The sequence below is a fragment of the Camelus dromedarius genome, chromosome 3, assembly GCF_036321535.1.
Source record: "Camelus dromedarius isolate mCamDro1 chromosome 3, mCamDro1.pat, whole genome shotgun sequence".
Lineage (NCBI taxonomy): Eukaryota > Metazoa > Chordata > Mammalia > Artiodactyla > Camelidae > Camelus > Camelus dromedarius.
The window spans coordinates 48,364,010-48,940,725 of record NC_087438.1 but is presented as its reverse complement, the minus strand read 5'-3'; the positions used below and the strand labels follow the sequence as shown (position 1 = coordinate 48,940,725).

At 42.4% G+C, this 576,716-nt stretch overlaps 4 protein-coding genes, 2 long non-coding RNA genes and 1 other non-coding gene across 11 annotated transcripts; 2 read left to right on the top strand and 5 right to left on the bottom strand.

Annotated features, from left to right (window-relative positions):
- Positions 1–63,838: 63,838 nt before the first annotated feature.
- On the bottom strand, positions 63,839–63,911 carry TRNAR-UCG (transfer RNA arginine (anticodon UCG)). Its single transcript has one exon. It is a non-coding gene; the product is annotated as a tRNA-Arg (tRNA).
- Positions 63,912–211,947: 148,036 nt separating this feature from the next.
- On the bottom strand, positions 211,948–488,921 carry ARHGEF28 (Rho guanine nucleotide exchange factor 28). 2 transcript variants are annotated; one of them, XM_031446715.2, is made up of 36 exons: positions 488,825–488,921; positions 434,583–434,626; positions 375,134–375,281; positions 372,394–372,687; positions 354,884–355,067; positions 352,355–352,535; positions 348,561–348,633; positions 337,804–337,856; positions 337,150–337,210; positions 303,058–303,179; positions 299,121–299,401; positions 297,890–298,097; positions 295,269–295,380; positions 291,306–291,348; positions 286,780–286,903; positions 286,303–286,435; positions 280,184–280,239; positions 279,042–279,090; positions 276,628–276,772; positions 276,425–276,552; positions 275,079–275,222; positions 273,727–273,974; positions 268,768–268,890; positions 267,443–267,560; positions 264,257–264,511; positions 262,578–262,654; positions 258,095–258,273; positions 256,990–257,081; positions 255,697–255,879; positions 251,988–252,119; positions 248,915–249,009; positions 245,726–245,764; positions 245,584–245,631; positions 241,200–241,685; positions 239,776–240,076; positions 211,948–213,233 (listed from the first exon to the last, which is right to left on the bottom strand). In XM_031446715.2, the coding sequence occupies exons 2-36, from the start codon at positions 434,613–434,615 to the stop codon at positions 213,070–213,072; spliced, it is 5,112 nt and encodes a 1,703-aa protein (XP_031302575.2). In that variant the 5' UTR covers positions 434,616–434,626; positions 488,825–488,921; the 3' UTR covers positions 211,948–213,069. The 2 variants fall into 2 exon arrangements, with proteins under 2 accessions (XP_031302575.2, XP_064337594.1); XM_064481524.1 differs by lacking the exons at positions 337,150–337,210; positions 337,804–337,856; positions 348,561–348,633; ... (4 more) ...; positions 434,583–434,626; positions 488,825–488,921 and adding an exon at positions 322,151–322,617.
- Positions 488,922–508,788: 19,867 nt separating this feature from the next.
- Positions 508,789–523,531, bottom strand: UTP15 (UTP15 small subunit processome component). 2 transcript variants are annotated; one of them, XM_010974995.3, is made up of 13 exons: positions 523,347–523,531; positions 520,108–520,280; positions 518,727–518,819; positions 518,448–518,632; positions 517,122–517,300; positions 516,343–516,468; positions 514,618–514,753; positions 513,370–513,454; positions 512,372–512,521; positions 511,781–511,882; positions 511,314–511,447; positions 511,081–511,139; positions 508,789–510,586 (listed from the first exon to the last, which is right to left on the bottom strand). In XM_010974995.3, the coding sequence occupies exons 2-13, from the start codon at positions 520,195–520,197 to the stop codon at positions 510,369–510,371; spliced, it is 1,557 nt and encodes a 518-aa protein (XP_010973297.1). In that variant the 5' UTR covers positions 520,198–520,280; positions 523,347–523,531; the 3' UTR covers positions 508,789–510,368. The 2 variants fall into 2 exon arrangements, with proteins under 2 accessions (XP_010973297.1, XP_064337580.1); XM_064481510.1 differs by lacking the exon at positions 523,347–523,531 and adding an exon at positions 521,610–521,628.
- Positions 523,532–523,584: 53 nt separating this feature from the next.
- On the top strand, positions 523,585–533,875 carry ANKRA2 (ankyrin repeat family A member 2). Of its 2 annotated transcripts, XM_064481513.1 has the most exons (10): positions 523,585–524,087; positions 525,564–525,617; positions 526,469–526,861; positions 527,506–527,664; positions 529,029–529,094; positions 531,085–531,182; positions 531,689–531,814; positions 532,123–532,189; positions 532,698–532,778; positions 533,361–533,875. In XM_064481513.1, the coding sequence occupies exons 3-10, from the start codon at positions 526,573–526,575 to the stop codon at positions 533,414–533,416; spliced, it is 942 nt and encodes a 313-aa protein (XP_064337583.1). In that variant the 5' UTR covers positions 523,585–524,087; positions 525,564–525,617; positions 526,469–526,572; the 3' UTR covers positions 533,417–533,875. The 2 variants fall into 2 exon arrangements, with proteins under 2 accessions (XP_064337583.1, XP_010973296.2); XM_010974994.3 differs by lacking the exon at positions 525,564–525,617.
- A 3,252-nt stretch (positions 533,876–537,127) lies between these two features.
- On the top strand, positions 537,128–541,039 carry LOC135321057 (uncharacterized). Its single transcript, XR_010380475.1, has 3 exons — positions 537,128–537,355; positions 538,221–538,304; positions 540,903–541,039. It is a non-coding gene; the product is annotated as an uncharacterized LOC135321057 (long non-coding RNA).
- Positions 541,040–545,624: 4,585 nt separating this feature from the next.
- Positions 545,625–547,613, bottom strand: LOC135321056 (uncharacterized). Its single transcript, XR_010380474.1, has 3 exons — positions 547,403–547,613; positions 546,461–546,577; positions 545,625–545,985 (listed from the first exon to the last, which is right to left on the bottom strand). It is a non-coding gene; the product is annotated as an uncharacterized LOC135321056 (long non-coding RNA).
- Positions 547,614–557,836: 10,223 nt separating this feature from the next.
- Positions 557,837–564,893, bottom strand: BTF3 (basic transcription factor 3). 2 transcript variants are annotated; one of them, XM_010974992.3, is made up of 6 exons: positions 564,754–564,893; positions 564,111–564,179; positions 560,703–560,816; positions 560,190–560,391; positions 559,066–559,122; positions 557,837–558,139 (listed from the first exon to the last, which is right to left on the bottom strand). In XM_010974992.3, the coding sequence occupies exons 2-6, from the start codon at positions 564,177–564,179 to the stop codon at positions 558,093–558,095; spliced, it is 489 nt and encodes a 162-aa protein (XP_010973294.1). In that variant the 5' UTR covers positions 564,754–564,893; the 3' UTR covers positions 557,837–558,092. The 2 variants fall into 2 exon arrangements, with proteins under 2 accessions (XP_010973294.1, XP_010973293.1); XM_010974991.3 differs by having other exon boundaries at positions 564,516–564,877.
- Positions 564,894–576,716: the final 11,823 nt, after the last annotated feature.

Genomic DNA, 576,716 nt, shown 5'->3' with positions numbered 1-576,716 from the left:
AATTTATAAAGATGCTATTTGAGATATTTATAAATCTAAGGGTGACTTGGCCCTTTCATCTTTCTTCATGGCTATGTTTCTCAGATTTTATCACATAAAAAGCTTTCAGGAATGTGACTCATTTTCCAGAAAAGTAGAAATATCCCTTTTCCCAACTTCTAGTTGGTCTCAAACCTAGACACTCTCCCCAATTTAATGGCCAAATTATTTTGGAATTAATACTAGATCAGCAAACAATGTTGAACATTCAGGCGCCTAGGCTGTGATTATGTGTCTATAACATTATAACACAGGGATGGGCAGAACAACAAGTCTTCTGGCCCATCATTCAACTGTAAATGAAACTGTTTACACTATGGTTATTAAATGCTCAATGAAAATGCAGAAATACTTCCAAATTCACTTTCTGCAAAGCCTCCAAAATGCTTAGCTCTTTTCATCTCTAGGAATTAGGGGAGCCTAAAGCTTAGACTGAAACCATGATGTGAGAGCCCTTCCACCTCAGCCTCTCCTTTCTCCTTGCCTTTTCCCTCCAAGCCCAATGTTAATAGGTTGCACATGCTGTTAACTGAACCTCCGTTCCTCCCCAGAGTCAACACTGCCAAGAGGCCCTGACTTTCAGCATGTCTCACCAGTTCCTGGCTTCGGTTTCATTCAATCTGAAGCACTCACATGAAACCGGGCAGATCTGCAGTGCGGCACTGTGGAAAATGTGAAACACCAGGCATATGATGTGTTTTTCAAATCTGGACTCTGGAACTGAAACTTGTCTTGTTTGCCGTCTGGCTGATAAGGATGGATGAGAGATGAAGACTTTGCTGTCTCTCCAGCAGAATCTGAGCATTGATCTTAAAAGGGGACATTTCAGATGAAAGAGGTGATGAAGCTGGACGGCCTTTTTGTTTTCTACCCTGCTGGTCATCACTGCTAACGTTGGAGCCGTCCGGACGTTTTGATGGGCCAGGAGCTGGAGATGGGGAGGCAGCAGGCGCAGAGCGACCAGATCTCAGGCTCCAAACAGGTCAAGGCCTCGGGAGAGTCCTGCCTGCATCCCATCTGTGGCAAGGAAATGTGCCTGTCTGTGGTGGCCGCCTCCAGCCAGAGGGGAGGGAGAGCTCCAGCTGAAAACTGGCCTCAACCCTCTGGAGCAAGCCTGCTGTTCTTAGGCACTCGCAGTGGGTTTTTTGGTCCAAAAAAAAAAAAAATCTCACTTTTGACCTTTCACGATGCATAGGATCATGCAGGGTTATTGTCATGGTCTGTGGTGTGTCTGCTTTGTCTCTGCAGAGGCAGGATGGCATGGCTGTCATGTCTGCTCAGGGTTTCACAGTCTTTTGTTGGTTACTCTTTACAGACTCCTTGAGGGAACTGGGGTCTGTAACTGTGAACTGGCAACTTGTGTTTGCGTAGCTCACCTGAGCGCACTGGGGCCTTTCTGATTCTGACTTTCCTCCCTTTATATAGTGTCGGGGAGGCTGTTTTTACCTAATATGTCTTGGTGGCCCGCTCATACTTAATACTCTTATGGAATTCACTCATTTTGACCGTGACCCTTAAAAAGAAATACGATTTATATCACCACCTGGTACCTCTTCTAAATCTGTTCACATGCAGTGTACTCTGAGAATTTCCGCTTTATTCTGTTTTATTTTTGTTTAAATGCTGGTCATGACCACTAAATTTATTTTGTGACTCATGAAGGAGTTGCAACTTGCAGTCTAAAAGGCATTGAGATAGCATAACTAATTTCAAAGGACAAGTGGTACTTCTGAATTAGAAAATGCTTCTACCCTCCTGAAAGTAGCGGTGTAAAGCTAAACTTGGGGTTAAAAATTACCCATGCTGTCTGCAGTAGACAGACCTCTCAGATGGCCCTCAGTGATGCCTGCCTCCTGGTTTTCCCATCCTCCCCTTGTTCCTTCTTCTTGAATCTAGACTGGGGCCACCAACTTGCGACTAATTAAGAGAATACAGTTAAAGTGATGGAATGCCATTTTGTGATTGGTTTACACAGGACTGTGATGATCTTCTCTCTCACACTTCCTCTCTGGCCCGAGCTTTCTTTCTGGCTCTTTTCACATGCTTTCTCTGCTAAATTAAGCTGGAGAGGCCCCTGTGGCAAGGAACTGAGTTGGCTTCTGACCAATTGCAGATCATTCCCCAGCTGAGCCTTTAGGTAAGACCACAGTCCCAACCAACACGTTGATCACAACCTTGCTTGAGACCCAGCTAAACCATGCCTGGGTTCCTGGCTTACGGGAACTGTGAGATAATGAATAGCTGTTTTAAACAACTAAGGTTTGGGGGAAATTACTTAGGCAGCTATAGATAACTAATCCTAAAAGAGGACATTTCAGATGAAAGAGGTGAAGCTGGACAGTCTTTTGTCCATCTTTTGACTACCTCTTCGTGCAATACAAGATTGGAGTTTGCCCTCTTGGTTTTGAGACAGGGTCCCCTTGTCTTCAGGCAAACAGTGAAAAAGACACTGGGGTCTCTGTCTTTGCTTTAAAAGGTAGCACTAGCCTAGTCATTGACAAGGAGACTTTTGAAACTTGCTTCTGAAAGCCAGTGACTCAAGACTCCTTCAGCACAAAGAAGATGGAACACGTTAGTTATTGTAATTTTAGTGTTAAGCACTATGTCCTTACAGGAGCATACTCCAATTGGGACTATTTAGAGAAAGACGATGCTAAATTGCTTGATTTGACAAAAGAGGGTTTTCTGAACCATGCAGAATTAGACATTTATGAATAACAGAGTTGTCCAGTGTTGCATCATGTAGGTACTTACAAATGGTAAAAAAAAAAAAAAAAAAAAAAATTGCCAGAGTTCAGTCCTTGGACATCTCTTTTCCACCTCCATTCACTACCTGAGTGATCTCAGCCAGTCTCATAGGTCTAACTATCATCCAAACGCTGATTAAAAGTCTAAAAAATGTGTCTCAAGCTTGAACTTTTCCCTTGAATTCCAGATCTGTCTCTCCAACTGCCTACTCAAAATCTCCACTTGCACTCGACACATCCATCTTCAAATCCTCACCCACTTCCCACTTTCTTTCCTCACTTTAAAAAAATTACAGTTCCACCCTTTGGTTCTCATGCCAAAATGTTCTTAGCGTTATTCTTGTCTCCCATCTTTCTCTCACAACCTCTAACTAATCCTTTTGCAAATCCCACTAGTTCTTCCTTTACAGTCACCCAGGATCTGGCTAATTCTCAGACCTCTGGTCCGAGTCTTTAGTAGCCCTCCTAACTGGTGTCCCTGCTTCTGCCTTGGCCCTCATCTGGCCCATTCTTAACACAGCATCCAAGGGGATCCTATTAAAGCAAAAGCCGGGTCATATCTTCTCTGCTTACAACACAGCAATGGCTCTATCTTACTTCAAGTAAAAGCCCAATTTCTTAGTCTAAGTGGTCCTTCCAAGTGGCACCCAATTTAAGCTGCCCCTTCCTCTCTCTCGGGCCTGAATGGCTCTCACTCTGCCCTCTCCCAAGCTCTGGTCCAGCTGGTCTTCTTTGCAGGTTTCCACGTCTGCTGTCAATGCTTTTTCTTCAGATTTCCATAGGGATCATTCATTCAGTTCTTTTAGGTCTTTGCTCAAATACTAGTATGGCTTCCTTGACCACCTTTTTTTTTATTTATATAAACTGCAGTCATCTGTCCCGTGCTCCCAGAAAACGCTACCCCTCTTCCTCATTGTATTTTTCTCCACATCACTTCCACCTGCTGTGACACACACTCTACACTGAAACACCACACACTTTCATTACTGTCTGTTTCCCAACATGGCAACATGAGCTCCATGCCAGCCCGCATCGTCTGTATCCTCAGCGCCCAGCTCAGTGCTTGATTCACCCTAGACGTCACTGTTCACTGAATGGATGGATGAAGCCCTTTTCTCCCCAGCCATCCTTGGCTTTTCCATTCGCATTACAGGTATTCACCTGGGACTCCCTGAGCACCAAAAGCAACAGAACCCAGCATACAGACTGGTCGTGCAGAGAATAATTACACGTTGTCTTTCATTGCAAATCAAAAATTGTGTGAAGTCTGATTTCCTGTAAGCATGGCCTTATTTCTTTCAGCTTCTGACTTGTACACTGGTGACAATTTAAGCAACTACAAGGGAAAAAAAAAAATACCTGGGTCACAATGGTCTGAAAGAATTAGAAGAATATTGAAGTCAGTGGAGATCTGGTCCATGATTAATGAGAGCAATATTTCTGCATGCAGGAGGCATGAATACATATGTTAGAAGTAAGCTAGTCAAAATAAGGAATAAGCAACCATTGAGACTTAAGTTTTAGAATCTTTTTCAGATCTGAGTCATCCTTAAGCTTGGAAAAATATCTCATGACACCTCATCGTTAGCACATATTGACCATCTTAAAGTATGTGTGTGCCTTTTTCCCCGAGACAGGACTGTTTATAAATAATACTAGAATGGATTTATATCAAAAGACCTGCCCAGATAATGGAAAGGAATGCCACAGAGGGAAGCCAGAAGCCACAGACACTGCAGCTTGCATTCTTTTCTGAAGGCATCAGCTTTAGGGCAGGAACAAAGGCCTGCTTGGCTGAATTAGAGATGGGGTGGCAATCAGAACTTCGAATTTCTTGGTATTTGCTAGTTTGAGGCTTAACCTCCTGAATACTTAAATGTAATTACATGTGGTCTCTTAAAAGGGCCTCAAACAAAGCAAATCATTTGAGGAATGTCCTAAAAGACATATCATTTAGAGAAACTATGCTTTAGTCCCTCCAGACCTGAATATACCTTTAAAAGAGACTTTTTCGTGAGTTGCTGGAATTTTCCACAACACAAAAGACAGTAATCCTAGGAACTCAAATTTCTACTGACTCATGGTATCCAAACTTCCCAAAATGTTTCTTACCAAAAATTCTCTTAAATGCATGATTTCAAAGCAAAAATCAGCTTTGAAAACATGCAACCAGACCTCACTTAGCACAGGGGGACCAGTGTGCGGGGGGTAGTGAGCATGTTTTAGGAGACGTTTTAATAAAAAGAAAAGTGAAATACCATACAATTACATACGTAATCACTTGGAAAGGGGTTAATTTGGGTGTTTAGAAATGTATAGGTTTTCTTTTCCAACCTGTGCCTCATTCTGAATATTAATATCGAATATTTATCGAGCACTTTCTGTGTCTGGGCAAAGTGCTTTACCTGGATTATTTCAGTAATTTGTAGGGCAGCTCCACGAGAGAGGCATTAGCATTCCTATTTTACATGAAGTGGGGAGTAGGAGGCTGAGTTAGCTTGCTCTGCCGTCTGTGGGGCCCAACCCTGCTGGGTCTACATGGTTGGAGTCCCTGATGCTCAGATCCCAGTAACATTCGGCCCCAACAGGCCCGCCCCTGTCACCCGAGATAACTGCATTCAGCTACTAATGGCACTTCCGCAGCCCTCTCCCTCCCAGGAGGGTCTGGATGGAGCCAATTCCAAAAGGTTCCACTGTCTGGAAATTTGTGGCCCATCTCCAAGTGCATCCGTTTGGCTGTGCCTTTAACCTAATGATCCCAAACGCACAGAACCAAGTATCTCCTCCTTAAATGGCTAGCTTTAACAAGTGGGGGTGAAGCCAACACTTGTCAGAGGCCTATATGGTTTGGAAATAGTGTTTCTGAATATGAGATTAGAGCCTTAAGGATTTATTCTAATACTTTTCATCCCCAAAGCACAGTCTTGTGGTTTCATATCCCTTTCCACTTCCCCAGAGGTCATTCCTTTTCCACTCTGTTTGTGGTCCCAGTGGGTTATTGGCAGACTCTGGGGCTTAGAATAATAATGGATGGCCAGGTGGGGGACGACTGGCTGGTTTCCTGGCACAATGTCCCACGGCATCGGCTCTGGCGCGATTTATGAGCCATACTTGACCCCGTGGGAGGGATCAGTGACTGCAAGCCTGTTGTGCGTGTGAATGTTTCGGCGGGAGGGGGTGATACTGTGTACCATAGTTGTCAAACCTACAGTTCTTTTTAAGGGCCAAAGAATTCATCAAGTGTAGGCGTGCACACAAATCTTATTGGGAGCAGTAAATCAGTTAAATACTGAGTGCCTGCCATGTGCCAGACACTGTGTCAGGTGACAGAGATGGAAGCAGAAGCAGAAGCAGAAGCAGACACAGGTCCTGGTTCGTGGGGTTTCCAGCCTACTGAGGGAGATAAACAGTCAAGGAAAATGGTCATGGCGATCCGTGCTCTGAAGGAGAGGAGCCCAGGGTGTTGGGAGCATAAATAGGGAAATCCAGCCTCGTCAGGGAGGTCTGGGCAGGTTTCTTGAGAACGTAAGGCTTGAGCTGAGATCTGAAGGAAGAGAAGATGGGAACTAGACCAGGGGAGAGGGAGTCCTTCCAGGCCAGATTCCAAAGCCTATCAGGGCCACGTGGCTGGGCGGAGTGTGGCGTGAACCTCTCTGAACCACAGGATGTAGGAGTCAAGAAGAGAGTGGCTTTCTACCTCTGGTCCCACCCTCGTGGCCCACACCCTCTCCAGAGCTGTCATTTACATGGCTTCTCTCCCCTCTGAAGCTGTGGTCACTCTGACCGGTAGTTAAGAGCCGCCAATAAGAGGCCCAAGGGTCTCTTCTGACCAGCTCTAAGAAATGCCTCTTCTCTAAAGTCACAATCTGGATGGAGAACCTGCCGAGGCAGAAGCAGCCGCCGGGCCCCAGGTGTCCCTTACTGGCTCATTCTGGCCTTCAGCCCCATTACTGTTGGGACAGAGGCCACTGGTGCCCTCCGGGAGAACTGGCAGACTCTGGGGAGGCAGAGGCCTGCCAGGAGGCACTTACACAATTCCCTAGGGGTGGCTCCCTCTCAGATGGACTGCCTTGACAGGCAGGTGGCAAAAGCATTTCTTGCTTCAAGAAATTTTCAATCCAGATAAAGTAGAAGGATTGACCCCCAGAAGCAAGATGTAAGCAGGTGAGGAAATGCAGTTCCTCCTCCCGACCTGCCCCAAGTGCGTTACTTAAGCTTCTCTCCTGGTGCCGGGGATACAGAGACCCTCCTCCCCTCATTCACAAGGCTGCAGAGTCACAAGAATTAAAGGCCTGGCTGACAAATGCAGTGGGATTAGGCGCTTCCTCAGAAATCCTTCTTTGAGCGCTTGACAGCCAATCTGGTTTTATTTTCCAATCATGGGGCTTAAATGCAATTCAGCAGTAAAGGCTGCAATCCACCGAATTCCACCAATGACTCCTGTCACATGAGACATTAATTGCCTATGCTCACATCAGCAGGAGAAAGGGCATCTCTGAGGCAAGACTCAGAGCCTACATTGCATGAGAGCCCACCCCACGCCCGTCTTCACCTTTATCCTCTCTCAGCCTGGGTGAGCATGCTTTGAAAGGAGCCAGCCCTTTAGACACCCAAGCGTGGGAGCGTAAGCCCAGCTGGGTGGGCAGCCCCTAGAAAGGGCATCACAAATGACAAACACATGCCACACTCCTCCACTTCCTGAAGAGAAAAAACAGACAGCTTGCAACTGATGTCATGATAGGACCATATGCGAAAACATCATCGTCAAAGGAGAAATAATGTTCTTCTCTTTCTTCTCTAGACAAGACAAGCACCATCACTGTACCCTCCTGACTTGTGACCTGCCCTTCGTTTAGGAGCGGTGCTGGGACAGGAGGGCACGACCCTAGCACTGCACCCTCCTGCCTCTGAACAGATTTTTGGCTTCAGGTTTCTTTTTCACAGAAACCCTTGGGCCTCTCTTTTCTTGCATCCCAAGCTCCACACTCCCCTTTCCACCCCAATCCTGCCCTTGAAGGCGGTCCTTGCAGATGTCCCGATTCCAGAGGGACCACGACTGGACTGAGGCATCCTCCCTTGGCAGCCTCAGGGTCTTCGTCAGCTGGGCTGGGTCCCTTCATTTCTTGAAGCTCCTCCATCAGTGAGGGCAACTGGGCTGGGGCTGCCCTCCGGGGGGGAGAGGCAATATTTCTGGGATGTTACTTTCTTGCTTGAGTTGAGATGCTACTTTCTTGGTTTGCATCCCAGGCTGCACGCTGGAGTTAGCTGAGGCGCTTTCAAAGGCTACCATTGCCGGAGCCCCAGCCGGCCCTTTTAAATCTGAATGTCTGGAGCTACAGCTGGGAAAGGTGGTTTTAAATGCTCTCCAGGTGATTCTAATGCACAGCCAGTGTTGAGAACCAATGATTTACTCCCTCCTAGTCCACACCCTCTGCTCTAAGTCTGTTAGATCACAGGGATTGATCTTACTCATCCACTCTCTGGCTTCAGATGATAAAATAAGTAATAAATTTACCAATGTGAAGCCCAGCCAGGAGACACACAGAGAGGTGGGGAGGGAGGAAGAGTTACGCTCCCACAGCTCCACCCTCCCGGGGCCAGACCTCCTTCACCAGGTGGCTCCTGTAGGCATTTTCTTTTATTCTGAAAACAGCCAATGTCTGCAGGATGCTCTCCATTCTCATGCATTTTCTTCTTCCCACAAGCCCTCTGAAAACCAATCTTCTTAAAAAGAAAAAAAAGTCACCCCACTTGGACTAGCCTCTTACCCCATGACCCACCCAGAGTGACAGGTGCTCGTCAATTCAAGAGACCGAACATGAGCAGCCATTGCTAACATGACGTCAGGCACACCTATTCCTTTGCTCAGACTGAGTGGATTGAACAGGTTCTCTCTGGAGGCATCCATTCCGGCCAGAGGGATGGACCATGGTCCCTGGAGGTGGTTCTTGCCCTAACCTCTACTGTGACGTCTCCGGGAGTCTCCAATCCAGCTAACGTAAGGTGGTAATGCATCCTTGTCTTAAACAGCCTAAGAGGCACAGTGAGAAACCAATTCCATTTAGATAATAGAAAGAATCAAACTGAAACTCAGATCAAAGCTCATGAAACATGCTGACTCAGACAATCACAGAGAACAAAGGAATTTTTTTTCCTTTTTCTCCTTTTTGTTCCTCTCTAGCCCCAAATCTTTTTGCTGAGACAATCATTCTCAAGAAATAAGATCATACTGAATTTCAGAGGGAGAAATTAGATTCTGGTTGGGCGTAAAGAGTGCCCCCAACTCCCACATCTCTTGAAGAAATCCTCTGTGTTTGGCTACACATTTTCAGGATGAGTTTTGTGAAGTCACAGCACTCTCGTCTTGAATTCTGTCATCCACTCATTCTGTGGAGCATCTGATTCTGACAAAGTGCAGCATTTTCACTCCTTAGCAGGGCTGGTGCCAGGGCAAATGTCAGTTTCCAAGTCCGCCACAGGGGGTTAAATTGGACATGGTCTAAAATAACAGCGAGGCGTCTGCTCAGTCCCTCGGGGTGGGGACCCACCCGCACACAGGGGCACGTGCAGCCGCAGAGAGGGAGGTGCTGCCTGACGGTGCTGAAAATGCTGGGAGAGCTGCTGTCCCTTTGAGCCAGGGGCGTGGCACCCACTTCTGCCGAGTGTTCTCACTCAAAACTTTGTCAAAAGGGCCCAGCTTCTGAATTTATGAATGGACCGTGTGTTAGTTGGCTGGGACTGCCATAACCAAGAATCACAGATCCGGTGGCTTCAGCAACAGAAACGTTGTCTCCCAGTCCTGGAGGCGGGAAGTCCAAGATCTAGGAGTCAGCAGGGTCCTTTCCTTCTGAAGGCTATGAGGGAGTGTCTGCTCCAGGTCTCTCTCCTTGGCTTGTAGATGGCCGTCTTCTCCCCGTGTCTCTCCACATCACCTTTCCTCCATGGGTCTCTGTCCCCGTGTCCAAATTTCCCCTCTCTAAGGACACCAGTCATATTGGACTAGGGTCCCCTCTCATAACATTAACTTGATGACTCCTGTAAGGATTCTGTCTCCAAATAGGTTCACTTCTAAGGTGCTGGGATTAAGGCTACAAACATATCCTTTAGGTGTGGAGGGGACAATTCAACCCATCACAGACAATGAAAGGGGATCTAATAAGAAAAGCTAATGTTCACTGGGCATTTATGCTCATTCATTAAGTTCTCACAGCCCTATAAAGTCAGGATGAACTCTTTGTATCCACACTTTAGAAGTGAAGACATCGAGTCGTGATGAAGTTAATTAACTTGCCCAAGGTCGCACCGCTGGTCTTACTGCAGAGCCAGAACTCAGACAGGGAGCCTGGTGTCAGGGTGGACTCTGGCCACCACTCTTACTCAGCCTCCATATGTAGTGTTTGTGGTGGATGGGAGAACGTGCCTCACTGACCTTCAGCGCGAGGGAACTTCATTAACCAAGGGCCCAGCTGCTGTCCTCCGAAATCCCGTCCCACGTTTGCACTGAGGCCATGCTTCCCCCAGTGCCGGTTCCCTGGCGTCCTGAGACTCCTGTGGCAGCTGATGTTTGGCTTGTGGACCCCCTGCCAGCCTTGCCAAGCCCTCAGGCTGCAGGGTGCCTGGGACTTTCTGCCACCTCCCTTCCTGCCCATCCTCTGCCCTCAGGGTCAGGCCTGCCTCCCAGCTGTCTCCAGCTCCCTCCTCATTTTCTTGCAGTTCTCCTCATAAATCCTGGCATGTTTGGTCATGTCTTAGAGATCCCAGACTAATACAAATACTCGATCTAATTCAAAAGTTTCAGAAATATGTAGGCTCAATTCTGATTCAAATTCATTTGTTTTAAAACCGTAAAACTGAAAAAAAGAAAAAGAAAAAGAAGAAAAGGAAACCCACTGTGGTTTTCACCAGGTACGGTTAGTGATGCTGTTAGATGCATTTTTGTTTAGAGTTCAGGAAGTTAACGTCATTTACAGTACTTTTAATGTGGTTTCATTTTGTCCTTGCTCAAACACGGAGTTCCCAGAGCCCTGCACAAAGCAGACCCTCAAGCAAGCGGCCGACAGACTTCAGGGGTAGCCAGTAGCCTCTTTTGTCCCCTGACGTTTTCTGCCACGAGCTTGGCTGCAGGAAGGAGGCAGGTTCTCCAAGCAGGAGGCAGGAGGAGAAAGCAGCCCAGGTTGATGGTGAAGTCCTGGTTGTGTTACCTGGACAGGTGCCCCTTGGTGAAAGTTGGGCATTATCCCAGTGTGTCTGGTTGCACTTGGAGAGATGGGAGAGGCTCCCATGGCTTCAAAAGGAGATCAGTTATATCTCAGAGGCAGGAGCACTGGTCCCTGGTAACATTTTCACCGGGCTGGTTCTATTAATAAACAATGAATCACACCCCTTTCCTCTTTTCCTTTACCGGTTGAACCATTCACCTTGGCAGTAAGCCCCTTAGGGCTTACTGTCAGGACCTTTGGTCAGCTAGTTAGTTGTCTAGTGGACACTGCATTTCCCTAGGTCTCAGACTCCCCTTTTGCAGGTACCGGAGCTGAATTCCAAATTGGAAATGCAGGTTGGGATGAACGATCTCTAAGGTCCTCTGGGCTAATAGTCTCTGGGGTGCCCATCTTGGCCTAAATACTGATCAGCCCAGATACCTTCGCAAGGTGTCCATGGGCTAGAGAATGCCTCCCAGCAGTGCATCACTTCTGCTATTTTCTGCCCCAGAAAACCCACTCTTATAGTGTCCTGCTGAATCTTCCCTGTGTGTTTAAAAATTATGCTAGCAGCAACTTTCAGTTCACGAGACCATCTCAGGAATTTTTAAAGCAGGGCACGAAGCTAGCTGATAGAAACTGGCTCCCTGACCAGCATGAACATATGTGGGGCAGCTTTGATGTGACTGATGGGGTAGTGTTTGCTGATAGAGCCGGCTAATAATCCAGCAGGAATGATGTCATTCTTGGCAGGGCCCAGAAAGAGCAACAAGGGGCCAACAGCTCCCCTTGGCGGAGAGAGCCCCTTTAGGGTTCCTTGGCTTTACTGTTGCTGAGCAGATGAGATTGCAAAGTTCCGTGAGCCCAGCTGAGCCATCTTCCCTCCTGGGGATGGGAGGTTTTGTCCAGAAAACTTGGGTCACTGGCTGGTTTGCATAAATCCGTTAGAGAGGTTCACATTGCCTTTGAAACTACTCCCTGGAATGGAGATTCAGGACAGAGCTAGGAGAGAATTAATTCCTGGGAAGACAGGCTTCACCCCACGGGGAGAGATTGAAGCTCTTCGAACTCTGAGAGTCTCTCCCGATTTTGGATGGCCAAGGAAGGGGCAGGACAGCCCTCGGGGAAGGGAGGAGGCAACTTCGTGACACTTTCCAGAATTATAAAACAAACTCTATGCTCTTAAATAGAATGCAGCTTTTTGTCTTTTAATTTCTTGGATTTGCTTAAGCTGAGGACCAAGGGAATCCTATTTCTAAGTGGAGACTGACTGAAGGTTCCCCCTCAACAGAGCCTGGTCCTGATGACACAGGCCACCCCAGTCAGCAGGCCCCCGCCCCCGGCTGGTCGGCCACCTCCTCTGTCCCTGCTCCTTTAAGGCAGGTGCTTGTCCTGGTATAAGGACTCCATGCAGCCCTATCCGTGCTTTCTGGGGAAGCCCTGAGGAAAATTTACTTCCTTGCTCTCAGCACAGAAATGTAGGGTCCCCGTCTGCGAGGAAAGCTGGGGGCTTGACCACGATATTGCAAGTTGCTGGGCTTTCCTCAAGGGGATAGTAGTTTCGACGTTGGCTCAGAAAAGTGCATTATTTACCAAGTTGCCTAGGAATGCAGGCCATTAGTACATTACGAAACATTCTTTACAGACTCATCAGAGAATACGGGGCTTTTATGTAGCTGGTAATATCCTTGGTGATTAATCTGCAGAAGTTTTACAAATAAGTCTATTTCTTGATTTATGGAATAGAGGCTGTCTAGCAGGCTTGGAAATAGAGCAAAGCTGGTAAAGCAAATGATATTTTCCAGTTGACTTTTACGATCATATGAGCTCTGTTGCCATGGAAAGAACTCTACCAGGATGCTGAGCTGAAAAGATTTAGGAAGGCGGCTGATGGCTATTTCCAGTTCCATGGAGAGCAACGTTCATCCATTCCGCAGATGCTCATGGAAACACTGCCTACCGTGTGCCCCACAGTGTTTTAGGAGCAGTGAACAAAGAGGACACAATGCTCTACTTTCAGAGAGCACACGTGTAGGAGGGAGTGACAGGCAATAATTTAAAAAAACCAGACTATGTCAAGTGGTGATAAATGGGATGGGAAAACAAAAGCGGAGAAGGGAGAGAGGGAGAGCTGCGGGGAGGTGGGAGTAGACAGGAAGGCTTCTCTGGGACGGTGACATTCAAAACAGGGACCTAAAGGAAGGGAGGGAGGATCCGTGTGGATATTGGTGATAAACAATCTGGGAAGACAGAGCAGCAAGTGCAAAGCCCCTGAGTCAAAAGTCTGGGGTGGGGGAGAAATAGTATATAGGCCAGTGGGGCTGGACAGTGGCGAGCAATGGGGAGAGGAGCGGGGAAGAGGTCAGAGGCAGCCGGACACCGGGTTGTACAGGCCTCATAGAGCCAGGTACCACCTGCTTCCCCTTCCCTTCCCATGGCACAAGCACCCGTAATCCACCATCCTATAGGCCCAGCCCCTCTTTTAAGCCATTGCTGACTTTGGCCACAGCCCTTGCTGAAGCCCCTTCCTGAGATGGGGTGGGGGAATCCTCATTACTTCCTAGTCTCTTGGTGCTGCCACATTGAACAGCATCACTTCTCATGTCTGTCTTCACTTCGCACTGAGATTCTTGCTCAGAGTAAAGCCATGGGTAGTCTTTTCCTTTACTTCCTGCTACAGTTGGCATGATCGTAGGCACCTCAGCGAGTGCAAGGAAGGCACGTTTGACATAGAAATTCTGACTCTGCATTAAGAGCTTCAAGAACCTTACTAGCGTTTTTTCCTTTTGTCTGACTCAGAGAATGCTGTTTCGGGATCGTTTAATCTTGTCTACTAACCGATATTCTTACTGGAAATATAATGGTCTATCCCAAGAAATATTTCACCCAAATTCCAGTATCACAGAATATCAAAGTTTGCTACATTTGCTTTACATTTACTAAGTTATAACTGGAAAATAGTGCATTTTTTCAAATAATTCTCAATTTTCTCTGTGCTTAAAAAAAAATATGTATTTTTTTTACTCTACAAGTAGCTCTCAAACAAAGACAACATTTTAAAGTTCTTGGGTACTGACTCAGTTTAGTGCAAGAGTGGGCAACTTTTCTGGCATGGGGTATCATACTCTGTACTTGGACCTCTTGGTCAGCTTCCTGAAGGCAGGCATCTCACCTTGTTCATCCAGGTTCCCCATTGTCCAGAGAGCCAGCAAGGGCCCAATAAATGCCACTTTATAAGTTATTATCATCCCCATTTTCTAGGTGAGGAAGTTATAATCTGAGGTTGTAATTTGCTGAAGGTCATGTAGATCATTAGATCTGAGACTAAAACCCGTTTTTTTTTTCTTTTTCTGTCTGACAAAATTGGTTTGAATCGGTGCTCACAGATTTATTGTTGGTGATCTGCATTTTGGAATGCACAGCAGGAGCTAAATCAGCAAATCTTTGTTTTTTGCACTATGTAGATTTGTCACGTAACTCTGAGGGGACAAATGGGGAAGCTTTTTGGGTCCCTGTCTCATGGAGGCAGAAAGATGTGGGGATGGTGAGCAGAGAGCAGGAGGGAGGATCCTGGGCCAGAGCCAGTACTTGGACAGCAGAGTAATGTCCATTAAAGAAAGGCCCTGGAGGAGGGGGGTGATGGGGGCACTTGTTATTTTTTTTTTTTACTGTGGTCAAAGCTGCCAATCACTTCTTTCCTGAGTCCTGTAATATATAAGTATTGGGTGAATCCTGCTAGACGGTGGGATAACATCTGGGTCCCAATCAGGCATTTTGGTGGAGGCGTAAGTGACTTCTGGTTACTGGGTGCTTGGAGAGCAGGCTACTATCCCGTCGGGAGCCAGGAGGAGAGATGAGGGGGGGAGGAATGTTTGGAAATGCCTGTTCCTGGAGCAGCCTTGGCCTGGGACAGAAGCTCTGCGATCTGGTCTTTAACTGAGGGTGGGCAGGTGAGTGACATTGGGGCACTTCCTCCTATCCCAGGAATGGCGACTAGGAAGAGAGGAGGTTTAACGTCCTGGTGGTAAGTTCTGCCTGCCTCACAAACCAAGGCCTCATCTATTGGTTGGATGTAAGGGAGGCGGAGTCTGGAGAGCTGAGCTCTGGCCCCCAACTCAGATGCTCTTTTTATGGCCTTGGGCAAGGTTTCTATTTCTCCTGCCTTCCATTTTGTAAAACGTGGTTTCTTAAACAGTTGCTGCGATTTTCAAGCAGGACACAATGGCTCTATGGCGTTCTTCACTAGAGTCGCCAATATTTGTTTGCTGAAGATGAAGTTACACAGAGAGGGGTAAGAAGGGGGAGGTAATTTTGGAAAAGTGGGGGTGGGAGACCAAGGAGTGGGTCTCTAGGTAACTTCAGTATCTCTGTCCCTGCAGGAGTTTGATCAGGTAACTGGGTGGGGTGAGGGGGATCTCTTCCTTCAGATCGAGTTCCATTTGGGGAAAGAAATACAGGAAAGGAACCCAAGCTATGATGGAGAAGAAATGAAGTTGTCTTCCCTTTTGTGTCACTAACTAAATCCAACATCCAGGTGACATTTGGTTATACCTGCATAGCTGACTCCAGCCCACATTTCCTTGCCCCACCTAAAGCTTCCCAATTCGTCATCCCCATTTTAGGGATGAATGATCCAAGCACTCAGATAGCTGGAATTATCCTGCCCGATAGCGCCCACTGTTTGACTCAGAAATCACAATAAAAAAAAAAAAAAAAAAAAAGCAGGCCCGGAAAGGCAAGCACCCTAGTGGTAAAAGCAATGGCACCCTCCTTAAATAGCCTTTCTGAAACCTCTTCAGCTTATAGTGACTAATTTAACTCCATAGAAAATAAATTGGCTCTGAGTCACGTAATATGTGTCTGACTGCAGATGATAAATTGCATAACAGATCCAGCCAAATATTGTAGCCTAAATATTGGCCCTATTAGCACTGTTGAGTTGAATTTTTCAGAACACAATTCATAGCATTCCCCTACAAGCCCCTTCTTTCACTGTACAGAGCATGTTTTTTTTCCTGTTTCTTCAGCTCCAGCCGGGAGCCCCCACAGCGACCTAACCCTCTTTGACATATGCAGTTTTCTGATTTATGGGAATCGTGAAAGATTACTGTGCTCTATCTGAATGAAGGTCCTCACTGTGAAAACCTCACCAAGACCACAGACACAGACACACACACTCGTCTGCCGCAGCCGGCTCTCCTGCCCTTTGAAAGGAGCCACTCAGCATGCAGCAGCCGGGGCGTGCCTTGAGCTCAGTGGGCTTGTGTTTTGCTGGGACATTGTTATGGACTAGGGTGCTTTTCTGGGTTCTGTGTAAAGGTTCGCCATCAACGCTTGCCCAGTCTGTGTCTGGTGAACATTTACCACTTAGAACTGGAGCACAGAAACTGAGCAACAGGACACTGTTGGCAGCCCGAGTCACTAGGGAGGGGCTGGGACCCACGAGGGGACTTGAACGGCTCAGCGGGAGCCTTCTGGGCTCTAAGCAGTTCACACAAGACTTGGTCTGAATCCCCAGTTTGACCATGGCAGGAGTCGTGGCAAGTAAAGGTCCAGGCAGAGACCTAATGAGTGTGTACAGGCACGGGGTGTGTTTCCTTGGACAAATGTCCGGATCTCATGGGTGACCTCTGCCTTATGGAGAGAGAAGGGGAAGAGAATTTCCTCCTCGCCTCGCCTTTGTTGTCTCTGTCTCCCTGCTGAGCCTGGAGAGCAGAGGGGAAGTAAGAACGCAGTGCAGGGTGGTGGCTCAGAGCTCACACTGCGTTTGGCAAGACACACACATTATTCCCCGTCCACCAAGGCTTTAATGAGCTTTTGTGGTCACGGGCAATGAGCACTCCTGGCCTTCCTGGGCTAGAGCCCAGTCCAAGTTGAACCAGAGAACTTAACTGTTTTTCTTACTACAGAACTTTGGCTTTTCCAGGCAGTCCAGGACAAGTGACAAAGTGTGGAATGGAGAAGGTCCTCAGAGGAGAGCAGCTTTAGGACAGGGAGGTTAGCTTAAAAATAGGGTGGTTTACTTGAGGGGTCTTGTGTTTGACTCTCTTTCTCTTGGGTTTTGTTCTGCACTGTAATTCCCTTCTTCACCGCCAGAATTTTGGCAGTGTCTGCTTTTCAGGACAGCTTACTGAGTGGTGTCAAGAGGGACGAGGGTAAGAGTCGCTACACCCAGAGCTGCCAGAAGTGGTATCAAGCGAGGCCAGCAGCTGCAGGAGCCGAGAATGACGTCTGAGAGTCGGGAGTCAGCAGAGAACCAGCTCATGGTGGGAACTATCTCAGGACAAAATGGTACATCGACCCCTTATAGAAAGGATACTGCAGAAAAGAAGGGAGTGTGGGGCAGATCTGGGCTGCCATAGGAGTTGCTGGAGAAAGATCAAGCCTCAGAGACTAGACCTGGAATTTAAAGAAGGCAGATATGGGTTCCATCGTTAGCATATGACCTGGTGATTAGGTATCATTAGAGCTTCCCCTTGGATGTTGGGCAAAGGTCATGGAACTTCCCTGACTCTTTGCAGTGCCCGTTAGGGTAAGGACAAAGGCCCCTGAGATGCACATAGCCTTGTCAAGGTCCGCAGGACAGTCTCACTGTCAGAGTCCATTGTGAGCTCTTCCCAGCCACCTCCTCCAACTACTCGACCACCATCATCTCTTCCTCAAGCTACTGTGGCTACACCTGGCTCTAGAACACGTTAAGTGGAACCAGCCCTGAGTCAATGTCACCAGCACCTGCTGGATCCCAGAGAACCACCGTCCCCACATCCTGGTCCAGCTCCCAAGGTTGTCCCATGGCATTTTGAAACTCCCAGGACTTTTTACTCTATGTTCGCACTTTCTGAGACAAAGCATGAAACTGATCAAGGAAAAGGTATGCGAGGCCAAAACAATGAGCTTTCTTCTGGGAAAGCTTGCCTCTGCACCCTGCCTGTGTTATTCCCAGCTCTTCACTTGGCGGAGGGGAGAAGAAAACCCCAGTGTTCGGGGCCTCTGGATGCTGGTTTTATCTACAGTCCTCCTAGGGAGGTAAGGATGGTTAAAAACTACCAGGTTACAGGCTTTCTGGAGCCTGGCGCTCTGGTCCTCGGCAGCAGAGATCAGTGGCCAGGAAAGGCCCTAGGTGGTCCCTCAGGACCTGCCCACTTCACATCGCCGTGGATCTGCTCCAGGAACATATGCTAATTGCCCAGAGAGGAGTGTGTGCAACCACCCAGAGGGAAAACTCAGTCCAGCTGCAACAACTGACCTTGGTCTCATCTAAATGATCATCATATAGGACCCACCTCGGAGGAGCTCCGGGCTACTTGAGTTAAAATGGACAAGCCTCTATGCTGCAGACTTGTGTAAGGTGTAGATAAGAGCTGGCCAAGGTCCTCACCTCATCTTCCCTCTGCCTTTTTCACTGTTTAAGCACGAGGAGACCGAGCGCCATTCCCCGGGGAAACCAGAGCAGCTTATCCATAGGGCTTCGTTCATGCCTGGTTGACACCCGAATGGATAATTTTGCAAATTCACTTGAAAACTGGCTTTCTCTTTTCTGAATTTTCTATGGGGATAGTGTTACAATAGGACCAGTTGATGTAGAGTCACCCCCTTAACAAGGGCTCCAGAGAAAAGCCACCCATTTTCATTTTTAGTAATTACCTTATGAAAACTTAAAGGGACGTGTCTCCTTGGAAAGCTCCAGAATAACCTGTGATGAGAGACCAGCACCAGCAGAGCCCTGTTGCCTCATACTCGGCTCCAGTCACCCTACTGATGTGCTGAGATGTGAACAAAATATAACACAAAATGGGTTTTCAGCTAGGGTCTAGTCATCTTTTTGTTGTAGGCAATCCATTTTATTTGCAGTTTGTTGTTGTAACCAAAGTTCCAAGAAAATGTGAAGTTCTCTCAGCTTCTCTCACACTCACCATCTTATCTATCAGCAGACTCTAGTTTTTGCCTGCAAAACAGTCCCAGTCACTGTCATCATTAGGCTGACTTTTGCAAAAGCTTCCCTGTCTCCCCTCTGGCACCCCACTTCAATCAGTAGATTCTCCAACAGGAGCCAGAATAAACTTTAAAAATACGAGTCAGACCATGTCCCTCTTCTGTTCAAGACCCACCAAAAGCTTCCATCTCACTCAGAATAAAACCCAAAGTCTTTAGTTGGGGCCACAAGGCCTCACTAACTCTGACCTTCTCTCTTACACATCTGGCCTTATTGGCTTCCTTGCAAGTCCTTGAACATCAACAAGTCTGTACCCCAGAGCCTTTGCACTTGCCATGCTCTCTCATTAGCATGCTTTCCCCTCACAACTGGCTCCCTTCCTTCCTTATAGTCTCTGGTAAAACGCCATTTTTATCCTGGGGGCCTGTGACACCAAGGACACCCCTATCCATCCTGCCCTGCTTCAGTTTTCCTTATACTCTTGGTCATCACGTGACATATTGCATATGAATTTGCTTATTTGTTTATTGTCAGCCTTTCTACAGGAGCAGGGACTTTCTTTTGCTCACGACACTATCTCCAGTGCCTAAAACAACTCCTGGCACAGAGCTGGAGCTCACTAAATATCGATGGAATGGATGAATGAATTCCTGATTCTTCCCACACTGACCATCAGCTGCCAGCACGATGAAGGGGATGTTAATAAGAAGAAATGATCAAGCTGGTCAAAGGATTTTAGAGAATAAGCAAGCCTAAGAGAAATATTGTTTAAAAACTAAGGAAAAAGAAAATCAGCAGAAAGTGATCTTGAATCTTGAGCGCCCACTCGCTGAGCCAGAGCCAGGCCAGATTTGTTCACTTCAGTTGCTGAAACCTGGTTCTTGTCACAAACCAACCTAGACATCTAGTTTGAAACCCGTCTTATATGTCTCTTGGCATGCAGAGCACGCCTATCACTTACCAGATTTATTGATATTATGGAAAGCACTGTGAAATGCCTCCTGCCATATGGGAAAAGAGGTGAAAAATGCTCACATTGGGCTCGGAGCCAGTTTCACAAAAGTTTAGAGTTTCAGACTTTTCCCTCCTCCTGGGTGTGGTGGCTCTTTCTTATCAAACATCTATTCCCTGAGTAGCCATAAAGACATGTCTGTGTATCTGGCAGTATTTTAATACTCAAAGCACCATATTCTGATGTGCAGAAAACGTGACATTGTTGGCCCAGCTGTTGTGAGAAGTAAAAAGGCTCCCTTTGCCCTGTTAATTGCCTGTCTTTTCTATTTCACTTTATTTAGCTCTGGTGAGCTAGGGATTGTGGAGGCTTGTGGGAAACTGATGGGTTCAATACACAAACCACAGAGCCCGCGGAGTGCCAAGCCTGGGGCGGGGAGGACATCGGAGCAGTTGCTGCCCCTACCAGCCGCTGTCCTGCGACCTTAGGACAGCCTCAATCCCTCTAAACCTCACCGCCGCCTCTGCGACCATCCTTCTCTCCCCTAAACTGGTGCAGGAGCCTCCTGCCCGGCCTCCAGGCCCCCCAGCTGTCAGGGGGGAGCTAACAGCACCTTCCGCGTGGGGTTGTGGGGGCGAGACGGTCCATTAAGGTGCTTTCACGTTGCGCTAGCACAGGAGTCCTCTATAAAGTTTTACTGGGGATTATCATTACCTTTTATGATGATTATAGCTCATGCGCCAGTGGGCCTCTTTTATTGGGAGTTGACAGATCTTTTCCCCTCTAGATGTAGCTCTTCTCTAGATTCTAGATTTAAGTGAGTCACCTTGGCTAAGGAAGCAGTCATTCCGAACTGCACATTATGCACGTTTCCAGTCGGTGCGTGTACCTAACGCCAGCCTGGCAGAGATGTTGTGGAAACATCCCAGTGTCATGCAATGGTCCCGAGTCTAAAATAATTTTTTTTTTCCAAACTGTCTCACAAATACTGTCATGAGGTCAGGTCAATTGAAACAACTGCTTCTCAAACTTACATCTTGCCTTTAGCCCCCCAATGCAGCCTAGATCTCCTGCAGTAAACATGGTCTCAGCCCTCAGGAGTTAAGTGTGTGCGTTTTGACTAATGCCACTGAAGAAAAGAACTTAGTAAGCATTTCATCTTTCAAGAGGACCTTCGCTTTGTGGGTGCTAACCTAGCATTAGACCATTCTCCAAAACACCACCAGCATTTCCATGACTTCACAGCTTCGGGTAGTTTCTTTAGAGATAGCTACGTTAACATACCCACTCTGATCCCTTAAAGATGAAAAAGCTCGCAGGTGCCCGAGACCCCAACTCTAATCCTCACCCTTCCAAATGGAGTGGGAAAGAAGTGCACCTTTTATCTGTTCTCTCCTGTTTACTGGCCCCCGGGGTGGACAAGGCATCTGCGGGCTCGCTCCCACATCGGGGGCACCCACGTGAATACAGCTCGTGCTCCCGAGGGCGATGAGCCTCGTCAATAACCGAAGGGCTTTCCAAGTGGTGACTGCACACGTGGTTCCTATTGCTTTGCTCATCTAGCCTCAGGTGGTATTTTGCTTTTGTTTACTCTCTGGCAAGATACTTCTAGCTCCTTCTGTTTGCAGTGGTAACTATGCTCAGAAGGAAAACACCCTTGTTAGCACAGAACCAGAGTCTGATTTTTCCACAGAAGAATTTTGTTCACCTTCAGATGAGGTTGTAGGTAATTAGGACCATATGCTCGTCATGAAACTGACTATGGTTTGCAGAAGATAATTGTTTATGAAGAACAGGGCAGTTTGGCCTCCTGTATCAAGGGGTGGGTGATACAATTTTCCTTACGTGTTGTGGAGTTACCTTAAGACTTCAGGTCTAAAATAGTCATCTTAACCACTTTTTTTTGATAAAATGACTCTCAACATTTCTTGCCACTTTAAACCTAGTGGCTGAACATATTTCAACCACTTCTAGATGACTCAGTCATCACTGTGAGTGTGGATAATTTTACTGCACGATGGATGTGAAATGACGTCAGGGCCTGGATGAGTTATGAGCTGTGCTGGGAAAATTCCTAGGTAAATGCCTCAGGGTCTTAGATTTATTGAGCTCTTAGTTTTTCTAGTTATTCCTTAGATGTGAGGTCTTGACTTGTCACTATCTTGCTGTATTTGTCTCTAGTAAACCTTCCCCAACCTATTCAAGGACTATTTTTGAGCATTCACTTTGTGCCCGCGGTGGGCAAGAGCCGGTCCGCACGGAGCAGCCCTGCTAGCAGGAGACGCAAACGATAAACAAGGTCATAATTCTAACTTGCCTTGGTCTGGGAGAGTGAGTAATCAGAAGGGTCATGTGTAAATTAAGGGTAAATAGGATTTCAGAACAGCGCATGCTCAGAGTCCATTTCTGTTTACTCCTGAGTAACTCCCAAACACTGAGATCATTGGCTTCATGGCTCTTTGAAAAGGTGGAGTTTCTCTTTCCACAGACTACTACTAAAAAAGACCTAACATCACTACAACTTGGTTTGCGGTATTCTGCCCCAAGGGCCCTTTGCCTGCAGCTTAAAATTGAGGACAACATGGCATCTGAGAGTCTAGAGATTCCAAATTCACTTCTCTGGACCTGACTTGCTTCAGCTTCACGTTTGTTTATCTAACTGCCAAGCCCCCCTCTCTACATGGATATCTCTTGAACGTTTAAAACTAAACTTTTGTTTCCACCCTTTCCCTCCAGTATTCCCCATCTTAGCACGTAGCAGGTGCATTTTTTGCCTGGCACGCGGCAACCCAAAACTTTGAGATGCTGAAATTCAGCAGCAACGAGAGGATTTATTCACAGAGCAGCCAAACGAGAGGACAGCAGAGAAAGCGCAAACCTGCCCCCGCAAAAGCAAGGGGCTGGGGGTATTTATGCGATGACCAATAAGGAAGCAGGGCGGTCAGAGGCGTGGGGAGCGTGCGGAAAGGACCGGGGACGGGCACAGGTGACCATCATCCTGCTCAGGTGTAACTGAGCCCCAGCCCCCCCTGCACGTGCAAAATGGAGCCGCTTCGCACGCTCGGAGGGCGGAGTTTCTGCCCGCTGACGTCAGAAGGTCGCGGAGCGGACACTCACGCATGCCCAGCTGGGGGGTCGGCGGGCCTCTCCAGTCTTAACCGGCTGGGCTCAGACTAGACACAGCTGACTCCAACCAAGCCCCTGGAAAACAACTCGGGCAAACATCTTGTTTAGGCTCCACGGTGCTTGGAGGACAGGCACGTCTTTCGTAGACGATCTTGATTAGTGAAAGCAAGTGAAATGCATTTGACTAATTCTTACCCACTATTTCACAGTCCTCCAAAAATCAAGAAATTATTCTGAAGTTCGCCCCTTTCCCTGTACCCCATTCCCTGAACTCCTACCCCACCACCAATTCATCAACTAAGTCTGGGGATTTTTAGCTCAAAAACATATCCCAAATCTGAGTCAGATCATGATTCTTCCCTGCCTAGAATCTATCAGTGCCTTGTTTTGCTCTCAGAGGAAAATTCCAGCTCCCGACAACAGGTTCAAGGCATGACAGGGTCAGTGTCCTGTTCCTGGTTTTTACGCCTTCTCTTACCAGGCCGCCCCCTGCCTGCCATGCTCCAACCACACTGGCTTTCTTCCTGTTCTCCCCAACTCATGTCTTGGGCCAATAGACTGCTTTTCCTGTGCTGGATTGTTCTGCTCCTGACCAGCCAAATAGCTGGCTCCTTTTTATCACTGAGGTCTGAACTTTAATGTCACATCCTGTCCTTAGAGAGGCGTCTTTTGCCAGTTCTTTCTCCCACTTCGAGGTGCATACAAATCATTGGGATGCAGATTCAGATTCAGTAGGTCTGGGCTGGGGCCTGAAATTCCACATCTCTAAGAAGCTCCCAGGTGATGCCGATGCTGCTGGTCTGTGGACCACACTGAATCCTAGTAGGCAACCAACAAATATTTGTTGTTGAATATGTTTTCTTTTCCTCCCAGCCCTGAAGGGTATGAGAGAGCCAAGTCTCTAGCTTTGGGTGAGAGCAAGCCAGCTAGTGTTGAAAGGCATTTCTGATTCAAGCAATAAAAAAAATGATGATGCCTTTATCCTTTATTGAAATGCCCAAAGAATGATCATATAGTTGATTTGGAATGGCTGGTGACAAAATCAGTCACTGTTTTTGAGTGGAGTTTTGTTTGTTTTTAAAGCTCTCTGGATTTAGAGTTTACATCATTCCTTGAAGTAAAAATTTTCCAACACAGCACTGGATGGAATTGAGAGGAACAAGGGCTTCCCAGCCAACTTTTTATTTACTGAAGCTACCTTCCACATAAACACAATCTCAGAATGTGGATTAAGTTATGCCAGTGAGAGTTCAGATGCTGCAAATTCGAAACCACTCTTCAGCATTCTGTTTGGTAAATCTACATAAAAACTAAACACAGGTCATAGCTGGTGATACAGTTTTCTTGATGAGTGAAACAGAGGCCATATCTTCCTTTTATGAGATGTCTTCATAGTATTGTCACAAGCGGTTGGCTGACAAATGCTTGATACGTGCCTATTATATGCCAGATGTTTTGTGCAAGGATTTAAAGATGTGGTCACTGCGTTTTGAGGGTATTACAATTTAGGAGAAAGACACAGGTAGCCATAGAAAGCTGATAATGCAAAGCAATCCAGAATTAATAACCTACCATTTTGAAGGCAAGGACCTAGAGCATCTGAACTAAGGATCTTTCCAAGTCCATGCTATGCCACTCTGTGTTCAGCACTAAATGAGTGGTATAAACCAGTATAAGTCCAACGTTAAGGTGCAAAGAATGCCCTTGTTAAAATATAAATTCAGACTCAGTGGACCTGGGTGGAGCCCTCATACTTGTGTTTCTAACAGGCTCCCAGGTGATGGCCATGCTGGTGGTATGGGGACCACACTGTTTATTGCAGGGGAACAGAACAGTGCTACTCAAATTGTGGTCATCAGATTCTCAGGGGCCTCCCCAGATCTACTGAATCAGAACTCATGGGGGGTGGGGCTCAAGAATGGTATTTTAACCCTCCAGATCATTCTTAAGCATTCTAAAGACCGAGAAGCCCTGGTACAAACATGAAGTGCTAGGAGCCAGATGTGTTGAATTCAGGATCTAGGTCCTTTCCCCAGCGATTAGCCCCCAGGGTGATATCATGCCTTAGACTTTTCAGGGACTGTCAGTTCAGTACCAAGTGGCCTGGTTTGACTTTTCCAACACAAGCAGGCAGAAAGCTGGCCAGGAGCCCCAACTAGAGACTGATGCGCCCTAACATGTTGTTAGGCACAGACCAGACCAGAGAAGAGTGGCCAGAAAGGAGCTGTGCTTTAGCCAGATGGAAGGCTATTCTCCTTGTGGTAGTCATGAGGAACAGAGACCATAATGGGTTTAGCAGATGTGGACATCCTCATGCCAGAGAGTCTCTCTGCCTGAAAGTGAGTTGTAATCATCCAATATATTTCCCCATCTTCTGGCCCGAGACTGAGTTGTCACAGGCTCCCAGACACTGCTCCAGGCGCCCCAGATGGTACCGGCTGACACACTGCGAGCATGTCATTATGAACACGTGCAAACCACATGAGGGCAACTAGTTTCTGGAGGCGAGAGGCAGGGCACTACCCCCTCCCCCAAAGTTCCAAAGACACGGCTGGGAGGAAGAGAGGGGAGTGGGCCCTCAGGTACTGGGAGGTCTTGGGAAAATGAGGACCCATGGGAAACCCTTAGGGAGCAGGAGCCAGGCAGACACTGGGAGATCCCTCTACCAATGGGATAATGTGAGCAAAATACATTCAAGTTCTGGCACTTTCTCTTTTTCTCTTTCAACTTCCACACTGCTTGACTGTTTGGTTTAGGAGGCATCGTTTTTGGAATTAGAATAGAACCATTAACTTCCTATTTTAGCAGAGAATTAAAACAATTTTATTATTTGTGCATTTGCCTGTTTGTTTATTTAGCAGTGGTGTAACAATTTTGTCCAGCTAGTAAAAAGAAAACAAAGGCTAACCTGGAATCAACAGATTCCTGGGACAATTAGTCTCTTTGATCGAACTGAGCTCACAAATCGAAGCAGCTCATTCATCAGGACTTGTCACTGAGCCTGACTTTGGAACTGAATCCACTTCTGGAAGATTAGCAGCAAGCACATCTGCATCAGGCCAGAATGAGCAGACTCCTTGAATGAAGAGAGGCCTTTTGCAGTGTCCCCGGGCTCTGCCTGCAAACAAATAAACAAACAAAAACGGAAGAGTCAGGAGGGGCTGTTGTCCCAGTCACGCCTGCCACTCACTGGCTTGCTGTGAATTCTACTGCTGGAGCTCCCGTTTAAAGCTCTGAATTCCACTAAGACACAAATAGCCCTAGAATGGGTGACACCTTTCGGTGTTCCCCAAAGTGAGGTATTTCGCTAGGAAGAAGGGAGAAACCACCAGGGCCCAAGGAGCCCACAGCCCACCGTGACAGAAGAATCGGGCTCAGAAGTCTTGAGACAAACCTAGCTTTTCTGTTTCCAGGCTGACTGTAGCTGGGAAGGTCTATGACTTTAGGAAAGTTACTTAATGCATGTTAGGAATGAAGCTTCTCCTCTGACAGATGATAATACTTACCCGACATCTTCTCCCCGAGTCAAGGCCACTGAGACAACAGGGTGAAATAACAGGTTTGAAAGTGTTTTGAAGACCTAAGACTTACAAACCTGAGCTATTATTTTCTAAGGTAATTTTCTCGTCTCGTGCAAGGTAGAGCTGACCTTTTGCGGATGAACAAGTACTAACCAGTAAACTGGAAGTGAACTGATGCTCTTCAACGGCAGAGTGTTGTCTATAAACAGTACATGCATCCTGGGAGCTCTTATCTTCTGGAAGATACAGCCGAACAGTGGTTCAACTGGCAGACAGTCATCCAGGGAACTGGGTGACGCAGTGTCCGCACGAACAGCTGCTTCAGATAGAAGGCACTTCATGGCGCAATCCCAGGAGCCCAGAGCAACCTGTGGAGAGCCCTGAATTATTTTGGTTTGTTTGGACTTTGGCTTTTCTGTGGTCTTGACCGGCTTCCTTTTCATAACGTCACTGTGTACAAACAACTTTGCTTTCAGTTACTTACTGGATTATTTCAGGTGTCAGACTCTTAGGGAGACAGCCCTGGAAATGATAAAGATTAGGGGGGAAAAAAGAGTCTTTGATCATGTTCGCCGTTGATCCCCAGAGCCTGCAAAGATGGATTTATTAGACTCCAAATTCCCCCAGTCAGGCCGTGGGTTATTTGTACAATCGGAGGACTAGGGGTGAAGAGTACAAGAAGCATGTCTAACAGAAAGGTATTTCCACCTGGAAGAATGGCTCCGTCCCAGCCTGTTCCTTGTGGATTGGTTTATTGGCTTCGCCTTCGCCTTTAAGGCAAATCAGCATATATGCTAGTGAGCAGTTTCAGGCACGGCAAAATTGGAATTCTGCTCAAGGAAAGGTTGGCCGAGAAATAGACACACTTTCTCAAGAGACTTAGTCCCACTGGAAATGTACATGTTAAGTAGCACCAGAAAAGAAAGTGCAAGTCCTGCATGTCACCACTTAGGACGGGAGGTTCGGATGTGACTCAGGTAAGCATCTCCACCTGTGAAAAGACACGGGGTGAGGTAGCTCTTTGGAAAAAGTACACACACACAAAGTTGTGTGGCCACAAATCCAGCATCTCGTGTCCCCCCCGAACTCTCTAGTCACATAACAATCTTCACAGATAAATCATGATGTTGACCTGCTTGTTAGAGGTTGGTGCTGCAGGCACTGCCATTAGTGAGTTGCAGGTGTGCCTAAAAGAGCCCGTCAGGGAGCGCTCTCCCCACAGGGAGCGCTCTCCCCACGCGGGTGTCAAGACTGTTTTTCGATTTGCAGCTGCAGCTGTTATGCGGCCAGTGCAGCCGGTGGCATTTAAGTGTGTCTGGGGTTGCCTGCTATTTGCGACAAGTCACTAGCCCTGGAGGGCCTGACAGGACCTGGGTAAGAGCCAGAAGAGAGGAGGTGTGCAGTGGACAGCTAGAGGCCACTGTGCTAGACCGGGGATGGTCAAGTCAAAAGGCCACGGGGCTAAATGCAAGTCTGTTCACAGTCTTACAGCAGTGGTAACGTCTTAGGTTTGACTGGTGCACCAAGGTTACGAAGATGTTGACAGGAGGGAGCTGAGTGAAGAGTATATGGGAAATCTCTGAACTATCATTGCAACTTTTCTATAATATAAAATTTTCCAAATGTAAAATTACTTTTAAGTCTTTGGGGCTAGCATGTAACATGGAGGAATGAAATGGGCCAGATGGGGACAGTCACACACTTGTCAGCCCTTGTCTCTAGAAATGCCCGCTCCTGTCTCCAGTTGGTCATTGCCAGGTGGAAATGAAAGCCCCGGTTTACAGATTTTCTAAGTTTTCAAGAGAATCCAAAAATCTGTGTGTGTGTGTTCCTGGTTTTAAGACAATGGCAACAATTTAAAAAACACTTTAGGGACAAAGGAAACACAGCTGCTGTGTGTATGACTTGTCTTCTGGGCGCCAGAGCAGTAAGTGCACAGGAGGATGATCGCAGGAGCTTTACAAATGCAGATTCCAAGGTCCCAACTTAGAGGTTCTGATCAGGTAGATTTAGGGTCAAACCCAGGACTCTGCATTTTGGTTAAAAATAAAATGTATCCCAGGTGATCTTGACACAGGACATTCAGAGGTTCCACTCTGAGAAACATTCCTCGAAGGAACAGGATTCCTTGCCCTTCGCTTCTTCACTCCTTTAATTCAACTTGTTATTCTTTCTGTCACCATCAGTGATACGATTTCAAGGCCAGTACCTAAATGTAGGTCTGGAACTGTGCTGTCTAGCATGGTGGCCACCAGCTGAAGGTGGCCAGCGAGCAGCTGCAATGTGGGCTCCAAGTGGGAGACACACACAGGACTTCAAAGGCTCACTACAAATTTTAAGATACAAAGCATTTATTAATAAATATTTAACATTGATTAAATGTTGAGATGTTAATAGTTTAGATATACTGGATTAAGCAAACTATTTTAAAATGAATCTCAGCTGCTAAGAGGAAACACAGTTGCCTATGGGGCTCACATTTATGATCCATGTTATATTTCTATTGGACTGCGCAGGTCTAGGAAACTGGGGCGAAGAGGGATGTTTTCCCCTCAAGCCCAAGTGCATAGACGCAGAAGGAGTGTTTAGTGTTCATATGTCCGTAGTTGTGCCCAAGTCACAAGGACCAGGGGTTTCACATTTGGAGACAGAGGTCTAGGCAAACACTGTTCATGTCACAGCTTCCCTCCCTAGAAAGACAGCGGCAGGCAGCCGGCTGGGATTCGGGGCCCTTGGATCCTGGCCAGCTCTGCCTCTTCCACCAGAGGCATGACCAAAAGCCAGTCACATAATTAATCTATCACGGAAGGACGGGACAAGTACAGTTCATTGTAGGTACCGTTTCTAAGAGATACAGGGAAAGCTACACATTCGGCTAGGTATTCAAGTGGGCACAGATTAAGGCAGTGCCCCCGATCTACGCTCAGATTAAGAAAGAGTATTTTCAGAAGACCCTTAAAAGTTTTTAAAACTTTTCAGGCTGATGTTAGGGTGAGTCACTCGGTGAAGAAAAGTGAACAAAACATGGACATTGAGAGAAAACAGAAACGCTACCCCTCAAAATGACAAAGTAGGATTACGAGATCCCGTTAGTGGCTTGGGTTGAGCAGACCATCTCAAACTCTATTTTCCATTTCATTTATTCATCAGAGCTTCAAATGAATTGTCAGCACTCTCCATTCTTAATTCTTTAAAAGCATCTATGTGCTTCAAGAGAAATTGTATCATGTGTTTCTGATTCATTTATACATAATAAATCAAAATGCTGTTTTTAAAGAGCTATTTGATGTCCAAAAATACTCTTGATCTCCATTAATAATTCTGTTTTCTTTCAACCTGAAGGTCCTATCATGCTTATACAGAAACCTGGATTTGGGTCTAAAGTCAGAACCCACACAGTTCAAATGGTTTCACAGCTTGGCAAGATGATCTTTACTGATTCCGTTTTAAAGGGATGTCCTAGAACCTACACCTACCTGCTTATTTATTGGGGATCCTCTTCTCGGTCTCACCTGCCTGAGTCATGTGTGTTGATCTTTATTTTTTATTGGTTTCTCTATTTAGCATCTTTTTTCCTTTGGCAATTACTTCTCTCTTCCGTTTCAAACTTTTGTCTGCAAGTCCTCAACCCCCAACTTCTGCTTTTAGTTTCCAAAGCTCCAGCCATTCTCTGCTCCTCTGCTCTACCCATTTCTCATCAAATTCAGCCTTCACTTCAAGTTAAATTCCCACTCGTAACTTTCTGCTTCCACTCTCCTCCCTCCCACCGTGGTAGCTTTCCCTCTGCCTTGTTTTGTTGCCCAAGGTTTTGCCCATGTCCGTCAAGTTGTTCCTCCTTTTCTCCTCCAACCTGTCCATGGGACTTCAAGGGTTGGAAATCTGGAGGACCTGTGTTTCCGACTGGTAGATCACACAGTAACAATAGGTCCCCTTGCAGAAAGGGCTACATATTCCTAGAAACAGACACGAGCCTGGACCCTGGACCCACTGACCTGGCAGCACATTCTGACAGCTCAGTCTCTTACTCCTGATTTGTTAATGAGAAAGAAATAAAAAACATGGCACCAATAATAAATACTGCTTTGATGACCTTGAGATATATGGACATTTCAGCAAATATCATTTTTATAAGACAGAGGTATGTGTCGTGTGTAGAGCCTAAGTCAGAGTTGATGGTTTTAACAGACACTACAGATTCGTTTTCAGGGTTCCCATCTCTTACCACATTGGTCCATTTAGTCTCTCAGTCTCCTTACTCATGAGGAGGACTTTCCCGAGACGGTTAGAATTCCCCACTGCAGCCTCCTGCAGGTGGTCCCCAACCCCGTCAATAGACGCACAATTCCCATCTTGCTGGCTCCGCACCTGCCTCTGGGGAGACGTGAGCTCCCTGAGCCTATGTGTCAGGAAGGTCAAGTAGTGAGGCTTGGGTGCCTCAGCCCACTTCCACAATTAACCATTTACAAAAGAAGACACACACATTGGAACCATGAAAATAAGGCTCAAAACAGGTCAAAGGCTAGAAATTAAATGGGAGAGCAGAGAAGCACATGAGAGACCCCGGGAAAGAGCACTGCTGCATGTGAGCACTGAGGCACGCTCTAAGCCTCAGCAATCAGAAGGGAAAAAAGAGAGCTGTTGAGTTTTATAGTTTTCAGTGTCTGGGAAGCTGCTGAATTCTTTGGTAGAGACTTGTTTTCTCCTGGCAATAAATTCTTAGAGATTTTTGTTGAAATGATTTTTCTATAAGTGACAAGATAGACCGAATGTGGCTTACAGAAGACAGAGAAATGACTTTCTTACAGCCATCTCTCCCACCGACCTGCAATAAACACTGAGGGCAAGCTGCTTATTAAATCATAACTCAGTGAAGATATTTCTTTGGGGAGTTTAGCTAATGTGGTCCAGACTCATAACTTTCAGGTGATTTATCGTGACATACAGATAGAGCTCAGAGGGCCTAGAGGAATGGACGGTTACCATGACTCAGAGACACTCACTCTCGAGACCTCATTGATTCTGCTAAGCCTCAGGCAGAACCTGGAGACTGGTCCATGTGTTAGAAAGCAAAGTGAGCCATAGGCAGGTGTTAAGGCTGAAGTCTTATCATGAGATAAACATATCTCCATCATGAAGGTAGGACTACCCTACTGTTCCCTGGTTTTAGGCTAAATAGCCCACCTTCTTATACAGTTAGGGCCAGAATTTATCTTGGACAAATAATTATCTCAATGAAGCTTGAAATTTGCCACATAAAATAAGGTTGGAACAGCTGTGGTCTGGAAATTTTTAAAGGCAGGTATCTATTGCAATTATAAAATAACCTATGTGTGGTACACTCAAAGGTAACAATTTGAGCTGGTCTTCCTCTGAGAGCCTACAAAATGTACCCTTATGTATTTATGTCTTTTGGTTAGAGACCTCTTCAGCAACAGAAAGGGTAAAGAAAAGCCACTCTGCATGGCCCAAAGGAAAGGCTCAATGACAATAAATTACACCAAATAATGTCTTTCCTTTGAAATCATGGCCCTGAAGAAAGGGTTTGCATCCATGAAGACTTTTCCAGCTATTATTTTAGCTCAGGCAGATTCCAATCCCTGGGTAGCCCTGGTTGGTATTAGCGGCTGCCTGTGCATCATGTTGGTGGACAGCAGCCTCCACTTCCTGAGCATGGATGTGTTGGGTGAGCTTGTCACGGCCCATCAGCAGGTTGTCCCCTGGGAGCCTGTCCCGGATGATGGCAACAATCACCAAGGTTCAGGAGAGAGGTGGTACCAACATCCCTGGGCTCCGGTGTGGAACCTCCAATCTGGTTACTTCTCTACCCAGCATCGGCCAGGTGCCAAATAAGTTGCCAGGGCCTGGCCTAGGGAAGTGATTATTTGTGGAGTCAAGAGATAAATAAATGAACGCCAACGAGCATACAGTCAGCAGAAACTCTGTGGCTGGAGCCAGTGATCCCGGCTAGGAAATGATGCTGAGAGGAGGCAGGGAGTGACCCACGGCTAGAGCAGATGGGGAAAGACTTCATGAAACTGGACTCTGAATTTAGAGAGACTTGAGGCCCTCATGACAAGAAGAGTGAGGATAGGAGGACCAGACCAGTGGACAGGACCTGTGCACAGGCCTGTTGGATGGAGGTGCTCCTGGCTGTAGGACCTGAGGAAGCCAACGGCCCTTCTCCCATCCTACCTTCTCTTCCCAGCAAGGCTCGCCAGGGTGCCCTCCTTGTCCTTTTTTGGGGGCATTTTCCCCTTTCCACTCCCATCCACAGTTCGGTGAACAAGGGGAGGATATGAGAGATCCTTTCAGGCCAGTGGTTCTCAGAGCTTCAAGAAAATGCCACTGCCCAGATCCCACCCCAGAGATTCAGATCTAATTAGTGGGAGACTCCAGGCATTAGTATTTTTTTCCACAAGCTTCCAAGATTATTTTAAAGTGCAGCCGAGGTTGAGAACCATCCTGGTCAAACATTAAGCCCTCACTCTCCCCCAGCGTGTGCTGACCCCTTCACGGGAGGAGTTTAGGCTCACGGGAGCCGTCTCCTTTCCCTCCTTTGAGAAACTGGAAGGGTTCTGTTCTCACTAACCCTATTCACTGGCAAGGACTGCAGAGGACCACAATACTGTGTACAGAAGGACTGAGGTCTGGCTTAGCTGCTCTGAAGAGTATTTCCAGTGTTTATACAGTACAACTTCAAAAGAACATTATGATTTTACAAAGATGTTTTCAGGTAATGTTTTTACACAACTGTAAATTAATGCCTTAAACCATTGCATAGTCTCACCCCCAAACATAAAAAGAAACAAAGAATAAACATCCAAAACTAAGCCTAAAAAACAGTGAAAACTCACGAGTTGTCAGTGAGACTCCTGTGGTCCCACCGGGGATTCAGCCGTGACCCCACGGCTCCGGCCCACATGTCACACCTCATCCTGTACCATGCTTGGCATCAAAGCATCTCTCTATTATTCCAATGGGGTGATTTTTTCAAATGGTTGAACACTTGAAAAAACCTTAGAGAATAATTCTGGGGTAAGGCAAATGAAAGAAGCAGGGAGAGGGCTGTTTCATCTGAGCAGTGATGAGAAGGTGAATTGGACACTTCCCAGTTTTTTTCCCACATCAGACACTTTTGGTTTTGGGTTTTTTTTTTTTTTTGGTTTTTTGGGGTTTTTTGGGGTTTTTTTGGTCTGTGATTATATTCCCATCCTGTCTTCATTTTCCTAAGGTGAATGGTCCTCAGTCTTTTAGTCCATTAAAAACCTCTCGTGTGTGACTGTGTCACCCTTGAAGTTCTTCCCTACAAGTGTTAAACAGGGAAAGGTCGGTGGTAGGCTGGCTCAATTAACATTTCCAAACAGTACAACCCACTTCTAAAAATATATCCAAAGCAAGAGATGTGTATTCATTAGTGACAGGAACAGTTCTATCCAGGAAATTTTGGATGAGTTCATTCAAAAGATGTAAGATGAAGAAAATGTTCACCTGTTTTTGTAGCTGCAGAGCATGACTGTGTTCCGTGATGTGATGTTTTTAAGTGAGAAGCATGAGTTCAGAGACCACAACCTCCCTCACTTATATTCAGTAAAGGCTGGTAATCCACGGCTGGTCTCTAGGCACTGCCTGGCTCGCAGCCTCCGTGCCCCTCTCTGTCCCCCACCTGCAGAATCAGTTCAGAGACAAGACAGACTGAATGAGCTAAGGCCCCCAACTCGAACATTTGGTGCCATCACACTGGTTGGTGGGAGAACCTTCTTCTCATGACTGAATTATAATAACCATAATTCTGCCTTGCTCCCCTGTCTCTGAGTGCCAGAGGCTGGCTAGCTGGCCACCAGACCTGTTTCTTCATCCTCTTGGACTTGTGGCTAGCTGGAAACATAGCTAGATTTGCTGAGCTAATGTGGTCATGTGATCAATTCTGACCAATGGGTTTTAGGCCAAAGTGGTAAGCACCCCTTCCAGGTCTCACCCATTTCAAGCCTCCCATATGTGATTCTCTATGCTTTTCCTTCTCATCAGTGACCTTAAAAGTCACATTTGATGATGGCAGGGCCACAGGCTAGACAGTGCCTGAATCACTGAGTCACTACCTGGAAGAGAGCTGCCTACCAATCAAGAATACTTGCGTTGAAATGTATACTCATAGGTAAACTTGCACATGCAATAGACGAACTCTTACAAGTTGAGTCACTGTGACTTGGAGGTTTATTACAACAGCAAAACATTACATTGAATTTTTTTCTGGTAACCTGCTGGGTTTCAACAAGTTCCCGAGAATTAGGGTCCTGCACTGCTGTCACCAATGTCTTAGACCTTGGAGCCCTTTCCTGACCCCAAGTTGGGTGACATGGGCCTTGAGATCTCCTGTCTCTCTGCTGAACCCTCATCTGGCCTGCTGAGAACCTCTTCCTTGGGATTTCCTCATCACTGGACTGGGCTGCCTTGGCAGATGAGTTATCTCAGTGCTTCTTCATCTTTTCAGATTCCCTGATCCATCAGTTTGTGTCTTCTCACTCCCTTAGTGCCATCTAACTCCGGCTCTGACATTGCCCAGTCAGCTTCCTTTGACTACTGATGGGCATTACTTGTCCAAACTCCAGGCCAATGGTTCTCAAAGTGTGGTTAGCATCACCTTGGATCTTGGGATAAATTCTCAGATTCTCAGGCCTCACTCCAGACCTACTTCAAGGAACTCCAAGGGTAGGGGCCCACAGCCTGTGTTTTAACAAGGCCTCCAAGTGATTCGGGTGCATATTCAAGTGTGAGACCCACAGATCTAGAATCTGACACAATGAAACTCGGACCTTAGTCTTGTCCCCCAGGACCAGCGTTATCAAGAGGTTGCACTGTAATGCTTTTTCCAGCATGAGAACATGTCTGGAAGTTATCCATATAATCCTGGCCTTTTCATTCAGTGAGGCTCTTTAGATATCTCTTTGAAATTAAACCTATAATCCCTTGTACCAAGGTAGAGCATTTTGATTATGTACATGGCCCTAAATTGAAATGCTTTCCCTACGTGAAACAAGGCTCTTCAAATCCTTTCATTGTGTGTGTGTGTGTGTTTTAATACAGCCCACAGAATTAGATTGCTGCTAGAAAGCCACGAGCAAGACCCCTATTTTCTGGAAGATGATGCTGAGCTTAAATCTCAGTGGGCTGCTGATGAAGTCATCTCCCATCTCTAAAGAGGATTTGATACTAACTAAAAAATGATGCTTAAGTTTCTAGAACTGACCCCCCAAACACCAATTTTCCTTTTTAAAATGTTTTGTCAAACAGTGGTCCCAGAGGATAATAATTCAATGATAAATATCTTGGTTCCTTCAAAAAGGTCAACATAGTAAAATATATAGTGGGTTGCCTTTGAGATTGGTTTTCTTACTAGGGAAAGTGGCAACTTGGTGAAAATAAGATGCTACAACTGCCTCTCACAGCCTTTATCACTGCAGAATGAGTTTATCCAGAGAGTTTGCAAAATTAGACACCACCTGGAGAAAATGATACTTGAAAGCTAGCTCATCTTTGAAAGCAGGCTGGGAAGAAACTAAAAATAAATGTACTTTTAAATACATGAAAAAGTTGACAGAGTCAAAATGGAGACAACTAGTGCACATTCTCACACATGTGGCAACAGTTGAGTTTTCAGGTGTGTGTTCACGTTTGATGATAAAATCTAAATTCCAATCTCCCAAACTCCACAAGACACAGAGCAAATGATGCTGGGTCATTGTGGGGGTTACGGCCAAGGTTCAAAGTGTCGCCAGTGCCTCTCCATGGAAGTTCCAGCCCCGCATGGGCCTCTCCATCCTGAGTCCCAGACTTTGCCAAGCCTCTGTTATGATACAGCACTTAGCATGGAGGGATTTGTAACATGTTCGCCACTCCCTTCCCAGCTCTCCCTGCAGACAAGAGCTGAGAAGCAAATGTTTAGGCCCGAGGGCTGGTTTTGTTACATGTGTTAAAGTGATGATACAGATTCCTTTGAAAAGAAATCAAATGAACAGTAAAGGTAAGCAAAAGGAGAGACAGACGATATTCAACTTCTTTAAGACCTGCTCGCCAAATCTCAACCAGCCCCTTTAGATTTCCTTTTGGACGGGAGTGTGGAATCAGTTCTTACTTACACGACTAGCCTCCAGCCTGTCCAGATGTGTTTATCTCCAAGAAATGTTCCGGTTCCTCCAAGGAAAAGACTGAGATCCCTGCCTTCAGCTGCAGCATCACCGATCAGTGTGAGATGTTTACGCTCTTCTCTAGTTCGGTTGATCCTTGGGAAAGTGTGACCATATGCTTTGTCACACTGCTTTTGTCTGTTTCCAAAGTGCCCACATCTCCTGAAGGAAGAAACCCCAGCAGTGAAGCCATATGGGAACCTCTACTCTTGCTCAAAAGCCATCTCTACCTGCCCCTAAAGTGGCTGATAATTTATCGTCATCATTGAAATTCATTTTTAAAAACCCTGTTTATAGGAAGCTCTGTGCTATATATAATAGACCATCAAATTAACAGACACAGCTATACTTCTAAAGCTTAAAACTCGAGATAGCACTTATAAGGATAGACATTAGAGACATAAATACTATCAGCTAAACCATGCTTGGACACAAGCATAAACAAGCATCTATAGGAAATATTAATATCATGAACACGCAAAACTCATATATGATGTGGTATAAGGAGCAGTGGTAGGTATTACAAGCTTCCAAAAGAACCACCTCTTTGGAATTACACACACACACACACACACACACACACACACACACACACACACACACACACACACAGATTCCTGGTCTTAGCACTACATGCAGACCTTCCTTATAGGGAGGAAGGTGGCCTTAGTGTTCCACAGCCTTCCCCACCAGGCTGGCCCTCAGGGATGCATTGCTCCCTTTTGAGTTCAGAGTTCAAGCAGGAAGATCCTCTTTCCAACCAATGGGTACTTAAAGGCCCCTCCCACGGGCAGGACTTCAAAACGGTACCAGGGCAGAGGATTCTGATTTTTGCAAAATGACCATGAGCCCTCAAGTTAGAGAAACAGAGAGCCACTATATCTGTGAGCTACAGCCAATATTTTCAGAACATGTTAGAAAGAAGCAGAATCTTCTGCAGAAATCAATTCATAAAGACCTAATCTTCAAAACCTGCACTTGGACAAATTCTTAACCAAAAGTAAAATTTAATTATGAGGACACTGAAGCAAGAAGGAGACATTCCACACAGGTGAGACTTCTCGAGGCAAGATCACCATGGAACATCCAAGAGGCTCCAGACAAGACCGACACAGACGTGGCTCCCTTAGCCACGTGGGTTACAGGTTGTTTCTGGCCTCATTAAAGAAGGGATTAGGGACTGATGTAGAACTCAGGCTGCACCTTTTTGTTAATTGCATGCAGTTAATATCTAAATTACATTGGCTTGTACTTTGCAGTATTGATCCAGTCACACTCAAGTCCTTTTGTAATTTTCATGAAGTCCTAAATTAAAAAATAAAATAAAATAAAACAAAACAGGGGTGAGGGGATATCAGATTTACTATTTGAATTGTTACAGTGAGTATCTATCTTCATAATGCAAAAAGCTGAAATAAAATGTCTTAAACATAAACAAAAGAAGGGAGAAACCCTATAGTAATAAATATCAAGAGACACTGATGTTGAAGAGCCACTGGACTAATACAGTGAAGTTATCACCAGGTGAACAGCCCCATTACAGATGCCTGCCTGTCTGGCAATAGATTTCATTGCTACCTATATGAGTTTTCTTGCTTCTCGACTCATATGTTCATGTGGAGGCTGCCATTTGATTTCCTGCTTTATAGGAACAAACTACCCATCCCCTGTCTCCTCCAGGGTGAGTCTGAGATTCCTCTTCCCCAATTGCTTGAGTAGCCATATCTTCGTCACCTCCATCCCACCCTCCCCCTGCTCTGACTCAGATTGTGTGCCCACCTCTGCCCGCCTTGGGAGAATGGCTGGGTTGCAGCAAATGACCCCTCCCCTTCTGGTGAGACTCTGCCCCTTCCTCTTACAGAATCCAGGTGAAACAAGGCCTTGGACCTGAAACAAACACTTTACTCCTTCAGCAAATATTGCTCCTATGTTCTAAGAGGAATTTGGCCACCAAGCTCATCTGGCTTATCCCTGGGGTCGGTGAACACAAACTGTACAGCAGAGAGATGTAACAGTAAACAGGAAAGGGAAAGGGCATTTCAGACTCTGCACACAGCCTCAGGGAGGGTTTGGAGTTTCATTCATTCATTCAACAAATATTACATTTATACTCTCCATCAGGTGCTGTGCTAATCAATGGGAATAGATACGGGAAAAGACAGATAAAACAGTGTCTCTTCAACAAATGGTGCTGGAACAACTGAACGTCCACATGCAAAAAAGTGTATCTAGACACAGACCTCACACCCTTCTCCAAAGTTAGCTCAAAGCAGATCAGAGACCTGAATATAAAGTGCAAAACTATAAAACTCTTGGAAGATGACATAGGAGAAAACCTAGATGACCTCGGATATGACGATGACCTTTTAGACATGCCACCAAATCACAATCCATAAAAGAAGTAATTGGTAAGCTGATGTCATTGAATTTAAAACTTCTGCTCTGTCGAATAGAAGTGGTGAGAGTGGGCATCCTTCGCTTGTTCCAGATTTGAGTGGGAAGGCTTTCAGTTTTTCAGTGTTGAGTATTAAGGGATAAATCTGCGAGTTTGAGATTTACAAGTGTTAACCGCTATATATAAAAATAGATAAAAAACCAGATTCCTTCTGTATAGCACAGGGAATTATATTCAATATCTTGTAGTAACCTATAATGAAAAATAACATGAAAATGAATATATGTATGTATGTGCTTGACTGGGACATGGTGCTGTACACCAGAGATTGACACATTGTAACTGGCTATACTTCAATAAAATAATTAATTAATTAATTAAAAAAATAAAAACTCTGCTCTGTGAAAGACAGTATCAAGAGAATGAAAAGAATCTATAGACTGGAAAATATTTGCAAAAGATATGTCTGATAAAGGATTGTTACCCAAAATATATAAAGAACTGTTAAAACTCAACAATAAGAAAATGAACAACCCAAGTGGAAAAAAAAATGAGTCAAAGACTTTAATGGACATCTCGCCAAAAAAGACACGTAGATGACAAATAAGCATAGGAAAAGTTACTCCACGTCATATGTCATCAGGCAAATGCGACAATGAGATACAACTATGTACCTATTAGAATGTCCAAAATCTGAAACACTGACAACATTAAATGCTGGAGAGAATGTGGAGCAAAAGAAACATTCGCTGCTGGTGGGAATGCAAAATGGTACAGCCACTTTGGAAGACAATTTGGCAGATTCTTATAAAACTAAATATACTTTTACCATACAATCCAGTAATTAAGTTATTTAGTATTTACCCAAGGGAGTTGAAAACTTTTGTCCACGCACAAAACCTGCATATAGATGTTTATAGTAGCTTTAGTCTTGATTGTTCAAATTTAAAGAAACCAAGATGTCATTCAATGGATAAATGGATAGATAAGTTGTGGTACACATGGACACCCTTACTGGATGGACAATGGAGTATTATTTAGTGCTAAAAAATATAAGCTCCATGAAAAGATATGCATACTTCGTGCATGTTACTAAGTAAAGAAGCTAATCTGAAAAGGTTACATACTGTTTAATTCCAACTTTATGACATTGTAGAGAAGGCAAACTATGGAGACAGGAAAAAGATCAGTGGTTGCCAAGGATTATCATAGCCCAAAGAGGCAATACTTCATCAGTCCACTAAGGATTAATTAGACAAGAGAGTTAGTGAACACAGAGAGAGGTTGGGAGATGGTCCAGGTGAGAATTCCCTGTAGCATTGACAAGTGTTTCTTAATTACTTTTCTGATGCAATGCATATAATAGATGGCATTCATAACGGGCTATGGCCAGGTACATAAGATAGGATTAATTTTAACAGGAAACCCCAAATAACAATGGCCTAAACAAGAACCTCTCTATCTCCATCTTGATCTAGATCTCTGTGTCTGTCTCCAGAGTTCAGGGCTGGAATAAAGCTCCACGGTCATCACTAACCCACAGTCCATGTATCTCTACACTCTACATCCTGAAGTGTGGCTTCTACTCTAAGATCACCTCATGATCCCAAATGGGTGCTGGAGATCCAACCATTGCATCCACAGTGCAGGCAACAGGAAGAAGGAAACCAAAATAAGACCCAAAGTTTCCACCTCAGCTAAGTCAGCTCCCTTTAGTAAATTTTCAATCTTTCTGGAAGTCCCAGGCACTATTTCCCCTTCTGTTTCGTTAGCCAGAACTTAGTCATATGGCCATACTTAGCTGGAAGAGATGCTGGGCATAGTGCCACCCGAAATAAAACAGAAGTTGAGCCTGAAGGAGAGGGATTGCAGGGAAGCAGCTAGGTCTGTTTCTGCCAGGTTATACATAATTCCCAAAGCACTAACACCAACCCCACCTCTCTGCCTCTCCCTTAGGTAAGCACATAAATCTGAGAGGAACATTATTACAGGGCTAACCTTGAATCTGCTGTAGTCAAACTATTTGAAAATAATAAACCATTTGCAAACTGTGGGGCTTTATGGTCTATTTTCTGGATATCTGTCAAAACCTACTGTAATTTACCAAGGTGTGGTGATGTTAAGACTGAGAGCCCCGCCTCTATAAAGCAGGTCTCTGGGTCTATGAGAAGAGAGAAGGGGCTGAGAAGTTGTGAAGGAGAAAGTGAAAGGATGAATTTTTGTAACCAGGTATCCATCTTTTAGACACAATGAGTAAAAAATCGTTTAGAGTCTACTAGGAACGCCAGCAATATGGTGGTGGTGGTCATAATGGAGACTCTCTAGCTCAGTGCTCTTGGTTTTGGAGGTTCTCTCACACGGCATGGCACCAAACACGGCAGTCTGTTGCTTTAATAGCCCACAGCGGACCCTGCCCCCTGGAATTCATGCCTTTGTGTAGTCCCCTCCCTTGAATCTAGGCTGCCCAGTGACCACTTCAACCAGAAGTGAAGCAGCCAGTGGGCAGGCTTTGCCAGTGGCCAGACTAGTTTTAAGAAGGCCTGGAAGTTTCTATTTTTGCTTCTTGAATATCCTGAACTGCCACAGAAGAAGTCTGGCTCCTCTGCTGGAGAAACATGTGCAGAGATTCAGTGGAGAGGCCACATAGAGAAAGAAAAGCCCAGAGACATGAAGATTGAGGAGGAGTCCAGGAGTCCTACCATCCAGCAAAGCAGTTCCCAGCATCCCTGCCAGCCGAATGCAGCCACACAAGGACCACTGGCAAGCCCAGACTGAATCGTGAGCACATGGAATGGTGGTTGTTTTAAACCACTACATTTCGAGGTGAATAATAGCAAGGAATAATCAAAACACCTCTACCACCCCAAACATATCTACAGGCTGGAGCTGGGACCCTGGCCAACGTGGCCACCACATCTTGTACTTCTACTGCAGTGGCTGCGGTGACAGCCCCAGCTGGCCTCTGCGACCATGGCCGAGGGAGTCAGTGCCCTCTGGACCCCTCCAACTTCCCATCAGGACCACTCCCTAACCCCATGACCAAGGACTCCACCTTCTTCCAGATCCCTCCTCCTACTGGAAGCATTTCTGCCAGGAGCAGCCCTCACCCTGTCTCCTCATCCAGTTTCCCAACAGGAATTTGTGCCACCCCCTCCCCATCTTTGGAGCCCCATCAAGAAAGCCAGTCCAGTGTGTGTGCGCCCACACACGCACACACACTGCAGAGGGTCCTAACTACAAATGGGTCAAGTCTTGTCCTGGAACTGTAGCCAGATAAATGAGTTCTGGCATCTCCCACTGGAATCTGGAACACATTTTCCCATAAAAGCCGCATTATAGATGATTTTAGGTCCTGTCGTACTACTGGCACTGAAGTCCAGCTACACTGCTAGTTAAACAAACATCCAGGGGCTTCTCTGGGAACACAATTGCCTCTTATAACAGAGTCCTCATGGGAAACAAGATCCAAAGATCTGAGTTAAAAATGAACTTTTAGAAGCAACCTGGTTATAAGTTAGAAACTCTCATCGTATGTTGAACACCAATTTATATAGCAGACGCTGGGGGGTAGGTTGGAGGGAAAAAAAAGACGATGGTGGCCACTTCCAAAGAAGTTACACTTTGTTTGGGAGAGAAACAAAACACACCAAGAACAACAAACAGGCAAGGTGATCTACAAGCAAATCCGAACTTGTGTGAGAGTGACCAGTACGTGGCTCAGAGCTGTAGGAGCAAGCCCAGAAGCTCCTTCTTTCTCGTTTATTTACAACAGCTTCCAGACACCTGTTTCCAGAGGTCTCGCAGACACGCGCTGTTCACAATCACCCGGGAGCGGTTTCCTGTTGACAGGAAGGGGGTGGGCAGGCACAGGAGGCATCCGTACTCACCTGGCTGTTCAGTGACACGAATGGGTGGGCTCTGGGGCTTAGGAATAAACTACAGGGGGACAACAGCCAGGTGCCCAGATAGCAACTAGACAGACGGCCAGTGATCTCTACAGCAAAGATGGGTTTATTCAGGATTGGCAAAGAATGGCAATTGAGGGTCTGTAACCACCAAGTCCCCTCCCCACAAGGAGAGGACGCGTGCAGAGGGGAAGGAGGCTGGGCGGGCTACCACCGGCAGAGCAAGTTGGAGGAAATGGGAGGTCAAAGAACAGTGGCTTTTCATTTGCTGGGCTGTGACAGTCTCTCATTGGCCGAGCTCTTGCCAGGCAAGAAGGCGAAGTCTCCTCTTCCTGTTGGGCTCCGTTATAGTCATAGGGCATGACAGCACCCCCTTCTGACTCCCAACTCTATTTTAGTTAAGGTTTCTGTTTATTGATTTTTATAAGACCCAGAGGTCCTTACCACTGGCCTCATGAAGAGCCACCAAGGAGGCCGGACCACTGTGTTTCTCAACGTGTGTGATTTGGGAACACCTGTTATCAGAATCAGCTGGGGGGCTTAGTAAAAATGTGATTCCTGGGCTGTACCCGCGGTGAGGCTCGGGAATCCGCGTTAGTGATCAACTCCCCAGCTGATTCTTATGCTGCTGAAAGTTCAAAATTGCTGCTCCCAATAAAGCCACCGCAGAGATGGAAGAGTCCTGCTAAGATACTCAGGAGTGTTTCTCCTGGAAAACTATCAGGGATCCAGAAGCAGGTCTCACATGCCCCACACTGGAACCTTGCTGCTGGCAGCCAAGTTTCTAGGAGAAAACAAACATATGCAAAGAGCTGGGCGTGGAGCGGGGGCTCGTGCACACTCTCCCGGCGCTTTTTGGCTCTGTTTCCATCCCGGCTAGAGCATCACGCATCCACTGTAAACAGGTCTGAGGCATCTGGACTGAAACTCAGGATCTGTTGTAAGAAAAATGAGGTTTCCAAGCAGGGCCTCTTTGAAGCAGGACGGTGCCAAGTGGGATGGGGGCCTCCCAGGTAGATCCAATCACGTGGACACGTGGGAGCAAATTTCCCCAGGACTAAAAAGTGTGCTGTGAATTATTATAAACATTTCTTAACTGGCCTTTTGCCTTCCACATTCTCTAGAGTCTATGCTTAATAAAGCAATTAGAATGACCCCGGGTGACCCCAAACCCTTTCACCTCATCAAGGGTGTAGCATCATCCAATGGTGCTCCTGAGATACGGGGAGGTGCTTCCCGGGGCCACCGCTGCTGGAAATGTTTGTGTGTCCTGGCTTAAGCTTTCGCGGCAACTTCATTTGTATTGTGTGTGTGTGTGTTTATATTGTTTCCTTAAATTATAACAAGTGACCATTACATGCATAATGTATTAGGTATATAAAAATAAGAACCTGTTTAAAAAAAAAAAAACAGCAAAGCATAATTCCTATGTCATAGTGGTTGAGCTTAGAAATGCTTCCTTTAGTCTAGTTTTTAAGTGAAACCTCTTGGCTATCATAATTTGAACTTGGGCCTCGTAGCTAATGAGTGTGGGCTCCAAAGACTATCTGGAGGGTTTGCATCTTTGCTGCCCCTCCACCCCTGCACATTAACCACTGAAGCCCTCCACCTCCAGTCACAGGGAGGCATGGGGTCAAGTGCATGTTCCCCAGGTGTCTTGGGGAGGGTCATAGAGCAAACATCCCCCATCACCCCGGGAGCCCCATGAGCATTCATCATGTGACTCTGCTGGGGAGAGTTTCTTGCCCACCACTGATGCAGACACTAAGTCCCTTTGAAGAGGTTGCAGTCCCTGAGGATCACCTGTCTGCCGTGGACTGAACAGAAGGCCTCTGAGAAGGGAAGATGCCTGGTCTGATTTCCTCCCCTCCAGCTGACAGTTGGCCACCAGTGGACTGTGTGCAGGTGCCAAGTCACAGGGAGGGGCTGTAGGACATCTGTGAGAGCCTGGGGTCGCCCAGCACGTATCTCTAACTACATGGCGATCCCTGAGCGAGGCCAGTCATGTGCCAGGTACTGCTCTAAGTCATTCATATGAATTAACTCCCCACCTTACAGCCAGACGAGGAAACTAGCATAGAGTCACTTGCCTGAGGTAATGCTCAAAACCATGGGAGAAAGGAGAAGCGTTTATATTTCAGTGCCTTTAGTGACGCTTCCTTCCTGCCTTTTGAACACGGGGTCTTACGTTTTCATTTTGCATTGAGCCCTGCAAATTGTGCAGCCAGCCCTGTTCCTTTTACTTTAGTGTGACTTGCAGTCACAAAGCCACCAGCGATGCAGCAGGTATTCAGGCTCTCATAGGCCCGCTGTGACACTGCTGTTAACAACTCGGCAACATGGCTCTCAAGTCACGGCCCACTGGGTCGTACGATGGTCCCCTTGGTTGTCTTAACCCTGACTCTTGGCACAGCTTGAAGTGTCTTCTCATTTACATGCACCATAAAATCTCACGTATCACTGGAAAACAGAGACTGATAGAAGGGAGCATTTGGCAAGGTGGGAAAAGAAATGAGGCTGCATTGAAACCATAGGAATAGATGCGAGGATAATCAAAATGGCACCGGGATGCACAGCAGCAAGAGCGAAAGCTGCTTGGAAGTTGTAGGTCTTTCCAATTGCACCCGAGTGCATTGCCAACTGTCAGCATCCCTGCCTGAGCAGATGGGCAGGGGCAAAATCATGATGGTGAGGGATGTACTGACAGTACTGGGCCAACTGTATTTTTCTCACAAGGTGTCCTATTCATCTGTTAAATAGCCAAACACTTTTATTAAGCATTTTGGAGATTTTCTAATCTATTTAAAGCATTGAGGTTTGACATTTCTGAACAGATGGCAAAAAACGGGGTGAATGTGTATGTTGTTGGAAGTGTGTGGAGAGGCAGGGTGAGGGTGATGAAGCCAAGGGGACTGTACGATGCTGAGAGCAAGAACGAGCCGTGCAGCAATGGATGGCCTGCTTTTCTTGCCCGCCTCTTGCTTCCCTGCTGCATTAACTGTGTTCCATTTTTCAACTTCATGGAAACTTCATGTTCCACACACAACATAGAAAACCTTGAGCCCTAACTGTTGATTCACGAAGATGTTCAAGCCGCACTCTGGAGAACTGCTGATGGAGGCAGGGATCCTTTTAATTCTGGGTGCTTGGCTTTCTGCATCCTTCACTGGAAAAGCATGGGATAGAAGGAAGGACATGAGGCAGGAAGAAGGACTTTGCGGTCCGTGCTGTCTCACGGCAAGAGGGAGAGGTTGCTTTGGGGGAGGTTGTGTGAGATGGGACAAAACTAAATTGATGGGTAGCATTGGGTCCTCTCAGAAGGAATCAGTTGAGCATGCTTCAGCTTCCATAATCCAACATCTATTTATAATCAAACCCTTTGGCAAACTGAAAATAGAAGAAAATTTTTCAGTCTGATAAAGGGATCTACAAAATAATCTAGAATTAACATCATACTGGAGAACAATATACTGAATTCTGCCCTCTAGGATGCAGACCAAGGGAGGAATGCCCACCATCATGACCTCCACTCAGAATTGTACCAGAGAGCCTCGCCAATTCATACGAAATAAAAAGCGCAGGGATCAGAAAGGAAGAAGTCAAACTCTTTCTTTTCAGGTGACATCAATGTTTACAGAGAAAATCCTAAGGTCTCTATGAATCACCTACTAGAACTGATAAGTGAATTTGGCAGATTGTAGGATATAAGACCAAAATGCAAGAATCAATTGTATGTCTACCTAATGGCAACAAACAAATGGAAAATGAAATTTAAAGGAATACCATTTGCAATAGCATCCAAAAAATCAAATACTCAGGTTAAAATTTAACCAAAGACATATAATACACTTATATCAAAAACTATAAAGCACTGCTACAGAAATTAAAGACTAAATTAATAAAGAAATGTTGGTTCACAAACTGCCCCCCCACACACACACACACAAGGCAAGGAGACACTAAGGGAAGGTGGCCGGTTTAATAAGCAAGGTGACTTACATATGAGACTTGTCTTGACTGGCCACCAGGTGAGTAGATCTCTGCACCCACCAGAATCTTAAAAGCTTATATGAAGGCTTTAACTGGGTTTAGTCATGTGTACCATCTAAGTGGTCTTAACAAAACCTTACTTTCTCAAGTCTGCACCCTTGAAAATGGCTCCCACCGCAGGAATGGTGGGCAGAGTGTATATTTCATGGACAGAGGAGGTGGTGAGGAGCCTCTGATTGCCAAGGTCCAGCTCAAGGGTCAACCTGTAGTCATGTTTTCTTGATTACCTCTTACAATGAGAGATTTAAGGCTTCCATGGATTAAAAGGCTCAATAATTTAAGATCGGTTTTTCTCATATTCTTCTATAGATTCAATGCATTCCATATAAAAATTCTGCAAGACTTTTTGTAAAAATGGAAATGTTTCTAAAATCTGTATGAAAGAGCAAAAGACTTACAATAGCCAAAACAACCCTGAAAAAAAAATATGAAAAACTCTCCTTGCCTGATTTCCAGACTTACTATAAAGTCTGGAAGATTCTGGTCCTGGCATCAGGACAGTCCAATAGATTAATACACAAAATAAGGAATTTAGAATTAGGCCCACATGTACATGGTCAACTGGTCTTTATAAAGCTGCCCAGGCAAGTCTATGAGGAAAGTTAATATTTTTTCAACAAATGATGCTGGGAAAACTGGATAAATATATGGGGCAACAAATGAACTTTTACCCCTACCTCTTACCATCCCTCAAAATTAATTCAAGCTGAGTCATAGACTTAACTATGTAGAGAGTTGAAGCTATAAAGCTTCTATAAGAAAATACCTTCTATAAGAGAATGTGTTCCTTCATGGTTTTAAGGGCCGAGAAAAGATTTATTAGGGGGACTGAAAAATTAATATATAGAAAAGAAAAAACTTGATAAAGTAGACTTTGTCTAAATTAGCACTCCTGTTCATTGAAAACACAGCATTTATAAAATGAAAAGATAAGCCAGAGGCTGGGAGAAGATTTTGCAATACGTATCTCTAACAAGGAGCTTGTTCCCAGAATATATAAACAACTATGAATCAATAACACAAAGGCAACCCCAATATAAAATGGAAATTGACTTTAACAGACACTTCACTAAGGAAGATATTCAGATAACCAATAAGCACATGAAAAGTTGTCAACATCATTAATCAGGGAAATACAAATTAAAACCACAGTGTGATACCACTGAATACTCATAAGAATGGCAAACACTGTAACTACTAACATTAAATGTTATCTAGGATTTGGAACAATCAGGACTCTCACACATTGCTGGTGAAGGTGTAAAATGGTGCCACCACTTTGATAGACTATGAAAACTAATTAAAAAACTTTGAAAAACAATTCCAATTCTAAATCTTTATCCAGAATAAATGAAAACATATATCCATAAAGCTCAAAGCTACTTTATTCATGACAGCCGCAAATTGGAAGAAAAATCCAAGTGTTTATCAAGAGAAGAGTAAATAAACAAACTGTGTAGTCACACAATGGAATACTACTCAGCAATAAAAAAAGGAAAAAACTACCAATACATATCACAACTCAGGTGAATTCTAAAGACATTCTGCTGAAAGAAAGGAGCCAGACACAAAAGAGTAAATGCTGTATGGTCTCATTTAGATGAAGTTCTGTAACAGGTAAGATGAATGTACATGATAGAAATCAGAGCAGTGGTTGCCTCTGCGGGTGAAGGAGGAGGATTGCCTGGGGAGAGGCATGAGGAAACTTTTTAAATTCTTTTTTAAATCAAAATATACATAACATAAATTTTACCATTTAGCCATTTTTAAGTGTACAATTCTTTGGCATCGAGTATCTTCACACTGTACGGCAACCATTACCACCGTCCATCTCTAGAACTTTTTCATCAAACAGAAACTCTGTACCCATTAATCACTAACTCCTCATTCTCTCTTTCTCTCAGTCCCTGGCAACCACCATTCTATTTTCTGTTTATGAATTTGACTACTCTAGACATAAGGCAACATTTTGGAGTCAAGAAAATATTCTCTATTTTTGTAGGGGAGAGGGTGTGTGTTATGTGGGAGTATGTGATTGTCAAAACAGTTCAAACTGTACAATTAAGACATGCACATCTCACTGTATGTAAATTATAAGCCATAAAAAACCCACAGTAAGGCCAATGACTTGTCTTCAAATTCCTCACAGCCTGGTGAGCAGAGTACCAGAGGAACCACCCAGTGACACCACCTCTTAGGAGAGCCGCCCTTCCTGCAGCCCTCAGTGCAGGCAGATTGCCTTTTTGGTGGGATGCAACTTACCTTTCTGCCTGGTGGCTGTGTTTGCTGGGAACGTGGTCTCCCACGCTGTAGCACTGAGTAGAGTATATGAAATCATGAACTTCAACCCTGGCCTTTCCCCTAAGACCTCTTTGCTAGTCATCCCCAGGGGCCTGGATCTGCATGTCAAATGCTCACCAGATGCCCTTAAAGCTGCTGCATCCTCATTTCCCTGTCCCTGTGGCTGCTCCCCTCACCCTCCCGGTGACCCAGAGCCAGGGCTCCTCCCTTCTCCAGCCCCAGTCACTGTTAATCCCCGAGGTCACCTTTATTCACCTTCACAACTGTCTGCTCCATTTGTCTAGATGAACAAAGGGAAGAGGCTTTGAGAGCTGAGCTGTCTTTTCACTCAAGTGTGTGGCCATTCTCTTGCAGCACTGCCTCTCTTCAAAGAAAATTCTTTATCCCTCCTACCTGTACTCAAACGATGCAAAGGTGGGAGGAGCTAGGGGATGGAGGATGGGAAAATGCTCCGACTGAAACTTTCCACTTGAGCCTTGAAGTTTACTGACGATTCAGGGTTCAGATACGGGAGCAAAGCTTTTCCTATCTCACCCTGGTTGATGTGCTGCTGTAGGCCAGGTGGGACCCCCATTCATCTCGCCCATCATGCTTCGAGCCTAGAAGAGCTTCATGTGTGTGAGCATCAATCAGCCTCCTCATGCTCAAAGGCTACAGGGCCAAACTCAACCCTAGCTAGACGGGAGGCTCCTTTCCTGCCATTCGCTGCAGTGTGGGCCCAGATGAAAGATTTATTGTCCTAATTCAGAGCTGGTATCTGTCTTTGACAACTTAATTGTATTTGCAGAGAAGTCATGGATCCTTTCTCCTCCTACGCCTTCATGGAAAAAAGGTCTCATATCTTGTACTACCAAGAAGTCTTACGGATTCAAAAGCCAGCTGGGGGCAGGGGATTGTGGTCTTTGCATCCTTCCTGCCTGAAGCAGCGAGTCCCTCTCAGAAACTTAGGTGCTGGGGGAAGAAAATAGGATCCCCAAGACCCCCTCCCCTCCAACTTGCCTTTCCATAATTAACACCTGAAATTCCCAGATTGTACCATTAAACCATATACTCTCTGGGGGAAGGGAATTGATCATTCTTAATTACTTACAGGTACAGGGTTTAGGGGAACAGAGTGTCATGACTGGTTTCGAAAATATTTTCAAGAGGTTTTTATTTTTTGCCTTTGTAACGGAGAGTGAGTGAGCTCCTTAACCTCTGACTCACTTTTTAGAAGCTCTGCCCCGTTCTGAGGCCTAGGATTGCATTTTAGCTTCTGTCTGAAGTCCACGGTGTCTCCTAAAACATAGCAGCAGCAAGTCAAGTGTCTTCCACGGGTGTGGAGCTGGCAAGGGGGCCTGAAAGCCAGCACAGTTCTCTAGAACACAAAGCACATCCAGAGTTTCCTGGTTGGAGTCCTTCTGTGGAAATTCTGGCTCCATTCTCACTACACGTGTTGGAGGACAATTTATAGCAGTCAGCAAGGCCGCCAGGAAAAGATTCAGGTTTTCTCTCTCCCACGCACAAAGCATGATTACTTGGATTAACTGAAGACGTTTTTGTTTTTTTTTTTTTTTTCCATTTGGCCAAACCTGAACACATGAAAAAATCAGACAAATGGGGTAAAAAAAGAAAAATCAGTGATCAAGTCAGCAAAGAAAAATAGACTTCAGGTGACAGGTTGGCAGGCTGCCCTCCTCTAGGAGCCAAATCAGGAGGGACCAACCAGGTGGCATTCATCGGGCTGTTCCTAAAAGTGGGATGATCTAAAGAGCAAGATTTTGGGTCTTGGGGTCTGACTGTCTTCTCTGAGCTCCAGTGGAGACATCGTTGCAGTCAGGCTGGAAGGTGGCTTTTGGTTCATTCACGTGTGTCCACTATGATTCCACTTTGGAATCAATGCTCAAAACCAGACCAACTCAGCCTGGACCAGCAGGGTCAGCCCCAAGATGCCCCTCTTGTCATACATCCTACAAGTTCTTTTGGATTATAAGCAAAATTTCATATGGCTTATTACATAATGTATCACCATCCTTCTCCACTGAGCTACAGAGGGAAATGGTTCTCTCTGAAAGCATATCATCTGAATCAAGCAAAATGGCATTTGTCCAGAGGCCATTGTCTCACAAGTCGAACCATCTGGCACACTGCAGAGAACCCAGAAGTAGAGTTTTCACTACCTGAACATTCATATCGTTTAGTGCACTCACTGAGTTTCATGAGTTGAGTCATGGACTAGGCTTTTGCCCCTTTGTGTAACATGAGCTTATTTATGCTCACGTTGTAAACATAATTCTATTTCATCTTAAGTTTTATTGGTTTTGAAGGTGAGAAGAGGACAAGGAAAAAAGAGAAGACTAAAGAAGACAGGCAGGCATTATCTGCTGGAATATAAGCTTCATGAGGGCGAAGACATGGTCTGTTCTGTTCACTGCTGAGGTCCCCGTACCTAGAACAGTCCCAGGCACAGAGGAGATGCTAAGTAAGTATTTGCCGACTTAAACAGTGACAGCAGTGGAAAGCACTGGTTTTTCGGGAACATCTGCTAGAGAAGAGTAGAAAAAAGGAGAAGAGAGAGGGAGCAAGAGGAGGGGACCTCATAGAGCACACTGGTCCAAGGACAGTTTAAGTAGCATCAAAAAATTCTACATCTTGTGAAAGTTCTTGAGAACAAACATCGTCATCTTACAGCTAAAGTGGTGATGATGATGTGATGGCTGTTCATCATGATAACCTTACATCATCAAGACATCAAAGTACACAGAAACTAAAATTCATTCATTATCATCTTTTCAAGGAACAGGAAAATGCAAAAAATCAAAAAAAGATTTTCTAAAGATATGATTGTAATTGTTTTAAATTTTAAAATTTTAAAACTTAAGATTTGCTAAATTTTAAGTTTCTGCACTCACAAATGTAGACTCCAACTCAGCCCAATGACAGCAGATTAACAAAGTTGATGGAAAAGTTGTTACATGGGCAAAGGCACACAGCGTACCTGTCACTCTGCTGACATCCACTTGCGAATAGCTGGAAAGCTCTTGTCCTCTGACACCTACAACCCCCTGGCCGTTTGTAAATGCAGCTTGACATAGCGTGAATGGCTTCTGAGAGAGACGGGCATGCTGTGCCCTCTCAGGGAATTCCTGAATTTTTTTTAAAACCAATGTGGGAAATCATGTGGTTTCAAAGGCCAGAGCCCCAGCGATGGGGAAATCTATGCACATTTAAGCCACAGGTTTGGCTGGTTTTAGGATTGCTCTGGGCTTTGCTTTCTCTGAAAAATGCTGAGATATTTGAAAGAAATTTTGAGAGAAAAATTTAATGTTTAAAAAGAAAACAACCACCAATGAATGATCTTGAACCTCTGCAGAAGAGTAAGCAGAATTCAGAACCTAAGAAAAACCCAGGATCCTTCACAGAACACGGAGGGGCAAACACCATATGTGTGTACCCTTCTCTGTTTACAAGCCTCTTGTTGACTCTTTTGGAAAGTCAACCAACAGTTAGGTATTTCATAGAGAGTCATGGGCCAATATGAAGGAAAAGGCAGTATTAAAAATAAATTTCCTGAATAGCAAGTTTGTATGAATTTTCCCTATATATATTTACTTATAATCTAAAAATAGCCTTTGGTAAAATCTTAGAAATCAAGTGTTTATTTAATTGTCTGAAATTGAAATACAAGAGTGGGCAAGCTAGAGGACTCCTGTGGGTGTATATTCCAGCCTATCTTGGTTTCAGTATTTCCATGATGGGCGGGGGAGTGGAGACTAACTACCCAGAAGCTGTCTGTGTAGGAATGTGGGATGCTTGCACAGAAGGACAGAAGGGATTGCAGAGATCCTGGAAGTGAGATCCTATCACCTAACTCTGAAAGCTGGGAGGGAGGGAGCAGACCCTTGGTGCCAGGAGCAGCATCAGAATGGTTGGCGGCATTGTAGATCTCTGTTGGGGTTGGCCAGCACCTTTTTTCCTGGAGGGGAGGGTCCCTCACACTCCACGTGGTCCTGGAGGTGCTAATCATGGTTTCTTTGTATCTTAGGTAGAGATATCCTGAGACAAAGATTTGAGTGCAAGTGGTTTGTTTGTGGGGCACAGTGCCAGACACTTAGATGTGTGGCAGGTGAGCCCTGAAAGGGACAAGGCCGAGGGGATCAGGGTGGGGAACAGACAGCACCCACTATGCCCTCCCTCGTCCCCTGCTAGAAGCCAGGTCCATCAGAGCACACACGACTGGTCTGACTTGAAGGCATGACCAGCGCAGGGCCAACTCGAGTCCCTCTCTGATTTCTGTGCACGGAAAGATAGAGGGTCCCTCTCTGCTGTAGTTCCTGAGTGAGGCTGGGTCAGCCTAGAGTTGGCATTGAGGCCCCTTTCCTGACCCCTATGAAAGGTTATTTGCAAGAGGAAAGAATTAGCCGATGGACAGGAGGAAGAGATGGAAACGAGAGAGAGGGAAGTCACATTATTTTCATCTGAATCCTTAGATCCAGCTTGACCTGAAGCCAGATTCATTTCTGGGCGTCTTAACTATGAACCAATACATTCCTTTTGTTTTCTTGCTTTAGCTGGTTTTTATTTGACACCAAAAGAGTTTGACCCAATATAGGAATGGCTTTCCGCTGCCATTTCCTTCCCCTACAACACAGATACCCACGGGGACTTTGGATAGATCCCTGAATCATATACCTGCCAGAAAACCAAGCTCATTGTCTCTAGTGCCATCTGGGAGTGGTGAAGCAGTGTGTCTGAGTTGGAAACCTGGGGTGGGGGTGGTGGCTCTGTGACAAAGGGTGTTGCAAGCAAAGTAAAGCATGTTCCAGAAAGGAACCCAGAGAAGGCAAGCTTTCATCCTGTCCCTTTTTACAGAGTACACGCTTGAGAGCCAAAGCAGAAAAAAATAATTATGTCCCATTTCCTAGATGTGGAGAGAACAGAGCCGACACGGCCAGTTGGCGGGAACTGGAAGAGTAGGTCAGGACCTTGAGTCAGGCAGGAAGCGGGTAGGGCAGGGCAGGGCTCACTGCGCTGATGCACATTTGCAGGCTGTAGAGGTTCAGGGCAGAGCCGAGCACCCACTAGAGAGAACAGCTGAGAGGCTACCCAGGGCACAGCCCCGGGGCCCGGCTGGGCATCCGAGGGGCACGGCACAGAGCAGGTGCTCGGTCACAGGGAGGTGGCGCTGTGCTTATTGGTGGGGGACACCAGAGGGCAAGTTCCAAGGGGGCACCCAGCCTTGGCAGGACCCTAGACGCAGGCTGCAGGGAGAGGTGCGCGCAGGGGGGCTCGGGGAGCACAATGTGCAGAAGCAGTCCTTCCCCGCTCCCAAAGCCAAGTGCAAATTTTTCAGGAATTTTGTAAGACCATTGTTAAACATGGCAATTATTGAAATTAAACTGTTTGTTAATTAATGACTTTATTAAAAGCAATAAATACTCAGAATTCATCCTTTCCTAGTCATTTTACTGCAGTTTAGTATTAGCTCTGTTCTCGAGGTACAGATTCTTTCGTACCTGCATGGGGAGATACTGTGTAACAGAGTGCCTCTGCTCATTGCTTCTGTGTTTGGTCGTGTCACATGGTTAGCTTAAAATCTCCCAGGATCTGAGTGCTGGGCTTAGCTTATTGTTTTGCAGATTGTTGAGACTTAAGAATGTGATGGAAAAGGTTAATAAGGCAAATTAAACTTAAAGGTGTGTCATGGAGGTAGCCACTGCGTCGTGAATAGCACCGAACATCGCAGGAATATCCTTGCAGTTTCGGAAAACTACAATCCGATTCTGCCAAAGAGGTCACTCACACGTTGATCAGATGGAAGTTGTTTTACTTTCATCAGGCTCAGCATAAACAAAGATACCAGTCAGCTTTCGTGCAAAAACTACTGTTTGTTCATGGCAAGCATTTGTTCGTTGAACAATTTGGTTCTACCTGTAAGTTGACTACAGATATAAAACGTCAGCAAAAAAACAAACAAACAAAAAAACAAAACCCAAAACCAAAAAGCACTCGGTGAGAATAAATTGACCATGAGTTTAGAAACCTAGAGTATTGTATATTTCATTATTCTTCTTAAATTTTGCCATGTATCCTTTATATAGGGAAAATTTAGAATAAATTTACATGCGTGTGCACATACCTAGAACTTTCTCCGGAGAGCCAGTTGTTAAACTTTTACCAGCACATCACGGGGGTTGGGACACCATACCCTTCTCTATCTTGCCTGCCCAGAAAGCGAGCAAAAGGAAAGGAGTTTCCTCCAGAAGGGAGCTGTACCTCAGCCTGGCATGCAGCGTGCGTCTTTGTCAACGAAGAACGTTGAGAGGATTTACAACACGTGCGTATATGGAGACCACGACAGGTGAGAGACCCCAGCGGATGCAGGACTGACAGCAGTGAAGGTTTGCCACCCCCTACCCCCTACCCCTCACCTGATGTTTGCATGTTCGGTCCCCACCCCCTGCGTTTTCCCTTGGTTCTTTTAATTCAAGTCACATGTGTAACTTGAGAACTTACAAATTACAAAGGGTCTTTCAAACAAAGTTAGTATGTAAATATAATCTATAACACTAAATTCCCATCATTAATATTGAAGAGTAGGTCAATATTTGATAAAAATCACCTCAGGGGAATGTGCCTTTCTGCCTGGTTTTATGCCTCGCAGGCTTATTCAATTATTATTTAATTACCCAGCTAAATGTCAGGGCTTACAAAGCAGGGATTATATTAATAATAACATGAGGTTTGTTTTAAACCACACATTAGATAGAGCTGATTTTGTTTCACCATCTCACAGAGCACAGAATTTACGTTATTCTTCTGCACCTGGTTTTGAATGAATTGATTCTATTTAAGCTCCCCACCCCCCACCCCCCGGCTCCCTTTTAAAAAATCATCATCCTGTATTTGTCATATTTTTCCAGTCTTTCAGCTATTCTCCACCCCACACCCCCTCCTGGGAGTCTTAATTCCACAGTAAATCAAATACCTTAACAAAGGATTGTGCCTGGAACACAGTAACAAAACAGAGATGCTGGGTCTCAGAGAACAACCTTGTCTCAAAAGAAGGTGGGGCCCCACGCAGAGCAGTTTCCGAGCCAACACCTTCTAACTGAGTGGCTGGCTGTTTAATTCCTCGCTATAAAGTTGCTATAGCAACCGTTCTATCAGAAGGATTTGTTGGCACCTAGATGGACTTTGTTTCTCCGACATTCGAAGAGGAGAGAGAAGACAAAATCTAATGAGAGGACTGAGTGACATTAAATCACTCCCCTTTCAGCCTGATTGTATTGCACCCACTTTGGGGGTATTCTGAGCACGGCCTTTTGTCAATCTGATGAGAGTGGTAGAGATGGGGGAGAGGGATCAGACCCAGGAGGGCTGGGGGGAAGGCTGCAGGAACAGCTGAATTGAGGTGGGCCACGCAGGCCTTTTGTTCTCCACCATCTGTGTGCTGTGGTTTTGGGATGCAGCCAAAGGAACGTTACCTGTATTGTGCCTCTCGGAGCCGGGGCGCGGCTGCTAGTCCTGCCTCAGACACAGGGGCCTCACATCCAATGACAGGGCCATAATAGCCTGGCAAATAAACTATTTGAACATTTGGCTTTATGAATATTGAGCAAACTTCTTCAAATAAATTATGAAAATGACTCTAAGCGACCAGACATCTGAATCCCATTGCAAGCCTAGGGCCACTGATTTGTAATGCTAAGCATGATAATATTGTATAAAGGAGGAGTACATTTCAAAGTAACTGGTGAGCTTGGAGAACTGGTGCCTACAAAGGAATCCTCATCATGACTGCTCACAAAGATACCCTGGTGCACAGAGCTGAATGGAACATACACAAAATGCATGTACAGGTAGTGCCTTTTCAGGTGCTGAATGTAAAACTCAAAGTACACAGCCTTGAAAAATGAAAATTTCCGAAGTATCACATAGCCTTTCAGGAAGTCAGCTGGCAACGGACAGCAAAATCCTTAAAATTTTTAATAACTTCCGACTCAGCAGTCCCACCTCTCGCACTTTGTCCCAGGGTAATAACAGCAGATATGTAACACACGAAGGCTTAGCAATAGGAAAGTCAGTTGTACTGTGTACAATCACTGATCCTTATAAATGTGCAACCACAGGGAACTGGTTACAATAAGTTATGGGATAGCCATGTAACAGAATACCTTGTAGCCATTAAAAATGATGCTGAAGCATGTTTGATAAAAAGGAAACAATATGAATAATATGTTGCTGAAGGAAAAAAAGAACAGGTTACAATGGAGTGCATATGGCTGATTCCATTTTTAAGAGCGTATATACATTTTAAAAAAAACTGCAATACAATATTGATGGCTGTTAACTCCATGGAGTAGAATTACAGGGTGACTTTATTATTTTCTTTATTATACTTACTTATATTTTCTGGCTTTTTCAACAATGAATCTGTTTTCCTGCTATCCTAAAACAAAGAAAGTGTACTCTTTTTATACTCTGCCTGTTAATCACTTATGTAATTCTTATCCAAGTGATTTTAGAAGGAGAAGGGAAATTCTGGCCAGCCACTCCAGCCTCATGTGTTCTGATAAGCTCACATCCACTCTGGGAATTAACGGGACGCAGATGTCCAGGCTCCCTTGAACGCCGGGAGGGGTGTAGTGGTCCTTTACACCGGTAAGTCTTGGTTCTGAGAGCTTCAGGGAATCTCCTATTTTCCTGGAGAAACAACTGGCTAGAAACCAACCCAGGAAGGCAGCGGCAGGGAGAAATGGAAGTGTTTCTACAAACAAGGCAGAAAGTGTTAAACCGTGCAGTATGATTATAAAGATTGGTGCGGGGAGGGTATAGCTCAGTGGTAGAGCGCGTGCATAGCCTGCCTGAGGTCCTGGATTCAATCCCCAGTACTGCCATTAAAAATAATAAATAAATAAACCTCATTACTTATCCTTAAAAAAAAAAAAAGATAAAAATACGAAGATGGGTTATATAGCTGGCTTGTAGAAAACGGCCTCTTGAGTCTATAGTCAAACCTAATACAACAGAGAAAGAGCCGGCTGATACACTGCAGGGTCTCACCTTGCGGCGGGAAGACCACCTGAGGACCATCTCCCTTCACCTCTTTCTGGGCATCTTCAGGAGTCAGAAATATTATTACAAAGGATGCCCATCTTCTTCCTGCATCTCCCTCCCACCCCAGCATCGGCGGTCATCAGCAATCAGTCACCCAGCTGAAGTTTGCATTAGAGCTGGGACCGTTTCGCCATCCCTGGCCACGTCGAATCTTCCTGGGTACCATTACAAAGGGCCATACTCAACTTGGCAGGCTTGCCCTCCACGTGACAAATATAATACACAGAATCTAGAAGGCTCCTACAAATCAGATATTTCAGCACTCACAAAAGGCAGTGCATTCATTATATTTATTGTTCTTGGAATAAAAAGTCATATAATAGGTTTATCCTAACTTTCTACAATCTGTGAATAAGGAATATAATGCGTTTCCAGTATTTTCAGTGTTACATGTGCTTATATTAACCTTGGCAGCACTTGCGTAAACTTATTACATTCATAGAGTTAAACATGAATTTCATTTCAGAAAAAGTAATCTATCCTTGGAAGGAGAGTATCATCACCTCCATGTAAACAATGTTCCTCTGCAAACAATGCCCTTTCTTTTGGCAACGTTGTCTTTCCTGCCATCTGCCTTACAAAAGCACTTGCCAGAGTTACAATAAAAATTGAGTTACGGAGGGAATTAGGTGTAATGGAGGGGAAGGAAATTGATTGCTTAATTTTTATTAACAGAAAGGGAGAAAATTGTGGCATCCTGCTGTGAACCCAAATGAAACAAGGAGGAAAGACACAGAAAGACAACTCCAGGTGGCAGGAACGTTCCTGAACAAACATTAGCAATCCTATGGGGAGGCTGAGAAGAGGCCCACAGAGCTGGCGGAGCAGAGAAACTGGTAGGAAAGAGAGAGGGCACAGCCCGGGGCTGAAGTCATGAGGCTTTACACACCAAGAAAAGGACATGGACTCTGACTGAGAGACCACAGCTTCTGCTGGAAAGAGTTCTTTAACTCTTCCTGCATTCTGCTTGTCTGCATGTCAAGGATACACATCTTGGCCAGCTTGTAAATGGAGTGTAACCTTAAAAAATTGTATAAAAATAAATAAATGAGTTATCACCTCACACCAGTCACGATGGCCACCATTTAAAAGTCTACAAACAATAAACGCTGGAGAGGGTGTGGAGAAAAAGGAACCCACCTATCCTGTTGGTGGGAGTGTAGTTTGGTGCAGCCATTATGGAAAGCAATATGGAGATTCCCTAAAAAACTGAAAATAAACTTACCCTGTGATCCAGCAATCCCACACCTGGGCATATATCCAGAAAAGATAAAAACTCTAATCCAAAAAGATACACACACCACAATGTTCATAGCAGCACTGTTTACAATAGCCAAGACATGAAAACAACCTAAATGTCTATCGGCAGATGACCGGATAAAGAAGTTGTGGTATATTTAGACAATGGAATACTACTCAGCCATAAAAAAGAATAAAATAATGCCATTTGCAGCAACGTGAATGGACCTGGAGACTGTTATTCTAAGTGAAGTTAAGCCAGAAAGAGAAAGAAAAATACCATATGATATCACTTATATGTAGAATCTTAAAAAATGACACAAATGATCTTATTTACAAAACAGAAACAGACTCACAGACATAAAAAACAAACTTATGGTTACCAGGGGAAAGGGGAGGGTAGAGAGAGAAATTGAGAGTTTCGGATTTGCAGATACTAACTACTATATATAAATTAGATAAACAACAAGATCCTACTGTATAGCATAGGGAACCATTTTCAGTATCTTTAAATGCCCTATAGTGGAAAAGAATGTATATATATATTTCAGATAGTTGTGTACACGATTCAGAAAGTTATCAGTCATCCCAGAGCCTCAGTTTATAGTGTACTTCCCCACACTCTTCTATTATCAGATTCTCTGGCTCCATTGGTTTCATTCTGCTTTTTGGAACGTGGTTGGGGTATGTAATTGGTTATTTTCCAAAGACTAATGACCTTTAGAACATTCTTTGTTTATATAGTTCTTATTCACAAGCTATTCCACAACTTAAAATATGTAGTTTAAAATGCTGGCCATTCCTGGTTGCCTACAGCCAAGCTTCCCCTGAAATGTTTATTGCAGAGAACAACACTGACTTTGTGGTCACATAGTTTTACCTCAAAATGTAATCTACAGACCCCAAGATCCCCATTCTCCAACTGTCATGAAATTTGAGTGATCTGGGCCATTAATTATAATGTTCCTAATTGTCTCAAAGACTGGGTTGTAACATGGTCTTCCCTGTGGGACAGAGACCAGCAGGATTCTTGGCCACCAGAAGAAGTTTGGCTCCAAATGATATTTTTGGTAGTATCTCAGGGCATGAGCCAACCCCACATTCCTTTCCACCTGGGCTTGTTAACGCAGTAATTGTCTGAAATAAACTTGGCAGTGCAGACTTCCCAGTACTCACTGACTTCACCTGCTAATCCCAAGTATCCAGGGAGCTGAACTGATGACAGGGGTGATCACTCCAGAATCCTAATTACTTCTAAGCACTTAGGGTGAGACTTTACCAAATTTTTTTTTAATTAAGGCATATAACTACTCTCAATAGCTCTCAAATGGAAACCCCAATGTGCATCAACTGAAGAATGGATACGATGCTATATTCACACCATGGAATACTTGATGGCAATGAAGATGAATAATGTACAGCTTCATGCAGTGCTGGGGATGAATCTTACAAACATGATGCCAAGCAGGAGAAATCAGACATAAAGAAGCACAAAGTGCAAAAACAACCAAAACTGATCTATGGTGACAGAAGTCAGGATAGCAGTCACCTTTGTTCACGAGGAACAAGCCGGGTTTCTGAGGCAGGGTGTTCCGTTTGGCAGGGTGAGTGCTAATTAGGATAGGCATGTTCGGTTTGTTAACAAACAAACAAAAGTCATCAAGCTGCATATTTAGGATGTATGCACACTTTTGCATATATATATTACACTTTAATAAAAAGGTACTTGGAAAAAATATGAATACCTCTGGAAAAATCTAAAACTGAGAAAGCAGAGGCTGGATCAGGGTAAGTACAATTCACACCCGTTAATTCTTTCATACAAGTTGATGCACTTGGCCCCAACTCTACAGGGTTTTTCTGTAGCCTGTGGGAGGCAGAGTCGATAAGAGGGAGCCCTTTCTACAGAAGGGCAGCAGCTTCATCTGCAGGCTCCTTTTCTTCTCCAGCACCGGGCAGGGTTTACCACCCCTCCTGGTACATCAAACAGGAGCTTGAAGGTAGTTCCAGAGGTGAGCACCCCCTGCAAATGAACCAACATCCACGTGCCCTGCATAAGGACAGCAGCCGTCTATAAAACGAGGCTGGGTGTGGTCTCTCCAGGGCCTCAGGGGGTTGTCTGCTGGGTAAGCATCAGTCCCTGCCATCAGGATCTTCCCTCCTGGCTTTTCCGCCGGTTTTGCCACTTACAAGCTCCACTGTCTTGAGAAAGGCATTCCTCCAGGTTTCTAGTTTTCTCATCTCTAAGATGGTGATACAGGCATGTTCAGCACACACGGTTCTCCACCCACAAGATGCTCAAATGTCTACTATTACCATCTCATTCTCTCTTCCCATAATGGATTTTTCCAGTCCAAATAGCCAAGTATTTGGCCTCCCAGGGGAGTGGCTGTTGGGAGGCCTGGGAAATTGGAGTTCACTTTCCCTTGCAGGGAGCCATGAGGGATAAAGATCCAGTCTCTAAAATCTCTGCAGAATTACCCCGACTTCTCCCTCAGGAGCTCAGAACGCAGGTAAAGCAGCATTTGAGACAATAAACCCAGACTTGCAAATCACTTTCCGAAGCTTCTGCCTTACAGAGATAGTCATGAGAAATAGCAGCATGTTTCCACCAACGGCTCCGAGAGACAACCAGAGGCATTGTCCGGGTGCACACAGCTGTGCCGAGGAGGGTAGGACCCAGCCCCCGACGTGTTAGAACAGTTCTCTGATTATACTCCAGTTAGATGCTACCTAAGCCAGCTGTATATTTGCCGGATGGGAGAATGGAGAGATGCCTTTGCTGAAAAGAGACCCTGGAGCCGAATGCTGCTGGGTCAGGCAGCCATGCCATGAGCTCACAGTCTTTGGCAACCATCAGACCCGCGGATCCAAGAGGAGCAGCTGCCAGGAAGCTCTGCAGAAAGCAGCACCACCCATAGTATCTGGGTCTGGATAAAGCCAAGAGGGTCAGGGTGGACTGGGACAGGATGCTCAGCCTCAGGGCAGTCAAGATGCCCTCTGACGGCCTACCTTGCCCTTCCTTTGGGTCTAAAGATGCCGGGAGCTGTACCTGGCTGTCACTTGCTGATGGGTCAAGATTTGCATAATATTACTTACACAGAAGGAAATTCTAAAATTAAAATTTCTTCTGGTTCAGTAAGATTTTAAGGTCATCACAAGGGGCCATCTCCTCTCTCCAAAAGCTGTAACCCTGGAATGTTCACATTGGAAGGGAACATGGAGATTGCTCCGATCTGATCCAGCATCGAATAGACAGGGGGATGAGGGCTGGAAATTTCCCTTTCCTTGTACCCAGTCACACAGCAGGGAGGGCAGGGGAGGGACTGAAAGCCAAAACTGATCACTGGTCCAGTTTTTACTCTCTGAGCCCCACTGCTTCTCTCTCACTTAGCAAATAAAATACCTACAATTAAGATGTGTGTTTCAGGGAGAAAAAGCCTTCCGTGTGGCTGAAACCTCCAAGGGTGGCAGGCGCCGGCGAAGCGGAGCCGACTCGGCCGCTCCCTGTCGGCCTGGGTGGGGGCTCGTCATTTCACCTCGTGGTGCCTCCGCCGGAAAGTCAACACGCCCTTGAACCGGGGAGGAATAACTCGAGGATTAATAAGCTAATGCGGAGGGCGATGAGCGCGGCTGCGTGGTGTGTGGCTTTGCGAGTGAGCTAAATCAACCTGAGCAGGCACCGCAACCGCGGAACGCGAGCCCTGATGAGATAATTTCCCTCTTCCCGGAGAAGGCCTTCCAACCTAATGAAAAGCTATATATCCCGCTTGGAGACAGCACGGTCCACAAAAATGCTACAGCACTTATAAAATTTGTAGTGGCTCTGCACACATTTACCGAGAACATTCCTTCCCCGCTCCCACCCCACCCCTATTCAGAATAGCTTGTCATATTTATTAAGCCCTATTGTGTGTCGGGCGCTGCCCTAAGGGATTTACATGCATTATCTCATCTAATCCTCCCAACGGCCCAGTTAGGGAGGTAGTATTTTTATTGCCATTGTACAAATCATACAGTGCAGGGTCAGGAAGCCAAAGAAACTTCCCAAGGTCACTGAGCTGCTAAGTGGTGGCACTAACCTGAGCTCCCAACCAAAACCTCCTTCCCCACCTCTCCGCCCCGCCCTCCTCCCCCCAATCAAAATAAAGCTGACCACGAAGGGACTCGAACCCTCAATCTTCTGATCCGAAGTCAGACGCCTTATCCATTAGGCCACGTGGTCACCGTGCTCACTTGGCTGCAATGTGATAGTTAGGTGCAGCCTCCTTGGAGGTCGTGGCAGGATAGGGGAGGATTTTGCCTGTTTGGCTACAGAGTGCGTCTCAGATCCCACCAGGAATTTCCACTGCCTGCTATCCTGTTCCCTTCCAGGAACAACAGTGTGACGGAACAGAGGCACCAGTGCATTACACTCAGCAGGGGACGGCCACCAGGCAGAGAGGCTGAGGCCCCAGTTCCAACAGCAGGGGTTCGCAACTGGCTTTCGCGCTTTCATATTTTAAAAAAGCTGAATGGGAGATGAAGAGGGAAGATCAACTAAATAAAATAATGACAGAACACAAGGAAGTGGGAAGCTCAGGAGTTTTGAAATTCATATCCTGTTTAAAATCAATGTGCTTCAAGCGTATTTCACGGTATTAAAGTTATAGAACATAAAATCCAATCACTCCTGTGGACAACTGAATGAAATGAATACAAACACAGCATATTCCCTGAACAAACATTCCCCACATGGTGCGGTTCCTGTGGAAACAATAAAAATAATCCAATTTAGTTATGTGGGGTTCACCTTCCCCTGCCTGTAATTAGTGCTGCTACAATGGAGGAAGCAAAGAAAGAAAACCGGATAAACTGCCGACAGAGAATTACATCTAGTCCCCGACAAGGACCAGTTCTCTCTCTTGTCTTCCCTTTCCAAACCCCATCTCTTATTATAGATATTTATCCTCTTTCCTAAGGTCTCTCACCACAAACCATGCGGTTCTTTTTCCATTTTCATTCCACAGTCTAGTGCATGAAAGAGATGTTCAAAATATACTTGTTGATTGATCCGACCTGCATTTTGTGTGTTTGTTTGTTTGTTAATTTGTAAGAGGACTCTGTCCAGGAAGAATGGCTGAGGCCCAAAGGTGAGAACAAGAGGTTCTCCGATAGGTGGGCATCTCCCTGCAGGTTTTAGTAACAGCTAGCAGAGCCAGCCCTGCTCACATCAGTCAAGATAACGGTCACTTTGCTGTACACATGAAACTAACATTGTACATTGACTACACTTCAATAAAAAACAAGAATTAAAAAAAAAAAAAGAATCTTTCCACAGCCCATATAAAGAGATGGGAAGAGACGGTTGCTAGAAACCTAAATTGGGGGGTGAGAGAGGGGTGGTGTTTGCCACGGACACATTTCCCTTCCTTAATCCAAGGGGGGAAGTGGGGAAGCCCCAAGGGAATTATCTGTAAAGATTTTGGAGTACCTACCGGAAGGGGTGACTGGCATTTCATGTCCCAGAGTGGACATGGGTTTAAGCAATGAGCCTAGTGCCCTGCCCCGGAGCCACCACGAGAGGGATGGCAAAGCAGGAGGGCGCTCAGCTCATTGGTGGAGCTGTCTGCCCTCCCACATGTGAAGTTCCTGGAGGTCCCATGGACACAGAGCAAGGGACCCTAACTTCTCACCTAAGAGGACTGTGTGCTGTCGGGGTATTCCAGCAGCAACAGGCTGATGCACAGGCCGCTGTGTTGAGGGCTGGAGGAGGCGGAAGTGATCAGGTGGGGACTAGATCGTTCATGTCATAGAGAGGCCTCACAGGCATCTGTTGAACTCAACGTGCAACTGCACGACAGAACAAGCCTGCGGGCACTGGCTGTGGAGGGGACTGGTGATGAACCAGGTGTTTTGTTTCCACCTCACCTGGGGTGAATTGCAATCCAGTTCTGATGCTAACCACCAGATGTAACATTAGACACCACAAGTTTAGGGACCTGGTCCCCAACAATACTGTCCTTACTTCAGATACTAGCTGCATATGGGGTCCCTGGGCCACCTCTAATTTTGACTAACTGGCTGCAAATTTGGGGGTTCCCACAACCTCCTCAGGTTCAAAAATTCACCGGAATGATTCACAGAACTCAAGAAAGCACTGTACTTACGACTCCAGTTTTATTATAAAGGATACCCGTAGTGTGAGGTCTGGAAGGGAATGCAGACCTTGTATGCCCTCACCTCATGGAATCAGGGCACATCGCCCTACAAGCCCATCAATGTGTTCACCAACCAGGACGCTTCACTGAGCATTGGAGTCTGCCTAGAGTTGTAACTGGGGCTTCACTGCATAGCCACAATCGGTTAAATCATTGGCCACGAGATTTCATTCCATCACCAACTCCAGTTCCTCCCCCCTCCCCAGAAGTCAGGTCAGCGGAGACTTCCAGCTCTCTAATCCATGTGCTTAGTCTTTCTGGTGACCAGCCTTCGCCCTGAAGTGACCTAGGAGCCCACCAGAGTCAGTCCACTAGCATAACAAAGACATTCCTATTCCTCGGGAAATTCCAAGGCTCTTCGAAGCTCTGTGCCAGGAACTAGGAACATTGTATATATTCCCCATTAACCAGGGCTAGCCAGAAAAGCAGCCACAACTAACAGGAGACGATGCGAGCTCACATAGCTAATTAGCAAGACATTTAAAACACTCTAAATGCTTTTTAGACATTTCCTGCCCCCAAATCAGAACCAGAACATAATCAAGAGAGGAGAGGGTGGCCTGTAAATAGAAGACCACACGCCTCTCTACTCCAAGCCTCTGAAGCCACAAAACTCCTCTGGACCAGAGGAGGGAAAGAACTCTGAATCAGATAGAGTGAAATTTTAAACTGAAGCAAACTGAATTTTACTAACTGAAAAGGACCTAAAAGTTATGAGAGTTTCTCGAGACACCATTAAGTGATGGGAAAGTAGGGTTTGGCGGCATGGATGGGAGCAAAAGTAAAGTTGCTCCATGCTTAAAGCAGACTGAGCTCAACACTCATTTACAGCCATCTGTAGCCCCTAGGATGGCGAATACAAAAAAGATGGAAGACAGCATGTGCTGGCAAGGGTGAGGGGCCCCTAGAGCTCTCGCATACTCCTGGGGGTGTAAATTGCTGCAGCTACTTCAGAAAAATGCTTGGCAACATTTATTAAAGTTAAACGTAAGCGTCCCATCTGACCCACCCAGTTCTACCCAGAGGAATGTACCCAACAGAAATTCATTGCTATGTTTATCCGAAGACATGTACTGTAAGGTTCAGAGAAACACTATTCATGATAACCCAAAACTGAAGATTACCCAAATGGCCATCAATGGTAGAATGGATAAGAAATAAGCTGTGGAATGTTTACAAATGGAATACTATACAGCAATGAGAATAATCAGTCCCAAACCACATGCAACAATGTGGCTGAATCTCACAAACACCACATCGGTATAGAGATCAGACTTGGAGGATAGAGATAACGTCTCCCTTTGGAGCAAGGGGAAGATCTGTTTGCAGCCCACTGCCATGATCCAGGTTTCTTAAGCTCAAGATTCAATTCATACAGTATAACCCACTGCATCTAGAAGGTGTAGCCTGGCCCTCCTCCCGTGACCCCCATGGGACCTGGGGCTCAGGTCATTGACACAAGAAAATGACGATACTCTATTGCTATAATTACGTAAGAGAATGTCCTATGTCTCTGACCCAGGAGTCTTTGTGTCCTCTGCCAACATCCATGAAACCAGCAGGCTAACTCGATAGCTTGTAAATGGGGTAAAATCTCAGACTGCTCACAGTTCTTGATATCATCATGCTTCCATGTGTGTACATTTGAAAAAGAACGTTCCTTAGGGTGCATCTGTTGATTTAATCTATAGACAATACTGGGGTAGTACCCACGGAATTGCAAAAAACCTACTCATCAGCCTTCTCCTCTCTGGCCTAGGTATCCCCTTGCATTTTTAATTTTCTCTGTGCATCAATTCCTTAAAAGTTTTATTGCATCATTTGCTTTCATCACATCATCCCCAGGTGAGACCTGCACAGCCAAGCTATCCCACAGCCATCCACCCCGCTGTCCCTTCACACAGCATGTGCCAGGCAGGCAGCACCTTTCGTGGTTTATCCTTCAGCCTACCGATGGCTGCTCTGCTGGGAATCCAATTATTTTCTTCTTCATCCACTTTTTCCAATTCATCTCCGTCACCTCAGTTTACTGGTTTCAGTCTCCTTCTTTAATTGATGAAACTTAAGCTGTATTTAACCTTTCCTTTCACAGTGCAAGTTCTCCCTTTTCCACTCTCTGCAGAAAGGCTCAGTGGGTCCTTTCCCCAGTTAGACTTCCTGTTATCTGCAGTGACATTTACTGGGCTTTTGTAGGCTGCCACTTAATTCTCTCCTCCAGCTGACACCGCATCATCAGCGTCTCTCTGATCAATTTTAATGCTCAGCCATATGTTCGTATTTCCTTTGGAGGCTGTCACAAGAACAAAAAGCCATCAGCACGTTTCACATGATCGCTAGTGTGAAATTGTACCAATGGAAAGTAGCTGACGTCTTCCCCACATCCCTGGCCCTAATTTTGTTGATGGTCCTTTTTTTTTCTACACTATTTCCTAACAGCAATGTTTCAGATGCTTTTCAAGGTGTCTTGCTGGTTACAGAGTTTCTTTTCCATATAATTGTTTTTTTTCTGTTCCAACTGTAATTCTACTCTTGAATTTCCCGCTATGCAAGAAGGTCACACCATCAGGATGATGTCTTAGTTTCCCCCCAATAAAATGAGTAATTAATCTAGCTATATTTCACATGAACTCGCCTAATGCTTCTGAAACAATTTGGGGTGGAACTTGTCTTTGACTGAGTCAGATAAACACAATTGTTTCCTTTAATAGCCTTTTCCAATAAAAGATAAAGATTTCATGTAATTTCTGTGTTTTAGATATGAGTTATGTCCTGTAGGTGTTAAAGAAATGTGTACTTATTAGACTATAAATCATATCAGACTTCTGGAGGAGGTATGACCCTTCCTCTCACCTACCATCTCAGTAGCATCTCACTTATATTACTCGACCTCTGTACATTTGGAATTCTCCCTTCAGGAAGTGAGCTTAATTAGCTGGTGGGCTTAAGAGACCTGGCTGCAGTACGTGGTGGGGCTCAGGCCAGCTGAGTCTGAGCTGCGCTCTGGAGCCCTGCAGTCAGTGTGCTGGACTAATTTATACTCAAGGGTAAAAATTAAGCCTAGTTCTTGGGAGCTGGCCAGATTATTGCACAGGGTTAAAGCTGGGGATGTGGACAGCAGAGCTGAAATGTGCTGAATGTGTTCGTTCTCTTCATGCTGTGTGGTATGGAAATTGCTTCCGGGGCCTCTCATCTGCACGTTTGTCTCAACTGCACTTATGTGCCTTCTTTTTTTTAGCAAAAGGTATGTTCATGAAAACAAGGATAAGTGATTGAGTTTGGGGTCCAAATTAATACTTATTTCTCCACTCAATTACACATGTCAATTGTCTATCAATATTCTATGCATCTTGTTTCTCTATAAGGTTCAGCTTTAACCAAAATCACTAGTAATTAGCTTTCACTATAACCTCATAGTACATCAGATCTCATGTCAACATACTGCATCTCAAAGTAACCGAGCATCCATCCTGAGAGAAGAGTGGAAGAATTTTCTTCTCTCATGCTTCTCTTAGTCTTTCTTGTGTCCAAATTTCTGATGCCCAATGTCTCCTACAATTTTCTTTTTCTCTCCATGTGCACTTGAGTTATAGGAGGGCGCTGCAATGTGTCTTTGTTGGAAAGTCCTACAGATGCCCAAGGAGCATCATTAAGGTCAGGCCCTGTAGATCTGAGCCATGAGGAGGCAGAGTCACATGCACCAGCGCAGTGCTATGATGTCCCTGTCAAGTGGGGGCACCATGACAGAAGCACTGAGCTTCCTTATCTGACTCCTCAGCTGGTAGCTTAATGGGCTGGAACCTCTTATCTTATGTAGATCCTTCTGCAACTCTGGACAACTATGGTGACCACTAAGATGGACCAGGAGAGCTGACAATGAAAACATCATCCCTGAGGTATGCCCAGCTCCTACATTATGAACTGGTAACCCCACAGAGGAACAAATCTACACATCTGGGTGAGACAAAGTGTTTAAAATAACAAAGAGATTATCCTGGTTCTCCATGAGGGGACAAGATACCTACCAAAATATTCCTACTAATTTAACTCATTTGAAAGAAAAATAAAAGGGCATCCAAATGACGATTGGATTGCTATCCATGATATGTTCTTGAAAAGCATTTTCTGTAACAGCAAAGAAAAAATCGATGAGCACTGTTAAGTCAATAGATATGCTGTGGATAAGTAGGAATCTCATCGAGCAGCCATGCGTAAGTACACCACTGACGGGAAGATCACGTACTAACAAGGGTGGCGGAGTGAGGGTTTCATTTTCCACCCCCGGAGATACGGAGAAATAGATGATTAGTTAATTTAAATCCCATGGCTCAGGAATTCTATCTGGCCTGGAGTATAGAGTCAATAAATGTCTGTTGAATAAATCTAGAACGGGGAAGCAAACAGATGTCATCAATTATGACAGCACATCACAACCACCCGCCTCCTCAGGGACTCACCTCCACACCCAACTTTCTGCCCCGCCCCAGGATTCTCATTGAGCAGAGACAGCAAGGCCTGCCCCTGAACTGAGTTTTGTACAGTGGAGAGAAGTGGGAATTCCAAAGAACTTTTCGAGGAGCACTAGTGGTCAGATTTGAGCACAAGAAAGACCAAGAAGCACAGCGGAGCAGGTAACTGTATCCTCTCACGTCAGCGCTGACAGTGAGTCTCGTCTGCCTCCGTTTTAGCTGGGGAGAAAGGAGCCTGTGACCGAATGGTGACTCTTGGCATGCCAGGAAGGTGAGGTTTAACAAACTCTGTGCATCAACTTTTGTTTTTTGCTCTGGGAGCTACTGAAATCACATGTCAGCTTGACATAAGTGTCACAAGTCATAACCCAGTGGCGGTGTCATTCTTCCATCATGCAGACTGATTCTAGGATGTAATTAGTGGTTGTCTTACGAGTTTTGACTGGACATACGGCATAGTCTTAGCCATTTTACTCAAGTCAAGGTTAGGAAGCAAGGATAAATGACACCTCTCTGCTCACAACTGTGTTTTTACTTATTTATTCATGGTAATGATGGGTTTGCATAGCAATTCAGGTGCACTGTCTAACCTCTTCTTTCCTTATAATAAACAGTTTACTTACGCAAGGTGGTTGACTTGTTCTAAGGGTATTTTCTGTGGCCATAACAGGTGACTGGTCCTGGCCATCCATGATCCTATTATCTGGTCTTCCTTAGGACAGTGTCTACACCAATCAGAAATGTGGGCCAACAGAATTTATTGCTACCTTGTGTTTATCAGAGATGCCAGAGTAATATTTAAATATCCCAGTGGGATGTGTAGCTCCCAGTTCTCAGTGGCTAAGGACAGAACTTGGAAAAATAATTGTTACAGTCAACTCCATAATTCAGTTTTGGTTTCAAGAGCCACCTCTTTCAATGGCTGAATCAAGAGCTAAAGTGTGGACCAGAGGTGTGGTCCCCTGTGGGTCTCCTGATCTTATGATGACTGGTCTGTAACAAGAAACTGGGACATCTGGGATACAGTGTCGGTAAAGAACTTGCATTTGAGAGTTACTCAAATCTCGAATAATCCAAAGTTGCTTTTCCATTAGAAGAACATAGAGCAGAAATGCTCCCTATCTTTTTAAGAAGGATGCAGTTTTCAGAGAGTGTTGTATTCTACTTCTGTTCTTCAGTTTGGGTCACTTTCAAAGCCTAGAGGGACCAGGTGATGTGGCTGCTTGAAGCAGCTCAGGAGGGGGCCGTGGCAAACTGGAGAACTTGCTTTCTGAAGAGGTAGCCTGGCTTGAGTTCCTGCTGTGAGGTGGGGGTTGGGGGTGGCAATTGAGGTCACTGGAGCCAGATTTTCTGCTTGTCCAGAGAAACCAGAAATCTTGGCTTTTGATCACATCAATTGAGTATTTAAATGCTGGCTGGCAAATAATTCAAAAACATTTTGAATGCTCTTTGGGCCAAATAAAACATGAGTGCAGACTAGAATCGGCCGTGGGCCACAGGCTTGCAGACTCCACCTTTAACACGTCCTTGTGATTTCTGCTGATACCCACACCTCAGTCTTTTTCAGAGTTGCTATAGTGTCACTATGTAGCGTGAAAAAAAAATGAATTCTATTGTTACCATGGCAGCCTCAATATTTTCAATAATGAGTAGAGACAATCTGTATTGAAACACTGTTGGCTAATATGGAATTCTATGAGTTAAAAATATAACAGATTACTACTTTTTAGGAAAAGGGAGCGATTCTGTTTTAATCCTATCCAGCATAGAATTGGGCTTAGAGACATCTGTGATTTAATAAAGTCAGAAACCTTATCCGTCAGAATTTCCCCTTTAATTTTAAGCCCTGTGTACTTCTAAAGGAAATGCAATATATCCATTTCTGGTTCATTTACATTAAATCACTAAAATGTTGCTTCATATAACCCCTTTTGATGTCTAAGATGCTTTTGGAAGTTGTTCAAAAAATGCTCTCATCCCTTTTCCCCTGTAGTCATATTTTTGACCAAAATAAACAAGTTCAAACACCAAAAGATTCTACCTCTAGGCTAGAACCCAAGACTTGCAGATTCTGTAAATGCTACAGAGAGAAAAATGAATGATCCTTTGCCTAATTATCACTATCGCCATTTATTCCATCCCATAGAAATAGACTCATGGAGCGAAGAATTCCCAGTTTAACAACTGCAAGACATAAAACCTATCCATTTTAAGTATGCCTCTGAGCTGAGGTCAAACCCTTAGATTCTTAAAATAACATGAATGTGGTCATGCAGCTCAGAGCTCCTACTTGCTGTCCCTCTGAAGGCACACATAACAAGGGCTGAAAAGACATGCCATATGGGAAAGAAATATGTATTTATGCGATGATTCTTTATGCAGAGAGGACATACGTTGCTTCTCATTCACATTCAAACAGACAGAATCCATCTTCTGAGAGAGAGGAGCTATCCCCACATTACCAAGAGCTGTCACTTAAAATAAAATTTTGATTAATATCGTGTGCACATTGAATACTGACTCAGTTTCGTTCCTTCCAACAGGAAATGCAGAGCTGTAGGGATCCAGGCAGAGAACATATGTAAACTCTAGGGAATGGACAATGATGAAATGACCCAAAACATGATTATTCCTTGCTACTTCCTGAAATCTGTTCCTCAAATCCCCAAACTAACAGTTCTCTGAATTTATCGTTCACCAAAGTGTTCAAGCCTTTTCAGACCACTCGCCCAGCTCCCCAGAAGTGCGGAAGGGAGGGATTTCAAAGATGTGCAGAAGTGGGTCAGCCAAGGTTCATGCCTTGAGATCTTCCAGATATTTATTAGGAGTTCATGGGAGGGGGCGTTCATTTCTATAGACACAAGCTGTATCGCCCAAAATGTAAAGTGCAGGTACTTGTAAGTCTGTGGCTAGACTGAGATGAGCTTGTCTGCTGATGGCTGGATTGTTCAAATGTAGCCTGTCTAATTTACTCAGAGGCCACCAAGGAAAGCAGGAGGGTAAGTGGGAGGCCTGCTGGGAAGTTTGAAATAGGAGAGACTTTGCCAGGCTAGCGAGGCAATAGGCAGGTCATCCCAGAGTCTCCATCAGGAGCGAGCTCTCCTGACCAAAGGGAAGCTGGGCGCTCACCCAAGAGAGAGGGGCTGCTCTGAGCACAGCTCCCAGCTCTGCCTCCAAGGGGGAGGCCCACTCTAGGGGAGCTTGCGAAAGATGCATGTGCACCTTCACACAATCACACTTGTTTCTCTGGGCTTTACCAGGGCCCAATCTGCTTAGAAAGACTCCGTCAGAGAATTAGCCAGTGTTGATTTACTACTACACGTGTACAGCTTGATGCTGGGCGCCAGAGCATTACAGGGCAGCCGACCGGTAATGTTTTCTTCTTTCTCCCTGCCACCCCCTGTCCTGGGGCAGAGATGTCTCACCATAGGTAGCAGAAAACAGAAGAAAAACAGCAACAGCCTCAAAAAACAAATGTGAGCTCCTTTCTCTTCCAGACTGTCCTGTTTGTGGCCTCCCCCAAGTCAGAGGTACACACATTTCTTGGAGGAGAATTTAAATTGTTACAAGAAGGGAAAAAGAGACAGAAATATTTGATGTTTATCTTTTAAAGTTTCCAAATAGGCTCTTTTCCCCTTCTTCTTAAGCTGAGGTATCACATCCCTACAGTAAGTGCACTCATCTCAAGAACATAATTCAGTGGATTTTTACAAGTGTATATATGCACGGAACCACCACCCAGATCAAGACATAAACATTCCCACAGACTCCAGAAGGCTCCCTGGCCCCTTCCCAGTCAACACCCACCCACTCTCCAGAGGTAACTTCTATATTACTTTCCATCACCATTGATCTGTTTGCCTGTTCCTGGACTTCATATAAATGCAGTCTTAGAGTATCTACTCTTTTTGTTGGCTTCTTTCACTCAACATAGTGTCTCTGACATTTATCTCCGTTTTTTGATAGAGCAGTTCATTCTTTTTTTTTTAATTGAAGTACAGTTGGTTTACAATGTTGTGATAATTTCTAGTGTACAGCATAGTGATTTAGTTATAAATATATCTATTTCTTTTCATATTCTTTTTCATTCTAGGTTATTATAAGGTATTGAATATAGTTCCCTATGCTATACAGTAGGACCTTTCTGTTTATTTTACATGGTAATTAATACCTGCAAATCCTGAACTCCCAATTTATCCCTCCCTCATTCTTTTCTTAAATAAAATCCATTTCTAGTTCACTTACATTAAATCATTTAAATGTTTTATATACCCATTTGAAATCTTGTGATTATATATATATAGACACACACATATATCTCTATCCATTTTGTTGTTGATGGCATTTGAGTTATTTCCAGTTTTTGACTATTATGAATAAAGCTTCTATGGGCTTTCCTTGTGAATGTTTTTGCTGGATGTAAACATTTACTACCCTTGGATATGAATCTAGGACAACAGCGTGTGCTTAACTAGATAACACCGACCAGTAGTTTCCAAAGTGCTCACACCGCTTTATACTCCCAGCAGCAACGCGTGAGAGTTCCACCTGCTCACATCCTTGCCAACACTTGGTTTTGTCCATCTTTTTAGGATTTTAGTATTCTAGCAAGTGTGTGATGGCATTTCATTGTGCTTTTAATTTGTATTATCCTGATGACTAGTATATTGAAGACTTTTTCATATAGTCACTGGCCCTTTATATATTCTCTTTCCTGTAGTGCCTGCTCAAGACTCTCTCTCTCTCTCTCTCTCTCTCTCTGTATATTTAAATTTAGTTAAATTTGTTGCTTCATAGGAATTCTTTACATATTATGAATGTCAGTCTTTTATCAATCACGTATATTGTACATGTCTTCTTCCAGGCTGTGGTTTACCTTTGCATTCTCTTACTGGTGCCTTTTAGTTACATAAGTTCTAATCTTAATGAAGCCCAATTTTTTAGCTTTTTCTCTTGTGGTTAGTCCATTTTGTGTCCTTATTTTTAAAACCTGTTGCTTATGTCAAGGTCTTGAAGCTACTCTCCTTTGTTTTCTTTTAGAATATTTATTCAGTTGTTTCATACTTAGAGCTACTGTCAACCCTAAGTGAAAATTTTGGAGTGAGGTAGGGGTCAAGGTTAATTTTTTCATATAGGTATCTAATTGTTTCAACACAACTTATGAAATATAAGATCATCTTTTCCTCATTGTGCCTGTGTCATAAATCAAGTGACTATATATGTATGTGTCTGTTTTTGGAAATATTTTGAGAGGGAAATATTTTGAGAGATAAATATTTGATGCATAGGTTTTGACTTCCAAAGTGAGCTCTTGCAGTCCGTACCGGAAACAATTGTTTTGAAAGCCAACATTTTTTATCTGTTAGAGCAGGTTTGGTCAAGAGAGGAAACACCCTTGAGAACTGAAAGGAAATTGGCATTGTGTTAGCTTGGAATCAGAAAGAAGATAGAGACCTTGGCTAATGACTCCTGTCTGGGGAGGAGAGTGGGATGGAGCACATGCACCAGAAGACTGGGTTCAGGTAGAAGCACCTTGTAGGGAGGAGAGAATTAGCATGAAGAGAGAATCTGTACAAATGGCACAAAGATCAGGGGCTTGTTTCTAGATCTCCATTCCAGGGACTACGACCCATCACCGGGGCTGAGAAGCCACATGTGTGGTGCACAGTGCAAGGCCTTTCTCCTGATGGCTGCTTGCAAATCAGCCACATATTCACCATCTAACACAAGACACATCCTGAACTCCAAGGTTCAAGAGACTCAGGTAGACATCCTCCTTTACATGGGGCCAACTGCCTGAAAGCAATACACTCAAACAGCCTCTGTGGAGGTTTTAATGCCATTAAGATGGTGACAGGAAAAACTTTCCACTCTTTTACATGGGTGGGACTAGACGGTGGCGACACTGCTCTCCCTTAAACAATATTTAGCCTCCTGAACCTGAAGAAGAGAATCATCCCCATCATTAGGCATTTGACAAGTCAATGCGAAGAGTGCTATATAGTCCTTATTGTACCCAGCAACATCCTTGCCCTTCTAAGCTTGTTCCCATATCACAGAGTTAGAAGCATAGAAACTACATTTCCCAGACTCCTTTGCCATCAGGGTTCTTGTTCAGATGCAGCCAATGAAAGGCACTGATATGAGATTTCCATGGTGGAAGAGAATCAGCCATCTCTTCCCTCCAGAAGCTGTAGGCAAACTATGGAAAGAGGTGAGGGACGTTTGCAGTGGCTTCCGGGTGAATTCCTGTGACATGCCCATTTTCTGAAGAGCCTGCTAGAGGCAATTTGTGATCTCCTGAAAGCAGCCGAGGATCCCTGTGACTTTCACACCCTCAGCCCTTCCGATAGTTTTAGAGGCACGTATTTCCTACTATTAAATCCCTTCCTGCTAAAATGTTTAGAATGATTTTCTGATTTTCTGACCAAACTCTGATTGATTTAGGTGGCCACCTTTTTAAAGAAGGTTCTGTAAATAGTAAGTGGATCCAATCCATTATTCAACTTACGACAATTAAATTTTACACACTTGAGGAGTACAGCTCCAGAGTGAAGGGCTGTACATCCCTTTGCCTACTTGAGTCTTTCTGTTGGTGGCCATTTCTTAATTACACCCAATTCCATTTCTCCTGCTCTAGCATCAAGTCAGTACTCAACAGATACTGACTGAACAGATCAATAAAAACTGAGGGAACTCGATATAGTAGAAAAGGTATGAAATCCAGAGTCAAAAGGATTTGAAGTATTGACTCTGTACTTACACACTCTGTGGTCTTAGATAAGCCATTGAAACTCTCTGAGCTTCCTCTGTTGGATGTAACCACCACCTCTGCTTTTGTCTGTTTCACAGGGTTTAGTGAAATAGTGAATGCCCTGCCTTAAAACCAAAGTGTTTAACACGTGCTTGCTATTGTTAATAAAGACCTCTTAGAAATGATAGAATTTCCATCATGATATGGATCACTGCTGTGGAGTGAACATCTTTCAGTAATAAAAATTATAATAAGGTAGCACTTATTATACAGGTCAAGCAGTATTCTAAGTTCCTTACATCTATTAATTTATTTGATTTTCTTAATTATTCTCTGAGATAAGCACTATTATTATAATATATATGATGAAAAAATTGAGACACAGAGAGGTTAAGTAATTCTCAATTTTCACACAGCCTGTAAAATGGTGGAGACAGGATTGGAACGCAGAAAGCCTGGCAACAGAGTCTGTGCTTTCAGCCACTAAGAGAAACTTGGAAGTTGGAAGAATACTATAAAAAGAAAACTTAAGATAGTTCAGCTGCCCCCTAATATGTTCCATTCAACAAGAAGACAAAGAGCCAGCCAGTGTCAGCTGTCAGTCCACATTCTCGCTCTTGACATTGGCTTGGAAAGAGACCGTGGAAACAGGCTGTAAGCAGCAGCAGCTGCAGCCTCCCACTTGAGGGTAAACGGGTGGGAGAAGCAAAGCATGGTCTGGAGAAGATCAGGAAGCACGGAATGTGCTCAGGCCCAGCCAGCTACAGTGCCCAGCGTAAGCCAGGCTGTGAGCAAAACCCCCAGGTGGACGTGGCAGCAGCTGTGCTTGGTGATGTCATCTGCATTCTCGGTGCCCATCTGCACGTGGCCATGCTGGCTGGAAACACTGCATCACATCCATCAGAGGTACCACACCCGCATCCTGCTCCCCTGGGATGCTGGGAATGAGGGAGCAATAACTTTAGACTGTTGACCTTATTCCGAAATGGCATGTGGTGCTTGGACTCCTTGCCCATTCATCCCAGACAACAGAGATGGTAGCTTCCTTCCATCATGCTTTGTCCTGAAGCCACCATGGCATCTGCTTGTCCTTTGGCTTTGCTGCTTCCCACAGAAAATAAGAGAAATGGAAACGCTTCCAGCTCAGTGCTGGGGAAAAGAAAAAAAAAAATCTCTTTAAAAAAGGCTCCAGTTCTGGAAAAAAAATTTAAAGGCTCCCAATCCTTTGAAAAGTTTTCATACAGTAACTGAAATTACAAAATAGAATGATTGATGGAAATGGACAAGTCCAGAAACAGACCGGGATTTTCTTTGGGAAAAAAGAAATGAGTGAATTTGGTTTCAGATCTTGTGTTTCAGATAAAGGGGGAAAGGACTAGGTGTGGCTCTGGAGAGCTGCATATCCAAGGTTCAACAGAAGTCAGAGCTGGAGCTAGAAATCACAGCATCGTTTTCATACAGGTGACAGTTGAAACCAAAGGCAAAGATAAAATCTGGATGGCAACACTGTAGCTAGCAAAACCAAAGAATCCAAAACACAGTCTAGGTAACTCTTTTCCTGGCTTCTTAAGTATTCTAGAAAAGCTTTCTTTAGGGGGAGAGATGGGGCAGAGGTGGCGCTCAAAGACTTCAACCTAATTATTTTTCTACAGTTCTCTTGGAACTGCTCTCTAAATAAAGAGTTGGGAAATTGGAGAAAACTTGGAATTAAGAGTCTTTAGAAAAATACATAAAGACATATTATTATGTTACATACGTTATTCACTCTGGCTTTGGGGTTATTTGTACTAAATAAATAATCTCACATGCAAGTGCTTGTCATTCCTGATCATTTTCAGTTTTAAAAATTCTTATCTCAATTGAAAATACGCACCTGAATTTTTCAAACTATTATTCCAACCCTCTTGGGTTTTTCTATTAGTGCTCCTAGGTTAGATGTTTATAAATAGATGAACTTAGGAAGTGCATGACCTCACTGATGTAGACTAATTGAAGAAAATGCTCAAATAAATTCATAAATAACAAGAGTCTGGCCTAGTGAAAAATTGAGATTACTAAATATGTATTTGATTGTGGGATTTGCTAGATATTTCTCCCTCCAGAAATGATAGATGTTTCTGGAACATGCAACATGGTGTCTAGGTATGACATCTTCCCATCCCTGCTGCCCTGGGGGCGTTTGTTCATTCCTCGAAGAGCAGGAGCTGGGTGTGTGAACTGACAGGTGTTGCAATAAACCTCGTATGAATCCAAGGCACCAGGAACCGTGCTGTGGGGCACCCCTCCACCCCATCCGAAGGGGACATGCTGGGAGAGAATGTTTTCCTTCCTAACTTACAGGAGACTGTGAATTTACAGGAGACTGTGGTGAGTGATAGCACTGGCGGTGGCCAGGGTGAATTAGCCGAACCTGGGCCAGGCAGGGGTCTTCTGGAAAGGGTCCAGGTCAAAGGCAGGAATGTGGCTCTGGGGGGCAGGGTCTGCAGGCCACCGCAGCTGCAAACAGCACAGGCCAAGGCCGGGTGGCAGAGGTCAGGGCGGCGGGTGGCAGGCGCCCTGGGAGGCTGAGTGTGGAGAGCAGAGGCAGTGAGAGCAATGCCCTGTGCCCCTAAGCTGACTCACAGATGGATGTAAGTCACTCTGTGCGAAGTTCCGTACATCCGTGGGGGGGACCACGGAAGGTCCCATGTGAACAGTGTGAGTTTGGGGTTTCCAAGACACGGGCAGCTGCAGTCACAGCATTTCATTTGAATCCATGGGCTGGTACGCTGACGATGTTTGAGATGCAGATGGAGATTGCCCAACAGTGGGAAAGCAGCTGCTTCCTTATTTGAGCTACACATATAAATACATGCAGGTCCGTAAAGCATGGCCTGGTGGAATAGGTATGATGCATGCACAACTAATTTTAAATTACTGAAGTATTCATGGATACTTTTAAGACGCTCAAGCACAGTTTGTCCTCGGGCATTTTAACATTTAAACCCACTTTCCTTGCCTCCCTCTAATCTTATTTACACTGTTAATTTGCTTAGCAAATATTCTCTAGCTAATGTCACATTTGTAAGTGCCCCTGGCTTACGTAACAGTGGGGACTCCAGCTCTGCTCCAGGGTAAACACCAGACATCTGGAGCCCAGCAGGAACAAGGCCATCTGGCCCCGTGGAGGTCGCAGTTTCTCAGAAGGGACAGAATGTCTGTGTGACAGAGACTAGCGAGGCACTTGGCTAAAGGAGGACACAGCCCAGAATGGGACCGTCCTGAGCATCCAAGAGCCTTTAATCTCTCATTCTCAACCCTGAGCATACATCAGAGTCACTGTGGAGCAGTCATGTGGCTGGTCCTGTGACAGGAACCCTGTGACAATCCAGCTCGATCAGCTGCAGAGTTACAGTGCTTCCTCCCTCTGTGAACACGCAGCCTTGGAAACCCGCCGTCAGGAGCTCATGCGACTGTGAGCTTGGACCATTCTATGCCCACTAGATCACTTACATCTGGTGGAAGAAGGGGAGAGAGTGAAGTCATCACTCTAGACGTCTTACTCGACCTCATGATAATTCTGGCAAGCTGGCTACTTTGTAACATTTCTCTTTCTGAAAAGAGGCAGTGCCTCTCTGTGCCAAATGGAAGGGAAGGGCTACAATTGGCTGTCACTTCTGTCAGTCATCCTCCTAAGCGGTAATGGAAGCTGGTCACATTGCAGAGAGAGCAACTGTTCTGAGCCTGTGTCCACAGAGCATGACTTTCAATGACCTACTTCTGTGAAAACCTCTTCAGAGGGGAGGATTCTGCAGATCTGCTCGGACCTTTGAAATTATTTGGGACAAGCTGTCTCACCAGCAGAAGACTGAGCAATTCTACTGAATAATGTCTTGAGTAGAAATGTGATTTAAAAGAGTTTGTTGAAAATCCCTTCAGCCTGATCCCTTTTCTTGGAGTTCTGAATCTTTTCACCTGCTACCTAATAAGATTGTATGAGTACATTTGGGGTCTGGCAGGGAGCAGGGTGTATCTCTGATTTTTGGCCAAATGTTCCTTTACAACAGGTCCCACTCTTGTTCCAGTAAGTCTGGAATATTTTTGCCCTAAGATGCGCAAGTGCTGTTAGAGAATCAACATGCTGTGTTTTAGATTTGAAAGTGTCCGAAGCACTTTGTGTTAACTACCGTGTTAGTCTGTCACCCGAGTATCTAGTTTAAACTCTCAACAATCTCATTTTACCAGCTCAGAAATTGAGACTCAGAGTAGTTTGCAACCTGCTCAAGGTCACGCAACCGGAAGGCGTCTAGCTGTGCACCTCCTGAGGACAGGCCACAACCCCCTTAACCACCTCCCTCAGCGGTATCCGCTTACCAGCCAGCTCTCCTCTGGCTGCACCTGCTGTGTACTGAGTGACTGATGGCTTGTTTCAAACACAGTGCTGCTGGGCATCCCCAAAACACTTGCCCTTTTCATTCTTAGAGAGATCCTCCATGGGGACTACTAGCCCCATTCTAAGGGTGAGAAAAGTGAAGCAAAGCTACATCCCACTTCCCTGGTGGGAAGGGGGCAGCTACAAAAAGTCCTCCCCATCTAGGAATAGTAAACGACTTGCCCAAGTCTGTTCAGAATCATTGCTCTCCGCGGACCAACCAGAAGAAGGCATCCTGTTTGGCAGACCAATCAGAAAACAGCCCCTCCTCCTCAGGTGAACACTGAGCTTGGTGAGAGGAACAGGGGCTTGGGTTCCCTTTGACCCAGCACCTCTGTGCACAGCTGTAGGCAGAGGCCCCAAGAAAGGTCATTTTCCTCTGATCCTCTCATCATTGTCTGTATAGTCCCAACTTCTAAAAATAATTGTACTTTTTTCCCCTTCTCTGAGGGTCACTGTAGGATCAGATAATATATAGCCAAAAATTATGACGCAAATCTACTTTTATTTACATGTGCCGATGTTCATAATGTATCCTGTTAAGTAAAAAATCAAATTGCAAAATACTACATACCTTACAGTATGATCTCAGTTTTGCAGACACAAATTAATTTAAATTACGTGCATGTAAGAATTCTACCAGATTGTATAAGACATTAGCATCTCTTGGGGAAAGAGATTATGGGTGGTTTTTAATCTCCTTCCTTAAAATATTTTCAGCATTTTTCTGAATTTTTACAACGAGCACATATTATTTTTATAATTAGAAAAGACAAGAATCCTTTTTCAGTTGTGCAAAAGATGACCTTGACAGCTACATCTGCTGAACCTCACAGTCTGTCCTCGCAGCCAGAGGTCCAAGGTTCATAAGATATGTCTACACTCTGCCTCATCTGGCTGAAACTCATCCATTCATTCCCCCAGAGACCAGGGTTGGTATGCAGGGTAGACATGATTCCAGTCCAGTCCCGGTGCGGGAGGCCCTGAGAGTCCCTAGGGGGTGGGGATGGGAGGTGCTAGAAAGCTAGAAAGAGCAGAGGTGGGGCAGAGACCAGCTCCCAATTCACCAAGCCGTTCCCTCCTCCTTCTTCGTCGTGGTCCCTGGTGATTCCGTTTGTTCTTGTGACTGAAGAAATGTGAGCAGAAGTGATAGGACCCCGCCCAGGCCTGGCCCTCAAATACCCGAGACATGCTCTGCCACATTCTTTCTCCTTGTGCTGGGTTCCTCCAGAAGGGCCATGTGAGACAGGTGGCCGAGCCACCCTGGGCCCCTGTGTCCCATGTTGAAGCAGAGCCGACTGCCGATTGGGAATATATACTGAATCTGCTATAAGCAAAAAATAATAAACCTTGATCACATCTGGGCTGTGAGCATTTTGGGGGTTTATCTGTGACAGAATCTTTACAGTAGGTTTTGAATGAGGTACTATGGATGCGCAGGGGAAAGAGACACGGGAAGTAATTAATAGCAGGGCAGCAGCCCCCTGAAGGAGGACTAGTTGGAATAAACTGGACTGTGTTGCCTTGAGGCTCACGTCTAGGCGAATGGGAGCAATTATTGGCGCAGATGACAAAGTGGACGGACGAGGCTGGATGTTTGGGCCCCACCTGACAACCGACTGATGGAAAGTGAATGAGAAAATCATCTGTCTTCTCTGGGAAGATGGTCTGGAACAGGGCTCTGACTGAAACAGAGCAGGACCCTGTGGGATCCTCCCTGATACGAATCCCTTCTGTGTCCCCCGTTTCTTGTTTGTAGGAAATAGGCTTCATTCAGCCTCCTTGACCTTCTCTGAGTTCCAAAGGGCAGATTCAAACAGTTGCTAATCAGGGAAGGGAGGGAATGCAGAAATGAAGGAGAAACAGTTGAGAAACAACAGTGCAGCCTTGGGGCAGGGTCCTGGTTCCTCCTCAAGGAATACACAGAACAGTATATCTTTGAGTTCTTCTGCAGGAACTAAGGCCCCCCACCTGGGAGGAGGATGGTAACTTCAGGCTGAGCAGAAGATTCCTGGAGCACCGCCCTCTGACCTCACCACCAGCCAATCAGAAGAAAGTCACACACCCCGCAGCCCCCCACCCCAGATTTTATCTATAAAACATTTTCCTCAAAAACTATTAAGGAATTCAGGTTTTTCGAGCATCAGTGACCCTTCCTCCTTGCTTGGCCCCACAATAAACCGCTTTTGCTCCAAACTTCAATGTTTCGGTTTGTTTGGCCTCACTGTGCATTGGGCACACAAATTTTTGCTTGATAACATGATTTTGAGACAGGAAGGACGGGAACAGAGCACAACCATTAAAAGAATGACACTGCAATTTAGTACCAAGATGGTGGAAAATTCAAGCTAGACCTTGAGCTTCAACATACGCTCATTGAAATACAATAGCACGCTGAATGGCACTCCCACAGGTGCCAGGACTGTTTCAAGGCTGACCATAAAAGGTCAACAAGTGTGTGGTGGCCCAGTTCCTGGGACTCCCAACCCCTTCCCAAAGTAGTTGGAATAATCCTCCCACTTGTTAGCATATGAAGTTACCAAGCCCCATAAAAACCAACCAACCCCACACATCAGACCCAATCTCATTTTTCCTAGCCAACCCCACACTCTGAGTCTGCCGCTCTCCCGTCTGAGTAAGATGGCCCCCATTCTGCCTATGGAATGTGTGTCTCCTAGTCCTTTCTCCTGCCTTCTGAGACAGCCAGTACTTTGTTGATGGAGTGTACATCTCTCTGAATAAATCTACTTTTACTCAACTATGTCTTGCTCTTGAATTCTTTACTGCATGAAGCCAAGGACCCTCACTTGATGGGGAACATCCCAGGGACTCAACCGAGACCTGGGACACAGCCATTCTCTGGTGCCAAATTTTTTCCTGTATCAACTTCATCGGTCACCAGAGCTATCCTGCCATTACAGCAGCAAGTTGCGGGAGAAGGGCTAGCAAGGAGTTCCATTGGCAGCCTGGGTCTTCTTGCTTGAATGAAAAAGCTCATCCATTTGAAATTGTCTTAGGTTAAAACTCGGCACCAGGCTTCTCAGCCCAGATGTGAAATTTTATTGTCAAACAAATAGACCAAAGAAATTTAAAAGGTCCTGGGGCTCTCAGGTGGTTGTGTTTTAAGTGTTCTTTCACTGAAAAATTAGGCCAATAGATAGATGCTTCCATTTGAATGCAAAATTTTGCAAACATTTACTACTTAAAAAGAGAATATGACTCTGTATACTTTCAAGAGCTGTGAAATAACAGCCAATAACAAAGGAGAACAAATGTGCTTATTAATAAATTGTCTGTTCTTTTCCTGTCTCTCCACACACATGAAATCTTGATGTTGAATAACAAACCTTGACCCACAAACACTTTCTGTGTTTTTCATGGTTTCCTTTCTTGGCCTTTTACTAGGCACAGTCTGGACGATGTCTTGACAACACCTGTCTGTTATTCAAAGAGGAGATAATTTCTGAGCAATGCTGTGCCCAGTTAGGGAGCTGAAATTCAGCATCACAGCACAGCATGTTAACTAAAAGCCAAGGTGAAGCAGAGAAGCTGACACTTTGGACTAAAAGGCTCCTTTATCAGAACCAGAAAACACTCAGGCCACCCAATACTTTCAATAACATAGCACCATAAAAATGAGGCACAGGATGGACATGGGTGATGTCACAAGGAGAAGCAAGAAGAATGGCATTAAAGTCTAGAAAAATCTCAGAAGAGGAAGCGTAAGTAAATTATAAATCCCTTCTGGGGCAGAAGCGGAGTCAAAGCTCCTGACAAAGCATGGCTGCTCCAGGAGACCATCCCACAGACTCCTGAAAGTCCACTGCAGACCACCAGGGAGGCCTGGACCACCCGTAGAGGACCACGGGGCCGGTGGGTAACGCTGGGAGCACAAAGGCAACACTCTCTGTGGCCACAGCTCCTTTTATTGCCTGAAAGATGCAGTGATACTTACAACCCATTCTAGGAGTCTGCAGGGCTCCATAAGTTCTTGTGAAGCTTGGAGGAAAGACCAAAATTATATTATTCCTGGCAGGGAATGTTCCCTCTAAAATACCTTGTAATTACAGTGCCACCCTTGTAGACAGACTGCTGCGAGGTCCTGAGCTGTATCATAAACTTACTCCCGCCTAATAAACCCCTGCTCTTGGCATTTCCCTCCCCGAAGCGTTTGCTTTTACCCCAAAGTCTTCTGGGCCCTGGCCTACCAACTCAGAAGGCTAATCTCAGAAGGCTAAAACTGGAGCAGGACCAATCGAGTTTCAAGTCTAATCACTTTGTGTCACCAAGGGGGAGCTGAGGTTCCGAGGAAGGATACTGCATGGATTTCTGAGCTGCAGGAAACACTCACCAGGTCCCATGAATGACCCCCAGATGCTCGGCCATTTTGTAGAGCTTTCAAAACACTGGTGTTCTGTGGTTCCGTGGGCTGCGCCCACCACACGTGGAGATGTGCTTAACATGGACATTTTCCCGACCTCAGTCTCTCTCTCTCTCTCTCAAGTGTGTGTGTACGTGCACACATACGCACACATGGTGTTGAGTTGATCTCTTCTGTTACAAGGCATTTGTGTGTGTGTACTTGTGAGTCTGTGCTTACATTCCAGTGACTGCTAAGACTTGTTGGGATGAGAATCCAAGAGGGTACGTCATTTAGCAAAATTATGTACTTAGTTATTCTAAGTTAATAGGTCAACAATCCAGGGGTTTCCACAAAGAGCACATGTCTCCCTGTTACTCTGCCACTTGAACGTGTCATGTGAGAGGGTCTCTGCATCCCAGGTGTCCTCCGCCTGGATGTGGGCTCACAGGATTTGGGTGGATGTGATGGAGGGACATTGTGAGATTCAGGACAGGTAAGAGCGCCTTCAGGGTCAGGTCACATGACAAACTGGCTGTAGGGTCATTCCCCCGATCTCTTCAACAGAGGCCACCCTGGTCCAAGGCCATCAGGGCTGGAAGATTTGGGAGAACTGAGAGCCCTGCTCCTTACTTTCCCAAAAGGCACCATTCACGGCAGGATGGGTGAGCAACCCCCAACAGCTTCTTGCTCAGTAGACGTTGATGCCCAAAGCTGTAGCAGAAGGTAAAAGCTGTGGTGGTGGGGGGGGGGGGGGCCCACTGGCTGCTGACCGACTCACAGATGGGTTTGAGAACTACCTAAAGTGACCTTCGGAAATTTCAGGAAGTGTTTGTGCATGCACGGCGGAGGTGGAGTAAATGGAGTGGTGGTTGGCTATATTTAAGGGAAGAGATGCTGAAGAGACAGCAGACTGGGGCAAAAATAGGGCTTTGGGTCACTAATGTTAATCAGAGCTCGTTGGTAGTCCCTGCCTGGCCTGGTGAAAGCTGGGACATACTAGGAAGACAAAGTGAACACTTTTATCAGGCAATCAGGTTCTCCTGTTAGCACAGAACAGTATCTCAGGGGCTGAAAGTTCATCCCGCAGGACCAGCTTGCAGTAAAGAGTGACCTTAGCTCCAAGGAAACTCGGTCCCCCTGATGCATGCAACAGGAATATTCCAGTTAATGGAAAACCTTCTAGGTGTGAATCCTGGCTCTCCTTACTATGTGATTTGGGCCAAATTACTTAACCTATTTGATCCTCAATTGACCATCTATTATATGGGTGTAATAATACTAAACTCACAGGGTGTACAGAGGAGGGGATCATTCATTTATCTAATCAACAAGTATTTACTGAGACCAACTATGGATCAGGCACCAGAGATGTAATGATGAATAAAAAACACAGTCCCTTCACTTAAGGAGTTTATCACTTATCACCTGGTAGAACATGAAATAATGCATAAAATCCACATCAACACCATATCTGGGAATAAAAGGCATCGAACAGACACTTTCACCACTACCTTCCATTGCTAGTATTTCCATTAAGGCTTTCATGCCTACAGATAGAAGCCCCATCATGGCAAGGAATTGTATTTATTTTGTGCATTGCTAAATAAGCACACAGTAGGCAACCAAGAAATATTTGGTGAGTGAGTAAGTCCAGTCATTCCTCATAGCTTTTAACACGCTTCCTTAGCTCTTGCACAAAAGACGTGTCTTAGACTGCAAACCCATATATCCCCACCACCTGCTGCCCAGGGCTGATTTTTTTAAAATGACAGTTTTCGCTGAAATATTTTCCTCGCAACACTTATAGACACATACACTTATTTACGTATTCACGTTTCCCCTTCCAGCTTAGTCGTTGTTCACATATATTTTCCCTGTGTTCTGAGGACCAGGATGGGCTGGGCAACCAGGAAGCACCCACAAGGCAGCCATCTGCAGGCTCTGGGCAGCGAGCACGTGCTCTCCCTTGCACTCCTCCGTTGCGCGGGCCCCGTGATGCACGTTGTCTGCTCCACTGTGATCTCTCTTCCAGCCGTTCATCCTGTGTTCCGGGGGAACAGTGCTTGACCCCAGATGGCTGAAGGAAGATGCACAAGTGCTGGAGCCATAGGTCCCCAATGGAAGCAAAGAGTTTTCTACCGGGTGGTGAGATGCGAGTTTTACGGAAGCCCAAGGGGTCTTCAAGGCAATGATGGTAAAGTGGAAAGAAAGATCAGAAGCTTGTGGGGGTTTGATAGGCATCCTTAGACATCTGCAAAGGAAACAGCACAGTAGCTGGGAGGTCTGACAGGCCATGGTAGACCTGCTAGCTTCAGAGACCACGGCCAGAGGCATGCCATGCATTAAAGAGCTTTGAAGCAGAGAAGAGCCATAACTAATGGTGAGAAAATATCTCCCCACAGGGGTGATGTTCCAATGAGTTCCCTAGTGCTCCCACCTCCTACACTGTCACCACTATGGGTGTACAGGGAGCTGAGAAATGACTCAAGTTGGCTTAAACTAGGAAAGAATTTATTCAACAATATTTCCAAAAACCCACAGGTAAGCATGCAGCAGACCTCAAAATAAACTAGAACCCAGGGTACAAAAGCCATAAGGAATCTGACTCTTCTGTCTGCTCCTCCTGGTGAGTCCACTTTCTTCCCTTTTTATGCCCTGGCTGTCTCCGCTTCTGTGGACAGCACCATCGACAACATAACCCATAATGGTGTCCACCCACCTGGAAAAGTCTAACTCCTTCCCCGCTTTATTCCACATTTCTAAGAAGAGATATTCCTATTGGTCCAACCTAGACCTGGTGCCTTCTCCTAGGGCTGGGGGCTGAATCATATCCTACAAACATGGTGACCAACAGCCATGGTGGGGGGTGCGTGGGGATGAGGGGAGCAGGGAAGAAGTTCCAGAAAAGGCTGCGGGTGGAATAGGGGTAACTTCCTGGACACACGACCCAGTAGGTTTCCACCACAGTTCCCGACTTAGGATACAGCCTATAAATGTACCAACTAGTAGTTTGAAATTGGGCTGTAGGTTCTTAGTTGGATGCAGGATGAAGGAGGCTGAAATTGGCCTCATAGTTGGGGGCCCAGGGGTTCTTGTTTCTGCTTTGTGGCCTGAGGCAAGTTCCCGTCTCTAGATATTACTTTCTTTTTCTGAAAAAGAGAGAAATTGCATTGTGCTGGTTCTAATAATTATAAAACATTTTCAAGTATTTCATATTTTAATGTTTAAAATGTAACATTCTCAAGTTTATCACCCCCTTGACAATAAGATTGCTTAAGTGGCATGGTCTTTACTTTTTACCGGAGTTACAGCAACTGATTTCTCAGATGAAAAGTTCTAATGGGGTGATATTCATGTGTCTGAAAACTGAAAGACAGGGAGAGTGAATTCATTACTAATCCATCAATATAGTTTTGTTGGTCATTTCCAAAATAGAATCCATTCAGGTGGGAATAATATTAATAATAATGGCTACCATTTTTCTAGCTAATAATAGCATTTTCTGTTTGCCAGACTCTGTACTAAGACTTCAGCTGATATTTCATTTCGTTGTCACAATAATACAAGGTAGATACCATTTTCAGTCCTCATTTTACAGGTAAAGAAGCAGCTCTGGCTTAAAGAGGTCACCCTGAAAGAATAGGACAGAGCCAGTGCTCAAACCCATTTCTTCTGCAAAAGACTGAAAACTATATTGCATTAGCTGACCTCTGTCCCATAAATTAACATTAAATAAAATGTGGTGGAATTAATAAATTATAAAATGATACATATGATGTGTGTGTGTTACACATGTCACGTATGTTACCTTTCATCTCTGATATTCCCTTCTTCAATGCACGTGCCAGAAAGATAGAGGTGCATGTAAGTGTTTAAACATTTGAATAGAACCTATTCCCTTGTCTGAAAGGCATGACAGCGTCTCGCTCACAGAGCCAGACGTGTGGGGGATACTTTGCAAGCACAAGCTCCGCTATGTAAGGGCCCAGAGTTAAGGTTTTAAGTTTTTATTGGCCTGAGTAGGGCGGTTCAAGCCTTGAGGTTTTACGGCTCGGGCCATGTGGTTCGGGAGGTGCTGTTGCAGGGTGTGTGGGTTTGTGATGGCTCATGCGTGCACACGTGTGTGTGCATAGCTGGGTGTTCTCCAGAGTGGAACAAGAAGGATTAACTTACAGCGTTTGGCTTGCCCTAACCTATAGCATCTGTGCACTGGCTTTAAGTTCTCATAAAGCGAGCCCCCGGAGACTTGTTAAATAATTTATCCTCAACTTTGGAAGAGCAAAGGAATAAGGTGATTAAGAAAAATGGAAAGCCACATGATAATGTGTCATTGATGGGGCGGGGTTATCTTTCACTGGGGGACATGGCGGGTGTGGGAGTGGCTGGCTTGGGCAGGGGAGGGGAGGGTTAGGCCTGGGTTCAGGGAGCCCTTGGAGCAGACCGCTCTAGACTTTATCCCCAGCAGCCACAGCAAAGAAAGTGAGAAAAGCCTCCATTCTCTACTGCAAATGGTCCCCAGTTTAAAACACACTGAGCCATGCTAATCTTAAGGTCTCTCAATATAACAATTTTATTTTATCCAGCTGTGAGGGCTGACTTTTGGCTTAAAAGGAGAGCCAGAGAGAGAAGGAGGGCAGAGCTGGAAAAATAAATCCACAGGATGCCTGTCAGTACCTGGTTTCCAGTGGGGGCATGGGAGCTGGAGCAAAGGCACGTGGGTGCTAGAAGACAGAGCACCTCCTGCTGACTTTAAACGACCTCCTTTCCTGTCCCCGCTGCCAGCAGCTAGCGCAGGAAAAGCCCTTCAGGCCTCAGTCGTGGTACTCGCACCCTCTCATTCCCTCGCCTTTTTTATTTTTGAGTGAAGGTAGATTTATTCAGAGAAATACATTGAAAGGCAAGAGAAAGGCCATGAGGTGTGGGGGCTGGGTGCTCAGATGAAAAGTAGGTACACATTCCATAGACTGAATGCGGGCCGTCTCTGAAGAGGGAGAGAGGGGAGGCTCTCATTCCCTTTTAATAAAGACGCTTGAGCATAGCTCACTCACTCCTCAAATACTCATCCATTCATGGAAACAGCTTCAAGGAGGCGGGGCTAGTCAGGATCTGTGGTTGCAAACAGTAGAAACTACTTCTAGCTAACTTAGGCAGAGAAGGAATTCACTGGAAGGAGATTGGGTAGCTTGCAAAATTGATGAGAAGGCCACATGGAGAACTAGGCGTGGGCGATACACAGGTGCCGAGGGAGGCCAGATGCTAGATACACAGTCGGGGTCATGCCACAGGAAGGTCTGGACGCCACTGCAGCTTAATGTCGCTGGTCCTGCCAGAATTCATCTTTAAGTGTCCCGTATTTCTCTGTATCACTCCCTTCAGATTCCAAGACCAGGGCAGCTGCATCCATCTCCACACGCCAGGGGCCAGTTTGCTGAGAGAGGAACTGTCTGACGTGCTCCTGCTTTGAGATGAGAGGTAAGCCCTGCCTCCAGCATATCTTTGGGGATTCAGGTGCTGGGAAGGCAAAATTGACAGGTATTGACAACAGAGCTTTCTCTAAAATTGAGAATTCCCTCTTCCCAGAGATGGATAAAGAACGAGAAGTTCCCAATATTGTAATGAGCCCAAAGACTGGTAGCGATATGGTCAGCATTTTGTACTTTCCAGGAGGCTTAGATTTCTTTGACCTGGGTTCATAGGAGAGTCTCTTTGAGGCTGTTTGTCTAGGAAATTTAACATGAAGGTCTTTGGGAACATGCAGGCTTAGACCCTGTTGCTATGACATCCTTTCAAGGGGAGAAGGAAACAGAGTTGGAGAAGTTATGTGCCTAGAAAATGGTGGTCCCTCTATGCAAGCAGCCTGGGCGACGTCACCCCATGATGAAAGTCAAAAGCAAGTGTTTGTCTCTTTAAGCTTCTCACCCGACATGGCATGAGTTAGGCTGAAGATTTAAAGACAGAGCCCAGGGTTTGATCTGGTGTCTCTACTCAACAAAATTCCATGGCAGGCCCCACAGCCACGCCTACCACTTGAGGTGGGATTGAGGAGGGGGGCAGTATTTCCCAGCCGTTTGCCTGCTTCCTCTGTTACTATTTAATGGGAAGCCCTGAGGATATGAGGGGAAGGAAAAGTGCTCTAGGACTTGGAGACTCCGCCTTAGGTGAACAACAGGATCCTGGGTCTATGAGCAGATCTTTCTGGGCCTTAGTTTAAGAGGTGGGAGGAGAGAAAAAAACCCTTCCTGTTTTAAAATTATCTAAAGGACTGGGGATTTCAAATACAAAGTAGATTCCACAGTGGCTCAGAGGCTTTGGTAGCCCTAAAGGGAATGAGCAGAAGACGTGAACTCTAAGTGCACTGCCTTTTGAGGCCCAGCGTTTCCCATCGCTAGGATAAATACCGATTTGTTCTCAATTACTGAAGTTTATCTGACATGGCAAGGGTCCGCAGTGCCCCTCTCCCGCGGCTAATTCATTTTGTAGGAGCAATTCTTCTCCAGCTGAAGCATTTGCATGAGATAAGACGGTTCTTATATAAAAAGCATGCCAAGTGTGGCCCTGGTTTAATAACAAAGTTGAAAATCCAATGGGGGAAGTTTGAGAAGAGCTCACTGAGACAAGTGAGCTTCCTGGGTGACAGTGTGCAAGGTGAAGGTTAAGGCAGCCCGGCTCCGATGTCAGTCGGGTGGGCAATGAGCAGTGAACAAGGGCCCCCCTTCCTCACCACCCACTCCTCAGCCACCCACCATGCCCGTCGCCTCCACCAAGCTTCCCAAAGTTAGTCCATCTGCTTGTTTAGGAAGACACCTGCGACTGATGGAACGGATGTGATTCAATCAAGAACACTCGTTGCCACCTTATGTTAAGCAATGTGACCAAATAGCTGGATGTTTGACTCAAGCATTCTATTTCTGTGTCCTACTGCAAGAGCCAATTTCTCAAAGTTCTTTCCCAGCCTGTTATAAGGGAGAGTGGCAGAAAACTTAACATTTGAACACATATTGTGTTTTGCAAAGCCTGTCCTTGGAGGCACTCCAGGCCATGGCAGAGACCTTTCCCAGGGCAGGAGGTGGGAATTCTTGTCTGCCCCTGCCCTGCCTTCTTTGGGGGCAACTCAGAGAGGCAGGGCTGAGGAGGAAGGGGTAGTTTAACTCTCATGCTGGTCTCTGGAGACGTCTTCCTCAGCCAGGGGTCCTGATGAGCCCAGCTGGCAATGATGCCTGTCTCCTCCCATATTCCTGGATCTCTTGGACCAGTCCTCATTTTTAACACTCCATCCCTTGAACTCCTAAAAAACTTGTAGTTGTCCGTCCTTACTTCTGATTTGAAGAGTAGGACCACTGACCACTCAAGCGGTTCTCTTTTCCTTGTCTCATGTCAGTTGTTAACCAGATTTTACTGGTGTAGAAGTATTGGTAGGGGTTCTGTTGCTGCCAATGTGGCAGACTATGTGTTCTGAAAACCCCTCCTACTTCAAAATACCTAGAAATGCTGGGAAAACATAACAAGAAAGTCAAGCAAACCCCAAGGGGCCAAAAATGAAGAGGGGGGCTAGAACCCAGAGTGGGAAGCAAGTGCCAAGTCAGGCTGTGCTGAGGGTGTTGTGTGACTGGGGTGCCCTTGGGTGTGAACTCTGCAGGGGACAGGGGCTATGCAGGAAGAAAGGTGAAACTGAGACTCCTGTCACAGTTTGGGACTTCTAAAGTCAAAGTCAGATTGAGGGGGAACAAGGTGTCCTGGCAAAGAGGGGCACAACTCTGCCCACCTTCCCTTCCTTCTCTCCTTCTCATATCAGACTCTCCAGACAACGTGAGGAGCTTGGGGAGTGGGGGTCAGCATGTGATCAGCTCTGCTACAGGAGAAGAGGATGTTGAGAAACTTTTTAAATAAATGGAATTTGTGTTGAACGCCTTCTTTCCTCCCTCTCTGAATCCTGTCCCACCTCCCAACACCCCATCCCACCCATCACAAACAAGTGGAGATATTTTGCAGGCAGATGGAGGTCAGTGAAACCATCCTAAGGCACTAGTGAGGCTAAGGGGGTGGAGGGGGGAGTTAAGACAGAGGAGTGGGGAGCCCATTCCTTTCCCCACCCAACCCAGCTGCCTCCAGCAAACCCCAGAACCACTCTCCACTCCGGCTTCTGCCAACTTCCAGTTCCTCCCAGAGCTTACCTCTGGGAGAACTAGGTAAGTATCCACAAATTTTACTTTGTTTATTTTGCAATTTGGAACTGTAAAATGATATATACTCTAGGTTCATGAAGGTGTAATTTTGAAATAAATATTTTTAATAAAACCCTTTAAATCTATTTCAGTGTTTGGATTTAAATCATCTCTTAAAACTGAATACACAGGATAAATTATAGTCACAAGTCCCTCAATTTTCCATAAGCCTCGTGCCTCTAGTTACACGGTTTTAAGTTACAGGACGTTTTCAGCACAGCTTGGAGTTGGAACGCAATTTCATTTTACAGCTTGAGAACCATCTCACAGGGTAAATACTCTTCGACTAAATCTATGGAATGAACGAATGTTAGAAAAGCAAGGAGAGTTTTACAAGGCAGGTGTGGTGAGGCAGGCAGCGGAAGAGGGAGGTTAAGTCTAAATAAGACGCAGACATTTCTGCGGGTATCTGTAAAACTAAGCAAACAGAGCGGCTGGTGGGACAGGCAGCCCTACCCCGCTCCGTTCTCCAGACGACGCCATCGATGGGGAGGTGTGCCCAACGGCATTTCTTCCTCAAAGTCTTGGAGGCTGGGAAGCCCAGGATCAAGCGTGGCGACCAGCGGCTGGTGAGGGCCCTGCGCCTTGCATATGGCCCATTTCCTCACTGTATCCCCACTTGCTGAGAAACAGAACTATCTATAGTTCTAGAGTCTCTTTTTCTAAGGGCACTAATCCCACTCACGGCGGCTCCACCCTCATGATCTAATCACCGCATAGGCCCCATCGCCTAAGATCATCACTTTGGGGGTCGGGATTTCAACATAGGGGTTCAGAGGGGACACAAGCATTCGGTCCACAGCACAGACCATGGGAGGCTGAGTCTCCTGAGAGGTGGTGAAGTCCTGTGGCAGGAACAGGGTACAGCCACTGGGCCCTAAAGTCGCAGCCTCAGCTGTGGGGAGGGAAGAGTGATTCTGTGCATGTTGAGAGCATCGCTTAGCTGTGTTCCTGGGGCAGCACTTTGGACTGAGTGTGGGGCGCAGTGGAGAACAGTATGGGCAGCAAATAATGCAGAAGTCTTTCTTGAAAACTCTGGGAAGTAGAGGGGCTCGGGCCGTCCTGCTGGGATAACACTGAACTGAGCGTGATTCAGAACAGAAAGTGAGAGGAAACGTGGCGTGCCGGGGGCCACGCGTGCGGTGGCCAGGGCGTGGCCTGGCAGAGGGAGAAGGTGGTGCCCAGTGGGAGACGGCAGTGTAGGAGCAACACCCATCGACAGACCGAAATACCGGAGGGGCATTTAACAGGGACGAGCCCGTCGTGGACAAGAAGCGATGGGCTTGGAGTAGGTTTGCTTATGTGCCCTCAGGTGTGGGAGACTTGAGTTATAAGGGCACCTTCTAAACCAAAGTCCAGATTCCTGTGTCTAGTGCCCTCTCCTCATGTCTTCCCGTGTCCAAGAGCTGTGGCTTGAGCCACCTTGACTTATCAGAATCACACCCACATAAATCCTGTGGATAGACAGATCTTAAACTTACTCAAACTGGGAGCTCTTTGAGGTTAAGGATCATGAGCGCACAATGCCCTGAAGAATGGGGCAGATCGCATGTGCACAGAGCTTTGCGGTGGTTTGAAACCCACTGTTAGATGCGTCTCATTTGGTCAATGTAACAGGCTGGTGAGGTCAGCACTGAGTGAGGGAGCCTGAGGGGAAACCAGACAGAAGTACAGCCGCAGAGCTGAGAATCTCTTTGTTCGGGGCTCTCGGCCTCTCACTAACAACTACCAGCTTCCGAGCCAAGCGAGGTCTAGCTCCTCCCTTGAGCCAGGCCGACGTGGTTATTTGAGATCTTATCAATTCTGGAAGGGGAAGAAGTAAAATCTGCGTGGCCTGCTGGAAAAGATCAACTGTTTTGTCTTCTACCTGGAGATTCCGTTCGCCTTCACCAGGGGGTGGACTTGGTGAGCTCATGGAAGGAATCCGTTCTTACAGACTCGGTTTGTTTTGAATTGTATTTGTGAGGTTTGTTTTAAGACGTGTCTACCTGTCACAGTGACATATGCCAGTGCGTGTGCGCTGAAGCAGCCTTTTTAGGAAACCTACCCCACCCCCTACCCCTGCCAAAGAAGTGCCTGGAAACTTTGCAGTTAAGCTCTGGCCTTAGAGATGAAGATACTCTTCACTGTGCACTGCTAGTCCCACCACCAACCAGAGTAGCCCTGACTTTTAAATAGGAATGTGAGGGAGGGTACAGCTCAGTGGTAGAGTGCATGCCTAGCATACACGAGGTCTTAGGTTCAAGCCCCAGTACCTCCATTAAATAAATAGATGAATAAACCTAATTATCTCCCCCCGCCAAATTAATTTAAAAAATTAAATAAGGATGGCAGAAAACCCCAGAATATTTTTCAGCCCTCAGAAGCCTCACCAGCCTTCTAGGTCTAAACCTCCCACTTCTGAAGCAAACTGGGGTGGGTTTCATGATTTCTAATATCTCTTCCTAACATACTAATTCTGTCATCCAATGGGGTGGGGTCTTTACCAGGCGAGTTCTGAGGAAAGGTCCCTTCGGGCAAAGGAGATGCTGAAAATCTCAGGGAGCCCAGAGAGTCAGTCACCGTCTATGGCAGTCACAGAATTCCTCCTTCGGTTGCAGTCACACTTAGTAAATGTCTTTGTGTGTCAACAGGCTATGGTGGGGGACCCATTTTGTGGTTTTGGAGTTCTATTTGGAGCTTCAGTTTACACACATGTCTGAATTCATTCATCTGCTCAGCACGCATTTCTTTGAGCTGCTGTTCCACGTGCTAACTACTACTAACTGGACACTAAAATTTAGTGTGCATTGTTCAGTGGCAGCTACTCGGCTAAGCATTTTACTTCTGTCGTCCCATACTCTTCCCAACAACCTAGGAGGCAATGACTGTTCATACCCCTTTTTTGCAGGTGAAGAAACGGAGGCTGAGCGAAGGGAGAAGAGGTGCTGAGCAGGTATCCCTCAGCAGGCAGTCTGACTCCAGAGACCAAGATCTGGATCTTGACCCTCTACTGCCTCCGGAAAACCCAAAGGTGAGTCAAGCACAGTTCGTACCCTCATGAGCTCATAGTTGAGAAGAGGAAGCAGAATGGTAAATAGGCCCCCCCAAAAAATAAATGTTTAGGGGCCAGGCCAGGATGGCGGAGCAGTAGGACACCTAGCTCACCCTCACCCACGAGTACAGCAAAATCTGCACCATTGTACGGAGCAAGTTACACCTGCTCTGCACAGAACTGAGCACCTACTGAATTTCGGCAGAATATCTCTTACATCGGAAATACAGGGAAATACAAAACCAATAAACAACCAGTTTATACTATACAGCACAGGAAACTAAATTCAGTATCTTCTAGTAACCTATAATGAAAAAGAATATGAAAAGGAATACATATGTATTTTTATGACTGAAATATGATACTGTACACTAGGAATTGACACAACATTGTAAACTGACTATACTTCAATTAAAAAAAGAATTTTTTAAAATGTTATCCAAAAGGAATATGCTCTTAAAATAGCATGAGAGGAAGGAACATCTCAGCCCACCTGGTCAAGAGGACGTGAATCAGAGAGCTCACCGTGAGTCAAAGGAAAGAGCCTCCATGCTGAGATACAAACTTCCGTTACCCTGTATTTTATTTTCTGTAACTGAAAATTAAAAAAAGCTGAAATCAGTGTTAGCAGGCTCCTATCTGTCATGGAACAGATCCTTGGCAAGACAGATATGAGCTGCTCCTCAGGAACTTATAAGTGAGGGAAACCTTGCCTGCAGAGAGCTCAAGTATCAGATGTAAGGACTTGAACAGAGTTTCAGTTTGGTCCGGCAGCTGTAACAAAATGCCATGGATGGAGGGCCTTACAAACAACAGAAATTTTCTTCTCATGGTTCTGGAGGCTGGGAAGCCAAGATCACGATGCTGACCGATTTGGCGTCCAGTGAAGGCCCACCTCCTGGTTCACAGCTGGTCATCTTTTTGCTATAACCTCATATGGCCAAAGGCGCAAAGGAGCTCTCTGGGGTCTCTTAAGGGCACAAACCGCATTCAAGGGGGCTCTGCTCTCGTGACTGAATGTCTCACCAAAGGCCTCACCTCCTAATACCAACACATTGGGGGTTAGGATTTCAACATGAATTTAGCGGGACACTGTCTGTAACAATCAAAATATGCAAGGTCCAGGTGGCTCTATCTCCCTTGCAGAGCAAATCTATCTGAAATTGTTACCACAGATAAGTAAGTGACACTCTAACCAGGAAGACTGATCAGCCAGTCCCGTGATGATCTTAGACAAGGAGAGATGGCGCTGCCTCTCTTGGCACTAGGTAGGAAAGAGTACCCTCTTTTATACCACAGCCAGCATCCCAGTGTGTCAATTCCTTGTGTATCTTTTTGAATTAATTTTTATTATGTTGTTGGCTTTATTCCTTTGATAACTATGCCAGTTTAAAAAGCTAAAGCTCTAAATGTTCTTAGAAACAATGAACAGTACATATATGTAAATTTAAAAATATATGTGCAGTGAAAAAAAAGAGCTATCAAGCCATGAAAGACATGGAAGAAACTTAAAAGACATATTACTAAATGCAAGAAGCCAGTCTGAAAAGGCTACAAACTGTACGATTCCAACCAAATGACATTCTGGAAAAGGCTCAGCTACAGAAACAATAAAAAGATCGTGGCTTCCAGGGGTTTGGGGAGAGGGAGGGAGGGAGGGATGAACAGATGGAGCACAAGCGATTTTTAAGGCATTGAAATTATTCTGTATGATACTATAGTGGTGGCTACATGTCATTATGCATTTGTTGAAGCCCATAGAATGTACAACATCAAGAGTGAACCCTAATGTAAAGTATGGAATTTGGTTGATGTTAATGTGTCCATGTTGGTTCATCGATTGTATCAAATATGCCCCACTGATGAGGGATGCTGAGGGTAGGGGAGTATACATGTGTGGGTGGGGAGGGCTATGAGGGAACTCTATTTTCTGCTCAATTCTGCTGTAAACCTGAAACTGCTCTAAAAAAATAAAATCTATTAAAAAAAAATTCCTCATGACCACATTAAACATTCCCATGGGGGGAAAAAACTCCCCTATTTTCTGATCCCATAAATTTGCTTCCCAAGGATCTTGTCTGTAAAGAGAGAGTGCTTTGGCTGGCCAGTCTGTGTACCTACTTGAGCCTGACAATAGTATTTCTCAGTGTAAAATAATAGATATGCTTCTAGCCTCAGTGTAAAAGAATAAATTAGCCTCCCTCGCGAAGGGGATGAGTGCCTTTATAAGAGACACAGGAGTTGGCTCTCACTCTGCTCTCCATCAAGTGAAGATACGGGCAGGGTGTCCTCACCGGACACCAGATCTGCCAATGCCTTAATCTCGGGACTTCCTGCCTTCCAGAGCGATGAGCAGTAAGCTTCTGCTGTTCAAGCTACACCGTCTATGGTAGTTTGTTTGAGCAGCCCCGCTGACAAAGGCAGCTGTGTTACATACACGCAAACACTGAGGATCTCAAAGATTTGGGCTCTTAAATGTACTAAAGTAGCCTCTGGCCTGGAGTCAAGAGCCCTGATTTTTTGTGTTACTCTTTATTTTTATACCATTTTAAATTTAAAGAAAATTTATAAAAATCGTACAAAGACCTCTGTATACCTTTTACACAGATTCACCAGTTGTTTGCATTTTTGCCTCATTCGTTTTATCATTCTGTCATCTATCTGTCTATAATATATAATAATATATAATATACACACATGCACTTTTTATATCTATACATACATGCATTTCCCCCCTAAACTCTTTGAAAGTAAATGGAGACATTATGCTTCTAAATACTTCAGTGCATATTTCCTGAGGAGAAAGGCGTTCTCTTACACACAGTGCAATTATCAAACTCTTTTTAAAAATTAACGTCAGAATACAATTCTCCAAGCTATTTGACGTCTTGTCAGCTGCCTCAGCAATGTCCTTCTTCATCCTGACATTGTTAATAGCACAGGCTAGTTACTTTCTAGAGTGTCCGTCACTTTGTTTTGTTTTGGGGTTTGGGGGGGGGTAATTCGGTTTATTTATTTATTTATTGCAGTGGAGGTACTGGGGATTGAACCCAGAACCTCATGCATGCCGGGCAGGTATTCCACGTCTGAGTTATACCCGCCCCCCAGGTGTCCTTCACTTTGGATTTGTCTGATTTTCCTTAGGACTGGATTCCGGTTACGCAGTCTTGGCAGGAATGTCACAGAAGCGATGTGTTCTCCGCGCATCATATTAGGAGGGACATGATGCCAGTTTAGACTGTGTAGATAACTCGTTTCTCATCATGACTTCCCTTCTCCAATTTTAGCATCCATTGATAATTTTATGAATCAGTCATTTCTTCTGTATTTATAAGTTGTCATTCTAGTTAAAGAGAACTTTTCCTTCTTTCCCATTTGTCTATTTATTCATATCAATACAGAATCAGAACTTGCATTTTATTCAGTGGGTTATAATGTACTAAGATCACTTATTTTGATGCTCAAATTGTCCCAGATTTAAGACACATGGATTTTCATCACACTTTGGACTCTAAGAAGTTTTGAGAACTGGGTCAACTCACTTTGCTTTTTGAGTCCAATTGTCCGTTTTGAATAACAGGGGAGCTACACTAGAATATCTTTCATTTCTTTTTCTTTGTGTAGGTTTGAAAAACCAAGATACATAATTTTCCTTCTCTTCCTTTTTCAAAGACCTTTTTTAAATGATTGTTTTCGTTTTGAGAGTATTTTTTATTCAATTTACATGTAAAAAAATCATTTAAATAGCCAGCATCGTGGCTGACCAGTCAAAAGCAACACATGAATAGTTAGTTCATTTATTTCTTAGCATGGGGAGAAGGAGGAGCAGAGTATGGCCTTTTGTATCAAAAAGGATGGAATAAATTGAAGACCTCTGACCCTCAGCAGGAAATATTGGCCGCTTCCTCCCACAATGACAGCGCTTCTCAGACAGGGCATTGTTCTTGGAACTAATGGTCAGAGAAGAAGCAATTCTCATCTACCCCTTTATCTTCCCTCACTTCCCCCGTCATTTCCCCACCCACTGAGATGCCTCCCACCTAAAGCCCTAGCTTCCCTCTTTCCCTTACATCGTTTTATGGCCTGGGTGGATTTGGCTGTATTAACGAGAACTGCAGGGTGACTTGGGAGGAAGGATTGCACGTGAGGCCCACTTTGTGTTCTCCAGTGATTCTGTTACAGGCGAGCTGGCCTAAGGCTTCTGCTCACAACCACATGCACTACTGCACGGTTAGTGTCCTGTTGTGTGTTTGTGTGTGTGTGTGTGTGTGTGTGTGTTTGCTCATACCCATTCTCTGCCAGAAACACCAATCAATAATGAGAATTCTTCATTTCTGCCTTTAAAAAATTTAGATACAGTGGGATGTACATTGCTATTTAATTGAGGTATAGTTTTATTCTTTCGTTGCAATGCTGAGGAAAGCATTAGGAACATTTTTGCATTAGAACTAAGACCAAGGGGAAAAAAGGTAACAAAAATGAGAAGCACTTATATGATCCTTTAAAAAATGTTTCCTTTGGTCATTGATGATCCAGAATTTCTGGCAGTTTTGCAGCCTCACCCTTCTAGTCTGCATTCAGGTCAACAATGGAGCAGATCAGATGGAAAGGGTTTGTTCTTTGTTTGTTGGTTTTAAATATTCCTTTCAACTTCCCAGTATAATATCAATCTCATTATCAAAAGAGCTCTTACCTCATCTTTCCAAAGACAATGATTTGGGGAGGGGAAGAGGGAGAGATTATTTTAAATTTTTACCAACATTAGCAATGTTTCCAGGCAAAAATAAGGCCAGTACAAATTCTCCCTCAACCAGATGCCCCATTGTTTGAAAATACAGACTTTTTCTGTTTGCTAACATCCCTGGACAGTCTCTTCTTTGAGGAATTCCGTGCAAAAACCAGTGTGCATCTAAATATCAATCGTACACAAGAGCTTGGACTAACCCCACCGCAAATCAGGAACCAAACAATATCTTAAAAGGTTAAGAGAAGGGCAGCCCCCCAGCTTTTATTCCGTTCACTCAGCGATCTGCAGAGCCCTTTCTGAATGGAGAAGCTTCTAGAGTCTAATGACTCTGAGGAAATGAGTTATTCTTGCTATCAATTGGGGACAGTTGCCATTCATGCTAGAGAAGAAAGCAGATCTATTGCCGGGCATGAAATTAAATTTTCCAGGTAGCAGCAAGTAATTGATACTGTGGGGTGACCTCTGCCCGCGGCGGCCAGTTTCAATCTGCGGAGCCGGCAACAGAGCCCGCTACCCCGTCTGACCCCCACGAGCCGAGCTGGAGAAACAAGACGCCTGAGTAACCTCGACTTCTTCCTCATCAACGCTCCCCGTGTTCCTTACCTTTGTTCCCTCAGCCTTTGTTCTCATTCACATGTCCCTGATGGTCTCACCCGTTTTTCATGAAATCGTTCATTCATCCACCTGAGACTCTAAGTGGGAATCAGATTTATCAACTTACTCTGTGATTCAGGCTTTTCGTGTTGACTTTTGAATACATTAACTTTCTGGGTTTTCAGATCTTGCCTTAAAAAATCAGAAAGGTTTCTGAACAGCAGAAAAAGTTAAGCCCAGATAAGCCACATCATCTCTCTTTTTTTTTTTAAACTAAATATTTATTTATACATTCAAAATTGGTTGGTTTCTTCTGGATTGTGGCAGGCAGAGCGTCTATCACTGAGAATGAGTTTTAGGGTGAGTATTGGATTTACTTCAGTAACGAGTTAGCAGAGGAAAGGTGACCGACAGGAAAGAAATTGTGTGCCTATCTTTTGGAATTGCTCAAAAATTAAATTGTTTTGGAAATTCACTCCACAACCTATTGCTAGTCTTGAAATTCTTGACATTGGGGATGCAACAGCGCCCAAATGAGGATTATTTGATTCAAAGCTCCAGACCTTTTTAAACCCGTTAGGTAAGGAACGAGGACTGAAAGTCCTAATGTAGCCATTTGGGGTATAAATTATGTAAGTGCAAAGTGCAGACCAGAAGATCACAGCTCCTTGAGCCAATTTAGATTTTAATCAGATTTTTCATTCCAACTTTAATTAAGGTCTTTGACTTAGAAAAATGGCTATTAGAAACTGACTGCCAGTAAAGCAAAAAAAAAAAAAAATTAATTGGGAGAAAATGGACCCTGACTGCTATGGAGACTCATAGCACATGTTAGGAAAGGGAGCAGAAGAGTGCTTTAATGAATTATTGTAACATACAGTAGTATTTTTCTCACTAGACGTCTAGAAAAATACATGTTGTGTTTTTCTTATTCTATGCTGACATAAATAAAAATAACAGAAAGTTCCTTTTTTAGAATTTAAAATCTAATAATATGCTCTATCAGACTGTAACTTATCATTAACTTCTTCTGCCTGGCTTAGGCTAATTTCTATAGCAATGAATCAATCCGCTAATGTGTCAACTCTCAGTAGAATTACTGAAGAAGGTCTGAACATGGGTCCTGCTCTTGGAAAGTTTCTAGTCTAATCGAGGAAAGAGATGAGAAAAGCCTAAGACAATGAGCTCGCAAGCTGAGAAACTGGATGGCCTATTTCTGATGCTTTTAAAAGTTGCAATAAGAGGGGATCTGTCTGGTTATAGCAACTCCACTAGCATTCAGGTAGGTGGGAGACTGAAAAACAGACAGGCTTCGGAAAAATGCAGGGGTGTCCTGAGTTACTCCAGTGCAGAGGACAGTTCAGCAGGCTGAGCAGGGAGAGGAGCAACCTGACCAGGATGGAGAGTGTGTTTGGGGTGCGAGGTTACAGGAGTTAAGCTGACCTGGACCATGAACACCAGACAAAGGCACTGACACCAAATATGATGTAGCCAACGTCTATTAAGGGCTATTACTGGCTGTCTGGGCTTTGCGCATTTATATTATTTCTCCATAGCACTGAAGATTCTTCTGTAGACTCTGGAGGTCTAGGGGTGAGAGGACACAATTTTTAGGAAGAGCAGCCTGGTAGTTTCTGCAGATGGCATTGTCAGAAGGCGACTGGCAGCCTGGAGTCTAAGGCCACTGTCCCGTCTGGGGTGGAGTGGGCCTGTCAGGGCTGAGATAGATGGAACACTGATGGATGCAAAAAGGAGATCTTGAACCAGCTCCACACAGCAAATGTTACTGAACACCTTCTATGGGCCCGTCCTGGAGATAAAATCAGTAAGACTTGGTGGGGGTGGGGAAACTTGGGGTTAGGCTGTATCAAACTAATGACACAATGTTAGTGCTTTAGGAAGCACAGGTGTGCAGGCTGTCTGACGTCTGGCTTGAGACAGCAGAGACTGACATGGCAGGCATGGGCACAAGAGCCAAGAAAGGTGTCACCCAGAAGGTGACATTCAGCTGGGCTGGGAAGGACAAGTCACAGTTTGCCAGGCAGAGAAAAAAGAACACACAAAAGCAGAGGATCAAGATTTGGAAAGTTAGGCTACCAAATCGAAGACAGAAATTTTAAAATTGAATTAAAGAGCTGCTGTTACCTTCTTTAGTCTTACACATCTCATCTCGGGGACTTTCTAAAGGGGAAAAAAAAAAAAAGAAGGGATCCTATACTGTGGCCGACACCAAAACATTCACAGAGATAAAGAGATGGAATACTTGGGATCGTGGGGCAAGGTCTAAGTGCTCAGGCTTCATCAGGAAGTACAAACACAAGAGGCAAGAGCGATGGAGAGGAAATCTGAGGAGGCTGGGGAGCGAATGGCAGAACGTGCATCACTGCATTAGCTGCTGGGTCACGATGAGTCAAGAGGAGACCCCACCAGTGGCTGGACAGGTGCAGGATGTCTCCAGACAAACCATATGGAACTCAGAACAACCTATGTGAGGGAGGAAGGGAGAAAAAGTCCTGCTGCGGACTCCTCTCTGCCTTCACTTTTCCATTTATGAAAATGAAAGCCATGGGAGTTAACCCCCCTTATTTCTGCTGGGGTCACCTGGCCTCTCTGGGGGAAGCAGAGCTTATAATTTACGACCTGGCATTTATGGGATCAGAAGTGGGGGAAGAGCTGAAGACAACCCAGGGGAAGCCAGGAGGTCCTGTGTGGAGGCTTTCCCCCAGCTGCCCATCCAGGAGCAGAGGGCCCAGGGGGCTGGTGAGGCCCACTGGACGTGATCTATACTAGACATTGTGTGTTATTACCACACAAATGTATCATAATAATTGTGGTCAGTCCTTCCCTTATACCAAGGAATTTCCAGACCTGTTGCTTCTTTGATTTCTCCATACTGTCCAATTTCTCCAATTATTTGGATCTTCTACAAGGGCAACATGAGACAGGAGGACAACCCCATGTGATTTAATGCTGTCACTTAGAAGCTCACTGACAAAACCGGTTAAGCAAGGTACAGATGAATAAGGACAGGTGGCATTAAGTTGAGGGATGGAGGCGAGGTAGTTTCCTGACTATGTTCGCTTAAGCTTGGTTTTCAGCAAAATTGTTTCTTTCTTTTAAATGGGGGCTTTGGAACCCAGAGTGTCCATTTGCTTGAAATTTGCTCCTCTTCTTAGGGGAGGAGGAGCAGGAAGAGGAGGTGACGTTGACCAGGAAGAAGAGCACACGTAGGCACCATGAGACGCAAAGTTCACAGTCACTGTCATGGAAAGCCACGCAGAAGGCTGCCATGAGATGGGCAGAACTGGAACATTAACTATTTCCCTCACAGCCCGTCCTGCTCTATTCATAGACATGAAAATGACTTCAGGACCAACATTTGAAAACAAAAGAGATGACAACCAGAAAACAATGCTCTGAGTTCATACACGTAAATGGTCTCGGAGGTGACCAGCCCATGAAAACGATCACGGGCCTTCTCCGGAAGGTTGCTCTTCAACTTGGAAATGATGTTATCGGCCACTGATCAGAAGCCTCGGATCCATCTGAACTGTGGCTCTGTCGGTCCCCTCCTCATTGACCTGTGTGCCGCTGACTGGATCGCTCACCGGAGGACCACGGATGCATCTCTGATAAGTTAACTCAGGCTGTCTGCTCATTCAAGCTAATCCTCACCATACTTGGCAAAGAATGAAAAGGAAAGATTAGTGGTACCTGAAGCTAGAAATGAGAAGGCTGCATGGGTGGAAAAAGAAGAATCATGATTTCTCCCTTTTGTCTGTTTGAGGCCACTACTTTTTAAGCTGTCCAGTGTAAGTAATTAGCAGAGAGAATTCTGAATGCCTCTTCTTCAATGCTTATAATGAAACAACCAATTTAATTATTTTTTTCTTTAAACAAATTGGCTATCGTGTAAGCTTTTCACCTGATGTTTACACCTTTTTTCAAAATTCACATTACCTTTATAATTTTGGCTGTGTCCTGGGTTGCTTTTAAATTGGCTTATTTTGATAAAAGTAAATAGCTATTTTAGACTTGTCTGAGTAACAGTATTGTGAAATTACAATTTTGATATGCTTTGTGTGTGTACAAAGTGTTCACGCATATATCATTTTTACAGTGTGCAATCTCACATAATGCAAATTTTTTAGGGCCTTGGAGAATAATAAAATATGGGCATGGCACTCCTTAATTAGAGCAGTGAAACAATAAAATGGAAAGAAAAACAGTATCAGAGACCTTCCACATGCTTGGAAATGCGTGGGCATCTAAACTGAATTGTTTATTTGTTTTTGAAAGGGAAACATTGCAATATTGGCCACCTGCCCTGAATCTTTAATCTATCTATGTGCTCAGAAGCACTCTCTATAAATCTATATTCACATTTATTCATCTTTTTTGTATGTATTTTTTCTAGTAAACCTGTGAAAACCAACCAAAAACAGTGTTAGTCATGTACTGTATAAAATCATCCCGTGTTCTACAGTTTGTAAACAAATGGTTCACGGATTTAGTTGGTTGATTGGAAGGGAGTTGGGAAGAGCATTTGGATGTGTGGCTTCACTTAAACTAGCTGCTGTTACTGAATTCCCAGCCTTCCTGCTCCTCACATCCTAGAGATCCAGTCACTAAACACGGTGCTTTAGGAATACTGTGCAGATTAGTCAGATCGATCTGGGTGGACACGGCAGGACCTGGTCTCAGACCTCCCTCCCTTTTATTCTGTAAGGAAGTTGGTCCCATTTGACTCTCCTGAGCGACTATCACCCAGAAAACCTGGATTCATATCACATGGGTAAACAGACTCTTCAACACCAGAGAGTTCATGAAAATAAAGGACCGTCGGTCCTCCACATCCACAGGGTCCACATTTGTGGATTCAACCATGAATCAAAAAAAATTTTTTTTTTAATTCCAGAAAGTTCCCAAAAGCTAAACTTGAATTAACCATGAACCAACAACTATTTACATAGTCTTTACATTGTATTAGGTATTATAAGTAATCTAGACGTGGTTAAAGTGTGCAGGAGGATGTGCGTGGACTATATGCAAATACTACACCAATTTTATACAAGGGACTTGAGCATCCAGGGATTCGGTATCCCTGGGGGTCCCGGAACCAACCCCCCAAGAATGCTGAGGGGCAACTATACGGTTTAGATTCAGGGCAAGAAAATAAAAGGAATTCCACCTTCAAAATGGCGGTGGGAAGAGCTCCATAGACTCATTCCCCAGCAAAATGACCCTAACTAGTGAAAACTACTTTACAAAGCAACCATATAAAGTTTCTGGAAATTGTCCTCAGGGCACACAGAAACATTTATTTAAGAAGCTACTAAATCTTGGTAAGGGCAGTAAGATCTGTGGCCCTTGAGCCACAAGCCATCCCTCCCTCCTCCCACCTCTCCCGCACTCGGAGAGATGGGAACTCCACTCTGGGCAGGCGTGGCCAAGAAGAAGGGGAGGGACCCTCTCCCCTCATCTCCTAGTCAAGGGACACAGTGTCTCGCTGAGAGGGAACAGCCACCAGGGTTGCTCATCCTCTTCAGCTCTGACTTGCAGGATAGGTTTCTGGCAGTGCGGCTGAGAGGCTGCTCCCTTCCTTCCTTCAATCCCCGACTCACAAGGGAGAGGTCCTACCTCAGACATGGCAGGGCAAGAATACTGGAGCTCCAGGTGCCCTCATCTCAGCCTGCTCCAAGGGTGGAGATTCCATGCTGGGAGAAACACACAGAGAAGACCGAAGCCCACTGCCCCTGCCCAGCACCCTGCTCCTAAGGCAAGGGTGTCACTCTCTACCCAGGGACTCAGAGCTTTTGCCTGGGAGTAAGGCAGACCACAGGAACAGAGAGCGCCAAAGCTCTTCCCAAGGGAACTGACTTTATTTGAAACAGACGGTGGGGAAGTTCAAGCCTAAGGATGCTCTCAAAAGCGCTGGAAGTTTCGGTGGCAAGCAATTAAGAGGCAGCTGGTCGCTCTAGGCGCAAGACAAATTAAACTGCAGGCCAGCTGGTTCACCAGAGAGAGCAAGGGAAAGAAGTGGCTAAGAAAAGCCCTCCTGGGGCCAGAACAAACGTCAGCCTGCCCCTGCAAAGGTGCTGGATTTAATAGGACCAGACTGAGGAGCAATTCATGCCCCTGGCATTGTCAAAAACAGTAGTGCAATCAGCCAGCAGGCAGAGGAGACCATCAGCTGGGTGGGATACCTAACCAGACAGACACCTTAATAGTCAAACCAAGGAGAAAAACAGTCAAGGAGAGCCCCATTTAGACCACTGCTATCCTCGGGTGGCTGTGTGCATGACCAAGTCTCACCCTCTGGGAGGTGACGTCATGACGTTCATGCTATGGGGGAAGCAGATTTCACTGAAAGGCACCAGCCAAATAAACAAGTAAACAGCACCAAAAACAAGCCCCAAAGGAGATCAGGATCCAAAGTAGCTATTTTATATTCCCTAAAAATGTCCAGTTTTCAACAAAAAATTATGAGACAGGAAAGGAAACAACAAAGTATGACCTACAGCCAGGGACCGAAGAAACAGAAACTGCCTGTGACAGGGCACAGATACTGGATTTAACAGACAAAGACTGCAAAATAAGAAAGGCAACTAGGCGATAAAGGAAGACGTGGTCACAATGTCTCATAGGTAATATTCATAAATGACCTGGAATTCTTTTGCACTGCAGCTCTGTCTTTTCTCCCCAGTTATTTATTTAATCATTTCTCTGTATCAGTATGAACACGTGGATATCTATTTTCTTTCATACTTTAGGTTATAATCCAACGCTCATACGTTTTGCTGCTCACGTTGGTCCAGCTTTGGCCATTGGAAGCTCTTTGAGTTGACATGATCCGTGAATGTAGAGTTTGGTGGGTTTTGGCTGTTTCTTTTGTTTTCGTTTGTTTTAGCGCTTTTTCACTTTCTGGCACCACAAGATGCTCCAGGTTCATCTCATATATTTCCTGTCCAGTCCTAGAATCGGTCATTTTCCCACAGAACTCCGGTTTCTTTTATTGGAGAATGGCATTGGAAACCACACTCTGGGTGCTAGGTTTCTTTTCAGAACAATGAAGAGGTTCTAAAATTGACTGTGGTGATGGTTGCACACCTTTGCGAATACACTAAACAGCACTGAATTGTCCATTTAAATGGGTGAATTGTATGATATGTGAATCTCAATAAAGTGCTCATTAAAAAGAGGGCGGACAAAAGAAAATTAATCTGGGGGCGTACTCTTTCACAAGCAAAAGAGAACTATATGGACAAGAACTGTGCAGAGTAAATCCTTTGCCAGCTAGGATCAGGCATGTGGCCCCAGGCTGTCACATCAGGAATTACTGCCTGCAAGTGAAAAAGTCTTAAAAACTAGTGAGCCCTTTTTAAAGAAAGCGGGACCATCCCAAATCATTCAAATCACCTCTTTCTCGGGGCCTAGGGCAGTATTACGTGTGGCATCGTTTGATTCGAGCTCTGAGACAACAGGATGGAAAGAACCCCAGAGCCCCAAACTCCTACATGCCTGGAAATGCTGGGGAGTTTAAACTAGCTTGTCTTTAATGGGAAACACCGCAGTAGTTTCTAGGCAGCTGCCATGAACTTTTAATGCATCCTGGCTTGTGAGACGCCCTCTCCACCCACCAGACTCAGACCAGAGACCTGGGGCCATTCTGTGCCTCTAAAGCTGTCAGAGCGCATAAGCCTAAACAGGTGTGAGTGCTGCTCGTTTCCTGAACACACTCAGGAAGCCCAAGGCATCCTTCACCCGTGGGCCGGGGGTGATTTACTGGCATGGAAAAGAGTAGGAGAAAGAGAAGGAGTGAGAATTCAGACCCCAAGCCACCTCTAGTGTTTGTTATCGCAGTTCCCAGAGAGACGCCCTGCTGCCCTTCTTTCCCGCCCTCACTTTATCAGTTGTGCAAGAGCCAACGCGTGCTCCTGACTGCATGAACACACGTGTAGACATAAGCACAAATATGTACAGGGATTTAGATAGGGACACATGCACACACACGTACACGTATATATACATGTAAGAGACTGCAATGGAGTGGCTAAGGCATTAACCACTCTAGAGTGAAGCGTGGTGGGTCTGAAGTCTGGCTCCGCCATGAACCAGCCTCGGGCCATGAGTGTGCTGAATCTGTGCCTTAGTTTCTTCATCTATAAATGGGGGAGAAAGTAATCTGCCTCTGTGATGACTATAACGAACAAATGAGATAATCAATAGAGTCTGGCAAACACATGGCATTGTTTGTCTACTTCTCGTTCATGGGGGTGGAATCTGCAGCGTCCAAGGTCAAAGGTGCACACTGTGCCTGGAGAAAAACACTTCCAACTGAGATGAACTTTAATTTCTTCCAAACATTTTCTCTACTTGGTGATCTTACTTATATTTGCAGTTCTATTAAAAAAAAAAAAAAAAGCTTTCTTCTGATTACAAAAGTCTTTCTCGCTCACTGAGGACACTTGGAAATAAAAGGATTAAGGAGAAGCTAAAAATCAACGGTATTTTATGTAGGCAGTATAAATTCACACTTTGATACTTTTCTTCCTTTATTTTTTCCGGGCATTATAACCTGCTTGAGATCACACTGTTTATAATACCGTGTGTCCTTTTTATATTAAGCATTATAAACTTATCTGTTATCAGAATTATTTATAGACTTCTCATTAAATGTGCCATATTGACCACACGTGTTTCTATCCTCGCTCTTCTAAAACCCATTTAAAATGAAAGTAAAATAATTTTTTAAATGTACAATTACAGAGATAAAGAGAATGAGAGACAGGTGGGAGCAAATAAAAGACGTCCCCAGTTCACACTGTCAGCATTGTTCCGTGCTAGGCCCTTCTCTGGATTTCTTTCTTTGTTCCATAGCATCTCCATCCTCCCACTCCTCCCCCCTCCTCCCTTTGAGCAACAATTTTGGTGTGTTTCAGATCTATACTTTTATTTAATGTGCTCTTGTAAAAATGTATTCTATTCATGCATTGTTTTGCATTTTTTTTTTACTATTATGGAAAATTTCAGAACATTCAAAGAAAACAATCTAGCATAATGAATATCCATGTACCAATTACTCAGCTGCAAATATGATCGGCATCCTGACATTTCATTATCATCTCTTCTCCCACCCACCCTCACCCCCCCTCCATTGGATTATTTTTATTTTAATTTTTAAATTATTTTCAATTTTTTTCTATTGAGATGTAGTTGACATATAACCTCAAGTTTAAGGTTCTCAACATGTTGATTTGATCATTTTTATGTTGATTTTATGTTGATTAAATGATTACCACCATAGCTTTAGCTAACATCTCTATCACATCCCGTAATGGCCATTTCTTTTTTTGTGGTGAGAACAATTGAAATCTAGTCTCTTAGCAACTTTGAAGTTTGTAATGCAGTATGGCTGACTATCATGGGTACACTGGGTTTTAGATCTCTAGAACTTATTTATCTACTAGTTGCAAACTTTTTCCCTTAAACAACGTCTCACCAACCCCACCTCCATCCCCAGCCCTCGGTAACCAACATTCTACTGTCTATTTTTACCAAGTTCAGCTTCTTTAGATTCCACACACAAGTGACATCATACAGTATTTGTTTTTCTCTGACATCTCACTTAGCATAATGCCCTCAGGGTCCATCCATGGGTAGCAAATGGCAAGACTGACTTCTTTTTCACAGTTGAATAATATTCCTTTGTGTGGGATCCATTGATAGACACTCAGATTGTTTCTCTATCTTTGCTATTGTGAATAATGCTGCAATAAACATGGGAGTGCAGGTAACTTTTCAATGTCCTGTTTGCATTTCCTTTGGGTATATACCTAGAAGTGAAATTGCTGGATCATATAGTAGTTCTATTTTTAACTTTTTGAGGAACCTCCATACTGTTTTCTGTAGCGGCTGCACCAACTTACATTCCCACCAACAGGGCACAAGTGTTTCCTTTTTCCTACATTCTCACTGACACTTGTTATCCCTTGTCTTCTGGCCATTCTGTCAGATGGCCATTCTTACAGGAGTGAGGTGATAGCTCATTGTGGTTTTGATTTGTATTTCCCTGATGATTACTGATGTTGGTAGAGCACATTTCCATGTACCTGTTGGCCATTTGGATGTCTTCTTTGGGAAAATGTCTATTCAGTCCCTCTGTCCATGTTTTAATTGGACTATTTTTTTAAGGAGAAAATCAAACAAAAGTTTAATAATATGTGTACACTGGAGAGACCCAGAAAAACTGAGTAACTCTGGACTGTTTGTGTTTTGGTTATCGAGTTGTATGAATTCTTTATATATTTTGGATATTAACCTCTTATCTGATAAATCATTTGCCAATATTTGCTCCCATTTCATAGGTTGCCTTGTCATTTGTTGATTGTTTCTTCTGCTGTGCAGAAACTTTTTTTTAAAGCAATCTTAGTTTTTTAATGGATAACTTATATACATTGTAACGCACAAACTTAGCCACACAATCTTGACTCACACCCTATTATCATATAAAACATTCTCACTTCCACAGAATGTTTCCTCCTGTCCCTTCCTAATCAGTACTCCCTCCCTCAGACCCTCATCAGAGAAGACCACCCACTGGTTTGTTTTTTTTTTTTTCACTTTAGATTGGTTTTTTGGGGCCTGTTTTAGAACTTCATATAAATGAAATCACACTGTAGGTACCTGTGCTCGTGTCTTCCCTGACTCTGCATAGCAATGCCTGCAAGATGCATCCCTACTGCACATATGTCAGTGTTTGTTCTTTCATTGATGAAAAGTATTTTGTTTATGAAATATACTACAATTTGTTTATCTATTCTCCTGTAACTGAACATTTGGGTTGCTTCCAGTTTTCAGCTATTGTGAATAAAGCTGCCCTTTGCACTCTTGTACAATTCTTTTGGACACATGTTGTTATTTCTCTTGGATACATACCTAGAAGTAGAATTGCTGGGCCAAGTCTAAGTGTATGTTTAACTTTACAATAAACTCCCAAACCTTTCTGACTTTGATTATCTCGTTTTAAACTCTCACCAAACAGCAGCGTACCTGGAGTGTTTGACAGAGGGAGTAGATATTTTAGCTCTCTTTGCTATAGAACAAAAGTATTTTCAGTAATTTTCATGTAATAATCAGTGATAATCATTATTTTCCTGATTCATTCTTTAGGTTTAAATACCCAGTTGACTAAAAAAGAAACTGAAAATGCTATTTCAAAAGGATATATATACACCCTTATGTTCACCGCAGCATTATTTACAAAAGCCAAGACCTGAAAGTAACCTAAGTGTCCATCAACAGATGAATGAATAAAGATGTGGTGTATATATATATACAATGGAATACTACTCAGCCACAAAAAAGAATGAAATCTTGCCATTTGCTACAATGTGGATGTACCAGAGGGTATTGTGCTAAGTGAAATAAGTCAGAAAGCAAAAGACAAATATTGTATGATTTCACTTATGTATAGAATCTAAAAAACAAAACAAACAAAACGAAACAGAAACAGATCCACAGATACCAAGAAGAAACTGTGTTTGCCAGAGAGGAAGGGGGTGGAGACAGGTGAAACAGATGAAGGAGGTTAAGAAGCACAAACTTCCAGTTATAAATAAATGGTGGCAATAAATTATACAGAATAGGGAATATAGTTAATAATATTATAAAAACTTTAAATGAGGACAGACAGGATCTAGACTCATTGTGGTGATCACCTTGCAATATATATAAATGCTGAATCACTGTTGTATACTGAAAACTACTATAACATTGTATGTCATTTACACTTCAATTTAAAATAAATCAATAATAAATTGAAAGTAAACCAATGTTCAATTTTCAAAATGTTACTCAAATTCAGCAAAATATTTCACCCATGAATTAAAACGTTCACTTCTCTAAATAAAAATACTAGACCTAACAGTTCGGCCTCTATTCCGGTCGTACATTTTAAACGCAAATAAAACCTTCAAGTGGTCACACGGAGTAACAAAATTCAAGTAACTAAAGTTCTGTTTCTTTGACTTTACAATCACTGTGTTTTCATTATTTAAATCTATTGTTTAAATACAGGCATGTGGACTGCACAGGAGTTGGAGACCGAAAAAAAAAAGAAGTGTGTTCTGAAGGCAGCTGAAAAGATTTTGGATCTTAAGGGGCTTGTTCTCAAAACACATGTAGCTGAGTGTGAGTGTGCAGGAGGCTGACATGACTGGGAGGACTGGACTCCGTGTAAAACGTGGTGATTATTAAAGGATCAATAATAAAAAGGTGCTAATCTGAAGCTTACATGTACTTTATTAAAACTCAAGACTAACCCGCAACAATTGTTTAGCAGTGAGACCAACAAAAAGATATTTTTCAGGGAGAAGTGCTTTATCACTAATGTTGTTTAGAATTGCTGGCATATGTTGATAATAAAAAGCAGACCGACTTATACGCAGTTTTATTATTGTTTTTAAATTCTCTGCAGACAACGCACCCACCCCCTTACTGCCTGCGCCCAGGATGGCCACTCGCTCCCCTGCCTTTGGCTCACCCACTGCCACCAGCAACTTAGGAAAGTTCCAGTAGTTTCACATCCTTGTCAACATTTGGCATCAACAGTCTTTTAAAATTTTACACCTTCTAGTGGGTGTATAGTATCTCATTGTGGTTTTAATTCGCCTTTCCCTGTGATTAATGACATTAAAAGCTTTTTCATGTCCTCGTTGGTCACGTTTACATTCTTCTTTGTGAAGATTCGGTTGAGTTTTTGTTGGAGTGGCTCAGCTTTTTGTTCTTGAGTTATAGGAGCACTTTATATATTCTGGACTCAGGTTCTTTGTCAGATATAAGCTTTGCAAATATTTTCTTCCAGATCGTGCCTTTTCTAGTCATTTTCTTAATGTGATCTCTAAGTAAGAAGTCTTATCTGTAGTAATTTCTCCCTTTTCACACTGTATTTGGTACACTTGCGTGTTTTTTCCTTGATCATTTCTTCTAGAATCAGTCACTACCAGGAACACATTAAAGAAACAGCACTGAGCTTGGTTATTCTCTGTTCCTCCTTTGTGACTGTGTAGGTGAATACATGTGCACTCTTTTATTCATTTCCGTATTTCTGTTCCTTTTTTCCCTTCCTTTTTGTTTCTTTGAATGTTCTGTTATTCTTTTTCCAATTTGTGAGTTAAACCCTTGGCTTATTTTTGCTCTTAACCATTCTTATTTCCTAATCAATATATTTTAAAGCTACGTATACCTGAGACCTCCTTTACCTGTGGCCCTTTAAACTCTTAGAAAGAAACAGCAATATTAGAAGGCAGTTTTTTAAATATAGAAAAATCACCAAATTTGGGGATTGGGAAAAAGAGGCAGAGAAGAAGAAATGTCCTTTCTTAACTGCTCTTCCCCATAGGGTTTTTGCTGCTCTGATATTACAGGGATATCAGTGGCCTGAGCTACAGAGCTTATTTCGATGGTCCTGGGGCAGGTAAGGATGCTCCTGAGATCACACAGGAAAGCAGAGCTTGGTGTCTCTCCAACCCATCCTCCCCCACCTACCTCCGGTGGCCCTGGGTCCTGCCTGCAACCCCCTCCACTTCCTCCAGCCCTCCTCTCCCATCACACACGCACATACATAGGTTTCAGTCTGCCCAAGTGGTGCTTACTTATTTTTTAGTTCCAGAAATCCCTGCTTTCATCTTACTTCACTAGTTTCTGTAGGGTTGATACTAGAAGATGCAGCCAGCAGGCCATGGTGATCCACCGTGTCTACGCAGCATCCAGGAATAGTCTCCATTTTCAACATTGTCTTAGCTATTCGCTACTCATTATGTTAGGTAGTTAGATAAGTGGGGGCACCAGGCAGACAGGTGGAGGAGAGGGAGGATGGTTCAGAAGATGGCATTATGCCCACCTCCACCCTAAAAGGACTTTACTTCTTCCAAATGAGTGCCAGCAAGAAACCATTTAGAACCTGACAGCCATGACTGCGTGGTAGCAGAAAGGATTTAACTGGAAATGATCCAGTGTTCATTGTATAAATTGCTGTTTAGCCACACACGGCCCCCATGGGTTTTTCTGTGTACACTATGGACATGCCCAAAAGGGGCCAAACATGACTAAGCATTCCAGGGACAAGCGCCGTCATCAATCAGGAGACCACCTGTAAGTGAGGGTATTAAGAGAAAGAGACAAAAACGGATGCTTTTCCTCCATGGATCAGCCCACCTCCTGTTCTTGGAGGTGAACTTTTCTTTTCCTAAATAAATCCTTTAAAATCTTTCACTACACAATGCACTCCATCTCCCATCTGCAATCTTGTCTTTTGGCTAAGATAAGGACTGGGGTCTTTCCTCTTTATCTTTTGGGGTAACAGTTATACTTATAGGTTACTTTGAAAATATTTTTGCCCATTTTTTTCCTCCAAAACCTCTCTGGGATTTTAATCATGGTTGTCTCACAACAATAAGTTAATTTGTGAAGAACTTCCAGGTTTTAACAGATAATATTGCCATCTGGTCTTCTAGGGAGTGACTTGGGCTATTCGAGCCTTATTTTGTCTCTCAATAAAGTTTTCTCCCTGTATTCATAGGGGTCTCACAACATTCCCTGTTTAGGTTTTCTGACAATTTTATGTCTTTTACTGTGGTGGTGAGTGGGATATTCTTCCATTTTATTTTGCAGCATTCTCGCTGATCCACAGAGAAAAGTCTGCTGGCATTTGTCGACATGTTAGCTCCTCATGGCTCTGCTGTCCTCACCTCATCCATTCCAGTAACTAGGGAGAAATGGGTTTCAAAATGTTCTCTCAAAAGCAGATTAAAACCTGTAACAACTTCTTTTCATAGCAAGGAGAGGGAAAACTCCTGTTTGTGTTTATCTGGGGCTTTGTGCTTTTCTCCAAGAGTATACGAGTCATTAGCCTTAGTATCGTGGTCCCATCACACGTGTAATATACGGTGGAACCTATAGAGGAGAAATTTATGAGGTTATTTAGATTGAGAGAGGTCATAGCACTCAGTGATAGCCAGTGTTTATATTTTTGTGCGAACACACACATCCAAGGGAGATTGGCTTATGTCTAGAAAGTACTCAGACATGACTAGACATGTCCACTGGCCTGGCTGACAGCAGCCAGCCAAAACGAATGAGCGCTCTCCCAGTCATTGGTGGACGTGTACAAAGCAGAGAGAGATCTGAGTCACCCAGTGAGTACAACGCCCACCCCACCATGGGGTCCATCGAGATGAGGCTGTGCCTTGTTTCAGCTCTCACCAGAGATGCCCGGAGGATGGGGAGGTCGGGGAGAGTGCAGTGTGGTGCAGAGGGTCTGGGGTCAGTTGGATGGGTTTGAATCCCAGCTGTTTAGTCATTAATGGGTGGGTCAGGCAAGTCACTTCACACTCTGAACCTCGTTTTCTCTTTTGTAAAATAAAGAAAATAGAACCTGCCAGATGAGCTGGTTTTGGAATTTAAAACTATCATTTATTTGGGGGAGGAGAGCGGGTGTATTTTCCTTAGAAGCAACGATTCAGTATTTGCTACGTCACCGTTCACTCCAAGTTTACAGAGAAAGTAATAAGAATCCACTATCTTTAAATGATATATCATTTCATTTGCTTGCTTTGGGCTTTAGAAAAATGGCACCATACTATATGCAGTCTTGTAAATCTTGGATTTCTTCCCGCTTCACTCAGTGTCTGTGAGATTCTGCATCAGGTGTATAGTTCTAATTTCTGCCTTTCCACTGCTGTATGGTACTCTGCTATCACTATCTGCCCTTAAAGTTGCCTATTGATGAACTTTTGCATCATTCGGATAATTTTTGCTCCTACAAACAGTGTGCAGTGACCACTTGTAGGTGTGCCAGAAGTTACCTCGAGGTTACGTCCAGGACTAGAATTCCTGGGTGATTCAATGAAGCCAAATCATTTTCCAATGTCTTGGTACCCAAGCATATACTCCAAGCCAGTATGGAATCCTACTCGTGTCATTGCCTGATATTTTCAAACTTCCTGATTGTTTGCCTATCTGGTGGGTATAGAACAGGTTCTCACCTGGGTTTAATTCGCATTTCCTTCTTACTGGTGAAATGGAGCATTTCTCCCTGTGCATATCCATCATTTGTGTTTCCGTTGCCATCAGATGTCTATTTCTGTCATTTACCTAGTTTTTTGATTTGGCTATTTATTTTCATCTTGCTGTTGATTTCATACCTTTATTGATTCCTTATCTATTCTTGATACTAGACATTTGTTGGTTTGTGTGTTGGAATTCTCTTCTGCAAGGTTGGACCCTATCTCTTTAGGATCTCGTCCAATAAACAGAAGTTGTTAACTTTAGTTTCATCATCCTTAATTTTTGTGGTCCCAGTTTATCCCCATCCTACCTTTTCTGTGTAATTACAGCAGTGAAGTAACCACACAGACCAATATTTCCACCTCTGCGGTACTCCCTGGGAACAAACTTGAAGATAGCCCTCCATGGGGAGACCATCACCATCTCACTGCTCAGAGAGAAGAAAAACTTACTCGGCCCCAACTTACCAGAATAGCAGAAAAATATATTGTACTTCAAAAAAGTTTCAAGTCAGATTAGCAAACCCGGCTGTCTAGCTACCTTTAATAACCCCCAAGCCATCCTGCATCAATCACCGAATTCAGTCCCACCGGCTGGCTCTCTCATTCAGAGTGGTGCCCACCACTCCTGTGTTCCTGTGTGCCCACTTCCTCAAATCTTTTCCTAGGGGCTTTACTGATGAGGAATAAATCTCTCTTCACTTTTTTAAGTTCTTTATCTTTGTGATCCCCACAAGCTTGGCGCCATTAATTTTCCCACTCCTGAGAAAAAGCAGCATTCTTTTCCACACTTACATAACCCTTCTATCCAGTCCTTTTGTTTGTTATGTGTGTGTTAAAAGAGGAAAACAGATTGTTCTCTCATCTCCTTGGCTTAAGTCTTTCCTAAAATTTATAAGCAAGCTGTCCTAAAAGAATAAAAAGGGGCTGGGACAGGACAGAGGGAAGGATCCTTCAAAAAGAAAACAAAAAGCCCCTCACTTGTGACGACCACATCTTCCCCTTCTCTGTGTGGCTTGCTGAGGCAACAACGGAGCCTCATTCAAGACCATCCCTTGCACAGGATGCCTCTGTGGTTACTGTCTGTACAAAGGTGTGCAGACGAGTGTGTAAGTTAACCTGAGAAGGTCCCTCAGTATTCCCAGACTTCAGTGGGTTTGGAAACTGTTTTGCCCAGAGCACTAAGGATGCTGAGAAAGAAAAGAAAAAAAAGATTCAAAACACTAGTTCCCCTTCTCAAAAAAAACTCACCACCTGAGAGGGCGCCCCTCTTCTGGCTGGTCGGTGAGCTTGTGTTTTTAAAGGCACAGCGCTCGTCTTCCAGAAGAACAGAGCGTCCCTGGTCCTCTAATGGCCTCTCCCTTTGGAAACTCTTATTTATGGTCTGATGTGTTGAAACAATAAACATGGGTGCTTGCGTCTGGGGCCAGGGGAGGCGGAGAGAGGGGTTTCCCAGCTTTGTGTGAGATGTGAAAATGAGGTGGCAGCTTTCACAGACCGACTCCGGGCCCTTTTCCTCTTGCCAGGGTGCCAATGCCAGCTGAGGCCCGACACCTTGTTTTATTGTGTGCAGACAGGAAAGAGATCTCTCAATTATCTTCAAATTAACTGCCTCTTGCCATTATCTGTTCCCAGAGGACCAATCAGAGCGTGTGTTTGCAAAAGCCGGGAGGCAGCCTCCCACTTCAGCCCTTCTCTGGGACCCCCTCCCACCCAGCCCTCCCCGCCATGCGCCCAGCCAAAGTCATCTGTGGCTGCCATTTTTCTCGTGGCCAACTTTAATGCTTTAATTAGGAGGCATCTGCGTGCCCACCCTTCACAAACACCATATGGTGCTCGGGACGAAGTATGTTTCATTTTCATGAAGGCAAAGCCTGAGGAGAGGGCAGTGTTTTGAATATCAATTGTTGTTCCCACGTCGGGGGAAGAATCAATCTGCCTGCCCTAAAAGGGGCGACAGGGGTTCAAAGGAGGAAGGGCTTGTTCTCCACCTGGCAAAACCTGGAAGAAAAGATGTCCCGTGTTAGAATAAAGCAGAAGCCTCCTTTCAAGGCTCAGAAATTCAAAGCCCTTTAGAAGTTACAGTCCCAGAATCCTCCAAACGGTCTAAAGGTTTAAGCTGAAAGAGGTCCTGTTCTGACGTTTCAGCATCTCTCGCACGTTGAATCTGGAAAAGCTGGGACCACGTCTGAGAGTGTTGAAAGGCGCCCACTTACCCCAGCGGTCTGCCTGCCCTGCCCTGCCCTGCTCAGGAGAATGGCTCTTTGAGGGTGTCCTGCGTGGGGAAAAGCAACTACTTTTCTTCTCTGACAGCCACAGACTGACTAGGGAAACATGGCCCGATGGGACATGGCCTTGGGTTTGTTTTCCTTCCAAATAGTGTGTCCTTGAAATAACAAATCTAAGCTTTCCAAAGGTCTCATTTCTCTAAGATTCAAGAGCTTAAATGAGGCCACACTTCGAGATCTCTCCTCCAGTGAGAAACTGAGGGAGATACAGGCCAAATTCCAACATGAGCCTTTTCCTGCCTGTATGCAAATCTCTCAACATGCAAATAATTAAATAATTAAACCATTCTGGTGTTTCAATAAGCCATTGATATTTTTCTTCCTTGCCCGGGTCAGCTACCATTCTTTTGTCGAAGGCAACAGGAAGGGGTTAGCCGAGTCCCTCCGGAGGGTGAGGGATTGGACCGGGAAGGGCTGTAATTACTCATTTTTGTTTTAAAATAAATAAAGCACTGGATGCTAGAGAGGGAACACCGGCCCCCTCTTCCCCAATGAGGGGACTGGTTTCTTTCTTCCTCATCACCAGGGTCCCTGTTCCTCACTCCGGCCCGGGTGTCACTCACCTCAGGTTCCTCTTAGACCCCACGACATAATTATGAGCTACCACATGCGGCTTCTGAGACACAACTTTAATTATCCAAACTCAGGGCACACAACGGACTCTGAATTGACTGCACAAAAGCCTATTAGAAAGCGATCCCCTGTGATCACACTGGAATTACTGTCAGGGACGATGGTGGCTGCGGAATTATCCCGGCAGTGTCTCCCCGGCCTTCTGTGCTGGAGTCATATGAATGATGATTTGTGCCATCATCTCATTTCCTTTAATGGTGTGACAGCTAAAATCAAGGAGAGGCTGCCTGGCGCTGGCCCAAAACACAGTTCAGAAGGCAACAGCAGATGTGCCAACAGTGCACATCCAGCCACTCCTGCTGCGATAGCCTCCATCTTTACACCCAGCGAGCCTGGAGCTGGGGACCAAGGGCTGCGCCACTCACAGAGGAGCCCCTGAGGCACCCAGCCAGAGCAGCACAAGACCCCTGGAAGTGGAAATGAATAGGAACCACCCAGCACAGTGGCTCAGTGCATCTTTTCCTAAGAAGGTTTTCAGAGAAGCATCAGAGGGCCTCTGCCACAGTAGAGAGTCTTGAAATGCACGACATGAATGTGATGATCGTGGCCTTTTTGCTCTATCACTAAGAACACTTTGCCCCCACGAGATGCTCCTGTTTTATCCTTCGGACTCTGTGAGTAGTCCATTATGCAGTTCAGCACGGATTTTTCACTTCTCAAAAATGTGACGTCGGCTGTTCAGCTTCTGTCCAGAAACCTCAGGTCGACTTCATCACATAACTTTTTAATGTGATGTATAAAGTTAAAGCATTAAGTTGGAAACCAACTACTGTTTTAATTGCTTGTTTAACAAAACGGCTTTAATGGCCTTCCTCACCTTTTATTGGCAGGGCAGAGATTGTGATTTAACCAGAGCCCAGATTCCTGCGTTACAAATATAGGAAAATTCTGACTTGCCGTCACAGAACTTAGTGATAAATTATATCACACCATGTTATAGCAAATTCCTTTCTCTTTCCCGCACTTCCAACCTTCTCCTTAGACCTATCGTGTTGTAGAAGATGTGCTTGAAGAAGCCTATCTTACAGCCCCCACGCCAAGCCAGCTTCTCATGTGTTGTCTGCATCTGTGATCAGTTTCAAATGAACAAACCCTGGTGTTGAAGGACCCACATAATGTGGGCCTGGCGTGTGAATCTGGTTTATTTTCCCTCCCTGATCTACGCATGCCACATAAGCTATCCAAACTCAGGTCCTCAAAATGTTCATGATTTTCCCCTTGCTGTGTGTTCGCTCTGCCCTCTCAGGCTGGAATTCCTCATTTAGCGCCTCTCCCATCCCCGATCACGACACCCTGCCCACCCTCTGGACGGTCACAGGTACTACGTGTTTCTGCTTATGTTTCCAGGAGCTGTCAGTGCTTTCTTTTAGCAGGTTCACCTCTGATGGTCCATCCTTCATTCCACCATGCATGGTGGTCTCTGTGTGCTTCTTCTTCCCTGCCTCTTTCCAGAAGGCAGTCTCCTTAAGAGCAGTGATCAGGAATTACTCACCTATTAACTCGTATATTCATTCATTCAACCATCTACCCATTCAGCAGTTATTTGTCTATTATTGATTCAGTAAGACTACTGAGCATCGACCAGACATTGAGGAATATTTCTGGCATTGCGGATCTAAGGATGAGAGAGATTAAATAAGACACAGTTCCCCCAGTCCCTGTCATCAGGGAGCGTTGAGTCTAATAGAGAAACAGCCTGTGTATCAGTGTTCCCGTAGGAGTGGCCCTCGGAGCACACAGAGAGCAGAGCCAAATACATGGCAGTTGCTCAAATTGTATTGGTTGAATTTAAAGTCAGTCCTGAACTGAGTAAACCCAATTCCCTCTGAATTCATTTTAGAGTAAGAAGAGCTGAGATGGTGTTGTCTATGAAAATTCCTAAATTATTCATCTTTAGAGATATATAGCTCCCTTTCAATAATTCAAAAGGAGAAGGAGCCAATTTTCTTCATGCATAAAACCTTCAGAGAGCCTTTCTGAAAGCACATGAGTTAGCACAGATTGGGGGGAGGGCCAAGAAGGAGGGAGAGGAAGCTGGAATAATTCCTTCTTGAACACGTGAGTCCTTACTTCTTTCAGCAGGTAGCTGAGTGCCTACCAGTGCCAGGTGATGCAGCGCGGAAGGCGCTAGAGGTCTGTCCTCCAGTGGGAACGCTAACCACTGGCATAAAATCGGGAAGGTTTCATAAAGAAAGTTGGTCTGATCTGACTTGAATGATGCAAGTTCATGGGCACGTCTGTACTGGGAAGCTAAGTCCTCCTTCATTCCTATCTCTCTTCTCTCCAAAATGGGAGTTTTTTTCAAATTAAGACCAAAAGTTGCTTTGATATTTCAATTTTTACACAGTTCTTCCTGCTAAGTTTTGTTTGTTTGTTTTTGTTTGTTCTTTAAAGTTACTGCAAAGTCTGGGGTTTAACTAATAGTAAAGTACCAGTGTTGATTTCTTAGTTTTGCTGAGTGTACCATGGTTATTATGGGGAAATTGGGTGAGGGTATACGGGAACTCTCTGTAGTATCTTTGCAACTTTTTGGTAAACCTAAAATGATTCCAAAATAAAAATATATTTAAAAAATTGATGACATAAAAATTCATCATAGAATGTGAATAAGAAATGTATATGTTAAGGCAAGTCAAGGAGAATTTGAACACAAATTTTTTCTCTGCCCTTTGGCCTCCACTCTGCACTGTGTGTCTGCATTATGCATCGACCAAACCGCCCCCATCGGCAGGAATATGTGCTCAACCACAAAGAACAAGGGTCCTCCTGGCATCAGCAAGATAATTCCTTAGGACATGACCTTCCCGCTTAATCTTGTAAGGGATCACGATGACCCATGCTTTGTACGTGTAACCTGGATTGTTTAAACTGTCAATAATATGTCATTGAATGCACAGCCCTCTATCTTAAAAAACTTAAATAACTGTGCTTTGACCTCTAACAGGCAGAACAGTTCTCGGAGCTTTCTGAGAGGCTGTTCCCAGGTTATAATCCTCAGTTTGGCTCAAATAAAATTTTCCATTTCTCTCTTAGATCGACTGATTAATTTTTTTCATCCACACAGTAATCCACAAATACGCTTTCCTTAAAGCAATCAGTAAGAAACAGGAGTATCATTTGGAAGCAGAAACCAAGTACCTCCCCCTCGCCCATATCAGCCTCCATTCAGGCTCCCATGCGTCCTTTCCTCAAGCGGACAGGAGGATGCAAAGCGCGGACCCACTCACCCCATCTCTACCTCTTGAGCTCTTGAACTCTCCGAATGCAATTATAGGTCAAAGTCTTCTCGACTGGGCTGGACGAGGTGGACCCAGTGACATTTTGCCTCGAGGCGCTGATGGTGACAGAGGCTATCCCTGGGGTTCTGACCACGGCTCTGTCATTAGCCAGCTACCATTGTTTTGTTAATCTAATGAATGGTTCCATGGGAAGTAACAGAGTAAAGGCTTATTAAAGGTGAAGGCTTCATCCATTAAAATGCTCTCTGTCCTTAATGAAGGTCAGTGGAAGATGGATGGTAGGAGGAAATCTCGCTTTATGTTCACCCACATGTCTTAATTAATCCCCACGTCAAGCAAATCGTCGGACTGGATTTGTGTTTGCGTTTATTCTTTAAAAACTGTTGGAGAGGGGATTACTGAAACAATCTTAGTATGTTTTGCTGTTAGGGAGTGGCCTGTAACATATAGCATTCTCCAAAGCATTTGAGTTTATTTTCTGAGATAAAATATTCCCACGTATATATTTCTCTTTACTCTCTAACCTCACTAAAATGTTTAGATTTCCAGTGTAACAATAGTAACCACTAGTCACATGTGGTTATTAAGTGCTTATAAAGTGGCTAGTATGAATTGAGATGTGTTGTATGTGTAAAATGCACACACTAGATTCCAAAGACTTGGTACAAAAATGTAAAATAGCTCATTGATAATTTTTATATTGATTGCATGTATGTGAAAGGGTGATTTTTTTTTTAAGTAATGTATTTTGGGGGGAGCAGTTTTAGGTTTACAGAAAATTTGAGAGGAAAGTACAGAGTTCCCATTGTCTTCTTTTGAAAATTGTCTATTCAGGGCCTCTGCCCATTTTTTAAATCCACTTTTTTTTTTTTTTTTTGAGGTTGAGTTGTATGAATTCTTTGTATATTTTGGATGTTAACATCTTGTTGGAGATACAGTTTGCAAATATCTCTTCCCATTCAGGAGGCTGCATTTTTGTTTTGTTGATGGTCTCCTTTGCTGTTTTGATGCAGTCCCATTTGTTTATTTTTGCTTTTGTTTCCCTTGCCTGAGGAGACAGATTCTGAAAAATACTGCTAAGACTGATGTCAAAGAGTATACTGCTTGTATTTCCTTCGAGGAGTTTCATGGCTTCAGGTCTTACATTGAAGCCTTTAATACATTTGGAGTTTATTTTTGTGTGTGGTCTGAGAAAGCGGGCTAGGAGCTAGAGGTAAACCCAGGCAGTGCCATTGTGCAGTCAGAGGCAGGCGGCTTCAAGCAATCTAAAAACGGACTTAGGAAGGTTGGTAATACCACCCTCAGCCAGCAGTAAAAGTATGGAAAGGGTGAAACTGCCTACGGTGTCTCCTTCCAACTAGAGCACTGGTCCCTAGAAACAAAAGGCCGTGTTCCACCCTTTCCATCCACGATTGTACTTCCGGGAAGATGGTAAGATGAGCACTAAATTATTTTAATTTAGATAACAATGTGTCCCACGCATCCAGATGTTGCTGGCACGTTGTGGCTGGGACCCCTTAACATGGCGGCCCCGTGCTCGGGGTGAGAACAGATAGTCTCCACGCCTGCTTGTGCTCAGAGTGCTAATTGGCCAGATCAGCCTGGGGAACTCAAACCCTCCCCAGCCATCCTGACAGGGGAGCACCAGTGCACTGTTCTCCAGGGAGATTACGGCTTTCCCTTCCTTGCAGCCATAGGTGGGTGCTTCCTCAGTACCTGACACCTTGGAGGAACATCTGGGTAAAGCCAATGAAAACAGACACATGGCATTACAGAAATGTTCCCCTTTTTTATCTTAAAGAGTTATAGGGGAAAATGTGGGTAGTTGTTGAGGACAGAGGAGATTGAGGGAGAACCAGGATGAGTCAGGCAAAGAGCACCAAGGGGAAGTGGGAAAACTCTTGGCTGGTGGCAAAGGTGGCTGTGATTCTAGCTCCGACTCTGATAGAACTAGAGAATACTCATTGTTGTATGACCTCAAACAAATCACCTCACCTCAGGACCTCAGTTTGTTTGTTCATCATTAAAGGAAGGAGGTAATTTCATCCCTAGAGTTTATCAAACAAAATATATTGGTATATTAAATGGTATTGTAAACATATTTCCATTTCATTTTAAAAAGGCAAGCACATACATTGAGCTCAACTCTACCAACCCCTCTCCCTCCCCGAATGGGACACAGAGCAAGGTGTTGCCAGGGAAACTCACTGGAGGTTTAGAACAAGTAGCGCACACATGCTTACACTTCAGCCACGTGTCGTAAGACATTTACGCAGTGATTGGTTGCTTGGTTCAGGCTTCTAAACTGTAGAAATGGTTTCCTTCCTGTTCTTAAGCTATAGTGTGAAGTGGCCTCCTGAGTGATTCTGGGCCTCTAAGAGCTTGACTTACCGTTCTCAACACCAGCTTTCAAAAATTCCTTTCTCTAGTTAGCAATTACATTTTATACTATGCATCCTTGATGAGATATTTTCTTTTCACAGCTGAATCCTACTGATCATGGAACACAGGAAAAATTTTATTTGTCATAAGATCTGAAATAAAAATGCAAGGTAGATGTCTCAAACGCTTAAAACTTTGCTTGTAAGTGGCATTTACACAATATTTTCTCCTGTCTACATAATGTTCCGAAACGTATTTTCTGGAGCGTGTACGTTTCTAGGAATCACAGGAGTAAAGATTAGTTTGGGGAACACCTAACACAAAGCACTACACCTGACTTGTACGGGATATTCAGTTCTTTCACCAAGCGCCACTATGTGCAGATGCTTGCATCCTTCTAATTTTAGACCTGTCTAATTTTGAATTGTAAGCCCTCTGGGCATCAACCGTGACTAACTGTATGTTTTGAACCATGCTTAGCGCATGACTGGTGCTCAATAAATGTTAAATAATTGAAAATGTCAACAATAATTATATTTGTAAGCACATCGAGCAAGACTGTTCCTAAATGTGTTTCAGTGGAGAGCTGAGTGTGTTGTTGGCAGGCAGACAGCATGCAATGGTAATAACACCAAATGGTCCTCTTGTTTGTTCCAGAAAAAAACAGGGAATTTAGTGGCATTCGAACTGATTTTAAGGTCGGTGGTAAGCAGAATAATGTCTCTCAAAATGTTCAGGCCCTAATCCCTGGTAAAGAGGTTACATGGCAAAGGAGAATCTCCAGGGTTACTAAGACCACCATATACGGGCGGTAGGAGCCTAGAAGGGAACGTGGACAGTTGTTTGTCCAGTAAAATTGTGAATTTTTCTTTTTTTTTGAAATACCCTTTAATGCTATCCTAGTAGCTTTAATGATATTTCTTTTAAAGAAAGAAAGGAAAGAAAAACTCATTTTTATAAACAAACATATAAGCCAGTAATTTACAGACACATACGTGTTTTCCAAGGGCTATATGTGATCACATAGAGTTTGGGGATTTTTTTTCCCCCAGATCCTCAACTTCTGCCTGTACTTTTTCCTAAAATGAACCTGGTCTGAGAATAACATGCCTGTGTCCCCAAAAGCCCTTCTCTGGTCTACAAAGAAGAAAAGCAATTATATCCTTGGTAAGGGCCACATATCAGCGATTCTAAGACACCATTTGCTTTCACATTTTCTTGTCTCTGAAATTGGGGTGCGACTTACAATGCTGGCAGGTCACAGCATGACTATTGTTTCTTAGCTGCACATCAATAATGCAGGAAGTGTGATGCATAATATCCTGCAATCAATGCACATACGCAGATTCCATGATATATGATATTTAAACTGAAAACAAAAATTGTAGATATCAATTTCAAAGTGTGTGGGGATATATGTAGTTTTTCAAAATTCCCCAGCTACGCAGGGAAAACATGTTTGCAGACCACTGATGTTGATCATTTCTTGCTGAAGTTCAGCGCTTTGATCACACAGCAGAGAGGGTTGCCCAAGGCAGAGGGGACGGCTTCAGCTGGTCAGGGAGGGGGCTGGAATGGGGGGGGGGTGACCATGTAAGAATCTGGAGCTCTTGGCAGATCGAGCGCAGCTGCACAGACTGGTCTCAGGAAATGAAGTCATTCCCCCGGCCTCTCACCATTGCTCACAGGCCACCAAGTTTCTCCTTTCCAGTTTTCTATCTTATCTGCCCCTTTTTCCTGCTTCTCTTGGCAGAAAAGCTTTCTCTATTTACTGGAGTCCTATTCCAGGCCTGACACCTGGGCCTGGGGCACTGTCTCTGCCTCCCTCTGCCAGGTTAGTGTCAGAACAAATCAGGTGACACACAAGGTGGAGGATAACTCAGTCAGTCGCATAGCAAACCAAAACAAGAGTCCACTTCCTTAAAACAAAGTCATTCTTCAAAACCCACGTGCAGATGTGTGTTTGACTAGCTTGATGAAAGCTCACTGACGACTTCTTTTCGCCTATGCAAGCATTGGTCTAGTTGTCCCCTAACTCTGTCACAGTTCTTGGAGTTTTGACTGAAGCAAGGAAAAGCCATGGCCAATTCTTGGCCTAAAATACACCTACATGATAAACTATATTTTTGCTCTGCCCTTCCTGGTAGCTAATTCTCTGCTTATTGTCTCAAAATGAATGTTCAGGGGCTCACAGTATAAGAATTTTAACTTTTCAAAGGCAAACCCCAAAGGCAGGGACGAATCTTCCAAAAACCTATTGGTTAACACGGGTATGCCGTGGGAGGTGGGCCAATGACAGGCAGATCCTGTTAGACATTTTTTGGCACCAAGAAGCCGTCTTGTCATAGCCCATCATCACAGCAGACATAACATGACGTCCTTGAAGGGAAGAGCACAAACCGTTGGAGCTCAGGATACTCAGAGCGAGTCTTGAGTTTCACATACATGCTTGTCTTGTTTTAGTTCGTTCAATCTTGCATTCACTCAGCTCACAGTATACCTCCTCAGCTGCCACTGAGAGATGCTTCACCAATGCTTCACCAAAGGCAGAATGGGAATTCGGACACTAGCTTTAAACGTCAAATCAGAAGCTGACTGGGCCCATTTGTTAGAAAGAGCCAGAGGAGAGGCAGCTCCTGACCCGCTGGGCTTTCTCTTGACTGACAGCTTAATATAATGCAACTGCCTTAAAGTGGGGAGGAGCCCACGTGTACCCAGGCTTGCCTCCTGCCAGACGCCAAGTGAGGGTCTTCATCTGTGTCATCCCAGCGAACGTCCCCCTCTCAGCAACCCTTTGAGGGAGGCCTTATTCACACATTCCTGATGGGGAAACTGAGGCTGAGAGGTTAATAAATAGCTGGGCGGGGGGTCACGTAGCTAAAAGTGACCTCGGTAGGAGTCAAATCCCGTCCTGAACAACTCTCCAAACCACATCCCCCAACACTGCACCATGAGACTTCCTACCATACAACCCAAGTGGGCTGCACAGAGTGAAAAAGAAGCTAAGATCACTCATCAGGGCGTCCTCGAACCTGCTCAGCTGAGCTGCATCTCCCGGCTGGTCCCCCTGCTCCCAGGCCTGGGTTCACAAGCCCACGTGAAACACAGCTGCCAGAACATTCCTCCCCAAGTGCCACTGTCATTGTGTTACTCCTCTGCTAAGACCCCATCATCTCCATGATACTATTCTGGAACCTTCCCCTGCAGAGGAGAGCAAAGAGACTGAGGAGGCTTGAGAGAGGATCGTTGGGAGGACAAGGCTCTGTGGGAGGTCAAGAAGGGTCAGGTCAAAGGCACAAGAGGGAAATTGACCTGAGAAAGGAGAAAGGAACCTCCTTCCTCTGAGATACGAAGGAAAGATGAGACGACACATTCAAAAAAGACCCAGAGGCTTAGTGCTCTTAGAAGGGCATCTCATGCAAGAGATAGTCTATGTGGAAACCTTTTCAAAGAGATCCTTCACAAATGTAGAATCTCTGGGCATCTGCCAAGAGTCATAAAAGGAAATCTGGCTCAAGAGATGACAGTAACATTGTATAACCAGAGAATACTCTGCACGCTGGGCTCCTGTGTGGCCAAAACACTGATTCTGTAGTAATGGTCACGTAGAGGACACCGTGATACACCACTCAGCTCTCCCTGATACTGAAGACCTATTGTCCCAGCTTCTGGGAGTCTGTCAGTGGACAGCCTTCAGCTGTCTGCCCACCCCTTTAGGGAAAGCCTCACTGCGATGAGTCATTTCACTCAAGACCTTGCCCCTTCTCCCGCAGCCCCTATCTACTGGCCGAGTCATCATGGCTTATGAAGACCTGGCCATCTGGCTCCACTCAGGGCAACCAGGAGGGCCACCCCAGCTCAAGAGCTGCCCATGGGGATGGCCACGGCTCTCACTGGCTCTGTAGCACATCTCGTCTTTCGACCCTCATCCCCACCTGCGGCCAGCCCCTCCTTACGACAGGTGCAGATGTCAAGGACACCCCTTAATCAATATCCTACCCACTGAACACAATCTCAGGGCTGCTCCTGCAGCAATCCAGCCTGCAGTGGTACTTTCACAAGCAAGGAGCCAGGAGCAAAATAGAAAACCAGCAACCCTTCTGCCTTGTCCCTATCACAAAAGATCACAAAATCGCTCACCTTGGGGCTTGGTAAACACCTGAGCAGGTCTGTTGGTTAGCTGCATTATTACCAAAAGAGCCTCCCACGCTACAATGTTCTCATTTTCAAAGACTCGTGGTCATTTATTCTTATTCGTAACACTATGTGAGGTCAGGCAGTTTCATCCTTACACATATTCACTCCAATAAGGACTCAGAGGACACCTACCCAGACACTGTACCAGGAGGTACAGAAGTGAAAACCATTCCCAGCCCTTACAGGGCTCCCAGGTGGGCAGAGGGCAGGGCGTCTGAAACAACATACAAAGGCAACAGTGGAGGCGAAAATACAGTCTTTTCCCAGTCCGAATGAGGGTGTGATTGGGGTCTCAAGACGACAGAAAGAGAAGTGGCTAGAGCACGTGGAAATTGTAGCCGTTACCCCAGGCAATCAGTCACAGGAGTGGGGACCGCAGACCCTGGAGGCAGACAGGGTGGGTTTGAATCCTGCCCTTTGTCACGTTCTACATCTTAGTAGGTAAGTTACTTGGCCTCTTCTCTTCGTCTCAATTTCCTCTTCTATAAAATGGTGTTTGTATTAGTCAGCTTGGGCCAGCATAACAAAATACCACAGACTGAGTGGTTTAAAGAGGAATTGACTTCTCACAGTTCAGGAGGCTGGGAAGTCCAAGAGCAAGAAGCTGGCCGCTTGCCTCCCTGGCAAGAGCCCTCTTCCTGGCTTGCCGATGGCCACCTACCCGCCATGTCCTCACGTGGAACAGAGAGAGGATGCAAGCTCTCTGGTCTCTTCTTCTAAGGACACTAATCCCACTATGAGGACCCCACCCTCATGACCTCCTATAAACCCGATTACTTCTTAAAGGCTCCATCTCCAAATACCAAGGCATTGGGGGGTTAGGGCCTCAACATATGAATGTGGGAGGCACACAAGTCAGTTCAAGGCAGTGGTACAAATACAGGGCTTTCCTCATAGGGTTGTGGTGGAGATGAGCCAGTGCATGTGGGGTGCCTGGACCAGTGGCTGCCTCATGTGAATCCAGCTTTGTTTGTAAGTGCTAGCTGTTTTTTCAAAAACTGAGAAATGTCAAACGCATCAAGACTTTCCTTGCTGGAGCTGGGTTTGTCTCTCAAAGGAAGAAAATGAGCTTATTCGTGGGAATGAGGAACAGGTCTATTTTCATGCAAATATTGGCTTGGAGAGCCCCTTTGCAATCAGTTATTACTAAGGTGAAAGTCTCTAGCCTTTCCATTTTCTTCGCTTTCATACGTCTCCCTTCTCTCCTTTCCTTTGTGATCAAATGTCTAACAACCTCGGAAACATGTCCACTTAGGGGATTACTCCTCTTAAAGAGTGTTTAGCTCTTAATCCCACGGGGCACAAGCAGGTTGAAATAGAAGACATCATAGAAAAAGAAGAATTGAGCAGGGTTAAGCTAGAGGCAAGAGGTGAAAAGGGGTGAAATGCAATCCTGAGGAACCTCATCTTGATGAACATGCCAGTTGGAGACGGGCAACGGTTAATTTTTCAGCCTGACTCTCAGGAGCTCCGGAACTGGGCTCCAAAATAATCGTTTTTATTTGCTTTCCAAACTTTCTTTACCTCCATGGGGCTTCAGTATATTTTCCCATAGAGACAGGTTGTTGGATTAAGTTCTGCGTTCAGGAGATACGGCATTAACGTCCTTAGTTAAGTAAACAAAAGGAGAGCTCAAAATCCTTTTGGCTGAGAGAAATGGGTCCTTCATCCTCTCTGGAATTTTTTAAGTCTCATTCCTATGGGATGGCTGAATTCACTGGCAATTGTTAACAAACTGCTATTTTGATTGTTGCCATGTTGGTCCTTTTCATTGTTGTTACACTGTAAAGCTGACGGCCCAAATCCTTAGATCCCTGGCTAGCCCATTTGATCGTTGGACTTTTTTCCATATTTCTCCTTTAGGAAGAATGGAGGAAGACTCTTAGAATGGAGGATGAAGGAAGAATGTGAACATATACTGTCAAGGGTGAGGGAGATGCTCTCGTTCATTTTTTTTTAAATAACAGCTTTATTGAGATATAATTCACATAAGATTCATTCTTTTAAAGGATACAATTTAGTGGATTTTAGTATATTCACAGTCATGCAACCATCACGGGTATCTAAGTTCAGAACATTTTTATCACCCCAAAAAGAAACCTTGTCCCCTTTAGCAGTCCCTCCCCACGTGCCCCTGGCAACCAGCAATCTACTTTCTGTCTCTATGGATTTGCCTATTCTGGATATCTCATTATAAATGGACTTACATAAGATGTGGCCTTTTGGTAACCTGATTCTTTCACTGAACATAATATTTTCAAGGTCTCATTCATCCTTGATAAAGTGTAAATTAACTCAATATTTGGATAAAAATGGGTCACTATCAATCAAGATTTGAAATGCCTATACTCTGATTCAGAAATTTTATGACCAAGTTAATTAATCCCTCAGAAGCATTCCCTCATGCATAAAGACAGTTGTGCAAAGACATTCGTTAAAGCACAAAGGTTAGAAAAAAATTGAAAGGCTATCAGTTAGGGACCTGGCTGCATATATTACAGTCCAATTGCACAGTGGAGTGATGTGCAGACTTTCACAGAACGAGTAGGTCCTGTGTGGAATGATCTCCAGAATCTATTGATAAGTGAATATGAGGGAACGTAGTAAGAGAGAACAACATGGAAAGTTGACATTCGCCTGTGTTAAAAGTGTGCGTGTGTGCATATACGTAGTGTGTGTATATATATACACACACACAGAGGTGGGGATGGAGGAGGGAGGAGGAAGGGAAAAGACAAAGGAAAAGAAGAAAGTGGAGGAAGCGGAGATCTGTGGCAGGATGTCTAGAAGTAACTAGTGGTGGTTGTCTCCAGGAAAGGGACACGGGAAGGGGGGTCCAAGGAACAGAGTGGCGAACAGAGGGAGGCTTGCTCTTCAATGCATACCTTTTAGTATTGTTTTACTTTTATCTGTATTCTTCAAAATTAAAATGGAGATGATGTCAATAGAGTTTATTAACTCACTCCATGGGCTTATTAGGACCCAAGCCTCTGCCCTCAGGGTTCTGTGGTCCGGCCCCAGGGACACGGGACGAGTTTTAGTGAAGCACAAAGATCAGTGATTTGAAGCTCAGTGATTTCTGTTCTTATCTTCCCAGAGGCCTGCTGTCATCCGCAAGGCAACTTCACCTGCCAGTTAAGGCAGACACATGCCTTTGATGTCAAAGACTGCCTGGGAGGGGGACTTTGGAGCTGCTCGCTGAATCCCCCAGCGTCACCCCCAACATCGACCTCCTCCCTACTGCTCCTGACCTCACCTGCCTTTTGGGAGCAGTTCACGAGGGCCAGTCCGCACTGGGTCTGCAGTGCCACCTTTCTGTTAATCCTCCCTTGGCCTTTGGTGGAGGCATTGTCATTTCCGGTCCTGTCTCCTCAGCCCCTCTGGCGTCTACAGAAATACTGACCCCAAGCGGGAGAGAAGACAAAGTCAAGTTCTTGGCCTCAGCACTGCTACTCCCTGCGAAGTCAAAATCACTTTCAAGTTTAACTTCGACCGGAGCTCATTTCCTCCCACTTGTGTTGGAATGAAAGTCAAAGATGAAGTGAAAGACAGATTGCGTAACTTTTATTTTTAAAGGGGGTGTTTAATTATGGGAGGCGTGATTAATATTTCAATACTGTTTATAATGGCCTCATTTTTTTTAGCCAATAAGAAGTGAGAAATCCTGTATCCATAGCCAAAATCTGATATAATTCCTCCCCAGCCATACAAAAGGGTCTCTGTTGCTATTGCGAATTAAAATGTCAATGCGTATCATGATTAAAATTCACCTGTATTTACCTGACACCTTTTAAGATACCCCTCCAAGTTGCCTCGGTAACCTCTAACATCAAAGACTGGTGAGATATGTGAAGTTCTCCTTCCTGTCTGAGTGACCCCTATTAAGAAGGGTGGCAATTAAAAGCAAATCATAATTTTTAAACCTTAAGGGAAGCTACTGCAGCGTTGCTGGAAACAGTTATTGGAACATTAGCTAACACCTACCTACACTGCAATTAGTAACGAAAGACCAACTCCAGCGAGCTTTAAAACAAAACCTCCTCTAAAAAAAAAAACCATCATGTAAGTAACAGTCCCATTCACAGATGTATATGAAATGTCATCCTTTGTGTGAACTGTTCAGCCCTCTGCATCGCCTGAGCTCTGGAGCTGACTGCTCACATGCAGTCGCTGGGAAGATGGAGGATTTGTCCCTGTGGCAGCGTTGCTCCGCACAAGAGCAAAAATGGAACAATCTGCAATACCAGAGGCAGCTTAGCCCAGAAGGATCAACCAACAGGGGCCATTTTTCAGTGCCCCTGCATGTCTCAGCAATACACTTGACCTTGAAAGCTGCGCAGAATGAAAGGAAAGCCACTAAAGCTAGCTTCGTGGGTGTCTTACGATTAATATCCTTTTCAGAGATCCCACCCACGAAACAGCAAATCCTTCTCTCCTTTCCAGCTGCCCCTGCCCCAGAGAGCAGTGGTCTGATTTCTGGCTGCACATTTTAGTCACTTAGAAGGGGTTGGGGCTGGGGTGCAGAGGTTAAAACAGAGCCAACGCCAGAGACTCGAAATGAATCAGTCTTGTTTGTGCCCTGAAATTAGTGTTTTTTGACCCCTCCCTAGGTGATTCTGAAGTTCAGCCAGGGCAGGAAACCAGTGGAGCCCAGCACAAGCCTTCCTCATTTCTCACCTGGATTGTGCCAAAGGCTTCCTCAAAGCCGCCAGTCTTTTGCACCTGAGTTAGTCATCTTACTGTGTTACAGTAACTGATTTTTTTCCTTTGGAAGAGGGGGTAGGTGATTAGATTTGTTTATTTTAATGGAGGCAGTGGGGGTTGAACCCAGGACCTCATGCACGCTAAGCACGCACTCTACCACTGAGCTATACCCTCCCCCCAAAACTGACTTCTTTGATTCATATTTTCTGAAGCACAGTGAGAAGATAAAGATGGGCATAATGAAAGAAATACCAACTACAATCAGAAATAACATGTAACGCTTTGTTGTCTTTTTTCGCAGATTTTTCTGATGTATGTGTGCATAGAATATATATTTACAAAAACGAGATCCTACTATGATCATTCTCCATAACCTTCCATTCTTCTTTAGTAACATTTTGTGGGAAAACGTCCACGTCGGCAGACACAGAGCCACAGCCTTTCTCTTGGCCCCGTGGCACACGGCTGGCCACCGCACTGCTAACCAGTCCTCTATTTCGGGGCGGGCATTTACATCGTTTTCTCCTGGCGTTTTTTGGGTTATGGTTTGTGCTGGGTTTTGCTTTGTTTTTACTATTATAAACAACATAAGAATGAACCATTTGGAATGAAGATTTTATGAGAGAACCTATTTACTTAGTACGTATTTCTAAAAGTAGGTTTCCTGAGTCAGTGCACCTCTTCACTGTCAGACACATCACAGGTGGCTCTTCCACACCACCTTACGCCACCAGTACTTTTAAAGTGCCTGATTCTCTAGTTCTTCACTAACACTGGGCATGACTTTCTTAAAACAAAAGAGAAACAAACCAAAACCATTTCATTCAGCTAAATGAAAAATGGTATCTGCCTGTTTTCACATGTTCAGGCTGCTAGTGCATTTGAACATGTTTCATCTCTTTTATTGCACATTTGAACATCTCCTTGTGCCCATTTTCTAGGAGGTGATCTTCCTTTTCTTACTTATGTGTATGAGCTTTTTCTATACCAAGGCTTTTAAATTCTCTCCAATTTGCCAAACATTTTTTAAGTTTTTTAAAAAACTTTTGTCCTTTTAATAGTGGTTTGTTGTTACCCAACTTTTAAATCTTTACATATTCAAATCTTTTTCTGTATCGTTTTAGCTTTTTCAGGTCATACACTGACAAACCTTTCCTCCAAGTGAAAATTATATAAATATTTACCTGTGTCTTTTTCTAGTACTTTTATGGTTTTGTTTTTGAAATAATTAAATCTTTGTGGCTGATTAACTTTGAAAGCACAAATCTGATCATGCCAGTCCCCTCTGTAAATCCTTCCCCATCTCCCCATTGACTATGGGATTAAGTTCAAGTTCCTTCGTGCCCTTACATTATCTGGTCACCCTTTAACTTCTGTGCCCTTTCCGCATTTGTTCACAGGGTTCTTTTCCTCTAGAATCACTCTAGGATTCCCCTTCTCCCTCTATACATAGGGGGATCAGGACTGATTTGATCAGCCCAGTACCCAACACACTGTCTGGGAAAAAAACAGACATTCATTAACTATTTGTTGAAAGAATGAATAAAATGTTACATTTCCTGGAAAGCCTCCTCCCATGCTCCTGGGCAGAATCTGATGTTCTACTGTGTTCCTAAGACATGCCATTCTGATCACTGTTCCATTATATCACATTGTGTCATTAAACTGTAGTGTACGTCATCAGACCCACCTCTATCAATCAATCAGGCCCAACTCACATCTTATCCCTTGCTCCTCAGTGGGGGTAGGACATGCAGCAGGTACTCAGTACATGCTGTTGAATTCAGAGAAAGGAATTCCAACGAGACCTCCCTGGCTGGCTGTTCTGCCTTTGGTGTGCCCAGATGTGTCCTTGTATTTAGAAGAAAAGACCCTGACAGTCTCTAAAAAGACAACTCAATTATTAGGTGACAATATACACTCCAAGATGAAAGTTATGTGGAGTCAAAACAGCATACCATGAAAATAGTGTCTCAGAATAAGGGTGAAGCATGGTCGTGATGCCTTTGGGCACCCTCTCTGGGGCACTAGGCACCTGGTCAGTGAGCACCAGAGCATCGCTGCAGCCCCAGGGCCCTTGTCCAGGTGGATCACAAACAAAACAAACAAAAGCTCTGCAGTGAGTGGGGAGTGGTGAGGGAGCCATCAAACTTTTCTGCAAGAACGTTGTACCTGAAGAATTAATGGATTTCAACAGATAATGAGAATTGAGTTACTCATACTGTTCCCCTTGGCTGCCTTGAACTTAGAAGTTTAATATTGTTTTTCCCCGTCCTTCTATATGTAATTTTTTTAAAAAATGTAACAGCTTTATTAGATGCCTCCCTTTCCTTACAAGCCACCACAAATCCCTTTAGACAGTTAGCAGAGTACCCATTATAAATAATAATAAAAACCCTTTCCCTCTGCCTCAATTTCATCTGCCCAGCATAAACCACAAAAACTGAGGCTTTAACCAAGAAATAGCATGGAAGACCTCTGAGAAAGCGATCTTGCAAGCTGGTTTCACTTGGTAGCCTGGGACAAGAATTGGGACTTTCTTTGGATGACAACCACGATCATCATCTCTGACATTAAACTGACCTTAGGCTCGTCATTTTACCACCGCAAGGTTCCTTTTTCTTATCTGCAAAGCAGCAATGCGGGTGGGTCTACATGACCTCAAAGGTTCTTTCCTAACCCAGCTCTGTATCTAATCATCTTTTCTAGGAAGATAGGAACAAAGAGACCACCCAGGCAGAGAAGAGAGGGCCCTCTCGCCTTCCGTCTGGCCCTGTAACCCTACCATCTGTCAGTCACCCAGCTACAGATAAGATAGGGGAGTGAATTCCCAGCTCGGCCACACAAACACAGCAGGACTGCCCCGGGTACGTGTGCTGTGCCAATCACACGGCTTCCCCCGACCAAGCAGCCAGACCGTGAGTCAGCTAAGTGTCTGCTGACTGCATAGACAGTGTGCTGGCTGCTTTTTAACGACATTGTGATTCCATGTGTATGCCCTAGAGGCTACTGGCAATGGGGTAATTTGGGCTTCTACAAAGGAAAGCCTTTTTTCCCTTTTCAAACCATATCTTAGGTTTTAATTGTCAGATATGGAACTTTAAAGTAGAATTGTTTTGGAGCTGGGAGCCTGTTTACCCTCATGCTTTATTCAAGGGGACTGGGGACCCAGGCTGGACCCTACCAAAGACGATTTTCTATTCCTAAGGGACATTGCATACCTTCAGCCTTCACTAGTTTCTGGTTACCTCAAATCCTCCAAAGAACCAAAAGAACCAAAAGAGTGAGCTGGCAGGACTGGGCCATCTCTCCTGAATTTCCCTGAGGGAGCTCAGGGCAGGAGCAAGGAGAGGTTGTTATAGGGTGGTGGAGAGTGGGGAAGACTTCTCTCCCCTCCATACCTGGCCAACAGAAGAAGCCCAGGTGAGGGAAGAATGGAGGTGAGCATCCCAGTGACTACTCAGCTCACCTTCCAGCTTCTGGGTGAGTCATGACAGATGGTGCTGGGCTCACATCCTACATTCTCATGCTTTCGTACAGCTCCAGGGAGCAGCCTACCCTACTAGACTGTACTGGGGACAAAGGACTAGCCCGGCTGGTACTTATGCAGACATAAGACACAAACAGAGAAGCAATTAGCCTCATGGTTATAGGAGTCTAGGCCCCCTAGACTGACTAGTTTTGTAGCATGGTTATGTGGACTTGGGTAAATTGCTTAACCTCTCCCTGTCTCAGTTTCCTCATCAGAGAGATGTGGCTGCTGTAACAATAAAATGAGTAAATACAGAGTGTACAGAACAGTGCCTGGCCCAGAATAAACCCTCTAAAAGTTAGTATTTTATTGTAGAGTTGATTTACAATGTTGTGGTAATTTCTGGTGTACAGCAGAATGACTGTTATACATGTATATATTCTTTTTTGTATTCTTTTTCATTATGGGTTATTACAATATACTAAACATAGTTCCTTGTGCTATACAGTAGGACTTTGTTGTTTGTCTATTTTATGTATGGTAATTAGTATCTGCTATCCCAAACTCCTAATTTGTCCCTCCCCTCCTTTCCCCTTTGGTAACCATAAGTTTGTTTTCTTTGTCTGTGAGTCTCTTCCTGTTTTGTGAATAAGTTCATTGGTGTCATTTTTAGATGTCACATATAAGTGATATCATATGTTATCTGTCTTTCTCTGCCGACTTCCTTCATAAAAGTTAGTTACTTTAGAGACTTTAGATACACTTAGGCCTGCATCACCATTTGTCCCCCTTGATGAAGCTCAAAGAGTAATTCACACTGATGTTCACGTTTAGCCCTTTGAATTTGTATTCTCCTTCAAGACTTCCTTTGGTGGGGTTCATCTGATGTCTCTACTAGACCGTAATGCTGGCAGTAGGTGGGGCTGGGAGGGCAGCGGGTGAGGGAGGGAGTAGTAACAGCCATTAACTCGCTAGGAGGTATCTCCAAAGGAACACATGAATGTTGAACAATGATTAGATTTTACTCATAAAACACACGTAATTTTGCCTCATACCGTTTTTGCATCAAGGTGAGTTCGACTTAAATCATCAGGCTTGGCAGTGGAACTCTATCGGAAAACGCAGACCATTAAGTTGAGCAGGGCGGGGGGTGGGTTGTTGGCTCGTTCTGGCATAGATCTGACCCAACTCCTGCGCTACGTCAAATGGTGGGAAATTTGCAAATGCTTGTGCACCAAATAACGTCAGTCTGCAAAACTGATGCATTTCTTCTCTAGAGGGAACATTATCTCCCAAAGCAGGTCCCAACTCATTTCAAGTCAAGAAATTTGGACAAACTTGGTGATTCAGAAGGGCTGGCTACTACACATAACTCAGTTACACTTAAGCATAAGAACCTAGTTCTTGAACATGAATGTATGAAATTTAATTTGCAAGCCTATCCCTCCAGAGTTAACCACGTTTAGGGATGTCTAGTCCCACACTCATGAGGAGAAAAGGCTGTAGCAAGAGGCTACCGGTTAGTCCGCTACCCACTGGGGAGCCAGCTCTCTGTCACACTCGGGCTGGGGGAGCCATGGCCACCACATGGACGCCCGCCACTTTCTGCACCTCCGAGCTGCACCGTCCAGCAGACACGTGTGGGCACTGAGCACCAGAAGTGTAGCTAGTGTTACTAAAAACCGAACCTTTAAATTTGATTTTAGTTTAAATTCAAATAGCACATGTGGCCAATGGCTACCGTATTGCACAGAGCAGATATAAGAACATTTCCACTCAAATCTCCACAGCGATATAAGAGCTCGCAACTAATCCTTGAGGATAGAAAAGTCGAAAGTTGCAAGTACTACAGGTTAATATTCCTGCCACAAATCTGTATCAGGTTTTTTTTTTAATAGCCCGTGAGCTTATCACCCCAGATACTCAGTCTTCAACATCTTCTTCAAGAACGCAAAAATGTTGAGGAAGAAGATAAACTTAGAGAATTTCTCCTTTATTCCCAAGTGCCTACAATTCTCGGATGTTAGACTGACTTCCTCAAATGACTGGTTTTTACATCAAAGTGTCCAAAAATGAATATGCATATATACTGTCAGCGATTTCAACTCAGGAAGAAGCTGCAACAGAATCTCATTACTCTGAACGACACGGAAGAATCCTTTACACATTGGCCATTCCATGTCTCACTCTATTTTCAGCTGTAAGCACTGTGAATCCCATTAACAGACTTTCCTTCGGTTGCCTGAACAATCCGGGAGTGACTCACAGTTTGAACATTTTGCTGCTGAACTACTTTGAAGGGCAGAAGATGTGACTGTGGCAGGAACAGGCCAAAGATGGGAGGCATAGCTAATGTGTGCCTTGTTTGCAGCCTTGCGTTTCAGTGGTTTAAAAAACAATTAAGGAAAGAAATGGGGGGCCTGACTAGGTAAAATCCAATTCCCCCCTTTTAAGGGATTCAGAGCATGAGGAAACTTAAGAGAAATCCCTCTTGCATCACTGCCATGATGTATTTCAGAGAGCGTCCACTTCCTTCTCCAAGAGGGAACGGACCTCTGCGTACTGATTTGGGTGTCAAGAACTACCAAAAAAGATGAGAAAAAGAATTGGAAGGGGCAAGTCTCAGATCGGCGTTGAAAACGCCTGCCCTGTACTTGGTGGGTCTTTTCTTCTTGTGAGTCCAGACACCTGTCATTGGATGGTGAGGCTGTGGGTGGCCCTATTTGTAGGATTTCCAAGCTCATCTGACTCTAGATAAATCTTAGTGCTTTTTAAGGGCTTGCTTAGGTGCTGGAATGAATAGTGAAAAATTGGTTTCTGACTAATGAACGAGCCAGGATCCTTCAATAAGAGCGCGGTTGGCGCTTAATGTGGCTGTGTCGTGAGTAACATTGCATCATCAACAGGATGTGGCAAACCACTCGGGAACTGCTTCCGAAGAGTCAGATCGTCCATGATGAGATGCCTTGTAGCTGGGGCTCTGAGTCATTGACAGGGATGCCAGGTAGAGGCCGGTGCTGGGCCTCAGTGACACAGACAGAGTATGTTTATAAGCATGGATTTTAGGATAATTCTACAAAATCAGAGCAACCATTTATTGAGCACTTGCTGGGCTTTCCACACATTCTCTCTAATCCTCACCATAACCACTCCTGATGGGTCTGATTATTTTCCTTTCTCCCCAGATGAAGGAACCAAGGCCCAGAGAGGATAACACAGATAAAGAGTGATCGAGCCAAGCCTGGAACTTTGGTCTTTCTGGCCCCAAGCCTGGGCTCTTTCTGCTTCTCTAAGACAGGTCACAGATGGCGTCCTGTCTCAGTTCTGTCTCACAGTACGATGTGCCCAAGGGCAAGAGGAAGCACCCCAAGGATATACCAGTTTCCCTGCATCACAGCCGGCACAGAATGGAAGGAGACCTAAAAGCCAAAGCCCAGCATCCTGGGCTCCAGTGAGCGCTCAGGGCACCCACCCAGTGCTTAATCCCCGGGAGGAGCTCAGCCGGGGTTCTCATTAGCTGGGTGTGTCCGTGGTTTGCAAGTGCTTTGTGTCTCACTGTGGTGTTATCAAAATTTCTGGTGACTAGCCACAGAAAAATACAGATACGTCCCATTTCCCTCGGCAATTCTACCTTCGGCAATTTAACCGAAAGGTGTACTTGTGTATGTGTGGAAGGATGAATGTGCAAGTTACTCCTTGCAATATTTTCTAATAGTGAATAAGGAACAACCCAAAGTTTCATCAGTAGGGCACTGAGTCCATAAATGACAGGACTTCCACGTAATGGAACACAATACAACTGGAAAGGGGATTGAGGAAGCTTCCTGTCAAACGATGTGGAAAGACCTCTAGGAGGAAGAGTTCACTGGGAAAAAAGGATTCAGCAATGTTTTTAATATGCTAACTTTCACGTGAAGGCAGAAAGAAGGGCAGACTCTCATTACCTCCCCTTAGGACGTCAGGAGACCCTGGAAGAATACACAAGAGACCAATCCCAGAGGGCACCCGTGGGGCTGGGAAGGGAGAACCTGGCAGATGAGGGACTAGGTGGGCAGGGAGAGTTTTATCTTTGGGGGTGGGGTTCATACACATGAATGTAATAGGAATCAAGAAATAAAAGAGACAAATGGCATGTCCTGTGCTTAAAGACACACTCTCTCTCAACACACTTACAGCACAGCTGAGCTCTTTTCTCCAGTGAAGAGAAGTATCAGGCAGATGGTCAGGGTCCAAATGCTGACTTTCTTGCTTCCTGAGTCATGTTTTCTGAACCTCAGCTTTCTCATTTAAAGTAAAAAAGGGAGGAAACAACACTATCATTGTGTTCAGCGTTGACCGAGACAAAGTGTAAGAGGGCAGAGTTAACCCTAAAATAGTCCCAGTGCACAGTGGTTATTTACCAGCCTAATGCAGTGAACCCTGAGGGTCTTGTTGAATATCATGAACCCAAGCCCCAGAGCGCCCTTTCCTCCCCCTTTCACTTTGAACATCAACTTCTCTGAGAAGTCTCACTAGAATGGACTTGAGACCCTTAGAAGTGCTTCTCCTGTACCTCCTATCTCAACCATGCAGTCAGCCTTGCCATCTTGCCTCCAGGTGACCCCACCTTTGTCACATGAGTGATCCTGGTCATAAAGCAAATCAGTATCTGATGCTAAGTCCTAGAAGACCAGATTTTGACCTAACGCGGGTGTCTTGAATTTATCTGCTGTTAATGATGTTGGTGACAATGGCCTGTCTTCCAGGAGAAAAAGCCAGTGGTTGATGATTAATGAAATGGGTGTCATACACCTGCAGATTGCTCCCCAGGTCTCTGAGTTCCTGACTGTGAGATGGCAAATGGGCAAGAACTTCTTCAAGATTGCATTTGGACTTCTGAAGCTGAAATTTGCAGTCTCAGTGGCCTGTTTTGACTGTCACTCGCTGTCACGTAAGGGCTATGGCACAGGCCTGCCACATGGCCTTTTTAGCTCTTTGCAGTGGCTTTCTCCCCAGGAGCAACACTTTCCGGGAGGGAATACTGCCTGCCTGTCAACACAGATGATTCGGCTTAGCAGTTAAGCTGACTCAAAACTCTCTGTCCACTGTCCCACATCTAGAGAATTCCTTTCTCTCCCCTGCACGACCAGAAGGGCCACCACCTTCTGGCAGCTAAAGCTCCCTTCCTCTCCTCTCCCTTCCTCTTTTCCTTGCCCTGTCCCTCTTCCCTCCCAAGGTTGAGAGGAGTGTCCTGCATCCTGATGATCTGAACAAAACAGTATGTCCGGTCTGGTTACCCCAAACAACTGAGCCCCAGGGTTCAAACCTGCCCCCTGTCACTCAAGAAATGAGCCAGAACTGGACCACTTCTCCTCCCCAGTCACCACTGCTTTGCCTCTGCTCCGGCTCCCTCCCTCGTCTCCTGTCGTAGCCCTTGGACCTGAAACCTAGGACACCTGAGACTCCGCCCACTCATGACTTGCGGGGACGGACCTGGCTTCCCCCATTGTGCGTGCTCACCTTCGACCCTTGACTGACCACTCTGGACACTCAAGCACAGCCACTAAAAGAAAAATAGTTCAAAAGACAACTGATTGGGGAAGCACTTGTTTTTCAGCACCAATGACAAATTTGCAGGTCCCTCAAGTCTGAACAGCAGAGCCTTCTCCAGTTTAGACACCTGATTTAGACCAAAACTTCTGATTACTTTCAATTCTTCAAGTGGCTAAGATCTATGGAATGAATACTCAGTGCCAAGCACTCTTTGAAGGACTGGGCTCGGGTCAAGTTCCCTGGCGGGGCCTGAGATGGGGAGCCCTGTGCCAGCCGGGGAGAACCTGTATTGAGGAGAAACCAGTAAACAAGTGAGAGAAGCGAGGAGAGGAGCCGGGCTTTCTAGAGAAGTCTAGCCTCAGCCTGACTCCACGGAAGCCCCGGATGGCAAATGTGCCCCAGTGCTGACCCTTCCAGAAGCAACAGTGCTGGCTCTTCTTTCCTGAACCAGAGGTCCCTGGCTCTGGGCCACCCTCAGTGGGGTGGGGTGGGGAGAGCTCACAACAAGCATGGCCAGCAAGACAGCGCCCACCAGCCGTGGGCAAGTCTCTTGGAAAGGGTGCAGGTGTGAGCAGGCCAAACCTGCAGCAGACGGGATGGGTGTCATGCCTGTACGAGGGGTCCCTGTGGCATAGGAACAGCACCTGGTACCACTTTGCCGATATTAAATATGATCTACTCTCCACACCGCTCGAGGTAGTTAACCTACCAGGTAGGTTACCATCCCTGTTTTACAGAAGAGGAATCGGACACCGAGAGGGCAGGAAATTGATGAAGATTGCACAAAGCCGTGACTTCAAGGGAGTCTGCCCCAAACACCCGTGCCTAGCCTCCATACGGAGCTGCTCTTTGCATGGGAAGATCTGAAGCAGCATAAACAGGCCAATTCTTTTCCTCACATACTCACCGAGTCTCTTGGGTCAGCAGTCTCATCCCCTCAGACAAAATGGCTATGACAGTTCACGAAGAGACAATAACTATTTTTCACTACCACAACATAAAGATGGACTCAGCCCCACACTTCCGAAAAGAACAGAGACTTGTGAGCAAGGCTACTGCACCAAACACATGCACCCCTCATACAACGGTGCCTATTTCTTACTCCATCTGTAAGTTTAGAGCACAGCTCATTATATGTCACTGACTCTATGTGTCTCATGATTTTCATCAATATCTTATTTTTAAAGGCCAAAATAAAAATTTAAGACAGCAGGAGACAAACGTATATACGTGTTGGAACAGAGTTTTAAAAATAGGTCTTGGAGCAGAAGTTCATACCCCCTCGCTGTGTTTATAATCGCGTTTGGCCATTTTCCTTCTCCTGACATCTTCACTTTAACATTATGGCTGTGTGAATGGTAGGAAACAGAACCTGATGTTCAAGAAGAGGTTTTAAGAACAGCGATTAATGTGTTTCTACGAAGGGCGCAGAATGGGTCTCTGTCACTCAAAATGATGACGTGCCCCTAAAAAAGCATAAGCACGTGGAGCCAGGCCAAGGCGGGGAGGCCACTCCCTCCAGGCAAACAAAAGGGGGACGACGGCTTTGACACTATCGTTTCTCCAAACGGCTCATCTCATAATTAATAACGCCGTAATACTATCTGAAAATAATACAGACTCTGAGAAACAGACACATTTCATCCATTTCTCCTGCTTCCTTAGAAAGCTCTTCCCTCCCCAGCAGTTTTTTAGGAAAAAAAAGACAGGTTTTTAAACTCAAACCCCAAAGCCTCCTGTTGCAGACGGCTTTGTACGCTGTCTGTTTAGCATTATTCTTTGAGATCTAGACAATCTCTCTGGGAACCCCAGCCCGTGTGTTTCCTGCAGTGTCCTGGCTGAGCTCAGCAAAGCCTAGGATTTCACTAGGTGTTAGATAGTAAGATCTACTGTGACAGTGTGGAATTCCCCTCGGGGGACTCATTAGGAGGTCAGAATACCTAGCAAGCCTTCCTAAAAACGGTCCCAGAGGGGCCAAAAAGGTTAACCCAAAGTCGGGGTGGCTATGAAGGACCAGCTGAAATAAATCAGCAGAAAGCTCCCAGGGGGCCCTTAGTTTAGATAAGCAAAAGCTAGGAAGGGAGGAGAGAAAGGAGGTCTATGAGCTGACTCTCGGAGGGGAAGGAGGAAGTCAGCTAATTAAATTTGGGAGCCCAGGTGAGGGAAAAAGACTCCATGATTTGGCTCACCCAGAGAGGAAATAAATTTGTTGGAAAATTAGAATCCTGAAACTCTCGTTTAACCTTTGGTCCTTTCTGCATGCTTGAAAGGGGAGAGGTTGGTCTTTGGAAAAAAGCAGACACCTCTGTAGTTGAGATTCCCAGAGCTACATTGGTGCCACCATGCTGTTTGTTTTAGTAAAAGGAGAGTCTTGCTTGGATCCCATCCAAAGCAGTCTTGTTGCCAGAACACCCAGAGGACCTTATTATAAAGTGGTCCTTTGTCCCAGGGCTTTCCATCCCACCCTCTCATCTCCTCCCAGACCGTGCGGCATCAATCATCTCCTCTCTTTCTTACCTCTTTAATCTTTCCCTTTCCATGGGCTCCTTCCACTTGGCCTGCAAGCTTGCTCTGGTCCCCCAGATCCTAAAACAACAGCAAAACAGGCCCATGAACTTGTTTCCCTCTCAAGTTCCTGTCCCAGTTTCTTTCTGTCACCACTCAACACCCACTTCCTCTACTTCCTCGCCTCCTCTTTCTTCCTTGACTCTCCCAGCCCAGATCCTGCCCCACCTTGGAAAGTGCACTCTTGAAGTTTCTAACTGACACATCCAGTGGCCTGTCTGTCTCAGCTTCTCTGGCAGTAACAGGATGAATCACTCCCTTCCTGCAGTCTGCTTCATTGTCTGTCAGTGCTTTCACTGACAACATTCAACCACCTCCCCGACCACAATTTCTGAGTCTTTTTGGCTAGCTCTTCTTCCACCAGCCACTTGATGCAGACATTTGCTAAGGTTCTGTTGCCTACATCCTTCTCTCTCGGGTCATCTCATAATTAATAATGCCATAATACTATCTGAAAATAATACAAACCCTGAGAAACAGACACATTTCATCCATTTCTCCTGCTTCCTTAGAAAGCTCTTCCCTCCCCAAAAATTTTTTGATGAAGTCATCTACTTTCCCAGTTTCCACAATCTTCTATCTGTGAGACACTCAGATATAAATGCTCAGACCCAGTCTCTACTGAACCCGGGTTTACATTGCAAACTACTAGATAACTTGTAGGCACTTCAACTTCAGTAGATACAAACCAAAGTCATTATCTTCCTTGTTAAATCTTTCTCCCTCCTAAAGCCCCTAACTCCTCATTAGGACACAGGCTCTGCTCCTTAGGACCACCTCTGACTTGTCTCTCTCCATCATCAATCATATGCAATTTAATTTTAAAGTCTGGTATTCCCTCCACTTGGTATTTTCATGGCTGAATCCTTCCTTCTGTTCCAGCTCACCTAGTTCAGGCTTCTGGATGAACTCCTATCACTTACAGGACTTAAAAACTCAGCCAGCCAACTGGTTTTCCCATTTCTCACCACTTCCTCTAATCTGTCTCCCAGACAGACGTAAAGCATCAGCTCACTGAGTTGGCGGCATTACTCCTGTCCTCAAAAATATTTGGCAGCCCCCATTATTGATGGACTAAGGCCAACCTCCTCAGCCTGAGAACCCAGGTCTCCTGGAAACCAATGTCCAACATTTCCTCCCTTCCCTCCCCAACACACACACCCTGGCATTTTTCAGCTTGCTGAATGTACTCTGATTTTCCCTGACTTTTTAGTATTTTGTCCACGTGAAAACACTTCCTCTAGTTGCCGCTTGCTGCAGTCTTGTCTGTACCTCTAGGCTTTGCTTAAACTGCTTCCTCCATGAAGTCACTCCTAATAGCACCTCCTCCCAGTAATGAAGCAAAATAATTCACTATTCTCTTTCTGCACTGTCAGTAGCCCTGTAACTTTTGACTTCTATTATAACAGCCCTACTCAAAGGGTCAGCATCACCAGGAGTTTGTGAGAAATGTAAATCCATGGGCCGGACCCCTGACCTACTGAACGAGACTCGGTGGGGACGGAGTCCAGGATTCATATTTAACAAGCTTGCCAGATGGTTATGAGACAGGCTAATTCAAGCACAACTGCCCTTGTGCAATATTATGTGTCCTGACGTAGACTATGACCTTCCTGAGGGCAGAATTGTCATAATGCTTGGCCAACTTGTAAACATAGGCATTTAATGGAAGCCTGTTGAGTATACACTGGTCGCATCTCGGTGCAGCCTGGAGTACTGCTTAAGTACCATGATTCTGTGAGGAATTTCACTACACATCAGCAAAAGAATCAACCTTCCTGTTGCAATTTATGTATTTTATTTGTCTGTTTGCTGGATCTGATATCAGCACTGGGAAAAGAGGAAAACGTTGTTATTTAATATAAATGTTCTGAAAGAGTTTTTTTCCCAACCATTAACTTTACCTTGGCTTCCTATGTTGGAGCGTTGAAGAAGAAAGTGATTGCTATAGAACACTTTATCGACCAGGCACTATGCTATCTTGTTTAATCCTCACAACCTATGATTATCTCCATTTGAATGAGGAGCAAATGAAGGCTCAGGGAAGCCATGGTCACACAGCTGGGAGGTCTGAGGCTATCGGTCCCACTTGGAGCCACCACAATAAATCCCCCCTGTGGCCTCATGCCTACTAACTAGGACTAGGCTTTTCATGGAAGCCACAGGATTCTCTGCGAGGCTTCCTGAGATCATTCCATTTCACGACCCAGTTGTGGACCCAGGTTGTGTTCTGTCTCCACACCCCCTGGCTTTGCTTCCACTTTCTCAAGCATTGAAAACTCCAAGACCACAATAGCATTTTCCTCGCCAGTGTTTACTAGACTCGAGGTCAAGGCAATTAGTACCTGGGCGAAGCCTCCCTCCTGTCTTCAGATAGTAGCAAGAGGAGATGCTCTCAAAACCCATTAAAACCTGCCCAGGAGCGTTCTGAGTCACAAGCCCTGTGAGTCACGGAGTCCTCTGAGCTGGAGTAGGCAACAGGGCCATTGGTTTTTATAGCAACATACTTGGTCCTCCCAGGGTATTGTTAATGAGCTTTTAAGGCCCTGGAAATCTCCGGTTCTGGCATAGGGATGGTTATTCACAATTATCCCCCGGATAGAGGGAGATTGATTTTGGACAAATCCTGTGGTCTGGAAGGCTCTGCCTGCTGGAGCATATGCCCAAAACGCCAAGGGCACACCCTGTCTAGAGCTCTGGGTCTGATTTTATAGACTTAGACTTGAGAGCAGAATAAAAAGAGAGGTCAGAGCCCCCCTCCCCGCCACCACCACCCCCCCCCGAGATGCTGAGACCCCTGCTGTAACTCCATTAGGACCTCCCACCTTCCCCCCCACCCCCACCGTTCTTTCTGCACCACCAAGCTGCAGCGACTCCTCGACAATGCAGTGGCCCACTCCACAAGTTATAAACTAGAAAGTTCAGAAGTGATTGGGGTCTGCCCCCTCCTTAATCTGCAACCCTCCCCCTAGAGGTATTGAAGAACCCGAGAAACCAAAGAATCCCATCTACGTGCCCCTTACACGGTCATCTCCCAACTGTGGAAGGACTGGAGCGAGAGAAGCAGAGGAGAAATGAGGTGGGGGGAACGGCGGACCTCAGGCAAGAGAACGGCCCTGGCAGATCCTCTGAGAGCGGGCTCTTCTCACTGCCTGGGGCCACTGCCTGCGCGAGGAGGCAGTCAGTCAGGGGAACGTCAGACCGCAGGGGACCCGTGAGCAGAGGCAGAGGGGACTCCTAAGGGGAGCGTGCGGTGAGGGCGCCCCTGCTGGCCGCCTCCAGCAGTGCAGACCCCGTGTACCTAGTGTGAGGTCTCTTCCAGCCTGCCTTCCCCGTGAGCGCACAACCTGCAGCGCTGTTTCTGTCCCCTTTCAAGGTGGGTGTGAGGTTTCCGGTTGAGGAGGGGACCAGTGGACCCCAAATGCTGTCCTCGAGGTAATCAGCCATGCACGGGAGCTGACAGCTAAGCTGGAAGCTCTTTCAAATAGGCAAATTTGGATCTTCATGCTGGGAAGGAGAATCCCTTAGAAATATTGCAGGTCATGCGGGAGGTGGTCAGGGAAAGAATCGGGTGCCAGCAGCTCTGGGGCCCAAGCAGCAAGTACAATAGAAACAAGGACTTCTCAAAACTGAGGGGCAGGGGTGGGAAGGTGGGAGTCGGAATTCCTGCACACCGCTGCACCTCTCTCCTGGATACGTAGAGTCACTTTTGCGATCTTCCCTTACTTTTAAGCTACTTATAAGTTGCCTAGGGTTTGGTAAGTTTCTCACTTCAAATAAGTACAGCAGAACTACTTTAAACTACATCGCGTTATTACAGATGTAGGTGACATTCAGCTATTTCCTCCCCTCCCTATAATATGGCATCATCCAGTTCATTGTGCTGATTTCTCTGTTTAATCTTCTCTCCCCAGATCCTTCTCCACCTTTATCCCCCACCTCTGAGCTGGGGTCAGGGGAGCCATCCCTAGGTAAGGCGTCCCTGGGGCTCTGGTTTCCAATGGGTGGGTTAATGGGAGACACCAGGGGGACACTGGAGGGCTGGATAGAGATCAGAATATTTCTTCCTGTGCTGTTTTCTTCAGCAACATCATTCTAGTGGTGCCTCCATGCTTCTCAAATCAGAGCTCCTACTGGGCAGTCTCTTTTCTGGGCTCCAACCCTCAACCTGGTTGGGGAGCATGGTTTCTAACACCTGGAGGATAGTGGGCTCCTGGATGCCTCAACTTCTCTGACTAGTTCCTTTCATTTTGCACACGCCTCTGTCAATAGTCCTTACCTTCCGTTACCTTCAGACTCTCAGCTGGGCGTGTCTCCTGGTTCTTGCCAGGATTCTTTCTGATAACCCCACAGTCTGTGCAGATGCCCTTTTGATCCAACAACAGCACCATCCAATGGTTAATCTAGTTTTTTTTTTTTTAATTAGGTCTTTGCCAGGGGTTTTGAGAGCTCACATTTGTCAACAAGGAGAATCTGACTAGATCTCAAGTGTGGTATCATTAATGACTATTGAGAAGAGGCTAGAAAATATAATGTGGGGTGAGGGGAGGCCCAAAGGTCTTCCATGTAAAAGTAATTTACATTTCCCCCTTTTTTCCACCAAGGCTTTCTGTGCTGGGGACCGCGTTAGGTCCTGGGATGTAAAGATGCTTAAGACACAATCTTTGCCCTCAAATTGCTCATTGTTTAGCAGGGAGAAAGAAATCTAAAGAAATAATCATAACAACATGTGCTAAGGGCTGTATCAGAGACAGGCACAGGTCTGAGATAAACACAGAAGAGAGAGCCCAACCAGAGAATTAGGGTCGGGTCCCAAAAGAGGTGACCTTGAATCTGAGCCTTACTGGTGAGTAGGAATTAGTAAGAAGAGGGATACATGGAGGGGGAATTTCCAAACAAGGATATTGCAGGCAGAGCTGGACACATTACCAAGTGCTTTCACACTCATCCTCACCACAGGATTCAGAATCCACCCCGGGACTGTCACACTGGAATGGTGCATGTGGGGATCACTTGGGAAGCATTTATGACTTCCTGATGCCTGGAGACCCCTGGATTTACTCCAAAGCAGTAAAATTAACCTTGGGGTTAACTTACTTGCACAGACACCTCTCGAGGTCCTGGGAGGGGAGGGACACTGCAGTGTGTTCACAAGGTCAGATTTTTGTAAAATTTGCAAAAGTAAGATGCTGTTGTGTTCTTCATGATGAGGGCCCTCAAACTCTATGCTCTTCCAGACCCACAAACCTGGATTCACCCCTGGACTGAGGCTCCACCCAACCCAACTCAATCAGAGTCTCGGGGGATGTGACCTGGGCACCAGCCTGCTTTAAAGCTGCCCAAGTGAATTTAACACTGGGTCAGAGTCAAAAACATTGAACATTTTTGAAGCTGGACGAGACCTCAGAATTCCGGGTAAAACTCCCTTACTTTAAAGTGGAAGTAACCCTTACCCAGGAGGGGTGAAGGTCCCACAGCTCATCACTGAGGAGCAGCATTCAAATTGAATTCCCGAGCTCCACCTCCATGCTCCCTCTGCTTAGACATCTGGCTGTTTCTGGAAAAAAAGCACCACATGCCCAAACACATGTGCTTGCCCTCCCTTCCTTCAAAATCTGGGTCCCAGAGCTCTGGGTTGGTTCTCATTCAAGACCCCTTGTATCAGCAGGGGTGGGAGCAGAGAGGGCAGGGGGAGCAGGACTAGAGTGGGGAGCTGAGAGGGGGACGAGGCAGCCTCCCAAAGGCTGGAATCCACAGGCACCCCTTTGGCTAATCCAGCTGAAGCCGGGAGAAAAGAGGTACAAAGCTGTAGCGGTTCAAGCCAGGACATCCTGCAAGAGGCTTCTCCGGAGTCAGTTTTTACCACAATCACAGTCTATGCAGTGATCACCTGGGCAGAGTCCCCCCTTTTCAAATAGTTCTTTACTGGGAGAAGCCCATGAAACCCACTGACATATGCCAAGGGACCCCACTGAGTCACACGGAAGATTTTCCCCTGGGTCCGGAAGACCAATCATTTCCGAACAGTGCATGCCCCAAGGTATTCACAATTAGCCTTTGATTTGTACTTCAAAAGCACTCTTGTATATTCAGAAATCACCAGGGAGATGGAAACGATGAGACCATTTGCGGAAACTAGGATAAGTTCATTTTGCTGGGAAGTATGCAAGCCCCCGGGCATTTTTGGTCTGGGGACAACAAGAGAGATGGAATTCCAGGTCTGTGTGGTCCAGGAGGTGGCAAGAGGCTTTGCCCTTCACAAGGAGGCTGTTAAAAAAAAAAAAAAAGAAAGAAAAGAAAAGAAAAACTTGTTTGATGCAGGAGGTGGAAAATTTCTGAGTTGCGGCAAAAGAGGCAGAATTACATCAGGAGGAAGGAGGGGCAGAAATGCACACGCCAACACGCACACGGTGAAAAGCACTTCTCACCATCCTTCAGCAGACAGCCAGCCAGAGAACTGCAGCATGTTGGACAATGTCTCTTGGATGCTAATTTACTCTTTACAAGGTTTAACTGGTATTATTACTACAATGTTAATGAGACACGGATGTCTAGTAATTATGCTTGTAAGGACCTGGGACTTGTGCTCGTTCCCACACATCCGCGGGCCCCCCGTCCTGCTCCTGACAGTCACGGGGGTGATTCAGGCAGCACCCGGGTGCTGGAGCCCAACCGCGGTCAGCTGGTCAGGGCTCCAATCCTGGACCTCTCAGCTCCCACAGCTTTAGACTCGTAGTCAGGAGGAGATGCTCACTTGTGTAGGTGGGGAAAGAGGAGAGAACTTGTATCCTTGAAGAAGACAGTTATAAGAATCTGCTGTCCAGTGAAAAGTTGATTCAAACGTTTAAGAAGAAAAGATCTCAGCCACGGAGTGTTAGCTGGCCTCGCATCACAGGGGGCTGGTTTGTTGGTGTGTGTTTACAGAATTTGCTAGTAAGCCAAACGCTGGACTCCAAATAGGATGGATTGGAGGAGAAATCATCTTCACTTCAGAAAATGACGGTCATCTGTGCTCCTGCGGTGTGGCGACAAACCAGTCCCTGGGACATCTAAATCACGCGTTGCCATTGTTTCCACTGCTGAATCTTAACTGACAAAATGCGTGTATGCACTTTCACAAGAAGATTAACAGTTTTGGACTGTAAGAAACATCTGATGTAGGCAGAGGAGAAAGACAACTTCACGGGAAACGCCACGAGAGCCAGGCCGGCAGCAAACACTTGGCAAACCTGCACAGAGCAGGTGAGTTCAGAGAACAGGAGATGCCTACCCTTCTTTTCAACAGTTGAACAAGGAAGAAAATGAAATGAATTCAGGGAACTTTAGGGATCAGCTTGACATTATTTTTTTCACTTTTATTCTGACTTTCGGTTTAAGAAAGGCATTGACAAATCCATGCATCAGCTTTTAGCATATTTCCCAAATTATTCACAGTGAGCTTTTATTTCTCTCCCTGCTGTTAAAATGGAAGTCCATCCATGTAAATTGTGTCAAGTAGAATGAATATTTATGTTTTCGATTCCATAAGAAGGAAATGCAATATGCCATAAAATGTTCTGGGTCTAGGGTCTCAACCATTCCATGTAGAACATTCAGATTCTCAAAGCATATGATGTCTTTTGAATAATGACTAACATTTACTGAAAGCTCATTATGCACCAGGCACTCTGACAAGTATTATCTCTCTTCATCTTCACCATAACTCCACTAAATAGGCACCATTACTATCTTTACCACAGACACACACGCCGCTTACAGAGGAAACTGAGGCTCAGAGAGGTTAAGAAAACTACCACTGTCAGAGCCAGGCTTTGAACCAAGGCTATCTGTTCCCCGAAGTGGTAAGGTGAACTCTTCAGCCCATGGGACTGGTGGAGATCCACCACCCCCATCTCTCTTCAAGGAGAACTGGCCCTGCTGTACGTGCTGTTTTAGGGTTCCTTGTCTTCCAATACTGAACCCTCAGCCTTCATTCTCCACCCAGCATTCCCAGACCTTCTAGGAAAATCCTGTTTATTCTTCAAACTCTTTTTATGGGCTGAATGTTGGTGCCCCTCCAAAACTCACGTGTCGAGGCCCCAGTCCTCAATGTAATGGTATTTGGAGGCGAGGGCTTTAGGAAGCAAGTAGGTTTAGATGAGGTCCTTAGGGTGGAACCCTCATGATGGGATTAGTGCTCTCAGTAGAAAAGACGAGAGAAACCTCGATCTCTCTGGAAGTCACATGAGGACACAGCACGAAGACAGCCGAGGCACCAGATCTGCTGGCACCTGGATCTTGGACTTCCCAACCTCTGGAACTGAGAAAAATAAACGTTTGTTGTTTAAGCTTCCCGGTCCTTAGTATTTTGTCATAGCAGCTAGAGCTCAAATACTCCTCTGAGCAACATCTTTCAGTGCCCATTACCCTTCATCCATTATTCATCATACCTCAAGCATGGAGCAGAGTTTTGCTACATCCTCAGGACACAAAAGCCATCTCTACCCTCAAGATGTATTTAGTCTAGATGGAGAGACAGACAAATGAGTTGACAATTCCAATATAACTGCATGGGGTACTGCAGAGCACAGGTGAGGGACATCTAACGGCGCCAGACCAGGTGTTTAGAGAAGGCTCTCTGTTGGAGTGATGCTTGAATCCAGCCTTCCTTGTCTCAGGTCTTTCCTGGGCTTACACCACTCTCCTCGCTGTAAAGCTTCTGGGACCTTGTGTGTGATCCTACTGTCACTTCCTCTCTGGCTGTACTGCAAGTTCATTATATGTCTGTCTTCCTCCTAGAATAAAAACCTAAGGACAAGAACATGGTCTTTTTCTCTCAGTGTTCCCAGACATTTTTAGAGTGTCTAATACTGGATACTCATTTACTGTTGGATGAATAAATTGATGGATGGATGCATGGACGAGGGCTCAGTGACCATTTTCAAGTATTCCATGTTTTCATTCTCTGAGCAGGACTGAAACTGGAGAAAGAATTCTTTAAATTCACTTAAAATGACAAAGAAAAAATTACCTTGAACTTCATGTTAAAAATAAGATTAAAATATTGAAATAAGTTCTTTCATAAAAAATTTAGAATATGTTTAAGTAGGCACTGTTTTGTGGAAATAGTACTGGGGGACGAAATTTTTCAAAAAATTCTGACAGCGTCTATGAGGACATTGTGGTTTGAGGTTAGACTGCTGTGCCATAAGTAAAAATAAAAATACTTTTGAAAAGAAATGATCAAGATTTTATCATGTTTCACTAGGGCCTCTCTTGTATTTTGATATTGCATTTAAGGATGCATTTTGTTCTTTTTCCTTCCTTAGTTGATGATTGACCAAACTTTCTCCTATCTTTGTCCGTCAGTGGTTGTGTGTGCTGTGAATAGTAGCACGGCATCGCTTTCAACAATGTCACAAAATCTAACATCATTTTGCAGGACACTGAGTTTCACTCTGCCTTTTATTTACACTGAATTTTTATTATCAGCAATAGGCAGTGAGTGGTCCAGCAATGATATCGATTCAGTGGGCATGAATCAATCCAATGACTGGCTGGTGAATCTTGATCAACCGGTTCTCAGGAAAACAAAGAGCTCTGATTTATAGTGTTTTCCAGTTACCTAGTATCAGCACTCCACCACGGTCAATTCCAAGTGACTCATGCGAGGTCACTAAATGCAGAGTAGGGAAGACACGTGTACGCGGATTCTGAGAGGCTGTGTGAGCCAGCTCCAGCACCCCACTGAATAAATCCCAGGACTAAGCAGAAAGCGAGGTTTGAACTGGTTTTAAACTGGTTAGTTTTTAGTGGATTTTTCCATGCTATGAGGACTTTTGCTTTCCTAGTAAACCTTGTGTAACCTACAGGATTCGATAATGAAGAACCCCGTGTATGTCACCTAAAGCTCCCTGGAGTTGCCTTAAGAAAGTAAATCGTCTTAGTAATATTTCATGTTATCTCCAGAGCAGACTGATTCACTGTCCCTTCTCTGTGTTTTGGCAAGTTCTCTTTTTCCCAAAGATGATACCCCCTCCTCCGCCACAAACCCACCACAAACCCACCACCACTCCTACATTCAGGAGCTGAACAGCAGGCCCCTCACACCTTTTTAGCAGTATTCTCCAAAAACATCATGAGACCTAAAGCGAAGCCTAAACTCTTCTGTGCTTCCTCCACTTTCCCAAAAGCACAAGAACTCCCTTGCAAATTGTTATGCAGTGAATTTTGCCCCCTGCCCCTACGCCCAATTCATATATTGAAGTCCTTACCCCTAGTGTGACTATATTTTGAGATAGGGCCTTTAAAGAGGTAATTATGGTTAAATGAGGTCGTAAGTGAGGGGTCTTAAGCCAATATGACGGATGTCCTCATAAGAAGAGGAAGAGACACCAGGGAGGCACACACACAGAGAAGAGGCCATTACACTAATGACGTAGCAAGAAGGCGGCCATCTGCAAACCAGGAATAGAGGTCTTACCGGGAACCAGCCCTGCCGGCACTTTGAACTTGCTTGGACTTGCAGACTTCAGAATGGTCAGAAAATAAATGTCTATTATTTAAGCCTCCCAATCCATGGTATTTTCTCATGGCAGCCCTAGGAGTCTAATACACAGATGAATTGCTGGAATAACCTTAAACATCTCCTAGTTCTTCATGGTAAATGCACAGACTAATGATGGCCCTGGGATATGTGCAAACATGTTTGTGTGCATAAATTTATATATTACTCTGACTTTTCAATTTGGTACAAAGTTCACTCATTTAAAGATGATGGAGAAGACTGGATGATCTGTAGATAATTAAACTTGATCTGCCAGATGAATTATAACTGTCAGTTTCATTCAAAAATTTTATTCATTTTGGGAATTGTCATGATTAAAATAAAACATTCTTGCACATACTTGTATTGGACCAGTGTAATCAAAGATATGTAGGCTATTAAAAAGAACTTCCAAAGTTTGTTGAACTAAAACCTTGAGTTTCAGACAACCCTTTCTCATCTACCTTTGATCTATCAGCTGCTGAAGCAAGATGGTAGGGAAAATCAACTAAATTATAAACTTTTTAAAATGAAATGGGCCAAGGATGAGCAAAACTTTACTGTAGATAGGGAGTATTATTCAAACTACGTAGACATCACAGCCCAGAGTCTGACTAATCTCAGACCTGACCAACACAGCTCTATTTGCCAACCCGCCCATCATTTCTACAAGGTTGCCAGGAAGTCCAGATCTCTGGCTTCCATCTGAAAACACACAAGGCAGCTCACTGTTGGAAGGAACAGTGAAACAGAGCTTGGTTCTTCGAGTTTAATTACATCTGTTTGCTGCTAACAAATATCTAGTTCGTTTACGTTCTGGGTTAGGTGATAGGCCCTCTCTGGCTCTCACAGCACCTTGGCTTGACTCCTCCATCCTACTCCACCCCTTCTGTTGCTCCACAGCCTCTGTCCACACAGAGCAATGTTCTGGAACAGAAATCTGAAGTGTTTGGCCTCTCTATCCTTGGTGTTGACTCAGATCCTGTAAGTGCTCCTTGAAACTAATGAAAATAAGATAAGGACCATGAACAGTCAAGCCCCTCAAAGAGGAAATGCAAATGGCTGACAAAGAGATGAAAGAACATTATATTTCAGTGGTGATGAAAAGAATCATATGTTACAACATAATATTTGCCACTTACAAATCGACAGTTTTAATAAAAGGATGACCATCGAAGATTCATAAATGTGGTTCAACTGCTTTGCCACTTATTGTCTGATGTTACTGGAGAGCAATTTGGCAATATGTATGAGAAAAATTTATAAATGACCCCCCAAAAATCTATAAATGGTAATACACCTTGTGCTTCCAGTCAAGATGAAAAATGGTACCAGATTTACTCTCCAGCCTGAGATTACAAGAATTAGAAAAAAACAGACAAAATATATTAAACAATGCTTTACAAGATGCTCCTTGTAAGACAGAAAACAAATAGGGAGATCCCTATAAAACTGCTTCATCTGACTCCCTGGCAAGTTCCCAGACTAGGGTGTAGGGAGTGCATTCCCCAGTGGACCCCAGAGGGTTCTCTGAGTTGAGGAGAAGGAGCCGAGAATCTGGGGGAGAATCAGGGCAACTAGAGTTCTCAGAACAAAGTACTAGGGAGTAGAGAGCTTCACAGAGAGATCTGCTCAGAGCCTCCCTTGCAGTGTTCAGCACACACGCACAAGGAAACTACTCATGGATGGAGACAGACCAGATCACAGGATTAGAGGTGACAGTGCCCAGCACTCACACAGGGCTGCATGCAGGACATGTTCCTACAGGGAGACTGGAAAACGTCACAATGCATTAGGCAGACACACAGGAGGATCTGGCCTCAGAGGTGGGGAATAAGCCCTAGACTGAGCTCCCCTCCAGTCTTGCCTAATAGCTTAAAAGCAAGACAAGGAAGGATCCTAAAATGGCTCAAACTCGTTCTGGTCAATTTAACTTCATCCCAGAGCAAAGCTCATGAACATTGATAGGAATAAAAATATATTCTGTACTCAACAAGGTAAAATTCACAATGTCTGGAATACAATAAGAAAAATTCGCTGTCATGCAAAGAAACAGGAAGACATGAGGTGGATAATCAATCAAAACGGAATGAGAGCCGACAGAGATGTTAGCATTATCAAGCAAGGACACGAGAACAGTTATCATAACTATTCCATATGTTCAAAAATTAAGTAGAGATCGAGAGATTTTCTTTTATCCCCCAGCTTTGAGGTACTGAAAGATTTTTTTTTTACCAGACTTAAAATCAAATTTCTAAAGAGTAAATCTATAATATGTGAAGTGAAGAATACACTTAATGGTATTAATGACAGATTAGATATTGCAGAAGAAAAAAATCGGTGAATTTGAAGATACAGCAATAGAAACTATCAAAAGAAAACAGCTTTTTAAAAAGTGAATGAAGCATTAGTGAGCTGTAGGACTTAAGTAACTTGATATAGATGTAATCTGAATCCTCAAAAAGGATGGTGGAGAGGGCAGGAAATAAGGTTTGAAGAAATAGTGGCCAAAAGTTTACCAAAGAATACTGTAATTCCCAAATTCCAAGAAGCTTGACAAACCTCAAGCACAATAATCAAATAAGCGCAACTAATCAAAACAAGTGATAAAGAGAAAAATCTTCAAAGCAGCAAAAAAGGACATATGACTTCCAGAACAACAAAAATGAGGATGACATCATATTTCTCACAGCAAAACAGAACAGTGGACAACATCTTTTAAATACTGAAAGGAAAAAAAAAAAAAACACTGTCAAATTCAAATTCTATATCCAAGCAAAATGTTGAAAAGCCAAGTCAAGATACCCACTTTTTCAGATTTACAAAATCTGAAAGAATTCATCAGCATCAAATCCCCGCTGAAAGAAATATTAAAGGATGTCCGCCAGGGGTAGGAAAATGGTATCACATATACTCTACACACAGGAAGAAGAACCAGAAATGGTAACCATGTGGATGAGTACATAAGGTGATTTTCTTCTTAATAAAATATCTTTAAATAATTCACAATTTAAACAAAAATAATAACAATGAAGTGTGGGGTTATAGCAGATGAATGAATCAATTGTATGACAACATTACAAAGGTTGAGAGAGAAGAAATGGAAGTATTCTATTTTGTAGCATTCTTGTACTACATGCGAAGTCAGGTAGTATCACCAGAAGTCACAGAACATCATATGTCAAGTCACATAATATCACCATATAATATTACCCAGAGTGTGGGAAGTTAAAGATGTATACTACATCTTTAGGGCTAAAGCAACCACTTAAATAACAAAATGGAAGATTATAACTACCAAGCCAGAGGAGATAAAATAGAATCATTAAAAATATTTGATTAATGGAAAATAAGACATAAAAAAGAGGAAAAGGGGAACTGGGAACAGATAAGACAAATACAAAATCTTGCTGAGATAAACTAAAGATCTAAATAAATAGAGAGAGATGTCACACTCATCAGTCATCAGATTTAATCTTACTAGTATGTCAATACCCCCCAAATTGATCTGTAGATTCAATGCAATCCCTATTCAAAATCCCCACACTATTTTCGGTAAAAATTAACAAACTGCTTCTCAAATACACATAGAAACATAAAGAACCTAGAATAGTCCAAACAACCTTGAAAAAGAACAAGTTAGAGGACTAACATGACCCATTTCAAGACTTATTATAAAGCTACAACCATAGTTGAATCATGAAACCATAGGATTGGAATCTGAAAAACAGTCACGAGGGCAGAACAGAGTCCAGAAATAGACGCCTACATAACAGACAACTGACTTGTGACGAAGGTGTAGAGGCAATTCAGCAGAGAAAGGATCGTATTTTCAATAAACATGACGAGACAATTGCATATCCACATACGAGAAGCTGAACTTTAGTCCATACCTGATACCACATCTACACATTTACTCCAAGTACCCATAATAGATCACAGCGGGAGCTAAAGTCAGTTAAAGCCAGGAGGTCTTCAGTCATTCATTTGCCTGAGTTGACTTGCACTGGGACCCGAGGTGCTGGGAGAAGCTGGTTTTAAGTATGCCGACCTACCCCCCTCAGAGGGATAGGAACGCAGAACCTAAGAGCAGAGGTGGAGAGGGAGGGTGTGTACCCCCTACTGAGCAGGCCATGTGGAGGCCCAAGGAGGCTGCGGGGTCTCTGGGCACCAGGAATATTTTGCAGACTCAGGAGGCAGCATACTGAACACGGAAGCCAGGCTCCTCTCACAGAGGCTCCTGCTGGGATGACCATGTGTCTTCCTCAAGGCTCTGTCATCAGGGGACATCACAGAGCAAAAGAGGAGAGGCTGAGTATGTGGGACCCTGAGCTACCCCAGGTACCCCAGAAATGACTGGAAGGGGCAGATTGGGGCAGCACTGGAGATCCTATGGGCTTCAGCTGGAACAAAGAGCCAGGAAATGTACTAATTTTTAAGAAACAAAGAGCCAGGAAATGTGCTAATTTTTAAGAGCCATCATAAGAACCCCTAAGTTGGTGAGATGTGGAGACACTTGGGTGACAAAGGCACCATAGAAAACACTGGGATAAATTAATATTATCAGTTATTATCTTTGGCTGGTGGAGTTCCAAGTGATTTTTATTTTCTTCTTTATAATTTCTGTATTATCTGAAAGTTTTGCAATGCAATGTATTACTTGAATAGCTATAAAAAGCAATAAAGCTATTTTTAACTTATTAAAAATCTCCAAAGCAAAGTCAGAATCACAAAAAGGTATGATCCCGTTTTAGTAAAATACAAACTCCCTACAAACATATAGGAAAGATGAAGGGGCGACCCTACACCAAAGTGTCAATGGAACAGTCATTTGAGAAGTTGAATTGGGAGGGTTTTTTCCACCTTGCTTTTCTGTGTTTTTTTTTTTTTTTCCCTCATTTTGCTCCCATGAGTGTTTGTCACTTTTATAATCAGAAGGATTTATAATCAGAAGGATTATAAAAGTATCATGATTATTTTTAAAAAACCTGGTGACTAGAAATGGAGGTGGGCTGGACATGCAACTGTATATGTCTACTCGGCTCTCTGGGCTCCCTCCCTCTTGTCTCGTAAAATGAGGAGAGCTTGAACTAGATGGATTTTAAAGCCCTTTCCACTACAAGAATTCATCCATTTTAAATTTTGAGAGACCGCATGTGAAGAACTTTGGTGCTCTTATGTGGAAGCTTAAAAATAGCTAACAGAAGAGGTGTTTAATTTCTCCAAAAGCTTTCCCCTCCTCAGACTGTCTACTGAGCTGGACATTCTGCCCTACATTTCCTTCTTGGAAGCAGTGTCCCTTACTGCTGCAGATGAGATTAATTCTCAAGTTCAAGATTGCTAGGCCTTCATGTTTATTTATAAGCTCCTTATTGAGGCACGTAACTCGTCTTTGCTCAAAAACTGATGGAGCCTTTTCCGTGCCCTACTACCCATAAATTATCCAAGTACCAAGTCTCCAGGCTGATTTTTTTCCTTCCCTCCCCTATTAAGTCATCATATTAATCACTCCAACATTTCCCTTCGTTGAGGATGTTGATGAACGGGAAGTAAATTATCTGTCAATTGCATAGTCACCAAAGTATGTAACATTATTCCAGACTCCTTAAAAAGTAGCTATCCCAAACTGCCCACTAGAAATACCAGGAGTCTGATTTCTATTGAGTTACAGCAGCAGATGTGCTGGACTCTCCCTGGAAAGGCTAACACTCAAGGAATCACGTTGGTACACATGAATTCGATTTTATTAGTTGCCATTATTATTTATGGTTTGCTGAGGAGCAGTGATGCATAGTTCTTTGTGGGCTCACGTCTTAGATCACTTACCATGCAAATACTGGGCACAGGATATTTTTTTCCTCTATGACTGTCTCTTCCTTAAAGGCATTGGTTCCCAAAGTCAAAACTGAAATGAAAGTCTGGAGCAACTGTAGTATAAGGTGTGCTGTGGCCCTATCCCTCTCACAGCTGATGACCTCCTTTGCGGGAGGTGTGGGGGGTGCATTTTTATTACCTGTTCAATATAGGTAACCTAGAGGCTAGTGGGACATACCATTCATTCACGTGGGAGGCAGATGGCACCATGGTTCTAAGTGTGAGCTTTGGAATCACACAGATCTGCATGAAACCCTGGCTCTACCACTTGTTAGCTATCGTTAGCAGAAAGTTACTTAACCTCCCAGGGCTTCTCTTTGCTCAACTGTGAAGTGGAAACAATATTAACACTGACCCCACTGGGTTATTAGTGAGGATTAAAACAGATAAGACACTGTAGACCCCTTAGGAGGGTGCCTAGAGCACAGATAATATCCAAAAAACTTGAGCAGATGTGATTAGAGGATGAAGACCATGGGCTGCTACATAGGTTCATGGGCAATTTTTCCTCCTGTTCAGAGAGGCACTCTGACTTCCCCAGGCAGCTCTTCCAGTATTTGTGTCCACTGAGTTTCTTTTTTTCCCAAGTAGAACCATTTTCTGCTCTTGTTTGGACAAAGATCTCACATGTTTCTTTGGGTTGTGTTCTTGCTGCCTGCTTAGTGCTTCTCTGTGTTGGGACCTACCTGGACACAAGTCACGGTAGTAAGCAGACAACTAATGATCTGGCTTAACCACAATAAACCCTAAAAGCAACTCTCTCACTTTCAAACATTGTAAGGCTATTTTTTTTTTTAAAGGACAGTCAAAGAAATAGAAATAGTCTATTTCACTTGTGCTGGTGACAAAGAAAAAGATCTGAGCCCCTTCAGAGCGAAAAGAAAACCACAGTGATGAGAGGATGCATGTTTTGGGCCAAAGTGTTTTGCAAAAATTATTTTTGTAGGAAACCAAGGTGATGGGCAGAGGTTAAACACTTTAAACTTGTTTTATCAACTACGAGGTCAAAGCGAAAAGGAGATTAACCAACGTGCTTTCTGCTGCAGCTGGTCAGTAATTCCAAAACCAGCAGCTCATGGTACCATGAATCACCTTCCCACTTAATACCCTCCTCTCCTTTGGGGAGACCAGAGACTTCCATCTGGAGTTTACTGAAGCCACTCTGGTTACCATCATCATCATCATATCATCATAATGGCAGCTAACACTGAGCCCTTATTACACACCAGATGCTCTTCTGAGTTTTTTCACGTGTATTAGCTCATTGGCCTATGAGACAGGTACCATAATTACTCCCATTACTAACGTGAGAAAAATGCGGTACTTGTTGGAGGCCGCACAGCTGGTAAGTAGAACAGCATCAAGGTCAAGAGCAGGGATTGGGCGAGTTAACCTTGAGCAGCTCTCTGGATGTGCTGCTCCCCTTGGCACATACCCGTCTTTCCCTCTGTGCCCCTCTGCCAGTGTGAACTATAAGCATGCTGCTCTTCCAAAGGCAGCCAAGTTGGGCCCACAAGTTGACTCACATTTCTTCAAGTAAGAGAGATGTAAAGAAAGGAAAGTTCAGAGCATTGGCCCAGTTTCCTTTTCCAAACTTCTACCATTTCTCATCCTTCGTCATGGGTGATAAGAAGAAGAAAGAGGGAGCATGAATAACACTGTGGTCAACTTGAATAATGAATGAAACAGCATGTGGGGGACTTTCTATTCAGTCCAAAACAAACTGCATTTGAACACCATCCCTAGCAACCCAGCCTCCCCTAACTTTTCCAGCCATAGAAGGTCCCTGGTCCTCATCATCAAATGGATGAGTTGGATGTCTTAACAGCTGCACAGAAATCATCTTAGATCTGTGGTTGTCCCATCACTGAGAGGAGGTCAGCCTTCAACAAATCCATGCCAAGGTGAAAGCAAGGAGAGAGAATGGCTCTACTTCAATGACAGTCACAGGTTGGAGTGATTAAAATCATGAGTCATTATCAAACCCCAAAGCCGACATGCATTTGTGAAATGAGGCCCCTCTGGGAAGGGCTTCTTTAAACCTCTTGAGGTAGAAAACGTCACGTTCTGACTTGCAAAAATAAAGCCTGTAAGTAAATGATTCTCCTCGAAACAAGCCCTCAACCAAATGCTGCACTCGCTGGTTAATGCTGGGAGTAGCGAGAGAAAGAAACCAGGAGGCCCTTTGTCTTCAGGCCAACCAAAGGGCTCACAGCAACCTCAACTCTTTCTTTTAAGCAGGAGAAAAAAAGACTGGTGGAAGATGGTCCAACTGTGTGAGAACATCACCATTACTAAGTTGACTATCCACCCAGATCCTCTGGGCCTTATAACCCCACAGAGATTCTCCACACAAACCCGTGGCTGTATAAGCCTTGTGATGCCAGGCAAGAGTATGCCTTGTGTGGGACAGAAAGGATGTGGGAAGAATAAAATGAGGCAAAGATGCTGACTTCAAAGTTTGCTGAGGATTTGGGTTTCCTTGGGGAAGTCATTCAAGCATGCGCTCGGCTCTGTCAAACAGATGAGCTGTTCATGTTGTTCCTCTCCCAGAAGGATTCTAAATTCATGTTAGGACATGAGGAAGAGAAGATAAATAAGGGGAAAAATTCAAATACCCAAATAAAGTTGTTGGGTATTAGGTGCATCCCCCCCTCTGCAGAACCAGGATATATTTTGCCCTGCAGGAGTCCCGCACCCCTACACGGTCCACACCACCAACCATTCCGAAAGGTCATGAGGGGCTCATGGATGCCGAGGGGCAGCTAGCACCACGGCTGGGCAGAGAGAAGACCCAGGGCTGTGCCTGGCAGGCGTTGCCTACCTTGTCATCTGTCCCCCCAGTTTCAGCATCATTCCTGTGCTCATGGATGCCTAGGTATTCTCCTGATGTTTATTCCTCCCAAGCGTACTCAGATCCTAATGTTTAAATGGAAAATTTATAAAATGAGAAAATTACAATTAAGTTAAAAATTATAACATGTCAAGTATCACAAATTCAAATTCTAACTACAGTGCAATATTTTTCACTTCAGAAATTAGCAGAGTTTTAAATTATAAGACCCAGTTCTGGCAAGAATGTTCTAAAAGGAAGTCTCCCTTGATGAGGATTGAGCCTGGTACCTAGTCGTGCTCAATACAGAGCTGTTGAATGAATGAGAAGATCAAGAAATCCTGCCTCCCAGTTCACCTTGGATGTAGCCTGGCCCACCCACGCGCATGATGGTTTTTCCCTGCAGAACATCAAAGTCACGGCAAAGCCTCCAACAGACAGCTGTTTTATGAGGTCCTATCTGCCCTAGAATAGTTTCTTTATCATTCTGACAAACAGCTCCAGGGTAAATGACCGTGTCTCCCTCCACATCGAAAATTCTCCTTGGCCCTGGTGGAAAATGTGATGAGTTGTGCAACGGACTTGAGGTTCAAAGTGTGATTCATGTCCTTTGCGAGTAATCTGTCAAGAGAGCATTCAACAGTGTAAACTGTTCTTTCCAGGAGGGCTTGGCTAGCGGCGTGTTGGTTTAATGCAAACCTGCTTGGTTCCATAAAAACCTAGGTGAGCCACAGAAATGGTGGTGGGACACCACTCTTTGTTCATCTTGGGAGGTCTTCAGTTGGTGGTGAGTTGACACTCCCCCGACAAAGTCCTCAGGAAACATCTTGAGTCAGAAAGAGAGAAATGTGAGGGATCAGTCACGCAGGAAGCACAGGATCCTAGAACCATTAGAACTCATTTTTTTAATTTTGTTTTTTTATTGAAGTACAGTTGATTTACAATGTTAGTTTCAGGTGTATAGCAAAGTGATCCAGTTATGAATTTTTTTTCAGGCTCTTTTCCATTATATGAGGACTCACTCTTATTGCAGATGAAAAAACTAAGACTCAGAGAGGCAAAATGAATGCCCCAAATTAAAACAGTCAGAACTGGAACCCTGAGAAACTGATTTCCAATCTTGGGCTCTTTCCACCTGAACAGCGTGGGTCACAGAATGTTTCATGGAGCACCAGTCCTAAAAAATTTCTCTGGGGAGGAGGGCAGAAGGGGGTTTTAGGATGAGGTAAGTTTCCGACACAGTATGTATGCTGCCCTCTCCAGCTGGGCTCCCCACCCCAGCCCCACTCGTGCCTGGAGGTTCACAGTGCACCTCCGAATTTAAAAAGCTCTGAGAAGATATGCACCAAGGAAAGCTTTTAAGGTTGTTGCTTTTAAGGTTTGTCTGACCACAGAATTGCTATTACATTCAATGACATTCTAGCAAGGAAAGCCTTTAAGGTTGTTTAAATCAGTGTTTCCAAGTTCATATGATCACAGCATCTCTGTTACGTTCAATGACTCCTCTACAGAACTTGTATTCCTCAGAGTACACTTTCAGAAATGCTACGCTCCAACTCCCATGAGTTTTTCCTCTCCTGAAACTGGCCTCAAAACAGGTGATGAAAATTACTGCCGGGCCAGAGACGGAATCTCAAAAATAGAATCTCTTCCCCGCCCAGGAAAACCTCCGGGTCTGAAATACCAGGAGAGACTAACAGATTTCCCCCTGTATTTTCATTCCTAAACCCTCAGTCCTTCAGCAAGACTATGAACTGGCCCATTTCTTGCCCAGATAAAATCTAAATTTTACCAGCGGGGCAGCCAGGCCGTCTCCAAAGCGCCCGCTGCGCTGCGCCGTGCCCGGCCTTGGTGGGGTGGTCGATGAGGTGTGTTTACTCCACCGCCCCGGCCCCGAAAGGTGGACCGTCTTAGTAAATTACCACTTGGTTGTTTTTACAAATGCTTCCTCTTCAAATAATGAGAGCAAGTTTTTGCATTCCCTGCATTACTTTCCCTTAGCTTTAACTATAATATGAATAATTAAATAGCTTCCCAAGGTCACTTTATGGGCATCAACTATCACAGGAAAAGAGTTGAAACCCCCAAAATGATGTCCTCCGGTGGCAGAGGATCAGGGGACTTGCTCGAGGCGATCCACCTCGGAGTTCAAAATGTATTTTCTGAAACACTGGCCTCTCCTAGACCTTCTCTCTCAATTGTTTGATTCCAGAAAGATCTAGCTCTCTTTCTTTTGTTAAGAAGCATTGGATCAAGTAAAGCTCATTCATTCTTTTCAGCATAATCAAGTCCCACCCTGGAAAGTCCCCTGAAGGGTCCTCCCCACGCTAGCTTGGAGGTTCCTGAAGCCCGTTCCTGCTTCTGCCGTCTGACTGTCTCCAACAGGTCTGAAAGGGACACTCACTCAGAACTGAGCATGATCGTAAATGGAGCAACTGATTTTCTCGGAGGATCCTGTTCCACCTCAGAGAGACACACCCAGGCCGCGGCTTATACACCTGCACAGACACAGGATGGCAGGTGGGGGTGGGCAGAGCTTGCTTCTGAGGGGGCTCAGTGTATCCGTGCAGGGGAACAGAACTACAAAGCGGGAACAGAAGCTTAGCTCAGGGAGGCCGACGGGAGGCAGGGGCAGAGGGGTGTGTGATTTCTGCACCAAGCACATTCTCCAAGAGTGGGTCCCTCTCCTCAGTAGTTGAAGGCAGAGATGTGCATCTTCATGAAGTATTGATTAAATCACCCATGGACAGATTTGGGGGCAGAAACTGAAAAATGTGGGGCCTTGGTCACGTGCTCTCTCCACCACCAACATTAGGCACAAGGCCCCTCACACTCCAGCTGCCTCAGAAGGGTTCCTCAGATGTTAAGACCTAGAGAAGCCTCTGTGTAGAAAAGCCTGAAGGGTCTTCATGTTTTTGCTCGGCCACTCAGAAAGGAAATGTCTCTTTCAAGTAAAGTGGGCACCTGAATGTATGTCCAGTGGTGGGAGAAATCTCCCCGCTCCTAAAGCTTTCAGGTCCATTTCTGATTCAGACTAAACTCTGTGAGACCCCAGCCTAATCTGGGAGCAGATCTAGGCAATTCTGCCCCCCACTCTGGGCACCTGAGAAACAAGGAAAAGATGGACAGATGAGAATGGAAAAGGAAGAGTCATCGAGTGATTTATGAAGAAAGATTAAAGCCGTTAAAAGATAGTTTGGCCAAGGCATGTCTAACATTAAAGGGCAAAGTTAAAAAGTCCATAAATATTTGCATCATAAAAAATTTTCTGTCACACACATGTACACACACACACACACACCAACACCCCACAGATGGGGTTAAATGCCTTTCTTTTAAGGGGTTTAAAATAGACTAGTGGAAGATTTATTGCACACCTGAAAGGGTCTAGTGGCTTCTCTCAGGGGAACTGAACGAAGTTTAGCTTGGGGGAGGCTGAGGGGAATGAATACCGGGGAGGATTTCTGTCCCAAGCACATTCTCTGAAAGCAGAGTCCTCTTTTGTGGGCAGGTGTGACGGCAAGGAGGGCTGTGTAGCTGAACGTTGGGGTTTAGAATCATCTCTCATTACTGCAGTTGGATGCTTTGGGCGCACTAACACATGCAAGAAGGGACAACTTGAGATAATAAATGGCTGTCGTTGCTGTGTGCCTTGAGGTAATGACCCGTAGGCGCCATCGTTGCCTGCCATGTTGAAGCCAGAAGATGTGATGGGCACTTCATTGTTTCATTTGAGATTTACCAAACAGTACAAAAAAGGGCTTCGGGTAATCGTGTTATGTGTCACCATGGAATACAGAGCCTGACTGTCATTCTTGCTCATAGGTTTATACTTCTCAGAAAATCATGTAACATTCTAGCTTATTTTCCCAAGGTACATGAACTCTGAACACAGAGGGAGGTTTGATAAGAAAAGATGAGGGCTGCAAGGTTGTCCAAACAGAAGACAAGTTATTCTCAGGCATGTTCTGAAGATGCTGATGAAAACACTGACTAGCAGGATGACATTAGAGATAACCCACAAAGCCAAGAGACTGGAGTTGAGCCAGAGAGGCATTAAAAGCACCGCGGCTCCCAGCTTCTTGTTTTTATCACCCATCTTTCTGAGGCATTGCACATTAAATAATAAGATGTTTATTTCATAAGTAATATACATTCATAGTGGGGGCAATTAGAAAACCCATTTAAGTTGTGATAGATGGCTTTAGAGTTACCACACTTGACCACTGCCTGTATCCGCGCCCTTTGCAATGACTTTGCAGATCCTTCCACTAGAAGCAAAGTCTGTTTCCCTCCCCTATTGATTTAGGCTTGGCCACGTGGGCAGGACAGTGAGCCAAATCCAAACCAAAGCCCAAAGAGAGAGCACATGTTTCCACTTGCTCCATTGCACTTCTGTCATCGCCATGAGAAGAACATGCCCTGGTTAGCCCACAGTCCAAGGAAGATGAAATGCACAGAGGATACCTGGACCCAGCCTGCAGCTTGAAGCCATGGCTAGCCAAGCCGAGTTCCACCTAGATCAGCTGACCCATAGACACATGGCTGTGAGTGAGGAAAAAGTGACTGTTGTCCTAAAGCTTTGAATTGTGGGGTGGTTTGTTACACAGCATTACTGTGGCAAAAGCTAGGTGCTACAAGTATAAAGAAGAAAATAAAAAATGCCCATAATCCCATCATTCAGAGATAACCAATAGTGTTTATGTATGTCTATGTGTGTTTCTGTGCTATGTGTATGCTTTTATAAAGCTATATATATATATCTACATAGAACATACTGCTTTGAAACTTTCTCCCACTTCACTGGGGAATTTTTTCCAAATCAATAAATATATTTTACAATGTATTTTTGCATATTTTAATGACCCTGCAGTGTTCTGTAGTATTGATGTAGCATATAAATTTTTCAATTTTACCTCCTGAATTTGAGTAGTAGCTGGATACATTTTCTTTATAGACAAGACAAAAATACATAGACTAAAAAGTAAATCCTTCTTTAGCACATACCCTCCCCAATCGATATCCCTCCACTCCCCAGAGATAATCACTGTTAAAAGTTTGATTTGTCTCCACCCAGATTTTTTGTCCATACATTTAGTGCATGTACCCATGCATGTGTAGGATTTTAAAAGTGAATGGTATTATACTGATTTTATGATCTACAGCTTTTCTTTTTCACTAAACAGCTTCTCTTAGAGAGGACTGCACGTCAGTCATGTAGATTTACCTCATGATGTTTAACTGCTGAATAATATGCCATAAGGACATGCCACAATTTACTGACATACTCCATCATTAGTAGACATATGAGTTGTATCCAGGTGTTCGGACTATTCAGTAAACATCCCTCTTCATGCCCCTGTGAGTACATATACAGGCTTTCTCCAGGATCAGCACCTCAAGGGGAATGAACAATTTTAAAAGCTACTGTCAAAGTGCTCTCCAAAGGTCATTTGAACTTTACCCTCCATCAACAGCATACAAGACAACCCATGAGCCCCAACCCCAGCCAAGGTCTCTGCATTTATTTCCAACTAATTTCGCAGCAGGTCTCAGAATTTCTGCTTCCTAATCTTTACAATGGCCATGACAACTCTTTCCTAATCATACTCTTAAAGGAAATTATGAAAGGAAAGAGCTTACCACGATGAGCAGCAGGAGCCTTGCTCTCATCTTTTTTATTTTTGTCTGCTAGCTCTCCTCCACAGGAACCATTAGGTCCTCAGCCCAGCCCACTCTCCTTCTCACCTTCACACATTCCACACGTATCTCTAGGCCTCCGCATCCTTCATGCTTCCCAAAACTCCAATTCCCACTCTTTTTCAAGGTTAATTGCAGATCCCTCGTCATCACGTAGTTTACTGGCCACTCAGCTGAACTCCCACACATGTTCTTGCCAGGCCTTTTTTTTTTTTTTTTTAACTTTTCTTAGAATTACCAGCCATTTAATAATAACATTCAAATGGATGCTGTTTATCGATTCTTCCAACTCTGTACAAACCATTGTGCCAAATGCCTTTGTAGACATTACCTCATTTATCATCACCGCACTGTTGTTATTCTCATCTTACAAAAGAAATTGCAGAGGCTCAAAGAGTTTAAATGACCTACTCAAGGCCACACAAAAGTAAGTGGTCCAGCAGAGATTCAAAGCCACCTCTGCAGGCTACAAATCCTGCCATCAGCCACTCTGCAAGACGGTCCTTGCCCCTTTTCTTTGCGTTGTTTTCACAGCATAACACAACGCCCTGCACCTGGGGGACACTCAGTTGTTGTGTTGATTGGTTGAGATGTCTCCCTTTCCAGGCCACTTACCAGGCATGACGTAACCATTCCCATTGTGGCATATCCCATCACATAAGTCCAAGGGGAGAGAGCTAAGATTTTGTTAAGTAAACTCTATGCACCCACTCCTTATGCAAGAGCTCTCTGGGCAACACTGGAAATAGATTACACAACATTGTAAAATGATTATAAATCAATAAAAAATGTTAAAAAAAAAAAAAAGAGATTACACAGCCCCTTGGCTTAAAAACTTCTACCCCATATTTGAGGGATAAAATGTAAACAACTGGAACAAACTGTTGTGAATCAAAATGCCCCAAAACACCTCCCTAGGATAAAAAAAAGACCTGAGTTAAATCAAGAGTCATATGGCATGAAACAAGCCATCGGGAAGAGAAAAATCTCCATCAGGCTGAAATCTCACAAAAAGGCCTTTGAGAAAGGGGTGAAAGGAGGCAGGTGGGAGGACATTGTCGAGGTGAGGAACAGCCAGAATGAGGTCATGGGTCCAGATGTCCACCTCCTCCTCCTTTCCCAGACTCCAGGCTTCCCAGCTCCTCCATTTCCCTCTCAGTAAAGCGGGGATAATGATATAGCTCATCACCCACACTTAACAAAAATAATAAAAATGACCGAATTAGGCCATGCCTGTAAAGCACTTTGAACTCTATTACAGAAGGGAAATGACTATAAAAAGGAAAGTTATTATTAGTATGAATGTAGGATAATCTTTTTTTTTTTAAACCAGAGCAATTCTCCTTTCATAATTAACTTCAGTCCTAGAAAGCAGGGGTCTTGCAGATTCCTGCATAAACTTCTCTATTTCTAGGTTTCAGACATTCACTTGAAAATAACAATGCCACCTTGAAAATGGACATAGTCAAAAATGATCAGGCCCCACTGGTATCTGAATGGGTCAAAGACTTCAGACACAGGAAACAACTGAAACAAGCCAGGTGATAAAGGTGATTATGAACTAGTGATTCCGGTGGAAGCCTGAACTGTGGCCAGTCTAGCCCTGGGCTGAAATGACCAAATCTCATATTTCAGTCCATTAGAACATGTTTGCACAAAACTGTTAAGCAATGCTAGTTGGTTGTGTCCAAAAAAACAGTCCACACAGTAAGTGCATTGTTCCCCACGCAATGCTAAGACCTATCTTCCAAAACTGGAGCGTGTTCTCTCAGAAAACAAATTCCAAAAAAAGACAAATTTGCCAACCACCCAAACTACGGGTTTAGGGTCTGTCTCCCTCTTGTGGAAGAGAATGCCAGGCGCTCCACGTTGCCAAGACTGCGGGGCTGCAGTCCGCTTGTAGATGTGGTTAGAGGGAGGCGGTTTTCAGATTGAGCCAGAAAGGAATGCATAACACTCCCAGCTGGTGAAGAGTGATACGCACTTCACCCCGAGGTGGTGAGTGCCCCAACACTGGAGGGATTCAAAGGCCAAAAGAGACACTAGAGAAGGGATTCCTAAAACAGAAAAGTGAACTAGGACCTAGAGTCACCTAGTTACGCCTATGATCAGTATGTTTCCTCATAATCCCAGGTGGCTCGGCCAAGTTTAAAATGAACCTGGACCCAGGAATGGGGTGGAGGCCAATTCAAAGACCCCTTTGCAAAATGTTCTCCAGTTGCAAATTATTCAGGATCAACTGTGAATGCTGAACATAGCCGGGGCTCCAACATTTCTTGAATGAAGATCAGCAGAGTCTGGGGTTAGTTTTTCTTTTTCAAAGAGTTCTTTAAGAAAACAAGAAATACCCTGAAACTCCTGTGTCCTTCATGTCCAAATGTGGCTTTTTTCACAGGACATAATGTTGACAGTGAAGGTGGGCATTCTGATCTGTGACTAGAGGTCACTTGCCAGTATCTGAGGTTTTGAGAGACCAGCCCCAGGCTGGGCAGGCAGTGCCCACCAAAAACCCATGGTTTGATTGATTCAGCACCCTAGACGTGTCAGAGCAGAGACCAGTCTCCTCGGTGTTTACTGCCAAAGCTGCCAAACGTGCTCAGTGAGCAGGAATGACGGCCTCCCTCCCTCCGTGGCCAGATTCCGGAGCCCGTGGGAAGCCAGCAGTAAACAAGATTCCATAAAATCCGGTCAGGATGCCCGCAGTGGGTGGAGTGCTTCAAAAAGTTAGACATTAATTTGGGTAAATTCAGAGTTATCTCACATCACTTGTAACTTGATGGGAATGAGAATCATCGGACACATCAAAGAGCCTTGATAATCTTCCGGTGTTGGGAATTATTTAGCAAATGGCAACAGGACAAAACAGGGCTCTCAGCAAGTCCTTTCTCAAACGACAAGGCTGCAGAATGAATCCACAGAGCCAGAATGGTGCTGGAATCTTTATGGACAATAGTTGTGCCTTGCAAAGCAAAGGGAATGCAGGTCGTGAAAGCAGGGCTGTATGTTTGTTTTGCTAGAATTCAAATGGAATGGGGTTGTGTGTTTCCATGTAAGAGCCATGTGGTTTTCAAGGGTTGTATAAAGAGAAGTTTGCAAACAGATCCATTTCCCATGGTCAGAGATTGTCATTTGAGAACCTTTGCTTAACACTTGTGGTATGTTAGGATGACCCACCGTCCCAGTTTGCCTGGGACTGAGAGGTTTCCCAGGACATAGGACTTTGAGTTTTAAAACCAGGACAGTCTTCAGTAAACAGGGATGAGTTGGTCATCGCTCCGTGCTTCCTAATCCTTTAGATCCTGGTCCTCTCCAACCCTACTCTTCTCCTGTCCCTACCAGCATAAATCAGTAGTTCCCTGAGTTGGCCCCACATCGGACCCCGGGGAACTCTGGAAACTCCTCACGCCCAGGACACACCTCAGATCCATCGCATCACAAGCTCTGGGTGTAGGACCCAAGCATCTGGCATCAGTGTTTAGAACCACTGCTGTAAGTGGGCACCAGTTAACAATCGGTGGGGGAAGGATGGGGCTGCTAACTTTACCTTTTTAATGGGAAGTTAGTCTGTAAATCAAAACTCCTCCTGGCAAGAGTAAGCTCATGTTAATTGATTTGATCAATTTGTATTTTTCTTTCAATGTCTCCTAAAAACGAAGCCCACCAATAGGTGCTAATGGCCAGGCACTTACCATATCTGAGCCCTTTGGGAAATAATTGGCATTTATAGTTCTACAATCAAATATGCTTGAACAACAACGTAATGAATTGGACCTGAATATTACGAAAAGGCTCTTTTCATGCGGCAGGCTAGCAATCGGCATAGCTCGTAAAATGTTTTTCTTAGCCTGATTCATTATTTGTGCTTCAAGACACAGAGGACAAAGGAAGCAAGGGCGCTGAAGGCAGACAGACCAGAGTTTGAGTCTTTCTTCTGCCATTTACTCCCTATGGGAAGGTGAAGTCATCTTACTGCCCTGCACCTCAATGTGCTGATCTGTAAAATGGGGACCATAATGGTGTAATGATGGCTTCTTCAGAGAATCCCTGGGAGGTAAAACCAGGGAATGAATGTGTTGAGTTCTACCCAGTGCCTGGCACCTGGCGGGCACTCAGGTGGGAGTGTCTTCACCCACCCAGAGGGAGAATGAAGTAAATGTGCATGTACCTGATAAATGATGGCCGACTATGTGGGATAATCAGTATCTGTGGGGAAAAACTGGCTTTGAAGCTAAGAGTTCCCCTCCTGAGCCAGCAGAATCCTTCATCCAGAATAGGCAGTTGACATTCTTCCCAGGCCATTTACACAGAACTCCTCCCAGCTCTCTGGAAGATACGGTATTAAAATCTGAGCCACCGGCTTTGGTCAGTGCCTCCCCAAGCTGTCACTTTTGATGCAGGCTTAGGAGCTCAGGTCACTGGGATGAAAGGCCCTTTTCCTCAGCAGAGGCAAGAAGGAAAGGAGCATGTGCTCAGAATTGAACTCAAGTTTGTTCCAGGGAGATGGAGGTGGGGAGAGGGCGGAGTATCTGGGTGCAGATTCAAGCTTCAAACAAAATGTGAGCTGCCTGCACTTGGCAGAGGGGAACAGCCTGAAGGGGGGAAGTACTTTTCCATCTGCTCTAAGGCAGAGCCCACAGTCCAGCTCTGTTCACCCTGAGTCCTCACTCACTCTCCCTCCTGATCTGACTTAATCCTTCCTGCCCAGGACTGATTTTTACAGGATGTAAGGCCTTTGCCCCAAGGCTTCCTCTATTCACCAGTAGACAAATTGGGTACCACTGTCTGATGGCCTCCAATAAGAGGATAATGGTTTTCTCCAGTCTCCAGTTGTTGTCACCTTGCCGAATAGAGTGTGCACACCACTGGCTCATTTCAGTCCTTCATTCCAGGGGAGCTTGAGGGGGTCAGGTGTTCTGGATGAAGGTAATGTTCAACTACTCACTGATTACAGGATTAATCTCCATTTAGTTCCTTGGAGAAACAGAAATTCCACTGCAGACCAGTGGCTCCCTAATGGGGATGATGATCAGAAATCAACCAGATTCAGTCCAAAATATCCAGCCATTTCTTGGCTGCACATGGATCTACTAACTCTGAATCTCAGGGGTATGTGGGTGAGGGATCTCCAGGTAGTGCCAGGACTGAATTGGATTATAGGACACCCAGCTGGTGTGTCGGAGAATTGCTTGGTGTGCGGTCAAAAATGCATATGTTTGGTGACCAGCAGTGAAGTCTTCTGTGTGAGAATCAAAGAGAGACACAGGGGAGAAATGAGTTTCTCTTTCCCAGCAGCATTTAGTGGACAGACAGGGATAACCATTTCTGTTTTTCTCCCTAGATGACCTGCCTGTGATGTAAGGGCAAGGCTACGTGCTCAGACTGCCTGCACCATCTCCCTCACACTTATCTCTAGCCATCGGCAGACCTGCCTTTGGGCTTTTCCTTCTGACCCCTGCAAAAACTGACCTCTTGCAAAAGGCCAACCATCCAGTTTTAGGCCACTTTCTGCTGAAATGCTTTTTCCAAGCAGATGAAATCAAACTGATTTCTTTCAGGATATGCCTAATGGTTTCTTTTGAAATAGTCTTTTGAACTTCACTTTCAGCTCTCTGTCGTATTTAGAACACGTGAGAGTCTATAGGAATCAGAAACTAACCATTGTCAGCTCTGGCAGAAGTACTTAATATACAGTGATGCTTAGTTCATCAGATGAGCCCTTTTCACAATGATATCATGGTCTGGAAGAACAAATGACCTTCCCCAACTAACCTAAATTCCCCTCTAAGTCATTCAAAATCCCTTCTGCTGCCAAAAGATAGTTATGGGCTCCTTGAATGTTCCTTTTCTGTTCATACTTCAACAATATGCATTTTAGTAACAATATGGACAGAAATGCAGGGAGCAGAACGGAGGGAATTCTTAACTCTGAGATAGACAGGAGGGGCAGGAACAGCATGGAGGTAGAATCACAAATCTGGACCACAATCCACCTTTACTGGCTTCTAAATTTTATTTGTCTGATTGTTTTGGTTTTGCTGAATCTCAATTTCTTCTGAATTATAAGGGGAGTAATAATGAGTTAAAATTTGAGGTTGGGGGGCTTATTGTGTGCCTAGCACTGCTAAGGCTTTCGGATGTGTGCTGTCTCATTTCACCACTACAGAAGTCTCTGTGGTAAGCACTATTAGAATCCTTCCTCCCCATTTTATAGATGAGAAAGTTGAGGCAAAGAGAAGCTAAGTGAATTGTCTGAGGCCATAGGTACCAAATGTGCCTCCAGAGTCTATGCCCTTAACCCCTGAGCTACACTGTCAATGGTTTTCTTGGACCTGTTGACATATGTTATGGGAAAGGACTCCTTTCGTCTCCACCCCATTCCCATGCAGGTGTCACTGTCAGCTCTATCATGCCTGAAAGATGACACACGGTTCTGTTCTAAGGTCAGCACCCAGTTGTTCCTGAAACTCCTAACTGGCTTTTCACACCATCCTGTTTCCAGTGCCAGACATGACACGTGGACATGACACCTGGGACACGCCCCTTTCTGCCTGGGCCCACCACTCCTCTGTCTCCAGCGTGCTGGAATCCAAGAGTGGGACTCGAATCAGAACTTCTTTAAACAGTGCATGCACTGAAAACACACACGTTTTCTCCAGGCTTTATCCTTATTTTAACAGTTATGATACGGCGGCAGCAGGTACCATTAATGAGCACTTAGAGGTGCGCGCCACGCTAACAGAATCATTGCCTAATTATCACAAACACCCTGCAATGTTGCTGTTACAATCTACATCTTAAATATGAGAAAACAGAGACTCGGAGGTTTTACCCAATTTCACAATTAAGTCATTGAGCTGGGAATTGAACCAGGTGGGTGTGATTCCAAACCCATCCTGTCAGCCTCTGCCCTCTGAACTAATGTCAGGAAGACCTTTTTTAAGCCTCCACCCAGTACCAGCCACCAGGCTGTGCCTCTCTTTCCTCCACCACGTGTATTTGCTCACAAAGAAGAGTTGACCTGGCATTCTGAAGTGACATCTGCAGCTCTAGGATTAAACTGTCTTCTTATCCAAAGGGCCACAATCATATCTCAGAGACGGGACTCGCTGCTCATCACTGTCCCTCTCTGCCTGCAGCTCACGTCCTGTGCAAACTCTCAGACTCTGCCTCCACACTTTGAGTAGCTGTTTCTATGAGAAGAGGCAAGTGTTACAGCATCTACCCAGAGCTAGCAAACATTCTCTCACTTTGTCGTTGCAACAAGGTCAGTTTGACTTGAAAAAATGAGGGACTGATGCTGAAGGCATCTGAGTGACTCGCCCTGGGTTAGAGCAGTGGCACCTGACAGAATTAGGAATCAGCCGACTCCTCGGATGTCAAATCTATCAGAACAGCAACCAAGTTAGTCAAGGCTGCCGGGCCCCCTGCGGCCTGCCCAGGGCTTTCTCTCTCCATGTGGGGGGTGCACGAGCCCCAGATCCATCCCTTCTCCCCTCGCCCAGGCTCCACCCTCAGACAACACTGTGTGCTGGAAACAGTGCAGACGTCGGGGGCCTGAACAATTGGGTTTTGATTCTTGGTTCAGCTTCTCATTGGCAACTTTTGAGCCTCCATTGCTTTACCTGCTGAAGGAAGGTGATGCTGGGCCTCTGCAGGGTTTTCTGGGGGCTCGGTGGGAGAGACGAGGGGTAAGGAACGTCGCACCTGAACCTGATTCATAGCAGGTGCTTGTCCCAATTGTGTGCCTGCTTAGTCGTTTCCCTCCTTCCGCGTGATGCCCACCCAAATAAACCAGAACCCACAGTCCCCTTCTCCTTTTGTGTCATTTAAGTTGGCATTTCCAGCTGTCACGTTACAACACCTAAGCTGAGAGCTAAGTTGCCAGCGGGAAATGGGCGAACAGCAGAGACATTAAGATGGAGGGTTCTGGAGTCCAGCTGCTCGAGCTCCTTCCGACCGCGGGCTGTGCCACTGAACATCTGGGTTGAGCAAACAATTTCTCAGCCTCGGTCCTTCTCTGCAAAAAGGGGTAACAGTACCTACCCTCAGAGAGGTATGCTGTCCTCACACTTAGAGTTCCCGGCACATTCCAGCCATCATAATCATTATTACTAGTTACAAACCATTTATTTATAAACCATTTATTTTAAAAATCAGTCCTGAGTCAAATTTACCCCTGTAACACTGCCACGTTTTCCTGCGTTCTGAGTGGAAGAGGATGCAGAGCCACAGATCCAAGCCAAGAAATGCCCGAGTCCTAAGAACGCCACTAGATCGCATGCATGTGAACGGCCCATGCTGGCTGGTGTCCAAACCCACACAGTAACTAACACACGTATACAGCGTTTATGATATGCCAGGCATTATTCTAGATGCTTTATACTTACTAATTCATTTCATCCTCACCAGCCTTCCATAAAGTACTATTATTGTTGCCATTTCATAAGTGAAGAAAACTAGGCACAGAGAGGCTAAACGATTTGCCTAAGACTTCAGTTAGTGACAGAGTTGGGATTGGAACCCAGACAGTCTGGCTACAGAGTTTTTCCTCTAGGCTGTGTTGTAAAAGAAAGAAGTGTAGAAAACCACTCATTTTAATATTGTGTTTTTGATTAAAGAACTTACATTTCAACAGGTGATGGCCTGAGCTTCAGCGCACAACAGGTCTGTAAGCCAGAGATCGTGCCCGCTTCCTGCTTTCCGTTTGGAATTCCATGGGTATGGTGTTTTAATCAGGTAAATTCCAAATAGAGTATAATCCTTTGGGTTTTACACCCCAAGCAGCTGGGTCACGGGGAAGAGCACGTGCAGAAGAGCCCCCTCCCAGCCTCCATGTGGGAGGCTCGATTCTGAGACAACCCCCAGGGAGTCATGCGCTTACACGGCCCCTCCCCTGAGTGCAGGCGGTACCCATGACTGTCTTCTACCAAGAGAGAACGGCCAAGGTGATGGATGTCACCCCTGTGGTCAAACTAGAGGGAGAGCGTCTCCCACTGGCCTGGAAGATGGAAGCCACCCTGTGTGGGAGGGCCTGAGAAGGGGCCACAGGAGAGGAACTCCAGAGCCCCCCAGCTGACAGCCAGCAAGAAAGGGGTGCCCTTGGTCCTGCTGCTACAAGGAACTGAATTCTGCTAAAGATCCTGTGAGCTTGGAAGAGGACCCCGCCATCCAGAAAGGAACACATCCCACTGACCCCCAGAGGGAGCCTTGTGAGACCCTGAGAAAAGGGCCCAGTTTAATAGTGCCCTGACCCCTGACCCACAGGACCTGTGAGATAACAGGTGTGTGTTGGCCTAAGCTCGGTTTGTGTGCACTTGTTACACAGTCATAGACAATGAAGGTGCCCTGCTTGTCTTCACCCAGGTGGACAAGCTGGACCAGAGAATACCTGAGGGCTTACAAGACAAACCTTCTGACGAATCTAACTCTTTAACTCAGCCCAAAAAGGTGTCTTCCAGGCATTGAGTTAAAAATATCAGAGAAGAAATACAGGCAGATTCCCTAACGAAGGGTCACAAACATACCAGCAGAGAGAGGTTTCTCCCCTTTGAGTTAATTTTTTCCCAGCTGGGCATTCTTCTTGTTCTGGAGACTCGAAGAGCAGGGAGCCCCTCAGAAGCCTCTCTCCTGGCTCCAGGAAGGGCCCCAGCTAAATCACATTTAATGGAGGGGTGTCTACACTTTCAACTCCTCCCTTGACATTCCAGTGACTTAAAACCTTCAACCTCAGAAAATTCTTTCTGTCCACTGGAAGGTCTCCTTCCTAAGCTTGCTTTCCTTTGGCCCTTTCTTGGAGGGGCAGGAGGCAGACTGTCTGCATCATGTGCACAGCAACACTTCATATATTTGAAGGCAGATAAATCCCTCTTAATGCTTGTCTTCCTGCGGCCAAAATCCCCTCACTCCCAGCGCATCTCTCCAGGTCCCTGGTGTCTCTGCAATGGCTTCCTGCTACCTGTGTCTCTCTTACCAGAGTGTGTACAAACTCAACCACGTGAAGCCACAAATTCCCTATCCGCTTGAGGGGATCAGAGATTCTGTTTGACCACAGTGTAGCTGAAGAGAGCCCCACGGGTTATTTTGGGGTAAATAGATTAGGAACAAGAAACAGGGCTGTATTAAGGAACTGGGAGCTGGTGAAAATTCTTCTTAGGGAATTAAGCAGGTGCTGGCAGATGCAAAGAGGAATTATTCCAGAAAAAAAAAATTATCCTGGACATCGAAAGGAGAACTAGGAGTTGCAGAAGAGGGAGATGATTTGATTCATTCTGATCAGTGGTTCTCAAAGTGTGATTCAGGGCCAGCAACATCAGCGTCTCTGGCGTCTACATTTTCTGCTGAAATGGGTTAGTTATCCACAAACTGAATTACTAAAAGCAGAAATTCATTATCTCATGGTTCTTGGGGCTGCAAGGTTCAAAATCACGGTGTAGGCAGAGCCATCATGCTTCTGAAGGCACTAGGGAAAGATCTATTCCACCCCTCTCTTAATTCATGGTGTTGCTGCCAGTCACTGGCACTCCTTGGCTTGTAGATACATCACTCCATTCTCGGCCTCTTGCCACATGACTTTCTCCCTGTATCTCTGTCTCTCTTCTTTTCCTATAAGGACACCAATCAAATTGGGCTAATGATCCACCCAATTGCAGTACAACCTCTCTTAACTACTTCTGGTTGAAATGACCCTATTTCCAAATAAGGTCCCATTCTGAGGTTCTGGGAAGGGCACGAATTTGGGGAAATGGGGGAGGATACCATCTAACTCGTTATTCCCAGAAATAAGAGGTGTAAATTCTTGGACCCCACCCGAGATCTACTCAAACTATGAGGGGGGGCTCCACCAAACTATTTTAACAAGACCTCTAGGTGATTCTGATGCTTGGACATTTTTGAGAAGCACTGATTTTAATACAACTGAGGCATTGTCCAAAATGCAGAGTGACATTGACCCAGAGTTCAGAAACTCATAGACATAGAACACCCTCAGTGATTTGCAGAGGGGCCACTTCGTCTGAGTTCAGGTCTGTGAGTTTATTTTGGTGGGAAATACACTATTTTGCTATGAATGCATTGAGAGGGTGCCTTGTGCTTACATATCGGGAACCGACGCGTGACTGTTTTCTGTCATCATACACTCAGGGACAGTCCAAGAAAAGCTGTGAGTAGAAAGAGATTCTGATCTTCTATCACAGTTCATAAAGAGCCGTTGGCCCCTGCTGAAAGGACTCACACTTGCTTATAACAGTACAAAGGATCTCGGGGGAAAGTAACCTCCAGAATCCAAACAAAGCCCCAGAAACCAGTCCAAGACCCAGAAGTGGCAAAGTCCAGGATCAAGGCAGCCCAGGAGGAAAACACCCCAGCTCTCAGCGCACAGGAACAGGAGAAGCACCCCCCAAGGAAGCATTTCCAGCTCCCCCTTTGCTGAATAAACACACCTGCCTGGGCTGCTAGATGAAGCTCCTGAATTTTAGTACCATCAGCACAACTTCCTGGCAGTCTGCAAAGCTTCGTGCTGCATCCTTCAGACTTGCTGAGTTTTTATTGCAGAGTGTGGTCTGCAGACTTCGCCTGCCTCTCGGGGTGCAGTAAATGAAGGGACATGAAAAGAAAGTAAGATAGCATTCAGAAACGCCCCTCGCACGGTGTGTAACGGAAAACAATCACAGCAAAAATAAATGGCAGCGTGTCCTTTGGGGGCTCGGCTGTGCTGCCTTGTGCCTGGGTTTCTATTCTTCTGGAAGGAATTATGCAGTGATGTCGGCTCCTGCACAGGCTGTGGGCTCAGGTTTCCCAGACAATATCCTGACTTTGGATGCATGTGTCTCAGCAAGATATATATCCACTGGCACGGGGGAGCACAATAGCTGCTTGGTGGCTTGTTAGAGGAGCGAATATATTAAGCAAGGCAGCAGTTTTTATTTTTAAAATTCAGGGTCTTTCTGACTCAAACATGCCTGGAGGAATAATACTGCTTGCTACCTCAATTTTATGCAGACTTAGTCCTCCTAAAAGCTTAAAAGCTTCTTAAGAGAGAAATCAGGCCATTTAGATGGGTGGGTATTGCTCAGATTCTGCATTTTTTTCTATAGGCGCTTTGAGATTTGGCGAATTCTGGATCTAAATAGTGCAGCTGCCACTGGTTAGCTGCCACACTGGCAGGCATATTTGGGGGGGGGGGGCTTGAATGGTACCTACACCTAGACGTTAGAGTAGGAGACATAAGACCTTATGTAGATGAGATCTATTGAAACAGAAGGGAAGGGAGCAGGGCACAACCATTAAAAGGATGACACAGCCATTGAAGATACAACAAACTGGTTAGACCCAACTTGGCCCAAGATGGTGGAAGATTTGCCTTCTGGTAGACCTCAAGCCTCATTATACACTCATTGTAATACCTTAGCATGTTAGATGACACACCCTCAGGCACCATGACAGCTCTGAGCCTGCCCATAAAAGGCCAAAAAAGTGGGCAGGGGCCCAATTCCTGGAAATCTTCACCCCCTTCCCCAACACAGTGGAATAAACTTCCCACTTGCTAGCATATGAAGTTACCCAGCCCATAAAAACTAGCCATCCCCACATCTTGGGGCCTCTCTCCCTCCTGAGATGGACTGCATTCTGTCTGTGGAGTGTGTCTCTCTCTAAACAAACTTGCTTTCACTTTTCTCTCGCTCTTGAATTCTTCCCTGTGTGAGACAAGAACCTCCTCTCTGGTCCCATCACCACCCTCCCTGCAGGTCATTCACCCTGCTGGCCTCCTTCCATCCCCCCATCCCGCCTCACCCATCCACTTCTTTCCCTACCCCTATAGACTTACTCAACCTCCTTCCCCCTCCCCTACCAATTCCCAGCCCACACCTCAAGGGGGTCAGCCAGGGACAGCCAAGGCCTTCAGCCTTCTCCCACCCGTGATCACCTTTCACAGACAACAGTCTGACACCAGCAGGGTCCCAATTTCCATTTCCAGCAGGTGGGCACACAGAGGCTGCACTGAGAGGCCTGTCTCCCCAGTCCACCCTCAAACCTCACTCCCCACAGGAGGAGAAAGGCACTTAGGACTCCTGGAGCCAAGAAGGAAACCAATTCCCACCAAAGTGTTTGAGAAGTAGATGAGCCCCTCTGACGAAAGGCTCGCTCCACCCCACCTACGTATTCCAAATATTGACGCCCAGCTCAGCCTACTCTTGGGAGGAATCCCCAAGAAGCTGTGCATGAAAACACAGGAGGTCATCCTGTGAAAAGCACTCTATCCATGAGTTCTGAAATGCCCGGAGGATCTAGTGATAGATCAGTTGTCAATAGCCAAGCAAAATTGATGAAAAATAAAGAAAAAGTTGCCTAAAACAGAGCTCATGGCGGGACATCACCACCCCTCCATCATCACCTGTCCCTTTCAGGATCAGGGGAATATTCAGCAGAACTGGGGGCTGGCGGGGTGGGGAGGCAGGATGATCAGTCTGGAAATGTAGCTGTGTTGTTAGGCCCGTTCTTAATTAGCCTCATTAACGAGCAGATTTATTTAGATGCCGCTGAATTATGGTATAACATAAGTGTTTTACAAACAAAATCTGAAGCACCTGAGCTCTTCCTGGTCGCACACTGCTGAATGTGCTCGTAACTCCGTCAGCGGCTCAGCGGCACAGCGGCGGCGGCGAGCTCTCCTGAGGTCTGAAGTTAAAAATAAGGGATTCCCCTCCTGGCTTGATGGACTGTTTTCATTAGAAAATGTGAAAAGTCACGCATAATGTCCCAAATAAGGTCCCTCCTGGGGCAATGTCACGTGTAGACTTTAAGGAAGTCTTTGAGTCTCCTGCTGGCTTTTGCTGCTTTTGCGCATAATTATTTAACATCTTTTTTTGTTCCAGTCCTTCCGCAAACTTTTTTCTCGTGCTTTAATGGGCTTGTGTCTCTTCCTCGCATTTCCTGTTGTGGAGGAGGAGGATACGTTTTTATTTTGTAATAAGGTTGCTTAAATCACTTCCTCAATCTCTCTCTGGAGAACAGGGTTTCAATAAAAAACACTTCATAGGCTCTTAGAATGTCTTTCCTCTGTTGCTCCCTGCTGGGGAGATGGGGAGAAAATGGAAACCATTGTCATGGATCTGGGCCTGGCTCTGAAAGCACGGGGAGTCTAGAGAGATTAAGTATAAATGGGGGGTGGAGGGGGTGGAGCACACTTTCAACAGCAGCCTCCTGCCTCTCTCCTGGGGGCAAATGCGGAAGGTAAGTGTTAGGTTGCCTTCCCACACTCCCCAGATTTGCTTGCTTCCCAGGGTCCATTTGTGGGCAGGCAGGTACTGATGGAGTCACTGCCTTGACCCCTCTTGAAAATATTTATAGCTACACACTGGAAATTGTCCTGGGAAGTAGCCCTATAAATTTCCTTGTGACCCCCCACTTTTCCCTATCTGGAAAGTCAAGATGAATCAATCCTAGAGTCGGGGTGGGGGGTAGGGGGAGAGGAAGAAGTGAAATTTGATAATTCCTTATCTTATTGGCAACTCTCTGAGTCTACAGGAGCCGCTCTGTTTGGCACGGGTGACTGATCACGGGCTGGGAAAAAAATTCCCGGAGGGAGTGTCCAGGCCTGAGCTGGACATGGCTCGGAGGTACCCCACCTTGTTTTGGGGAGACGGACACCTCGTTCTGCGGGCTAACGGCCTGGCAGGAAAGGAGGGGGCCTCTCCACCACTCTGGGGCAAGAAGTGAACATTTGGAAACTAAATGGTTCCACTGGGGCTGTGCTGGGATTTAGCCTTGAGGCCTCCTTGGCCACGTCTGTGAGTTTTAGGAGATGCCAGCCCTCCCTCCTGACCCACGCCGGGGTATTAAATGTCACGTGGGGCCGAGAATCCAGTGCAGCACTCAGACAGGACTTCCCGTCAGCGCGGCTGCAAGAACAGCGGGTGCGCTCCTAAGGTGAGTGTGCAGCTCGGGCTGTGGGCCACACGCCTGCTCTGCCTCTGCCTCTTTTCTGTTACGTGATTTTAGCCCCCTCTTTACTACGTCAAGCTCATCAGGTAATTGTGAGAATGAAACACGATAATGTGTATCATCTCTTGCACAGTATCAAGCACAGAGTAAGCTTTGATGAGGAGCCAGTAATCACTGCCATTCGTGTGATGGTGACATTGTGATGCCTTCCCAGTGACTCTGGGTGGGCAGCGACCTCTGTCTTTTCACAGACAGAGGGTCCGTGCTTACTGCAGGGCCTCTTCTAGTGTCTGTCCAGCCCCAAGGATGGGCCCAAAAGCCTCGTGGTCAGGAAATGTGGCCTACCCCAATCTGGAAAGCACTAAGGTCTTCCCACCAATGCTCTGAAAAGTGTTCACATCGCCGACAAACATCCCTGACACGTAGGTAACACACATGGAACACGTACATAAAAGCTTTTTGACTGGAACCAAGTAACACTTGGTTAACCTCACTCTGTCGAGCGCTATCCATGCCCCTCGCCGCGTGGCGTGGTCGGGCAGCCGAAGGGATGAGCGGTCCACACACGTGACTGCAGCTGGCCTGCCTCCCGCACAGCACAGCTGCAGCTTTCATCTGATTTTCTCCTTTCCCTAGTTCTCCAGGACAGAGTTCTCTCAGTGTTTGCAGTGACTGTTTTCTTGATTCTGGAGACATTTCAAGAGATGATGACAGTCAGACAGCACTTTCAAGTTTCTGAGGCTCATAATCGCCCGCACTATCTCCAGGGCCAATTGGATGGGGCCTCCCAGGCTCAATCCCACACATCTTCTCAGACAGCAAATTGCATCTCTTTTTTACCTTTAAAGGCTCCCCTTCAAGTTCATTTCTGACTGCCTACAAAAGCTTCCACATGTGTGCCGCCGGGGGGAGGGGGAGCCTGCCTGCCCCGAGGGGGATCTTGAGCTTATGTCCTCTCCTTCCCTCATACTCACCAGACCATCCCACCTCACCGGAGAGACCCAGGCCTCACTCTTTTCCATGCAACTCAAGGGACCTAGAACCTTCTCCAGTGCCTGTCACCTTGGCCACCAGGCACCACGGCCAGTACTTGCAACGCGCTTTACAAACCACCTCACTCCATTCACTCCCAGATCTGTCCTGTACTCCTCCGACAACTGGCGACAGTGTCCTCAGCCTCACTGCAGTCCTGGGAGATGTCCTAATGGGTGAACAGGCAGCAAAGGTGTTCATTCAGTCACCTGAGGTCTTGGTGCTGCCTCCCTCATAGCAAATAAGAGTCTCTTGGGTACTGTTGTGGGGGGTGGGGTCCCCCGGGAAGTGAGGATGAAAACTAGCATCTCAGCAGCCCCCACTCTTTTGTCCATCAGTTTCAACCCTCGGCCTACTGGGCCGACTTTTTGTAAACACATTAGGTCAATAAATTCCAGGAGATTTTTTTCCCCCTAATTTCCCATCTCCACCCATGACCAGAAATAAAATCTCTCTCTGGGACCCAGTCCCATTTTGAATGGCATGTGTTTTCTAACACCCTCTCAGTGGAATAACATTAAAAGGCTCTCTTTCATATTCTAAGGGTCTTGATCCTATGATTAAATCAATTCTGATCAAAGAACACGACTCATGTTACCACCGGAATACACAATCATTACGCTTCTAAACAGAGCGATCATCAATTATCAGAAAAGCAATGCTCTTCATCAGTTGGGACAATCATTTCCATCTTAGAAATCAGCTTTGTGCCTTCCTTTAGCTCATATGGAGTCCCTATCCAGGCTGGACCTTAGAATGTTTCACAGTACCACACAGGGATTCCTGCACAAAGTTAGGATTCTGTTAGGAAGAAATAGGGGCTGGGATGGATATTGGACAGGCAAGCCACAGCGTCTCCCCATCACGGGCCACCAGAGCACTGACACTGTCCTTAATCTTCATCACATCCCCATGGAGTGGAAGAAAATCAGGGTGGCTGCTGATTCTAGATGAAAAGATGTTACATGGAAAAGATTTGCTATAAATTTCAGGGTAAGTTCATGACAAAAGACAGACCAGGACACCGCCTTCTACTCTCCACTTTCTACATTTCCTGAATAAGCTCTCACTAGACATACAACTTCATGCGGCCCGCTCTCTGCCAGAACCTTCCAGCTCTTCTGCCTGAGTCGCCTCTATCTCAACTTAGAAAGGATTTGGTGCCAGTGAAGGAGCACACTCCCTCTCACTGTGTGTCTTTGCTCTGCAGTTGTTCTTTTAGAGACAGCAAAGATGGAGTTCATCTTTGACTCAATTCAATTCAAAGGATTGCAGGTAAAAAGGAAAAGCAAGTGGTATAACGGAATAGCTGGTCTCAGCATTATGTGGCTTATTGGCTGAAAAGCCAGAGGACCCACGTGTGAAGGGTCATGGCATGGCTGGCTTCTCTGCCACTCGTGTCAGGTGCAGAGTGATAATCTTCTGCTGTCTCTCTCCACTGAAGAACGACTGAACTCTAGGAATAAGAACTCAACTCAGCTCCTTTTAACTAAAAAAGACGTTTGATTGGCTCATCTAGCTGAGAACATCGGGAGATCAGGGAACAGGTGTGCTTTGCATCAGGTCCTGGCTGTACACTTTCTGGCTCTCTTGGCTACAGAGAGGCATGGAAACTCCATGAATGGTTTTCCTCTTTTAGCTGCTATCAATAGAGCTATGGGAGTTCTGGACCTTGTATCTGTACATGACCACCTCCATCCTAACATTCCTAGCAAAAGTCCTGAAATTCATCTTGACTGGATCACTTTGATCAGATGCCTTCCTCCTGAATAGATAACAGTGAGCAGAAAAATGCAATGTGCTTGTCTCAACTAGAAAGGACCCCTGGACCATTAGATTGAACCACCAGAAACTGCTCATAGTCAATGATTTTTGACTTGTAGAAACAGTCATTTCATATAGTTCAACCCAGCATGGGATGTATGTGGAGAGGGATGAGAGCCAAATGAAAACCCTTGTGGTTAAGAACGTGAGTAGGAAGCCAACACGCCCCACGTGTGACCCCCGCAGGGGGGTTGGCACTATTTCTTCGACTGGCTTTACTGTGTATTAGCTATGTTAGGTAGATTTTTCAATTTCTCTGAGATCACAATAGCACCTGCCTCAAAGGGTTGTGTGAGGATTCAACAATCTAATACACAAAAATTTTGGAAGGGTGCCTAACTCACAGATTCTAAGCCATCATTATTGCTGTTGCTGGCGTTGCTGTTTCTGGGCAAGTGCAGTGGCCTTCATTTGCCATCACCGTGGTGCTTCGTGGTCCACACTCTGGTGACCTGCTGTCTTGTAGCCAACAGCAAGGCTGCACTCCCAGAGCATTAATATTCTGAGGGTTATTAAAAACTGGGGTCATCATTCAGTTACATTTCATCACACTGAGAAAAGGTTGCTTTCATTTGTGCGCGTACTCACAGCATCTCTGCCATCACCACACTCAAAGCCGATTCGAGTCAGTGAATTACCCAAAGACAAAGTTAGTGAGATCTTCTGACATCATCATTTTCTAGAAAGTACAGACTAGCTAGAGAGGCAGAGACACAAATAAGATGACTCCTTTCATGTGCTTCTCAACCCCAAGGGGAATGCCAGGGGCCCCATTCTCTCCCACCCTCTTAAAGGAGATCTTACTTTGTCTTATGTATGTTTGTTTTTAAACCCTGGGTCTCAGCATTGTTGGCAGCATCCTAGGAAAATCATCTTGGTTTATCCCTCTACTTCTAGCCAAAATTTTATCAAAACCATCCCAGGCTAGCTGGGGAGTCACTCTACCCAGAGGGACCCACCTGAGCCCGGCAAGAAGCCCACCCTCCCGCATTTCCTCTGCTCTGCCCTCAGAGGGAACCGGGGCTGCACTGATGGGGCAATGATGGGCAAGGCTGGTAGGAGAGGTGGGGGTGGAGTTTGGGCAGAGGAAGAACAGTTCTAAAAGGTGAGCCGCACAAGCCATCCACTCCCACCGGCACTCCCAGCTGTGAGTGTGAGTGTTGGAGCGTCGATAAAGAAAGGCAGGTATCTTCTGGAAAAAAAAGGTATTTAGACTGCTTGACCTTTAGCATCACATTCAGCTACAAACTTCTAGGACTCAGGGGTCTGGGGGACTTGGTGACATCCCTCCCCATAAGTTCCATTCTAAATTCCCAGGGCCACCATCCACTAATACACTCTACCCCAGGACAGACAGTGCTGGGCTGCAAAAACACAAAAGCACATCAGGGCACAGCCTGCCTTGTACCCGCCAAACGGAGTGTCCATCATGAATGCCTTCACAACACAATCCAGGGTACCACAGGGACTGAATCTGATTTATAGCTACCTGCCTGGATAATAAGGCCATTGCATAGGAACCACTTTTAATTCAGTCTTTTGCATAATACAAATTAATTGTAATAGCCACAGAGAAACCAGCCAGCTTTTAATGCATGGGGATTCCGTATCAGGCAACTAAGCTCTTCGCCTGCATTATCTCATTAAACCCTTGCAATGATCTTCTGAGGTAAGATGTACTAGCCCCAGAGTGTGTATGAGGACACTGAGGTCAGGTTCAAGGAGGTTCAGTAACATGCCCAAGGTCATCCAGCCAATATATGACACAAGGAAGGCAAAACTTGAAGCAGGTTTCTGCTTCCCTAGTGAAGCTCCTTAATTCTTAAGTGCCTGGGATGCAGGCTCCTTGGGCACACACATCACTCTGGGCCCCTGTCTCAGCCCCCAGCACAGAGCTGAGCCCCTCCCTAGAACTTTACACACCTCTCTCGATTGGCCTTTCCCGCCGATGAGGTCTGCAGAGCTTCACTCCAGATGGCCAGCAGCTGCCCCGTCCGTTTCTAGCTCCACCCCACCTTACTGTTCTTGTCACCACATCAGCCATGACTACTGGATACCAAACAAAAGCAAGAACTATTAGTTTTGGGAGGCATCACAGGTATGAAGTGAATTCAGAGAATTTGGCACTCAGCCTGCTGAAACTTGAGGCATCAAGCAGGCATATGTTGTTCAAGTTTGGGGATTTTTCTAGAGATGCGTGGCCCCCTTAGCTTCTGTTCCACATTCTTCGGGTGCTTGGCTGGATGTTCAAGATACAGCATTAAGCTTAACTTTCCAGCCTTGATAACATCCCAGAGCTGTGAGATGGACCAAGGTACTTGGTAATTCATCTTCCTCGAGATGTTCACAGCTCGGTAAGCATCCCTTCATTATCACAGAAATCACTTTAATGTTTAACAAACAGTTCTGGCACCTTCTCCGCATTCATGTTTCCCATTTTCACTTAACCTGTCATGAGACGTGCGATGTGTATACAAATCAGCTATTCATGCAGAGATGATTTTTCACTGCCTCTGAGAAAAGACGTTCAGGTTTCAGATTCTTTTAGGAGAGAGGTTTCCCATTCCTCAACAGGCTCTGTGTTCTGACTCTGAGTAGTTATACCCCCAGCATTGAAGTTATACCCACTTCTATTCAAGATCCATGAGGGTTTCCCTGAGTAGTAACACAGCTACTTTGCAGGTGTGTAACCCTACCTACCCCAGGTTGATAGTGTGTGGTTGCTGTTTCCTGTGGGTTACTACGTCACGTGAGTGTGGTCCCTTCCATTAGATTGCAGGGATTTGCCCGTTTCTTCTATTTCTTTTGTGTGTCTCCCACACTTTGTGCTGTGCCCCCTGTTAACCCTATAAATGCATGGTAATTTGGGGCACCAGGATATCAGGTTTCTTTGAAAATATCCTACCAAGGACCCACCAGATAGCCACAGACAAGGTGTCCTTAAAAAAAAAAAAAAAAGCAAAAATATACAGCCTGCTCCTTTTTTGCAGGTTGCCTGCAATTGAGTTGGATAAGATTTTATAGATGAAATAATGAACAATGTAAGTTAGCATGGTAGAACCATGGCGTTCTCCAAGGTGCAATTTTAATGAGCTTCCTCATGACAGAAGATACACTGTGGCAACCAGCCAAGTCGTCCAGGCATGCACACAGAGTTTATCCTACACATTGTTGGCTTACAGAGTGTTTAAAATTTTAGAAATTAGCTGCCAAAAATTTGTAAAAATAGACCATATCACACTATCTGTTTCCAGCATCCCTTTTAGAAAATCAAATATGTTTCTCTTTTTGGAAAACAGGCAGTGCTGAATCTGTAATCCCATCCCAGGATCTCCCAGGCTGGGGTATGAAGCCTCCGCTTCTCCACAGTACCCTCATTTCCTACTTTTTCTCCAGCACTAAGAGTTCAGCTAACATTTATTATCTTTTTCACTCTTAAAATTCGAGGGGTTTTCTTTTCAAAAATCAAGAATGTAGACTGAGAGGGCTGCATTTTTTCAAAAAGTGGGCTGGAGGGTACATTTTTAATGCAAAGGAAGACTGTGATAACGTGTTTAAACAGGAAAAAGTGTGTCTGAGTGAAGTAACACAGCTTAATGTTTCATTATAAAAAGAAATGTAAGAACTGTGACCAGTGAATACATTCAGAATACATTCAGCTGCAAGTAACAGAAAACTCAACAATGTTGGTTTAAATCAGTATGAGGATCAGCAGCTCCACAAAGCTATCAGAGACACAGTCTCCTTCCATCTTTCTGTCTTTCCATCTTTTGTACAGTTTTCATGGTCACAGTTGAAAAGCATTTTGCACATTTCAGGGAGCAAGGAAGGCAGAGAGAGAAAAGGCAGCCCTCCCCAGTGCCCATGGGCCAGGATTTTGTCACACGTTTAGAGTTGCAAGGAAACTGGGAAATCAAGTTTCAGCCTCTAGAAGTGAGAAAGAGAAGGGAGCAGGGGGTTCCAGAGAGCCCTTCAATGTTATCGCCACAGTCAATGTATGGAAAGCTCTGTCAGAAGAGACAGAAATGGAAATGCGGATAGAGCGCATTGATGAGCTTCCTTCTTCCCTCATTTGCACGGCCCTGTCAGTATCTGAGGTTGCAGTCCTTGGTCCATGACCCACTGTCATTTTTATGAATGCAAACTTGAATCATTTACGGTGGGCCCCTGGTATACAGAGGAACCACTTCACTGGATACCGGAGCCCCGTGTAACTCACAGCATCTTCCTGAGATCTGGGCTTTGCCTCGCTCTGTCAGGGCCCGTGCAGTAATGTTGGTAAAATCATAAAATTTTATTTCTTTGTAAGGAATGGCCTTGAAATGAAAGCTAACCAGCTTTATAAGTAACTTAAGTCCTACATTTATAGAGTCATTAAGGCTCTAAAGGAACACTTAAATTTTTCTACCACATTTTTACTGCATTGTGTGAGGGATATTATTATGTTATAATAATATTTGCAATTCTGGGGATTCGCTAAGGCTTTAGAACATATCTTTAGTGAATTCCAGGGGCCTCCTGTGTGTAATAAAATGCTAACTGCCCCGGAGATCAAAGTGATCCCCTCGGGCAATCAGGGGAGGGATTAACATGGGCTGGACTGATCAGGAAGACTTGCACCATTCACTGCTGGAGTCAATGGACACACAGGCAAACTCAGTTAAAGTGATAGGTTCCTTTTTCAAGACTATAGCAACATCTCAATCACCTAGAATTCAGACATCTAATAATTTTCTCTGTCTAGAACATTGCAGAGAAACACTGAAACAAGCACCAAAGTCTCCTAGAATAGCCCAAAGAGATCTAAAGTCCATGTGCTGAAATGTGAATGTTTATTCCTAAGAAAACCTCAGAGACCACGAACACTTGCTTTACATAAAAGTTCACAAAGACGAGTTATCTGGTCTCAGTCTGAAGTTAAGTAGGAATGGCTGATTTAAAGAGAAAGCATAGAAGTAGACCTACTGAGAGAGGCAAGAAGTTACACCAACGGAATGACAGCAGGGAAGAATACAAGAAATATTCTAAAAATCAGAAATCCAAAGACATCACCACCCAGAACCATCATCTAAAGAAGGCCAGTCTTGGATCAGTACAATAATGGTGTTTTTTAACCCTCATTCTGACTTACCAAAAAAAGGTTAATTTGTGTTGAGCATCACTGTTTAGTATGTTAGAGAAATGTTTATTTCAAAAAGAGATTTTCATTTAAATGATTAAATATGTTTTCAATCTCAAAGGGAATAAGTTCCTGTTATCTGGAAAATTCTTACTGGGGAGGACTTAATTCCCTAATACTGCTGGAGAGATGTGACCTCATTGTATCTATAGAGTGGGGTTATGTGTCTATGTTCAGCTTGTAAAAAACATGAGAAAACGTTCAGGAGATAATGGATTATAATTTTAAAAAGAATGGTTGAGTCAAGCTGTAAATATTGCCGTACTTGAACACAGAATGAAATAAACATGCTCAAGGATATTTATTGACCTTCACTAACTCCTTAAGTCAATGTGACTCCAATACAAATTGCCTCCAAAGCATTCCAAACCCCCTCCCTCTCATATCCAACACAGGAGGACTGGACAATACAAGACAGAAAACAGAACAACCCAAGTATGATGCTCATTAACCACAGGCATATGGAACACTTAAGCATGTTTTAAGGACTGTGGTCCAACTGAACCACAGTACTGAGACGCATCACTTCCAGTAGAGAAGTATCAAGTAACAGTCTCAAAAATCAGGCCCTTCAACAATTTTTCTTCTGTTCAATAAACTTGCTGCCAAAAAGGGTATACATTATATGGTGAGTGACACTTCAGCAGGAAACAATAGAGAGCTACCTGGCAGTTGGTTCTTCTCACATTTTGACGGAGAGTGCTTTTTCCTCCCACTCAAATGGAGGAAGGGGCTGGACTTGATCGATTGCTTTCCTGGCTGGGTTGGGTAGCACAGTCACCTCAGCACTGGGGCAGACAGCGAGGGAAAGAACATTGCTCTGGAGGCCATGTGACAAAGAGGGAGCAAGCATCTAGTCTACATCTGTGAGTCTCAGAATTTGCAGGGAAATCAAGGTTTTTAAGAGCACATCGGAGATTAAAAGGTTAGAGATAGGACAAGAAGGTGTCTGAGGTTGAAAACGAAAGCCCCTTCTTTCTATCAACCTTGACTCTCAAACTAGCACCATCATTATCATGCTTATTACATCACCTTCCACTTTTTCCATATGAAGCCCTATTCCAAGCATTCTATGTGCATACAAGCTCTTATTTCATCCTATGAGGTAGCTGTTACTGTCCCATTTTCACTGCTAAAAAAATGGAAAAGTAAGTAGAGACTCGCGCAAATGGTACAAAACGGTAGGGTTGGGATTTGAACCCAGGCGTCTGACCCCAGAGCCCATAGCTTAAACACTGATCATGTCACCCAACAACCCCTTCCTTGGAGTGAGGCTCAAGGGTAGAAATGGAGGAGTTCTAACCCTTTGTGGCTCAGATTCTGGTCTGTGTTGCTCTCTGGCCTCCTGGACTTCCCAGCTAATATTCCAGCTCCTGCAATCTGCCAAGTCTCCTCTCAAAGCCGCACCCGAGTTGTGGCACTACAACACATTCATGTAGTTATACCTCAAAGAAGGCAAGAAGGACTGAACGGTAGGGGAAGGGCTTTCCTTGAATTTATCTCTAAACATGTATCAAGATCAACTGCCTAGTCCTAGAGCCCCAGGTATTAAAAGGCCCCAGGTAAGGTGACACCTTGCGGTTTCCTATTAGCCACCTCTCAATCTCAGATACGTCTACTCAGGTCCTTTATATCTTCCCATAAAACTGATTGGTTTCTCTCTTGCTAAAATCTTTCAGCATCACTTTCCTTTGCGTTCTTGTTCCCAGATCTTTAAAAATGTCTATCCCTTTACTTAGTCGGCCCGTGGAGATGAAGTCAAATGCTCAGGCTAGCCAGGAGGAAGAGACGTTCCATAAGGAGGGAGGAAAAGTGGGTGCACCCCATTCTGTCCCTCCCACAGGCACCACTTTTGCTTAGGGTAAAAGGAAGACCCTATACATTTTCCTTTTCAGTTAAAACTGTGGAAATCAACTTTCACCTCCTTTGGGGTTGCTTCTTTTGCCTGGTTGGTGGTTTCCTCCGAGAACTAAGCTTTTAAGTGATTTGCATGCTTGGGTAGCCAAACAGAATCACATTCCTGCATCTCCCCACCCTTTCTCTTTCCTCACTCACCAGCAAACCCCTTTTACCGTAGCCGTCCTTTCCCTGAAACCATACCCACCAGCTTCTCATGGCCTTTGCCAGACTTGCCCACTCTTTGAAGAACTCCTTCCTACTCTTGGGAACTGAAGAGAGCCAGCACAGTTTCCCACCTACTCCAAACTTATCACCACCACCTTCATCAACTGCCCTGCCCCAGCCCACAGGCTGGGATGGGCTTAAGGGAGGGGAGGTGGGTCAGCTGGAGTCTAGAACTGAAAAGTGGCTGGTGTGGAAAACTGGGAACGCAGGGAACATCAAGGTCAGCCCCAAGGTGAAGAGCTGCCCGGGCAGGGCTGGGCATGACAGCAAGAGCCAGAAGCCCCAGGGGGTTAAACTGAGAGCAGGAGTGCAGAGGCCGGCGTGAGTGAGAGGTGGGAACCAGCAGAGGCGTTGAGTCACCCGGAGCAACCTAACGCCCAGGGCCAATCCACAGGAGGAGCCAGGTCAAGACGAGTCATGACAGGACAAGCATGGGATTGAGGTGAATCCAAGGACAGGAGTCGGGAGGGGCAGAAACAGGGCAGAGTTGAAGGGAGGACAGAAGGAACCACGTGTGAAAACAAGATGGGGTGGGGGTGGGGGCATATGGTATGATATCCAAGGGCTGAGTTTAAATTTCACCACTTAAACATCCCAACCATATTTTGTGTCTGTTCATTCTAGAAGCATACCTAGGTTCATGCACTGAAAAGCCAAGTGGCTTCTGATCTGAGACACTGTTTCAGCAGATGCTAAGGACAATTGAGTCCAATGTCCCCCAGCATAGACCATTCCTCTGCTAATTAGTTAGGGGCAGACCTGGTCTCAAGCCCATTTTGCTGGTTAAAATGAAGTTGACCTACTATTTGGTTGGTTTTGACCCACAAAATGACAATTTTATATGGTTCAATTTAATGTCACAAGAGCATAGACAGTTTACATCATTTTTCCAAGCCTCAGTTTTCTTTTCTGTGAAATGGAAATGACACCTACACCATGCCGTAGTGATTAGATGAAGCCACAGATTTTAAGGTGTTTGGTATAATGTTTCACACCTGGAAGTGCTTAATAAATATTAGCTATTACCCCTAGTTTTCAGGAATAAACATTGCAGAATTAAATTTGGTAATAAAAGGCTCAGAACACTCACTCAGCAGGTAGTCCTGGATACACGTAAAGTGCTTTTGATGCCCTGCAGTACAGGGCCCACCAAGAGCGGTTCTGTCTAGATCTAACTCACGTGGCAGTGGAGCACGTGTTTAAAACCATCCCTGGTCTTTGAAGTCAGCCAGTGGTTGAATGAGTCCATCCATCGCTGGATGACTTTGAGCAAATCACTCAGCCTCTCTGAACCCATAAGGGTTATCTGAGGATAATAACCACACCTGCAGAAATACGGCCTGGGACATGTTAGGACAAAGCATGGCATGTCCTGAGCGATCAATGGATGGCAGCCTTACTTGCTGATCAGATCTCAATTCTGACCCAGGCCTGGTCACAAATTCCAGGTCCCAGCACGAAACCACAGCATCTTTTGTGTGGGAAGGAGAAGGACAAGCATGCTCTCCTATCTTTCATCTATTTACCTATCTCCCACCCAGATTCTAGGGCTTGTCTTGCCTGGAGGTCCTGGATTTACTGCACTGCCAGCCATTGGCCAGTTCGGTTAGGTGGCTGGTTATTTCATGGCAGGCAAATCTGGGAGGTGGTTCGGCTGTGTCTTAAAACAGCTCTTCTCTTTCCTGTGGTTTCTGAGTTTCAGAGGTTGGAGAAGAATTGTTGGCAGGTGGGGATTTTCTCATTCAAAATAAAACATCTTGTTTTAATTGAAACAAGACATGTTAGGTTCCCGGGACATCATATGGCTCTTAGGGGACGATTAATTGGCTTCAGCAGAAGGGTCACACAGAAGCGAAGGGAGAACATCTCCTCCCACGCGCAGATGGATCCCAGGGCATGGTGCAAATAGCCCACCAAGGACACACTCGGTAGAGTTGAGGCCACAAGGTCTGCAAGCGTCGGGCTGAGCCCGGTCGGCCTGCTGCTTTTCCCAGGGGAAGGCTGAGCAGTACCAACCCCCCGGCCACCAGAAGACATGTTGTTACTGGGAATCATGTTATGTCATCTCGAGAAAAATCTGCACAAACACGCCAACTTTCTTCGGTAAAATCAAAGGCCCACTCGTCTCTTTCATCTTCCCGGCTCTACGCCGCCCGGGCTCCCAAGTTGCCGCCTGTGGCTCACTCTGCCTTGAGGAGAGCAGAGCTTATCAGCTCAGGCAGTCTGACTCTAGAAACCAGGCTCATAACAGCGACTTCACACTGTGTTTTGCATTCACCTTAGATCTGTTAAGGCCAACTGGTTCTACTGATCCTATTTAAACTATTTCTGTAAAGAAGCAGGACCCTCTGAACCCTTCCCAGGACAGAACGCCCCCTCCCTTGTCCTCCACCTGCCTCTTGTCTGTAGAAAAACTTTAGCCAAAGAATAAGCTAGAGACTCAAACAAGGCAGAAATGATAGTTTAGCTATTATTAAACAAAGCCAAGGACTTTAGTTCCTCCTCCAGGGCTGTAGGTAATATTCTGAGCCATATCCTTTGAGCTGTTCTGCAGACACAAACCTCCATCAGGTGGAAGTTAAACTACATCTGTAGTTAACAAGAAGTTAACTACATCTTGACCAGACTGTAGCCATGACATTAGCCGTTCCATCTTGCATGACTTCAAGAATTGGCCTCAAAGAAATGGCAACAAACCAACTCTGGAGTTAAAGATTAACTGTACTTAAATCAAGATGGCATTGAGGAGCCACCACATGACCAATTTCAAGATGACTGTCAGAGCCAACTGTGCTATTCTGCACACAGGCTCCTAGCCCCAGCGCATGCACCCCTGAAATTCCTTTTTTAAAGCTCTTGTTGCCTGATGGGCAAGCGGGAGTTGGTTCTTTAGGATGAGTTCACTTTCTCCCCAGGACTGTGGCCTCTTCAAAAAAAAGCTCTTTCCTTCTATCCAACACTTGTCTTTCATTATTTAGTTCTTGAGAGATGAGCAGCTGAATCTGAGTTTGGTAACATTTCTACAAAACACAGAAAATGACGTGGCTGTTTCTTCCTCTGAGGCTAGGATTCTCTGTGGCACGTTCCAGCTGACAAACTCCCATCTCCTAGTTTGGAATGAATTAATAAACCTTCAATGACTTCTCTTCTGCACCCCCAATGTTTAGTTGACACCTTCAGATTGCTCCCCCTGGAGGAATATTTTGAAACTTCAATTAACTCAGTTGAGTGGATTGGAGGCGAAATGCCTACCTTGGTGGCATAAACCCTAACACTGCATGAGTAGGGCCAGCAAGGAAGTTCCACTCACTGGCCTTGTGCCAGCCCCACCCTCAGTGCCAATCTATAACCTGATGTTGTCCACATGAGTCCATCAGCAGGCTGGTCGGTGGCAGTGGTGGGGATTCCACCATCCCCCAAAGCCCTTTCTTTCTTTGCAGACAAGGTTGGAGCAAAGGGTGGGAGAGTCCTGCCCCAGGGCGCTGCAGGAGGCTGCCCGCCAGCACGCAGACCCTGCTGGAGTTAGCACAGTTCCTTCAACAAGGGTGGCGGAACTTTGTCTCTCATTAAGCTGCCTGAAGTCATCTCTTGATGGATCCTGGGGCCGGGTGGGGGGAGGGTGGGGAATCAAGGAGGAAAGTTTATTTTCAGACTCAGCTTAACAGCAACCAACTTAAGCACCTAAAAAATGGTAGGTATTTCTCCAAGGAGCAAATCAAGATAAATACCCCAAGACTTATTCCACATTGATCTGTTTAGAAAGTGCCCAATTAGGATAATATACACCACATTTCAGGGACCAAAGGGAGTCTTTTGCTTCCCTCTTTTTTGCCACTGTTGATACTCCAGGTTTCTAGGGAAATAATACACATATTTTTCACATGTTCAGGAACAGCATACCCTCTCGAAGGAAGTACCAGGAGCCGTATTTGGCGGCACAGTATCACCCCAATCTGGGGAGTCAATGGCTTAAGAGGCAGAACTGAAGTTAATTTAGACCAAAGAATGGGACCTGATTAAAAGGACAAGTCTCGCTCGCTGTCAAATTTGTGTCTAGTGATGTGACTCTTAGGACAGCCCTCTTGTGCCTTTATCTGTTCAGCAAAATGAAATGAGCATCTACTTTTTCTGAAGGAAAACTAAGGGGTCCCTTGTCTGTTGATTTTTCTCGGGCTTTCAGATCAATGTCCTCCAGAGCGGATTCATTCCAAAGGATTTAAAAGCATGTTGGGGTCGATCCTCAAGTTTGAAGTCCTTTACAAGCCTTGCTTCATGACTCTTCAGTGAGAGAGTGAGCTTTACTATTAGACCATTTTACGGACGGGGAAGACGGAAGCCCGGGAGCACGGGGGTACCCAAGAAGGGTCGGAGGCCTGCTCTCAGCCTCGGCCTCCTCCCCTCAGCCCTCTGATCATCCTGCACCTCGTGGCAAAGCAGTCAGCATACCCTTCCCCAAACAGATGACAAGTTTCCAAGTGAGGGTGGATTGGTTTAGCTTTCCCACCTGAACTTTTGGACCCACCCATGTTTGGCAGGTCAAAGCTGGTCCCACCCACTTAACAGAACCAGTTTTTGCTTGTCAGCCAACAAGGCCGGTGTCTCTAAAGCACATCGGGAAACTGAGGACAGTAACCACTAGGGTCTTTGACACGTGAAATGCCTACCAGCGTCTTTCTCCCGTCCATTATCAAGATTAATATGAGCAGAAAAAAAGCAGCATTTGAACGACTTTTGGCCTCTGCAATGCAAATTCCTGCAGTGCAAATGCAGAAGGGGCCTCACCTCCTTTGCTTTGGGCCAGGAATAGATCATTTATTAACCCCTCGCCATGAAAAGCACAGCAGAGCCCTCATTATCTCATATCCATGCTTTCCAAATCAATCAGCTCCCTGCTCCACTGCTGGGCTTTTTAATTTAAATGTCAGCTAAAGTTAGAGTGTGCTTTATGAAAATGTCAGAGCCTCTCGTTAACTTCGGTTCTGTGTCGGTCCATCACTTTTCGGCTGACGAATTTGAGGAAATGACTTCTCTCAGAATGCTTGTACTAAGGTTCCTCTTTGAATTTTTAGGACACTTTCCTTAAAAATCTGAACTCTGGTTTAAAAAAAAAGGTGCTTCAAATACCAGTATCTATAAATAGTCACATCTTAGAATGTATGAAAGTTTTCTAAATGCTTTCCCACATTTGAATCCACGTTATGAATATTCTAAAGAGCTGGAATTCGACTGGCATTTCTCAGTGGGCTTTTGGAGGGTGACAACTGTCCTTCCAGGACTGTCCCACCCACCATAGCAGCTGAGCTTCCCTGCTCCTCCTCGCCACTAAATGCTAGTAACTGAGAAAACCAAAAGGCCTTCTACTCAGTTTCAAATGCCTCCCAAGCCACAGTCTGCTCCAGTTGAGATGAGAGTCAACCAAAAATTTCAAAACCCTCGTACCGGACAAAACCCAACCAAAATGCTTGCTAGGCACGAAGTCCCTCCCCGCACCTCCCCCTCAGGGCTCTCGCCACCTACATCCTAACTGTGTGCCTGGGCTGCACGCTGCATTGCTGGGACTGACTGCTTTGTGATGCTGCCTGAACTGTATCGTATTCTTCTTCTCTGCTGATTGAGCTCTTGTCTGTCCCCCTGCGTGGTGCCCTGCCGGAGGACAGATATCTCAGAATAGACATCTTGTGCTCCGTGTCGAAGAGTCCTGGGTTTGGCAGACGTTTACTAACTATATTGGATGAATAGTTGGTGACTGGATGACAGGGAGGATCTAAATCCTGGACCACTGGCTATTGGCTTAGTAAGAGATACAGTTACACGCCATCTCTATGCTTCTTACCCTTCCTGGCATGCAGGGGTTGTGCTTGTGTCTGCGGCATGGTGGCCTTTGGGTTCTTTTGGCCTTGTATTAACACATGAAGAGACAATACAAGGAATGTAGTAAGGTCTGTTGCTAGGACAGCAGGTATATTGAAGTGACCGCAAATACAAACGTATACACACACACAGAAATACGTCTTAACACTTCATAAAATCCTTTCTCAAAATTTGATGAGTTAGGGGAAAAGTAGGTTTTCCTCTTGAACTAACTCCCTATACTGGCTCTGTTTTCATTCGTTTCAAGGTTTCCAACTGTTGTTCTTACACTTAACAGATGTCCCCTCCGAAGGCATCAAACCACTTTGTTTTTCCCTCATCCTAACTCCTTTTTCAGTAAAACAAGTTACCCAGAATATACTTTCCCTTTTATCTATATGTGTTAGAGAGAAGAAAAAGAATTTTATTTTTAAGGTCATTTTTCTCACTAATGACCAGAGACAGAAATAAACCACAGTTGATTCAAAAGGCAAATACTAGTCCTTCCTATTTCTGCGGCCTCCGCAGTGCTCTCTCCCATGACGGAAATGGAAAAAGTCCTCAAGTAAGAGGAAAAGTGGAAAATACAGATTCAATGATCAAGTTTAAGGGTGAGCGAACGACAGGTCATATCTGGAGACAGTACAGAAACGTAGATGCCAACTTTTTCCCCCCTACGTGGTAATAAATTCACATTCATCCAATTTGTCCCTCTTTCCCTATCTCTGTAGCTCTCAACAGCACACAACTGTAGGGTATCTGACCTTTGCTAAGACTAAGACTGCGGCCTGCAGGCTTCACCCAACAAAAACAAAAAGGAAAGAAACTGCCCCATTCATAGACTGAACCAGGCTGCGATCAGCGGCATTGCAAAACTAGGTAAAAGTTACATCGGGGGTGGAGCATGGGGTGCCTGACTCTTTAGGGACGTGTATGATCAGACACCTAACTGTGGTTGAGACAGCTTTGTCATTCTCTACTCTCTCTCCTCCCTCCCACCCTCCCAGTTGTTCAATTCCCTATTACATCATCCCAGTCTGTTGCATGTCCAAGGTTTGGGAATGGGAAGAGGTTGAGTTTGGCCACTAAGACACCAGGACACTATCCCCCAGGAAACAAAGTTCTCTGTGTGTGATGCTCGGAGTCCCCATTTTCAGACAACACTGCTCCTGCAGCTTTCAGACAAAATAAGAATGGTCATGCTTCAAAAGCTACCAGTCTGGTCAAACTGTTGCCAGGGCAGCAGAGAAATCTTAGGATGATTTCAACTCATCTACTCTTTCCCACCAACCAAGAGACAATATGGGGACACTACTCACTGGGGACACTAAGCAGGATTCAAATGGAACTTAAATTGCTGAACTTGGACCTCAACCCAACGTTAATGTTATTCACGTGAAAAGTGAAATACAGAGTTTTAAAAATCAACATTTAGTTCAAACTGAAACAGCCAAATCTCCAAATTAAACCTGAACTAGATTGATGTTTCATTTACTTTCTAATCTTCAAGGCATTCCCATGACAATTTCTCCATGCCACTGGGCAGCCAGTCGCTGTCTTGGCTGCCAATTCACTGATGACAATATCCCCAGCAGGGTGGACAATTAATATAGCTCCAATCCACAAACTCAGCCTCCCTGCCAGATAGTCTAAAACCCATTTACACAGTCCAGTTTGATCTGAGTGTTTAGACAGATGGGTTGTTTGAACCCACTGCTTCAAGAACATATTTTTGTATATTCCTATGCCTCTTATCAGACCCAAAAAGGAAGAATGGCTGGACTGACTGCTTTGTCCATTTCAAGCAATTATCCTGTCTGGCATGGGTGGAGGTGAAAAGAGTCGTGTCAGCAGAGTGATCAGCGGTTCATTTCACTGGAGGGAGTGTTACGTGTCCAGGGCCAAGCACTTCTATCTGTCTGACTGCTTTGTCTCCATTTTCCCTCCTTTCTCACGTACACACAGACCCTCTTTAATTACTAGCAGAAAACAGTGCATTCTGCACACTTCACAACATCTGTTCAGGCCTTAATTAATCCAGCTCTCTCAGTCTCCATAGCAACTGTGCTTAACAGGCTCTCTCCACATGCAAAAATCTTCTTCTGAGTGAATGACTCGAAATACAGCCACTATCGAAACATGTTTACATTAACCCTAGTGTCAGATATGAGAACTTTGCAGGGAGGGTGTCTGCATGGAGAGACTAAGTTATGAGACCATATTCACCATCACCATAGTAAAAGCAACTGCTTTCAAACCAGAGACACAAGTTAACGCTAATTTTTCAAGGTAGTGCAAAAAAAAGTCCCATTTCTACCTTTATGTTACTAGAAATTCCTGTGCTCCAGAAGATTAATAAGCACAGTTACCTTGACGGAGCACACGGTTATTGTTTGTAGGGCAGTTAAAAGAAATCCAAGCATTAAGAAGAAACTCATCAGGAGGTGGGCCTCCTGAGCTGCTGGCCCTGCAGACCTGAAATCAAAGCTTATTGTTCTTTGCAGGCACCTGCCAGCTTCTTCCCCAAATTAGAGCTTGCCAGCAGCAGAGAGGTTAGCTTTTCCAAGGAAGCCGTGAACACTGCCAAGGGAAATGTCAAGCACATTTCCCAGAATCTGTTTTAGCTCCGTGGACCTTAGAGATGCTCTCCTTGACGCTGGCTGTGTTTGTGTTTGTATTTGAAGCTGTTAGAGACAGTAAAAATAAATACTGCCGACTACCCAGAAAACCTGCTCAGGTACTATGTATGGGGGTTGGGGGGAGGGCAGTGGTAAAAGAGCGTGGACAAATGAAGCCAGGCATTTACCCTCTGAGTGGCGTTTCAGTCCACACCGACTTCCATCATTAAATGTTTAACCTGGGTTGCTAACAAGAAGTAAACCATTCAGAGTCCTGGCTCCTTTTCCCCTTCACTGCTTCCTTCTTTGAATAGGAAAACCACCCAAAACCCACTGAGGAGCGAGAAGAACTTTAGACAAACTCTTGGGCAAGTAGAAAATGCATTTTGTAGACAAATCAGATCCCTTTTATGATAAACATAGGACACGCCCCATTTTGAGCTTCTGAACAAGGAGAGAACCTTCCTGAACCCCCCCAACCAGTGACTGGAACTCTGTGGAGCCTGGGAGATAATGAACCCCCAAATTGAAGGAGGAGTCATTGGGGAGGTTCTGCAGGAATAAGGGCCCATTCTCTAATGTAACTATAGTAGCTAGTGAAATTAACAAAGAAAGTATAACCCTGTTTTCTCAAAGTTCATTCTTTGTCCGCAAGCAGTCGTCTCTTAAGAGATTTCTGACTTTCTGCTCTTCAGAGAGCTTTATTGCTAGGCAGACAACTAGGATTCAATTAATGGCATGTTGAAGTTTCTCATCCATGAAGCTTCTACAAAACTACTGAACCATGGTCCTCCCCCCTTCAAGTGACTTCACCCAAAACATTATTCAATCACCAACTTGAAGTGAAGGCTTTGAACTCACAAGCCAGAGGCAAAGAAATGGAATGGAAACAGGATCAGGGTTCCAGTTCTACCGCCTCTTTGATCTCAGATTTCCAGAGACTCCTGTTCACCGGGCTCGTCCCCGAAGTCTCATGAAGCTCTTACTCTGAGCACAGTGTCAGGGAGGGATTTGATCCCGGACATCTCCCAAGGCAAAGGAAAGTGGAAACCTGTGAAAACCTGAAGCAAGGATCCCCCAGCTACTTTGGTTCTTGAGCACGCCCAAGCCCGCCTTCTCCCTACCCCTAGTCACCAGCATGCGACCCCTGCTGTCGTTTTCAGAGGGGGGACTGTGTGGCATTTACTGCTCTAGGCTTAACTCGTTTGGTTTTCACAGCAGCCCTGCAAGGGCATGGCTATTACTCTCCCCATTTCATCAATAAGCGAACTTAGCTCAGAAGCAAGGCTGTGGGATTGCGCAACCAAGAGATTCCACGAGCGACTCCATAACACACATTAAGTGGTGTTGTGCAACCCTGTGGCCCTAGGGAACTTCACTAAGCAGAGCCCAAGTCTGTTTGGTTTTTCCCTACGTTTTCACTCCTGTCACTCTTGGTAGAGGGCAGCCAGCATGAGAGAGCATAGTGAACTCTCCGTACTCATCACAGGATCCTTGTGGAATCCATGTATCCCCTCCACTCCTTCCCCCCACCTTTTTTCCATTTCCCATAAAGCCCAAAGTGGTACATTAAGATGGGGTGAGGGGTGGCATCAGAGATAAGAAAATAAAGCAGGTGGTCAAGACAGCCATGGAGGAAGATCCTACAGTCACCTCCTCCCTTAGACACACTGAATCTATAGCTACACATAGGGAAATTTCTTCTGAAAAAGACCTAAAAACTAGCTAAAAGACAGATCACAAACAGATGAGGAAAGGGCCACACTGAGGCGAGTAGGAGAGGTTGAGATGTGGTCACGTTTAAACAGCCCACAACCCCCTCCCCACCTAGCACCTGCAGGGAACTCAAACCCAGAGCTTCTCCCTAAGGAACAAAGGGTTCACTCCCCTACATCGGCAACCCCGCTTTTGAGACCTGCACTTGAGAGATGAGTCCCTGAAACATCTGGCTTGAAAACCAGTGGGTCTTGCCTCCCCAAGACCCAAGGGGCTGTAGGGATCTGAGAAACGGCTTTTAAACAGGCGGGCGTGCAGACTTTCTCTTCCCAGGGATGGCGTGGAAGCAGCCGTTTGAAAAGCACACAGACTTTATAAGATTCATTTGCTGATATTAAAGCTTCGGCCTGAGGGGCCAAGCCCCCTGCTCTTCTGGGATAAGGATGAAGGCGCTGGCAGGCGCGTCTTACATGTCCTCCCTCCCTTGCTAAAGCCAGTGGGTGCAGGTGTTTTTCCCCCGCTTGCTCACCCTCCATCTCCCGTCTCCCTGCACCAGCGTCTCCCCGCAGGGGAGCGTTTGCTCCAGTCCAGCTCCCCAGGGTTTTTGCTGCCATCTTTGTGCCCTCCCTCTGCCTTGCCCGAGCTGGCCAGTATCCCCCAGAAAAGAGTTTATGCCCTGATCTGATGCCCTAGTTTTTCCAACTGTTGTCTAGCAAATCCCCTCCGGGTAGCCTGGCTCTCTTGGCCAGCGGGGCTTAGACTTGTGTCCCCACAGCACTGTCTCCATCTTACTGTCAAGTATTGACGTACTTCAAAGCTGCTGCTTGAGGGTCTGACTTCCTAATCAGCCTGAATCTAGGTTCTGACTGAGGTGTCCCCCTCCTAGGACGCTGATAGGTCCTTGCACACCCTTCAGGCACTGGAAGCCACTAAAAATAAAACAGGGCTGCTTGGATCAACACAGAGGGCTGGGAGACACCCAAGAGCTAGGGCAGGTTTGAACAATAAGGCTCATCTCCTACACAATCTCCACGATTTCGAGAGGTGGTTGTTTCATCTAGAACACAGAAACCCCGCAGAAAGTCAGGTTAAAGAAAACAGGAACATGGTCCAAAGGAAAGAAGATAAAACTAAGAAAATCTTACTGAAACAGAGATAAGAAAGCAGAAAAGCGAAGAGCCTTTCCCCTTCCCCCCTTCACACCACCCCCTCCCCGCCGCTTTTTTTCTTCCACTTAAAACTGTTTGGACTCAAGTCCTCAGTTCATCCCACAGAAGCACCCTGAGGCATCCTTCCAGATCCCTCTGTTCCAACAAGCATCTTCAGGTAGCCCCAGGGTCCCCTTTACTTTTGGTTTCTTGTGGCTTAGCACCGACAGGTAGCTACCCCACTGGCCATTTGACCAGAACCCAGTTGCTTTGTGGAGGAGGTGGGTGTGGAAAGGTGAGGGGATAGGGTATAGGGTGTTATTTTTCCCAACGCTCATCAGGCCGAGATGCCAAGACCCCGAGGTTTACAGCAAAGACAGAGCTTATTGGCAAGGCAGCCAAGCGAGAAGACAGAGAAATGCGTCTCAAATCAGCGTCCCAGGAAAAGTGATGAGTGTTAAGGTCGGGGTATTTATGCGATGACCAATAAGGAAGCAGGGCGGTCAGAGGCGTGGGGAGCGTGCGGAAAGGACCGGGGACGGGCACAGGTGACCATCATCCTGCTCAGGTGTAACTGAGCCCCAGCCCCCCCTGCACGTGCAAAATGGAGCCGCTTCGCACGCTCGGAGGGCGGAGTTTCTGCCCGCTGACGTCAGAAGGTCGCGGAGCGGACACTCACGCATGCCCAGCTGGGGGGTCGGCGGGCCTCTCCAGTCTTAACCGGCTGGGCTCAGACTAGACACAGCTGACTCCAACCAAGCCCCTGGAAAACAACTCGGGCAAACATCTTGTTTAGGCTCCACGGTGCTTGGAGGACAGGCACGTCTTTCGTAGACGATCTTGATTAGTGAAAGCAAGTGAAATGCATTTGACTAAGGCTTACTCTGGGTTTCTGTAGCCCACCATAACCCAGCTGTACGTGGGACGTGGTCAGTTCCAAGCTGGGAGAGGTGCTCCCATGTTTCCCCACGACTCGTGCTAGAGTGCTGGAAAGAAGCGAGACAGATGGGTCCTTCTCCCTGGACACCTTAACCTAGACGGGGAGGGGCTCCTGCAGTGCTTCCAAGTGTGTGCGTCAGTGTCTCTCAAGTCTTGTTTTATGCCTCTGGACTTTGGCTTGGGTCCCCCACCCTCTGACTCTCTACTTATCCTTCAAGCCTCGGGCATCTTCTCCTTTAGGACAACTCCCTCCCTGCACATGTTACTGGCCCCTACATGCTCTTTCTCTGAGCTCCCATAGTGACCAGTACTCCTCCGCATCTGTTCCTGTGTTTGTCTTCAACAACTTACAAACTTGTTCACTTTTACATTGTTTCTAATAGACTGGCCTTTAGGAGACAGTCAATAAATGTTAATTGAATGAGTTAAATGCAAATAAGCTGAAAGCTAACCTTAGGAAGCCTTAGTCCACTCTCATACCTACCATCTCCAGGCATCTGACCACTCTACTCACTGCTTCTGGCTGTGCAGGTGCAACCTGCCTAAGGTCTGGGACCAGGCTGAGCAATTATTCAGAGTTTTTTATGATATGATAATAATAGCTAGCACATATTGAGTGATTACTATGCCCCAGGCTCTGTTCTAAGCACATTGCATAATCATTTAATTCTCACAACAGTTCTGTAAGGTAATCATCTTTGTTTCATAGATGAGGAAACTGAGACCTAGAGAGGTGAAGTAACATACCAGGGACACAGCCCGGAAGTCAGAGATCTGGCTGCAGAATCTCTACTCCAAGCCTCTCATCCAGAAAGACAGAGATGATTGAACCTTAGTAGCCTCAGTTTTATTCTGAGTTTGAAAGACGGTCCGAGGTCACAGGAAGGAATACATCCTCCTTTTTACTTATCTGTAACCCCCAATTTCGTCTCATCATCTTCACCTTATATAACCCTTACACACACCGCCGCCACCCCCCTCTCTGCAGCGAGTGCTTTTACCCTTTTCTGAATGACCATGGCTCCAATGGTGAGTGGGCTGGAAAGTGTCCCAGGATTCCAGCAACTATGCCCTGATGAGCCACAGAGAAGCTTGGACTATAAACGAGATGCAAGTAGATGCATGCAGCCTGGAAGGGACAGAGCAAAAAACGTTGCTTTCCCTTCCACAACCAGTCTCTAAAGGGATGAATGTTTCCTCCAAGATCTTCGGTGGGTGGGAAGTATCCTTTGACGGAAACTTACTTATGATGCTGAGAAATAGGGTGGTTTTCTAAGATTAGCGAATTTCTGTTGGAGCCACAGAGTGAACTCTACTGAGATCTGAGCTCATTAAATAGTGAGGACAAAGTAAAACGGAAGAACTTATCAAAAAACCTTTGAGACTTAGTTGTTTTAATTGAAAAGACATAAAATTAAATATTAAAGTTACCAGGAAGAACCTATGAACAGAGACATAACAAAAGATGCCAAGGCCTTCCACAGGGTGGCTACACAAAGCCCCAGAGTTCGCAGGACTTGAAAATCAACTGAGCACACATGTTCTTAAAGAACTCCACGGGGATTTAGAACATCTCTACCTATTTTCACACATGGTTAATTTCCATATCTGCTGTCAGGAAAAAGGGAAAGATATTTATAGTTATTGGAGCAAGGATTTGGACTGAAATATCTATGTGCTTTTTATTTGAGGGATAGAGGATTCTGGAATAGACATTACTGAGAGAGAGGGAAGATAGAGCCTTCTGTCTCGAAGTCTTTAGGAAGAGAAGATGCATCTTATAATTGAGGAGTTCATTTTGGAGATGAAATGATTGATTAACATTTTAATGAGCTATATCCATTCTGTGAAGATTTGTCTCTGAATGTGTTAATATGATTGTGACCCAAATGGCCAGAAGCAGCAAGTCAAAAAAAAAAAGGGGGTGCCCCTCTCCCAAAAAGGCTTTCTTTAAAACTAAGATTTGACTTGCTCAAGTGAAAATAGTTATCCAACTGGCAACTTTAGGGAAAAAACAAGCAATGGGAGCTGGGTGAATATTTTTCCCTTCTGATCACAGCTCCCTCCTGGTAAGGACGGCAAGTCTGGGTGAACTTAGTATTCCTCCTTTATTTTCATTTTTAATAAAGGGAGGTTGCATTTGAGTATGAAATGTGTATTTTATTACAGTTCCACACAATTTTAAAATTTCAAAGTAAAATAGTGAGGTAAAAGGTATTTATTGACACTGACCAAAACACATACAGATATTTCTGAAGAACCACCTGAAAGCATTTCCCCCTTTATTTTCTCACAGAGAGACCCGTATTACCCTGAAGGCAAGATGTACCGGTTTTCCTCTGTGGAAAAGCACATACAGGCAACAAGCTTCAAACAAGCTTCACCGGAGAGCAGTTTTTGTCCTTAACTAGCTGCAGCGCGGCGCTCCTTCCAGGGAGTGGAGGCCGCTGGTGCTCCCGGGGCCGGCGGGGACAGGCCAGCCACCAGGAGCACGGGCGTGCACTACTGAAGTTTCACGTTAGTAGCCAAGTTTACATCCAAACCGACTTGTTGCGGCTTTGCCTCTGGGCTGTGTTGAATGATGGATGATGCTGAACTGTGGCTTGAAAGCCGACAAGCCTTAGGACCAAGAAAGTGTATCTGAAAAACCTCTGGCCCAGGTCCTGAGTCCAGACTGTGTCCACAGCAGAGTGGCTGCCCGGTCAGGGCAGATGTCCAGACTGGACACCTTGGTTGCATGGTGACTGTAACAGATCACCACCAGGTGTGACCCCTTCGATGTCTGAGAGCACTGAAGTCACTCTCCTTAATTAGCTGCTATGATGGCGAAAGTTTGCCCAACATGAATGTCACTCTTTCTGTCCGAACTGCTTCGTCAAGATTTTAAAGGACACTTTGAAAAGCAGATGATCCAGTAGAAAATATAACATGGAAACTTAGGGTCCTAACAACTTGGAAAATATTTTTGCTTACTTAAGTTAATTTCTCCTCCAGAAATCTGAAATTAGGTGTGGTAAGTGAATGATCATTACAAACAGCTGCTTTCAATAATTTAATTATTAGACTCATGCCCCCAAATGAACTTGCACGAAACGTTAAATATTACTCCTAAAGCAATGTGGACGCAGTCACACACACATCAGGAAAAGGAAAAAGAAATTTCTCCTGAAAACACCAGTGTTTTGTTTTGTTTGGAAACATAACAACACAGTTAGAGGTAAACAATATTTTCTTCTGCTCCATCTCCAGATTCCCCATCTGGGCTGGTCACTCTCTGTAGACTGAGCTTTGCTTCTGCTATAAATGTCTGCAGCTGAGGGCCGTGTGGATTGGAGTCGCTAAGGGGTGGGTATTCAGTCTGAGAGATGTCCAAATCTGCAAAAGACAAGACAGCACAGGTCACAGAAGAGTCAGCTTGAGACCCACAAGGCAGGTGACACTCAGGCAGACCCCCCTAAGGCTGGGAAATGCCACGGCCATAGAGCCAGCCGCAGAGAGAATGACAGAGTCCAGTGAGGAAGGAACAAAATGCATACCTAATGCCTTAATCAAAAATATTACAATGTTCGGTTATGTGTACAAATGTCTCCTATGGCTAAAGATAAACTTTACAAAATACTCCCAGGGAAACATCAAATGAATAAAGACGTCACCAGTTGTGGGCTGTTAGAACACTGGGACTGCTGAGAAAGGGGTGCCCAGTTAGTTTTAAAGGTGGTTCCACGTCTGAGAAATACAGTATCTCCCCTAGCTCTGTGCAATCAGCTGCATTTGCATCTGCACAGCATCCTCCCTCAGAATATCTCAAAGTCAAGAACTGACCTGAAGACTCAGATAATGTACCTGGAGTTTTACTGATGGGCAGTAAGGGGCCAGGAGAAAGGAGATGAAGGCTGGAGACCCTCCAGCCCCATCAGTATACAAATCTGTTAACACCACATGAATCATTTTGCAAGAGTAGCCAGGTTCCGGGGGGAAACCGTTCCAGTATCAACTGACTGGCTTTGTTTTTTTTTTTGTTTTTTTTCTGGTTACCTAGCAACAGCAGGGCATAGTCTGTTTTCTTCTTTTCTGGTAAAAACCTTCTAATACATGGTTTAAAGGGAAGGCAAAGGTGGCTTGTGATTTGGGGGAAAAGCAAGGTTCCTGCTGCAGACCACGTTCTCCACGTTGTTCCGTGGACCACCATCCCTGAAGCTTGGCTCTGTGGCAAAGTTACAAACAACCAGCTTCAGCTGGAGCAGGAAGCAGAGGACATGTGGATACCCAGGTGGGAAGATGGAGAGCCCTGAGGGCCACCTGCTCTTTCTTTCAGTCATTAACAAGAGGCCATTATAATCCTGGCCACATTTTATTCAAAGCCTCTATCATTTAGATGGATACACAGAACAGCTGGCATGCTGATGACAAAAACACTTGTAACTCTGACCCTCCTGACAAGGCTCTTCAGTTATTAGGGAGGCAGGTAGCAAAGCCTGGCAGGAATGAAGAGCCCAAAGTCCTCACAAGGCTCCACCTTCAGGGACGTGGCTTCCCCACTATTCTTCCTTCCACCACTGCCTCCACAGGGAGTAGACACCAGTCACCGGGAGGGGCTGACCTGTGCCTCGCCTGAGAAGCTGAGAGGACACTTGGAGGAAGAGAGAGTAGGGGGAGGGGGTGCTGCACTCCACAGCTTTGCTCAAAGGTTTAGGCCATCTCAGACACCTCAGATATCCATTGACACTGGGGTGATGATTCTCCTGACCCTCATTCCAAATCCTGTACCTCAAATACCGGGAACTCACTCTGATACTAGAAACATAACTCTGGAAGATGCCTCTAAGTACCACCACGTATAGAGTGTTCCAGGTCTTCTACAGTCATCGTCTCTCTAAGCCTCAAAATACTGTAACTCACAAAGTACAGGTTGGGAAACCGAGGCTCAGGCCAGTTACACTTTTGCCCATCACACAGCCAGGAAGGAGTCTAGGTTTGAACTCAGAGGGCCATTGCCATTTGCCCATCTGCTCAAGATTCTCATGATCCCCATTTCTCCTTGTGCTGGAAATGGCTTGACCATCTTTGCTGAATTAAGAGACCCTGGATGTTTAACAGTTATCCTCCTTCCTAAGGACCACATTTTAAAGAGTCACTTACAAAAAAGAGAGAGAAAAAGACATTCTGAGCTCCTCCCAACTGACATGGTAATTACTATAAAATTAGGAAACTCCCTCATTGAATCAGGTAAACCCCAAAACCCCCAGGCAATGATTTCACTATCGCGGTAAAATAAATCAACCTAGAATGTCCTCTGTCCTTTGCCTGTCTGTGGTTATCACACATTTTCACACTTTCAACTCCTTTTCCCAGGCATTAGAATAAAACCGTTCCACCTCTAAGAATAAATATTCCCAAACTACTACTGATGTTTAATATTATACAACCTGAAAAACAGAAGCACACCTCAAAATTTCCATCTAGCAGATACTAACGGATTGGAGAATGGTTCACCCAAGCCGCCAACCACAGTGCCGCCTCCTCGTCAGCAGAAGGTCCAACCAGGGCGCAAGAGACACTGCATGGAGGATGGACAAGCATCCATCGAATGCGGCGGCTGGGAGGTAACTGCTGGTGACAATGCCAGGCACAATGGAAGCCCTTAATCCATGTAAGTTTCCTTCCCCTGGGTATGAAACATGTAGCAAAGAATCCAAAACACTGGTGAGGCTAGGTGTTGGGGAAGCCCCCTTAATGGTTCCTAGCAAAGACTTGTTCAAAAAGCCGAAGAACCCGATACACAGCAGAAAGCATTCTCTTGTCTTAAACTGTAGGCTGTAGTTGAGGAGGACAGAGAACCAAGAATGAACATGGGGGGGGGGATTTTTAATTTATGTGTGAGTATAAGAGGATATAGAGAGAGGCTTCATCAGAACTTCTTCAAATAAGAATAAAAATACAGGAGAAAAATATCTCTTAGACCCAAAAGTGAAGGAACGGCCGAGGCTGAAACCCCAGATGTATTAATGGAGGTTGCTGTGGCTGCGTGTCACCTGGAGGGGAACTCAATTTCCTTCTCCGTGTTCCTTCTTGGTTTGTACCTGAACTATTTAGGCGAGGTCAGACTGTCTGGCTTTGAAATTAGAAACCGTCTTGTGATTTCTGATTTTATTGCTCCATTTCAACCCTGAAAGAACTCCAGCACAGCAATTGTGTATTTCTCAAGGTCACCCACCTTTTTCCACACTTTTTACCCTAGAGAGTATGACCATCGTAGAGAACACTCAACTGAAAACACATTTGTTCAAATAAAACCTCACTGATTCAGAAAGCAGAATTCTTGGGGAGTAAAATGAATCATCTACTTTTATTTGTGATCGAAATGGTTGTAAATTACTGGACATAAAAAGAGAATACTTCTTTTTTTAATAAGCAAAGAAATATTAATACAATCATAATTTGGTCAACTAAAAACCAAGTGCTATTATAAAGAAACAAAACTTCAGACTACAAAGAACCTTTTAATCCAGTGTCTCAACACAACTGTCCCTCTTAGTTGACATAGAAGAAATAATTTGATCCTTACCATCCCTCTGGAAACTTAACAGAATGAACATTATTGACCTTTAAACAAGGACGAATGAGCAGAAACACATAAAAGCCTAGTTAAACCAAGTGGAGAAGCAGAATCTTGGTGCAGGGTTTTTTTTTTTTTTTTTTTTTTCCTATTTAGCTGAACTTTTATTCACAGCCTAAAACTTCATCCTTCACAGGAAATTTCTTTAGATGCACTGTAGAGTCTAAGTCAGTCTTCTAACGAAGTTTCTAAAAATTCTAAGTGTCTGCATTTGTCTTGTGGACACGGGGCAGAGAATTCCCAGGCCACAGGCTGCATGGGGCACTGATACCCAGAGACAGCCCCCTAATCCCCCCATTTCTAGCCCTTCACTGCAACCTGATGGTTGAGATTTGCATTTATCGTTTTCACACTGTGCGCACCGGCTCTTGGAATTTCAAACAATCAGAGAAGAGGATGCGGGATCTGGGATGATACAACCACAGCGATCAGCTCCTGAAGGGCAGGAAGGAACATGGGCCCCCTCCATCCGCTCAGCATCATGGTCATGCTTTTGAGCCAATGGGACAATTGGTTACTTTCAAGACCAGACTGTAAACTCAAGGTATAAAATGCAACCATGTGTCATATGAAGAGTGAACAAAGTGTCCCCAAAAGTGAGATATGAATGAAATTTTTCAAACTGCAAGATAAAATGTAAACTTGGGCAAGTCATTTGCCCTCTCTGGGCTTCAGTTCATGAAGGATCCAACTGAAATCATCATTCAGGCCTCTTAAACTTCTTACACTGTAGGAGAATTTTTGCATCTGTGTTTTGGCTCAGTAATGCAGTAATGCACCAAATAATATTCTAGGGGTGCAAGAAACGGAAACATTTTTTTCAAGTGCTCTACGCCCAAGGAATGCAAATTTACTACCTTAGGTTGACTTTAAAAATAATGTTTTTAGGGTAATTTCCAGACATAGGTTCCACCCTTCTACTTTCTGTCTTCCCAAAAACATGTATTTGAGTTGAGCCCACCCAGTCCTTAAAGCACAGTATTTGGAAAGTTACTTAATTAGTGCAAATAACGGCCATAGTCAAATAATGGTCAAAATCTGAACTTGGTCTCCTCTTCTATGAACAGCAAACTTAAGAGTCATTTGTTGTAAAGAACAGAGGTGTCTAGAGTTTTACATATTTAACTCATCTAGTCTTTGCCTTCTTCTGGATTTTCTGGAATAGAAAAGCATTTTAAAGCCATGGTAATTTTTAAAGAAAAGCTTTGTTTCCATTTAAAAGCACCAGAAGAACTCCCATCATAAACATTAGCTGTCTAGGTCTGAACATTGTCCAGGTCTGAAAGCAGCTCAGCACTCCCCAACGGCCAGCAATGCAGAGCTACAGAAAGTACAGTGAGTCTACTGTTGGAATCACTGATGATGCCTTGTTCAGCCCTCCTCCTGTCTTATCCTATTCCATTCTCCCCAACAAACCTCACAAAACAGAGCTCCATGTCTCCTGGGTCTTGGCTCTGCTCTTCTTTATTTTAACGAAGTGTTCTGACTTAGACTTCTTGTTCCTGTATCCCTTGTGCATGTTCCTGAAATCAAACTTCACACTTTCCTAGAATAACACCACCTCCAAAGAAATTGTCATTAATGTTCCAAGTCTGCAAAATAACTTGTATGCCCTATTTAATGATTGATTCATGCTTATACTGTGAAACATTTACAAAATTGTTTCCTGATGGCATTACTGGCAATCACTGGGTTTTTTTCTCAGGAACTTTAATGCACAGCATTTTCCTTCTAATGGAAAACATTTATTGCACAAAGCTCAAGGTGTCCTCCGAGCAAAGGAAAATTGGTCTCTCTCGCTAATTTTGCTCAACTGCACTTCCCATTGTGAGCCACAAAGTGAGCCTCTGGCATAAAAACCAATCTGGAGTTGATATCTGAAGCCAACAATCTCAGTGTGATGATTCCCTTTATTACCCCTCATGTACCAATACTGCACCTGAAATAAAAGACCTGAAGTGTGCTCTGGGGCGGGGAGGGGTGTGTGTGCACGCACACACGCATGCGTGATGTACATGTGTACACTTGTAATGTAAGAAACCAAACTTACAGTTTTTCTTTTTAGGTTGGGACTGTTAGAGAAAATAAAGTTGGACTTTATATTCTTACTAGTAATTAACATATTGGAAATAATCTGTGTTGGTTACGTAGGTAATGATGACAAGGAACACAGCAATTGAAGCAATCAGTACAATGACGATATGATTATATTAACACAAGATGTGTTATGATCATTAGTCATTAATCAAACACAAGATGTGTTACGATACGCCAGTTCTCTCTGGTGTCTGAACTCGGATTTGCTCTCACACTCTTTCTCCCCTGAAGAGTCCCGTGTTAAGGAGTCATGATCTCAGTATCAGCAAGCCCCACGGGAGGACGGGGCGAGTGCCGCCACCTTCCTCTCTTCTTTGGGATGCATTTTGAAGTGTGTTTCTCTGAACAGGATACTACTAGGTATTGATGATAAAAGAATACCGTGGTCAAGCAAGTTGATGAAACTCTGGGTTAATCAAGTTTTTTTATTAGCAGATTCCTCAGAACTTTAACAGGCTCGCCTGCACTATAAACCTCTGAGAGGGAAAAACTCTATGCGGACAACCCCAGACTCGGGGAGATTTTTCTCACAGTGTACTTTGCAGTGTCATGTTCTATGCAACACACTCTGGGGAAGGGTGCACTAGCGATGCTCAATCTCTGGTAGACTTAGAAAGACAGACAGTAAATGACCAAGGTGCCAGAATAAATCAGGGGTGGGAAGCTGGAAATGGGTGAGGTTTTCCAAAGTCAGAAGCTTTTAACCCTGTATATAATGTCTAGAGTGGACTTGGGTAATCACCATCAATAGCTGCTAACACCATTAGGAGAAAAGTTGATGGGGAACTTTTTGGAGGGAGGGGATTGAACCTAGGACCTCATGCATGCCAAGCACGTGCTCTACCACAGAGCTACACCCACCATCCCCCAAACTTTATAATGGATGAATCAAGCTGACAACATCTGAATCCATGGATCAATCTTAATATCACAAAAAGAGAAACAGATATGGCAAGCCTCCTGATGGGATGCACAGGAAATATACAACATTAATATTATTTAGGAAATAGACAACCCTATCTATGAAGATTTTTCATGTCAAAAAATAAAGCCTGTATCTAGTCAAACATCAAATACCTATTCCCAAGTTGACAGGAAATACAGCCAGAGAAGATTATGTTAAATGACACCATATGGATGCAATCAGCAAAATCTAGAACGCAGAAAATTTTTCAAAAGAAAAATATAATTTTTTCAGAAAAAATATCTTTTCAGCACATAAACAACCCAGTCTTTTCAAGATTTATAAATCTTTTGTAAGATTTTTTTTAAGGCAAGGGAACCTTAGATTAAAGGAGACTTTTAAGAGATACAAACCAAATGCAATATATCAAATTATTTGGATCCCATTTTGAACAAACCAAGGGAAAATATTGAGACAATCAAAGAAATGCAAGTACTGACAGTATGATTTTAAGTAAAAATTGTTAAGGTATCCAAGGTATAAAAATGATACTGTGGTGATGTAAAAAAAAATAAAAAAGAGTGCGCATCTTTTAGAGAAAGATACTGGAGTATTTTTGGATGAAATGATGGGATGTTCTGGATCTGCTTTAAGAAAGCCTGACATGAGAGGAGAGAAGAAAAGGCACTGATGAACCAGGGTTGGCTGTGTGCTGGTAATCGTTAAAGCTGGGAGGTCATCAAATCATTCTCTCTACTTTTGTATATATGTTTAAAACATTCTATGATAAGTTTTTTAAAAGTCCATAGTCTTCCATATATTTGGAATATAAAATTCTAAAGGTTTCTCTATTATTCCAATAGCCAAGCTTTTGTATGTTTGATATAAACAGAACATTGCGGCAATAAATCAGATGCCTCTTCTGGACGCCGAGTGTGTTTATATCAAGTTTAATGTGACTGTATGACAAGTCATTGGCAAATGCTGTGTATGGGTTCGTGTCTATTTAGAAAGATACACAATTCAATGAACCTATTCCATAAAATAGATGAGGTTCATTTGAGTTTATAGCTATCCATAAAAATGATACAGATTCAGGTATGGTCTTTGCTTTTGCCTAGAAAGGCTAACATATCCTAAGTGAAATGTAATTCAGAAAAGATCTCATTTTATACCCTAGGTGTATTTGTCCTTGGCCAAAATGAATTGATAAGGTTCTTTTGGAATTTAGTTTCCTATTCTTTAGCCTTTTGAGTTTACATAAAGCTAAAAAGTGATTTTTTTTTTAAGAATTAGGAACTAAAAGTAGCACATCTAGTCCAGCAACATCAAAGTCAACTTCAGTTCATAATAATAGTAGGTATCAATAGATACTGTCAAATGAACTAGTGAATACGTCATTCAAAAATTCTCTCTAATTAGAGTTGTGGGAATCGCCAATTTGAAATTCTTTTTTTTTTTTTGTATATATATTTTTATTGAAGTATAGTCAGTTTACAATATTGTGTCAATTTCTGGTGTACAGCATAATGCTTCAGTTGTACATATAATATATTCGTTTTCATATTTTTTTCACCATGAGTTACTACAAGATATTGAATATAGTTCCCTGTGCTATACAGGATGTATGTGTTGTTTATCAGATTTTGTGAGAATTCTCCTGTATTTCGAAGCAAGAGACACTCTGCCAGAGTTCAGCAGGTGTTCTTTGCGATTCAGTAGGATTGTAGGTGTAATTCTCGATGTATTTGTGGGACAGGGCGAGCTGTGAGTCTCTCTACTCCGCCATCTTGGTACCTCCCCCTGAAATTCTTATGTTTAGAAAGTACCTTAAAATTTCATTTCTTGTCTTCTCAGCAGCCTCAAACTGAAAATGTAGTCAAGATAGAACTGCATGATAGGGCTTCTATCTTTAAGCCTATCGTTATTTGACCTTCAGTCAAACATTAAAGTCAATCTTCACACCAAGCCACAATGGCAGGTACAGCATGACTAGGAAGGAGAGCGCCTAGAACAAACATGGAGATAAACCTAACCTGAAAACAGAACACAAGAGAAACACAGGAAGCTGAAGAAAACATCACAAACCATAATATCTTCAAAGATATATTTAATAGACATTTCAGCCACCACACAAGATTCCACAAAGTAGGAGCGATAAGAGAATAAGGGAAATCTCTTAAAAATTAAATATATGTTGGCTGATTTAAAAAAAAAAATCAGTAGAATAGTAGGAGGTTAAGGACAAGAAAATCTCCCAGAAAGTAGAACAAAAACATGAAGAAATGGAAATAAAAGGAAAAAAAAAAAAAAAACAGAAAAACCAGAGGATCCAAGGTGTCCAATTTATAACTGGAAACAGTTCTAGTGAAATAAAACTGAAAAGAAGCAATTTATTTTAAAGAAGAAAATATCTCAGGATGAAAGGAAACACATTTCTAGATTGAAAGAGACTAATGAATAATTAGTAAAAATGATTTTTAACAAAAGGCCACACTAAGGCATGTAATCGAATTCATCCAAGAAGGAGTAAACGGACAATTCTAAAGGTTTCCAAAAAGCAAGAGCAGGTCACAAACATAGGATTAAAATCAGAACAGCATCAGACATCTCAACAGCAACGCAGGGAAGGGGAAGAATCAAACCCTTCAGAATTCTGAAGGAAAATAATTTTGACCTAGGATTCTAAGCCCAGATATGTTATAAAAAACCAAGTGTAAAAGTAGCAAAAATGAATACGTGAAATGAAAAAGACATTTTAACTAACTTGGGAAAAAATGTGCTTTCATTATACCTTTTCTTAGGAAAGTTCAGAGATATGCTCCATTAAGTAAAGGAAGATACCACAGAAGAGGAAGGATGGGGCTGAAGACACAGGACCCAACACAGGAGAGGCGTGAAGAGATGTCCCAGGAGACAGCCGCCCTGCAGGCCTGGATGCAACAAGGGCGTATTAGAACAAGAGGACAGAGGATTCTGAAAGGGATGTTTCCAGAAAGGAAAATGAAGCTGGTGGATTTTGGAATGTGTTGAGTATATGTAAAATAATATTGATCAATATTGTTGAGAGAAGTAGAGGAACTTGGGAAGAAAACACAGGAGGTGGGAAAAAAAATTGAGAATACTGAAAAAATAAGGCAGATGGTTAAAATTTCAGTAGGATAGAACAGAACAGTCAATAACATTATTTTTAGTAGCTTGTGTACATAGAGTTGATTTTTCTCCACCTTGAAAGAGCTCAGCTCTCACAAATGTCCTTTCCAATCTTAAAATATCCACATATAACTGTAAATATGATTCCTTGGAAAACTACTCAAAGTACAAAATATATTGAGCCCATTCAAAAAGAAGTAATGTGTCTGCATAATTAAGATTGGATACTTTTGAAATTCCAATAGACTGGTGTTAGAACAAACCTTTATGAACAGGCACTTCAGAGAAGAAAAAAACCCAAAAAGCGAATAAATATAAATAACGTGCCAAAGCTCCCTGAAAGAATTGAAAAGAATTGAAAGAATGAGTTACCCATTCCATATCCACGATATCAGCAAACTCTAGAAGCCTAACAATAGTAGGTATCAGGGAGAATCTGGAGAAACTGGAACTCATATATTGCTGCTGAGAGTCACATGACAATTTTACAGAGAAATCAGTAGTACCCAGGGAAACCAAAGACATCCCTGCCACTTCTAGGTGTTTATAATCTAAATAAATTCTCATTGATGTGCACAAGGAAATGTGCATAAAAGGATGATACTGAGAATCATTTGTAATAGAAACAAATTTAGAAACATCCTAATTACTCATTAGTAGGATAATGAATATGCTGTTTGTTTACTAATTAAATAGTATACAGTAGTTTAAAAATTAACTGTTCTACATGTATGAATATGCATGTTGCATGAAAAAAATAAGTTGCAAATACACACACACACACACAAATGTATGGGGGGGAGAGAGGGAAGGGCAGGCTAGTCTATAATATCACTACATTATATGTGTCCATAAACAATATATCTTTTTTTGTTGTTTTTCACTACCTATGTATGTATCCATCAATGATAAACAATGTATTTTTTGCTTGTTAAACAAAACAAACATATGATATATTGTTTACGGATACATAAATGTTTAAATGGCATAAAAACATACTACGGAAATGATATACACCAATTACAGGAAATTGATTAATTCTGAATAGGAAAGAAAGAGAAAGATAAGGGGGAGGGATTTTATAGCTAATATTTCTTTAAAAAAAAAAAGGGCAGAGAGATCTCTGAAGCATATATGGTAAAAGGTTAACTTCCGTTAAATGCACGCCTGATAACGTATTTTCTATGCTTTTTTGTAAGTTTGAAAATTTTCATAATTAAAACTTTTATGTTACAAATGCATTAAAATACACAGCAATAACTGCAACATGTGGTCTTTATTTGCATCCTGAGTCAAAAAAAAAAAACTAGAAAAAGGACACACGTGCTACAGTTATAAAACAACTGGAAATTTAAACACTGACTATATGTTGATATTATGGAATTTTTGGTAATTTTTTCCTAGGTGTGATAATAGTTTTAAAAAGAGAGCCTTATCTTTTAGAGACATATACTGAAATGTTATATATCAATAAATGTTTACATATGATTTTCAGAATTTGCTTCAAAATAATGCAGGGTGTGTGTGGTTGAGGGGACAGCTAGGAATCTAGAGGGAACGTTTCTGACGCTGAGCGATGGTACATGAGTGGCTCTCACACTCCTCTGCTTAATGTTGTACATGTTTGAAACTGTCCACACATTCAGGTAGGCAAGAAATACATCAAGCTCAAATTTTACATCAAAACAAATTAAGATGTCCCAACCTCACAGTCCCTGTTAAGAGGTAGGCATGGTTTTTTGAGATTTTCCTGGGTTAAATGACATGTGGGTCTCCAGCTACAAGGACAGGGCAGTATTTTCATAGCATTGAATTCCTCTTAAGGATGTGAGAGACCAGGGACTTCTAAATACCATGGCAATAAAACTGGAAATGGCCTGCTGTGACCCTACCCACATTGAAAGAGTTATGCTTCTCATTTTGCTGAAAGAAGAATTGAATTCACTTCTCTGCCAGGTGAATAATGCAGGAAATCAAGCTAGGAATTTTAATGCTGCATTTACTTCTTACTGGTTCAGCAGAGGGAAAAGCAGCTGTTTAAATTCATCAGCATACAAGATCCAGTGTTTCTGTTTAAACCAGAAAAAGGCAAGCAATTAGCTCAAACACACCCAAGCTAATTAGTTCTACCTACTTCTTAATAATTATGTTATTACCAGACTTTAAAAAAAATGGCACTCAACTCTTTCAAGGTATACAAATGAGCGTATTTTTCTCTTGACCTACCACAAAATTGAGAACTCAAAATGATGCCTTTTTCTGTCCCAAGAAATTGGTATGTACGGTTTTCAGAACAGAGAATTTCTTCTTTTTAAAAACGAGAACCACTTTGTAATTCTTTGAAGTAGCATTTGCTAAGAAACCAAAGCCTGAAATATCTTTTCTGACTGCAGCCTCAAATTTATGTCACTCAAAAATGATTCTAATTTTAAAAGTACAACATAATATATAGAAAACTGTTTTTGTTCAGTGGAGATTTTCACACACTTAGCATTCTTTCCATATTTATGTTTGCTATCATAGTAAAGATGACTATATTACATTTCTGGAAATTAAACTTAAATATTTTCAGAAATTGTACCATAAGAGAAGGAGGCCGTTTGCAGAAGAGAGACAAAATTAGGACTTTAAATTACCGAAACAGCAATCAAGAGAGAACATACATCACAAGAGAAACCACTTCTCCCCTTGGAGGTCTCCCTTCCTGCAGGTGAACTTCAATTGTCTTATGCATACAAGCATCACATGCAGCCACTCTAAATGTTAATATTTGTGCTTCCCGACAGGTTGGTGACCTGTAACCAACACTGGAGCCCAACGAAAGCTAATTTCCTTTTAATTATCTGCCTGGTGACACAAATCCCCAAGTTAGCATATATCCTCCTCGTTTTAGACAGATCTCGTCCTTCTGTAAACAACTCTTCTTAAGAAGGAGCCATAGTATTACCATATAATTTAACTTCTCTTTAGTTGAATCAGCCACCAAGAGCAAAGAACAAGTAGCCTCAGCTACTCGACTAGTGACCAGTAGCCCCAGCTCCTTCCAGGCCACGAGGGCCTAAGCACACTGCCCTCCGAAAGCCTATTACGTCACAGAATAGGAAGGTGCCACCACAGACAACTACAAAGAAGGCAGGATAACCTGCCCAACCACGAATGCACACCGTCCACAGGTGGACACCACTTCGGAGAGAGTGTTTCCATACAGGGTGGCCAAGACAGGCTTCAGAGCACAGAAAGAATCTGAATGGAGCCTGGCTGGCCAGAATGTCAACAGGGAGAGGTGGCTTTGTGTGGCGGTGGCCCAGGTGGAGTTCCCCACTACTGCGAAGGGGAGAAAACACTAGATGCTGTCAGCAAAGGGAATGTCGGGTTCTGGAGGAAATACAAGTTTGTGCACATCAAGAAGAGGGGTGGACGTGTGTTGGAAGAGTAGGTCGTGGAGCATCTTGAATGGGAACATTGGGAGATTTAACTTTAGGAGGTAAGCCTGGCAGCTACTGGTGGTCAGGACCCTTCTATGGTCCCTTGTTGTCTATATACTTGGCTTCACCTACACATGTAGGTCCAAGGGCAGGGGCAGAAGGGAGCTGTTTTTCCCCGTTTTTTTTTTTTCTGCTTGGAAAGAGTCCACATTTAGCCAGTCAAGTTTCCATCCCTTTGATGGACAAAGCATTAATTTTTTTTTCCAGTTAGTAGAGGGTGTGTTGGAATGAAAACTGTTCTGAGCTTCTTGTCCATTCATTCTTCAACAAACACTGAGGGCCTAGTATGCGCCCTGCACTGGGTTGGACGCCAGGGAAACCGAGTTGAACATGATCTCGTCTCAGCACCCAGGAAGTTTACCGTCTGTACAGGCACTTTGAAAACTGTTTCAGTTTCTTAAAAGTTAAATAGGCATCTATTCCAGGAGGAATTCTATTCCTAGGTATTTAGCCATGAGAAACAAAAACATAATTCACAAAAAGTCCTGGACAAGAATGTCTATAGCAGCTTTATTCCTAAGAGCCAAAGACTAGAAATAAGCCAGGTGTCCATCCACAGAAGACTGGGAAGTAACTGGGGTAAATTCATCAACGCAAGATTCCTCAGTCATGAAAGGGGACCAACTATAGATTCATGCCACAGTGTGGAGGCATCTCAAAAACAGTATGCGGAGCAAGAAAACCTGGGCACATCAAGGTACACTGTATCTGATTCCATTCCAACCTAGAATAAGCAAAATTAACCTGTGGTGATGGAGAGTAGATGGGTAATAGGGAAAACAAGTGACAAAATATGGTGGAAAGTAATGCAAGGAGCTACTGGACACTGTAAAATCACAAGGAGAGCTCGTAACCCAGATCGGGAGGGTCTGCATAAGCACCTGGAAGAAGTGACGCTGGAGTCAAGTCTTGAAAGATAGGTAAGAGTTAACCAGGTTGGGAATAAAGGGCAGAGGAGAAGAGATTCCTGACAGGGGAAACAGATGAACGGAAGGCGGCGCTGGGGGGGGGGGGGCGGGGAGCAGAGGGGCTGCTTTCACATAAGTGAAGGAACCTCACGTGGCTGGACCACAGGGGGAGAAAGGCCGGAGCAGCACGAGTGGAGGCTGTGAGATCAGAGGCCAGATCAGGCCTCCAAGCCCAAGCACATCAGCTCCTGTGCTGCTTCAGCGATGACTGACTTCAGCACACGGTGCACTTGAATAAGCCCAAGAAAGGTCTCCAAAAAAAGCCCTAAGAGGACTGGACATGAACCCTTGTCCACAGGCCCCAGTGCTGGCCTGGGGCTAAGCAAAGCTCTATCATAAACTTATTGTGTTGGATTTGGTTTTCAAAAGACAACCCACGTGGTAAATCATGTTGGGATATGTATGTCATTTGGATTTCAATTGTTCCTACAGGAGGAAAAAATACATTTGAAGGGTGTGCCACACACAATGAGCTTCTTTCAACACCCACTCACAGCAGTGGTTTTTTTCCAGTGTATTTTAAGGAATAGAAGCCCTGCAAGATTCTGGGCTGCAGAAGAGGATGCTGTGGTTAAATCGGTTTGGGAAGTGCCACGTTCGGAGGTTCACAGTACACAGGAGCACAATGGAAGTTTTGAAGAAGCTGTGTAGTCCCCAAACCACCATTTCCCAATAACATCTGACTATGGGAACTTTCTGTCATGTGCTGCGGAACATTTTTTGAGAAGTGTCTATTTAGATAATACTCAAATGAGACATAATACATCCTTCAGGTCCCAGAGCAACCATTTTGGAAGCAACCCAGAGGCTCAAGTGACCGAATGCACTTCCTGACGATTGACTCCTTTCTTAACACAAGATGTAACAGTAACAGTGACAACAACTGTGTCTACCGAGCGCTTCCAAAGGTTTCAGAATTTTACATTTTGTCTTGTAAAATCCTCATACTACCTACAAAGTAGACACTCTCAGAAGTCCAATTTTATAGATGAGGAAACCGAGACACCGCAAGTTTAAACACTCACTTAAATGTTCACAGGCAGTAAATGACAGAGGCAGGAATCTGAACCCAGGAGCAATTCCCAGGCCTTCGAGCTCAACCCCCGTGCTCGGCAGCCATCTCCACTGTCCCAGCATAACCAAGTGCATTCACGTGTTCATGCGTTCATCGGTGAATCCATTCATTTATTCATTCATTCAAATCCCTCCCTTAGAAGTAAAGCACCAGGAAATGCACTTACAGTTCATGACGCTGGAAAAGCATCATTTTAGTCTTTTTACTGAAATTTGGTTTAGGAGAGGGAAGAAAGTAGATTCTTTTCACCTTTAAATGACAGGGAAATACTGCATTGATTACTTTCCTCACAAGAACATCTATCTTGCCTTGATCATTTTGGTCAAAAATGACATTGTTAGACATGTTTCCACCCTCGTGTTTTGTTTTGTTTTTTTTTCTGGGTCAGTGTTGAATCAGTCATTCAATCAAGCCTATCATGAAATACATTTTCTGAAAATTTCCCAAACTGCACATCCTCAAAGTTAGCCAAGAGTCTAAAAAAACAAAATAATCATCTCTAAAACTATATCTACCATATCTACATATCAAAATTTCTTTATCCTTATTTGAAGAGGAAATATTTTAATTTGTTAAAACTCTTCCACATTCTTACCAGAAGCAGTAACTTCTTTGAGTAGGATCACTTTAACGTGAGTTTTCCCAGTACTTTGTTAGCTTCCAGGCTCACACAGTGAAGATTTAGGCTTTTGTCCCCACGTTCATTAAGGTAATCAATTCACACCCAGCTCAGAGCCAAGGGAGCCCATGAAAGACAAACGTAGTACCTGATCCTTCCTGATGCTTTACCTCAGGCTGCTTGTTCAGTGCATAAAATAACTAAAACTTAAAAAAAAATCTTCGCAGGTAGTTGAGTGGATACCCTTAAAGGCGGCCAAACACGCCCCCCCCCCCCGCCCTTGCCGTGTTGCCGCTCCTTACAAAGGGGAGGGGGCCCAGCCCACAGTCCTCAGGGGGTAACCGCACTACCCCACACCGGAGCCCAAAGGCAAAACACGCCCTCACCACTACGTGCTGACTAACAGACCATCACATTTTGGCCCAAGCGTTCACTGTCTTCTCCTTCCAGTTTCTGTGCCAGTGAAAAGTAGTTTGCATATGCGAAACTGTTTGAGTATATTTTAGAGCTCATGCTAAACAGAAGAATGAAGCATCCAAAAATACAGGATGAGCTCTGCTTTGGGTATCATCTATCATGCCAACCTGGATAAATTCACAAGGAATTAAAACCAGGACAGCTTTTTTCGGTAGGAATAAATCCATCAAGAGTCAGAAGTGTAACCTACTCACTGGAAGTAACAACACAGCTCTGAAAACCTTTAGTTTCTTAAAAGGTACAATCTTAATCAGATGGAATATACATTTAAGCTTCTATATTTGTTATAAGAACATCCTCAAAACAGAACCATATGGAAACAAGTATAGAAAACACAATCTACACATATCCAAGAGTTTAGGCTTATATAATTTTAAGAATATTTAATACCTCCATATTTACTATGCTAAAATAAGAAAAAGAAATCCAGCAGAGCTGAACAGTTAACTGCAAGGGTACATCTGAGATGACAAGAATACAAACCTAAGATCCTAAACACACAGATTCTAGAAGCGTTTGGCAAAGCCAAGTACATGAAGCCTCTTCCTCCTTGACTTCTAGTATCACACCATCCCATCTTCTGCCATCTGCCTCTAGCAAATGTCAGTGCCAGGATGGAAACACGCTTCCTTTCGGAATCATTCCTACAAAGACTCCCCCAAATAAGGCTGACTGCACTTCAGCACGATTGCCCTGAATTCAGGGGGAAAAAAACCCAAACCATGGTAATTGTTTCAGTAATTCCGAAGAATCCAGAAGCCCTCCCACCTAGATGACTGGTATCTAAACTGAATGAGATAAACATTCACAGACTCCTATATGACAGCCCAAACCATCTTTGAGAAAGAGAAACATCAAAGCTCAGAACGTACAAGAAAGGACTGAGGCTTCCAAGGACACATTAGAAAACAGAATATTAAAATCACCTGCTCCTTTGGAGTTTTGCATGGAGTGGTCTCTGAGCATGCAACTCGTGTTTTTTGTTGCTGGTGGGTTTATGAGACGCAGAGCACAGGGCCTTTATTGCAGTGTTACAACGTTCTGTATGATTAATTGATTGCAAATCACCACACAGGGTGCCAAGATCAGTGGTAGGAAGCAGGTCATTAAATAAAATGAAAACTCTGCCAATGTTTTGCTTGTAAATGTTTCTTCCAAAGCCTTACAACGGCCCCAGTCCCTACAAAATGACCTCAGTTCACCTGGGAAGTAAAATCTCCTGTATTCTTGGCAGATGAGCCAAATATTCTATATTTAATCCAAACCTCCAGTATGTTATGTTTTGGGGGTTGGGGGGGGGAGAGCTGTCGTGTAATGAAATTTGCACAAAGAGCTATGGAAAAGAACTACCATGAAAATAATTAAATTTTGCACAGTCTTAGCGTGAAACTGTTCAGTAAAAGGCTCAGAGTCCTCTCCTGCATAACTTGGAACCTTGTAAGACTACATTTTTCCTTAGGTAAAACTTCAAACCAAGCTTTAACATTTCAACTTAAATTGAATTAATGTCTCATCCAGAAGGAGAATGGATATCCTGGTCCCGCATCCAGGGAAACTCCACAGTGATTTATCGTGGCAAATTAACATCTCTACAGATCAAAACTCAGGCCCCGGCTTAATTATTATCTGGCTCGACGTCTGAGCAGAACAACAGGACAAGACTTCTCCCCTCAACCAGCTGTTTCTGGGTACTGACCTGCTGAGAACACACAGGTGCCTTTCAGTCAGTCCGTCGGTCTAGGGTAAAGCAAAGGGAAGTATTTCTTAAGATGCCACCGCCCTTAATTTTAAGATTGCTGTAATAAATATGTGATCTTTCAGGCAATATTTGAAGGCTGACAAGTAGAAGGTGGTGCCAGGGAAACTGGTCCACGTTCTAGGAGTGCACTTAGCTACACAGATACTAATTGTCTTGCCTGGGGAGATACACTGGGCTGTTAAACAGGATTTAGCAGAAGAAAAAGCATTTATGAAAGTGTTTCATTGATGCTGAACTAGCTGCCCGTGTTTAATTCACTGGTGTTCGAGCTACTTTACAGTTCAGAAAGAAATACCCCAGCGAATAGCTAGGCTGACTAACTGTTATTGATGTAACAATTAAATGCTACGTTGTTTATGTGCTGTCTTCCTAACTCATTTCTACTTGTTGGGAATAAATTAAAGCATTTTATGGAGAATGTGTTTTAACTTTTGGATTTTTCAGTGACTACCCAGGGCCATTGGTGGCTATATGTACAATGTTCTAAAGGGGAAAGTAACTCATAAAAAGATGCTCTCTAGAGTTGAACAAACTGGTAAACAGGACTGTACACCAGAAAACAAATTTATTTTGACATTAATGAGGAAGGAAAGTTGGTAACTGTTAAAGTATGCTACCTGGAATCCAGGAAGGTCCTCAAGGCAAACAATCTTGTAACAACCTTATAGTTACCCTGACATTTTAAGGATGCCATCTAACATATACTCAATTTAGGAAAGTTTTGAAACTCACCTGATCCAGGTAGCCAGCCTGTGTGTCTTAACCCCACAGGTCTGCTGCTTTTCCTCAACCTCTTTCAATGCCTCAGTCGAGTCAGGCTGTGTGGCTCAAGCTCACAGTTGCTTTCATTCCTGCTAAAGAGTGTAGACCTTGCCTCCTTCATTCATGGCGTAATTATTTATCAGACGTTCATTATATGCCAAACACTGTGCTTGGTGCGTGTGTGAGAGCGATTAACAAAGGAGATACCTGGAGTTCCCCACCCCCTTGAAGCTTATTCTGCAGAAGGACAGGGAGACGTAACGTACATTATTACACATGTAATTGATTCAAATTATGAGAAGTGCTAAGAAGAGGTGCTTCCGGGTGATTCTGAGCCTTGATTTTTATCAGTTTATCCAGGACCAACAAGGACAAATCAATTCAGGATAACTGAACTCAAAAAGAGATGAAGGTCATAAACCAGAACACAATTTTTACATTTAAAGTGAGAAATGGTTTAAACCAAAATCCTCCTCTTGGGTGTCCTCAACATTTTCTATCTGGTAGGAAAGCCTATTCAGGGAACTCCAGTATTATTTGAAGTTTCCCTGAGGATATGTTGATATAATGCAAGCATTCTGTAGATGTGGAAGCTCTACACGCCACATTGAGGTGTTTAGTCTTTTTTAAAAAGATTTTATTGTGTATTTTTAAAAATTCTTTTTTACTTTTTATTTATTTAATTGGGGGGGATTAGGTTTACTTATCTATTTATTTTTAGAGGAGGTACTGGGGACTGAACCCAGGACCTTGTATATGTCAAGCATGCTCTCTACCACTTGAACTATGTCCTCCCTCCGAGATATCCGGTCTTGTTGCCAGAATATTTCTTACATTTGGTCCTGAAAGCATGGCTGACTGATGCAACCTCTTCCTCTACAGAGAGCAACAAGGGGAAGCAAAAAGCTGTGCTTCCAGGACGTCCCCGCAGGACAGTGCTAGTGATACACTAGCAAACGCCTCCACTTGGAGCAGTAGGGAAAAGAAGCTAACCCTTTATATCCTAATGTATTTCCATTCTGAGTAAAAAAAAAATTCTGCAATTTATGGGTTTTTAAAACATCGTATTTTAAACTATTAGCTTCCTACTGACATTTAGGGGACACTTTCACTTCTACCAGCATGCTACCTTGGAATCACAATTACAATGAATTCTTTCCAGCAGGAAGGGATGAAGCTGAAGTTCACTGGATCCCAGAACATGTGTGGCTTTCTTTTTCTTTTTCTTTTTTTTCCTTTTTAGAGCTTAGGAATCACGCAGCCGAGTTAGCTTTTGAACTGAGGATCTCTAACATCAAGCCCAGCACTCCAGGCTGGCAGGGCGAGAACAGACAACAGGATGGCCGCTTTGGAATCACCAAAGGAGAATGTCAGATAAACAAACCTGCAGGCCCAGCCCAGTCCTACCAAATCAGAATTCCTGAACAGAGGAATTCATACTTTGACTGCCTTCTCCCAGAAACCTGATGCACAGCCAGCTACATTGCCCATGGTTCCAGCAGCCAATCCCACCCCTGGCATCTTACTTCTCATCAGCCTCATAGTTAGAAGGTGACCCTTATAACCCATCACAGGATTTGGGTAGCTGGAGATGGGGGGTGAATTTCTCTGTGTTTTAAGCCACTAGCCTTAACTCCATCCACTATACTCAACTCCATTTTTCTAAATTCATCTTTTCACAGAGACTGAATGAATAAAAAGTTAAAAAGAAAAGTGTCTTATCAAAAAACAGAGACAGCAACCACCGTCTCACAAGAGTGTTGTAAAGAACAAATGATACCATTAACTTAAATATGTTTCTCAACGGCATGAAGTGCTGGTAACATTACATGATTAATTCCTCCCAAGGTGAACTAATTGGGATGAAACTTCCAAGCCAGGAGGACTATAACCTCCTCAATTTAAGTGAAGAAGAAAAATCAGTTAGACTATCTGTTTTCACAAATAAAATTTTACTGGAACACAGCTAATCTCCTTCCTGACGTATTGTCTATGGTTTCTTTTGAGCTACAATGGAGACAAAGACCTGAGGGACTGAAAAGACGAAGGTATTCACTGTAATCCTTTAAGGAAAAATTTGCTACCCACTGAAACAGACGGTCATATTCTCCTTAGCTGAGCACTCTACATCTTAAGCAAGCCCTAGAAATGGAATCATCGTGGTTAGATGGACACAGGGGTGAGTGAGGAGAGAGTCCCCAGATCCTGCTTTGTAGATGTGATGCTGTCTCTGCCAGTCTTGGATCATTGTCCCAGGAGTCACTGAGAGTGAAAGGAGCATGCCTTATTCTGCAGGGATTTTGGTACCTACATGGTTACAATCTTCCTTTCCAAACCCAACCCTTAATCCCTTCGAGAATAAAGCCACACTGCACTAGAGAGGTCAAATATGTAACGCATAGATGACAGGTGTGTACGTACATGCTTGTATACACGTACATGCATGTAGAGTTTTTTTTCATATTTTAAGTTCAGGATGACCCAAGGTCAGGCCTATCCTCTGGAATCCTTCGTACTGATACACTCTCGCTCCAGCAACTTGTTCAAACCAAACTGGAACCGAGGCGGGGACGCAAAGGCAGCCACACGGCTGGCTGGCTGCCTCTGAATCCACCCACCTGCTGGCTGTGCTCTCCCATGTGTACTGGGCTCTGTGCGCCCAGGCAGGATGGCCCTGGCCCAGTTGGCTCACAGCCAACCTGCCCCCAGAGAACGATGCCATCAGGAAGCTGGCAGGCAGCACCGTGGCTCACCAGGCTCTGCAAACAAATGGCATGTTTCCCTTTCCTGGTACAAAATCTGCAAAAGGTGAAAGTCAATCATCCACACTTGTCAGTGAGAAAGATTAAAATGAAGTCTTTGAGCCCAATTATTTACTCTCTTGTCATGACGTCGGTTACTGAGAGCAAGCAGTACTGCAGTTTCCTTTAAAATGTTAACCAAAGTGACAGCCAAGATTCTAGAAGAAAAGATAAAGAGCTGATCAGTGATTTCCCAATTGTGATTACAGATCTATCTGGATAATAATTTGATGTCACAGTGAATATTCTCAGCCTCTCAGCTATGGCTTTACTTAAGCAATCCAAAACAAAGGCAGCTAACATTCCTACCAATCACAGAGAGAGTTCAAAATTCCCAAAGCTCCTTAATTAAGGTCTAGGTTTGGAAAAATGGCCTAATGAATCTATAGGCAGTATTTTCTGCCCTAATTTCTGTGTTGACACAGGCTTGATAGCAGATACCTATATCTATAAATATAAAGAATATAGATATTTATCATAATTTTACTGTCATGAATTTTTAAACAAAATTTAGTTCACTTCCCTAAGCAAGTTTTTTTTAAAAAGTTCACACTGTAGTTAAATTATAGCTCAACTTCAGTACAGTTTTTTTTTTTAATTAAAGCTTTCATGGCACCTAAAAATAGCAATGAGGAAAAAAATCATTTTTCTTTGTTAAAGGCTGAATTGTGTTCCCCCCAAAATTCATATTTTGAAGTCCTAATCTCCATTACCTCAAAACATATTTGGAGAGCCTTCAAAGAGGTAATTAAGCGAGGTCATTAAGGTGGGTCCTAACCCAATATGGCAACTGTCCTTTAAGAAGATGAAATTAGGACTAAGATTTGGACAGAAGGAAGACCATGTGAAGACAGGGAGAAGACAGCCCTCTGTAAGCCACGAAGAGAGGCTTCAGAAGAGCCAGCTCTGCCAACACCTTGATCTTGGACTTCCAGCCTCCAGAGCTGTGAGCTTCCTGTTGTTCAAGCCCCCCCGTCTGCAGTGCTTCGTTATGGCCGCCCTAGCCATCTTATACATCCACCTTTTCAAATGCTCCTTTGTCACTGAAGTTTATATAGTATCTAATGCCAGTTTCAGTTTTATGGGAAATTGCCTGTAGGTCTTTGGCAAAGCTTCTTTCCACACAGATTACACAAATAAGGTGCCCATTTCTGAATTATAAAATATTTTTAAAATATTAGAAATTATCACATACTCACATCTTAAAGACTATTACTTAGATACTAACTACAGCATGGCTTTTTACTTGGAAACTTTCTATCATATTTCCATATGCAAAAGACATGTCACTGGAAGTTTAACACAGCTGTCTGTATTTTTAGAAAAGAAGAAACAACGCTGCCAAGATAAAATATTCTGAATACAATGCTTCGAATTTTGAAAATATTTTGATGGGCACCAAATTCCAACATGTAGTGAAAAGAAATACCCTTTTGGAATCCAAACTTACTCAAGTTATCCTTTTTTTTTTTCCAATGTCAACTACATGACTAACGCATACATTTGGTCCTTGATTTAAATTTTATCATAGGCATTATGGCAAAACCATGATGCTTTAACTACATTGAAGAGGAGCTTTTTAGGTAACCTGCAAATATTGAGGCACAGACAAAAGTATAACTGAAAAGGGAAACTAAGAAGATTTCAGATTAATTAGCATACCGTATTTTCTCTGTTGATCAATGAAAAGCCAAATAGCATAAACTAACAGTGACACTAAATAAGTAGTTCTAGAATTCTAAAAGCTAGGTGAGGAACAAAGGCACACAAAAAAGTGTTTTCTGTTGGTTTTGCCTTTAAGAAGAGTAATATACAGTTGAGCAATTCTTGGAGCCAATTATATAGCATTTGTCCTACAGGGACTATATTGTTTAAAGAACTTCAGATTTTCTGTAGTCTTGGCTGGTGTCCCTCAGAGGCGTTCTGGTTAAGTTCTTAACTCAACCATCCCCTCCACTATAAATAAAATCAAATACCAATTTGGATTTAATGTTCAGACATTAAGAATTTTGTTCACAAGACAACTTCCAAAACTGGAAAGTAAAGTTCTTTCTAAAGTATTACCTTAAAAGACATTTACAAGTAGCATGGGGCTATTATATGGACAATATTTGAGAAACAAATGATCCTTAAGAAAAGGTGTCTTATGGGAAAAAAAGTGAAGCTAAAGGGTATTTATGATATCTGAAGATGTTCAGAACGCATGCAAGCACTGGCCACCACAGTCCAAATGATTTGGAAATATTTTCTAAATGGTAATATTAACAAAAGAAGGAAGGGAAGAAAACAACAACAAAGAACTGGCCATTGGTCATGAATATCCTGCTGGCATTACAATAGGATTTATTCTGGTTCTACTCCAGCTTCTCTTAGAGGACAATTTTAAACAGCTTTTTAGAAATTAACAACGTACAGTGTAACGGTTCAGAGCCTGGGCTCCGTAACCAGTCTTCCCTGTTCTACCTCCGGCTTTGCTATTTACTAGCTGTGTGGCCTTGGACAAGTCACTGAACTTCTCTGTGCCTCAGCTACCCCTCTCAAATGGAGACAAGAACAGAATGATCTCAGTGGAATGTTGTGAGTACTAAATGGGCTTCTCTATGTTAAACCTTAGCACAGTGCTTGAAATTTGGCAAGTGTCATACAACTGTTGGTGGCAGTGGTGGTGACAGAGCAATTCAAACACCAATTTCACCCAGAACACAAAGAGCCCAGTAACATGTCTGATGAGGTTGGCTTGAACAAACTAAATGACAATTCCAAGCTGGGAGACAGCTAAACACATTCGAGAATTTTATTTACATACAATTTTTTTTCCACCAGGCTTACCGTTCCCAAAATTCACATTTCCACTGATCTGAGCTGCTCTTACGCACCCAGTACTAGAACAGAACAAAGAGCAAACCATTCTTTCAGAAGCTGCCTGAAAGCAGCTGACCTGAAGGCCTACTGATGAAATCAAATCACAGTTAAACACACATTTAACAAAAACACCAGCCAAGAACATCAGAGGCAAATTTTGTTAGCCAGAGTGATGGTCACTGACAAGCACTCGCCCAGAGATACAGCAGCAAAATGTGGAAACAGAAGATGCTGACACTGCACTGTCCTCGATTCTAGCACAAGGACTGTCCCCCTTCCACCAGCAACGCCTGGACCGGTTTCTTCCAGCCTCCTCCTGTCCCCCCTCCCGTCCCCAACTCCCTCCCTGGGGCATACGTGGAGAGCAGAGGCTGAGGCTATGATGAACACCATCAGCGGCTTATTTTGAGCTACTTTCGATTCTGAGAACCGTGAAAGCTCTGGAGTGGCTTGAACAATTTTATCTGGCCCTGACAACCCTCTTAAGAATATATACCCAATTTTCCTTCCACCTCCCTATCACCTCCTCCTAATCTGACTTCTGTCTCCTCCAGAAACTGCTTATCATGCTTAAGTAAACAAACATAAATAGAAGTTTTTGACTAGTTGCAAAACTCCAGTGCCGAACAGCCCACGCTGCATTTCTGATCTAATCCCTATTTGCACACACCAGGATGTTCCTGAGAGATGAAGGCCGAACTTGGTTTTGCTCTCTTCTATCAATGTCCTGGGTGTCCTTGGCCTACACCAGACACAAGATCTGAAGCATTAAGTACATTTTCTCTGCATTTCCCGGGGTTACATTTAATTCCTCATATGTGGAGAGTCTGGTTTTGTATATAATCACTGTTTATTTCCTTAGTACATTTTCTATCTCCTGCAAGTGTGCTGTCAAATGTTTAAAAGCCTTCTATTTTAAAGCACAAGTCGATAGGAAAAGATGGGAGACATAGAAAATGTAGAAATACGTCTTTTAAACAAAAGCAGAATGTGGTTTAATTCAAACCGAGCTTCTGAATTATCCCAAAGCCAGTATGCAAAACCACACTTAACAATGTAGACGGCACTGTGAACGGCAACTTAATGAATCCACACAGCAAAGCCACGTGGACCAAGAGAAGGCATTCTGCAGTATGATCGTTACGGCATTAGAGCTGCAAGATAACACATTAAAGGGGTTACATTTTCTACATGCTGCCTATTTTTAAAATCTCAATTTACTACTTCTTGCATTTTTTTCTTTTTTCTTTAAAGAACATTTGAAACGATACTTTAAAGAACTAGTTCATTGTCTCCTATCCGCTGACAAGAAATAAGAAAGTTGCAGCAGTGACTAAATGAAGAATTACCCACTGCTAAGTATCAGCATAATTTGGATTAGTAAGACCTCTACTTTCAGGCAGTGTCAGAATTATTACTCTCTAATTCCAAGAAGCTGAACACATTCAAGCGTTTCCATTCCTGAAAAATTATCCTACTGACAAACTACGAATATACAAGAAGCCTGGAAACAAGTCTGTGTCCAGTTCTGAAGAGCTCGACCTCACTGCTTGTTTCATGTTTCTGAAACATTTTGCTGTCGGTGATTTATTTCACATCCATGTGGCCGGCCATTTGTTTATTCTATCGCATGCCATCTGTTTTTCGGTAGAGAGGTTTCAAGTTCTTCTCATTCCCTACTTCATATCCCACGGAAAACAATTTATAATAGACATAGATTTAAATCATTTGGATACATGTGGAGCTGGTAACTGGAGCTGCCTTTCATTTCTATTTGGCAAATGCTTTAATGGGATTAGCAAATCGTGTTATTATGAGGTACTTATGGAGACACACCACCTTCTTTTTTAAAACAATGACAAATGATGTGAACAATTTCATTTTGGGTGTTTAACAGCCACAGAGAAGATTTTTACTAAGGTTACAGGAAATTTCCCCAAGAGACGATAAAGCCCTACTACAAACCCTGTCCATCTTTTATTTCTGAGAGTCAACAAGTATGTGGATCAGGATGTGGTCGGGTCTACAGTGAGGAATAAATATCAAGTTGCTTCACTTTTCAGGGAAAGTTATCATTTGACCCACAGATCTGAAAACCCTGGCTAGTTCTCCTATCTTGTTGGCATCCTCCAAGCTCTCCAACAGTGGTCTCATTTGCCAGATAATCACAAACCCCCGGACTTCCCCAAAGAAAAGTTCATGCCACAAACTCCAGCTCATCAACACCGATTTATTCCCAGTCTAGAGCCCACTTTGATTTGCTCTAAAGAAAGAACCAACCATTCAGAGAAACAGCTTCTTGCAGAAACTCTACAGATGATGATAAAAGCATTAATTACCATTTTTACAAGGATCCTCGCTGCTTTGGTGGAGAGGGGGTATCTGATGGCAGGACCCAGCGGCTATCCACAGTTCATGGCTGACATCCAAGGGCTGAGAAAGGTCCATCTTGAGGTCCACTTGATTTTCATTTGTCCTTAGCAAAGCAGAATGAGACATATCTCGGGGGTACGTGGCATCCTGATGGATATCTGATGGAGTTGGTTTGTTGAAAGTGTTAAGTGACATATGTACTAAAGCCTCATTGATGAAGAATGAATTTTCATGACATAAACTCTCAGATCGATTAAGTTCCATTACCTGTGTGAGCAAAAAGAAAAAATACAGTAACTTCTCCAGCAATCTGTGTAAGTTTTATAAAGTATTTATTCTGAATAGAATTTAGCAGTCAAGATTTTAATACGAGTGACGTCGAAAAGGATATTACCCTTGATCCTTCCTCCCATCCCCTTTTAATGGGCTGGTACCAAAACCTTCCATTCACAATGCACAGCGTGTTTCAAAAGAAACAAAAACCAAACCGAAAAAACACAAGCAGTGGTGCTCATCGCCACTAAAGTGTGTCTACTTTAAGGGAATAATATTTTCACTTTGGCTAAATAAAAGGTGAAAACATTCATGTATACATAAGGTATTTGCAATAAATGTAATTTAGCCAGTTTGAAAGGAAAATCAGATGTAACAGATCATTCTTATAAGCTTACCAACTTTTACAATTTTATGTACTCTCAATGAAAAGTATGTATGTGCACCTAGTACAGAAAAGTAAACTCCTGGGACAAATGGAACTGCCAAGCATGGTTAGAGAGGGTGCGAAAGGAAACACAGAACCTTTGGAAAGATTTTATCCAGTACAATCGTTAATTAGTATACGACTCATGTTAACTGTTATTAGGGAAATGAATTTTGAGTTTACTAGGTCAAATTTACAAAAAGAGAATCAGCTTGGAATAACAGAAAAATATTATACTTATTACATTTAGTACCGCTGCACATTAACAGCTAACTGATCTACTAAAAGATCACTCTAAACAGAACTCTGATGACTAGAGCCTATAAAGGGGGTCCTTCAACTAGAGGAAAACCAGCATTGCTCGCAGTGAGCACGCGTCCAGGACAAACTAGCCTTAATGGGGCAACTTGCTTCTGTGTTTCTTCCTTTGCATGAGGGCATCTCAGAGTCCATGAACCCATGATCCAGCAGCACCGAGGCCCTTCAAATGTCCCTATTTCAAGTCAAGATGCCTATGCATTGTCTCTGAAGGTTCCCAGCCTCTGCTGCCTACATACTGATGAACTCTTGTGAGCTCTTACAGGAGCAGCAAGAAGATGGATGTTTGGTCAATGGCTCAACAACCAGGATGAAACCCGTCTCTGGGAAGCTGCCTTACACTCTGCTTTCGTAGGCACGGAAGACACGTACCTCCATGCTTCCCGGGGAAAACGCTGAGGGAAGGCTACTCTGCCGGCTGTGTTTCCAGCCGCACAGCAGGCTCTGCTGGGCCCGCATCCTCTCCCGCTCCCTCTCCACCAGGCGCTGGCCCTCCCGCAGCCGCTCCAGGTTCTGCTGGTACTCCTGGAGCTGCTGGTCCAGCTCCCCGCGGCTCCTGAGCAGCAGCTCCTCCTGCGACTGGCACTCCCGCTCGCGTTCCTGCAGCCAGCTGGCCTTGGCTGCCTGCTCCCGCTGCTGCTGGTCGCACCTGCGGTGCCAGCGCTGCTGGTCCTGCTGGAACTGATGCTGGAGCTTGTGGATGTTGGCCAGCTCCTCCCGCCGCTTCTCCAGGTTGCGGTACCTCTCCTGGTCCTGAAAGGGGCTGCCTCGGAAAAAGGGGCCGGGGGACAGGCTCTCCTGCTGCTGGAGCACAAGCCTGTGGATCTCAATGTGGCTGTCCTGAATGGTCAAGGCGGCCTGGCGGAGCAGAGAGGAAGAAAGTGAAGGCTTCCATGTTGTTTGCACCTTGGGGTGGAATGACCTCTAGAAATCATGACCCAATTATTCTCTCTTAATATTTCTGTCCCTTCCTCTAAGTTACCTCCAGAGACTGACCTTGGCCCTGCAAATAAGCTTGTCTGCACTTCCTCAGTGGTATGGCCTGGGATTTATGTACAAAAGAAATAAAAGCACAAAAGCAATACTCATCCTCTCTTCTGGAAACATGGTTTATTGCTGGTTGCTGGATAGTATTTAAGCAAGTGTTCTGAAGAAGAATCCAGTACCTAAATTCATGAGACTCTGCATTCCTGTGCTATGTCTCATTTTCTTTCTGAGGTCTCTGGAGTCAATAATTCAGGAGAATTTAAGAATCTATATAAATCTGGTAGTACCCTTTGAGCCTCAAACCAGAAATTACTTAAGCTATACGACATATGTGGAGACATAAAAATAAAAGTCAACCACTTGGAAGCTTTCGGTAAATAATCTCTTTTATGATATAACGTCTGCGAAGACAGTTAATATCTTATTTAGGAGATATGTAAGTGGAAAAACTAGTCTCCTTACTGTTGCTTCTTTGTATTACAGCAGGAGTGGCACACAGAAAACACTCAGCTGAAATTCATTTGCTTAATGGACGGCTAAAAGGAGGCTGTGATGATTAAAGGAAGACAGGTACCCTCAAACCCAAGGGGACATCACTAACTAGATTAAAAAAACATTTCTAGTTATGGTATCTGCCTATGAAAAGTTTGGCAGTATCACGGGAAACAACTGCCAAGTTTTAGAAGGATTCCACAAAACCAAGAAAAACAATCTCTGCGAATGCCCTTGGAAGCTTTTAATTTTAGAAGTTCCCACTGAAAGCACAAAGAAGCAGGGGAGGGACAACTTGAAAATGGCCACATACTGGTTATGTGTGTGCGTTGTGACCCATTAGGAGAAGTTATTACTCTCCTGGGGATAAATTCTCATTTTTCTTTCCTAAAAATTTTAAAAACTGTCCATATAACAGATGCTGGGAAGATGGGGACTTGACCAGTAGTTCGTTGCTAAATCAGCAGTTTCCTATGCTTCCGAAGGTTAAAGAACTAATACGTGTTTTAAATGGGTATGTGTCTTGGAATGAGACTCCACAATGTATTCAGTGGGGCCTTCTGAAATAAAATTCATGTTTTTAAATTTGAAAATCAATTCAGAAAATTTCAAATTCAGATGAATATTCGATTAATGTCTTTCAGCAGTTATTATAAAGGAAACAATGACATCATTGGGAATGGGCCCTAATTACTCTGATCTTTAGACATGAAACAATAAGCCATTCAGGACTCTGCTGACCTAGCTAAAGAGAACTGTAGACTGAACATCACCACTTAATTCTAACAGATCCTAAGGGCATCAACACAGTAAAACAAACAAGCAAAAATCCAGTATTTTATATGCCAACGCTGCCACAGGCAATGATAATGCTCATGTAAGGATTACAATTAGATTAATTAAGTGCTACCATGAAGTATTCTTCATATCGACTTAACAGCTGGGACAAGACCACTCTTTCCTGTGGCAGACAGGTGAAGTCTGAAGACTGGATATTCATTTTGGCACTTAGAGTTTATATTTAGGACAGAGAACAGCACTTGCTTTTCAAGTTTAGGGAAACTCCCAGGTCCCTCTCTCTTAACTTTTCTTTGCGGAAGTAAGTGTGTCCTTCCCTTTCTGCCTGGCCTACACCTCAGCCCTAACTCTGTTCTTCTAACACAGGGATCAAAGTTCATTTTCATCTGATTCAAAAATGCTTATGCAAAAGCTTTCATCGTGTCTAAGAGATTCAGCTTCAAAAGAGATGGCGGTGCCATGAATAGAAATCTTCCAAAGCCCATATCCTGAGACTAACTCAAAAGCTTTGGTGAAGAGAACTCACTATAGAGTCGTATATTTCCCATGTTGCTTCAGCCTAATGTGTTGCAAAAACTAGGTTATTTAGGTCACCCAGCTTTTCTGAGCCGTGAATCCACACAGGGCTGCATTCAAGGTTGAAAAGAGCTACGACCTTATTTCCATCAGGCGACACAAGCCAGGACACTCAGAGTTTTTATATCGCAAAAGTTAATGAACTATACTCAAACTATATCCCTTCTCAGCTAAAATTTAAAAGAAAGAAGACTTGTTTTTCATGAGAAATTCATCTCTAAGAATATCCACCCCAGAACGGCATATCTAATGTAATGGCATTTCCACTACATCTGAGTAAGACAAGGATGCTTATTATGGCCATGTATTACTTAATACATTTCAGAAGTTGTAGCCAAAGCAGTAAGCCAGGATGAAACTGATGTCATTACTGAAGAATAGCCATAATATTAACACTTTCAAATTTTTACTTTCTTCCTGGAATACTCTAAAAATCAAAAGAAAAACTATTAAAACAAACAAACAAAAAGCAAAATTCAATCAGTCGGCCAGTTAAAAATATATTTTAAAAAATCAATACCTTTTTCATACCAGCAACTGACATTGGGGAAATATAACGAAAAAAAAAACAGTATCTCAGGAATAAACTTACCAAAAACAAAATACATATATACATAGTACCTATATGAAGATAATTACAAAGCTTTCCAGCAGAACATAAAATAACTAACATGTTCTCAGAGAAGAGAACTAATTATTGCAAAAGTGCCAATGCTCCTCAATTTAATTCATAAATACAATAATATTTTAATTTAACTGTCTTAGTAGAAGGTAAGAAACTGGTCAGAGTGATTCAAAAGTTCTTATGAAAGAACCTATCGATAAGCATAGAAAAATAGTAAGAGGAGATTAGCACTGTCATGTTCAAGTGTAATTCAAACCTTTAATAACTAAGACCGTGGTGCTACAATAAGAACAGGCAGATGACCATAGAACATAAAACAAGTCTCGATGCAATCAAAGCATTACTAAGAAAACATCAAGTGCAGCACGACTGCATCTTTTTCTGGGGAAAACTTAAAATCAGACTTTATTTTCTTTTAATATTCAACAGATACAAGATACGAAGTAGGGACGGCAAATACACCAGTGTTGGGGGAAAGTATACGTATGACTGAATCACTTGGCTGTGCACCTGAAATGAGCACAATGTTGTAAATCAACTATACTTCAAGTAAAAACTTTTAAAAAAGGGTTTTCTATAAATTTGTCTATACACGTTGCTTTCATAGCATCTTAAAATATTTTTTAACTCATAAATTAAGCAACTGAATGTATTCAGCCTTTCTTGTCCATGACCTAAGGGGAGCCCTACAGTCCTAACTGTTATGATGTCTGTCTTTCCCAGACAGTGAACCGTCTGAGGGTAGACTCTGGGGCCCACCTGCCTCCGTGTGCTCAGTTCTCAGCACAGTGCCTGGCCCAGGGAGGCCCCTCAGGACATGTTAGCTGGATGAACCAACAAAACAATGAAGGGGCATATGAACTATTTAACTGCCCCAAAGGCCTAAGGCCACATGTGGAAGTGAAACAAGTTTAGGTGTGAATTTAAGTTTTCACCAGAAAATGTGAAGTCATGCCACACTCACCTACGAGCTTCACTGTAAACCTCAAGCCAGATCGTAGTCATCAATATTTTTTAAAGATATGAACTGTTTTATGGCTTCAGAGAAGAATGGTATAACACGTAGTAGTGGTGGTGCCTCATGATTACAAAACCAGGTGACGCTCAAAGCATCTAGCTGAGTTACGCTTGGGCGGCAGGGGTGGGAGGGTGGTGTTCTTTTAAGATCATTCACTGCCTCTCAAATGTTCTAATTTTTAAAGTCTGGGACTCATCAAATAAAGGGAATTGCATGAAGGGAAACATTCACAGGGTCCAAGACTAGAGGAGCATAGTTACCTGAAGGCTGTATAAGAGTCGGGTTAAATTCTGTATCGCTTGTATAATCTGGAAAAGAAGATCATTAGTGTCAAATTCTTGCAAAAGCGTTCACTATCCACAAAGAGAGGACGGTGACGTATTTAAGGTGTGCAGAGCTTACCTCTGACTGGGAAGAACCTGGGAAACTTCTATATTCCACCTAAAACACATAAAAACATACAAAAGTGAATACTCTACTTTTGAAAAGCTGCACTACAGTGTTCCACAATGCACGACCTCAGGGCGGTCACTTGACCCTCTCTAAATTCTCCCACAGTGGCTGTTCCCTCCCAGAAATCAAAGCCCACAGAGGTAAACACCACCTGATGCGCGTTCCCTCTGTGCCAACTTGGTACGTGAGATGCGTGGCCACTTTCCACCCAAGCACCCCTTAAAACGACTGGGGAAGATGGCGAGGATGCACTGCAAACTCTAAGTGACAATACTGACCTCGTGCCAGCCACACTGTAAATGGCACTCCCTGTGCCCAGGGTGAAGCTGTCTCCCAGGCCAGGCTGGCCCTTGCTCCCTAGAGGCCAGATTTGGGAACTACAGACTTTCTGCCTGGTCTCTAACTCACTTTGAGATTTACGAAGCCAAAACAGCAAGTGGTTAGGAGAAGAAACCAGACCCAGAGAAGGCTCTACATGGGACCCTTAGCTGGCCAGCTCCAGGCCCTACTGCTCAGAGCTCACTGGGCCCGGGCATAGCCGCCTTGGTAGAAGCACTGTCAGCAGAGGCCGTGAATGAGGCTACAGGAGACCCTCTGCTCCTGGGGGAAGGCACCCCCTGCCTCACTCATTGTCTCTCCACTGCACACATTAAGGACACATGTAGACAGTGAGGGTTTCCAGTTTCCAGAATTCAACATTTGTCCATACATGTATTGTCTCTTTTCTCTCACTGGGATGTAAGCCAACGAGTGGCAAGATTTCACCTGTGTACTCAGTGCTGTATCTGCAAACCTCAGAATGCTGCCTGGCACGTAACAGGCGCGCACACCCCTTCTGTACAGTGAGCACCCACTGAGTCCTCCACACCTCATGTGATGGGGCCACCTGACTCCCTGCCCTCCGAGAGTCTCAGTCTCGTGTGCACTGCTTGTGGCCTTGTCTGAGCAGCTTTAAATTGAAACCGCAAGAAACAGTTCTCGGGTAACTTCAGACATCGTTAAATTCAGTTAGTTTGGGCTCATGGTGCTATGACGCACTAGCCAGGCCTTTTCTTCCCGCCCCCTCACTCTTCCCCATTCTGCCAAGAGGGCAGCACCTTCAACAGGGGAAGGACAAACGATGGGAAAGGAGATGAAGTTTAGTCATTAGATCTGTGCCCAACCCCCTGGAAGACACGAAGGCTAAAGACCCCCGTTCTGGAGTAATTCTGGAGTTCTCTCTGCTCTTCTGGTTCTGTCCTTTTGTAATAAGAAGATCATATGGGATAGAATTTTTAAATTCTATAAAAATTAGAAACACAGAAATGAGCTGGATTATGCCGCTTGTAGTTACTTACTCCCGAGAACCACTAGGCTTGCGGCAAGACGGGAATGTTGAAGGAAGTCTTTCTAACGGAGCCGGCCCACCACCTAGTGGTGAATGTGCGCAGCTGCAGTTAGCAATTTACACACGGGATTTTTTTGCCATTTGGGTTACAAATTCAGATTTTTGAAAAATTCTGCCAGAAGTGCTTTTCTTTTTAACCTTACCATATTAAGAAATAGAATTACAAAATATCCATCACATGCTATTTTTAACGTTTGATTTCCAATGATTCTGCCCTACGTATCAGTTCATTTTGCTTCTCAAAATGCCTTATGAATGGCAAAATTTTCCAGGTAGGCTCATCCAAAGAGGAACCTGGACACCTCATCCCTCACCTGTGACTGAATCAGGGAAGGGAAGGACAGGAGGGGTGAAGCCCCCCGAGCTTTCCATTCAAGAGAACACTGTTCTAACCAGCCCTGCTCTGCTTCTGTCCTCTAATAACATAGAAGCAGTTGGAACCACAGTCTTAAAAGTGAGGTCTGCACTGAAAAGGATGGACGAGCAGGAACATTTTCAGAAGAAAATAGGTTTGAAAGCTTACAGTCAAAGTAAGTGGAGCAGAATACTGCATGCATTCCTTTCTTCATTTTGGCCTATGATGTTAAAAAAAAGCATAGCCATATTTTCTATGGATTTTAAAATATCTTTGGATTTGGCTTCTCAATCATATGTAATATATACAAAAATACACACAATATTCAAAATGTTCCACATATCAGGATCTGACGATGTCATTTTACCGCGTTAACACATATTGGTACCTGTAATGTGGCTACTTTGATTTTAGATAAAGCTAAACTTTAAACTCTTGAGCCCCAGACAATCCTGGAGAGGCCTACTGGCCACCTCCCAGAATCATATTCTTATTCTGTCTCTCTCTGACATCTCAGTTCCATTAGAAGTTAATAGGATATTTCACACATTTAATTGTTATAACAGTGTGTTATAACCTATGTGTATAGTACATCAAAAAGAAAGAAGGAAGGAAGGAAGGAAGGAAAGGGAAGGAAAGGAAAGGGAAGGAAAGGAAAGGAAAGGAAAGGAAAGGAAAGGAAAGGAAAGGAAAGGAAAGGAAAGGAAAGGAAAGGAAAGGAAAGGAAGGAAGGAAGGAAGGAAGGAAGGAAGGAAGGAAGGAAGAAAGAAAGAAAGAAAGAAAGAAAGAAAGAAAGAAAGAAAGAAAGAAAGAAAGAAAGAAAGAAAGAAAGAAAGGAGCAAGCATTTGGAACTACTTTGCCCCAGGTAAAAATTGGTTAGGTTGGTTACAAGTCTATCACCAAAAAAGGTAGGTGACAATCGGGGCGGGGACAGGAAAACAATCGGAAAGGAGAGGAAGGTAAAAGAAAGGGAAAGAAGCCAGAACAGTCCAAACTCAAAATGATTTCTGCCACTTTAGCACCATCTGGTTGCACAAGGGCTTGGGTGCCCAGGACCACCCCTCAGCCTAGAGACGCTGGATGTAGCGGGTGAGAAGCTGGAGGCTGGCAGGGCGGAAGTGAGACCAGAAGCAAGAGCGCAGACACACAGATAAACGTTTGAGTTTTAAATCTTTTTAATAACTTTTCATTTGTTCTTTGTTTACACCTACATGACATCAGAAAAGCAAGAACATTTTAGAAAAAAGTCAGAAAGTTTAAGAATGAATACTGAAATTGAGGACAATTCAGGAAAACACTTGCGTGCTATTCACTGCCATGGACAGACCAGAACCCGAGGTTGTTTTATGACACAAAGCAACCCATGCTGTTTACTAACAAATCAGTTCACAATACCTTCTCCCCTGCATCAGGGACTGCCAGGTCGGCTCCCACACCCTGGGTCCCAGGATCCACATCCCAACAGCCTCTTCCTCCTGTCCCTTCTGTGACTAGTGATGGAAGCACACCATTGAGACAGAAACAAAAAGGACATCATCAAACAGCAGCCAGCGGACTGGGTTCTTCTGTGTACAGCCGACACATATTCCAAAACAAGACAATCACAAGATCACACATAGCGAATATTCTTACACAAGGTGCGACAGCGGTACAGAGCCAAGTGCTGGGTCCCTGCCCTCAGGGAGCTTACATGCTAACAGATGCCAAACTGACCAACAGCCTCCACTGTCACTCATCTTTTTACTTTTCTTTCTTTCTAGGGGAGGGATGTCTGTGTGATGTCTGTGGTACCAAGAGGGTAGGATCTGGCGTCTCATTTTCACCTAATGGGAAGAGCTGCCTGCAAATGGTAAAATTAAAAACAGGCGCCATAGACGAAAAGCAAGGGCTGGCAGACTGGCTAGGGAGACCGGTCTGGGAAAGGCTCCCTCCTGGCCAGTACAAGAGCGGCAGACCATAAACAAGGTTAGCAAGGAGGAGGAGTCCAGTGGCAGGAATGAAACCTCTTTCTAAGCAGGTGAAGATGCCAGTACTCTATGAGCTCAGTCACACAGACTGAGAAGTTGTCATGACCTCCAAGTAATTCATTTTTTGAAATAATCTCCAAGTGTGTTTTTTCCCTTACAATTCTTGCTTATGCTCTAAATTCACCAATACCGTAAATACTGTGTATTTAATACATGAAAACACAGGAATATTTCTAGTCCAGAAATATGTTTTAAGTACCAAATATAGATTTTCACTCCACCCATTTAATCTCTGGCAGTGGGACTTTGTTTATTTCTTCACCCACATGAACTCAGTTAAAACTTACATCATGCTCACCGTGCACGGATTAAAACAAGACTTTCCAAAGACCTTTCTTTCTTCATTGGAACCAGGTCCAATCAGGACCCTGGTGAAACAGATACTCACTTCATGACACTTTCTAATTTTTTTTTTCCCAGTGCTATCTTGAAACTTTATTTCTGACGAAGGAAATACTTTTTATTTAAATTAATTAGAAAACACTTAGGTCTATGGGAAAAGACAGTCTTCGAAGATTCCAAAGGTCTCTTTTATTGCAAAGATGCTTTTGTTTAAGCCAAAACTGCTTCAAATTACATGAGCTAAAAATTAAGTTTATTTTGCCCAAGCTAGTCAATGCTTTTTCACGACAGAGAAGGAACATCTCACAGACTTTTCTGTCACTCAAAAAAATTGTTTCACTCTTGGGTACTATTCTTAATTCTTAGAGAGATGCCAAAAGTGTTACTAAAGAATTAGCCAATCTCGCTTCCCTTCATAGATATGAGGACCATCAGACGGGGAAGGGAGCTGATGGTGAGCCGGATGAAGGCAGAAGGATGGCAAGCCTCAGGTCCCTCTGCTCCTATATCCTATTTCAGAGTCAACAAGAGGGTGTCCATAATTTTACAGGAAGTAGATTATATCCATCCACCTGATTAGGTATATTGAGGACTAAAAATAGGGGGCTTGACTTGGTCTCTAGCCTCAGACTGACATGCGACTAACGTGGAAGGATCCAGTCCTCAAAGTCGATCATGGAACTGACCCATTCAGTGACAGATCCTCATTTAGGATAGTGCTTTTCACCCTTATCAATGTTATAAAGAGAACCAAACTCTTGCAGCACCGTGTTCCAATGCAGCCCAGCCCAAGACTAAAGCAGTCCAAACCCTACCAACCTGCCCCTCCTCTACATGAACCCACTGGAAAGAGCCTCTCAATGGTTCTAGCAGATGTCATGGGAGATGTGGGTACAGACAGGGAGAGCCCTGGTGGCGTGGTCTGAGGGGAGGGTGGGTGCGGCCCCGAGCAGCTGCAGGAGCCGAGCGGAGCCTCTCCCGCTGTCCCTGGGGTGAGGCTGAGAGCAGCAGATCCCTACGTGTATTTTTAGAGAGAACTTCCTCAATGGCATAATGAGGTTCTTCTTTAAAAAGGAAATCACCCAGGGCAGGACAAGTCCCCTGACGAATCTGGGCTGTGTCGAAATGAAAAACATATGTGCACATTCTGAAAATAGAAACCCAGGATTAGATAAAGTAGAACTAAGGGGAAAATAATTATTGGGGCTGGTGGAAAAAAAAAAGAAGTACCGAATTTAAAACCTTTACTGCTTCCATACATCTTAATTAACCAAGAGATGCTGTTAAAGAAATTCTAAGGCAGTTTAATCCTCCAGGCTCTAGCTACTGAAGACACTTTCTCTTGTGCATAGAAGACCTAGTGCAAGCACGGTTTTTCACCATCAGAACATAATGAAAGACACATTCTTCATGTTCATACCACAGGAACCCCTAGGGAATTAAGTATTTAGCTCACAGCTATACCTGTAACAATATAATTAGGTTCTGGGAAATTACCTAAATCAATTCTCTACATTCTATTTTTCTGTATTTAAAATCTATTGAAACGCTGCTTAGTAAGTGAATTCTGACCTGAATTAAAGGGTATGACAATATTTTGGCACTTCTGCCTTTACCACAACACCCAGCCTCATGTGTTGTGTGTGTGTGTGTGTGTGTGCGTGTGTGTGTGTATGCATTAGGTTCTAGTTTCCTGAGTTAACGTTTTCTCAGTTGATGATGTGAGATGAAGGTAAAAGCCTTGCTCTCTAATGATCTGCAGGGAGCCGCTTCCAAAAAAGCAAACAATGGAAACGCTCTTTCAAGACTGTCCTCAGTAAGTCACGCCACATGCGAGGCAGGGGAGGGTCTCGGGAGGGACGCAGCCTGCCTGGGTGACAGCGCTGTCACCTACCAGCTATTCTTTATGTCCTCCTTCCTGGAACACCAGGGTCATGATCATCCATAATGGAGGCTAGCATATTTATTCTCAGGTTTTTTCTAAAAAATACATTCAGTGCCCCCAAGTGGGGACCGAGCCGTTGTCTTCATTTTATGCAGCCACTGTACGCTGCAGGGACTGTGCTGGGGCTCACCGCAAAGGCTGCACGTTCACTTACAAGCAGGAGGCGATCCTGACGCACCCGGAGGGCTGAGCACATCCTGCAAAGCAGGCTCTCCGCAGCCTTGCTCCGATGACCGGCTCGCATCGCTCATCTGCGAGGCCCTCACTGCCACCTGCAGGCTCTCCGCTGAGGAGGGGGAAAACAAAAGTAAACTTATAGATATAAGTATATATATATATAGTTTAATAGACCAGGGGGTTGGCAAACTGGATTTGGCCTGCATTTGTTTTTATATGGCCCAAGAGCTAAAAATAGATTTTACATTTTTAAAGAGTTGTTCAAATACACAGCCATGCACACATATGTGCACAAAGAAGACTGCATCCCCAAACCTGTATACGGCCCACAGAGCCTGGAATATTTACTATCTGGCCCCTTACAGGCAAGGTTTACCAACCTGCAATCTAGACCAATACTTCTAGCATCATTTTATGATAGAGAATAATTAAATTAAAAAAACCCAAACTCACAGTACACAAATCTCAACTACAACCTTCTGTAAATTAGTAGGCTAAAAAAAAACTTTCTGAAATTCAGTTAATTTAAATAAGTTATCAGGCAATAGCATTTTATAACTTGATACTCAGAAGTATTAGTTATTCTTCAAAAGAGTATTTCCCCAAACATGCCTTCAATACAATACAGATTCCCAATCCTCTAGACCTACTGGATCAGATTCTCCAGGAGAGAAAACAGGGGATGTGAATTTTAAAGAAGCACCACAGGCTGCTCTTAGAGTCTGGTAAGACTGGGAAACACCACACCAAGAAAGGGAACTTTTCATTCACAATAAAGGCTTTGCAGCTAGCATGTGGGACAGTACACACATCTCTAAAATGCTCTGTCCAGGGATTCAACTCAGCAACCACTCACCGAGCGTTGGCTCTGCTCTCAGGGCCACTGGGCGTCTGCTAACTAAGAAGGAGACTTTGCAGACAAGGGGCAAAGGGACATAACTAACTGCACGACAGGTCAGCGCACCCTGGGTGCTTCTCCATTCTGTTCTCCAGGCCTGAGAGCATCACAACGTGCCCGGCAGCAGGGAGGAGCAGGGGGTTACATGAGCCAACACGTTTAGGTTAGGAAAAAGTCCTTAAAGGAGATCACTGAGCAGAGAACCCTGAAGGACAGATGGTTCAAGAGGCAGGGACAGAAGAGGAGAAAGGAGGGAAGAAGGGCAGCAGAACAAAGCCCCAGGAGGTGAGTCAGGGTGCATGACCCAAGCGTTTGCTCAGCAGGTAATCACCCCACCCTGACAGGACCTCCTGCCCCTGCTCACAGGCTGGGTGTTGATGATCAGAGACTCAGAGGGGATTATCTGACCTGTGGCTCAGGCAGCACCCCCATTGCTCTGGGTTCCCCTGAGCAGCTGGTGAGCCAGAGGAATTAAAGCAGATGGACTTACAACCAGGCAAAACTGAGTGACAGCTTTGGTGGGGGAGGAAGTGAAAGGCACTGGCTGAAATTGAGAGTAGGCAACGTATTCCATCGAGACAGCATCAAGGATGATGAGAGGGTCACCGGCTCCTGTCAACCTGCTTGAAAGTCTTTTTGGCTTTCTTTCTAAAATCTATCTTGCATCTGCACATTTCTCTCTACTTGCATTATTGACAGTCCCAGTCTAGACCGAGGCCCCAGCCTCCCTCATCGCGGCTTCTGTAACTGCTTCCCAACAATCTCCAGGGAAACTCATCTCCTTCCAGTCTGTTCTCCACTCAGTCGCCCACGTTCCTTTCCGGAAAGAAATAAGATCATGCTATCCCCACAATTAAAAGTGTCCAACAAACAACTTTCCATTGATTTTGGAATAAAATCTCCCTCTCTCTCTCTTTTTAACCACAATCTACAAAGATCTGGTCCCTGCCCACCCCAGAGCAGTTTCCCCTGACTCCTGCCACCTGCCGCCTGCTCTGTCCATGAACATGCCAAGCTCATTCCAGATGCAGGGGCTACACACTGGCTCTGCTCAGATGTCCAGACAGCTGGCTTCTCCTCACCCGTCAACTCTCTCCTCAAAGCATAATCTCTAAGCAACCTTTCCTGACTTCCCTACAGCACAGCCTTCCCCTCAGTCAGTCCCAATGTCTTATTTTCTCGTGACTTTCTGAAATTATCTTGTTTCTTTGTGTATTGTCTATCTTCCCCAACGAGAAGTTTTTAGGAAAGCATCACTGCTTCCTTCATTGGCACTAACAACAGTGCACACAGTGGATGCTCAGGGAATATCTGATGAATGAGTCAGGCCATCAGTGGACGCCACTTCGGACAGCCTCTCTGCCCTTCTTAAGACCTTTGTTTCCTCAACTGTGAAACAGAAACAATACATTCCAAGATTTCTAAATTCTCTTTCTGAGGTCATGTTCTGAGATTTCAAGACAGAGCTTGGCAAACGTTTTCTGCAAACGACCAGACGGTAAATATTTTAGGCTTTGTGGGCCCTATGGCCTCTGTTACAACAATTCATCTTTGCCACTGCAGTGAGAAAGTAGCCAGAGACGACAAGTAACAAGCAGGCATGGCTGTGTTCCAATAAAACGACAGCTACAAACACAGGCGGTGGGGCCGTGGGATGCATTGAGTCTGTGGTCTGTAGTTTACCAGCCCTTGTGCTAAAGGACAGCATTCCCTGCCACTGTCAGCTGGTGGCTGTTTTATTTCCCAAGCCCTCTGTCCCTATTGTCACCTCTGGACTTTTCGGCCCATTTCCTCCCTAAACCTGTATTTCCCCTGAAGTTCATGCCATCAGATGACACCACTCACTGGCCCTCCCTGTGGCCATTCATCTACAGACTCCTTGGACAAAGTGGCACCAGGTGCAGGTTCTCTGACCACCCCCATTGCCACTCTTGTCAAAATTCTTTGTCCTTTCAATTCTGTGAACATAGTCCCTCCAGTACCCTGGCCTCTCATCTCCCTACCTTATTCACCTTCAGTGATCTTGTTCTCCACCCGAACTCAGCCACCAGTTCCCATGGTTATACCCTAAACTGCTATTCTCCACGCAGCAGTCAGAGGGTTTCTTTCAAAACACAAGTGAAGTCACTCCTCCACTCAAAACTGTATTGTTTCCCATCTTACTGAGAATGAAAACCAACGTCCTTGCCTTGATCTGGTCCATGTAATCTGGGTCATAGTTAGCTCTCACTCATCTGCCTGTCTCCACCTCTGCCTCTCTCTGCCTGCACTGTCCCCTGTACTGTTCCTCAAACAGGCCTGGCACTCACCTGCCTCAGGGCCTTTGCACCTGCTCTTCTCTACATCTGCAACATTCACTCCTCAGATATCTACTTGGCTTTCTCACTTCCTTCTGATCTGCTTACATAACACCATACCAAAGAGGCCTTCCCTGCTCATCCTGTCTAAAATAGAACCTCCCCAACTCCATCACTCTCCATTCCCCTTACCCTTATTTTTATTTGTAGCACTTGAAACAACCTGACATACACATACATATATATACACACGTTCACACATGTACATACACACACACATACATATATACATGTGTGTGTGTATATACACACACACACACACACACACATACACACATTTTTTAAAATATTCCTCTTTCTGGAATAAGAGTAAGGACTTTGTCTTGTTCTGCTGTATCCTCAGCACCAAGACCACACTATGTAGCACAAAGTAGGTGCTCAATAAACATTTCCTGAATTTGTTGAACCAAATCCTTTTGGAAGCAACTTACCTTCTTTCAGTGCTGCTGCCAGTAATGAGGCTGCCTGGGGAGGCTCCCCGGGGTCTGGTTTAATGAGGAGGTGGGGCTCTAGATGGACGTCCTCAAATCCACTCAGTTCTCCAAGTTCAGCATAGATATGCAGCTTCTCCTCCAAACATGTACAAATCTGTTGGTCTTGGTTACTGAGTATTTCTAAGAAACAGTATTTACCGTAGAAGGTTATCACATGAATACAATATGAAAATTCAAGCTATAAGATAAAGACGTTGCTAATTAGCAAGCAGTGTGGCCTAACAGGTCAAGTACAAGTTGTTGGTGACTGGAGCTTCCAGCAAATGACTTAACATCTCTGAGCATCCATTGTCTTTTCTGTAAGTCTGCTGTACTCAATAAATGTTCATTTCCTTTCCCATTCCCCTAATTCTAGAAAAACTTGAAAAGCCCATCACTGTTAACTCAGGCTGTTTTCTATTAAGACCAAACATGAAGCTGAGGAATGGAAATTGAGGCGGGACTGCCCGCAATGAGCATTACCCACAAGGGAGAACAATGCAGGGGCCTGGAACCGCTCGGCCTGCAGCCAGTCCTGGTCCAAACCACACATACTGGTTGATGTTTTTGTTTCTCAACATCCAATTTCTTCAACCATCTTCGCCTGCATCCTTTTCCTCTAATTTCGATGTCACAGAATCCTTAGAGCTTAAAGGGACCTTAACCAGCAGTGAATCCAGGGGTTCTCAGTCAGCCTCAAAATCACCAAGGGAGAGTTTAAAATCCTGACGTCTATATCCCAACCCCCTCAGATTCTGGTGAACTGGGTCGGACCCAGGCATCAGAATTTTTAAAGACCTCCCCAAGTGATTCTAATGCCCAGCCAGAGATGAGAATCACTGAGTGCATCTAATTTCCTTACTTTGCAGATTTGGAAATTGAGGACCAGAGCTATTGTGTTCCTTGTCCAAAGTCATACAACCGTGACCTGACAGTACTGAGATCTAAAATCAAACCATCAGACAACAGCGCCAGTGCCCATCTGCACCATACTGCCTGCAGTTACTGTTAGGTTTTATGCAGAATTTTTAAAATATATTTTTAATCACTAAGGAGGAAGGAGGGAGGGAGTCGTTTTATTTGAGCACTTTTAGTGCCAGTATATATTTTTTTTTTTTGGAGAGGGGTCAGGGTGGGCCTCTGGTGCACAAAATTCATCATTTAGTCATAACGTGCCATTCACGACAGCTGGGCTTTCCCAGCACCCCAGGAGAACCCCACGACCAGGGAGCCGAGGTGCCTGCACTGTACCTTGGCATTGCTGAATTCTGGCCACTCTGGCTTCAGCTTTCCGCCTCTCTTCATCAGACTCGCTTGTCCTTCCCCCTTCCTCTTCTGGGCAACTTGAAAAGACAACAGCAAGAGAGACAACTGAAACCAAATCCAAGTATCTTTAGGTTCATTAGAAAGACATGGGAACTTAGCAGGAGAATTATTTCGAGAAGAAAAATTCAGCATAAAGAGAATTCATCATGCCCCCAGCCAAAAGAGTTGGTTTTCTTAAGTGTATAACAGACCTTGCATAATGTAACATAGCTCTCAAGTCAGCCATTTAGGAGGACTCAAATATTCCAACAAACACTCACATACACAAACATACTCACACACACACACACACACCACCAATGCCAGCAGTAGGTACAACTAAAATCAGACATTTTGCTTTCTGCTGCATTTGGGCACTTCTGTTCTTCATGAGGGTAGAATAGAGATACTGGGGCGGGGTGGGGGAGTAGGGTGCCAGGTTGAGTGGGGTGCACTGGAGGTGGAGGAGTTTTATACAGCATCATTCAAGATCTAACTAATCCAATTTCCATTAAGAATGATCACCATCACCCTCACATCCCCATTTATAAAAGATGTCTTTGCACAATGAGAGATAAATTGATGTAGCACACTTAGAGCCACCAATCTAAAAATGTTTATTGAATGATTCTTCAGAATTAGGGACACAGAGACATAAGACATGGTCCTTGCCCTCAAGGAGCTTCCAATCTAACAGACAAACATATATATACATAAACAAGACAACAGCTACAAGCACCAAGTGTGTGCTTTAGAGAGCAGGTGTTAAGGAACTTCAGGTAAGAAAGAGACCACTGGAGCTGAAGAGGTCTTCACCAAGGAGGTGAGCCATGCGCTGCACCAGGATGGGCAGGATTCACACAGGCAGAGGGAGATGGGGGCGTTACAGGCAGCAAAGGTGCAGGTGAGGGGCTACGGCAGGCGGGGGCAGGGGTCAGGGAGTGCACCATCCTGGCTGAGGCTAAGTTTTCATGCAGGGGAGACACAGTTAGAAGGTTTTCCCCAGTGGAGCAAGTCCATTCCCTCAATGATGGATAGAAGGAAGCATTACCTTTCTACTGCCTGTTGGATCCGTCTCATCCAAGTATTTCGTTCCTCCTTGGAATTGGTATGAATTTCATACATCTCAGGACCAGCAGAGGAAGCGCTGATCAGAAACATCCCTCTCTCCTCATTCGCAACTTCTCGAGCAATCAGCTTCTGAAGGGAAATCACTGATGGCTTCTGATCCTACATAAAACAGGACGGGGTGCAGGTGAAGGGGTCTCACAAAATACGGTAGCTAAGGAAAGCAAGAGTGTTAGACAAATCTTTATTTCACTTCAACCTTTTCAGAAGAGCTGTGGAAGTTAGTAAGATCTCCGGCAGAAACAGTATGGTGAAGAGAAGATGGAAAAGGAGGATTATAGAACATCTGTCCTTAAGAATTGGTGATTTAAAAGGACAACTTTTTAAAAGAACAATCAGAACAGCAAGAAAACAATGTCAAAAATGGTGTAGTCAGGGATGGAGGGATTTTTCTAGAAAGGCACAGTTTAGGAAACAGTGTATGAATACTACAAAGAAATGAAGAAGGGTGGAAGGCCTTAAGAGTCCACTGGATTTGGCAGTTAACAGCAACACTGTTTCAACAAGGTGATGGTTACAGACGCCCAAGAGTAGACTGTGAAAATGAAAGAACTGGGGGGGGGGGGGCAAGACCTCAGACTCCCCAGAACCAACGTCTTCTGCTACTGTGGTACCCAGCACAAGAGCCTAACTCCTACAGCTCTACCTGCAAATGCCTCTTCTTCCCACCAACCAGGCGAGCCCTTGGTGGGCAGATATGGGTCTAATTCATCTTCATATGCCTAACATATTGCTTTGAAAAAAGTAGGCAACTCGATAAATGTCTGTGGAACTATAGTTGGCATAATTCCATCAGAGAGAAATAGGAAGAAAGTCTAAAATGTGGCATCCGAGCCACAACTGAATCACCTCTTCTACCAGCATTTACTGTGATCCTTCAATGTCCCCTTCCATGCACTGGGGATTCAAAGACGAATAAGACACTGATAACACTGATTTGGGTAGGGAGCTCTAGTCGCAAGAATTGCCAAAAGAATGCCTGCAGGATGAATGGCCTGGGGGCTAAATATGAGGAATCTGCTTTGGTTTGTGGCTTCTACCATTGTTGACAGAGTCGGCCGCAGTGCGTGGTTTTGCTTTTCCCTCATGGACTGAGCGACGCCTGTATCCAGAACACGTCGCGCCATCCCTCACTGCTGACTCCTCAGTGCTGATGTCTGCTTTCCCAGCAGGACACGGCTTTACGACATCAGAAGCTGAGTATGAGGATAGGAGCAGAGTATCTCTTCATTCCACCTCCATCCAATTCTTAAGAGCAGCAAAACCAAAAAAACAACCCATGATGGGACAGACCACTGTTCTACCCAGCCCTGCACGCTGTCTCTGCTCATGGCTAGAAAAGCAGCTCTGTGGCAGAGCCACTGGGATGCTGCCCTTTCTAACTTGGGAGAGCCCCGGGGCACTGTAAACATCCCATATTCAATTGCGGATCTGCTATCTAAGATCTTGTCTGCTTTCCTTCTTGCAATGCACAGCTTTAGCTTCCTCAGCTTACAAGGTCCACAGCCCCTGTACAGAAAGAGGCCGAGTAGGTCTGAACTGATTAAAGACATTAACAAGAATAAATTACTTGAACCAGTTGGTTAGTGGTGCAGGAGGAGACAGGTGGGGTCAGATATTTTAAAAATGAAAACTAAGTCAGTGGATAGAAAGTAGCATTAATGAAATTGGGGTTTGGGGAAAAAGCAGCAGATCAACCATCCTGGGTCCATACTCTCCTTTTAAAGCACAGGCGATAGCTGAGCCATCCCTGCCGTCTTTGAGAAGGGGCAGGTATCCCCCGTTTACCGCAGTCCTGCCTCTCGATCAGCTCCTTCAGAGCGAAAGTCGGTCCAGCTCACTCACTTACATTTCCTGCCCAGTCCCAGCAGGCGCTGGAGTTGACAACCTCTGCCACAGGGAAAAGGGAAGAGGGACCCGCTGCGTTTAGCCCCACTGTTACACCTTATCCGTTTGCGAGTCCATGAAGTGGCTGATTCTGTCAGTGAGAAGTTCCGTTCGCCATTCCACTGTGACAACAAGACCTTACGGTCACTTCATATTCTCAACGTGTACTTCCACATCTGCATGCTCACTCTGCTTTTTTATTGTTCATTCATTCTGAAATTATCTTCTTTGATATTCAAGAGGTCCTCCTAGACTCAGGACTCCAGGATTTAGTGAACCTGTCTACTTTTTCCTACTCATTTCATAGATTTGGTCCTGCTCCCACTTCCACTGAGTCGTCTTTAAAAACAAGCAAAATTCTTTTATAAAAAAAATCCCCCAACCTCTACTTTCAGCTGCTTAGCTCCTTGGCCACTTCCAAATTCATCATGTCTTCCACAACACAGAGCAAGTTAAGAATTTCCGGCAGAAATTTTTCAAACAGCACAAGGAGCAGAGAATCTCACCTGTGGTGATCAGCATGAAGATAACTTTCTAAAATACTAAGGTGAGAACTAGGAAATCCAGGTATTTGTATACCCCTGGCTAATGCATCAATTCCCTCAAGAGGTTAACCATAAAGTATTTATGATGTGTGGGTTTGTGTCCACTAAATGTCCATGATGCAACTCAAAAGCATTAGACTGAACGGTAGTGTGCATTGGACTCTTCAAGGATAATGCTTTCTCTTTCACTCCTTGACCCCGACAAGGGCTTGGCTGGCCTTTACAAAGGCAGCGATGTTTCAGGCTAACATTGTCAGGAAGATTGGCACCATCTAACTGTAGTCCAGGGCCAAACACGTTCAACCAAGAGGAGCTTAGCTGTGGCTGCCTTCATTCTGGCATTTGCTGGACTGCATTCCCAGTGCCCCACTTAAAGGTAAACGTGGTCTACAGGTGGCCCAGAGAAGAGGGAAAGATCCGTATTTCAAGCCATACTTTAGGTTGTGCATCACAACTTGGTCTGAATCCACATGCATGTTGCCCTAGATGACAAAAGAGTTGTCTTTATACTGTGTCTAATTCTTGATCCGTCAGCAGGTCACGTGGCCTATGATAAGTACCACTCAAGACACAGGATTTGTTTCTCTTTCAGGTCTTTCTTTTTGAAGAAACCTTTTTTTTCTATAAAAATGTGCTGTACATCTGTTTTCTCTCCCAGCACGGCCCTCACCATGCCACAGGACAAACAAAATGGTCCCACCTTCTCACTTATTTTCTGTGTGTTCTTCCAGAGCACCCATAATTACAGTAGCGACAGGCTGTTGGATGACTCAGTAGGTTGTCATGAAACTTGCAAAGTATACAGTTCAAATGGGTCGGGGCCGTAGGACTGGTTTAAGGCCTCCTGTTGTCCTCTGGGGTAACTTTGTGAAATAACCTCTGAGCTTGACACGACTTGGCATCACTGTGCTGACGAGAGGCAACGCGCTGAACACGGTGAAGACGTCTACTGAGCCAACCTGATGAGCACGGACGCTGCTCCAGTCTCTCCCCCCAGAAGCCATCACTGGGCAGGCACGCTCCTTTGCTTTCTCTGAACAGCGTAACAGAAACTTCTTTAAGCTCTGACTTTGCCAAAACCAGCTGGAATTACAGATGTCTGCTAATGGTACCCAAATATCCTCTCAGTCAATGGATGATAAGCACTAACATTTTAGAGAGCCACCATTAGAGTGCCCACACTGGTACTGCACCTTAGATTCTTTCCTGTAACAGGGCCTGATGCTGACGAGGTGTTAACCGATGACATCTTCCATCTTTAACTGAGTCACTGTGGACCACAAGATGCTGTGTAAAACAAAGCTATAAAATACTGATTTTAGTCCTGGCCCGAGCCTCACTCTTTGCTGGCAATGAGATTAACCTGACACAGTACAAAGGTAAGTGTCAAATGAACAACCTTAGTAATCAGTAGCCATTGTGGAGGAAACAGGAAAGAATCCTCTTTACCCTTCAGGTATCAGGATGGAGTGCCCACGTTTGGCAGAAGGAGCATCATGAATGGGGTTAGCACCCGGTACAGCAGGCACTGTCCCATGGGCACAGAGAGTGAGGTGCCAGAAATGACCTACTGTTCCCAGCATTAACCTTTGAATTGCTGGGAAGTTTGGAGTGGGGCGGGCAGGGAGGGGTTTTCTGGAGGAAAGACCAAGATAGCCAGAGAGCAAAGGGTCACTTATGGGGTTTAGGCAGTGCCTATTCACCAACCAGTACCAAAGTACGCCAATATTTTCACAGATGGTTAAACTGCTGCCTCAGCTGACTGCCAGTCCCGGGTGTGATACATCAACATGTATCATGCTCGGTAAACCCAAGCCGATGCTTGTTCCTGGCCACTGCAATCGCTAGTGATGGGCCTGCACCACAGGCACGATCTTGCCAATGACCAATTAATTCACTAGGAATTTCAGGCATGTTTCAAGGCGATGTGGGATTAAGCCAGTTAAAATATTCATCACCCAGCCATATACTTACAACCACTGCAAAGATGTATTTCTGGTCTTTTTCTTGTAAAAACAGCAGCACATCAGTCAGGAGTAGAGCTAGGACATCTTCAAAGCAAAAAAAAAAAAAAATCACCCATGTTAATGAAGCACATCACAGTTCAAAAGCCTTTAATTAGATACTTTGATTTCATGTTTAAATAACTTAAACAAACGTATTAAAAATAAAGACTACAACTTAGTCTAACTACAGAACTTCTATTAAAATGCTCATATTATGATAGCTAAAGATGTATTTTATAGACAACTTAGTAGGTAAGCTGTGTTTAAATGTGCGTGTCTGTGTGTCACTACAGGTACAGCTAAATCTTCAGCAAAATTTAATGCTGTAGCTTTTTCAAAATGGAAGAAAAAATACTCAATATGAAAGAAGGTTCTAACAGAATGGAGCAAGCCCTTACCTTTCGGGGAAAAAGTACTTAATTTAAAATGTTTGGGGGCAGCTTCTGCCTTGTTACCTATATACTAATCTGCTGTCTCCTTCCGTCTAAATCTGAGGGAAGTCTGAGATCCTGCACTTCCCTTGCGTACTGTTCACAAGAATCCATCTTCACTGCACCACTGCACATTCTAACACCGTTACCAAGCTGTTCATTCTACAAAATAGACTAAAAGCAAAGCAAAACAAAACAAATAACTTGGAGCGATAGGGTCTACAGACTGTAGGTAATATTTCAGTTGTGGTCAACATTCTGCTTGTGGTGAATATTCGATTGCAACATTGCAAGGTGCTGATCAACAAATCCCATTTCAGTCATCTGTTGCCACCACCACAAAAACTGGATAACCCTCCAATGGAATTCGAGCACCTGGAATTTAACAACCTCTTCCTCTCATTGCTTGCCTCAGGAAGTTACTAAGATGTGTGAGACCCAGGAGACCAGGCCAGTGGTTCTGAAGCCTGATGCACCCTCACCTGGGTGCTGTTAAGCATCCCTCTGCTTGGGCTTCATCCCCACACCAGTAAAAATCAATCGTTGGGAGAAGACTTGAGCATCAGTAAAATTTTTAAGCTCCAAAGGCCATTCTAGGCTTTTAAGTCCAGTGGCCAGGGTTGAGAAAGCCTCGGGCAAGATGCCAGCTTACAGAATCAGCCCTTGATGACTGGAATAAAGTGTTTTAGACTCCAGCCAGAGTGACAGGTAGGGTGGTGCCTGACAGCAAGCAGCACACCAATGTCAGCATGTGTATTTATGCATGATTTTACTCTGCATATTTATGCATTGAATCACCTAGCACTAGAGATGCCGTTCAGAGTTCATTTCTCGCCTTGATGGTCTGAGCCCCAGGCTGGCTTGGCACACAACAGACTCTGGGTGTTTCGGCATACCGCCTCATTTTCAACACACCACATCTGCCAGAATACTATTTCCATGCCAACAATGAGCAGGGTTCCTTTGATTCAAACATCGCAGGCATACAATGCATAGGAAGCCTTCTGCTCGGGGTAGCAAATCCCCTGCAGAGGTTTGTAGCTGGGCCACCTCTGTCTACTGAAGTTCCCAACTCAATCCTACAGGAACCTTTCCTCTCACCCAGGTCTGTGTGTGTGCCTGCATCACTGAACACTTATCTCCTGAAAATCAGTCCTCTGTTAAGTGAATAACATGCGTGAAAGAGGGAGAAACTGGTCTGTGAGAGCCACGGTACCTTTGAAACGACCCGTAGCCGTTTTCCAATAAACAAGGCCATCATACAGCAGGGTCCTCTCTTTACTCATCAGCGTCTGCTTCCTAAACACATGGCCGTTCTTGAGCTTGGTGTATGTCTTGTTTTCGATCTTACTTAGGATCTCAAGCCATTTTTGTTTTTTCTCATATTCGCTGACTTTTAAATCCACGGCTGCAATCATGTCTTTAATTAAGCCAAGAGCTTTGCATAAGTCTTTATGTTCTTCAGTGCTCTCTGCGTGGGAAAAAGAACGAACACTATGCAAATAACCAGAGTGCTAAGGAAGACACTTTTCCTGTAGATTTAACTACAGTTAAATATATCATCCAAATTGCAGAAATCCCAGAACAAAAATACTGGATTAAGTTCAAATAGTCTGTTATCACTCTGAACCCCTCCTCCCCAAAAGGATGGTTGAAAATGTAATAATTAAGGAGATTTACTTATGCAATGCTTCCACTGAAACACCGTAACAGTGCAATGTCTGAGTTCTAGACACCTGTCTGACCTTCTTCCCTAGAGCAGGGAATGTGTTACATCCCAGGTTAGACCTTCCTTCCACCTTCCGGAGACAAGTAATCAAGTAACCCCCACACCAAGTTTCTTAGAACTTACCTGAGCTGGAGTCCTTTCACAAAAGGCAGTTGCAGGGTGATGTGAACAGGCCCCAGGCTCACTTGCCTTTCTAGAGTCCTCGCTCCATAAAAACTAATACTCAAAATTGTATTTTACCATTGCATTAGCATAAAGATAAATATTTTAATAATAGACAGTAAAACATTTTTTTCAACCTAAAAAAATGGGACCAAGCTACTGTGCTGAGTCAGCCACACTCATGCCAACAGGGCAGATCATCGATTCCAGCTCTTATTCTTTAAAATACTGGCCATTTCTCTTCTCTCTAGATTAGCTTAAGGAAAATTTTGGAGGAGTTTCTGGAAACAGCCTCCTGGAGCTCCAGATGAAACTAAATTTAGCTATTGTCTATGTCTGATTGAAAAAAAAACTAGTTGATGTTTATTGAGATGAACGGAACTGAAAGGGAGAGTTTCGGGAGGTTAGAAAACGCTAGGAGAGAAGAAAAGAAGAACAGCAGAGAAAACAAAAGATTCTCTAGAGCCTAGAGCAGCAGAAATAAACACGCAGAAACAGCAGTGAAATGGAGTAAGAGCAAGTCCTCCAAAGGGTCTAACGCCTGGGCTTAAATGTATTAAACAGACACTCGAGGGCTTTGTCAGAAAGCCGAGGAACAGATGCAGATGCCCACGGTTAACAAGGAAGACGTCCTCACTGCCCGTGGAAGAATGTCCTGCCCTCCCTTCACTACTTCACCCACCTGCTGCCCAACCAAGCAGCACCCCTGCCTCCAAGAACAGTTTCTCCTTCTAAAGAGCCTATTTCATGTATAGGAAAGCTGAGTAGAGAAAATCAAAGGTGAGTTACAAGCTGACTTAAACTAAGGCCAAGAAAAGGCTCAAGTCTTGTGACCTTCAGGGACAAACGACTGTCTTGTAACAGCGTGCAGCTCCCAGGGCAGCAGCGTGGGCTCACCTGGGAATCCTGTTAGAATCGCTTACCTGGGGTTCTACCCCAGACCTACTGAGTCGGAGTCTGCCTGTTGACAAGATCCCCAGGCGAAGGGTATTCCTAATAAAGTTCAAAAAGCGTGGCCATAATAGAGCCATGGAGCCGATGTTCCCAGAAGCCAGAGAGACAGCTGGTTGGAAAGGTCTGACCTCACTAAGGAGGCAGGGTCCATTCGGACACTCTGACGGCTATGCCCAAGGAGCCACAAGTCACACTTCATCGGTGCCACACAGCAGGCAATCCCTACTATGCACTCCACCTGGAATTCGGCATGGGGTGACTCAGCGGAGCACGAGCTGACCTAACACAATTGGACCGAAGTTAGTCTCTGAGGTATCATATTAAACTTAACCTCAATGCAAACTGCGAGTCTTAATTTTGCTTTCATTCTTTTACTGAGAACAAAATTATGAGGCTTTTCTCTTTACATAGTGCTTATATTTTCTTTTATGTTAAATTATAGGAAGCAGTACAAATGGGACGTAAGGAATAGACGCTACCGTTCCTGCCTGAACTTAAGTCCTAATGTGACTAAAAACATGGAAAGACTATATCATGCATTTCTCCTCACCTAGACCGCTTCCAAAAAAAAAAAAAATGATGTTAGAAGTTGACTTTTTTAGAGTGGGCTCTTAAGATCTCATTACCATGTTCAAGATGTCCAAATCAAAGGATCAGAATAAAGATAATAAAAACAGCTTCCACTTATCAAGCACTTTGTTTATAACCAGGCTGTGTATTGGGCAATTTCTGAGATAATCTCATTTAATCTTCACAACAATTCCGTAACATGAGGATTATTCTCATTTGTAGAGGAGAAAATTGAGGTTCATTTCATTAACTTGCCCAACAAATGAGTGGCAGAGCCAAGTATCTGCAATGGCAAAGCAAGTGCACAGGATGCCACACCCAAGCCCCTGTTAACACAGCACATGACCACCCTAGTAATTTACTCAAGATCAGTAAGCTAGCTTGAGGAATAGGCACTTTTACCCATCCATTCATTGCACTGTTATATTTTTTTATTGAGAGCCTATTGTGTACCAGCCACCACACCAAGCACTGCATCTGGACCCCACAAGGAGCATACAGTCCAGCCACGTGCATTAACAGCTTCTTAAAGCGTACCCAGATGTTGGTCCCTGAGCTGGATGAATTGTCAGGGTCAAAAAAGGCTCCTTCAGGAAGCATTCTCAGTCTAAGAATTCACTGCTTGGGAGAGGTGAGGCTTGATCGCACTTCCCAGCGCTTCATCAGACAGCTGGGAAGGTAACAGCAAGATGAAGAAGCAGAGGTATGAAGGACTGGGTGTGGGAAAAGCAGAAGGGAAGGGCGGGGTCGAAGTATGAGGAAGCCTTCTTGGTTTGGGCTGCCTGGAGGAATGCAGACTACTGGCCAAGCCACATTATGAAAGACAACTTTTCAAAATGGATCTGAATCCTAAGGCTCTACCGTTTTTCCATAATGAAAAATCTTTATGAATCAGAGGCCACAAGCATTTATAGCTGTTTACAACACCTCAGTTACGTTGAAAACTAATGGAAGAGGCAAATGTTTGTCCCAGAAGTCATCACTCACCCTTACTGTACTGCAATATCCTTTCCACCAACACAGGGTATTTTGTGATGCGCTGAGTGACCAGCAGAATGCATTCTGGAATTCCTCGCCTTCGAGCCAAAAGATTACTGTTTCGGAGCTTAAAATATATAAAAACATATAGATTTTTTTAATATATGTAAACTCTACCTGTATTTTCTTTTTAGGTAGGAATTTAATAATACAGAGAATCTACAACAGTATAATTCTATTCAGATATAACATGTATTATCATTAATTAAAATTTGATATATTATCACTAAATTGTACACTTTGTCATTAATTTCAATAACCCAACTCCCCAAGACTGAGAAGTTTCAAGCTACTCTGATGTATCTATGTATTTAATTCCAAAAATGAGCAAAATTTAATACTTGTAAGTGCTAAGATTCATGAAAAGCAAACGTTTTGAAAAATACTCAGAAATCAAAGTCAGATTTTGAACATGAGTGTGCAATTAACTATTTATTTTTCCAATAGATTTTTCTCTACATTTCTTACTATTCATCGTAGCATTTAAAATTCCCTCTACACAGGACAGTATTTTTCTAAAAATCTCAAAATATTCTTTGCAAGTTCTCAATACACACATATGTTAAAAAAGAAAAAAAAAGGAGGTAGCATTCTTAAAATGGTAGATAAAAACATTAGAATCCATGATATTCTAAAGGACAAGTTTCTTCAACAAGTAAGTTGCCCCCCTCCCTAAAAATGGGATGGCAGCATTCAATTTAAAGGCAATTTAAAAAGACATAATCCCCACGTACAATACATGAACCCTGGTCAGATCCTGATTTAAGCAATCCAATTTTATGAGATAACCAGGGAAATGTAAATACTGATGAGCTGTTTGAAGGTATTAAATAACATATTATTGTTAATTTAAGTGTAATAATGTTATTGTAATTTTTAAAAGACATATGGTTTAGAGATGTAAGTTACATATGAAATGATGTACATCACACATTTGCCTCAAACTCATCTGGTGCGGATAGGGTAGATTCTTTATTTTTCTCTGGTTCTTCCAATTTGTAACTTGTCAGGGCCTGAAACAGCTTCATAGGATATTACAAAGGTGCCCTTTGGAAGTTTGGAGAACGTGACTTCACAAATATAAGATACAAAAGTAAATGATTTTGGAGAAATATTCTACTAGCACAGAAAAAGAGATTATCTTTGCCATAAAACTATCATTTCCTTCCTCCCTGAAAAACAGCTTCTAGATGTGAAACTTGGTTAGATCATGTAAGAAACAAGCAGAAGCCTCATGCAGGCTTACCATTAAAACAGAGTTTTAAAATACTTGCCTTAATAAAATTCTGAAACTTTTTGTTCTGCTGGAGTTCTTTAAAGAGGCTAACAGCCTCTTTGTGGTGGCTACAGAATTCTCCATATATTTTCTTCATTTTATTTGCATTTTCTTCTGAAAACTGCAAAGAATAACATTTCAATGATGGTTTATAAATTTAGTTCTAAACACTAAAAAGAACATACAATTTTCATATATTTTTAATATATTCTTTGCAAACAAAGAATAAACATCCTGGAATTTCTGACAAAAATCACTTCTCTTCCCTGAACGCTTTTTAAATTAAAATAAGAGGTAGCAGTCAACAGTTAAGAGGGCAGGTGGGTACAGCTCGGTGCATGAGGTCCTGGGTTCAATCCTCAATACCTCCATTAAAAAAATTAAAAATAATAAATAAATAAATACAATTTTTTTAAAAAAGAGTTAAGAGGAAGACATCAACCTAATGTAATTATATTATATTGAACTAACTCACTTTTCAACAGTCAAATGAAAAACATTTGATGTATTTTTTATGTGTTTGTGCAACTTTATAATTTCGATTTATAGTTTTAATACTTTTATAGATTGAAGGAAGGGAATGGGGCAATGTTTGCAGATCCTCAGGAAGGCTGACATTTACAGTGGCTAACTGATCGTGTCCATGAACTCAGTCCTCAGCTTGGGAATTTGATTTTTGTCACCACAAATGGATCAAAAGGCAGGTTATCATTAACCAAGATGACAGAGAAAGGTGAGTAATCAGAAGGCAAATTTATTAACTGAAGGACACATGTAGAGATGTGAGCTGGATACTTCACTACCATGACTTGTAGAAAATTCCACATGGGAAACAACTTGACATCATAAGGTGATATGGAGAGAATTAGCTGAATTATTTAAATGCCAATATTTTCAGACTCTGACGACACTGTGTACGCATGTCCATGTTGAAGATCACTGCAACAGAAACCAGACCACACCTACACCCCCTTAGAAAGTACTTAACATTTACATCACTACCTCTGGTCTTGTCACCTTCGCATAGTTTTATCTACGCTCAAGGCCAATATATCTCAAGAGATGATCCTTAAACCACCAACAATAATACTTAGGTACAAATCGAGTAAAACATACACAGGCCTTGTATGCTGAAACGACACAATGCTAGTGAAAGAAACCAGAGGATTTAAATAAGCATACCATGTCTACAGAATGGAAGATCCAACAGCGTAAAGATATCGATTCTCCCCAGATTAATATACAAGTTTAATACAATTCTTTTCAAATCCCAGCAAGTTTTTTATAGACATAGAGAAAATTATTCTAGAATTCATATCAAAAGGTAAAGGAGCTAGAATAGCTAAAAACAGTTTTGAAAAAGAATAAAGCCTATTCAATTTCAAGATTATTTAACTACAGTAATAGGAACTGCGGAAGGATACACACGGGTCAATGGAACAAAATAGGAACCCAAAATGCCCAACAGATTTTGACAAAGGGCAAAAGCAATTTATTGAAGGAAGGACAGCCCTTTCAACAAATGAGACTGGAGCAACTGAATATCCACAGACCAAAAAAAAAGAACCTCAACCAAAGTCTCATGTCTTATACAAAAGTTAAGTCCAAATGGATCACAGACTTAAATGTAAAACGTAAAAATATAAAATGTTTCAGAAAAAACACAGGAGAAAACCTTTGGCATCTCAGACTAAACAAAGAGTTCTGAGACTTGAAGACCAAAAGCACGATCCTTAAAATGAAAACCTGACATGTTGACCTCACCAGAACTACAGAAGTTACAGACTTAGAGAAAATATTTGCAAGCCATATATCTGACTGAAGTCTAGTATCTGGAATATATGAAGAAATATCAATATTCAACACTAAAAAAAAAATCCAATTAGAAAATGGGCCAAAGACAAGAACAGACATGTCACCAGAGAGGAGATACAGATGGCATATAAGCATGTGACAGATGTCCATCATAAGCTACTGGGGAACTGTGATTTAAACCACAAGGCGACATCACTACACCCCTCTCAGAACAGTTAAATAAAAAACAGTGACAACACCAAATGCTGGCGAGGAGGTGGGGAAACGGGATTACCTGTACATTGCTGATAGGAACGTAAAATGGTACACGGAAAAACAGCTGGCAGTTTCTTAGAAAACTAAACATGCTATTATCAACCACACAACCCAGAAACTGCACTCCCAGGCACTGATCCTGAAGAAATGAAACCTTAAATGTGCACACACATCTGCATGTGATTGTTTATAGAAGCTTTATGTGTAATAGTCCCAAACTAGAAACAACCAGACGCCCTTCTACAAGTGAATGATTAAACAAACTGTGGAACATCCATACCACGGTATACAACTCAACAGTAAAGAGGAATGAAGTAGTGTCATATGCAGCCATCTGGATGATTGAAAGAACTGTGCTAAGTGGAAAAAAAAAGCCAGTGCAAAAGGAACGTACTGTGTCTATAATCTATATAACGTGTACAATTTATATAACATTTCTGAAATGGCAGAATTATAGAAAGAGAGAAGAGATTAGTGGTCGCCAGGAGTTGGGGACAGGAGGGAAGTAGATGTGGTTATAAAATGGCCAGAGATGAGGAATCCTTGTGGCAGCAGAAATGATCTGTATTTTTGCTGTATCTATATCAGGATTCTGGTTGTGGCACTGTGTTACAGTTTTTAAGATACTACCAGTGGGGGAGAAATAATTTTAAAATGCCAAATCCCAGACCCAATCCTATCAAACACCACACTAGGGGTTGGGAGCACAGGATCTGAACAAGCTTTGGGAGGTTCCCAGGTACTGGAAGTAGGGAACGACTGCTACACCCCAACCACGTCCCACAGGCTCGCAGCTCCTCACCCACACTCCACGTTCCCGCTGACTCAATCCCAGCCTCGCTTCCTGAGATCCTCCTGAGTCTCCGAGGTCAGAGTGGGGGGCTTCCCCAAACTCTCTCCTGCACCTTTCAACACCTTGTTCTTCCTCGGTTCCCACAGAGCGCCACACCCACAGCCACTGTCTGAGAATTTTGCTAATAGGTTTTTCAGGAAATAGCTTTATTTACAGAGTGCCGGAAGGAATCCCTTGCCACACCCACTAAGCATACTCGTCCACAGGAACACAAAAGCAGACTTAATCATTTTCTCTGAGTACTGAGGATCTCTCCCCAGTGCTTCATCTAAAAGACCGCCAGGCTCACCCTGTGCAACAGCCAGCTTCCCAAACCTTGTTCTCAACTTCAGCCTTGCTGTTGTCCACACAAATTAAATAAAAATATAACGTACAGATGTGAAGTTTATGTTAGCTATGAAAAGTGATGTAAAGAACGAAAATGTTTTAAGTGACTAGAATTAAAATAATGATTGTTTGGATCAAGGAAAGAGATGGACTCAAATACTTTCAAACGGTAAAATAATCCTGCTCTTCACTTTGGAATGCACTCAGATTCAAGGTCACAAAGACACATTCAGACATTTTTATTCAAACTGTCTTGCAAAGTACTGTACAGCCTCTGAACCTGGCACTGCATATGCTTCAGGCAAATTATGAAGACAGAGCAGATCTAGGATTTTAAAGATAATATGCAAATCAGATAGTGCTTTGATTAGAAACTCATTACTAAGGTGGATTTTATACATTGTTAGGCAAGTGGAAGTAGATTTTGGGCATTTGTCACAGTTCTATTTTTCTTTTTGTGCATTAAAAATATTTGTATTTAAGCATATTTCTATTATTGAACTTAACTTCCGAATTTTTGGCATACAGCCCAAAAGCTGACCTCCACTGGTGTGTGTCACAGGGTGAAACTGATACAAAATTAATATTCTGGAGATGACATTTTGGCGTCTACCCAGAGAAAGCCAAACTAAGGTAACTAGGGATGGCTCTCCAAGCCTTTCCTCAAAAGCTATAAGCGACTGCAAAACATAGCACTGGAGTGAATTCCTAGTGTTCTACTCAAGTGACCCACTCATTCGATAAACATTTATAGTACCAAGCACCGTTCTAGGTGCTGAAATACAGTAGCAAAACAAACAGACGAGACTCCCTGCATTACTGGGACTCAGAGACTTGCAATGGTGGAAGGTTTCCACAGAATGTCCCTGCGATGTCTCAAGACGTCATATTCTCAGCTCAAATCCCAGTGATGCCACTTATGAGATGTGTGAACCTGAGAAAGTCATTACTTCTCCATGCCTCGGTTGTAGGGAAAATAATGTTTACTTCACTGTATTGTGAAGGTTAAGTGAGACAATATGATGGAAGTACCTTAAAAGTGCTGCCTGTTGTACTAAGGTCTCCAGATACGTGTCACTTAACTTCTGTGTTAGTGTGTTTCAAATAGTGAGCCGCTTTCAGAGAGATCAGGGGGCCAAAACAAATTGTCAGAAGTAAGTTGTTTGTTCGTTTGTTTTTTAATTAGGAGAGTGGCACAGCCCATTCTCACTGATGTTTCAAGCATCCCAAGCACTAAGAAGAGCCCCCTTTTAGTGAGATTTGCTTGTCTTATCCCCCAGACATTAGCTCCAGGGCCTGAACGATAACAGATCTGCCTCACTCCTCCAGAAATGAGCCAGTGTTTATCCTGGAGGTACTGGTGGGACTATCATGGGCCCAGGGGGAAGGCATATTATGAGAGAGCCCACCACATCCAGAAGTTTAAGTCAGCTTCCATAGGGAATTCCTTTATGGCTGTGCCTCCTGCTGGAGACAGAGACAGGGCGAGGGATGGATGATACTGCCAAGTCCTGTGGCGCACGGAGGGGTCAGTCACCGGCTGTCTCAGACATCAGTCATACGTACCAGTGCCAAGGAAAAGAAAACCAGCCAAACCTGTCAAAAATCACAACGAGACCAATTCCACTTCTCCGTAGGCTCTGAACACTCCAGAGAGCCTGCACACTTTTAGGTTTTGAGGTTTTAGGACCTTTACAGCTTTCTTACCTGTTGGACTAGAATATCGCCAATTCGGTTGATGATGAAATTCCTGTCGCTGCCAGCACCGGATTCCTGCCTTCGCTCCTTCATACTATAGAAGAAATGCCTGTGGATTTCGAGTAACTCATCTAAACAGGGGAAGATTTTATCCACGGTGCTGTGGTCAAGCTGCAGCTCCTCTTTCATCCCCTTCCGGAAGACCTCGGACATGATGAGCAGGGTCTGGATGTGGTGCATCTCTGTCTGCATTAGCTCTGAAACAGGTGAGCAGAACCACGCTTTAAAAAAACAGGCATCCTTGGAGGTTAACTGGACTTATCATGGTGATCATCTTGCAGTTTATACAAATATCGATTCATTATGTTGTAACCCTGAAACTAACATAATGTTACATGTCAATTATACCTCAGGTTTTAAAAAGTATTCCTATTGACCTAAATTAGTATGACCGCCACCTCACACAGGTGATAAGGGGCCCTCCTCACCACAGGACTTCGTGGCTCATGTGTACACACACAGGATTAGCGCAAACTAAGAGCTAGTTTCATCTTTAAAGCAAGGTATCTTCTTGGAACCACTTTTGACCATTTACTTTAAACTTGAAAAAAAATTTTTTTAATTGAAGTATAGTCAGTTACAATGTGTCAGTTTCTAGTGTACAGCACAGTGTCTCAGTCATGCATACACATACATATATTCGTTTTCATATTCTTTTTCATTAAAGGTTATTACAAGATATTGAATATGGTTCCCTATGCTTGAAAATTTTTTAAACTTCTTTTTTTCCTAACTAGTCTATAATTTAGCTTCCCCTAATTCAGCCTGCCTTCACCCCAAATAGCATGACACCGTAAAACCTCCCATGGCTGAACTCTGTACTCAGACCGCAGCACAATCTCACAGGGCCCTCATCCAGGTGCTGCCAGTCCCACTGCGTCCATATGAGCCACAGTCCCCAGTGTGTGCAGCAGGCAAACCGCTGGGCAATGCATGCAGCAGGCCTGTCTACCCCATCTTAAAACACATGAAAATTCACTGTGATTCTTAAAATAGAGGAGGTAAAAGAGTACAGGCCATGCCCAAGTAAACTTGGAAAGGGAGTGAGAAGTAACACCTGCTTTGTACCGGGTACTCGCAATGCCTTACTTAAGCCTCAGGACATTTTAGTCCTGAGTATCAGTATCCCCATTCCACAAAAGGAAAAGCTGAGGTCCAGGTGAGTGAGGTCTGAGCTCAAGCAACTAGGAAAGGGTAGAGTTGGGATCTGAACCCAGGTTTGAACCCAGGTCTGTATGGTTTCAGATCCCAAGCTCTTCCCTCTGCACCACACTGCTGCAGCCCAAGTCCGAAATGCTTACCAAAAATGACATCCTGTCTCTTGATGACATCCTTCTCCTGCCGACTACAAAACGAGGGGTCCACCACCAGACTCCAAGATTCTGCTTCGAACTCCTGGGCGTCACCGCTGAGGTCACGCCACACAGATGAATCCACGACATCAACTGTGTGTTGAGAAGAGAAAAGAAAAGCCAGAAATGGGGCAACAGGCGTGACACAAGCGGACCTGCACATGTACCCACTAAATAAACCCCCATGAACACAGAAACAACAAAGCCAAAATATTTGTTGACGTGAGTCGAAACATCTGAGACCAAACCAGTGAAATGGTTCAAATCAAGACCTCTCTCAAGAAGGCAAAGCAGAATCAGGTATTAAAACACTGACACTGTATATGCGAGAAAAAAAAAAAAGGAGATGATTCTCTTGTTTGTTTTGGCTTGCTCTATTTTAGTTTTATTTTTGGCAACCTGCAGAGTCCACAATGTGCTTACAGAATCTTGAAGCCACTGATTTCTTTTGCCGCAGGTTACTCGGCACTGTTTACTCAAAGCTGAATTTTGTGCATGTCCACTTGGTTTGCCCTCGGTTGCTGTCCTTAACATGAACGCGCGGCGGGGGATAAGGCGAAGCGTAGGTCACGAGTGAGTACAGATCTTTCTGACAGACTTTGGCAACACACATACACACACCCCTCAGGAACACTGAATCCTCTTTGTCCAAACAGCACTCCTTAGAGAGATTCCAGCTCAGAGAAGTAGAGACACAATGACAGTGGATTTGAAATAAACCGATTCCGGGGGAAGAGCCCACTCGTCTCTCGCCACTACCCCTTTCATTTGCTTCTCCTTCACTTATTGGTACAGCTTGGGTACAATAAGCATTCCCCAGATTGTCCTATCCTACAACATGTTTGTTAAAAATGCTTTTATCCCCCCCCAGAAGTAGGAGGCCACAGACGGGGATAAGGATCTCAGAGATGCAGGCAAGTCCATCTTAAGTAACTGAAATATATATGTTGTAATGTCCGATCCTATTCCAATTCATCAACAGCTATAAAACTTTTCAAAAGAAAAGCAAGCACACATGTATTTCTTTTTCTTCATTATGTTTATGACATAGTTTGGGGGGAATAAGATCATTTAAAAAAATACATCATGCTTCCTTGGTCACTACCTGGGAGTTTCCTCTGGGGCTAAAGTTTTATTCTTCTTATCAGAAGAACCTGTACCTAAGATACACCATCAAATAAAATTCTTTTAAAAAGAACAAAAGAGTACTTTTCAATCTTGTATCCCTCAGAAAACATTCCTTTTGGCAAATGCTTACACAAACACTAGTAAATGCAAGCGTGTCTTCTCCTCACCTTCCATTAAGAAGGAGTCCGTGGAGGGAGACGAGCCCATGGGCTGGAACAGCTCATCGGAATGCGACCTGCTTCTCCAGGTGCTCCCGTCACTCTCGGACTCCAAGGACATCCCTGACCTCCTGAAGCTGGAGGGACAGAGAGAAAAGTCAGCCCTGCAGTGGCCCTGAGACGTCAAGGTGTGAAGCCTCCCTGAGCCTTACCTTTCCAAGGTCGTGCCAGGAACGCTTCTGGACAACGGATGGACTTGCCCTGTGGTTTCCTTCCTGCCAGCCGGCAGCCCGATCGGCATGGAGGAGGAAGGGTGCAAGGAGGGACCAGGCAGGGGGCCGTCTCTAAACGAAGAATCTGGAAATCAGAATGGATGCTTCATGCAGTTTCCACAGAGGGCAGTAATCCCAACGAGCAAGGGCAGTCACGTAAAAGCCAGAAAGCTGAGCACTCCAACGGCCACTTCTACTGCGTCACAAGCCCAGTCTTGAAACCAGCCTCCCTGCCACATCCCGACACCTGCTCCAAATGTCCCTTCCATTGCACAGCCTCCTGATACCCAAGCCATAGGCCTGCTTGAGCATATCCACCTGGAGACTGTGGGCGGCTGGGATTATACAAACAAACAAGAAAAAGGAATGGGGAAGCGCTGGGAATGCCTGCCCATAAAGCACTGCTTGTGTCCCTCCGAGCCAGCTTTAAACAGGTGCAAGGTGTTATTAGCAGTACTGGTAGAAAGCACACTGTGTGTATGAACAAGCAAACACGTGCACACACGCACACACACACACAGCGTGTCAGACTGGAATGATGCTGGGAAGTCTGTTCTTTATGGTATGAGAACGTCGGGCAAAGGAGAGAGTCCTGACATTTACAACAACATGGATGAGCCTAGAGGACATCATGCTAAGTGAAATAATGAAACACAGAAAGACAAATACTGTACAACCTCACTTACATGTGGAAGCTAAAACAGTTGAACTCATAGAAGAGAGTAGAATGGTGATTTGCAAGGGCTGGGGAGAGAGTGAGATGGGGCAGTGATGGTCCAAGGGCACAAAGGTCTAGTTATGCAACGTAAATAAGTTCTGGAAATCTACTGTACAGCCTAGTGCCTATAGCTCACAATACTGCTGTACTGCACACTTAGAAGTTTCTAGGAGGGTAGATCTTATGTTGTGTTCTTACCACACATACACAAATAATAATAAAAGGAGCAGGAGAAAACAAACAAACAAACAAAAAGAATATCAGGCAAATGAAACCCACAAGCCAAGCGGGGCTTTTCTCTCTCACACACTGAAAATGAAGTGGTGCTTCAGTACCTCTCTGGTCAGTTCTAAATGTACGGGTATCCACGCATTTACATTTGATGTGTACTAAAAGTGACTCTCCGAAAACATGTCAGTCCTGTAATATTATAGCTCAGCACACAGCCTTCTCAAGGGGGAAAAATACTTACATGGAGCCCCAAGGTATTACAAGAGATTCTACACATGTATGATTCAATTTTATTCTCACAACTCCGAAGTAAAGAGAAGGAATAGATGGTGTTCTCTGAATTCTAAGAGAAGCTTTCTAATTATTCACATGCTTAACTATATGAAATTGAGAAGCATTTTACAACGGAGGTCAAAGGGGCTTCCGATGTCAAAGCAGGGGAGTAAATAACGTCACATTTGTTGCTGCCTGCACGGTTTACCCTGGAGTAACATCACACAATCACATGCCTCCACCAATTTGCATACTGCAATGACCCCGATTCAAGGGGCTTTTAAAACACTGGTCACATGGTTGCAGCACTGAAATGAAAAGTGACCACAGAAAACGTCTGCCTCCTGGAAAGCGATGCAACATCTGAGGCAGAAGAAACTGCAAAGGACAAATCACAGGAGTTTCAGACTTGGGAGGCCAATGCACGCTATGCAAAGACTGTCAAAGGCTGCAGGTTACCTAAGGGAAACCGTGTAAATTTCAGCAGTGTGTAATGCAAGAAAAAAAACTGGAACCACTGAGTTTAACCGTGTGCAAACAAAACTCGGCATGCCCTGGAACCTCACTGTCATCCCAGCAGAGCTGAGGGGATTGCAGCCTCCAGCACAGCTGCTAAAATGAACCAGGCTGCTGTGATAATGGACAACAGCAACTGGTAAGAATCTAGAGATTCTCAACTTGAAGGCTTTTTCCTAACTTTGTGATTCTTAAGAAGCACGTGGTGCCTATCTTCCTAGATAAACATGTGCTACCGCTAGGAAAACATCAAATTATGTGCATTTACTACAGCGTTTCTCTCTCTCCCCCAGAGGTTGTCATCAATGCTGCATATCGCACAAGTCTGCATCATAGAATCGAGGCCACATCATAATACCTCCTCCATACAGCTCTCCCTAATATCAAAGACCATATAGTTCACGTAGCACAAAGGCTATTAGGCTGCCACCGAAGTTTATGCCATCTGCATGATTTCTTCATGTAACTGAAAATTGTGCCAGTTACGCTCAACATGTGTTATGAGAGAAAGAATAATCAGACAAATGAAGGAAACAAAGGAAGGGGCTTTTTACATTAGAAAAATGTGGTACGTAGGAAACCGAAAAAAGTTCTTGCCATTTTCCACATCACTTACTTCCAAGGATGGTCTGTGGTTTGTTCTTGTTATATTTCTCTTGGAGTTTCTGTAAAGAATATGAGAAACACAGAAAGTAAGATCAAAGAACCACTAGCCTACAAGAATGTCCACACAGTTACACAGAACAGGCTTCTTATCTGTATCATTTTCCTTGTTATTTTATTTCCAACCAAGAGGAATTCAAAGAAGAAGACATAAAATGCATCAAAGAGAAAAACGTTACGATAATGAGACATGCAAGTTATAACAAGGATGTGCCTCCTGAACACATGCCTCATCAAGATCCCAGCTTTATTAAAAGCCTGGGGGAACCGAGAATCTCCAGCTCTGGGTCCAGACCCAGGCTGAAGGAGGAGCTCTTATCAGTGCTGCCTTTCTCCTGTTTGTTCTTTCTGTTCCTGGCTATTCCTCCTGCCGACAGGGCGCCATGACCTGGAGCACTGACATGTCACCCTCAAGCCCGTAACCCGACACGCTGTGTGCGTCATTGAACACAGAGCGGGCAACCCCGTTTCCCGCTGAAGGAGCATTATGCTCACTCACAGGCATGGCTGGCGTGGCATCAGAGTGGGAGAGAAGGGGACACCGGGAGGAATGCCTCCCTCCCCTCGAGCCCACCCCCTAAATACAGAGAACAGTCCTCTGGTCCAGCGGGCTTCACACTGTGGTCCCAGGACCAGCAGCGCCACCCGGGAACTGGTCAGAAATGCAAATTCTCAGAACCCACCCAGACCCCCTGGGTCAGAAATTCTGGGAGTGGGGCCCCGAAATCTGTGTTTTAACAAGTCCCCCAGGTGATTCTGATGCCTGCTGATGTTTGAGAATTACTGCTCCAGACTTCATTTCCGTATGCCCGGGGTCTGCACTGGTAGCCCAAGCAGGTCCTGACGGAAGGCCTAGCCCACCCACAGCATGTGACACAGACAGAGCTTTCCCTCCATCTCGATCTACAAGGGCACAGTTAAGTGAGTCAGTACACACTGTGAGCATCGGCTATTTCACCACTAAAGTGACTACTTCTGAAGTACTTTAACTAGATCTAGACAGAAATAATTAGTAAATGTACAAATCTCAACAGATCACATGAAGCACCGAGCCAGACACCCACACGTAATGCTCACACACGGCTGAGAGCTCACCTTGGTACAGGGAGGGGCAGCATCTTTACAGCCCTTATGTACGTTCACATTACAGTCTGAAACAAAGAAGAGTGTCCATCTTACTGAAGCTGTCCTGGAATGAATGAGACTACAGCACGCTTTTTAGGGTCATTATCCAACGAACACATAAACACTACAAATATTTAGAAAGCTTAAAAAGGAAAGAGAAAATGTTTAAATCACACGAGCCCCACCACGGGAGGAGAGCACACTGTTAATATTTTCATTCCCTTGGAGACAGTTTTCCCCTTCGGCACCAGGTCTATCAATCGTGAAACGTGAGATGACAGGCACTTGTGTGTCTGCTGAGAGCCGTCGCACACCACTCCCAAGGAGTCCGCCCTGGACTGCTGAGGGACGCCTGACGTCTGGCTACTGCCCACTCGCACACTCGGCAAAATGCCTATGAAGACGGAAGAAAGGAAGCATGCCCAACAACGCTAGAAAAAACACACTGTCAGGCTCCGCAAGAACCCCGACTCCCGAGAGGTAACCAAACTCAAAGAGAAAAGTTAGCAACTTGCCTAGGTTCTCCTTCACAAAACAATGTGGTCTCATCTCACTGAAAGAAAGAAGGGGACACTTTGCTGCCCCTTCCCGCCCACGGGCTCAGACGCCCTCCCTGCACAGGGACTGCTTCCCGCCAGGGTCTTCTTGCCCTCCCTCCCCTCCCACCTCCACCCCTACACCTCCGCCCTACAGTGTGTACAGATGGAGGAGCCTGAAGCTTATCAGGAACTTTATTAGCAAAATCCTCCCGCAAGTGCAGGAGGTCTCACTGAGGTCCATCAGAGCCACACCGGACAGTGTCTGTAGCCCCGAGAACTGAGCAAGATGCTGAGCCCACAACCTTCCTCCCACTGTGGGTCTGAGGAGCATTAAGCCAACACCTCAGTGGTCAGTGAGCAGAATCCCGGCGGATTCACGTACCAGACCTGCTGGCAAACATCGAAATCGGACGGCTCTCTCCTCATTCCACAACAAAAGAATGAAAGAAAAAGGCTAAGAGCAGAAGCTAGGAGATCCCACACAACAGTGTCACACTGAAAAGTCACAGGGAGAGGGGCCACTGCATATTATTAAGTTCACAAATAGAGATGAAAATTTGACATATGTCCTCTCTCAGAGACACAAAACAGACATAAAATGGGACCAAAAGGCCATGAAGTGTAGGGAGTACAGGATGTGACAAACAGGCCAACAGGATGAGAGGGAAATGGAGTTCTGAAGGACAAGAAAGGACTACAAGGAAGGAAAAAGAGCAAGAGCGGAACGTAAACCAAACTGAGAAGAATCAATGTGACAAAGTATCAAAGCAGTGCTATGAAATTAAACTTGAAAGATTCCCTCTGGAACGTGGAGAAAAAGAAGGGTATAATTATCAAATAGAAGATGTCACACAAAGACAACAGATGACAGATCACACTTCAAGGAAGAAATCAGAAAAGTGAGATCAGAAGTGATAACTGACAGCTGCAACTGAAAAAAAAAAAAACTTTTATAAAGCTTAAAAAGAACCAAAAAAGGTAAAGAAAAAAGTCTTATTTTTCTAGGAAAAATCATTACATGACACCTAATCTATAGACACATTCTGACAAAACCCATACAATTAAAAAAGTAAAAAGTCTTCAAGCATCTACGGAAGAAAAAGCAACTTGCCAACAAGGGAGTAAGGTCAGCAGGCTCCAGACTTTTCTACTGTCATACAAAATGCCCAGATATAAGGGACCAGTGTTGACAGAGTCTTAAGGGGGAAAGTTTGGCTGAAGAATTTATTTGGCCAGATAAAACTGGTTTTCTTGTGTGAAAGAAGCAAAGATATACCCTTAGGTACACAAGATTCAGAGAACAGATTACCCGAATAACCTTCTTGGGAAAAAAATTACCTGAAATCCTATTTTAGCCTATTAAGAGCAGAATCACAGCTAAGAGTTCAGAAATGGATCAGCTTTATTGGGGGGGAGGGGGAAGCAAAAGTGAGCGCTGAAACCAAGCTAAAGAATCACATCTAAAACACTGTTTTAAGTAGACACAGAACTGAACACAAACACCAAATTGTTGTTGAAATAGAAAATTACTCCTGAAAGATTAAACATACAATATAAAAATAATAATAATGAGTTCAGTATACTCATATATGCTAGGGGGAAAAAGGGGTAACTATAAGAGAAATCAGAGTATTCAATCATAAGCCTTACACAGCCGTAAAATTATTACCAGTAGATGTTAAAACAGCATTATCTTGTCAAATCCCTGGAGAAGATAAAAGCCAACAAGACATGGTCTAAATAGCTAAAGCAGACACCAAGGAAAACAGCAAAGAACTACACAAGATAGTTGTAAAATTAAATGTAAATAAGGAGAAAACCTTCATTAAAAAAAGCTCTCTCGGTTACATTACAGATTACCCATTGCTAAATTAAAGACACACCCCCAAATTAAAAACGCAGAAATAGTTAAGAGAAATACAAACAAGAGGAAAGTAAGAGGAATATTAATTTTAGACACAGTAAAATTCTTACAAAAGGCATTTAACTGCATTAGGGTAATTTCATGTTTACAAAAAAAAAATTTACAGTGAAGCTGTGACTAGTAAACTTCTGTGCACCAAATAGCGTAACATAAAAATATACGTAGTGAAACCTGTTTATAAACAAGGAGAAGTTTAAAGAAATACAGTATTTGTGGAAAACTAGCAACTCGGGCTTTAACAAACATGAATACAGACACCAAGATTTTGAATATTTGTATTATTTTATATCATGTTTTTAAGATGAGAAATATTAATCTTCATAATTTAAAAAAATACACCCATGAAATATGATTATTCATCAATAAGGCAATTTGTACAAGTCATATTCTCTTACCCAATGTAAAAAACTTAATGTTAATAAGCAAAGTTTAAACCCTGAACACTTCCCTCCCAAAAAAACTAAATCTTGAAACTTCTAAAAAACTATGATGTTAAAAAGGAAATTAAACATATATTCAAACTGATTCTAGAATTTAATCTAAGGCAATCATCAAAGATGTGGACAGTGATATGAGCAAAAGAATGCTTCCTGAAACATTATTTATGTTGTGGAAAAAAACTGGAAAAAAACTTAAATGTACAATAAAGAAAAATTAAGCACATTTGATATTATCACCAAATGAGACATTAGCATAAAAAGGTGACTTTTTTAATGATTAGAAGGGACTCCATTAACATACAAGTAGCAGTTTTCTCTAGGTGGGAAAATTTTGGATAATTTCAAGTTTCTCTTTAACCTTGCATCTTCTATGACTCCTACTGCATTTTTTTTTAAAGTAATGACCATTTTAAAAGCTCAGTAAATCCTGTGTACTTTCAGCAATTTCCATCTTCCACGAAAATTTTCGTGGCAATCCAAGTGACCAACTCGGTGTGAACTAACATATTCTGTACGACAAAGACACGCCTTTCAGTGAGCCCTCGGCTTTCTATTGGTCATTAACCACATGAGTGTCTAAGGGCCCAGCTTTGTGACAGCTGCTGTAGGGGCCACAAAAAACCACTGTGTGATTACAGACCTCCAAGAACATAAAGTCTAGTCTAGCAGTTAAAAATCAAAACAAGTTGTTCATATCACAGTTTTAAATGGACCAGGATAAACAGCTTCTAAGTGTGATGCGTAGGAACCTGGGCCACAGTGGTCAGGGAAGACCTCCCAAGAAGAGATAAGAAATCGGGACAATGCAGAGGAACAGGGGAAACCGGAGACAGGAGATGATTGCAAGTGAAGGGACGGAGACAAGGACACACACATGGTGGGAGAAGAGGACCACAGGCCTGGCAGGGCCTCAGGTCTTAAACCAGCACTGAAGTGGGGACCGACCGTAGAACTAGCCAACAGGACGCAGACGGGGAACTGAACGCCCATCTGAGGAGTGTGGGCTTAGTCCCGCAAATGAAAAAGAGAGAAGTCCTTAAGTGCATGTGGGCAGAGGAAGGGAGTGCCTCACTACTTTCATTAACGTGGTAAAAGTGTCCATAATACACTGTACGTGGAAACAGCTGCAGAGAGGGTCACTAGTCCAGTTTGCTGTCAGCAGTCCAGTGGTGCTGATGAGAACCTACCAGAGCCGTAACAGTGAGGAAGGAAATGAAAGACTGATCAGACCACGAGGACTGGGGGGCTGACAGAAGAGCAGCTACCAGTCACACGCCCAAGGTGCGAGCTGGTACCCGAACACATCAGGAAGAGCAGCCCTCTGCACGTGGCCCATGAGGCCGGATTCAGACACGCTGGTGTGGGAGACAAGTTCTCTGGATGATAACGCCCACGGAGAGGGTGTGACTGGGACCAACCCGGTCTGTACCTTGTTCTGCTGTAGTTCTCAAAAGTGGGCCCAGGCTGCACGGGTGCTCAGCCTCTGCAGGCAACTAGAAAGATGGAAGGAAGAAAGTGAGGGATAAAGATGCTAATCTGGGAAGAAGAGGTCTAGGTATGATACTTTAGAACCACACACTGGATGACTATACTTAGGAACAATAAAGAGAAAAGAACAAATGCCCAAGAAGTGAGTCTGGAGGGTAGTCAAAGGACTAAGGAGGCAATACGGGTGGTAAACAGAAGGGTAGTGCGCCAGGGAGAGAGGACATCTACCCAAATGAAGGGAGCCGATCATGGAACCAGGAGAGAGATCAGCAAGTATGGAAACAGTCACGAGGAAAGACGCTCAGACTTGACTAGGAGGAGACTCCAAGTTTCCATCAAGAGCATGATTTCAGTTAAGCAATGGGGACAGAGGCCAAAATGCAGAGGGTTAAGGAAGAAGTGGCGGAGGCAGACTTCAGAGCAGTGAGCGGAGATCACCCAACTTGAGGAGTCTGTCTCGAAATGAGGGGAGACAAAGGTCATAGGGTCGTGGACAAGGCGGGGGGGACAGTGGAGACGATCCAGCCTACAGAACATGTCATCACACGGATAAACTGACTGCTGACACAGAGCCACGCCGGAAACTGTCCACCAGCAACACTTAGCAAACCCCTAGAAAGTGAGCAGATTAACTCTCAGCTGAACTGCCTGATGCTACTTCAGGTCCCATAAAAGGGAGTAATCTAGTCTCCAAGGAAAGCGAAGTTCAAGCATGCAGTGAAGCTGGTACCATGAAAGACGGTGTGAACAGACACACTTCAACCTCTTAATCATTTTCCAGGTATTAAACAAAGAACTTAACCTGTAACCTTCCCCTGCTCTTCACTTCCCTTTGTGCTCCCCTCCCACCCCCCAAATGTTTCCTAGTTCTGGCCGCCAACAAACGCCATGAAATGCTGTCACCTGCCTGGGCCCAAATTATTCTGTGCTGAATCATTCTTTCACTCCACAAATGTGTACTAAGTCCCTACTACGTGCGAGCATTGTCCTAGGCACCGTGGATATATCAGAGAGCAAAACCAACAGACCAGAGTCCATCCCTCATAGAATTTATACTCTGGTGAAGGAGACAGATACATAAAACTGACACATAAAACACAGAGTAAAGTGAAACGATGTTAAATGCTGTAGGGAGCTAAAAAGGGGGAAAGGGGGAGAAAATGAGCCAAGCCTAGGGTGATCAGGAGAGGCCTGCCTGGGGTGGGGGGGGGTCTGAGCAGACCTGAAAGAGGTGAGGGGTGTTGGCAGGGGTGAGAAGTGGCTGGCCTTCATATATATTTTGAAGAAACAGCCACGTGGACCACTGAAAGACTGGATGTGGTATTGAGAGAAAGGCATGAAGAAAGACCCACGATTTTTGGCACAAGCACTTGGCTGGAGTGATGGGACAGCCATTCACTGAGAGGGTCAGCTTGCAGGTGGGCACGGGAGTGGGAGAGCAGAGCTCTGCTTGGGACACTTAACATGTGGGGACGCCAGCAGGCGGTGAGGTATACAAGTCTGGGCTTCTGGGGGACTGTCACTCGTGGACAAAACTCTAACCATCAGGGGTCATTGCTTGGTCAGTTGTGAAGCCGCACAGAGAGCACGGAAACAAAAGTCTCCGTGACCATGCCTGGCGCTGGCGTTATTCCCAGGGAGTTCACCGTCGGGGGAGGCAAAGCACGCAGACAGCACACACCGGGCCCGAGAACTTACTGCAACACTGGAATGACTCTTTCCCCAGGAGCGTTTTATCACAGGCCAAACACTGCAGACCCCCAGCGAATGTTCCAGGGACAAACTGATGTCGACTCAGTTTCTCTTTGTCTTTGGCATCCTTGCCTTTTGTCTTCAGAGATGGCAGCAGCAGCAACGTGGGGAAAAACGAGAGGAGAGAAATGCTGAGAGTTGATAGGCTTAGAGAAGCCATACAAAGTCCTGCACATTCAGTCAGGACAGACGGACCACATACCAAGAAGTACGAGAACGCCCCAGCGTAACAGCACCCAGGGTGAAGTGTTCTCAGTACTTCCCATGACTTGGACGATATCCCAGAAGAAATACAGAGGGTTTCAAATACATGTGCGTAAAATCTAACATAAATGACTTTAAAGGGAAAGTGGAAACTACATGGATTGCCCCGAAACTGAGCCACCTACACTTTATATGTGATGGTCATAGAACCTTAATTACCTTAGATTTATTCCGAGGGCTGGTCATCCTACTCCTGAGGAAGCTGAAAGTTCGACTCACTTTGTATTTTTCAGACTCTGATTTGGCCGGTATGATGTATTTATCCCATTCTTCCTCCTGAATTCTACAAAAAAGAATCTGTTATCATGGACTTAACAGAGCAAAAAAGCAGCAGTCATACTTACATGTGTGTGTATGTATACCAACACACAGATGTATTTTATGCATGTATTTTTACACATATTCTTTATACATACATATTTATGTGTGTATGTTTTTCAGGTTTTTATGGTTATTTTAAGATAAAGACAGAAATATATCTTCAGGATGAACAGAAGGACAGACGTATGATAAAGCAATTATCTCATAGTGTTAACAATTATAGAATCTAAGCGGTAGAAATAGGTATTCAAGTATGTAACTCTTTAGGCTTTTCTGTATACTTTAGAAGTTCTCATATTAAAATATTGGAGAAGTAAAGGAAATCTTAGACTTCCAATTTCACTCTGAAAACATGCATCTCCCTGTTTACTATGCTAATAGAATTTTTCTAGCACAAAGAAGCCAAATAACCAAGGATATAAAACTGGATTTTATTTACTTTCAGAGCAGAAATAATACTCAACAGACACACATTTCCTTTGTCAATACAGCCTGAGAAACAGACCGTCTGCCCCATGGTTCAGTCTCTCCCACTCAGTCAGGCTATTTGCAATCTGAGACTCTCCAGGTCATAAAGGAGACAAGATTGTTGAAACTCCCCCAAAATAGGAGGCAAGCTAGAGGCAATTGTAACCAATCTGTAAACACACTGAACATCATTCCTTTTCCTCTAATCCACAGGATCATTCTTTAGCCAAAAAAAAAAAAAAAAAGTAACAGCTATAAAGAAGAAAATTCCCTGGAACTTTAAAATTTTCTCTGGAACTTTCTCAGATCATCTTATATTTCTAACATTATTACAGAGAGACAGAGTCAATATACTAAAGCCCAACCTAAGTATCATGTCAAACCAGGTAATACTTCTCTAGACTATTTCCAAAATGAACATTTCATAACCAATGTCTCTCCTGCCCCCAAGCTTCTCATTTGTCAGTATTAGTGGCTAACAGATTCACCTCTCAGAAATACTTTTCAAAAGCAATATTATTGGTACGCACCAAAATGCATGTGATATATTACATTTTATGAACATGAGTTAAATGACAGCTTTCTAGGACTTCAGTTTTTCTCATCTGATCAAAGACTAACTTATTGCTAAGGCCCTTTCTCATACTTACATACAATACATACTTAGCCAGTACATATTAAACAAAACTAAATTATTGAACCTCTATATTTCATAATTGAGAGTTCAAACCTATGAATGCATTTAGAATACATAGTAAATGGCTTCAGAGCTGCCTCCTGGTCACGCAGATCTAAAGGTGTAGTCAAGACAGTGTGCATCCTGCTATCTGAATCCTGCACAGTTAGTGAAATTGGGTTTGCTTCTTAGAGAAAACAGTTGAAAAGTTAGAAAGGAAAGAAGGTAAACAAGTGAATAGGCCCTACAAGTACTGAGAGTAACACAAGGAACTCAGACCCTCTTATTTCCTTTCCAAGTCCACAGCCACCTCCTTAGATAACTCACTGGTTACTATAGCCATGAATTTCCATACCTCTTGTGTCTTAAGGATCCTACTTGCAAAACTCATGGAATGATATTCAACAGGTTCACTTTCGAAACAGGAAAAAAACCACGTTTGGGAGCTTAGAAAGAATCCTCTCTGGAACACCTTTTGTAACCCCACCGAGAGTCACCCAATGTCTAAGATAAGAACAATTTGCTGAGGAGACCTAAGTCTCAGAATTACAGAAGGTAGGATCAATGTGGATTTTGAGGTCAAGAAGGCCTCTCCCCTACTTCCCAGCAGGAACACAACTAAACCCTCTCAAACAATAGAAAATGAATTCTTGTTTACCCAACTTTACTCCCAGTTCCCCCTGCTGTAGAAGACTGCATCAAGAACAACATGACAGTTTTGATTTAAAACCTATAAATGCATCCCCATTTATCATACATCCTATAGACTTGCACAAAGTGACATAAAATCATATCAATCCTTAAATTCAAATTGATAAGAACTGAGACATGACAAAGTCAATACTGAACACTAAATATTAAAAACTCTGAACCTTTCAGCCTGGTAGACATATGACTTTCATGGACATGACTCAGATTATAAGAATGGGAAACACAGTGTAACCTCTGGGCAGATGTGCGCTAATTCCATGTTTCAAATCTAACTTAACTATGTGGTATTTACCTATGTAACAATTAGGTCCTTTAGAGAAGAACTCAGAAGGAAAAAATCCTCAACAGATTTCACAACAGAATTCAAATAGCTCTTCAATTTATAAGAATCTGGAAAAAAAATTTACCTAAATTGTTTCCACATCCCAGAACAAGAATACATAAACTCTATTATCGATTTGATGACCAATGGAATTACCCACAACAAAGGTTTACAAAAAAAGTTCCAACTATCCAAAATGAAAACAGACACAGTGAGACTTCAGCTCTGAACACTCAGATGCTCAGGGTTTTTTAAAAGTAAAAGGTAACATACGTAATAGATTTAAGATAGATGGCAGCAATAAAGTAACTGAGTCGTGCCATATAATCCTTAAGAAGTTGGTATAGATAAGGTCTGCTCCCACAGAAGTAAGCCTGCAAGGTCTGAGTGAGCCTCCCCTTTTACCTGGTTGCATTCTTTTCCGGATACTAAGGGATTAACATAAATAAGGGAATTCCAAAGAAGGCAGACCCTCAGGAAAATATCTGTAACATGACCAAAGCCAAGCATTAGGTATGGCCAGAGATCTTACCAGTGTATCCAACAAGAGACCAGGAATAGAGTAGGCGAGATAAAAGATCTACTCTACCAGATATGCCAGGGATATTACTAATAAAGTCAGATGCCTTTGGGATGTAGACCAAGACAGACCAAAGAACAGTGGGAAAAAAATACAGGAATGAAGAATATGAGAGAAGGGGATGCTCCCTATAGTTCCCATCCAAGTTAACACATTTGACAGGATAACATCTAACCAGTGATGACACTGGCTCTTCCAGTCTTCAATCCCTCTCCTAATGGAAAATACTTTTTGATTAAAAAAAAAATCTTTATGGGGGGAGGGTATAGCTCAGTGGCAGAGTGCATGCCTAGCATGCATAAGGTCCTGGGTTCAATCCCCAGTACCTTGATCAAAGATAAATAAAGCCTAATTACCTCCCCCACCAAAAAAATTTAAAAACTAAACCTAATTACCTTCCCCAAAGTAAAAAAAAAATTTTTTTTACATCTTTACAAATCATTCCATTACTTCTCCAATTATTAAAAAGATGGCCAGGAGAAAACCACTAACCAAAACGAAGACCAGGATGATGAACAAACTCCAGAATTAGTTAGTAAATTGCTTAAATAAAGCAATAAATGTAAGCTGCTTAAACCAGAGCCAGGCACATGGAAACAGCCCACGAGGGTCGGTTATCGCCGCCCCTGCTGTCGCCATCGTTACTGCCACTATGGCCTCTCCATCACCATCCTGTTCTTAAAGGGCATTCTTCGTCTTCCTCTGTTTTTAGCACTGCAAAATTTCTATTCTGGTCTCAAAAAACTAGGAATGAACCAAAGGAGATTTTTTTTTTCTTATTCATACTTTCAGTCTAAGATTTAAAGCAAAACAGTCCACTTTGATCTACACAGGAAAATGGTTCAGTTTCCGCGTTAATATCACTCAAATTAAAACCATTTTCCTCCTTTTCACATGGTCTCTTAGACCCAGACATTCATGCCACTTATGCCGTTCCTGACATAACACCAGGGCTGTTTCACAGTGTGATTCACGAGCAGTCAGTTTCTCAAGGCCTACAGAAGTCAGCAGTCCAGCCTGCTTGCTAGTCAGCTTCCCAAGATTTACTCCAAGGACAGTTTTATCTTCTAGGGGAAAGAGCAGCTTAGGCTTAAGGCTTTCAAACCTGCAAATCAACCAGAAAATGGATGATGCTCAAAGTACTTTCTGTATCATTTACTCCTTGTTTCAAACTTAGCACTTCTAAGCAATACTCCCTAAGGACGGAGAAGAGAGAGGTTTAGGCACTTACTGTAACTGCCCACCCAGGGGCCTGTTACCATAGTAAGTTTTCTCGCCAAGGCAGACAGACCGAGTAAGAACCCGGTGCCTTTCGAAAGCAAGGCTTCACACTGTTCCCCATGGTCTTGTACACTGGAAGTGTTTGGCTTTGTAAATAACCCCAAACAGACTACTCTGCCCCCAGTCCTGAGGCCTGCTCATCTAGGGACTGAAAGGAAAACTGGCAAACCTGCACCCACACAGATCACAAAGGGAGCAAAGGATTCAGACAGGCTTGTTATGCAGAAACTTCTCCCAAACTACTGAACAGGCATCAAAGATGAAGTGCAAACGCTTCCCAAGATGGATCAAGCAGCCCCTCAGGAAATGTGGAACAGTTAAAATACCTTTTTTCTCTTGGTGGCTCCGGTAAGCTGTAAGCTCTTTGCTCTAGAAGACACAGAACAATAAAATGAAAACTCAGGCAGACAAACCAGCAGTCATGTGTTAGTCTGAAGTGTACACACTCCACCATGTGTTATTATACACATACCACCACTTAGAAAATGATGAGAAAACAAGTCACGTTACATAGGAGAGCTCTGCTCCAAGATGTCTTTCTCACTTTCCCTAGTTTGAAGAGAACGGGGAAGAGGCCAAAACAGGGCCACACTTAATGACTTTATGAACTAAGTTAGCATTAGCAAGGGGCAGCAAACATTTGCAGAAGTACAGGAAATCAATTCGATCTTTTTAGATATTTCTCATCAGAGCTTCATCTCTTATTCCTAATACTTACTTCCCCAACATACAGAATCAATAAATAACTTAGCTGCTTTTTAGCAAAGCTTATAGGAGAAGTCTTGAAGGCCAGCATCAGGAAGAGTCCATTTCAATATAGCTGTAATGCCTTTACAGAGCAGCCAGTTCAGAGATGTGCTGTGTGGCTTAAGGGAAAGGGAGAGCCGCCTTTCCCACTGGACGTGGCAGGTGAGGGAGTAGAAGGGGCAGGCTCATGCGAGCAGATTAGCACCGTCTTGTCTCCCAAACTGGAGTGCTTACTACAGGGATGGAGCAGAGATACTGACGTAGACAGTGAGAGAGACTGAGAAGGGAACGGCCGCTGTGGAGCACACCATCTGCAGAGCAGGGACAGATTCTTTACTAGTACAATCCAGAAGAATAAAGAGGCAAGACTAGGTTGTAAAGGGAGGTGGGCCAGATATGTAAGGAGGAAAACTAATAAACATATATCCCCTGAAATGTGGCAATATCAGTGTCAAACCAGTAGTGTCTTGTAGGTAATAAAAAGCCTACTTTGAAGAGTTTGAAGATTTTATATTATTGCCGTTAAATATTCTGCAAATTAAGTCATGAGCAGAAATCATCATCCTCGCACATAGACTGAGGTTTCAAGAGAATAAGCCACATATTCAAAATTGTCAAGCTAATAAAGTAACAGAATAAGACTCAGGCAAGTAGACAAAGTCTCACAAGGATTCCATCCATCAGTGCACAATAATTTTCAAAAGTACATTCACTTTTCTCCTCAAATTCTTAAATACAGAGCACTTTTGTCCATCTTGGTGAGGCTGTAATTATTATTTCAACATTGAGAATATTCCTTTCCATGATATACCAAAGGGAATTATAGGATTGGATTTTCTTTTATGTACACAAGCATTAAATAATAAAGTTGCCACCACTGCACTCTTAGGTCAAAAAAAAATGGAAGAAGAAAAAAAAAGCATGAGAAATGATAGTAAGTAATCCTTTGGAAGTGACGTGGAAGAGAAAAATCACAAACAAGTATAAAAAGGACTGAAAGACAATCCTATCTTCGTTTAGCTGTGTTACAGCTTATTTCCGGGAGTTTTCCACTGGGAAAAAGGAGACTCGGACACTGTTCAAATAGAAAAAAAATTTTAGAACTATTCAGAACTCATCGAGGAAGGATTTACAACAACACAAATGTCAGTTTACCCCTGATTAAGCAGACTAAACAATGAAATATTAGGATACATTTTTGAACTAGTCAAGCTTGCACATCTGTGCTTTGATCACATGCACACAGTTAAAATTATTTCTTCTACCTTAGGAGTTAATTCTTCATAATTCTATGCTTTTGATGGACCTAAATGCTATCAATCTAAACGTTTACAACCATAGAGGAATATCATTGGAACCCTTGTACATTTAGTGTGCAGCCTCAATCTAAATTGCCTGTTTGTAACTCTTGCCTTCTGGAGAGTACCAAACTTCATTTAGTAGCCCAATTTTTCAATATGCTCTCTAAAGATAAGCTTTTATTCACAGAAAGACCAAAGGAATTGATGTCAGCTTTTTATTCTTTGCAATTCAAATGAAAAGATTTAAGGATTGTATGTAAAGCAAAAATGCCCTTCCTTATTCATTTCCCTTATAAACAATCAGTTTCCTCTCAGTTGTCTGAGATTTCAAACATCAGAACTTTTGGAATTTATAAAATCACAGATGTTACAGATATAAAAGCAAAGTCACCATTTTGCACTCTGCATAGAAGACTTAAACAGTGTTTTGCAGATATTTACAGTACAAAGTTAATTCGCATCTCTAAGACTTTAAGTGAAAAGGTATCAAAGCTGACATTAAAAGGAATTGTAAAATGGATAAACAAGATTATACTGTATAGCACAGGGAAATATACACAAAATGTTATGGTAGCTCACAGAGGAAAAAATGTGACAATGAGTGTGTATATGTCCATGTATGACTGAAAAATTGTGCTGAACACTGGAATTTGACACAACACTGTAAAATGATTATAAATCAATAAAAAATGTTAAAAAATAAAAATAATAATAATAAAAAGGAATCCCAGCCTAAACTAAGGTTGGGGAGACCTTAGATCCTAGAAAGACTCATGGCATTGAAAAAAAAATATCCAGGGCAAATTCAATCCATCTTCCATTCCTGTCTCCTCAAAGTAATTGTCCCCTTTTTAATTTCATCCTTTTCTCCATCTTCCCATTCCCAAAATCAAAACTGATGTTTATTATCGGTCTTGTTTTCTCTTCTTCCAAAAAGACTCAGAAAGAAAAAGGAAAAAAATACCTAGTGGCATTTGTTTTGTATTTTACATACCTTGTCTGCTATATTCGCTCAACAAATATTTATCGAGCATCTCCCATACATAAGTCAATGTTTCAGGATGGCAGTTCCAAGCACAAAGTTTATGCTTTCAATATTGTTCGACATAGTGTCAAAGTACAAAATAACGACAATGTAATTAAGCAAGAACAAGGAAAAAGAAGGAAAGAAAAAGGAAGGAGTAAAATAAATCCTATTTTAAATATTCTACATTGGGAAACTGAGAATACTTAAGCACAACCCTTGTTTTCTGAGTCTTCTAAGACTCTTAAGGATAATAGGCCAAAAAAAGGCATTATCTAATACACTGATAAAAGATTTATTACACTATATATTATAATTAGGTCTGTTTATTTTATTATTTTTTTTTAATGGAGGTACTGGGGATTGAACCCAGGACCTCGTGCATGCTAAGCATGTGCTCTACCACTGAGCTATACCCTCCCTCTATTTTGCTATATATTATAGATTGACATTAATACTTTCAAACATATCTTTAAATGTAAATATATGCAGAAAGCATCAAATAATTACATTTCAAAATAAAGTTGAAAATCGAGTAGTGGCTGAAAGGGGCTACAAGGGCAGCTTCGAGTTGCCCATAATTGTTCCATTTAATGATTTGAACTCACTTTTGAAAATTCATCAAGCTATATGATTATAATGTGCATGCTGTTCTGTAGGTACACTATATTTCAATTTACACTTCATTGTATGAAAGTTATATTTCTGACTGCTTACATCGGCTACAAAAAACATTGGGATATATTTACTTGTGCTTCAAGTATGTTCTGTTATTTCAACTTTCTAAAGTCCCTGGCTAAACAAAGAACTGAAAAAAATCCATTTTGCAATGCTTTGCCTCTGATGGGTTGGATCATTTCAGCAATTTATATGTAGGACAAAAGTAACTTTTATAATTTACTTAAATAAAATTCCCTAAAGCCTTCACAATTATGAACCTAGAATAAATTCTGGTTTATACTGTCCTTGAGGAAAACATTTTATTCAAAGAACAAGGCAACAGAGGTGTGTAAATATTTATAATTTCATCAAAATCAAATTTATACCTTGTCTTATACTTATACCCAATGAGAAAAGGATTTTGCTGAGCTTGGAAACATCAATTATTAAATGAAAGTTCTTGCCGGCTGCTCTTATATACTTTATGCACTTTTACTAACTGAAAATCTGCTCTGGGAGAAAAATGTTTTCACAGCCAAGTGATAAATAATGCTTACCTTCAGCTGAACTGCACACTGTAAAATCACGCATCAGTCGAGTTTTTCCTAAAGAAATTTTGGGTGATGAGCAGGAATAAGAACGTGAGCGAACTCCAGAAAGCAATGATTCCTAAAAGAAATCATAACAAAGTTTTAAAAAACTCTGTAGAAGACTTGAAAGCATGTGTTAACAGTGCATGTTACTAAATCAGGAGCTTTGAAAAAAGACTCAACCTAAACATTTCTGATGTAATCTTTTTAAATGTATTTTAATATATTTTTCTTCCTTTTATTTCTCTATGACTCCTGATATGATCTTATTAATAATCTGTTTCTGTTTGCTTATCAGAACTTAAAAAATTTTACTGTCTTTTTAATGCTTTAGTAAACTTGAGCTTTTGGGAATAGTTCCTATATATACTTTAGAACACAATTATGACATTCCAACCAAGTTGGATAAAACTGAAAAATTAAGTCACATTTTTTTCTCTTCATATTCAGCGAATTTAACTTTTTTCTTTATCTGAGTTGTCATTTATTTCTGTTATTTTATACTGTAGCATTTAAGCAAAATTATATTAACTTAGATCTTGATACATAACAATGATTAGAAGGTAGAGGAATAGCCACTTAAAATTGTAAGTTTTTTAAACTTCCTAACAGCTATTTAAGTTTGTAATGTTAGCTGCAGCCTCCAGGAAAAAAAATGCATCTGCTCATTATAGAAATCCTTCTAGTCTGCGCTCATCTTTTAACAGATCTTATATCCAGCACTTCCTGGGTTGATGTTTGAATTATCACTGATTTATATATGTTTAATTTTATTCCTTTTAAATGACCTGCTATTTTGTTTCTGTTTCCCAACTACCAATTACTTCTATTTTATCATATCGGCAACATACTGGAAAATGCAAGATAATTAAAACATGCTTTTTAAACGTGTTCCAGAAAATTTAAATGAATACACAATAGAATGTCATTAAAGCCATTTATGGCACCCAAATCCCATCTAATAGGGGCCTAGTAGCCTTAGGATTGAACCCCCCGCAATCCATTTTTAGGAGACCGCTTACAGTTAGAGGTAAACGGAAGCAGTGCAAAGTCTGTTACTAAAATCAAGCCATCAGCAACTGTGCATCACAAGCACTGATCTCTTTTGTTCTGAAGTAAAAGCACGCGGTTGCCCTAGGCTCATGGTTTAATTAAAGAGCCTGGAGGTGAGCTGAAAACAGAAGCCTGACCCTTCTTCAAAGGGTCTTGGGCCATGGCTCCCTGACTATCTCACTGGGAAAGACCCAGTGGGCCTGGAGGTCAGAAAGGCCAACGCTAGTTGTCCTTGAACCCTAATAGCTCTACCCAAATGCCATCCTCTACGTTTGAGTTATGCATGGTAATCATTTTTCCTAACAATGGGACTTTGAAAATTACCCAGAATTCTTTAGCAAAAAGTTACACAGAGTCATTGCAGAGGCAAGGCGAGACATATTTTATTCGACAGATTCTTCTTGAAAGTCAACAACATGGAACTGTTTCAAAAAGAATTACTTGTCATTCCAAGTAATGATGAGTCGTTCACAGTTCCATTTAAAATGCAAAACCAAGAAGTATCTACATTAACAACCACACCCATCTCTTACTACCCAGAAATACCACATGACCTTTAAGCTCAGAAGATTATGACAGCCCTACAGGCCTCTGAGCTGAGAGAAGAGGGTTCAGGATTTGGGATCAAAAGACCTACAGTTGAGTTCTGACTCTATCACCAGGTTTGGGCAACCTAAACAAGACATCCAATCTCTCCAGAACCTCAACTGCTCAAAAATTAGAAGTACTACTTTTGTCTTAAGTGAGTTATAATTATACATTCTGTACATACACAAAGCATGTTTTGTATATTGTAGAGCACACTGCTAACAAAGTATTACAAAGTATAAGCCCCGTATGTCGGTGTTAAGAGACTTTGGGGCACAGCACACATTGTTTTACAGTAGTAAACTCAATCTAAAAAGAAAACCACTGGACAATAGAAATCAAAAAGAAAACATAGGTCTACATAGGAAATGCCTTTCTCCTCAAAACTGGAAGAGTTTAACCTTTTAAAAAATCACAGCAAAATGCGAAATGCCAATGACAGAAAAGCTGTCTCCTATGGAAAAACTGACAAAGTCTAGGCATTCCAGAAGAGTTCCTGCAACCAGGAATGCTCAACAAACACCACCTCTGCCTTAACCATCTTACTCACCTCTTCACCTGGGTCAAGCAGAATTTTATGGGAGCAAAACAAGTTTGATCACTTAAACTCACTTCATGCTCCCAGTTTTCCTCCCACTGCTTACGGGATGAAGGCAGAAATCCCAGTATGAATTGGTAAAATTTTCCAAGTATGTGAAAGATTGCTTGTCCAGATGGTGATTAACAAAAATGAATTAGCCACTGTAAATGAATCAGTTGTAAGGACCCTACAACTTAACGTGGGAGAGATTAAAAGGACAGACTCAGGAAGCTCATGGGTCTCCGAAAAAAAAAAAAAAGAAGTTTACACATGTGACTATAACCTAATATGTCTTTCAGAGATGGGTAGATTTAGACAACTTATTTTCCATGGTTACAATAAACCAAAATAATACCACCAAGAATACCTTCAGCTGTGGGTTACTTGATAAAGAAAGTGATTCAGTCCTGGAGATATTAAAATCTGCTTCAGGGTTGGTCTCAAAGGAGTCCAGCTCGTCCCCACTAGGAAGGCCAGTTCTCGAGGAGCTCTGAGACACTGGAGTGAAACAACGGTGTGGCTGCTCCGATTGCCCTTCGCCCTCACTGTCGGCATCCAGGGCGTCAAGGCTGGAACTGAAGCACAAAGCCAACAAGCAACTGAAGAGTCAAGTGAGACAGTGTCACGGGTTTCTATGCCTCCCACTGGGGTCCGCTGCAATGGGTACCTATTCAATTTCTAGCAAAATTTTTATTTAAGTGGTTTTTGTTTTGTTCCTCTCCTCCAAATAGCCCAAATCTTTAAACAAGATTTAATGTTCCCCCAAATGAACACTCCTACCTAGCGGAAGCCACTTCAAATGCTCTAAGAAACAAAAGCTGGTTCGAGTTAGCACTGTCCTTACTATGTCTGTCTTGTACATGTTATTATTACAAAAGCCAAATAGTTACCCTTCAGATATTAAAAACGTGGACAAAACAGAGCTACTGGGCTATTTGGCAGCACGGGGCGCGGGTGGGGGGCGCCTGGGGCGGTCTGCACGTGAAAGTTACAGCTCGGCTTTCCCTCCGTTGGCCCCGAAAGCTCATGAGGGCAGAGGCACACGTAAGGAGACAAGGGAGACGTCTGAAGATCTCATCCCAGAGCTGGTGTCAAGGAACAGGTCGCACATGAGTCAGGTGAGGTTCCAAACATGTCAGATTAAGTTATCATGTTTAGAGAGTTACACGTATAAACAGTCATGTATACATCTTCTTTCACACAGAAGTAAAACTGGTGGGTCATAACATATATGCATATCCAACTTTGCAAGAAAATGCCAAATTATTTTCCAAAGTCATTATACAATTTTCACTCCTATCAACTGTACATAGGAGTTTTCATCATAGGCATTTTCACCAAATGTGGTATTGTTAATCTTTAAAACGTCTTCCTGTCTATTAAGTGTAAAGTGGGATCTCATTGTGGTTTTCCTCTCTTATTTTTTTGTCTATTTTCTTATGGATCTTACTTTCAAGCCAAGGAATTTAAGAACCTAAAATTTTGAGGTAGAGATAAAAAAGGTGGGGATGATAAAAATAAGAAAATAGAAATTTTCTAAGTCTAGCTGTAAGTTTCCTGGATTTACTACATTTTTCCTCCAGAATGTGGTACCTTACCTTCTTTTCTTTAGATGACTTTGTTCCTTTTCAAATCCATGAAGACCAAAAGAAAGATTCAAATTGGAAGCATATGAGCTTGATGATGAGATGAAAGACGGTTGGGCTTCGGTGTATGAGGTCACTCCCTTGTTCTCCTTTGGTGGGGACACGCCAGGGCTGGTTTGGGTAGGAGGGATGAGCTTGCTGCTCTGAGGCCCCCGAGTAGAACCCATGGATTCAGGGCAAGCGTCTGTAGTGACTCCCTCTATATTAATATAGTTAATGTCCAGATCACCAACCTGGAATTTGAAAGAAAAACATCCCAGCAAAAGCAGGAAAGATTGCTTTAGCTAAGAATAAAGTTTTCACAATTTAGAAACCTCAGAACTTATTTATCTCTTATGCTCTGTTTGTTCTTATTTTTGTTTTGTTTTATGTAAGTAGAGAATTCTTACATGATGTATTTTTGTTCACTGGGCTGCTATCCCATAAGTCACAAAAGAAAAGAAGATCAACTGAGTGGTTTGTAAACTTTATTACAAAACCAGAAACTGACTATGCTTTTAACATTTTATCAACCACTGGCTCAAAATGAGGGGAAATGTTTTAAATACTTGAGAAAAAAACTAAAGAGTAGGCAGCTTAACTTATAGTTTATAGGAATCTGGGTAACCAAGTTAGTAGTGGTCACAGAAATCTGAGTCTCCCAAACAAAAATAAGACCAAATAAAACTATGTAAGATGTAAGGATTCAGCATAACAAGAAGACAGAAAATACCCCAAACTTTAAATTACCTGTAAGTAATAAAAACCAAATCTCAGCAAGCAACCTGTCATGCTCTTGCCATAAGCCTTTGCAGAGAGTAAGGGAAGCCTATAAAAACCTGCACATTAGAGAAAAAGGAACTAGTGGAAGGTCGAGACTGATCTAAAATCACCATCCAAAAGAGAAAGTCCAGCCTACACTGGATGGTGTGGGGAAAAAAGTCCCCGCTGATTAAAGTACTTGCTCTAAGGAAGGGGCTTAAAAGTACTGGTGATCTGAGGTGGTAGTCATCGAAAGTATCACATCTAGGGGGAGAAGACAGTAAACACAAAAAAAGTAACCCCATTTAGAAGTAAGACAGTGAAGGGGAAAAGAAGCAAAGGGGGAAATATAGGGCCCTAAATCACTCACCATCATAACAATAATTGACTAAGGCAAAAACAACCAAGGAATGGTATGGATGAGAGTCAAATGAGGAATAGGATTTGTAGAGATCCAAACTGTCTCCCCACAAGACACTCAATAATTTAAAAAGAAAAAAAAAAAGTAATTTTACTGAAAAGAAGCTTGGTAGATCAAAGATAGTACCAGTAATGGGACAAATTATTTTCACATGCCTCCTGATACAATGCACTGAGAAGAACACAACATCACTTCTGTAATATTCCTGCCAACCTGAAGTAACCTGAATCTAATCATGAGGAAATATAAGGCAAACCAAAATTAAAGGGCATTATAGCAAAATATAAACAAAGAAACAATAACTTGGGCTGTATTCTTCAAAATTATCAATGTCATAAAAGACAAGACTAAGGAACTGTCCCAGATTAAAAGGGACTAAAGAGACACAACAACTAAATACAAGACAGGTTATTGAATTTTCTTTTGCAACAAAGTACATTATTGAGACAATTGGCTAAAATTGAATAAGGTCTGAAGACAGCTAACAGTACTGTGTCAATGATGATTTCCTGATTTTGATAACTATATGTGCCCATGTAGAATACTCATGCCTTTAGGAAAATACACCATTAAAGACTGAGGGGTAAAGGGGCATCACATTCTCAGTTTACTCTCAAATGGTTAATATATATATACATACCTTAAGTATCTGCATGCACACACACAAACACATACTCAGAATAATAAAGAAAAATATGGTAAAATTTGCAGATTTTTTATAAAGAGTATACAGAGATTCTTTGTACCAAATTATGTAGGCTTGAAATGATGACCAAGTAAAAACTGTTTCAAAGTAGTTTGTAGAACAGAGTAATTTTCAAAGTAGTTTTTATCATGTAAGTTTCCTCATCAGGTTGGTTTACAACCTTGAAATTCATAGGAAACAGCACCGTAAACAAGGTAGCAATCTTTTTAGGTTCCTGTGCCAGGTTGAAGGAGATGAAGAAAATTAGATAAGATTCTTCCCAGATATTGCTAGCAATTATTTTAAATATGCAGAATTTGGACTCCTATTGTTGTCCTTGCTAGTCAAATGGACATGGGAACAATAAAAGAAATGATGTAACTACACTACCCTGATATAGTGAACTGTGTGATTTGCATTCAGATTTTTAGTTTTGTTTTCAGTGCACACATTCAGCAATCCTCCGCTTCACTTCAGTGTATCAATCAGGTTGTTTGAGCTCTCTTTAAATGTATGCTTCACATTATTAAAGCAATACTTCTCTCACTCAAAATACTTCCAAACAGAAATTACATACAAACCTCATCTTTGGTTTGGGAAGTTTTGCATTTCTAATGTATCTTAGAACCCATAAAGATACAGTTTGCCCCCACATAATGTCTGAGGAATGTACAATTCTAGCTACTTGAGGTAAAGAGAAATACTGTAGTATTCACTAAAGGCTCAGAGGAAAAAAAAAAAAAAAAAAGGACACTAACGTACTTCATTTAAATGTTGAGAAAATATGCGAACAGAATAAAACCATTAAAATCAAAATGTAGCTAGAGCACAGTAAGTCCAACTACCTTGTATTTTCAAAGAATTGTCCCCAGAATGCCCACTTTGTCCTAAATTCTGTGTCTCATCCTAGATTTCTATAACTATGGCTGACATTCTGCTTCTTTACATACACACATACATACACACACACACAAACAAAAAACTTTAATAGTTATTTACAGCTGATGTCCATTCTGATTTATTGATTCTTCTGTCATTTTGATTATCATTCCAATCTATGCCATTTATACTATGTTTCATTAAACGTAAAACATTAAAGTAACAATGCTTCGTAAGTCAAAGAAAAAAGCAGACATTAGACCAATGGGCTGAAATTGAGATCTACTAGACAAGAAAAAAAATTCGTATCAGAGAAAACATCTATAACTAATAGGGTACAACATATGCATACTAACAATAACAATGTAAAAAGTAAAATAGATTATTGCTGTGTGAGCACATATACAGTGCATCTCATGTGGGGATCAGGTTTTAAACCGAGGGGATAAGGCAGAAACTGTGTGTTGTCTAAATTACTCTTGAAAATCCTTTAAATTTCCCATAAATTAGGGCATGCAGAAATTTTCACATCTATAACTATCTTTTAACTTTTATAAATATTAAAATTTGAGGATCACCAAACTAGAGAAAAGAACAAAGAATAAATCTCTATGAGATGCACATTCAAACCATCTCCTTATGAGATTTAACTCACAAATCTCTATCAGGAAGGGTGAATAACTGAAGGGTTCCAGCTTCTCTGCAACATGACACCATTCTGTTTTAATATTAACGCTCTATGACCTAAGTAAACATTAATAGGTGTGTTGTGAGGATTAAGCAAGGATTAATTTATCCAACAGTATCATATGGGGCTGGCATCAAGCTCTTGTGCATTAGTGTTTGCTGGAATTGAATACAACTATTGCTTAATTAGGTCATATACACACACTTCTTGGAAAAACTGTAGAGAAGAAACTGACCTCCCAAATGTCATCACCTATCTTGGCCCCAAGGATGAGCTTCTTGGTAGGGGGTAAGGTGTGCTGTGTTCTGAAGGAAGGACCTACGGTAAATGCTTTTATGATGAGACTCCACAGCAACAAAGCCTGGGCTGCTCTTAAGCTAAAATTTTCAGAGGAATACAACAATGCTGAATATATTTCTCACATGCTTAGGTTTTAAAAAGACATATCTGCCTAGTAACATCAGTCATACCTTACCTGATCTATCACCATGCAGTTAGCATAGACTTCATCTCCACCATTAAGCATGTCAGAAAGCCGGCCAGCAGCAAGGAACACTGGGGGATGCCTGGATCTTTTGAGGACATCACAGGAACAATCTAGAATAAAAATGAAAACAGGACAAATAAAGTAGAAGGAATTTATTTTACAGTCAAGCTTTACCTTCTTAACCAAATCACAGGGAAAAAAAAAAAAAACAAGATTGCATTTTAAGATGGCATTTTTGCTGTCTTCCCATATTAAGATCTACAATGCAAGTATTTTCTCTTCTACATCCAAACTGTCTCAGTTATCTAAAACTGTCATAAAGAATGAGATTTGCAAATGTTAACCATTATACATAAAAATAGATAAAAACAGATTTCTTCTGTATAGCACAGGGAACTATACTCAATATCTTGTAACAACCTTTAATCAAAAGAATATGAAAAAGAATATACGTATATATATGCATGACTGACACATTGTGATGTACACCAGAAATCGACACATTGTAACTGACTATATTTCAATTTAAAAAGTGAACAGCTCTAGATTTTAAAAAGTGTGCCTATTTCAAGCACTATATTTCCAATCATGACAGATTTTCATAAAAATCAACCAGGCTTTTATCCTTCAACTTCTAATACTAAACTAAAATTCATTTTGCCCAATAACTTGGATGCATTAGTGATTATACTGCGACGCTCAGATTTCACAGACGTGTTCGGGCTCCAGACCCTCTACTAAAGGACCCAAGACAGGACACAGCCCAGCGGTTCTGGCTCTGATCGCCTGCTGAATATGCATCATCTCATACAGACAGAGTTTTGCTTCTGTTTTAATTACAGAAATGATTTTGCTTGCTTCCCACGTTCTCAGCTTTGCTCCAAAAAAGACAAAGCTGCTCAAAGTTGAGTCCCAGAGAGTTATGTTATTGTATTTGTAGGGAACATGAAGTTGAAGGTAATAAACAGAGTCGAGCCAAGATGCCTCATTTCTTGTGACTTGGGCTAAAGTACTGGATCTCCAAATAGCTTTACAGAGTTTCCTCATCTGTAAAAGCATTTAATTATTATGCTTTCTTCCAAGTGCAGTTATAAGGATTAAACGAGTTGAAACATGCAAAGCACTTAACACATGCCTGGCAATTGCTCAATAAATATTGCCACTAGTATATTTTATATTTTGTTATATAGTAAAAGTGATTTTTACCAGGTTCAATGTGAGGTTCCAGATTATTAATACTAATCAGGGTGGGTTACACTAATAATAGATTCTAAATGTCTATAAATGACTTTAATAGGGTAGATTCAAAATTACACCCACAGCAAATGTCACCCTCACCAACATTCCAGTAAGCTTTCTTGAGCAGGTACAAAAGGGACAGTGCTGTCTCTATTCTACCAGAAATGGAGCTAATCCTGCCACCTGTCTTAGTTCTGTCACAGCATAAAATTCAGGTCAGCCCATGGGAGTGAGTCAATTCATAAAAGTTATGCTAATGTACAAGGAGTAAAATGCTATATATATTCTTCCATGGAAAGTCCTGGATGACATTATAAAATTTACGTACATATATGTATGAATTGTATGAGCCAGATGGCCCTGGCTTGAGATTCTACATCAGAATATACCTCTTCCCCACAGAACACTGAAGTGACATTTTATTAAGCTTCCTGAGGAAATACACAATATAAAGAAAACCATGTTTATATCTATAGTATCTTGTTTTATCACTTTATTTAAATAACTAGCAATATACCATACAAAGCCCATAAATACTTCATAAGTGTAATTTTTATGATCAATTACTATGCATTTTCATTCTAACTGAAAAAAAATAAATGCATGTTCTCAAGGTTATAAATCAAGAATCTGACAAAACACTTTCAATGTGGTCTGAAGAAAATGCTTGCTCATTTATCATCTTATAGAACGTTTGAAAAACAATCATAAGTAACTCAACATGGCCCTCTGAACTGCAGTTAATCCACCTTCAACTACTAACACTAAACTAAAATTCATTTCACTCAATAGCTTGGACACATTCGTGATTATACCATGATGCTCAGATTCCATTGCTCTACAATGTCATAAGTCCACAGACTATAAAACACCTGGCTTTTCTGCCATCACACTTGGAAGGCTAGTCTTGGCCCTCTTTAACCATTTTGATCATGGCTAAATTAAGACTTCATTGATAACAGACTATCTTAAGAACTAACAAGACATTCAACAAAACAACTGCAAACAATTGATGAATTTCATTTTAAAAACATAAAACCAAATGAAATATTTCCCCATGTTGTCTGGTGCCAGTGAATGCATTGCCCAGTCACCCAACATCTGCATTCTTAAATTCCAAGAGAGTGAGCTCTGTGTTCCAAACTCTGACCCTTGCATCTCAAGGATGAGCAGAACCAGAAACTACTCCTGTTTCCACATTCACAGATCAAAGTCACTTGGATTCAACTTTTCTTCGGCAAACAAGTCTATCTGGCCCAAGACAGCAGGTCAGAATCTATAAGGAGACCACATTCAAGCAGGAAAATAAACTGAAACATGGCAGAGTTCCTTGGACCAAGCTGGGGTCTAGTTTGTTTTCTGCCTGATTAATCTGATCGGTGTTCTAGAAAATAATGAGATTTGTTGACACAGATCTGTCATCTCTTATGTGCAACTGTGAAATCTAGAAATCTCTGAAAATCAAACTTTTTTCTTAAGTTTGGTTCAAAAACCTATTTGGTGGATTGACCTGAACCCACATGAGGCCATACAGAGTTTCTACACCACTTGGTGTGAGTGTTCATATGTTTTGCTGCAGAAATATTATTGTGCTTGATGCCAGCACTGCCCCAGTGTTTCCTACGTGGGTCACATCATAGATAATAAGCACTATGTCAATAAGACCTGAAAAATCCTGAATTCCAGAACAAATCTGGTCCCAAGAATTTCAAAGAAGAGACTGCAGATTTCTGCAAAATTAACCATAGCAGATATTAGACCAATATTTCCCACGATTTTGTCATTCCTCTAGCAAGCTCACATTTTTGCCACAGCTACGTATCACCTGTATTATTACTTTCTCTAGTACTTGTTTTTTGATTGACTCACCATTTTCCTTTAAATGAAACTGGTTTTCATAGAAATACCTTCTCCTCACTGTAAACAGAAAGCCAGTAGTCCCTGTCAAAAGTAGGAGGGAATTATACATCCTAAAACAAGGAAAACAAACAATGAAACTACATTCTGACTAAATACAGTTGTCTATCAAAGCTGAGAGTCCACAGGGCCTGCTCTCTGTCATAAAGGGGGACTCTGAAGGATGTGAGAGATGTTAAAGATACAATGGTGCCAACCAACTTCCTCCTTGAATCAGAAGATCAAAAGAAAATGGAAAAGGAAATACCTGCCCCACTGTGTGAGCCAGTGGCTTCTAGTGTTAGGTTGGGACACCATCCCCAAGATCATCCGCAGAATTTACCCTACGCTTTGGACTGCCTAGACCATGCCCTCATCCTGTCAGTAATGACAGTAAGTCTTGCTGGGGAGGACATGACTGTACAAAGTCTTTAGAGAGCAGTGGGAAAGGAAAATCTGCCTCCTCTCTGGATCTGTCATCCATAACCTGCCATGTAGATTTTCTGGGTCACTCACTGCAACTGTTTATAAAACTAGCCCCAAAGCCCTTGCAGTATAACTGTCTGGAGCATCCATAGTGTCCAGGTGCCAATAAGTATTGAAAGATAATAGGATCTAGAAGTGAACACGGATGCACAAACCAAAAGATGACATAGACTCACAAGACCTCCACTCTTTTATTAACTTCAACACTAGACACTGCAAAAAAGGAGGGGGGGGGGGGTTCAAACCAGCAGAATAAGATTTATCGTGGAAAGAAAATAAGTCTTAAAAAGTAGCTTCAAATAAACATCAGCTACATATATTAAGGTGGTTACATGTATTAAAGTGGTTAATCGCTCTACTGTGTTTCAGCCCAAAGAAAAAGCTACAACGGTTTCATTTTTTTTTAATTATCTTTTCAGACTTTTCAAGATATATTATTTTATTACTTCCATATGTAACCACTTCAGTAGCAAATTAAGTAAAAAATTATTGCCAAATAAAAGTCCTTCAGGTCTTTTTTCAATGAACATATAGAAATAATTTGCAATAAGAAAATCAGCTCTTTGTCTTAAATGAATGCTGTTTTATAAATAGTTTTTCTTGTCAAAAAGCTAAACTTACAGTTTTGTTCATAGTATTCATTTTTAGTATTTGGTAAACCCATATTTCAGAGACAGTATAAAAGTGACCAAGTCTCGACTCCCATTCAATGGCTGCAAATTCTAAATCAGTGAAGAGCAAAGCACTGCCGTACTTAGAGCAAGGGGTCCTGGAAGGCTTGGACTCAAAGCGTCCCTATTTCATCACGTGGCCTTGGGCAAGGTGCTTAACGTCTCTGCACCTCCATCACCTGATCTATAAAACAAGGATGATACAGCTCCCACACAGAATTGTTCTAAGTATTAAACGGTTTAGTATTTTAAGTGATTAAAACACAATCTGAGACAAAGAAGGAATTTAATCAGACACAAAGCACTATGTAAATGCTCATTATTATTGTACCGGTAAATGAGGTTGTATAGTTTTGATACTTTCATGTAGTTTTGCTTCTTTGAAAAAAATGATTTCAACCTTGATTATAACTGTACGTGTTAAAAACCAGCCCAAGGCAACTGGAATGCACAGGACATTCCATTGGGTACACAAAAAGCTTTTAAAATGTTTTAACTCTTATTTCAGACTCCACTCGTGTTAAGAAATTTTAAAAGGCCATCCCGAACACGGTAACCAAAAAAAACAAAGCCAAGCTGCCCATAAAATTTACCTCCAAGGATTTAAGAATGAGCTCTTACGAAATGGGAGAGGATTATAACAGCAGGACGAACAAAGCATAAGATCAGACAATCAGAGGCAGCGTTTCTCAAGAACAAAGGGAGGATTTCAGAAACTGCGATGTTCAAACATGACTCGGGCCAGGTTCTCCCTGCAGATGCCTAGAGGGTAAACAGCAGCTGCTCCGAGGGGATCCCCAGCTCTCCCCGCTCCCATTCTCTCACTGCTCTGTCGTGTGATCTGTGCAGCTCCACAAGGACTCCCCGAAGCAGAAATGCTCATCAGAACTTCCCTGATGACCAAGGATGCTCTAGTTAGGTGACACGAGACAGACAGCTGAAAGCAAATACACTTTACCCAGAGAGAAGGGGAATGAGCATAGTGAGGCGGACAGAGAGAGGCAGGTGCCTCCCTTTTCTCTGACACTGTCACCTACCCCGACTCTGGCAGGACACAGTCAATAGCACAGACCAGCCTAAGGCCTCTGCAACCTGATTTCTAAAGAAACCCAACTCTCCCTGGAGAAGCTAAGGGCCTTGTAAGCTACGGGAAAATGTGGCCTACTTGACTGGTTATGTAAGAGACCCACACCCCGAGAGAAACAAACCCGGCCAAGGTGGCCTTCTGCAAACCTGCTGCTGACCTGGTTTGGCCTCTTTGGGTGCCAGGTTCTCACTGCGCAAGCCAGGAAAGGGCTTCTCAGCCCAGACCTCTCCACAACAGCTGGGCAGCTCTGTGGGTTTGTTTGTTTCTTTCTTTCTCTCTTTCCTTCATTCTTTTTTTGTTTTAAATCTACAAGCTTATGAACTCAGCAGAAGGAGTTCTCGAGGATGACTAACTGCCACATAATGAGTAAGGCTGTCTTTAGCGCTCAGTTCTCAACACTGCGCTGAAACGGTGCCCTCTCCTCTGCCCCGAGCTCACTGCCGCCCTTCCTATTACAGAACCTGCTGCTCAGTCCCAGGTCGCACACCTGGCATGACCTACAGCAGCATCTCATGCAGACGATTGCTCCTCTCTGCCCCCTTTTCTCTCTCTCTCTTCCCACCTTTCCTTCTCAGTCCTCATCTTCTGGATTTCGGCAAGTTTCGACGCCCCGGGGTCAATCCTCAAATCTTCTCTCTCTCCATTCCTTCCCTGGGTCATCTGACAACACGGCACCACACACCACTCCACCATGGTGACTCCCAGACCTTCACCCCCAGCCCAGCCCTCTCCCCTGAACCACAACTGGCTCCTTGGTGTTCCCCCTGAGTTGTGCAGCAGCCACGTCAAGTGCTACAGGTGTAAAACTCAACTCCCCATCTTCCCTCCTACACCTGCTCCTCCCAGTAAATGGCAACTCTTGGAGTTGCCTTGACTGTTATCTTTCACAACCAGAGATGCAGAATCTGACCTTTCCGCATCACCTCACCACCACCCCAGGGCACAGCACCACCGTCCTCCTGCCGACACGTATAAGACTCTGTCTCCTCCCTGGTCTCTTCCCATCCATTCTTCTGTCCTCCACAGCCTGTTCCCCACAGTGTAGTCAACACAGGCCTTTAGGGGAAATCAAATCATGCCACACCTCTGCAAAATCCTCCAATGGCTTCCCATCTCATTCTGAGTCAAAGCCAAACTTTATTATAACCTATGGTGCCTTACTAAAACGGTCTGGGACCCAACTCCAATGTTGCAGGGTTGGAGGGAGGTTTCCACACATTCGAGCAATTCTTGGACACCAGCTGAGTGTTCTACAAGTCAGTTCAATTCTGACACTATCTACCTGGAGAGAGCATCAGATTCCACATTAAGGGTTTGACTGCCCACCACCCCTACCAACCTCAGATGCCAATTTTATGTCCGGGACCTATGCTCCTGAATGACTGGCTACAGACTCGAGGTTCCCATGGCACCCTCCTTGGACTTCACCAATGGCCAGAGACTTAGTCAACCATGCCTATTTAATGAAGCCTCCAGAAAAACCCAAAAGGACTCAGTTTGGAGAGCTTCCAGGTGGTGAGCACGTGGAGGTGCTGGGTGACCATCCTGCATGCCCCTACCCCATGCCTTGCCCTCTGCATCTCTTCCACCTGGCTGTTTCTGAGTTATATCCTTCTATAATAAACTGGTGACCTGTTAAGTAAAATGCTTATTTGAGGTTTGTGAGTTGCTCTAGCAAATTAATCAAAGTTGGGGAGGGAGTTGCAGCAACGTCCGACTTACAGCCAGCTGATCAGAAGTACAGGTGCTGTCTGTTTCCTTCTACTAGATGTAAGCTCCAGGAGAGTGACTGAATGCTTTGTTCACTGTATCCCCAGTGCCTAGAACCATGTCAGGTACAGAGTAGATAATAAATATTCTCTGAAGGAGTGAACACTTTCTCATTCAGAAAAGAACAGAAACCTGTACCAGGTACAACGAAGAAACCATGCTCTTCTGGCCTGGTCAAGCGTCTTCCCATCCTGAAGGTCTTGTTGCTGCCCAGCTGTTCTCACACTGCTCCAGGCCGTGATGGGAGTGTCCTTTTCTTTTTTCTCTCAGTCATTCACCCACTTACTCATTCATTCTCATTTTCCACACTTGCTGAGTGTCTGCTGACTACCAGTCACTCAGCTACCTGGCCCTCAGCCTCCATCTCTGACTCTTAAAAACATCATCAAAGCACAGTCATTACGGACGATCCCCCAGGAAGTTCCCCTGACAAGACTCCAAACAGCCACAAGGATGTCCCCCTTTGCTGGGCTCTCCCTGCCTGCTGCCTCTGTGTTTTGCCCTGTCATCTACCACACTCCAGTACTGAGAGCTTTATTTTGCCCCTCCTGGTAGGACAAGTAACTTCCTGGTTGGTGTCTGAGCTGAAAGCAGACTCTCCCGCGTGCGGACCACCAAAGATGCTAAGCACTTCCTGTGCAACCCCATCCGACAAGCCCTCTGGAGCAGAAGCCCAGGACTACTGCTCTTCTATCTCTTCATTTAAAACATCAGGTAGGTTACTTTTAAAGGAATTACGGGATGATCAGGCAGATTTGCAAAGCAAAGGTACTGGAGAAAGATATCAGAGGAAAAAAACATTGAAAGGGAGAGACCTGAAGCAAACTGTCAGGTACTTGGACGACACCTGCTCATGCTGAGTAATCACACTGGTGAATATCACCATTACGGTTATCACAAATACAGCTCCTACTATGAACCAAGCACTGTATGATTTTTATATATTAACTCGTGTGGTTCCCAAAACAACCCATTAAAAGCTGTATTATTTGTTATTTCCATTCTGTAGATTAGAAAACTGTGGTGCTGCTTAATGAACTTCCTAAAGCCACACAACCGGTAAGTGGCTGCTTTAGGTAGGCACGCTGCTGGGCAGTTCAAAGTACGTTATTTAATAATCGTGGTTACTGTGCATCCCATTTTGAATCAAAGAAAACGGTATTTGAGCAATGTCTGGTATTCTCCCATGAGGAAGTTTCATTTATGGTTCATAGTATGACTCGTGTCCAGGTGTGTTCGCTCACTTCCCAGGCCTGGGCTATCTGCCCCTGGAGGTCTACTGTCAGAACACAACAGCATGAGTCTTGCTGAGAAAACATTCACGGAACAGTAAATGTATGACTTCATTCTGTTTGTCCACACAACAACGTGCAAGGTAACCAAGAGAAAAAACTGAAAAGATACACGAAGGTGTTCACTGCTCTGTCTAGGGGACGGAGCACAGGTGGTTTTGATGTTCAACTCTTTACTGTCTGCAATCTCTAGATTTCTAATGACCATTTTTACTTCTAAAATAAAGAGGGAACAACAAGCCATGGTTTAAAAACTAGCCTCCTATGTGAAAGAACAGCTGTGGGATCTCCTGCCAAACAGGCTATCGGTAAAGCAGCCATGTCAGATAAGATACATGTAAAGGTATTAGCTGGAAATGTTTTACCCAAGAGTACGTAGTGTTGTTTTTAACCATCTGCCAACCCTCCTCTCCATAACCACGTAAGTCATTATCATGTTCATTTTGTAGATGAGAAAGCTGAAGTCCAAGGAGAGTGATCACCCGGAGACGCTATGAAGAGAGAGAAACAGAACACAAACCCAGTGCTGGCAGAGACCTCCGTTCTCACTGCAGCTCACCACCTCCCTGATCCCCCAGCTCAAAGGCAGCTCTGCCAAATTCTGAAATGTACAGATGGTCCTTTCTACCAGTGGTCTGAGTGAGCCCTAGAAGACAGAAAAACCCACTCTCATAAATGAAAATGAACAGTTTCAGGGGTACACCATCATTTATCTTCTCGCCTACTCTTCCTCCAAGGTGCTCTTAGGACTTTCCAGATATTCGTCTTGGCCGGAAACAACTCCTGGCCTCCCTCTGCTGAGTTGCAACTTGAGGTTACAAAGGGGATCCACCCAAATTCCAAAATTATTCTCAGCCCTGGAATTTCCCGTAGGTTGGGTGTAAGGTAAAGTTACTCAGAAGATTCCAGTTCACACCAAGATGAGTCTGGAGAACCCAGGAACCTTCATCTACCAAATAGAGCAGCCAAATGTGGATCCAAATGTCCAGTTCACTCCAGAACTCATCTCTCCTTCCTGGGATCCTGTAAAAAAGGCAAGTGAGGCCTGGGATGAGATCAGGCCTCTCAGCCAGTCCTGTTCACACACAACAGCAATGGCTGAGGACGGAAGTGAATGCACTTCAGAGGTGCTGGGGGTGACTTGTTTCCCCAGCCCTCTGCCTTGGAACTGCAGTTTAAAACTCCTTCTGAATAGCAAGTTACAACTCGGCACTCTAAAACCAGGTCCTAAAAGAAAGTCCTTTCTGCTGTTTTGAAAGACCCAATTATCAAAATTATTGAAGAAGAAAACAAGTCTTTTCCTTCCTAATACACTGGGGGCACAGAGGGAGGTGGGGAGAGAGGAGGAAGAGAGGGAAGAATACACAGGCTCAGAGAACAACCACAGTTTTCTCCAAAGCCTTCCCAGGTCCTCATTCCTAATTACAGTAGCACAAAGTAGCCTTCAAGGGGACGAGCATTTATGTGTGAAACATGAGGGCTCAAATACATAAGCCACATTTCTCTGCCCTTGCTCTCCCCAAGCTATGAAGGAGACGCTCAGTCATGGGTGGTGTGCAGATTCTGGTGTGACTAGGTTTCACCCGCAATTCCTTTCCGTCTTGATGCAGTTCTCCCAGGCCGAAAGCCACTTCATCTACCAGAAGGAAAAATGGGCAAACTGAGGGGAGAGACGCTAACACATTATACAAACACCAGGATAGACAAAAAAGATCTGAAATAAAGTGGCAGGACTTTGACAAAACACTTCAGGTGACTGTAGACTAAATAAATCATAAATACATAAATAAATAAACAATGGACCAACTAATGAGGAAGTTGCTCCTATGTGCTATCATCACAAGAAACCCTATGTGTGAAGCTTCCTTCACTGTTGGTGGGCAAGTAAACTGGTGCAGCCACTATGGAGGGAAGTATGGAGGTTCCTTAAAAAACTAAAAATAGAGCTACCATATGATCCAGCAATCCCACTCCTGGGCATATATCCAGAGAAAACTCCAATTAGAAAAGGCACATGTGACCCAATGTTCACAGTAGCACCATTTACAATAGCCAAGACATGGAAACAACCTAAATGTCTATCAACAGATGACCAGATAAAGAAGTTGTCATATATATATATAAATACACACACACACACATATATACACACACACACACATACACATATACATATACATACATACATACATACGTATATATGAAACAGGAGGGCTCAAATACATAAGTCACATTTTTCTGTCCTTGCTTCCCCCAAGCTATTAAGGAGATGCTCAATCATACACACACACACACACACACACACACACACACACAGGAATACTACTCAGCCATAAAAAAGAATAAAATAATGCAATTTGCAGCAACATGGATAGACCTGGAGATCATCATTCTAAGTGAAGCAAGCCAGAAAGAGAAAGAAAAATGCCATATATCACTTATATGTGGAATCTAAAGAAAAGACACAAATGAACTTATTTACAGGGCAGAAGCAGACTGAGACATAGAGAACAAACTTGTGGTTATCAGAGGGGAAATGGGGTGGTAGGGGATGGATTGGGAGTTCGAGATCTGCAGATATGTAAAGCAGATAAACAACAAGTTTCTTCTGTATAGCACTGGGAACTATATTCAGTATCCTATAGTAACCTATAATGTAAAAGAATATGAAAACAAATATATGCACATATATGTATGACTGAAACATTATGCTGTATATCAGAAATTGACACATTGTAAACTGACTATACTTTAATAAACTGAATGCATGATCAAAAAAGAAAAAGAAACCCTATGAGTAATTCAAATCCTGAATAATTTTATGGAAAGACACAGGCACATAAAAATAATTGTGTCCACTTCAAAAGGTATGAGGAACTCCAATTCTCCAGCACCTATCTCTGGAGCCATGTGATTTTGCCCCCTTTAATATCCCCAAAAGTAACTGAGTTTTACTATAGACAAGGAACTACACCAGCAAAATAGAGAATTCTCCACTGAAATGTAAATTTTTTCTTCTTTTTTGAGGTATAATTGACATATAACATTAGTATATAACATAATGGTTCAATATTTGTACATATTGCAAAGTGACCTCAATGAGTCCAGTTAACATCCATCACCACATATACTTACAAAAAATTTTTTCCTTGCGATATGAACTTTTAAAAGGTACTCTCTTAGCAACTTTCAATTAACCTTCACTTATTTTGTGTCTTCAGCAAGAACATTTCAAATTAGCAGGGTCATAAATTATGAAAGCCAAGTGCTGCCTGGCACTCCCCCAAACTGTTCTGGGTTTCTCCTGGCTGGGAAACCCTCCTTGGATCCTGAATCCTGCTCCGTTACCCTGAGCAACTTCGGGTGGGCTAGCATGAACGAGAGCTGGAGAGGAGCTTAGTTACAGTTCATAACCAGGGCTGCCCCTTGGCAGGGACGACGGCGATCACAGGGATGCGACGTGGGGCTTCTCTGCTGCAGGGGTCAGTGAGAGATAAGCCGGGGACTACCCTGAGGGTGGGTGGGCTTTTCGCGCTTTCATCTGGGGACGTTGCCTTGTAGGCTGCCCCAATCCATCATGAGGACAACCAGCACCGAGCACCCTCGGTGAGAGAGGAGGATCAGGTATCAGGGCCAGAGCCAGCTTTCCTGGGCCACTCCCAGCTGCTCAAGAGGTGAGAATAGTTCCTTAAGATCTCAAAGGCCTCTGAGCAGAGCAGGAAGCAGCAGAGTTGAGTACTCATGGCCTGCCACGGCCCACCAGGGTGCAAAGGAAGGGACCTTGTAAGCAGACGTTTGGTGGCAAGTGTGTGAGCCAGGGACCAAGAGTCCAAGGTTTCTGTAGCGTAAAAGCCAGTGTGAGGCCAAGTCAGTGAAGGAGCATCGCAGATCTGACCAACACCAGAGAGAGGAGCAGCCGCAGGACCATGGTCACAGATGCCAGGACACCCGGGAAAACAGTCGTGCCTCAGGGAAGAGCCCGGGCCAGCAGATCCACAGCTGAGACCAGAGGACCCAGAGGGCAGTCAAAGATGGAGTCTCCTCCTCCCCAGCCATCCTCACCAGAGAATCACATTCAACACCGGCTTGGCAAGAAAGGAGGAGGAGGTGGAGGAGGAAGAAATCTGAGAAACTATGTATTTTACTTAAAGAGACTGAGCAGTTACCAAAAATGACTATTTTCATCGTTGCATCTCAGATCAAGTTTTCTGTGTTAGACCAAAGTGTACCCCTCCCCCTCCTCACTGCCTAGGGAGTAGGACTTCATAAGAAAGATCAGATCTATTATAGACAAAATAAAGAAATAAAGGCAAGGTAAACAGCACCTGCGTGTATGTAGGAAAACTGCACAACGCACTTTGCCTATTTACTGCCTGCTTTCAGTGATCCAGCCCCTGGAGATGTGAAAACAGACTGGCCAGCCTCCACCTTCAAGGAATTCAGTGTCTTAGGGTGAGGGACATTAAATCATAGTTGTAATACAGTAATGTAAGCACTGTTATAAAAATATACACAAGCCAGAGTGGCCCAAAGGATAGATAGATGAGGGAATTCAGGGATGGCTTCCAGAAAAAGGACCCTCAAGCTCCATCTTAAAGGGCAAGTTAGAGATTTCCAGTTGGAAGTGGGAGAAACAGTCACCTGAATTTGCTCAACAAAAAACAAAAGGGGGAGGGGAAAGATTTACTGAAGGCATGTGAGGGCAGCTCACAGAACTGAAGGAATTTAACATCTAAGCCGGGGGTAGGGGGCAGCTTGGCAGCAACAGGCCCCGAGAGACTAGAATGAAGGCCTGGAATCTGGCAGCGCCCTACACAAGGCTGCTGCTCTTTACCTGTGTGCAGTACATCCTCACACTACAGACTGGTTTCTCCCAGCTAACTACTTCCATCCACACCCTTCCAGCACTGCTACCCAAGAAGGGAGACATCTCTCTCCAAACTCCAGTTTGAAGAATATCAAGGAAAGACTCTGATTGGCCAAGTTGGCGTCATGTGCCCACCCTGGGCCAATAGCTGTGGCCAGGCATGAGGAGTGCTGTGATTGGCCCACTTGGGTGGGAAGCCCATCCCACTGCATCCAGGAAAGCAAGGTTACATGAGAAGGTGGCGGCATCACTGGGACCCATGGCCAGAGCAGTGGAGGGGCCATCCACTAGAGAATGTGAGTGCTGTTCAGCAAAGGGCAGGAGGATACCAGGCAGACAAAACCAACTGTCCAGGCCAATCCAACATTTGGCACCTCTGTGCATTTCTGCACTCCATGAATCAAGAGTGCACAAGCCTGGGTTTCTTTCCATCACTTTGATACACTCTATGTATGTCTGACTCTGTCCATTTGCCTGGAGAGACAGGCTATTAAAACCCCACCAATTCGCCACGGGCTATTGAAATGACATCCCTTTCACGATACCCTCAACTTGAACTTGCCTCTTCACCTTGAACTTTGACAGTAATTTGTCCTGACCTCTCCTATAGGACTTATCACATTCTGCCTTAGTTATTGTATCCGAAAAAAACCACCATTGGTCTTCCCTAAAAATGGAGTGGTGGGGAGGACTCTCTTGAACATGGGGTAATAAATCAGAACAGTGCCTCCCTTCCACTTACAGGGATTAATGTACAAATGTACCTTGCCTAAGAATCTGAACTAACTGAAAATAAAGAAAAAAATCAGTTTCAAATATTTGGCAAAGTATTTGTTTAACTAAAGGGAGCCATGAGGGGTATGTAGTTCTGTGGTTTGGCCACAGGCTTGTAATGGGCCTCCTCTCCCAGGCTGACAAAGGGACTCTCTAGGCAGAGTCTGAAATTGAAACTGCTCTGCGTGAGGTTGAACACTATCTTCATTGTGAGCCAACGAAAGTTTAGCAGGTTATGTCACCTTTAGAAAAATGCTTCTCTGCTTTAAGAAGGATTTCTGTGGTGACTTATTCCTCCTATGGTATTCAGGCACCCTCTCAGAATTTCTAGGCTGAATATACACATACACATGGAAATGTGTGTATGTATTCAATAAAACTTCTTGAAAGGAAGCAGGGAGAGGGGGACAGGAAAAGAGGAAGAAAGCAAGTAAGCCCATGAGATAATAGTAACTCACTTCTAAAAATGATCATTAAACCTTCTGAAATGTCATCCTACCTTTAATTAATCAGGGATTATTTTTCAGACTAGGTATCATGCTCTCCAAACACTAAATGAGCCCAGGAGAAAGGCCAAGACAGTGGTCTCATGGTTCTTACCTCCATTTTCAGCACACTCACTCTCTCTGACTTTATCTTTCTCTGTCTGGGACAAACCTGTGAACCTTGCAGGACACACACAACCCATCCTTTGCTCAGTGTATCGTTTCTCTTCCCCTCCAGTCATCACTCGTCTCTTCCCTCGCAAACCAAGAATGGGCGTCAGTACCAGATACACATGTATATGGATGTATCAAGACACAGAACCAGCGCTACCGTGTCACTCCCTCGTCTCCACTGCCACCTCTATTCCTAGTCCCAGATTCACAAGAGAGGGAGAAGCCAGGATGGTGAGATACGGTGGTACCTTTTAAGTATGACAGCTATCCACTGAATTCACCATCCCTTACCTCAACGAAGAGGTGGCAGAACACACTGGGAAGAACAAAACCTCTCAAGTCAAGGACTATGTCCTGGTTTTAGGCCTGGCTCTGCATTTATTGGCTCTGCTCCTGGGCAACTCATTTATTTCTCCTCTCTGAGCCTCAGAACATTTGACTAATAAAGAAGGCCTTTTACAAGATAACACATGTGAAAATGACCTCACACATAAAATGAATGAATGTCCCTCATTCATTCATTTCCTTCCTTATTCTGCCATGGTCACTGTTCCCTGCATTCCCTAGTATGGCCTTGGAAATAACTTTAAAAACTCTCAAAGCCTCAGTTTCCTCCACTGCAAAACAGAGATAATGTCTTAGAGTTATTTTGAGAATCCGATATCATATAGGTAAAGTATCTACCACAGCTTAGTAAACAATGGTTATTATGATTAATAAAGTTACACATAAATATTAGTTATTTTGACTATGACTATAGAAAATTCGGCACTGTCTAAGCTCTCCAAGGTTGGTAAGCTTTCTAATAGGCATTGCCTTTTTGGCAACTATTGACTGGTCTTGCAACCGAAAAAAAAAAAAAAAAAGTACCCTTTCACACTTTGTGTCATTAGAGAGGCATACGATAGATGAGAGCCGGGGTGAGAGAGAGTGAGACACGTGGCCCAAGTGAAGGAAAGGCACAAAGAGGAGAAGGGCTCAGCACTTCCCGGGTCCTGATGATTTACACTAAAAACGCATTTTAAAGACTGAATAATTATGGGGAACTTAGGTGAGGTCCAATCCTATATTTTTAAATTTTTGATTAAAAAATGTTAAATTTCTTGATTGAGTCTCCTTCTGAAATCATCACAACAACAATCCTGGCATTCCTGGAGTCCTTGAAGCAGAACGGTCATGGATCCCGTCCCACTCCGATCATTAACCACTAGGTTCCCAGGCCAGCCTGACCTGGGCTGCCCATGGTATGACAAAGGGCAACTCTGAGAACCCCAGGAGCACGCTGTGGGCGGTTTGGTTTTAACTGCTTTCAGCCTCTGCTGACATCACAGCCCCCTCTAGACACCGGTCATTTCCAAAGGCATTGCTTCTAAGTTAGATCTCCTTCTCTTTCCTTCGGATGGCATGAGGATAAGACAGTACTACATGCAGTTTTGAGTTAATATGTAAGTATTGGTGGGTTTCTGCTAATCCAGTTTTCCTCTTATTACAAAACCCTCTGTCTAAATTTTCACATCTCCTTCGCAAGCTAGTAATGTGTACGTGTATCTATCAAAGAACTGTGATAATCAGGACAGGAGAATAAGAACAGAGAATAAAAAATATTTCTGATCAGATACAAAAGCTTTGCTAATAAGCCAGAAATACCAGGCCCTGAAAACCTCCTCCACGATTTCCCAGGAGACCAGAACTTACATTTTGAGAATGATGTTGGCAATGATTAGGAGGGAGGAAAGAATAAAGAAGAAACTCAAGTTACCTCAGTTTTAAAGATGAACAAAATAATCAAATTATCTCCTAAGGGATGAGAGACCACAATTTCTCACAAACTAGCTACAGGGCTGATAAAAAGTCAGGGTTTTTTGGTTTTTTGTTTTTGGGTTTTTTTTGTTTTTTTTTTTTGGTGTTTCTTCTACTGTACGGAGGTGGCATGTCTGGGTCCTGGGAGATGTGGGATCCAACCCAATGCTGAGACCCCCGTAAGCAGAGACAGGATCCATCTGATTCACTACATCACTCCTCTTGGAAGTACCTGGCACTCTAGACATGCTTATTGAACACATGAATAATTCCCCATCACTTCACTTCTTTGGGCCCCGTCATCCTCATCTTTACAATGAGGTGGTTGGACCAGGTCACCTCCAAGGCCCTTTTGGCTCTAAGATCTATGGTTCTGGGACTCCATCCAGCTAACATTACAGTGTGACCAAACCCACCCATCACAACTAGGTCATCATCGTTTCATTGTTTAATGAAGAAAAGAAGCATGGGACACCGTCTGACAACCCCCAACTCTCTGCCACAACCTGATTTTCAATTGTCCTTTGTTTATTAGTGACAAATAGTTAATCATTTTCATATCCTGGGTACCTGCTTTCACTTGAATCAAGTTTAATTTATACATAGCTATGTTATGACTTTCTGCTCTAGTCCAAACTGGCTATGCTGTAACTTCAGATTTAAAGGAGAATATGATTAACGCATTCCCTGCAACTCCACTGGACTCTCAAGGTTCTCCACCAGCCTCCTAACCATTAATCCAGGTTGTTAGTCTACCCAGGCCCCCAACAGCACAGGCATCCAGTCCACCAGCCAGGCAATATAAACACAAAAATATATAAAGCGGATTATTCCCCAAATGTAACTGGGTTAGGATTAGCACAAAGGTTTAGCAGTCTTACAGACCTGTTACCTGCCCTCAAGACACTCTCCATGTACCAGAACCAATCATATTCACTCTAAAGAATTAAGGACTTTGTGTATCTCCCATCTCAGAAGGCATTTAAAAGTTTCAAAAAATTAGTTGCAAATAATTTCAAACTAACGGAAAAGCTGAAAGGAAAAGAATAGCACAAAGAGCACACAGATACATACCCTTTACCCAGATTTACTACTGTGAACATTTAATCCATTCTCCATTTGTGCCTGAGCTTGCTTTCACATGCACACACTTGTGCTCCCTCATAGATACATCTTCTCCCCTCTGAGCCACTGAATGGTAGGTCACATTAATATCACAGCCATTTATCCCCAAAGAAGAAGCAATTAAATTTTAAGACAGAATAAATGGAAAAGAGAATGTCATACAAAATTTTTAAGTCCCCAGTGATAGAATTTCAAGGATGGTGATGAACAGTTGATCCATCCTATTCCTGGGGTCAGCCTTAATTCCAGCCCAAGAGCAAACACACACACACACACACACACACACACACACACACCCTCCATTTTATTTTAGAAGGGAAAAGATCCTTGAGGTGAACCTGGTATGTTGACAACTGCCAGGCTCCGTTTCTCTCTGGGAAAAGCACAGGGTGATGTGATAGGTCATTCTGCTCTTGACAGAGAATTCCGCTCCCCAAGGACAAAGCTACAGAGACAGCCCACTTGCAGAAATACCTCTTCTGCTTGCAAGCTCACATAAATTGTTTCTTTCTCTTTGAGTTAAAAACATAACCACATAAATTCTCTCTAAAGACAAGAAACAAAATGGGTTGCTCACTTCCCTTCTAGTTTTGATAAATCTCAGAAGGCAGCCATCATCACCTGCTGGGGACAGGACGCTGGGGACTGCGACCATCTCCGCTGTTCCCAAACACTGTCCCTTGGTCCCCAAGGCCTGCTCCACAGAGTGGGTTGCAGGTGAGGGGAATACGCAGTGTGAAGCCACTCCATTATTAACCACACTACCAATAAAGAGCACTTCTTCCTTTGGCAGTAAAGCATTTTGCATACTTGGTAATTATTATTAATAAACCTTTTTTATATGTGACTGTATCCCCTGGAGAAATATAGGCTTTCCTGCTGAAATCACTTTCTTAAAATCCCTTCTGTAGGACATCTATAAAATCAATGCAATAGTAAAAAAATAGAAAGAACTTTCTTAGGTATTAAACCAAAAAAAAAAAAAACACACTTGAAAACTCACACACAAAAGCAGCAGAAACTGGGTGTCGAACACAGGCGTAGTTCTCTGTATGTCCCACAAAGACTGAACATATTAAAGTCAACAGGACTCTTAATTGCCAAGGTAACTCTGATTAAGTGAATCCAAAACATTTACCTTGTACTAAATTCCTTTAAAAAAAAAAAAACAGAATTGCACGTACACGACATGGCACAAAGGTAGATTCAGAGAGAATGGAACGTAAAAAGGAAGAGTAGGTTTGCCTCAGAAGTCGAACTGTGAAGTATTTATATAGTGAGAGTTTTATAAAGACGTGTATAAACACGCACTTCCATCAGAAAGAGTCTCGCAAAGCAACGAGGAAGAGAGGTAAGAATATGAAGATGCCTGGCTTGGCTCTCAGGGAAGTAAAAGATAAGATCCTGTGATCTACCTTGTTTGGACGCCCTCCGTCGAATCTTCATTTTGGGGAAGGAAGGCCACGAGTAGTTAAAAGGTGAGTCTGAGTCAGAATCCATCTTTCTGTCTCGATGAAATCAACAGATTCAGCAGGAGAGACTCAGGAAGGACTCGGGCGTCCCCAGCCAAAGAGGCAAGTCTCCCGTGTGATGTAAAAGGAAGGAATGGGGCTGGATGAAAGCTGCGAACACTGGGAGGGAGAGGCAATAAATGTTTAGCTTCCTTCAGGCGTTCAGGCATGTAGACCGAGAAGGAGGCTGTAAATATTCAAGCCAAGCTAGGGAAGTAAAAGGAGGCGAGCCTGGCAGCTCAGAGTCGTGCGGGTACGTCGCCGTCCAGTTATTCAAAAGGTCACTGGGAGCAAATGAATCATTAACTCTCTTCTTCTGTTGCTGGAAATGCGAATGAAGAAGAAAGGTAACTGAATGGAAAGAGAGCCGCCTGTGACTCGAGAAAAGCCTCCCAATGCAGGCGCGTGTTTTGCTCGGGAGCTGGAGTGTATCGTTCCTCAGAAAAGCCACCCTGTGCCCCGTGAGATAAAGGTTGAGGTTTATGTGTGTGGACAGCCAGAAAGCTCAGCACACAGGCAAACAAAGGCCATCCTACTCAGGGCAGGGATTTTTCCAGAGCAATCTCTTCTTTCATCACCATTAGCAGGTTTGGCAGCTTTTCAGACCAAACAGCCAAAACAGCTCTGTTAATTCATTTAACAATCTAGTCTCCCCATCCTTTCAACTCTAAAGTGGTTGGAAGCTTTAATTTTTATCCAGAATTGTACTTATCTCATTAAATTCATGCAAAATCGTCTACTTTATGGTTTAGCATACCTGGGGCTTTGCTTCTTAAATTGCCACCAAGTGTGGCTGTCAGTCATAAGGATTTGGGCACCTGTGGGGCTCTGATCTAAACTTGCAGTCCATCTCAGCAGAGCTGGTGATGAATTTACCACAAGCCAGCGTTCTTACACGGTCTCCCTGAACAACTCTCTGGTAGTTAGTATTCAGCAGAAGCCCATCGCTGCCTCCCCATAAATCGTGACACTGCTCAAACTTGCTTCTCTAAATCCCGACAGGCAGGCACACAGATACATGTGCCCCCTAAGCCCAAGTATAGCCGCCAAGATCTGCGGTGGACAGAAGTTTATCCCAAGTTTCATACGTGAGTCTCTTTAAGCATTTCTTTCCATACAAGTACTGTGTTTTGTTCTGAGGTCATCTGGCAGCCAAATAAACCAAAGGAGAGTGGAAACAATATGAGGACCTTGTCAGCGCTGCAGACTTGGAACACGACAGCATGCGTCTTAGTTAACATTCATCTCTTTACGTCAATTACCTCTTAAATTGTCGGCACTATCGTGTCCTGCCCTGTGTGGAAAGAGATGCACACCCTACTCGCTGAGAGCTCTTCTCGTCTGACTGGGTAGCAGATGAGTGAGGGGCACGGACATAAGTGAAGAAAGGAGAGAAACCACGGACTTGCAAATGTAAATCAAAATCAGAATTATACAAATCACCTCTGTGTTTTTATATGGCTTGCTACATAAATGTGCATACAAGTAGATCAAAATACAACTAGAAGGTCACTGCAAGCATTACAACTAAGTAAAAACAAACAATATATTCTCTACTTAGTGACCTTTTATTTGAAGAAGGACACATTTTTCTTAATCAGCTGGGTGCAATTGTAGGGAAACACTATGCTCAACTCTATTACCTATTATAACAGGTATGTGAGTTTTAGTCCATGTGCCTCTGAGAAAATAGATAAAATCTTGTGAATGGATTTCCATTCACTCTCAGTTTCAGCACTTAGAACATTGCAGGCAGGTGCTAAATGAATGAGTTATTTACACTAGTTAAGTATCAACCTGTAGGTGAGGAATCTTTATATGATAGCTGTAGTATTTTTAGTATCTGCTAATTGAAAACGTGTATCTTGACCAAAAAAAAGCTACACACAAGAATTCTCTAAAATATATTTGCATTGTATTCATCGCAACAATATCTACATTTGAAAAGCGCAATACTTATGGGTGGAGAAAACCCATTGTTCCCTAAGGCTCCAAGCAATACTTGGGGTTGGCATAGATCCAAGAACTCCTGGTTGCCTCAGAACTCCTGGACCAAAGGAAGGGGCCCCCCATCAGTGCAGACAATCACCAAACCGAAATGGATGTACTGGATCAGGAGATACTATTATCTTTCTCATTATCCTGCAAGGTAAACTTTTAGAGCCACTTAACCAGGATAAATCTCAGGTCAACAAACTACTGGAGCGGGCTGCTTCCCTCCTGACCATCAGTGACAGGTCAGAAGACCTTCGGGACAAGGCAGACAAAGGTATGGAAGAACTTGGTAAAACACAGTTCTGTAAATTGAGATGCCAGGTAGATCCACCTCAATCTAGTTTTCCCCAAAGCTCAGTCCTTGTGGACCAATTTCATATCAACTGATGATACGGACATGATGCCGGCAATAAAACTACCAGAACTACCCAACCAGTGCCCGTGAGAAGCCCAGTAAGAGACTCTCCCATCTCCTCATTTGCCTTATTATTTATCAACACTGTTCAAAGAACGAGATGAGTTTCCTGACCAGCAGTGCACAGTTAACAGTTAAAGCGAAGCACTAAATATGGTGTTGATTCAGCCCCTTTATTTTTAAGCCGGTTTGCTTTCTTACCGAAGAATTTCTCCTGAATGTGGGTCATTTATCTTCCTTGTTTTCTATAGTAATTCAGATTTTTTCCTCCATTGGGTCAAAGTGGTTGCATTTAAATTAATTCAAGATGTTATTTACATCTCATTTATATTCAATGGCTTAATTTCTTTGCTTTCTCTGACTGGCTGACTGTAACTGCAGTTGGCAGAATTCAGTGATACATCCCCTAGGCCACTTTCTCACCAGATATCATACAACCACTGCAGCATAAGAATGTGAATTGTTTCATCAGCCTTTGATTAGAAAACCCTTTACTTAGAAAATAACCTCCATAAAGTTACAGTTGTCCAGGACAGATGTTGTCACCTACCTTTCAACCCCGATAAAACTGAACCTCTCTAGAAGAGTATATTTTTATTTGAATTACAGTATTTGTACAGTTTTCTTATCCTCCAATGAGACCCAAAATTTATTCAGGGCAAGAACTGTTATATTCATATTGTAAGGAGCCACAGGCTAAAAAGAAAAAGACTGGGGTTTTGGAGACATATATAGATGGCCCCCAACTTACAATGGATCAATTTAGGATTTTTCAGTGTTACCAATGGTGCAGAAGCAATACACATTCAGTACTGAATTTTGACCCTTCCCCAGATTAGCAGCGATATGTGATATGATCCTCTGTCACAATGCTGGAAGGTGACAGCGAGTGCAGCTTCCAGTCAGCCATGCACTCATGAGGGTAAACAACCTGTATGCTTACAGCCATTCTGTACCCATTCAATCATTTCTTAGTTTCATTAGAGAAGTCAATAAATGACATGAGATATTTCAACACTTTATCGTAGGATAGGCTTTGTGTTATATGATGCTGCCCAGCTGAGGCTAATGTATGTGTTCTGAGCGTGCTTAAGATGGTGGGCTAGGCTAAGCTATGATGTTCAGTGGGTTCTATTTATTAAATGCGTTTTTGACTTATAGTATTTTCAACTTACAGTGGTTTTATTGGGGCATAACACCATCAGAAGCTAAGGAAGATCTGTATTTCTGGACTCTGTCACTTACTTATTTCGTGGCCCTAACCAAGTTACTCATACTTTCTGATCCTCAGTTGTTTTATACAAAATGTGACAACATCTGTACTTCAACGAGTTCTTAGGAACAAATAAGATTCTAATAGTAAAGAACATAAATTTTCAGTAAGTTTTAGTTTAAGTATGAAATGTAAATAGTTTCGCTTTCATTATCTTTCTCTTTCTCTTCTACACCATAGACATTGAAGGATTCTCATCTTTACCCCCAGGAGTAATAGCTTGATTTTTCAAAGCAGAGAAAAGGGCAATGTGCAAAGAAGTGCCAAGGAAATCACATCAAGACAGAAAGAGAAGGAAGATGTGTTTTGTTTCTCTGCTCCATTGTTTGACCACCAGCAACCACAGTTTTTAACACAGTTAAACACCATTCTTGGGGAAAAAAAATCATAAAAGATACAAGTAAGAGGCGGCAAGGCCCATGATGCAAGGACAAGCCTATCCTGGAAAATTTCAGCCAGGACGGTGACAATTCCATGTAGCCTCAAGTTCTAGCGTTAGGTGAAAGAGATGATCAAAGCCTTCCTCAAAAATCCCTTAGAAGGCACCATGTCATCTCTCTAAACTCAACAGAAACAGTTCTTTGCTGGAGAACATCGTTACCTCGGTCGGGCACCAGGTGCAATGGTTGGCTTTCACTGGGAGGCCATGTTTGACAGAAAGCGAGGACCTTTAAAGGCACAGCTCACATCCACATGTAAGCTGTGCTGCTGTGAGAAGCAGGGGGGGGGGGGAGGGCACATTCACACCTCCAACGTCACGCTCTCTCAGGGCCATTACACCCACTGAGTGCAATCCTGGATAGAGCCACCCAAGGCTCAAATTATTATTTTTCTTCCTACCGCCCTTCTCTGTTTTATTTTTTAAATAGAGCCTATAAAATAGAATTTGCATAAAATAGACATGAGGTAGGAGCACGGTACAATGGTGGCCATATATTGGAAATTCAGGACGCCACCGTGCATAATACCACCTTTCTTTAAAAATAAGAATATTTTTTATTTTTTATCTACCTTCATTACCCTGATTTATTTTAACAAAAAAATCTGCATGCCCCTTCATTAGTTCTCATATCCCCACCTTATGTCATCCTATTGTCTAAGGAGGAAAAAAATGAAATTCAACAAATGAAATCACTTACATTAAGACATACATAAGAAGAGAAGAAAATACTGAAAAACTCTTCAGGATAAGAAAATAATAGATCTTCTGACCAAAGCAACGTATTAAAAGAATTATATCATCAAAGCGTCCACCAGCACATAGTATTGCTATAGAGAGAGGTTCTATTTAGATGATTCTCTGAAGAAAATAAAGATGCTTGGTGGATCTCTTTTGGTTTTAAACATTAAAGTTCCCAGGCATACCTGAAAGGAAAGAATTAGGACAGATTCACTAAGTTTCTGTGAATAATACATTATGAAGAATTTATAATTTTTCTTGAAGCAGCAGCTGTGGATATGAATGTGGGGGCCCTTGGATGTGGGGGAAGCTAGGACAAGGGGCCATGAGTCTGGACAGAGAAAGGATGGAGAGGAAGGAAAGGATCTTGTTAAAGTGTAAGGAGGGAAAAAAAACTCTTCCAAGGAGGAAGAGCCAAGACATGTAGGGAAAGTGGCATCTGTGATGACATTTGAAGTTTTTTCTGATAATGCTTCAATTTCAGTTTTCCCAAACCTTCCGAAAAAGTTTCTCAAATGCCATGGACGTAGTCACAAACTTTTTTAAAATCAATTTGAACAAAGTTCAACTTGCTGTTCTATAGACTTTTATATGGTCATTTATTGTGTAAGTAAGTTAACTATGTAATATCAAAAGAGAAAAGAATTTAAATAATTTTAATGTAAATGTTAAGCTATCAATTCTAAAGTTCTGAAGCTGAAATTCACACAAAATGTAATAGATAGTCCTTTTTTTAAAGAGTGAGCTCATCTTGTATTTGCTACAGCTACAGGAGTGTTGCTGCTTCAAGGCCCTCTCAACTGTCAGCAAGGAGATGCATGTGTCCTAACCCAGGTATACACACACATCTACAAATACTCCTATATGCAATTATGTACTTCTATTTTAGCTAATCACGAGTACACACTGATGTCTACATCTCTAATCCATTAATTAGCACATGGGTCATTCTAGCCTCCTCCCCTTGCTTATCTGTAAACTCCCACTCCAAAAGTGAAAAACCTGACACCTACTCTCCATAATCCACTGACTTACTTATTTCCAGTATATATTAATAGTGGTATCAGAAATGTTAATCTGTACCCCTCCAGGAAACAACTTCATCTCCTAGACGATGGTCCTTTATGTACAGCTTATTTTGCCTTTATTCTTACAGACTCTACTCGTTTCCAAAGTTTTGAGGTCTGCACCCCATTCCTGTCCTCGACAGTAAGGTTATTTGTAAAGTTTTTAATACAATTAGATTATTTTGCTACATTCTGCATTCCATTATAGAATCGTCCGACCTCTTAATTTTTTTTTTATTTGCACACATTAAGGTTTACTCTGTGTGCCAAAAAATTTTATGGCTTTTTGACATGTATCTACCATTACCATTATCATAAAAAATATTTCCACCACCACCCTGAAAAAGAAATCAGCAATGACAGGAATAAGTAGAAAGGGCACAGAAGCCAGCTGAAAGAGCCCCCCGTTGCTAAAGCTAGAACACACTGAATGAAGCACTAGATTGCTACCCAAAGTGTAAAATAAACGACCATTAATTCACGCTGACATAAATGGCTGAACAAAGAAGCAGGTGGGAGGGGAATACAAATTCCTCACGTGGAAGAATTCCCAATAATGTACGTAGATGCTTTGCCCAGAGGGAAGTACACAGATAACGCCCCATTCCTGAGGTGTGGGCCGCGCATCATGACTTCCTTCCAAAGAATGCAATTATGGAAAGGGGAGTGGGGAGGAGCACCTTGACAGTGAAGGAAATTCACAAACACGGCTTCCACCAGGTAGTCAAGGTCATCATCAGCACTGACAGGTCGTGTTGAGATTATATGTCATTGATATAATGTGATGATAATGGCACTTCCTCCCCAAATCCCTATCCCCAGTTTAATGATGGGAAAACACCCAAAGCATGCCAATTGAGGGACATTTTACAGAATACCTGACCAGTACTCCTCAAAACTGTCAAGATCATCAAAAATAGGCCTGAGAAACTCTCACGGCCAAGGGGAGCCTAAGGAAACATGACAATTAAATGTAATACGTATCCTGGGGCAGAAAAAGGGAACTGGATAAAAAGCTAAGGAAATCTAAATAAAGGATGGACTGTAGTCAATAATAATGTATCAAAACTAGTTCACTAATTTTAACAAATGTACCAGAATATTATATATGATGTTAATCATAAGGGAAACTAGGGGACCTAGGGGGCTGGGTGTACAGAAACTCTCTGTACCATCTTTGCAACTTTTCTGTAAATCTAAACCTGCCCTACAAAATAGTTTAACAAATGTTTAAAGGATGGGGTAAAAAGTATAGAATCTATGTTCACTAAATGTTTGTGAAATTCATGCAAAAAGAAAGTTTGTATCACTTATTCAAATACATCGAATCCAAGTCATGCACAAAACTCCATTTCCTTTGCTTAAGTTCTTATGTGAAGTTACCATGTAACTCTGAAGGAACTAATTAGACATTAGAAGATTATATGCTGAAAACAGTTTTAATTTCTCAGAAACAAATAGTGTCCCTTAGGGGTTAATATGCTCCCAAGAGTTAACCCCAGTGAGAAGTCCCCTCTAGGCACTTGCAGGGTAGGTGCGTCTTCCTCAGATCAGCAGAAATCTTTTGGCAGACAAATCTCAAGAACCTGGATGAAGTCCAGCTCTCTTACTGAAAGTTGGCTTCAAAATTCTAGACACCTTTAACTTCATTCTTTATTCTGGTTTTTTTGTATATAATTTTAAATATTATGAAGGAAAAATAGACTATTTACCACTGAATCTCCTTTCCAATTTCTGATTCCATCACTTCTTCCCTATACTTTAACCACACATATTCTTCAGCAGAATCTCATACTGTGAAGAATAAATTCTGTTGGATTTCTTGCCCATGTCTGAAGTAACAGGCTATGTTTCATAAAAACGACTTCCAAATTAGGCACTCTAAAAGTTAAAGCAAATTGTCCCAATAAATTATTAGAGCTCGGACTGCCTGGCAATGAAAGCTAACCAGAATCTTAACTGCCCTCAAGTCCCTTCCAAGGGATTAACCACTGGGTACTCAGCAAGCCCAAATTCACATAAACACCCTGACATCGCAGTCAAGCCCGAAACCCAAGGATTCAATCCTCCGTGTAGGCAATTCTTTCTTTAAATGTCTGTACACACAGGTATGTTGAAGTGTTTCAACAAGAGAAAAGGGGGCAAAATCCGTAAGTGGAATTTTGCCTTCACATAAAAAAATTTACAAATACTACTTCCAGAATATATTTCATATTTTTCATTTGTTTCATGTTTTATAAGTTAGTTGTCGTTTCCTTAAGACTTTATACTTGTTTGAAATTTATAATCATTTGATTTAACAACATAGAATCTTTAAGGATAGGAGCTATGGAATTACTCACTGAGCTGGTTTATTCGGAGTTGAGGATCCTATTTTAGAGAATGAAAAATTTAGAGTTCAGAGAACTGCCATTTTTCTCCTCTCCCTCAGTTACATTTCAGAAATTAAGCTGGTTTGTGAGATAAAAGGAAGAGGAGATTCAGAATACACCACAGCGAGGTTGGTACTCACGTCAAACGTCTGGCTTCCTTGTAGTGCCCCTATGACCTGGTGTAAACCACCACCCACTCCCTTCACCCCAATCTGTGTGCCTCTGAGTCCAGTAAATGAATGTGACAGCAAATTACAGTCACTTGATTCCTTCCTAATGTTTAAAAAGAATCTTTAAAGGTTCAGTCATCTCATTTAGGTTCAAGTAGTGAGGAAACTTTTTCAATAATTTTTTTTGTTTTTACCTTTCCCACAGATCTACAATGCTAATGAAAGGGATAATCATTAAAAGTCTGCAAACCTATACCAAAGGGGAGAGGTGGGGGAAGGGATAAACTCAGAGTTTGGGATTAGCAGATACAAACTATTATACATAAAATAGATAAACAAAGTTTTACTGTATAGCACAGAGAACTATATTCAATCGCTTGTAATAACCTATAATGAACAAGAATATATATGTATAACAGAATCACTAAGCTGCACACCAGAAACTAACACAACATTGTAAATCAACTATACTTCAACTGAAAAAAAAAAAGTCTGCAAACCTAACACAAATGGCCTTCCATTAATTGCTTCTGTAATCAAATGAGATAAAAGTAGGCCCACACTTCCCCAGTTCAAAAATAGTGAAAACCCACCAAGTCAGGAGTGATTTCAGCAGAGCAGAGCTCCAGTAAGGAACTCTCAGGGTTCTCAACCCGCACCTGAGAATCGCTAGAAACAGAGCCTCTCCTCCAAGCCAATTAAGTCAGACTTTTCTGGGGGCGGGACCAGGACGTCTGTATTGTTTGTTAAAGCTCCAAGGTAATTCCAGTGGGCAGGCCAAGTTCAGATAACAGTGGTGCTTGGATTAATTAGCAACTCTGAACCTTAACTCACTTTCATTCTGCTTTTTGTTTTTAAGCACATATCTGTCAGCAAAAAATACGCAGAACATTAGACCAGACAGCTTCCTAGACTTGGGACTTATTAAAGAAAACAAAACAAAAGAAAACAAAACAAACAAACAAAAAAAAAACACCAACTATGTTAAATTCTAAGAAAAGACAAATAATATGAAGACTACACCTCCAGTGAGGCTTTAGTTCCTTCACATTTCCCAGTCTGTGGTATCAGATTAACTTAAAAATCCCAAAGTTCTCTTTTAACTATGGGATAAAAGTTGACAATAAATATTCCAGTTGTCTAATTTAAAGAAAAATGCTTTATTCACATTCTACAAGGAGAATTTTATCCAAACAATGAAACCACAAAGAGAAAAGGCAGAACACTCGTGATAAGAGAGCCATATTCAGCCTAAACACTCAGCAGAACTCTAGTAAGTCAGCAATGTCTTCTACCAAAAGCAATTTTTAAAACCTCAACTGCAATAAGAAATTTTCATTGAAGTGAACAAAAGGGATAAAATTTGAATCACAATTTTTATAAATAACTTTGAATTCCCAATGGTCTTCTTGGTATATTTTTCCAGCCCTAGCCCATTTATTTCAAAACCAAATCACTGGTAAGCTTTGGTTTGTGGTGGAGAAAAGACCCACCCCTCACCCCTGTAAAAAAGAAAAGAAAAGAAAAAAGAAAGAAAGAGAAAAGAGAAGAAAATGGAATCCACAAGAAGCTTCTGTAGCCTGGGGCATAAAGAGAGACCTGCCAGAAATCAGGCTTGAAAACTTATTTTTCAGAAGGGTAAGAGCTCTGCTAAGGTTACCCCCTCTCCCTTTTTTTCCTTCTTTCACGTTTCATGCAACAGTTTCAGGATCTCGACATAGATACACAGGGGTTACTAAATAAGAAAAGCCAAAAGAGGGCCAGTTTCCAAGGACACGGGTCCTAAACCGTAAGGTCCACATTTGAGGAGATCTTGCTTGTGAAAATAAAGTTTTGAGATGTTTCTCAACAACTTAAAATTGCTGTTTTATAAGCTTTTATCGCTCAGTAGCATTGATTCCATTTCCAAACTTTAGTTAATATAATAAGAAAAGACTAACCCCATCAGCCCTGCTTACTGGTGGTTTGCCAAACTAGCACTATTGAGCGCACTGTCTCCACCCAGCCACCCAGCTCACCACCTAAATCCACGGGCCTGGACTCTCCCAGACACACCCCAGGTGGAGAGCCTGGATAAAGAGTTCACACTACACGTCACATTCTGTTCTGGAGGGACTGTTCTTTGGATCTTCCAATCACTTCTTTCCAGTTTCCCTTCGGTGACGTTTTCCTGAACTTCCTGTGTGGGGCCTTTGTTTCTTCTGTCTTGTCTGTGTCGGCTGAGGGGGCCCTCTGGAACACCTGACTTCCCACTGTTGGTTTCTATTTCTGCTTCCTTCCCTTCCTGATTGGTCTGGGTGGGTCTTCTGGTATCAAGTCAGGTTTCCTCCCACATCCAGCTGTCTCCCTAGGATCCACCTGACCAGCCCCAGCACCCACTGAGAGGTTTCCTCTCATTACATACCAGTAATAAACAGTCAATAGCAATGAAGTGATCCAAAGTATTAAAGAATAACTGTGATCTGAGTCCTAGCAGGTTCTGGCAGTCGGGCCCTCTGTAAAATCAAATACATAGTACAAAGAGGAGGGTTTGGGGTTTCTTCCTGGCTGACAAACACTTGCGGAGAGACTCAATGACATTCTCTCCTTCTTCTTACAAGAGTAATCCATATTTTTGGTAGAAAAAGGTACAGCATCATTTTAAGCTACCTTTTAAAATGGAGCTTACTTATGATGTATCAAGTCAAATGAATAAAGCAGGACGCAAAATTCTACTGTTGACACGATCACAACTATGCAAAAAATGGATGCACAGGGAACTACTGGTGATAAAGGCACCAAAATTTAACAGCAGCCGCTTTGGAGGCAGCAGAACCATAGGGATGCTTTTCCACTCTTTCTACAATTTCTCTACTGTGAGCATTTATAACTTCCATAATTATGAAAAAGAAAACTTATTTCTTCCAAAAGGCGTATTTAGCACAATAACATGTTTATGTCACGATAACATGAGCATCACTCACTCCCCGCCAGCCAAACAGCAGCGGTGACGCTGCTTCACGCCCAGAGCTTTGCGGTACCAGGAGTTCCCAGACAAGGAGGACGATGCCAGCTAATCCCATCACCACTCCCCTAGTGTTTCTGCCTCCCTGCCTCCTTCCCCCACTGGAAAGTTAAAACATGCTCACAGAGTTCTTGTTGTAACTTGTCAGTTTTACCAGTCCTTCATTATTTTCCATCCAAACAGTCATACAATCCACTGCTTTAGCCCAGTAAAGTTCAAAGAATCTTCAGTCCCAGTGCAGACCATGGCTGATAAATCAGTGCAGGAAAATCCAATTCAGTATGAGTGTCACTGATGCTGGACTGTTACATACGACCTCACTCACACTTGAATATCACTTGCGGAGAGAGCAGGGGTGTCACCATCCAGGAGCTTCTGTCATCCACCCGTGACACTGGCACCTTGTTTCACAGTCTCCAAGCATGAACTTAAACTTTTAACTGGAAATCTTAATTTCGAACCAGGCACGTGGCTTTAATTTTTCACATTCAACCTTTTCAAAGTAGAGTCTGCAAGACCGCAGCTAATCAGGTGGTTTCCAGTTTTGCTGATTCAGTGACGGTTTCTGCACCTTTGTCTGCAGCTGGGATCCCAGCAGGGCAGCCGACGCCCGCGCTCCCCACAGCAGTCCCCACATGCTTCCACATTTCCTGCCAGACGCTGGCACCCCTCTCCTTGGTACAGCGTTCACTGCTGCCCACTGTAGAGCTTCTATTTCTTCACCATACGTAGTCCCACATCCTTGAGCCAAATGGACCCTTTCTTCCTTTTAATTTCCATGCTGACCCATTTCACCGACCTTCTCTTCTTCCCTTTCCTCCAAATGCTTTGCCCTCTCCCCTATTCTACCTACCCAGATGGGGAGGAGGAGCAGACTCCTCACTGCAATAGCAACAGAATCCAATCCCAGCCTTTCAACTGGGATCTTCCCCTTTGAGCCAAAGGCCAGGCCTTACAGGATCCACAGAGGGCTGGGCCATCCCTCCTGGACTCACCATGAAGATAACCTTACTACCACTGCTCACTGCTGAGGTGGGACAGGGCACTAGCTTGGATGTCCTTACCAGCTGTTACCCACAGGTGACGTCATTCCTCTAATTAGCGGTCGTCATCGGTGTATAAACTAACGGTGAGTATGATCTCGATGCACTGATGGGCCAACGACAGCAATACAAAGGAATCTGGCTCTGGTTCTTCCCTGTCCAGTGCAACAAGTAAAACTGAAAGGCAGCTCCTCAGGTACACATCACATACACAACAGACCTCTGTGGCTACCGGCTACGTCTGAACAGTGCAGACACAGAGCCCGTCCGTCATCACAGAAAGCTCTGCGGGCACACTGCTGGCGTCGTTTATGAGATCCTGCTCGACTCACGTCACGCCACTTTGAGTAATGCAAGTGAGCAAAGGCATGCACCTCAGCCCCACGCTCACCAGCACTTCCCTAGAGGCTGAGCAGAACGTAAGCGCACAAAGGAACAAAACAGTTTGGAAGTGGCCACAGGGAAAAGCTGTTTCCGGCTCCAGATGCCCACTTACCATCTGCCTTTGCTGCTCACAGCTTCCTGCCCTCTTCTCTGTCTCAGGAGGTTCTTTTAAAATCTATTATTTTCTTTGCTAAGATCAGGTCAGTTTTTTTTAATTCAAAAAGTTGAAATGAACAAAAATTCTAATGTTAGCACAAGGGACAATCACTCACGGATCTTCCCACAAATCACTGGGTTAACGTCATACACACTTGTCTCTCTCAAATTTTTCATCACCACCCTCCTCAGACACACCCATGTTACTGACAACACTCTGGCTAGGTCAGGCTGCTACAATTTCCAAAACGTGGGCCTTCTGACCCAGCAAGGATACCAGTTTGAGAATGGAGCAAGTTTTCAAAGCCTAAAATTAAAATAATCCTGCTATTTAATGCTTTTAACAGCCAACACTCCTCCCCCACCAGCAATTTGCCTTGGTAAACACTCTTCAAAGCGCACAATGCAGTCTATGGATGAGACATCCTGTCTGCGTGAGCAGCAGCTCCCCCCGCCCCCGGAGCGTCAATGGCCCACGGCAGTCATCCACACGGACACGTCTGCTTTCATTTCTCCTTCCTCTTCCCCTCTTCTGGAAGTAAATTATTACTCTTACCTTCCATAGCAGAAATACGAAAGGCATGCATAATGCCTGGTACGGCCTAGCTTCTGTTCCAATTTCAGCAGTAGCTCACACAGGAGATCCAGGAACCACCTCTGGCTTGTGGCCAAACTGCCAGCAGCACAGCCAGCCGACACTGAGGGCGCTTCCTCCTGGCCCGGCTTTATTCTCATGGGTTCCCACCTGCTGCAGCTGCTGTGCTGTGTGCCTGCCAGGAGTGCCAACAACGCCCCTGGGCGAGCCCTCTGCGTCTCTAGGCTCGGCAGGCCCACCCACCTCTGCTGCTAAACTCCCCGGGGCCTTGTCTTGGTTTTCCCCAATTTCACATCAGCCCAAGCTCTTGGCCCTGCCTCAGCCACCACCAGCCCCTGCAGCTCCTAAGCCTGCTCTGCCCACGCGCTTTCCAGGGGTGTGAGCTGCCTGAGGAAACTGATGGGGAAACCTGATTATCTGCTTCCCACGTATCAGCCCCAGAGGTCTTCCCAGACCATCCAGCTGCCCAGACAAGGCATCTGCTCACAGTCCAGCCTGTGTATGTCCTCAGAGCCCACAGCTTCACCAGGCTTCAAGTCAGAGGTAAGTCTGGAGCCCTGATCAGCCCTGAAGAACTGGAAAATACCCAGGGAGGAGGTTTGGGGAGGGGCCCTGAGCTCGGGGACTGGTGAGTTAGGACGCCTATGAGCAGACGAGAATCCCCGGGTCCGTGGAAGGGAACACCATCCCCTCGCCCAGGGGGCTCCTGGTTCCTCTAAAAGGACACCCACATCAGGCTCATGCCCCAAGACAAGCACCTGGTCTCTTCCTGAGGCCGGGGGTAGGATCACATAGGCTCAGCCCCATGGGGTCCCCACTGGGTATCAAAATTAGGACTGTGGCAGGCTTGGGGATGCTGAGGCCAAGCAGGATGAAGTTAGCGGCCTCCATCACTTCACGTGAGACTGAAGCTGGTAGCACCTACTCGTTAGGAATACCAAGGTAACCTACAACAAGCCCCAGGCCAGCATGACTCAGAGCACAACTGCCCAGCAAAAGCTGGGATTGCTTTCTTTGTTGTGAGTTGTCCTGCTTTGTTTTGTTTAGATTGTAAATGGACACACAACCCCTGAAGTCTCAGTATTATCATTGACGCTGCAAAGAAAATTTACCTCTGTGGGTTTCAAGAAGTAGACAAGGCTGCCAAGAAGGAAGATTTCATTTTTAAAGTATCTTTTCATCCTGCCCTCTGTATCCTGGGTCTGCACTACCCCTGCATGAGGGCAGGGAGAGATGTTTCGGAGCATACCTGCATCTAGGCTGTCCGGGTCCTCACACGCATCCGGCCGCGTCTCCAGGCCTCTCTCACACTGGGAAAGACAAAGCCAGGCGGGTTGCTTGAAAGTGACTTATTTGTCATACTAATGTTGGCTGATTTTTGTAAATAAAAAACTGCCTCGGAAAATATCAATGAAGACATGTCAGATGTGGCACCACATGTAAACAGAAAACTCATCTTGTATTTAAATGTTAAGACCTAGAAATAAGGGAAGGAGCTGTCCCAAGCTGAAACACACCTAAAAGCGGTCCACAGGGTGTTTTGTACTCAGAGGCCATCTCCCAGGTTTAGTCCTGCCATCCCATGGCTGGCACACATCTGTGGATGTCATCTTCAAGCACAAATTTTTGGAAAATGTATTCAATCATCTTGCATACACCACTACAACCCAGAAAGACAGCTATGTTTGGTCATAGAGTAGAGATGGAAAATTCAATACAGGAAACTGAATTTCAAGTCATTCTGACTCTGACTTGGGGCATATCCCCAAGGTTTTTTTTGTTCTCTTTTTTTCTTTTTTTCCTACGGGGTTTTTCCTCCCCTATGTTTATTACCACTAGATCTTCACTGCCACTTCAGTTCTGGAGAGAAACACAAAGAAGAGAACGGGCAGGGGATCATTACCTTTCCATCCTGCTTTCCAGGTGACGATCTGCTGAACACCAAATTCTTAATCTCTGCAAAAGGAATAATTCTCATCAGGATCTGCTGATAGGAACTGCCGTTAAAAAAAAAAAAAGGAAAAAAAGAAAAGAAACTAGATGACAAAGATAAATGAGTTGCTCAGAGCTGTCTGTACGGAGCTAGGTTCTCAGATTAGGCTTCTTAAAAATCAACTCTCCGCAGAGCAGAGTATCTCAGAACCTGACAGCCCATGCTCTGGTATCGTTTGTGTGGACGAAGATGTAAACAAGCCCAGGAGCTCTCACAGGAAATCCTGAGGAAGAAAGCGATCATTAAGTAAACAAGTGCCCTTGATTCACTAGGAAGGCTATGCCTGGACCAAAGCCTCGTCAATAGCACAGATTCTAAGGACGTGACGCGCACCCACCTGAGGAAATCCTACACGTCTACTTCCTCCAATACTGCAGATTTCATATGTGTCAAAAAAGCGTAATTCATTCCAGACGAGGTCTGGCATTTCCTCGCACGGGCATCGTTGTGAGCCAAGAACATGAGGTGGCCCTTGGGCTCAGACCTCAGACGGTGCCCAGCTCTGCACTAACAAGCCCCAGGCACACCAGGGACCATCTCTCTGAATAAAGGCCTTCCTGGAAACATCAGTGGTCATGATGTTCTGGGATGAACAGGAAGGCCCAGTTAAGGGGTATTTTTCTTTGTTTTGATTGATTGGTTCTCTTCCCAAGTACTCAGCTGCCGGTAAATAAGAGCCACTGTTGTTGAAATAACCACCGAAAACAGGTTTGGGCGGAGGGAAGCAGAAGTGCTGGGCACTCCTAACAAGGGCAGTCAGATGGAGACCTTGACCCTGAATTTGTGTTAACATTCCACACTGTGGGCCCAGGCCCTCCTCCAGACCCCTCAGCTTCCCTGCCCCCACGGCCCTGCTGGATGCCAGTTCTGGGGAGCGCCCCCAGTCTTCCCAGCAGGTGCATTAATTAGACATCCCCTACTCCACTGGGCTACTCCTATTAATTTAAGTTACCTGAGGCCTCAAACCTCCAAGTGCATTTATTCAAGCTCTTCTTACTCCCTGGCAACATGGTGGGAGTTTTCAACCATGTTAATACTTAGAAAATGTGTAAGGTTTCCGTTCAGGTGGCTTTCCTGATGATGAATAAGGCAAGAACGGAGCAGAGAAGTCAACAAACACGAAGTCACTATGTGTTTTTCTAAATCTGCAGAACACTAACTTTGCATTTGCCAAGCAAGTTAATACCTGCGCTCCACAACATTGCTCTTGAATTCATAATGCACACTAGCTTCTATGATGAAAATCCAAAGGGTAATAGACTCAATCTCCTGTGACCTCAGCAGGGAATAAATAAGGACAAGGCTGCAGCTGACACACAGCCTGAGCAGCTTTTGTTCCCCTGCATCCCCTGCCTGCCTTTACATGCACACCCCACACAAGGCCTCCAGGTGGCAGCAGAGTCCCATCTGCAGAACAACATGGCCAGTGCCAGGAATGTCAAAATGGGCTAGCTTCACCCTTCAAGAGCCTGTTGCTTAAGCACCAAAGTCCAAAACACCAGGTTAAGAGAAAGCTTTCATCCAACTGCACAGATGCAAAAAACATGTGAAGCATCTACTGTGGTGGTCACCATACAGGAGCATGGTGGGGTTTCTGTTTTGAAATGCACATACCCAAGCCCTACCTGGGTGAGCAGAGACGACACCACCACCGTGTTTACAAAAGGAAGGTAACTAGAACCAACGTTTCAACAGACACATCTGCATAGACAGCAAGAGAGTCACACATATATGTACGGCCTGTCACAGGATTTTCAGACCATATACTCCTAAATGATAATTCTGCATTTCTAAAGAATTGTGTACCTACAGCACTGACTCAAGAGAATAGTACACACTTTATCCAAGATTGCTGATGAAGAAGGCTCTACCGTCAGGTAACCCAGCCCGCAGCAGCAAAGGCTGTGCTCACCCGGTGGTATGCTCACAGCCCGCCCCTGCAGGAAGTTCAGATTCCAGGTTCCCGCCTCTCTCAAAAGGCTAGTTTTCATACGTCACCAGACTACAGTTTCCATACAGTCTCATGCAATTGTGTTTCCTATTCAAACAAATATTACAAACTATGTTAAAAGAGATGCCTTCATAGAATGTGTACTTCATCATTTTAAAAACTTTCAAAGTTATAAAACCTTTATCTTAACATCACTGAAAATATTTGTGACAGGATAATGTATCTTTCATTGATCTAGGATGACACAGAGCTGTATCCGGAGCTTTTGAAGAAAACGGCACTCCTTCCATGGGAGGTTAATGAGATTGCTCCGAGGGAGTTTCTGCAGAATTACTAGGATCCTTTTACACTTACTCACAGAACCACCAATTGCACAGGGCAATCAAACCACTCGTTGCTATAGGAACCTTCAGCAGATAATGGTATCAGTAACTGCAAGCTATTCTGTTTTAAAGGCCTATTAATCTTGCCTTCAAGGCCCACCCAGAAGTAAAGATTATCCTCTCCTAAATCAGACCTTCCAAACTTCAGAAACATGTTTTTTTATTGCCAAGTTATAATGGAACAAGAAATAATCCCTAATATTCATGTTCACCAGTAACCATGCACCAGCAAACAGGGTTTTTGAAACAGGGTGAAGTAGCTGTAAAATTAATACCAGTGTCTTATTAAGAAATGGATTAGCCTAATGGATCTCAACTCTGTGCCCAAGTCAGACTGTCTCCTTTTGAGAAATGGGACCACAGAAGCTAGACGTCAGCAAAGAAAAAGCTTGTATCAAAAACACAGGATGCTTTCTCCAAAGAAGACATCCCAATGGCCAGCAAGCATGTGAAAAGATGCTCAACATCACTAATTGTTAGAGAAATGCAAATCAAAACTAGAATGAGATATCACCTCACACCAGGCAGAATGGCCATCACTAAAAACTCCATAAACATTAAATGCTGGAGAGGATGTGGAGAAAAAGGAACCCTCCTACACTGTTGGTGGGAAGGTAAACTGGTGCAGTCACTATGGATGACAGTACGGAGATTCCTCAAAACACTAAAACAAACTTACCATATGATCCAATAATCCTACTCCTGGGTATATATCCAGAGAAAAGTATAATTCAAAAAGACACATGTGCCCCAATGTTCACAGCAGCACTATTTACAACAGCCAAGACACGGAAGCAACCCAGATGTCCTTCAATGGATGACTGGATAAAGAAGATGTGGTATATTTATACAACGGAATACTACTCAGCCATAAAGAATAAAACAATGCCACTTGCAGCAACATGGATGGATCATCATTGTAAGTGAAGTAAGCCAGAAAGAGAAAGAAAAATGCCATATAATATCACTTATATTTGGAATCTAAAAAAAAGGACACAAATGAACATATCTACAAAACAGAAACAGACTCACAGACACAGAGAACAAACTTATGGTTACCAGGGGATAAAGGAGGTGGGAAAGGATAAATTGGGCATTTGAAAATTGCACTTCTTGGAGAATGATGGAAATATTAGCTATCTTGATTGTGGTGGTGGTTTCATGGATGTAAACATCTACCAAAATTCATCAAATTGTACATCTGACATATGTGTAGTTTACTGTACAGGAACCACAGCATAATAAAGGTGTTAAAAAATCATCAAATAGGAAAAACTTAGAAAAAAGAAAGTGTACAATTTGATAATTTTTAATATATTCAGAGTTGTGCAATCGACACCACAGCCAATTTTTTAACACTTTCATCACCCCAACAAGAAACCCCAAAACCACTAGCACTTCCTACCTGTTTCCCCCAGCCGCCTCTACTCCCATTCACCCCTAACCAACCACTAATCTATGTTCTGTCTTAATGGATTGGCCTATTCTGGATTTCACATAAATGGATTCACGCAGTGTGTGGTCTTTTGTAACTGGCTTCCTTCACACGACATGTTGTCAAGGCCTGTTCATGTTGTGATGCATCAGTACTTCATTCTTTTTATTGCCAGATGCTATTCCATTACAGCCACTCCTCAGCTGATGGACATTTGGATTGTTTCACTTTTTGTCAGTTATGAATAATGCTGCTTTGCACGTTTCTGCACAAGTTTAAGGAGAGGTATGTTTTCATTTCTCTTGAAAATATATATATATATATATATATATATATATATATATATATATATATATATATATATATATATATATATATATATATATATATATATATATATATATATATCTAGGAGTATAATCCCTGGGTCATATGATAATTCTATGTTTAGTATGTTTTTATAATACAGATTTTTTTCCCATCTCCAGTGTGTACTCCCACCTACTCCCCAACCCCCATAAAGTCTCACATAGTCAAAAATTAACTCATGCAGATAAAAAAAAAGATATCTTTAGCCCCCAAATTCAGTTGCAACTATCAACTAAGCAGAAGCTCTATAATCACCGTATCTCAAATTGAGGTCAGAACATAATTTTCCTAATTTACTCAATCTCTTGAATAACGTGAGGAAAGTCATCTTTCAATATGTATGAACAAGATTCAAGTTTCTCTTGGGAATGCTTTCATGTCCCTAAGACTTCATACTTAGATTCTATCTGAATTCAGGAAAAAAATTCCTCAACTACACCTTCAACTTAGGCTTATGTCAGCTGTATTAGACTCTGGAGTTGATATGCTCACTGAATGCCGCATCCTTCTGCTCACCTGCTAACCTGACCCAGCTGGAGCAAAGCATCCACGGCAGATATGAGCAGGATTTATCGTATCTAGGTCAGTTCTGAGGAGCCTGAGATCCTTTCTAGCTCAAACTAGGATTCTTCAATTCTGTGATAAACTGGGGGAGGCAAGGAGAAGAGTTTTTCTTTATGTGTGAGAAAATACTAATATTACTACAATAATGTACAAAGTGAGCATCATATCAGCTTGATATCTCATTTTAATCTTTGGCCTTTTAATGTTAAAACATTCTTTTCTGTGGGCAGGAGGAGAAAGCAGACTGGCAACGTCAGTCTCTAAAAGAAACAGAGAGGACTGAGCCTCTCTGTCAGGTGAAAGAAATGCGGATGACTTCCTGGGGCTGGGAAGCGCATTCTCTGGGCATGATCTGTGATTGTCTTGAAAATGCCCAAGTCCCGACTTTCAGGTGAGCAACACTGATCAAATCTTTGGATGGGTATTTCACAATAGGGTTTAGATAAGAGCTGTGATCCAACTGAGTAATCATCCCTGCAAAACAGCCTTCCTAATTGCTGTCCTAAATCCCCAACACCTCAGGTCCCAGCCATTCTAGTCATTTAAAGAAACTGTCTTCATAAGACATTGGAACCATATTCAACAGTTCAAAATATGACATTGAGCTAGAGTACTTAAAATGAAAAATCTTGGGAAGGAAACTTTGCACAGATAAAAGCCCCCTTGGTTTTCCCGGTAATACCACGCAGGAGATACTCAAATGAGGAGAATCCACCACGCAACTCCCTCTTCCCGTCTCACTCACCCAGAGCTCACAGAGAAGGGCTGCATCCTTGTCAGAAGAATGTTCAAGTGAAAACTCTGCTCACCTGGTCACCGTGGCAGGAAGAGCGATGTCCTGGTATCTCAACACACACGATTATCACTATGCCCACTCTAGGCATATGTCAGCTCAGCATCCATGGTCAGATACTGGTCAAGGTGCCCCATCTCTATTTTCTCATTTAAACCAAGTAAGTATTAAATGACACTCCCACTCTGCCATTTTCCACAAAAGAAAACACAGCTGAGTAACTTGCAAAATGTTCAGAAGCCAGGTCACGGCAGAGCCGAGGGTTTTAGCAGAGTCTGCTGGTTGCTGGTGTGTCATCAAGACATGTCTGTGCATGCAGGTCACAGGCTCCCATCATGAGCGCTCCATGAGACAGGTCAGCCACGTGGAAGAGAGCTCACTTCAGGGAAACGATTCCAATTTTGCACTTTTTCCATCACACAAAAGCTGGAGAGAACTCTAGACGAGCAGTCCAAAGACTAAAGCGGTCAGCGCTCTGTGACACAAGGGTGGGGGTGTGTACGGTGTGGGGGTAAGAATGTGCCCACCTCAGCCTGACCGCCTGAGCAAGCCGTGTCACCTCAAACAAGTTACGTGACCTCTGTGCTACCACTTCCTCACGTATAAAATGGGGAAAATGGATTCCTGACTCCCAGAAGTGTCCCTGTCCACGACCACTGGAACATGTTCTCCGTGAGGTGTTCAAACCTCACTCGGCCCCCCGCTGCACCCGCCAGAGCCTCGGGCGGTGCCTGGTACCCTGTTCTCGAGTGCAGTTCCATGAAAGGGACTCCCTGAGAGGAGTGCTTCTCCGCTCTGCCCTTTTGGTTACTGCCGTATCGCCGGTGCTTAGAGCGTGCCCGGCAGAGAGCGGGCACTCAGTAAACACAGATGCGGCGTGGACAAGCCTGTGGGGCACACGTCTGCCTTCCTGGCCTGCCTCTCCTGCCTCTCCCTCCTTCCCCGCCTGTCGTGAGAAGGAAGCCCCTCTGAGCCTGCTGGGAGCCGCTGCCTCAGCCCTGAAGGGGGTGATTTTGCCCTCTCTCCTTTGTGACTGGAACTCACGTTCCAATCCCAACTCCTTAGTTCCTCGTTAGTGAGAATGTGGAAGAAAATTAATGGAGAGAAGGCAACAAAGCAAAGGACTAGCAACACAAAACTCTAGACAGCTAGCATATTACACAGGGTTTGTTTTTTTTTTTTAATTTATTTATTTTGGGCAGGTGGGGGAGGTAATTCAGTGTATTTATTTATTTACTTATTTCATAATGGAAGTCCTGAGGATTGAACCCAGGATGTTGTGCATGCCAAGCAGGCACCCTACCACTGAGCTGTACCCTCCCCCACAGGGTTTTTAAAAAACTACAAAATAATAGGGGAAAAAGTGGATTCATATAGTGGTCAATGGTATCGCACTGGTTGTCTGTTTTATGGCCCCACAGACCCAGGCAGGCAACCGCCTCCCAAACAATGTAAAGCGTAAACTGGGCCGTGCGGCGAGGCACGGGCGATCTCAGTGCTCACGGTGACCATGAGCAGCTTTAAAAATGCCTCCCTAGCCTCCTTCCCGGCATGAGCGTTCTGTGCTGACAGACGGAGAGAACCCAGGTGACCATGGACAAGGAGGAGATAAGACTGAGAAATGGCAGGGTTAGGAGAGACGAGGAAGAGTAACATTTCCAAAGCACCTTCCACAGACCACTTTCATGAGGTGCTGAGAACCATGAAAAAGGGATTTTCCCAGGATCAAGTTAAAGAACTGGTAGGTTCAAAGAGGCTACACAGGTTTCTTGACTGCGAGACTTACTAGAACCTACAAAACATTAACTGTATTCTCAATTTCCAACATGGGGGTTTCACACACAGCATTTTCTACTCATTTGGACAAAGAATGCTTATTTTTCAGAGCATCTTCCAAGGCTGGTGTTCTGAACAGTGCCCTTGAGGACATCCTAGAGTAAGGAGATCAAATAAGGACAAAGGCGGCAAGCACACAACGGAGTCAGTCAGTGGATCAATACGGACTAATAATTAGCTTACTCATCTGTGCATACTGAAAATGAGGTGACCTTCTGGCCATTTAATTCATTTGGAACAACATCCCATCATTTTGGAAGGACAATTACAATCACGAAATTATGGAAACATAATTGGTTCACAGACAATAATAAAGCCATCTATCATACTAACAGGGGAAAGTACATTTCCAGGCTAAAGTTTTTACAGTCTTTTAATCAAAGGCAACTACAGACGCACACTTAAAGCTTCCTCCTCCACCCACTGCCTCAGGAGCAACAGAAGAACGTGGTCTGTTAAGAATCTTCTCTAAGATCTCAAAGGGAAAGTTCGCTTTGGGGCTTTAAAGGGGAAAAAAAATAAACCACCAAGCTCTTACACTCAAAATGTTTTGTTTTTCCAGTTGAGTCACCTCCAGGCTTATGAATGAACAAAAACTAATGGAATATTTTCACTTTAGTTGAACACTGCCCTCTGCTGGAATGTGCATCCAGTTCCTAACATATCCTCTGGGCATATAAAAATAAAAGCAGTGTCTACAAGGTCTATAAAATAGACACATTCATTATTTGGTGTCGGAGAACTTGAGCTTCTGTCCAAATTCTTCTGCTTATTGGTGGAGTGACTTCAGTCCAGCTGGCGGCCAGGTATATTAACTTGGCTGCCCCCTGGGTCCACCAAACTCAACCTGTCTAAAACTGAGTACGTATTTTGTCACGCTCCTGCTTCCTTAGGCCCATTCCACCCAGGGACACACCAGGAACAGAAGAATCACCCTTCTCCCTCACCACCGAATTCACCTGACATCCCTCGTCTTCGGGACAGTCCCATCTGTCCCTGCCTCTCCAATCTCACTGCACGTCTGCGGTGCAGACCCTCTCCTGCATCACTTTCAGCAGCCCGCTGGCCCTTGCAGTCCCTGCTCCAGGCTCGCAGAGAGTGACCTTCTAAAAGAATAGCCTGATCTCACTGGCTTAAAACAGCTCCCAGAGAGTGCCGTCAGGGTGGAGTTCCAGTTCCTTTTCTTGGGTACAAGATCTGCCTCCACGCCTCTGTTCCTGGCATCATATACACACAAACACACACTCCCAGGACTGCAAAATGACCTGCATTTCCCCCAGTGCATCATCTGGTTCAGGACTCGGTACTGCACATATTTCTACCACCCAGAATTCCCTTCCCTGCATTAGCTCACAGCCCCAGGGTCATCTCTACCAAGAAGCTCTCCCGGACCATCCCACCAACACACTCCACAGCGTTCTCACAGCGTTATTCGCCTGTGCCACTTGTAGCACTTATAATGTGCTGGGACAGCCTGTTTTTCTGCACCAGCCCCCAACTGTCAGCCCCTTGAGGGCAAAAGCTTCGAATTCAAGCACTTGTTTAGAACTTACTTTGTTCTAAATTAGCACAAATGTGGATTACAAGGGAAGAAAAATATACAAGATGATAAAGTAAAACTCAGAAGTTGACTTTTTTAAAAAAAAAAAAAAAAAGGAAAAGCAAGAGTAAGGCTTAAGTAATAAAGGTAATACAAAAATGCAGTTAGCAACACCCTACAAATTTGCAATTGGCATGCCAGAAACTTAGCCCCAAGTTTGCAGCCAACTACAAGCAAGAAACCTGATCAGTTACAGTCAGAGCAGTAAAAGTAAGCTGAATGCTCAGGAGAAGGCAGCACTCCTGACATGAGACCAGAGTTTTCTCCTGCAGGTCTTTAGGAGAAAGTGTGAAGTTCCCCGCCGCCTCCTTGGGCAGGCGGGGCAAGCTGCAGCTCCCTCAATGCAGCCAGCACATCACCCCCAGGGGAGAACGGGGAGGGCAACTCCACAGGGGCCCAAGCAGGTGCAGCTGGGGTAGGAGGCTCAGCTGGCTGGCTTCACCCAGGAGTGGGCAGGTGCATGGGCCGCACTGACTTCCAACAACCTATCACAAGGCTTCCAGCTGTCAACTTTGGTGGCTTGGGGACAGGAGTCTTGCCCTATTATTTTTCCCTTACCCCAGCATCTAGCATGGTGGGTCTCGCCCCTATCAGACTATTGTCCCTTCACCTTAACAGAAATTTTGTAATGCCCCCTCCACACACCTGAAATTAAGTAGATAATAAAACCCTACCCCCAAATACATATAAACCTAATCCTACACATAATTTTTAAAAATTAAAAATGCACTGAAATATAAAGAAAAAGGAACATACTTGATAATAATATGTACTCAAACATTTGCCCTAACTACCTAGAAGACATCACGACGTATGGTCAGATTCCTACAATTACTGGGTCTGGAGAACAAAACACAAAATAAGAATCAATTCCGTGCAAGGAGTGCAGGGGCATTTAAGAACAGAGGTAAGATGCTCCAGAGAATCAAAACTTGTGTTTATTACTAGGACTTGCTGACAGATCAGACCTACTTGTACATGAAGGGGAAAGAACTTGAATTGAAATTGTGATCACATACCCAGATAAACTGCCAGTTTGGAGAAAATGAGGAAGCACGATATTCTAACAAAGGGTGAAGTGTGGCACCAACACAATTTCACATGTTAGGATGTGGAAGACAGCAGTGACAACTTAATATAAAAATACACCTCTTGCTGTGGACACCCGCCTGGAGCACATCTGTACGTTCAGTCTTTAAGCTCCATCAGGGCTGTGCACTGCTGTACAAGACAACCTGGGGTGGGTAGGGCCACCTGTATCCCATGGAACATCCAGCATCCCAATCCCTCACCTCTACATGACAGTAGTGCTCTCCAGACCTCATGACAACATAGATACCGCCACAGCCTCCGTCCACTAAGACCCACGCACCCAGCAGAGAGCAGGAGCTCCACAGAGGTGGAACAAGCCGGAGGACAGGTGAGTGATGGAGGACTGAATGGAAGGAGCAAACTGAACTTGGAAATGAGGAGCACACTCTCTGAGTGTCAGGAAAGGGCCCTCACATCAGGACTGTGGGAGGAACCCAGGAAATGCTGAGTAAAAAGTGGCAAAGCACAGTACCTTGGTTCAACGCTGCTGGAGGAGCCAGGGCCTCGCTGTACCCCACCACCCTGATCTTGCCTCTCAGTCCGTGGGCTCTGCGCTCCTCCACCACACACGTCAACGCCCAGCTAACAAGTCAGTCCTGAATGTGTTCTGGTCTCCGAGGTGGGGAAGGAGCATGCATGCCTACCTTCTGCGGTTTCTGCAGCACTGGAGGGCATATCTGGTTTTTCCTCTGACCTAGCTTCTTGCTCTTCAAGAGCCTAAGAAAGGAAGGAAAAAAAAAATTACTGGAAATTTTTGAGGCTTCATATACGTAACAAGAGATGAAAATCACAATCAAAGATCTCAGCGCTGGGACAGGCCAGAGGCACGGCCTGGGGCGGTGAGGACAGGTCAGGTGAGTCAGCTGTGGGGAGAACACGTCAGCAGCACCCGGGGATGACGTGAGGGGCGATGGGAGGAACCATAGACATGGGCCAAACCCGCCCCTGCCACTCGTCCTCGCTGCTCCCCCACGTCACCCCACCGGAAGGTTCTCAGGAACATGACACAAGACCCAGCAAGGAGACAGGACAGAAAGTGCTGAAACCTGAAAGAAACGCTGCCATGTTATGCACCGGCCCACCTGGACCAACCTCCATCCACACCCTAAGACACAGGGCTTGGGGGCCTGGAGATGGGGGCAGGACCCCAAGGAGCACAAGCCCCGGGCGACAGCTGGCCCACGCGGACGCCCGAGCGGATGCAGGCCGTCCCTGGCCGACACCGAGTGTGAGCCTTGGGCAGAAGCTGCCCTGAGCGCCCTCGGTTGTTTGTTTTCAAATGGGTTCCCCACAGCCAGTGAAAATGTGAAGAGAGAGAAATGTGCGTTGATGTGTCAAAAACTGCCCAAGATGGCGTCAGTATATGTTCCACAAGAAACACACGAGCCAACTGGGGAGGGAAACCTACCAGCGACACAGACCCCTGGCTCCCCTGAGCCTGTGACTAAGCTCCGGGTACCAACTGCCTTGCTTGTGACTATTTCCAAACATCCTGAGTCCAGAGCAAAAAGGACATGAAAATATACATAATTGACAAAACACAAAGGGGCAGGGAACAAGAAGTACCCAGGCACCTACCCTCTGTGACTATTAGCTGCCCCCAGCCTGATTCCCAGGACACGGTGCTCTCTCTTTCGGGGCCAGCCATGGGATGATGGATGGACTAGAGCAGGGATGTCGGGGAGATGCTAAGGAGATGGCAGCAGGAGCACCTGGGGCTGAACGAGGGCTGACCACGCAGGTTCAGGGCCAAAGACAGCCACTGGCCCCACGCACTTACCGGGGGTCAGTCTTAACCCCACGCCCTAGTCTTTCAATAAAGGCAACTGCCAAGCCTCTGCGAGAAGCGCATCAGGCAACGCTGGTTCTAATTACAAAGCAAAACCTGAAATAAGGAAATAATTGTTTTGTAAATGGGCTGTATCAAAACTTAATTTTTATGCTGGTGAATAATTTTGGATACAACTTTAGAACACTTAAATTTCCTGGCTAACAAGTTCTAGCACTAAATAATCAGCATTCCAACTCACAGAAAAAGCTTTGTTATGAGGAGAGAACTAAAACACGATAAAAAGAGATAGCTGGCATTTTGCCGACTATTTAATTTCCTAGTAACTATCTTTACAGTTTGGATATTTAGCACCAACCTGTGGTTTTTAACATTTAGTATTTATTGCAAATGACCAGCCCACCAGTGTCAGCTGAAACACAGCTTGATAACATGAACTGGTCACAGCTCCGAGCAAGTCTGACTTCTGAATGGGATGCCCTGAACAGCTCTTGCACATGGTACAGCAAAACCAGGTTTCTGCAGTGGGCTTTCCTGTCATCGTTCTGGAAGGCTGCAGATAACTGGGCAACACCCAAACCCTGAGACTGAAGATGCATCCTGGCAAGACTGAGGGCACGCTGAGGCCCACTGAGAATACACGCCTCTCAGATCCCAGTCACTGTCTACAGCTACTATATAAAAACAGACTTTTTAGATATCTAAGATTTAATAAAGCACAAATGCTTTATTACCATATATACATTCACATTTTTTACCCCAAGTTGTAAAGCTTTATTGTGGACAACTATGTAACAATTACCACCTGCTTACATTTCCCTGGACTTGTGACCAACTGGCTATAAATGAGGTATTTCTACAACTCCCTCCTTGGGTTCAAGTAATTTGCTAGAGCAGTTCACAGAACTCAGAGACATTTCACTTATCAGCTTACCGGTTTGTTATAAAAGAATATAACTCAGGAATAGCCAGATGGAAAAAGTGCCAGGAATCAGAGAGAGACCAAATATATTTCTTATTATAAGTCACGATATCACCATGTCCTAAGGAATCTCAGCCCTGTGCCCTTCCCGGTCTCCCTACTCACTACCCTGCCACATGGCTCAGGACTGGAAGGGAAAAAAAGGAGGGTCAACACCTGGGACACAAGGTCATCCCACTGCAAATGATTCATCAAGTGTTTTTCATAAAATGACAATCTCCAAGAAACTGGAAAATAATCTTCACTCAGTCTTTGTAATTGTAAAACGTGCCACCATAAATTATTAAAGCATCTAGATTTAATCGTCCCAAGTCTCTCCCAAGGTCACTAGTAATACTTATCTCAAAAGTGTTTTGAGAAATCATGAATCCAACTTAAGACGCTGGAGGTTTTCATAATGAAACAAACATCCAGAACTTTTGCTGTATGTAGAGCATGCTCTACCCTTTGCAGAAGCTTTGTCACCAGGCACCCTGCTGCGGTCTGAGGGTCCCCTCCACGGACACGCAAGGTTGCTGAGCTCTGCCCCTCTGAAGCTGCAGGTGGCGGAGCTCACCCTGAGCAATGCTGTGTGGCCAGGCCAAGCCTCTGCCGGGCTGGAATATCCACCGCTGGGCTTCTGGGTGAGAAGCCACGGGGATGGCTGAGGGTTTCTGTATATTTAAAGGACAAGTACCCTGAAGCAAAATGAGGAAATACTGTATGCTAGAAAATTATACACTGACTTCCCAAAACCCAACAAAGGGAGGTGGTTCATACTCTGAAGAGCATGTTCCATTTTAATTGTTTAATAAAAATCTATACAGAGTAAGCAATCATCTCCAATAAATAATGTTTATGGCTAAATCTTTAGTTCAGTTACACAAAGCAAACATTTCACAAAAGTCAAACTGATAAATAACAATGATCAGTTTTTTAAACAGACTGTTTACTTTGTAAAACCTATGCAGCCATGAAACTGGTGCTTATTCGTGGACATGCTTGAGAAAGGGAGTGGGGGCGTCACCCGATCCGGTGAGTGGACGCATTATACCCCTGAGCACTGTCCACGAGGCTGACTGAAGCCCTTTTACTAGAAATAACGTTCTGCTTTACTAATAATTAAAATATGTGAATATTCTTTAGTCTTCAAGATTCTACAAAAAGATAAAAATAATGAAGATGAACCGTTTTAAACCCTGAGGTGGGGTGTGCTATGCTAGCACTCAATGCTGATGTCTGGGTGACCAGTCCCCATCCAAGAAGAATCTTCACTCAGAAACAAATGCTTGGCTATATCTTAAGAAATCCCAGAAGAAGATATCATTCATTTTAAAATAAAATAACCCTAAAGGCAACTGCTTTAGATAAGAATTACAATGCAGTCAATAAATTAATAGGAAATCCAATACTGGAGTATTAAAATCCAATGCCAGTGATGCTGACTCATGGAAAATACAGGAAACAATGTTACAGAAATTACTGTTTTCTACCACCAAAATATTACAAAATCACCGTCGTTCTACTGGTGCCATTCTACCAGTTTCCAATCCGTGTCCCCCAAGGTCCCATCAGAAAAAAAGAAAGTACTACCCCAAAAGTACTGTTCCCAAAATCCTGAATCTGCTGTCTGCACTCTTAAGGAGCATGAGTTATTGTCCCTTATACAACAGTAAAGGGGCACAAACCTTGATGAGAAAGGCTCTATCCCAAAAGTACTTCCTGAAGAGGTTAATATCCGCCTCCAGCAAATGCTCGGCTGTGTGGTTGAGCGTCAGGGTCAGTGTTTCTGATGAGTGAATGTACTGCAGGGAGGCATCTTCACTGAGCTGCACCCGGGAGAAGCCTGGGGACCGCCTGCCCTGGAAGCTGAAACATCACAAATCAAAACCGCCGATCTCAGTACCCTTCACTGCCCCTGATATTACAAGCCCAACTGGCCCAACGATCCACAAAAGACACCTACTGACAATAGGTACAGAAGATCTTGTGAACAGATCCTAATAACGCCATCTTTCTTTTCCCACCTTGAGAAGATGTCAGTTGAAAACCCATTCACATACATTATATGCTTTAAAGGTTTATATAATCAATGCAACAGTACTGACTTTTAAATACTGTACTTTACCTCGATATTTCATTCTCCTTTTAATCTGAGAAGACACCTCTTGCCTTAACAGCACCACATGCAGGAGGATAAATCAGCTGGCAGCCAACAGTTGATTAGGTGATTACTAGTGGAAAACAGATATGATCTCCAGGGAGCGTGGAGAGGCTTGGATGTTACAAACAAGTGAGACAGTCATAACACACTGGCCCACTGCTGTAAATCATCTTCTCATGCTCATTAAAACGTGCATAAATTTGATCGTGTGATATTCCTGAATCCACTCATAAACAAAGAAACAATATTCCCAAACTAAATTCTCGGATATCAACTTATTTTCTGCTCTGCTGTGGCTAAGAACAGCTGCACATTTATTAGCTCTATGGAGGCTTCGCGGTTAGCAGCATAATATTCCAGGTGGCTTATAGGTCATGCAATAGCAACAGAAGAGGGGCCTCAGGAGGGAGTGCTAGTGCTCCTAGAAAGCAGCCCACCTCGCCTGCTGTCACAGCCCCACGGATGCTCCCAGGTCCCTCACATCACAGAACTCGTTCTCTGCCCCTTTCCTCTTCTTCCATCACCTCATTTTGTTAATGAGCATTTGCTTTACAAAAATACAGTATACTGCCAACCAAATGAATGTTATCTCCACCATGTGGAGCGACCAAAAGAGATTCACTGAGAGCACCTATACTCTAAAATTTGCAGCATCTCCCCAAGCTCTTCACACAATTACTGGCAGGGACTCTGGAATCTTCTAGAAGACAACTCCCCATGCCAACAACAAGCCAGTGAAGTAAATGGACTCAGCCTGAGCAAGAAGATTCTTACTATTAATTTGGAAAATGGAAGCTCCATCATAGAATCAAATTTAGCTTACAGTCTACTTTCAATCTCATCCATGAATGCGTTTATTAGATGTGTAAACTTTTAAAACTCACATCATCCTCTGGTGTGGACACAACAGAATGATACAAAGCTACCAAAGGCGAAGAAGCGAGGCTCCAGGTCCTCGATGTCACCCTGAACTATCCACAATGACTAAGTCAAAGAGGTCCTGCCTTGCCCTTCTCCACTAAAGAAACCGGGGTCACATTAGAGCAAAGACAAGGGCAATCCCACTGGGGTGGGCTCTTCCCTTAGTTGGTGGTCATCTGACCGAGTGGGGACAAAAACAATCAGAAAGCTGCAACTTCTACTCCAACATCAGTTTATGTAACATATAACCATAAGTTAGAGTGAGAAAAACCAGTCCATTAAGGCACACCTGTAATATCACAGATGATATTTAATATTTATGTAGTACTGTGTAATTTTCATTGTGGTTTCCCATTTATTTTTTTTTAACCACATGTTAAGTCAAGGAAATCACTATATAGGGTTCCTCCATTCATAAGTAAGTATAATGACCAGTTTGAACCAGTCCAAGTAACAAACATTAAAAGTGTTGGTAACATCACCAACACAGAGAACTTTATAACTGACAAATTATTTCATTTACATTATTTCTAGATCCTAAAAACCAGCCCACTGGCTTCACAATATCTTAAGGCCTGTCTGTTACTCTTTGATTCAACAAAAACATACTCTTTTAGATGAATGTGTGCAGTGCATAAAAGAAATAGTTTCAGTCCTCAAATGATTTAGGATGAAGACATATATGAAATAAATGATAACTATATATAAAGTTATAAGTTATGATTTATATTGTAAATTAATAATTTTAATCACAATTTATGTTATAAATTAATCATAATTGTAAAAAAGACCACACATAGAAGGCCTCGCTAAAGAGGTGATATTTAAGCTAAAACCTGAAAGAGAAGCAGGGGTTAGGCTAGTGTTTCTCAGCTTTTTTTCTTATTGTAACAGCCCCCATGCAACCTTTTAAGACATGGTTCCCTACTCCCTCTCCCCCATGAATGTTATACCAAATATATCTGTGTATCTGTTTGTGTATGATATGCATATCTGTACTCCATACCTGGGAACTAGTGGTAAAATATAAACCAATGTCAGCTTGTGGTTTGCTTATTTTAATTTTTCCATAATGCTTGGAAGACTTTAAAGAAACAGACTGAGAGAGAATCTGTCAAGTAGCCACACTCACTTTGTGATGTCTTCAACCAGCTGGGAGTGTCCGCCATGTAAAGCTAAATCTAATGGTGTGGCACCCTCCTCGTTGGGTAGAGCCAAGGCCTGGACGCCCCCCGGGAGACACAGGAGGAACTGGGAGAGCTTGGCAAGGCCCCATCTCACAGCCAGGTGCAGAACAGACTCCCTGTGTAGAGAAACTGAAAAGAAAAACATGGGGTATTAGTTCCTCTGTTTGAAAGGGCTGCCATATATTGTATCAAAGACACTGTCTGAGTGAGAACAGTAATTGTAAGAACGTAGGAGCTGGAAGGAACCATCAAAAGCATCTAGTGCAGACACCGCATCTTACAGATGTGGAGAGGTCAAGTGGCTTGTGCAAGGTCAGGGAGCCAGCAGGTGCTGGGGCCAGCTCCGCGATGCTGCTCTACCCACTGTGGTGCACGCCCCCCTCACCTTCCACTCCAGTTCAGAGGGCTCATCCAGGGAAAACAAGGGATAGGAGCACACCATCCTTTGGACACAGACATCGCCAGTCTCCAAGGTGTCCTGTAAGGAAATGCTGCTACCCCCACAGCGCAGGCTCTCAGAGGCCAAAAGTGTCAAGGAGCCTCCATTTCCACCCTTCGTCTGCAGACATGCTCCTCCCCGGACCAGCAGCAAGGACAGAAATGGGCTGCACATGTCCAGAAAATGTGAGTCCGTGGTCTCCCTCAAACACCACAGAGGTGCTTTCACCCTCCTAGTGGATCTTGGGATTACTCCAGTGTTGCCAAAGCCACCACAGTGCTTTGCTTAAAAAGCGCGGTTTGTGCCTTTCCATGTGCCCCTTGACAGGCGGCTCTTGGTTGGTCTGGGTTTGCACTGTTGATGCTCACGGCTGTGCCTCATGGCTGTTTCCTGACCATGTCATCTTACAGGCTGAGGGGACCCAGGAAGCTGTTCGCTCCTGACACCTAGTATAATACCTAGCAAACTGAAGTCGCTCAGTACTTACTGAGTTGAATGGCAACTGACTGTTAAAAATACCAATTATTTGTGTATGTTTAAATTGCCTAATTTATATAGAGTTTGTACACCTGCATTTCTACTGCAGTGACTCAGAGTCTGGAACGCAGCTGGCCCACGATAAACATTACATTGGGAACATGTAAAAGAATACCTTTGCTAACATTAAAAAAAAAAAAAACTGAGGCCTGAGAACCCCATAGACACCAAGACACACCTTAACAACTGAACACGAAAATCCTAACACTCTAGAGTGTCAGAATAAGTACACAGTTACACTCTGGGTCATACACAGCCTCCAGTTAAGTAACATCACTGACCGTGTGCGAGGTGAAGGAGATGCAGAGAACGCTGCACCACATGGGGCGAAATGCCCAAGAGGGTAGGACCTCACCTGACTTTTATCTTAGCACAGTGTCTGGCACCTGTAGGTACTCTATAAATATTGCTCATTGAATGAATAAGTGATCAGTGGCTCTTTCCCCGATGAGTACCCAGGAAAGTCAGCTTTTAATACACGGCTACAGCTGTTATGTGGAGCAGCTGGCATCTTGAGTTCTGCCACTGATACCTCTTGACTAGAATCTGTGAACACAAACTATGTATTCCCACACAGCTTGGCCACTGAAGACTGAAACTACCTACTTCTCCACACAGCTTACTGCCCACACTAACATGATTTTGCTATTCCACCGTCTTCGTTAGCACAACTTCACTAGTCTAGGAGACTCTTGCCAAGGTAAATGACTGATGATTCATTATAGGAATTTCCTCCAAGGCCCATCAACTCTAGTAGGAAGGACTGACAGTTTAAGCCCTAAAACTCCAATCCTTAACTACTATATCATGATCCTTATCCAGTCCTAATCCAACTGTCTTCCCTGCCACCCTGGCATCATTCCCCCCCTGCATTCAAAGACCCTCATTAAACCAAACTTCAAGTTCTCCACCAATTCAAATCTTGTCTCCCCAATTCAAGACGCTGCTAAGGCTCAGTGGAGGTGGAGTTCCCTCTTGCCAGGGTAGGCAACACACCCAGCTTTGTCTTACCAGCAGGCTGTGCTGATGAGATATGGGGAGCCAGCTTCCAACACAACTCTTAATTTGAAACCATCAGAAGGAAATACTCCAGTGCACGTGGATGTAAAAGAAAACTGCTCAGCTTACATTTTTTATTGATTTATATTATTTCTGTATCTAGATCAATGAACCTAAGGCCTCTTATTTCAAATATGTGAATGAACCCGCATAGTGAAATGTCACAGGCTTCACTGTGCACTTGCTCCATCATCCGTGTGACACAGCACAGATCCGCCTCCACGGAGGAAAATGACATCTGAAATGCCAAAACATCTGAAAACAGACAAAGCAGTGCTCCTCTGCCAGACGTCTGTTCTACATACTTGATATCTTCCAAATGCTATTTTTTAAATTGAAGTATAGTTGATTTACAATGTGTTCATTTCCAGTGTACAGCATAGCGATTCAGTTATACACATATATATTCTTTTTCATATTTTTTCATTATAGGTTATTATAAGATATTGAACATAGTTCCCTATGCTCTACATTAGGATCTTGTTGTTTACCTATTTTACATATAGTAGTTTGCATCTGCTAATCCCAAACTCCCAATTTATCCTTCCCCACCTCTTTCCCCCACCCCTGGTAACGGTAAGTTTGTTTTCTATGTCTGTGAGTCTCTTTCTGATTTGTAAGTAAGTTCATTTGTGTCATTTTTTTTAGATTCCATATATAAGAGATATATAGTATTTGTCTTTCTCTGTCTGAATTCCTTCACTTAGTATGATAATCTCTAGGTCCATCCATGTAGCTGCCAATGGCATTATTTCATAATTTTTATGGCTGACTAGTATTCCATTGTATGTATATACCACATCTTATTTATCCAGTTATCTGTCAATGGACATTTAAGTTGCTTCCATGTGTTGGCTATTGTAAATAATGCTGCTATGGACATTGGGGTCCATGCATTTTTTCAAACTGGAGTTTCCTCTGGATATATGTCCAGGAGTGAGATTGCTGGATTAAACGGTAAGTCTATTTTTAGTTTTCTACAACAGCTATTAAAGAACTTTATTTTATCCTTTAAGTTTTTGACTTTCAAACTCATTTTATTAGAAAGTAGGGTTTCTATTCTTAATAGATTCCCTACAAGACATATTTGATAACAGTTACATTTTTTCCTTCTTAAATAATAATCAGGAAGAGACTTGTTAGGATCACACGCACACACACACACAAGCACACCAGTACACTGCCCAAAAGCCAGTCAACATGAGACTGCCACCAGCCACACTAGGATAGAATTTCTAAGTCATAGATCTCAGTCTGAACCTGGTGAGAAATGCCCACGGTTAAATGGGATAGTTTTCTTCCAAGAAAAATATGACCAAAAGGGAATATCTAAACCCTCTGGGTTCCCTTTTAAACATTATACCATTGATAAAGGCAGTACAGTGTCAACCGTTTACATGGTACTCCCTAAGGTGCCTGGAGCAATGCCCTAAATACCCTCAAAACTGGGCTGTAGTTCACTCTACCCAACCTGACCGATGTGTGACCATGGGAAGAACGTGTTTCCTCCAGCAGGAGAACTTCCCAGCCCTGTTCTGCTAGTCCAATTCCCTGTTCTCTCCTTTCTGGCTCCATCCTCACAGCGTCATGTTCAACAGGAGAGGACAGCACACACGTGGGACTGAACGCTCACTGCCGTCACTCTCCCTCCCTCCATATCTACCCTCCTTCTGGGCAGATGGGAAGACAGGGGAAAAGAGGATCTTCTGATGGTTGAAGAAAACAAAAAACTCCTCAAAATGTTCGAGAAAGAGCTTTCTCATTCAGCAAAAAAGTTCAGCGCCTACAATCAGGCTAACAGCCTAAAAGAGGAAACATCGTGATGCATTATCCATCATTCTGCTTGTTATAGAATTTCAGATTCGTAACAGGAGGTAGCAAAACAAGCTATGGGAAGGGGTTCTACAATTTAATAGACATGGGGGTGTTTAATTAAAATGAAGGGGTTTTTTTTTAACCAAATAAATTTGTTCCTTCCTGCTTTGTTGGTACCAGGAGTTATCCGAACTAATGTAACGGAAACAGAATTACTAATAATTACTCTAATGGAAAACATTAAAAGGTGTGACCTGTAACATCCTTGGAACAAGATCCCCCAGACACAAAAAGGAACAGAGCAGGCTGGGACATTCAATAAACACTCCCGTCACAGCATGAAGTGGGCTTCATCTGCCCCAGACAGGGAAGGAGCCTCGAAGCCCATGCTGCTCACTCTGCCGCACCTCAGTGTCTCTGCCTGGAGAACGAGGCTGTCACATCAGAGACTCAAGGTCCTAGGAGTATTCATCCCCGCCCTGATTTTGGGGGATCAAGGATCCACAAAATACAGCACACACCAGGAGACCTTCCAGAGCCTCTGAGGCACAAGAGCAGGGATGGCCAGTTTGGTTGTCAGTAAGGAAAAGTGATGTTATGTACTGTCAGTCCAAATTTGGGACCATTATCATACCTACACAGGGGCCGACTAAGCCTTTAAGGTAGTAAGAAATTCAGGTTGGAAGACTGAAAAGGAACTCACATGCACTGCTAGAGGAAATGTAAACTGGCACAACCACTGTGGAAAACACAGTGGCACAATCTAACAAATTCTAAGAAACTAACGTCCTACAACCGAGCAATTCCACTCCTACAGATAAACCCGAGTGAAGACTACGCTTTGTATGCACCTGGAAACAGGCACAAAAATATAAAATGGTCAAAAATAGAAGGGATCTTAATGTCCACCAACAACAGAGTAAGTAGTAGCATAACCTAATCTTATGCTAGTATTCTAACACTAAAAATGAGTTACAGGCTGACAGAGAAGAAACTAAGAAATACAGTGTTGAGGGGGAATGTCACAAAAGAATACAGAGTATGTTAATTAATAAGAAGTTTTAAAAAGTGGAAACTAAGCCATGTTATTTAGGGATGCACAGGTAGTGAAACTCAAAGGAAAAGCAAGGCAGCGGCTACTGTAACAGGCAGCGTAACACCTCTGACGAGAAAGACGTTGTCAGTGCGACTGGGGAACAGTGAGGCGTGTTAGTACTTGTGGGGTCCAGTGATGTCTGTATGTCTCTCCCTCTCTCTCCCCATTCCCTCCACATAGTTGGGTTCAAGGCCCTCCCCAGAACAATTAAAATTAAAACTCTGCCGTGGGCCCCAAGCATCAACCTTTGCTAAAGATTCCCAAATGAAGGGAATCCAGGGTTGAGATCTGCTATTTTATTTTTCCCCCCTGAGGGAGGTAATTAGGTGTATGTATGTATGTATGTATGTATGTATGTATGTATGTATGTATGTATGTATGTATGTATTTACTTATTTATTTATTTATTTACTCATTCATTCATTCATTTATTCATTTATTCATTTACTTATTTATTTATGGTGGGGGTAGTAATTTGGTTTATTTATTTATCAATGGAGGGGATTGAACCCAGGACCTCTTGTGTGCTAAGTACGCATTCTACCACTGAGCTATACCTTCCCCACTGAGATTTGCTACTTTTAATAAATAACCGGTTAACAAAATCTCTATCTATGCCTCCTTTTTATATCACTATCTCCCCAATCATCTCTTTAGATCTATTAGCTAAAAAAACCCACCCCTGAATAAGGCCAAAAAAAAGTTTGTGACTTTTATAAGTTATTTTTAATCTACATCACTTGCTGCTAAGCCAGGATATGGTTTTAAACACTGAGCAAAATATTAAAACTAAAATGTGATGGGGACAATAATCTAGAAGCCAAAGATACTTTTAAACAAGAAGTACTTTTCAGAAGTACTTTTACTTTGTAGGGTTTCTAATGTTTCATAACTCCTGAGTGGAGCCACTGAAGTGTATTCAACACTGTAAGTTTATGAACAAAACATAATTTTTAATTTATACAAATACAATCCATTAAAATAACTTCTACTCAGTTTCCAAAGCCACATATATATTCATGGAGGTCTCAGTTTGTGCACCATTTGGTGGACAAACACTGAATAAAACTACTACCATGGGCGTGGCCCCATGGACACAAAGTTGGGCATGATCCTTGTCTTTGGGAAGCATATAGCCAGCTCACTTTGGAACAAAATAAACATCTGGCCCATGAAATCCTGTCTGGTAAACTACAGCTCTAGGCTTAGACACAAAGAGTATGAACAGAAACAAGGAAACTATCTGAACTACAAGGAAATTGCTCCACAGGTTAGCCACCCTACATCACGATTGCAGCATGATTTGAAAATTTACAGACATTTGTAAAATATCAAAACTGATGAGCAAAAAGTAAAGAGAATGAAAAAATACAAGCAAAAATGTACATGGGGGGTAGAAGAGACTACTTGGCATGAACATCACACACAACCACTGGTATTTTCCGGGACTCTCAGTGAGAACGGGAGGAGAGGCTGTGCATTACCGCATCTTCCCTTTAGGGAGTCTGGTCAGGGCTCTGGTGTGTGTTTAGACAAACTGGCCTTCCACACAGAAGATCAGAGGTTGGTGAGTCTAGGATGGGAACTGAAAATATAAACACACTCGTAGGAAAGATATGGAAACAGGACGTCGCATGGAGCACAACACCAACATGGCAGGATCACAAAGCCCAAAGGCAGGAGAGGAGTGAAACAAGCTCATGGGTGGTTTCAGCACCTGAAACTTCTGTTCTGCATCAGGCACGTTCAAGACACTCAGGTTACAACAACCTCCAATGGAAAATCTGGGAAAACACCAACCACACAATCATTCCAGAAAATTCACAATGTGATACACGATACTGGAATGTACTTTGTGGATTTTGCATCTCATACAGGTTGGTTGTAGTTTACCTTGTGGAACTAGTGCTCAATCACTTGAAACACTAAAAAGTCCTTATCAGAACTCAAAGATGGCAATCCAATTTCTAGCCTTAACAATCTGGAGGCATTTCCAGACTGAATTATACAGTGTGGGCATCAACATAAGATATTGAGAATCCAGACACAAAACTGTATAGTGCAAAGGGAGCAGATTAAAGAGCTGAAAGATCTGGAGGTGGACACTTACTGGGATGGAGCTTGGGGAAGATTACTCAATTCTCAAGCTTTCAGTAGCTTGATCTGTAAAGGAAAGGACTATCTGCTCAGCCTAGTACCCAGGACTGTCAGGGGGGTGCTCATGAAAATAACACAGGGACAGGGTTCCCAAGAACTAACTGACGGGACTCACCAGTTGCACACATTTGTCTGATCGTTTTAATACAAAAATAGAATGAACAGTCACTAAATGGAAACGTGCATATGTGAAAGTAGTTTTCCTCTGGTTAAAATCATAATTTTAGGGAACTAGCCATCTGCTTAAGAGATGCCACAATTGCATCCATGTAAGACACCAGCTGTGCCATTAGGGCAAATGTGCTGCAGACCCAGGCCTTGGGCAGCAGGCGGTCATTCGGTGCTGTAAGCAGGAATTCTGTCATACCCTCTTGGCCAGCCTGTGCAATAGATTTTTCTCATTTGTTAATGTGTCTTCAAGGCTCTGAGTCACATCCACCAATCATTCATTCAGTAGATATTTGCTGACAGCCTCCTATGCACCAGGCAGTCTTCTGCTCTCCCCACACCCCACACGGGGGCCTGTGGAATTCCCAGGCAGTCTCCCAACTGACCTTCCCAGAACCCTGTTCTGTTTGGGAAACAAATGAAAACACATTGCAGTCTAATTTTATTAGTGACAAGCAGAAAAAGCATAGACTCATCATATCTTGGAAACAGCCTTCTGAAGCTTGCATTAGGAGTCCGAATTCAAGCACAACCAGGATACTGGCTGCACTGAAAGCCAGAGCACCAAGCCCAGACCAAGAAATATCAGCCTTTGTGGGTCTGAGCTACAACTTTACTGGGAGACCTTATCCTCTCCTTCCGCACAGAGGCAACTTCTCTCTGGTGAGAGGAGGAGGAGGTACATGGGATAAACCAAACAGGTAATCAGTATATAGACACAGCCTACCTGGGATGAGAGTGGGGGTGGAAGGCTGGGAAAGTTAACCAGAAGTCCAGGTGGCGGCCGCTGTGCATGAATGGAAATGCAGCACCACAAACACCTCTACTTCATTCCTGCTCAGTGCCCATGAGGACCGGGCCGTGGCAGTCCTTACCTCCATCTGACATTTATTAAGCAATTTATGTGCATTTCCTCATTTAATCCTGAGAGGCACTGCACAAGGCAGGGGCAGAAACTCACCTGCCCCATTTCCCTGGGACCAAAACTGAGGCTCAACACAATTGTGCAATTAACTGCCGAAGCTCACTCGGAGTAAATAGAGCATCAAGGACTTGAACGCAGGTTTCTCTTTCTCCAAAACTCAAGTTCCTACTATTACACCTCCTATCAGGCAAAGAAATAATCAGGTAAAAGAAGACAAATCCAAGAAGAGAAAGGCAGAAAAGACAGAACTTGAATAAATCAACAAACAGAGAGGAAAAGCAAGCAGAAGGAAACTAAGCCTCACCAATCCCAAGGGCCTGGCGCGTGCTCCACTCCAGATGTCGGCCTCATCTGTCTCCACACACACGTGGTCACACACACACACACACACACCCTCTCATGATAAACCTGCAAAACCAAAGCTGCTACAGCCACAGATGTGGGGAAGAGAAAGTGGGCATGTGAAAATCACTACAAACTAAAAGCTAAGGCAGAATTACAGAAGATCTGGAGGGCACCTTACAGCCTCGTGCCCACATCAAGGCCTGTATCGGAATGAGCCCAGGCAAGGCCCCGTAACGTTCACTGGGGCCAAGGGAAGGGGGTCTGCACCAGGACACAGGGTTGGCCATTTCCCTGAGACACCCCATCACTTCTGGCTCACAGCCCGCCCCTTCCCCAGGCCTCGCCCACCCATCTTCTTCAACCATCAGCCTTTTAGCCTCTAAGCACTGATAGATTTAAAACCAATGTTTCATTAATTTTTAAATAAAGTAGTGCAAGGGCAGCTGCCAGCATTCAAACTCTATGAAAGCAGTCCATAAGAAAGCAAAATCTTAACTTTTTTTACTCAAATATTAAGGGAATCCTTGGCTATGGTCACTTTCAAATTCCCTTTTAGTCTCCTGTGTGCAGCCGAAGCTGCCCCATGCACCCCAGCACATCTGAAGGGTTTCCAGAGGAGAAAAGCGAGGGATGGACACTGCCACCCAGATGTAAATTTCAAAAGCTTCCACTGTCTTGAATCCTTTGGGAAACACATTAGGGAGTTTGAAAATAGAAGCTTCCACTTACATTCTTTTCCTTGAAAATTCTGAGAGGGAGAAAATAACCAGAAATAACCCAAATAGAACCCTATCCTCTATTTCTCAGGTGTGAGAGTAAATATATAACTCTCTATTCCAGTCTCAGGGCCATCGGTACCCTGTAAGAAGCTTCTTTTTAAAGACTTCAAGCTGCTTTTTCTCCCTTAGAATTTCGTACCTTAAACAGAATGTGCTTAAGCAGAGTTTACTGACTTAACTGAAAAATAAGTCCAAATGATGTGACGGGGAAAAAACGTCCTTTTATTAAGAGTTCAATTCTTTATTAAACCCTTTACTGCCAGAAAACCTATTCCTTAAAAAATGAAAGCTTAAAAAAAGGGATGGAAGATGGAGAAATCAGTTTTAGGTTAAGGGTTTTAAAACTTCACAAATGGCGCACATTTGTGTACGTGTGTATGGCTAAGTACTGTGAAACCATTGTACCCCCATTTACCATGGGATCTGTCTTTAAGAATACGCTCTCTAAACCATTAGCAGTCATCCAGCGGGTTACCTTAGCAACTGAAGGAATGTAACACCAGCTTTAAATGTCAGAAGAGGGCTTGGTGATGTCTGCCTCAACAGATACTATCAGAAGTGCACACTGAGTATGTACACAACTGCTTAAAAATGTCAAGGTTTCCAAGAAAAACATAAAACCAGAATTAGCTGATACTCATAATGCATTAATTTAAAAATCCCTTCAAAATTTAAAAAAAAAAGCCTTAAAACTTGTATTTTGTAACAGATCTGTCCTTTATGGGTTTCCTATCCACTGGTAGGACTTCAGCTGATGTTATTTCAAACTTTCTGTCTAGTACAAAGCTTTGGGGCAGAAAGACAAAGCTGACATTTCACACAGTCCGTGGGATGGCAAGCAAGCCTTCAAACTCAGTGTACCACCCCCTGGCTCATCAGACCTGGCGCACAGGTGGGGGTCAACCAACAGGGCCTTGCTGCTGAGCCTCGCTCTGTTTCCTCTGCTTTTATTTCTACAGCTGGCAAATTGCATTCAAGGATAAAAAACACCAGCCAAGGTGCGTTTCAGGTGTTAAACAAACCTTGCTTCATACTGGTTACAGATCTCTTTCCTCTATTCAAGGAAAGATAAGCACATACTCTCCTCCATCAAACACTGCTGGCCCACACAGTCCCTTCCCTCATTGCCTAGAAAGGTGATGTTTCCGGGCCTGTGCCTTGAAGCAAGATGTAGAGGTCACAGAAAAACTGGCAATGCCACTGAACCTTTGATAATAAGCTGTTAATTCTCACTTAATGGCTTCTTCTGCAGATAAGAAATATTATGATTGCTCTTTAAACTCCTTAAGGGAACACTAAACAATTAAGACACCTCTTAAGAGTCACTGGATAACCCCCAGTCTTATAAACTTTCTTCCTAAGTCCTTTTGGTCACCTGCATTTCTTTTCCTTTTTCCCCCACTAGTTGTAAAATACAGAAAATCAGTCTCCTTCAATGGGAATTTATAAAGACCCCTTTAATAAAGCAGAGCATCATGCTAACCACCCTTTTTCTTAGCAGCAGCAGTACCTATCTATTAAATTTGTGGTCCTTGAGGTTTCTGCTTCTCCTTTAAGTCACTATTCATTACATTGTGACTTGCTTTTACACAAACAGATGCCACTTGGACTTGCCCTTACAATATGTATTCTGCAACTAACGCACCATTTCTCTAATTTCTGGATTCAAGGTTAATGTTATGGTTGCTATGACTCCACTGCTGTACTCGCAAGGAAAGGAGCATACTCTCGATCTGATCTTTGGAATTAATAATTAAAATCATGAATTCTCTAAGCCATTCAGTGGGTCCTACCCATTCCACCCATTGGTTCTCTTTGGGTACAGCTCTCCAACCAACCATACATCTACAGAATGAGAAGCTGGCTCCCTAAACACACTGGCCGTGTTTACACCTAAGACAGCCCTGCAGAAAAGTTTCAAAAGCTCAGTTGGCTGACCCTACAAACTTCTTTCACTTATAGAATCAACTCTAAAGGCAGGAATAAAGTCTAACTCTTTAAACTTGGTAAAGCAATCAAACAGATAACATTTTCTTTGCTTTATTAAAAATGTTAATATATTTGCTCTACAGATTCAATTTGTGATGTCACCTTTCTTAAATGTTCTCACCACAAGAAAACAAATGGTAGTTACGTGATGGGAAGAAGGTGTTAATGCTATGGTGGTAATCATATGCAGTATATAAATGTATCAAATCAACACATTGCACACCTTAAACATACACAATGATATATGTCAATTATACCTTAATAAAGCTGGAAAAACCCAGGTTGTCCTGCCTTTAAAACTGGTATAATGAAGAGGGTCTATCTCTTCCACAACGAAGAACTTCCACCTATAAGGAGACTTTAAACATATGAAGTGCTTCTACCTAGAGAACTGCAAAAAAGGCCACATTCATTTTTCACTACAGAAATTTACTTTAGCAGAAAATGTGCTGAATCTGCACATTCTTGCTACATATTGGTTAGTAAGTGTAAATATAGGCTGTGAGAGAGACTTCATATGACTTTTTTTTTTTTAAGTAAATGTGCTTTTTTCCCTTAAATCAGAAAGCATAACCAGGACAAGCTCTACCTAATTCCATAGGATGTGTAGGAGTTACTATGTTTCCTGGGCAGCACCATCGCTCCTCTGAGATGGCATCTGTAGTCCCTGTGGGCTCTTTACTCACATGGCAGCCTCCGCACTGGTGATGGGAAGTCTGGTGCTTGCCAGCCATGTCAGGCTTCTGGACACACATGTGAAAGGAAGTAATCTGACTGAGCAGGAAGGGAAGACTTTAATTCAAGTTATCTGAGCACCAACAGAATAAAACAGAATATTTGATGCTAGTTAACCTAATTGTCAAAATTATGCCAATCTCTGAGAAAAGATTTCTGTCCAGAAAACAAACAAGCAAAAAATCCAAAGCAAAAGATAAATTAATCGTGTGATTTTATTGGACATAATATTACTACTCAAAGTTTTACTGTAAATGTGAGGTCCTGAGGCCTTGCAAAAGCTTTTATCATAAAAGCTATTTCACAGAAAGAATGGGTTTAATTTTATGAAATAGAAATCCAATTTTATTTATAGCACAAAATTAAATAAACAGGATATTTCCTTCCCTAGGACAATAACTGAGTTGCACTGTGAGTAATGATGTGAGTAACAAGCAGGGCCAAAGAAAGGCTCTGCTTTTCTTTACAATACACAGTACTCTGCTCAGACTCTGGCCCCTTCTACAGGCTCTCAGGCCCTGTTGATAACTCTCAGTAATTGAAAAGAAAGAAAAATGAGGGATATATTATAAAATGCACAGAAATACAATAATACTTCACAAGAAGACTTCCATCAGAATCTTTCACAACAAAATCATTACAGAAATCAATTAATACTCATTTCATAGCATCCTTTGTACCCACAAAAAAGTATAAATAAAGAATTTTAAGTAAATGTGAATAGTATGGTTTTAAATAGTTTTGGGATAGGTCTTAGGAGAAAGAATTACTAGGGAAAAAAAAACTGTTTTCCACTTACGATGCTATTACCATTAACACATGATAAACTCCAGTGGGCCACATGCCACAGTTCATTTGTTACCTTGCTATTATAATTTATCTGCCTCAAAGACAAGCAACACTAAATAAAACATATATGCTAGAAGAAGATGAACTGAGCACATAAGAGATTCTAAAGTGCTTAGATTAAAACTACAAAATTGAAGGGAAAAAACCAAGATTGTGACATAGGAGACTCCTGAATGTCCCTCCTCCCATGGAAATACCAAATGTACAGCTACACACAGAGCAATTCCCACTGAGAGCACTCCATTAACTAGCTGAGTGACTCCTACATATAAGGTGAATGAGAAAATATCCACCTTGAAATAGGTAGGAAAGTCTGAGACACACTCTGGCCATAAACCCCACCCCCAGCACAGCACCATACAATCAGGAGGGGTGAAGGAGTGAAGGAGTTTCATTGTACATAGAGTATCCCAACTTTTAAGAGTCTCACCTGAGAGATGGGCTCCCAAAACACCCAGCTCTGAAAGTCAACAATGAGCCCCACAGGACTTTGGCAAATAAAGAAGCAGTTCTTGATGGGCACACAAGTATGCACCATGGCTATCTCCCCAGGGCTCAGTGTAGAGGGAGCAGGCAGAAAGCCCTCTACCAGTCTTTCCCTGGAAGAGATTTGATTATTTACTTCATCAGCTGCTGCCTTGGGGGGCTGGCTTCTAACTAGCATGCAGCTAGGGGCTGGCTGTGACTCTCTAAGGAAGTCAGTTGGCAATTTTCCCACTTCCTTGGTCCAGCTCACTCCAACAATAAAGGCCAGGTCACGAGCCTCTCTCTAGAAGGAGCAGCTTTTATGGCTGCCACTGGTCCCCAGATCACCTGGCTTTGATAACCAAAGGGGCGTGCATGCACAAGTCTCACAGGACCACTGTGGATGAAGAAGCAGCTGTTGATGTGTTTGCACAAAGCACTCGCTGCAACCATCCCCTCCAAGATTCTGCACAGAGGGAGCAAGCAAAAAACACCATCTTCCAGTCTTTCCCTAGAAGAGATCAGATTGCATACTTTTCCATCTTATGCCTTCTAATCAGTCTGCATCTGGGTGCTGGCTGAGATCCTCCCCTTTAGGACATGGATGGGTCTTGGCACACACTCAACTACTGGGAGCCACTAAGAGCAAAGACAGCAACTTGAACTATCACAAAGGTTTAAGAGGCAACTAGGAGCTCAGGCTGGGCTGATTGATAAGGTTTGTCTATACAAGACTGGGAGAGATGTCTGTTTTATCTGATGCACAGAAAACAACACAGGGAGACAGGGAAATGAAGAAACAGAATAAGTTCCAAACCAAAGAACAAGATACATCTCCAGAAACTGATCTTAATGGAGATAAGTGACTTATCTGATAGGGGCTTCAAAGTAGCATAAAGATGCTCACTGAGGTCAGGACAGCAATGCACGAACAAAGTGAGAATTTCAAAAAAGAGACAGAAAATGTTTTAAAAGTACCAAATAGAAATCAATATTCAATAGAAGGGTTCAATGACAAACTAGGTCAAGTAGCAGAAAAAAATCAGTGAACTAGAAGACAGGAAGTGGAATTTATCAGCAACAATAACTAAGCATACACTCCCAGCAGGAAACTGTATGTATATGCTATTGTCGGTGCAAAGGTTGAAGATTAGGAAATATTAACTTACTTCTAAATTTTGGGGTGAAAAATAAACATAGCATATGGGTAACATAAATCCCAGTGTGGAGGCTCTTTGTTCACATGCAGTTATGAAGTTTCATAACTTTCAACAATTTGTTGTTTTGCAGAGGCACAGACTGAACCACTGCAGACTTCAAGCTGCTATGCTGAGGAAAAGGGCCCTGTCACTGACTTGCACCTGCCGCTCCATGAGCCTTTGAGGCTCTTTACTTATGGCCTTGAGTATGGTGACTAGTAAGAAATTATGAAAGCTTTATGTCTTCGTCAAAATGAGTCTGCCTTCAACATTCTTTGACATAAATTGCAGCAATATCTTTTTTTAATCTGTCTCCTAAGGTAATGGAAATAAAAACAAAAATAAACAAATGGGACCTAATTAAACTTAACAGCTTTTGCACCACAAAAGAAACTATAAACAAGATGAAAAGACAATCTATGGAATGGGAGAAAATATTTGCAAACAATGTGACATATGACAAGGGCTTAACTTTCAGTATATAAAAACAGCTCATACAGCTCACTATCACAAACACAAACAACCCAATCGCAAAATGGGCAGAAGATGTAAACAGAAATTTCTCCAAAGAAGACATACAAATGGCCAACAGGTACATAAAAAGCTGCTCAACATCACTATTTATTAGAAAAATGTAAATCAAAACTACAATGAAGTGTCACCTCACACCAATCGGAATGGTCATCATCAAAAAGTCTACAAATAATAAATGCTGGAGAGGGTGTGGAGAAAAAGAAACCCTCCTACACTGTTGTTGGGAATGTAAATTGGTGCAGCCGCTATGGAGATCAGTCTGGGGATCCCTTAAAAAACTAAAAATAGGGTTACCATATGATCCAGCAATCCCACTGCTGGGTGTATATCTGGAGAAAACTCTAACTTGAAAAGATACATGCACCCCAATGTTCATAGCAGCATTATTTACAATAGCCAACACATGGAAGCAACCTAAATGTCCATCGACAGATGACTGGATAAAAAAGATCTCGTATATATATACAATGGAATATTACTCAGCCATAAAAAGAAATAACACCATCTGCAGCACAATGGATGGACCTAGAGATTATCATATCAAGTGAAGTAAGTCAGACAGAGAAAGACAAATATCATATGATATTGCTTATATGTAGAATCTAAAAAAAAGATACAAATGAATTTATTTATGAAACAGAAACAGACTCAAAGACATAGAAAACAAACTTATGGTTACTAAAGGGGGGAGGGATAAATTAGTAGTATGTGATTAACATATACACACTACCATACATAAAATAGATAAAAAACAAAGGTTTATTATATAGCACAGGGAACTATATTCAACATCTTGTAATAAGCTATAATGGAAAAGAATCTGAAAAAGAATATATATACATATGTATAACTGAACCACTTTGCTGTGCACCTGGAACTAACACAACATTGTAAATCAACTGTACTTCAATTTAAAAAATAAGTCTGCCTTCTAAAATATAAAATACTCTCCAACATTATTGACAGAATTTGTTTTAAAAGCCAGGAGGCTTAAGTGAATCAAGTTCCTTATCCAGAAAACACATATATATACACACACACACACACATATATATGTGCATTTATATGTACATACATATGAATGAACATATGTACTACCTGTGTGAATACACAAATGAATACATGTATGTATATACATATGAACAAAGTTCCTTAGCCAGAAAACATTTTTCCTCCTATATATGGGAGAATTACAACAGTGATATCTAGGATATGCAACTCCTTAAAGATCTCAGGATACACGCCTCATTCATTCAAATACTTCTTGAGCACACACTATGTGGCAAGCCCTTGGCTAGGTTCTTGGGGATAATGGTGAGCAGAACAGACACCACCCATTCCCTCAGGAAGCCCACCCCTTCATTCATGCCAATCAGCTACCCCACAGCTAAGCACAGCACATGGGAGTCGGGCATAGCTCAGTGCTGAACTAGGCTTGTGACTTCCAAGGTCTTAAGAAATAAGAAGCATCCTTAAGTGCCCAGGAGAGTTTTAGTATAACCCTGATTAAAGGAAAGAAATGGAGATCCCCTCTCATGACAAGTGCATTTAATCTTATCCATGATCGAATTTAAACCAATCTGTAACCAGAATTTATCAGGAAGCAGAAACTCCTAAAAATAGCACCACATAACCACAAAACTGAAGTCAAAACAAACAAACAAACCCAGAAATAGTATATGCTTATATTCAATAAAATGCACAGCACCGTTTCTATCTTCAGTGAAATTGTTATTTGTAATCACCATAAGTAGCATCTATTGAACAGCGTAGTTTTGTGCACAGTATGAGCTTTTTACATACATCTATATCTCTGCTCATACACAGATACCAAATGGTTTTAGGAGTCTAATTAACGATACTAAGAGTCTATTTAGTAAACAAGGGGCATCCAGATGTAATTTCGAAAGTTAGTGTAATGCAGTAATATGAATGCTCTCGGTGACTGACATTTTCAAAGATGTCAATGTATTCATTACATTTCCCGCATAGCCACATTTCTTCTCAGTGGTCCACGGAGTTGACTTCCTGCTCTTCCTTGCTTGATGACTCTACCTGTTCGGAAACAGGGGACCAATATCCCCTTCTTACAACAAGAAAGCACACCACGGGAAGTGGAGCCACAGCCCAAAGCAGCTGGCCACAAAGGAAAAATCCTTCCCTCCTTGAGGCAAAGCTCTTCACCTCCTGGAACAGAGCGGTGTCGACCAGCACAGAGATGAGTGGCTCAGGACCTCAGGGAACCCAGCCTGAGCAGTGCAAGGCTTGGGCCAAAAGTAGGCAGGAAAACCCACCCAGGGAAACAGGCAACAAATTGTAAAGCACACAGAGAGCAGACACCTGAATTTTCTGGTAAGGACCCACCTTCAAGTGAAGAATTTCCCAAGACAGTCCACCCAGGAGGCAACTCCAGATGGGTCAGAGCCAGCACCAGCTCCTCGTCCAGAGCAGGCAATGCTCCCACCGTCAGGGCAAACGGGGTCAGCAAGGTCTGGTGGCTACTGGCTGTCAGGCGATGGGCTTGGGTGACCAGCAAACGAGCCAGCCTGCAGGCCATGTTGTCCACGTAGGTCACGCAGTCGGAGCCCATGGTCACTGGGGAGTAACCTTCCGAGCAGAGGCACACAGACACCGTCACCGTCTCCTGAAGCCTGTGGCCTGGACGACAAGACAGTGAACTGTTCACCCAGAGTCTGCAGAAGATGCTCTCCCAGTGTCCAGTGTGTTAGCCCAAGCAAACTACATGCTCCCGGCGAGCAAGACAGAAAGAAAATGCAGCCAATTATCTTGAAATGCTGCCAAGCATGTGGGTCCAAATGAAAGTGGACCCCAGCTTCTTCCACTGACTCCTGAGTTTCAAACTACCTGTTATGAGCTCTGAGCATCTCGGTGCCTATTCTCCTGTCATTACCACTGTTATTTGGCTTAACTTCACCTTGTACTTCAACCCCAACCCTCACATTCAAGTTTGTTGTCTTAAAGGCTACTGCCCTTTCCTGCTCTGCATTCCCTTCTGAGTCATACATTTTTATATATTTATTTAGGTGCTAGTTTTATAAGATGGCACCAAAGTTACACAAGTTTACCCTAATTCCACAGAATTCTTCCGAATGTGACTGGAGTGGGTAAATACTACTCAACAGAAACATCACATATATTGTTCATTGCCCGCCTCCCCACTTGTGAGAATGGCTTCTCTGTCTTATACGTATTCTTAGTACTTCTGCTCGTGGGTGGTCACCTAATCCTGCTACCTGTCCCTCCTCCTTACACTCTTCTTTCATTTTGCCAAGGTTGGTGGACTTCTAACCAGGTACATTTTTCTGTTATCCTTTGCAGAATTTCCAGGAATTACTACCACCAAACCTCTGTGATTATGATAATCCAAGCTGGACAGAAGAAGGGTTAACATTCACCCACCACTGGCCCCCAGACAAACAGCTAATAGGTACAAATCGCCCTTATTCTGCCTTATTCTCCAAAGCCTTTCTCCAAAGGCTATGCTGCAAGGCTTCAAGGAACAAGAGCATCCCACGTTTGCTAGGCAAGAGCTACTGCCACTTTCACATCGTCGCCTCTTTAAAGCAGTCTAACGGTACAGACGCAGAATGCAGCCCCCACCCGCAGACTAGACACGTCCAGTATCTCCTCAGAAATCTGTTGTACGTACTCTGGAAAGGTTGCCGTGGCAAAGTTGTAACCAGGGGAAATTTATGATCCAGAAATAGGGACTGTTCCTTGTCTACAGGGAAGTTGTTAAAATCAAAGAACCCTCTCTTCTAAGCAAACTACAGTATAATCAAAAAGATTTTCTTTGACACATGAGGAGTGGGAAGGAAGTATTCCCCTACATGCAAGTAAAGAAAAAGACAAAACAGATGTTTTGATGTTAGGAGTGGCACTTTAGTTAGTATTTTTATTCTTTCTCTATAAGAAGCTTGATAAAAGAGAGAAAACCAAGAAGCAGCCAAGGTAAATGCAACAAAAACTATCAACATAAACACCAAAGCACAAGGCCAGGGCCAAGGAGACTGGCAGCCGGTATAACTCCATGCCATTAACATGGTTTGACTTTGTTTTTCTTACAAGAATGGGAGTTACTGGGTCTGAGAGAGAACTGCTTAAAATCGTCCAAAGTCCCAGAAATTGCACAATAGACTGATTCAGTGTCCAAACCCAGGTAGGTCTGAAAGGTCTTTGTTATCGTTACAGTTCTCACTATGTCTGTGTTTGCAGGTTTACTGTCTTCCTTCTCCCCTGCATTCAACAGATATACTACAGATGCACTTCGAAACATTTTTCTTTTAAAAATGAGGCCAGTCTTACCTATTTAAAAAATTCCCTGTATATTTTAAGAGGTCTTGAAAGACCCACAAGTTAAAGAAAACTGACCAATCAACAAACAAGAACAAAAACCCTCCTTTCCTGCAGGTTATGACATCTTGATTATACCTTTAGGCTAGAGTTCGATGTCTCAGATGTACAGCCCACATGCCAACGAAAATACAAAACAACTGTATCCGAGAAGGGCTCATGGTAACATATTAATTTGTCATCTGTCCCTGTGGTACTTGAAGATATCAGGGAGAATTACAGGTTTTGGAATGTGAACATTTTATGGTGGGAAGAGAAAGTTCTGAAGCCTGAGATCCAGTAAGAAAGCATCTGGATGAACAGGGTGCCAAGGAAGGAACTCCAGCCACCAAAGGGAGCAAAGCAGAGAGAGGTTGCTAGACTGACCCCTGGAGAATGAGGAAGAGAGAATGAACTGTCAGATATCTCAGATCTGCCTCAACCATCCCAGGCAACAGCCCTGGGACCACAGAGGGTGATACTGAGACAGAGCATCTCCTCCACCGGACTGCATCCAAGGCACACCCAACTTGGAGAGTTAGGTCTATGTTGAGGCTGCTCAGGGGGCTGCAGACACACCTGGAAGAGCCTCAGACGTGGGATAATCCAGTGTGAGTGCCCTTCCTTACACACATACACACACGCACGCTCTCGCACACACATACACACTCACTCATACCCCTCCCACCTTGGAGCACTGTGAAGATGCCAAAAGACATTTCCCAATTGCTCAATCAAGAGGACACCTCACCTGGAACACTGGATTGCAGAACATTATCCTCTGTGCGCTCTGCAATCACGACGTGTCTCTGACGAGATCCGTTATAAATAAAGTAAAACTCGGCATCTTTAGGAAGATAAACGTTTTTGCCAAACTTCGCATAGACCGTCATCTGCCCCTGGAAAAAAATGAGTAAGTCAGGGCATTGTCATACTTCCTTGTCCTGGCCCTAAGAAACCACAATAAAAAGGGCCCCAGTCCAAAACTGGGCCCTTTGTTATGCTCACGTCACGTGGGTGAGCTCAAATACCAGGAACCCTCCTCCCAGCAACAATGTTTTGAACAACAGGGAGATGATTTCTGATATATTTAAGTATGGGTATCAGAGCTGGTTTGTTCTGTTTTTAAACTTGAAGAAGCTCAGCGCATACGGAAGAATTTTATTTACTAGATGTGTAAATATGATACTTTGTTGTCTTTTACCTTGTTTGAATTCCTACCTGATGGACATCATTGCCTATATTTATTTTTTCCTGTACCTGAGACACCACTATAGTATAAAACTTCAAAATAATTATTCTTAGCTATGGCCTGACTCTGTACTGGATCACAGGGGGTTGTAAGAATTTGAAATATTCACAAACATTGCCAAACAAATAGCACCACGCGATCCAACACTTGCTGTGCCTTTCCCGCTGCTGTTTGTCTTCTCTGAGAGATGTCCAAGTCCTCTGTCTCATTCAGCCTGACCTCAGGCTTTCTCTTGAAAGCTTCTGGTTGGCACAAAGCCCAGCTAAGTATCCTGGTCCCAAGGAGAGGAGCTGCCACCCTGGGTCACTGGGGCACACTCTGAGGAAGGAAGGAAGGAAGGAAGGAAGGAAGGAAGGAAGGAAGGAAAGAAGGCAGGCAGGCAGGCAGGCAGGCAGGTCGAGGGAGTGGGCAGCAGGCCAGTGCTCCCCGGGATGTTACCATCCAGAGGCGGTGTGTTGGGGCTCCTTCAGCAATGCTGCCACCAAGGTGGCCACAGTGGATGAGCCGGCCAGGTGGTCTTGGGACCCGGAGGACTCCAAGGATTCGGGACACTCCCTCCCCTCAAACACAAAAAGGCAATAGAACAGGGGCCTCCGGGGAGCAGGTGCATTCCACCCAGCCTGTGGGAGTGGCAGGGAAATGGAAACCAGGAGGTGGAAAGGGTCACCCACTTTGGAGGGCCTCCAGAGCTCAGCCCACTGTGGAAAAGCAGCTGGGCTTTTATGTGCTTGCCCTACAGAAACACACCCACTCTTCGAGAGCTCCTCACCCTGCGACAGGGGGAAAAAGTGAACACAGAGGAGTCTCCACAGTCTCCCTGACATCTGCTGGCCTTTGCTGGGTGTTAGTGTAAAATACCAAGAGTTAGGCCAGCCAGGACCAGAAACAAGATCAGTGCGGACCTCCTCTTTCCCGTAATCACATGGTTATTTCATCTAAAATTCTAGAAATGAAAAGGCTATGTTTTCCTAGTTTTCTAGATGGTTTGCAATCATCACACACATGAAACATCATCTTGAACCATGAACAGGTATAAATACAAAGTGTGGAGCTCTGAAAAAAAACCACTAGCTCACAATTTTGAATTAGACTTTCTCTGTGTGTGAGCAGGTGTGTGAGCACACATGCACACACACCACACGCACACAATCAATAGAAAGTAACATGCCAGGAAAAATCCACTATGCAATAGCTTCAAAAAAAAAAGTTCAGAAAGAGGATCTGAAAAGCAAAAAAACAACAAATGTCTGAAATGACACAGAAGAAACTTAGACGAAATTCCATTTCCTAAAAAAGGAAGACAAGCTTGCTTTAGTCACATTCCTGGTTTCTAAAGAGACTATTGATTATCCATAGACAGAACCTGGACTGACCTGTTGGTGATACTTTTTTTAATGTTAGAAAATAAATTATATAAGCAGACCAAATTTTTTCACAGATCACAAGGATATCTAATCCGTATCTATTCAAAACAACGATCATATTACTATTTTATTTGGTAGGTGAACTAGGACAATGACTAATGAAAGAGTTTAATTGCAACCCTTTCCAATGCAACACAACCCCAAACAGTACAGTTTCACAATTCAGTTATGCCTCCCTTTCAAGATCACACTGTGCTGTACATTGGTCAAAAGATAAACATTCATGTCAGAAATGGCATGTCCATTAAAGAGAGGTGCCCAGCAGTCCTAGCACTAAGAGTAATATTCAGCACTAAGAGGAGTCGCTCACTTGCTAATCACGGAGATCAGGAAGCTGCGGCGAAGAGTGTCACAGGAGAAGGAGGGAGGGGTGTTACAGAAACCAACAGAGAGACCCAATGAGATGGAAAGGGACTGGGAGGCGTGGAGGGGGATGTGGCAGGAGAGGAAGACTGGGAAAGAAAATACGCATGGAAAAGAACATGAACATTTTCATTAAGAAAAGTCAGACAAAGCTCGAAGGAGATTTAGATAAAGCTACAAAGAAGGCCAGCGGGAGGAACGGGCTTCTGAAAATGTGCTGAGGGACACGTACAGCATAAATAGCAAGACAGCCGCCGGTGATAATTTTTGACTAAGATTGAGGACTTTCTAATCACTGTGGCCACTCAAAATCTACTTTTCTTAAAAGGCCACTAATTTTATTGATGGCAAAGATAAATTCCAATTTACAGAATTCCAGTGTGCCTCCGTCCCTTCCCCATCTGGAGTCAACTGCATACTTTGTTTTAGGCCACTGAAAACTATAAACTTTTGTAAAGTGAATGTTGGCATCAATATTGAAATCACTCTTCTTCTACGCAAAACAAAAAACAAGAGATGTGCTACCACCTTTCTATCAATTCACCGTATCCCAAGTTAAAAAACCACTCGGCTATTTTACTGAAACTTCTGGAAACGATAAGAGGTATAATATTATCTTCCCAAATTATCTTCCCAAATTAATCTATAGATTTAATATACTCTAATCGAAATCCAAACCAAATTTGTCAAATGAAACTCAACAAGCATATTCTAAAGTTCATCTGGAAGAGTCAACTCACAAGACTAGAAACAAAAGTTTTGAGAAAGAGAATAATGTTTTGAGCTGTGGGGGGAGGGATCACAACTTGCCCCTGTCAGGGAAATTAAGTAATAATAAAGGCGGCATTTCAAATCAGTGGGGAAAGAATGAACTACTCAATAAATCATTCTGAAATAGCAGCTGTCCACTAAGGGCAAAAAAAATTCTTCACACCAAATACTTAAATTCCCAATTAATTCAATATTGAACATAATCCATAAGTGCATAAAATTAGAAAATTGTCTTGAACTTTTCATTATTGAACAAAAGACAACAATTAAAGATACCTAAATTTCATATATTCTGACACCACCCTAATTTATCAAACTTTTTTTTTCCATTTCCTTCTAGTTTTTGTTCAATGCACAGCTAATTATTACATAACCATACTCATGGCATAGCCACATGTACAGTTGTGTTCTTCTCTCTTCTATCAAAAGCATTTTTCAGGCTTCCGGGAGAAGATGGCGGAGTACGCTCGCAGGTCACCCTCTCCCACAAATACACCAAGACCCACATCTACAGACCCACTCAGCCAACCAGAGCACCTGTGGAACTCCGACAGAACATCGCCCTCTTCAAAAGATAAAGACGCCAAAAATCTGGTAGGAGAAAAGGAAAAAAGAAAGAACAAAAGGCAAAGCAGCGCGGGACGGGTCCCGCGGGGAGGGAGCGGCAAAGGAGGACTGGCGCTCGCTCGCTGGGTCTCCCCTCTCCAACTGAGAGGCCAGCGGGATGGAGGGGGAGCCTCCGAGGCTCGGATCTGTACAGAGCAGCCCCTGACTAACAGAACTAAGTTAAACGGGCACAGAGCGTCCCCCCGACACCCAGCCTGAGACGCGGGCCGGCAGCGGCGGGCAGGGCCAGGCTGCACAAGCCGGGCGGAGGACGGGGGCGGCTGCACGGAGGCAGCCCCGGGGGAACGCAAAGGGCTGCGCACCGTGGCTGTGGGTGCACAGGGCAGAACAACCTGGGCCCTCCATAAAACAGCAAGGTTGATGTGCTCTCGGGGGAAGGGTGCACACCCCCATCTCTGAAAACCCCCGGAAAGTTTTCGGGGGAAGAGAGGCGGGGCTCAGGCACAGCCGCCACATCCTCGGTGCTGAGCACCCAGGCGGGGGCGGAAGCGAAACCTGCATCCGCACTGAAGGGCTTAGCAGCCTCAAAGGCCAGACTGAGACTGGCCTGCAGCCCGGGGCAGATAGGATCCTTCCATCCTGGTCCCTCGGAGAACTTGCTCCACAAAGACAAACAAGGAGCTGGGTTTTGGCTCGGAGCAGGGACAGGGCTGTCCCTCGGTCTTCCCTGAGCCCACCCGGGCGGAGCGCCGACCAGGGCGGAGCGCGCAGCCGCACAGAGAGCGGAGCTACCGGCGGCGCAGGTAGAGGGAGAGCGCCCCCCCCCCCCCCCCCCCCGCCTTTCGGGCAGGAACACAGCCCCTGACCGAGGTGCTGGGAGGGGGCACGACCCGCCCTCCTACCTGGCCTGTCTGCAACATCTGACTGCGGCATCCGGAGGGGCAGCGACCCGCCCGCCCACAGCAGAGAGCTGCACCTGACCCAGTGTTAGGAGGAGGCGCGATCAGCTTGCCCACAGGTGCTGGGAGCAGCACAGAAGAGGGCGCCGACGGAGGGCCTCTGAAAACAGCAAGCTGAGCTTCCAAAACAGGATGAAGACAGAAAGACTTCACATTAAAAGCACACAGACTCTAGGAGAACACCAACAAACACCCCCCCCCTTTTTTTTTTTTAAATCTGTTTTTACCTGTTCTATTTTCTATTACTCTCTAAATCTTTACTTCTTAATTCATTTCTATTTCTCTTGGGTTTTGATGTCCTGCTATTGATTAGACACAGGTTTCAAATACATCTATTCATCTCCCCCACCCCTTTTTTGTAAAGGTTTTAAAAGGACGTCTCAACCCGATTAATACTCTGCTTCAACTCACTCTTCTATTATTCATTATACACTGTTTTCAAACTCTCTTTCTCCCTTCTTTTAAAATTCTTTCTCTCTCTCTCTTATTTTTTTTTTCTTTTTTTCCTAAGTTCTATTCCTAAATAGGCATCAGATAGATAAAATCCTTAAGGACCAAAATAAACAACTGATACTCCATAAACCACAGTGCCAAAGAGGTATGAGCAAGATGAAGAAGCAGAAAAACCTTTCCCTATTAAAAGAACAAGAGAAATCCCCTGAAAGAAAGATCAACGAAATAGATATCGATAGCCTACTAGATCAAGATTTCAAAAAAGGAGTGATCGAATTGCTGAAGGAATTAAAAGAGATAGTGTTTAGAGATATAAAATATGTCAAAAATGAAATTGAAGCTATAAAGAAGAGCCAAGTAGAATGGGTAAACTCATTGACAGAGATGAGGAATGATCTAATAGCTGTGCAAAGCCGACTAGATAATGCAGAGGAACGAATTAGTGATCTAGAAGACAGGGCAACAGAAAGCACCCATTCAGAAGAACTACAAGATAAGCAAATAAAAAATAATGAAAATAGCATAAGGGACCTATGGGATAATATAAAGCGTCCCCATCTTCTCATAATAGGGGTCCCAGAAGGAGAAGAAAGTTCAAAGGGGACTGAAAAGGTTTTTGAAGAAATCATGACTGAAAACTTCCCAAACTTAAAGAAGGAATCAGATATCAGTACAGGAAGCTCAGAGGGTCCCAAACAGGAAGAACCCAAATAGACCCACACCAAGACATATTATAATCAAGATGGCCAGAGTCAAGGATAAAGAAATGATTCTAAAGGCAGCAAGAGAAAAGCAAAGAGTAAGTTACAAGGGAACCCCCATAAGGCTCTCAGCTGATTTCTCTACACAAACACTACAGGCCAGAAGAGAGTGGCAAGATATATTCAAAGCCCTGAATGAAAAAAAAGATGCAGCCTAGGATCCTTTATCCAGCAAGGCTATCCCTGAGGATAGAAGGAGAAATAAAGAGTTTCACAGACAAAAAAAAGCTGCAGGAGTTTAGCAACACTAAACCCATGCTAAAAGAAATATTGAAAGGGCTATTCTAAATAGAAAAGCAGCAGGATGCTACAGAAATGAGAAACACACAACTGGAAAGGTGATAACTCATGAATTACAAATAAAGTAAACATGAAATTATAAAAGAAGACATACAAATCACTGAGAGTGGGAGAGGGAGGCAGGGAAATATACAATATTTTTTCTTTCTTTTTTAATTTTTTTTAACAGTAGGATGGGTTTGAGATCATGTTACTATCAGTTTAATAAAAACAGTTATAGGAATGGGTTGATAGATTTACAAAAAAGGGTAACCACAAGCCAAAAATTTACAAAGGAGTCACAAAAATTAAATAAAATCCATGATAATACAAAGGAAAATTACCAAACCACAAAAGGAAGAAGAAAGGAACAAAGAGGATATACCAATTCAACTGCAAAGATAAGTTCAAAATGGCAATAAACACACATCTATCATTAATTACTGTAAATGTTAATGGACTAAATGCTCCAGTCAAAAGACACAGAGTGGCAGACTGGATAATAAAGCAAGAACCTTCAATATGCTGCATACAAGAGACCCACTTTAGGGAGAAGGACACATATAGATTGAGAGTGAAAGGATGGAACAGGATATTCCATGCAAATGGAAAAGCCAAAAAAGCAGGTGTTGCAGTACTGATCTCAGACAAAATAGACTTTAAAACAAAGGCCATAAAGAAAGATAAAGAAGGACATTTTATAATGATTAAAGGAGTGATACATGATGAGGATATTACACTCGTTAATATATATGTACCCAATATAGGAGCACCTAAGTACATACAAGAATTACTAACAGAGATAAAGGGGGATATTGATGGGACTACAATCATAGTTGGAGATTTTAACACTGCATTAACATCACTAGACAGATCTACCAGACAGAAAATAAACAAGGCAACAGAGAAATTAAATACTACAATAGAAAAACTAGATTTGGTGGATATTTTCAGAGCATTACACCCCCAAAAAATAGGATATACATTCTTTTCAAGTGCACATGGAACATTTTCCAGGATCAATCATGTACTTGGGCACAAAAGAAACCTCAACAATTTTAAGAAGATAGAAATTATCTCAAGCATCTTTACTGACCACAATGCCATGAAACTGGAAATCAACAACAGAGAAACAAAGGAGAAAAAAAGGAAAGCATGGAGATTAAACAATATGTTATTGAAAAAACAATGGACCAATGAGGAAATCAAAGTGAAATTAAAAAATACCTTGAGACAAATGATAATGAAAGCACAACCACTCAAAACCTATGGGACACAGCAAAGGCAGTGCTAAGAGGGAAGTTTATAGCAATACAGGCCTTCCTCAAAAAAGAAGAACAATCTCAAATAAACAATTTAACCCACCACCTGAATGAATTAGAAAAAGAAGAACAAAAAGCCCCAAAAAGCAGCAGAAGGAAGGAAATAATAAAGATCAGAGGGGAATTAAATACAATAGAGATTAACAAGACCATAGAAAAAATCAACCAAACCAAAAGCTGGTTTTTTGAAAAAGTAAATAAAATTGACAAACCTCTGGCCAAACTCACAAAGAAGAAAAAAGAGAGAGCACAAATTAGCAAAATAAGAAAGGAAAATGGAGAAATTACAACAAACAAAATAGAAATACAGAATATCATACGAGAATATTATGAAAAACTATATGGAACCAAACTGGATAACCTAGAGGAGATGGACAAGTTTCTGGAAACATACTGTCCACCAAAACTGAATCAAGAAGAATCTGAACACTTGAACAATCCGATCACTAGAAAGGAAATAGAAATAGCAATTAAAAACCTCCCTACAAATAAAAGTCCAGGACCGGACGGCTTCACCGGGGAATTCTACCAAACATACAAAGAAGAACTCATACCAGTCCTTCTCAAACTCTTCCAGATGATTGAAAAGGAGGGATTACTCCCAAACTCATTCTATGAAGCCACCATCACCCTGATACCAAAACCAGGCAAAGACACTACAAAAAAAGAGAATTATAGGCCAATATCACTGATGAACATAGACGCCAAAATCCTCACCAAAATTTTAGCAAATAAAATCCAACAACACATAAAAAAGATTATACATCATGACCAAGTGGGGTTCATCCCAGGGACACAAGGCTGGTTCAACATACGCAAATCAATCAGTGTAATACATCACATCAACAAGAGAAAGGACAAAAACCACATGATCATCTCAATCGATGCAGAAAAAGCATTTGATAAAATTCAACACCCATTTATGATAAAAACTCTCGCCAAAGTGGGTATAGAGGGAATATATCTCAACATAATAAAAGCTATATATGACAAACCTACAGCCAGCATAGTACTCAACGGGGAAAAACTCAAAAGCTTCCCACTAAAATCTGGGACAAGACAAGGATGCCCACTATCACCACTCCTATTCAACATAGTCCTGGAAGTCCTAGCCACAGCAGTCAGGCAAGAGAAAGAAATAAAAGGGATCCACATTGGAAAAGAAGAGGTAAAAGTGTCATTATATGCTGATGACATGTTACTATATATAGAAAACCCTAAAAGGTCCACACAAAAGCTACTAGAGCTGATTGAAGAATTCAGCAAGGTAGCAGGTTACAAAATAAACGTTCAAAAATCAGTTGCATTTCTTTACACTAATGATAAATCAACAGAAGAAGAAAGTAAAGAAACAATCCCCTTTAAAATAGCACCCAAAGTAATAAAATATCTGGGAATAAATCTAACCAAGGAGGTGAAAGAATTATACACAGAAAACTATAAACCATTGATGAAGGAAATTAAAGAAGACTTTAAAAAATGGAAAGATATTCCATGCTCTTGGATTGGAAGAATCAATATTGTTAAAATGGTCACACTGCCCAAGGCAATCTACAGATTTAATGCAATCCCTATCCAATTACCCAGGACATATTTCACAGAACTAGAAAAAATCATAATAAAATTCATATGGAATCATCAAAGACCTAGAATTGCCAAAGCATTACTGAAGAGAAAGAAAGAGGCTGGAGGAATAACTCTCCCAGACTTCAGACAATACTATAGAGCTACAGTCATCAAGACAGCATGGTATTGGTACCAAAACAGACATATAGACCAATGGAACAGAATAGAGAGCCCAGAAATGAACCCACAAACTTTTGGTCAACTCATCTTTGACAAAGGAGGCAAGAATATACATTGGAATAAAGACAGTCTCTTCAGCAAATGGTGTTGGGAAGACTGGACAGCAGCATGTAAAACAATGAAGCTAGAACACTCCCTTACACCATATACAAAAATCAACTCAAAATGGATTAAAGACTTAAACATAAGACAAGATACAATAAACCTCCTAGAGGAAAACATAGGCAAAACATTATCTGACATACATTTCAAAAATTTTCTCCTAGAAGAAATAAAAGCAAGAATAAACAAATGGGACCTAATGAAACTTACAAGCTTCTGCACAGCAAAGGAAACCAGAAATAAAACAAGAAGAAAACCTACGGAATGGGAGAAAATTTTTGCAAGTGAAACCGACAAAGGCTTGATCTCCAGAATATGTAAGCAGCTCATACGACTCAATAAGAAAAAAATAAACAACCCAATCCAAAAATGGGCAGAAGACCTAAACAAGCAATTCTCCAAGGAAGACATACAAATGATCAAAAAGCACATGAAAAAATGCTCAATATCACTAATTATCAGAGAAATGCAAATCAAAACTACAATGAGGTATCACCTCACACCAGTCAGAATGGCCATCATTCAAAAATCCACAAATGACAAATGCTGGAGAGGCTATGGAGAAAGGGGAACCCTCCTACACTGCTGGTGGGGATGCAGTTTGGTGCAGCCACTGTGGAAAACAGTGTGGAGATTCCTCAAAAGACTAGGAATAGACTTACCATATGACCCAGGAATCCCACTCCTGGGCTTGTATCCAGAAGGAAATCTACTTCAGGATGACACCTGCACCCCAATGTTCATAGCAGCACTATTTACAATAGCCAAAACATGGAAACAGCCTAAATGTCCATCAACAGGTGACTGGATAAAGAAGAGGTGGTATATTTATACAATGGAATACTACTCAGCCATAAAAACCGACAACATAATGCCATTTGCAGCAACATGGATGCTCCTGGAGAATGTCATTCTAAGTGAAGTAAGCCAGAAAGAGAAAGAAAAATACCATATGAGATCGCTCATATGTGGAATCTAAAAAACAAAAACAAAAACAAACAAACAAACAAACAAAAACAAAGCGTAAATAAAGGACAGAAATAGACTCACAGACAGAGAATACAGACTTGTGGTTACCAGGGGGGTGGAGGGTGGGAAGGGATAGACTGGGATTTCAAAATTGCAGAATAGACTACACTGTATAGCACAGGGAAATATACACAAAATGTTATGATAACTCAGAGAAAAAAATGTGACAATGAGTGTGTATATGTCCATGAATAACTGAAAAATTGTGCTGAACACTGGAATTTGACACAACATTGTAAAATGATTATAAATCAATAAAAAATGTTAAAAAAAAAAAAAAAAGCATTTTTCCATGCTGTTACAATTTTTGGCACCATTTTCAATTGCATTCCATGAAAGATTTGATGTTCCATAACTTAACTTAATCATTCCTCTACTGTTGTACATGTAGAGCATTTCTAGCTTAACATTGTAAAAAATACAATAAATATTTTCATGTATATTGTTTTTATACTTTAAATTACTTTTTTAGAATAAAATTCAAGAAATGAGGCCAAGAAGGGCACAATTGTCACAATTGTGAGACTGCTTTCCAAAAATGTGTCAACTTGCGTCACTACCTGCGCTGGTTGGTCAAGAGTATCATTTTTATCCCAACTTTGCCAAAACTTTCTTTTTTATTGTTTCCCAAGTTAACATTTAATAAACGTTTCTTCACTGATTAATTCATATTTTTCCATTGCCACTGAAATGTATTGCCTACTTTTATAAAAGCCTATTACTAAATGGTGTCCGCATTGTTAGTTGGCCTGATTAAATTTTGATTTAAGGAACTCTAATCTTCCCTTTCTATTCACATTTAAATTCACCTTTGCCTTCAGGAGGTCAAAATTTTCACTTTCCCAAATGAATCAATTGAGAGCAATATCAAAATGATCCCCTTCCCCTTCTGATGAGTGAATGTGTACCACCTACTACTCATGACCAAATAAAAAGCACTCAAACACTCAGGTAAGACCACTGAAGGCCAGGTAACTCGGACAACAGAAGTAACAAAGTGTACGCAAAGCAGAAAAACGTAACTAAGCATAATCACACTGAGTACTCTCAATATAAGCACAAACAAAAACATCATGCGTATTAAACCAACATTTTCTTTTTACTATCAAGCATCCCCCTAGAGAAATTCTATTTGTAAAACTCATCAATAATTCTCAAAGACCAAGCCTTCTGCTGAAATGCTGTGACACCTATGGATTTCTTCTCAAAGAACCAAAAAGGTACTCAATGTTTTTGCCACCTTCATTCGACTCTCTTAACTCCTCTTCCAATGGCATTTAAGATGGAAATGGACATCGACATTGATAAGCACATTCTAAATATTTTTTCATTACTCTATAATGGTCTCAAATTCAATGTCTCTAACACCCTGAATAGCTTGGTGGCTGTATTATCCTGGTCCTGGGTATTCTTGTAGTAAGTTCTTCCACCCTCTATAGATAGTGTATATAACCGTGTATATATATATACACAAACAATATAACTGTAAATATTTTGTTAATAACAATGTCATTTTCTGGACAACAGCCTTTTAACTATGTTGTTTCTAAAATACCTGGCATTATTGGGCAGTGAACAAATAGTATTGTTTCAAGTGATGACAATGAGAACAAAGTGTGGATCTTTTTATGGTGAGTCCATATGGGGTTATGGGTGGCCTGAGAACTTCTTAAAGTTGTTAGCAAAATTGTTTATGTGCATGTGTGCCCAATTTTCTAAGGAAAGGTTTACAGTTTCATCATATTCTCAAAGGCATCTAAAGATTCAAAAAACGTTATGAACACTAGCTTTTATTGTAACAAACAAAAATGAGAATTTATTAAGTGCTTTTTATTGATAATTGTCACCTTTTCATGTGACAGTAAGACTGTTCTGCCCTTTAAGATATTCTAGTATTCTACACAGCCTTTACATGGGATGATTTTTGACAGAAGCACAATGAAGGTTTCTTTATATTGAAGTATGGTATATCTACAATGTTGTGTTACTTTCTGGTGTCCAACATAATTATTCAGTTATACATATATATTCTTTTCCACATTCTCTTTCATTATTAGGTTATTATAAGACATTGCACATAGTTCCCTGTGCTGTACAGTAGGACCTTGTTGTTTATTGAAGGTAAATGTTAATTGACATGTTAAATATTATAATGAACGTTTTCTAATACATGCCACTAAAACCATTATCATACTATAAATATAATGCTCTAAGTGAACTATCAAATTTAATTCTTGGTTTTAAGTATTTGAAACTTGTCCTCTTTACAGTAACAACAGAAAAACCCAGTAATTCTACCCAGAGATTTCTCTGCAAAGCACAGTGTTGCTGAATGTTTTAAGATCCTTGAAAAATAAATTTTAAAAAGATGTATTGTCCCACGTTATAGGTCAGTGAATAAAAGTACAGGTACTAACTAGTACTAGCACTGACAGGATCCCAGAGCCAGATTAACAGCATTGGGTTTCTTGATTTCTGCCGCCACCCCCACGTTATATTATCTTTACATTCCTCGAGCAAAATTTCAAAGAAAGTGCTGTAGGCACAAAGACTTTTATTTCCAGTTACTGTGTTCAACTGAAGTACTTCTTTAAAACAAAGTTTGAAACTGTAAAAGCTATTTCCTGTATGTTGTATGCACATATTACAGGTAGATAAATGCATATCTACTTACACACATGTATTATCTTTTATGTGAACAGTACTCCATAATTTATAAAGTGTTTCCTTGTGTATTGTCTTATCTTATTCCCACATCTAGGAAATATTATTGTAACTTTTATTTTATAGATGAGAACTCTGATAATATCAGGTCCAGTGTGTGGCAGAGCCACAAATCAAATCTACATCTTCCTGTTCCAGGCCCAGGGCACTCTTCTTCTCAACCTGTTGCTGTACAAACAGCAAGTGCTCAAGTATTAATTGACTTATCTACATCTTTATACTTAACACTGATTTTATGTACTTAATACAAGGATTCTCATCCTGAAATCCACGGGTAGACATGGGGTGGAGAGGGAAGGGGAAGTCAGAGAAATGTTCCTTAATCCCCTGAATATATATGCACAGTTTTAAGCATCCATCTGGGGAGACTGTCTTTTAATCAGAGATTCCTAGGAGGGTACAAGGAGAATATGATTCAAAAAAGTTAAGAACCACTGATTTAAGGCATGTTTAAAGCATCTTTTGTATAATGTAAAATGTCAAGATCATTCAAATTTATTATCCAAACCAAAACTAAGTCAACAAAATTCAGTTCAATATAAATTGGTTAGATCCAGAGGAAAATAGCAGAATGTCAATTTTTTTAAGGAAGGTAAACCAAAATGAACTAAAAGACTCATAAGGACATTTCTTCAGGGACAGCCTTTGAGGGGGGAGGGTGCGGCTCAAGTGGTAGAGCACATGCTTAGTATGCATGAGGTCCTGGGTTCAATCCCCAGTACCTCCTTAAAATGAATAACAACAACTAAATAAATTAACCTAATTACCTCCCCCTCCAAAAAATAAAAGAGAAAATAAAATAAGTATTTTAAAAAAGAAAATCAAAAAAAGAAAAAAAGAAACAGCCTCTGGAGTAGGAATGACCTTCTTTTTAGACAGGATGAAACAGAGCAGTGTAGACCAACATTCCTGCTGATAACAACAAGAAAATAAAGACTGAAAAATTAAAACTAATAGTCTCAAAGGCACCTGAAACCAATGGAAATGAGAATAAAATATAATTAAAACTCCAGAAAGGGCAGAACCACTCAGAGAATTATGGCTAGAATTATGTCTTCTAGCTAGAAGGCAATGGAATAATATCTTGAAACAATGAAAGAAAATAACCAGTGACCTAAAATGCCCTACCTAACAAAAATATTCTTAAAAATGAAGCTGAAATTAAATGTTTAAGACAAATACTGAGGTAACTCACTGCCAGTAGATCAGCACTAAAAGAAATACTAAACGAACTTATTCAAGTAAAAGAAAAATGATCTCAAACATAAATACGGACATGCAAGAGGCAATGAGGCACAGCAAAGTAAGTAAATATAATATCTAGTGTACAAAATAATAATTATAATATCATGGAGTTCACAGCAACATAAAAGGGAAGTGGAATTAGAGTATCTAAGTTTTGGAAATGTGTTAAAAATAATTATCTTACTATATTTATAATTTCAAATACATGTTTTAAGTTGAGGGTAACCACTAACAGAATAATAAAAGAATGTATAGCCAGCAAGTTACAGAGTGAAAAATGAAACAGAAAATAAATAACCAAAAACACAAGACAGGAGAACATAAAACATGTGTAAAATAGACTTATATAATAAATATAAATCCAACTACATCAGCAACTACATCAAATGTAAACAAACTAACAGATCCGAATACAATTTTGAGATAGACAAGTTTGGATTTTTAATTCAAGAACAGTTACAATACTTGTATGTTGCTTACAAGAGACACACTTTCAAAATAACGCAGAAAGTTTAAGTAGAAAGATACACTGTGCAACACTAACCAAAAGAGAGATAGCATAGCTGAAACAATAGCAAAGTAGTTTATAAACCAAGACGTGTGACTAGAGGAAGAGGAACTTTCATCATAAAGTGTCAGTTAAATAAGACAATACAGTATTAAATCTGCATGCACCTAGTAATACAGTTTCAAAATACATAAAAGAAAAATTAACAAATCCAAAGAGGAGAATTAGACAAATCCATAATCAAAATGGGAAACTTTAGCGTGCCTCTCTCAATAGCTGACAGAACAAGGAGACAAAACTGACAAGGATATAAAACACATGAATTACACAATTACCAAGATTATTAATCAAAAGGAATGATTACCATAAGTTAAATATATAAAGTAATATTTATTAAAAAGGCATCAATTATTCAAACCTCTGCATTAAACTTGGTTAAACATACACACAAAAATAAAACTTCTTGATTTTCAACTTGATGGAATGATTCACCACTATAGAATTGAAATATTCTTTGTTTCAGTAACAACAGCTGAATTGAGTGAAAAACAATTCATGCTGGAGGTCAGTAAATGACTCCAGATTCCTCAAAAGGCCAGAAGTAGGCTTTAAAAAGTTGCTTAGCTTAATTCCTTTAAAAAAAAAAAATCACTAACTTACTCACAGATTCTATAAAAACACAGAACTCCTAGAAACTGAAAACAAATATCTGACACTTTAAACAGATCATCATAGGAAATACACTGGGTTGGATATAAGAATACTTAAGGAATAATCTCTACACTTGCATTATTCCATTACTTCTTGAGGAATAAATACCCTATATTTATTCCAAAATCATCAACTGCAAAAATGAAGAATAAAGCAAAATGCAGTTTAATAGTTAGATACCAGCGGGGATTTTAGTCAATAATCAACTTAGCATGAGTTATCACTGAAACAGCCACCCAAAAATGCTAATTCTGCCCGATCCCGCATTTATGAAAACCTAGTAACTTCATTAAGTATGGTTATGGTCCAGCTCTTCTCTGTACCTGTCCCCGACATACCTGGGCCATGGAATACTTTAATATAAATATAGACAAAACTGACAGCATGTTCAGAGGAAAATGACAAGGATGCTGCAGGGACACAGGAACCACGTTGTCATACGAGGAACAATTGAAGGAACTAGGACTGTTTTGCCAAAGAAGAACAGACCCACGGGTAGACAGTCACCGTTGCAAATATCTGAGGGTCCGCCATGCAGACAAGGGGTGAGACATGATCTGCAAGCCCCAAGGGGAAGGCAGGAAACAATGAGGGGAAGAACAGGGCAGAGTTCAACTCTACACTGAGAGCCTTCTCAGGACCAGAGATGTCCAAGGATGACATGGATGACTTCAGGAGGAACACGCACTACCAAGAGATGGTGGCTTTGTTTTCTGTTTTACTTATTTGTTTATTCTAAGAGAATAGTGCTAGCTATCTAGACTTGAAAGTCCGCTGAGGGGTGTTGACAATGGTAAGGGGAGAAACAGGCTACAAAGACAAAGCAACAAGGAATTTAACTGAAACGGGAAAGGGGCAAGAAAGATGGAAAACAGATAAATGAAAATGAGCAAAGAGAGAGAAATATTCATTCTGCAGGAACTGCAATCTGGAAATATCTTTGTAAAAACAAAGAGGGTAGGGAGGAGGACCTGAATTTTAATGCCTGCCAAGAACATCTCATGTGATCAAAATCAAGAACTAAGGGCAAAAGCAGCACTACAGAATGTATTTTTGTGACACATTATAAAGGGGGGAGAGTGTGTTTTCAAACTACTCACAACCAACTACTGGCCGCACCCCCATCCTGGCCCAGCTGTCTTTCTTAGGGCACATACAACAGTGCGGGGAGAGGGGGAGGGCCCGCTCAGAGATTCCTTTCTCACTTCAGAACCAACAATGGCTTTAGAATGCAGGAGCCCACTTTTCTGGCCTTGTCCTTTTTTGCCCCTTACTTAAGATTCTCTCTGAATCTTCAGGTCAACTCTTCAGGGATCTTGGCCAGTGAAAAATGGGCCCTACATACAGAACTGCCAAATGCTGGCTTCACCAGAAGTACCATTCAGCCAAAAGTCAACTGGAATCTACTCCTTCTAATTCAGCACGGAGTGCAGAGGTACAAGAACAACACTGGTGGCAGTGCACACAGATCCGACCCAAACGGGCTGAGCGTGCAGTTAAACTTGCTAATCCCTTTCATTTCCTTAGTGCTTCACTCTTCACAAGGCGTTTGTGTACGCTGGCCCACTGCAACCTCACAACGCCCAGAGACCCAGACGGGCGAGAGACAGGCCCATGTGGATACACTGCTGCCTGGGTGACTCTTCTCCAAGGAGCTTTCCTGGGACCCAGGTTCCTGCTGCCTTGTGGCTCTGCCACAGTTTGGGTCCCAAATTACCCTGTGTTATTCCAGCCAGAAAAAAAAAAAGAATATGGAGCATCAGAGCTGTCCAGGCCTGAGCCTGGTTCCCACCTCTGGCCCCATTCCATTCACAAGATCTCAGCTACAGAGAGTAACTGGGAACTCTTTTACAGCTGTGTGTCCAAGAGTAGGTCTGGTTATTGGCTCAATCTCTGCCATAGGCTCTGGCACAACGAGTGATTCCCAGGGAACATTGAAGAACTCAGGCTCAGTTTAATGAAAACTGAATACTATTACACTTCCACCCCCCCCCCAAAAAAAAAGCAAAAATTAAAAAATCTAAGAGAGGCAAGAGTTGGGGATTGTGTTGAAAATAAACAATGGCTAAGCAGTGCCAACACACTCACAGGGTTATTTTCAAAAGCACATCCTGCCTGCCTGCCCTTGTCTGTCTGTCCGTGCGTCTCTGTCTCTGTCTCCCTCTCTCCCGCGCGTGTGCGCGCACACACACACACACCCTTACTTTCTCAGTTATTTTACCCCAAACATAATGTCAAAAGTTATACTTCTGCAAGTGTCCCTTAATTCAGGAAAGAAACAAACTGGGACAAAACAGCTTCATCAGTAAAGCACTGTTTAGGTACTGAAGGAAAACTGCATTATTTTCAATGTTGTCCCAAATGATAAAGGAGATATCTGACACCGAACATTAAATCATGCCCCTTGTCATTACCCCAAAAGCACAGCACCACAACCAATGGATGCTAAAAGTTTTCCAGAGGTACGTGACTTTATGATTTACCTGTCAAAGAGACAACATCACTTCTCATTCCATGACTACTCTATCCCTTTAAAACCAACAACACAAAGAGGAGTGTGCTGGCCACCTGGTAACTGAGGGGCTCCCCCAAAGGACATGACAACACAGAAACCTGTCGGCTACTCCACTGACTGTGTCACAATGTCCCCAATATTTTCTTAAACCCAAATACCTCTCAGTGTTATGCAAGACCCCTTCTCCATGAAAAATTTTTTAATAGGCAAGCAAAAGCAAGCCCCCAAGACTTAACGATGATTTGTGTTTTTAAAGACATCTGTCTAACTGAAGAAATCCTTAAATTACAGTAAGCCCTGAAGTTATCTCATTTCTAACAGGATAGACAGGCTTTGTTTTGTTTTGTTTTGTTTTTAACAGTTTGTACCTCTTAATCCCTACCCCTGTAGTGCCCCTCCCCTCTTCCATCTCCCCACTGGGAACTACTGGTTTGTTATCTATATCCATGGACAGACTGTTTCTTAATTGGTGATGCCCTCCTTCCAAATTACACACCTCCAAAACCTTCTGACCATATACGGAAAGCACATGTAACCCCTCCTGAATCAATGTAAACATGTTCCAAATAATTAGAGAAATTAAAGCTTTCCTACTGAAACCCAATTTGCTAAATTTTGAGCATATGGAGCACACCGTTGCTAAAAATGGATTATTCTTGTCATGGAGAACACCAAGGGCTTTCTACATCTCTAGATAAGAAATCTGAGGTGTTTCGTCTCAAAGCTTAAAGGCAAAGAGGGAGAAAAATTAAAGAATTTCAACCGACCGTTACAATAAAAAATAATCCAGTTCAATGGTATCAACTATTCCAAAGATATCCAAGATGTTCGTCTTCAGCTGTTTGAAGACTCAACATGGATTAAAAGACCAAAAGATTCTAAACAGATGCTTTTAATCCTTAGGGTAACCTCAAGAATCAATTTCTCTTTTTCAAATCTAAAGTTTCAAGTCACTGAAAATATCAATCTTTAAAGAAATTCCTCTCCATAGCAGATACTTTTAACCTCTACTGACTGTTAGTTGCATCCATCACAGAGTCAGCAGTCCACTGGAATGTACTTTCTGAGACGAATACTTTCATTTCCCTTTTTTTGCCCAAAAGGTACCTCCTGATTCAAGGTAACAATGGGATCCAGCAAGGTGAGCAGGATAAACGCAGGACACCACTATTAGGAAATAAACATTTAATCCTTACAATAACATTGCAAGGTAGCTTTTGTAACTTCCATTTTATAAATGAAGAAAGTGAGGCTCAGCACAAGTTAGAAGGTCCGGCTGGGATTTGAATTCAGGTCTGTCTACTATCACTACTTGCCACTATTTCAAGATCAAAACAATTGCTATTGCAGAGATGGTTCACGGGTATTCACAGGCCCCAAAAAGGCAAGCCCCCATCTCGTGAAGTTCCTCTGTGAAACAAACAAACAAACAAATCCACCGAATTTGGGTGAAACTGGTTACTAACTGCAATGTGCTCACTTTCCTGAGGAAAGGAAAGGACTTGCCGCGCGGTATCAGGAAGCAGCAGCCCACCTACAGCGTCATCAGGGACCAAGCAAACGGGAAACTTAGCATGTTCTGACCATGCGTCGAAGTAAAGGGCGATGCTATAATGAAGAATACAAATTAAAGCATGATGATCTCATGACGTTTAGAAATGGAAAACCTGGGGAGAAAAATTTCCCAGTTATTCAGTGTTGTCCTACAGACGAGTCGACCCAGCCCCCTAATCTGGATATTTTGATCCGTTTGACAGTCGACACCGGGGGTGAACACTGCAGCCCCCTAAGCAGCATGCGCAGACAGTCCTCCTTTACCCCAGGGCATGTGGTCTTGAAAATACAGTCAGCACTGAACATGGTCATCCTCGTTATTAGAGCACCACGTATCACCGTCCCCTCATCTGCCAAGCCTGGTTCTCACTGCTTTCCACGTGTTAACTCGTGTAATCCCACAACAAGCCCCTGAGGTCGGTGTTCTAGTACAACCCCCATTGACAGATGAGGAAACTGAGGTAGGAGTGCTTAGCTAACTTACCTGAGGTCACATACTCCTAGTGAGGAGGCTGAGCCAGGCAGTCTCTCAACCTCATGGCCAAGTCCTCAGAGATGCAGTTAACACTGGCAACCCCTACACGCTCCTCCCCTGAGGACAAGACAGGCCTCTCGCTGTATATAACTGTGGCTCACCCCCACCAGCCTGCAGCGATAGTTATGAACCCCTACATAATTCCAGGGCTTTCTGCCATTTCCTCATTTTCTGGCCATCTTTATTCTCCATTTCTTTGCACCTTGAGGTGCTGTAAAACTCACATTTTAACACCTAGCACCATATTCTTGTTTTGGGGGGCAAGTTCACACACCTCTGGTCAACCATCCTACATCAAAACTGCTCCTTCAAAACATAAAAAAAACAGTGGAAAGAGCAGCCCCAGAAAGCAAGATGCGCAGAACGCACCCCAGAGTCACGTGGCAGCTCACTCACCGACCCATCTCCTCAGGGTTCCCCATCGGGAACCTTCCGCTCGCCTAGAATTCTACCCTGTGTTCAGCACAGGGTGTGCACTCGTCTCTGTGGCTAAGAATATTCCTTAGCATTCTGAACGGAGGGGAGAATATTAACCTCTCCACTTGTCTTTACGTGGTAAGTACAAAGGCGGCTTTGTAGTATATTGTGCACTGTGCTATTTCCAATAGTTCATAATTTAAAACCATTTAAAGTTTCCAGTAGTGGATTTATATATCACATCTGACTTGAAAGGAAAACTGAATTTTCAGATGTAGAAAGCTAGGAAGTTGACCAAAGAGCTTGGAAAGCCATGATGTGGAAAGCTAAGAGCAGACACCACAAAGGGAAGCCACCAATTATGCCCCATGGCTCAGTAGCAACTAGCCCAACCACTTCTTTACTAACCGGAACAAAACAAAGAAATAATTGTTTTAAGAATGAGAAAGCCTTTCTCCAAAATAAGCAGGGCTCTATCCTGTTCTACATGTTTCCTAATGGTTTCAGTGAAGGCATAAACGTCCTTATCATATTTACAAATGGCAGGAACAAAGTTGGGAAGGTCAGTTACTACAAATCAAGTTTCAGAAAGAACAGGGCCAACACTAACAAGATGAACTTCCCAACTATCAGTGAACTGATTGTACCTGAAGAAAACTCAGCAGCCTACAAGAGGACGGAAAAGAACCAAACACCACTGATGTGTAAAAGGTCTAGAGATTTTGGGTTTCGTTTTTGGTTTTGTACACATATATTTTTATTGAAGTATAGTCAGTTTACAGTGTTGTGTCAATTTCTGGTATACAGCACAATGCTTCAGTCATGCGTAAACATACATATATTAATTTTCATATTCTTTTTCACCATAAGTTACTACATGATATTGAATATAGTTCCCTGTGCTATACAGTATGAACTTCTTGTTAATCTATTTTATATATATATATATATTAGTATCTGCAAATCCCAATTTATCCCTTGCCACCTCCTCCCCTCGCTGGTAACCATAAGTTCGTTTTCTATGTCTGTGAGTCTGCTTCTGTTTTGTAATTAAGTTCGTTTGTCTTTTTTTTTTTAAGATTCCACAAATAAGTGATATCATATGGTATTTTTCTTCCTCTCTCTGGCTTCCTTTACTTAGAATGACAATCTTCAGGTCCATCCATGTTGCTGCAAATGGCATTATTTTATTATTTTTATGGCTGAGTAGTATTTCATTGTATAAATATAGCACAACTTCTTTATCCAGTCAACTGTCAATGGACATTTAGGTTGTTTCCATGCCTTGGCTATCTATAAACATTGGGGTGCATGTATCTTTTTGAATTAAGATTCAGTCTGGATACATGCCCAGGAGTGGGACTGCTGATTTTGTTTGGCAGCAACATCAGGACAGCTGACAGTGTGACACTGCTGCCCAAAGCAACGTACAGTCACCTGAGACCACAGGACACTGGTCACAGCAAGGAAGGTAACAGACCACTGTCCTCTGCACTGAGCAGAGCCAGCCAGAGTTTTCTGTTTAATTAGAGGCACCACGTTTTAACTGGAGGGTGAGGGCCACCAGGGTGCGGGCCACCAGGGTGCTAACAGCTCTCAAACCCACATCATGTAAAGAAAGGCTGTTGAAATTGGGGCTTTACTCTGGCAGAGAGAACACTTAGTGGGGAGGCATGAACACTGTTCTCAAACTTTTGAAGGATTATGTATAAGAACAGAGACCCTATATAATGTCTCAGGGGCAAAACTAAAACCAATGAAGAGAATGCCCAGAAACAGATTTTAGACCACATTTAAAAAGTATTTGTAGTAATTCAAAATGTCCAAATATGGACTCTCTTCCTTATGGGGTAAAGAAGTTTCTCTCCACCACTAAAATTGTTAAAGGAGAGGACCACCTGTTCCTGTTGTCAGAAAGAATTCCTACACATATGATTCCATAATGAAAATGGTTCAGACTTGCACTGAACATGGAGAGATTTCTCCCTTTGCTGACATCCAAAGAATCACAAAAGCACAGAGTGGAAGTGGTCACAAAAGATTTCATGCACTCCCCCTAATTCTGAGCTGAGAGACAAGTCAAACTGCATCACAAAGACTACTTTAAAATGTTTCCTTTATATGTCTCCAAGAAGAGGTTGTCCTATCTTAGTATTCCCAAAGTCACAGCTTTCCAGGAAGTTCTTCCTGATGTCTAACTTGAATTTCTCCTGCTCTAATTATACCAGTTCACGTGGATACCAAAATGATCTGTTCTGTAATGATCATGACAGGAAAGCATTTGATGGAAGATCATATAAATTAGTAAAGAAAAATATTTGCAAAGAAAAAATATTAAACAATGAATTTTGAAATGTTTCTCATCTCTAAATGCCAAATGACATTCAGAACAGCTCTAAAAACCATTACAAGACTAGTTGACACACTTTCATTTCTGAGTGCAAACACTGACCTCCTTGTACAAGAGCTCTGCTGTTCTTTTCAGACCCAGCTTTCTATCTCTAAAGCAAGAACAAGATTGAAACGTAATGTTTGAATTAAAATCACTCAAAACTGAGGGGAGCCTACAGTTGGGCAGCAGGAATACAGGACGGCCTGCAAAGGCTAGTGACAACATTAAGTACTTACAAATGCCTAGTTTGCTTAAAACATGTTCTCTCATCTCTTCAGGAACTAGATAAGCTACCTGAATATAAAGTCACCTTGAAACACTGCTTAGCAACCTAAACGTCCATCAACAAATGACTGGATAAGGAAGCTGTGGTATATTTATACAATGGAATACTACTCAGCCATAAAAAGTAATAAAATAATGCCATTTGCAGCAACATAGATGGACCTAGAGATCATCGTTCTAAGTGAAGTAAGCCAGAAAGAGAAAGAAAAATATCATATGATAACAATCATATGTGGAAACCAAAAAAAAATAGACACTATGAACTCATCAACAAAACAGAAATAGACTCGCAGACATGGTAAACAATCTTATGGTTATTGGGGAAAGGAAGTGGAAGGGATAAATTTGGGAGTTTGAGATTTGCAAATGTTAGCTACTATATATAAAAATAGATTTTAAGAAAAACAAGTTTCTTCTGTATAGCACAGGGAACTATATTCAATATCTTGTAATTACCTTTAATGAAAAAGAATATAAAAATGAATATATGTATGCATATGCAAGATTGGGACATTGTGCTGTACACTAGAAATTGACACATTGTAACTGACTGTACTTCAATTTTAAAAAGAAAAATTAATTAATTAATTAAGAAACACTGCTTAGCATAGAATTCTGGCTAGCCGTATTCCTAGCTACTTCCACGGTACTTAGTAAATTGATCACATACTGGATTGATGCACTCCTGCACCAAACTAATCTGCCAACTAGGGACTCAACCAATTTCCCATTAAAATGCTTCCCAATAAACTGGAAGGCATATATTCCCTTTAATTGACTCTCTAACAAAACCAAAACCAAAACCAAGCTCTAGATCAACTCTTTTAAAAGAATTATTGTTGCTACTAGTATAGCTGGATTTTAGATAATATGTACATAAGCAAGACAGCAAACTAGTAATCTACACAACTTGAATCTCGGTTACAGGCTGGTAGCCATACTTAGCTGACAGGGAGTTCAGGGCCCAGAAGCTCCAGAAAAACAAAAAGCTTAAGAAAAATAGAGCAAAGGGGGAAGGTATAGCTCAGTGGTAGAGTGTGTTCCTAGCATGCACAAGGTCCTGGGTTCAATCCCCAGTTCCTCCATTAAAAGATAAATAAATTAAAGAACCTAATTGCCTCCCTCCCCTAAAAAAAATTAAAATAGTGAAAATTCTTTTATGAAAGTGAAAAATGGTATTAATCTTACAGTCACCATTAAAAGCATTATTAATAGCTACCGAGTTTACCCAAGGGGGAAAAAATACAGCAGAATGGCCCAAAATTCTCTTCATACCCATATGCTTCTAACCTAAAGGGCACATCCACACAGAGGCAATCGGCCATATTAGTTTCTAATTGTTCTTAAATAAAATATGAATTTATTTATAAATTTAAATGATAAAATTATGATATGGGGCTGAGCAATTATAGGGCTTGTGCAAACAGCTACAACTGAGGAATTCTAAGTTCCTCTGTACCAAAATATCTCCTGCATCCGTCTGCCATGACTTGTGATATTCCTATCTTCAGATGCATTTCTTGGATAATATTAAGGCATTAAAAATTACGATAAATGATGATAATGATACAAAAAATTTTGTGAAGTAAAAAATAGGTCACAAAACAACTGGATAAATACCAACCATTTTTGCTAAGGTATGCACATACCCAGATGAAAATGAAAGATATGTGGCTTTAGGATTTTTTTTTACCTTCTTTGTACCTTAATTTTCTATGTTCTTCAAAATTTCTACGATAAACATGCATAACTTTTATAATTAGAAGAAAACTTATGAAATTTAACAATCACCTTTGATAAATACAAACTTACCATGTCACCCAGCAATCCATTCCTAGGTATTTACCTAGATATTGTGTGAGCTTACATTCACATAAAACTTGTGTAGGAATGGTTATAGCAGCTCTGATCATAATCACAGAAAACTCAGAACACTTCTAACATCCTTCCATGGATGAACACAAAAAACTGCAGTACCTCCACACATGGGATACCACTCTGAGATGCAAAGAAACAAACTATTGAGACACGTTACAATGAATGAATCTCAAATGCTTTATGCTGAATGGCAAAAGCCAAACTCAAATGGCTACCTGATGTATGACTCCACCTTGTATGACATTCTGCAAAAGGTAAAATTTATAGCGGGGGAGGGCAGATCGACAGTTGCCAGGAGACTGAGGTTAAGGGAGGCACCGGCCACATCAAAGGGGTGGCACAGGAAACTTTGGGGTGACAGAAATGTTCTATATCTGGATTGTGGTGCTGGTTATAGGAATGCATGCATTTGTCAAAACTCAGAACTGTATAATAAGAAGGGTGAATTTTACTGTAAGCATATTATACCTTATTAAACTTGCCTTAAAAAAAATCCCACCCATTGGAAATGGAAGTCTATTAACATCCAGATTACATTACGTTCTATGCAGTGCTTTCTCCCAGATGCGTCTATGTTTCCTTAAAATAAACGGGGAGGATTTTTTTTTAGGATTACATAATTATCACATAGTAGGCACAGAATTCTGAAGGAATGAGATCCAGAAGTGAGAATTTTTAATAGATGTGAGAAGTAATAAAATAAGGTTCAGGACACTCAGGCCTGCCTGCGATGCCCCTGCAGACCCTGGACAACAACCAAGGAACTCCAGAGCTGGAGAGAAGGTACTTAAAAGGGAGTGGGGACAGAAAACATCATTTTCCAGCCTCATACTTTCAGAAGGTAACTGAATGCAAACTTCGGGACCCAGTGCAGAAAGCCAGGGCTCTGGCTGTAGGTGAGCACCTCTGATTTCCCTCATGTCCATGCCAGAACCATCTCTACACTGATTAATGCATGACTAAGCAGTCACCAGGACAATTTGGTTTGCTCAATTTAGGGCTTAAAATGCTAGCCACACCTCTGTGATATGAGGAAAGTGCTTCTGAGAGGTGTCAGAGAAGATTTAGAATGCCTCATCCTCCAGACAGGTTTGAGAACAAGGAACTTTCTCCTGAGCTTAATGAGGGAACTGGGGTTTTGTGTTGCTTTGTTTTGCTTTGTTTGAAAGAACACATAAGTAAGCCTTAACTGATGCTTGTTATGAGCTTGAAAGGGTATAATTAGACCAGAGATGTGCAAACTGGTTTTCATAAAGTAGGAGATTGTTTTTCCTAAGAAACATTCTTTTTCCTCCAAATGGAGGAAAGTGACACCCATTTTTCTTGTTTATGGAGAAGACAAGGGAGGAAAGTGACCTGGAACAGGTCAGGGCATAATTACTGGACAACCACCACATTCATCTCTTTCTTGGACACTGAAAACAAGTAAACCTTTCTTAAATTAGAATGTGGGCTGAAAGACACCTTCATATTTTCATGTAAGGAAGGGTGACTAGCAAACTAATGATATTGAAAGAGGACACTTTGACTAATTAAGAGATTAAATTATTGCTAAGGCCTCAAAAAACTGTCAACACTAAAAAAAAAAAATTACCTAATCTGTTCTTTAAACCAAATCACCAAAGAATGGCTACTTTAAAACTCAATTAGCTTGTTTTTAATACACATACAAACGCACCCCACCACATAACACAAATATCTGCACATAAATACATATATATAATATAAATATAAAATAATTATATATGTGTGTGTATGTGTATATGTATGTATACATATATATATATATATATGTATTTTATATATATATATAAAAAAAACAAATTGTATATTTATTTTAAAACATATCAGGAGAGCTGGGCCATTCTGTTGTAGTTATCCATTCCATGAACTTTTATTGAGTCCTTCCAGTCTGATAGTCCCAGGGTATTCATTAAATAACCAAGGAACCTTGGATATATCATTTATAATCTCTGAGCCTTAGAGGGGGGAAAACAATACTTAGCACACTGGGTTAGTCATGAGAATTATATAAAAGGTTTACAAAGCAGCCAACACAGTGTCTGGCATGTAGTGGATGTTCAAGGATATTAATTCTCTCCCTCTCTCCCTTCTTTCTGAAAAACCTTTTGTTACATAGTCACAATTAACTCTTCTCCTTAGTCTACTAAACACTTCAGCATAGAAGTAAGCCTATCTCTAAGTCCATATATGCCAGATATATTTGTGCGCTACTGCTTAATTTTGTTTCAATTAGCGGTGAATAGCAGCAACAGACCATAGCTGACAGGCTCCTAGATATGCTGATTGGATGCTGAGTGTGTGCCTAGGTCTGCAGAATTTTCCAGGTTAGGATGGGGCAGCACCCAGCTCATGACAGACTGCTGCTAAGCCCTTCGCCCCAAGGGCATCTCAGGGATGCAGGGAACACACAGGGGAGAGCAAGATTCCTCACAGTTTCCATTCAAAAGGCACAAAACTGAGAACTACTAGCTGCAGGACCAAAAATCACAAAATCATGAAATGCCCTATGCTCTGCTTTAAAATGAGTGATTAGAGTCATGAGTTAAAACCTCTTCTGTTCTGAGGAAATTGGAGAATCAGTACATTTTGTATAAAGCTGCTATTTTTAAATAGGCATGGGCCTTTCAAATTTCCCCACTGGTTCTTCAAATCCTAAGGTGGTCAGCTAAATGACTAAGTTAACATATACACATTCACAGCTAGCAGTTTCATTTGTTTCAGAAGAATGATGAATGAGATTGGAAGGCCTGGATTAAGAAAGAGCCTTGGTCCAGACTGTGACCCTGGTTTACATTTTCCCTCAAGTCTCAGAGGAGGACACTTCTCTTCAAACTCCATCAATGCATTCAGACTCCCCTTGTCAGGTTTTACTTGTCCTCCTCTTCTTTTTCCGTTCCAACCCCTCATTTTCAATGGACACTTTAATGAGATTATCAACAAGTCCAAGTTCAGTTATCATTTCAAAGGCAAATTCTTCCCTTGTCTTGTATCCTCTCTTTCCCTTCGTAGTCAAGTTCTGCAATCCCTGTGTCTCCCTTTCTAACCCACCACCATATAGCTAACACCCCACTGCACCTCTGAAATTTGACAACAGCCACTACTGACATCTTAATGGCCAAATGCAATCTCACCTTGCCTCTCTTCAGTAATTTCTACAACCACTCATTTCTTGAAGTTCTCCCCTCCCCTGCCTTCCAGGGCACCACTTTCTCTTGCTCCATCCTCTTTTAACTGCCTCTTAGTTCCCCAAGGCTCTATCATTCACTCACTGATTCATTCTTTCCGAGAGATATGTTAGAACTGTATTCAATATCTTGTAATAACCTATAATGGAAAGGAATCTGAAGCTGCACAGCCGAAACTAACACACTATTATAAGTCAACTGTAGTTTAAAAAATACAATACAATACAATACAAACAATACAATACAAAAGATGCGTATTGCCTTTAGGGGCCACTTGCTATGCCTACTCATGTGGTCATTTACTCTTCCCACCTGCACGATACAATGATTATAAATGGTCTCTATAATCCAAACTGTCATACCTGAAAGCATACTTTCAATGTTCATGCCTCAGATTTCTTAAGGCAACTGCTATACTCCGAACACCTTAATGCACATTAACTCATTAGTATTTTACAACACATTTTCACTCTAACCCATTTTCCTGCGAGGCAGGCGTGCCGACAGGCAGGATTAATGTTAGAACCAGGGCTGGTCTCATCTCCAGGCAGGAGTTTCCACCTAACTTCATGGTGGTCTGTAGAGCTTTCTTTCAATGACACTTGACAATCAGTCAGACCTAGTACTTAGTTGGGAGTATCATCACCAGTACATTTTTCCTACTGAGGAATATAACCTGCCCTGCTTTTCATCGAGGTTTCCATCCCAGGGGCACCACAGAGGGCTTAGCTTCTAGGAACACGTGCCCCGTGGAACAGTCAGCATGCACTTGGGACGTATTTATGTGCCTTAGTATATAGGTATCTAAAACCACAGTGTGATGCACATATTTTTAAACCATCACAAAAAGAGTTATTTATTAGTTACTGATACCTGTGTGACAAAGATAATAATTTGAAAAATAGTGATGTGCGTCCTCCACTGTTATTTTGGGCACGTGACTCTTCCCTTGTCAGCCTGAAGTACTGGCGTTCTGGGGACTTGGAGTGAGGAGAGGGGACATCTGAGCACCGTTATAGCAGAACACAAAAGAGAAATGTCTGCTTCCGACGTCACATGTGATTTTACAGCAAGACAAAGGGCTGGAAAAGCAGGGTTTATCAAGGGTAGAGTTTGAAAAATTCAGATCATGGTCTCTTCTACAGAAGATAAAGCTTCTTATTAAAGCTAAAGATTAAGCCTGGGGCCCTAGGACAGGAGAAAGAACAAATCTACAGTCCCAAATCCATGCCTTCCTGGGACCAGGGAATTACAGGGAGGGGCAGAAGGGGAAGCATCTGAGCCCTGATCTCCCTTCTCTGGTAATGAAAAAGGGTGTCAGTAAGCTAAGGGGCACTCCAGGAGTGAGTGGATCTGACCCACTAGAATTTGGGGAGGCCACTCCTCCATCAGCCCAGGAGATGGTCTGAGCACAGTGGACACAGATGTGGAGAGGCCAGGCAGAGGCAAGGACTGCATTTAGCTTTCCCCAGGCAATCTGAGTTCTGGGGTGGCGTGGATGGGACCAGTAGTTCCTGTGCAACCCTAAGGAAGATGCAGGTGGAAGTGAGTTGAGAAGCAGCAGGCCTGGCCTGGCAAATAGATGTCCCCACGGCAGGGGTTACAGGGGTGACACCCAAGTCCACAGAAGGGGTCCAGAAGACTGTCAGCAAGTGCTAAGAGGAGACGAAGTCAAGGTCAGCTCAGACGCACAACCAGGCCCTGACACAGCTGGAAGAGACAAACCACAAACTACACAGCTGCAGACTCCATCGGCAGATCTCGGCTGGACACCCAAGGCGCTCAAGTCCATAGAGGACTTGGAGCATGGAGCCAGGGGACCCCCAGTCCTCACTTCCCTCCCCATACATGCAGAAAACCATCCTGGAAAGGATCAGAGGAGAAAGCCAAAGAGCTGAGCGACTGAGTAGTTTATCAAAATAAGTAAGCATGCAAAACCTGAAGGAGCTACCTAATCACTGCATCAGACCACATATTCTAGAATGGACTCATTTTGTTATCTCCTGCCCAGTGGAGAGGGGACTAGGAAGACAAATCTTTCTTAGAAAGAAGTTACATTTCTTCTGTATACCTGAACCAACCTTGAGATCTGAGCTCTTCCTAACTAGTGCATAGAAGAATTCTATTTTCTATTTTAATAAATACTATTTCATTTCTATGACCAACAGCAACAGTTCTGTGCTGCTCCAATGGATACAGCAATGAACTTAAACACAGGACGTTCACAGGTTTATACACTGTAACTATAGTTTCTCTCCTACCCCATCTCATGCCTGGGAAACCCTGAGCTCTCTTCTTTTCGTATTTCCAGCACCTAGGGCAACTTCCAATGTATAGTTGGCACTGGATAAACTTTTACTGAATAAACAAAAGTAGTAATTAATAAACATTTAATAATAAATAAAAACATGACTACTTTCTACATTCTTAGAAATGGTGTGGTTATACTGCATGCAAACTAAGTTACTGTCATCTTCCCGGTTTCCCCAAATACCATGTTGATGTTCTACAGAGATTTCCCAGAAAGGACTCGGGGTTGGGGTTGGGGGGTGGCAGCTACAGGGACGAGAGTGGGGAGATTACTCACAGGGCGAATAGGACAGGGTTAAAGGCAAAAGAAATAGAGAAGTTTGACGATCCCACTGATATGAACCACTTAACAGGTAGAGTCCCAGGAAAAATAGTCACGTGACCAAGAAAGGAAGGGAGAAAGAGGGACTAACGTTTCAGGCTGGAGTCTACGATGGGGACAGATCAAACATACCAAATAGCCTGTCATGTCAGTGTAGCAACAGGCCTGCATTTACAGAGGCGACTATGACTTACAAACCATAACCAGGGCAGGATGTCCATCATTAACACCAACTACCTGAGCATCTGCTTGGGTGGTTCTTTCAGGATTTTTTTTAAACTTCATTCTGGACTCTCTGTCTCAATAAGTTCTCTAGGTTCATCAACTATTCAAATAAGTAATATACTTTATTCTAAGTATGTAAACAGGTCATTGGTAACAGCAGCAGTGTGCTTTTCATAGTGAGAAGCATTTGGAAGTTCTATGTACAGGGAGCAAACAGCATCTTTCAGTCATGAGATTTATACCCTCGATATGAACTTTATAATAGTCACGAAGCCTTAGAATTCATATTTTTCCCTAGAATTAGGAAATATTAAATATTATGTATTTTAAGCTAAATTCCTTTAGCTGAAACAGACGTCTTCTCTAAGACTTTAAAGCACTGATGTGACCATAGATGATGCTGGAAAACATACTCTGCGAACTAAGAACCTACAATATCTGGGGCTGGCCAGTTAGGAGAGAAGTGGTGTTTCCATAACAAATCCAGCTGAAACAAATGCAGGCCCGTGCTCAGACTCAGGGTGGGAGGATGGTCCCTGGGCCACGGAACTGTCAGCAAACACGGGATGAACAGAACTACTGCCGAGCAGCACAGCTGGTCAGGTCGGTGCAAGCATTGTCTTCCCCCAGCCGCACTCAACCAAAACAAACACAACCTAAATCCAGGACCCTGAAGATTAGAAAATGCGTGCAGAATCCTACCACAAACAAACAACATGGATAAAAAGAATACCGGGTCTCAAAACAGGCCCTCTGCACTCAACGCCGTACACCGACGTGGTCCCTACAAAGAATTTTCATCTAATTCTCAAAACTTGCCATCAAAACACAGAATGCAATAATTAAGGAATATAGGTGCCCAAAACACCACAGCATGTCATTAAAAAAAAAAAAAAAGGCTCTCCTTGATAGCAGTTTTTAACTCCTTAAGGGCAAATGAACCAAATTCAGATTGGTCTTCATCCTAAAATAAGCCTGTAGTTCAAATCAGAGGAGATTAACTTCCTCCTTCTTTGTAATAAATGAAGCTGGTGACACCCCAGCTTTAACTGAGCAACTGCTGGGCTGTGGTTGCTGATACCGTGCAAGCGTATAAAGAGGGAACTCTGATTAGCACATGTCACCACTCAGTTACAGGTCAGGGTGAGACTTCTTTGCAGTGCTGGAATATTTTTGCGAAGAGATTCACAAAATGACGCCTAGATAATTTTATTTGAAAACTCAAGGAACTAACTCCTAGGAGGTGACGGTTAGCAGCTCCATTAATGGCTCCTTAAGAAAGTGACTAGCACATTGAGATAGTAGTGGGTGTTCTGTGACCTACAGATAAAATCTATTCTTACAGCTAATAACAGCTTTAAAATAACACTGGCAATAAAAGAAACTTTAAAGTGTTGCTGACATTTGGCCTTTTGGGTTTTGTTTACTTTCTTTTTGTCTGAACAGCACCAGAGCTCTTCCTATTTTTAGGGAATCACCTATTGTGTGAGCCTTGGAGGCAGACGAGACCCTACCTCACAGTACGGAAATGGACATTTCCTCTGCTGCTCCTTGGCAGTCATGTGACCTAGACCGAGTCTCGTTCCAGGCTCTGAATTTGGAGTGAGTGACGTTAAAGACCCAGAGTTCACAGAGATGGTCCACGGCAGCAGCAGGGGCGACTGCACAGGGAGGCACAGGGAGGCAGCAGCACCAAAGCCGGACGCCACCAGGGACGGGACGAGGCTTCAGCTGTGGCTCCTGTCTCTTTTCCAAGCTTGGGTTTCCAGCCATCTTCCTACTACTTTACATTTTGCCTAAACCAGAGTACTGTAGCTTGCAACTAAAAGCTCTGACTCACACAATGGGAGAAACGTTTTTCCACGGGTGGTAAGAAATGAGCTAAGCTCACGAATTAGCATTCACTTGGTATAAGGAGTGATAACAGAGTTGTTGGTAAAGATACTATAACCAAGATCTCACTTGACCTTTTTTCTGTCTAATCTAGACATATTTGTGTCTTGCTCAAGCTGTACTTTCTCAACACTAATATGTCAGGAGGAAGAACATTCAGTTCAGATCTCTTACTGCATGAAACTAATCTGCGACAACAGACGCACAGTGTTTACCTTTGGGAAGGGTAATAACTGGCAGGCGGCACAGGCTGTGTTAGAAATGTTCTACGTCTCCATCTGGGTAGTGATGACATGAGTATGTATGTGTAAAAATTTACTTCGTGGACTCTTAAGATCTGTGCCCATGATGGCCGGTAAGTTTGCCTAAATAGCACTCATACACACAGACATACAGACATATGGCCTAGAAGCTGTATTCAGGTAGACGTCATCAGACTGCTGATGAAGCATACTGTATAGCACAGGGAAATATATTCAAGATCTTGTAGTAGCTCATGGTGAAAAGGAATATGAAAATGAATATACGTATATTCATGTATGACTGAAAAGTCGTGCTGTACACCAGAAATTGACACAACATTGTAAACTGACTATAACTCAATTTAAAAAAAAAAAAAGGCTGCTGATGAAGCAAAGCAAAGAATGTCCTCAAAATAAACTTATTTGTACGTACTATCTTTTTTGATCTTGGACTTTCCTGGGCATTCTATTCTGCTGACAGAATTATCACTGGACACATTTTAATGCCCAGTGAAATTCTTCAGTGTCCCCTAAGGATGGGCATGTTCAGTTCTGATTTCATCTCTCATCACTCCTTCAAACCTTTACTCAAAACTCTCAGCAGGGTTCCAGCTGCCCTCCCCATTTCATTGTACCTCCATTGTATTGACACCTTGCTGCACCTCAGTTCCCAAACCTAGAGTCTGACTTGTTCTTCTGCAAGTCCTGTCCTCAAGCTTCCTTTTCTTATCAAGTGACCCTGATCACTATCTGGCCCCAGAGGTGATGATGATGATAAGGAACTATCTTCATCAGTCACAGATACTGGCACTTTACACGGCCAAGTACCATTATTCTCCTCACTCAACCTGTGAGGCCCCAAGACACACAGAGGTTAATAACTTCCTTGAAGTTAAAGTGCAAGAGGACCGCTCGACCTGCCTCTCCCAGCTCACCCCTCTTCCTTAGACCTAAAATTCAGTGTGTGCTCAGCCTCTTCCTTTCCCTCATTTTCCCTGGTAAGGAACCAATGATTTCTCTTTAAAGACATCCATTTGCCATTTCGAATTCTGCATATACACGCACACATGCACACAAGGCAAAACAAAATGCCAAGTAAGAGAGGAAGAAGGGCTAGTTCAGCCCAGAAGCTGTATATACAATTACTCTGTATTCCTTCCTTCAAGATGAGAAACAAAAATATTTAGCTTACCATGGAAATGTCTGTGGTCTTGCACAAGTCACGAAAGTCCATCATACAAACATAACATGCATTCAGAATGACCAGACCCTTGGCTGATCCTCCCCTTCCTCCAAAAATACCATCATGTGGTCATGTTCACAAACATGTCAAGATCACATCTTGAATAGTTCTGCCAGAAACTTCTATTTGTTCAGAACTGAAGTCAAGAGGCCTGGAAAGACACAGTGGCCCAAATTTTTCTTCCTGTGCCCTTACCCTACCACTCCCTGCCCCTGAGTCAATCCTCACCCATCCCAAGAGGCAAGGAAAATTGTGTCAGAAAAAAATTACAGCATTGAGGATTTGACATCTAGCCCTGGATCCTCAACATCAGGGCAATAGCAAGGAGAGAAGAGAGGGGAGAGGGCGGAAGGGAAAAAGGGGTGAAAGTACTGGGGAAAGGTGATGGGGAGGGAGGAAGGGGAGGGAGGGATGGAGAGGGGGGAGGGGAAGGAGGAAGAGGGGGAAAGGACAGGGAGGGAGAGAAAGAGAATGAAAACAAAGAAGAATTTACAAAGCAGTTATGAAGAAAGCAGTAGAGAGAGAGAGAGACCAAGAGGTCCTGGGAGAATTGTTGGATGCATCTGAGAACAAATGTCAGAAGTGACCCCCCAGGATCTGCCTGGGCAGTAGGTTTCACCAGCCTGGCACCTGGGAAACAGGTTTTCCACACTAACTTAAAGAAAGCCATTGTGGAGAGGCTAAGCATTTTTTTCACAAAAATAACTGCCTCATCAAATACTGCATTTTCATAAAAATTTGTCTTTCATATAGTTTCATTTTCTTAGGGCTGCTGCATTTCCCCCATTTGTAAGTAAAAGTGTATGGAAATACAATCATATTTGAGGAAACCACAGTAAGTAGTGATTTTTTAAAAACCTCTCAAAAAATGCTCATTGTATTTATATTTGAATAGCTATACTCAATACATCAGTAAAGAAAGGAATGATCTCCAATCCCAGAATAAGATTTATATTACCATATAACTCACTTATTTCCTTCCATTTTTCCCCAGAAAGAGATTGAAAAAGGAGCAATTCACCAACTAGTTTAAGAGCCTGGAATGCAAAGAGCGGGAACATGCCTCTGTTCTGCTAGTTTAATGAGGACTTTCCTATTGTTCTATGTATAATGGAAGCATGCTAGTAATTTCAAGGGGAAAGTTCACTGAACCTTGTGCCTGTTCCAAATACTTACTTCCCATTTCTCCAGTGGTTAACATGCATGCAAATTCTATGCAAACTGAGCCCAGGCAGGCTGGAAGTTTTAGACACTGCCCCTCAGAGAAGCTGGCACGGTTTCAGCAACAAATATTCACCTGCACTGTCCATGGCGTGTACTTCAGATACCAACCCACTTACAGAGGAGGAGAAGGCACCCATCTCATAGTAAGTGGAGAAAGGTAAACAGAAATTAAGAGATCTAACACCTTCACTTCAGTCAAAAAGGTGGCCTACCTGTAGCATCACAGTATTACAAATCATTTTATTCCCTCATATTTTATATGAACAAAGAAGGACTCCTAGTTTGTATACGTGGAATCTATTTCTTCAAACGAAAGTAGAATTACACTAGCACCAAAACCTGACAAAGACGTTACAAGAGAAGAAAACTATAGACCAGTATTCCTCGTGAACACAGAAACAAACTCAACAAAACATCAGGAAATTAAATCCAGCAATACATAAAAAGGAAAATATATCACAACCAAGCAGGTTTCAACATGGAATGCAAGACTGGCTCAACATTCAAATACCAATGTAATTCACCATGTTAACAGAGTAACATTCATCGATAATAAAACTACTCAGTGATAAAGCACCTAGCGTGGACACAAGCACTGTACTCTAGTTGGTAAATCTAAATTTCACAGGAGTACAGGTTAGCAATTATAAGTGTACCAAGTTTGAACAAATAAGTAAATATATGTAGTTAACAAGAGTCAAGTTTCTCACTGTCTTAAAAGAGTTATAAGCAAAGAGTGAACACTACAGTAAACTTGTGGTGCTGAACTGGAGTCAAAGATATCAGCATGAACTCATGTTTATTTTAATACACATGTCTGTACACATGGGTTAGCGTACACACATACATTTCCAGGCTTTGTCCACTGAGAGAGCCTGGAAACAGTGACACTCTGGTGGCAATGAGCATACCTAGTGCTCAGACCCTGGTTTCTACAAACCAGTCTCCAATAAAAAAGAACCAAGGCTCCTTGGAAAAGTGGCTGAGCCATGGAAAATACAAGATCATCCTGGAGCATCTCATGCTGCCAAAAAGTAAGGAGGTCTCCAACAAGAACCAAAACAGATGAGAGCGTTTCAGAGACACGAGAACCGATCTGAAAGAGCCCCTGATGTCCAAAGCTGGACTAACTTGAGCAACTAAATAATAGCAATAGTGTTTGGTTATAACCCAAAGAATAAAATAAATATCATGAATCCTTACAAAAGAACTCCAATTAACAAATATAGAAGGAATGAGGGAAATAGAAAGTAACCAATAAAACACCACAGTAGTAACTGCTGTAGGAAGACACACGAATGAATGCTAAAATTAATGGGCCAATGTTTAAGGAAAGGCAGGACTTGATTAGCCTCACGGCTGGTTTTACGGGTGTGCAGCCTGTGTGACTGCACAGGGCTTCGTGCTCAGAAGGGCTCATAGTTGGTTTCTGCTCTGCTGCTCCCATCCTGAGATGTTTTAATAATTTTGAACATGGGGGTCCCACACTTTCATTTTGTTCTGGACCCCACAAATTATGTAGTTGGTCATGTAACCACCTCAAACTCCCTTCTATAAAATATTTATTAATTACTGTGGTGATTTTAATATATGTCCACAAATTCTGAGCTTTATTCCCCCTCCTTTGAGTTAAGGGCTAAAGTCACACATTACTTATACATATCTGCTGATCATAAGGGAAGGGAGGAGAAAGGAAAGGGATGAGCTAGGAAGAGGACACATATCAAGGAGGTTGTTTACCCCACTGGTACCACCTTGACTTCCTGTAAGTAACCACCACTTGTCTTATCTTTACCCAAACGTCTCCTTGTCCAATGGAAAGTAAGTCACACACGGAGATTTTTCTCTCCAACCTTCTTAGTTAACCTAGAGCCTTGCTACAAGTCAGAGTCTGTAAATTTAAGGCTCAATGACATTGACCCTTATGTAAGTTTCATTCATTTAATCAGTTCTTACTGAGCACCTCCTCTGTGCCAGGCATGGTACCCAGGACTCAGCAGTGAAGGGCAGTCTCAGCTCTCACAGCTCACGTGCCAGTGAGAAAACAGACAAATGATAATACATGAACTTTAACAGGATCTTCTTTACGATGCTGTATGTTTCCCCATGGTCCACTTAACTTTGACACACAGAAAGCAAAATCACTTTCAGTGTTCTCTTGTTGGCCGAGTGGTTGATTTTTAATGGCCTTCATTTGAATAGTCTACCTCAGAGGCTAAAAACAACAAAGTGGATTTTAACTACCTCCCGTCTGAGCTGTTTCTGACTCTCTCACCCAGGAGCCCTTCTGAAGCAGTGTGGTCAGAAGGTGTGCAAACACCCAGAGCCTTGGCTGCTTCAGTTCCACTCAGAGTTTCAAAGGCTGCTGGACCGTCTACATAAGCATCCTGGATCAACAGTTTATTCTACCTGAGTTGAGTTCACCACCACAAAAAGCAGCAGTCATGAGTACACTCCCACACCCCCAGCACTCCCGAAACATGGGTCTAAGCAGCTGTGGACAGCCAGTCACCGGCACGTACTCACATGCCTGCTGGGAAGCCACTTCATGTACTGCCAGCACCGTTCCTGTCTCTGGAGATCAGCATCTGAGATGACAACATGGTCTATAAAAACATATCCTTCAAACTTCTAAAGGGGTCCCGGAAATCACAATCCCTGGAAACTCTGGCCAGAAACTGTATTTCCCCCAGCGCACAGCAGGCCCTTTAAGACTAGATCTCCTTCAGTGGGCTTCTCGGCCCCCCACCTCCTCCTTTCCCATCCTTTAAAATAAATACATAAAGTCAAACGGCCAGCTCTTCTTTCAGAGATGCACACACTCAAGATTTGGAGACAGAGGCTGTCTAGCTGGGACAGTGGCCACTTGGTGGTTTTCATTTATAGAAAAACTGGAAGGATGATGCTGATCACAGTGTATGGTTAGTCCACACAATGAACACTGACTGAGTGCTTACTCGGCAAATGACATGTGCTGACCAATGTTCACCTCAAATGTCACACAGTTAACCAAAATCTGGAACGAGAGTGGTATTGGGTAGAAGGTGCGAAGCTGGCACTGGTCAACAGAGAAGGTGGGGGCATGGCCTGAGTAAAGCAGATTGTTAACTGAGCGAGAACAGAGCAGGGAGGGGTGTAACTCAAAGTAGGAGGGAGCAGGGAAGGGTATATCTTCAAAGTTTTTTGTAATAAAGCTTTTCTTTTTCAATAAGGATGGTTGCCTTGGTTGCGTCTATCCCCACGTGTCAGTGGCTTCCAATAGATAAGACATCTTCCACTTGTTTTAAATGTTTTATGAAGACAAAGCAATTCATGGGTTTAAAATGCCACCTAAGAAAAGCAGAGTCACAGGCCACAAGTAGAAGCATCTCAATTCTGAAATGTCTAAGTACCTCAGTTTCCAAAATCTTTCAACCCACAGAAGTGTTCCACCCACCCTACTCAGACCGTCTCCATGAACCTCCTACCTACTTTCCCTGCATCTGTCAAATATGAACAAACGGCAGTGCAGAAACCCGACCATGACACACCAGATGCTATCCCAGTGAACCAGACGTCCTGACACCTGCTGAGGCTGCCCGCTAATCTTGGAGCTCTCCCACCAGACACGGTAACATTGTGGTGGTTGCTGGCCTGCTGGCCAATCACAAACCCCAGCTCAAGCGATTTAACAGCTTTGTGATGAGGTGGAATGGGGCCTTCCTGGGGACACAGAGCAGTTGTCACTTTAGGGCATCGAAATCTAATGGCACACTTACTGAGCAAGTCAGGAAAAGAACAAAGAAAAACTCAAAGAAAAACGGAAATCAAAATGCCTCCTGCCTAAATCAGGCCAAGAAAAAATCTGGCAAATAAAGGTGACCACGTGGCCAAGATAAAAGGAAACTTACTTAAGGAAACTACTTAAAGGAAAACAGAAGGGGTGGGGCAAAAACGAACAGGTAAAACTCACTTGCACCCTTAGTGTCAAGGAAAGCCGGTTAGTCAAAGCCAACTCTGGAAGAAGTCAAGGTCAACGTGCAGACTGTCCTTCACCAGAAACCTCCCACCTCTCAGAACTCATGGCCATCTTTGCCCTGCCATAAATCGCTGCTTGAAAATAACCCAGAGTGTGTTCTCCTGACTACCAGGAGCTCTCACAGGGACCCCAGCTCTAGCAAGGCTGTGAGACTGCAGGCTCCCAGCACATGAAGTTTGCTGTATCATAATTATGTTTCAAGTTTCCTCCTGTGGTTTCTAAGTTATTTTCACATCCAAGTTTTCATTTTAAAAGTCTTTTTTAAAAAAACAGTAATAACCCTCAGTTGGTTCACAGCCTAGCTTACTAACAACCCTGGGCTGGCTGGGTTTGCACGTGGAATGGCTGTCTGGGTTTTCCAACGACAAAGAGACTGAAGCGGTTCCCTTCTTACAGGGAAATGGTGGGATTTTTTTCTTTCTTTCTTGTTTTGTTTTGTTTTTAGGTATCTCCAAAAGATTCACTGACCTACCCTGGGTCAGTGGGTGGACCCCTCCCCAACCAGGGCCTTTAACACCCTGTGGCCGACACAGTAACACTCATCAGTCTCCCAGGGAGAGGCACAGACCTCCCAGCAAGCTCCAGTTAAGGCACGAAATGTCCTGAACGCCTTCTCCCACTCCTTCCTGTCCAGTCTGTTCAGGCTGCTCTAACAAAACACCATAAACCAGGTGACTTAGCAACAAGAGACATCCATGTCTCACAGCTGTGGAGGCTGGGAAGTCCAAGATCAAGTCCCCACAGACTAGGAGCCTGGTGAGGGTCTGCCTCTCACTATACTCTCAGATGACAGCAGGGGCAAGAGCGCGCACTAGGGTCTTTTTATAAGGACGCTAAGCCCATCTACGAGGGCTCCGCTCTCACGACCTAAGCATCTCCCAAAGGCCCCAGCCGCTAACACCACCACCTTGGGCATTAGGATTTCAACATACGAATTTTAAGAGATACGAACATTCAGATCATAGCACCTCCCCACACTCCTGCCCACAAAGACACCCATGTTAAGTCACTTCTTTTAAAAAAAAAATCATCTTTTAAGCCAAGATGACCATGGAAAGCGAATGTGCAGTTTACACACATAGGTAATATCCACAATACACACACATACTTTTGGCAAAGGATAGGTACAATTTTAAAAGACTTCCCAATTATTGTACTAAAGTGTGAAAGGAAAAGAGGCAAGGTCCATAACCTGACTTGCCCTACTGCCTGAAGGTAAGCATGTGAGCACAAGAGACATTTGTCTGATTAATGTCCTCCCTGGGGCTCCCAGGGCTGGCCAGGCGCAGGACCTGAGAACCATCCTGAGCTCCACCCCTTAGGGAGTCCCATTCCCACAGGAAACCCCATGAGGAACCAGAGTCTCTATTTTTTCATACTCTGTGTGAAATAGCTCTAATTTCAGACTGATGTGTAAATTAGCTTTAATCTCATCCTGAGCAAGAGTGAAAACGGGTTGCAGTTTGAAAGGTCTGAAGGGCCCTAATCAATAATCCCTACTACAGGGACAACTGTGTAAACATTTCAAATATCTTTATCAAAATCTATACCAGGCCATTTTACATCCACGAGGATGGCTAGTATCAAAAACAGAAAAACGAGGATACACAGCAATTGGAATCCTTGTGCAATGTTTTGCTGATAGGAATGAACAGCAGTGCAGTCAATGTGGAGAACAGTTTTGCAGTTCCTGAAAAAATTAAACATAGAATTACCGTGTGATCCAGCAATTCCACTTCTAAATATATACACAAAAGAATTGAAAGCAGAGACTCATATTTGTACACCAATGTTCATATAGCAGCATTATCCACAATAGCAAAGGTGGAAACCACCCAAATGTCCAACAAATGAATGGATAAACAAAGTGCAGTGTACATATAGAATGGAATTTGGGGGGGCAGGGGTAATTAGGTTTGTTTGTTTGTTTGTCTATCTATCTATTTATCTATCTTAATGGAAGTACTAGGGATTGAAACCAGGACCTTGTGCATGCTAAACACCCACTCTATCACTGAGCTATACCCTCCTCCATCAAATGGAATATTATTCAGCCTTTAAAAGGAATACAGTTCTGTCACATGCTACAACATGGACAGACCTTGAAAATATTATGCTAAATAAAATAAGCCAAACACAAGAGGACAAACATTGTATGATCCCACTCATGAAGTAACCTACTAGTCTAATTCACAGACAGAAAACAGAATGGTGGTTGCCAGTGGCTGTGGAAAGATGGAATGGGGAGTTACTGTTTCATGGATACAGAGTTTCAGTTTTGGAAGATGAAAAAGTTCTGGAGATGGATGGCGGTAACAGTTGCACAACAGTGTCAATGTACTTAATGCTGCTGAGCTGTACACTTACAGTTACAGTATTGAAGTGAGTTATGCATATTTTATCAGAATAAAGAGGGAAAGTTTGTACCAGAGACCATAATAAGCTATCATCTATTAGAAGAGCTAAAATAAAAAATAGTGGCAATGCTAAATGTGGACAAGAAAGCAAAGAAGTTGGATCTCTCACGCATCGTTGGTGTGACTGGATTAAGGTACAGCCACTCCAGAAAACAGCTGAGTCCTTCTTTTCAAAATGAAACATACACTAACCACACAACCCAGCAACTGCACTCCTGGACGTTTATCCCAGAGAAGTGAAAATTGCATCCACACAATTACTCACAGCAGGTTTATGTATAACAACCAATATGAAGCAATCAAAATGCCCTATGACAGGTGACTGGTTAAACTGTGATTTGCTCATACTGTGGAATGCTACTCATCAATGAAAAAGAGCAAACTACTGACACAACAACTTGGATGGATCTTAAGGACATTACGCTGAGTGAGCCAGCCTCCCAAGATCACATGCTGTACAATGTGCGTAACATTTTCAAGATGACAAAATTATAGGGATGGAAAAAAGATTAATGATTGCCAGGGGTTAGGCATGGTGGTGGGGGACGGGGTATATTAATGAACCATAAATTTACGTACTCATTTGTGGAAATTAAAGATACTTTCAATTTTCCACCATCAAAAATGCTCCACAAATTCTGTATGCCCGATTCTTTAATCCAGGACCACATGCAGTTTAATGGCTCATTGTCCCTCCCAGTCATGTCTCCTTCTACTGAAAGCACAATGGCAGCTGCCCACAGAAATTCCACCAACAAATTGTCACATATTAACTTACAGCCACCACAATTTAGCCCATTTTCTTCCCTGTTCTGCCCGGGGGGCAGCGGGTAGCTGCCTATTGAATTCAGTCAGTGATTTTTGACAAATATCACGTAGTTTCATGTTTAATCCTCTACCACCCATGTATAAAAATACCTTTTTAAAATTCAAGAACATACAAAGATGTATAGGGTGCTCCTAGTTCAAACTAATCTAGCATATAAAAATCTAAATTCAAACATACAATCTGGTGTGATTTTCAAGAGTATCCACCATTGGGGTGTTTTTGTTTTGCTTTGTTTTTTGTTTTTTTAGCTTTTATTGAAGTATAGTCAATTGGGTTTTATCAAATAGGGCATCCTCCTGCTAAAATATGATTTTATTTATGTGTAACTTTTCCAAAACACCTTTATTAAAGAAGAATACAGTGAAGGTATTTTTTTAAACCATAAAGTCATAATTCAAAAGAAAAGCAGACATCTGATTATGAAAGCCGATCATGGACTTCACACACAGTCATTCAACTCATGTTTTTTTTCCCACTAATGCTTTGTGTTGCAATTCATGCAAAGTATTTTCAGTTTCTTAACAAAATATGCACCACCCCATTTTCACAACACTTTATGATGAGTATAAATGGCAAGATGTGTGATACCTATTTGACGTATAAATTTATGGATGGCCAAGCACATTTAAATGGATTAATGTTTTAATGATGCAGTTTTACTAAATAATGTGCTAAAAATCTCTGCTGAAAAATGAATACTTCAGTAATCATTTCATTTTTTCTGTAGATTTTTTGTTATCTGTTCTCAAGGGACACAAGAAGCTATATTTCCTCTTTCTAGAAAGTCACTTTTAATAACTACAGCCATATTCTAAACAATAAATGATTACTGCCAGATGTTTTGATGTATTTGGCCTTAGTGACCTAGATTTTCAAATTCCCTTCCATGCTCACCACTCCCCACATCCCAGATCACCCACAGAGACCAGCCCTCATCTGTATGCTGCTCCACAGCCTGGTCATTTCAAATTCCAAGTTGGCACAAAAGTCTCTGGAAATTTCACAGACGAGAAGCAGTCTTTAACATGGTCTATACCAGCAACAGTTTCCAAACTGCTTCATGAGTTTCCCCCTAAATTTCTGTCTCTAGTGGATCCCTGTCCCTATTACTGATCTTCACAAATGGAGGAAGGTTTAAAGGTTTCCCTGGGGAAATACAGAACCCTGACAGCCATTCACCCTCAAAGGGTTCCTGCGACTTGTCCCAGGAGTATAACTATCACCGTTATTCAGAAACTGTCCCCTGTCCCTTCCCCGACTCAAGTTGCTGATTCTTCCCTCAGTAGTTCCGCTACCCGTCAGAAAAGGCTGAAGGATGTCCTCCCTCTACATTTAGGAGAAAAGAGTTTGCCAAATTAAGTAGAAGAACACAGAAAAGGCACAAATCATCATACAACATGGTACAGCGGGGCACGGTTGGAAGCCTGGGTTTCAGTGCCAGCTTTGCCCTCACGAGAACATCATCCTCCTCTCCACGCTCACCCCAACCCTCCCCTCAAATCAGGCAGCTCTTACCGGGGCTTGCACCCTCTCAGTCAGCACCCTCTACCTGGGCCGCTCTTCTCCTGCCTGCCCCCTGACACTCATTCTTCTGAACCCAGGTGCCTCTGAGAAGCATTCCCTGAGCCCTCTGATGGTTTCAGGAGCATCCTCAGCTTGTCTCTGTCCAACCATTTATCACATGATCACCACGCGCTTGCTGTGAGTGTGTGACTGCCCCCTCACTAGTGCTCGTAAGGGCACAGCAGCCTTTTTCCTCCGTATACTGTGCGCTCAGCGATAGACTTACCATCAAGCTGATAAAGCTTAAGCTTAGGGCTCCTGGTTTATGAGGCTGCCTCCAAGCCCTGGGAAGACCCTAAGCCTCATTCACACAGTTGGTTTTGTCTAATCCACAGTAGTAAGATTCTTTTAAAAATGGGATAGAGTTTGATTTGTACGCATCTGGAGTGGTCACCACACCCAGAGGAAAACAACATGGACTCCTGGGAAATCTGCTTATGGCCTGGTGTTCAGCTGAAGTGTGCTGGGTGAAATTTTACAGGAAAAATAATCTAATAAAATCATTCTACATTTTATGCTGGAGGTGGAGGTGGGAGAGATGCCTGAACCACAGTGAAGTGTGCCATCTCTTTCCATTCAAATTCCCCCAGACACACATCCCTTCCCACTGGGTGACACTGGAGTGGCTGAGGGCATTTTCAGGATCTGGCTAAGAAGAATATTGAGAATATTTTTCATATTTATAGATGTCAGCTTTTTCAAATTTTATAATCTCTCAGTATACTCACTTTCAATCTAATTTTATATTTATAGTTTCATATTACTTTTCTGAAAGAGAACTCTTCAAATTGCCTAAGTTTCAGGCCCCACAAAACTTGGATCTGTCCCTGCCTGCATCTCGTATAGTATACTTGGCTCATAAAATTTGTCATGTGAATCACTGCACACAGGACTGCACCAGGGCAAGTACTTAAAATCCCTAAGTTCACCTCTTCTGCTGAAGAGTACCGTGTGGTCCTAATGAAATAGCTCATGTGTGAAAACAACAAGGTGCTCTCAACAAGTAAGGTAGGAGCACCATGATATTTTTTCCCCAAAGACATGGAGCATAGTAACTATGCGTATTGGCTGATACTAGTAAAAACGCCAAAGAAGCAGGGTGGGGGGAGTTCATGCAACATGGTTCACAGATCATCCTTCCTGAGTGAGGGGGCTCTTCAGGAATCTTCTGTTCAATTTGAATTCTCAGCTAAGAATTGTCCTCCTCACAAAGACTTCCTTAATGTATTGCCTAATTTTGGTACAGCCCATGTGGTACCTTCCAAATTTAGTTAAGATTCAAATATTGGGACATGTTGCCCCCAAACCTCCCAATTCCCTGACCATCATGATGACAGCAACCCCCTCTCCTGCTTGATCTTCCTTCTGATTCTTTGTGCACCTAGAGAACAAAAAACTAACAGGACTGTCCCCATCCCCAAACAGGGACAGCCACACACCTGCTGGGAAAATGTGCGTAACAGTACAGAAATAAGCAAACAAAACTAAAGCGTGCTCCAGAATGAACCAGAACACTGTTTATTGAATGGAACTAAATTAGAGTAGTGTCTTCATTCAACAAATATTTATTGAACATGGTACTAAACTGGTAAGGGAAAGTTGGTGGACACAAAATTTTAAATCTCTGCTCTCCTGGTGTTCACAAGCTAAATAGAAGCTACATTAAAACAATAAACAAAACTCTCTCAAAAATATAAAATGTAGAGTGTCTAGAACACTCTGAGGGTGTGACATCTGAGCTGAAACTTGCATAATAAGAATTAAAGGGGGAAGGGAGCAAGGCTGTGCCAGCCAGGTAGAGAGAATAGCACATACAAATGTCCTGGGGTAGGAAGAAGTATGACTTTCATGAGGAACTGAGAAGAGAGTATGGGCTGGAGCTCATGGAGTAAGGCGTTTGTAGAATTTCACAGATGTGACCAAGCACCATCTTTAATTATCAACCATCTTGTCAACTGGACACCCCCCCCCACCGCCAAGTGACCAGTCATTGTCTAGAATGTTCCTATAAAGGATCAGAGAGCAAGCTTGTCTCCTCCTCAATGATTTTCTAGAAATTCAATCAGCAAACATTTACTGAAAGTCTACAGTACACTGGATATTGCACTAGCTATTTCGATATAACAAAGGATAAATGTCTGTGTTCATGGGATCATTTGGTATAATCGAGAATGCCCTGGCCTGAGAGTCAGAAGATCTGGGGTTCAAATCCAAGTTCCAATGGCATTCAGCCGGGTGGTCATACCTCACCCAGTTCTGTGAGAAGCACAGACCCCAGCCCAGGTAAATACATGCTGATGAAGGAATACCACCTTGCTTCACTGAACCCCAATTTTCTAATCTGTAAATGGAGGCTAATTCTTATCCCACAAGGGCTTTGTAAAATTAAATGGGATCTCATTAAAGAGTATACTGTATAGTGTTTAGCACATAACAGGTTTATTAGAAATGTTTGATTTTTAAGCTATTTCATTGGACACAAGTGTCTATTTTGTCCCAAATGATCTGTCCTACTTAAGTGTGAATCTAGTATTATTTAATAGCAATTTAATTTTTCTAATTCTTTTTTTTAAGCAAGAAGCTTTAATTCTCTTTGAATTAGCCTCAACTTTGGGAAGCCTAGCCCTTCAGGCCACAGGCTATACCCAAGTCACCATGGGGTACCATACATCCTGATTGTTGCTGACAGACCCGGAAGCTAAGAAGCAGCTTCCAAAATGGTAACTTAACCCATAAAGTGAAACCAAGCCTTAGAAAACTGCCAAAAAGATACCAACGTACAGCTTTCTAGTGTCATAACCTAGATACAACACTATATCCCATTCTTATCTGAGGATATTCCTGGTTATGGACCTGGAATTCAGGCAAAGTTCTGCAAATAAGAGAATGAAGAAAAGCCCACCAAGGTAGAGAGAGGACTTGTCTCATTAGAAGAAAGAGAGGATATGGCTGCAAAGCAAAAGATGGATGCAAATGATAACTAGTATCTGTAGGGGGAGTAAAGTCTGAGAAACAGGCAACTCCAAAGAGTCTAAAGATGAATTAGAATCATAGCAGGGAGAGAAAAGATGGCTGTGACCATCAGCATGTCTGGATGGCTGGTCAAGTGCAGGAGATAATGACAGAGGAATGAGGAAAACTCAGATTTCAATCCGGGGTGCCTGGGAGAATAGTGGTATGGTAACAGAAATCAGGAAGTTAGAAAGTGAGTCGGTTTAGAGGAGAACTTGAAAAACTTCTTAAAAATATAACAGTCTGGATTTGAAGCCAAGGCTGGATAACTAAGTAGAACTAGCAAACAGGCCAGCTGGAAACAGAAGGTGCAGCGTGGGCAGAGGTCAGGGGAGGCCCACGTGTGGGAGTCTCCAAGGAGGAGCTGTGGTTGAAAAACACGGGGAGATGAGCCGCATCCAGAGGGGAGGAAGGCGTGGGCCCGGGGAACGTCCAAGTAAGCAGGCAAGGAGAAAAGTGCAACAGACGAAGAGACAGTGTAACTTGAAGGAGGCCCAGCGGAGTTCCTGGACACCAAGAACACATTTTTAAAGTATAAATCAGATCAGGCAACTTCCCCCCTTGACGCCCACCCTGACTTATTCCGTCACCTCGGCCACAGAGCTCTCCGCGAGCTGGGCTCGCCCACCTCCCTGACCTGTCTCCTCTCGCTCCCTGGGCGCCGGCCACGTCAGCCTTTTGCTGTCCCTCAGATGCATGAGGCTCATTCCTACCTCACGGCCTTGGTGCTTTCTGATCCTTTACCAGAAGGCTCCCTGGGGATCCTGGTTCCTAACCTATCAGATCTCTCTCACGCACACACACCATTCTCTACCATGGCTTACTGCTGTGCTGTCCTAAGGCATGCTGCTGGCTAAAACTCTCACATTTTCCCTTGCTTACGTACTCATTGTCCATCTCTCCACTCTCAAGTGGACTCTTGCAGAATAGGGTCCTGGGACCCTTTCTTTTCCCCTCTCCATCCTTAGTGACTAGAATAGTACACTGCCCTGGACAGGACTTAAGAAAAAAACTTACATTAAGCAAGAGCCAAATTAGTGCCTTTCATGTGTCCAGTTTTGAGAAAAACAAACCAAGACAGAAAACAAGGTTAAAGCCAAACTGTGTAAGTTCTGGAGAGGAAAAGGAGGCAGGAGCGCGAGACAGCGGTGTTCAACCCACAAGCACACACCCTCAGGGGTGCGGGGGAGGTTCTGCTGAAAACACAGGATCGCTACACATCACACCCTCTGTTGGAGCCGCATTTCCAGAACATGGAAATAAAACCTTTTCACTGGTTCATATCCTATTCTTCTGCTGAGGGTTCTCCCAAAGACATATCTGACCCACACCCCTCATGCTTAAAATTCTTGCTTAAGATGCTAATACATCTTTAAAAAATCAAATAGAAGAAAAATGTCAATTACTGTGAGCTCTGTTAAAAAAAAAACACACAAGGCTGCACATTACCCAAAATTGTGGAGGCTGTCACCAAAATATGGGACATGTGACAATCAGACTTTAAGAACACTTGGTACTTATGTATCCCCAGCCTCCAGCCCACACCGGCAAAGACATTCCTTCCAAGAGGCTGAGCGCTGGGGCTAATTCTTCCTGCAGTTTCCTGCAGTCATACCTGTTACCCTCAGGCCTTTCCTCAGAAGTCTGTCATCTCGTGGTGACAGAAGGGGGCACCATAAAGTGCCACTGTGCTGAGAGGAAAGGGTAGTGTTTCTTTAAAACTCTGTACAGGGATGGAGCTAAGGGAGGATTTAGGCAACATCTCTAAGTCAAAGTTCTGCAGGGGTCTGAGAAGTGGTCTTTCCCCTCCGCTCCTGCCAGAACCATCCAGCCACCTCTCACAGCAGCTAAGGAGCTCACCTCTTCACAGGAGCTGACACCCTGTGGCTGCTGGCCAGGCAGGGTCATGCAGTTACCGAGGTTCTCCTGTTCTGTGGCTAGAACAGCATGGTGCTCTGGGATTTGTCTGCCCCTCCTTAAGGAAAATACAACAAAAGGCAAAAAGGAAAAAGCAGGACCAGGCAGAGAAAGACAAGGCAGGAAAAGGTCAACTTAAGTTGGTAGAAAGCAAGAGCCACGAAGGCGAGGTGACCTCAGCCAGCACCACTCAGACCGCGATGGAGGAAGCCGCCCAGCGCGCAGCAGTTAGTTGAGATGCTCACGCTGCTGCGTTTAAGTCACAACACAGGTAATGTTGGTATAATTTGCTAAAAACAAACTTGCACAAAGTAAACGTGTGATCTAGAAGTTCATTTCAGGCAAAAGCCCTCCCTCCTGATTCCATTCTCAAAGCCGCAGTTCGCCGTAGTGACCCGTGCTGACAGACACCCCCGTCCGCACCGTGACACCGGAGCTGAGGAACTTCCTATTAAGTTGAGCTTGAGAGCCTGATGGCGCAAGTGACCAGCAATTAGCAGGCCCAGCTTTTTGTGAGCAAATGAGCTTTAGAGGGTCAGGGTCTGCCTAGACTTAGATACAAGCAGCCTCCTTTAGCAGGACAAAAACATGTAAGAGAAAGGAGATACTTTAATTGAAGGTCCAAGAAGCAGCACTATTCTTCATGTGGTAAAGCTCCAAGGGAGACTGCAGGGCAGCAAAGGACAAAAAGGGGTCCCTGAGAACCAGGCCAACGGGGAAATGAAGTCACGGGAACAGTGCAATGAGGAAGGTCATTTAATGAGCCAGTGAAGGTGGGAAAATCCCAGGCTTATTGTGGATCTGACATTAACAAACTGAGCAAAAAAAATTTTATGGCTCCCAATACAGCATTTAAATCCTAAGTGTCAAGCCAGCTGAGTTAACATTGTCAAACAAGTGACTCTCCCTCTCAGAACCTTAATTTCACCATCTGCAAAGTGGGGGTAGCCAGGCAAAGGTCTCCAAAGTGCCTTCACATACTGAGATTCCAAGTTCATGGTCAAGAGAGGCTGGTCCCGGTCAGCCCATTGGGGGCTACAGAGCCACAGGCAGAGAAAGGGCAGCCTCTGGAGGACAGGATTTCCTCTGACAGGAACCAGAAGCCAGAAGGAATCTGCAGGAGTCAGGAAGGAGGCGTCTGCCAGGTGAGTGCAGAACAAAGCCAAGTCACTCGTGGAGGCCTCAATAGGAAACTGCCTCCCTGCGCCCTGTCCTAAGATCATCCCTCCAGAAGGCTGGGACTAAGGGGAGTGTGCACAGCCAAAGATTCCAGGACACTATACCAAGCCCCAGAAATAGAAGAGGTTGATTGTGGAAGTTTCATCTCAGCCACTTGAAGTGCTGATCAGATCACCAAACACTAGACTACACCTTCAATTATACACAGTGAGCCCAACAGCAACCAGCGTACTTGGGACCAAACTCAGCAGGACACTGTAACTCAGAATAAAAGAATAACAAACATAAAATGCTAAGGGACTAGGGAAGCCACTTAGCTCCAGCCGGCAACAAGCTACTGAAGCTGAAACTCCATTGTCCAAATGGTTATACAATCTGCAGCCTCCAGAGAAAGAAATGATTACTCTTCTCAGTCAATTGCTACGATTACCACGTCTCAAGGGTGGAGGAGAGCAAGAGCCCACACGCGAAGTTTCACAGACACACCCTCTGCAGATGTTATAAACCTCTCCATGGATTAGATGCTCAAATCAGCCTGAATTCGAGAAACAGCAGAAATGAAGCTCCACGGGGAAAAAAAAAGGGGGGGGGGATTTTTTTCAACTTTTATAAAATATATAAAATTTAACATGCTACCTTCCTTTGCACAGTGAAAGTGCATACCTAACCCCCAACTTCATAATTATCATATGTTAGGGCTAAAGAACTAGATACTAAATATTTCTGAAAGTTGAATAAAATGGGAACTGTTACCTTTCACGTGCAAATGGATCATTAAAATTTGAAGTATGTACATCCTTCACCTAGCAATTCCACTCCTGGGAACCTATCTCACAAGGATAAAAATATCAATAAATAAGGACATATGGACAATAATGTCTAGTGAATACCCATCCACAGGGAAGTGGCTTGACCCACACCCATTTATTAAATAAAAGGAGTTGGAGCTACACCTGATGACTTGCAGGAATTTCCACAAAGTAATGCTGAGCTGGAAAAGATACAGAATTTTACATAATAAGATCCAGGTTTTTTAAATAATTTCATTAAAGCCTGTATTTACATATATGAATGTATAGGGTTGTATGAGCAAAGAAAAATGTAGAGATACATATATTCTAAATCAACAATTCTCAAACTTTAGCACACATCAGAATCATCTGAAGGTTTTGTTAAAACACAGGTTATCTGTGCCCCCCCCCCACCAGAGTGTCTGATTTCATTAGGTCTAGGGTCAGGTCTGAGAGTGTGGATTTCCAACAAGTTTCCAGAGGATGTTCACATTGCTGAGAATGAATGACTCCAGTAGGTTTCAACAAGAGTTACCTGGGGGACAGTATGACCATTTTGACAATATTGATTCTTCCAAGCCAAGAGCATGGGATATCTTTCCATTTTTTTAAGTCTTCTTTAATTTCCTTTATCAATGTTTTATAGTTCTCTGTGTATAAGTTTTTCACCTCCTTGGTTAGATTTATTCCTAGGTATTTTATTACTTTAGGTGCTATTATAAAGGGGATTGTTTCTTTACTTTCTTTTCCTGTTGATTTACCATTAGTGTAAAGAAATGCAACTGATTTTTGTACGTTAATCTTGTAACATGCTACCTTGCTGAATTCTTCAATTAGTTCTAGTAGTTTTTCTGTGGACCTTTTATGGTTTCCTATATATAGTATTATGTCATCTGCATATAGTGACACTGTTACCTCTTCTTTTCCAATTTGGATCACTTTTATTTCTCTGTCTTGCCTGATTGCTGTGGCTAGGACTTCCAAGACTATGCTGAATAGGAGTGGTGATAGTGGGCAGCCTTGTCTTGTCCTAGATTTTAGTGGGAAGCTTTTGAGTTTTGCACCATTGAGTACTATAGGTACTATAGTACTATAGGTCTGTCATATATAGCTTTTATTATGTTGAAATATGTTCCCTCTATATCCACTTTGGTGAGAGTTTTTATCATAAATGGGTGTTGAATTTTATCAAATGTTTAAGAGAAAGAAAAATACCATTGAGATCACTCATATGTGGAATCTAAAAAAAAAATGAACATAAATGCAAACAGAAACAGAATCACAGACACAGAATACAAACTTGTGGTTGCCAGGTGGGAGGGGGGATGGGAGTTGGGAGGGAAGGGACAGACTGGGAGTTTGAAATTTGTAGATACTGACAGGAATATGTAGAATAGATAAACAGGTTATACTGTATAGCACAGGGAAATATATACAAGATCTTGTGGTAGCTCACAGTGAAAAAGAATGTGACAATGAATATATATATGTTCACGAATAACTGAAAAATTGTGCTCTACACTGGAAATTGACACAACATTGTAAACTGACTATAACTCAATTAAAAAAAAATAGAATTACCTGGGGGACAGAGGAGGAGGTATGAAATGAGAGGAGAGAATAACAGGGATTTGGGCAAGATAAACAGCTTTTCTATATGATTCCTCCTACAGATCTTGTGTGCGTGTGCGTGTGCGTGTGCGTGTGTGTGTGTGTGTAGATTTGCCAAAACAAATTCCTGAAAGGACTGTCATCAAAATACTAATAAAAGTTCTTCCAAAGGTAGAATTTCAAGTGATTTTTGTTTTCTTCTTGGTAATTTCTTCTATTTTTTTTTATAATGAGCAAGTGTTACTTGAATAATCATTTAAAATAAAGCTATTTTACCGAGAAAAAAGAACCTTTGGAAACCAGGAATTTCTCAAGGAAAAGTTCCTCTGTTTTAATCACAGCACTGAACTAATTTTTTGGAAAGATGAATGCTAATTATACTTTATATAAAAATATAAGTATAATTAATGTGGAAAAGGAAGTTCTTAGATGAAGTATGTAAGTATAACATGTGTTTTATAAGCTTCCTTAACCCACAGAAATTTAGAGGAAACAATTTAAAAGTAATCAGAAACAATCTATAATGAAAAATAATCTGCAAAAAAATTGAATCACTATGCTGTATACCTGAAACTAACACAATATTGTAAATTAACTATACTTCAATTAAAAAATAATCCCCCAACAAAAACATTCAGCTTGGCTTGTGAATGCACAATCTCTTCCTCTTTCAAAATTCAGACACTCAATAAGCAAAATCTCTCCTTTCACACTGTACTTTCATAATTTTCTCTCTGTACATACAGACTAGGAAATAACAAAATAAGACTAAAAGCAAACTAAAATTAAACAATAACTTCATGACTTCCAATAGGATTTAAGCTCCCAAGTGGTGACAGTTAAAGAGTTTTAAGATAGAACATAAATATCGTCGATCAGTTATAATAATTCTAATTTACCCTCTTCCAGGCTTTCACTCTTCTCACCAGCTTCTTCATGACAACTCTTTTCTGGCTTACAACACCTCCACCTAAAACCAGGTTACCATTCAATCTAAAAATTAAGCCCAGACTTCAAACCAGATTGCATGCCTCTCCTACTTTCCTACTGGGAACGAACAGCCTGGCCTTCCAGAGCTGTTTCCTTTAGTGCCCCTTAAAGTACAGATGCAGGAAGCTGCTCAGAGGATGAAAATTGGATCTGCAATGCTTCCATCCCTAAGGTTTGCAAATCAATATTATAAAATTCTTGGCTACCAGTCTTGCCAACTCCCACTCCTTCTCTAATCTTATTATAGCGCAGTGTTTCTCTTTTTCTGCAATGGCAACACAGCGGACCTCCATGGTTCATTCTGAAAATTAGAGTAAGTCTGTGGTTGAGTTCAGGAATATCCCTGCATTCCCAATACTAAGTTCATCTTCTTCCTAAAGAAAAGCAAACAGAAACGTCTGCCCCTCATCCAAAAAATAGAAAAACATTTTGCCCCAAAAAAGCCAAAGAAATTTATAACACACATACAGAATCAGAGACTACGCCTCCTTCTGAAAGATTCCTGGGAGATTGAGAAAAAAAAATTATCTTTTTGCTTTGTGCTCACAATAAAACTATGTAGGCACACAAAGAAACAGGCCAAGATTTGAAAATACTGCATAAAAAAATTAAAAACAAAGTAATATAGTCTAAAACTGTCTGGCAAGTAGGAAATAAACTTGATGGTACAGAAAACTTAAGAAGAAAACAGCTTTCCACAGAAAGAGAAAGAAAAATACCATATGATATCACTTATATGTGTAATCTAAAAAAAAATAAAAGACAAACAAACTTATTTACAAAACAGAAACAGACTCACAGACATAGAAAACAAACTTATGGTTATCAGAGGAGGAAGGGGGTGGAAAAGGATAAATTGGGAGTTCGAGATTTGCAGATACTAACTACTATACATAAAACAGATAAACAACAAGTTCATACTGTATAGCGCACGGAACTATATTCAATATCTTGTAGTAACTTATGGTGAAAAAATATGAAAATGAATATATGTATGTTCATGTATGAATGAAGCATTATGCTGTACACTAGAAATAGACACAACATTGTAAACTGACTATACTTCAAGAAAAATACATATATATACAAAAAAAACTACTATGTATAGAATAAACAACAAGGACCTACTGTATAGCACAGGGAACTATAGTCAGTATCTTGTAATAACCTATAATGAAAAAGAATATGCATATATATGTATGACTGAATCACTATGCTGTACAACAGAAACTAACATCATTGTAAATCAACTATACTTCAATTAAACATAAGTAAATCAAAATATAGTAAAATAAAATTTGCTAAGCTTTTAAAAAAAGAAGAAAACAGGCTTCCAGAATTCAGACCAAAAAAAAGGGGGGGCGGTGGGTGGGATAGAACAGTCCAACGACAGAATATCAGCTGTTCTAAAAGGGGAAAACAATAGTGAAAGACAAAAGGACAAAACTTTAAAAAGTTCAAAGTTTTCATGGATCCAAACAAAATGCATAAAGGAAGAAAAAAAGACTTACAACCACAGGTTTTTCTATAGGTGTAAAGAAGCTATCGTTTTTAGGAAGGATTCTCTATAGTGATCCAAAAATAAACACAGATAAACATTTTAACTACAAAATGTTGTAAGAAATCAGTCAAAACAGGTTACAACCAAAGGGAAAAAAAAAAAATCACTTACAGGACCCACTTGAATGAAGTATCCTTTTGAGAAGAGTGGATAAAAGTTGGGGAATAATTTCTATCAATTTTTTTCTCCATGATTATTGACCCATTTTTATAATTTAATTTTTCTTGAGATAAATCTAATAATACATATTCCTAAAGCCTACCTTAAATGATTTTTCCAGTTCATTAGCATATATTTATGTTTAGTATTATTTTATAATTAAGATATCATCTCAATATGTTATGAACTCTTCATAATTTCAAGTTTGTTTGGGTTCCTTTTTTATCATAGTATAATCAGTTTACAATGTTGTGTCAATTTCTGGTGTATTCGTTTTCATATTCTTTTTCATTATAGGTTACTAGAAGATATTGAATATAGTTTCCTGTGCTATACAGAAGAAACGTGTTTATCTGTTTTATATATAGTAGTTAGTATCTGCAAATCCCGAACTCCCAATTTATCTCTTTCAACCCTCTTTCCCCCCTGGTAACCGTAAGTTTGTTTTCTATGTCTATGAGTCTGTTTCTGTTTTATAAATAAGTTCATTTGTGTCTTTTTTTTTTTTTTAGATTCCACATATGAGTGATATCATATGATATTTTTCTTTCTTTTTCTGGCTTACTTCACTTAGAATGATGATCTCCAGGTCCATCCATGTTGCTGCAAATGGCATTATTTTATTCTTTTTTATGGCTGAGTAGTACTCCATAATATAAACGTACCACAGCTTCTTTATCCAGTCTTCTGTCAATGGACATTTAGGTTGTTTCTATATCTTGGCTACTGTAAATAGTGCTGCTGTGAACATTGCGGGTACATGTATCTTTTCAAGTTAGAGTTCCCACTGGATACACGCCCAGGAGTGGGATTGCTAGATCATATGGTAAATCTATTTTTAGTTTTTTGAGGTATCTCCATATTGTTGTCCATAATGGCTGCACCAAACTACATTCCCACCAACAGTATAGAAGGGTTCTATTTGGGTTCTCTCTTAATTACACTTATCAGAATTATCTTAATTTGTTTTTCCAAAAGAACTAGTCATGACAACTGGACAGAATTACTAGAAGTACATGAAAGCATCAAAATTTAAGAGAGCCAATGCATCAAACAAGAAAAGATGTCATGTAAATAAATGTCAAAAGAACCTTCAAAAAAATTCAACCCAAATATAGATAAAACTTTGGAGGAAAACACACTAAAATATCAACAGTGATCATTATGAATAATAGGGTTCAACAGGGTTTTACTTTTTGCATGTATTTTTAAATTAATATATATGAAATACAACACATACAAATAAAAAATGCTGAGTTCATAAACTAGATTGTAATAAACTAGGAGAAACTACAAGTGAGTATTTATGAAAGCTCTGAAGACAGAAGTTCACAGAGTAGGACTGCCCCATGTTACAGAAACAAGCTATAGTCTAGTTGTGTCAGTTTTGTTTACATATTACTCATTGATGGCTTTGGTTTAAGGCTTGTTTTTGTTATAATATTCCCCCACCGACCTCTTACTGCATGAGGCCAAATGGTCAGACTGCCTTAGGTCAATCTGTAATGATGTTGACATAACACGTTAAGTGAAAAAGCAGTTTAATATATATATATATATATATATATATATATATATATATATATATGTATATATATATATGTGTGTGTGTATATACATATATATTTTTATATATATTTATGTAAAATAAAAATCAGTTATGTTAAATATGTATTTCCTCTTATCTGAGAGGAATACAAGTTAAAATGTGCATTTTATATTCCACTAAGAGAAAAAACTGCCAAGCATGACATAGTGAGATTTTATACTTATTAAAAGAGCTCTTCTAAATTTATTTATATATTTTACCATGTATCATGCTGCTCTTTCCATGTCTTTCTATATACAGAGTAACTTTGCCTTTTAGTGCCAAATCACAGTAAAGTCATTTTGAAAGCAATTAATTCATATAGTACCAGCAAGACCAGTAAGGAATCTCAAGAGGCAACATTATGAACCATTGTGACCAAGGTCTCACATGCGGAGGTAATGACAGCTACATCATGACATCTGCCAGGATGCACAGTGAAGTAAGAGCATCTCAATTTCAGAGATGTAAACTGATAAGATTGTACCTTCAAATTGATCAAATATATTAATGTTTTAACATTATCTATAGAGGATGAGATTACGAGTGACTTATTTTCTTAACACTTTTCTGTACTTTTTGTTTTATTCTAAATAGTATATATTATTAGATAATTCGAGTTTGGTGGGGTTTTTTTGTTTTTTGTTTTTTGGTTTTTTTTGGTTTTTTGGTTTTTTGCTTTCCTTTGGTCTATTTAAGTCTCTTCTCTCCTTCAGACAATGTCTATTGACTCTTCCCTAGTCTGGTCATCACCTGGTAGGTCTGAGTTCAAAATAGCAATACAAGGATACCGATCAAATACTAGGTTTTATATCATGATAAGATTTGTGGATTTGTCTGGTTTAAGGTAGGGGAGCAGGGTGGAAGGAATAAAGCTAAGGAGGAGAAAGGTACCCCTAAAAACCAAAAGATAGACTTGAAAGTACTTTAAATTTAGCTTTGGACCATCCTTTAAAAAAAATTTGATTATGGCTGGGCCAGACAGTTGGCTATACACATTTTATGACCTGCAAATTAGAACCTAGAAAGAATACTTTAGACCACTGGGTAACCCAGGATGAAGCTCTGTCATTATCCTGAAATCCATTTATTTTATCATTTTGTCTGCCTCCAAGGAATAGAGTGGGGTATGGGGGTATGTGTAAGGGGCAGGAGGGTAACAGGGAGGAAGGGGGAGGAGGGGAGAGAAGGAGGGCCACCTGGGCAGTGCAGTTGTAAGGGAAACGAATGAATATACTTTAACTGATTGAGGATTCTGATTAAATTTGTTCCATTTCCTTGATATTTTGTTCTGTTAGGGATCCATCTGAATTGAGGTCACATTGTCACATCCTTATTCTAGATCTAGTACTCTTGCTGGATTTCATGACTTGATGATTCAAAGGCCACTTGAAACCTCAATTTCCACACACACACATGCCCGCCCCTCACCTACAAAGTCAGATTCCAAGGAAAGAAATTTTGTCTAAAATAAGGAGGGAAGTGAAAGTCACCTGCCACTTTATATGTGGGGAGACAATCCGTTCACTTCTGTTACACCCAGTAACTGTTCTCAGAAACCGAATCCTCCCTCAGCCCAGAAGGCATGTCTGACTAGGACTCTCCCTGGGCAGCTCTGCCACCAGCCCCTCAACTGTTCTAGGTATATTCCAGCACTTCTGCCTCTGAATTCCTATTTCATGATTTTACCTGACACGACTGTCACTGAACCTTCCCCACAAAATGACACACACAGGAAACATGCAGGATATCATAAAATGATATGTCAAAAATTATCCACACAAATGAACTGCATATTTCTGAGGCCAGAAGTTACACAGTTAAAAGTTGCTCAGGAAAGCATAATTAAAACCCAGACTTTGGAATCAGAAGCCAACCAGTTTTAAAAGGCTCCATGCAAAGACTTGAACTAGACTGTTAGGCTGTCTGTTGTATTTTTTAAAAGCTCCAACTCAAAAGGGAGCAAAACGTTTCTCCCCACTTCAGTCACATGGGCTTCGAGTCTAAGACAGGGCCACTTGGACCTGAAGCCCAATGCTACTTACATAAAGAGGTACTTCGCTGCAGTTCAACTCCATGGCTTCTGCACCTGCAATGAAAATAATAAAGGAGAGAGTTACTGCAGGAGCCCCAGTGTGATCAACCAGCAGGGCTGTGTCCTGCCCTTCAGTTAACATCACAGAGGGAAGAGGAGCTTGACAGATGGGAAAATCGCAGAGACAAAATTAAGAACAAAGGAATGAAATGCTCTTTGAATAAAATATCCTCCCCCCACTTTCTTCTTTCACCTTAATACCCACACATAAGGTTAATTCCCCCAACATTATCCCACTGACTGCTTCCAAATAGAAATCATATTTCAGAAAGCCGAGAAAGGCCAACATAAGCATGTTGCAAGTTCTGCCGTCGTTAATCACTTGGATCTTAGGTTACTCTGAGGTCAGAACCCACTCTTGCTAGACTAGGCAGGAGCTCGCGATGACAACAGAGTTCTAGGACCTCTTAGTCTGCAGGGATGCAGCCTGCTGTCACACTAACCAGCCTCTCCACCAGATGCGCACATCCCACCTGCCCTTTTAAAACATGCACCCAGAAACCAGCTAGCAGCTTAGAAAAAAGGAGCATCATTTAAAACAGGTTCTCTGAGCACCTACAGTGGGCCAGGCATTACACAAAGATGACCAGGAAGTGGTCCAGCCCTCAAAGAGCTCACAGCTGAACCAAAGAGACCTAAAGATTGGGAGAAAAGGAAGAGTGGGCTGTATGAGAACTATGTATGTGGCAGACAGGGGGACTCCCAGCCCTTGTCACCTTCCGCCTCCCCAACCCACCTGCATGCTCTGGGACAGGGTTCTGCTCACCAGGCCAAGCCTGGCTCTGGTTCCCAGGCCACAGCCCAGCTGCACTACTTTGGGGATGTCTCGTCAGAAGGCAGACACACAGCAACCCAAACTGTGACATTTAGTACAGTATCCTGCAGACGACACATTTGGCCAGGAGGAAAATATGGTTTTTGATGAAATCACTTAGCTCAAGTTTTACAAATCATTCATATATATGCTGGCACTAGCACCCTCTGAGGTCACAAGTTACATTCCATGAGTTATCCGGAGACAAGACTGAGGGTCTCACAAGGCCAAGGGGTTGACAATGGGGCCTTCACTCAGCCCTCCCAGTTTTTAGCATTTTGTGCCCTGTGACAGTTCACGCGGACCCCCTTAAAAGGGCTTACTGTTATCAATTTTTAATGAAACTGATCTCACAAATTGGATGAATGGCTTAAGGAATCCAGAAGAAACGTTCAAATTAAAAATAATACTAACCACACGAAGGATAAAACAGATTCCCAATCCCGGTGTGAACTGCCCACAAGCTACCCTACGAAACCAAAGTAACGACCAGCCCAAGAGCACTGACAAGCAGATCCACCAAGGCTCAAAATTATCAAGAAGGCACTAAGAATGTGAACGGATACCCACCAGCATGGGTACCGCTACCCCGATATTGTTTGCCACATCTCCAGATATTAGCCATCTTTTCACCTATGTTTACAGTCATGCCATACATAATTCTAACCCTTTATAAAATTTCACTAAATAAAATTAGAAGATCCTTTTAAGATTTCTGCTTAATAGCAAAAGAAACAAATGCATTCCACAGTCAACGTGGTGCTAAGAAAAAAGACTGAAATACAGAAAGTTAAAAAAAAAAAACTAAAATGCATTCCTTTATGAGCAAAACTTTCAAAACTGAATATTTCAGGAAGCACATTAACACATATTAAGCTGTGTGGGAGGCTTGCCACACACTTAGATGTTTTCCAGAACTCAGCTTCTAGTATCAAATTTTGTCTGATAAAATACACTAAAAAGAAACCACTTTGGGTGAGAATATGAAGACAGTCTGAAGAGTGAATCACTTCTTTAATAAATGATGTTCTACAGGAAAACTGTTCAAGTACAGCCACTGATAGGGCACTTCTCGGATAAGAAGGTCAAAAAGCATCTTACACGAAATTCATTCACTGTGTCACTCATGGGGGAGCTACTTCAACAAAGAACTTGAAGCCGAAAGCACACAGTTCCACAGGATGTCCATGTGGTTACTTTTATAGAAATAAGACCTTCAAACGTGGTCACATCTTTACAATTTCTGTAACAAGACAGAAAATGACCATAAAAATCTTTACCACATTAAGGTGTGTTGGTTATACCACAGCAAAGTACTTTCAAAAGTTGCCAAACATGTATTACCTAGTTTTCAAGCAAAAATAGAAGTGTAGATAGCTGTTTATAGCAGATTTTTAAAAGATATTTTTCAAATAAATATCCTATACCTTCAAGAAAGGGGTGATATTTTACTAAGTGAAAAAGAAAATACATTTCAAAAGTAACTCAGATTATGGATAGTACGTGCCATTCTAAAAACATTCTGAAAAAGTGTACATTTCCATTTTGGGATTTTGTTGCAAAAATTACTTAAAGTTTGCCACCTACAAAAGCCCTCACATGTCTGCCTGCTTTACATTTTTGAAAAAAGCTTTCTAATCTATTCTTTAAACCTTTCCACATGTTTCATGGGTTTCATATTTTTAAAATGCAACAACCTCTGATTAATTTGCAGGAGGAGTGACTGACATCAGAGAAGATGAGAATTTATGAGCCAAATTTAAACAAACTCTTGTTTAATTGTTGGAAGGGATTAAAACATAAATCCCCTTATTTATAAATACAGCCAGCACTCACTTCTTCAATTAGAATCTATTTATCATAGTATAGTATCTTTCTTAGCTATGACACTTCAAAACCAATTTCAAAGCCAACAGTAATTTGAAGCAGACATTCAAGCTGAAATGTTATACAGCATTAAAATTATTAAATGAAGGTTTTCAAAATAATGACACATATTCATCATATTGCTCTCACTGATCTGCATTACGTCAGTGTTTTCAGTGAGAACAAAAATGGTTATTGATAAAAATTTTTTTCACTACCATGTTTAGTCCTTAGAGCTTTTTAGATCTTGCTTTGGAATATTGTTACAGCAGTAACTGTTACAGCAGTATGTTTTGTTAATAAATACACAAATTAAGGGATACATGCTGGCATTTTATGCTTAAGGGTACATGACAACATTTTGAAGGTCTGCTCCTGTAAAGTAAGCCTTTCCCCCTAATTGTCTGGCCACTTTTCCCAGTGTTTTCCTCCAGGCTTAGCAGACCAATGCATAACCCGTGGCGCTCACAAGAGCCCAAGGGGTTCTCTATCTACCCGGTGAGAAGGCCCAGGGGGGCCGGATGCAGTGCAGAACCCAAAGTCACACAGCTTTGCAAAGGACCCAGGTTCTCCAGACGTTTCAGTCATTACGAGGCCAACTCCACCTAATGCCTGCCTCAAATCTGGATTATCATCATGTCAGGCAAAAGGCAAAAAGTCAACGATTAAACAACTTATTTATATGTCACCTTATAGTTAACAACTCATATTTTGTTATTCCCACCTACTCCACCTTTTGCCAGTTTTCAGTAAAGAAGTTTAAGAACCATTTTGAGCAGCAGTTATTTTGTTTTTCAGAGAAACTCCTTTTTACCCTCCTTGAAAAAATAAACTAAAACAAAATACCCAGGGTTCTCAACCTCTCAACCCTTCTAAAACTCCTATCAGGATTTCCCTACTTAAGAGAAAACAGTTTGGAGCAAATATATTGTATATTCAAATAAAACTTCAAACTGAAATAGATATTTAAAAACTGTATTCTCATTTTTCTGAAATGAATTCCTCTTTTACAGCAAAGAACAATAAGTTCTGTGCCCATGTGCAGAGCTGCATGGCTAAACGAGGCCATGCTTCCTTTTACATCAAGTTTAATGATAAAAAATGTGTATTTGCTAAGCAAGTCACAGCTGCCTAAGTTCTCCACATGCTGTAGCTTCTCACTACACAAGTCCAGCATCACACTCTGCACTTCATTTCCTAATGCTTGAGTTCCCCACCAGCAATTTCAAAAATTGAGACTCAAGTACTATTTTAATTGTATTGCATTTTTTGAAAATATTTCTTGGGAAAGTAAAAGTCAATACATTTCCAGTCTTGCTGGCTGTACCACAGAATGAACTGGGGGCCTAAGCACACAGCCACAATTTTTAAGTCTGTGCCCAAAAGGGGAAAAAAAAAATCTTATGAAAAGATCAAGATACAAAAGATTCAATATTTTAGACATTTTATGACAAATACATAATATTCCAGTATCTTGGAACACTAGTTCACTCCAAAGAAAGATATTAGACCATTTTCAACAGGTGAAAAGAATATACTAAATTTAAAAATATAACAACTAATACAGAAAAAAAACAGTTCTTGGAAGTTCTGTGTTTCTCATGTTTTTGCATCTAAATGAAATATTCTAAGACTGATTCAATATAAAACCTATGACTAATTTTACCTTTGAATAAGCTAAGAATCATTGGTGTGTATGCCTCTTACACAACCTATTAACAGACAATGTTCAAATATTTATCAATACTATAAACTACATTTGGTAAGGTTAACAATGTATCAGGCACTGTGTTAATTACTTTACAAACATCATCTCAGAGAATTCTCATAGTAGCATTAAGGAAAATGTAGAAGTCCTAGCTACTTGAATCTTCATTTACAAGCCTCTCAAGTTACAAGGCAAAGTGAGAAGCAGGTTACCTAAACAAAAATATTTAGATGAATTGACTACTTATCAGATTACAAGCAACAAAGTCTCTTGTTCCTTCTTCACCCCATCTGATGCTAACATCTACTCTCTAACCATTTTATCTTGTACGTCAAATCTTTTTGTGTTTGTTTTGGCCTTGATGTGGTTACCAAATGTTATAGCTAAAATACAAATCAACTGAAAATAAAATTGGAAATCTTTTTTTAAACATGAAATAAGGTTAAATAAAACTTGAGGAAATAATCTGAGTGCTGGAGAACTTCAAGTCATATATGAAACCATCAATGAGAATGTGACAGAGATCTGATAACAAGTAAAAAGAAAACATCATGAGATAAAGGCTTCAAGATAATAATTTCAGGAATAAATTTCAGGATATTACAAGAATAAAAGCACCTTCTCATTACTCTGTGAGAAAATGGGAGACATTCTTGGGTATTTCTATTAAAAATGACCCTCATAGTAATGCTCTGAAAACCAAACGTGATGACATGGATGTCCTACTGTGCTATTATTGATCAGTTACGTCGGGGGGGAAAAAGTCACAACTTCTCCCAATTAGCCTCTCACACACAAGATTCACCCTGTGTTCACCCCAAGAATGAGCACAGGGCTGAGAACAAACGTGCATGAGGTCTCCACAAGCAAGGCGGGGCTGGTATGAGCAGCCGCGCCAGAGCCTGTAACCCTAGCCATGACGCCCTGCTGCCTTTCAGCCAGAGGAATAAACTACAAATGTCATAGATAACTTTCCTAATTTTAATTTCATTTTCAAAAACTAGAACCCGAGGCAAATCTTTTTTCCGCCGCTGTTTCCTGTGAATTTTTGACCCCATTTTAAGGAGCTTCACTTTAAGGAGCTTACCAGATACCTGCTCTTCAGATAAGAGGACCTCCAGCACCCATCCCCACTTCACACAAGGAAAGAAAAGCTCAGCCGACTTGTGCCACCTGGTTGAGGACGAGGACAAGCAGGTAGACGTGGCTGGGTCACGCGGATCCAGCCTGCCCAGCCCCAGAGCCCACGCTCTCCTCAGCCTCAGCACAGTCCTTTTGTAACATTACTCTGGTCTGAAAGACAGCAATTTGCTTGGCTAAAAGGCTGCAAAAGCCTCCCAGCTGGGCGTACGGGCTCGGGAACATGCTGTGTTTAAACACCAGTTCTACCATATTCCAACTGTGTGACTTCGGGACTATTATTTACCTCCCTGGGCCAGATTCTAATAAATCAAGCAGAACTGGTAACAGTATCTACCTCCTAAGACTGTTGTGAGGATTAAGAGATTTGACAAACACTTACTGCCCATCATAAGCCCTCAATAAACGCGAGCTGCAGCTATTACGTATTATCATTGCACATTAAGCACATGCAAAGGATTTTTTAAAGCATGTGAATCTTTTCAAATGAAATCATTTGGAGCCTCCGCATCTTAGACTGATCAAAATGATTCAGCAGTAATTGAGGCCAAGAGGGTCTGAAAGAGGCTTACCCAGCTCAGCCTCATCCCGGCAGCCCAGAGGCATCTCGACGCATCAGGAATTCAGACGAGCACTGTACCAGATAAATATCACACTGTTAAGTTCCGCAGAATTTTATTTGATGTTATAGAACCGAATATTCCCCCTAAGGTTTAGTAAGAGTTGTTTCTTTTTTTTTTTTTTTTATAAATGGGTGTTGCATTTTATCAAATGCTTTTTCTGTATCTACTGAGATGATCATGTGATTTTCGTCCTCTCTTTTGCTGATGTGGTTTATCACATTGATTGACTTGCACCGAACCATCCTTGTGTCCCTGGGATAAATCCTACTTATCCAACTTGATCATGGTGTATGATCTTTACTATGTGTTGTTGAATTCTTCTTACTAAAATTTTGTTGAGGATTTCTGCATCCATGTTCATCAGTGATATTGGCCTGTAATTTTGTTTTTCATTAGTGTCTTTGGTTTTGGTATCAGGGTGATGGTGGCTTCATAGAATGAGTTTGGGAGTATTCCCTCCTCTTCAATCTTTTGGAAGAGTTTGAGAAGGATCAGTATGAGTTCTTATTTTGTATGTTTCACAGAATTCCCCAGTGAAGCCATCTGGTCCTGGACTTCTGTTGCAGGGATTTTTTTTTATTGCTGATTCTATTTCATTTCTAGTGATCAGTCTGTTCAAATGATCTCTTTCTTCTTGATTCACTTTTGGTGGACTGTATGATTCTAGAAACGTGTCCATTTCTTCTAAGTTGTCCAGTTTGTTGCCATACTACCTATGGTTTGAAAACTCAAAGGACAGAGAGCAATTACTGTTAGGGGTAATTCTATTGCTACCTCAGTTTGAAATCTTCCACACTTAGAGGGTAATGCTGATTCACAGCTCCTTCTATGAACTGAGGAGGGTAGAATTTTAATTGTATTTCACAATTGTTACACTAACTGGATAAGAAGGCAAGAAAAGTTAAATGGGAGCTAAGGCCAAGTCTAAGTAAAAACCTTCAATGCTAGCATTATGGAAATGAGCAAGAGAGCATTTTAGAAATAAACCTACTGTTGAATACACAACGGTGTCCACAGACCAGCTCCAGACTAGAGTCATCTACCTGAGTTATGCAGTTCTAAGCAACTTTAAGTGAAAGAGTAGAATTGTTTGAACTCACTGTGGGGAGATGTCTGAAGATCGGAAAGAGAGCAACACAATAACCATTCAAGAAGATCTCATTAATTTAAACTGCTGGGGGTGGGGAGGAAGAAGGGGAGCCAGTCAGTCTGAAATGGTACAGCCTAAATTAGAGTTTATAGTACAAAGAAAGTGAGCTAGCGGCTAACAAAAATGTTCCACCAAATCAGCCACACTCACTGGTATTTCACAGGATGGATTTGCACAGAAAGTGATGAAGCCCTCAAAAAGCTTTTTATATAACATCCCCTTGACCATCTCACTTATATTAGTCATCTGTTTAGTATATCCTTCATAGTCAATGCAAAGCTTAATCACTCAAGCATCTTGGGCAGTTACATCCTACCAGGGCATCAGTGTCCTCATTAGCAAGAGATCTTTAAAGTCCCTCTATCATGTCAAAGTCAACTCACCGACACTATGTGCACATCATCATGCAGGCTGTCATAGGAGGGATATTCAAATATATAAAACACTGCCCCCATCATTGATGATCTCACCCCTGGTCGGGTAAGACTTCCAGCCATGAAAAGCTAAAGGTTAAAGGAGTAATACCACTGCCCTGAGAACATGATTGTGCAGGGCAAGCATGATGTGATAAGTGAGTTACACAAAGGGAGCAGGGGCAGGAGGACTCAGCATGAAGACGCACACAGATGAAGGGTATTTTTACATAACACTAGGAGTTAGATAGCTTAGAGTAGCAGGTTTGGAAACCAGGGGGAGTGAAGGTCACTGGCCTCCAACTTTTACAAACAATTTACCCCTAAAACACACATACTAAACCTGTGACAACTGTCAACAACAGACTTCCAGGGGCTGAGGGTCCTTTGCCAGAGACCTAATAATAACACTGCTAATTTCATGCTCCCTTTTAGTCAGAATTTAAACAAAATATACTCTGCCTCTTCCTACAGTGTGCCTTACTTTTGCTTCTCCCTCATAATGGAATGCATGATCACGTTTACTAAGACTAACTGATACTGACAACTCTCTGCTTGAGCACAGATAATGATCAGAACAAATTTATCAACCCTTACTCTGCCGTCAGCATCTCATTTCTATTTTCTTCCTTTCCACTCATTCTTACAAAGCAAGGAAATAGAGCAAGAAAAATAAGTCGCACTTAAAGAGTCAAGCTAGTAAAACTGAACTGGCAGGTGTGAAAGCCCACAAGTTCATTCATTTGCTGATGCCTTAAAGCTCAAATCTGACATAAGAAAGACCTTTTTCATGGCAGAGGTGTTCAGCCTAAGAAGTTTAAAGCAGCCATTTGGCAATGTATCTCAGGGTCGTTGAGAAATGTTTTATGGGGAAAGAGGCACTTGAGTTAGGCCCTCCAAAGAGTAAAGCCTGGCTAAGAAGCTTGCTCTTATTTGTGAACTACAATGTTTCGCCACTTTTTACTTTAATAAAGGAAGAGTAACTCTCTCTGGAGTCTTATGCAGGATTACTGTAAATTAAGTCATGAGTTCATATAACATATGGTCCACCGATGGACTTTAGAGAGTCCGTAAACTTCATGAAATTAGGAACAAAACTTTGTGTGATGTGCATTTTTCTGACAAGAGTTTACAGCTTTCAGATTTTCAAGGGACCATTGGATGTGAAAGACTAAGAACTATTTTTTTTTAATCATGCTAGACATCAAAGTTAGAAACTTCTCCTCTGTGAGAGCCTAAGTGAGGGACATGAAAAGCCATGCTACCGACCGGGAGAAAATTCTCCAGCAAAGGAGTAGTATCCATAATGTATGATGAACTCTCGAACAATCCAATTAGAAAATGAACAGAAGACATAGAAATTTCACTGAAGAGGATACATGACTGGCAAATAAGCACAAGGGAAGATGTTCGACATCATTAGCCATTATAGAAATGCAAATTAAAACCACAGTGGGTACTAACTAGACTTACTGTGTGATCATTTCACTATGCAATCAGCCTCCCATGTCCACAGATGTGGAACCTGAAGAAGGTTATACAAAGGGCTGACCGTACTACACCATCTTATATAAGGGACTTGAGCATCTGCGGATTCTGGTACCCACCAGTGGTCCTAGAACCTATCCTCCATGGATACCAAGGGACAACTGTATATACATATAACAAATCATTGTTCTACACCTGGAACAAACATAATATTCTAAGTCAATTAGCTCAAAAAGAAAGCTCTGGTTCATATATTGGAGTGCTAAATAAATATATATATATATATGTGTGTGTGTGTGTGTGTAGCTAGTATATATATTTTTATATATATATACACACACATATATATATACACACACATATAGCTGCTAAAGATACTGTAGAAAAATGCCTTGGAAAGGCATTCATTACATGTTACATGCTACATGTTAAATTAGGAATGAAAGTTATTTAAAATATACAGTATAATCCCATTTTTTGCAAATAATATATATATACACATATACACACAAAATAGGTATACAAAAGACACTGGAAGGCTATAAAGCTAACACACACATACACACATACACAGTGAGATATACACACCATTCAAATGGCTACAGTAAAACACAGTGACATCACTAAATCCTGGAGAGGATATGAAGAAACTAAATCACTCATACATTGCTGGTGGGAATGCAAAATAATGTAGCCACTCTGGAAAACAGTTCACCGGTCTGTTAAAAACTAAACACACACTGCTACCAGCAATGCCACTAATGAGTATTCCCCGCCCCCCCGGAGAAATCAAAGTGAATGTTCATACAAAAACCTGTACATGACTGTTCATAGCCTTACTTGTAACAGCCAAATACTAGAATCAGCCCAGATGTCTTCAACAGGTGAACGGTTCAACTCTGTTGTCAGTGTGCATACTTACATACCTGTGTGCATAACTCAGCATTATATATTAAGCAGCAATTAAAAGGAGCAAACCATTTATACAACACGGATCAACCTTCAGGAAATTATGCTGAGTGGTAAGAGCCAATCCCGAAAGGTTACAGGCTAGAATCCCAATTATATAACATTACTTTTGAAATGAGAAAAATTAGTGGACAACAGATTAGTGGTTGCCAGGGGCTAGAAACAGTATTGGGAGGGGTGAGGAGGGAAGGCAGTTGTTATCATAAAACGACAACAGGAGGGGTCCCAGTGGTTTCAGAACTGTTCAGCATCTTGGCGGTAGTAGTGAATGCATGCACCTACACAGGTAACAAAAATGGTCCAGATATGTAAGATCGCACATACTAGTGAATATAAGTAAAACTGGGAAACCTGAATAAGATGGGTACGTTGTACCAATGTCAATACCGATTAAGCTATTATAGAGTAGTTTTATAAAACGGCAGAAACTGGGCAGAGAATATAAAGTTTCTCTATATTGTTTCATATCACTGAGTGTGAATTTATAATTATCTCAATAAAACTGTTAATTTGAAAAATCATGCTAGAATTTTACGTACCTAACCAATTTTTTCTCTTGTGGCGGCTACCATAGGCTATTTCTCCTACCCCTCCTTCCCTCTCTGCATTTTCCAATAATATTGCCACTGCTTAAAACATTTTTAAAATTTCTTTCTCAGCTTGTGACATGTTTTGATTATTTTGTAGGGCAGCAAGGCTTTATCCTTAAGAATATGAATTTTTTTAGTGTCAGAAGAAATTCAGAACTACATTAAAGAAGAAATGTATGCTATTTTCTTTCTCTTTCTGACTTACTTCACTTAGAATGAGAAAGAGAAACAAAAATACCATATGATATCACTCATATGTGGAATCTTAAAAAAAAAAAGACAAACGAAGTTATTTACAAAACAGAAACAGGCTCACAGACATAGAAAACAAACTTATGGTTGCCAGAGGGGAATGGGGTATGAAAGGATACATTGGGAGTTTGAGATTTGCAGATACCACTATACATAAAATAGATAAACAAGCTCATACTGTATAGCACAGGTAGCACAGGGGACTATATTCAGTATCTTGTAGTAACTTATGGTGAGAAAGAATATGAAAACGAATATATGTATGTTCACGTATGACTGAAGAACTGTGCTGGACACCAGAAATTGACACAACATTGCACACTGACTATACTTCAATAAAAATATATTTTAAAAAAGAAGAAGAAACATGAGTGAACAAGGTAGGAAATGCAATTCATGGGCAAAAACAAAGTAACTGTTAAGTCATAAAACTGGTTTTTTTGTTTGTTTTTTTGTTTGTTTGTGGAGTCATGGGCTTAACTTAAGGTTTTGAGATTCGAGAGAAAAAAATCACATACTTCTGGCTGAAAACCCCTTCTAGATGCAAGGTGAAGCCAAAGGAGTGTTTGAAGTGAGGCAGTAACTTACCTAAGGTTGCCTTTTCACAAGACTGACCCAAAGACTGCTGAATAGACTGACAAGAGAAGAAGATAGAGGCAGAGAGAGGAGCTGGGAGAACAGGTCTGTGGGAAATTCCCCTGATATTTGGGAACATTTCTACAGAGCAGTGAACAAATCTAACAGGAGGCAGCCACCACCTCCCCAGTGGCTTTCATCTGTATTTCAGGCAGCAAATTGTGGCTGAGTGCCACCCTCATGCACCTCCTATTCCCAACTAGGCTTCATACAGTCTTTGTAGGAACAAAAAAGTACTCTCCGCCCCCATCCCGAAAAGTTAAGACATTCTTAAACTAGAATAGCTAGATTGGTGCACCCAATTCTAGACTATAAATCTAGTGGACAAGTGTATAAAACTTGGAGAAGTCCTAGAATGAAGCTTTAACATTTAGAAATATGGCCTTAAAGATTAAAAGAAGGTAGGTTTAACTTTATAAATATAGTTCGTCTCTAAACATTTAATTTATTTCAGCACATTTACTCAGAACTTCCTATATGCTCAGTACTCCATAAAAAAACAAAACAAGTGTAAGTGGCTCCCTTGAAGTGTCTCTCAATCTATTTGAAAATAAAGGGCATTCCAATGTGAAACAGGCAAATACGCTAGAGGAACAGACAACCAAATGCCAAGGATAACATAAACACTCATTTATTACACAAATACTTAAAGACTATCTGCTGTATCCTGGGCACTAGGGATGCAAAGATGGATTCTGTCCTAGAGGAATTTCCAGCCCAGTGTAAAAAAGGAAAACAATAGGAATATAAAATATGTGTGGGATTCTGCGAATACAGGGAGGCAGAAATACTCAAATCAGTCAGCAGCTGGTGTACTGGCATGTCTCCCCAAGGAGACGAGGCCTAAGCTGAAGCTTAAAGAATATGTATAACTGCTTTTAACTAGGGACACTGCCTCCCAGAAAGGCATTTGGAAATGAGGACAGAATCTTTGGTTCTCACATGACTTGGCTGGCAGGGGCAGGGAAGAGCAGATGAGGGAAGAGGGCTGGTACAGGGTCAGCACAAGGAACCACGGATGCTGAATGTCCTATAATACCAGCTCAGTCCTGCACAAAGAACTGCCGCACCTCAAATGCCAAAAGCAACCCTTGTTGAAAATCACCGAGGTAGACAATAGATGTTCACCAGGTAGACCACGAAATGGGAGGACATTTCAAGTAGAAAAAATAAGTACAACTACACAGAAGCATTAAAGAAAGGGCTGTTCATGGAGCTACAAACACCTCCAGAACTACTGAAAGGGTACATAGGGTAGACGTGGGCGAGAAAGAAGGAAACCTTTTCCGTGCCCCAATGTTGTATCATACTAAGGGTATGAACTTCAAGCCAGTGAGTCACTTTAAGCAGAAGGGTGTGATCCAAATTGAACTTTAAAGAGATCACTGTCACACAGGTGGAAGATGGATTGGAAAGAGAGAGGCCACAGTCAAGGAATCAGGTAAGAGACCAGTCATTGCTATTATTTAAGTGAAAGTCGCTGAGAGCCTGATTCAAAGCAATGTTGTAGCGAGGGCAAAAAAAAAAAAAAAAAAAAAAATTTAAGAGATGAAAGGAAAAAATGGAAAGACCTTGGTGCTTAACCAGATGTAGGACATAAGGACCAGGAGGAATCTAGGGAGACTCCTCAGTTCCTGGCCTGGGAAACCAGGTAGGCACTGCCATTGAACAGGGTGGGGAAAGTGAAAGGAGAAGCAAATGGGTGGCTTTGAGAGAAGAATGAATACTGGCCATAATGAGTTTGAGATGTGGGGATGGGTGTCCAAGACAGGTCAAAAGCACAGATCTGGAGTTCAAGGTAGAGGTCTGGGCTGCAGAGAAAGATGTTGATAATATAGTACAGTAGTTAAAGTCTTGGGAGTAAATGAGATGGGTCAAGGAATTGGAAACCACAAATTCAAAAAGGGCTTAAAACAGAAATGTGGAGAACTCCAAAAGTAATGTAGAGGAAGAGGAGCTCTCAAAAGACATTGGGAAGTAGAGACAGAATCAGGGCTGACGTTTATTAAGCTAGACAACGTTCATTTAGTCCTCACAATGGTATAAAATACCTCCTGCTATTGCCCCCATTTTACAGATGGGAAAAGTGAGGCATAGAGGGGTTAAACATCTTGCCCAAAGTCACACAACTACTAAGTGGCAGAACCAGGATTCAGACCCAAGCGGTCTGGTTCCAGATTCCACATGCCCAACCATCTGACTGTTGATACGCTGGAAATTCAGAAGGGGACCAATGTGACAAAAATGCAAAGGAGATGGACAAGACAGCAAATCCTGTGGGTAAATGAAGCAAAGCAAGTTAAGAACTCAGAAGGACTCATTGAAGCCATGATGTGAGAGGTGGCTGGCCCCTTTGCCACAGCCATGTTGGAAGGAGCAGCCTAATAAGGGCGGTGCAGCAGTGACCAGGAGGGAAGGAGTTGAGATACCCACGCTAAACAGCAAGTGTTTAGGAGTTCAGGAAGATGAAAGCTTTGCGGCTGAAGTTGTCAGAAAAGACTTTGCTAAGAAAGGGGACCCTAAGCTGTGTCTTAAAAGGAGGAAAAGAGTGAGGACTGGTGTTCAAGTGGTTTCACTGGTAAAAAGCCAAATCAAAAGTCATTTTGTTATTGTGACTAAGATCCAGCTAGACCCTGGGCTCCTGCAGTCTGAACAAATGGGACCTACACATGCTAAAAACAATAACTACAAATTTCTACCACATATTCAACAACAACTTGTGCAATTCAGCATTTGGCATTCAAGATTAAGACTGAAAAGAACTTTGCTACAGGATAAATACTCAAACAGGGCAAAAACAAGTTACAAAAGAAATCTTCAACAAATTAAACATTACATGCATTGTCCTGGATATTACTAAAGGCACAAAGAAGTATAAGATCCTGCCCTCGGGGACATTTACAGAGAGACAAGTCCAAACACATGAACAGTGCAGCAACAATTCAAGAGCTTAAATAATAGTTCAATAATGATACATAATTGCTTAGAGCTTACAAAGGACTGCAATGAGGTCAAGGAGAATGAAGACTCACATGGGGCCATAGTCTCTGGAAATTAGAAAGTTACTGGGTACCACTTCAAGTGCAGTGGAGAGAAAAATGAAGGGGGCTTTTGTTTTATTTCTGTCTTTTTATGTTAGCGGGGACCTGTGCAAGCTTACAAGGACAAGGGAAAGAAATGAGAGTGCCCAAAGTGCCGGGGAGAACAGATCCTGGCACTTGGTGCCTAGTGCCCAAGGATGTTAAATGTCCATGTCCCCTGACAGGGACAGTCTTGCATACTGAAGAACTGGGCCATGCCCTTCTTTGAAATTTGGACAGATTTTAATTTTGCTTCTGATGGCTTAGCTGTGCCTTGTCCTCAGAAGAGAGGCTAGCCCTCAAGTCTCCTCCAGAAAGGGGATCCCTTCTGGGACAGTTCCTACATTCTAGAAAGTCATACCAGTTAACTACATAATACTATCCTTGGTGTCATCCCCCAGGAAATTGGCATATAAATTATTTTCAGATCTACCATGAAAATTTCTAAATATTTTCAAGGTATAACTTAACCACCCAACTCATAAATTATATATTAATATTCAATTTCAGTTAAAAGTGAAAACAGAATACTAGCCTTCAATTTATCAAAAATACAGTGAAATAACTTTAATGTCTACATCTGCGTATTTTCCATTGGAGTGAATGGTTTTATTTTACAGCATACAATTTCCTTGTTGATAGTCTCAGCAAGAGAGACCAAAGAATAAGGCTGTGTCTTTCTAGGCAACCTGAACTTGGACAAGTGGGTGACTAAGATTAGATGTGCTCGCAAAACTGCGATACCTGCCGGGAGGCGGGGAGAACTTGGGCTTTTTCCCTCTTGCTATTTACTCAAGTCCTCAGGACAATTAAAAGTCCCTTCTCACATCATGTTTTCTATGGCTCTCGCATAACAATGCGTTTCCTAAAGCAACACTGAGCTCACTATTTTAAAAGAAGCACTATCACAAAGGAACTAGGAACTAAATGCTACATTTTGCAGAACCTGAAGCAGTAACTGCCAAATCAAGGCAGATCTTCACTTGCCATGAACCAAAATACTCTTAACTGTTCTGGGGGGAAAATGCAATCTGAAAAACTAACATTTGCATCAACAGAATATACAGGTGTGGTGTTTGCATGTCTGAATGCTTGTGTCTCTCCCACCAAATTCATACGTTGAAATCCTAACCCCTGAGATAATGGTATTAGGAGGTGGGGCCTTTGGGAGATTCTTAAGTCATGAAGGTGGAGCCCCCCGTGAATGAACTTAGTGCCCTTCTAAAGAAGACCCCACAGAGCTCCCTAGCCCCTCCCACCACGTGAGGACACAAGAAGTCTGTGACCCAGAAGAGGGCTCTCCTCACCAGACGACGCTGGCACCTGATTTGGGACTTCTAGCCTCCAGAATGTGAGAAATCATTTGTTATTTATAAGCCATTCAATCTGTGGTATTGTGTAACAGGAGTCTGAACAGACTAAGATAATGCTAAATACATGATCAGCACTTAAAATTATATTCCTCATCACCTTAGGACTTCTTATCAACACAACTAAACTTAGTTCCTCTTGACCCTACTCCCAACATACACACGTACACGCACACAGACTTCCACCTCGCATCTCCTAGTTCTTTACACTCCTGTCCTCGCCGAGGTGAGAGCTAACCAGCACTATAACCCAGGTTTACATGATAACAGATAGTTGTAGGTATAAAGTCTTGACCTTCCCTACCAACAAACCATGCCTTGATCCAAAGACAGGAACCCAGAAGGAAAGCAGGGCACACAGCTCGGAGCAAGCAGGGCTATTAGCCAAATTACAGAAAATATGCAGTTCCCTGACTCGGTGCACCTGTATGCACCTGTACGCACCTGTCTAGGTGTGTGGCCCATAAACTTAGATTACGTATTTGTGGGAAAACCCTCATTTTAGATGAGAGTTCACAGAGCGTCTGGTAAAACATCAACACTATACAAAATACCCCAGGTGGGGAGTGCATCTAGCAAACTCAAGTACAGCAAGGGAGTGATTTACTGATGGACAGTCTCTAACAGCAATTCCAGACCACATCCATTGTCACCTCTGTCATGAGCTCACACCAAGTTATGCTTTACCAACTCACCTCCCCCTTTCTACCTACATTACATTTTTTGGAAAGAATTACTACGATTTTTTTTTTCCTTTTTTCCTTCATCCTTAAGATGCCACCTCACTCTGAACAAAAGACATCATTTCCTATTTGGAAATCAATACCTTTCATCCATCAGGCCATTAGAGCTCTTTCTTTCTGGTCCTGCCTTCAATTCCCTCACTTAACCTCTCCCCCTTCCCCCCTGTGATCTGTGTCCCATTTGTCCCGAATAGCTGAGGGACTTTGCCCCCACAGTAGTCTGGGATCTTTGCCCTTGGGAACTCCCGGCTTATTGAAGGAAGCAATTGAACAGCCAATGCCATGTAATCAACATTAGAGTAAAGAGAAGCCCTGGATGCTGGTGGGGAACATAGGAAAGGCACTGGTCCTGCCGGGAATGGTCTGGGTAATTTGTAAAATGAGTTGACAAGGACTTGTTCATTTAAGTCTTTAAGAAAACAGATCTTCTGTCAATATGATGAGTTAAATAACCTTCAAACCCTATTGCTCACAGCATCAGCTAGACTATTTAAGAATTACTGCAAATGCATCGTTGAACTCTCCCAAGAAAACAAGGGAGTTCTCCACAAGTCACAAAATTAAGACTTATTGAGAAATATAGTGATGACCTTCTATGAATCTTTGTCCTGAAGATTTTGGCTGGCCTCAGCCCAGAAGATTGAGTTTAAATGGCCTTTGAGGGCAAGAGACAAAGTCATGGATCCACGTGTGGTTGGGAGTTAGAACAGAAACTCCTCCACAAGGCAGTACCCAGAGAGCTCCACCTTTAGTCAAACAAAAAAATATGACCACTGGCAAAAGGAAAAGGCAAAGAACTTAGTCTCAGCCTAAGCCTTTGAAGAGGAAAGGGGCAAAGCATTCCCTGAAATTCTGTGACTGAAAAACTAACACAAAAAATGGGCCCAGGCTAGTAATGCTACCTTTGGAGTTAACTCAGAATTACAGGACTCCCACAGTTAGAGTCGCAATGGTCATAGGCTCACACTTCAAAATTATAAAACACTGTATGAAGCTATGCATCACAAGAAAGACAGTACAAACAGCAAAATCAGACCCTTGGAACCTCACATAGACTAATCAAATATTCTGAAATATAAGCATATTTAAATAAGATGTTGAAAAAAGTAACTGGAAACATGAGAAAGGAACAGGATACTATCCTAAAAGATGAGGCTGACTTGACAAAGAAACATTAAAACCTCAAAAATAAAAAGGTGTATAATGCTTGAAACTTCACTGGACAGGTTAAATAGCAAAGAAAGAAAAATGAAGAGGTATCAATAAACTAGAATATGAATCCTATGAGGCTACCCAGAATACAGCAAAAAGCTAGAAAAGGGGAAAGATATAAAAAAGATGTTAAGGAATATGAAACACAGGATGAAACAGTCCAACATACTTTGTATAGGAATTCCAGACTGAGATAAAAGGGATAATAGAATATTTGAGAAGATAATTTTGGAGAATTCTTGTTAATTGATAAAATTCTCAGATCTGAAAATATACTAAACTCCAACAAATCTATATCTAAATACATCACTGTGAAAGTACAGAACACAGATTTTTGAAAACTTTGCAGAACCATGTCTATTGTGTGATATAAAATGATTTAATAATGGAGAATACTGTATATTGCACTTTGTACGATCACAGAGAAAAAGTGCAGAGAAGTATGTAAACTATTCATGTTGGTTCTCTTACAATGAGACATTGCTGGGAGTGACGGAAAGGTCTTTTTTTTAACTTTTTTTTATTAAGTTATAGTCATTTTACAATGTTGTGTCAAATTCCAGTGCAGAGCACAATTTTTCAGTTATACATGAACATACATATATTCATTGTCACATTCTTTTTCACTGTGAGCTACCACAAGATCTTGTATATATTTCCCTGTGCTTTACAGTATAATCTTGTTTATCTGTTCTGCAGATGGAAAGGTCTTTTTAAAGTCTCTTATTTTACTTGTGATATCACAAGTAAATTAAAATTTTTTAGTTTATAACTTAACACTTTTTATATTTAAAATGATTTATTTATATTTAATAATAACTTAAGTTTTATATTTTAAATATTTAATTTTAATCTTTTAAATTAAAAAAAAATTCAACCACAAAAGGAAAATAAATAAAAAAGCAAAACAGCTTCGCTCTCCGCTTTTTAAGCAGTCTGCTCCAAGGCCTCAGCTTCCTTATTTGTAAGAATAGGGTGACAGCTCCACTTTGCAGAGCTGTGAAGGTCAAATCAGCTACTACAGGTAACCCTCCCAATGCTGGTACTTTAGTTCCTTACTTAAAGGCAAAAATCTGCCTCCCCCTAATTTTCACCCATTCATCCTAAACTGACCTCGGAAACTGCACAGAACTAGGGCAATGCCTTTCCCTCACAATCTTTGATGACATCTCATCAGCACTTCCCCATCCCCTCCATCTTCTCTTCTCTAGGAGGAGAACTGTTCCTTTGATTATTTCCCTCATGTCATTGCTTCAAGAACTACTCAACACATCAGGCCCACATTGGTCCACATCTACTAAGTTGCCTACTTTATTTAAGGTAATAAAAGCCACTCAGGTTTATAACCCTGGAACATGTCTGGTTTCTCTTCCTCCTTCACTCCCCACACTCACTCATTTACCATGCAGTAATTGTTTGGAGTCTCCCCCATCATCCCGTCTTCATTCCCATGACTATCCTGGCCCCCCATTCCCATCGCTTCCCCTGACTCCCAGCAATATTTCAAGAGCCTGTTAAGTGGTCATCAACAGTATAACCATCCCCCCAAACTTCTAATTCATCTTGGATATTGATGCCAGGTTAAATGCTCAATTTAATACTCAAAGTCATCATTTCCATTATTTCAATCCTCTGTTCAAGAACAAACATTGGCCTCTAATGCTTGTCAAATCAAATAGAAGATCCCCCACTGGGCATGCAGAGCACCCCACAATATTGTTCATCCACACATAACCCATTGGTCACCACTGCTCTGCATAAACCTCACACAACCTGGAGTGGTTCCCTATGGGTCTCACACCCAGGTTCCATAACCTCAGACTTCCATGAGCCCCTCCCTGAATACTCTATCACTGTGGCATGGGCCACTAGGGCTTGAATCTTGGCTCAAACACCTTCTAGCTCTATGACCTTGGGCTACCTCACCTGCCTCACGATACCTGCCGTGAGCATCAAATGGAATCCAGTATGCAAAAACCCAAGAGTAGTACTGACACTTAGTAGGTGATGAATAGACTCGAGGCTCCCCTCCCCTCAGTCACATGTTTCCAGTGGCCTCCCCTGTATCTTTTATTTATTCTACAATCTAGTAGTTGCATCTCAGCACTTTTTACTAGTTGTGTCATGTGGTTCTTATTCCCCTAACTAAATTATCCTCTTGCATCCTTTGCTGTGCTCCATACATATTAAAAAATTAGGAGACCAAGCCCAATAATCATACATTCTTTGACAGGTCTGGAGGTCAAGAGTGATTGTTCTGAAAACACAACATGTTCGTTCAACAATACTTGAGCCTCTGCTGGGTGAAAGGATATTTCCCTCACAAAGATTGTGAGGGAAAGGCATTGCCCTAGTTCTGTGCAGTTTCCGAGGTCAGTTTAGGATGAATGGGTGAAAATTAGGGGGAGGCAGATTTTTGCCTTTAAGTAAGGAACTAAAGGACCTAATATCCTTTTAATTTTAATTTAACAAGAGAAACAAAAATTCCAGCCCTATGGAATCTTACAGTACAATTTATAGGCAATAACTAGAACATTTTATAATAGTATATCTGAAAGTGGTATATGCTACTGAAAACATGGACCAAAGGAGGAGGAAGGGGGGCAGGGGTGGGCAGTGAGGTGCAATTTTAAGTACAGTGGTCAGGGCCTCACTGAGATGGGTACACTTGAACAAAGACTTAAAACAAATGTAGGAGAGAGCCGTGGCAATGGCTGGGCCAAGGGTCTCAGGCAAAGGAGGAGAGCGTGGGAATTCCTAAAGCAAGGCAGGAACACTGTCCAGTGTGAGCGTGATCAAGGAGCAGCCAGGAGGCAGCGTGAAAAGGAGAGTAATTTAAAAAGGATAGGAGCTTCTGGGCACGTGAGCTCGTGTTGGTGCTGGGAGAGTGGCACACTCAGAGAGAGCACAGAAGCTCCACACACCTTGCTTTCCCTCTGCATCTCTTCCATCTGCCTGTTCCTGAGCTCTAGCCTTTTATAATAAACCAGTGATCTATTACAGCCAAAGAACCACTCATGAAAACCTGTTTGGCTTACAGCAGCGTATCTTCAGCATCTTTTGGAAGATACTCATCAACCAGAGGAACTATCAAGAGCATCCTCAAAAAAATGCATATCATCTACTGAAAGAGTTCCAGGCTTTAAAAGCATGATTTTTCCCTGCTCTGGAAAAGCTGTAAAATCTGTAGGGACTGACAAAGATACTTCCAGAATGCCCTCAGTAGCAGTAGAAAAAGATGAGAGCAGCTCCATCTTTAAGAATCTCCAAGACACCCATCAGGAGAGTTGTACCAACTACCATAACTGTTGAGAAAATTTCCAAACCTGCTTCAACCATCAGATTTGCTAAACCAATCGAAAAAGCCTCACCACCTCCTCCAAAGACATGGGAGAGCCAGAGCTGCTACACCCCTTCCCAGATTAACCTGAACACCCATGACAAAATATTTATGGACTCCTGCGTCCTCAGAGTCCTCTCAGCCTCAGTGCCCACTGGGGCAGAGAGAAAAAGTATTAAAAACTGCTTATGTCTTCTGCCCCCTCCCAAAACTCTACCTTGAGCAGGCTCCAGCTCCACAGACGGAGGGCTGGAGCTTCCTCACAAGGACATCATATAACTATATTTAAGAGCCACTGACCAAGTCGTGCTTGTGTTTTTATTTTACAAAACCATGTAGTGAAATCATATACATACACTAAAAAAAAAAGAAGAAGAAGAGGAAGAAGAAGAAGAAGAAGAAGAAAACAGAAAAATGGAGGGCCTGATCACATAAGACTTTAGAGGCTGTCATATGGGCTTTGGTTTCTCTGAGTACGGATTCCTATGAGGGTTCCAAGCTGAGCAGTGATATAATTTGACGTATATACTAGCAGTATCATTCCAGCTACTGTATTGCAGTTTGGCATAGGAACCAAGCGCAGAGCAGGGGCTTGTCTGGAGGGCACTGCAACAGTCCAGGTGAGAGATGATGGTGGATAAGAACAGGGTGGTAGCAAGGGAGGCGGTAAGCAGTAGCTGGGTCCTGGACATATTCTGAAGGTAAAGTCAATAGGATTTCCTGACAAAGTGGAAGCTGGGATATGAGAGGAAAAGGATGTCTCTGAAGTCTGAAGACTGTGCTAAGGAGGAAACTGCCATTAACAGAGAGGGGGAGGGGGGCAGGTGGCGCAGATGTGGGAAGAGAAGAGAGTAAGAGGGCGAAGAGTAGAGATGGTTCCCTGCCTGTGAGGATGCGGAAATCTAAGAAGGGAACATGAAAGCCTTTTCTTCCACCCGAGGCACAGGCCAAGCTGGAAGATCAAATGGCATCTTCCTCTCCTAACACTTGGAAAGGTATCAAAGAAATGAGATGAGTACATCCAAAGAGTGGTTTTAGACACAAAAAACACGCCGCCATGTTGACCGTCTGGGTTCCGGCTACAGTCAAAATACATGCCAACAACACAAGAAAATGAAACCACATCAACCATTTTGTGCTAAAAAATCACCTCCAAACTCTTCCCTCTTACAGGTCCGTTCTCCAGATAGAGTTTGGTCTACAGGGCTATTTTCCTTGGAAATCAAGATTATTTTCCAAAGGAAAATGAGTTTGGGTTTTCCAATGGTCAAGGAAGAAGACCAGACTAAGAGTAGGGCAGCCCAAGTCAGCCCTGGCTCTGCTCCATGGGCCCTGCCCTGCCTCTGCCTCATGACTTGGTTTCTCAATGTGTAAATACTGCAGCAGGGAAAAATATTTTCCACTGCCCACACATAGGGCTTTTGTGAGGATTCATGAATTAATGTGTATGAAACACTATGAGCTACTCAAAGAAAGGGACAATGAAACTCTATTTGGAAGTTTTTGAGGTCCTGACAGAGTCATCTTAACTCTCTTCTCACAAACCGCACTGAAAGCTAGACTAAGCTATCAGAAGTCATCCTACATGCGCCTGAAGAGACCAAATGAGATAACATCTGAAAGCTCTTTGTGAAGTTCACTTCCAACGACAAGGATTTTTAGCGGTGATCCCTCGAGATAAACATGCAATATCAAACAGGCTAAAAATCATTACAAAGCAATGAAACGCTCCAGCCAAGCTCCCCATGGGGGCTGAATGTGTTGACCTGTGAACCACCGTGAGGCCATGTTCCAAGTTGTTAGAAGCATGACAAGACCCAAGGAGAAAAATATGAACTTTTGTCTGAGAACCGTGGAATCAGGCACATCATAAGAGCCACCCACAAAAAGAGCTTTGTTGGAAGCGTTTTCCCTTATTTCCTAAATGCTGTCCAGCTCCACTCAAATGGTCATGATTAACACTGACGTGAACAGGCCACTGGACAGATTCCGCTCAAACTCCAAAGAGATGGTTTTCCCTGCCCACTGTGCTTTTACACCAGCATTCACACAACCTTTCACGTTGTCTCCTTCCTGGCGCGAGCTGTGCCAGAGACCAGGTGAAGGCACAGCCCGGAGGTGACGTCTGTCCCCGACACAGCGAGGATGCGCTCAGATTACTGTGAACATCGGGTTTTCTCGCACCTCACTTTTCGTTTCAGAAAAAGAAGAGCAAGTGGTTGCTAGAAAAGTGTCAGGACACACAGAGGGTAGGAACAACAAGCCCAAAACGACACCACGAGTAACAGGAATCTGGACCCAAGATTTTGCTGGTTCATCCCAACAATGTTCCCCCGAGCAGGCCGGCACGATCACCCCGCGTGGACACCTGAGGCAGGGACAGTCTGACTCGCCCAAGGTCAGCGTGTCCTAATCCCTGAGCTGCTGATGACTCACGGTAAATTCCAGACTTCCAGTTCTGTGTTCACTGCACACTGACACTAATCTTCCAACTGGTTTCCCTACTTTTGGCCCCAGCTCTCTCCAGTCCAGGTGGCCCACGACCAGAAGATTCAACTTCAAATGCTGCTCTGGGTGTCCAGCACCCTCACCTACTCTAAACCTCTCCATGGCTCCCCGCTGCCCAGCGCGGAGAGGCCGCACTTCAGCACCTGCCATTCAAGGCTGCTGGGTGTGAGAGCCCCTCCCAGCGCCTCCTACAACACTCCCTTTCTTCTCTAGAGCGGACTTGGTGGAGTTCTGTTGTCTGGCACCCTCCCCTCCCTTTTTTTCTGTTAGTGGCTGCGTCTCAGGGCAGTCAGGGTAATGTTTAGGCATCAAAGTCTGTTTCTGTTATCACCCGAGAGCCATGAGCGGGTCCCTCTCCAGCTTATTTCCTACAACATCCCTTTACAGGCTGGCCATCCTCTGAAAGTAGCCTACCTCCTCTCACCCAAATGTGGCACGTATTCTTCCACCCCGTGCCATCTTCCTGGGAAACATAGGGCAGAGATGCCTGATGGGGGAAGCGCAGGGCAGGGACAACAAATCCAGTCTGGGAGCTGGGCAGGCTGAGTCTTAAAGGATGAATGCAAGTGAAGTAGACTAAAGGGAAGGATGGGGGCTGGGGAGGAGACACATCCCAGCATGTGCACTGAGGACAGAGAACACCTCGATCCACATAGGATGTGAAGTTCCCTGTTTAGAGCTGTGTGCAAGATCACAAAGGGACAAGAGCTGAGACTGGAGACGTAAGCAGAGCGCTACTTACTTAGCACACCTGAGTCTCCATCCTGAAGCTTAAGGAGTGGCTTAGAAGTGGTATAAGAATAAAAGCCCTAAAAGCCAGAAGGAGACCTAAATTCTACATTTTTTCTAATCAGCATTTTGAAATTCCTTATAGTGCATACTAATATATGCACTCACCACCATAAAATACAACATAATATTAAGCCAAGACACCTGCTTCAGTTAAACTTATTTCAAAATAATCTAGTTCTGTATATATAGCACCAGAAAAAAAAATCAACCCCATCACATTCCTGAGCAGAGCAAGAAAGAGAAGTAATTGCAGGGTGTCCAAGTGTCAGGCAGGGGAAAGAACCAAGGCAGAGAAGAGGCACACACCTGGATTAGCGTTTCCAATCCGTCTCCAACTACATGTGTGACTTTGGGCAAGTTACTTAATTTAAGCTTCAATTTCCTTAAATAATGATACCAGGAGCTGCAAGATTGTTAGGGCGATGAAACTGAAAGCACCTAAAGACCCGGTACACATCAGCCACATGCTGACACCATCCCTTTCTTTCCAAGAAACAGTTTCTCCAACAAAGACCTCAGTTTCTGGAAGACATGTCCCTCACACCCTGAGGCATCACGGGAAAACCAGTGGGCTGGGAGCGAGGAGGTGTGGGTTCCTACATCTGCCACTGCTAACTGTGTGACTGTGAGAGGTCCACCAACCACTTGGGAGCTCCACTGTCCTAACTGGGAAATGGGGACAATAATCACTGCCCTCTCTGGGACATGGAAGGATTAAAGGAGATTCACAGAAACTTTTAAGGACTCCGGATACATAAAATATCATCACCAGGTATTTGTGTACTTAGAAATGACCTTCTCTGAGACGTTTCTGACACCACCTTTGAATTTCCAGTTCAACCACTTTCCTCCTGTCACTCATGAACCTACAAAGACTCTTTATTGCCTGTTATGCCGCTTTCAAATTCTGTTTAACTTCAACTCTCCTTAACGTGGCCCCACCCTACCTGGCTATCGAATACCACTTCCTCCTGCTCCCCCAGATCTGCACGCTGTCCCTCTCATGGTCCACACTCATTCCCGCTCCTGCACTTGGGCTTCCACTGGCTCTCCTGCCGAAAGCACCCATCCCTCGCCCCCGCTATTGACCTGCGTCAATAAATCCTGAAACCCAACTCATTCTACCTGCTCCAGTACAATAGTGATTTCTCCATCATAAAGATTCTCTCCTCGTTCTGAACTCCTTACCAGATTCTCAGCTGATATTCTGTCAATGCCCTGATGTCTCCTTTCTGCTAGTGTTCTCCTCAGCTAGGTAATAAGCTTCTTGAGGGAAGAGATTGTATCATTTTATGTCCACTCCCCATCCCCTGAAACTTCAAAACAGTGCAACAACGGAGGAGGAACACACAGACAGGAAGCTCTTAAACCTCTCTGTGCACCAGAACTTCTATCCTCGGTTCATTTTCACAAACTTTCAACCAGCACCCACTCTGTGCTTGATGTCAGGGGAACCAAGGTGAGCAGGGCAAGTTCCTAGGCCTTAGAGGCTCAAGACGCACACAGGTCAAGGGCAGACCTGGGCGCTACGGAGCACAGGAAGCTGTGGCCTCTGATAGTTACAGCACCAGACTCTAATGCTGGACTTCCAGGCCGCAGCCAAGATTAATAATATAAAACTGCCTCTCCCCTTGTAGGAATCAAACCACAAAATCAGACAAAGATGCACTTAATGCATTATGAGCAAAATACTGGAAATAATCTAAAAGTCCCACTTTGAGAATAGTATAGAGAATTTTATGCAGTTACTGGAAATAGTAATTGTTGAAGGATAGTTAATAACAAAAACATGGGCAATATAAAAAGTAGAAAATACAGAATGGCCCGTGTGCATACCATGTGACCCCGGTTATGTCACGGTGAAAGGGGCTGTACAGGTTTTCTGGTCACCAGCCTCCCTCTGCGAGCGCTTCACACCGTGATGACAAGGATGGCCAGGGGGAGACCTCTCCGCCAGCTTTCCCCATTAACACAGCCTAACCGAAAGCGCGTTTGGTTTCAAGACAAGCCCCCTCCTTCTAGTACAACCTCCATTTCTTACCACAGAGAAAAGTTGGAGTTGCTACTTAACATATGTTAGTCATTCACTCTGCACAATTATCCATAAAATGTTATTCTCATTTTATGGATGAGAAAACAGACTGAGGGCCCAAAGTCGCCAGCTTAAAAAAAAATGGTAGAGCTGAGAATTAAATCCATGTATGTCACATCCAGATCTCATTCTCTGGACCATAACACCAAGAGCATTTTCCACCCCCTTCATAAGCGCAACCGAACTCAGCAGACTGTCAAAGCCCCATGTATGTGATCAGGCCAGGACTGAGCTCCTAGAAAATCCTACCCCATTCAGGCTCTCACTGTAACCTTCCCAAATGTATCAGACCTAATTGTAGTATCTGTCTTTCAAAAACATGTTGGCCTCCCTGATTTGGAGAGTTTTGAAGTGTCTAGTAACTCCTCCACATATTAATTATCAAGTAATCTCTACACAGACAAGCTTTTCCTTTGGATAGATCAGAAACCAAGGCGTACAGGTAATTTCAATTAGGACACATATCTCAGGTTATGAATGGGTCAGATTCTAACACTTGTAAGTGGGTTATTTGTAGCTACTACATGCCATGAGGATTAAATACCCAGACCAGCCCACAAGAGCCTTTTTACCTCAAATACTAACGCGTGGATATTGTCCTAAGCATCACGTTTACCCACATTTCCACAGGACAATCAGAGTTCCCATTAAGAATTCCAAAAACACACTTCCTCCTGCTACAGCCCTGGTGGTGGGATTAGACCCTTCTCCCTCCCCTGCATTGATGGAGCCATGGAAGCCAGGATGCCCCAATTCAGGTGAGAAACAGGAATTGTGTGAGGGCTGCAGCAGGGCACGCTGAGGGCCCCTCATCGGTATTCTGTGTCCTCTCCCCTTTACTGCAGGGGGACCCAAGGGGCTGACCCGCAGTCCCCTTCCCTGCCACCACCCACCATGTTACACCATGCACCTGGGAAATGGACTTCTGTCCCAGTTTCTCTGTTACCCTGCGCACATTCCTCCAGCAAGCATACATTCTCTTCTGATATTTCTGATAGAAACATACAACAGAAATAACAAACAAGCACTGGTTACAAAGCATGCATTAAATTCATTCAGAAGAGCAGGTTCAAGTATGTGATCCTGGGTCCTTGCTTTATTTTCCTAAGAGCACACCCTAGGACAAGTAATTTCATGTCTCTGAGCTCCAGTTTCCTGGTCAATAAAACAAGAGGGCTGAGTTACCTCACACCTAGCTACAGCTCCTTAACCATAAAGAGGGTCACAATGAAAGCTCTCCCAGTGCTCAAAATTACTGAGAATTTCTGATTTTTCTGGCTCTTCCTTGCTCTACCAACAAAATCATCTTGTTCTGAAAAGCCTCACGCAAACCCTCCTCAATCCCTTCAATTCTAGGTCAGGTGCACCGGGGCCCCTCTCCCTTCCCAGCTCTTTAACCAACCACCACCACCAAGAACATATCAAAGAGGAAAGCGGTATTTAGGAGGTGGGACCACATAATGGTTATAGCTTAGATCCAGCTATGGGAGTCAATCCAGCTTAGCAACTTATTAGCTTGTGATCCCACGCAAGTCACTTAGTCTAAGCTCTGTTTCCTCATCTATAAAATGGGGATCATAATAATGCCTATTTCATAAGACAGATGACTGGATAAAGAAGTTGTAGTGTATTTATACAATGGAATGTATAAAAAAGAATAAAATACTCAGCCATAAAAAAGAATAAAACAATGCCATTTGCAGCAACATGGATGGACCTAGAGATCATCATTCTAAGTGAAGTAAGCCAGAAAGAGAAAGAAAAATATCATATGATATCACTCATATGTGGAATCTGAAAAAAGAGAAAAAGAGGGCACTAATGGAAACAGACTCACAAACATAGTTAACAACCTTACGGTTACCAGGGGAAAGGGGGTGGGAAGGTATAAGTTTGGGAGTTTGAGATTTGCAAACGTTAGCCACTATGTATAAAAATAGATTTAAAAAAATAAATTTCTTCTGTATAGCACAAGGAACTATATTCAATATCTTGTAATAACCTTTAATGAAAAAGAATATGAAAATGAATATATGTATGTATATGCATGACTGGGACATTGTGCTGTACACCAGAGACTGACACATTATAACTGACTGTACTTCAATTAAAAAAAAAAGACTGTTGCAATAAGTTGAGTAACACACACAAAGCCCTTAGAAGCTTGGCACATTCACACACTATAAAGCCATTATTGTGTTGGTGGTGGTGGTGGCAATTATTACTGCTATAAATATTATTTTCCTGAAGGATGTACAACTTGACTGAAATGAGATTCTCCCCCAAAGAATGACTAACCTATAAAACTCAACCCAAGAGCCACTCCTGAGATGGGGAGGAGAAGCTTCTGTTTTCAGGGGGCGTGGAAAGATGGAGTGAGGGGTGCGGGGAGCTGTCGATGAGAAGCGGAGGGAGAGACGCAGTCCTGTGCATTTACCCTTCCTCCCACGGTGCTCCTGTCTCCAGGGAGAAGGGCCCTGACATCAAGAGCTAGCCCAGGAAAGGTGCTCCTGCAGCCACCTGACTGAGGGATCAGAGGCAGGCCTGAGAAGGACGAGAACAGCCTGTCACATCTAGAATTGAACTTGTTCAGGAAACATTCAGTCCTCTGCTTCATTTAATAAGATGCTGCATTCATGTTTCATTTAAAATTCTAGGAATCACTGATAAGTAAGTTGCGCTGACTTGTTGACTTCTGGTAACACCGACTTGTTTACTTCACATGTAAAATGTTATCCTCTGCCTCTGTCTTCTAGCAATAGATTTTTTAATAGAATTTCCTGGAAATGGTATATTTCTCTAAAGACTGAACAGGAACTCTCAATATAAGGGGTCCCATGCAAACAGCCCCCTCCGGTTAACAGTGCTGAGGCACACTCAACCAAAGCACGAGGCACTATTTCAGGGAAAATACGAGTTTTCTGGACACTGGACATATTTTCTAAAGCATTATTTCTAAAGCATAAGCCAGAGAACCTGCCATTATATTAGCATGTGGATGTCAACCTAAAGCATACCTGGATGTGAGTTCACGGCAAATTTATCAAATAAAATTAAGGTAAACGCACCCCTCTGAGGACAGTGTGACTTTCAGTGCACAAGATAGAGGATTATCTATATCAATGAAGATAATCATAAGCGTTTGCCTAGTAATGAAGGCAGCTGAAGAATTTAATGAAATCCCCAATCACCTTATTCATTCACTTAACTAACATTTATTGGGTAATTAAAGTGTGCCAAACACTAAGATCTACGGAAAAGATGAAAACCTTTGTCCCTAAAATGCTCAATCCAATGAGAATGACAGTCTAGAACAGATCATATACAAAATGTGTCACAGGCAATAGGATCCAAGCAGTAGGATCAAATCAGGATGAGGGAGCAGACACTGCTAGGAAGAAAGCTGACAGACTACAACTGACCCCAGGTATCCATTCTCTCCTTCATTTTAGTGGCAGGATCCTTCCATTTTAGCTGCGCACATGGCCAACCGGCTAAAGCCGCATGCCCAATATGGTAGCCACTGCTGCACATGGCATTAAACACTTGAAATGTGGCTGATCCTACATGTTGAAATAATATTTTAGATATATTGGGTTAAATATACTGGGTTAACTTCACCTGCTTTCTTTTCACTTGTCAATATGGTAGATGAGAAAATTTCAAGTTACATTTGTAGCTCACATTATTTTAGACAGTGCTGAGCTAAGGACTCTATTACCCAGCCTCCCCTGAAGTTAGGTGTGGGCATACGATGAAGCTGTGGCTAGCAAGATGTGAACAGGAGTACTGTCCACAGGGTCTGAGGCGGGTTCTTCAGAGGAAGGAGTGTGTGGCCTCCACACCCTCTTTCCCTGTTCTTACTGGTTGGATGCAGGTGTATGAAGGTGAGCCAGCTGCACCCATGCCGATGAGGACAATGCCTGCGGACAATGAGGACAGGGGAGCAACAAGAAAGAGGAACGTGTTCCCTGGATCACTTCACAGAGTGAGCCAACCCTACTCTCCAGTTAGACTTTCACTTAAGAGAAATCCTTGTCTTGTTTATGTCCCTTTAAGTCACCCTAACTATATCCTAGCTAACACAGAAGGGTATAAGAGGTTTCCTAAAGGAGATCAAACCCTTAAAGACATCTTCAAGAGCAGGAGTTTGCCAGGTGAAGGAAAAAGGCATATTGGTCATGAGGGTCGGGAGCACAAAGAAGGGGGTTTAGGGCAGAGGAGACAACAGAGCCAAGGCAGCGAGGCAAGGGTCAGTGGGATGTGTCCAGTGAACTGTCACAGAGGAGCGAGAGCTTGGAGATAGGGAGCTCTGGAAGATGGTGAGGTAGCACTAAAGGATGAGGCTGCAAAGGCTGGTCAAATGTGGGAAAGCCCTGAATGATGGATTGAGAACCTGGAACTTTTTCACTTAGGAATGGAGAGCACCTGTAGAGCCTACCCGAGGAGGGAACAATCATTCTGGTGACAGTGCAGAAAGTGGATTTTCAGGAGACCAAATCAAAGGCAGGAGTGAAACAGCAAGCCAGATAAGGTCGGATCAGGGCCTGATGTGCAGCAACAGCCATGTGGAGAAGATGCTACAGAATGAAGATCTATTCAAAAGATCCAGTCACCCTAGGCGGCAAAGAAGAGGGAAAGGTAGACTCTCAGATTTCTGGGTTAGAGGAAGGTACCAACAACTAAGGCAGGAGGAGGAGCCATTTGGAATGGAGTGAGGAGGTGACAGGCTTGTTTCAGACACACTGAGTCTGAGACGTTGCCATTTGTGCCAAAGCATGTCGTTAACAGCTGCCCCTTGCCTAGAGCATAAACATGGTACCAGAGGCAAGGATGCAAATTCCAGGGGGGCATTAATGTAGACACCCAGTGTCCACAGACATCAACGGCCCAAACCAGAGGACAGTAAACACCAGGAGGAAAGAGAAGGGAAAGGGGAGGTAAAAAATAATCAAAATCACAGCGATCTAAGACAGTGCTGAGACTCCCCAGGTTCTTCTCAGAAAACTAAATAGAAAAACAAAAGTGCACGAGACTTTCGGGGGAAGTGGAGAATAAAAAAGGGATGAAACTACCACAAAAATTCAAAGCAAAACTTTGTCCAAAATGGCTCTCTTAACCTCTGCACTAAATTTTGTCAGTAAAAAAGCACACCCCAAATGACTTAAAATACTTCATTTCCCCGAATTCAGTACCATGTTTTCTGAGGAAGCATCACACATAAAGGTACCACAATTCCATTTTAAGTTAGTCAAAAGGAGATTAAAAGACACTAAACCACTGAATCTGCTATTTTTGCAGAACAGATGTATTAACTTTGCCTTTTTTTAGGAAACAACCTGAGATGAAATTCCATCGCTTCCAAATTGTGAAAATGCTAGTGTGACTGGGAACCCTAACAATCCAGTTACATAAATACCTTGAAAAAGACATAACCCTGAGCCGGTTCCTTAACATCTCTGAGCTCCAGTTTCCTCATCTTTAAAATGAAAAACTGACCCGCCTGCCTGTCTGCCAGAATTGTTGAGGATTTAAGTGAGATATTAATAGGAGCCCCCTGGAAACTGAAAAGGATACACAAATTTTATTTTCTTATACAGAAGAAACTCTACTAGACTACGAAAATTTCTTTCTTGGATGCAGCAGCGAGCTAATGGATTAAGCAAGCACCAGTGATAATTAACCATGATTTTCATAAAATGTCCCAGGCAAAAAAATAACCTGTACCAGAGGAGTTAAATATAAATTCCCAGGTGCCACCTGCCAGAGATTCTAATTCATGCAGTCTTAGTGCCCAGGAAATTGTATTTCAAGGTCCCTCCCTCCCACCAGGTGGCTCTAATGACCAGCTAGATTGGGGACTCAAAGCTAGAAAACTGCTGTCCAGAGAACAGACCCTTTTGCAACTGTAACTCAGCTGGCTGGAATTTGTGGCTATCGGTCCATCCATTCATACAGTATTTATTGCAAGCACCTAGTTTGCACCAGATGTGGAGCTAGGTGCTGGGAACATATCCATGGTCTAGTGGAAGAGATTAAAGGTAACACACAGTGGTGACAACATGGAGCAGAATGTGTGACGACAGAGTAGACGTGGGTCCTTACAGAGCATGCAGGACAGGAGCAACAGACCCAGACTCCAAGAAGAACAGGAGTTAGCCGGGTATGTGCAGGGAGCAGAGGAGTGCAGAGAAAAGGGAATGGTGAGCAGAGGGAATAGTGCAAAGGCAGAAAACCAAGGTGTGTTCAGGGAGCTGCCTGAGATCTGTCTGGCAGGAGGGAAAGCCAGAGAGGAACACAGGAGCCAGACCATGAGGGGTCATGAAAATTGTGAGGAGCCAGTGAAGGATTTTAGGCAGGAAACTGATATGCTCGGGCTTGTATTTGAGCAGCTTCACCCTGAAAGCAGTGGAAGATGAATGGTGTGCGAGGTGGGAGGTAGGAGGATGCAGATGGGAAAAGGGAACCTGGAAACAGGGATCGTAGTTAGGAAACCATTACAGTCATCTGGAGAAACAGGGAAGCCCAAACCACAGAGCACCCGGTGCAGATCACAGAAAGAACTCCACAAAGATTAACTGGGCTCTGCTAGTTTAAACGCTTCTCTATAACCTGGATCTCACTACCTGTGCAGATGGTGGGAAGATACAGGAACAACATTCAAGGTGATCTTCACAGTGGCATACCTGGTATATTTGGTACCGAAAGCAGGTCATTTAATATCCCCCTCCTCTATATGACAAATTTTTCAGCAATAGTTTTTTTAAATGAATAATGGCAAGAAATGCAGTGAAAATCTTACCTTATCAAACTATAAATTTTTAAAATAATGCAAATGTAAATAAAATTCTTAATGTCTTCCAAAGACATTGGCAACCACGGAACTGTGCGGGTCACTTTTTCTTCACTTGTCTTTTAGTTCCGAAACAAACTTCAATTTGAAAGATATTCAAATTCAATAAAATAGTTCAAATATAAAATTTGCATTTATGAAACAATATGAAGGCTCACAATACTCACTCTGTTTCACTGCTTTACATTTTAAACACAAGAACATTAAGTGCTCACATAGAATGACAGAATTAAAGTAACCCAAGTTTTGTTTCTTGGTTTTTTTTTTTTTTACCATCGCTCTGCTATCATTGCTTATTTCAAATGGATTATTTAAAATATACTGTTAAATAGTACTACAGAGACTGGACACACAAAGTGAACCCAAAAGAAGCCAAATCACCCCAAATCTTTGAATTTACTCTCAGAACAAACTTGTATAGTCAACAATATAACTGGGGAGTTGTCCAAATTAAATTCCACATTGAACACACTGTTTGTTAAACAAATCATTAAAATGTGCTAGTTTGAATCTTTCACAGATGTTATTAAAATGCCACGGTGACTGCAGGAGTTATTTAGAACTTAGACCAACAGAAGGATTTCGTGGGGGTAATAGTAAAACCAGACTGACTAAAACCAATTTAAAGTGTTTTTCTGCAGAAAAACCTCTTTATTGTCAGCACTCTGGCCTGGCAGGGGTGAGGGAAGGGGGGCACGCTCACTGCCTGTCCTCAGGATGCTACTGATACTAAAAAGGCCCCAGGAGACCGAGTCAAGGCCAACAAGGAACAAGTGCAGAGTGGTCGAGAACAGAACAAAAGGAAACAGATAAATCCTCGGGAGTGACAAAATGAAAAGTCACCTTCAAGTTCAAAACACAACACATTTAAAATGTCAACAGGCTGCTGGAATGCATAAAAATTCTGGGAACAGAGCACAGGCATTGAGAGGAAAGAATCTTAGGTCTAAAATATTGTCCCTCGTCTGGAGCCTCTAAGAAACAGCCATGAACTTGGGGCTCAAATTGACCAAACAGATAGTGTATTAGATTCTATGCAAAAAAAAATGTTTTTAACTTCTATTTTTCACCCTAGCAAGATTTAGGATGACAAGCTATATAAACCAGAGCCTCTAACACAGACAGTGTTTTACCTAAATTGTGACAAATTTCAAAGATGAGACAGTTGCGCTAGGAAGACAAATATGACAACATAGAAGCAGTGAAAACTTTTTGGATCAGCTGAATCCAAAGCTCCCCTGGTCTCTCTTACATGTGGACAAGCTGGATTTCCCCTCCAAGCCTTCTGAGAGGCACCATGGGAAAGTGAAGAGAGAAAGGAGTCCCACACACCAGGAGGGACTGATAAACAAGCTTCTGGACCTAGAGCAGGTTGTTTAACCTCCGTATCTCCTCAGTTTCCTTATCTCTAAAACAGATGAGGTTGTTGCAGGAATTAAAGATAACACACACAAGGCTCCAAGCACAGTGCTGAACAGAGAGAAAGCAATTAACATACAGTTATCATCATCTTCATTATCGAACTCCAAACCAAAGGACACAAAGAGGTCTTTCTCTAGCCGATGAAAATCACACTTGATTCTCCCTGTAGCAGGGCCCTCAAAGGCTATGAGGGCTGTTTGGATAGTCGGATAACTTCATAAGACTCATTTCTCCAACTGTACGAAGACATTCACACAGTGGTTCTATCTATGACCTATGACAATCACACACTTGGCTAATGATTAAGAGAAGTCCCCATCGTCGGCAGTGGGAACACCATGTACCCTATTCCCCACCCCCAAGATCCAGAAGTGAGGCTCTTTTTTTTCCCAAGTATGTTAAACAGCCAATTCCTTCCCTTGGAGGTGTCGCAACTCAAGACTTGAAGATAACCAATGTACTCAGGCCAAGTCATTTCTAGTATGGAGACTCAACTGATAACAGTAACAGTTTTACGATCAAACATGACTCCAAAGCCTGATGAGACAAGCAACAATAATTTCTTTATTCTGTGTTTGCCTTTTTATTACAACCATGAATCCAAGAGAAAAGGGTCATTCTGTCACTGGCTTTGAAGGATTAGAAGGGACAAATGCTCGGGACCCCTGAAAATGTCCTAATAAAAGAGTGAGGCCAACATTTACAAACCATTTACGTGTATACAGTCCCACCAACATCTGAGAGAAGGACTCACAAAACCTCTTTTGGTGGGAATTTATTTTTTCTGAAAGGGGGATTGTGGTCTAGTAAAATGTCTCACTAATGCTTTTTCTCAAGTGGCTTTATACTCTAGCTAAACAACAGAAGAAAAGAAAAACAGTGGTTTTTGAGGGGCTTTTGTGTGCTCTACTTCTTTTGCAACCTGAAGTAGAGAACCAGGGATTCCTGCTAGAACACACCACTCATCAGCCCCTTTTCTTACATAACAGGCCTCTTTGAGACCTTCCTTCCCTAATTTGCGTTGGCTCCACATTCTCCCTCCAAGGTACTAAATGCAGAAGTGCTAAATTAACAAAAAAGACACAGGGCTGGAATAGCACCAACTGATCACATTCAGTGCTTTTCCACGTGTATATTTACAGACTTATGCCATAAATAACTTTTCACAAACAGAGCTATCATTGTTAGGTCTGGGGTTTTTATTTATACATCATCTAAACTTTCCCAAGTATTTCCACCTATAGTTTTCATTTGACTGGCAAACCACTCAGTTTTATCTAAAGGGTTGCTATCATCCCATTCATAGGGAGGGAACCGAGAAGTTTAAAACACTGTACAAAAGGTAAACTAGGTTTGCGCTCCCAACCTCAAGCTTAATTTTGAGACTAAGTGAGAACACTTGCATTTTCAGCAAAAGGGACCTGTTAATAAATCCTTAACTAGCAGACAGAATAATTTTGTTTAACTTTTTTCTAATGTTAGTAAGGCAGAAGAAGTTCTGCTTTGACCTCTGCTGGCAGAAATTTTCTCTGGCACTATAAATACCAAACTCTGCCAAACTGATAGGTAACTGGCATTCTGACGCAAGGCATGTAACACATAATCAATAAGGCTGTTTAACTTTCTTAGGGGCTTTTCATATCATACACGCAACTGTCTATATATATCGCTCAGAGTCACAGTAGGTAACAGATGAGGAAACTGAGGATGGCCCTGTGGCTAGGTACCTACCTGACTCCTGCAAGAGGAAAGCAGAGAAGAAGGCAGGGAAGAGAGCTGGGATGAGGGACGGGAGACCGAGACGGGAGCCCGGGCCCAGTTCCCCCACCCCCTGGCACTTTGCATTCTGTATAGCTAGTGTCCTAGCCCTGCCATTTTCGAGAGCGTTATTTACCATAAGTGCATCTCACCTTAACCATACGGTGGTTTTGATCTCTGTCTCGATACAATACAAAAATGGGGTATCTATTGTTAACATTTCTGAAACTGGTTTGTCAATAAGTGGTATTCCTTTTCTATACAAGTTTGTTATTCCTAAATAAGAGTACAAATAAGAAGAACTAACTTTCATAGCATAGTTAAAAGCTTAGACTAATGTGCAAGAAGGACTGTCTGTGACTGCATAAGTGATAACCCTGACAAGCACACCTTCTTCCAACCTACTTAGTCTGCAGTGTTACATGGGATACACTATGAACTTGTATGCTTTTAATGTCTAGTGATGTAAGGTTCATGGTCCTTCCCATGTAATCCCACATCATAAGAACAGGAAGACTTCTGGTGGAAGAAACCACTATCTTTTTTTTTCTTTTTTCTTTAAAAGAAGTTACCTACTGTATACTAGTACTTAAAATGCAATCATTCCATATCCAATAAAGAAAAATAAGGAATTTAAACCATAAACTTATCCTACCAAAGAAAGTAAGCAATAAGTCACACAAAAAAAAATATAAGGCAGACTATAAAACAAAATGCTGTGCTGGTAACTCACTGATAAAAATACAAGTGTTTTTATTATGTAACAAGATGTATGTAAGTTATGATTTTACACATGTACTTTTACCAGTCAGAAATATACTGACCAAATATTCAAAGGCAAACACATCAATGTTCAAGAGCTACATAAGTTACTGACTTGAATGTTTTTCTTTGCACACATCCATGTCCTTGCCTAATTTAGAAAAAGGAGACTTCTGCACCTACTCCCACTGGAAGATGCTACAGGCAAAGAAAGGCTGCTTCATCCGCTGGCTGTCCCCTCCGGGCCAGAGCACCTCAGAGCACGAAGCCTGCACCTCCCCTAGCAGCCACCAAACACACTGCCCTATAAGGGGATCTGCGTGTCCACGTCTGAGTCAGGGACTGTGGCAAACTTTCCACATCGTTCATATCACTTCATATCACTTTGTATAGCACCCTGCTTATAATAGAGCCCAATATTTAATGTTTCTAATTTGTTTTATTTCAAAGTACCTCAAGGTCATTGTATTAAAAAAAAAAGTGCTCAATTGCATATATACATAGAAAATGTAAAACCTCCCTCTAATCTCTCCAAAGGTGATGAACAATATTTCACGTACGTCTGGCTTTAGACCAACTCTGTTAACAGGCATGTCTTAACACCTACTTAGCAAAATTTAATGTACTGGAGCCAAGAAGATCCGCTCACCCAAGAGAGGCATCGTGGCAGTATATCAGTCTCCAAAAAAGCTACTTATCCTCCCTTCCCCATAATAAGCCTTAAATTCAATACAAACAAAAGCGTACTAGCAACTCTAAAGAAGGGAAAAAGGAAAACTGTTAAAGTATCAGTAGGGAAATCAACCACATATTTGGAATTCTATGGAAATAAGTTAACAAGAAGAAAACAGGCACCTGGCAGGAAAAAATGTTAAGGAAATTATTGAGACGTGATACATTTCCTGTCAAAACAACACATGAGGTGGTGATTCATTTGACTAGTATCTTTTAAGTGCTACGTGACTTTAAATGCTCCGTAAGTTTAGTGATATTCAACTGTGGCAACAAAGGATTTTATTTTTTTAATTTTAAGTTCTAAATTGTTCAAATGATCCTGTGCTCAAAAACAAAAACTATATATACTCACAGTATTAACAACTGTGCTCTTTAATGTCACTAAAGCAAGATAGGGCAATACTATTTGCCTGCCCTAGCTGGCTAAACTGGCAGCCATCAATGTAATTCAGAGTTGTAAAGAGCTTAGTCCCGGACTGGAGAGCTGTCCCCAACAACAGAAATATTAGAATCAGTTTGCTCTTAAGTCAAGCAGAGCACCAATGAACTTGAGTGAATATTCAGAATTTTGTAAAATTGCTTCCATCCTCAAGTGCCTGTAGTTAGAAAAAAAAAGTGTGTGTGTGTACACAAAGCTGGGTTTTCCCATACAAATTTAAAATGTAAAGTCATTACACGTATATTGCCAAAACAAACTGAAATACAAAATACACTTTTCTGTTTGATAATATCCAAGTTTCTCCCCTGCTCCCCACCAAATAGTTACTATAAATGTTTCATAAGCCCAAATTTGAAAGGGTTTTTTTTTTTAATTAGCAACAATTAAGTAAGTTCAGTAAAAGCTGCAAAGCAAGTCCAAGAGTTTATGGTTGAATTATGACATTTGGAAGATACTCTATTTATGAACTAAGCATACAGATTTTCATTAAAATATCTATTTCTTAAGTTCACTTCTGTTTTTATAACATCACTGAAGCAGATACACATTTACAATATAGATCATGTTTAGGAAACTGTAACAGCAACAAGAACATAAAAACACAGAGCCTGGGCAATCCTTTGATTCCCATTATGCCATGTATGTCCCCCAGCTGCTGAAAGCGCCTTGGCCCCACCTTCTTCACATCACAGCATATCCATTTGCTTTCACAGCTGCTGATCTGGCACAATGAGAGCTCCTCAAAACGACTTCCACGTCCCTTGCCTCTAAGCCTCCAGCACCCAGTATATGCCTACCTCATAGTAATTACCAGCCAAACTCAACTCAGTGAAGTCTCAAAACTCTAGCAGAACTCTCAACTCCCTAAGGTAGAAGGGCTTTGGAAAGAACTCCTGGGTAAAGGTTTAGAGTGCTATACTCAGCAAGTAAAATCCCGACAGAATAATGCCCAATGGCCAAATCACCAATACAATAAGATCTCTTTATCTGCAGGTTTTGAGAAGTGGAGGGATGTCATGTCTTAAAATGTCACCTTTTTATGAGCACAAGTTTGGTTTTTTTAACATTACTACTCAGAAGCTACATTAAATACTAGAGGTTTGAGAAATTTGCTAAACCTTTTGGAATAAAATTGGTGATTTCACTTGGTCAATTTTATAAGCTTAAGACAAACTGAAGGGAAGTGGGGAAAGGGGTGGAGAACAAGAAAGAACCATTAAAAGTGTTATTTTAGCTAAAAATTGGCATTTATCAAAAATGCCATGAATTCCAGGGCATATTCCCACCCAGCCTCACTGGAGTTAGGTACATTAAGTTCCATCTGCTAAATGAAATTAATACCCATTTTCAGTCATCTCTGAATTCAATTAAAAATAATTACTAGATTATTACTGGCTGATTCCACCTCACTGCTCCTGAAGTATTCAGACAACAACAACATGGGCTGCCATCACATGGAAACCTCAGGATACGAGCAATCATATCTCCCTGTGAAGATGCAGCCTGAAGCAGCATCTTCAAACCCAACTTCCCAAACAACTTAGATGTCGCCAGTCAAGTCTGAAAGCACTATAGGAAGCAAGCATTAGGCTAGTAACCCAAAGGAGGCTTGAGACACCATCCTTACCTCCGGAGAAACACAGAACTCGACAGATGAGACACACCATGGAGAAGGTGTTGGCCCAACCCATCAGGTTTCAAGTGAGGTCACTAGGGCCCCAGAGAGGTGATATGACTCACCCAGTACGTCAGTGGCAGTTCTAAGATTTCACTGAAAATCTCCTTATGGTTCAGCCTTTTTTTTAAATTTTTATTTATTTTACGTTGTTTATTTTGTTGGGGGGGTGGTAATTAGGTTTATTTATTACTTATTTTTTAATGGAGGTACTAGGGGTTGAACCCAGGACCTCATGCATGCTAGGCATATGCTCTACCACTGAGCTACACCCTCCCCCTGCTTCAGCCTTTGCTATACCCGGGCTACCTTTTTTAAATCTTCCTCTTTCACACAATCTACTACCAGCTTTTAAATGAATGAACTAGCAACCACATCCAACTCCCACTAAAAAAACTTCTTAAATGTAAATCCAGACATTTTGTCTACTTCTATTAATTTCTGCTGCTGCTTCTACACAAAGATGCCATAACAGCCAATGAGCATAAAGCTTCCTACTGAGTGTGAAAGAAAAAAATACTTATTCTATTTTTAATTTTAAAAAAACTAATACAATAACATCTAAATTCTACTTGGCATTCCTATCAAGATGAAGTTTTCCTTACACTGCTCATAGTAAAACTGAATTTTCCCTAGGCCAGCCCCATTTTTGTAAATAAACCAAATGAAAAGCTAACTTGGGACTTTTTGCAGATATGAAGATGGCCTAGAGTGTTCATTTTTATTGCAAAACAACTGGATCTATATGTGAAATCTATTTCACCTTGTTACATAAGATTTAAATTGTTTTTATAAGAAGGCTAAAAATCAAAGGATATGAGACCTTTGTCTCATAATTCCTGTTCCGTGGAACCTTTCTAAGTAAAGAACAAGGAACAATTAGAATTCCCATGGCTGAGATTTTAAAGATTCTTGACACTGTGTTTTACATTCAATAGCAAGCTATCAACATTTCTGGTTATTAAATGAGAGAAGAAAAATCCATAAGTATTTTACATAACTCAGTGTGACAAGAAACATACAATTTAAGAGAAATGCTTCTATTTTATTCTTCCCAAGAATCCATCAACTTAAAACTTACTAAAGCGCTGATAAAAGGTTTTGTGTGTTGCCCCTTACCGCCAAGAATGGTGAGTGGCCAACAGGAAACTGGCTAATGAAAGGGCTGTGATAACGGGTATAAAAGCAACTTCCAGAAATTCATCCCTGAGAACTTCTGTCAAGTTGCAAGCCGACAACTCTACGAAAGGCAACACTGAAGATCTTGTACAAAAATCTATATACTTATATATAGTGGGGATTCTGCCACTCCATCCCATCCAATTCCACCTCCAAACTTTATTATCAACCAATGAAATCACTACCTAAAGAAATCAAGAGATTTCTTTCATAGAAATAACCAAAGACCTCCATTTGGAAAGGATATGGATTCTGTGTGGATATGGGGAGATCATTATGTTCAAAAAGCTCAAAACTAAAGCCAGGCCACCCAGTTCCAAGGTTTGTGCTATTTTCCACTCAAAATGATAAAAAAGAAAAAAAAAAAAGAATTGCTTTGTTTTTCTTCTCCTCCCTGCCTCTTTTCCAGAACAAATAATGAGGATATCATGCTCTTAAGAGTTGTGTCAGAAAGACTGAAGCCTCAAATAACATGAGGTTGCCAAAAAACTAAGGATAATCAAATTTTTATTTCAACTTATTTTTTAAGCCAGAGCATCAAGGAGGGGATAGATGTGTCTGCTGATAGGAGCAGTGATGTAGTATAGATAAATGATAAGGCGAAGTCTTCTACATCTGTTTAGATTTTGTCTCCTCTTGGAGAGTGATAACTCTCCAATTGAAGGGGACAGAAAGAATGTCTGTAAGTAGGAGAGTCAATCATAAGGGAGCACTAACGGGCTCTGAGTAAGTTGCAGGCTGCTAGACACGCCAAGATAGAAAGAACACAATGAGATTTTCCACCCATAACCCATCAGGAACTGTGGAGAATGACAGGATTCAAACACAGGAGACAGGAACATGTCATGTCAATTTTCAAAATGGCCAATTCTAAACTACAGACAGAAGGAACTTCATGCTGATTATAAGCAAGATTCTAGAACAGATTAAATGGCTGATGTCTGAGTACCTCAGAGGAAGCAGTGGCTGCCTGGAGCCAAAGTGGGTTCGCCAAGATTAAGTCACATGAGAATAACCCCATTCCATCATGTGGTTATTAAATGTAACTCCACACAGTAGAGGCACAGCAGACTTGGTTGACATAGAATATATCCTTATGACAGGATGGAGGGGTAAGAATCAGGTGCTAGTACAAATAGAAGTAATCAGCTGAACAACTCTAACTGAAATCAATAAACATCAATGTGAAGTGAGGTATGCAGGGACACACCAAATTGCTCTGCCCTAGACCTCAGCCTAGGTAATAATTTTACTATTTCCTTAAGGCATTAAAGAAATGCCTATCAAATCTGTGGATAACTTGGAACAAAAACGGGCAGTGAAAGATAAATGTATAAACAATCTAAAAGACTTTGAAAGGCTAGAACAGATGGTCATGTACAGGAAAATTTAGAGAACTATTCAGGTTTATTCATGGGACTATGAAGCCAATTGCACATGTCCATGAATGAGGAGATGGGGCTCAGCAGCAACACGTGTGAAAACAAACTTAGTAATTTTGAGATGACTGAACATCACACGTCAGTAGCCTTGTTTAGAAGTACTACAGTTGGAAAGCCACTGTTTGAGAAATTATTCTAGCCCAGATTCTGTGCTAAGCATTTTACATATATTATCTTACTAAGTCCTTGTAACAACTCTATGAGAGAAACAGATAAAATCTGAGGCTCAAAGTTAGATGGCTTGCCCAACACAAGGTAGAAACTAGCAGAGCTAAAAGCCTCCCCAGTTTTCTGATAGGTATTTGATAATCTTAACTCTGAGGCTTCAGTGCTTCCTGGTGGGGCAAGGGATGGAGGAGTCTCAGCAATGGTGGGAATGGCTCTACTGTACTCTGCACTGTCAGTCAGCATCTAGAAGTACTACACTTTAAGAAAAATATAGCAAATTGTAATATGTTCAGGGTCATGAGGAGATTCAAAATCATGTCACTTAACAAGAACTCAAGAAACAGATTTTCCAACTTAAATAAAATAAGGCTTAAAGGTAGGCTATGCAATTAATTTTCAAAAATGTAGGGGGCTGTCTCGTAAAATAAGTTGTTCAGAATGGCCCCCAAGTAGCAGACTATAAAACTTAATACAAAGGAGATTGTTTAACAGTCAAAAGGTTTCCAAAGATAGACCACCTACAAACCAATGAAAATAGCTCTGGGAAAGCTCTACACTACAATAAAGCAGCAGCAGAAACCTTGTGGAGCTCAAAAACTGAGGGTGGCAGCATAGAAAAGCATAGGAAGCATCTTACCTGCATCACTCCATCCCCCAGTCCAGAGCAGCTTGGTGCCAAGAAGGATCCCCTCGTTGGGATTTCACCCCACAAGGAAAAGGACCGTTGGAGAACCCCAGTAGGCCTCATTAGCAATTCACAAAGGAAAACAGAAAGTTACCTATCAATAACTAAATTACTCTAAATGTAAATGGTTTAAATTAAAAGACAAAGAGTGGCTGAATGGATAAAAACACAAGACCCAAGTATATGCTTCCTATAAGAGACTCAATTAAACTTTAAAGACACTCATAGGCTAAAAGTGAAAGGATAGAAAAAGATATTCCATGCAAATGGAAAATAAAAGAACAAGAGTAGCTATATTTATGAGACAATGTAAACTTTAAGTCAAAAGCTATAACAAAAGACAAATAAGGCCATTAGATAAAAATGAGGTCAATTCGACAAAAGGATATAACAATTGTAATTATATGCATGCCCAATACTGGAGGACCTAAATATATTAAGTATTTATTAACAGATGGGAAGGCAGAAATAGATAGCAATGCAAGATTATGGGACTTCAATAACCCACTTTCAACAACGGATAGATCATGCAGACAGAAAAACAATAAGGAAATAACGGAGTTGAACTACACTTTAGGCCAAATGGACCTAACAAACATATAAAACATTCCATCCAACAGCAGCAGAATACACATTCTTCTCAAGCACACAGAACATCCTCCAGAATAGACCATATGTTGGGTCACAAAACTAGTCTTAACAAGTTTAAGAAGATGAAACCCATACCAAATATCTTTTCCAACCACAATGGTATGAAACTAGGAATCAATAACAAGAGGGAAGCCAGAAAATCAGATGTGTGGAAATTAAAACATACTTCTGAACAACCAGTTGGTCAAAGGAAAAATCAAAAGGGAAATCAAAAAACCTTGAGACAAAAATAGAAACACAACATACCAAAAGTTATGGGATATAGCAAAGGCAGTTTCTAAAAGGGAAGTTTCTGGTGGTCAACACTTACATTATTTAAAAAAAAGAAAAAAAGAAAGAAACATACACAAATCAATAAATGTGTTAATAAAGGCAGAAAAAGCATCTGACAAAAATTCAACATCCTTTAATAAGAACTCTCAACAAATTGGGTATAGAAGGAACATACCTCAACATAATGAAGGCCATATATGATAAACCCACAGCTAATACCATACTCAGCAGTGAAAGGTTGAAAGCTTTTCTCTAAGATCAGGAGCAAGACAAGGATGTCCCCTCTTACCACTCCTATTCAACACAGTACTGGAAGTTCCAGCCACAGCAATTAGGCAAGAAGAACTAAAAGGCACCCAAATAGGGAAAAAAAAGTAAAATTTGTCTGTCTGCAGATGACATGATCTTGTATAGAAAATTCTAAGTACTCCACCAAAAAACTTAGACGTAATAAATAAAGCTGCAGGATACAAAATCAACATACAAAATCTGTTGCATTTCTATACACTAATGAAGCATCTGAAGAATAAAGAAAACAATGCCATTCACAATAGCATCAAAAACAATAAGATATTTAGGAATAAATTTAACCAAGATCTATACACCAAAAACTTTAAGACAGTGAAGAAACTGAAGAAAAATAAACGGAAAGATAATCATGTTCATGAATCAGAGGAGTTAATATTGTTAAAATGTCCATACTACTCAAAGTCATCTACTGATTCAATGTAATCCCTACCAAAATTCCAATGACTTTTCAGAAAAATAGAAAAAACTTCCTAAAATCTGCATGAAACCACAAAAGATCCTGAATAGACAAAGCAATCTTAGTATGAATTAGGTTGGAAGCATCATGTCTCTTGATTTCAGGCTGTATTACAATGCTATAGTAATCAAAACAGTATGGTACTAGCATAAAAACAGACACATAGACCAATGGAACAGAATTTAAAGCTCAGAAATAAACCCATGCATATACAGTCAATATTTAACAAGGAACCAAAAATACTCAATGGAAAAAGGATAGTCTCTTCAATAAACAGTGTTGGGAAAACTGGATATCCCTAAGTGAAAAAATAAAACTAGACCACTGTCTTACACCACTCACACAAATTAACTTGAAACGGATTAAGGACTTGTCAGAACTGAAACCATAAGAATCCTAGAAGAAAACATTGCAGGAGAAGCTCCTTAACATCACTTCTGGCAATGATTTTTGGATTTGACACCAAAAGAAAAAGCAACAAATGCAAAAATTCAACAAGTGGGACTATATCAAACTAAAGTTTTTGCAAAAGAAACCATCAACAAACTGAAAAAGCAACCTACAGAATGGGAGAAAATATCCATGAACTATATATCTAATAAGAGATTAATACCCAAAATGTACAAGAATCTCGTATCACTCAATAGCAAAAAAAAAAAAAAAAATCTCATTTTTAAAATGGGTGGAGGACTTGAATAGACATTTTAACAAAGATGACATATAAATAGCCAACAAGTATATGACTGATGCTCAACATCACTCATGAGGGAAATGCAAAGCAAAACCACAATGAGATCACCTCACACCTGTTACCATGACTATTACCAAAAAACAAGAGTTAATGCTGGTGAAGGTGCAGAGAAAAGGTATGCATTGTTGGATGGAATGTAAATTGGTACAGCCACTATGGAAAACTGGATGGCAGGTCCTCAAAAAATTAAAAATAAACTACCATGTAATCCAGCAATTCCAATTCTGGGTGTATAGCCTAAAGAGATGAGATCACCATCTCAAAGAGGTTTCTGAATTCCCATGTTCATTGCAGCATTATACACAATAGTCAAGACATGGAAATAATCTAAATGTCCATAAACAGATGAATAAATGAAGAAAATGTGATATGGGTAACACAATGGAATATTATTCGGCCATTAAAAAGGGAAATTTTGCCTTATGTGACAACATGGATGAACTGGAGGACATAATGCTAAGTGAAATAAGCCACTCATAAAAAGACAAATACTGTATGCTGCATGACATCAGTAACATGTGGAATCTTTAAAAAAAAAAAAAAGAGGCAGATTCCATAAAAATAGAATAGAATGGTGGTTTCTGGGGCTGGGGGAATGAAACAGGAGGATATAACTGAAAGTCTGTACATCTTGACCTGTAAGAAAAGTCATGAGGATCTAATGTACAGCATGGTGACTATGGTCCATAAAACTGTATCATAGACTTAAAAGTTGCTGAGAATATGGATGGACCTGGAGACTGTCATTCTAAGTGAAGTAAACCAGAAAGAGAAAGAAAAATATCATATGATATCACTTACATGTGGATTCTAAAAAAAAAGACAAATGAACTTATTTACAAAACAGAAGCAGACTCACAGACATAGAAAACAAACTTGGTTACCAGGGCAGGAAGGGGGTTGAGTGGAAGGGGGTGGGAAGGGACACATTGAGAGTTTGAGATTTGCAGATACTAACTGACATATATAAAATAGATAAACAACAAGTTTATACTGTATAGCACAGGGAACTATATTCAGTATCTCGTAGTAAACTATGGTGAAAGGAATATGAAAACGAATATATGTATGTTCATGTTTGACTGAAGCATTATGCTGTACACCAGAAATTCACACATTGTAAACTGACTATACTTCACACAAAAAAAAAAAAAAAAAAAAGTTGCTGAGAGTAAATCTTGAGTATTCTCATCACAAAAAAAATTAACTATGCGAGGTGATGAATGTGTTAATTATCTTGATCTTGGTAGTCATTCCACAGTGTCCATGTACATCAAATCATGTTGCACACTTTGACAAATATAATTGTGTGCATTTAAAATTGAGGGGGGAAAACAAAAATAGACTTGGGGTGTCTTTGCAGTTACTGGTTCCCCATCACGGAAAGTATTCAAGGACAGTATCCAAAAGGTCAGCCTCTTGGAGGTGTGCTATACCGGAGGACCGCGCATCTGCTAGACACTAAAGGAAAATCTTTCAGGTTTCTTTCAATCCTAAGACTCTAACTCAGAACAAGAATTTCATTCATTTCCCCAAACAGAACGTACCATTTCCTGAGAGGCCCGGGTAGCCTCTCATTTACATCTGAGAAGGACTAGCCATCTAACTTCTTGAGCAATTATTTTCTTTCTCTCCCCTGCATCCCAGTATTTTTCAGTGGTATCCACACCTGGTACACAGGAAAACATTAACATCTGCCTTTGGAGGATGCTGTAAACCCGGACTTGTTGACATGACAGTTCGCAAAACTACTAACCAACCAATATATGTATATATATTTTGCTTTGAGCACCTTACAAAGTAGCCTAAATCAGGGTCTTTGCCTGGGCCTACAGCCAAGCTGGAAAGTTGAGAAATTAGTCAACAGTTTCAGAAAGACAGTGGTTTGAGCTTGTTTTAAGGACTACCATAGACTTTAGCTCAGAAGGAACGAGGTCTACCAGGCACAAAGTCAAAGAAGTCAGGAAGTACATGGCATGTCCCACAGGCAGTTACTAATCCTGACTAACGGGAGTCGGGGGTTCACAAGAGGAGGCAGTAGGAAACAGGTGACTTGCCGACAGCTTAAAAGGAATACCATAAGAATTACCCTCTCCTGGATAATTTCAGATGCAGAACGCCAGAAACACTAAAGGTTAGGCAAGTGGCTAGGAAACGCTTTAAGTAGCTACTATTATCTTTTTTTAAAAAATGTCAGACCCAACCTAAGCGATTCTGAACCCAGTGATTCCAATGAACAGCCAGGCTCAGAATCCTAGGTTAGGGACTCAAATAATCCATCATCTCATTAGTCACTGAGCACCCCTACTTTTTGAAACTAACACCTGGTCATGCAGCAAATCAGGAGGCTGGTGGAGCAGGAAAATGTGGGAAACTGTTGACAAAAGACTACGCACAGACAATAAACAGGGCTCATCGGAGGGGAGAGACAAACTTGCCCCAGAGGGACTGAGCCTTAACTATCCAGCCCAATGAACACCTCTTGATCTTCACTGATACTTAGAAGCCCTTCACGAGACCACCTTTGCTCCAGGCCCTCCTGGTTTCCAACATCCCTGCAAAGGCTAATGGTGATGTTTTCCTATGTATCAGGTGTGGAGATTTTTTATCACAAAATTCAGAACGATCAGCCCACTTGTCTTTCATCTTCCCCGAGCTACACTACCCCCTCTTCCACATGAGGGGAGCAGGATAGCCTATGACCCACATGCATGGGATCCAGACTTTCCTGTCTGAAATCTCTCTGGACTAAGTCCAGAAAGATAACTCAGTTTTTTCAACCTAATGACTGTCTGGTGATCAAGGTGAGATAGGTTAATAGTATTATTTCATAATCCCTTCAAATGCTGACTGCCTGCCCACTGCAGGCACAGTACTGACCATGTGGACAGGACATTCCTGGCCGTACTGCCCAAGACAGGAAAGGCTGACTTGACAAAAGCCTTCCTCACCTTCAAATTTCAGGACGGTACAGAACATTAGAACCAGCGGGTTCTTAGAGACCATCAGGTCTACTCCTTTCCGTTTTACCAGATGAAGAAGTTAATACCCACCGAGGGGCCAGACTTAGCCAAGGTTACACAGCTGAGGGGTCACAGGCAGCAGCCTCCATCCCTGCCTCAAACTTCCAGCTTCCCCCTGAGGTCACACTGACACCTCACTGCCTTCTCAAACCTGGAAACCCTGCTCAAGGTCCTTGTTTTTCAACGTCTATTTCCCATTTGTTATAAATACAACCATCATTTTCTGGCACTTAATCTCTGCCAGGCACCACTAGAAGGGCTCTCCATAAATTAACTCACTGAATCCTCACAATAACCCTAGAGGGCAGGCTACGATGATTATCCCCATTCTACAGATGGGAAACCTGAGGTAGAGAGAGGTGGCACAGCGAGGACAGAGCCAGGGCCATCTAATGATGGCTCCAGGGTCCCCACTCTAAACCACTCTGTTATTGTTTATGAGAGATAATTGCTTTAAATTATAAAATGATGGAAGAAGAGGAGCAAGGCTTAAAAAGGGCATGTTCACTAGTGTTTGATAATGAATTAAAGAGCTAAACCAAATATTTCATTAATATATGCAATATATTTCTTAATTATTTATTAAGGGAATGCCTGTATATTTGAGGGAAACTTGGGAAGTATATAAACATTTTAAGCATTTTTTAAAGTCAAACAAAATCTGCCACTTGAAGTAGGCAGAGTATTCCCTGAAGGCTGGTTCTACACATGCTACTATGTAAAGCGAAAGTGTCGTTGTCCATCACCCTCTATGCTGGCCTTCACTCGTGGCTACAAATCAGTCCTTTTACATCAACTTTCTATAGAAATCAAACCTCAAATTAATAAACCAAGGATTAAAGTAGGAGAACACACCTTTGAAGATGAAAATACATTTTTTATAAAAGTGTTCAAAACCAAGATCACTGGAACAGATGCCCAATAGTCAATTACATTTTCACTTTCCTTCATATTAAAAATGATGTCAAATCTCATTATCCTGGTTATCCAGAGAAGAAGTCCAGGAGCAATAATGGTAGAAATAAGCAAATTACAATTGTGCCTAAGATCAAATTTCAAGGGAAAAATTGCAGTCAAGTTAAGAAGACGCAGTATCACATAAAAAATTACCTGACATTTTATCAGCCCAATATCTTTGTGTCAAGTGTGCAGAAGCCCACTCAAAATGCAACAGATCGTCAAATGCTAAAATCAGAAAAGTATTGCCTTAGATATGAAAACCACAGTCTGGAGAATCAAAGCAAGGAACAATAAAAGGCACATAGTAGGCCTGCAAATATTTGTTGAATGAATATAAGAAAACGTTCACAGAAAGAGAGGAGCATGATAGAGACTGTCAAGATGGCAAAACAGCAGAGTGACACTGCGTTGAGCTTTTGAAAACTTCTTAACCCCATGACAAGAACAAAAGGACTAAGGATCACAGATACTGGACAAAAATGGCAGAGTACCATCCAGTCAGAACAAAACGCTCTGACCTGACAAGAAAAGTATGTCTAGGGGAGAGTATAGCTCAGTGGTAGAGCACATGCTTAGCGTGCACAAGGTCATGGGTCTGATCCCCAGTACCTCCATTAAATAAAAAATAATTAATAAATAAATAAACCTAATTACCCACCCCCACCTCAAAAAAAAAAGAAAGGAAAGAGAGAAAGAGAAGAAAGAAAGAGAGAAAGAGAGAGAGAGAGAGAGAAAGAGAGAGAGAAAGAGAGAAAGAGAGAGAAAGAAAGAGAGAAAGAGAGAAAGAGAGAAAGAGAGAAAGAAAGAAAGAAAGAAAGAAAGAAAGAAAGAAAGAAAGAGAGAAAGAGAGAAAGAAAGAGAGAAAGGGGAGGGGAGGGAAGAAAGAAATCTCTATGCCCAGCTCTATGTAAGGGATTTGGACTCAAGCCTTATAGCATGGCATAATATTTACAGTACAACCCTAATATGGCAAATTCCCTGAATTTGGTGCATTTCAAATATAACAGTTTTTCAGAAAGAGACTCATAGACATACAAGACAATATGGTTACCTAGGAGTGGAAAGGGGGAGGGAAGGATAAATTAGGAGTTTGGGATTGGCTGATACAAACTACTATGTACAGAATAAACAACAAGGTCCTACTGTATAGCACAGGGCACTATATTCAATGGCTTGAAGTAACCTGTAATGAAAAAGCATATGAAAAAATATATATATATATGTATAACTGAATCACTATGTTGAACACCAAAAACTAATACAACATTGTAAATCGACTACACTTCAATTTTAAAGTTTTTTTTTTAAATGTCACCTTGAACAAGTGAAAAAACATACATAGCACTGTTTTTAATTTAGAACTCTCAAGGGGAGTTGCCCAGCTTGACCCATCTGTTCATAACAAATTTAAGGTCACAGGAAAAATACCCTGTAGCTTCTCTGCTTCACTAAAGCAATATAAATACAAATGCAATTAGACAAAACCTACATAGACCAGATCTGTCATATCTGATCAGTAAATTAAAGCGTAACAAAATTACAGTCAGCCTGGGAGTTTAAGAGTAATTTGGGCTCTCTGCAGTATTATTCTAGCCATGTCCCAATCGTAAAGGTTTTTCTAACATTTATACCATAAATCTTTTTTCTGGGGAGTCAGCACTTGGTCATAAATTCTGGGAGAACTTGAAGTTAGAGCTTAAGTACCAATATAGTGGTTGACAATTTTGTACAGAATGCTTAATTTAGAAGTAATATTATATGCCCCTATTGTCTTAACACCTAGTTAGAACACATTTCTTTTTCTCATATGGCATACACTAAAGGAGGTCATGTATCAGAGCTCACCTGAAATTCCTGCCCAATTTAAGTCTTAGCTACAGCAGCAGTTTCTTATAAGAGCACAATGAGAAAATATTCCAAACTCTTCTGCGGTACTCATATGATTTAAAAAAAAAAAAGTGCAAAACCCAAGTGAGGCCCTGGGTGAAATTTCATCTCTGAAATGTACCAACTACTATTTTCCTCTTTACCTTTAAGTGTTTCTAAACTGCTTAAAGGATAGGAGAGGTGCTTCAAAGGAAAGTCTAACGACACACCTGTTATATAACCTGTTCTTAGTTGGCTGGGTTCTGTGGGTTTGATAAGGAAGAAAACACAAAAGCAGGACAAACACTGATTCTCTGTTCTCCATTCTCCCATTAGCCAGGACATTCATCTGAGTCACACACCTAATAGCTAGCTCTGTGCCTCAGTTTCCCTAACCACTAAATATGAGGTCTGCTGCTATCCAAATTCCTATTTGATCACAGTTAGTGAGCACAATAATCACACAGAAAGTGCACATCAGAACATTCCACTGAAATACTACGTTGTATAAGAAAATGCCAAAGGTTTTGGCAGTATTAACTTCTTTTACTCCAAATGCTCCAAAGGAGTCAGCTTGGCCATTAATCAAGATAAAGCAAATACTTCTGTGCTTTAAGAATGTGTATACAGAAACCCAGGACAGATATATTAAGAAGCTTCCTAGGTAAAGCTGTCACTCTGTTTGGATTGTCATGTCCAAAGAGCAACCCACAGAACCTAAGAGGACAGGTCTTCGATTTTGTTTTTATTGTGGAAACAAGACTTCAATTCCCCTGACATCTTCAGGGCCTAGAACACAAGATAGAAAAGTTTTAGAAAACCAGGGGTCCCAATGGGACCCCGCCCTCAATGATCAGTTCTTTCTAAACGTCTCATTTTTTCTGTATTTCTTACCCAGTTGGCACAGGTCTGGTGGTAAACCTCTTTAAATCTGGGTCTGCGGAGATCTGTAGGGTCACAGGCTGGCGTCAAGAAGGGAAAAGTTGCGGCCATTCCTCAATCCACCCAGCTTTAGTCAATACAGAGATGCTGTGGGTTCCTAGGGAGGTGGATGGATTCTCTCCTGGAAATCTAATTGGTGTCTGGGAAACCAGAGCTGGGTTTCCAAGGCAGCCTGAGCACCCAACTTCCACACAGCGCTGGATAACCGAGGATGCCTCCTTGGCCAAGCACATTATGACCCCTGTGGAAACTCCCAGCACCCACACCCCAGGTATCCAAGGGGAAAACAGATCCGTAAGTTAATCTAAGGAAATTCGACAGAATTCTGGCCGCCCCTCCTAAACAAGTACTGTATGGCACAGGGAACTATATTCAGTAACCTGTAATGAAAAAGAATATATGTATGTATATGTATGACTGAAGTGTTACGCTGTACACCAGAAACTGACACAACATTGTAAACTGACTACACTTCAATTAAGAAAGAAAGGAAGAACCATAGATGCCTTAAAAGCACGTTTCCACACGAAAGAAATGTTAGCGCTAGTGTCCTGAGCTTCCGCCTGGTCTGCGGCTCCTTTGGGACCCGGCCCTGCCGAGCACCCTCACCCCGGAGCCCGGCACTGATGGAGAGGGGAGACCCCAGGTTCCGAGGCTCTCCCTTCTCCAAGGAAAGAAGACCACTTACTTCTCCAGGGCCCAAAGGACACCGGCCAGGACTCCACCCGCCCCTCCCCGTCCCCAGAGCGGGGCCGGCGCGGACGAGAGGGGCCGTGCCGCCGGGCGACCCCACGCTCCGCAGCTGCCGCCGCCGCGCCGGGCCGCGCAGCCTCTGCACTTGTTGCGGTCCCCGAGGCACCGGGAGGCGGAGGCCATCCCCCGCGCAGCCGGGCCCGCGGCAGCACCCGCTTTCCACCCCTACGGACCCTCGCGCCCCCCCCCCCCCGGGACCCTGGAGAAAGTAGCTCGGCCAAGGCGAACTCAGGTGAGGCGGGCGAACATTTCCGCCCCGTGCGGCCGGGAGAGCGGGGATGGAGCCCGCCAAAGAGCACTTACCCGAAGCGGCGGCTCCGCAGCCTCCCGCGCGCGAGCGAAGCGCTGCCCCCGCGCCCTGCCGGAGGGCGCCCGGAACGCGCCGCCGGAGCCCGGGAGACTCTCCCGAAGCGGCCCACGCCCGGCGGCGGCGCGGCCAGGCCAGAGCCAGGGGGCGGAGTCGAGGCCGCGCTCCCGGGCCGTGGTAGCTGCGCCCGCCGCGGGGGCCGCCCCGCTCGCTCCGCGCCTGCCGGCTGCCACTGGATCCCCGCCTGCCCGCCTCCCCGCCCCGGCATCACATGGCCCGGCCCGGCCGCCGCCGCGCCCGACACCGGCCCCAGGAGGAAACCTGAAGCTGCCCGACCGCGCGGGCTCCGCGGGCCCCTCCCGCCGCCGGCGGCCGCTCGCCTCGGCCTCCCTCCCCCGCCCCCAGCGTCCGGACCGGCGGGGGCTCCGGGCCCCCGAGCGAGGAGCCAGCTGCCCACTCCTGACAGGAGGTGTGCGGGGCCCAAGGGAGGCCCACGCTGTCCTCAGCCAAAAGCCACCATACCTGTGACATAACGTGGCCCAATTCGTACCTGAACCTCAGCAGACGCCCTCTTGATGCTTGAGGCTCACGTTCTTCGAGCCCAGAGTTTTCGCGAGCTGCGATTCCCTGCACGTTCTTGCCCGCCAGTGGCTCCATAAGAAGAATTCTAATGAAAACCACGGTTTTGACCATGAATAGCAATGTGAGAGGGACTCCCTTACCATCCAACGTGCTTTTCCCGTTAGAAATGATGACAACCCGAAGCGGAGAAACCTCTCCCTCAGCCAGCCCTTCCTAAAACAGACTTCAGATATGATAGCAGCTGGAAAGGCAAAATGACCTTGAGTCTCAGGGTTTCGCGTGAAGACCTGCCGCCCACAGACCCAGGACAGGGCTGTGGCCCGAGGGAGCTGGCCACCAAGACCCTGAGCCAGAAAGGAGCACCCCTCCACAGCTGTCAACAACACCCTTCCTGGGCTTTGGTCATTTTCTCCTCCCTTCCTGCTCTCACCTTGCCCAGCCCACCTTGCTGTCAGAACACCTGAAGTAGAGGGCAAGGCTGAAGAAGACAACAAGAAAATCCTGTTTTCTCTCTGAAGTCCTTTGCCCTGTTCCAAGCCAAAGGTCTGGGCTTTTGCCTTGATAAAGGGGGCCCAAATTGGCATTGCCGGCGACCCCATGCTGCACTCCCAGCTCATTCTACTTCACAGAGCTGGAACCCCAAGGCACTGCCTTTAAAAGAAAAAAGTTCCTGATCATTGCCAGAATTTCAAGGTTCTCAAGACAAAAATAAAAACAATATTCTTTTCAAAACTAAAAAACATTTCCAACCCTACAGTGTCTACTGGAGATTAACTGAACCAACACACCGGACAAAAATGGTTTCCAAACCGTGGTGAACAAAAAAAAAAAAAAAAAAAGGTTGATAGGTTAATGGCCTTCATTGTTGTTCCCTTTTACATCACTAGTATTATGTCTTTTCTTTTCTTTCTTTCTCTCCCTCCCACTCCCTTTTTTGCATAAATTGTCAAATGTGTAGATAGAAAAAAATTAGAAAATGTAAGAGGAGGACCAACTATTATAAGATGTTATCCCCAAACTCCTTCTGACTAAAAAAACAACAGCAAAAAAAACCAAGCAAAACTAGCACTTGTGGAACCCTCACCAGCTAAGGACATACAATCATGCTATCTGCAGTTTTCTTGCCTTCTGTCAAGCACTGAGCTTGATCAATATTTAAATAAGCACTTGGCTTTCAACTTCTCTAGGTTCAAATATTAAGCAAAGTATACTCTAGCAACCTTAAAAGAAGCCCGTGAATTTCTGCGGCAGGAAGCTATCAATTGTGTAAATAATCCTCTGCATCTGATTGATTTTGCTGCTCCAGGTATAGGTCACTCAGGACACTGAGATAGTGCTAAGCTTGGCCCCGATGGCCATTGGTTTAGAATTCAAAGACTACACATTCTCCGTCCCCAGACAAGAGACATTAGGCCAACAAGAAACCAGGTTGGTAATTCAGTTGGGAAAATTCTAACTTGCCGGTGAGCATTACACCAGTGTCCTAGCTCACCTCTGTCTCTTGAGTTATTCAGTCTCCATTCATCCTCAGACGGAACTCCTCCATAAATCCCTTCTTCATTGTCATGGTTTCTGCCACCCTCTGAATTTTGGCCAAGTTTAATGTTGTCACTACACAATTTAGCCCCCAATTCCATCTGCTGGCATATGTGGGACTATTACAAGCTTTTATCCTCCTTCACTTGTCATTTCAAGGACAAAGACTGTTTCTTACCCCGGTCATCTTCACAGTCCTGACACCGGACACCTCTGCAGTCGTTAACACTAGTTTTCCTAAGTGAGCTATCACACCAGTTATGCAGTTTGGAAAATGTTTATCACAGTTTTCAAACTTTCCTTTAATGGATTATAACCACTCCAAATTCTATTATCTATTTAATTCTTTCCTGCTCTGCATTCTATTTCCTTTGCCAATAATTCTCAAAGACTGAATAACTGTATATCTAATGTTTGGACATATGAGTTAGGGAAATTACCAGCACTTCCTAAATAAAAGCACAACACTAGAAGACTAAAAACTTGGGGTGTGGGGCACAAGTTTTGGAACTAGAAATAGGATGAGCTTGGGAAGACCCAATCTGTCTAAGCCTCCATTTCCTCAACTGTAAAATGAACATAAGAATAGTATTTATAATCATTGTGAAAATTAGCTGAGTGAAGGTGATTATGGGACACATAATAAGGATGCAGAAAATGCTGGCAATTAATATTCCATATTAATATGGATATACTAGGAGAACACTTCAGAGCTTTGAGAATTAATAGAGCATGTCAGACTCCGAGGTCAGAAACTAGTTCTGGATTATACACTTGGTTGCTCAGACTGAGAAGGTCATGCAACACAGAGAAAAGAGGCCAAAATGATCAAAACCAGGGGACAAATCTTGTGGGGAAATGCTCAGTTTGCATTCTGGCTACATATTAGCATCACTTTGGAAGCTTTAAAAAAAAAAAATACTTGATCCCCACAATCCCACCCCAGACTTAATTATTTCAGAATCTCTAGGGGATGGGCCCATACGATGAATTTGGCTTTTTAAGCTCCCCAGGTGATTCCAATGGCCAGCCAAAGTTGGGAACAGCTGGATTAAAGGAACAGCATTTGTTGCCATAGGAAAAGGGTGAGAGCCAGCCCTCAATTATATGAGGGTAAGGGAATGAGTTCTTTCATTTCTACTAATGATGAACAACCCTGTTTAAATTGTAGGTGCTTTGTGTAATGACTTGGCGATCTTGTCAAAATGCAGATTCTGACTCAGTGTCAGATGGAGGCTGATACTCCGCATTTCTGACAAGCTCCAGGTGGTGCCGTTCTGCTGGTCTGTGGACTGTACTCTGGGTAGCAAAATAATAAAGAGATCTAAAACAGGTATTAGGAACAAAAAGTAGAGAAATACTCTCATTATTACAGAAGAACTCTTGACATCTCTGACTATTTTTAATCAATTTTATCGTGCACCAACTATGCACAAAATATGTTTTGCAATCTTTTAAGAAAAGAATAGACCATCTCCAGCCAGTTTGAAGTGTGAGGACTTCCCTACAGGGAAGGTACAGACTCTCAAACAGGACAGACCTCTCCACTAGGCACAGTGGGCTCAGTGCCCAAAGCCCACAATACTTTTAGAAGCAGCTAAATGTTTTAATTCCTTTTATAATCAGAAAAAAAAAATCAACTTTTAGGTCAAAGAAATGTTTCAACATATAATATTAATATATTTGTCTTTATAATAATGGAGTCATAAAATGTAATTATTCTATTTTATTTTACTTTATCTTTTATGGAGGAAGTGACCCATGAAGGCAAAAGTGTTAGGGCCTCACAGAACTCATAATGTGGCTGTGTGCTCAGTCCATTTTTGTCCCAGGTAGTTTTAGGAAAGCACATGAAGCCTATTGAGGCTGATATTTGTGTAGTGATATTTACACAAATAACAGGAAGATATTGGGAAAAATATAAATCGCGCCTTGAATGGAGTCATATAACCACACAGAGTTGATCATTTCCCACGTGCGTGATTTGCGGAACACTGAGAATGCTCCATTGACAAACATTATTCCTCTTTGGCTGGTTCCTGGGCTCTAAAATTCTACCATTAGAGACTCCAGAGCTACTCTTTAAAGACCCACACTATCTAAAGACCCTTCCTTTGTAACATCGACATTCTTTCAGCCCCAGTTCTTTTTACCTTCCAGATCCAGGACCCTATCTCAGGAACTTACCAGAAAATTTTCTTCCAAAAGAAGAAAACAATGATGAGATTCCATTTTGTAAGAAACACCAATTCTAATAAGTTCCTAAAAATTTAGATGTGATCATTCATGGCTAAACCACATCATTGTCATCACTGTTACTCAATACAGTCACCTCAACAAAAATTGCTGATTGTTTTACTGTCCACTACACTAGCTGTTAGTCACATGCGACTACTTTAACTAACTAAAAGGAAATAATATATAAAAATCAGTTCCTCATTGCATTAGCCACATTTTAAGTGCTCAATAGCCACATGTTACCTATTGGACAATCCTGATACAGTACATTTCCATCAGCACAGAAAGTTCCATCAGTGCTGTTTCAAGGGTTTTGAGTAAAGAGGGGACCACCCATCCTAGACCCTCTGAAACGCAAGGCCAGTTTGGGAAGTATGCAGACTCTAGCTCAGGCACATTTTTTGGTTCCCATTTGTCAACTGATCTACAACGACACAGATCATCAGTTACTCTGTTCTATTCTAAACCTCCCAAACCGAACTTTGTAGAAAACCAACTTATTGTGGAAATCCCTTTGCCCTTCAAGAAAGCTAGGCCTTTTTGACTAGTGAAGGGCATTAAATCCTATTCTAAATCCACCCAAGGAACTGTAAAGGTTTCTCCCATGATCTAGAACCTTTTATCCCAAAAAGTGACTGTTAATTTGAATCATTAGTTTGTTTGGGTGGCTCCCTTGCAAAACAGCTCCTCAAGTTGCAGCTGACTTCTTCAATTTTAAACCAACCCAAAGGCCCCCTTTTGATCTTTAGGGCATAGCTACAAGGCAGGCCAGCTGGATGATGCCCCAAATGTATATGTCTATAAATCTCCCACCATCAGCAATTTTGTTTCCAAGAGCATTGCTGTGTGCTCAGGTACAGGGTGTGGGGCAGAACAACACAGTATCTAGCATTTCTCCAATCCCCTAACACCTGCTGAACACTCACATGAATCTATTAAATCTCAGCCCGAAGCAAGTTTTCACAGTTATATAATAAAAGCCATTAAAAAACAGAGTTGATAACTGAGATACTAACACCATTTTAATGAGGGAGGAGATAATACATGTGGGAAATAATGTGTGTGCTGCTGTCACATGGGCCGTAATTATATGTAAGACTTCTGGTGACATGACAGATGGTGAGAATGAAGCTTCAGTGTTCTGCACATGATGTCATTTGGAAACCTCAGAATGCACGTATAGCTTTGGGCAGCTATTACTCATTGAAGAGGATTGAGATCCTGTTTTTCTGTTTACAAAGGGCAGGCAGAGGAAGGGAAAAGACAGGAAAATCTATAAATAAAATTGGTATGAATCAGTTTCCACCCCCCCCAAAAAACCTATACAAAAACATTTTAACTCAGCTTTTAAAAATGCATTCAGACTCATTTGATTGCTCACAACATCCAACCCAAGAACTAAGTTTGGAAGCTTGCCACAAAGGATCCAGGAATTTAATAGCCTAAGTTAAATATCCTGGAATTTCTGAATCCAACTCGAAAGACCAAGATAGGCGATGCTAAATGCAGCATGCGGGAACTGTTGTTGTTGCTGCTGCTGTTTTCGGTTCTGAGAAGACCCCCTTCCCACCCGCCCCTGAAGTTGGTATTTTGGCACACTAAGGAGGTGGGTAGGGTAGGTAAGCTTACAGAGACCCTGAGACTCCAACTCAGATGAAGAGACTTAAGAATTATCCATGGTGGGGAGGATACAGGGTAATATAGGGGTAGGGGATTAAGAAGTACAAACTATTATGTATAAAATAAGCTACAAGGACATGTTGTACAACACCGGAAATACAGCCAGTATTTTATAATAACTATAAATGGACTGTAACCTTTAAAAATGGTGACTCAGGGGAGGGAGGGTATAGCTCAGTGGTAGAGTGTGTGCTTAGCATCCATGAGGTGCTGGGTTCAGTCCCCAGTGCCTCCATTAAAAAATAATAATAAATTTTTAAAAAATAAAAAAAATCCTAATTACCTTCCCCCCAAAAATGAAAAAAAAAACATAAATAAATAGTGACTCACTGTAGTGTACAGCTGTGACTTATATAATATTGTACATCAATTATACATCAATAAAAAAACTTTGCTTTAATTTTTAAAAAAGAATTATCCATAATGTACAAAGGAAAATTGAAACACATAGGGAAAAAATGGTGAGTCCAAAAAAAAAAAAATGTGTCTTTGACTCTTCTTGTTTTTATATAATGAAGTGTCCTACCTGGAGTCCTGCCACAAAAGGAAGTTGATTTGCTTCTAGCAAAAAAAAAAAAAAAAAAAAAAAAGCCTTTAAATTATCACTCTCTGATATTATTCCATAGTGCAAATAATTAGCTGTTTTTCATTTTGAAAAATAATTTCAGCCACAGATGAGCATGCGAAGCAGCCACAACAGAAGTGGTGGACAAACCCATGGAGCTTACAGGATGGTCTCTGCCTCCCTCTAGACCAGGGGTCAGCAGACCTTTTCCATAAGAGGCCAAATAGTACAAATTTCAGGCCTTGTGGGCTGTATGTTCTCTGTCAAAACCACTCAACTGTGCCACAGCCGTACAAAAACAGTGATCCACAATATGTAAACAAATGAGCTTGTCTGTGTTCCAAAACTTTGTATTTACAAAAATAGGCAGGGGGTTGGATTTGAGCCACAGTCTATAGTTGGCCTACTCACTGCTCTAGACCACTGGAATATGATGGGAGCTTTAAAAACCGCTGAAGTCTGTTGCAGACATAGTAAACAATCTTATGGTTACTGGGGAAAGAGGATGGGAAGGGATAAATTTGGGAGTTTGAGATTTACAGATGTTAGCCACTATATATAAAAATAAAATTTTAAAAATTTTCTTCTGTATAGCACAAGGAAGTATGTTCAAGATCTTGTCATAACCTTTACTTTAAAAAAATGAAAACGAATATACGTATATACATGCATGACTGGGACATTGTGCTTGTACACCAGAAACTTCACTTTTCTAGCAGAAAAGGCCCCTCTACCATCCTTAAATTCTCTCTTTTCCACCCTACCTTGACTTATTAGTGGGGGACCTACTGCAGCAGGTGAAACAGGGCCCTAGGGATTCTGGATGGAAGCTCCAAAATGCAGACAAATTGAAACACTTCATAGTTGTCTGCAACCAAAATGTTGTAGATACAAACTCTCCTGTCTTTATCTTTTAAAATTTGAGGTCTTCGATAAAATAGATAAACAACAAGGTCCTACTGTATAGCACAGGGAAATATGTTCAATATCTTGTAATGGCCTATAATGAAAAAGAATATGAAAAGGAATATATATGTATTTATAACTGAAATTAACACAGCATTGTAAACCAACTATACTTCAATATGGAAAAAAAAAATCGAGGTCTTCGAAATTAGCTGCTCCTTGTGAAATACAAGGAGATACGGAAAAGGAGATGAGCAAGAGTTGCCAGTGGAACCACACGGTGGTCAAGGAGATCAATAAGCCAAGTAATAAAACACAAGAACTGCATATGTGTTTCACAAACTTTTCTGTAAGACTCTGCATTTGGCTTAATACATAACAAATATTCTCTTATGATTTCTAGTAATAATTTTATAAATAATTTCTATTGGTCCCCTAGAACACTCACAATATACCCCAGATTACTAACCACATTATAAAAAAATCTCATTTGCCATCACTCTCACACTCTCCCCTACCCCAATCACACTTGAGTGGCTCAGGATCTACTTGTTTTGCCATCAGTTTTGGCTCTGCTAAATTGCACCATTAAAATGGCTTTGTTGACAAGTGCAAAATAACCATGTCCTTAAAACATTCCTTAGTAGAAAACATTGCCTTCTTGTATACAATACGAGCTGTCTTAAGAAACAGGTGAAGAGTGTTCAGGAGAAGAATGGAAATGGTATTCTGTAAAATCTTTAACATGCTGCAATCTGACTTTCACCTTTGATATGGACTGCATGACAAATCGTATAAACCGTAATAAGCAAACATCACACCACAAGATTAAAGCCCCAGTGTGAAAGTAACATTAATCACTCCAAACACCTATTTGCTTTTTTGTTGGCATCAAAATGTAATTGTTTCTCTGTAAGTTAAACATACCTCATGGTACAATGCTGATCCAAATCTCTGCAGCTGGCAACATGAAAGGGAAGCTTATCATCTTTCATCCATTGTATGAACGTGTTTTCCTCCAACCAGAATGATCAACTTGAATTAAAGTTTATTCTGCCCTCCTCTATAAACGTGGCCAAACCCAGCACTTCAAGTTTGAGTAAGTACAAAAGTATGATCTGTTTGTCCACTAGGTTGATTAAAGTATAAAGCTTCACAGGGAAGAGAGAATGAGATCACAAACACTTTTGAGAATCCGAAAAAATCTCAGATTGTTGCCCCAAAATAACACACATTCACTCATATTCACCAAATTGAGAATTTACTTTTCAGAGGGTTCTTGGTCCCACCAAAGCCGATTTATGGTCCACAGATTAAGAATGCATACATTTGAACAAAAACTTCATAGGGTACAGAAATTAAATCATCTGCACTTCTTGGTAGCAATAGCATATATATATTAAGTGGACACTCTACCCTAGTTATTAATGGAATAATTTATCTTCCTTATTAAATGAATCTTCCTTATGAAATTAAGATTAAATAACATTTGGAAGTAGGATTTAGTAATAAATCAGTTTTTAGAAAGGAGTTTTGCAGATCCTTCCCTCAGTGTCCCCTCACAAAGAGCTTGTCCATAAATATTGGCAAACCATCCATCTGATAGGGGGTACTATCTAAAAACATACACGGAACATGTACAACTTAATAGCATAATAATAATAATAATAATAGTAATCTGACTAAAAAAAGAGCAGAGGACCTTAATAGACATTTTCCCAAAGAAGTCGTGCAAGTGGCCAACAGGGACATGAAAATGTGCTCAGCGTCACCAATCACCAGGGAAATGGAAATCAAAACCGCAATTAGTGGGTGAAATTAGTGAGCGAATGCTTAAGCTGAAACAGGGTATTTGCATAATCTCAAAGTATCTCTCCTAAATATTTCTCAATTACAAAAGGAAAAATGATAACTTAACAGTGGAGAACATGGCCTGCAATGCCTTCATTAACTAAGGGAGCAAAGCTAACACCACCAGTGGTAAGACAAACTGACATCACGTAGAACTGACATGACGCTTTGATAAAGACACAATATCACATCTGTGATATTCTTGTCCAAAACACGTAACCTGAATCTAATTACGAGAAAACATCAGACAACCCCAAACCAAGACACATTCTACGAAAGAAATGACAAGTATTCATCCACAGTTTCAAGGTCATGAAAGACAAGGAAAGACTAAAGGACCATCACAGATTGGGGGAGATTAAGGAGACACAAAAACTAAATGCAGTGAAAGAGCCTGGATTGGATCCTACAACTGAAAAAACGTTTTCAGGGAGAAAACTGGAGAAACTGGTATATTTTCGTTAACAGCATCACACCTGTGTTAATTTCCTGGTGTTGACACTTGTCCTGTGGGTAACAACCTAAGTTGTTAACATCAGAGGAAGCCAGGGAAAGCTGCACTATTCCTAGAACTTTTCTGTAAGTCTAAAATGATTTCAAAATAAAAATAAAATAAAATAAAAACCCTAGTCTTTTGAAGCCTTCAGTCCTGGAAGCTTCCATTTTTATCTAGATCTCAAGAGAGAACTAGAAAACTCACCGTCTTGTTTACCCCCGAGGGAGAGACCACCTCCCTCCCTGCTGGCCTGGCTCAGCCCCATCTCAAGCCTGACATTTGCCTCTCAGAATTCAGCCTTCAAACATCAAACATTTATTTAGCACCTCCTGCATAGTTTACTTCTCTTATCCATTCAATCTTTTGTCAACTGCTATTTAAGTGTCAACAGTCAAATTTTAAATATTGTCCTCACTTCTGTCCTTCCGAGATGGATCCTGGAGTTTCATACTCTCATCTCCTTCACAGCTGAGAAAGAAATCCAGAGATGAACTAATCCATGTTACTACCAGGACTAGTGATCTAGTTTACATTGGTTGAGCTGAACATTAAATGTTAGCATTCCTCTGACTAGCAAATGACCTCTGTGTCCTGTTTTCTAAGAAAATTTATCATCCATCACATGGCCTACTTATAGCAACAGCAGAGACAGTGTGTTATTTACAAAGACAACCTGTTACCTGGGTTTCTTTGCAGAGCTTGATGTATTCGTCTTCTGTGACTTAGAAATCATTACATTCATTATTACTGAAAAGAAAAGGCCTGCAGTAAACACTAGAGCATCTTGACTAGAAGCTCACTGACTTGGGCAATGGTAAATTTATTTTTAACAAAACAAGAAAACATCAACAAGTAAAACTGCATCAGGACCTTGGTGATTGGAGCCCAGATTGGAGTTTCCCTGCTAACTACTTCAGCTTCTTCTCTTGCAAAATGGGAGTAATATTCATTTCCTATGCTTTCATAGGGACCATTGCACCCTGAAATTTTACAAGGCAATGAGTCCTAGGAACTTTCATTTAGTATATCCTTTATCCACATCTCAGCTAAGTCATATTTTCCTGCTCAAGACTTTTTTTAATTCTTATTTTTTATTGAAGTGTGATCGATTTACAATGTTAGTTTCAGGTGTACAGCAAAGCATTTCAGTTATACATATACAAACATATATTTTTTTCAGATTCTTTTCCATTACAGCTCATTAGAAGACACTAAATATATTTCCCTGTGCTATACAGTAGGCCTTGTTGTTTATCTGTTTTATATATAGTAATGTGTATCTGTTACACATACCTAAAGGATGTTTTTGATACTGTAAAGTCTTCAAATCCTTAACTCCTTTTTGATACTGACATAATAGATTGGGGGAGGGAGGGGACAAAGTTACTTACATATTTTACAAACAAAATCATGTTACCTTTTCTTTAGCTGGGAACACACACACATAAGGTGAGAGGTCTCCACGTCTTTGGTGGGGAACATAACTTACCTGTTTCGAGGTCTTACTTGGGAGTATATTATTCCTACAATGTATGCATGAAATGTTTTTCTTATTAATTGAAGATTTTAACATTGATACTCATAAATGAATTGATAGTTTGCCTTTGTGGAGGAGAGAGGTATATCAATTAGGGTAGGCTAAATTATACAGTGGTAACGAGCAATCCCAAAATCTCAGTAGCTTACTCATGTTACATATCCACTGTAGGTCCACTGTGTCTCTTCTCCACGCCTTCTCTCTGGAGTGAGGTGGACAAAGCAGCTTTTCTGGCACGTTGCTGGTCTTCAAGGCAAGAGAAGAGCGATCTGGTGAACGCTGAACTGGATTTAAAAGCTTCTGTGGCTTATTTTTGGATTGGGTTGTCTTTTTCTTAGTAAGTTGTATGAGCTGTTTGTATATTCTGGAAATCAAACCTTTGTCAGTCACATCATTTACAAATATTTTCTCCTATTCTGTAGGTTGTTGTTTTGTTTTGCTTATGGTTTCCTTTGCTGTGCAAAAGCTTATACGTTTAATTAAGTCCCATTTGTTAGTTTTTGCTTTTATTTCTATTGCCTAGGTAGACTGCCCTAGGAGAACGTTGCTAAGATTTATGTCAGAGAATGTTTTGCCTATGTTTTCTTCTTGTCTTATATTTAAGTCTTTATGACATTTTGTGCTTATTTTTGTGTACAGTGTGAGGGGATGTTCTAACTTCACTGATTTACATGCAGCTGTCCAGTTTTCCCACCACTACTTGCTGAAAGACTGTCTTTTCTACACTGTATATTCTTGCCTCCTTTGTTGAAGATTAATTGACCATAGGTCTGTAGGTTTATTTCTGGGCTCTCTATTCTGTTCCATTGATCCATATACCTGGTTTTATGCCAGTATCACGCTGTTTTGATCACTGTAGTGCTGCAGTTTTATCTGAAGTCTGAGAGGTTATTCCTCCAGCTTCATTCTTTTTCTTCAATATTGCTTTGGCAATGGTTCCATGTAAATTTTAGGATTATTTGTTCTAGTTCTGTGAAAAATATCCTGGGTAGTTTGATAGGGATCACATTAAATCTGTAGAATGCCTTGGGCAGTATTGCCATTTTAACAATATTGATTCTTCCTCCTAGAGCATGGGATATCTTTCTATTTCTTTAAGTCTTCTTTAATTTCCTTAATCAGTGTTTTGTAGTTCTCCATATGTAAGTCTTTCATCTCCTTGAAATCGACACATTGTAACTGTACCTCAATAAATAAATAAATAAATAAATAAATAAATAAATAAATAAAAAATAAATAAATAAATATTTAAAAATAAAAGCTTCTGCTTATCAGTGGTACAATGTCACTTCTGCCCTATTTCATAGACCAAGGCAAACGGTATGACCATGCCAGACTTCCACAGGGTGGGGTTCTGTCATCCCACCACAAGAAGGAAGGCCTTGCCTTGAGTCCTAGGGGAAAGGCAGATGTCTGTGGCCTGAAGAAGTACAATCTGACCCCTGCCCCAGGACAGCAAATATTTTGAACAATAATACAACCTACCAATAAGAGGTTTGTCAGGTCTACATTTGTGTTGTGCAAGTTTTAGGGAATGTTGTTGGAAGTTTTCTTCTCCAAGTTTTAGATCCATTTAAATGCATTAGAATCTTCTGCTCCTTGAAATTTTGAAAAAATTTACCAGTAAAACATTTGAGTTCAGTGTTTTTCAGATTACCTTCTCAATTACTTCCCTATTCAGTGTTCTGTTTCAATTTTCTGTCTCTTTGGGACCTATTTGTTTGATTTATATTTTCAAAGAAAGCATTCGTGTAATTCAGCTTTTTAAATATATTTAAATAAAGTTTTGTCAAATATTCTAAGTTGTTTAAATTTCCTCTGTGTCTGTGATTACTTCTTTTCCTTTTTTTTTTTTTTTAAGAGGCTTGTTCCTTCTTTTTTCCCCAGCTTTATTGAGGTATAATTGACAAATAAAATTGTATATATTTAAGGTGTACAATGTGACGATTTAATGTTAGTATACAGTGATTATTACACCCAAGCTAATTAACATAGCCATCACCTCACATACTATCTTGTTTCTAATTGTGTTTAATTGGTATTAACTTTACACAGTTTAGAAATATGTATTTACAAAAACAGTAATTTGACAGAGATGGTAGTAGTACCAACCCCAGAGCTGTGAAGATTAAACAAATTAGTATATGTACCTTGGTGAGAACAATGCCTTAGAGCATACTATGAGTATTGGCCATTATTATTGTCCTTGTCTATAACTTTCCAGTTTTGATCACCCTTATACTTATTTTTAAAGCAGGATTATACAAGGTCCTCTTTACATGTTGATCATAAACTTTCCTATTATTAGTAATGCCGTGACTTGCACTATCTTAAATAACTTGTACTCACAAGGTAAGTAAATAAAACCACTAGGTTACATTTAAGTTTATGAGTAATAACGTTATGGTAGAAAAATCATGTGTATGAGCTCATAATATTCTCTTAGAAATCACAGAATAAGGAAATTCATATATGCTACAAATTTCACCGCAAGTCTCTATTTTGTTCTTTCTCGATTCTTTACCACCTAGATCTCTTCCCACTGAAAGATAAGAATGAGTTAGGCAGGTGAGCCTCAAAATCTTTTACCCTAAGGGGTCAACAGTAAAAGAAAAAAAATCTGACCACTGCTTTCCACTTGTTTCCTGTGAGGTAACTGCTTTTGACTCGGGTTTTTTTTTGGGGGGGGGAGGTTTCAGTTGGGAACAACTTGTCAAGACTATATCTCTCAGTACACCTGAAACTAATATAATGTCAATTATATCTCAACTAAGAAAAAAAATCTTGAAAAAATTTCTTGCATGAGTCCAGTGTTTTATAGTAATGCTTATAGAAAAATCACCAATCCTCACTAAGTTAACACAGTTTATATTTTTAACCTTTTGGTCAATACAGTCATCACACAGTCACAGCTAATACAGTTAATTTGAATACAGGGAAGTCTGCAATAACATATATGTTAAAAGACATAATTCTATTTAAAATTTCTATCATAACACTAGTGATCTATGGGAACTAATATCTTACTTTCATATCAAGGGGTTAGTATCTTATTCATATATACTGCAAATCACACCATTTACTTTCAGAATGCTTGCAAGCAGTCTGTTTCACATCAGGTACATCCCTTATTTAACAGTGTATGCAATTATTTTAAAAACATCCTTTATAATAGTATAAAAGAAAACTTCAACTCCACCTTTAAGTGAGACAAATGATGTTAATAATCATAGAAGCTAAGAAAAAGTTCCCAAATAGTTCAGGGCAAATAACCACAAGCATGTGACAAACACAGTAAAGCAGGTAAGACACTTTCATACATCATTGCACTTACTCTCACAAAAGTCTGCAAGGGAAGTGACATTAGCCCCATTTGACAGATATGGAAGCTGAGGCTGAGAGCAGCTGGGACTTACTGGGGATCATGTAGCTCGTGTTTCTTTCCATTGTTCAACATTGTTGAAAACCTTAATTTTTAATTCAAAACAGGCCTCAGTTAGATTTTATTTCCATATTTCTGGCTAGCACCTAATAATAATTATAATTACAATAATTATAGATGACTTTCAAACCACTTTGTCAACACAGCAAAAACCAAGTATCTTGTTTTCTGAGAGAACAGCAACTTGACTCAGAGAAAGGGCTGTGGAAAGAGCAGGTTTCTCATGGTTTTCGAAGTAATACTGCCACCTCGTGGACTAGTGGTGAGCTAAGGTAAGTGGTCCCAACGCAGGGTTTCAATTTCACCTGATTAAAATTCTCAATAGACAATAAGGACACCTTTCAGAAACATTTTGAGTTGTAGCTCTCAGAAAAATGAAATGTAACCATTTCATCTTGTACACAGTAACCACATTGCTGTTTTCCCATAAACTGCCAAGCTGGATCCAATAAGCATCCATCCATTTCATTCATTGATTCAGCACATATTTACTAAGCACCAACTATGTGCTGTGGATGAAGTCAAGAACACAAAGATGAGTAAGGATGTATTCCGTGTTTCTAGAACATAAGATGCTATTCCTACAGTGGCTGAGAATACATATTCTTGAGCCAGACTGCCTGAGTTCAAATCCAAGATCTGCCACTAATTACATGACTTTGGACAAGTCACCTAAACTTTCTGTGTCGCTGCAGTGTCACCATGTGCAGAGTGGGAACAATAATAGCCCTTTCCCCATAAGGCTATTAATGATCCTGTGGAATACAAAGTACCCTGGGTGAGAAGTTCTTCAGGGAACACATCTTGGAAGTGATAGTGGTGCGTGGAGCCTTGACTGAAAAGGTGGGTAGCGTTTCCTCAGATGAAGATGAGCAGCAGGGATGAGACATTACCAAATAAAGAATTGAGATGGGAAAGCAAAGACTTGCTCTCTAAGATTAGGATAATTCATATTGATTTATCCCAGTATACTCTCCTCAAAATGCACAAAAACTTATGTAAAAGCTTGCTCAGTGCAGAATTGCTTGTAAGTACAAAAGAATGTAAGGTATCTACGTGCCAGCAGATGGGTTAAATTGATTACGGCACATCTATACAGTGAGATAGGAAGCCAGCATAAAAAAGAATGAAGCACAACTATGTGCACTAAGTTGGATGCACAGTAAGTGGAAAGTAAAATGAAGAACAGCAAGTATAATGTGCTCCCGTTTGTTTAGAACTGAGGGTGTTCTTATTTAAAGGTGTGTAGAATATTTGGGGAAGACTGTTGTGAGGTTTGTCTTCCTTATTCCCTGCTGCCTCCTCCTTCCAGGTCATCTTCAGAACTGCAGAGTTGAGCAATTAAAAACTACATTTCCCAGATTCCTTTGCAAATAGTGCTCTGGATGCAAAATTGGGCTCCACCAATTAGATACAATCACACATGGTTCGGAAGGCAGGAGGGAGGAGAGGCCAGCTCCTGTGAGTTATTGTTAACAAGTTTCCTCTACAGTCCTCCCAGTGCTGCTGCTGTTGCTTCCACAACAGCCCTCACAGTGCTGCCCAGCAGATGGGGTGGGTGAGGCTCAGTGCTGCTCCTGGACCGTGCTCCCTTACCCCTTCCCAAGAAAACCTCACCTGTGACTTTCATGCCATCTGACTCACATGTCACACTCCACCTTATTGGTCAGCACAGAGCGCAGGGCCACTCCCCATCATTTCATGAACATCGTAGCTCCTGGCTTGCTGTCAGTCTCTCTGACGTTAGTCCTGACGTACTTCTTGGCTCTTTGGCCAGCACCTTTCTCGTCTCTAGCTCACTGCCTCCAGTACACCAACTGTAACTTTTCAACTCCTCACAGCCAGCAGTCCATCAACCCCGTTTTCACTGCCCTCACTCCCTCGTGATCTCATTTTTCTTACTCACCCAGCTTAGAGTCCATGGTCCATTATAAGCACTCTTTCATGTGAGTCTCAAAAACACCCTTGTCCCTTTCTCAATTATTTCACATTCACCGATGAAAACTGCATTGCTGGTTAAGTCCGTATCTCAGCCTATCCCACGCCTGCATCCTCACAGCCAAACCTGAATAGAGAAAAACACAGAATCCTGCTAGTTAGTCTCGCTTTAAGTCCATGACCTCACGTGGGCCCTTAGTGCGGCTGGTAATGCTACTTCATTCTCTAGTCTGTTCATTCCCCCGTGATAATTAATAATATCAAACAAGGGAAAGATTCTAGGTTTACAGGCATTAACTCAATTCTCACAACCACCTTCTGTGATTTTATTTGTCTGATTAACAGTTGGAGAAAAAGAAATACAAAACAGTAAAAATAACTTGCCCAAAGTCACATAGCTAGCGAGTGGCTGTGCCAAGATTCAAACCCAGGCAGATGGCTCCAAAGTCTGAGCTCTTGTCCTCTTGAGGACTGTTTCATATTTTCTCTTCCTTCCTCAAACTTTCAACACTTCTGATCTCTTCCTTCTCTATCCTCAGTTTCAGTTGGTTGTTTTGTTTTTTTCCCAGGAAAGTACTTCCATAGACCACCCCCATCACTTTGTTTTTAAAAGTCAGAAACCCAGTTTATTTTTAAAGTTCTGCCACGTTTCTGGCGGGTGCTGATGGTCACCTGCCCCACTCGCATCAGGTAGCCAGCAAACAGTCTGGCCATCAGCAGACCAGCCCAGAGAGGTACCCTGGGGTCTTGCTGCTGGTACTGATAACTTCCTGCTTCAGTTCACCTACAATGATCCTGCCCTCCAAGTCCCAGATCTTGACGCTAGGGCCTGTGGCAGCGCAGAGCCAGTAGCAGTTGGGACAGAAGCACAGGGCATTGATGACGTCTCAACCATCTAGTGTGTAAGGTGCTTGCCTTCACTGAGGCCCCAGTGGAGGCCTGGCCATCCTTGCCTCCAGAAGCACAGAGACCCCCACCATCACATATACACACGTAATTGCACCTGTGCTATATATTGTGCCTTCTCTCCTGAACTATGCCCGAACTGTTCATTTGCTATCTAAGCCAACTCTTCTGCTTGGCTACTCAGCCCCATGTCCTTTCCCCAAGACATTGCCCCAGCAACTGGCCCTCGTCTCTCCTATAATCATCAGTTTCCCCCTCTCTACAGGATTATCCCCACCAGCACACAGTCTGTAATTCCTTCCAGTTTGAATCTCAAATGAATTATGAATCTCAAAACATTTATCTAAGTGAAAGAAGCTAGCTCCCCCATTCTTAAATTCTGTGATTCCATTTGTATAAAATTGTAGCAAATGCAAACTTATCTACTCATCTATAGTGACAGAAAGTAGATCAGTGGTTGCCTGAGAGGTAGGGGCCTAGCTGGGGAAGGTTTACAAAAAGAAACTTTTGAGGGTGACAGACACGTTATCTCGCTTGCAGTGCTGGTTTCACAGGTGTAGTTACGACTCTCCTCTCCCCTGCCTCATGTCAGCTAAACCAGCCACCTTGTTTTCCCGAACTCACCCAGCGTGCTTCTTCCCCAGGGTCTTTGCTCTCTGCCCCTAGATAGCAGTGAGGACCCCTCTTCATCTCCTTAAGGTCTTTGCCCAACTGCTGCCTCAGTGAGGACTTCTCTCACTTCTCTTTCTACAACGACCACCGACCTACCTACCCCTCCCCTCAAACCTTTCCTATCTCCTTCCTCTGCCTGATTTTCCTTATCATTCATCACCATCTGACCCACTATATATTTTACTTGCTTACTGAATGTCTACCTCTCCCAAGTAGAACATGAGTTCCAAGAAGACAGGGATTCTGTCCATTTTGTTCATTGCTACAGCCCCAGGACCCCAGCCTCTGTCTCTCAGTTAAGTGTAAGGACTAGTGAATCCGTGTCTTTGGGGTCATTTGGTTGTAAATAAGAGAAAGCACTCACACTTACCTAAGCAGAAAGAATTTATTAGAGGGATTCCAAAGACTCATGGAGCCCCTAAGGGGAGGAGCCAGAAGGAAAACAGAAACCAGAGAACTAAGACCCTTTCTCTCTAGCCTGACCTGCTGAGGCAGGATGGCCTTGTCTTATTTCCTCTGGACTTTCATTCTCTCTGAACACCAGCTTCCTCTTCTCACGACTCAAACACAGCGTTCCCAGCCTCCCACATTTTCTCAGATCAAGAATTTGATGACACAAATTACAACTCCCTGCTTAGAGAGGGCTTGAGCCAAGTGTACCACCCCTGGAGCAGCTAACTATGGCCAGGGGAAGAGGCATGTATCCTACTTATCAATGTTTTTTAAGGTCTGTCTGAAAGGGCATTTTGTTCATGGGAAAGACAACTTATAGTTACTTGTTAAAATTTAAGTATTTTAAAGCTTTCCTTAAACTTTTAACTTACAAATATCCCATTCAGAAAACCATTATGTTTTAATAATCATTTTTAATGGGGCTTTTAATTAATGTTTGATAGAGATGAATTTCTCTAAACAATCCCATTTATAATCCAAAGTCTTAACAAATTAACAGTATGCATATATTTAAGATATTTGATTTTCTTATAAATAGCAAATCAAACACTTGACCCAACAAGAAAAAACCTTCCCAAGTGCTTAACTTATAAATATAATAAATTAAATGTACAGTGACTTTCTTAGTTCTCTGAAATAGTTCAGTATTTCTGCAGTCTCAGAAACATCTTAAAAAACCTTTCAACTACAATTCACAAGTTTAAAACTCTGTTAGGCATTTTAAATTAGAACTGAAGGCCATTGTTACATACTGTAACATGTTAGCTGTGTTCAAATACTACTTCAAACAGCAAATACTAGTTTGTCCCAATGAATATAAAACCTGTTCCTAAACTTAACACTGAAGTATTGATGACTGTAAGAATTGTTTCCTAATCTTTTTGAAAATGTGTGATTACTACATATCTCATCTAAAAATGGCAGCACTCAGTGAAGTTCTACTAAAGGGAATGAGTGCTTTCTGCCCCAGTGTGCAGGCCAGTTCAGAGCTGGCATGAAGAACTCAAGCTTGGGGGATTCAAGGGTGAATTAACTACTGTTGTAAATTCAATGTTAAGTGAGATTACCAACTTTGGACAGCTGTAGTAAGAATCAAATAAAATATGTGTCTGGGAAAAACCCTTGTCACGTTATATAGTTGATGGCAGCTAGTTTTTGATAGAATTTCAACTTTTCATTTTTACTATTATACAAATTATCAGTATGTTTATGAAGTTAAATTTAAAAAAAGCTTTTAAATACAAAATTTATTTAAATAAATTAGCCCTTCTTAACATGAAAACACAGTTTCTGACCTTGACTAATCTCATAATTACTCAGGGAAGCAAACTCCTGGTTTCTTATAACCCATTGGGCTGTATGATTGCTTAAATCAATTCATTTGGGAGACCAGACCCTATGTTTGAGCACGTGCCCTTAGCAGAACATAGGAGTATTTTTTCTGCTTTAAAAAATATATCTGAATTCACAGAACTGAAATTTTAAGAAGTTCCCATTATAAAATCTCCCTTTAACTAGCCTAAGACATATTTCCTTACAGATAATTAACTACTTGAGGTGGAACAGGAACTGAGGGAAGGCGGAAAGGGTAGCAAATATAAAATCAGTCTGCTAGGAGTCACAAGCCAGTGACCATCCATCAGGACTTAATACAACTCAGAAATCCAAGAAGAAAAATAAGATCTCTTTATAAAAAATGTGATTTACATTAAACTTTTTAAAAAAATACAACTATTTTCCAAAGCAAGCTACTCTGGCTTGGGGTTCTGAAACGCAAGATGATGTGAATAGAGAAAAAATAAAAATCTAAATACAGATCAGAGAAAATAGTTTTCAGAGGGGTAGGGGGCTACAAAATAAGCTCCAAACATATGTATAAAAAAGGCTGAAAGGCTGTTTATCATGAGGAACCAGCAAATGTTGTCATTCCTCTGACCTGAAGCAAGCTGAAAACCCAGTAGAAAGGCTGCATGTTGAGGGAAAGTGGAAAACCACGGTCCATAAGGTCAATCTGCAGACCTTGCTCTGATAAACATACAAGATTACAGAACTAAAAAGAAAACAAGGGATGGAGAGCACAATTTTTAGGTATCAAATCTCCCTCATCACACTCTGAATACATGTCCAACTAGTGTCAGTTATTCAGAGTTGGCCACTAATCTGCCACACTTGGAACAGATAACAGTCAAAATACCAGCTGAAGGGGAACATGTGACCTGGGACGAGTGATGACATCAAGGAGAGGGAGGCAAGCTCAGCTGGGGCCTGGGGATCCCAAGGGCACTGATTAGAGTGAAGAAAGACTTGACTTGTTCTTGCTGTTTGTTTTGTTGTTATTGTTGTTATTTTTCCAGGATAAAGAAAAAATAAAGCCCCGTTCCTCTGTCAGAACACCCAGTTGAAACCCCCTCCAAAATTCTGAATGCCTACCCAAACGCTGAAACAGAACTCTCTTGTGTAAAAATTAGTATCAACTTGTCCGAGATGGACATACACTATAACCAAAACAACTGAGACCTTCCAAGCTGAAGATGCCATGAAGTGATTCAAAATATCACATGGAAAACCATGCCTTAAAACAGGTTCTTATTTTCTAATCATAGTTATTCCAGCCTTTCATAAAATTGCTTCTGTAAATAGATTTTAAAAAAATGTATCAAAGAGATTCTCTTCCTGATAGTTAAAAGCATCAATTCTATTCCAAGTTAGGAGTTCTTATGTGTCTTGGTGAGCAGACACTATGATTTCATCTTCTTGTTCTCTAGAGTTCCCTCAGATGAATGCTGCAACACAGAAGTGCTTTCTTTACTCATCATGGTAGAAAAAAGCATATCCATCATCCCCAAGGTTTCTAGTAGTTCTCTTTGGTAATCAATCTCTTTTTCTACAAGTCCTTGAAGTACCAAAAACTTCTTATCAACTACAGGTGACTGACCAATCACAGGCAGATATATATCTAAAAAGAGAGGAAGGAAATACATTAACTAGAAACATCTTCTAAACAGCAATTATTTAGAAAAAGTACAAAAATACTAAATATAAAAGACATTGAAAAATTTGCACTTATTTTACAATTTATGTTTTACATAAAGTAAACAATCCATCTGAATAAATGTATTTCAAAAAGAAATAATTAAAAAAATAGCGTGGAGGTCCCGACTTATTTTCATTTCCCCATTAAAAATGAATCATGGTCATTACAGGTATTTAAGAAAAAAACTTTTAAAATGATAATAACCCTAGTCCCAGCAATTGGAAGTCAAGCCACTGTAAACATTTTACTCTGTTTTAAAGTGCACTGATTTACTATTATTGTCTTCTCCATGAAATGTTTACAGGAGGTAAAAACAAGATATTTCAATCTATTTGATTTTCAGCTTTGATCTCATCATTTCACACCTTTACTTTTACAAGTATGCTAAGATTTTTCAAGTTATAACAACTACTTACCAATAATTATTTCAGCAGCATTGATCAAAACAGGGGCAAATCTTGGCTGAGACAGATTCCTACAAAGCAAAAATTCTGTTAACTGAAACCTACAAACTTTAAAAAAAAAAATCCTTAAAATAGATTTACTAAATTGTTCTGTCAGTTCTCTATAAGGATCAAACTAAAAGTAAATTTGGATAATGAAGGATTTCAGATGCAAAATACACGTGATTCATAGACATGAAACATACCTTATCAAAAAATTAAGAACACGACTGATCTCCTTTTCATCTCGACCTGCAAGGGCATTTGCAAGAACTCCTCTTCGATTTAGCTCCTTTATGATGGAAACTGTAATCTCAGGCGTCTTTGTTGTACAACTGGGCTAGAAAAATTTTCAGAGTCAACATGAGCCGACAAGACAGGACAAGCAAAAAAACCACAGTCTTGAAACTCACTACCAATAATCAAATTTAAATAGTTTTTTTTCCTTCCCAGTTTTGAATCACAGAAATGGACAATGCAAGAAATAAAATGATTCTTTTAAAAATAAGCTCCTTGAAGGTTCACCAATTGCAACAAATGTACTCCTCTAGTGGGGGATGTTGATAATGGGGGAGGCCATGCATGTGGCAGGAAGGTGGTATATGGGAAATCTCTGCACCTTCCTTTCAATTCTGCTGTGACCCTAAAACTCTAAAAAAATTTCCTCACTCACCTCAAGGACTCTATCAAGTGCTTTAGAGATCCGGAAGTTTTTCAGATCCCTGTCATACAATTCTAGGTGTTTCTTTGATGGCTTGTTGATCAAAATGTCATCCTGTATTGAAAAGTAAATTTATAGAGAAAAATCAACATCACAGAGTGTCATTCAAAATAAACTTGTTCATAGCGGTATTTTTTCCGTAGTTCCAGGGTGTCCTTGAACTATATCAGACATAATGGTCATATACCCATAATGCCGATTAAATGAAAATAGAAAAATTTGCCACATCATTGTGTTCTGAGTCTCCTACGACTTTGTGACTTTACAATGCATACACAATACCTCCATTCTGGGCAAACATTACTCACTGCAATTCTCTTTACATGGCGGGCAGTGTGATTTCATACGGGAGTTAGTAAGTGTGCTTTAGAAGAACTGCCATCTAGTCCCGATAAAGAAATCCTGGATTCAAACTTCTGTACATCTCCATCTTCTCAGATGCTAAATGGAGACTTCATTGGCTCTACTATTTTTCAGGGTTGTTTAGAAGATCAAATCAGACCAATTTCACCTTTTAAAAAAATACACAAAGTATACAAATACCTGCTGTTTCATGTAATTTTTTCCTTTAATAAAAGTTCGATACGCAGGCCTTCGTCTCCTGGGAACAGATTCCTTCTTTGCTTCAGATTTCCGATGTTTAACACTCAGTATTCCATTGGTCATTCCTACAACTATTGTCTCATCCTCATGCTAACAGCAATCAGAAAAACAAGTTAGTATATTCCTAGCTCATAATTTACCTTTTCTTTAAAATTCCACTTATAATGTGTTTGCCACTTATCTATACGTTACCTCAGAGTTCCATTCAGATATGCCTCTGCCTAACAATGATCTATGCAAAAAGTTGGACTAAAATCATTTTTTCCTCCAGGATACTAATATATTGACAGAACTTATTATAGTTAGAAATTATCACTGGCAGTTTGTATAATAATACACAGTTAATGACACCTTGGGAAACTTTCAAAATAGTTCTTTTTTTTTCCTGCATCCTCTTACTAGAAAAAGAATTATGCAGTGGCATGATTTTCCACAGACCTGCCAAGAAAATATTTTGTAGTAACTTTTCCTCTCCCAATTCAGATTCCTCCTCAATGGCTCATCTAACCTGACAGTGGACATTCCAGAAAGAGCAGTTAAGAAGGAAAAGGAGACATTTCATTTTGCTGCCCTCTATTCTTGCCCACCCCCCACCACCTTTTTTTTTGTTCAAGGAGCCAATTTAACTTTCTGGAGTATTTAGCCCTTGAGTTAAATGTGTTGAAGAGAGCTTTATCAACTTCCCAGGGTTGCCCTTAGTGTTAACAATGCTACAACACTGTAAATGGTTTGAAGCTATGCAGTGAGTGGGACCTCAATCTAAATTCATGCTTAGTTAGTGAGACAAGCCATATATTGTCTTAGCCCAATTACCCAATGTGGCAAGAAGGAAATAAGACTTATTCAAATAGAAAGATAAACCCTAATATTCCCTTTTAGTACAATTTAACAGGCAAGGTTAGTGAAACCTTTAAAAAAAAAAATCTAAAAGTACTTACTGCAAGTGCAAGACTCAAAATAGAAGCTGCATAATCAAAACTGTGGACTACTTTGTAGGAAGTTGTGCTATATACTTTCACCTTCCTAATGAAAAAGAAAGCTGGGTCACAAATCATCTTGGAAATGAATATAAAATGTAAAATTTCTACTTTTTTAGAATATATGAATATTAAAATTTACACAACAATGAAGAAAAACAATAATTAGTAATATTAATTACAAACTAATTAATCACTGAATCTCTTTTTTAAAATGAACTGTTTATTATTATGTTTCCATAAAGACTTCAACTAGCCACCAGAAGGAAAGACCGTGAACCACTGTCTCCTGAAGATAAAACTTGAGAGTAAAAGATCTTATGGTAGCTCACAGAGAAAAAAATGTGACAATGAATATATATATGTTCATGTATAACTGAAAAATTGTGCTCTACACTAGAATTTGACACAACATCGTAAAATGATTATAAATCAATAAAAAATGTTAAAAAAAAACTTAAGAGTAAAGAAAAAGCATCAATGAATGCTCTTTAGAAGTCAAAAGAGCAGGATTTCTCAGCTTGTCCAGCATTAATGACATTTTGGGAGAGAGAGTTCTTTGTAATGGTGGCTGTTGTTTCTAGCCTATTAGTAATTTTTACACTGATTACATACTGAAATAACATTTTAGACTAGATAAGATATATTATTAAAGTAATTTTACCTACTACCTTTTACCTTTAAAGCATGGCTGGTAAAACATTTAAAACTACATATGTAGCTCACATTATATTTCTAATGTACAGAACTGTTCTAGAACATTAACTAATGAAACACTAATACCTATTTAAAATAGCAGCATGTGAAAATATATAATTTCTATAATGTATAGAAATTTTACATAAAGTTTTAAAGAATATAAGCTAGAATATATACATACAAATATTTCAAAATATACAAATATACAACAATGACTTTAATTTTAGAAGAAAACTACAGAATAATAAATTATTTTAAAAGATACTTGAATGGTTCAATAAAATTCCTCAAATATATAACTTTAGGCAATAAATTTATGTCAAGGGAGAAGATAAGTTTGCTATATGTAAATAAAAGGTCAAAACTATTTTCAACTAAACAGATTTTTTTCATGGAAATCATTTGGCAGAATATTTATTCTATCACAAATACTGCAGAAATAAGTCATTTCGTCAAACAGTACACACTCGTACACTAAGAATGATCAAGAAAGAAAATTAAAATGCTAACCTATCCAGTGAGCCAGAGAGTAACCTCTGTCCAGAGCTGCTCAGACATAAACACGTCACAGTTTTATGATGATTTTTCAAAGACACTAGCAGCTGTCCTCCTTTCAGCATGTCCCAGACTTTAACATAACGACCTCCTATAAAAGAAATAACCACCAGTTTGATTATGCAAAGACCTGAAAAGCATTGTTCACTGGACATTCCACAGCATGGAGTGGAGGGATTTCAGAGCCAGTCTGCCTGGTTTCAATGCTGGCTGTACCATTTACTGGGTGTGTGATTGATAATAACAACAGTCCCCACGTCACAAAAACCAGTATGATAATTAAATAATTTCATATTTGTAAAGTACACAGAATTGCCTGGCAAAATAAAAAGTATAACCAAAAAAGATTTCATTTAAAAAATTATAATAATTCTTCAAAAGAAATTCTGTATAACCATGGAAATGAATAATGTATATTTCATTTCCTACATTCTGTGAATCCCAACAAAACTGAAAAACTTCCCTATAACTTTTACTCTAAGAATTGGAAGGATCCTTAAACGCAATTTAATTCAATGGTTTAAAAAGAATTTTTTAAATACGGTACTTTTCTTTCAATGAAATATTAAGCAAAAGTCTAGTGGGTCAAATATAAAGAGCCTGGGGACTGGCGGTGGAAGGGGATGAAGTTCTTACCTATCCTGAATGGGAAACAGGACCTGGAACCCAATTCACAGTCCCTGTCTCCTGTAGCAGTTCATGAGAGACATTAGTTTGAAACCAATGATCTCATTTTCAAGGTCTATGTTGGTTAAGAGATTGCCTAAAGTCACACAATTAGTGACATGATGGAGATTAGCAAACAGGCATTCACTCTCCCTGTTCAACTTGAATTTACTTCCATTTCTCAAAATAACAGCAAGAAAAATAGATACCTCTGACAATAGCATCAACTTATTTTAAAATCAAATAGGTAGTGGGGAAAAGATTATAAAACAGGATAACTTCTATTTAGATTTAAGAATTAAGAAAAAAAAAGCTACAGACTACCTATGTATTCTTCTAATGTCAACACATTCATTTTGATTGAACAAATGAAAAAAGCCAATTTACTTCTTCAATTATAATTTTGAAAATGCACTATAATCAATATAATTAAAAAAACACCCTAGTTCCAACTTGATGAACAATGTATCAAGGTCCCTTTGACTCCACTTAATCTCCTCCTCCAGCACTATCAACTATTTGCTGGGTAAGGCCACTTCATTCAAGACTCATAAGAAGAGATAAGCCTGATTCTAGATCTGAAAGAACCCATTTTCCAAAGGTGCCACAGATCTCTTAGGTAGGAACAACAGCAGGAGTATAACCTGGATTTCTGGGTTACGTACATAACACAGGCTCTCAAGTTCTGAGATTTCAGATCTACCACTTACCACTTTGTCTTGGACAACTCAGTTAAAACTTTTATTTATTTCCCTAGTTGAAAAATAGGGAGAAAACCATCTCATGGGCACTTCTAAGGCACTGGAGATAATATGTACATAACAGTACACTGCTTGGCTCATATCAGGTTCTCAATAAATGATAACTACTTGCCTGTCCCACTTATCAACTGTTTGAGCAAAAACCTAAATATGCAATTCAAGTACACACTGATAAATTATAAAGAGTAACTGATAAAGAAATTTTTGACTCAAGACAAACAATATTGGTGAAAGCAATTTTTAAAGCAGATACCTGCTGATACCAGAAGACCTCCAGAAGGAAAAAGCAGGACACTCTCCACTGGCTGCTCATGTTCAACAGAGATAACGCTCTGGTTTGTTCGTGCATCAAACACCTTCACAGTATGATCATATGACCCTAAAACATCAATTGTATTATGTAAGTTCCACTACTCAAATAACAAAAACTATATATGTATGTGTGTGCACGTGTATATTCAAACATAAATTTTAAAAGGAGAAAAGGCTTAGATGAAATTTTAAAAAGACCTATGTATACTTATGAAGATATAGTACTTCCAAACCCGCTGGTACCACTGGGTGTTTCTGAAGCACGACACTATACCACGCAGAATCTTAAACTATTCCAAATTCCTTTAGACTACTGTTACTACTGAGTTGTCTGGGAATCTTTGCCCAGGGATCCATTAAGATTGAACTGCATTGCCTTTGTTTCTTGGCTGCTGGAGGCTCTGTGAAAGCCAGAATACTAACTTCCAACTAAGTTGGAAAGAGTACTAAGTTTCCAAACACACTGGGGGGACAGTAAGGACAATCACCAAAAGAAGAAAAGTAAAATAAAGCAACTGGATAAACAGAGACATATTTTACCGGAAACTGACACCTTGTAAATTGACTATTCTTCAATAGAAAAAAAAAGAATGTTAAAAAAAAAAAAATACATTTCTTTACAAAACTTTTTTATATTCCTCTATCCCAAGTCCCAAAGCAGTATTAAAGTATATCAATAAAATTATCAACTTCAGGAGGGGAAAAAAAGATTTCACTAACCTGTTACAAAGAGATCTGGATTCAGTTTGCTAGCACATCCACACCTCACATAATCAGAATGTTCTCTGAATGTCAGAATTTCCTTGGAGTTTGGAATATCCCATAATTTAACTGTATAATCATCAGCCCCAGAGACCACATGATATTTGTCAGCTGTAAAATCTACTGTATGTACTGCTCTGAAAGATCAAGGATCAGTATATTAAAAAGCAAGAAAAAAATATTTCTGGCACCTTCTAACATAAAACAGCCCTTTTCCCGCAATTTCAAAAAAAAGCAGCTCAGTTTCAATGAGTAATTGCAGGGAGAAATCCTGAGAGAAAAAGAAAATCTTTAAAAAAGGTGTTTCTACCCAAGCCAATGTAAAATTTTAAATACCCATGTACTATGAAGTTAATAAGAATATTAAACAATAGCCTTAAAGTTATATTTTCTAATATGTCAGCATTTCTACTTAGCTGCTCAATGGAAAATAAATGTCGGCACAAAGGTACTTTTCTGTAACTTAAAATATTTCAAAACAGGTTGTTCTTAAAAAATTCTAAGGAGACTTGCCATTATGTAGTATCATGTTAAATGAATTTGTTGTATTTTAAATGTTTTACTGATGGACTAAGACCATTCTGATAATACACTATAAAAACTCTTTTGAGATTTAAAATCAATAGGAAATTTCAGCAATGACACTGGTAATCCTGAAACAAAGATATAATGTAAAATTGCCCTGGCCATTTAATTTATAAGGGGCAAAACACTAAACCTAAGAAGAAAAAAAAAAATCCACCCTCTAACTTGATTTCAAAACAAGAACCTCTAATATAGTCCAGGTCTTTAGCGTCCTCATTAATAGCTGTAAGGTGTTCTTTAGATCAATGGTTTATAATCTCAACAGGGTCACATAACTCACTAAGAAGTTCATGAAAGGCTACAGGACATCTCCCTAGATAAGCATACATTTTCGAAAATGGCATATACAATTCTAGGGAATTCATGAGCCTCATCAAACTGAACCATTGAACTGAACCAAGTTAAGCACTCTGTCTCAAAACAACCAGGAAATAAAGTACATAAAGGTACATAATCTTCATAGAACTGCTCTCTATTTTTCCCCCAAAGCCTGGAAAACCAACAGAGCTTACAATACAACAAAACACATAAAAATCAGCTACCTGTAACTGTATGGTGACAGATGTTAACTAAATTACTGTCGTGATCATTTGGCAATATATACAAATACGGAATCATGTTGTACACCTGAAGCTAATATAATGTTGTATGTTAATTATACCTCAAAAAAAATTTTTTTAAACAACAATGGTCTCTTACTTAGTATGGCCTTCAAACTGCCTGAGGGGAGCCCTCCCACTTATATCAAAAAGCTGAACGCCACCATCTTCACTGCCGGCCACAAGCAGTCTACCATCCTGTCGAAAAGTAGCACAGTACGCCGTGTCTTTAAACCGTGAAAAGGTTTTTATAGGTTCTTGGGAGTATCGGCCATAAATGTGAATCTACAACAAGATAAAAAACATAGTATTTTACCGGATGGCTCAAGATCAGGAGTAAACATAAACTACACAAAAGAAAAATAAATATTATATTTACCCTTGAAGAAGCTGTGACAGCATAATTATATGGAGGCTGTGGAGAAAAGTCTACTTTTGACACTGCACCAAACTCCTTGATCTGAACAGGGGTCTTAATGAAAAATAATACAGAGTATTAACAGAGTTAGAACTGGTAACTATTTAAGCAGCATGTAATTTCTTACTGACAATTTCTTTTCGTTCTTAGTAACATATACTTAGTTGTATTTAATAGAGAAGTATGAAGAAAGAGAAAAGACCTAAATCCCATCACCCGAACTATCTCTGTAGCCATGAAAGTAAATAAATATATAATTGGAAAGCCACACCCCGTTTTTTCCCTTCAGCTGTGAAGTTTTCTGTGATTTTTATTGGGAAAAAGCTAATGCCTAAACCAGCATACATTTAACCATGTATTTTTAAACTGACACAAAGATCAATCATATCATGCAGACCATTCTGCACCTTGCTTGTTTTTCACTTACCTACACATCTTAGGTAACTTTTCTTGAGTAATAGCTTTACCATCCATGATAAGATACGTCATCATTTACCAGTCCACTACTAACAAATAGGTTTTTCCAAGATTTCTAATATTACAAATAATACTTCAATGAACATCTTTACACATAAAGATAACATACTTTATACACAAATTTTCGTTAAGTTCCAAACTGTGGAACTTACAAGGCCAAAAAGTATTTCTATCATAATAGATAATGCCAGAATTGCCCTCCATAAAGTTTACACCAATTTCCCTCCCTCAAGTAGCAATGATGATGAAAACTTTTCATTTGTGCCAATACAACAGATGAAAAATAGCATCCAAATTATTATCGAATGATAATTTTATTATTCAATAAATTATTATTCAATAAATTGTCCAATAATTATCCAATTATTGTTTTAATTTGCATTTATTCAATTATGAGTGAGGCTGAAGCTCTTTTAATATATTGATTGGCCACTTAAATTTCTTTTTCTATAAACCTCCCAATCCCAGTCTTTCCCCGTTTTTCTATTTAGTTGTTCATCTTTTTAAAACAATCATTTGTTAGCTTTTACAGATAGTCTAGAAGAATTAATTCTGCATCTCTTCCTTCTTAGATTAAGAAAGGCAAAAAAAAAAAAAAAACTTCATATGAGATTCAAATTCTAAAATTTGTCATTTGGCATGGATTAATCATCTATTCTGATCAAGGTACTTGTATGATAAAGCTGATTAAGGAATGCAGACTTTTATATAACTCTAAGGAAAAAAATAACATATATCATACCCAAACTATAAGCCACTGATAGATTATCTGTAGTTATTAGCTCTCTATTACAGTATCCAAAGTATGCTGCAGTAATCAGCACAAATGCAAAACACCCCCACCCCCAATTATGTCTATACTTACCTTATAGTTATTCCAGTACAGTGTATCTTGGGTGATTTTTTCACCAAGTATAGGATATGTCTGGATCGATACAGGCTTATAACCAGCCATACTTTAATATAACTGGACTGTTATCCAAGGATAAGTAGTTTGAAATTGGTGTTAGAAATACTTAAAGTGACTCTGCCTTACGTCTGAAAAAGAAAACATTTTATAGACACATATTATTCATACAGCTAGATATACTTATGATTTTCACTCTGTGTCTTTTCAAAAGGCTGTGTGGTAGCTTATGGATTAGTGATCAGTAACCATTTAATTTTAATACAAAAGAGGCAATCCAAAGGAAGAAGGAATCCAGATAGGGCTACCAGAGTGTACCACCTACTCAGATATAAACAGAGGCTGTACACAAATGTTCCCACACCTAATTGACCAATTTACAACACTTAGGAATAAATCTGGCTCAGCCAACCAGTAGGCAAAACAGAGAAAAGCACACTGGCTCAGAATGTTCATTTACTGACAACAGAAAACATTAAGGTGAAACTGCAAATACAAATGTTTCCTGAACCTAAATTTAGGATGACATTTAATCCATAAGAACATAGTCTAGGCACTTGACTTCCTGAAAGTCTAAAACTGCAAGAAAAGAAAACAAAGCTAATATTTTAATGTAGAAGACTAAAATTAAATTTAAAAGCTTAAAATTAAATTAAAAGCTAATATTCTGATGTAGAACCTTAAAAATCAAGTTAGTTAAGTTTAAAAGGTTTGAACAGTAAGAAAGAAAACAAGAGTAAAGCAATTCTAAAGTTAAATTCTAAATTAAAGTGACAGAATAAAAGACTAATTAAAACTTTCAGCTGACATGATTTAAGCCAAAATGTCTTTCCAGAACCATTCAATTGCAAGAGATTCAATTATACCAGGAGAATGAGTCCAGCGGTGCCACCCATCTATTCACAAAAGCCTGAAAACAATGTATCAGTAACAGCAAAATAACTAGGTGCAACATATTTTAAAAGCTGTTTTGATGAAACATGGTAATCAATGATTTAAAAGGAGGAAACTTTTCTGTTCATTGAAGTACCTATAACATGTAGGACATACTGTTTTAGGTGCAATGGTGAGTCAAACAGACATGGTCAATGCCTTCATATACACCCATATTCTTCACTTCAGCTAGTAATTGGCATCAATTAGGAACCTGGGATCTGCCTTGATGTGTCCTTCCTTCTCATTTCCAACATCCAAATAGTTACCAAACCAAGAGCTGTTGATTTTTACCTCCCAAATCGTCCTAAAATTTCATAATGTCCAACTCACCTAGTTCAGATCTTCCCACTCACTGAGAAAGTGCAATATAAGGTCTCCCTCATCTATCTTCCAAATAGTCATCAGAATTACCTAACCACCATGCAAATCTAGCTTTTGCTGCAAAGCCCAACACTGCCCAGAAAAGAAGGTGCAAGCTTCTTCACATGGCATGTAAGGCCCTCTGTGATTTTGCCCTCACTTACCTTTGCAGCTTCACCTCTTGTTATTTCCTTAACACATCATGCTCTTTCTTGTCTCAAAGTCTTTGTTCACTAGTCCTCTCTGGCAGGAATGACCTCCTTCTCCCACTTCCTATTTATCATTTAAAGTTCAACTCAAGGATCACATCCTCCAGGAAACCTCTGACCTCCTAAGCTGGGTCATGGGCTTGTCTTCTATGATCCTACTTGACTGCGTATTTCTGTCAATGCACATAATCACATTGCACTGTAATGATCCCTTTTCCCCATTAAATTGATAATTTCATGTCTCGAAGATTAAAAGCAGGTGCTCAAAGAATGTTTATGGAAGGAAGGAAAGGAAGCATTGTGCTGGATTATATGAGAAACAAAATTAAAATCACAAGTGGTATCTATCATATGAACACTGTGATGAAGCGCAAGTCCACAAGCTTTTTTCATAAAAGGCCAAATAATAAATATTTCAGGTTTTGCAGTCCAAGAGGCAAACTGGAGGATTTTATGTAGTTACGTAGCAAGAAAGAAAAAAATTCCCGATTCTTTACTCATGAACCCCCCCCAATAATTATGAGTACAATTTTTTATTTATGAATGAAAGGAATGGGATTCTTTGAGGGGGCAACATTTCACTTACTTCGATTCAAAGTTAGTGTTTCCCATCATCAAATAGATTGCAAATGTTCATCTATAAAAATCATTCTTGACTCACTGACTACCCAAAAACAGATACTGGGCCAGACCTAGCCCCTTACTAGAGTACAGTTGACCCTTGAACAACACAGGCTTGAATAGTGCAGGTCCACCTACAGGCAGATTTCCTTCGATATTAAATACAGTGCTACAGGACTCTCAGATGGTTGCACTCACAAGCGGAACTCAGGATTTGGAGGAACTTGAATAAGGAGAAACTGCACATATAGAGGGCCCACTGCAAGTTATACTCGGATTTTCCACTCTTGAGAAGGTCGGGACCCCTAAACTCTTCCCTTCTCCTGCAATGTTCAAGGGTAACTGTATAGGCAAAGGAGTGCATAACTCTGCCTTGAAAGAAATTGTTTAGAACTTTAAAAGGAAAAAGTGAGTAGTAGTAGCAGTGGTTTGCCAGATTAAAGTGAAAAACTGCCTCAGAGGCAGGGGAAGGGAAGTTAAGACACGGTGCAAAGGCACGAAGGCAAGAAGTGTTGTGAAAATGAACAGAAAGAAAATGATTAGGGAGAGGTTAGAGTCTGAAAGACTGGCGACTAAATGAAAAATAGGCACTACTACAATACAATGCAGAACACCAAATGTATGCTGTAAGTAACGTACAGAGAACTGAGCTCTCTTAAGAGATTTTTAACTCTAACCGGGAAAGTCCTAGAAAAATTCTGAGTGCATTTCAGCTGGGCTTTCAAGTATAATATTAAGACGAGTTAAACACTTAAGGTGGGCGCAAAGGCGACGGGGAGGGGGCGGGCACTGTACACTGAGGGAACCTCATAAGCAAAGACAGAGATGGAAATCTGACCACTGCCCTTAAGGGGTGTGATTACTCCGGGGACTAAAAACGGTGGACCGTAGGAGCGGATATGATCGTAGAGGAGGAAAACCTAGGTTGAGCTGAACTGCGGGGATCCTGAGAGGCTGGTCACGGAGTTTAGCCATTCCGCGGAGACTGCGAAGCCCCAGAGGAGCATGCTAGGTATCAACGAAGGCCCGGCGTGAGTCTGGGCTACCCCCACTGGAAGCCCCTTCACCTACCTCCGGTGAACCCCGAGGGTCCGCCGAGACACTCCGGCCTCAAGATAAGCCCTTGGACTCCACCAGCCCCTTCCTGGGACTGTACTAACACCGCGGAAAATCACGCGGACCCTCCAGGAGGCTCCGAAACACACTACGAAGAGAACCGCCAGGCCTGTCGCGCGAAGGTGACGTAACGGCGCAGGCTCAAGAGACACACGCAGCCGGGTGACGCGGGGGCGGGCCCGGGCGGGGCTATGGAGAAGAGGAGGCGTGGCCGAAGGGCAAGACTAAGGCCGGCTCTAGTGCCCGGAGCTGTAACTGAAACGACTTTGTCTCTGTAGTACTCAGGCTGTAAGGACCGCGCAGCGCAGCGGCGGGAAAAAACCTGGAAGTCCTCTCGGCTGCGATGATGCAGAACGTTTTATGTCCGGAAAGCGAGGGAAGAAATCGGAAGTGACGTCGCGGTCAAAACAAGCCGGGGCTTGAGGGCCTGCAGGGAATCTGTGGCCACAGATGGAAAGGCCCGACTCGCTGTGGGCTGTCGACGGTGGTCGTCAGGCCCTGCGCTCCCACCCGGTCGGCCTCCGGCGCCTGTCCCCGGGACCAGCCTGCCCCCTTTGAGCGAGTTTCCGCCCGCCGTACCTGAGCCGCGCCGGGACTTTTCGGACAGAGCTGGCGGCTGGCGACAGAGCGGACTTCCGTACAACCATCTCTCCTCCAGCGGGTTCCTGTCCTGGGACGCCGGGACACCTGTCGCCTGTGAGGCATCATTCATTTTCATAGCACCTTGTAGGACAATTCCAGGATTAGGAAGAACCAGGGGGAGGGGGTCCTGATATTGGCACCCACTGTGGACTAATTCAGATGCCCACTTCATTTCGTAAGGGTCTCCCTCCCTTTCTACCTGGACTCTGACAGATCGAGGTGATCCTAGCTATCCTTGGCCTTATCTCTGTTTCTCAACACTCCCTCTTCTAGATCATCTTTTTCGCCTTTCTTCTCTTAACGCTCCAGAATTATGGCTTAACCAGTTTTGCTTCTCCTCTCTGTAGCAGTGCCAAGATTACTCCTTCCTCCTCCAAGTGCATTTGCTTTTCCTCCCTCTAAAACCAGTAACTCCATCTATAAACCCTGATTTGTAACATGGAAGATGCTTAGACTTGGAAATAATATTAGAAATGACTGTTTCAACCATCTTCATCTTATAGATAAATTAAAAAAGTCTCAGGAAATGTATATGATTTGCTCAGTTAGTTGGTAGTGATGTTGGGAATGGAAAGCCAGGTCTAATTAGCAGATTGCTGAGCATCTTGTAGGGTCATTTCAGGATAGAAAATAATACGAAATTTTGTTAAGGTTCAGATCAGAAGACATTTTTGGAGCACCTGATAGAACCAAGCAGTGTTTTGTGTGCAAAGATTAGTAAGAGTGGTTTCCCATCCTAGAGGAGTTTTCAATGTATTGAAAGTTTAATTGGAAAATTTCAAGAGAATGATAAATGCTAAAATAAAGATATATGCAGGGTGCTGAGAGCTCAGCGGAGTTGCATTTCACTCACCTCTGTGTAGAAGTCTGTGGGAGATGGCTCTTACCTTAGGAAACCCAGTTCGTATCTTGCAGTATCCTTTTAAAGACCTCTGTATTGCACCTTCATCTCCATTTGAATCACAACTCATTTTCTGTTCTGATTTCCTTCTAACCTTTTGCTAAAGTGTATTGCCTTTGTTACCTGTTAACTTTATTATTACTGTTGTTGTTGTTATTTGTTATTCTTCAACTCTTTCTCCCTTGGGAGTTTTGAATTAGTTTAGTGCTGCTTCTTATTTTAATGAACAGGGTGATGGAGTCATGAGCTCCCTTTTTTCTTCTCTCTGTGGTGGACATAATGATTACCTGCCCTGACTACTCAAAGGATTGTTATAAGAATCAATCTTGGAAAGTGTTTAAAAACTAAATAGTGGTTATCTGTAAACGTATGATTTGCCAACCTTTGCTCCATTGTAACCCTAATGCATTTTTCTCTTTTAGTTCCAATAAATTCCAATTTTAAAACACCCTGCACCCTCAGAATTTCTAAGAGGCAATAAACCCTAACATGAAAAAATTAACTGGATGTTATTAATTTTCTTCCTGTCTCAGTGACTATATATCTGGGTCAATTATATATCGTGGAGTTCTTCCTTTTTTTAGAAATTTTAAGTATAATAATGAAATTTCTCTTGAAATTACATTAAGGTCCATAGGGAAGTGCCTGTGATTACCTTACTGAAAACTCATTTTAAAACAATAGTAAGTGTTTGAATAACAGATGTGCTTAAAATCTATGCTTTGAGAGTTTGCATTTATTGAGTTCATGTCTTGACAATCTATATTTGGGAAAAAAATCAGTAATTCTTATTTCTTAACACTTGTTACAAAGATCAGGATCCAAAAATTATACGTTGACCTTAAGTCCTAGTGATGCTGAAGCAAAGGAAGTCAGTCCATAGTCTATATACTTTATTTTTCATAAAAACCTGTATTAAGTTGCTACCACTTGATATGAACAAAAACTGATTGATAAATGTATCTTAATGTCATCATAACCAAAGCTATGTAAAGCCTTTCGGTATCCAGGAATCACATGGGTGTTGCTGATGGACTTGGGTACTACATGAGTTCTGTCTTTTCTTAAATTCATACCGAGAGCCACTTATAAACAGCGTGTTTATAAGTGAACCTCAGGTAAGAGGTTAAAGTTTTTACATGAAAGTTTATTTTTGTTGTTAGCCTGATTTTTTAAAAAATCCATTTGGCAATATTCAGGAATAGGAAAGGGGAGAAAAGTGGGTAACTAAAACTTGCTGGAACCTAGTGATGGAGGTGAGGATGTGACTGTATTTCATTTGGTCTTTGCCGGGATCCTGTGAGGTGTATCCCCATTTTACCAGCGAGACTGAGGCTCAGGGACATCATAACTTGTACAGATTCACACAGGTAATAAATGGCGAAGCTTGGATTCATACCCAGGTTTCCCTACCTCTCAACATTGCTTTCTGTTATGTATAGTTGCTTATAAGAGCACTATTTGCATATTTGATTGAAAATGACTATTTTATGTACATTAAGTTGATATAACACTTTTAATCTTTTTCTTTCAGACTTTTTAATATCCAAATTCCAAGAATACACTGTGTACTGCTCTTTTAAAACCCAGAGGAAACCATGAAGAAATGTTTTAATTGTTGAAACTACAGTTGAAATCATGGCTACATCAGCAAATCTGGATATTGGAGCCCAGCTGATAGTGGAAGAGTGTCCCAGCAGCTACAGTCTAACTGGCATGCCTGACATTAAAATAGAACATCAGCTGGACTCAAATGCAGAAGAAGGATCAGCTCAGGGTGTTGCCATGGGAATGAAGTTCATACTGCCTAACCGATTTGATATGAATGTTTGTTCTCGGTTTGTGAAGTCCTTAAATGAAGAGGACAGTAAAAATATTCAAGATCAGGTTAACTCTGACCTGGAGGTGGCATCTGTTCTATTTAAAGGTTGAAAGTTATGGTATAAATATCTGCATTTGTTTTGTTTCTGTTTATTTGGTTTTTTTTTTTTTCCCTTTTGGATCATGAGATTTTGAGTTTGGGGAAGAGAGTTTGGAAGTCATCTTTTAATATGATTTTCTAGAATCTCACAGAAACCAAAATGAAATAATTTCATGTTATGTAATGTCTATAAGTACATTTTTTAAAAAATTCCTTTCTTGACCTTTGTTTGTTTACAGATTCTCTAATAAAGTTCCCTATTGTACCTTTTAAAATTATAGGGAAAAAATTATTTGTGCCTTTTAGAAACAAATATTTTTAATATTCTCTATACCATAAATATGTAATTGGCATTAGTTTCTTATGCTTTAATGCAGTGAAGTTTGTCATCATATTGTAGATTTACTTTTATAACAAGCTATTGAATAACAAAACTAATCTCTGGATAACATTGCTCAAGAGTAATACAGATTTTTTTCTGGAACTTTCACTAGTACAGACTTTTTATGCCAAAAAATAATATCACAGGAGAATCAGTTGAAGATATTATACATCATGTATTTCTTTTTTAATGTAAACATTGGCCTAGAACTTTGAAACGCTTTGTTGTTAAAATATTGTTTTAATGTGTTTAAATTAATTTTACTTAGCTGAATGCAATATCCACACATCTCCTTCTCCGGGAATTCAAGTAAGGCATGTCTACACTCCCTCTACAACAAAGCACTTCTCACCCATAAAACAGTCAACTACTTTAACCAACAAGCACAGAGGAAATGAGGTCTCGACCACACCTCTGTTAGCAAATTGTAAGTATTTCCCAGTGATGTATTAAAATAATCGTATTACTAATGGTATCAAGAGTTTGGCTTTGAAACACTGTTTTCATTAAGTGCATATTCTATTTTGGAAACCTTAAGTAATGTCCTGATAGTTTTAGTAATTTAAAACTTTTTCACTTATTGCATATTCAAATATTTCATGTTTTATGTTTTTCTGTTGAGAACAAATACAGACTAAAATAGTAATTCTTAAAACCTTCATAGTTTTACTATAAAAACAGAGTTATTCTGAATTTTGTGCAAAGTAAGACATTGTGAGTGTTTCTGTGTTCTTGGAATGCGTTTTACTTATAAATTAGATCACTGATCAACAAGTGATTTGTAGTAAAAGCTGAGTAATGTCTACTGTAATTTTGAATCTGAATATAATATGCATATGAAACCACCTTTTAAAAACTTTGAATTCACAATTTTTTTAATGCAGAATTATTCTAGAAGAAATAAAATGAAGGTTTTCTATATAAGCTAGAAAATATTCTATATAGTATGGGTTTCTCAATTGAGAGAAAAAAAGTTAGCAATTTAATGCTGGGAACTATATTTGAGAATACAAGGTAAATGCATCTCTATTCTAAAGCATGGTGAAATATATGTCTTTATTTTGGAAACACTGTGCCCTCCTGATTTTGAATTGTATGCTATAGAAGTTAAGCCAGAAAGAGTTCATGACTCCGCCCACAAGCCGTTTCTGTTTTATTTACGTTAAGTGTGCACGTGCCTCCCAATTGCTTTCCTTTCTGGATTAAGGCTATGCAGTCATATAACCTGAAATCAAGGATCAAGTGATTGCTAATTTTTAAGGTGAACTGTCATAGAACAGTGCCTGTTTGGCTTTGTTTTAAAATGAAGAGATTGTCTTAGAATATTCCAACCATAGGATTTTTGAGCTAAAAAAAAAAAAAAAAACCCTAGAAATCCTGTGGTTCCACATCCCTTATGTTACAGGCAAAAATGTTTAACCAGTTTTCCAAGGTCACAAAACGAAGAAAGGGTCTTTTGAGACTCAACTTCCTTACACTTCCTTATAAGTTTGGATGACAAAATAGTTTTAAAAATTAAGTGCATAAACCATTTCTTGTTAAGAATTGACCAATTTGCATAATCATTGATAATAACACTTTGCAAATGTCCGAATTACCTTAAACATATGAGTCAATTCTCAGATACAGAATGGCTGCTTGTAGTGTTAGGATATATTTTGGGTTAGATTTTTTTAACAAGAAAATGATGGCTTGTGTTTTGAAAAGACATTTGCTACACAAACATGAGCAATGAGGTGATGAAAGTGTGCCCTGCAGATACACATGAAGCTTTCTATGGTGTTGTTTCAGCTTTATCTGTTCACCAGCTGGCTGCTCAGGGAGAGATGCTATACCTGGCTACTCGTATCGAACAAGGTACTAGCCTATTTTAAAAAATGTATTTAAAACAAATTTAATAGGTTTATTAGATTTTTATTATTTTCTTTTTATACAAGAAAGTATAAAGACAAAAAAAAGTTGCATAATCTCACCAAGAAGATAACCCAATAGATACTTAAAAAAAATAGTAAAATAAAGTATAAAAGTTAATACAGCTTCCGTTACCACCCTAGCCTGTTCTCCAAAATCAAATGTAAGTTTCTTACATTTTCGGAAGACTTTTCTGGAAAATATTGCTATTTGTATTTGGGGTTATATGTGAAAATGTGTATGTATGTTTTTATTTACACAACAGCAAAAATATACACACTGCATTGCAGTTTACTTTTTTCATTTAAAATTTTAAGATCTTTCTATACAGGCACATAAAGATCTATTTCATTCTTTTTAATAGGTCTGTAATTTTGTGTTGTATTGCATATGCATACACTCTGTTATTTTTTAACTAGCCCCCTGGTGTTAGTTGATTCCAGTTTGTTGCTATTAAATAACGATATTGCTGGCATTCTTTTGAAGTATATCCACAGGGTAAATTCCTACAAGTGTATTTGCTGGGTCAAAAGGCATATGGATTTTTATTTTTATACATATTGCCAGATGTCTGTCCTGTCCTCATACCAGTTAGAGTTTCTGTTTTCCCATTCCCTCACTGACACAATATCATCAGACTTTAATCTTTGCCAATCTCATAGGTGGAAAATGGGATCTCATACTGGTTTTGTTTACCTTTTTAAAATTATGGTCTATTTGAATTTCCTTTTGTGTGAACTGCCTGTTGTATATTGATTTATTTGAACTCTTATCTAAGTTAAAGAAATTCACTTTTTATTGTTTATGTTGCATATATTTTTTCCCAGTTTGCCATTTTTCCTTTGACTTTATGATGTTTTCAAACAAAGGCTTAACATTTTTAAGTAGTAAATTTATTTTTTTCTTGGGACTTCTGAGTTTTATATCTTGCTTAGAAAAGACTTCCTACTGCAAGGTTATAAATAAATTCACTCATACCTTATTCTAGAACTTCTGTGGTTTCCTTTTTTACATTTCAATCTTTGACCCACGTGGAATATGTTTTGGTGTAATGGGGTAAAGATCGAGCTTTACTTGTATTTTCATTTTTCAAAAAGTTAGCCAATTGTCCAAATTTATCGACTGAATACAGGACATAACATCAGAGCGCTTTTTTTTTTTTATCATGTCATTCTTTTATAAGAAAGACTTAACTTCATCATTATATTTCTATTTGTTTATAAGTACTTGAAAGTTCTATTCTCCATCTACTAAATAAATCTAGGGAAAAAACTATGGACTTAATAACTGGTAGACTAAATCTAGGGAACAAAATGGGTTTTGAGGTAGAATTGCATAGTACTGCGTCTCATATTATTCAATCTTCATTCACATTATACTATGTTATGTTAGCAAATCACCAAAAATGAAAGAAACTCCAAGGCAGAAATGTCAGCTAGAGAGTAGAAAATAGCTTTAATGAGATTTTGGACTTTGTATAATACATAGCTATGTAATGCCAAGGGCTATCATATAACCATATTTTTATTGTGGTCCTCCCAACTCTACATGGAGATAAGCAAAGCAGTATTCTGGATATTGGAGAAATTGAGTGACATGCCCAGAATCATCACTGCTAGGAAGTGAGAGAGTCAGGATTCAAACTCTGGTCTTCCGATTCTGAATCCAGTGTTCTCGTACCTAGCATTATGTTGTGTCTGGTAGTTTACACTTTAAATAACACGCGATTTGAACTCAGCCATGTACACTGAGGCACATTGTAATACATTCAGACTACAAATGCAGCAGCACATAACAGGACTTCAGTGAACACAAGTCGCACAAAGCGAGCCTTACTGAGTAATATAGTCAACTTTTTAGAATGCCAGTATTTTCATAATAATATTAATATGCGGTTGTTAAATTAGATCACAAAAATTGCTTTTCTTTTAAATAGAAAATGTTATCAATCACACGGACGAAGAAGGATTTACTCCTCTGATGTGGGCTGCAGCACACGGGCAAATAGCTGTGGTAGAGTTTCTACTTCAGAATGTAAGGAAAATGCCTCAGACAATGTCTATGTACATTAACTTAAGTCCAGTTAAGTATTTAGTAAAGTTGCTGTGTCTCCAGCCAGTTAGATGTAATGGGAGAGGATCGAAAACATTTTAAGTGCTCTTCCTATTCCTGTGGAACGTGGATCCAGTAGAGCAGGCAGTCTGGTCATACATGAAGCAGCGAGAGGGAACTGAATGCCCAGCCCCCCTCTAAGTGCCATGGGGACAGGAGTACTGTCAGCCCTGTAGGAGAAGCTTCCTGGAGGAGATGCCATTTGACTCCAGAGTGACAGGAGTTAGGACTGAGGTAGAGGGAGGAAGGAAGGCATTCGGACAAACCTTGATGACAAAAGCATCCATGAGTGGAAGTTTGTGTTATTTCTTTATGAACCCCAGAACGCTACCTGACCTAGGTGTTGAACTGTAATTATTATTGACAGAAGTAACAGTATTCTTGTTTTCATAAACTGAAAAGTCTTTTATCTCCATTTCCCATTCCAGGGTGCTGATCCCCAGCTGTTAGGGAAAGGTCGAGAAAGTGCACTGTCATTGGCCTGCAGTAAAGGCTACACAGATATTGTCAAAATGCTGCTTGATTGTGGAGTTGATGTAAATGAATATGATTGGGTGAGTCTGTAATGCTGATTTTTAAATTACTGAAACAAACGCTAGGATTTATTTGGTTTGGGGAGACCTAATACATTGTTTTAAACACTTGGAAGAATAATTAATTACTTTAGTTAATTGAACACTTAGAAGAGAAACTTAATGTCCTAAACTCAGTTATTAGTTCTGATTTAAGTATTCTAAAAAAAAATTAAAATTACCCTAAACTACTTTCACATGCCCAATTCTTAGTAAAGCTTCTCACAGCCGCATTAAATTATTTGAATCTTGCTCACCTTGAAAAGCTAAATCACCTTTTCCTTTCGCAGAATGGAGGGACACCTTTGCTTTACGCTGTACATGGAAATCATGTGAAATGTGTAAAAACGCTCCTAGGTAAGCAGATAAAAGGGGAAATATTTAGAAAATGCCACATGAAGACTTTTTTTTTCCCACAAACTGGCCTCGGGAGCATCAGGAAGTATTATTAAATACATGATTCCCCCTGGAGCGCCTGCTGCCCGAAGACTGCCCGTGTAAGCAGCATCTGCATAACACAGCACGCTCGCAGCTGGAACATCTGTCCTTGTGGCCTTCCTTTTAGGGGTCACATGTAGAATCCACAGCCGTTGTCTCTTCCACAGTATCTTTATGCCTAAGCTTTGTCTGTAGTTTTTAGAAGTTCCAGTTGCTCTAGAGGATACCTGTTTGTTTTGAAGTGTCTTCCCTCCAACCCACCAAAGTGAATTCTGTGCACTCCATGTGTCCTGTACTTTGTCAGACCAGCCTGAAAAGATCTTCCAAATTTGCTGAAAATCTGTCCCACTATTTTCACATGAGCCAGTCAGAGACATATCCTCATTTTCATTTTATTTATGTAGATTTTTCTATTTTTTTGTTATAGAAAATGGAGCTGACCCAACCATTGAAACAGACTCTGGATATAATTCTATGGATTTAGCTGTAGCCTTGGGCTATAGAAGTGGTAAGTATTTTAGAACTCTCAGGTTTCATTTTAGTAAAGCTGTTAAATAATATAAACCAGTGGTCCAAACGGGTATCATCACCTGCAATCCTAGAACATGCATGTAATCGTAACTCCTAACATGTACTTTTAACCGTGGGCAAAACCAACAAAGTCCTGCAAAGTCTAGAAATGAGTTTGTTACTTTACTTTTCACCAACCCACATAATTAGCTGCTGGAAGATAAGTGCACACCTGTTTACAAGATATATTTAACATTTCATAGCGAACTGCTTATAAAATGCTCTATAGTTGACCTTTCTCTGTTCCATAGAACAGCCTTGTACTCTAGACTGTCCTTCAGTTTCAAAACCTGGAAACCAAGAACAGAAAATCCAGTAGCTTGGACAGCTGCTAAAGTCAGTGACAGACGAAGTTTTAAGTATTTAGGTATCGCACTGTAATCTTATCACCCTCAGACTACGCGTATATCCTAATTAGAGATTATTTTAGGAGAAAGTTGGGGATGGTAAATTGAATTTGATAGTTTTTTAACAATTTTATAATCAACATGCCATGGTCTTGATCACCTGTCTGTTCTAGTTCAACAGGTTATTGAGTCACATTTATTGAAACTTCTTCAGAACATCAAGGAGTAGACATAGTCACTACGAAGTGGTGGCTGTCCTTCGGTTTACTTTTGGCCCTTACAAATGATAGTTTTGTTTACTTACAAATTTTTACCTCAGTTGCAATATTTACTGATTTTTAGTAAGTTTTAATAAATATTCCTCTGAGTAATTCACTGGTTTTAATAAGATTATTGTTAATGCTTTTTTTAATAAGTGTGTTTTACTGTATATTTAAAACGATAAATGAATGTTTCTTGGCATGTAAATTTTTATGGTACAGATAGTTATCTGTCTTTTTATCAAGTGCTGTAATTTAACATTTTCAGAAATTATTCTACGCTATTCATCTTCACTCTTACATTAACTCATTGACTTTATATAGGGTTTGCTATAAATCCATAGGAAAAAATTTTGTTCTTATTGAATTTTAAATGCACAGTGTGATTGTTTACAAAATGATGTTATAAATGAATAAAATACTTTTTTCTGCTAGTTTGCACGCTAGTTTTTTTTTTAATTACATAAAATTATTAAGGGGTTTCTTTAGGATTTTTAGTTTAACTCTATGTCCTGCCAGGACACTCCATTAGTTCAAACAATGTAATTAAAATAAATTCAGTGTCAGTCAACAAAATCTTATTGATTGTTATTTCTAGAAGTATACTGAGAATATCTTTCTCTTGTCAGTGGGTTTTCCAGTAGGAAGAGTTCTCTGTGAAAGAGAAGTCAAGTCTTCAATAAAAGTCAGGTGCTCTTTAATTCCACTGCAGGAGCACTATAAACAAACCCAAATCCTATTTTAAAAAATTAAATGTATATTTGTATCATACTATATATTGATAAACCAAGAGTAAAGACAATAGATATTATTTTTTAAAACAAGAATTATTAAACCAAGCTAATCTGTTCAAAGACTCACCTTCATTATGTGAACTTTAATTCTTTTTCTTAAAAGCCTAGGACACAAAACACTGGAGGAGGTGTGGTTTCTGTATTTTGGGGAAATTGAGGGAATATTTGATTCATTTAAGTGATTATTTATCTTTATAAACCAATCAGAACAATGCTTCTTTAATTTAAGGGATAGTATAATCTAGTTTTTTAATACCCTCCAGTGTTAGAAAACTATTTCTATTACACAATGAGAGGTAAAGACCTTTCTCAATTATAGATGTGGGCATAAATATAACCTTTCCACAGCATGTCCTCGGCCTTTCTGGGATACCACAATGATATTCTGACTATTCTGATCATATACAACATGAAATACTGTTTCATCTATAGATTCTTTTATCTCACTAACAGCAGTAATATTAATAATTTTCATCATATAAGAAGCATTTGAACAGACAGAAACACATGGAAAGCTTATAGCTTTGTTAGCTACAAATCAGAAGTAAACCAGAAACACAAAAACTCAGTAATTTTTCTTCCTAGTGAGCATGTAATTGATCTTAATTGATGTGAGTTTGAAAACAAACATCAAAAAAAAAAAAAAAAAGGAAAAAAACGAAAAGAAAAGGAAAGAAGACTACTAAATTGGATTCTCTGTCATCTCCCACCCAACAGAGAACAGGTCTACATTACACGTCCAACAGAGATTACCAAATAGACTGTAAGAGCAAACCCCAATCATTCCTGCCAGCACTTGGGACTAACTTATTGAAGGTGCACTAACCAAAAGAAAGATGCATAGTATCAGTAGGAAAAAAAAAAGGAGTAGAGAGTCAGAAAATTTAAAGTTCTATTGCCACCCGGGGTTCACTTCAGAAGACAAGAAAATACGTGCGGGCAAGTTGGTTTAATTTGCCTCCACTGGGTTAACCCCCTCAAACATCTCAGTGGAGGACCTTCAAAACTGGTAAAATACAATTTTCAAAAGGTTACACGATGCTCTCAGACAAATATAATGAAAAAATGTGACAAAGATTTTATTCCACTTACTAACGAGGAAACCAGGAAGTTATGCAAACTGGCTCCAAGAGCATTTGAGAAGCTGGGCATTTTTAGTAGCATTAGGATAAAAATGCTGGGTTATATACAAATCTGCTGTTGTCTGACAGGGACGGAAATTGTCACTTGGGGGACCTTTTCCCCAAGACAGAAATTACTTGTTTCTCTAGAAGACAGAAATATCCAAATTAACATGCAACTTCACTAAGTCTGGGACCTTGAATAAATAGTAAACAGTGAATCAAATTACATCTCTAGGTGATCCTTGGGTGGCCTTCATCTCATATGACATTGAAAGGACATGTGGCCACGACCCTTTTTAGTACTTCAGTGAAAGCCAGTGTGGGGTTAAGGTAATCGCCCTCCTGTCATCAGCTGAGAGGTAAACTAATACAAGCATGCTAGTGTTGGTGACAGTCTCTCACATCCCCTCCTGACTAGACGACACAGCTCATTCCACGGTGAAAGAAGCTGTGAACTGGAGAGCTGAGTGAAGAAGTTAGTCATTTCAATAGCCTCGAACTTTAAAAAAGAATATTGCCGGTAACTTGAAAAATGTACATGTTTTTAATGAAAATGTAATGGATGATGTTAACTAAACTATAGATTTTTAAAGTTTAAAAGCTTTGAATTTTCTCTAACACGCCAGTTAGCCTCCTGATTTTTAGGAAACAGTATGATTTCGTTACCATTCATGTCTCTTTACTCACACAAAAAGTTAAAACTTTAAATTCTTTTGTTAGAAGAAACTGGCTCTATATGCCTACACTTTCTATATTTACATGTTTCATATTCAATGATTCAATCATTGAATATTCATATTTCCTGTAGGGAGCACTGAGTGTTTTCATATCTGTTAGGTGATTTCCTGTGTGATAAATAAAATGGTTACAAATCTGATAGTTTTAAAGTGAATAAAAATAGAATGAAAGGCAGGACAAACTCTAGCTGTTATAAAATCCTTAAATTAAGTCTTCCTTCCCTTTATAATATTCAATTTTTTTTCTGTGACAGTGCTTCTCAGATTTACATACTTGGTGAGAACTTCAAAAATTTACCACCTTACTCCTCTGTGGGGGGGACTACTGATAAAACTCAGAATGGTAACAGTAACTTTTCACATTTTTTGCTGTTTAGAAGTTTTTTACAATAGGCATAGATTGGTCTTAAAATAACAGAAGATATGAAAAAGGACCATAACATGATACTTTTTTATGTGTGCGTTTAGATAGGAAATGCAATCATTAAGAAAAGGGGTACAATCTACAGAGATTTGTGTAAATAATCTTGGATTAAAGTAAACTTGAAAAGTTTATATAGATTTTTGTATGGATTTTCCTCTTCAGACAGTAAAGTCTTTTCTGAGCTGTGTGGTAGGAGCTGGTGCACAGACACACAATCCACCTGCATTATTATCAGGTCAATGTCTGGAAGCAAGAAACTTTATTTCTGGTGACTTTATATTCTATGGAATTGAAATTACAATTGGTTATGTAATTATTGCACTGAGAATAGACCACCCCAAACTCACTGTCTGCTGAGTTCTCCTCTCTATGAAATGGAGACCACTATATGATATGTTTCATGTGTTTTGTTTTTCATTCATAAGTTCAGTTAAATTGTTCTCCATTCAGACAAATTTGCTCATGTGTGTTTATAAACCTGGGAAGTATCTTAAATTTGTAGATGTGTCTGTTATTTTCCCTCTTCATATCCACTGAGGATAGTCAGGCTGATGTACATACCCCAGAATCAATTTATGGAAAGCATCATAAATATCTTCTATGTGCTTAGCTGATTTTCTGTTCACCATCCTCTCTCCAAAAGGTTAAACATTTGAAACAAGAAATTTCCTCTAACAGTTATTCAATCCTTCGACACACATTTACGGAGCCCACACTCTGTGCTGATTTGGACCGGACCCTGGGGATGCAGTGGAAACCCATATAGACCTGGTGCCCTGCCCTGCCCTGCCCTGCCCTGCAGATCTTACCCAGTGAATCTGCATACCCAGTGAGTGTGGCTTTGCTCAGAATTATCTCCCTTCATCCCATACATCCTGAAGACAAGTTAAAAATGTCATGTACTAACTGAGGTGTGTTCAAGGCTCAGAAATGTCTGTTATTGGGTTTCTCAAATGCCACTTGTTTTGCTGTATCAAAACACCCGCACTCCTATTGACACAAATAGAAACCTCCATGTCCTCAGGGCAACCAGAGGGCTGAGAAACTCAGAGCAGCTGAAGGAAGCTCCACTCCAACGGCAGCTAGTTCTCTGTTGCCACAACAGGATCAATAGGAGAGGTTAAGAAAACACTGGGGCCTTGCCCCCGGTCCTCCCACCCTAGAAGGTCCGATTTACTAGCGAAGAATGCCATATAGAGACATAAGATAGCTTTCTAGATGATTCGAATGTACAATCAAGGTGGAGAACCACTGCTCTGGGGCGATTAGCTCCAGGCTGGTGGAACCAGTGTACTCCACACCACATCCTAACATCTGCCTCTCTCATTGCCACCTTGTCTACAAAAGAACCTTACGAAAGAACCTAGTTCATTCTTTCTCTCTGGCCTGTCGGTACTTGCTCTGATTCTTTTGCAAAGATAAACAAACATGTTCCCTTTTAAGCCTAGGTGACAAAGAGTTTTGAAATTCAGATCTTACCTTTTGTAATTCACCTGTCACTCCACGAGTTGTTAGCTGTGACTCAGCATCCTTTATTCATCTGTGTTTCTGAAAGGCAGAGCCCACATCTGATGTCACGTGATTGTTCACTTACTTTGATTACCTTCTGGATTAAAGAGCTGCCCTGAACATTCAGGACAGCAATTCATACCAACAAACACCAAAGAGCTTATTGTGTTATTCCTTCGTTCTAGGATTTCCTTGTGGGGCGCAGGCACTGACTGAAGCACTGGCCTCCAGAACTCATGTCTGCTCACAGGGTTCATCCACGAGGCCAGGTAACCCCTCCTCCATGACGCATGTCTGTTATGAAAACGTCTCTCTCCTCTTACTTGGCCATCCTGGTGTTTGCCCCGCTGCCAAGGAGACTGTCCACAAGATTAAGTCAACTGCCTCAGCCTGTTTCAGTGAGCCCCTTCCTCAGAGGCCCCTCAGCGGCTTCAGGAACCAGTTGTCAGTCTTTATGGAAGAGCCCATCCCCCTAGCTGAGCCAGGGTTTGGCCTGACTGCCCTCGCCAGAGAATAAACCACTCTTTCTGTGCCATTCTAGATTTTCTTTTAAAGATAGTGTTGCCTTGTCCATGTTGATGAGATGTTGGAGGGCCCTCCCCAAGACAGCATTGTGTACTTGGTCAGTTTTCACATAGCCTCCTACCTGGGGAGAGATCCAATACATGAACCACCGTTGTCTTATGAGAAAGAGCCTAGGACAAATGTCAAGCCTTGTGCTAAGGTACTGGGGTCATGGTCACTGTGCCTCATGGATCTAGTCAATGCAATACAAATAAATGAGCCACAGAGCAATATGAGGTCATAAATAACAAAAGCCAATGTCGAGGAGGAATGAACTGGGGGAAGAAAATTATTTCTGTGGCTTCAGGAAGCCAATGTCAAATCACCAATACACAAGCATTTTTAAAAATTGATTTTTATCCTTTTCTGGATATAAAAGTAAAGTGTATTTCCTGTATCTGTTGGTAGGATACTCATTAGCTGTAAAATAAAACCCACATAAGATGGCTTAAACAAATAGGTTTTTGTTCACATGGGAGGAAGTCCAGAGGAAGATGCACTTCAGGGCTGGTTGACAGAGCAGCTCAACAATATCAAGACAGACCCCGGTTCCACCAAGCTGCCTTCCAGAATGGCTGCACTGCTTTTCATCCCCACCAGCAGTGAATGAGATTCCCTGCTACTCCACACCTGCTCTGGCATTTGGTGTGGTCAGCGTTCCAGATGCTGGCCCTTCTACTAGGTGTGTGGTGGTAGTTCACTGTAGTTTTAATGAGCACTCCCCTAATGGCAGATGACGTGGAGCATCCCTTCATATGCTCATTTGTCATTTGGATAGTGTCTTCTTTGATGAAGTGTCTATTAAGATCTTTGACCCATTTTTTAATTAGGTTGTTGGTTTCCTTACTGTTGAGTTTTAAGGGTTCTTTGTCCAGTAGTCCTTTATCAGATGTGTCTTTTGCAAATATTTCCTTCCAGTCTGTGTCTTGTCTTCCACTATCACTTAAGTATACTTAAAGTATAGAAAATTCCCTCCAAAGAATGTCAGTCTGTGAGTAACTTGGGGAGAAGAGGGTTATGGACATTTCATTATATAAAAGCAGGTTAGTATAGCTTCAGAGTCTCATCATTTTGTCAAGCCATAGACTTCTTTAAGCCCTGCCCTTTTGGACTCAGTTCTAGCCAACGGAATTCTGTACCTTGAAAAAAGAGGCCCTACTAATTGCAAATACTAAATAAAAGAGCCACTGATGCTAGAATAAAAGATGAAATGTCAAGCAACAATTTAAAAAAATAGTTTGAGGTAAATTTAGAGGCTAGAAATTTAAGAATGAAATGTTTTATATTTAGTAACCATAAATTTTTCCTTGTGAGGTTTTCTGTTAAAAAAAAAAAATCCTTTTCTGAGCTATCTGGCTTTCAAAGCCTGATGCTTTTCCTAAAAAGGGGCAGCTTTTAATCTCTCAAAATCTTGAATGCTGGCTGGTGGTCATGGATAACTGTATATGCATTGAGATTTGTAACTCTAGAAAGTATCACCTACCACTCTTCTTTGTTAAATACAAGCAGTCTTAGAACTTTCCCTTCCCCTCCTCTCCCTTTGTAGGAAAGGTGAGTAGATGACTGGTTGATTCATCTTAAACAAGGTGTTCCAGGAAGTTTATTCTGACAATCAATTTGTCATTGTCTTTTGGCTTTATGCTAACTTTTCCAGAGCAGGCATATTTTATTATTTGTGTAGTTAACTTCCCTGGTGTGCTCCTAAAACAGTATCTCAAATCACTTCCCTTTAAAGAAGCCAAAAAGCCCAGGTACTTCCTTTCCCAGCTTCTTCTTTACCCAACCTCCCCACGCCCAGCCTCCCTTGCAGCTAGAAGGCAAGTATGTGATAGAGGTTTAATCACTCAGATGCTCCCACCCCAGATTTTTCAGTCGGTGCCTCCTGACACAAAGCAGTAAAAACAGGGGTGCTCATAGCAGTGACGGCAGTGACCACAGCAATACTCAGTTGCTGGGAGCAGCTGATATTGTACCAAATGTCACAGCCATGTCCTCACTAACAAGATGTTGGCTGTGGCCCTGTAGCTGCCTGGTCTCCTTGCCCTAGCCTTCTTCCAGCCTGCTTCTCAAGACTTTCTGGTATTTTTGTCAACAGACAGTTTTCTAGTCCATTCCTTTTCTGTTTAACCAGAGTTGGTTTCATGCTAAGAATTTTGACAGTTATAAGGCAACAAGGAGAATCTCCCTCTCCCAGACTCTGTCCCACTTTGCCATCTGAGCACTGGGAGTCCATCAGTGAAAACAGCTCCTTTAGTCCTGGTCATGTTTGCTCTGCCTCCCCTCCCCTCCTCCCATCTCTCTAGGGCTCAAGTATGATTGCAGATTCCCGGGACCAGCCCAGCAGCCAGCATCAGAGATGCTCACCTCACTCTCTCTCCATCCCTCACTGCCTCAACCTCCTCCACAAACCTTCCAGGAGAAGAGCCTTCACCCCGTACAACACAGCTCCTATAAATAGACTCCTGGAGCTGCTGTTCCACTAACTCATCCATCCTGCCCAGACAAACCCGACTGCCTGGTTAGGATACAGCTTGTGCCTGGCTCAGAACCCCTGCATATTGAGAAACTGGCTACTTTGGGAAATAAATTGTCCTTTTTCTAAAAATATTCTTCTAGATTATTTCTAGCAGGACTGAGTTATTCCTGTTGAGCCCGACACCTGCTTCCTCAAAGCCCGGACCCTGCCAATTCCCTCCCTCTCTCCCTCCCTCTCTTCCACCAGCATTCACTGAGCACCCCAAGAATGAGACAAGAGGACAAAGCCTCAGCTCAGCCCTCCCTCAGAGAAGCCTCGCTGCACTCCAGTACATTCTGGAACCCAAAGTAAGTCCTTGTACATCAATATAGTCAAGGCTGTTCCTTCTCTTGTAGGTGACAGAAGTCTCTCCTCTTTCCATGGCAAAGGAAATACCTTCAGCTCTGAATCATAAAAAAGGTGATATTTCTACTTTTTTTGAAAAATAAATTAAATGGCTCTGCAAAACAGGAACGCGTTCAGTCATGCCCCAGGAGCCGACCAATAATGCCTTCTCTGTGTTTCAGCCAATGGCTTCAGGGCATCTAAAAAGTCAGTAGGCATTTCCCAGACTCTGGCTCCTGGAAAACTTTACATGGAGGGTAGTTGCAGGTAAATTCTGAGTAACCAAGCTGGTAGGGGCAAAATCGCCTGCCTATGTCACACTTCGTCCCTCAGGGCTCCCAGAAACCAAAGATTATGCACAAGAACCACTAAGTACATCCACTGCCAAGCACTTCCAGTCACCGACTTTCCATAAATGTCAGTATGCTTATGTTGGCATATGCATATGATACATATAATATACACACATATATACAACAGTTTCTTTATAAAGATATTTTAATAAAGTTAACTACCTACATAAACACACGTGGTTGCCAATTAAAATATACAGTTTAACTTTAAATTTTTTTGCCCTAAAAGTTATATATAGGCTGAACTATTTACAAAATAATAAAAGCCAGTGATAATTTCCACTCCTGCTGAAGATGATCACGACCTAAGATCTTTCACAGACCCTGGGACCTTGAGGGTCAGCTTTTCTACATCTCCAGGTGCCAGCATCACACACACAAGTTTTCTGTCAGAGATTTAGCCAGGACCTGGAAAGGATTATTCCAAATCAAGGCCAGCAAGAGGAAAGGTGAGAGCAATCCCCAAGTGACAGACCCACGGAAGAGTTCAGGAAAGCTTCTGTCTTCACCTGCATTGACTTGGCCTGGGTCTGCTCCCCACATAGTCCCCAAGCTCATTTTGGAGACTGCTGGAGGCTCTGAGCTTTGGCTGCCTCAACAGAGGGGTTCACGCTCCAGCTCTGGAGGCCCCCACATACCTGCCAGGTAAACATGCGCCTGGGAGAAAGTCGAGGCTGCTCTTGGGTGGGCTGCCCAGCAAGCTGTCCACCAAACCCACATCCACTCACTGAGCGGGACCTGAACGTCATTGCCGGGGCCAAATGGTGGTCCTGTAAGCTAACAACTTGTCATCATTTTTCAGCCTTAAAATAGGCCAAATTCTTTACAACACAGAGACTTAGATCCGACCCTTTGATTTCATTCAAAGTCTTAAAAGTAAAAAAATTTTTAGTTGTAAAGATCTGTTTCTACTACCACAGATACTTGCCAAAACAGTCCCCAAGTACTGTTTTAATGATTCTCATCATCCATTGGTGAAAAGCTTTGAATAGTTACCAAAATGCTTCCCTCCTACTGTCTCATTTGATTCCCCCAGGAGTCCCTTCGAGCTGGAAGGACTATATCCATTTAACAATCAAAGAAACTGACACCCAAAGAGGCATGAGACTTGCAGAGCTAATAAATAGTAAAGGAGCCAGACCTTCTAAGCTTGTGCTCTTTGCATGTTCAAAACAGAACTACACAGAGGGCTGTCCCTTGGTATTTTTCAGACTGAAACACTGAGGCACAAAAAGCACCACCTATCTTACGAGGTCTACTATTAGTTGTTTTATTTGAAAGAGAAGAAGCTGACTGTGAATAATTTTCTACCTACATTTCCCAAAAGGAAACAGAGAGAGAGAAAAAGAAAGAGGATCAGGACTAAATTATGTACTGATATAAGAGCAGAAAATGAAAGGAAGGCAACAAGCATAGCTTCTGTGAGGCTGCACTGCCAGCTGTCTCCTACTTTGTGCAATATTGACATTTCATCAACATGAGATTTAGCAAATCAAACAATTTTTTTGGTTTAAAAAACAGTCATTATTTAAGGACCGACTATGAGAATATTATGTAAAATAAAGAATCAGTCCCTAATATTTCTTTTATGCATATATATCCTGATTCAACAATTCTAAAGTGCACTCTATTTTTTCTCCTTTTAACCTCTCTAAAATCAGCATACATCTCTGAAAGCAAGATGTGGTCAATGTGTCATAAAATAACTTTCCGCCAGGTGGCAGTCATGATGTAGTGATGTGAAATTTTCCATTTGCACCTTCCTTTCAAATAGAGTCGTCAACCTCAAAAGCACCTTAGATTTGAGGAAATGCATAAATAGCTTGCTTGAAGCAAGAAACAGCTACAACAAGTGTTGGTTTTAAAAGGGGATTATACAATAATACCACAGTCTAGGTGTACTCTAACCTTACTTTTAGAATTCACCAGTAGAGTGAATCTGTGAAACCCTAGGCACCCACCCTCCACCGCTGAATAAAGGCAGAACCCCAGGTTCTATGCCCCGAAATGACAACCTAGCTGTGTGACCCCAGGTGTGCTATGTATCCTCCAGGACTTTTGAGTAATAAACTTTGTTTTTTCAAAGTTCCCTGATACAACCACATTGTAGCTGAGGTGTGATTTGCAACTATGTTAGGTACCCCAAGGGCAGGTCCAGCCACAACATTGTTCGGGGAAATGTCTGTGGGGGTCTTGCCACAAGTAGAACCTGCCAAAGTGGGTGCCCCTAGGTGTTCACCATCCACAGTCTAGGACCAGACACAAAACAACTATACTCTCTTAAATAGCTCACAGTGGTATTTTGTGACCTTTTATAATTTGTGACTTAACATAGAAAATTGCAAGTACACATTTTGCACAAGGCAGATAATTATTTCCTTCTTCTCCACTCCAGCCTTCTGTCAATCTGTCCTCACTGCATATTTTATAATCACACCAATCAGTATGATAAAAAAGTCCCTAAAAAGGCAGCCAACTTCAAAGAAGCCAGTAAGACGTGACCTATTTCATGAAAAGAAAGGAAAAATAAAGTTTGTTCAAAAACAACTAAAATGTCAACATGGTTTGAAAGAAGCCAGTCAGCAATACAGATATAAAGATGCTACGCTTGTAATAAGCTTGATTAACAAAATAATAAAGCCTATTTAAAAATATTAACAAAACATTCTGGTGTCGAAAGCTTATTTCTGATGAGTTGGAAAAGCAAAGAAAAATAATCCAGAACCATTTCCCAGTTTAGAAAGATTTTGTTTATCCTTCTTTGCTAGAGTTGGAGCCAATGATTCTGATGATTTAGATTAGCTCTTAGTATTTCTAGCCATTTAAGCATTCAAATCAATCATGCACTTCTGGGAATAGGCTATATCACCACAAACAGCAGGCTGTGGAACAAGCCTTCTCTCTCCTTTTACCGTTTTGACCAGTGGCCTTCTGTTGAAAATGGGCAAAGGGAAGTCAGTGTCCCCAGGATGTCCACACACCCAGGAGGTCTGCGTGGTGCCCATCAGTCCTCCTCCATCCCCAGGGTTTCCAAGTGGCAGCACCCAATTAATCTTTCCTGTAATGCATCTTAGAAACTTTTTTTTTTTAATTACACTATCCAAGTTGAGGCAGTGAAAGTGACAGAGGGAGAGGGGAAGTCAGTGTGGATAAGAGGCTCCTACAATTCTGGAGACTTGCGAGAGACAAGAAGAGTCCTTCCATCTGGAAACCTATTTTAGACTTGAATAGAGTTCACGTGTTCATTCACTCTTTCACTTTATAAACCCATTCTCTCTTCATACTGCTGTATATAAAATTCACGCCATCGTGAAAATCAGCAGTTTTAGAATCAAATGGACCCAGATTCAAATCCTGACTTTCAACAAAGTTTTTTCCTGAGCCTCCGTTTCCTCACCTATAAAGTTAACATCATAATACCACCTTTGAGGGTTTTTCTAGGGATTTGAAATAATATATAAATTTGAAATAAATGAAGTGATTTGAAATTACTAGCACATAGTAAACAATAAATGAGAGCTATAGTTACTACTATTTTATTATTATTAACATTGCCTCTGTTAAGTAGTAAAAGCCCCCAGTTCAATCCCCCATGTTTACCTGAGGATGAATCTTCCTCTCAGTTCTCTAGCCTGAAGGAGAGAAATGCACATTCCTTCCAGCTTTTTCTTAACTCATCTCAACCATGGTGGTTCTCAGCCCTTAACAGAGACTTCTTCCTTGACCAAACTTTAATCAGGCTCCTCCGGTTACCGAGTAAGGGCTCATTGCCTAACGTGTATAGAAGCCAATACTACAGTACCAGCTTTTGAGGAAAAATAAAAGCTTTATTGTGAGGCCAACTGGCAAAAAGACAGGAAGCCCAGCTCAATTCTGTCGTCCTCAAACCAGGGTTCAGGCAAAACATAAGGGATTAGGGGGAATTTCAAGCTTGGAGGCTGATTGGCTAGTCTTGAATCAGTCGATATAAGCCACACGTGCTGCTGGAAGCCAGCTTTTTCCTACTGAAGGTCTTCTCGGTTAGTAAAGGGCTCCAGTGGCAATATTCCTATTCTTTGAGTTCTGCAGACTGAAGATTCTTGGTTCTGGGGTCATCCTGGAGATGCAGGTTCCCGTTTTGCATACATGCAGTGCTGTCTCTAAAATAACTCAAGGTTTGATCCATCAATCAACCTATTCAAGGAGGCAAACCCAGTTTAAACTGGTCCATATTTTATGTGCTGTTTCACTCTCAGCCCTCTTCTCTTTTTAAAATGTTATTTTTATTTATTTTTTATTGAAATATAGTTTACAATGGTGTGTTAATTTCTGGTGTACAGCATAGTGATTCAGTTATACATTATATATATTCCTTTTCATATTCTTTTTCATTATAGGCTATTAAAGGTATTGTATATAGTTCCCTGTTGTATACAGTGGGACATTGCTGTTTACCTATTTTATATATGGTACTTAGTATCTGCAAATCCTGAACTCGAATTTATTCCTCCCAGCCCCCCCACCGCTTTCCAGAACCACAAGTTTGTTTGCTATGTCTGTGAGTCTATTTCTGTTTTGTTAATAAGTTCATTTGTCTCATTCATTTTTTCCCCCAGATTCCACATATAATTGATATCATATGATCTTTTTCTTTCTCTTTCTGACTTACTTTACTTAGTATGACAACCTCCAGGTCCATCCATGTTGCTGCGAATAGTATTTTATTCTTTTTTATGGCTGAGTAGTATTCCATTGTGTGTGTCTCACAACTTCTTTATCCAATCATCTGTTAATGGACATTTAGGTTGCTTCCATGTCTTAGCTATTGTATATAGTGCTACTATGAACATTGGGGTGCATGTATATTTTCAAATTAGAGTTCCCTCTGGATATATGCCCAGGAGTGTCTGCACTTTTCTTGACATGACCTTGGCCTATTAGGCCAAGTCTTGGCACGCATCCTCCTAACCCAGTTTATTGAGACTCCCCCACCCTTAATAGCTAAGTGCCTTGGCCTGCTTTAGCAAGAATCCAGTCTACCAAGAATCCCCCTACCCTTGATGTATAATCAAGTTCCTCTTAGTAACTTTTCATCCACTGACTCCCTCAATCTGTTGGCCATAAACCCCTAGTTGCCTTTGCGGTATCGGGAGCTGAGTTCATTCTCTCTCCCCTCTTGCAAGAGTCTCAAATGAAGTCTTCCTTACCAGTCTAACAGGTGTCAGAGTAATTTTTCTTTTACACTCCTCCTCTCTGCACCTCTGTTTCTGACTAGAGGGTGTCACTGCCCATAAAGCCACAAGTTGGCATTTGGCCTCCTATAGAATCAGGTCATGCCACCAGAGGGACCAGCTGATTCCTCTGAAGCAGGGCTAACTCTGATCTCTGGGCCGTACTGGACAAACACTCGTCTTCTGAAACAGAACCACAGAGCTGGCTCCACTCAGAGCCCTGCAGGCAATGAGATGGTCCACTCCAGGCTCCGGCCTCCCCTAGGTGTTGAACCCCAGCCACTCGGAGACCCACACTGCTGCTCTCCAGGACTGCCTTTGCCTCTCCTCAGAGGCCTACCTTTGCCCTCTCTCGGTTAATTCCCCTGATTAAAACTCACCCATCTCGTTTCCCCAGTTCCTCGGAGCCACATTAAGTGACTCACTGACGATACTGTTAGGAGTGAACCTCTGGGGCTGATCCGGGTTCTTCCCCTCAGTCATACTTGCAGTGTGTCCGGGCTTTCAATGACTCAGCATTTGAGAGCCAGCAGAGGCCTCAGTGCTCAGCAAGTCCTGTGACTTCCTGCTGACAGCAGCGAGCTGAGGCCCCTGTTAAATACAGGTTACCAGGCCTCTACCCCTGGATATTCCAAATCTGGGTGGGGGTCCAGGAATGTGGGTTTTTAAGAAACACTCCAAGGGATCTTTATCATCATGGAGGATTGGGATATAGATACTGAAATTCTACCATAACCCTGATTATTTTACAGAAGAGGAAGCTGAGGCCTGCCCAGGGGGAATGGCTCCCCCAAGGTCACCCCCTCCTCCTCGGCAGGTCCAAGTCCAGGATCAGGTTTGCTGACTCCAGTGCAGTGACCGTGCCCTTCAGTCTGCAGCCTCTGCTCAGGAAAGCAGGAGGCTCAGGTTGGGAGTCTGGGCACCACATTGGCCAGTGGGTGAGGAGTCCACTGCACCAGTGGTGACCCTGCTCCTAATGCCCTGTGTCATGCCTGCAGTCCATCGGCTTCCCACTTAAAGCAGGAAATTAGCAAGCCCATGGGAATAATGACTGCTGCTCCCTGCCCCCTTTTGCGGGATCTGTTTCCTGGGCTCAGAGTCAGGAGAGCTGGCTGCAGTCTCTGGTGACCTTGAACTAGAGCCACTTTCTCCATCTGGGCCCCAGTTTCCTCATGAGTAAAACACAGTAACTGAACTAGATTAGGGCCTCAGAACTTTTCCCAAGAAGGAGAGTCCCCTGGTGGGCTCAGGAACTAAGAGGGGACTTACAGTAAGAGTTGGGACTGACATTAGGGAAGAAGACAGAGGAGGAAAACAAATCTGAGCAGCTCTCAAAGGTGAGACATCCCGGAGTGGGATGGGGATCCGTTCCTCAAACCAGGTCACAAATGGACCCCTTCACATTCTTGGGAAATTATTATAGACTCCCAACTCTTTTATTTTATTTTATTATAATATTATTTTAATATATAAACCATGAAACAATTATAAACTCCATGTTTATAGATTACTATGTAATTGCAGGATAAAAGTGAAATCAAATACCATAAAGCTAATAAAATTTAAATTTGTGATATTAACTTAATGTGACAGGTAAGTGAATGGTATTGTCTTGCAGAAACTAAATCGCCAGTGTGGGGTTCATAGTAGAAAAATGTTAACTCAGGTCTGGTCATTTATTTATTCTTTTTCTATACTGTGAATTTGAAAATACAACTCCCAAGAATGTCTGTTTGCACACAAAACAGAAGAATGAATGCCTCGCAGCCTTTGCTTGCAGTATAGAAGGAGGAGACCTTTCACTTAACCGACACTCTGTAAGTGAGCAATGCAGATGTCACTTGATAACTCTGTAAAGCTCTCTCTTTCATTTGAAGATATTCATCTGCATTCAGTGGGCAACTAATTCAATTACTGTTGCACTCCAAAACAGAACCATTCTTCAAGGCATCCTTACTACTAAAATTATTGCTAATTGAATGGCTGAAAATTGATATTTTCAAAGACTGAGAAACAGAGCACATCTACTGGAAATGTAAACACGGATGTTATGAGGCAAGTTTCTTTTTAGTCTGACATGCCTGTGCTTTGTGAGTCCTGAGATGATTCAATTCACCCACATTTCTGTGTTCAGTGATAGGATATACCAAGAAGCTATATCAAGTGAAATTCAATTGACTGGATTTCACTTGGTATAAACTCAGAGATAAACACAAATCAAAGGATAAACACAGGGATTCTGATGCTCCATGCCACTGCTTCAGTGTGGTCATCCAGACGATTCAGGATCTGCTTAGAATAACTGTTACAGATTATCGTCACCATGAAGACAAAAATTTAAGTGCTCATAGAGAATCTGCAGATTCTTGAGAAACTGTCCAACTCTGAGAAAGGGAAGTTTAGCAGGAAAAGTTAAACTCTATTTGCTTTCAGGAGACTCAATTCCAAGTCCGACTCTGTCACCAGCCGGCTCTGGAAGGCTGGACAGGTGCTCACATCTTTAGGCGTCTGTTTCCTCATCTATAAGACAGTCTTACAAATGCCACTCACCTCACAGGCTCACTCTGAAAGTGAGTGAGGCAGTGAATGTGAAGGGGCTTAAACAACCTTCCTGCGTAATTACCAATGGAGAACACAGTCACAAAGGGCGGGGGCTGAGTGGCTAGAAATTGACCTCTAAATGCTTTGAAATGTCCTGGCCAGTCATCCCTGAGTAGCATGGGACAGACATGGGTCCCTCTTGGCCCTTCTGGTCCTTCCTATCCAGTTCACTCCGGAGCAAGGAAGAGTGATGGTTATGGGTTAGCTTTCTGAGGGAGTCTAGGAGTGAGGGCTTGTTCTTTGCTCTCTACTGCCCTCTTCAGTACAGAAATTGACCTTGCCTCCGACGGGTTCTCAGCAGCAAGGGAGGAAACACAGCGCAGGCCCAAGCCTCATTGCCCTCCGGGTGCCTCAGCTCAGCATTCCAGACCCTTCTCGGGACCCCACAGCTCCAGCCTGGCCCTGATCCACTGCAGGCCTCAGGCCCCCAGGCCTTGGGTTCATTTTTCAGTCTGCACAATTCCTTCCACCCCCTACCCACCACCACCTTGGTTTTTATGGCTTAGTTAAGATGAAGTTTAGGGCCCAGAGACCCCATAACGTTTCCTCAGGTCTGTTGATCCACAGCGGAATGATTTCCAGCTACACATTAGCCACTGAGGTAGTAAAGACATGCTTTGTGGCTCTAATCCCATTTTAACGTCACAGGGCTGTTTGAATGTCTGATTCTGTTTTAATGATTAGTGTTTACACTGGCCTCTTGAACACACCCTTGAGGCTGTGGCACTAAGTAAGCAATGACTTCTTATAAGCAGCTTTCTCGTTTGCCACTCACAGCCTCATTAACCTTTAGAGAAGTGATCACCACGTGAGCCACACAGGACTCACAAGAGGATCCAGTGGGGTCAGGGAAAAAAATATTAGAACTTTTATTTTTATATAGTATGCTTCATTTCACTCTTCTTAGATTTCAATCTCAGACAATGTTTAACAATATACAAAATATACTGGTGGACAAGTACAGGCATAGAGTTTATAAATATTTGTATATTGTGGGGGAATGCTAATTTGATTTATTTGTTTTGTTACTGAAGGGATATACAATGAAAAAAGGTTGCAGATGTCTATTCTAGAAGAGTATTTATCATCCTGGCTGTTTCAGAATCACTAAGGGACCTTTTTTAAAAAAGCATTTAAGCCCTAACCCCATCCTAGACTCAGTAAACCACCATCTTCAGGAGTGAAGCGTGCGGTATGTGAATTTTTTAAAAGCACCCCCTGGTGATTCTGACACAAACCCCTCAGCTAAAAATCGCATCGTTCTCCAGGCAGTCAGCTCACTGAGGGCAGACTGCATCCATCTCTCTTGTTCACCATTGTGTCTATGGAGCCCAGCACACTGCCTGACACGGGTGTTCCGTGCATATTTGCTGAAGGAATAAATGATGAACCAATGAACCACAATCCAGAGATGGCCACTGCTAGCTCCCCCAGCCTTCGTTTTCATACTTAGTGCTTCTATATGATTGTTTGACACGATCGTGAAGCCATCACATATATGCTGAGTAGTTTATTTGATCGCTTTTAATAAACAGGTTTCACTATTGAAAGTGATACATGTTTTAGCATAGTTTAGCATTTAGCGTCTCCTGTTACAAATAAGACTATGTAAAAAAATCTTTTTACATAAATCCTTCTTCTGTATATCAAATTGTATGCCTAGGATAGAGTGCTGGAGTAGGATTTCCAAAGAGTGGGGAACATTTTACAGGCTGCAGCTGCTGTGGGAAGCACAAATTAACACTGACCGCAGAGCAGGAGATGCTGGTTTCAGGGTGTTTGTGACCCAGCAGAGGGAGGAGCTCTGTGGTTCTGCAAAAAGACTTGCAGGCTCTGACTGCATTCTAGTCCGTTTCTACCACTTACTGGCTGTGACACTTAGGTTCTTTAAAGCTAAGTTTCTTCACCAATTATGTGACTATTCACAGCCACATTGGGCTGTTGACTCTGAAGCACTCTTAGGTGTTAGAGATAAAAGAATTAATTTTTATACTTGTCAAAGGGACAAAAGAAAGCCTTGGAGTCCAGGAGTGGTTCCCATGGAAAAGTGCCATCCTGTCTCTCTTCTGTGACAATGTACTGTTTACCCAAAAGGGGGCTTGACTGCAGACTCCGGGCACTGAAGAAGGGTCAGAGATATTAGGAACTCCAGCCGATGGGCCACCTCAGAAATATCGAGGGTGAGTCTCATTGTTTGCGAAAGGTAGTGAGCTGGACTCTGAGGAAAGATCAAGAGCAGTCAGAGCACTGTTTTCCTCTTCATGCTGTGCCAGTAAAACCAGTCAGGCAAGTTCCCGTGGTGCCAAGACGCTCTAAAGGGAAGCAGCTCCCCTCTCCTGCTCTTCAAGGACTGCTCATTCCAGAATCCACCAAGCAATGTCCTTCGGAAAGTCTGGTTGGAACTCAAGGCCTAGGTCTGCATTTCATCTTTGGCACAGGGCTGTAGTTCCCAAATGTTCATGTGTGTAAGAGTGACCAGGGGTGCTCAAAAAATATGCAGCTCCTCTGCCCCACCCCCTAGGGATTCGAATGCTGTAGGTCTGGGGTGGGCCCAGGAACCTGCATTTCCTTCCTGAATTCTGATGCAGCTAGCCTGAAAGCCAGGTCTGGGGAAACAGTGGCACAGGAGACCCAGCCCTGGGAAGGGAACCAGAGAGCTGAGTTTGAGGTGAGATTGTTCCACTCACCTCAGCATAAGCCTCAGGAGTCATTTCACCTCACTGGCCCTGCTGTTTCATTTTAAAACTTCATTTTTACAGCAGAGGGAGCAATACCTGTTTGTCAAAAGGCTTGCTGCTGAGAGATTGAATTAGACATTGTAGACGGGAAAAGCACCACTACCACTCAGAGCATACATGTAAGGTCCTAAATGTTGTCCCCTGCCTTTCGCACTGAGATCAACATGGATACCACCTGGCTAGTTTACATCGTATCCCCAAGACAAAGCTCTTACTGAGATGGAGACTTGTTCTCCTGTGTGTTTGTGCTTTGTTGTTACAGAGCGGTGCTGGTCTCCCACGAAGTACTGTCTCTGGGTTTCCTGCATGGCATTCCTTGTGCTCGGGGTTCTGGCTGCTGTGGTCAGTCTCGGGATCACCTTTGGGATACCTGTAAAACCTGCAAGTACGTGTCTCCCGTAGGTGATGGACCTGTCAGTCATTCACTCAACCAGCAAGAGTATATTTGTCCCCCATGTATTTCAAAAATGGGTGGGTCTCTTCCTGATAGGGTGAGATGGGGAGTCTACTGATAATGGGTGGCTGGCACGTGGTCTCTGCCAACAACCATTGCTCTGGACACTAACACATCTCATCTTGATTTCATGCTTTTCAACCACCTTGTGAGGTGGTTATTGTTATCACCATTAAGAACAGAGACTTGGGGAGGTTAGGTGACTTGCCCAAGATCATACGGATGGTAAATCAACAAGCCAGTGCTCTAATACAGGTCTGCCCAGCTCTGAAGCTTACACAGGATGTGGTTTGTATCTTTAAGGAGTTTCTGCCATATTTGGGGAGACTAGGGAACCAGTGATGAACAATGCAGGAGAGCATATCGTTCAGTATTAAATGAGGTTGGGTGGGGTGATAAATACTGTTAGCAATTCGAGGGAGATCAGCCACAATCGTTGTGCCAAGCACCTCATGGATTAAGGGATACACACAGCGGTGTTACCTGCTTCTTAATTATCAACCAAGTCCAACTGCAAAACTTTCTGGATGCAAAGCACACCTTCCTCAAGCTCTCACCAACTCTAACCTAGGTATCTAAAATGTTTCCTGTTTACTACCCCACACACTAAGCCAGAATTTTCTGGAAATACATTATTTTAGGTATAAATATGGTTGAGATGTGTGTTACCAGTCTGCTATTTACCTCTTAGCTTCCATCAAAATTTTATAGTACTTAAAATTTAAAAAATATATATCACAGCATTATTTTGATAAACTCCCACTCATTTTTGAGTGAGTAGATTAATTGTATTTAAACAATGATCTCAGTTTAACCCATAGAGTCCCCTTGAGGTTGACCTAGCAGTTTATCTGTGTTCTCAATTCCAGTTAAGAAAATCACAAAAGGGAAATTCACAAATACACGGAACCAATCTGTGGAGCAGCTCAAGCCAGATCCCAGGCTTGTTGGCCCCTCCTAGTCACCTTCAACTCCTTCTCAAGCAGGAGTGTGTACACACTCGTTTACCCAGATGCCAGTGGTATTGCAAGCAATGCAAGCTAAGCTGGCCTAGAGAGTTTGGGAGGAAGGGGGAGAAAAAGAAGGAAAAGGGAAAGAAATCATGGGGAAAAGAACAACGGAAAGAAGCAGACAGGGGAAGAAGGAAGCAGAGTATTACAGACAGGTATTATGTTGTTCAAGATTGACGTTTATGGTCATGATGCATATGTCAACATCCAGTACCTGTCTTTTAAATCTTCCAGATTTGCTGTATCGACCATGTAAAACAGCTTCACGGCAGCTGGGCTTCTTGTGTGAGGACCTCACCACTTGCTTGCCACCCTCCTTGCTTTGTAATGGCAGGCTGGCTGCAGTCACAGGGAAGATGAGTCTGCTACCTATTGTGGTGAGGTGGACGAACAATCCAAATTAAAAAGCAGTCACCATCATCTAATAACTAAAATTCAGAACTAGAATTAAAATTATCAATGCACGAATGTTTCTGTTAGAAATAATGCTGTTGTCAAATACAGGCCAAGTGCCCAGCGGTCTCCCACAAAACTTGATATTCAAGTGTCCCAACCAGAAGACTTGGACATACATGGACAAGGTGTGTGACACCAGAAATGACTGTGGGGATTGTTCTGATGAATCAGGTAAAGATGAAGCTATGTAATATAATTAATGTTTTAATGGGTTCTTGAAGTTGCTACCCTTACATTTCAGTCATACAAATTAACTCAAACTCAAAAAACTTCCTAAGGATATTTATATTCACAATTAAGCAATTCTATCATTACCAGTAGTTTGCATTTTTAAAGTAGGTGAGTTCTCTGGCTAAGAAGCAAATTAAGCCAGTTTAGCAAAGATAAAGGAAATCATCTTGATGGGCAACTCTTGTCTATTACCAAATTTCTTTTTGATTTCTTTGAAAATTTTAGTAAAGATCAAAGAAGTTTGTTGAATGCTTTGACTTTCAAAGATAGTTTTGTTTATTTAACCTTTGGCATTTCCTTGCCCCTCATCCCCCACTCTCTTCTCTGCCTCCCACAGTGTTCTCTATGGTGGTTTGACACTATGCAGCACCCCTGATCACTTAACAATCTGGTGTGGCTGGATTACTCAAAAACTATGGTGGTAGATACACTTCCAATATGGCATGGCCCCAGTAAGCATGTAAAAGACTTACTGGAAATATATTACACTAAATAGGTCATATCCTGACTTTTGTCTGGTCATCATGGAAGGCAGAAACAGAAATGCTTCCTAGGAGTTGCATGTTATCTAACAATGTGTTGGCAACAAAAGACTGAAAATACAAACAGGTCTTTCTTACTAGCTGCCAATTAACAAATACTGATTCTCTTCTCTGCTAATGGAACATACAAACTCCTATGGACTCTTGCTGTATATGCAGTATGTCAGTATGCTTATTCTCAAGCTGATGGAGAGAGGTGGTACTCTTCCTGGCTTTTTAAAGTACACATTCTTTCACCCAAATATGTAGAATCTTAATAAATGTCTGCAACATATCCCTTGGACAGTTTCCACTAGTATTTTAAAAATCCAAAATTTTTTTCCAATAGGATCTTTTCCAGTCCACTTTGACATTTTAACAGTTGTGGTTTTAAAAATAAATAAAACTGTCTAGTTTTACAGTGCCCAAAGTGTTCAGGCTGGAGGTGTGATACTGTTTTCTTTGCTGACTGTGCCTGCATTCCCAGAACTCACTGCAAAGATGGCATTCAAGACTGCTGACTGGAGTGATGAAAATTTATGTGAATAGAAGACTTTTCTATTGTTTATCTTGTTACCAGTTCCCTTAAGACTTCTCTCCCCACAAAGTGACATATGTATCTTAAGAGTGTGTGTAGGAGTGGGGAAGCTACTAAAGCATGAATCCAGTGTTACGTAACAGAGAAAAAAATGGTTAGTAGAAATCAGACCCAACTTTTAGTGACCTTCAGCCCATTTTAAACCTTGTTTCCAAGTTTCAGAATATAGCTTTCTGCCTTGTACACCACAGGGTTATTATGAGGATGACACAAATGTACTCTGTTTTGATTATTTCAATAAAGGGTTTTAATCTTAACAATTTTCCGTTCAAAATTGCTGTCTACCTCTTCACTAGTGTAGCTCTGGTTCAGATTCAGCTGAAAGCTAGTTTGGCTTAGGGCTAAAAAGCACTGCACAAAAGCCAGCAAATAGTGACAAAAGCCAAAAGATCAACCAGATCAGAATTATCTGCCCATCCAGCCTTCCAGTGTAGGTACTGAGGTCAAAAGAGCAGATCTGGGTTTCAATCTCACCCTACCTCTTGAGGGGCTGTGTGACCTGACACAAGCAGGCTTAATGGTTTCCTTATCTGTATAATGTGTATTTTGGGGGGAGACTGTTATGACAATCAATGAAATGATATAGAGTTGTACAGTGCTTAATATATAATGGCAACAGGAATTGTGGGCAATTAAAAGAGAAATTCTAAGGATATGGTAGATTGTATTATTGTTAAAAATACCTGCTATCCTGCTCTGGGAGAGGATTATACTTCCCTCAATCCTCAGGGCCATCAGATGACTTGTTCTGGCTGCCGACATTTGATTGTTTAACGATGTGCATCACTCCCCAGTGTAAGTCTGAAGAGCCAGCTCATTGCCATCTCTCTTCCCTGTCCTGAGACTGGAAATGTTCCAGTGAGAGGTTAGTCACAGGCAAACCACAAATGTCAAACCTGACAAACCAACCTTTGTAGCAACTAAATTTTTTAATCATTTGTAACTGTAGCTTAACCTTGCCTATCCTGATGCTGAAAATGTTACAAGAAAAACCTTCCTTACTATATCCACTGACACACATCAGTTTAAATAATGGGCCAGAGAAGTAACATTTTTAGAGGCTGCTGGGGAGTAAAAATCTCCAAGTACAGGCAAAACAGGATTAACCTTAGTCAGCATCTGCTACAAGAAGCCAGTGTCCCTTTTCTGTACAGACCTAAGGCAAACAACTAGGATATTCAGATAGTGGCATCTTCACATGCTCATGTCAGCTTTTCACTGTCACTCCAATCTCTTGGAATGAGTTGAGATAATCTCTAATTGGCTACTCCAAGCATCACTGCTGGAACTCCATCAGCGTTACCTGGGAGCATATCAGAAATGCAAATTCTCAGGCCCCACTCCAAGCCTTTCCAATCCTCTGCCCTACAGGTTAGCCATTCCATTTGCTTTGGCCACTTACATACAAGAAGTGACACTTGTAACAGCTTTAAGAGTCAGCACATGACCCACCAGCTTCTCTTGTCCCAGATAGAGGCTGCTCCATCAGCCTGGGACCTGGACTATGTAGCGGAGCCTAACCTGACCCACCATAGTCTGGAAACCCAAATTTATGTTTTGTAATTTTGTAAACCATTGAGACCTTAGTCCTAGTTACTGCAGCAGTTTACTTTAACAGGACCGATACAAATCCTTTGAAGAAATACAATGTTAAGATGTGCAGATACTTTTTGCACAGCATCTCAGACAAGGTGACATCCTAATACAAACACTACTTTTTTTTCCCTCCAGGTATCTTATAGAATATCCTACATAGAAGGGAGTTAAGAGATTAACTACTTCATCTTTTCTCAAGTAACCTCGGTTACAACTGCAAAGTGGAGCCACTAGTCCCTACTTCATAAATTGAGGATTAAATGAGAGAAAATTAAGTCTGATAATACATATAAGGCACTCAGTATATGTATACAATACAGACAATATGAAGAGAAAAAAAACCCTTGCTCACCCACGAAGGAGTATTCTATTCTCATTTTATAATTACACCCATTACATAAACCATGAATGAAGCCCTGAGGACTGAAGAAAAAGGTTTTCAAACATAAGAACTTTATACCACCTGTTACATGATACTGTCATTTAAAATCTTTAATCATATTTCATCCAAGATTATTCAGCCACATTACATGCCATGATTAGCTTTCTATAAACAATTTTGCTTTCGGTGTACAAATCGGTGTTAATGAAATAAAAAATAAAACTGTATACTAGGCAAAGAACTTTATTAATCTTTGATTCAAACTTTATTCCCAGGCTTCTTCAGCTGAATTAGCTGCAAAGAATGAATTGTATATAAGCAAAAACTGAAAAGAGCTGCAGTGTCCAGGGGCTTAGGCTTAAAAATGTTAGAGATCTAGATTTTATCAGATCCATAAACAAAATTTTAAAAAGCAGTCATAATATAAAATAGCAGCTCCCAGTAACTTCTTCAAGTTTTATCTTCTTCAGAATGTGACTCAATTCAGTTTGCTTCATTCTTGGAAGCCTCATCAAAATTCTCCACAAGATCTAGATAAAAAATGAGAAAAAAAAGTAGAATCTCAGAAAAAGCCAAATCTACAAAAATAATCATCAGGTCTTAAAAAGGAGATACGGGAAGTCTCTCAAAATATACCCTAGTGTTAAATCAGAGTATCAGTTTAGATACCTGTTTTCATTTCCAATGAAACTACAACCTAGTAGGCATGCTTTGAACTGCATGTTTTGGCATATAATTAATACAAAGGAAAGAAATTCATTAATTAGCAGAAGACAAATACTGTGCTTAAAGAGTATGTATATAACCTCCCCACTCCCACCCCACCCTAAGAACTAAAATTAAGCAATGTAGTATTTTAGTTACATGGAGGACAGGACCAAAGAATTGCCACAGCACACAATTTGCAGTTTTCCTAGATTCCTAAGGATACCTGTCTACACAAAGTGGAAATATTTCTGAGTCTAGGGATTCTACTGCTCAATACTTGTTTTACAGTAAAATAGGTTGTCCAGTAACAAGATAGAAAAATGCCTCATGACTGCCAAAGGAGTTTTTCTGCTGACTTTAGAATGGTTATATCCCAAGATATTTCAACAACTTCCCCATGCATTCTCACACATTTATGGGTCCCCAAGTAGGAAACAAGGGTCATGTGATCTCTAAGTAGTTACTATACTTAGGTCACAACATACATACCTATTTACTCAATATTTAAGGTTAGAAACCTACAACTTCTTGGGATCCCAAACAGAAAAAAAGCCAAGCCTACAAACCTAACTCCCAGTTGAATAACACTGCATTTTTTTTTTTGTCTCATTCTAAGTGAGGGCCAAGTCTCTGTTTGCCCCACTTCACCCTATACCTCCTCCCCCAAGGTAATTTCTCCTATAGTACAAAGACTCTTCATTCTTCCTTGCTACGATTCTTTAGTTTAACCACAAGTGACCGTTCCTACCTGGAACTTCGTCATCATCATCCTCTCCAGTAGCAAGTGGTGCTTTTCCATCCACAGCTGTGAAAGGAAATGTAAATGTTACACATTTAAGTCTTCAATAAACACTAACCAAAAGATCAGATGAAAAGTCAAGGGTTGTTACAACTCAGGTTTATGACAACAGTGGCATTTGGGATTTCATCTATAGTACTAGGCATTAACATGATAGTCTGATGTCTACAAATGAGTCGGAATACTAGTATCAGTCAACACACCAAAGGGTCCATACCCGTCCTTTCAATCCCTCTGACCTACGACAAGGGACAGGTAAACTCACATACCAAAGAAACCTTTACTGGAGCGAAAGTAAAATAATCAGAAAAGTACAAGTGTCTTTGACCAGTTAGCCTCTACTTTCCATTTATTACACAAGAAAGAACTACACTTGAGAGCTGAGACCTCACAGTACTGGCCCTTAGCCTTGTACGATTTTCAGTGGGACCCTTCAAAAGCCCACCTCAGCTCTGGAAGCCTAAGACTTTCTAGAACCTTTTATGCCTTTCAGCGTGACAAAAACAAAAGCCCACCAACAAACACAAACTGACTGAAGTAGAGTGAGCCAACACCCAGGAGAGCATGGATGACTAAGTAACAAGCCCTATAGTAAAGCTGACTTGCTGCTACACTTCCATTCGTCAAAATTTCAGAGGGCTTCAGCACAAAGTAGCTATATGTACACCTATTCAACTACACAATTTTCTGCCCTGAACAAAATCCTTATTACCGAAGTTTAACAACATATAGTATGCTTCAATTCTAAACTGTTATTTAAAAAAAAAAAACCCAAATTAACATTTTCATCATTTCCTGCTAATAAAGGTAAAATTTTTAGTCTCTGATCCAAAACAAGAAAGCTAGTAGAAAACAAATGTTCCACTTAATCAAGTATAATGATCAACGTATACTAAATAAACTACTGAACACACTAAGAACACTTGCTTTAAAATCAGTGTAAAAGCATTTTTTACAGGAAAGTTTACATTTCCAAATTTAAAGATATTCATATCCACTCTGCACCCTAAACCTTAGAAATCTACTGATAAATCAGTAACCCTGGGAAAAAAAAGTTCTACTAGGAAACTCACATTGTTTGGGCAGAGCTTCAGCCAGCCTCCTTAAACTGGTCAAACTGTCTGCACCAAGCTGGTTTAAGATGCTGGGTAGCATTTCTGTCAGCTGCTTTGTCTCAGCATGGCCTGTAATGGTGAAAGTGTTTGCTGCCAGAGATGCCTGAACTTTAGGGTTGTTAAAGTGGATCACTGTTCCTTGGTTTGTGAACATATTCACCTAAAAAGAAAAAAAAATTTAAATTAGCAACACCCACCAAAATCCCATTAAAACCAAACATTTCATTAAGCAAAAGCTAAAGTCTGGCTAGGTAATCCAGTATTTCACTATGATACACAGGGGAAATTCTGGCTGGGATGTATCGTTTCACACTTGGCAATCTGCCTGATACCAAGAGCAGAAACACATTTTAGAGAGCTATGAAATTCTCTGTTGGAAGTAGAGTAAAAAAAAAAAAATCATTTAATGCATGAACATTAATAGTTTCAGCCAAATCTTATTTCTGTAAAGAAATAAAATTTTACACTTACCTCTTCAATACCAGAGATATTGTTTACCCCTAACTTCTTTAAAGAAAACTGAAGTTTTTTATCGTCTGCTGTGGCTGTTCTGTGTACCACCTTCTTCTTTCTACGAGCAGTTCCCTAAAGTGGGGAGAAAAAGAAAGAACACAGCACGTGTTTAGACGACAACAGACATTTTCAAATAGAAACAGTTTCTAATTCCTTTCTGACTTGTGAATCTGTATAAGAAAATTACCATATCCACAAACTTTTACACTGTGAGTAGGCAAGTTAAGGCACTGATGGAAGGGAAAAGAAAGGAATGAACGGAACTGTCTACAAATCCTCCTCAGCTTCTAGTTTTCTCAGATATAAAGGAATGGTCTTTTCAAAGTCCTGCTTTCTACATTATCTGTTCTAGAAGTGATCCAAGAGGTGGCTTGTGTCAACCTAAATTGAACTTCATTTAGAAACTCCATGTCGAGGACCCTTAACTTTTTCTGTTTTTATATTAAAGAAAAATCAGCATCCATTAATATTCACAGGCAAGATACTATATGACACAAATGAGTCTATATACAAACTTCTACAGCACCCAAGAGTAAAGCCTGAAGTTTTTATCTTAACCTACTAGGCCCCTTACATGATCTGCCCTGCCCCTATTTTGCCACTCTTGACACATCTTCCATCATCTACCTGGCTCCCTGCCTCACTACAGATCCCTGTTCTTAAGTCACCATATCAATGGCCTTTCCCAACCACCCAATGAGAAATAGCAATTCCCACACTCATCATTTTCTATCTATCCAGCTTATTTTTCTTCACAACACTTACAAGGGACAAATGTATTTTATTGTTTTCCCTCACGAGAATATAAACTCCTTGAGGGCTTCTATTCTGTTTGCTGCTTTAAACCCAGAACTGAGTATAGCCATCTGACTCACTAAAGGCACACAATAACTTGATGAATAAACAGAATTTCGGCTTCAGGAAATCTTGTCTCTTGTATATATATACCAAATCGCCAATCTTCCTCCTCTCAAATATATCCTCTAAACTTTCAAAGCTAGGCAAATGTGATACCCATTTTCTGCTAAAAACTCTTTAGTAACACTCTCATGGACCCTCCCATACAGACTAATCCCTTTATGTGGTACATAAGACTCTTCATGGAAAGACTATCACCCACCTACCGCACTGTCCCCCAATCTCTGCACCAATTTCTATATATCCTTTGAAAATCCTGTTCAAGTCATCATCTCTCCTGTGCTTTCCCTAAACTGCAATTAAAGTCCCCAAACCAAATCATTCTCATCTCTGTATTTTGAAAATGTTTCTGTTGCACTATGTATACTACACTGTGAAACAAGTTTTGTTGTTGTTGTTATTTTAAGATACTTATCTCCCCTACTAGCATTAAAGTTCCCCTCTAATGACCTTACACTTCTTAAATTTTATACTCTCAGGATCCAGTATAGTCAAGCCTCAAGTAAAGAAGAAAATATCAACAGCTACAAAAAATACTAGTTACAACCCTCCCACCCCAAACCTTTAAGAATAAAGATCTTCAAGTGGTCATGTAGACACCTGGTTTCCAAAGAATCCTCTCAAAGACATTCTAAATAACCACTGTAAGATTTTAAAAACAAAACCAGCCCACCTTCTATAGATTTCATACACTTCACATTCAATTTTTACTGAAATAATTTATTATCAATGCTCTGATCAAAAACTGAAAAAGAACTGGTTTAGAGAATCTACCTAAAAACTACCTAACACTTTGCAGATTTCTCCAAGGCAAGAATAATTCACCTAATTTCACATCCCACAATCAGGTTTCTTAAGAGGTGAAGAACATGTTTCCATTTTACAAAGATGACAGAAATACTTCCTATTTAACTAAACAACTAAAGTTTAATCCCACATCAGCCTTAAGAATCCTAGAACACTTCAACTTTCCTTAACCCTAGAATGTCTTTCACGAGTTAAAAACTAATGATCAGGGTAGCAACAAAAAGATGGCACATAGCACATTATTCAAATTAGTCCTTCTGAAACCTGTACTGAAAGAAATGATGATTAAAAATACCACAATAAAGAGCATGCAAACACTGACCCACAAAGAATATGAGTCTTCCTGGCACCTGAAGGCCTCACCTAGCTTCTAACAACTGCTAAAAAACGACAAGAAACACCTACTGTTGTTAATGGGTAGGTGCTGATCTTGAAGACCAGCTTCAGGGTTGGGGGTGGGGTGGCAGGAATCAAGCTACTTTCACTGCTGGCAAAAGTCAGTAATTAACAGATGTACATCTTATTACTTAAATCTAAGTGCAACTTTTGGCTATTTCACAGTAGACTCTACTTGAAGGTAAATGCTTAACGTTGGGAAAAACTAATAGATAATAAACTTGTAGCATGGAAACTTTACAGGTTTTACCAAGTAATGACATGCTCTGTTCCAACAGGCTACCACACCTTGTTAAATACTAGGAATCTGCTAACACAGTGCAAAATACAAGGAGGTAGACCTCTGTCCAGAGTGGACTTCTGATTTAAGCAAATTAGAGACTTAAAAACTTACCAAGTTCAAAAGAGAATCTCCTTAAAGGGGACCAGTAGCCACCAGGAAAAATGAATTAACCAAAACTGGTCATTTAAAACTCACCAATCACTCTCATTCCCTTAGTTTTAGCATAACTACAAGGTAAAAATGGGAAGATACCTGCTTAAGCAATATTTTCAAATCCATAGTCACTGGTCTTAAATTCTAAAATATACCCTTAAGAATGACATCTCCAAATATCTTAGAAAATATACAACCACTCTAGATTACATTTAGCTAAGAAAGGATTACAAAAAGATCTTAATTTACAAGAGAAATGAACCTTCAACTGTTAAGTACAATGATTATCCAGAATCATAAAGTTGAAAAGGTAGGTAAAACTTAAATTCATGGTTAGCTCAGTTATTTTTAAAAATGGGTGAAAAAAAAAAAACAAAAAAAAACCACCAAGCACTGACTGTATATAACCGAGGTTATACAACCTTATACAAGTCACGGATACAATGCCTACAATTATGATCTAAATGAAGAGACACATTTTCTTTCTAATTAGGAAACACTTTTGTTCTACTTAAAACACTGTAACACTGAAAACATATCCACATAAAAAGCAAAGTTTGCAGTTCGAGTCTTCTCTTCACCTATTATCACTTGCATTTATTTCTTTTAACATACAACTTGCACGTCTCACTGATACACTATATTGTACATCTAATTTTCCCCTGCTACCCCTCCACACGATTTGCTAGCTCCGTGAAATGCCCTCTAGAGACAATGTGACAAGCCAACAATGTTACAAACGCAAAAGAGAAAAAAACCTAAGCCATTAAACTTCCAAAAAAAAAAAACCCCAAACTTTTAAAACTTACTTTCCCACCAATGCGCACTTGTGCCTGCAGTTTGGCGAGTTTCTCCTGATTCATGATAGTTTCTTTCATCTAGAAAAACAGGAAACCCTCAGCGAGGAAAGGGCTAGTTCACTCTAGCATTCCACGCGCGTTATTTCCCGAGACATCAGCAAATAAATGACCTACACAGGCCGAGGCCTGGATCCCAAACCCACCCCGCCAAGCTCCCAAATTTCAGTTTTGAGGGAGCCCAAATAGCACTCGCCTCCCTCCCCCCTCCCCCCAAACTCCCCCCTCTTTGCAGGCCCAGAAAAAGGGCTCTAACCCACCCCCGGCCAGCCCCCCACCCCCACCCCCGGCCCTGGCCCGGCCTCGGCCTAGCCAGGGCCTGCCCGGCCCGGCCACTCTCCGCAAGCCTCGCGGTACCTGAGGCTCCTGTCCTCGGGTTCCGCCGCGAGGTGGAGGAAGAGACGGCGTCGCCTCGCCCCCAGGGCAGCCGCCCCTGGCCCGACCTCGACCCCGAGAGTCAGCCTGAGTGGGTGCGCCTGTCCGTCGCATCGCCTTCCTTTTCTGAGCCCTGTCCCTCCCTGTCTCGCTCCTTCCGGGCACTTCCCGCCCCCGTTCCCGTCCTCCTCCCACGCCGGCGTCCAGAGCCTTTTTGTACCTTGTTGGAGAGGAAATGGGGCCGCGCGGGGGACTAGGGCTGGCGCTCAGGGGGGTCTCGGGCAGACCAGCTGAGATAAGGCGCACACACGCGGGGACGCAAGATGGCAGCTAGAGGGAGGTCGGAAGTGACGCAATCCCACTTCCTCCTAAAGTCAGGAAACGGACTTCGCCGCGAGCTCAGCGCCTGACTGCGCACGCGCGGGCTCTGGCCAGGCGGTCGTGACCGTCGCGTGTGGCTGTCCTTTAGCTGCCCAGCACAGGTCGCGTCGAGACCGCACGTCAGACTGGCCTGGAAGCACCGCAAGTGGTCCTGGGAAAGGCCATGGAGGGGCCTTTAGGCGCAGTTAGGGTTGAGTAAGTCGGCCCTGTCTCCACCGGGCCCAATCCCCAAGTTCTTTACCCCCGGAAGAAAGGGCCTGTTCACCTTTGCGGAAACGATTGGGGCGCCTAGATTGTGCTCACCTGTTTAGCCTGCTCTCCGCTGGTTGGGTGGTGTAGATTGGAGTGATTATCGGAATGTTTTAGGATTTCCCCTCCGGCCCGAATGAGCCCTTACCAAGACGTTTTGTGAAAATTTTGCTTTAGTTGGTTTGGTGGTTGCGGGACCACGCTTCAGAATTTATGAGGAGCGTGTTCACAGTGCAGACCTGAGCCCCACCTCTCGGCGATTAAGTCCGACTTTGGATGTGACCGGGTAATCTGCATTTCAGCAGGCCTAGCCGGCAGCCTTACACCCGTGAACGTGATTACCTCACTTCTTTCGTCTCTGACAGAAAGCTCGATCCCTTGATACCTTTTGGCGTGGGCTTGACGATTAGCCGTTCACAGTTGAACAAACCTTACCTTTCTTAACTGAGTAATTCAGTCAAAAGAGAATTTGTGCCTGTGTGTTTGGGGAGGCTAAACTGGTATGAGTTAAAATTTTCTAAACACTAGGACAAGCTTTAAGACAGTCTTAAAACAACTGATACTAAAAATGGTGATTTAAGTCACAATGCTATCTGATTAGCCTTTTGTGGTCTTAGCTATAAAAAGCCTTTGCATATTCAAAAATGAGTCCTAAATCTAACCTAGAGAAAATACCGTTTTATATAAAGCAAGCAACCTTGTGTAGGTGCAGATTTATCTCCAATTAAGATGAATGTTTTTGTTTTTGAATACTTAGCTAGTGTAAATTTGTTAAAATTGTGACGACTCTAGGAAAATAAGTGATGAGGATGCTGTATAACTTTTTAGGATACTGTAACAGTTGATAGTTTCTCAAGAAACAATGTTGCCCTTATTAAATATGAGTCAAATTTATTACAGAAAAGGGATTTTGTACTGTTAGGCTATGTGGGTCACTGTCCGAATGATAAAGGTCAAAATGACTGTGCCAACACTATACAGTGCTATAAAAATATTAGAAAATATATAGAAAGACACCTCTTTTTGAAAGTGTATCTTTGTTCAGACAATTCCACCCCCACACCTTCCTCTCTGTTACACTGGGGTCATTTGAAACTTCCTAGTCATGCAAGGTTTTCTGAGTATTTACGTAAATACAGGCGTCTACGTAAGTAATCTGCCATCTGATTTACCTCACCTGTTTTCAGGAAATGTTCCACGTTTTTATTTTCCTTTGGTTCCCACTTTTCTCTTGTTTTGTAATTGCAAAACTTGCACTATGTTGAAATCACAAAAGATTCCTTAACAGTAAGAAAAAGTTTTGATTTTGACTCCTGATTATTTTGTGTGTGATCAGGAAATTCTGATTCTGCTAATATTTATAATACCAATCTTTCAAAAGAAATAACTGAAGGGATTTCCCCCTACCCACCCCCCCCCCCCCGCCCAAATATCTGCTAAGTTGCCACCTTAGCTCAGTGATGGCAAGAGAGTAACTCACATACTACCATTTCCTACGTGCTCCCATTGTCTATGGCAAATACGGATAATTGGCTTCTTTTACTGCTGAGCTTGAACAAAGCTAAGAATCTTTTACGTAGCACTCAATGTGGCCTCTGTCAGTAGAGTAGGCAAAAAGGGGAAACCTGCAGTCCTTGGCTTATGGTTTATGGTCTAATCAACATCCATGGATTGTTTTCACCCCTCAGATGGACTTCCCATGCGTTGCTTCTTACTTCAGCAAGAACTGAAGTATTTATTTTATATTTTGTTTATTTCTTAAGAGCCCCATTCTCACCCACAAGAGGTAAGTGAGAAATCACTGAGGGTAAGTGTTTCCATGCTTTTAGTTGCTTCATATTCTGGCCCTTGACTGCTAACCACAAGGGACTTTTTTTTTTTTTTTTTTTTTTTAGTTTCTAATACTTAAACTCTTCTTCTAATACCCTCACCTTTATCAAGTTAACATCTATATCTTGTCTACCTCTTAGTCTAAGTGTCTCAGGAAAGCTTTCTCTGACACCCTCAACCCCATTGAGTTACATCTGTCATATGTATTTTTAGTTGTGGTATTTTACTAAATGCAGAATGAGAGATTGATAATTTTGTTGAGTTAATGAAGAATTGAACTAGGAGTCTTAATGACAATTATCCACTGGGTTAATATTGAGTGTTGGCTCTTTGATTGTTGAATTCTCACAGCAATCTTAAGAGATAGATTCTATATTAACTGGTGAGGGAACTGAGGCTTAGAGAGTTAAAGATGTGAAAATCAGCACAACCAGCCTCATTGTCCCTCCACCATATCTGTTCGTCTGTATGTATCTGAACCTAGAGATGTTGCCTTCCCTCCTGTTACACATGAAAGAAATAGTCCCTCTACTTGTACTTGTGTTTATTTCATTCAGGACCTTGACTCTTCTGTTACTGTTTTCCTCCCATATCTGTTTTCCCCCTTTCAACTAGATCATCCTTCGGGTACATTAAATATGCCTTAGTATCAGGTATCTTAAAAGAGAGCAAAACAAAAAACTTTTGACTTCTGTTCCCCTCCAACCACTACTTAATTTTTGTGTTCCCCTTTATAGCAAAATTTCTCCAAAAATTGCCTAAACTCCATCTTGACAAATACAAAGGCAAATTCTCAGTTCTCATTTTAGCTTTTAGGCAGCATTTGATGCACTTGGCTGCTTCCACATTTTGGAAACATTTTCTTCTCTAAGATTCCAGAACCTCCTGGTTCACTAGGCTCACCTTCTGGTTTCCTCTTACTTTACTGGCATCCTTTCAGTCTACTTTGCTTTATCTTCTTCCTCCGACTTCTAAATATTAGAGATGCTCACGTCTTAGTCCCATGTTCTTTTCTATATATACTCTCCCTTAACAGTTTCACCCAATCCCATGGCTGTAAATATTATCTTTATTTTGATAAGCCCCAAGATTATAGTTCTAACCCTAACTTTGAACACCTGACTGAATATTCTTTTTACATTATTATGGAAAACTTCAGGCACATAAAAATAATATAATGAACCTTCATAGCTTCATCACCCAAGCCTCAACAATTATTAAATTAATACATAGACTCATTATTCTTAATATGGTAGGGTGATTACTTCTTTCTCATTTTTGAAGCTGATGTATTTGCAGACTTTTATTCCATGTATATTTTAGGTTTTGTTCAATTATTTAAAATTTTATGGGGAGAGAGTATAGCTCAAGTGGTAGAGCGCATGCTTAGCATACACAACATCCTGAGTTCAATTCCCAGTACCTCCTCTATAAATAAATAAGTAAGTAAACCTAGTTACCTCCCCCGCCACACACAAAAAAAACCCCAGATTTTATGGGGATTGATTGTGTGATTGATTTGGGAAGCTTTTATATCTTTACTCATTATTGTATGAGTCTACATTCAGTTGCAGGAAGTAGGTCTGGTTATTTTCAATATACAGGGATTTAATATAGGGAATTGGTGTTTAGAAAATTGTTTAAAGGTCTGGAGGAGTGGGCTTTAGCCTGGGCTGTCAGGAACGAGTTCCAGGATAATACTGCCGGTCTGAGCTGTCATGGGAGCTCCTACCACTGCCCCCACCCATCAGGATGATGGAGAATCAAGACCTCACAACTAGAGTTACTGAAGTTAAGAATACACTACTGTAGCTACAATTCAAGAATAACGATGATACTGTAACAAGTACTTAAAGTGAATTACTGTGCTTTAGAAAGCTGCTGCAGAAAATACTGTTATCTTCACCCCCATGCTTACCAGCCAAAAAACGAAGTAGCAGAAAGAAGACTTTTGCCACCTTCCAGATCTTATTTAAGTGTACCTAATTAGCAGAAGTCATTTACTTCTAGAACCCTAACTGCATGTCTAGAAATGTAGTATTTAACTTTTCAAGATTTGTAGGATAAGGAAGCAAGGTCGAAAGAAGATTGAGTGGATGCTGAGTACCAAACTGCCTTATTCACCCAAATCTTCACATCCACGAACAGAGTGCATCTTTTTTTTTTTTTTAAAAAACCTTTTATATATTTCAATAGAGAAAACGTTTTGAAAATTTGTGCATTCTTTGTTATCTGGAGAAGAACTCAGTAAGAGTACCTGGCAAGGACTGAAAATGATGGTGTGCTAACAATGGCTAATGTCTGTATAGCTTTTATATTAAGCATCATTCTTAGTGCTTTATGTATATTAACCCATTGGAGCCTATGAAGTAGGTACTATTAATCTTATTTTACAGAAACAGCAATTTGAGACACAGGAAAGTATAAGTAGTTTTTACCTAAGACCTCAGTGCTGGTAAGTGGAAAGGTGAAATATGAACACAGGGAGTCAGCTCCACAACCTGTGCTCGTAACTATTATACTATGCTGCTGACTACTAGGGAATGTGATAATCTCAACTCTGTACCTGATAACCAACAAAAATATATTCAACTGCTCACTCATTATCTTTACCTAGATGGCTAACAGACATCCCAAATATACTATGTCTAAGTCAGAACAATATTTCCCAACCACTATTAAATCAACACTAAAAGTCAACTCTTTCCTTTTTTCTCCTATGACCTCCCATATCAAATCCATGAGCAAATGTTACCGATCCTGCCTCCAAAATATATCCCAGCTTTGACCACTGACCGTATTTACTGTTGCCACCTTAATCCAAACCACCATCACTCACCTGGGCTCCTACCAGAACAGCCTCCTAACTTACCTCCTTGTTCCAGCTTGGCCACCTGCAGTTCATGCTCCACACAGCAGACAGTTTTTTTTAAATAGCAAATATTACTCCTCTGCTTACTGCCCTATACATATCTTCCATCTGGCTGTTCCTAAGTAACATCCTTTTATGATAAATCAGTGACCTAGTAAATAAATTATTTTCCTGAGTTCTGTGAGTCGCTCTAGCAAATTAATCGAACCTGAGGAGGGTGTTGTGGTAGCCTCCAATCAATAGCCACTTGGTCAGAAGTGCAGGTAACAAGCTGGAGTTGTGATTGGCAGAGGCAAGTGGTCTTCAAGCTCTTAACTTGTGGGATCTGACACTATCTCCAAGTAGATAGTTTCAGAGTTGAGTTACTTTGTAGGACACCCGGTCTGTCTGCTGAGAATTGAGGAATTGCTAGGTAGTGATGGGAAACACACACTGGGGCTGTCTCTCCAGTTCCCTTGCCATTAGCTCTCAATGGACCTCTAACTGTTCTCTCTGAGCATAATCAAAATAGTTTAACAAATTAAACTTATATATATTCTGCAAAGCACTAGAGTACTATACAATGAGGAATAGCATATAGAAGATGCTTCCTTTTGTTTAAGAGAAGGGGAAAATAGGAATATGTGTGTATGTTATTTTTGTAACAAAGTAAACACTAGAATAAGAAACCAGAAACTAAGCAATAACAACAACAACAACAACAACAAACAAACCTATAGGGTGTGAGCAGAAATAAAATGGAGAAGTGGAGGGGATAGAAATGGGAGTAAGACTTCTCAGAGTATACCTTTCCAGTTAGTTTTGACTTTTGAACCTTTTATACATTGAAAAATGTAATCAAGATAAAAAAGTGAACCCTAAAACTGAAAACAAATGGAAACAAAGGACCCTAACTATATCAAATTGTCAAAGTTGCCATATAGAGAAAAGAATTATTTCAAATGACCTTTGAACACAGTAGGAAGATTGTCCAAACTTAATGGAATGTATTTAAAGGAAAAATGAACTGGAAAAAATATAAACCTCAGTAGTCTTGTTAGTTGTTATATTGGTATTGTGAATGAGAAAACATTTTCTATATAAGATAAAGCCAAAGAATAAGTATTTTAATGTTTATAGAAAATATTTTAATGTTATAGAGAATTTTGGTTTAGAGAAATAGAATCATGAATGCCCCACCTATCACTTTAATACTGCAAAGTGTTAAAATAATAAATTATATTATTAAAAGTAATACTATTAAAATAATCGTTTACTCATTTTTAAACTATTTAATTTATTGGTACTTTTTTCTTCCTAGGAATTTTTACTCACCCCATAAAGATATTCTCCTTTGTTTCTTGTAGATTTTGCTTTCATATTTAGCTCTATGACCCATCTCTAATTTTTGGCTGTGATGTAAGGTAGATATCAAGGTTGGGGTTTGGAATTTTTTATTTGTTTTTTTCTCATGTGGATTCTAGAAAGACCCTTGGTAAAAGACCAGAAAGTTTTGAATTGGACTCTGGCCCAAGCTCAGCACAAACAAGTGGTTGCGATCTCTCTGCAGAAAGATTATATAACATAAATTAGTAATATAAAGTGGATCACTACATCTTAGAAGGTTCTACTAAACCTGATACAGTGGTATTAAAATGGTAGGTGGGGCATTCATAATTCTTTTGGCTTTTCTAGATCCTCTACTGTCACAGAATTTTATTCTGATTCATTTGTAAAAATAGCATCAGTAAATCAAAATCTAAACTACTGCCAAGGTCTAGGCTGTAGCATCTGCTTTAGGAAAAAAAGCACCTGTAGAATAACATATATATAAGATGTAAATCAGGTGATAGAGAGTAATAGTTTTCAGTCTTCTGTAGTTTTACAGAATTCAAAATTTAAAATATTTTACTCCCTTATTGTCTTCTTGAAGCATACAGTCTGTTTTGAGCTCAGATCTGCTGAACACATGAAGTAAATGACATTTACATTAAATCCTAGTTAAATTATAATCATGATCTGTGCTTTAAGTATCATGGCTAATTTTCAGACTTCATCTTTCACTGTTGATTCAAACAAATGAGGAATAGGTAGGGATATATATATATATATCCTGTATATATATTATATATATATATATATATATATATATATATATAATCTGTATTCTACTGACTAAAACAGAACCATAGCTTCATATTTCCATTATAAGTAAACTTTTCATGTATATTATAAAGACTAAATTGAAAACCTTCACAAACATTGGTGAATTATCCCAGTTTTGCTTTCACTTCAGTCCTTGGACAAATAGATCAATCTCTCTGAACTTGTTTTCTCACCTGAAAATGTTCTCAAACTTGGGTGTGTATCATATTCACCTGGAGAGCTAATGAAGCATATAGAGTCCCCAGCTCACTGAAGCAGTTGGGGGCTAGAGCCTAGGTCTCTGTATTTTTACAAGTTTCCCCAGGTAATTCTGATTACACACCAAAATTTGAGAACAGTTGTCTTAGTATACTTCTATAGATGGATGTGTGGATGGACTGAGTCATGCATTTATTTATTTGTCTGTTCACGTGTATAGCAATAAACTTGTGCTGGTGACTAGGAATAAATGTGTACTCTGTGACTCAGGTACACAGTGCTGAGACCAAGCCCTGCCCTAAAGAAGTTCTTGGCTTAGTGGAGGAGACAGACAAATAAACTGTTAGTTGCAATAGAGTGTTATGTGCTCTGAAATAGGCAGAATGCTGAGGAAGCACAAAGGAAGGGCATCACCGTTTGCGTAGAATTGCACACCAGGGAAGAGTTCCCTGCATTTTGAAGGGCTGGATAAATCCAGTGAGTGAGAATTAGAGGAGAGCAGTTTAGTCACAGAAGAATAAGACATAGAAACTATAAGCAGTTTGAGAAGCTATTTCCCAAAACCTGGGACACATCACACTGAATGTTCAGATTCTAGGTGGTTGATGGTCAGGTAAGTCACTGTATAGTGGTAGAATCATACTCTCCAATTCTTTTTCACATTTTCTTTTGTAAAGAGAACATCTTTTTGTTTCTCATACGAAACATGTTGGTAACACTTGATAGTCTCCTTTTAAAGAGAGAGTAGGCTTAAACTCAGAGGTGCAGCTGGCAGCATTATCCTGGTAGATTCAACAAAACTTTGTAGCAATTGAAACTAACTTGCTATTTTTGTAGAGATACAGTTTCCTTTTTAAAAATCACTTATTTGAGTAATTAAATTGATCCATTTTAAAAGTATTAAGTAACTAGTTCATTTGGTATTTGAATGTGCCAGAAAATGTGGAGATGGAATATGAATGACTGGATTTTTGAAGCCTTGCATGGAGGTATGTGGTAGGAGATAAAGCTACAAAGACAAAAGACCGATTATGAGGATCCCTGGTTGCAATGCTAAGGACCTTGAGTCTTACTATAAAATAAGTGGGGGAGTCTTGAAGAGTGTTAAACAAGAGAGAGTTAATCTTGGAAGGAGCCACAAAAAAAATAGTGCCAGAATGAAGTGGAGGAGTTGGTGCGGGATAGGGTGGGTAGAGGGATTCTCAAAGAAGTTTGGCTACAGACAATCCAAAGCTGTTCTTCTCAATGGGCTTGGTCTATTCATTACATCCATAGAGACTTCTGAAGAGGGTGAAGTAAGTCGCTTTAAGAGCCTTCAGCCCCATTTAGCTGATAGCCATAGCTTAGGTGTGAACCAAATAGCTAGTTTAGGGGGAGGGTGTAGCTCAAGTGGTAGAGCACTTGCTTAACATGCGTGAGGTCCTGGGTTCAATCCCCAGTACCTCCTCTTAAAAAAAAGCCTAGTTATTCACCCCACCCCTGCCAAAATAAAATAAATAATACAGAAATAAATAAAATATATTAAAAGTAAAATGTTAAAAAAATAGCTAGTTTAGTAATATAAAGTACTCCACAGATGATTATTCCATGCTAAAAATGTGTAAGAAATTTGGAATATAACAAAATTATTGCTTCTCTATGATAAAAGGTGCTAAAAATATGTACCATTAAAAACAAAACCCAAACCAAAAAACAACCAAACTCTTCTGCGTAATTTGGGTGAAACACTTCATGCTGCTCTCCACTCCCCCAAATCTGGTTGTACAGCTGCTGTCGAGACCTTGTCCCCCACAGAGACTGGGCCAGGCGTAGCTGCCAGCTGCTCTAAAACAGTGACCAAACTTGGTCATAGAACCAAATGCCAGACATCTGTCTTCTATCAACTAGGATCAGTATGAAGCCCTACCCAGTAGATGACAACATACAACATATAACCTAAACAAAAATTGCCCTGTCACCTTTTTAGCAAAATCTCAATTATAAGACTTTCTTTCCTACCTTCTCAACAGCTGTTGAAGGTACAGGCACTTGCAATACAGTCATATGGCCTTTTGTTCTTTTCTTTGTCTTTTTTCTTCCCCCCTGATGCTAGACTGGCTTATTTTTTCGAATACCTCTGTAGGCTCTCCTCTCCTAGTCCTTAAAGCTTCTACAGGATCTTCTGCTTTTCTCTTTCTCTTCTCCAGAGAGTCTAGTCATTTTTTGAGCCTCCACAATCAAGTCTCTGCTGAATTCTGAATTTGTCTTACAAACCCTGGCCCTATGTTCCCAGGCCCATATCTTCAGATGTCTCCTGAATCCACTTGGATGTCCCCAGTGGCAGTGTATCTCAACCTAAATCATCCTAGTTAATTCGGTATCCTTAACCATCCTGTTTTTTACTACCAGTGACTGAGGCTGATGAAATAATACACTATAGGCTGTGACTTCCCCTCTCATTGGCGGGTCTGCTATTCCATGATCTGTGTCCACAGAAAAATGGACAGTATTAACTGTGTACCCAAAGGATTGAAAACCATCTTTTGTTGCTAGTATCTTTGCCTTATGAATTTCAATTTATTTATTTTTAATGTTTAATTTTTAAAGTTTTTTGAGAAGAAAGTATTTGAGAGTAGGTTTGTTGAAAATCAAGAATTCGCTAAATTTCAGATTATTGTGTACAGGACTATTAAATGGAATACTCTTGAGGAATGCGGAACAGCTTTAGTGCCAGTGAATACACTAGTTAGAACCTTATGAACAGATACCAAAACATATTAGCCCATATACTATAGTTCAATTAAAATATCTATTTGTATTTGCATACTTTGTGATTATCAAAATCAGTTTCACCTTCTGCTTATCAGTCATAAATTAACAATAGACATTTTTCATGGAGGTCAGAATAGCATTTCATAAGCACAGATTCATGTTTATCTTAGTAATACATACTTAATCATAAGTGAGCTGATGATGATAAAAGTCACCTAATTAGTTTATGTGTATTTATCTATATGGCAAAATTGTCAGCAAAAGGAAATAAAACACATTCTTTCAAATAAATAGTAATTCACAATTTAACCAAGAAATTGAAAGTGGCACCAAAAATACTGCAGCAGGATTAGTGTCTGAGATTCAAAGCAGTACCAGCAAGAATTGTAACAGTTTCTCCTGAGAGTGGAGTTTGAGAAGGAGCAGGTGGTGGGTCAAGGCCCTAAGTGGGGATAGCAGCCTTGGATGAGGAACTGAAGAGTGGTCCCAGACCTCCGGACAGAGTTGCTCAATGAGGGAACTAGGCAGAGTTGGTTTAGTAAGTGGAAACACTTCTGGTTGCTAGTGACAGAGACTTGAGTCCAGTTGGTCTAAGCCACAAAGGACACTAGGGGCTACAGGGATTCAGATGGCTGCAGGCATGACTGCATCTAGATGCTAAATGATGTCACTGTGCAGTGTCTGTCTCCTTTGGCTCTCTGGCTCTGCTTCCTGCTTGGTTGGTTTCATTCTCAGCCCAGCTTTCCCCAGGTTATAGCAAAGAGAGACCCCAGCAGCTCCCAGCTCACAACCTGACAGATGTAAACCCTGCAGGAAAATATCTCCTCAATTCCAGCAAAAGTCCCAGAATTAACTGATTGGCCTGGTTCAGATGACATGTTTCCTGCTGGCCAGGCCTGGGTCACCTACCACAACTGGAGCCAGGGAATGGGATTATGGCTCCGAAAGGAAAAGAGTGATTCTGTTACAACAGATGTACAGTAATTTGGGATGGGAAAAAATAAGAGGGGACATGAAGACAAGGAGAGAATGTGAATAGACCCATTCTTATTTTCAAATCTTGGCTGGGTTTCATGTGGCAAACCAGCAGCAAAATACTTTCATGCCAAAATGCTTAGATGGCTTTAATTCAGAGTTTCTAAATTTTAAAAAAACTTATCATTTCCCTAAAGAGCCTTTTAAGACCTTTTTTTTTTTTGCCTTATCACCCCCTATGAAATTTTAATACCACAGATATACTGTATGTCTGTTTAGTGACATCAAATACTGAGTCAATCAACAGCATAATTTGGGGTAAAAAAAAGACCTTGCTACTGATGCTCTCTCTAATGAAGGCAAAAGAGTGTTTTTGACTTGAATTATTTGGACATTTGGCCCAATCCTTGGCTCAGTGAGAATAGATCTGGCTTATGAGAGTTAATTCATACCATTTGGAGGCTAAAACAGTTATAAAGCTGCTTTGGAATGTCCTAAATTGTGCCTAAGAGACCTGTTTTTGACAGATGTGTTCATGGAGTCCAGTCAAATGGCATATGGAACTTTTATGTACAAGTGAGTGCAAAAGTTTCAACATGTAACATTTATTAGTGCTTCCACTGGCATGGAGAGACAGATGGTATACACATTACTCTCAGAAGCAAGCTTTGCAGTTGGTCTTAGAATCTGACTTTGCTCAGTTACTTAGGTCACTTAATTTGCACTCCCACCCGCCACCCCCCCCCCCAACTCCCCATACATACACATTCACCTCCTGCCCC

Excerpts from the sequence above, each read along its gene's own strand:
- ARHGEF28 (XM_031446715.2), bottom strand. The coding sequence starts at position 434,615 with ATGGAGTTGAACTGCAGCGAAGTACCTCTTTAT. Across the intron at positions 273,975-275,078 it reads GAGACAGGATGTCATTTTTG|AGCTAATGCAGACAGAGATG; the intron begins GTAAGCATTTCG and ends CACCTGTTTCAG. Across the intron at positions 245,632-245,725 it reads CAGGTTCTTCCCAGTCAGAG|ATTATACAAGCGATACAGAA; the intron begins GTAAGCTCTGCA and ends CTTCTTTTCCAG.
- UTP15 (XM_010974995.3), bottom strand. The coding sequence starts at position 520,197 with ATGGCTGGTTATAAGCCTGTATCGATCCAGACATATCCTATACTTGGT. Across the intron at positions 518,633-518,726 it reads CTGTCACAGCTTCTTCAAGG|ATTCACATTTATGGCCGATA; the intron begins GTAAATATAATA and ends ATCTTGTTGTAG. Across the intron at positions 511,883-512,371 it reads AAAATTACATGAAACAGCAG|GATGACATTTTGATCAACAA; the intron begins GTATTTGTATAC and ends TTTTCAATACAG.
- ANKRA2 (XM_010974994.3), top strand. The coding sequence starts at position 526,573 with ATGGCTACATCAGCAAATCTGGATATTGGAGCCCAGCTGATAGTGGAA. Across the intron at positions 527,665-529,028 it reads CACACCTCTGTTAGCAAATT|CTTTATCTGTTCACCAGCTG; the intron begins GTAAGTATTTCC and ends GTGTTGTTTCAG. Across the intron at positions 532,190-532,697 it reads ATGTGTAAAAACGCTCCTAG|AAAATGGAGCTGACCCAACC; the intron begins GTAAGCAGATAA and ends TTTTTGTTATAG.
- BTF3 (XM_010974991.3), bottom strand. The coding sequence starts at position 564,647 with ATGCGACGGACAGGCGCACCCACTCAGGCTGACTCTCGGGGTCGAGGT. Across the intron at positions 564,180-564,515 it reads CCCGAGGACAGGAGCCTCAG|ATGAAAGAAACTATCATGAA; the intron begins GTACCGCGAGGC and ends CTGTTTTTCTAG. Across the intron at positions 560,817-564,110 it reads AAGTGCGCATTGGTGGGAAA|GGAACTGCTCGTAGAAAGAA; the intron begins GTAAGTTTTAAA and ends TCCCCACTTTAG.